Raw genomic sequence first — 471185 nt, 5'->3', positions numbered from 1 at the left:
TTACTGCATCCTGCCTTTATGAGGAGCAAGAACAGTTTGATATTTGGAGTCTATAGGCATTCTTTCCTTCACAGATTCTAACCCACATGATAGTAAAAACATTACAGCCACACCCCACACTAAGTACAATTTTGCTCTAATATATGTCAAAAACATGTCTGTAAATTCACTTTAAAATTGTTTCACTATCCCAAAAACTAAGGGAAGCTATTTGCAGAATACAACAGTAACAAACGATCGTTAAAAAGAACCACGTGAACAAGAAATAAGTCACAATAAATAGGAAAATAGCAGGATGGATATATACTACTTAATGAATTAGCAACTTGTAATAGCAGATTGACAAACTCTCCGAGGAAAGAATAAAAAAGAATTAAAAAATAGAAAGTGAAATAATAAAATTGAGGTTGAAGAGTAGAACTGTCATTATCTAGATATTAGCATTTCCTGAAGGAGAGAAAAATTAAAATAGAAGAAAATATTTAAAAGGATAATAGGAAAGTTTCTCTTGATTTAAAAAATAAGAAAATGACCTTAGAAAGGACCCATATGTTTAAAATGGGGCATTAAAGGAAAAGCAAATCTGAAATTGAAAATTACAGTGAACAGAAAATTCTGAAATCTGCAAGAGAACACCTATCAAGGAAAAAGAGCCCAACTGACAGCAAGAGCCATACTGGATGGGTGAAATCAGTGGGTTATTCAAAGTGTTGACTGAAAAGAACTTTGAAATATTATTCAAATGCCAGGACATGATTAAACTTTTTTATTTTCTAAATTTTTTATTTAAATTCAATTTAATTAACATATATTAGTTTCAGGGGTAGAATTTAGTGATTCATCAGTTGTATATAATACACAAAGCTCATTCCATCAAGTGTCCTCCTAAATGTCCATCACCCAGTTACCCCATCCCCTCATCCACCTCCCCTCTAGCAACCCTGTTTATTTCCTATACTTAAGAGACTCTCATGGTTTGTCTCCTTCTCTGTTTTTGTCTTTTATTTTCTCTTCTTTTCCCCTATATTCATCTGTTTTATTTCTTAAAGTCCATATCTGAATGAAATCGTATGGTATTTGTCTTTCTCATACTGACTTATTTTGCTTTGTCTAAGACCCTCTAGTTCCACCCACATCGTTGCAAATGGCAAGATTTCATCCTTTTTGATGGCTGAGTAATATTCCACTATCTATATATTTTTCACATTTTCTTTATCCATTCATCTGTTGATGGACATCTGGACTCTTTCCATATTTTTGCTGTTTCAGACATTGCTGCTAGAAACATTGGGGTGCAGGAGCCCCTTCAAATCACAGTGTTTGTGTCCTTTGGATAAATACCTATTAGTACAATTGCTGGGTTATAGGGTAGTTCTATTTTTCACTTTTTGAGGAAACTCCATACTGTCTTCCAGAGTGGCTGTACCAGTTTGCATTCCCACCAACAGTGTAGGAGGGTTCCCCTATCTCCACATCCTTGCAAACATCTGTTGTTTCCTGAGTTGTTAATTTTAGCCATTCTGACAGGTGTGAGGTGGTATTTTATTGTGGTTTTGATTTGTATTTCCCTAATGCCAAGTGATGCTGAGCATTGTTTCATGTGTCTGTTAGCCATTTGTATATGTTCTATGGAGAATGTTCATGTCTTCTGCCCATTTCTTAGCTGTTTTTTTTTTGTTTGTTTGTTTGTTTGCTTTTTGGGTGTTGAGTTTAATGAGTTCTTTATAGATTTATCTATAAAATGTCTAATAAGACATTTGCAAATATCTTCTCCCATTCTGTAGGTTGCCTTTTAGTTTTGTCAACTGTTTCCTTGGCTGTGCAGAAGCTTTTCTTCTTGATGAAGTCCCAGTAGTTTATTTTTGCTTTTGTTTCCCTTGCCTTTGAAGATGTGTCTAGCAAGAAGTTGCTGAGGCTGAGGTCAAAGAGGTTGCTGCCTGTGCTCTCCTCTAGGATTTTGATGGATTTCTGTCTCCATTTAGGTCTTTCATCCATTTGAGTTTATTTCTGTATATGGTGTAAGAAAGAGGTCTTGTTTCAATCTTCTGCATGTGGCTGCATGTGGCTGTCCATTAAATTTTTTATTAAGTATATAAGTTCAAAGAAGGTTTGACATCAAGATCCATATTGGAAAGGTATTTCACAGAAGCAACCAAATGATAAGGGAAATAGGAGATACTGGTAAATGACATTGGAAGTAATCATAATCAAATATCTTGGGAAAGATTTTTTAAATGTAGGAAAAATTGACTAAATGAAACAATGACAGTGTGTATTTCTAATAACCCAGAATTAAATTTAACTTAACAGTATTTGCCAATATTAATATTATGGAAGTCCTGAAGATGGGAGATGTCAAAATAACAATTTCCTCAGTTTCATTCTAAACACATACTTATATAACCAAGTATACTATAAATATATCAACAAAAATTGTAGGAATGTAGGGGAAAATTGACATAAGCACCACCAGAGTTGGAAATTTGAACACACCTTTTATAATTACTGATGGGTCAAAATTCAGACAAAATATAATAAAAATATAAGATAACTGAATGACTCAAATAAGTTTGACCCATTAAACATCCATACAATTCTAAATTGACTATAGAGAACTTAACATTCTTCCCAACCATTCATGAAACATTAACAAAACCATCATGTCCTAGGCCTTAAAATATTCCAACTAATTTCAAAGAATATCATTTGGTTTATATTTATTTGCAATTATATTAATAATCTCTGTATTTTAAGGGGGCCTTTTAGTCAACTTGAAATTATTAATATAGCTGGGTTGTCACATATCATCTTCCTATTGACTTTCTGCTTGCCTAGTCCCTTTTATGCCAGTTTTTCTCCTTTATTGCCATCCTTTGGATTGATCTTTCTTTCTTATTCCATTTTCTTTTATTGTCATGACAACTATGTACTTTTTACATTTTTCTTTTACTGGTTATTTTAGAATTTAAAAATGTGCCCAGGATAATTTCTCAATCTTAATATTCCCTGATTAGCAGCCTTAGTTTCATCTGCAAAGTCCTTTGCAGGAATACCTAGATTAATGTTTAATTGAATAATTAGGGGACAGGAATTTTGGAGGAACATCTTTAGAATTCTTCCTACAGAGGGAGGAGCAAGATGGCAAAGGACCCTGAATATTGTCATGTCCCAGGAGTTCAGCTACATAGTTATTAAACCATTCTGAACACCTAAAAACTCAATAGGAGATAGAAGAGAAGAGCAGCAATTCTCGGAAAAGAAAATCAATGACTTTCTGGAAGGTACCACATACGGAAAAGTGAATCTGAGGTGATATATGGGAATAGAGACCACAGGGGGAGGGGCCAGCTCCCAGCAAATGAGAGAGCAGAGGAGCACAAAATCAGAACTTTTAGAAGTCTGCTCCACTGAGGGATGTCGCTCCAGAGGCTAAGTGAGGGGTGAAGCCCTCATAGGAACAGTCTGGTCTCAGGATCCATGGGGTCACAAAAAGACCAGGAATGTCTTAGTGTGGCAGAGCTCCCAGGTATTGGAGCAGAGAAGCCGGCTGCAAAGATGGAGACAAGGAGTGGACTCTCCGCTCAAGGTTACCTTAAACCATGATCCAAGGCACTGCTCTCCAAGCAGGGACCCCAAATGTGGCAGATCTGGGGAGATCCCCACCTGCCTCCCCCAGGGGGAGTGGCATAGGAGAACATTGCAGGAATCTGCTGGATTTGGAGACTCCAAACAGGGCCATGCACCAGAGATAGAAATGTTCTGTCACAAACTGGGTGACCATGGAGCACAGCCAGAGATGAGGGAGATGGGAAGATTGACTGCTTTTATCTGAGGGCACACTGAGGAGTGGGGGTTTGAGCTCTCAGCTCCTATAGGGCTAGAGATTGGGCCACCACCCTTTTCATTCCTGTCCTCCAAAGTGCTATGGTAAGCATTCAGGGAACAAAAACTCCAAGAGTGAACCTGAGCAGATTACTTAGCCTCGTCCCTGGCAAGGGAGGTGCAATTCGCCTTGGGCAAAGACATTTAAGAATCACTGCTATGGACCCCTCCCGCCAGAAGATCAGCAAGAACATCCAGCCAAGACCAAGTTCACCAATCAATGAGAACCATAGACTCCAGAGCTAGGGCAATGCAACACATAGAATTCATGGCTCCTTTCACATGATTCTTTAGTCTTTCAAAGTTAAATTTTTTTAAATTATATTTTTTCTTATGCTATTTTTTAAAATTTTTCCTTTCTGATTTTAACATTTTTAAGTATTTTATCTTATCAATATCTTTTTAAAATATTTTTTCAAATTTTCATTGTTATACTCACATTCTATCCCTTCATTATATTTAACCTTATTTTTTGCATATATTTTTTTTTCTTTAAAATTTGGGGATTCAGTTTCTTCTAACAGATCAAAATACACCCTAAATCTAGTGCATGGCTTTGTTCTACTCTCCAGCCAATCACGTTCTTTCTTCCTTTTTTTTTGTTTTTGTTTTCCAACCAACTTCTTATCAACACCTTTCTTAGAATCTTTTTAAATTTTCATTTTTACAGCCATATTCCATCCTTCATCGTATTTACCCTTATTTTTGTATGTATATATAAGTTTTTCTTTAAAATTTTGGGAAGCAGTTTCTTCTAACACACAAAAATACACCCAAACTCAAGTGATCAAGTGCATGGCTCTGCTCTCTTCACCAATCTAAAATATATTTTTCTCTTTGTTTTTTTTTTCTCCTTTCTTCTCTCCCTAATTTCAGGTCTCTTCTAATTTGGTTAGTGTATATTTTTCAGGGATTGCTGCTACTAAAAGTATTTTGTTCTCTCATTCATCTACTCTTATCTGGATAAAATGACAAGGTGGAAAAGCTTACCTCAAAAAAAAAAAAAAAGAACAAGAGGCAGTACTGATGGCTAGGGACCTAATCAATACTGACATTAGTAAGATGTCAGAACTAGAGTTCAGAATAATGATTATCAAGGTGCTAGCTGGGCTCAAAAAAGGCATGGAAGATATTAGAGAAACCTTGTCTGGAGAAATAAAAGTCCTTTCTGGAGAAATAAAAGAACTAAAACCTAACCAAGTTGAAATTAAAAAACCTATTAATGAGGTACAATAAAAAATGGAGACTCTTACTGCTAGGATAAATGAGGCAGAAGAAAGAATGAGTAGTATAGAAGACCAAATGATGGAGAATAAAGAAGCTGAGAAAAAGAGAGAGAAACAACTACTGGATCATGAGGGGAGAATTCGAGACATAAGTGATACCATAAGATGAAACAATATTAGAATGATTGGGATTCCAGAAGAAGAAGAAAGAGAGAAGGGGACAAAAGGTATATTAGAGCAAATTAGTAGAAAATTTCCCTAATTTGGTGAAGGGAACAAGCATCAAAATCCAGGAGGTGCAGAGAACCCCCCTCAAAATCAATAAGAATAGGTCCACCTGCCGTCATGTACTAGTAAAACTTACAAGTCTCAGTAACAAAGCAAAAATCCTGAAACCAGCTTGGGACAAGATGTCTGTAACATGCAATGGTAGAAATATTAGACTGGCAGAAGACCTATCCACAGAGACCTGGCAGGCCGGAAAGGACTAGGATGATATAGTCAGAGCAATAAAAGAGAAAAATATGCAGCCAAGAATATTATATCCAGCTAGGCTGTCACTGAAAATAGAAGGAGAGATAAAAAGTTTCCAGGACAAACAAAAATTAAAAGAATTTGCAAACACCAAACCAACCTGACAGGAAATACTGAAAGGGGTCCTCTAAGCAAAGAGAGAGCCTAAAAGTAACAGACCAGAAAGGAACAGAAACAATATAGAGCAACATTCACCTTAAAAACAATACAATGGCACTAAATTCATATCTTTCAATAGTTACCCTGAATGCAAAAGGGCTAAATGCCCCAATACAAAGACACAGGGTATCAGAATTGATACAAAAAAAAAAAAACAAAACAAAAAAAAAAAAAACAAGACCCATCAATATCCTGTCATCAAGACACTCACTTTAGATCCAAAGACACCTCCAGATTTAAAGTGTAGGGCATGGAAAATCATTTACCATGCTAATGGACATCAGAAGAAAGCTGGGGTGGCAGTCCCTATATCAGATCAATTAGATTTTAAGCCAAAGACTATACTAAGAGATGAAGAAGGACACTGTATCATACTTAAAGGGTCTGTCCAACAAATAGATCCAACAATTTTAAATATCTATGCCCCTAACATGAAAGCAGCCAACTATATAAACCTATTAATAACAAAATCAAAGAACCACATTGACAATAATAACAATAATAGTAGGGGACTTTAACACTCCCCTCACTGAAATGGACAGATCATCCAAGCAAAAGATCAACAAGGAAATAAAGGCCTTAAATGACACACTGGACCAGATGGACATCACAGATATATTCAGAACATTCCATCCCAAAGCAACAGAATACACATTCCTCTCTAGTGCACATGGAACATTCTCCAGAATAGATCACATCCTGGGTCATAAATCAGGTCTCAACTGGTACCAAAAGACTGGGATCATTCCCTGCATATTTTCAGACCACAATGCTTTGAAACTAGAACTCAACCACTAGAGGAAATTTGGAAAGAACTCAAATACAGGGATGCTAACGAGCATCCTACTAAAGAATGAATGGGTCAACCAGGAAATTAAAGCATTAAAAAGATTCATGGAAACACATGAAAATGAAAACACAGCTGTTCAAAATTTTGGGACATGGCAAAGGCAGTCCTATGAGGAAAGTATATAGTAATATAAGCCTTTCTCAAGAAGCAAGAATGATCTCAAGTATACAACTCAACCATACACCTATAGGAGCTGGAGAAAGAACAACAAAGAAAGCCTAAACCCAGCAAGAGAAGAGAAATAATAAAGATCAGAGCAGAAACCAATTAAATAGAAACCAAAAGAACAGTAGAACAAATCAATGAAAGTAGGAGCTGGTTCTTTGAAAGAATTAATAAGATTGATAAATCCCTGACCAGACTTATCAAAAAGAAAAAAGAACCCAAATTAATAAAATCATGAATGAAAGAGGAGAGATCACAACCAATACCAAAGAAATACAAACAATTATAAGAACATATTATGAGCAACTATATGCCAGCAAATTTGACAATCTGGAAGAAATGGATGCATTCCTAGAGACGTATAAACTACCAAAACTGAACCAGGAAGAAATAGAAAACCTGAACAGACCCATAACCAGTAAGGAGATTGAAACAGTCATCAAAAATCTCCAAAAAACAAGAGCCCAGGGCCAGACAGATTCCCAGGGGAATTCTACCAAACATTTAAAGAAGAATTAACTCCTATTCTCCTGAAACTGTTCCAAAAAATAGAAATGGAAGGAAAACTTCCAAACTCATTTTATGAGGCCAGAATTACCTTGATCCCAAAACCAGACAAAGACTTCTTTAAAAAGGAGAATTTCAGGCCAATATCCTTGATGAACACAGATGCAAAAATTCTCAGCAAAATACTAGCCAATAAGATCTAGCAGTACATTAAAAGGATTATTCACCACGACCAAGTGGAATTTATTCCTGGGCTGCAAGGTTGGTTCAACAACTACAAATCAATCAATGTGATACAATACATTAATAAAAGAAAGAACAAGAACAGTATGATACTCTCAGTAGATACAAAAAAGCACTTGACAAATATAGCATTCTTTCTTGATCAAAACTCTCCACAGTGTAGGGATAGAGGGTATATAACTCAATATCATCAAAGCCATCTATGAAAAACCCATAGCAAATATCATTCTGAATGGGGAAGAACTGAGAGTTTTTCCCCTAAGGTCAGGAACACAGCAGGGCTGTCCACTATCACCACTGCTATTCAACATAGTACCAGGAGTCCTAGCCTTAGCAATCAGACAAGAGGAAATAAAAGCATCCAAATTGGCAAAGAAGTCAAACTCTCACTCTTTGCAGAGGATATGATACTTTATGTGGAAAACCCAAAAGACTCCATTCTGAAACTGCTAGAACTCCTACAGGAATTCAGTAAAGTGTCAGGATATAAAATCAATGTACAGAAATCAGTTGCATTTCCATAAACCAACAGCAAGACAGAAGAGAAATGAAAGAGTCAATCCCATTTACAACTGTACCCAAAACCATAAGATACGAAGGAATAAACCTAACCATAGAGCAAACAATCTGTTTTCAGAAAACTATAAAGTACTCATGAAAGAAATTGAGGAAGACACAAAGAAATGGAAAAATGTTCCATGCTCATGGAATGGAAGAACAAATATTATGAAAATGTCTATGCTACCTAAAGCAATCTACACACTTAACACAATCCCTATCAAAATACCATCAATGTTTTCCAAAGAAATGGAACAAATAATATTAAAATTTATTTGGAACCAGAAAAGACCCAGAAAGCCAGAGGAATGTTGAAAAAACAAAAACAAAACAAAACAAAAAAAAAAAAAACAAAGTTAGCAGCATCACAATTCCAGACTTCAAACTCTATTACAAAGCTGTAATCATCAAGACAGTATGGCCCTGGCACAAAAATAGACACAGAGATGAATGGAACAGAAGAGAGCCCAGAAATGGACCGTCAACTCTATGGTCAACTAATCTTCAACAAAGCAGGAAAGAATATACAATGGAAAAAAGACAGTCTCTTCAACAAATGGTGTTGGGAAAATTGGAAGAAGAAAGAAAATGAAAATTGGCAGAAGAATGGAACTGGACCATTTCCTTATACCATACACAAAAACAAACTCAAATTGGATAAAAGACTTCAGTGTGAAACAGGCATCCACCAGAATCCTAGAGAACACAGGCAGCAACCTCCTTGGCCTCAGCCACAGCAACATGTTGTTAGATACATCTCCAAAGGCAAGGGAAACAGGCACCTCATCAAGATAAAAATATTTTGCTCAGCAAAGGAAACAGTCAACAAAACCAAAGACAACCTACAGAATGGGATAAGATATTTACAAATGTCTTATCAGATAAAGAACTAGTATCCAAAATCTATATAGAATTTATCAAATCCAACACTCAAAGAGCAAATAATCCAACTGAGGAATGGGCAAAATACATGAACAGACACTTCTCCAATGAAGACATACAAATGGCTAACAGACACACGAAATAATGTTCAACACCACTCGGCATCAGGGAAGTGTAAATCAAAGCCACAATGAGATACCACCTCACATCTGTCAGAATGGCTAAATTTAACAAGTCATAAAATGACAGATGACGTCGAAGATGCAGAGAGAGGGGAACCCTCCTATACTGTTGGTAGGAATGCAACACTGGTCCAGCCACTCTGGAAAACAGCTGGGGGTTCCTCAAAAAGTTGAAAATAGAGCTACCCTATGACACAGCAATTCACTACTATTAGGTGTTTACCCCAAATATAAAAATGTGGTGATCTGAAGGGGCACCTGCACACCAATGTTCAGAGCAGCAATGTACACAATAGCCAAACTATGGAAAGAGCCCAGATGACCACCAATGGATGAATGTATAAAGAAAATGTGGTATACCCGTACAATGGGATATTAGCCATCATAAAGATGAAATCTTGCCATTATAATGATGTGGATGGAACTAGAGGGTATTATGCTAAGTGAAATAAGTCAATCAGAGAAAGATAATTATCATATTCACTCATATGTGGAATTTAAGAAATAAAACAGAGAAGCATAGGGGAAGGGAGGGAAAAATAAAACAAGATGAAATCAAAGACAGAGACAACCATAAGAGACTCTTAACCATAGGAAAAAAACTGAGGATTGCTGGAGGGGAGAGGAATGGTGGAATGAGGTAACTGAGTGATGGACATTAAGGAGGGCATAGGATGTAATGAACACTAGGTATTATACACAACTGATGAAACACTGAAAGCTAGGTCTGAAAATAATAATATACTACATGTTAATTGAATTTAAATAAAAAATAAAAATTAAATAAAATAAAAAATGAATTCCATGGGGCACCTGGGTGGCTCAGTGGGTTAAAGCCTCTGCCTTTGGCTCAGGTCGTGATCCTAGGGTCCTGGAATCAAGCCCCACATCAGGCGCTCTAGTCAAGAGGGAGCCTGCTTCTTCCTCTCTCTGCCTGCCTGCCTACTTGTGATCTCTGTCTGTCAAATAAATAACATCTTTAAAAAAAAAATGAATTCCATAAGAAAATATACAAAAAGTGCTAAAAGAAAAAAATGACAATTTAAAAATTCTATGTGCAATTAGACATATCTTAAGAAAATGAAGATTAAAATAATTTTTCAAACAAAAAAAAGTGAACAAATTTATCACCATCAGTAGCACACTATAAGGAATACTAGAAAGTTATTCAAGCGTGAGAAGTGATCTCATATGAAAGCACAACTCTTATACCTAGTACCTAAAAGGTTAAATATGTGCATAAATATAAAAGCCTAAATTTTTTGAAAATATTATTGATTTCATGTTATTCTTTCATGTGAAAATAACAGTGACAAATAGGTCAAATGTGTATAATTAAATATAGTAACACTAAGGGCAGGAGGAGGTAACAAAAATTATACTGTTGTATTTTGTTGTTTGTTAAATACCATAATACTAATTCAAGGTAGACTATGATAAATGAAGGATACATAATATAATTTCTGGTGTAGCCACCAAAAAATATTAATAATGTAAAAAGGACAGCCAGAAGAGCCAATAGGGAAGAAAAACAGAGTAAATATCCATTAACCTAAAAGAAAGAGGTGGAGGGAAAGAATGAAGAAATGTGGAAAAAATAGAAAACACATAACAAAATGTCAGACTTAAAATCAACAGTATTAGAAATTATATTAAATGTAAATGCTTTTAACACTTCAATTTAAAAACATTCACCTGGATTTAAAAAAATGCAAGACTCAAATGTTATGTTGTTTACATCAGATACATCTTAAATTTAAGGAAAGATACACTGAAAGTTAAAGGATGAAAAAAGATATCCCTTGCAAAGAATGCCTGTAAAAATGCTGGCATGGCTATATTAATACCAGAAAAAAGTAAAATTCAAAACTAAGAATATAATAGAGATAATAAGAATTATATCATGACAAAGGGTCAGTTCATCAGGGAAACATACCAGTCCTAAAGATATATGCACTAAATATAACTTGAAAATACATGAAACACTAATATACCAAAACAACACATCAACAACAATAATAGGCAATTTTAACATATCTCTTTAAGGGAATAACAGAAAAACGGCAAAAAATTTTAAAGATTTCAAAAACCCTAGTAATAAACTTGACTTGACATTTATATATTAAACAACTGCAAAATCCACATTGTTTTTTAGTACACCTGGAGCATTCACCAAAATAGGCCATAGGCTGGACCATAAGCAAAACAATAATTTCAACAGATTGAAATTGTGTATGTATATTCTCTGACCATGACTGAATTAACAATAAATCAATAAGAAAAGACTAAACAGAAAATATCCAAATATTTGGAAGTTAACACACTTCTAAGTAATCCAAAATTCAGAGATCAAAGTGAAAATTGGAAAAAATTTGACCTGAAGAATAATAAAAATACAACATATAAAAATTCACAAAATGAAGCTAAAGAAGTACATAGAACAAATTTATACTTTTAAAGGAATTAGAAAAGGTTTAAAATAAATTATCTAAACTTCCAATTCCAAAAGCCAGGAAAAGAGCAAATTTTTAAAAAGGCAGAAATCAATGAAGCAGAAAACAGAGGCAATAAAAAAAAAAAGACAAGAGGTGGTCTGAGGGATTAAGGGATTCATTATTGTGAAAATTCTGTTATCAAGACTGATCAGAAGAGAACTACAATTACTATGATTAGGAATGAAAGAAGGGACCTAGGGGCTCCTGGGTGTCTCAGTGGGTTAAGCCTCTGCCTTTGGCTCAGGTCATGATCTCAGGGTCCTGGGATCAAGCCCCGCCTTGGGCTCTCTGCTCAGCAGGGGTTCTGCTTCCCCCCGCACCCCACCTGCTCTCTGCCTACTTGTGATCTCTCTCTCTTTCTCTCTCTCTGTCAAATAAATAAATAAAATCTTTTAAAGAAAGAAAGAAAGAGGGGACATAACTACAGACACTAAAAAATGTTACTAAGAACAACTTTATGCCAAAAGATCAGCCACTAAATGAAATGGGTAAACTCCTTTAAGATTACAACATTTGAAAAAACTATTGCAGAAAAAATCTAAATAGTCCTCTATTAAAGACATTGAATCCATAATTAAGATCTACTCACAAAGAAAACTCCAGCTACCTTGGTGAATTTTATCAAATATTTATTTGGAAAACGAAACAACCTCATACAACCTTTCAGAAAATGGAAAATGACAGAAACTTTTCCCAACTCAGTTCATCAACTTTTTCACTAAACTCTGATAGAGGTTAATCTTTACCCCTGAGATCCAAGTCCAAGCTCTCTGGGTCCTTCTGTTTTCTGGGATTCATCCTGTGGATCACCTAGTCAAGGAACAAGGGAAGGGTGGTGGGTAGAGCAAGAATCCTGGACGGTAATGTACAGTCCTCAAAGTGAACACAGCTTCCTTCAGAAGCCTAGACTGGGGTTGTTGGGTGGGTAAAATGGATATATATCGGATTAACTGAGATCTGTATGCCCCAGTCAAGTCCGGTGAGAAAACCAGGAGGAGGACCATGGACTACCTACCACCCATGAGCTCTTCCTGAGTAAAAGTTGATGCAGATTTCCAGCACCTGGGGCCCCAGGCAGGAAAGCAGCAGTGGGTGGTAGGAGAGCTGGGAAAAAGAGCTCAGTGAGTCTGGTCAGGATGGGGATGCTTGAGTTGATGTATCTTCAGTTAAGGGACCTGATATGACAGAACTGAAGCCTCAGGGGTAGAGGAAGAAAGAAATACAGATGCACATGCAAATAGTTCCACATGCAGTTTATTGTTTCCTTTGACTGTGACCAAGGGAGGAAAGGTGGAATTTTCATTTCAGTGAGACACTCTGTAATATCCATTGTCCTCTGAAGGAATTATTAGTTACTATGGAAAAGAAAAGAGACATATTTTTAAGGTACCAACAGCAAATAAACTCCCCTCCACTGTAAAATATATAAACAACTGGGGGTACTGCCAAGCAAAAAAATTCAAATGTCAGAAAAAAGCATTCTAGAAAAACTTTTTGCAATTAACTTGTGAAATTATTTGCCTTAGATTAATGTTTATGCTACAATTTCCTGATTTCTGGAGAAGCATCATATTTAATCAGAAGTATTGCAAATGAAAAACTTACATTTTTCCACATACAGTGTTTATGAATGTAACAGTTAAGAGTTGGCATTTTTTTAGAAATTGAAATATATTATTAATTTTACTTTTTCCATATATTGGAGCTAATCTATTTGGTTTTTCATGTTGTAAACAGTGTTTTGTTTTTGGCAGTTAGAAACTCGTAGGCCTTAAATATTATGCCTATAATACCTAGTGGATAAAGTGGCCTTGATTATGAATTTATTTTATAGACTAATTTACATATTTATATATTGTATCTTATTAGATATCTTATTGAATTCAAACTCTTTAATTCCATTCTGTCCACAAGAGCAAGTTCCCAACAGAACTTTATTAAACTGAAGAAAAAAGACTAAATGAATAAATACTCATTAATAGCAAGATTAGTAAAGATTAATATGTTGTTTCTGATATAGTACTTAACTAATTCATCTACCTAATAAATACCTAGGATTTAATTATAGGTTATAAATTTTGTTTCAATTTTAGAAACAGCTCCTAATGTACTTACCTGCTGTTAGGTGTTTGGGGTGCTTTCCTGTGATTTGGATCTAAGTAAATAAGGAAATAATACTTTCATTTTGATAAAATGCAACCTGATAAAGTTACTTTTTTTTATTTTTAATGAAAGTTTCTTCCTCTTTCCTTCAAAATAATAGTAAGAAAGAAATATCTACCAAACGTCTATGTTTATACTCTTTATTACCAAAGTCAAAATAAAATTCTTGGGACCCTTTTCTAATTTTTATATCTATAGATTAATCTCTAATCCTCTAACCAAAAGAATTAGAGAAAAAAGAATAAATTAAAGAGAAATTTAAAGAGGTTTATTGACAGAGAAAATAATATAGATAGTAAGATTAGTGAGATAATTCAGTGATAAGTGATATAATTTTACTCTTCCCATCCTTTCCTTACCTCTGCTATCTTGTATCTTCAGAATGTAAAGTAGGTTTTTCCTACTACTCTGTGAAACACACTTCTTAAATATATGGTTGACCCCTGAACAACACAGAAGTTAAGGTTGCCAACCCCCACACAGTCAGAATCCATGTATAACACTTTGACTCCCACAAAATTTAATTACTTAATAGTTTACTGTTGACTGGAAGCCTTACTGATAATATAAAGTCGATTAACACATACCTTATATTTTATATGTATTATATACTGTATTCATATAATTAAGTAAGCTGGAGAAAAGAAAAATTATTAAGAAAGTAATAAGGAAAATATATTTGCAGTATTGCACTATATTTATTTTAAAAATCCATTTTAAGTGGATCTGCTTAGTTCAAATCCATGTTGTTCAAAGGTTAACTGTAGTTAGTTTTCCCCCAAGCCAATTTAGAAATCTAGACTTATGAGTCTACTGACATGCACAACCCATTAGATATCCATCATTTTAAAAAATTCTTATTTTAGTAATGTTATAACACAAAGAGCTTGTTCTACCAATATCTCCCACCAGCTTTTCAACTGAAAAAAAAAATATTTAAAATAGAAATTTAAAAAGAACAGAAGAAAAAAATCTAATAGGCGCTATAATAATAAAAGCACAGCAACTATACCTAGCTTATTAAATTTAAATGAAAGAATATTCAAGGATGTTTTTCTGGTATATACTAAACACAAACTGGATGAATGGATTAATGTTCCAAATTATATTCTTCAAATGCAATATATAATGTCCTATGAATGATGTCCTTGACTATCCCTCAATCCAGTTGAACACCATTTCTAGAAGAGGATGATTACGTGAACTTCATATTCTATGAGAGAGGGGACTCCAATTAGAATAGTTATAATATTAATTGTGTATGTGAAGTTCAAGAGAATCACTTATTCAATAAGTTAGTATTTTTGCACATGTACTCTGCTAGGTGCTAACGCTAAATTGGTTAGCAAAGACACATGGCCATTACCTTCAAGTGGTATCAGAGTATAGAGGGAAAGTAATGCTTCTAGGTAAGCAAAGGGCTGGAAGAATTACAGTGTTTGAGCATTATATCACAAATCCCATGAAAGGGAATGGAGATAATAAAATCAGCTCTTTTTCCATAATTAGTTGAGAAAATGTAACTAACATCTATAAGAGGTTATGATGTTAGAAGACATCTAAAAATAACAGAGAGAATCAAGGATGTAGAAATTCCATAGCTTCTCTAATGGAGGAAAGGACTTCATCAGAAAGGATAGAAACTATAAATGTTATGGTATAGCCTGAAAATTTAACCCATGGCTATAAAGGATTTTCTGGAAAACTAGTGGATTGAAAGTAACTAAAAGAAGACACTTGGAAAAATATCAGACCGTATGAGAAAACTAAACTCTCTAAGGAAGAAGGAAAGGTGAGCAGACCAGTATTTGATGACTTCAGAGGGATCACAAGGCCACAACTGTGGAGCATGGGAAACTGAAAACTTAAGAAAAATTCAGAGAACCCTTGTTAACACAACTTTGGGCTGTTGAGGGGCTATGAGAAGCAAAGAATTTTAGTGTGCTTATGACACCATCTCTTTGATAAACTCCTCCTAAATGGAGTTCACTCAGTTGTTTATACTGAGGTTATAGAGGCAAATGTAATCTGAACCAAAAAAAATTTCCCTTTATGCATCTCAACAGAAAGGATGTATAAATCCTCTGCTTATGAGTTAGTTCCACCAAATAGTTATAGAGACCTTGTCTCATTAGATTTAACTAGTTTTTCCTATGTACCAATAAAGTAAGCAATCAATAAAAATTCAGTCAGCTGAAGAAAAAAGACTCATTCCTAGAATGGAAAATATTAAAAAATTATCTTTAGGGCTTTATCAATTGTGGGTGCTCAAAAAATATTAAGCAATTATTTATTTGTTCATTCTTATTTTCAAGGTACACTTATTTATGAGAAACACTTCCTAAATTTCTTACCTGCTGGTATATGTTTGAGCACTACTTTCTGACCTGGATCTAAATAAAAATATAAGATAAAAATAATGTCTAACAGTTATATTAAGAAACTTGACTATATTAAAAATGAAGATCAGGACATTTTACACCAAAACTAACTTAACACCTGGGACATGCAAAAAAATATTATTCTTATTTACCCAACATCAAGTGCAACATATAACGCAAAACTTAAGTTTCCCAGTGGGGAAAAGTATCTACATAGCAGAGATGCATTTTTTTCTTAATCACCTCTAAGCATAATATGTAAGTTTGATGATGAATGCCTAAATTCGGCTGTCAGGCTTCAAGTTAGCTTTTCAAATTCACTGATATGTAAATTGTCACATTTTGCAAATTAAAACACATTTATTTACTTCTGGGCAATCCATCAGCATGAAATGACAGGAAAAACTTCCACTTTCTATTCCGTAAGTAAAGCTTTCCCTCTCCATTCCACAGAAAAGCTGAAGAAAATAGTATAAAAATCTAATAGCCAATGGAGGTTGACAGCTAGAAAGGCTTTTCCTTCTGTTAGTAAAAAAATGAAGAAACTAGAAGTTCAGAGGGAAAACAGGAGCAAAAGCTGAATGATTACAAGGGAATATGAATTACTCACACCCTAATAAACATGGTTTTACTAACCCTAGCTTGGAAGGAGTTGAAGCAGGTATTTAGACATTAGAAAGCTAAAACAAACCCCAGGACCAGTAGTCCTAAGTGGGGATAAGAAAAGTTATGGCTACTGGGAATGCAACAGGTAAGTTGTCTTAGTTACGTGGATGAAAAAAGATTACCTAGAGATGTAAAACCTCAGGTCTGCAATATGTATAAAGCACAGGACCTCAATTCCTTAATTCTACTACCCACGAATTTGAACCAATTATGTATAGAAAATTCTGAAACAGTCATGCTTCAAGACAGGCAAATCTAAAACATTCCCCTCTTCCTAATGTATGCCTACAACTCAGAACATGCATAATTCCCATGAGACCATTGTTCCTGAGGATGACACTGCTTACAAGTGTAAATTACAAACTACTGGGTAAAAAAGGAAATTGAAATCAAAATGAGAAAACAGTTCAAGAATGAATAGTGAACAAACTAATTGATAAATATGTTGTTAAATCCTAGTAAGTATTCATTTAATGCAATAACAATAACAATGACTAATGAAAAGGAAATCATGTAGGTAAAGAATCTAGAAGTTAAAAGTCAAATGACAATATGTGAGAGATTAATAATTGAATTTCTCTATTAGATGACCTAAAATCCTTCTGTATTTTAGGAAAAGACTGGAAATATTAATTGAATTGAAGTATTTAAAAATTAATTATGGGGCGCCTGGGTGGCTCAGTGGATTAAGCCTCTGCCTTCGACCCAGGTCATGATCTCAAGGTCCTGGGATTGAGTCCCGTATCTGGCTCTCTCCTCAGCAGGGAGTCTACCTCTCCCTCTCTCACTCCTGCCTCTCTCCCTACTTGTGATCTCTCTCTCTCTGTCAAATAAAAAAAAAAAATTAATTAAAAAAATAAAAATTATGTTTAAGTGACATTAATATAACCATTCTGGGATTCACTCCTTTCTGCATTCCTCGACTTCAACAGCCTTTCCCACTAAATTTCCACCAGATAAAGATCATTCCAAAAAAAAGAACTGACCTGAAAACTATAGTGTAGATGTTATGTTAGTAAAGTACAGCAACAGTATCAAGTGACATTATTAAAACTTAAGTGAAAACTTATCCAGAAATATTTCCCTAGTACACATCAAGCCAAAAGGCTAGACCAGTAGATTAAAATCCCAAATTATACTACACCAACTGAAATGTACTTTTTCCTGTAATTAATGGTATCATTCCTCACTCAGTCTAGGCAGATAATGATCCTAGAAGAGATGAATTATGTCAACAGGTTTTTAGGATAAGACATATGAAAAAAGAAATGAGAGCAATTTTTTTTAACTTATTTAATTATTTGACAGAGAGAGAACAAGTAGTCAGCACAGCAGGCAGAGGGAGGGGGAGAAGCAGGCTCTCCACTAAGCAGCAAGCCTGAGATGGGGCTAGATCTGGGGCTAGATCTGGGGCTCAATCGCAAGACCCTGGGCTCATGACCTGAGCCCAGTGCAGCTGCTTAACTGACTGAGCCATCCAGGTGCCTCGAAATGAGAGCGGTTATAACAATAGTTATATGGATGTGTATGTGTGTGTATAGGTCAATGTATTTTATGTTTTTAAGTTTTTCTATTTGTCAGTGTGAGTGTGTGTGCACACACAAGTGCACACCCCTGGGCAAGGGAGAGGAGTGGAAATTAAAAGTAATCATTTATTCATTCATTCAGCAAATATTTATTGAGCATTTACCGTATGCCAAGAACTCTACTACATGCTGGCTATACAGTGCTGAGCAAGATAATCATAGCTTTTATTTTCTAAGATAACAGTATAAGACTTATGTCCAAGATGAGGAAAAAGTAACTGAGACTTGCTGTATTTGAGTACCATATGATAAGTCCCTGACATACAAAGGAGATGTTGTTGTTGTTGTTGTTGTTATTAAATGAAAATCAATTTTTTAGTTTGGTGATAGTAACTCATGACTTCAAAGTGTCATGATAAAGAGAAGACCATAATAGTAAAAGAGAGATAAAGGATAAGAAAGGGAGGCATTCTCATTGAAGAAGAAGCCTTCTTCTAGAATAAGACAAATTATATAACCATGTTGTGCAGCCTAGAAAATTTACTCTGTAGATTTGGAAGTGTTTTAGACTAGCAATGGACTTAGAAGAACATACAAGGAATAACACCAGCTCCCCATACAAGTAAATAAAGCCTTAAGTCAGAGAGAGAGGAGTGAAAACTCCTACTAAACATTTCATATCTGCAGAAAGACCCCAAACCCCAAAATTATAAGTGTGGGAAACTAAAGACTTACTGTTTTATTATACGGAAATATCAACCTTTCAGGAAATGGACAGAAATCTAATTAAAACTACTTTGTGATCCTGAGAGGCTATGGAAGATGTAGAATTATTGTTTCTTTATGATGTTTCTCTTCAGCAAAATTTTCTTAAGTGACCAGGATAAGGATTCATTCAGTTGTTCATGAATTTTGTACTAAATTTCTAGTTGCAAAATCTCCAAATACAGAAGTAAACTTCCCTAATTATGAGTTAGCTCTGTAACCATTTCACCAATCATTTATTCCTTCGTTTCCAAAAAATAAACTCCCAACATACATTAACAAACTGAAAGGAAGAAGACATTAATTTTTCTACACAAATAGTCATTAGTTACTAGACTGGCAAATACTAATGGGTTAATTTTGGTGTAGTACCTTACCAATTGTTACTGCTCAATTAATATCTAGCAATTTATTATTGATAGTTTGTTCATCTTATTTTAACACATACTTATTTTAAGAAATACATCCTAATTTACTTACCTGACTGTATCTGTTTGGCTGCTGCTTTCTGATCCGGATCTAAATGAGAGTGAAAGTAATGCTTCCAGGTTAATACTAAAAAAATTTGCCTCCATAGATAATAAATGAACGTTAGACTATTTTGTGACCTATGTTAACTCTTTTATACCTCTAATTACCACTAATGAGTAATTTTAAAAGACTACTAAGTTAGGCTATGCAAAGAAATAATCTTCTAATTTATACATGTACCAATCCATAAAGAATATAAATTTCAAATCTCCAATAGGGAAAGGAGCAAGAAAACAGCTTAGTTTTTCTCCTTACTACTTCTCAGCATAGAATATATGCTTGACTTTGAATGCCTGATTCTGGTCTGCAGGTTCCAATCAAATGCTTTAACAACAGATAAATTACAGGTCATGATTTAAAACGCTCACTGACTCCTGGACAATTATGCAGACTGGGCTGACAGGGCAGTTTCCCCCTTCTATTCCACACAAAGAAATAGTGAAAAAAAATAAGAATAAAACCCACAAAATTACTAATCAAAATTTAAGAGAAGAAAATGAAATTTCTGATGATAGTTTTAAAAAGAAAGAAATTAGAAACATGAAATGTAAATAGGAACTAAAGCTGAGTGACTCTGGAGAGCTATGTGAGTTAGTCATCCACATTAGCCTATAAGGAGTTGAGATCTCCTGGAAAGCTGGGATTGACTTCTTTCCCTAAAATTGGAAGCCATGAAAGGAGGATAGTAAAAGCTATTACCATTAATCTTTGAGATGCAGCAGGGAAATTGCTTCAGAAGAAGACATACAAATGGCTAACAGACACATGAAAAACTATTCATCATCATTAGCCATCAGGGAGATTCAAATCAAAACCACATTGAGATACCACCTTACACCAGTTAGAATGGCCAAAGTTAACAAGACAAGAAACAACAAGTGTTGGAGAGGATGTGGAGAAAGGGGAACCCACTTACACTGTTGGTGGGAATGTAAGTTGATATAGCCACTTTAGAAAACAGTGTGGAGATTCCTTAAGAAATTAAATATAGAGCTACCCTATGACCCTGCAATTGCCCTACTGGATATTTACCCCCAAAGATACAGATGCAGTGAAAAGAAGGGCCATATATACCCCAATATTCATAGCAGCAATGGCCACAATCGCCAAACTGTGGAAAAAGCTGAGATGTCCTTCAAAAGACAAATGGATAAAGAAGATATAGTCCATATATACAATGGAATATTATACCTCCATCAGAAAGGATGAATACCCAACTTTTGTATCAGCATGGATGGGACTGGAGGAGATTATGCTGAGTGAAATAAGCCAAGCAGAGAGAGTCAATTATCACATGGTTTCACTTACTTGTGGAGCATAAGGAATAATGGAGGACATTAGGAGAAGGAAAGGAGAAGTGAGTTGGGGGAAATCAGAGGAGGAGACAAACCATGAGATACTGTGGACTCTGAGAAACAAACTGAAGGTTTTGGAGGGAAGGGTGGTGGGGGGATGGGTGAGCCTGGTGGTGGGTATTAAGGAGGGCACATATTGCCTGGAGCACTGGGTGTGGTGCATAAACAATGAATCTTGGAACACTGAAAAATTAAAATAAAATTAATTTTTAAAAAAAGAAGTGTAGATAGAAAAGGATCACCTAGAGACATAGAAACTCTTAAGTGCTTAAAATGGTTTAGGGATGTGGATATAAAAAATATCACATAGAAAAACAGGAACCTCAAGCCTTACCAACTTTAGGTTAGGATACCAGTCCATACTTCCTATGAATTCTAGATCTCCAGGTGTAACAAGTGTAAAAATGTATGACTTAGGAGTGTAACATATGAAATAATCTCCACAAGGAAGATTTTATAAAGCAGGACACATAGAAATCTCATGAGATAATCATTGTTGCTTAGGCAACCTTAAAATCAAGAAGAAAGCCACTAAGAGTTAATGTCCACAGCTAGAGAAAAGTAAAGAATTCATATATGAAAAATTATAGGTAACAAACAAACTTTAAAAAAAGAATGTTTAGGAGTTCCATAGAGATCAATAAAGGAGAAGAATTCATTAAATAAAAAATTAAAGAACTAGGAAAAAAAATTGCTGATTTTTAAACTGTTTAGGGAAATCACCCAGAACACTTGATAAACAGAAATGTAATAGAATATAAAAAGACAAGTTAAGAAACATGAAGCAATTCAGACAGAGAGGATTTATTATGAAGGAGGTTCAATATTTGAAAAGAAAACATCTAGGACTTTTCTAAAATGAAGAAAGTTGTGAGTCTTCTCACTGAAAGAAAATACTGAGTCCAGTTCACAAGTTAAAAAGAAAAATCTCTACCAGAATATATTATAATGAAATAATAACACTAGGGACAAGAAAAAAACACAGAAGCTTTGTTAGGCAGAATTCTAGAGATTGCTTCCTAAGATCTCCATTCTTTGGTTATCCAAACATTCTTCCGAGTACTTAAAAGTTTTGCAAGTGTAATTATAGCTCCAAATCAATTGACTTTAAAATACAAAGATTATTTTTGTGGGTCTGACACAATCAGGTGAGCCTTCAAAAGTAGAGTTAGTCTCCTGCTGGCAGAGAAGGAAGGAAGAGGAAGTCAAAGCCTAAGGAAGAGCTGAATGCCCTATTTTCTTTGAAAATGAAGGGAGAAACAATGCAGGCAGCCTCTGAGAGTAGACAGGGGCCCCCAACAGACAGCCAGTAAGGAAACAGATAGTTCAGACCCATAGTTGTAAGAAATTTGTTTCTGTTTACAGAGCTAGGAACACAGCCTGGCCTTTAGGCCTTCTGGTCAGGCTTGTGACAACCCAGCCAAATCTGCCTGATTCCTTTTTTTTTCTTTTTCTTTTTTTTTTTTTTTTTTAAGATTTTATCTATTTATTGAGAGAGAGAAAGGGAGAGCACCTGCATGCATGTACAAGTACAGGGAAGACCAGAGGGAGAGAGACTCTCAAGTAGACTCCCTGCTGAATGCAGAGCCCAACCCAGGACTTGATCTCACAACCGTGAGATCATGACCTGAGCTGAAATCAAGAGTCCCATGTGTAAGGACCTATTTAGAAACTGTCCCTGCTCCCCTTCTCCCAGGGGATTTACTTGGAGACAAGTCCCGGAAACCAGCTTCAGGTAACAAAGCCCAGATACAAGGGTGGGTCAGGCCAGGTGGAGACATCCGATCAGTGGGGGGATGCATACTGTCTCCCTGGTTACCAAGGAGTATGGGCCCCGCCCTTTGGGTGCCAATCCCAATCAAGATGTTCAAATGGGCTGGTTCAAATGTCTACTAGGGTAAATTGTAACTCAATTGGTCACCTAGCATCACTGTGGAGTTTCCTGTGTGTGTTACGATCTCATTGGCCACCTGTGAGTGGCCAGGCCCAACCGCATGGCCTTTGCCCTTAAAAGCTAGACTGTGAAACAGAGAAGGGTCGCCCTCTCTTGTAAGAGGTGAGGGCCTGGACGTTCGGTTAGATTCTTGATGCTTGGCGCGAAATAAAGCTTGACCTTCGCTTTGTATCAGTCTCGCTCCTTTAATCATGGACCCATTATTGGGGCATAACACCATGCTTTATTGACTGAGTCACCCATGTACCCCATCCACCTGGATTTCTAACTTACAACATCTTTGACAGAATAAGTGAATATTGTTTTATGTCACTAAGTGTGTGGTAATATTAACATATTACGGCGAAATACAAAGAAGAATACAAAAGAAATACAAAGAAATACAAAGCCTACTTCATATAAAATCCTATTAACCACTAAGGAATAAATGAATAAACACACTGACAGATGTTTATCATCATCATCATTATCATCAGTAAGGCCAGGCTACACTGACATACCTTCAAACAGCTGAGGCAAACTGATCTCAATTAGAAGTCCACACTATATAGACACATTCAAGAGTGAAAATAAAGACAATTTCAGGTGGATAAGAAAAACAGCTTAATACACAGAGACTCACTGATGGAAATTCTAAGAGTTGTACTTCCCCAAATGGGAGAGTGAACATAAAAAGATGGAGCAAAATTCAAAAGGGAATAGTGAACAAATAAAGTGGTAAATATGTAGTGAAATCCTGGTATGTTTTGACTAAATACAACAATGACAATGACAATGATAATGATGACTTGTTTGCAGCAGGTTAAAATTCAGGAGTAATTAAATACCAAATAATAATAATATGGAACAGTTGGGAAAAATGTATAGGGATAAATGGGCGAACATCAATATGTGGTTAGAAATTGTAAGTGTTGACATGCCTGGTCAAGATGGCGGAGAAGTAGCAGGCTGAGACTACTTCGGGTAGCGGGAGATCAGCTAAATAGCTTATCTAAAGATTGCAAACACCTACAAATCCAACAGGAGACTGGAGAGAGGAAGAACAGCAATTCTAGAAACAGAAAATCAACCACTATCTGAAAGGTAGGACTGGCGGAGAAGTGAATCCAAAGCGACGGGAAGATAGACCGCGGGGGGAGGGGCCGGCTCCCGGCGAGCGGCGGAGCAACGGAGCAAAATCAGGACTTTTGAAAGTCTGTTCCGCTGAGGGACATCGCTCCAGAGGCTTAGCTGGGGTGAAGCCCAGGCGGGGTCAGCGCGGCCTCAAGTCCCGCAGGGTCGCAGAAGGATCAGGGGTGTCTGAGTGTCGCAGAGCTTACCGGTATTAGAACAGGGAGGCCGGCTACAGAGACAGAGCCGAGGAGTGACTCTCAGCTCGGGGTTGCCTTGAACCGGTCCCAGGCTCGGTCAGCTTGGAGCGCGGCCGGAGGCCAGGGTGGCGGGAGTCATTGGGCGCTGTTCTCTGAGGGCGCACTGAGGAGTGGGGCCCTGGGCTCTCGGCTCCTCCGGGCCGGAGACCGGGAAGCCGCCATCTTCACTCCCATCCTCCAGAACTCTACGGAAAGCGCTCAGGGAACAAAAGCTCCCGAAAGCAAACTCGAGCGGATTACTCAGCACGGCCCCGGGTAAGGGTGGTGCAAATCCTCCTGGGGCAAAGACTCTTGAGAATCACTACAACAGGCCCCTCCCCCAGAAGATCAACCGGAAACCCAGCCAGGACCAAGTTCACCTACCAAGGAGTGCAGTTTCAATACCAAGGAGAGCGGTGGAATTCCAGAGGAGAAGAAAGCAAAGCACTGAACTCATGGCTTTCTCCCCATGATTTTTTAGCCTTGCAGTTAATTTTTTTTTCTTTTTCAATTTTTTTTTCTTTTTCTCTTCTTCTGCTAAATTTTTTTAACTTTTACCGTTTTCTTTTTTAACGTTTTTTAAATAGTTTATCTAATATATATATTTTTTTTTTCCTCATTTTATATTTTTTCTTTATCGGCTTTCTTTTTTTTAATAGTTTCTTTTTCTTTTTTTTTTTTTCTTTCCGAACCCCTTTTTATCCCCTTTCTCCCCCCTCACGATTTGGGATCTCTTCTGATTTGGCTAAAGCATATTGTCCTGGGGTTGTTGCCACCCTTTTAGTATTTTACTTGCTCCTTCATAAACTCTTATCTGGACAAAATGACAAGGCGGAAAATTTCACAAAAAAAAAAAACAAGAAGCAGTACCAAAGGCTAGGGACCTAATCAATACAGACATTGGTAATATGTCAGATCTAGAGTTCAGAATGACGATTCTCAAGGTTCTAGCCGGGCTTGAAAAAGGCATGGAAGATATTAAAGCAACCCTCTCGGGAGATATAAAAGCCCTTTCTGGAGAAATAAAAGAACTAAAATCTAACCAACTTGAAATCAAAAAAGCTATTAATGAGGTGCAATCAAAAATGGAGGCTCTCACTGCTAGGATAAATGAGGCAGAAGAAAGAATTAGCGATATAGAAGACCAAATGACAGAGAATAAAGAAGCTGAGCAAAAGAGGGACAAACAGCTACTGGACCACGAGGGGAGAATTCGAGAGATAAGTGACACCATAAGACGAAACAACATTAGAATAATTGGGATTCCAAAAGAAGAAGAAAGAGAGAGGGGAGCAGAAGGTATGTTGGAGAGAATTATTGGAGAGAATTTCCCTAATATGCCAAAGGGAACAAGCATCAAAATCGAGGAGGTGCAAAGAACCCCCCTCAAAATCAATAAGAATAGGTCCACACCCCGTCACCTAATAGTAAAATTTACAAGTCTTAGTGACAAAGACAAAATCCTGAAAGCAGCCCAGGAAAAGAAATCTGTAACATACAATGGTAAAAATATTAGATTGGCAGCAGACTTATCCATAGAGACCTGGCAGGCCAGAAAGAGCTGGCATGATATATTCAGAGCACTAAATGAGAAAAACATGCAGCCAAGAATACTATATCCAGCTAGGCTAACATTGAAAATAGAAGGAGAGATTAAAAGCTTCCAGGACAAACAAAAACAGAAAGAATTTGCAAACACCAAACCAGCTGTACAGGAAATATTGAAAGGGGTCCTCTAAGCAAAGAGAGACCCTAAAACTAGTAGATCAGAAAGGAACAGAGACAATATACAATAACAGTCACCTTACAGGCAATACAATGGCACTAAATTCATATCTCTCAATACTTACCCTGAATGTTAATGGGCTAAATGCCCGAATCAAAAGACACAGAGTATCAGAATGGATAAAAAAACAAAACCCATCTATATGTTGCCTACAAGAAACTCATCTTAAACCCGAAGACACCTCCAGGTTTAAAGTGAGGGGGTGGAAAAGAACTTACCATGCTAATGGACATCAGAAGAAAGCAGGAGTGGCAATCCTTTTATCAGATCAATTAGATTGTAAGCCAAAGACTATAATAAGAGATGAGGAAGGACACTATATCATACTCAAAGGAACTGTCCAACAAGAAGATCTAACAATTTTAAATATCTATGCCCCTAACGTGGGAGCAGCCAACTATATAAACCAATTAATAACAAAATCAAAGAAACACATCGACAAGAATACAACAATAGTAGGGGATTTTAACACTCCCCTCACTGAAATGGACAGATCACCCAAGCAAAAGATCAACAAGGAAATAAAGGCCTTCAATGACACACTGGACCAGATGGACATCACAGATATATTCAGAACATTTCATCCCAAAGCAACAGAATACACATTCTTCTCTAGTGCACATGGAACATTCTCCAGAATAGATCACATTCTTGGTCCTAAATCAAGTCTCAACCGGTATCAAAAGATTGGGATCATTCCCTGCATATTTTCAGACCACAATGCTCTAAAGCTAGAACTCAATCACAAGAGGAAATTTGGAAAGAACCCAAATACATGGAGACTAAACAGCATCCTTCTAAAGAATGAATGGGTCAACCAGGAAATTAAAGAAGAATTGAAAAAATTTATGGAAACAAATGATAATGAAAACACAACGGTTCAGAATCTGTGGGACACAACAAAGGCAGTCCTGAGAGGAAAATATATAGCAGTACAAGCCTTTCTCAAGAAACAAGAAAGGTCTCAGGTACACAACCTAACCCTACACCTAAAGGAGCTGGAGAAAGAACAAGAAAGAAACCCTAAACCCAGCAGGAGAAGAGAAATCATAAAGATCAGAGAAGAAATCAATGAAATGGAAACCAAAAAAACCATAGAACAAATCAACGAAACTAGGAGCTGGTTCTTTGAAAGAATTAATAAGATCGATAAACCCCTGGCCAGACTTATCAAAAAGAAAAGAGAAAGGACCCAAATAAATAAAATCATGAATGAAAGAGGAGTATCACAACGAACACCAAAGAAATACAGACAATTATAAGAACATACTATGAGCAACTCTACGCCAACAAATTTGACAATCTGGAAGAAATGGATGCATTCCTAGAGACATATAAACTACCACAACTGAACCAGAAAGAAAGAGAAAGCCTGAACAGACCCATAACCAGTAAGGAGATTGAAACAGTCATCAAAAATCTCCAAACAAACAAAAGTCCAGGGCCAGACAGCTTCCCGGGGGAATTCTACCAAACATTTAAAGAAGAACTAATTCCTATTCTCCTGAAACTGTTCCAAAAAATAGAAATAGAAGGAAAACTTCCAAACTCATTTTATGAGGCCAGCATCACCTTGATCCCAAAACCAGACAAGGATCTCAACAAAAAATAGAAAAACAGACCAATATCCTTGATGAACACAGATGCAAAAATTCTCGCCAAAATACTAGCCAATAGGATTCAACAGTACATTAAAAGGATTATTCACCACGACCAAGTGGGATTTATTCCAGGGCTGCAAGGTTGGTTCAACATCCGCAAATCAATCAATGTGATGCAACACATTAAAAAAAGAAAGAACAAGAACCATATGATACTCTCCATAGATGCTGAAAAAGCATTTGACAAAGTACAGCATCCCTTCCTGATCAAAACTCTTCAAAGTGTAGGGATAGACGGCACATACCTCAATATTATCAAAGCCATCTATGAAAAACCCACTGCAAATATCATTCTCAATGGAGAAAAACTGAAACTTTTCCGCTAAGGTCAGGAACACGGCAGGGATGTCCGTTATCACCACTGCTATTCAACATAGTACTAGAAGTCCTAGCCTCAGCAATCAGACAACAAAAGGAAATTAAAGGCATCCAAATCGGCAAAGAAGAAGTCAAACTATCACTCTTCGCAGATGATATGATACTCTATGTGGAAAACCCAAAAGACTCCACTCCAAAACTGCTAGAACTTGTACAGGAATTCAGTAAAGTGTCAGGATATAAAATCAATGCACAGAAATCAGTTGCATTTCTCTACACCAACAACAAGACAGAAGAAAGAGAAATTAAGGAGTCCATCCCATTTACAATTGCACCCAAAACTATAAGATACCTAGGAATAAACCTAACCAAAGAGACTAAGAATCTATACTCAGAAAACTATAAAGTACTCATGAAAGAAATTGAGGAAGACACAAAGAAATGGAAAAATGTTCCATGCTCCTGGATTGGAAGAATAAATACTGTGAAAATGTCTATGCTACCTAAAACAATCTACACATTTAATGCAATTCCTATCAAAGTACCATCCATTTTTTTCAAAGAAATGGAACAAATAATCCTAAAATTTATATGGAACCAGAAAAGACCTCGAATAGCCAAAGGAATATTGAAAAAGAAAGCCAAAGTTGGTGGCATCACAATTCCGGACTTCAAGCTCTATTACGAAGCTGTCATCATCAAGACAGCATGGTACTGGCACAAAACCAGACACATAGATCAATGGAACAGAATAGAGAGCCCAGAAATAGACCCTCAACTCTATGGTCAACTCATCTTCGACAAAGCAGGAAAGAATGTCCAATGGAAAAAAGACAGCCTCTTCAATAAATGGTGTTGGGAAAATTGTACAGCCACATGCAGAAAAATGAAATTGGATCATTTCCTTACACCACACATGAAAATAGACTCAAAATGGATGAAGGATCTCAATGTGAGAAAGGAATCCATCAAAATCCTTGAGGAGAACACAGGCAGCAACCTCTTTGACCTCAGCCACAGCAACATCTTCCTAGGAACATCACCAAAGGCAAGGGAAGCAAGGGCAAAAATGAACTTTTGGGATTTCATCAAGATCAAAAGCTTTTGCACAGCAAAGGAAACAGTTAACAAAACCAAAAGACAACTGACAGAATGGGAGAAGATATTTGCAAATGACATATCAGATAAAGGGCTAGTGTCCAAAATCTATAAAGAACTTAGCAAACTCAACACCCAAAGAACAAATAATCCAATCAAGAAATGGGCAGAGGACATGAACAGACATTTCTGCAAAGAAGACATCCAGATGGACAACAGACACATGAAAAAGTGCTCCATATCACTCGGCATCAGGGAAATACAAATCAAAACCACAATGAGATATCACCTCACACCAGTCAGAATGGCTAAAATTAACAAGTCAGGAAATGACAGATGCTGGCGAGGATGCGGAGAAAGGGCAACCCTCCTACACTGTTGGTGGGAATGCAAGCTGGTGCAACCACTCTGGAAAACAGCATGGAGGTTCCTCAAAATGTTGAAAATAGAACTACCCTATGACCCAGCAATTGCACTGCTGGGTATTTACCCTAAAGATACAAACGTAGTGATCCGAAGGGGCACGTGCATCCGAATGTTTATAGCAGCAACGTCTACAATAGCCAAACTATGGAAAGAACCTAGATGTCCATCTACAGACGAATGGATAAAGAAGATGTGGTATATATACACAATGGAATACTATGCAGCCATCAAAAGAAATGAAATCTTGCCATTTGCGACGACGTGGATGGAACTAGAGGGTATCATGCTTCGCGAAATAAGTCAATTGGAGAAAGACAACTATCATATGATCTCCCTGATATGAGGGAGAGGAGATGCAACATGGGGGTTTGAGGGGGTAGGAGAAGAGTAAATGAAACAAGATGGGATTGGGAGGGAGACAAACCATAAGTGACTCTTAATCTCACAAAACAAACTGAGGGTTGATGGGGGGAGGGGGTTGGGAGAGGGGGGTGGGGTTATGGATATTGGGGAGGCTATGTGCTATGGTGAGTGCTGTGAAGTGTGTAAACCTGGCGATTCGCAGACCTGTACCCCTGGGGATAAAAATATATGTTTATAAAGCTTTAAAAAAAAAAAAAAAGAAAGGATGAATACCCAAGTTTTGTAGCAACATGGACGGGACTGGAAGAGATTATGCTGAGTGAAATAAGTCAAGCAGAGAGAGTCAATTATATATGTTTTCACTTATTTATGGAGCATAACAAATAGCATGGAGGACAACGGGAGATGGAGAGGAGAAGGGAGTTGAGGGAAATTGGAAGGGGAGGTGAACCATGAGAGACTATGGACTCTGAAAAACGATCTGAGAATTTTGAAGGGGTGGGGGGTGGGAGGTTGGGGGCACCAGGTGGTGGGTATTGTAGAGGGCACGGATTGCATGGAGCACTGGGTGTGGTGCAAAAATAATGAATACTGTTATGCTGAAAAAATTAAAAAATTAAAAATTAAAAAAATAGAAATTGTAAGTGTTCATTATATCTGAAATTGTAAAATTAACATTGAATTTTAATTAAATAACAATAAAATAATTCAATCATTAAAGAATATCACTTAAAGACTATAACTAGAACACATAATGACTAAATTAATCGAAACAAAGAAAAAACAATGAAAGTACAATTGATGTAATAGACTACAAGATAGTGGAAAAATAATATATTGACCAAGTATGATAAATAGAACAAAAAGTAAATAAAATGGTAGAATTTAGTCTAAATATATCAGGAAACATATAAGTATATAACCATATTAAATTCAACTATTGAGAAACTCTGGAGATTATACATTTTTAAATTCCATTGGCAGGTTGTTTTTAAGAAACTAACAAAAGTTTGAAAGTAAAAGAACTGAAAAGTTGCATTATGTAAATCTAACAAATAGAATGTTCATATAGCAATTATAAAACAATAAGGACTGAATTCATGGTTAAGAAACAATAATAGGGACAAAATACTAACAGCACAGTTAGGTTAATATAATTATTTCTTCCCAATCCACAATTACTATAGATTTTACCTGAGCATTGTCACATACAATCTGTGAAATGCCAGCTATTTGCTTATTTATTTACCCAAGCAAACATGAATATAACCCAAGTTGGGCCATTTCTAGGCAATATATAGCCTTTTCCTTTATTAATTATATACATCCTATTTCTTAGTAGAGTTGGCTATTTTCATCCTTGTTTCCTGAGTAGACTTCCAATAAACATTAAGTGAATAAAAGACTACTAAAAATTAATTGCTATAAATTAGTAGTCTGCTTCTCAGTGCATTACTTTACCACTTGTATCTGTTCAATTGATATCTAAAAATTATGAATTATTAATTCATTCTTAATTTATAACATGTGTTTTATGATAGTTTCTAATTTACTTACCTGCTAGCAAATGTGTGAGTGCTGCCTTCTGAGCTGGATATTAAAAAAATGAAAAATAGTACCTTATGTTAGTTCTAAAAATGTCTTGCCAACTACATGAATAAAAAGGTCATTTTATAAGCAGTGTTACCTCTTTTACAAGACTAGTTACCAATAAAGAAAATAATGTTGAAGATCACTGAACAAAGGTAGAAATAAATAATGTTCTTATTTCCCCATATACCTCATCCACAAAGAGTGTAAATTTCAAATCCTACAGTGAGGAGGCACAGATTTGCTTTTTCCTTATCTCTTCTGAACACAGAATACAGAATACAGATATCAAAAAGGCACAGATTTGCTTTTTCCTTATCTCTTCTGAGCACAGAATACAGATTTGACTCTGAGTCCCTGATTCTGAACCGCATACCCCAACTTTTAACCCTTTTTCATTGATCTTGAAAAAAAAATGTTACATTTTATGAATTTAAAAAACCCATACTGGCTTCTAGACAATTGGCAGAGTGAGTGGGCAGTGCAGTTTCCCCTCTTTACATTCCTCATAACACAGAGAAGTGCTGAAAACAGTAACACAAACACTGAATACATAACTGGGGTTAACAATAAGACTTCTCCTGGTGCTAGTAAAAATGAAGAAACTGAGAACTGAAATGGTAAACAGGAGCTAAAACTGAATAACTGCCAGGGCACCTAAATCAGTAATAACACCTTTCAAGCTAGAGATTTAATAGCTCTTCCTCAGAAGGAGTTGAGGTTCCAGGCCTTTGCATGTGGGGAAACTGAGTTCCTTAATTAAACCTGGGAGCCATGACGAGCCATATCACCCTTGAAACATGGATAATAAAAATTCTGACCTGTGGCCTTTGAAATGCAACAGGATAATGAGGATATGTAGATGGGGGGAAATGCATCACTGAGAGAAGTAGGAATCCCAAGCCTCCAAAAAGTGTAATTTTAGGATTCTAGTTCATACTCCTACAAATTCTTGAACATCATGCATAGCAATTATTTTTAAATATTTTTGATTGATGAAGAAAGCAAAAATGAAACAATCCACATGTATTTATATTCAACACAGAACATGCAGAATTCTCAAAGGAAAATCATACACACTGAAGATAAAAGAGTCTATGATTACAAACCACTAGGAGTTAATGTCAACACCCACAGCAAAATAATGAATTCACACACCAAAAAACCAAAAATGATTAATAAAAGTTTATATAAGAATATTTTAAATCTCCATAGAGCTCTTTGCAAGAACAGAATCCACAAATCTTAACAGAATAGTGATGGCAGAACTAGTGTGATGAAAGAAAAATCTAACACAATATAAGATTTAGGTAAACATGAATGCGGTTACAAACCATAAAGGCATACTTCCAATTCTGACCAAAATGGAGTAACAGACACAATTTACCCTCCTGCCTAACACAACTGAAAATGCAGACAAAATTTATGAAACAGTGATTTTCAGACATTGAATAGTAGATAACACAGGATAGCGATTTCTGTAAGAGGGAAATAAAAGAGCTGAGACACTTATGATTGACCCTTCTTATTGCCTGGTGAGAGCTTCCAGGCTATCACACAGCCAGAAGGACCAAGGAAAAACCCAGAAATCTCCTTAAGTTGAGCTAATAGAACTGGGGTTCTAGCAAGGACAAAGCATTAGAATTCACAGAGAAAATACCAGGGAAGGAAAGAGCTGCCTAGAGAGAGCTCCTGTGATATGTGGAGGGTCCTTCTTGAGTCTTCTGCAAAGTACTGATCACTGAATGCAAGTGAGGAAACTACTTAAGCCAGAGAAAAATTATTTGAAATTGAGCAATCTTTTGTGCTTACATGGGGACAAGAATACCTTGTGTTCCCACCACCTGACTTTTAAAATACCATGTTTTGAAGAATTGGGTAGAGTTTACTCAAAAGGGTATCGCCTCAGTAGTGGTGACTATTGTGATCCCACTTAGCAAGGCATTAAAAACAATAGTGTTAGAACAACTGGATATTCTTATGCAGAAAACAACAACTCTATCCATACATTTTAACCTATACAAAACTTAATTCAAATTAGATATAGGTCTAAATGCAAAACCTAAAACTATAAAGACATTGAGAAGAAAGCATAGGAGAAAATTTGTATGAATTTTGGTTAGGCAAATATTTCCTAGATAGAAAACTAAAATCATGATCAATAAAAGAAGAAATTCACACAATGGATTTCACAAAAATTTAAAATTTTTGCTCTTTGAAAGAATAAAAAGAGAAGCCTTGGACTATTCCTAGTGTACCTACTTGCAAATCATATATAAGACTTATACCCAGAGTACGTAAAGAACACCCAGAGTGCAATACTAACAACCCATTTTTAAAACAACCACAAGATCTGAACAACTCAGTAATAAAAAGACAAGTCAGTTAAAAAATAGGACCTTTCAGCTGGAACTATCATCTTCCAGCAATTTGTCAAAAAGACCAATACAAATGGAAAGAAGAATGGCACTAGCTATACATTCTTTAGGCCTTTTAGAAAACATGAAGTTGTTCCGTTAGCCACATACATGTGAATCTACAATTAAGATATTATTAACATCAAGGAAATGGCCACTGTTCAAAAAGGAACGTCCAACAAATGTTACCACGGCAAAACTGAGAGTCTACAATGTTACACATCCCACTCAAATTAAGGGCAAGATTCACGCCAAGAGAATTAATGTTCATAATGAGTTATCAGGCACTCTAAAAACTGAGATCGTTTCCTAAAATGTGTGAAGGAAAATGATCAGGAAAAGAAGGAAACCAAAAAGAATGGTACTTGGGTTTAGCTGGAGCACCAGTCTGTTCCACCTAGAGAATCACTTTGTGAGATTCAAATTGAAACTGCTGGAACCCATTTCCTATGAAATCATGGCATAACAGGTACAAAAATAAATGAGTAAAAGACCTCTGAACTAATTAATTAATTTTAAAATGGGCAAAAAATTTGAACACATATTTCTCCAAAGAAGAGGTACAGATGACAAATAACCACATGAAACAAAGAAGTATCATTAGTCATTAGAGAAACGCAAATTAAAAACAATGAGATGCTACTGCACACTATCGGAATTGCTAAAATTTTAAAAATAAACATATTACCATACCAAACATTGGTGAGAATGTGGACGAACTAGAATTCTCATGTACTAGTGGCTGGGATATAAGATGGTACAACTGTTTTGAGAAACAGTTCAGCTTTTTCTTTAGAAGTCAAATATACCTACCATATTATCTTACCATTCATTCTTAGGTATCAACCTAGGAAAAAGAAAGCACATATTCACAGAGACTTGCATATAAATGTTCATAGTGGCTTTATTCATAACAGCTAAAATATGGACACAACCAATACATCCATCAACAGATGAACAGATGAACAAATTATGCTATATTTGTACAACTGAATACCTATCAGCAATAAAAAAAGTAACTGATATACATAAGAGCATGGATGAATTGCAAAATAATTATGATGAGTGAAATAAACCAGACAAAAATAAAGAGCGCATATTATATAACTCTATTTATATAGAATTCTAGAAAATGCAAACTGAGCTGTAGTGACAAAGCAGATCAGCAGTACTGTGGGGATAAAGGAGATGCCAGAGAAAGGAGTAGGGATTACCAAGGAACACAAGGAAGCTTTTGGGCATGATAGGTATCTTCATAATCTTGACTGTCATGATGGTTTCATGAGTTTCATGAGACTACTTTTCAAATTATCAAAACATACCAGATTATGTACTTAAAGAATATGCACTTAAAGAATATGCAATTTCCAGTATGTCAATTGTACCTCAATGAAACTGTATGTTATTTTTAAAAAAAGAACAAACTATCACATAACAACATGGATAAATCTCAAATGTGGGAAAGAAGGCAGACTCAAAAGACTACACACTGTATTCCAGTATACAAAATTCTGCAATAGACAAAACTACAGCAAAGAAGACAGATCTGTCAGCACCGGGAGCTGGAGGTGGGGTTAGAGGGAATCTGGGGAGCAATGGGATTGTTCTTTATTTTATGATAGTCACAGTATATGTATATATTTGTTAAACTCATAGAAATTACACACACTAAAAATATTAATTTTACTATATGTAAATTATAGCTCAGTTTTTAAAAGCCTGATTTGATGAGCACTATTATATGCAACTAATGAATCATTGAACACTGTATGAAAAACTAATGATGTACTATATGTTGGCTAATTGAATTTAAATTTAAGAAAAAAGTCTCACTGTAGTGTCAAAAGAAAGAAAAAAAAGGAGAAGCAAGAGGAAAAGGTCACTACCACCATGGATTGAAAAATCCAGAATTGAAAATCCTAAAATAAAGGAATTGCAGAAAGATAAAAGAGCTAGAATGGTAAGTGGAAATCATTGAATAGATAATTAGAATTTTCTAGAATTAAAGAAAAACTTTATAATTAAAGATTATGTTGAGTTCAGTGCCAGATAAATAAAAATGAACTCATCAGAACAGGTAATAATTTAGTAACAAGACTTTGGATAAAAGAATACTTGGAAAGCTAACTTAAAGAAGAAACATAGTTTAGCATAATTCATAAAAACAAATTAATTAAACTGGCAGCAGTCATCTCATCGCCAACAGTAAATGACAGAATTCAATGGAATGTCACAAAAAGACTTAGAGACATAATTGTTCACATAAAATGCTATACCCATATAGTGAGAATGAAATAAAGCCCACCCCAGGCATATTAAGTCAAGCAGATTATTACACATGGACTGTCACTGTAGTAACTACTAAGACAATGCTTCCTAAGAATAAAGTTGAACCCAGAATGAAAAAAGCAGGATTCTAAAAGAATTGTGATAATTATGGTACCAAAAATCATGTGATTAAATTTCTTAATATTATATACACACATATACTCAAAAATGAGCACAAAAAAAGACTGCATGTAAATGCTGATGAATATGAATAAGGTCTGTAGTTTAATTATTAATATTGTACCAATACCAATTTCCTACCTGTGAAAATGTACTATTTTTTTAAAGGATTTTCTCTCTTTTTTTTTTAAGATTTTTATTTATTTATTTGACAGAGATCACAAGTAGGCTGAGAGGCAGGCAGAGAGGGATGGTGGGGAAGCAGGCTCCCTGCTGAGCAGAAAGCCTGATGTGGGGCTTGATTCCAGGACCCTGGGATCATGACCTGAGCTGAAGCCAGAGGTTTTAACGCACTGAGTCACCCAGGCACCCCAATGCACTATGTTAATGTAAAATGTTACCATTGGCAAAACCCAAATGAAAGGGATAAGGAAAATCTGTGCTATTTTTGCAATTTTTTATATTTCTTAAACTATTTCAAAACAAAAGTTTAAAAGAAAGGAATAATAAGCAAAGACCTAGGAAATATAATAAGTAATCCTAGAAAGTACTAACTAAATATAACAATAACAAAACAACACTAACTTATTTGGGGCCAAGTGAAAAGCCAAATTACAAACAAATACATGAAGAGAGGCTAGTGTTAGTAAGATCCTGGTGTAATTCAGATGACCATATAAAATGATTAAATTTAGACACTGTATAACATTAACTATAAACACTAAAATTTAAAGAAAATCATTTGAAAATAAAAACAACATAAAAATATGCAAAGTAAAAGAAGATAAAGAACAGAAAAAAACACAATTAAAAAATGGATTTAGGGTTCCTGGGTGGCTTAGTCGTCGGCTCGGGTCATGATCCCAGGAACCTGGGATCAAGGCCCACATCAGGCTCCCTGCTCTGCGGGAGGCCTGCTTCTCCCTCTCCCACTCCCACTCCCTCTCCCACTTCCTCTGCTTGTATTCCTTCTCTCACCGTCTGTCAAATAAATAAAATCTTTAAAAAAAAGAAAGAAAATGGATTTGAGGAAAAGGAAAAAAAATGTTAAAAGATAGCAAATAAGAAAAAATAAAATGGCAATTTTCAGTCTAAATATATGCCATTATATACTAAGCATATATGCATAACAAACTCCACTAATGTATTCCATATAAGGCTGTTTATATGAAAACAACTAAAGACAAAGAAAGATTGAGAATAAAGGATGAAAAAAGATATACTAGGTAAGTCTAAATTTCAAAGAGCAAGTTGATATAGTAATTTAAAACAGTGTGAATAGAATTTAAGATAAAATTAATGATAAAAAGATAACATGTCAAGAAAGCGTAACTAAATTGAGCATTAATGAATTGTCATTCCCTCAGAAAAATAAAGCTGAAGTTTCAAAAATCAAAGGGGAAAGCCATGAAATTGAAATACGGAAAAACTTTAGTTTGCTTCTCACAGAAAATAAATTAATGAGCAGATGGGGATGAAATCCCAATACATATAAAATGATTTGAAACAACATAATTAAAAAGTTTGTTTTGAAACATCTTGGAACACTGAAATAAAAAAACAAATGTTGCAATAATTAAAGTATACCCACAAGAATACATTTTTACAAAAATTGACTTCCCTTCTGGTTCCAACATTTAAGAATAAATCGTAGAAACATGTCTCTCCCAATAAGGTGATAAAATTAGAAAATAATTTTTTCAGCAACAAAAATAAATTATCTAATTGGAAACTAAAGACTATAATTTACCCATAATTCAAATAAGAAATCATACTAGAAGTTTCTAATTTTTTGAACTGAATGTCAACTATATATTAAAAACTGAAGAGTATACATGAAATGATATATAAAAGGGAAAGTTTTAGCTTAAAAGCACATGTTGGAAATAAGAAAGACTGAAAATTAATTTTAGAAAGAGCTTTAGACTCAAGAAAGCTAGAATTAAAACAGAGCAAAAGTAAAGAGAACAGAAAGGAGGAAAAGAGCAAAATTTAACATCCTTAAATAAATAAACAAACACTAAGGAAATATAAAGACATCAACAAACCCCAAAGTTATATTTTTCAAATTACCAATAAAACCTCTGAGAAGACTGCTCATGAAAAAGGGAAAAAAGAAAACACACAAACAAAATTAAAAGAGGAACTGTATCTATAAAGAATGTGTAAATACGTAAAATTATATACAATTCCAAAATAAAATAAATAAACTTTAATTCCAGATATGGCACTCTGATACAGCCATATGTGGCAAAAATATGTAATACATACTAACTTTCAGTGTAGAAGTTGTTCTCTGCAGAGAGGGAGATAATAACAGAAAGATACTACAGCTGTAAATGTAATGGTTTATTTCATAAAAGAAACAAGAAAAATATTAATATTTGTTTATTTCTACTGGTGGGCAAATGAATATTCATCACTTTGTTCTCTTTGTGTTTAAACTATTTTTTTAAAAAATTAAAATATGCTCGGGGTGCCTAGGCATCTCAGTCAATTAAGCATCTGACTCTCAGTTTGGCTCAGGTTGTGACCTCAGGGTCATAACATCAAGCCCCCGTCAGGCTCCATGCTCAGTACAGAACCCGCTTCAGACTCTCTTTCCCTCTGCCCCTCACCGCTGCACACTCCTCTTTCTCAAAACAAATAAATCTTAAAAAAAAAAAAAAAAAATTCTCTCTCTCCCTTTCCCTCTGCCCCTTTCCCCTCCTTGTGCACACTCTCTGAAAAAAAAAAAAAAAAACTTAAACATGCTAAAGTCTAAAGTATAAGTTTGCCTTCTGAACACTTTACCCAGAGAATACGCTTACAGTCATTTCTTCAATAAGGCCACAAATATTTTCATCCGTGATAAGGTATAGAAATCTAGATTTTTAAAAGACTTTATTCATTTATTTGACACAGGGGAAGAGAGATCACAAGTAGGCAGAGAGGCAGGCAGAGAGGGGGGGAAGCAGGCTCCCTGCTGAGCAGAGAGCCCGATGTGAGGCTTAATCCCAGGGCCCTGAGATCATGACCTGAGCCGAAGGCAGAGACTTAACCCACTGAGAAGCCCAGGCACCCCCAAATCTGCATTGCTAATAAATATTTCTAGTGGTTCTCCTGCAAGTGACATAGATCACAATTTGAGAACTTCTAAAGTATTAGAAAGCAATAGATAGGACACATTTAAATTCTTTCTCTCTCAATTTCTAAGGCAATAACTTTAGCAAATTATTTAAATTATACTCCCAAATTTTGCATCTTTAAAATGGGGATATTCAAAACTACCTCACAAAATTAAATGAGATATTTATATAGTACTCAAAATCACTGTAAAATGTATGGTTGCTGTTCATGATACTGCCTTATACATGACTAGAGTCAAACGGTACTAAAGTTTTGGAACACAAATTCAATTTACTCGCTACTTAGGGACTCCTCTTCTTTGGCAAACCACTTTTTTGAACTATTCCATGAAACAGCTATTATGGTTGCTATGATGATAACAGGTAAAGCAATGTAGAAACCTAGAAGCCACCGGTTCTTTTCAGCCTTTCTAAGAGCTCTTCCCATGGTTAAACCTAAAAATAGAAATATATTAAAAATCAGAATAAACTGAAGCCATCTACTTTACTTTCAAGTTGCAGCAAACCAATTACAATGTTCTTAATTTTTGTTGTTATTCAAAGAACATAGAAAAATAATAATAGAATCATAATACTTAAAACCATCTCTACAACCTCTCTCTCTAAAAGATTAGAAAAAAGTTCCAGAAAGTTCCAACATACTCTACATTATACTATAGCTATAGCAAAATCTCACTACAGCACCATTAAATTGGACCCCAAAATGTCAATAATATATAATGTGGAATCATGTAAACCAATAAATTTATAGGACAACCTAATGGAGAAAGTCAATGATATCATTAAATAAAAATTTAAAAGATACTCTCAGTTTCAATCATGATATTGAGAGTTAATATTAGAAGAGTAAGATTAAGAAGACATACTTGGTTTTCATTTCTTGAAAAGAAGACGGTTTACCTTTTAATTGTAAATATTGCCTTCTAGGCATCAAAAATCTACCTTTGTTTTTATGAAGATAAACAATTTGAGAATTTATTAACTGAATATGTAAAGATATTAGATACTTGCCCTCCTGCTTCCCAGACAAACTAGAAACTTCTCTGCCACGCCTTTCACAAAATGGAGGCCGGTAGCCCTCAAAGCAATGGCACGTTTCATTGGAATTGCATACCTAGGATCATTTTTAAAAACTTAAATGATCATTTAAAACTATTTTCTCATAAAAAGTAAAATTACCAGATGGATCATAAAGCTTACTTTTGTATTTTCATTTAGTGTAATTTTATTTATTTACAGAGATAATCCTACAAATCAAATGTTTGGTTTCTAATGCACACACCAAAAACATGACACACAGTTTTTTAAAAAGCTATAGAGGCTCATAGAATTTACATCAAGAAAATTTAACTTTCAAATATTCACCTGAAAACTTAGTTTGCAATTTCAGAAACATATCCTTAAATTCTAATGAGAATGAGACCCATCCAGTGGTACCCTGGAGCCAGCTAGGACCACCTCCAGAACTGGTTGTGCACATCTCTTCCTATCTCCAAGTTCAGTGACATTATGTGCTAGCTTGAAATATTTGTACCTACAATCCCACTGTCCTTCACCAGGATTGGGTTGTGGGTTTTTTGGTTTTATTTTTTTTTAAGATTTTATTTATTTGAGAGAGAGAAAAAGAGAGAAAGAGCAGGGGGAGGGGAATGGGGAGAAGGAAAAGCAGACTCCCTGCTGAGCCCTGGGATCATGACCTGAGCTGAAGTCAGATGCTTAAAAAACTGAGCCATCCAGGTGATCCTATTTGCTCGATTCTTAATTCAAGGGTTTTTGTATTCCAAGAGGCCATCAGATACTTAGATTAGGAACTGACAGTTTCTGTAATTAATATATAAATAAATGAAATAGTAATAGCAAACACCTTTATGGTACTTACTATGTGTTAGTCTCTATTCTGAATACTACTTAGATTTACTCATTAAGTCCTCACAACAGTCCTGTGAGGTTTGAGACTATTACTATATCCACTATATAGAAGAAGAAACTGAGGCATAGATATTTAACTTGTCAAAAGTCAAACGGCTAGTAAGTGATGGAAAAAGTATTTAAACCTAAGTAATCTGGTTTCAGGGGCCCTGCCCTTGACCTCTTGCTATTCTTCCTCTCAAAATAATATAAAATATCTCTCTGTTTCTAAGATCTCTATTCAACAACTTGAATCTAATTCCATGACTTAAATGTACAGAGTGTTCTATTCAGGGTATCCATTGTCCCAGCTTTTGTCACACTACCTTTATGCTGTGCTATGTGTGTGTGTGTGTGTGTGTGTGTGTGTGTGTGTGTGTACTTTTACTTTGAAATACTTCACAGAGGGGATGTTGTCCTTCTCAGAAGATACATGTTGTCAGTTTGTCCTAATATTCTATTGTTACTTTTGGATCACTTGGTTAATTGCTGTCTTCCAGGTTTTTCCACTGTAAGTTTCTATGCTTCCATTTGCAATTAATAAGTAATCTATGAGGAAACAGTTGTGAGATTCTGTAAGCATCTGGATCCTCATAATAATTTCACTGATTAGTCTGAATATCCATTCATAATTATTTAAATTCATTATTCCTTCTATATTGATAACACTCTAAGGAAGAATTTTCCCTTCTATCCACTTTTTTCATTTATTTATTCAGTTATTCAATTATTGTGATCAGTAATATATTAATTATATGGTCAGATGATCTATGACAAGGATGCCAAGCCCACTCAATGGGAAGTCTTACCTGCAAATGAAAACTGGATATCCAATGCAAAAGAATGAAATTAGATCTTTATCTCACATCATGTACAAAAATAAACTCAAAATGGATTAAAGACCTAAAGTAAGACCTCTAAGATTATAAACTCCTAGAAGAAAACATAGGGAAAAAGCTTTATGATATTGGACTTCACAATCATTTCTTGGACTAAAAGCACAAGCAACAATAGTAAGAATGGACAAATGGATCTACAACAAACTTAAAAACTTTTGTAAATCAAAGGATACAATCAAAAGAGTGACAAGGTAATCTATAGAACAGGAGAAAAGACTTGCAAATCATATATCTGACAAGAAAGTAATATCAAGAATATGAATAGAGTTCATACAACTCAACAATAATTTTTTTAAAAAATCAGATAACCAACTTAAATGGGCAAAGGACTTGAATAGAAATTTCTCCAAAGATGATATACAAATGGCCAGTAAGAATATGAATAATGTCCAACATCAATAGTCATAACAGAAATACAAATGAAAACTACAATATCATCTTATACCCATTAGGATGACTATTATAATAAAGAACTGAAAGCAGAGTCCCAAAGTATAAATTTGCACACCTATGACCCCAGAAGTATTATTCACAAGAGTTAAGACGTGTTAATGACCCAAATGTCCACTAACAAATGACTGTATTAACCAAATATGGTACATATATACAAGGGAATATTATTCAACCTTAAAAAGGAAGGCAGTCCTATCACATGCTAAAACATAGATGACTGAAATGAGTCATCAATAAAAGACAAATATGGTATTACTCCACTTATATGAGGTATCTAAAGTAGTCAAAATCATCAAAACAAGTAGAATGGGGGTTTTCAGAGACTGTCGGAATAGAGGAAAGAAAAGTTACCATCTAATGGGTATTGCAATATTGTGATTTATAAGAAATAAATATTTCATCATTCAGATGATTGATGTATTTTTCATATGTATTTGGTCTTTGTCCACAGTTTCTGGTTTACAGCTCCCAAAACCCTTATAATTTCCCGTGTTGAGAGAGATTAAAGTGTCTTTTGTTATGTAAATGAAGTTAAGTTTTGAAGGCATCTAAGGATGGGAGCTGGTTGCCAGTGGAATCCACATGATTCCATGTGGCTTTAAGATTAGATGGTTGGAAATTTCAGTCCTGCTCTACCCCTCCCCCAACCTTCAGGGAGGTTAAATCAATTGTCAATGGCCAATGACTCAATCAGTTGTACCTATGCAATGAAGCCTCCATAAAACACAAAAGGACAGGATTCAGAGAGCTTCTGGGTTGGTGAACACGTAAAGACTTGAGGACAGTGTGCATACAGAGAGGGCATGAAAGTTTGGCACCCTTTCCCTATACATCTCTCTTCTACTTGGCTGTGCCCGAATTATATATTTTTATAATAAAAGAGTAATCTAGTAAGCAAAATGCTTCTCTAAGTACTGTGGGCCACTTAGCAAATTAATTGAATCCAAGGAGGGAATCTTGGGAACCTCTGATTTATAGCCAGTTAGAAGTACAGGTAACAACCTGGGCTTGCAATTGATGTTTGACCTGAGTTGCCAAGGAGGAAGTCATTGGAACTTCCAATCTATAACCAACTGGTCTGAAGCACAGGTGATAGCCTAAGCTATCACCTAGGATAGAAAGTGGCATATGTACGGGGAGGGGACTGTGCATGCAGTCTTGTGTAGGACAGGACCCTTAACCTATGGAAACTGATGTCATCTTTGAGTAGATAGAATTGAATTGAATTCTGCTAGTGTCCAAGAATTGCTTTTTGGTATAGGAAGAATCCTATCACCCACACTGGAAACTGGGTGCTCAGAATACCAAAAAGAATATTAGCATTTCATATTTCCAAGATAAAAAAGTTCTGGAGATCTGTTTCACAACAATGTAAATATATGTAATACTAGTGAACTGCACATTTAAAAATGTTAAGATGGCAAATTTTGTTTTTTTACCACAGTAAAAATCATTCAAAACAGCTTTATTCAAAACAGCCAAAACTTGAAACTATCAAATTATCACCAATAGATAAATGAATAGTTTAATATCCATAAAATGAGATATTAAAAACAACAGAAACTATTTTGTCTATGTATGTTACAAATGCCATGATACATTATTATTGTTTACTTGAGATAGTCAATTATCTTTTAAAAAACATTTAAAAGGGGACGCCTGGGTGGCTCAGTGGGTTAGGCCTCTGCCTTCGGCTCGGGTTGTGATCCCAGGGTCCTGGCATCGAGCCCCACATGAGGCTCTCTGCTCGGCGGGGAGCCTGCTTCCCCCCTCTATCTGTTGCTCTGCCTACTTGTTCTCTCTCTCTCTGCCAAATAAATAAATAAAATATTTTTAAAAAAACATTTAAATGAAATACAGTATTTTATCCACTTATTTTTCATTCCATCACTCTTCAATGCTTTGTTTAGATCCACATTTCCATCTGACATTATTTTCCTTCTACCTATAGTTTAGTATTTCCTTTAGTGCATATTTTCTACTGATAAATTCTCTCAGATATTCATATCAAAAAGAGTCTTTTCTACCCTTAATTTTCAAAATATTTTCATTAGTTATAGAATGCTTACTTTACAGTTTTTCCCTCACATTTAAATAATGTAATTTAATTGTTGTCAGACTTACATATTTTCTGATAAAAAGTCTGAAGTTATTCTTACCATTGCTCCTCTGAACACAATGTGTCTTTCTTCTCTGGCCACATTTAAAATATTATCATTAATGCTGGTTTTCAGTAATTTGATTATAATGTGCTTTCACATGTGTATTTCTTTGTGTTTTTCTGGCTTAAGATTTATTGACTTTCTCTGAACTTTGAGTTTATGGTTTTCACCAAATTTTGAAAATTGTAAAAAATTTTTCTAGCATCCTCTCTCTCTTTTTCTATAACTCCAATTACAGATATACCAAACCATTTGATATCATCCCAGGAATTATTGGTTCATGTTTGTTTGTTTTTTTCAATCCTTTTAAATCCTTTTCCTTCAGTTCAAATAGTTTCTATCAGGTTATTTTTAAATTCACTGAAATTATCTTTTGTGTCTATTGAGTTGTTAATCCCATCCATGGAATTTTCATTTTAATTATATTATTTTCCCATTTCTAGAAATCCCATTTGTGTTTTATATCTCTTCTTTCTCTTATTATGTTAATATTTGTTAAGTCCCTGAGAATAATAATCACTTTAAAAAGTCCCTGTCAGTTAATTATATCATTTTAAACATTCTAGGGTCTATCTTTATTGGCTAATTTTTTTTCTGATTGGGTCACATAATTCTCCCCCTTTGCATATTACCTTACTTTTAAAAGTTTTACACTAGATATTGTGGATATTATATTGTAGAATGTATAGATTTTGTTGCTTTCCTTTAAAGATTGCTATACTTTGTGCTGGAAGGCAGCTAAGTTACTTGCAAAACAGATTGATCAAGCCTTTTAAACTTTGATAGGGAAGATTTAGAATATCCTTTTCTCTAGGACAAATTTACTGTTCCTAGTCAAGTAATGACTTTTCTGGGGTTTCTAGTGATAAGTTTAATAAGTTACATGAATAGAAATGAATATGCAGACATTATTAACTTTCTTACACTCTAAACGTAATGGGAAAAGATCCCTAAATACAATAATAGTAGGGGATTTTAACACTCCCCTCACTGAAATGGACAGATCATCCAAGCAAAAGATCAACAAGGAAATCAAGGCCTTCAATGACACACTGGACCAGATGGACATCACAGATATATTCAGAACATTCCATCCCAAAGCAACAGAATACACATTCTTCTCTAGTGCACATGGAACATTCTCCAGAATAGATCACATTCTCAGTCCTAAATCAGATCTCAACCGTTATCAAAAGATTGGAATCATTCCCTGCATATTTTCATACCACAATGCTCTGAAGCTAGAACTCAATCACAAGAGGAAATTTGGAAAGAACCCAAATACATGGAGACTAAAAAGCATCCTGCTAAAGAATGAATAGGTCAATCAAGAAATTAAAGAGAATTGAAAAAATTCATGGAAACAAATGATAATGAAAACACAATGGTTCAAAAATCTGTGGAACACAGCAAAGGCAGTCCTGAGAGGAAAATATATAGTGATACTAGCCTTTCTCAAGAAACAAGAGAGGTTTCAAATACACAACCTTAACTCTACACCTAAAGGAGATGGACAAAGAACAACAAAGAAAGCTTAAACCCAGAAGGTGAAGAGAAATAATAAAGATCAGAGAAGAAATCAAAGAAATAGAAAACAAAAAAACAACAGAACAAATCAATGAAACTAGGAGCTGGTTCTTTGAAAGAATTAATAAGACTGATAAGCCCCTGGCCAGACTTATCAAAAAGAAAAGAAAAAGGACCCAAATTAATAAAATTCATGAATGAAAGAGGAAAGATCACAACCAACACCAAAGAAACACAAATAATTATAGGAACATATTATGAGCAACTATAGGCCAGCAAATTTGACAATTTGGAAGAAATGGATGCAAACCTAGAGACATATAAACTACCAAAACTGAACCAGGAAGAAAGAGAAAACCTGAACAGACCCATAACCACTGAGGAGATTGAAGCACTCATCAAAAATCTCCAAACAAACAAGAGCCCAGGGCCAGACAGATTCCCAGGGGAATTCTACCAAACATTTAATGAAGAATTAACTCCTATTCTCCTGAAACTGTTTCAAAAAATAGAAATGGAGGAAAACTTCCAAACTCATTTTATGAGGCCAGCATTACCTTGATCCCAAAACCAGACAAAGACCTCTTTAAAAAGGAGAATATCCGGCCAATATCCTTGATGCGCACAGATCCAAAAATTCTCAGCAAAATACTAGCCAATAAGATCTAGCAGTACATTAAAAGGATTATTCACCACGACCAAGTGGGATTTATTCCTGGGCTGCAAGGTTGGTTCCACAACTACAAATCAATCAATGTGATACAATACATTAATAAAAGAAAGAACAAGAAACATATGATACTCTCAATAGATGCTGAAAAAGCATTTGACAAAGTACAGCAAACTTTCCTGATCAAAACTCTTCAAAGTATAGGGATAGAGGGTACATACCTCAATATCATCAAAGCCATCTATGAAAAACCCACCACGAATATCATGCTCAATGGAGAAAAACTGAGAGCTTTTCTGCTAAGGTCAGGAACACGGCAGGGATGTCCGTTATCACCACTGCTATTCAACATAGTACTAGAAGTCCTAGCCTCAACAATCAGACAACAAAAGAAATTAAAGGCATCCAAATCGGCAAAGAAGAAGTCAAACTATCACTCTTCACAGATGATATGATACTATATGTGAAAAACCCAAAAGACTCTACTCCAAATCTGCTAGAACTTGTACAGGAATTCAATAAAGTGTCAGGATATAAAATCAATGCATAGAAATCAGTTGCATTTCTTTACACCACCAACAAGACAGAAGAAATAGAAATTAAGGAGTCAATCCCATTTGCAATTGCACCCAAAACCATAAGATACCTAGGAATAAACCTAACTAAAGAGGCAAAGAATCTATACTCAGAAAACTATAAAGTACTCATGAAAGAAACTGAGGAAGACACAAAGAAATGGAAAAATGTTCCATGCTCCTGGATTGGAAGAACAAATATTGTGAAAATGTCTATGCTACCTAAAGAAATCTATACATTTAATGCAATTCCTATCAAAATACCATCCATTTTTTTCAAAGAAATAGAACAAATAATCCTTAAATTTATATGGAACCAGAAAAGACCTCGAATAGCCAAAGGATATTGAAAAAGAAAGCCAAAGTTGGTGGCACCACAATTCCGGACTTCAAGCTCTATTACAAAGCTGTCATCATCAAGACAGCATGGTACTGGCACAAAAACAGACACATAGATCAATGGAACAGAATAGAGAGCGAGCCCAGAAATAGACCCTCAACTCTATGGTCAACTAATCTTTGACAAAGCAGGAAAGAATGTCCAATGGAAAAAAGACAGTCTCTTCAACAAATAGTGTTGGGAAAATTGTACAGCCACATGCAGAAAAATGAAACTGGACCATTTCCTTACATCACACACGAAAATAGATTCAAATGGATGAAGGACCTCAATGTGAGAAAGGAATCCATCAAAATCCTTGAGGAGAACACAGGCAGCAACCTCTTCGACCTCAGCCACAGCAACTTCTTCCTAGGAACAGTGCCAAAGGCAAGAGAAGCAAGAGCAAAAATGAACTATTGGGACGTCATCAAGATCAAAAGCTTTTGCACACCAAAGGAAACAGTTAACAAAAACAAAAGACAACTGACAGAAAAGAGCTTTTCCTCTAAGACTAAGAACAAGACAAGGAGGTCTACTCTCACTACTTTTATTCAACATAGTACTGGCAATTTCAGTCACATCAATCAGACAAGAAAAAATAAAAAGACTGCATCCATATTGGTCACTATTTGCAGATAGTAAAATACAATACATATAAAATACTGAAGACTCCACCAAAAAACTATTTGAAGGTATAAATGAATTCAGTAAACTTTTAAGATACAAAATTAATACGCATAAATCAGTTGTATTTCTATATAATAACAAGGAGCAGAAAGAGCAATTTAAAAAAAATCCCATAAGAATTGTACTCCTCCCCCCCAAAAAATCTAGGAATAACCTTAACCTAATTGATGAGAAAGCTATACTCTGTAAACTATAAAACACTGCTGAAAGAAACTGAAGACAACACAAGTAAATGAAAAGATATTCCATGGTTATGAATTAGAAGACTGAATATTGTTAAAGTGCCCATACTATCCAAAGCAATCTACAGAGTCAATGCAATTCTCAACACAATACAGATGGCATTTTTCACAGAACTAGAACAAATAATACTGAAATCATTAGTATGGAACACAAGAAACCCTGAACAGCCAATTAGAGGTTGAGAAATAAGAACAAAGCTGGAGGTATCACAACCCCAGACTTTAAGATATACTACAATGTTGTAGTAATCAAAACAGTACAGTACTGGCACAGAAACATACATGTAGATGAATAGAACAGCACAGAGGAACCAAAATAAACCCACCCTTAAATGGTCAATTAATCTATAATAGAAGAGGCAAGAATATACAGTGGGGGAAAGAGTTTCTTCAATAATTAATGCTGGGAAAACTGGCCAGCTACATGAAAATAATGAAACTGGATAAGTTTATTGCACCATACACAAAAATAAGCTCAAAATGGATTAAAGACCTAAATTTGGGAACTAAAACCATAAAAATCCTGGAAGAGAACATGGGCAATAATCTCTTTGACACTGGACAAAGCAACCTTTTCTACATATGTTTCCTATGACAAGGAAAACAGAAGCAAAAACAAACTATTGGAACTATACCAAAATAAAAAGCTTCTGCACAGCAAAAGAAATCATCAAGAAACAAAAATGCAACTGATAGAATGAGAGAAAATACTTGCAAATGGCATGTCTGATAAAGGGTTAGTAACTATATAAAAGATCTTATACAACTCAACATAATAAAAAGAAACCAATCCAATTAAATGAGCAGAGGACATGAATGGATATTTTTCCAAAGACATACAGCTGGACAACATACACATGAAAATATGTTCAACATCATTAATCATCAGGTAAATACAAATCAAATCCAAAATGAGATACCACTGTATACCTGTCAGAATGGTTAAAATAAAACACACAAGAAATAACAAGTGTTGGTAATGATGTGGAGAAAAAGAACCCTGGTGCACTGTTGGTGGGAATGTAAATTGGTACAGCCACTGTGGAGAAGAGTATGGAGGTTCCTCTAAAGACTATAAAGAGAAATACTATATGATCTTATAAACAGAAATACTTATATGATCTAGTGATTCCATTACTGGGTATTTACGCAGAGAAAACAAAAACACTAATTCAAAAACATATATGCAGATATATATATATATATATATATATACATATATATATTCCTATGTTTATTGCTATATAATTTACAATAGCCAATACATGGAAGCAGCTCAAGTATACATCAACAGATGAATGGATAAAGAAGATGGTGTGTGTGTGTGTGTGTGTGTGTGAAAATATATATAATATATATAATACATATTATATATATATTTATTATATAGATAAAGGAATCATATATACAATACATATATTTTATATATATAATATATATATATATATAAAGGAATCTTAGTCATAAAAAAGAATAAGATCTTGCCATTTGCAACAACATGGACTGACCTTGGGGGTATAATGCTAAATAAAATAAGTCAGTCAGAGTAAGATGAATTCCATATGATTTTACTCACATGTTGAATTTAAGAAACAAAACAAATTAATAAAGAAAAAAGACAAACAAAAAACAGACTCTTAGATACAGAATACAAATTGCTGGTTGCCAGAGGGGAGCTAGGTGGGGCCGGGTAATAGAGATGAAAGGAATTTTATTTAATTTTTTTTTATTTTTATTTAATTTTATGCTCTTTTTCTCTGTATGTAAAATACAATTAAAAGTATATTTATTGTGATGAGCACTGAGTAATACATAAAATGGTTGAATCATTACATTGTATACCCAAAACTAATATAATACTGCATGTTAATTATACTTGAATAAAAATTTTAAAATACAATAATGTAATATAAAATTAAAAAGTTTAGATTGGTGACTGTTAAAAAAAAAACTAGGCCATTTTAGCAGGGTATTTTGAAGGCATTAAAAAAGAGAGAGATTAAATTAATAATTAATAACCTTCCAAAATAGAAAGCATAAGTCCAGTTGGGTTTACTAGTGAATTTTACCAAACATTTAAGGAAGAAATCATACCAATTCCCTATAATCTCTTTCAGAAATTAGAAGTAGAGTAATACTTCTTGGTACATTTTATAAGGCCAACATTACCCTAATACCAAAGACAAAGACATTATAAAAAAACTATAGATCAATACCTCCCATGAAAAATGATGTAAAAATCCTCAACAAAATATTAGCAAATTAATTCCATTAATGTATAAGAAGTATTATATACCATGAGCAAGTGAGTATCAAGTACGCAAGGATGGTTCAACATTTGAAAATCAATTAATGTAAGCCATCATATATCAATAACTAAAAAAGAAAAATCACATGACCATATCAATAATTACAGAAAATTATTTAACAAAGTTAAACACCCCATAATGATAAAAGACTATTAGAAAGCTATAGAGGGAAACTTCCTCAAATTGATAAAAGAGTATCTTTTTTAAAAACCTGACAGATAAAATTATACCTAATAACAGATTAAAGCTTTTCCATTAAGGTCAGGAAAAAGGCAAGAAAGTCCCTCTTTACAACATCATATTGACAAGATAAGAAAATAAAAGGTATAAGGACTGGGAAGGAAGAGATAAAACTGGCTTTGTGTTTGACAAAAGAATTAGTGTCTCATAAGAACTCCTGCCCCTTTGGTCCCCCTTTATAAAAACAACTAATTTTCAGCATCATCCATGAACAAAAGTACCTCTGTGAGAGTTGTGGAATCAAGCACTACATATCAAGGAGCCTGGGAGGAGTCTTGCCCACTTGTGCATCAGGTAATAGGCAGACAGACCTGAGTATGGGCTATGGAATCAGAAGGAGTCAGTGAAGAGGACTCAGCTCCTCTAATAGGCAGTTGGCAAAAACACAGAGAGTGCAGATGTGGGCAGAAACTGAAGGAAAAAAGAGCCTTATAGAAGTCTTCCCAGGAATAGTTTCCCAAAAATAGATTCCTGCATTCCTTTGAAGCATCACCCTCAAACAAAATAAAATAAATAAAATAATAGTTGAGATGCACTGAAGAGGGTAAGAGTATCTGCCAGTGCCATCCCTCCCCCAATGGCACATAGTCCAGGGCCGAACTGGCCAGCAGTGACCTCTTCTACAGAGAAAAGAGAAAGTAGTGAGTAAGCCTTCAGCTAACCCAGCTGTACAGGACACGGCTGGAGAAATCCACTTCTCTCCCACAACACCCAGAGTATTGAGGCAGGAATCTCCGCAACTGAGGGGCAGGAAGAAATCAGGAAATTGGCAGATAAGTCTATCAAAGGGCATTAAAGGGACACAGTTCCTGCAATATGCTTTCATTACTCCAGTAGGAAGCCTGCCCACAAGTTGCTGGGAGATCCTCACAATAGATTGCCCCCTTCCTGATCCAGGGGCACCCAAAACACCCCAAGTGTTAACCCCACAACTCCCCACACTCTTGTGCTCCTTGTATGCGTTCCTGAGTGTGGCAGCAAAAAGCTCTGGTAGACAAGGAGTACCCTCAGAAAACCAGGCCAGGGGACGCCTGGGTGGCTCAGTTGGTTAAGCAGCTGCCTTCGGCTCAGGTCATGATCCCAGCGTCCTGGGATCGAGTCCCACATCGGGCTCCTTGCTTGGCAGGGAGCCTGCTTCTCCCTCTGCCTCTGCCTGCCACTCTGTCTGCCTGTGCTCACTCTCGCTTCTCTCTCTATGACAAATAAATAAATAAAATCTTTAAAAAAAAAAAAAAAAAAAAAAAAAAAAAAAAGAAAACCAGGCCAGGTTCCTTGAACAAGAGAGAGATCACAAACTTAAGCTGTAGCACATCTTCTGGAAAACAGTTTTCCAGCTGCTGACTTGGTGTGTTATAAGAAACAATGTCTATATGTCTATACTAGTTTAAGAATTCTGCCACAAGAGGGTGCAAGAAATGTGGAGCAAATATATCCATACAAGGTTGTAAAAAGACCCAGATATAAGTAAGACCAGCAAGTATTATCTCCCACCTGCTGACAACTAGTAAAGATTTAAGAAGCTGACTACTTCAAATGTGAAAAGAGCAACACAAAACTTGAGGAACATGAAGAATCCTGGAAACATGTTGTTACCAAAAGATAACAATAATACTCCAGTAACTGAACTCAAAACACAGAATTTGGCAATTTAGCTGAAAAAGAATTCAACAAAGCTATTTTGAGGAATTTAGCAAAGGGAAATCATAAAAAATTCCAGAGATACAGAATGTAATAAATGACAAGAAAAATGCAATAGAGAGCACCTACAGCAGTATAAAACAAACAGAAGATAGGATTGTTGATCCAGATTATAGGAACTTTTAAATAATCCCGTTATAGTAGAACAAAGAAAACAGAATGAAAAACAATGAAGAAAATAACACATGATCTAATGGGAAACCGTCAAACATATATATTAGAATAATTGGAGTTCCAGAAGAAAGTGAGGAAAACAGGACAGAAAGTCAATTTAAAGAAAAAATAGGAGAGTTTCAGGGAAGATGGTGGAGTAGGAGAAACCTGAGCTCACTTCATCCCACAGACACACTGAGATAACAGCTACATATATGCAACTAACTCTGAAAATGACCTAAAAACTGGTAGAACAGATGATCCACCATAGAGAGAAGACTACATTAAAAAAGGTAGGAGGAACTTTTTAAATCATCAGGGTTTAACTTGGGAGAGCTAGAGGATGATAGCAAACTGAGTCCTCACCCTTAAAGAGTCAGCATAATAAATAACTTGACCTAAAACACAGCACAGAAGCAATAGTTTGAAAAGTGCCGAGGATATACATAAAGAAGGTTTATTTACTTATCTCAAAATACGTACAGTATCTTCAGTAGATACCTCCAGGAATAAAATTGCTGGTGGGCACAATTTCTCTTCACCTCCCCCAGCTTAGACAGCTGACACTTGTGGGAGTCAGTGCTTTTTCCTTCTATCTAACTAGCACTGCATGGCCTGTCTCCACATTCCCCATCAGACATGCCCTATCTGACCTGCATGCTGTAGCAAGCATCTCTCCAAAGGAGCTCCTGCCCTGCCTCCCATTGCAAACAACCCCAGCAGGAAGAGTGTCTCTCCAGAGTGACTTCTGCCCTGGGGAAAATGGAGATAACCACACACACCAGTATAGAGCTCCAGCCAGGCCTCTTAGCTGGCTGCACACAGAGGAAGCGCTGCCATTTGGCATGCTTGCAACCATGGCAAAGAAACTAATTGCGGATGTCGAGTTGGCCTACCAGCCCCACCCACTAATAAAAACCTCTCAGTTGGCCACATAAAGAGCAAGCCCCACCATTTGGTGCACCCATAGTTGTAGCACGGAGGCTGACTGCAGGCACCTAGTCTGATTGGCAATCCTTTCTACCAGAGAACCTGTGGTGACCTCAGACAGGTCTCTTAACAGCACAGGAACCAAACCCTGCTCAGTGAGCCAACAACAGGCAGAGGAGGTCACTGCAGCTTGCTGGGCTGAGGCAAATATGGCTCAGCCACCATAGCAGGGTACACGCAGTCCACACAGAAGACACACAGAGTGCTGCTTCTGGTGACCAGGGGGCATTGCCCTGCAGCGCACCACAAAACCTCTTCTACACAAAGCTACTACTTTCAGGACCAGGAGATGGTAGCTGACCACCCTAATACATAAAAACAAACAGAGTGTTAGACAAAATGAATAGAAGAGGAATATATCCCAAATGAAAGGGTAAGAAAAAAATCATACCAAAAGACCTAAATGAAGGTTTTTTGACCTTTGCTTTTTTTTTAAGATTTTGTTTATTTATTTGAGAGAGAGAGAGAGAGAGAGAAAAAGAGCATGAGCATGGGTGGCAAAGGGAGAGGGAGAAGGAGGCTCCCCGCTGAGCAGGGAGCCTGACGCAGGCCTTAGTCAGGACCCTGAGATCATGACCTGAGCTGAAGGCAGATGCTTAAATGACTGAGCCACCCAGGCATCCCCAGTTAATTAGTCTTTAGAATTTACCCAAATGAGCTGAAAACTTATTCCCATATTAAAAACTGCACATGAATGTTTATAGCTGCTTTATTTATGACTGAAAATGTGAAACAACCAAGATACCTATCTTCAGGAGGTGAATGAATAAGTTATGCTAACATCCAAATAATGGAATAGTAACACTAAAAAGAAATGAGCTATCAAGCCAGGGAAGGACATGAAGGAACTTTAAATGCATATTATTAAGCTAAGGAACCAGTCTGAAGAGGCTACACACTATACGATTCCAACTGTATGGCATTCTGGAAAAAGAAAAACTATGGGGACACTTAAATGATTGATAGTTCTCAGGAGTAGGAGGACTGGAGGGATGAGTAGGCAGAGCATAGAAGATTTTTAGGGCTATGGAAATACTCTATATGATACCATTAATGATGGATACCAGCCATTATACATTTGTCTAAACACGTAGAACAAACACCACCAAGAGCACACCCTACGTAAACTATGGACTTTGACTGCTAATGATGTTTTTGTAGGTTTATGATTGTAACAAATGTACTCCACTCTGGTGGAGAACAATGATGGTGAGAGAAGCTGTGTATTGGGGTTAGGAGGTAAATAGGAAATCTGTGTACTTCTCAATTTTGCTATGAACTTAAAACTGCTAAAGAAACAGTATATTTAGGGGCGCCTGGGTGGCTCAGTGGGTTAAAGCCTCTGCCTTCGGCTCGGGTCATGATCTCGGGGTCCTGGGATCGAGCCCCGCATTGGGCTCTCTGCTCCACGGGGAGCCTGCTTCCTCCTCTCTCTCTCTGCCTGCCTCTCTGCCTACTTGTGATCTCTGTCTGTCAAATAAATAAATAAAAATCTTAAAAAAAAAAGAAACAGTATATTTAAAAAGGAAGATAAAACCAATAGTTTTTCCTCATTGCACAAATTATGGCATAATTATCTTCCCTTAATGAACAGGTGAATGTATTCATTGAACACCTCTGAAAAGTAGCCATCTATAAGAATATATCTGTTAAGGTCATTAACAATTTAATTCTATATAATGTTCTCTAAAAGTACCTTTGGTTACAAATTTAGTGACACAATTTAACTCCACATAAGCGAGACACAACACAGACTCTCAAATAAAAGAAACACGATAAATGTTGAATAACTTAGTTAAATGATGCTATAAAGTGTCCAAGATAGATGTGATTTGGGGAAACAAAAATTTTGTGCTTACTTACTCCATGTCCTCCGCACTTCTGTGCACAAAAGACTGACTGACTTACAATGTCAGTTGCATCTACACATTCGTGATTTACACATATCTAAAAAAAGAAAAAATATAAAAAACCTTTTTCCATGATGCAGGAATCCAACTGTCTTAACATTACAATCAGTAATTTTATACAGTAAGACCAACCATTCAATGTAATACATTTCAATCTAAATACTACTTTTACTGTAACCTGTAAATTTTTATATGTTGTTTTCATTTTCATTTAGTTCAAAATATTTTTCAATTTCTCTTAAAATGTCTCCTTTGGCACATGTGCTATTTAAAAATGTCTGTTTAATCTCCAAGTATTGAGGGGTTTTTCAGATAAGCCTAATATAAAGTATGGACTGGATGATAATGGTGTGTCAGTGTAGGTTCATCAGTTGTAAAAACTGTCCCACTCTGGTAGGGGATTGTTGATAATAAGGGAGACTATGTTTGTGTGGGACCAAGGGAGTATATGGGAATTCTATACCTTCCTCTCAGTTTTGCTGTGAACCTAAATCTTCTCTAAAAATTAGTCTTAAAAAATAATTCAGTGTAGGGAAATAGAAGGTATAAATAAAATAAGACCAACAAAAATCATAACCATATAACCACTTTTTATTATAATACCCTGAAGTCTAACAAAACTATCCCTAAGAGCACAGTTTACATCTTCCAATTTTATTTTTTGTTCCATATATGAAAAGTTTATATTGAAAGAAAACCAATTCAACATAATCAAGGCATTTATTAAGTTTAATCAAATTTGAGCTATTATTAGAGTCCCCTAATAAATATAATAGAAATCTTTTTTTTAAGATTTTATTTATTTTTTTGACAGACAGAGATTACAAGTAGGCAGAGAGGCAGGCAGAGAGAGGGGGGGAAGCAGGCTCCCCACTGAGCAGAGAGCCAGATGCAGGGCTCCATCCCAGGACCCTGGGATCACGACCTGAGCCGAAGGCAGAGGCTTAATCCACTGAGCCACCCAGGTGCCACAAAAGGAATCTTTTTAAAAATATGCTATACAGGGGCACCTGGGTGGCTCAGTGGGTTAAGCCTCTGCCTTCGGCTCAGGTCATGGTCTCAGGGTCCTGGGATCGAGCCCCACATCGGGCTTTCTGCTCAGCAGGGTGCCTGCTTCCCTTCCTCTCTCTCTCTGCCTGCCTCTCTGCCTACTTGTGATCTCTGTCAAATAACTAAATAAAATCTTTTAAAAAAAAATTTGCTATACATATTTAATATTCTATTATGTAATGTATGAAACATCCAGATATAACCCCTTTGTGTTTAAAGTGTAATAACCAGAGAATTAAGCATATATTCCCAACTCCAATATTTTTTTTAAAGATTTTATTTATTTATTTGACAGAGAGAAATCACAAGTAAGCAGAGAGGCAGGCAGAGAGAGAGGAGGAAACAGGCTCCCTGCTGAGCAGAAAGCCCGATGTGGGGCTCAAACCCAGGACCTGGGATCATGACCTGAGCCGAAGGCAGCGGCTTAACCCACTGAGCCACCCAGGCGCCCCCCAACTCCAATATTTATAAGCAATATCGACTTCTATAGTTGCAGTTCTCTTATATGAGTACAATCATACTTTTTCTAAAGAATTTGAGATTTGTTTTGAGATTAAAATGAAATATTGTATGTGAAAATGATTTCCTTTTAAACATTATAGTACAGCACAACTCTCTTCAAAGAAATGGCCTCACAAAACCCTTTCTAAATCCAAACTACACCTTTTAATCCTTTACTGTGTGTGTTGAGTTTTCTCAGTAGTTCTTGGCCATGGTGGTGTGTCTAACAACTCTCTTCCTAATGTGGTCTTTATTGTCTGCTTGCCTCACTTGAAACTGAGATGAAGAGTCCTGTTATATAAGGATGCTACTGACTAAAAGAAATTGCCAAGAATGTTTCATCACATGTGATTAAAAACTACTTCATATAATGTGTTCTCATGCATTATCACTGAGGATTGTCCATGTTATAAAAAGGATTCTATTCTTACTAAATTATCAACTGAATTGTATCAAATCATCTGTTGACCAAGTTTCATTTTTTAGTTGTTTTGGCTCCATGGCCAAAATACATCTACTGAACTCCTTGGTATATACCTCCATTGAGGAGGCATTTATGACTCTGAGGCACGAAGAAGTCAATATTAAGAAGACTACATACTGTATTCACTTCGGCAGCACATATACTAAGAAGACTCTACCTACAGGAAACTTCATTTAAACTATAAAACCACCAGAAGAGGCTATTACCATTTACAATTTCACATATTAAATAATTTGTTCAAAATCATCTATTAAGTGGAAACATCAGAATATAGATGCACACCCATCTTAGTCTTTAATGCCTACAGCATATACTATACTACGGTTCCTCATAAGCAAAGATTTGGTCAGGAATTAAATGATATTTTGAAGTGAATTTATGTTATGTCTATGTTTTCTCCAGATTTGGGTTAGCCTCAAAGATAATTAATTATAATAATCAATAATAACAGCCAGTCTATATTTAGCTCTCACCATCTCACCATGGTGCCAAGGCATCATACTAAACACTTTACAGTTATTCCATTTTATCTTTGGGATAACCTCATTGAGTAAATGCTATTATTACCCACTTTACATACAGTTGTAGTACCTCAGACTTGTTATATAACTTGCAAAATGTCAAAAAAAATTAGTTTTGAAGATTTGATTCTAAGAAGCCTGAACTAATTATCTACTGGGCTACAAAGAGACATATATTACAAAGTGGGATTTCTTTTTTCTTCTCTAAGGAGAAAAGTGAATTTCCATGCTATGGAATACTTAATATATTCCCTCTCCCCTCCACACTCCAGCCCCAAAATACTTGGGAGTTTCCTTGGTCATAATACTGAAATTCTGAAAAAGATCAAACATTCCCATTACCATCTTAATATCTAGAGACAAAATGAAACAAAACTTCTTCTTATCCAAATACTTTGTTACATTGTACTAGAAATGAAGTTTGACACTTAAATGACAATATTTATTGAAGAAATGAATAAAACTAGAGTTTTAAAAAACAGATTTTAAATAATTTACCCTTCCTGTATCACAAAAAGAGCCGCTGGAGATTCTCATTGGATCTTGTTTTGATTGAGTCGACAGGTAGTCTAGGGTTACACATAACTTATTTTCAACAAAAGCATAAATCACAGCACCACTTTCTTTGAAAAAAGGAATTCGAGTAGGATAAGTACAAACCAATCTTCCACACTGAAGATTCCTGTAAATATAATAAAATTATATGATTATTACACATTAGACATTTATTAAGAATACTTCAGATTTGCTTCCTTTGACCAAAAAAAAGATGATTCTCTATTTATATCAAATGTTACTAGAGAAAATTTAAACATTTAACATTTAAAGTAAATATTCTTATAAGCTTGTAAGCTTATCTTTCAATGGCATTAATGGTCCTTTGTTCCCTGTGCAGATGTATATATTTATTTTCAAATAATCAATTCACTCATACTTCATATCCCTCTGTAGAGGGAATGAAAGATAAATAAGTTGTGACCCCTACCCTCAAGGACCTTAGAGTTTGATACTAAATGTATTATAAATCCCATTAAAGGTGCTATGAACAAAATAAAATAAAATAATTCTTACCGAGATTTAAGATGAGGACACATTCTAACTTAGGAATTAGGGAAAACTTCATGGAAAAGATACCATCTGAGTCAAAGCTTAATAATTAGTAGAATTTCAATAGGCAGAGAATAAGGTATTACTAAACAAAGTAACAGCACAACAAACCAAGGAAACAACTACATGGCATGTTTACCAGTGTACAAATGCCATAAGTACAAGGGCCATGTATGTTTTGCTAACAAATAGCTAGCCCAGCGACTAGCGTATAGATTTTTAATAAATGTTTGTTAAAATAAATTCATGACCAAAATATCAAAGAATTTGGTCTTCAGATGCAGAAGAAATTTAATTTCATTTTATAGATACCAAGCAGTCTTCAGCTTGAGCATGCAATGAAGTGAATGGAGATAATATTTTTATAAGGAAAAATGAGAAGATTCAAATAGGAAGGTCATAATGGATATTATTATGTTCAATCTTGGATTGAATTTAGAAGCCTAATGATCACCCACATACAAATGTATAAAAATTAGACAGAAATTTAAACCTGTAGCATAAGAAAGATGTCAGGGCTACAGAATCTGATTTAAGATTCACTCCCATACATATGTGTGATACTTGAAACCACTGGAATGAATGACATATATAGAAAAAACTGAAAATAGAATCTTATAGAACATAAGAAAAGTATCTTTAGTATTGTCATAGCATACCTCAATTCACAGAATTGATATTCACCTCTTTTTCTACCACAGTTCCCAAACCTATCAGCTTGAGAGTGTATTTCTTCATAGCAGGCAAATGGTGCATTTTCTGAACCTGCCAACATTAGAAATATATTTGGGTTAAAAACTCCCTTCTTTTTTTTTTATCTTAGTCCATTCCCTCATATATTATATGTTTGCTTTGCCTTCTGTACTCAGAAACTTCTCAGAAGTTTTCCTAGTGAGATTATAAGGAAAGAGAATTAAAGTGATAAGCAGTGCTCATGGTTATAACTCCTTTAGTTTCATTTTCAGTCATTTCCATCACAAAAGATATCATGAAGGGTAACGACAATTATAGAAGCATAAGCCATGAGAGTGGTCTCTGAAACAAGGCTATAGAGAGTTAATACAAGAACTATACTTGCTTTCCTATGTTATGAATAGGAACTCATAAAAAGCCAGGTCTATAATAAAATCTCACTAAATAAATCTAACTGTATCTTCAGGAAGTCTAAAATGAAGGGAACAAAACTGCCAAATAATTAACAATTTTTTACTTCATTACTATATTTGGTTTTTATCACTGTGTAAACAATTATCAAAATCTTGGGAACTTAAAACAACATCCATTTATAATATCAAACACGTGAGTTCTCTTTTTGCTCAAGAGTATCATAAGGCTAAATAAAATTATTGGCTGAGGCTGCAGTCTCATCAGAGGCTGAAGTCCTCTTCTGAGTTCACTGGTTGTTAGTAGAATTCAAGTTTTTTAAATAACCTTACCTTCCTTTTCTTACTATCTGCCAGAGATTGCTCTTGGCTTCTAGGAACTCCCTGCACATCCTAATCACACTGCCCTCTCACACATGGCAGTTTATTTCTTCCAAGCCAGCAAGAGAATCTCTTTGACATCTCCCATCCTTTAAAGGGCTCACATGATTAGGTCATGCACACTCAGAATGATCTCCCTTTTGATTAACTCAAAGCTAATTATGGACCTTAATTTCATCTTGAAAATTCCTTTATCTTTACTATATACTATAATCACAGGAATGATATTCCATCACATATTCACTGGTTCTGCCCCAACTCAATGGGAGGGGATTATCCAAGGCCTGTACACTAGGAGAATCCTGAATTTGCATGGGACTACAAAAGACCTCAAATAGCCAAAGCAGTCTTGAAAAAGAAAAAGCAAAGCAGGAGGCATCACAATTCTGAACTTCAAGTCATATTATAAAGTTGTAGTGATCAGAATAGTATGGTACTGGCACAAAAACAGATACATAGATCAATGGAACAGAATAGAACACCCAGAAATGAACCCCCATCTATATGGTCAATTAATCTTTGACAAACCAAGAAAGAATATCCATAGGAAAAAGACAGTCTCTTAATAAATGATGCTAGGAAAACTGGATAGTAACATGGAAAGAATGAAACTAGATCACTTTCTTATACCCTACACAAAAATAAATTCAAAACGGATGAAAGATCTAAAGGTGAGACATGAACCATGAAAATTCTAGGGGGGGATAATACAGTCAGTAACCTCTTTGACATCAACTGTAGCAATTTCATTCTAGATATATCCCCTCAAGGAAGGGAAACAAAGGCAAAAATAAACTATTGTGGCTACATCAAAATAAAAAGCTTCTGCACAGTGAAGGAAACAATCAATAAAACTAAAAGACAATCTATGGAATGGGAGAAGATATTTGCAAATGGCATATATGATAAAGGGGTAGTATCCAAAACAGATAAAGAACTTAACACACTCAACACCCAAAATAATCCAATTAAAATGGGCAGAAGACATGAAGAGCCATTTTTCCAAAGACATACAGATGGTCAATGGACACATGAAAAGATGTTCAATATCACCCATCATCAGCGAAATACAAATCAAAACTAACATAGAGTATCACCTCTCACCTGTAAGAATAGCTAAAATTAATAACACAGAAAATAGCAAATGTTGACAAGAATGTAGAGAAAGGGGAACCCTCTTGCTCTTTTGGTGGTAATGTAAATTGGTACAGCCATTCTGGAAAACAGTATGGAGGTTCCTTAAAAGGTTAAAATAGAACAATTCTAAGATCCAGCAATTACACTACTAGGTATCTACCCAAAAGCTACAAAAATACCGATTCAAAGGGACATATGCACCCCGATGTTTATAATAGCTAAATTATGGAAAGAGCTCAAATGTCCACTGACTGATGAATGAATAAAGAAAATGAGGTGTACATACACAATGGAATATTTCTCAGCCACAAAAAAAGAATGAGATCTTGGGACACCTCTGTGGCTCAATAGTTCAGTATCTACCTTCAGCTCAAGTTCTGGGATTAAGCTCCTTAACAGGCTCCCTACCCTGCGGGGAGCCTGCTTCTCCCTCCCCAACTCCCCCTGCTTGTGTTTCCTCTCTCTGTCTCTCTGTCAAATAAATCTTAAAAAAAAAAAAAAGGATTCAAGTTCTGAAATACAGTTTCTACTAAATGAATAAATTGCTTTTGCACCATCATAAATCTGAAAAATTGTTAAGTTGAACCATTGTAAGTTGGGGACTGTCTGTAGTCTGTGATTAAATACAATTCTTATATCGTCTCTCCAAATGGGACTGAATTATCCAATTTCTGATTTTTCTTGAACAATATCTTGGTGTTTAACAAGTCCTGAATTGGCCTTCCTAACCTGGTATCTCCATTTACAAGTGAACCAATTAAACATTGTGAATACTTAGAAATAACATCATGTTTCCTAATGTATCTACACAGTCACCTTTGATGGACCAATGTTCTAAAATGGTGAAAAGAGAATTAGGAAATGGTAAAGAAAGAAAAAGAATGGGGGGGGGATGTAATTAATGAAAGCAGGTAAACAAGAGAAACCCAAACCCCTTGATCATAAAAGAAAACAGAGAAGGATTAGATGGGAATTCACAGTGGCTAAATAAACATCATCTTAATTCTCGTAACAATCCATTGAAGTAGATATTGTTTATTTTTATAGATGAGGTAGCTGTGTTTATTAGCAAGTTTAATTTTAGGGAAGGTAACTGTGCTAGGCAGAATTCTTTTTTAAAGTTTTTATTTAAATTTCATTTAGTTAACATACAGTGTAATATTAGCTTCAGGTGTACAATATAGTGATTTAAAACTTCCATACAACACCTAGTGCTCATCACAAGTGCACTCCTTAATCCCCAACACCTATTTAACTCATATTTCCACCCACCTCCCTTCTGGTAACCATCATTTTGTCCTCTATAGGTAAGGATCCATTTCTTGGTTTGCTTCTTTCTCTTTTTCCCCCTTTGCTCATTAATCTTTTCCTGGGCTAAGTGGTAGGATACTCACTTGTGATGCTGGGCAGCAGCAGCAAGTCACAATTCCTAGTCACCCACACAATTCTAAGTGTAAACAACCAATACAATTATAACCATTCTGTACACATATAAGAATTCTATTTTTATAGTATTCAAAAACTATATGAGATATTCAACACTTTATTACAAAATGGGCTTTGTGTTAGGTGACTTTTCCCTATTATAGGCTCATGAAATGTTCTTTCTGAGGACCTCCAAGAGAAGGCAGGCTAAACTATGATATTGAGTAGGTTAAGTGTATTAAATCCTTGGTTTATCAAGATATAACCCCATCATAATTTGAGAAAGATCTGTAGTCAGATGAATTCTGTTGAAAGTGGGTGTTCTTCGTCTAGCCTATTTTTTTATTAGTCCATCTATTGCATCTAAAGTTATCAATGAACTTTATTATTAATTTCTCTCTTAAATACCCTCTTTTATTAGTGTTAGGAACTTTCTCTAAGATCAGTGTGGGTTTTCTAGGGTGAGATGGAAACACCAACAGGGCAACACTTTGCAAATGTGAAGTCGCATGTCAAAATGTTCCCTTGTATTCAGTATACTGACCAAATCTACTAAGAGAATCTGTCCTTCCATAGTCCAAATAGTGTATTTAGGTTCCCTGTATTCTATTACCAAATGCCATGAAGTACAATTAAATAGTGAATTCACTGGCATAGATACTTGTGCATGGCTGGTACTAGGGCAGTAAATGTGAATTTGGGATAATTATTGCAAATAATTTAGGCAATCCTCATAAATATCATTGGGCATTAGGAAGTTTGAGGTTATACTACTTGACAACTGTTAGAGACTACTAGCTTATGTTTCCAGTTGGATGGCTACCTATCTCAACTAGAATAAACAGAGCCACTGAAATGTTAGCTAAAATTTTAGCTTTCATAATCTGATATCTGACTCAACTTCATCTTGTGACTAACAGGCATCCACAGTTTAACATATCTTAAAATCAAATTCTGATTTAGCCCTAGATTTCCTCATTTCAGTTTTTAGGACCATTAGTCAACCAGATGTTCAGGCCAAAGCAGAAATCATCCTTGATTTTCTTTCTTCTCCTCACTACCTGCTTCTACCACCAAATCTAAGTCTTATTGACACTATTTGCTAAATACAGCCAGAGTATGATCACGTCTCACCTACTCAATGGCCCCAAGTCTAGCCTGAGTGATCATCAATTTCTCTTCTAATATTCTGTAAAAGCCTCCTAATTGACTCCCTACCTCCCTTCTCCACTGTAGTACATTCTGCATATGAGAGGGGGTGGGGTTATGGAAATCAGTCATATTTTTAACAAATAAAAAATAAAAATCATGTATCGGTCTCTGACTTAAGTATCTCAAATGGCTTCCTATTCACACCAAGGATAAAATCCAGTTTTCTTACCATAATCTTTACTCAGCTTGGTTCATCACAATTCAGCAACACTGTCCTCCTTTTTGTGTTTACTGCCTGAACCCTTCACTGGACTATAACTTCCATAATCTTTTTTTTTTTTTTTGCCTTGTCCATCATTGGTTTTCTAGTGCTAGAAGAGTAGTGCCATGCCCAATTAAGGTAATAGATAAATATTTATTGAGTGAATGAAAAAATCAACACCTTGGGTAACTATACCCCATAATCTTTCTTCCTTATGAGTTTGACATCCAAAACCAAGACCTCCAACATGAATTATACCTATCCTATTTGAGGCAAAAGAGATTTTTAGAGATTGATATTTGAAATAAACTTCTTAGTGATATCTTCTAAATTATGTTTCCAATGTCAAACACACTAATTTCATTATATTTTCTGTTTTGTGGTCCCCTAAATATTTTTATTGAAAGAAGCAATATAAATCCTACATTTTTCAAAGAATTTGCAGATAGAACTAATTAAATTTTCCACAAATGGATGAGAGGGGAGAGTAGAAATCTTTTCCTCATGGCTTCTAAAACAGTCTTAAAAGGCATGTAAGATAAGTAAGCATAAACTTACTGAATCTGAAGCCCCTTGACCTATAATGCTTTTCTACCTCCAATAAACTGTAGATCAGTATTGTACACACAGCGGAAATGATGGAGAAATATCATTTCAAGTAAATCCAAAAAATTCATTTAAAAAATGAGACTATGAACAGAAGAATAATGGAATATAACTTATTACACTATCACTGGAAGAAGAAATATAGGTAATTTATCTTTCTTTCTCTTGTTTTCATTTACGTTTACCCTCCAGCTTCCTTTTGCTATTCCATTAGGCCCATCTTTCTCCATATGGTCAAAAGCATAGCTCCCAAAAACTCTAGAGCTTTACATTTGATAGTCTGGTGTCCTTAGAGGGAACTTTCCCTTGGCTCAACTGTCTAGAAGTTCCAGAAAAGAGATTTAGAACTCCCTCAACTCCCTTAACATGAGTCAGATGCTCACCTTAACACGGACTAACTGTATCAAGATTGGAAAGTATTGCAATTGGACCAGGCCTGATTAGGTACCCACTGTAGTATAATCAAATATGAATAAAGGTATTAATAAGACCATATTGTACTAATAGGATATTTCCCACAAAACCATGTGGATATTGGATGGTTCCTGGAAAGTGGTACTAAGAAAATCCTAATGGAGATCTCTACAGAAAAAGATGAATCTAGAAGTTTACTGTGGAATCTTGCTTCTTATCATCAATAGAACAGTTCATGACATTTTGATCCATACTGATCTCTGTCTTCTCTATATAAACTTTGGCACTCCAGACAAAACATCACTAATAGGAAGAGTATCCTGCTACCATAACTTCTAATGACTAATGCTGAGCTAAAGAGAAAGGAAACATAATACAGAAACTGGCAATTGCCCCCAATATCCATTCCTATTTTTTCGTTTCGTAATAGAAGTTTTTTATTATTAGCAGGGCAACAAACACCAAGCTAAAAAAAAGGATTTCTCAGACTCTCTTGCAACCAGATGTGGTTACATGACTAGGTTCTAGCCATCGGAAAATCAGCAGACATTATATACCCAAAACATCAAGTTAATGGCAGTAAATAAAAGGTAGTTACAGTTTCATTTCCTCTTTCCTTGATTCCATAGGCTGGTATAAAGATTTTGTACAGGAAACTATTTTCTACCAGAGACACAAGGTATGGCTGAGCAAGAAGAAAGACGACAGATTCTTGGAAAATGCCATAGAGCCAAGTTGTTGAGATGTCTTTAACAACATACCTACCTCTGGAATATTATATGAGAAAGAAAAAAATTTTTTGAATCACTGTACTTGTGTAATAACAATTTATTCTTTAACCAATAAAGGGAATTGCCACTGTGGTAAACCAAAACACTTTAGGAATGAGTGTCCCATACAAAATACACTATACCAGATGCCACAGTTTACTAGTAACAGGAAGATCAGATTGATCCATAAACAGTTCCAAACTGAGCCAGTATTTGAGGACCAGTGGAAGCTCAGGTAGCCAGCTAAACCTATGTAAATATATTTCAGAAATTGGGGAGCTTGCAATACTGAGTTAAGTGAGCTCAGCTATTAACATGAGCAATCTTACAGATAAGCTAATCTATTACATTCATGAGATCACACATACTCAGTTGAATGACCACTTTGAATACATGTTTTCCATCATATAAGTCCTAAAACTTCTTATTGATCTTATTCTCACCTTTATAAATTCTACCATAGCACCATTTCTGTTTCTAAGACAACTTCATTTTATCTCAGACAAATGCACAAGTACTATCACAAGTACTATCAGTAGCAGTCAATAGCACAAGTACTACCAAAACAGTCCCTGTCTTCCTTCTATGAGTCATACCAACCAGTGTACCACTTGCAAAGTTTTCTTGGGGCATCATCTGAACTCAAAATGTTTGACAGGTTTTGAGTCTAGGAGTTTGGGGTAAAACATTAGTTAAATGAATTAACTCCCTCTTAATACTAACATTTAGAAAGTAATTTATGATAAAGTATTTCTGAGGCCTTGATCTCTCTTATTAATATTATCTTATACATTTTATCAAGAAATGAACTAAGGGGGTACCTGGTGGCTCAGTGGGTTAAGCCTCTGCCTTCGGCTCAGGTCATGATCCCAGAGTCCTGGGATTGGGCCCCACATCGGGCTCTCTGCTCAGCAGGGAGCTTGCTTCCTCCTCTCTCTCTGCCTGCTTCTCTGCCTACTTGTGATCTCTGTCTGTCAAATAAATAAATAAAATCTTAAAAAAAAGAAAGAAAGAAAGAAATGAACTAAGAATATCTAGTAAGCTAAGGACATACATTTACCTCTCTTCCATTTAAAAAAAAAATTCTACTGAGGAAGAATGAGGTCAGCCAGATGGCAAAGTAAGAATGCCAGCCTTTATCCCTTCACCAAAAAAAAAAAAAAAAAAAAAAAGAAGATAGCTATCTACAAATGAAAATAGCCCTGGAAGAGCTCAAGAGTACCATGTAAGAACTTACAGCTATATGGGGAACAAAAAAAAAAAGAAAAGGAGAATAACTGAACAGAAAGAATTATTGGGGAGATCAAATTAATAGAGACACCTGGAAACAACTAGAACAAAGAGGCATGGGAGCTATCAGTAACATGCAACAGATGCCACTATAGTACCCAGTGGCCTGCTCTTCAGAAGACACTGGCAGATTTTACCACTGGGGACCTCAACAATCCCCATGACAGCCATAGACATCCCACACCTTTCGCAATAGAGAGCCCAGTGTTTACCTGGAGCTCCAGAAAGACACTGGTAGTTTTTGCCACTGAGGTAATCAATAGCCATCACCACTGCTGACCCTCCAGATAAGGAGACCTCACTATGCCTCACTCAGAAAAAGCTAATGTTCTGCTGTCCCAGAATCAAGGCTGCCACACATCTTTCCAAACATTTGGAAATGTGTTTCCAGACCCCAGAACTATAGCTACTCCACATGTACCCACATTTTAGACATAAGAGCGACTGTCCCTGTGTGCTACTCAAATAGACCCTGGGTCCACTGTTGCTCAGTGAGCACATGCTTTCCAGTCCCTGCCCCCATGAATCCTCCAGGAACACCTGTACCTGAAGCAGCAGAGCCACTGACACTCCGACTAGCCATGGCCCCAGACCTTGACATGCTTTCACTCTGTAAGTGCTCCAGCCTCAGCCCTATCACTACTAAAGAGGCATTGTGCATCAGACACCATTGCCACTGCCACCATCACCACCACCATCACCTCACTGAGGAACCCAACAACTTTGCCACAGCTCTGGCCATCTAAGGACTCCTGCAATTTTTGCTGACACTGACCTCAGCTGAAGAAGTTGCATAGAGACTGTGCCACAGGGCCTGCCCTGGAGCTGTAATCTCTACATTCCACTGAAAGAATGCCCCCCAACACACTCACCCACAAGTAAAGGTATTTCCCTATCAAAACTAGTCCATAAAGTCTGGAAGACAATACTACTCTATCAAATATGCAGAAAATGCAAAGACACAAGAAACACAAAATATCCAGGAATTTGTTGACATTTGCACCATTAAAATATCCTATAGTTTGTCAAGTGCTTTTTCTGCATCTAATGAGTCATATGATTTCTACCCATTGTTTCTTTAAATAAGCTTTCTATCCCCTTCTTCTCTTTTCCTTATGGCACTTATTTCTTTTGATGGTATGCCATGGATCACACAGGTCTTCTTTATTCTTTTTCACTTTTTTGTTTTTCTCTCATTGGATAATTTCAGATTATCCAATTATTCTACTCACAGATTTTTTTTCTTCTGTTTGATCAGCTCTGCTGTTGATGCTCTCCATTGCATTTCCCATTTCACTCACTGTATTCTCCAGCTCTGGAATTTCATTTGATTCCCTTCAATGATTTCTGTTACACTTCTCATTTTGAGGGTGCCTGGGTGGCTCAGTTGGTTGAGCATCTGACTCTCAATTTCAGCTTGGGTCATAATCTCAGAGTCATAGGGTTGAGCCCTACATCAGGCTCTGTGTTCAGCAGGCAGTCTGCTTGAGACTCCCTCTCTCTATTTCCCTCTGCCCCTCCCTCTGCTCACATTCTCTCTCTCTCTCTCATATAAATAAAATCTTCAAAATACTTCTCATTTTGTTCAGTGTTATTTCATTTGTCTCTCTGCGTTTTCTTGAGGCTCACTGAACTTCCTTAAAACAATTATTCTGAATTAAGTTCAATGAGCAAGATAAACTGTTTTTATGAAATACCTTCCATCAGCTCTCCTAGGGATTCTGAGGCTTTTTCAGACATGCTCCACCTTCTTGCTCCCTTTTGTAGCAGAATTATTAAGCACATAGGACTTCTCTCAATCCTGTAACACACCAGTCTGAGTGATGACAGACTGCCCCTTTTGCTTTTACATGTCTGGCACTAAAGCTCTCCAAATGCATCCAGTTTGTTGTTGTTGTTGTTGTTGTTGTTGTTGTTACATCCAGTTTGTTGTTGTTGTTGTTGTTTCCCAGAGATGGGCTAGAACTTCTCTTCTGGAAAACTAGACTTCCATAAATCTCTCTCATCAGGGTGATTGTCTAAGATAGTATTTTCCAAACACTGCTAGACTATGGCCCTGAGGCATCAAACAAGTTCACAAGCCACTGCAGGGTCCACGGCAGCATCCATAGCTGGTCCCTATATGCTTATTATCCAATGCACAGGTGGGTGAGGCTCCTTCCAAGTCTCTTGGCATATGGTGGTAGGTCCCATAGCTTCCACAAACACTCTCCCACAAAGGTTCACAGATGAATGCCAATTGTTGTTGTTGAGGGGGGAAACAGTGAAGGACATTTTATCAAATACTTAGTGAAAAGATAATGTTCTCAGAAAATAGAATGGAACGGGCCACCTTGGTGGCTCAGTTGGTTAAGTGTCCAACTGCTGATTTCAGCTCAGGTCATGATCTCAGGGTTCTGCAGTGGAGCCCTGCATGGGCTCCATGCTCAGCAGAGAATCTTGTCCCTCTCCCTCCCACTTTGCAACTCCCTACTGCTTGTGCACTCTCTCCTTCTCTCAAATAAATAAGTAAATAAAATCTTTAAAAACAAAAAGCAAAAAAATAGAAGGGAATTTTTTTACTCATTTTATGAGTCTAATAACATAATTCTCATACTGAAGTCTGACAAAAACATCTACAAAAAAGATAATATACCTCATCAACACAGACAAAAATCTTTAGCAAAATATTAATAAATCAAATCCAAGAATATAGAAAACAATAATACCTAATAAATAATGGGTTTTATTCTAGAAATGTAGGGGTTTTCTTTACCCCCTGTAAAATCAATGAATATAATCTGCCATATTAACAGACTATTAGAAAAATATACTCATCTCAATAAATATGGGGGAAATGTTTGAAAATATTGAACAACCATTTATGGAAAAACTGAAAGAGAAGGGAATTACCTCAACCATATAAAGCACATTCAGGAAAAACCCATGGCTAACATCATACAAGTAACATTATACTTATTAACTAAGTATAATACTTAATGCTTTCCACCCCAAATCACTAAAACACGTGGATGTTTTACTATTCCTTACTACTTTATTCAACATTAACCCTGTACAGTAGAATGAGGAAAGAAAAAGAAGTATACGGCATACATGCTGAAAAATAAAAAATAAGACATTCTTTATTCTCAAAAGATATGAGTGTGTGTTTGTGTGTGTGTGTTGTAAAATGCAAGGTCAACAAAAACCACTAGAAGAACTAGTAATCTAAGTACTGCAGACTGTTAACAAATTCCAATGATCTCTGTGAAAGGCAAATTTTTAGTTTAAAAAAAAAAGTAATAACCATTTTGCTTCTAGCAGTAAATTTCATATCACCTTTGGTCATCTTTATCAGCATTTGTGTAGGACAGAATAACTCTGAAATCCCTGAATACTTGCTTGGTTCAGGCACATATACATAATGTGTTGCAAAATTTGTTTTTACAATGATTCATTCTGAGCAAGTGCTCTGAATTCTTATTATATAATATTTTTGTCATTTAACAATTCTGTACCTACAATTCTGTACAGTTCCATGTTCTCTGGTGACTAGTTAGAGTAAGACTTCTCTATACCTATTCGGAGTCATTTTGTTTATTTCACTACATCAGATCACAGATAAAAGATTAAGATACAAAAATCAATTATATTTCTACTTAGTAGCAACAAACAACTGGAAAACCAAGTTTCATGAAAGCAATACTATTTTACAACAGCACCAAAACCCAAAACATCGTTAGGAATAATATAAAGATTTTTAAAAAATGTTCACTAAACTAAAAAACATTTTTTAAGAACATATTCATAGTCTGCAAGACACTATATTGTTGTCAATAATCCAGAATTCATCTATAAATTTAATACAACCTTAATTAAAATCCTAAATGGCATTTCTTTTTTAGAAATTGGCAAGCCAATATTAAAGTTTAAATGGAGATGGAAAGGATTCAGAAAATCCAAAGCAATATTGAAAATAATAAACAAAGTTGAATAATTTACATTACCTGGTTTTAAATCTTACCATAAGTTATGGTAATCAACAACGTAAGGATAGATAGATCTTTGAAGCAGAAGAGAATCCAGAAATGGAACTCTCTTACATTCTCAATTGATTTTTTTAACAAAGATATCAAATCAATTGAATGAAAAAGTCTTTATTAAAAATGATGATAGAACAATTGCAAAGCTATTGAGGAAAGACTAATCTCAATCCTTATCTCATGCTCTATACAAAATTAATTTGATTTAAAAGAAAAGTTAAATCAAACATTTTAGAGAAGCATAGAAAAATAATGTGCATGACCTTAGAGTAGGCACATATTTTTAAAAAATAACTGAAAGAAAAATATTTCTTTTTTTAGGCGAGATGGTGGACGAGTAGGGGACCCCATTTCAACCAATTCCCTGAATTTAGTTGGATATCTACCAAACCATTCTGAACACCCACGAAATCAGTCTGGATCTAAGAATATATACCTGGATCTCTACAAGCAGATAAGCACTGCTTTTTGCAAGGATTGGAAGTGCACAGTCATGAATCTGCCGGGAGTTATCAGAAGATAAACATACTCCTCACTCCTCACTGTGTGAGGATCCCAGGGCCCTGAGGTCAAGACCTGAGCTGAAATCAGATGCTTAACTGACTGAGTCATCCAGGTGCTTTAGGTTGTTCTTTTTCTAGTTCTGGTAAGTGTAAGATTAAATTGTTTGAGATTTTTCTTGCTTCTTCTCTTAGAACTGCTTTTGCTGGATCCCAAAGGTTTTGGACTATTGTGTTTCATTTTCATTTGTTTCCATGTATTTTTTTATTTTTTATTAAGTTTTTTAAATTTTCATTCCAGTATAGTAAACTTAGTGTTATATTAGTTTCAGATGTACAATTTACTGATTCAACAATTCTACACATAATTACTCAGTGTTCATCATAAGTGTATTCTTAATCCCCTTCACCTATTTCACCCATCCGCCACCTATCTCCCCTCTGATATGCTTTATTTTAAATAAGAGCCCCAGGGAGGGAGACAAATCATAAGGGACTCTTAATCTCAGGAAACAAACTGAGGGTGGCTGGAGGGGGTAGTGGGAGGGATGGGGTGGCTGGGTAATGGGACTCTAGGGAGGGTATGTGCAATAGTGAGTGCTGTGAATTGTATAAGACTAATGAATCTCAGACCTGTACCCGTGAAAAAATAATACATTATATGTTAATTTACAAAAGAACCCTGTTATTTTTTTCCTACAAGAACATTTTTTGCTTGAAGCATACTTCAGAATACGTGAAGTATATATATATAAAGCATTCATCCAAAAAAAAACAGAATACAGATTTTCTTCAAGTACATACAGAAGAATTCCCTGGTCATGTCACCATGTAAAAAGAGACATAACAATGGGCACCCAGGTGGCTCAGTCAGTTAAGCCTCTGCCTTAGGCTCAGGTCATGATCCCAGAGTTCTGAGATCAAGTCCTACATCTGGCTCCCTGCTTTGCAGGAAGTCTGCTTCTCCCTCTGCCCCTCACCCTGTTGGTGCTCTCTCTCATTTGTTCTCTCTCTCTCAAATGAATAAATAAAATATTTTTTTAAAGAAATGATAAGTATTTAAAATTAAGATGACTGAAATCATATTAAGTATATTTCCCAACCACAATAGTACAAAACTAAAAAAGCAAAACTAAAACACAGTCAAAAAATCTACAAAAAAAAAAGCAAAACTAAAACACAGTCAAAAAATCTACAATGTAGGGGTGCCTGGGTGGCTCAGTGGGTTAAAGCCTCTGCCTTCACTTCAGGTCATGATCCCAGGGTACTGGGATCGAGCCCCGCGTCGGGCGCTCTGCTCAGCGGGAAGCCTGCTTCTCCCTCTCTCTCTCTGCCTGCCTCTCTGCCTACTTGTGATTTCTGTCTGTCAAATAAATAAATAAAATCTTTAAAAAATAATAAAAAAAATCTACAATGTAAATACTAAATATTGAATATATAAATATTAAACAACACACCACTGAACAAGTAATAGGCCAAATAAGGAAACAGTAAATCAAAATAGTCTCAAAAGAGACTAGAGAAGAAAACACAATATTTTAAAACATATGGGATGGAGCAAAAACAGATGTTAGAGTGAAATTTATGCTATAAATGCTTGTATTAAGAAAAAATTTTAGAAGTGACTTTTTTCTAGGGATGTCACCTGAGGTAAGAGAAATAAAGGGGAAAAAAAAACTACTGGGACTACATCAAAATAAAAATCTGTATAATGAAGGAAATAACCAACAAAACTAAAAGGCAACTGAATGAATGGGAGAAGATATTTGCAAATGACATGTCTGATAAAGGGTTAGTATCCAAAATATATAAAGAACTTATCCAACTCAACACCCAAAAAAAACAAATAATCCAATTTTTAAAATGGGCAGAAGACATAAACAGACATTTCTCCAAAAAAGACATGCAGATGGCAAACAGACACATGAAAAGATGCTCAACATCACTCATCATCAGGGAAATTCAAATCAAAACTACAATGAGATATCACCCTACACCTGCCAGAAAGACTAAAATCAACAACACAAGAATCAGTGGGTATTGGTGAGGATATGGAAATAAAGGAACTCTCATGAACGGATGGTAAGAGTGTAAGCTGGAGCAAACACTCTGGAAAACAGTATAGAGATTCCTGAATCTCTTAGGATCCTTAGAATCCAGCAATCACACTACTGGGTATTTACCAAAGAATACAAAAACATTAATTCAAAAGGATACATGCACCCTTAGGTTTATATCAGCATTATTTACAATAGCCAAGATATGGAAGCAGCCTAAGGGTCCATCAATTAATGAATAGATAAAGAAGTAGTGGGGTGTGTGTGTGTGTGTGTGTGTAGTGGAATATTATTCAGCCATTAAAAAAGAATGAATCTTGCCATTTGCATAGCATGGATAGAGCAAGTTATTATAATGCTATAAGTCAGTCAGAAAAAGACATATAATTTCACTCATATGTAGAATTTAAGAAACAAAACAATTGAGCAAAGGGAAACAGTACAGAGGCAAATCAAGAAACAGTCAATTATAGAGGACAAACTAGATATTTACTAGAGGGGTGGTGAGTGGGGGAGTGAATGAAATAGGTGATAGGGATTAACTAGTGCATTTCTCATGGTGAGCACTGGGTGATGTATGGAATTGCTGAATCACTACACTGTATACCTGAAACTAACATAACACTGTATGTTAACTATAATGGAATTAAAATAAAAAATAAAAATAAAAGACAAAAATGCAATAGAGAACTTCAACAGCAGAATCAAGCAAAGAAAAGAAACAATATGCAAATTGGAAGACATGTTCAGGCACAGGGGGAAAAAAAAAGAAAAGAATGAAGTCCTACAGGATTATGAGACACCAACATATGAATCAATATATGCATTACTGCAGTCACATTAAAAGAAAAAGAATGAGGAAGAAAGCTTATTTAAGGAAAAGGAGCTGAAAAATTCCCAAATCATAGAAGACAAATGGATATCTAGGTTCACAAAAGTCAAAGGATCCAAAATAGGATCAACGAAGACAACACTAAACAGATTCACATTATAAACAAATTATCAGAAGTCAAGGAAAAAGAGAATTTGAAAGAAGGCAGGGAAAAGTGGCTACTCATATACAATGGAACCCCCACAAAACTATGAGTGGATTTCTTTAGCAGAAACCTTGTAGGCTAGGATGGAGTGGATGATATAATTGAAGTTCAAAAAAATCTGCCAACCAAGAAGTACTGTATTTAGAAAAACTGCCTTTTAAAAAAATAAAGATAGTCTTTCGCAGACAAACACAAAGTGAAGTTTATCACAACTAGATCTGCCTTCAAGAAATGCTAAAGGAAGTTCCTCAAATTAAAATGAAAACACACTACACAGCAATGAAAAAGCATAAGAAAATGTAAATCTCAATGGTCAAGGATATAAAGCTGTGATGATGATATATAAATTACTTTTAACCTAATATAACAGTTAAAATATAGAAATCTGTTTATATTTTGAATACACAATATAAACAGAAGCAATTCTGACTAAAATAGCACAAAGTATGTGGAGGGGAAGTAAAAGTATAGATTTTTTAGGGTGCTTGGGTGGCTCAGTGGGTTAAGCCTCTGCTTTTGGCTCAGGTCATGATCTCAGGATCCTGGAATCAAGTACCGAATCGGGTTCTCTGCTCAGCGGGGAGCCTGCATCTCCCTTTCTCTCTGCCTGCCTCTCTGCCTACTTGTGATCTCTCTCTCTGTCAAATAAATAAATAAAATCTTTAAAAAAAAAAAGTATAAATTTTTTATGTACACAATTGAAGTTAAGCTTATCAACTTAGAAGGTTACAACTACAAGTTACTTTATACAAGCCTCGAGCTGTATAAAGAAAAAAATCTATAATAGATACACAAAAGATAGAAAAGAATCAAAGTTACTACCAAAAAAAATCATCAAATTGGAATGGACAACAATGACAGACAATAAAACTGCAAAACAGACAGAAAACAATAAACAAATGACAATCGTTAATCTTCACCTACTAAAAATGAATTTAAAACTAAATGGATTAGGGGCACCTGGGTGGCTCAGTGGGTTAAAGCCTCTGCCTTCAGCTCAGGTCATGATCTTGGGGTGCTGGGATCAAGCCCTGCATCAGGCTCTCTGCTCAGCAGGGAGCCTGCTTCCTCCTCTCTCTCTCTCTGCCTGCCTCTCTGTCTACTTGTGATCTCTATCAAGTAAATTTTAAAAATTAAAAAAAAAAAACTAAATGGATTAAATTCCCCAATCAAAGGGCATAGACTAGCTAAATGGATTAGCCTCAGGGCACACCTGGAGCTAGCCCTTCCACTCTGTATCCACAGACAAGTGGCCCAAACGCTATCGTCAACACCTAATACAGTGTGTATGCCTGGGCATGAAGGTGCAGCTATGGTAGTGTATGCCAAAAACCAGTGACATGACAGCTGCTAGTGAGCCCATAATTGGACTTGGCTTTTGCTGCTTGCTCTGGCCTCTATCACTGTAAGTGTGTATCCAACCAGCCCTTACCCCTACACAGGCACCTGGAATAGGCCTTTATAGCCAAGTGTGTGCACTCAGTCACCTCCAGCCACTAACACTGTCTGTCCCTAGTCTCTAGGCACTGAACCTGGAGATGTTCCTGAGGATTCTAATAGCCCCAGCAGCCACTGAGGACTGTCTGACCACAAGACGTCCATGCCATGAACCCTAGTGGCCTAAGCCAAGGAGACATTACACCCCATGGACCAAGTGCCATCAACACATGCCCAAACAGGGTACACTGCACCACTAGACCCCAGATCACCACTTACTCCAGAATGCCCCCTCCCATAGATGAAAGTCTTCCTTTACCAAAGTCAATCCATAAAGTCTGGAAGAGGTGACTGCTTCTTCAAATAAGTAGATAACTACACACAGCTATAGGGATCATGAAGAAGCATAGAAACATGATGTCACCAAAAGGATACAGTAAACCTCCAGCAAATAGCTTCACACAAATGGAGATCCAGGAATTGTCTGATAAATAATTCAAAATAATTGTTCTAAAAATGCTGAGAGAGCTACAAGATAATGTAATACAGATAAACAGTGTAATAAAATCAAAAAACAATACAAGAACAAAATGAGAGGTTCAACAAATAGAAAATATAAAAAGAACCAAACACAAATTGTGGAACTAAATAATCCAATAACTAAACTGAAGAATTCAGTAGAATAGTTCAACAGTATAACTGATCAAGCAAGCAGAATCAGTAAGCTAGAAGACAGATCAATTGAAATTATCCAATTAGAGAAACTAATGGAAAAAGAATGCAAGGTTATAAAGAAAGCCTATGTGATGTATAGGACACCCTTGAGAGAAATAATGTATGCATCATTGGAGTCCCAGAAAGAAAAGAGAGGGAGAAAGGAGTAGAAGTCTTACTTATATAATGACTGAGAACATCTCAAACCTGGGGAGAGAACTGAACATATAAGTTTATGAAGTTAACAGATCACCTCAAAAATTCAATCCAAAATGGTCTTCTCCACGACACATAATAATAATGAGACATTGTAATAAAACTATCTAAAATCAACAAGAAGAGAAGTGGTTAAAAGAAAAATATTGTCTCTCATAAAAGAGAATCCCTCCTACCCCAGAAAGCTGTCAGTAGATTTCTTAGCAGAGATCTTGCAAGTCAGGAGACAATAGGATGATATAATCAAAGTTCTGAAAGAAAGAAACTGGTAACCAAAAATACTTTACCCAGCAAATTTGTCCTTCAGAAATTAAGGTGAGATAAAGACTTTTGCTAGTAAACAAAAGCTAAGGGAATTGATCAACACTAAATCTGCCTTAGAAAAAATGCCAAAAGGAGATAATCACGCTGAAATGAGAAAACCTAATCAGTAACATGAACACAAATGAAAGTATACAACACATCTGCAAAGGCAAGGACATAGTAAAATTCATAATATTCAAACTGTAACACAGTTATGTGTTAACTCTAGTATAAAAGTTAAAGGAGAAAAGTATTAAAATAGCAATAGCTACAGTAATTTCTTAGTGGATACACACTACAAAAGATGTTATTTTGACATCAAAACATAACAGGAGGGGAGACTTGGGAAGGGTTTTGAAATTGATCAAACATTACTATTTTGGCATAAAAAATAAGCTGTGATACATATATTTTATGTAAGTTTTACAGTAACCATAAACAAAAACCTGCAGTAGATTCACAAATAATAAAGAGAAGGGAATCAAAGCATACTACTATGAAAAATCACAAATTCAAAAAGGAAGGCAGAAAGAGAAATAGGAAAATAACAATTAAAAAGTTGGAATTAGTAGGTCCTTGCCTATCCATAATCACTCTAAATGCAAAGGAAATGAATTTCCTAATCAAAGAACAAATTTGCTTCCTGAATAGGCAGAAAAATAAGACCCAAGTATATGCTGCCCACAAGAGAATCACTTCAGCTATAAGGACACACATAAGCAAATGTAAAGGAATGGAAAAAGATTTTCCATGCAAGTGGAAAACTAGCAAGCAGGGATAGCTATATATCAGACAAAATGGACTATAGGTCAAAATGGCAACAAGAGGGGTAAAAAAGATCATTATATAATAAGGCAGTCAATTCATCAAGAATATATGACAATTATAAATATATATCCACTCTACACTGGTGTACTTAAATATCATTAAGTACTAATAAAACTGAAGGAGGAAATAGACAACAATACAATAATACTAGGGGACTTAAATATTCCACTTCCTACAAAGGATAGATATTCAGACAGAAAATCAACAAGGAAAAGCTGGACTAGGACCAGACTTTGGACCAAATGGATATAACAGACACATACAGAATATTCCATTTAGCAGCAGCAGAACACACATTCTTCTCAAGTGTGCATGGAACACTCTCTAGGACAGATCATATGATAAGCCATAAAACAAGTCTTAGTAAACTTAAGATGGAAATCATACAAAGTAATGTTTACAACAACAACAATATGGAACTGAAAATTAATAATTGAAGGAAATCTGGAAAACTCACCAATATGTGGAAATTAGAGAACATGCTCTGAAACAACCAGTGGGTCAAAGAGGAAATCAAACATAAATCAAAAACTATACTGAAATTAATGAAAATGGAAGGACAACATATCAAAATCTATGGGATTCTGCAAAGCAGTTCTAAGAGGGAAGTTTATAGCAATAAACACCTCCATATAAGAAAAGAGGTGTAAAATAAACAACCCAACTCTATACCTCAAAGAAAAAGAACAAAAAAGCCACCAGATTAGCAGATGGAAAAAAAATAACAAAGAGCAGACCAGAAATGAATTAAATAGGGATGAGAAAAACAATAAAAAGATTAACAAAATAAGAGCTGGTTTCTTGAAAAGACATACAAATTTGACAAATATCCAACTAGACTAAGAAAAAAAGAAGATTCAAAAAAATAAAAAGAAAAGAAGATTCAAATAAATAACCACAAATTAAGGAAGAGACATTATAACTGATAACATAAACACGCAAAGGGTCATAAGCAACTATTATGAACAATTATATGTTGACAAATTAGGAGAACCTAGAAAAATTAGATAAATTCCTAGAAACATAACCAACTAATACTAATCATGAAAAACTAGAAAATTAGAACAGACCAATTTTGAGTAATGAGATAAAATCAGTAATCGTAAATTTCCCAACACAGAAGAGGCAAACCAGATAGTCTCCCTGGTGAATTATACCAAACACTTAAAGAATAATTAATGTTAATCATTCTCAAACTCCTCCAAAAAACTGAAGAGATCATTTCCAAATTCATCCTATAAGGCCAGCTTTATCTTGATACCAAAGTCAAATGAGAATACTATAAGAAGAGAAAACTAAAGACCAACATCTCTAACGAATACAGATGTAAAAATTCTCAACAAAATATTGCTAAACTAAATTCAACGAGCATTAAAAGAATAAAACACCATTATCAAATGGTATTTATCTCTGGAATGCAAGGATAGTTCAATATATGTAAATCACTAACTGTGATATACCACTTAAATAGAATGAAAGATAAAAGATCATAAGATTCTCTCAATAAAAACAGAAAAAGCATTTGACAAAATACAACATGCTTTCATGATAAAAATAATCAGCAAATTGAGTATAGAAGGAACACACCTTAACAGAATAAAGTCCACATATAATAAACCCACAGCCAATATCAAACTTAATTGGGAAAAGCTGAAAGCTTTTCCTCTAAGATGAGGAATAAGACAAAGATGCTCATTCACACCACTCCTACTCAACATAGTACCAGAAATTTTAATGAGAGCTGTCAGGGTAATAAAATAAAAGGCATCCAAATTGGAAAGGAAGAAGTGAAATGGTCTTGTAGAAAATATAATCTCATATAGAGAGACTCCTAAAGACCTAACCAAAAAGGTGTGTTATAACTATTAAATTCAGTAACTCTGTAGGGTACAAAATCAACATACAGAAATCATTTGAATTTCTATACACTAACAACAAAGCAGCTGAAAAAGAAATAACTGTATTCTCACTAGCATCAAAATCAATAAAAACACTTCAGAATAAATTTAAATGAAGTGAGAAATCTGTACCCTGAAAATGACAAAACTTTCATGAAAAAAATCTAAGACACAAAAGAAAAGATATCTTGGGTTCCTAGATTAGAAGAATTAATAGGTTAAAATGTCAATACTACCAATACCATCTGTAGTTTCAAAGCAATCTATACCAAAATTCCAATGGCATTTTTTCAGAAATAGAAAAAATTACTAAAATTTATGTGGAACCACAGAAACTTTGAAAAGCCAAAGCAATCCCGAGGAAAAAAAACAAAACTAGAGGTACACAATTCCTGATTTCAATTATACTCCAAAGCTGTAATAATTATAACAGTATGCTACCATTGTAAGAAGAGCAGACCAATGGAACAGAATGGAGAACCTAGACCAAATCCCATGTATATGCTCAAAAAAATACTTGATGAGGGAGCCAAAAATACTCAATGGGGAAAAAAGAACCTGTTCTATAAATGACGTTGGGAAAACAGGATATTCTCATGTAAAAGAATTAAAGTAAACCTATAGTTTATACAATTCATAAAAATTAACTTGAAATAGATTAACAACTTAAAGAATGAACACCATAAAAACCCTAGAAGATGACATAGGGAAAAACTATTGACATTGACATTGTTGTTGGCACTGACTTTTTAGATATGACACCAAACCACATGCAGCAAAAGCAAGAAGTAATAATGGGACTTCATCAAACTAAAAGGCTCTTGCATAGCAAAAGAAATTAAAAAATGATGACAATCTACAGAATGGAAGTGAATATCTGCAAATCACTTATCTGGTAAATGTCCAAAATATACAAAGAACTCATAAAACTCAGTAACAAGGGCACCTGAGTGGCTCAGTGGGTTAAAGCCTCTGCCTTCGGCTCAGGTCATGATCCCAGGGTCTTGGGATTGAGTCCTGCATCAGGCTCTCTGCTCAGCAGGGAGCCTGCTTCTCTCCGTCTCTCTCTGCCTGCCTCTCTGCCTACTTGTGATCTCCATCTGTCAAATAAATAAATAAAATCATAAAAAAAAAAACTCAGTAACAAAAATCCAAACAATCTAGGAGGAGGAGTCAAGATGGCGGAGAAGTAGCAGGCTGAGACTACTTCAGGTAGCCGGAGATCAGCTAAATAGCTTATCTAAAGATTGCAAACACCTACAAATCCAATGGGAGATTGAAGAGAAGAAGAAAAGCAATTCTAGAAAGAGAAAATCAACCACTTTCTGAAAGGTAGGACTGGTGGAGAAGTGAATCCAAAGCGACAGGAAGATAGACTGCTGGGGGAGGGGCCAGCTCCCGGCGAGCGGCGGAGCAACGGAGCACAAAATCAGGACTTTTAAAAGTCTGTTCCGCTGAGGGACATCGCTCCAGAGGCTTAACTGGGGTGAAGCCCAGACGGGGTCAGCGCGGCCTCAGGTCCCGCAGGGTCACAGAAGGATCGGGGGTGTCTGAGTGTCACAGAGCTTACCGGTATTAGAACAGGGAAGCCGGCTACAGAGACAGAGCCGAGGAGTAAGCTCTAAGCTTGGGGTTGCCTTGAACCGGTCACAGGCTCGGTCAGCTCGGAGCGCAACCGGAGGCCAGGGTGACAGGAGTAATTGGGCGCTGTTCTCTGAGGGCGCACTGAAGAGTGGGGCCCCGGGCTCTCGGCTCCTCCGGGCCGGAGACCAGGAGGCCGCCACCTTCATTCCTGTCTTCCAGAACTCTACAGAAAGCGCTCAGGGAACAAAAGCTCCCGAAAGCAAACCCAGCAAACCCGAGTGGATTACTCAGCCTGGCCCCGGGTAAGGGCGGTGCAACTCCGCCTGGGGCAAAGATGCTTGAGAATCACTACAACAGGCCCCTCCCCCAGAAGATCAACAAGACACCCAGGCAGGACCAAGTTCACCTACCAAGGAGTGCAGTTTCAATACCAAGGAGAGCGGCGGAATTCCAGAGGAGAAGAAAGCAAAGCACGGAACTCATGGCTTTCTCCCCATGATTCTTTAGCCTTGCAGTTAATTTAATTTTTTTTTTCTTTTTCAATTTTCTTTTTCTCTTCTTCTGCTAAATTTTTTTAACTTTTACCGTTTTCTTTTTTAACGTTTTTTTAAATAGTTATCTAATATATATATATTATTTTCCTTTTTATATTTTTTCTTTATCGGCTTTCTTTTTTTAATAGTTTCTTTTTTTTTTTTCTTTCTGAACCCCTTTTTATCCACTTTCTCCCCCCCTCACAATTTGGGATCTCTTCTGATTTGGCTAAAGCATATTTTCCTGGGGTTGTTGCCACACTTTTAGTATTTTACTTGCTCCTTCATATACTCTTATCTGGCGGAAATGACAAGGCGGAAAAATTCACAACAAAAAAAAGAACAAGAAGCAGTACCAAAGGCTAGGGACCTAATCAATACAGACATTGGTAATATGTCAGATATAGAGTCCAGAATGACGATTCTCAAGATTCTAGCCAGGCTCGAAAAAGGCATGGAAGATATTAAAGCAACCCTCTTGGGAGATATAAAAGCCCTTTCTGGAGAAATAAAAGAACTAAAATCGAACCAAGTAGAAATCAAAAAGCTATTAATGAGGTGCAATCAAAAAACGGAGGCTCTCACTGCTAGGATAAATGAGGCAGAAGAAAGAATTAGCGATATAGAAGACCAAATGACAGAGAATAAAGAAGCTGAGCTAAAGAGGGACAAACAGCTACTGGACCACGAGGGGAGAATTTGAGAGAGATAAGTAACACCATAAGACAAAACAACATTAGAATAATTGGGATTCCAGAAGAAGAGGAAACAGAGAGGGGAGCAGAAGGTATGTCAGAGAGAATTATAGGAGAGAATTTCCCCAATATGGCAAAGGGAACAAGCATCAAAATCCAGGAGGTTCAGAGAACCCCCCTCAAAATCAATAAGAATAGGTCCACACTCTGTCACCTACTAGTAAAATGTACAAGTCTTAGTGACAAAGAAAAGATCCTGAAAGCAGCCCGGGAAAAGAAGTCTGTAAAGTACAATGGTAAAAATATTAGATTGGCAGCAGACTTATCCATAGAGACCTGGCAGGCCAGAAAGAGCTGGCATGATATATTCAGAGTACTAAATGAAAAAAACATGCAGCCAAGAATACTATATCCAGCTAGGCTATCATTGAAAATAGAAGGAGAGATTAAAAGCTTCCAGGACAAACAAAAACTGAAAGAATTTGCAAATACCTAACCAGCTCTACAGGAAATATTGAAAGGGGTCCTCTAAGCAAAGAGAGATCCTAAAAGTAGTAGATCAGAAAGGAACAGAGACAATATACAATAACAGTCACCTTACAGGCAATACAATGGCACTAAATTCATATCTCTCAATACTTACCCTGAATGTTAATGGGCTAAATGCCCCAATCAAAAGACAAAGGGTATCAGAATGAATAAAAAAACAAACCCATCTATATGTTGCCTACAAGAAACTCATCTTAAACCCGAAGACACCTCCAGGTTTAAAGTGAGGGGGTGGAAAAGAATTTACCATGCTAATGGACATCAGAGGAAAGCAGGAGTGGCAATCCTTATATCAGATCAATTAGATTTTAAGCCAAAGACTATAATAAGAGATGAGGAAGGACACTATATCATACTCAAAGGAACTGTCCAACAAGAAGATCTAACAATTTTAAATATCTATGCCCCTAACGTGGGAGCAGCCAACCTATATAAACCAATTAATAACAAAATCAAGAAACACATCGACAAGAATACAACAATAGTAGGGGATTTTAACACTCCCCTCACTGAAATGGACAGATCACCCAAGCAAAAGATCAACAAGGAAATAAAGGCCTTCAATGACACACTGGACCAGATGGACATCACAGATATATTCAGAACATTTCATCCCAAGCAACAGAATACACATTCTTCTCTAGTGCACATGGAACATTCTCCAGAATAGATCACATTCTTGGTCCTAAATCAAGTCTCAACCGGTATCAAAAGATTGGGATCATTCCCTGCATATTTTCAGACCACAATGCTCTAAAGCTAGAACTCAATCACAAGAGGAAATTTGGAAAGAACCCAAATACATGGAGACTAAACAGCATCCTTCTAAAGAATGAATGGGTCAACCAGGAAATTAAAGAAGAATTGAAAAATTTATGGAAACAAATGATAATGAAAACACAACGGTTCAGAATCTGTGGGACACGACAAAGGCAGTCCTGAGAGGAAAATATATAGCGGTACAAGCCTTTCTCAAGAAACAAGAAAGGTCTCAGGTACACAACCTAACCCTATACCTAAAGGAGCTGGAGAAAGAACAAGAAAGAAACCCTAAACCCAGCAGGAGAAGAGAAATCATAAAGATCAGAGAAGAAATCAATGAAATGGAAACCAAAAAAACCATAGAACAAATCAACGAAACTAGGAGCTGGTTCTTTGAAATAATTAATAAGATTGATAAACCCCTGGCCAGACTTCTCAAAAAGAAAAGAGAAAGGACCCGAATAAATAAAATCATGAATGAAAGAGAAGAGATCACAACGAACACCAAAGAAATACAGACAATTATAAGAACATACTATGAGCAACTCTACACCAACAAATTTGACAATCTGGAAGAAATGGATGCATTCCTAGAGACATATAAACTACCACAACTGAACCAAGAAGAAATGGAAAGCCTGAACAGACCCATAACCAGTAAGTAGATTGAAACAGTCATCAAAAATCTCCAAACAAACAAAAGCCCAGGGCCAGATGGCTTCCCGGGGGAATTCTACCAAACATTTAAAGAAGAACTAATTCCTATTCTCCTGAAACTGTTCCAAAAATAGAAATAGAAGGAAAACTTCCAAACTCATTTTATGAGGCCAGCATCACCTTGATCCCAAAACCAGACAAGGATCCCATCAAAAAGAGAACTACAGACCAATATCCTTGATGAACACAGATGCAAAAATTCTCGCCAAAATACTAGCCAATAGGATTCAACAGTACATTAAAAGGATTATTCACCACGACCAAGTGGGATTTATTCCAGGGCTGCACGGTTGGCTCAACATCCGCAAATCAATCAGTGTGATACAACACATTAATAAAAGAAAGAACAAGAACCATATGATACTCTCCATAGATGCTGAAAAAGCATTTGACAAAGTACAGCATCCCTTCCTGATCAAAACTCTTCAAAGTGTAGGATAGAGGGCACATACCTCAATATTATCAAAGCCATCTATGAAAAACCCACCGCAAATATCATTCTCAATGGAGAAAAACTGAAAGCTTTTCCGCTAAGGTCAGGAACACGGCGGGGATGTCCGTTATCACCACTGCTATTCAACATAGTACTAGAAGTCCTAGCCTCAGCAATCAGACAACAAAAGGAAATTAAAGGCATCCAAATTGGCAAAGAAGAAGTCGAACTATCACTCTTTGCAGATGATATGACACTATATGTGGAAAACCCAAAAGACTCCACTCCAAAACTGCTAGAACTTGTACAGGAATTCAGTAAAGTGTCAGGATATAAAATCAATGCACAGAAATCAGTTGCATTTCTTTACACCAACAACAAGACAGAAGAAAGAGAAATTAAGGAGTCCATCCCATTTACAATTGCACCCAAAACTATAAGATACCTAGGAATAAACCTAACCAAAGAGACTAAGAATCTATACACAGAAAACTATAAAGTACTCATGAAAGATATTGAGGAAGACACAAAGAAATGGAAAAATATTCCATGCTCCTGGATTGGAAGAATAAATATTGTGAAAATGTTCTATGCTACCTAAAGCAATCTACACATTTAATGCAATTCCTATCAAAGTACCATCCATTTTTTTCAAAGAAATGGAACAAATAATCCTAAAATTTATATGGAACCAGAAAAGACCTCGAATAGCCAAAGGAATATTGAAAAAGAAAGCCAAAGTTGGTGGCATCACAATTCCGGACTTCAAGCTCTATTACGAAGCTGTCATCATCAAGACAGCATGGTACTGGCACAAAACCAGACACATAGATCAATGGAACAGAATAGAGAGCCAGAAATAGACCCTCAACTCTATGGTCAACTCATCTTCGACAAAGCAGGAAAGAATGTCCAATGGAACAAAGACAGCCTCTTCAATAATGGTGTTGGGAAATTGGACAGCCACATGCAGAAAAATTGGATCATTTCCTTACACCACACATGAAAATAGACTCAAAATGGATGAAGGATCTCAATGTGAGAAAGGAATCCATCAAAATCCTCGAGGAGAACACAGGCAGCAACCTCTTCGACGTCAGCCGCAAGCAACATCTTCCTAGGAACATCACCAAAGGCAAGGGAAGCAAGGGCAAAAATGAACTTTTGGGATTTTATCACGATCAAAAGCTTTTGCACAGCAAAGGAAACAGTGAACAAAACCAAAAGACAACTGACAGAATGGGAGAAGATATTTGCAAATGACATATCAGATAAAGGGCTAGTGTCCAAAATCTATAAAGAACTTAGCAAACTCAACACCCAAAGAACAAATAATCCAATCAAGAAATGGGCAGAGGACATGAACAGACATTTCTGCAAAGAAGACATCCAGATGGCCAACAGACACATGAAAAGTGCTCCATATCACTCGGCAACAGGGAAATACAATCAAAACCACCATGAGATATCACCTCACACCAGTCAGAATGGCTAAAATTAACAAGTCAGGAAATGACAGATGCTGGCGAGGATGCGGAGAAAGGGGAACCCTCCTACACTGTTGGTGGGAATGCAAGCTGGTGCAACCACTCTGGAAAACAGCATGGAGGTTCCTCAAAATGTTGAAATAGAACTACCCTATGACCCAACAATTGCACTGCTGGGTATTTACCCTAAAGATACAAACGTAGTGATCCGAAGGGGCACGTGCACCCAAATGTTTGTAGCAGCAATGTCTACAATAGCCAAACTATGGAAAGAACCTAGATGTCCATCAACAGACGAATGGATAAAGAAGATGTGGTATAGATACACAATGGAATACTATGCAGCCATCAAAAGAAATGAAATCTTGCCATTTGCGACGACGTGGATGGAACTAGAGGGTATCATGCTTAGCGAAATAAGTCAATCGGAGAAAGACAACTATCATATGATCTCCCTGATATGAGGGAGAGGAGATGCAACATGGGGGTTAAGGGGGGTAGGAGAAGAATATATGAAACAAGATGGGATTGGGAGGGAGACAAACCATAAGTGACTCTTAATCTCACAAAACAAACTGAGGATTGATGGGGGGAGGGGGGTTGGGAGGGGGGGTGGGTTTATGGATATTGGGGAGGGTATGTGCTATGGTGAGTGCTGTGAAGTGTGTAAACCTGGCTATTCACAGACCTGTACCCTGGGGATAAAAATATATGTTTATAAAAAAATAAAATTTAAAAAAAAATCCAAACAATCTGATTTAGGAATGAGCAAAGGAAGAGAATAGACTATTTTCAAAGACATAAATATAGACAAAGGTACATGAAAATATGTTTAATATATCACTAATACCGAAGAAATGCAAACCAAAACCACAATAATTCCTTACATCTATTAGAATGGCTTTCATCAAAAACTGAAAAAATAACAAATAGTGGCGAAAATATGGGGAAAATGAAACACTTATGCACTGTTGGTGGAAATGTAAATTGGCACAGCCAATACCCATATGAATAGCAGTATGAAGTTCCCTTTAAAAGTTAAAAGTAGAACTACTATATGATCCAGCAATCCCATTTCTAATCCACTTCATATCCACAGGAAATGAATACAAGATCTTGAATAGAAATCTGCATCCTCATGTTTGTATCATTTTTCACAACAGGCAAGATACAGAAACAGTGTCTGTCAATGAACAGATTGGTAAAGAAAATGTAGTATTTATATAAAGTAACATTTTATTCGGTCATGAGGAAGAAGGAAATCCTTCCATTTACGCCAACATGGATAAACTTGTGGGCATTGCGTTAAGTGAAATAAGTTAGACAAGGAAAGACAAATGTTCTATAGCATTGCTTTAAAAAAAAGAAAAAAAGAAAACAAAACAAAAACTGAACTCAAGTAAACAAAGCATACATAGCCTGTGATTTCCAAGGCTGGTAGGTGGGGGAAAGGGAGAGATGTTTGTCAAAGGGTACCAATTTCTAGTTACAAGATGATTTAAGTTCTGGGATTCTAAGGTACAACATGATGATTATACTTAATAATACTGTATTACATACCTGAAATTTACTAGGAGAAAAGATTTTAAATACTCTCACCACGAAAAGAAATGTTAATTATAGCACACGATGGAGGTGTTAGCTAACAATATGGTGGTAATCATTGTGCATTGTGCAATATATAACCATACAAAATCATGTTATATACCTTAAAATGACACAATGTTATAGGTCAATTACATCTCAATAAAGCTGCAGAAGGTGGTAAGGGTCAAGATGAACATAAACTTAAGACCTAAAACTGTTAAATTACAAGAAAATAGGGGGAAAGCTCTTGAATATTGGTCTGAGAAGTAATATATTAGATATGCCATGAGAGAACAGACAACAAAAACAAAAATAGACAAGTGGGAATGCATCAAACTTAAAGACTTCCTTTAAAAAATATATATATATATATACGTATATATATATATATATATACGTATATATATATATATATATATATTTATTTATTTTTAGAGAGAAAGAGGGAGAGCAAGGGAAGAGGAGGGCCAGAAGGAGAGAATCTTTCAAGCCCACTCCCCACTGAGCAGGGAGCTGGACCCAAGACTCATGAGACCCTGACCTAAGCTAAAACCAAGAGTCAGACACTCAGCCAACTGAGCCACCCAGGGGCCCCCAAACTAAAAAAAAAACTTAATAAAGGAAACAATCAACAGAGTGAAAATGAGACCTATCTGCTAACCACGCATCTGATAAGGGGTTAATCTACAAAATATGTAATAACTCATACAACTCAAGAGCAAAAACAAATAATGAGATTTTAAAAACCAAAAGACCTGAATAGACATTTCTCAAAAGAAGATATACAAATGACCATCAGATTTATGAAAAGGTGTTCAGCATCACTAATCATGAGAAAAATGTAAATCAAAACCACAACTTACACCTTTTAGGATAGCTATTATCCCAAAAAGATAAAAAATAACAAGTGCTAGCAAGGATGTAGAGAAAGGGAAACGTACACTGTTGCGGGGAATGAGATTGGCACACTCATTATGGAAAACTGTATATAGACTCCTCAAAAATTAAAAATGAACTATGTTATGATTAAGCAATTTCATTTCTTGGTATATATATGTAACTAATATGTTAACTACCATGATTGTGGCAATTATTTCACAAAATATCAAAACAATTCATTTATCTTAAATATGTATTTTTGTCAGTTATACCTTAATAAAGTTTGAAAAATAAAAACATAGATGTTAAATAGAATAAAGAATTTAAATATAAACATTGGAGTGCATATGGCCCTTCTTTTCATGACATCTGTATCTTTGGGGTAAATACCCAGTAGTGCTGGGTCATAGGGTAGCTCACAATGAATCATGGAACACTACATCAAAACTAATTGATTTACTGTATGGTGACTAACAGAACACAATAAAAAATTTAAATATATATTTAAATATATAGATAGAATTAACTTACACATACATACATATGTATTAATTATAATTTTATATATTATAATTATATATGTGTACATATGCACATTGTTAATAAGTATATTTTAATGTAATGTGCACATTATATACAATTATATATTATATACACATATATACAATTATATAATTATATATATATATAATTGTCTTGGTAATGTTAATAAAAATACAAAGTACAACTAAGTAGATTTTACAAAACAATATTAGCCTTTTCCAAATGTGATCTCACAACGTGCATTTGTATCCTGGCAGCCTCCATCATAACACAGATATCTGTTTCTACATAAACGTCCATTCCTTTATAGTTACATCATATGGACATTCTGGTGACCCTCCATCACAAAATTCAGCAACATCTACATTCATGATGTCTTGCTTCCCTACATTGAACACCTCGTCTTTCAATCTAATAGAAATTAAAATATAAAAATAAAGCATTACACTTAAGATTGTTCTATTTTCTCAGTATTTATTTCAAATTGTTCTATTTCAAAATTAATCCTATTTATAGTTAATGATGTATTATTCATTAATGTCTATTAGTACCTTCTTTGTATAAAGCATTATGCTTATCATATTGAAAAAATTGTATGTTACCAGCTACAACAGGAAATAAGCATATGCACATGGAAAAGTATAACATAAATATGATGCGATGATTGCCAAAGTTCTGTTTGCATTTCAGTGCAAGGGAGGAAAAATCACTTTTAGCTTGAGATAATTATTTCTTGGGTGAAAACAATGTAATTCAGACAATTTCTAAATAAAATATACTTATTCAAAGCATAGTTTGTAAGTACGGAATATTTGTAATTCTATGACAAATGTGACACATAAATAACAGAATAAACAGAGGAAAACCAAAGGGTAAAGAGGCAGTTCTTAGAGAAGAAACTCAATCATAACTGTTCTCCTGAGTTATCCTGTAGTTAATTAACACTTTCATATACAGAATCTGAAAATGTACATAAACCATCTTAAAGGGACATCTATCTCATACATCTTAATTGATGATTCCCAGGTGACAATAAAAAGATCACAGACGTAAGAATGTAACCACATGATAAGATTCTAGAAAAAAATAACAAAATTGCATTAGTCAAGGATAGTCAAGAACACAGAACCCATGGTAGGTAGTTCAATAGAGGGATCGTCATATGACAAATCTGTTACAAATATATTGCAGGAGCTGAAAAGGAAAACAGGAAAAGAGTCAACATCTTCAACATATAAACTAGTATGTGATCTTTCAATTAAATGATCTTTAAATAAATAATAAGTTTATAGTTTGAACTTTGTGCTAACATAGCATTTAGGAAGTGCTATTCTAGTAAGTTTCATTATTTATACATTTATGGGAGATTGTTGTGTCTTTCAATTACATACTACAGGTACCTACCACAACCAGTAACAATATTTTTATTTCTAAAAATATAAATAATGGATAGAATAAATAAAAAGTCCCTTTTAAGGGAGATCTTCTGTATTAAAAATTGTACAATAGCTCTCAACCAAGGCTTAAGAACAACAGCATAAAGTTAGGTAGAATAATCGCATAAGAAGAAAACCTGAACATCCAAGTAATCTTCACAAAATCAGAAATCTGATTGTGAATTTAGTATATTTTTCTTTACCTGAAATTTCACTTATTTTTTTGTTTTAACTTAAATTCCAGCTTCTTAACATACAGTATAATATTAGTTTCAAAGTTCATTTATTTTTATTTACAGCTATAGGTCTAAGTGATTTAAAGTATTAAGACATGATTCATTACATACTTGGAAGATATTAATAAACTTAAATCTTACTTGACAGTCCCTGCAGCATAATCCTGCAGCACACTGTGATCCTGGTTTCAGCATACAAGTGCGAGGATTACAACAGCTAGCAGGTCCACATTGCTATGAATTAATGGAATGCACAAGTAAAAGTACATCATGATAATAATATAAACTTTGGCAAGAACTATATTTACTGGGCTTATTTTTTGAGTTTTAGGGAAAAATATTAATGCTGTCAATATTTATAGTTCTGTATCTTTAAACAATTAGAATACTAAAGTAAGACTTTCACTTCAAATCAAAACAGAGCAACCAGTACCAAGAAACTCTTACCCAACTAGAAAACTAGGAAAAATATATGAAACAACTTTTTTTTCCCCAGAAATTAGAGATAGTGAGAGAGAACAGAATGGTGGTTAATAAGTGTCCTGGAGGGTGGGGGAAAAGGGGAGATACTGTTCAAAAGGTACAAATTTTCAGGGTGCTGGGTGGCTCAGTGGGTTAAGGCCTCTGCCTTTGGCTCAGGTTGTGATCCCCAGGTCCTGGGATCAAGCCCCGCTTTGGGCTCTCTGCTTGGCCAAGAGCCCGCTTCCCCTTCTCTCTCTGCCTGCTTCTCTGCCTACTTGTGATCTCTGTCTGCCAAGTGAATAAATAAAATCTTTTTTTAAAAAAAGGTACAGGGCGCCTGGGTGGCTCAGTGGGTTAAGCCGCTGCCTTCAGCTCAGGTCATGATCTCAGCGTCCTGAGATCAAGTCCCGCATCGGGCTCTCTGCTCAGCAGGGAGCCTGCTTCCCTCTCTCTCTCTCTCTCTCTGCCTGCCTCTCTGTCTACTTGTGATCTCTCTCTGACAAGTAAATAAATAAAATCTTTTAAAAAAATAAAAATAAAATAAAATAAATAAAATTTAAAAAGGTACAAATTTTCATTTAAGAATGAATTAGTTTTCAGGATCCACTGTAAAACATGATGACTACAGTTAACAGTACTGTATCATACAGTTGAAATTTGCTAAGAGAATAGATAAAGTATCCTCACCACATACAAAAAAAAAAAAAAGGAACTTGTGAAGGATAGGTTAATTAGTTTGATTGTAGTAATCATTTCAGAAGTTATACATATATCAAAATATTATGTCGAACACTTTAAAAATAAAATTTGTATTTGTCAGTCATACTTCAGTAATGCTGGAGGTGGGGAAAGGTATATAGAGTTTATGCCTACTGCAAAGTCAGAATGTCCCCAAAATTTCCCTCACTACTTACACCAAACACAAGTTCAATGGATTTCCAAAACAACTCTAAAGTAATCTACTAGAAGGACTCACAGAACTCACTGAAAGCTGTTATATTCATAGTTATGGTTTATTATATGGAAATGATGCAAATTAAAATTAGCCAAGAGAAAAAGCAACCCAGGAAAGGCTCATACTGCCTTCAACCCAGGAATTACATAGATAATACTCTCCCAAAATTGATGTATGAAATTCCTGACTTATGCTATGTGGCCAGTATTACTCTAATACCAAACCCAGAGACATTACAAAAAAGGAAATTACAGACCAATATCTCTCATAATCATTCAAACACCAATTTATTCATCATATTGACAGGCTGAAGAAGAAAAACCATATGACCATAACAACTGATGTAGAAAAAGAACTTGACAAAATCCAATACTCACTTAATGAATCATACAAAATATTAGCAAATTAGGAGTAAAGGGAAACTTCCTAAATTTAATAGTGAACATATAGAGAAAAACCTACAGCTAATATCATATATATGATGAGAAACTCTAAGTTGTTCCCCTGAGATCAGGAACAAGACAAGGAAAGTCTTCACAACTCCTTTCAACATCTTACTGTAAGTTCTAGTTAATGCAGTAAGACAAGAAAATGAAATTAAAAATATATAGGTTGAGAAAGAAGGAAAAAAAAAAAACTTGTTTCTTCCATAGATTCCATGACTGACTATGTAACGAAAATCCCAAATGACTGACCAAAAACAATAAATAAATAAATTAATTAATTAAAATCTCCTGGACTAATAATTTACTATAGCAAGATTGCTGGATACAAAGTTAATATACAAAAGTCAATTCTTGGGGCACCTGGGTGTTTTAGTTGGTCAAGTGTCTACCTTCAGTTCAGGTCATGATCCCGGGGTTCTAGAATCAAGTCCCGCATCAGGCTACCTGCTCAGCAGGGAGTCTGCTTCTCCCTCTCCTTCTGCAGCTCCCCCCTGCTTGTGCTCATGCTCACATACTCTTTGTCAAATAAATAAAATCTTAAAAAAAAAAAAAGTCAATTGTTTCCCTATATATTGACAATGAAAAATGGGAATTTGAATTAAAAAACATGATGCCATTTATATTAGCATCAAAATATGAAGTATTTGGGAATAATTCTAACAAACTATTATAGAATCTGTATGAGAAAAACTATAAAACTATGATGAAAGAAATCAAAGAAGGCATAAATAAATGGAGAGATATTCCATGTTCATGGACAGGAAGTCTCAACAGCGTTAAGATGTCAGTTCTTCCCAATTTTATCTAGAGATTTAACACAATTTCAATAAAAATCCCAGCAAGTTATTTTGTTGATATTGACAAACACAATCTAAAGTTTATAAGGAGATAAAAAAAAAAAGCAGAATAGTCACATAATACTGAAGAGAAGGAAAGAAGAAGAAGAAAAAGGAGGTGGAGAAGGAAAAAATGAGGAAGAAAACCGAAAAACTGACAACACCCAACTTCAAAATTACTATGAACTATAATGACAGTTGGTATTCACAAAAGAATAAACAAAGAGACCACTGGAACAAATAAAAACCCCAGAAACAGACCAACACAGATAATAAATCTTTACCAATGGAGTAAATACAGCTCAATGGAGAATGGATAGTCTTTCCAATAAATGGTGCAGGAAAAACTGGATATTCACATAGAAAATAACGATTAGATGCTGACTCTAACTTTCACAAAAAATAACTCAAAATGGATCATAAATTAAATGTAAAATGTAAGGCTATAAAACTTCTAAGAGGGTAGATTTAAGAGTAGATCTTATGTGAAGTGCTCTTCCACAATAAAAATAATAAATAAATAGGAATAATAATAATCTTAAATAAATTCTTTCAGAAAGTACTGAGCTCAGAATTGCCTTGATGCTTAAACCAGAAAATATTCTGAGACAAGAAAAAAATGCAGACCACAATCCCCTTGTGAAGATAAGTCCCGTCAACCCAAACAAAATATAAGCAAATTAAATCTACCACTATATATACAGAACAATGTAAGTGAAGCTAATGTTAGAATGCTCGGTTGGGTTAGCATTCAAAAACCAATCAATGAAATGCACTATATTAATTAATTAATTTTTAAAAGGAGAAAACTCATTTGAATCAGCTCAATAGACACAAAAATAAGACATTGGACAAAATTCAACACTAATTCCTGATTTGAGACTCTCAGCTAACCAGAAATAGAAAGGAACTTCCTCAACATGCTAATGGTATCTGTTTACCAAAAAAATTTTATCTAACATTATATCTAATGGTGAAAGTCAGAAAGCTTCCTCCGCCAATAAAAACAAAGCAAAGACTATTCTCAGCATTTCTAATTGACACTAGATCCAAGGTGAATTCACAAAAGTCAACTGTATTTTCTATACTAGCAATGAATAATTCTTAAATAAAATTTTAAAACAATGCTATAGAAACAAATTATAGAAAAACTAAATGAATTAAAGAAGAGCTAAATAACTGGAGATACACACCATGTACATTGATTGGCAGACTCAATTTTAATTTAAAAAAAAAGTAATTCTCCCAGAACTGATGTATGAATACCACACAATTCCAATAAAGTCTCTATATTCACATGCTGATTCTCCAATTTATATGGAAATACAAAGGTCTCACAATAATAAAACTATCCTAGAAAAAAGGAACAAAGTTAGGTGATTTACATTACCTGTTTTCAAGATTTACTGTGAAAATACATGAATTAAAATAGCATAGAAGTGGCATAAAGTATGGTTACATAAATAAACAGAAAAGAATCCAGGGATAGACACACATGTATAGTAATTTACTTTCATAAGAATGCTAAAGTATTACAATGTTTAAATATAGTCATCTTAACAAATAAGAAATATTTGATACTCAAATGGAGCCTAATGAACCTCAAAAACACTACCCAAACACAAAAATGCACCCAAAATGAATCAAAGACCACTGTGAGTGATAATCGTAAAACTTCTCAAAGAAAACATAGGAGAAAATATTCATGACCTTGAGTAGGCAAAGATTTCTTAGGACATAAAATGTTATGACCATAGAAGAAAAAAATGATAAATTGGTCTTCATAAAAAATAAAAAATGCCTGTTATTCAAAGATGTTGTTAAACAACCAAGAAGGGTATATACATAGACTGGAAATAAATATTTGTAATATACATGTCTGACAAAGAACTAGTATCCAGCCTATAGGAAAAAAACTCTTACAAATCAATAATAAAAAAACAAACAATTTAATGGTTATTTAAGGACATGAGAACATGTTCAACATCATTATACTCAAAGAAAACACAAACCAAAACCACTGTAATGGTTAAAATTTAAAGGGCCGCAACATTACATTTTGGTGATGATGTGGAGGAAATTAAGTTTCATATGTTGCTGATAAGATTGTAAAATAATATAACAATTTGGAAAATAGTTTGCCAGTTTCTCATGAACATATATGATACAGCAATTCTACTTTTAGGAATTTGGAATAATGGCCCCTACTGTTAACAACTCAAATATCCATTAGCAGGTAAATGAAAAAACAGATCGTGTTATACTTAAACAACAAAGTATTACACAAAATAAAAAGGAAGAAACTATTGTGACATAAAGTGACGTTGAATGAATCTCAAAACACAGTACTGAAAGGAAGAAGCCAGGGCCACCTGGCTGGTTCAGTCAGAAGAGTATGTGACTCTTCATCTCAGGGTCATAAATTTGAGCCCCCCGTTGGGTATAGAGATGACTCAAATAAACAAATAAATAAACTGAAAGAAGAAAGGCTATATGAGGCATCATTCTATTCACATGACTTTCTAGATCAGGCAAACTGACAATCAGATGTTTCCTGAACAGGTATCACAATCTCAGATTTCAAGATATAGTACAAAGCTACAGTAATCAAAGCAGTATGGTACTGACACAAAACCAGACACTCAAATCAATGAAACAGAATACAGAGTTCAGAACTAAAGTCACACTTATACGGGCCACTGATCTACAACAAAAGAGGCAAGAATATACAATATGGAAAAGACAGTCTCTTCAACATATGGTGTTAGGAAAGTTGGAGAGCTACATGCAGAAGAATAAAATGACAACTTTCTTACACCATACACAAAAATAATCTTGAAGTAGATTAAGAAACTACATGTGAGACCAACCTGAAACTGTAAAACTACTAGAAGAAAACACAGCTGGTAATTTCTTTGACATAAGCATAGAAACATTTTTCTAGATATGTCTTCTCTGACAAGGGAAACAAAAGCAAAATTAAACTACTGGGACTGCACTGAAATAAAAGGCTTCTGCTTAGCTAAGGAAACCATCAGTGAAACAACAGGGCAACCTACTGAATGGGATAAGATATTTGCAAAATTATATATCCAATAAGCGGTTAATATCCAAAATATATAAAGAACTGTTATAGCTCAACACCAAAAAAAAAAAAAATCCAATTAAAAAATGGACAGAGGACCTAAATAGACACTTCTCCAAAGAAAACATACAGATGGCCAACAGACACATGAAAAGACTCAACATCACTCATGATCAGGGAAATGCAAATCAAAACCATAATGAGATATCATGTTACACCTGTCAGATGGTTAAAATTAAAAACACAAGATAACAAGTTGGTGAAAATGTGGGGAAAAATAACATGCATTGTTTGACAATGCAAATTGTTGAAGCCATTGTAGAAAACAGTACAGAGTTTCCTCAAAAAAATTAAAAATAGAAACATCAAACAAACCCATAATTCTACTTCAGGTACTTACTAATTCAAAAAAAAAAAAAAAACACCACTATGTTTATACTTGAATTGTTTATAACAGCCAAGATATGGAAGCAACTCAAGTGTCTTATGATAGATGAATGGACAAAGAAGATGTGGGAGATATATCTGTATCTATATCTATAAATTTAATGGTAGACAGATAGATACAATGACATATTACTCATCCATAAAGAAAAAAATAAAATACTGCCATTTGTGACAACATAGATGGACCTAGAGGATATAATGCTAAATGAAATAAGTCAGTCAGAGAAAGATCAATACCATATGATTTCACTTAAATGTGGAATTTAAGAAACAAATCAACAACAACAATAAAAAGACAAAAAAATAGAGAAAAATGGTGGTTGCTAGAGGGGAATGGGCAGGGGAATAGTGAAAACAGATAAAGAGGATTAAGAGTACACTTATTATGAAGAGCACCAAGAAAAGCACAGAATTGTTGAATCATTATACTGTGCACCAGTTTCAGGTATACCAGTTTCAGGTATACCTTAACACTGTATGTTAATTATATTTTAAAAGAAATTAAGAGAAAAAGAAATTAAGAAAGAGAGAGAGAAAAAGAAAGAGGAAGGGAAACAGAATTAAGAGGGAGGACTTGATCTACCCAATGGCAAAACGTGGGTGGCTCAGTGGGTTAAAGCCTCTCCCTTCGGCTCAGGTCATGATCCCAGGGTCCTGGGATCAAGCTCTGCATCAGGCTCTCTGTTCAGCAGGGAGCCTGCTTCCTCCTCTCTCTCTGCCTGCCTCTCTGCCTACTTGTGATCTCTGTCTGTCAAATAAATAAATAAAATCTTTTAAAAAAATAAAATAAAAGTGTGGTATGGATACAAGCATATTTAGACCCATTTACGTATCACACCTAATATCACTTCCATCTATCTTGTAATCATGAAATGTGAATAGCTGCAGTATGGCTGCAAATACTGAATTGTCTTAAAGTACTACAAACCTGGACCTTTGCATCCACTATATTTTCAGAGCTTCCTTACCAAGTGTATAATTAAAAATCACCTATGTTCATGCCTGTAATATTAATAGCCTTACCTTACCATATTACTGATCCATTGTGGAAATAATACCTAAAGGATACTTGGTGGAGGGCTCGGACATGTTAATCTTCAATAAAACATTATAACCTATCCAGAGGTTAAGCACAGGTATGGAAAGATCTTAGATATTTAGTTTAGAACACAAAAGTTCATTCTAGCTGCCTATTTTTCCCATCAGCAATAAATTTTAGGAGTACATTTCTACTTGTTCAAAATCCTTCAACCTAATCATATAGTATATTCTGGATGTATTTCAAACTTAATTTCACTTACTGTGAATATTCTGCATAGTACTCAGTCATATTGAGATACATAACATTTATGACAAAGACATGAGCCTTAAACAATTAATTTATTAATCAACTTTCCTATTTATCAGACTTACTTCCTCAGTACCACAGTCACACGCTTCACCTATCTCCACTCTGCCGTTGCCGCAGAGTGCTACCGCACTTTTTCGCATTCGTGGCTTGTTCTGAAGACATTTGGCACCCATATTTGAAATGAAATTTCAAAGGCACTCAAACTGCAACTGCTAAACATCTTCACACCACTTGATCGCCTAGAGGTGAATCCATATAATGTCATTGGCAGCACACTTCCAAAACACAACTCTACATATATAAATTACTTTCAAAATGTTAAATTGAATAGGTAATGATAAATGTTTTATAACAAGTGCTTAGACTAGGTCAAAAATTATTCCTGGGTAGATCATGTGATTTTTATTTACTGGGATACATATCCTTATTCAAATAAAATTAAGTACAATTTAATAGTAAAAATAAACAAGCCAATTAGAAATGGGCACAGACTTGAATAGATTATCAAAAAATACATATAAATGGCCCAACAGGAACAATGAAAGGGTGCTCAATATCACTAGTCATCAGGGAATTTCAATCAAAACCACAGTAAGATATCACCACACACCTGTAAGATGGCTATTAGCATTTAAAAAGATCGATTTGAAAAAAAATTAAATTAAAAGATCAGATTTGGCGAGGATATGGAGAAATTGACATCCTTGGTGCACTGTTGGTGGGAATGTAACTTGGGGCAGTCACTGTGGAAAACAGGTAGAGAAGTTCTTCACAACATTAAAATAGAACTACCATATGATCCCACAATCCCACTTCTGGTATACTATAAACTAACTGAAACCAGGATCTTCAGTGAGATATCTGCACCTCCCACGGTTCATTGCAGCATTATTCACAATAGCAAAGAGGACGCACCTAAATTCCATTGACAATCAATGGATTAAAAAATGCATATACATGCATATATATGTATATACACCCATATGCAACAACATGGATGAACCATGAGGACATTATTCTAAGTGAAGTAAGCCAGTAACAGAAGAAAAACACTGTATGATCTCACATATATATATTTCAAGTAGTTAAACTCATGGATGCAGAGTTGGTACCATGTATATGGTGGTTGTCAGAGGCTAAGAGGAGGTGGAAATGGGGAGTTATTCATGGGTAAAAGTTTCAGTTATTCAATATGAGTACACTTTAGAAACCTGCTGTATGACAAGTACCTATAATTAACAATACTGTATTGCACATTTAAAATTTTAAAAAAGAATTCCTGTTAAGCATTCCTACCACAATAAAAAAATTAAAAACAGATTATTTTATATACATTATTATATTAATTTTGAGTTTCTGGGCATGACTGTATATAAATTCTTGTACAAAAAGAAAAATACTTATACATGTAAATGATGTCTCTTGCCCAGGAATGAAGAAAAACCTGTATCCATTTATGTCAATTCCTGGATGTATATCAAGAATTCTTCAAACTTCTCTTCTACTCCCTCAGTCCTTCCCCTATTATAAAATTAAGAATCAAACTCTTTGAAAGTTTGAATCTTTTCTGTTTTAATGTTTTTTTTCATTATTTATTCACAGGTTGTAGCACATATATGATAGATGATTCATTAAGTAGTAAGTTGTTTGAGGCAGGAACTTTATCATCTTTATTATTGGTATTACTTATCACAAGTACAGTACTTAGCAAACACAGAATCAATTGTCTATTGATTTTTTATAATAACAAAAAACTGAATAGATTATACTGTGCTTGATTCTGATCTTTCTCACAGATTTCGGAGAAATTTTATATTAATCAAAATTTTATGTCATTATGTCCACATACCACTAATAAAGATAGCTTCAGAGAGTATTTCCATAAGATGAGTCACTTTCAATATGTAGTAAAACTCTATCAGATAAGGAGAAAACTGACATTTATTGAGTACCTATTATTAGCTAGATATTTTAAATACTTGAATATTTAATACACACTACATATCAGGGAGTCTGGTTTTGTCACAACATTCTATAGAATTAACTAAAGTAGAAAGTTAGACAGTTAGAAAAAGCTAAAAACCTCACAAAACTCAGTTTGTAAATTAGCAGGATCAGCATTCACACACAGCTGTTTAAGATTCAATTCAGGTACATTTTTACCCTCAAATTCATCTTTGAACATTACATAATAAAATATTTACTATTAATATGAATAGTTTTTACTATAAATCATAATTTTGATAATAGTATCACTAAAATTGAAAAGTGAGGAAAATTTTAATTGAAAACTATATAATATTTTGGCTCTGGAAACTACTTTAGGTCTATTATATATAATCTTAAGTTATTCACCTTTTTGCTCCCCAAAACAGCAGTTCTTAAGAATGTGTTCCCAAAGATTACTTGTAATCAACTGTACAGAATTTTTTCTATTAATTTTGTTGAGATTTTACATTTTGAATTCTAATGCTATGTTAGTTTTGTTTCCAAATTTTTTATAAAAGCTTACTGAAACTATGATATAACTAGCCTAAGCTCTAGGTTCAGAGACAAAGAAATTGAGTGATAGAAAAAAGTAACGGTACTTTCCCTTTGGAAATGGAAAATGCTCTCTACCATTTTTTTGAGGTGAAGGCTAGCACTTGACAGCATTTTGAAAAAAGAAAAATTTATCTTCCCCACTACCCCATTTTCCTTTCAAGGCCTTTCTCTCTTCTACATTTTTTCCCCTAAATTCCTGTTCTCATTGCTCATGTTTTCCCTACTCCTCAAATAAGAGGTAACAGCACAGCGATAAATAACTTAGATGTAACTTTATTACTTACATACTCACAAATAATGGATAAAATACAATGTAGCTATCATGATCTCATTTTTCAGAAGAGAAAACTAAGAGTTAGAAAATATAACAAACAAGTGAAAGATTCTAAAGCCCATGTTCCCCTCAATGTATTCCATTCTGAAAAATGATATCTCCTCTTCTTCAATCAAACTTCCATATTTTAATGAAATTGGTCTTAGCAAGGAATGAAAAGAAAGCAATATTCATAAAACAATTCAATCTCACTGAATAACTGATAATGCCATGTTCCTTCTAAATATTTTTGCCTTGTAAAATGACGGAACCAGACAGGAGAGCAAACCTTGCCAGGAGTTTTCTCTAGGTTTCTACATTCATAGCTCTTGCCATTTTCCATGCTCCTTTCTTCTTTTCACCTTTGAATTCATTTGTGTGTGCAGACTATCCTAAATGTGAGAGTTTAAGATACAAGCAACCCACATTTAAAAAGCGGATGTAAATTAAAACATCCAAATAATATGCCAGTAGGATCACTGAATTATAAGAATTAAGTCTGTTCAAATGCATGCTAATGTTCTCTTGCTTTGTGATTCAACTTAATTCTAATATATTTACTGTCTTGTATATGAAGTCATTGTGGAGTACAGAAAATAACAAAGCTTTGGGTTAGATAAACTTGTTAACTAGTATCAACACTGTGACTTAAGAGGTTTTAAACAAAGTAATTTAACTAAGTCTCCGTTTTCTCTTCTACAAAACAGGGATAATAATACCCATCCACCTCACAGGGTTTTTGTGAAGATTAAATACTATTAAACAAGTAAAGTGCCTAACTGAACTCTCTGGCTTTTATTAAGTGCCCAATGAATCATTGGTGATATTATTGACATCAACTGAAGTTTGGCCGTTAATTAACAGTATATCCAATGTAAAGATATTTAGGCTTACTACTAATACTAAGCAGGGGCTTTAAAAGACACATTAAATGGAAATAATACTTTCTTACATACATGCCTCCTTTGAAAATTACTTAAAATAATGTATGAGATGTATTGTGGAAATACAAAATTTTGTAAAAGTAAGGTAATACCTATACACAAGAGTTTTATAAGAAATTGAAGAACAGGCTGCCCCTGGGTGGCTCAGTGGGTTAAAGCCTCTGCCTTCAGCTCAGGTCATGATCCCAGGGTCCTGGGATCAAGCCCCACATCAGGATCTTTGCTCAACAAGGAGCCTGCTTCCCCCTCTCTCTCTCTCTCTCTGCCTGCCTCTCTGCCTACTTGCGATCTCTGTCTGTCAAATAAATAAATAAAATCTTTAAAAAGAACATATGTATATACACATATATTATTTATATATAAAGCTAATTTAGATCTAATTTGTAGTATAATACATATGTGTACATAAATATGTATGTTAAAGTTGGAGCAGTTATGAAAGAGTATGTTTTCAAAAATTAATGCCTTACTTTCACTTCTGACTTCTCATTGTTCTTCAACTATGAATCGGTCATACTTAGCACAGTCCCTTTGATATGGGAAACAAAGGCAAAGAAATGTAACTTAAAACTTCCTTACAGCTTGCAGCCCACTGATGGAAACCTGAAACATGCAGAGCATGACCTTCCTCAAGGAGCTCATGGCAGCCTTAGCACCTTAATGTTTAAAAGTAACATTATAGAGACACCTAGGTGGCTCAGTATGTTAAGCCACTGCCTTTGGCTCAGGTCACGATCCTAGAGTCCTGGGATCGAGTCCTGCATCGGGCTTGTTGCTTGGCAGGGAGCCTGCTTCTCTCTCCCACTCTGCCTGCTTGTGCCCTTGTTCTCTCTGTCTCTCTAACAAATAAATAAAGTCTTTAAAAAAAATAAAAAATTTTTTAAAAAAGTAACTTTATGTTGGTATCAGCTGGCCCCACAATGTCCTGAAAGCCTTGTTTCCAGAATCCTTGGAGATTTGCACCATCCCTAACCCCCACTCACTAAAAAGTACACACTCAATCCTTACAATCCCAATATAGCCCTTTCTGCCAACAGTCCTGCCCCATGAGTAAGGAAGGGGTGAAGGTCTAGGCAGGAGAGGAGGCCCCTGATTTCCCTGACTGGGCTCCGGAACTATTCCTGGCAGGTGTAGACAGCTGAGAGAGCTGAGCAAAAGATAAGGGAACAAACCAAGAATCTCATGACCACAAGCTTCCCAGTCAGTTCTCAATAAAAGATTGCCCCTAAAAGCCCTCAGCAGCAACCCATTCAGGACTCTTCTCACCCTAGAAAGATTTTTCTTTCCTTCCTGCTCTCGCCTTTACTCAATAAACTTCCACTTCACTTCACCCTTTTGTGTCTGCAAGATTCATTCTTTGACTCTGTGAGACAAGAATTCTGCAATCTTGCAACACTTTCTCACAAATAAAAAAATGTAGAACACTATATAAACCTGGGGCAGGAGTTAGGATGGCAGAAGAGTAGGGAGACCCTAAGCTTGCCTCATTCCTCAAACACAGCTGGATAATTATCAAATTCTGAACATCCAGAAATCAATCGTGAAGTCTGAGAGAACAAAACTGCAAGTCTACAAGTAGAAAAGCAAGCACCTTTGGAAGACAGGAGGTGCAGAGAGTTGATATGGGAGAGATATAACTTGGGTACTTCGCAAGGGAGGTAGTCCTGCTTAGGGACACTACTGCAAAGCATTACAAGAAGCAGAGCACAAAATCTGAAATATTAGACATCCGCCACTGCCAAGATTGTCCCCGGCTTAAAAGTGCTCAGGTGGCAAAGAGGGGCAGAAGCCTAGGAGTAGACAAGGTGGTCTGAGGATTCCCTGGGTCGCAAGGAGAACAGGTGACACGTATGTGCTGCACTGTTTTCAGGCATGGGAATGGGGGCTCCGGCTGAGGGCAGCCAGCCTAGGTGCTGGCTCTCTGTTCCACGCTGCCATGAACTTTGAACTGCTGCACAGTTATGGGGCTGCTTTCTTGGCAGAGGCTGACAACAGGAAACATGAAGTGAGACCTTCCCCCACAGAATTAGTGCAGGTCCACACCAGGGGAGTCCCTATAATTTGGAGTTTTGAAACCCAGTCATACTCCCAGAAATAAAACATTTCAGACACAGGCAAGGTGAAGGCAGGGATCTGAGGGCAGCTGGGAACACGATTGATTATTCTTCTGGAGGGAGTCCTGGGGAGTTGGAGGCATAAACCCTCAGCACTAGTTCTAGAGGATGGGGTTTGGGGGGGGCGGGTTTCTGCCATTTTCATCCTGCCCATCAACATTGAAAGCCTTCAGGGAGCAAAACAGAGCCACCTAGTGGAGGCCAGAGCCCTGCACCACCCCCCAACCCCTCGCCCCCTAGAGAGACATCTCCACTAGGGCAAGTCCACCTGAGAAACAGGGCAACAGGGTCCCTCCCCAGAAGACCAGCACAAACAAACATCCTGCACACACCAAGTCTACTGCAAGTGTTACAAAGCTTCTGCTCTAAGGGAAACAGGATCTAGCTTCTTTTTTACTTTTATTTTGTATTATTATTTTTTCATTTTTTCATTTTTAATTCCTTTTTAATTGTTTTTTAATTTTTATTTATATTTTATATTTTTTGTTTGTTTGCTTGTTTATTTATTTACTTTTAGATGGAACTTCTTTTAACAAGCAGACCAAAACACACCCAGGATCTAATTTTGTTGTTGTTGTTGTGGTTGTTGCTGTTTTTCACTTTCTTTCTGGACAAAATAAAAACATGGAGAAATCATCTCAAAAGAAACAACAGAAAGAAGCACGCATGGCCAGCTATATGAATCCAGATAAAGCAGATGTTTGAACTAGAAACTGGCAAGATATACTCTGTGCGAATGGGAAAAATATGCAGCCAAGAACACTTTATCCAGCAAGGCTGTCATTCAAACAGAAGAGAGATAAAGAGTTTCTCAGAAAACACAAACTAAAGGAGTTCATGACCACTAAACCAGCCCTGCAAGCAATATTAAGGGGGACCCTGGAGTAGGGAAAAAAAAGACCAAGCAACAAAGACAAAAAATGACCAGAGAACATCACCAGAAACATCCACTCTATAGGTAACACAATGGCACAAACATTCAAATCTTTCAGAAATCACTCTGAATGCAAAATGGAATAAGGTCCAGTCAAAAAAAACACAGGATACATAGAATGTATTTAAAAAAAAAAAAAAAAAAAGCAAGATCCATCTATATGCTACCTGCAAGAGACACATTTTAGACTTAAAGACACCAGCAGATTAAAAATGGGAGCTGGAGAATCATCTATCATGCTAATGGACATCAAAAGAAAGCCAGAGGAGTTAAGATGGTGGAGAAATAGGGGGGACCCTGACTTTCCTCTGTCCCTTGAACAAGCTGTATTGATGTCAGATCACTTGGAACACTCGGGAAATCCATCTGAGGATTTGAAGAAGGATCTCAGCAGCTGAGGGAGATAGCATGGCAGCTGCAAGGTGTGTGGAAGTGAACTGTGGGAGAGAAAAAGTGCTCTGCTGAGGAGGAGAGGGAATTCTTTCCATGGGGAGAGAAAAGGAGAAGAGTTAAGAGAGTGCAGCCTTGGGTTCACACAAGAAGACTTCTAAGGACCAGAGGCCAAGAAGCCAGGGGAACTAGTGTGGCAGGTTTTTTTGCAAACAGTGTGGAACGCAATCTCTCAGGTTTTGGAAATGCAACACTTGCCAGATTGAAACTGTGGCGTGTGCTTCTGGGGAGGAAGAGGATGGTGGCCAGAGAGCACACAAAGTGGTGTAGGAATCTCCAAGATGCACTGAGAGAAATTGTTTTCCTTCCTGGAGTACACTTGGAAAATGTATACTGCCACACTATGGGCAATCCTTATATCAGAACAAACTAGATTTAAGCCAAAGATTGTACTAAAGAGATGAAGGACACTATATCATAATAAAAGGGTATATCCAACAAGAAGATCTAACAACTGTAAATATATATGCCCCCGGCATGGAGCAGCCAGCTATATAAATCATTAATAACAAATTTAAAGTCATTGATAATAAATACGAGATGACTGGGGAATTTAACACCCACTCACAGCAATGGACAGATCAGTAATTGGAAATAAGGGCTTTAAATGACTCACTGAACCAGATGGACCTAACAGATATATTCAGAGCATTTCATCCTAAAGCAGCAGAATACACATCTTTTTGAGTGTACATGGAACATTCTCTAGAATAGATCACATACTGGGTCACAATCAGCCCTCAACAAGTACAAAAAGACTGAGATCATACCATGCATATTTTCAGACACAGTGCTATGAAACTCGAAGTCAACCACAAAGAAAAAATGTGGAAGGACCACAAATACATGGAAGTTAAAGAACATCCAATCACAAGAATGAATGGGTCACCAGGAAATTAAAGAAGTACTTAACAAATACATGGAAGCAATGAAAAATTAAACATGACAGTCTAAAACCTTTGGGATGCACCAAAGCTGGTCCAGAGGGAAGTATAGTAAGTACTGGCCTTTTCAAGAAGCAGAGAAGTCAAATACACACCTAAATTTACACCTACAGAGCTAGAAAAGAATCAGAAAATAAAGCCTAAATCCAGGAGGAGAGGGAAAACAATAAAGATTAGAGCAGAAATCGATGATATAGAAAATAGAAAAGCAGTAGAATACTAGATCAATGAAACCAGGAGCTGGTTCTTTGAAAGATTAGCAAGACTGCTAAACCCCTAGCCAGACTTATCAAGCAGAAAAGAGAAAGAAACCAAATTTTAAAAATCATGAATGAAAGAGGAAATATCCCAGCCAACACTGCAGAAATAAAAACAATCATAAGAGAATACTTTAAAAAAATTATATACCAACAAACTGGGCAACCTGGGAGCAATGGACAAATTCATAGAAACTTATAAACTACCAAAACTGAACCAGGAAGAAATAAAAAATTTGAACAGATCCAAAACCAGCAAAGAAATAGAATCAGTAATCAAAAATCTACCAACAAACAACGTCCTACCCAGATGGTTTCCCAGGAGAATTCTACTAGACATGTAAAGAGTTAATACCTACTCTTCTGAAACTGTTCCAAAAAACCAAAATGGAAGGAAATCTTCCTGACTCGTTCTACAAAGCCTGCATTACCCTGATTCCAAAACTAGACAAAGGCCCACTAAAAAAGAAAATTAATAATGTCCAATAACCCTGATGAATACAGAAGCATAAGTTCTCAATAAAATACTAGCAAAGCAAATTCGACATTACATTAAAGGATTATTCACCATAACCAAATGAGATTTTTTTTCCTTGGCTGCAGTGGGTTTAACACCCATGAATCAATCAGTGTGATACACCACATTAATAAAAGAAAGGTTAAGAACCATATGATGCTCTCAATAGATGCAGAAAGAGCATTTGACAAAAATACAAAATCCTTTCATGATATAAACCCTCAACAAAGTAGGGATAGATGGAACATATCTCAACATCATAAACACAATATAAGAAAAACCAACAGTTAATTTTTTCCTCAATGGGGAAAAACTGAGAGGCCTTCCCTACAGTCAGGAACAAGACAAGGATGTTTACTCTCACCATTATTATTTAACATAGTTCTGAAATTCTTAGCCTCGGCAATCATACAACAAAAAGAAAAAAAAAGCCATCCAAATTGGCAAGGAAGAAGTCAAACTTTCACTCCTCACAGATGACATGGTGCTCTATGTAGAAAACACAAAGGATGCCACCAAAATATTACCAGAACCTATCCATGAATTCAGCAAAGTTGCAGGATATAAAATCAATGTGCAGAAATCTGTTGCATTTCTATACATCAATAATGAAGGAGCGGGAAGAGAAATCAAGGGATCAATCCCATTTGCTGTTACACCAAAAACAGTAAGACAACGAGGAATAAATCTAATTAAAGAAGTAAAAGATATAGGGGTACCTGAGTGGCTCAGTTGGTTAAGCATCCAACTCTTGATTATAGCTCAAGTCATGATCTTATAGGCTGTTAGACCCAGCCCTGTGTCAGGCTCTGTGCTTATGGGGGGAGGTGTGCTTGAAGATTCTTTCCCTCTACATCTCCCGCCACATGTGTGTTCTCTCTCTCTCTCTCTCTCTCAAATAAATAAATAAATAAATCTTTTTTAAAAAACAAGAAGAAGAAGAAAAAGATCCCCACTCTCAAAACTACAGAAACACTTATGAAAGAAATTGAAGAGGACACAAAGAAATGGAAAAACATTCAATGCTCATGGATTAGAAGAATAAACATTGTTAAAATGTCTATACCACCCAAAGCAATATACACATTTAATGAAATCGCTATCAAAATACCACCAGCATTTTTCACAGAAATAGAACAAACAATCTTGCAATTTGTATGGAACTACAAAAGACCCCAAATAGCCAAAGCAGTTCTGAAAAAGAAAACAAAACTGGAGGCATCACGATTCCAGATTTCAAGCTATATTACAAAGCTGTAGTCATCAGGACACTACGGTACTGGCATAAAAATAGACACACAGATGAATGGAACACCATAGAGAACCCAGAAGTGGACCCAAAACTGTATGGTCAACTAATCCTCAACAAAGCAAGAAAGAACATCCAATAGAAAAAAGATAGTCTCTTCAACAAATGACGTTGGGAAAACTGGACAGCAACATGCAAAAGAATGAAACTGTACTACTTTCTTACACCATACCCCAAAATAAATTCAAAATGGGTTAAAGACCTTAATGTGAGAATGGAAACCATGAAAATCCTAGAGGAAGGCAGAAATGTCTTTGACTTAGGCCATAGCAACTTCTTAATAGACATTCACCACAGGCAAGGGAAACAAAACAAAAAATGAACTATCAGGACTTCAAGTAAAAAGCCTCTGCACAGCAAAGCAAACAATCAACAAAACTAAAAGGTAATATATGGAATGGGAGAAGATATTTACAAATGACATTTCTGATAAAGGGTTAGTATTCAAAATGTATAAAGACTTTACTTATCAAAGTCAATACCTAAAAAATAAATAACCCAGTTAAGAAATGGGCAGAAGACATGAACTGACACTGTTCCAAAAAAAGACATCCATACAGCTAACAGACAGATGAAAAAATGCTCAACACCACTCATCATTATCAAAATAAAAATTAAAACCATTATGAGATACCATCTCCAACCTGTCAGAATGGCTAAAACCACAGGTGTTGGCCAGGATGCAGAGAAAGGGGAACCCTCTCACCCTTCTGGTGGGAATGCAAACTGGTACAGCCACTCTGGAGAACAGTATGGACCTTTGTCCAAATGTTAAAAATAGAGCTACCCTATGACCCAGCAATTGCATTTCTAGGTATTTATCAAAAGGATACAAAAATACTGATTCAAAAGGATACATGTACCTCAAAATTTATAGCAGCATTATCAACAATAGCCAAACTATGGAGAAAGCCCAAATGTCCATAAACTGTTGAATGGATAAAGGAAGTGAATGTGTATATATACAATGAAATATTACTCAGCCAACAAAAAGAATGTAATCTTGCCATTTGCAATCACTTGGATGGAGCTGGAGTGTATTATGCTAAGTAAAATAAGACAGAAAAAAAGCAAATACCCTATGACCTCACATATATGTTGAATTTAACAAAGAAAACAGATGAACATATGGGAATAGGGAAAAGAAAAAAAAGAGGGAAACAAGCTGTGAGAGACTCTTAACAATAGAGAACAAACTGAGGGCTGATGGAGTGATATGAGTGGAGGATGGGTTAGATGGGTGATTGGTATTAAGGAGAACACTTGTGAATGATGAGCACTGAGTGCTGCACCTAAGTGATGAATCACTCCAAAACCAATATTGCAGTGTATGTTAACCACCTAAAAAAATTTTTTTAATGCAACAAAATCAAAATCAAAATAAAATTTAAAAAATTATTTGTAATGAAATTCAACAAAGTTCTGACATTTCCTGCAATAAATACTTTTGTTGTCTTAAAAAAAAAATAGTCTATTTTGTCTGATAGATCTATTGCTACTCCAGACTATTTTAGCTTCCATTTGCATGTAATATCTCTCTCCAAACCTTCACTTTCAGTTTGTGTGTGGTTTTTTTTCTGTTGTAGGCGGCATACAGATGGGTCATGTTCTTTTATCCATCCTGCCACTCTATTCTGACATGTTTTTAACAATCCTCACTATGAGATTTCACAAAATACAGTCTCATTCCCTTCCTAACGTATTTTTGCAATTGGGTTTGTTATCTTTGACTGTTCTTAATGGTATTTCTCTTTCCAACTCTCTTACACTTAAAATTTCAGGTTTATATTTTGTAGTACTTGGTCCATTTACAGCTAATTGGTGCTATAAGTAAACACTAAATTTTTCACTTCAAATATTTAAAACAAGATAAACATAATCAATAAATCTTACTTTTAAATAAACTTACATAGCTTCTGGATTCATTATACAAATTGCTCCTGAACAGTGACATTTCTTTGTGTCATCATATGACATTCCCAGACTGAGTCCGAGCATCTGTGTAACAATAATGGAAAATGCCTCCAATGTTATCTCCTTGGGGTACTACATTAACAAAAACAAAATTTCAAATGAAAGACAAATCATTAAAAGGTGATAAAAAGTGGTAATTTTCTAATTTTGAACATATTTATTATTTTATCAAATACTTAAGGACAGAAAATACAGCTCTTTGGACAGGTGAAAAGCTGAAGTTCTTCTTATGAAATTTTATTGAGAAATAAGCAAATTGAGTCTATGCCAAGCTTGATCATGATTCAACAACAAAATACCTAATATAATTCCTAAGTACCTATCACAACAATATAAAAGAGCTGTTTTTCATTGTATCTTTTGGCTACATGGACCATGATCTTCAATTTACCTAATTTCTTACAATAGCTCTTATATACATTTAGAATGGTCCACATAATATTCTGCTTCCCAGCACATGAAATGGCCACAAAACCAGATTACTCAGTTCAAGGGTGCTATCAGTTTCCTAATGGGATTCTCCATGACTCCATAACTCATATCAGGAGAAACAACAGAAAGATTCTCAAGGTAGCTTTCTTGTATAATACCACCCACATATTTAACAAGTGCAGAGATAACTTCCATGTCAAGGAGAAATATGATACTGGTAATTCATGATGAGCAAAAACATCATGATTTCTCCAGTTATGACCAAATCTGGCATCGAATAAAGTACAGGTGAGGACAGGTTGGGGGAAAATCAGGGCACTTCATTGCTCCAATGACAAGCTCTAGTAAAAATTTATGATTCAACTGGATTGTTAATAGTACTAGAGGATACATATTATGAAAAATATAAAGGAAAAGCTGTGAACAAGCAACTGAGAATGCAAATAGGCAGTTGTAAGCCTCTGAAGCAGCACTGGAGTAATTCCCCATCTCCTATAGTAGTTGGATGGACATGGCTGAGGACCATGCACAAAGCATAAGGACTGCAGGGCTACAGCACTAACTTAATTCTCAAATCTACCAGATTTGGTAGGGAAGGTGTTAAAATCTGAAACTTGGTAAAGGAACAACTGGAGTGACATGGACAAATATACTTAGATTTTCTTTTCCAGCATAGGAAGCCTCCCTCCAAACAATATGAGAATGAGAGAGACGCATCAAAAATAAGTTTTGATACCATTTGTCTCACCAACCCTCGTGGCCTCCTGGTCCGTATTAAGAATTACATCACAACCGAAGTGATATTACCAAGATGGCATCATAGGTCATTCCCAATTTCACTGCCCCCTTGCAACAAGAACAACTAACACTACTCTTGGACAGAAACTACTCTGAAGATCCTAGAACATGGAGGTCAGACTGAAGCACTCCCTGCACTACAGAAAACAAAACAGACCACATTGGAAGGGTAAGAAGAGTAGCTACACACTGACTGTTCTGCCCTTCCTCAAGACTGGTATAATGCCATACTAGGAGGTCTTCTCATTTCTCACTTGGAGGTGAGACTTCTCACCTCCAAGTGAGAAATGAGAGCCCAGGGTGGACATCCAGCTCCCCTAGGATTTTAGATGACTTCTTAGGAGTCCCCAGTCTGATTTGCCCTCACAAGGAGCACAGAGGATGCTACATGAATTGAACATGGGAAATCTGTGACAGAGAAGAATGGAAGGACTTAAAACAATGAACACTCAGATCTTGGCAGACCAAGTTCTCACCCACAGCACCCAAAAAATAGTCCCAACCAGCAGTTTTGCCTATCTGTAGAGCTAAGATGTAACGCAGTCTGACCAGGGAACCCAATGAACAGTAGGTCTTCCTGATTCAGGTCATCAAAGAGCCTGGCCGTTGAAGCCTGGTCTGTCCCTCAACCCCACCCAGGTAGAGAGTTGAATCATAACCCTCCCAATGTTGAATGCACCTTCTAGTGCCACCTGACCAGAAGTCAGGTCATAATACCTAGAAGCTGCATAGCTCAGCAATATTCAAGTGGAGTGTACAGTAGGAATAGCTGTTGTCCACAGAGCAAAACCAGTGGTACCTTTCAGCCAGGAACTTGGGGTACATGTCAGCCTAAGACCACAGATAGCCTTCCTGTGCTTAAAGTCAGTTCTTCCCAGATAGGAAAGATGATTCATACCCCTTCCATGGCTGAATGTAGCTCCTGGCCCTGCCCAGCCATAAGCTTAACTGCAAATATATATAAGAGGCTGCTTAGAAAAGTCTCTCCTGCTCTGCCCAAGAATGGGATTTAATTTTCAGCCCTATTGACTGCTGAATGTAGCTCCTGGCCCTAACTGAACAGAAAACCTAGCTGGTACCTCTGATAGCTGTGCAGCTCAGCATCTCTTGGACAGAGAGAATGACAGGCAGCAGTGATTATCCACAAGGCAAAGCCAATGGCATCATTTGACTGTGGAACTTAGGGTACAGGTCAGTTTGAGTCAAGACCAACAAGCCATCTGATTCTCATTCTCTACTTTTGCAGAGAAACTAATTTGCAGTCCTGCCCATTGCTAAATACTGACTTCAGCCAGCCTAGATCAGAGAACCTAACCAGTGTACCTGGGAAACTGCATAGCCCCATAGTGACACATGAATGGAGAGCACAGCCCATGGCTTTCCCCATCTTCAGAACAAAACCACTGTCCTATCTAGCCAAGAATTCAGTGTACGATATTGCCTGTTTTGTGTCCCCAGACAATGGGCCATACAGGATTTGGGGTACATTCTGCTATCCTGCCATGTCAGGGAAGCTAAATCATAGTCCATCTCCTGCTGAGTAAGTACCTGTCCTCCCCATCTAGGAAGCCTGATGAATGAACCCAGGCAAGTGCTGAGCATCTCCCACACTTGGGAAGGGAACCAAGCCAGCCATCCTATCCAACAGTTACCAGCTAGCAGCACTTCCATTCCCAACCCCAGAGCTCAGGCAGTAGACTCACCCAAAAATAGACCCTGAGAGCAAGCTTCACCTTCCCCAGGGCACTACCAGTGGTCATGTCTCAAAACCCAAACTGAGCTGACTGATAATGAACTATCTCCACAAAAGCAAAGCTGTAAAGTCTGAAAAGGAGACCACTTACTCAAATGCAGATATACCAATGGAGGCTCCTAGATGGCAACCTAGGAAGACCCTGAACTCATCTTTTCCAAAGACATACCCAATCTATGCCTACCTATAGAGCAATTCCTCCTGAAAAAGAACTAAGGGCACATTAAACAGCTTCTGGACAACACAGGATAGAGGAAACACATAGAGAAATGAAGGAGATATGGAGACACAAAAATGACAGGAACACCACCCCTGATTCTATAGTCTAGAGTGTGGGAGGATAGCACTGAGGGACTGTGAGCAGATTCATTTTTAAAAGCCAGAATTTAAAAGGGAAACCAGAATATGAAGGAACTAACCCTCCACCAAGTGATGGGGAATCAGAGAGGCTGACACCACTATTTACATTATCCTGTTGACTTGATAGCACAGATGGGAGCAAAATTCAGGCACTTTAGCCAGCCTACCCCCTTACCTAACCCTGGGCCCCTAGCCAACACCATCCCTAGACACTCTGGAATACAGGGAGGACAAAAGTGCCACAGAGCCACTATAACAACTGGAATATAAAGGAACCAGCCCTAGAATTCTATCAAGTGTCCAGAGAGCTGTGGAACACTCTCAAGGGCCAGAGGGGCAGGGAAGTACCATTGCTTACATTCCTCCTCCACCTTGATAGCAGAGACAAAAGCAGAGTCATGGCACCCTAGCAAGCCCAGTGCCTGGGATTCTGGCCCACATGAGACCCAGTGCTGCCCCCAGAAAAGCCTCACAGTGGGGCCCCAGTGTGGCATACACAGGGAAATCCTTGGACAGTGCTGGCAATAGTGCCAACCATCTCACCAAGATGACATATGTACAAAGTATCCTCAGTTACTCCAGGCCAACATCCACTCTACAGAGAACCCCAGAACCCAATGGCAAGTGCCTACTTCAGCTTCAGCCATCGCACCAGTGCAGTCCCAGTATGAAGTGCCCCAGGACTTTCAGCCCACACCCGTTACAGATACAGCAAGGCAACCAAAGCTATCAGGCACACACAGTCCACATAAGGGGTGCTCCTATAAAATATCATTTCTTCAAGTCTAAAAGAAGCAGCTGTTCTACTTAATTCATAGAAACAAACACAAAAAGACAAACAAAATGAGGCAGCAGAGGAATCTGTTCGAAACTAAAGAAGAAGACAAAAGTCTCAGAAAAAGAGCTAAACAAAACAGAAATAAGCAACCTACCTGATAAAGAGATAAAAGTAATGGTCAAAAACATCCTCACTGGAGGGACGCCTAGGTGGTTAAGTCAGTTAAACATCTGTCTTCAGCTCATGTCATGAACCCAGGGTCCTGGGATTGAGCCCCATGTTGGGCTCCCTGCTCAGTGGGGAGCCTGCTTCTCCCTTTCCCTCTCCCCCCAGTTCCTGATCTCTCTCTCTCTCTCTATCTTAAATAAATAAATAAATAAATAAATAAAAATATGCTCACTGGACTGGAAAGAATGATGATGAATGAACTCATGGGAACTTCAACAAAGAGACAAAAAATACTTTTTTAAAAAATCACACTTGAAGAATAGAATAACTAAAATGAAAAATACAGTAGAGAGAATCAAAAAAAGATTAGAGAAAGCAGAAGATGAATTAATGTTTGGGAAGACAGGGTAATAGAAAGTACCCAAGTTGAACAGCAACAAAGTAAAAACAAATTTTTTAAATGAGGATATGTTAAGGGATCTCTGGTATGACATCAAGCATACTAATACTCTCATTAGAGAGATCCCCAAAATAAAGAGAGAGAAGAGAGCAGAAAACTTATTTGGAGAAATACTGGCTGCAAACTTCACTAACCTGGGGAAAAAAACAGACACCCAGGTCCAGGAAGCAGACAGCCACAAAGAAAATAAACCACAGGAAGCACACACTACAATACATAATAATTAAAATGGCAAAGATTAAGATAAAGAGAGATAAAGAGAGAATCTTAAAAGTACCAAGAGCAAAACAAGTAGTTATATACAAGGAAACCCCTTAATAAAGCTATCAGCTGGTTTTTCAGTAGGAACCTTGCAGGCCAAAATGTAGTAGCATAACATATTTAAAATGCTGAAAGGAGATTGGGGCGCCTGGGTGGCTCAGTGGATTAAGCCGCTGCCTTCGGCTCAGGTCATGATCTCAGGGTCCTGGGATCGAGCCCCACATCGGGCTCTCTGCTCAGCAGGGAGTCTGCTTCCTCCTCTCTCTCTGCCTGCCTCTCTGCCTACTTGTGATCTCTCTCTGTCATAAATAAATAAAAATCTTAAAAAAAAAAAAATGCTGAAAGAAGAAAACTACAAACAATAATACTCTCCCTGACAAGGCTATCATTCAGAATTCAAGGACACAAAGAGTTTCTCAGACAAACAAAAGTTAAAAGAATTTATCACCACTAAACTGACCTTTAAAAATATGTCAAAGGGACTTCAATGAAAAAGACAAGACGGGACACCTGGGTAGCTCAGTGGATTAAGCCTCTGGCCTTCGGCTCAAGTCATGATCTCAGAGTCCTAGGATCGAGCCCCGAGTCGGGCTCTTTGCTCAGTGGGGAGCCTGCTTCCCTTCTTCTCTCTCTGCCTGCCTCTCTGCCTACTTGTGATCTCTGTCGGTCAAATAAATAAATAAAATCTTTAAAAAAAAAAAGAAAGAAAGAAAGAAAGAAAAAGATAAGACAATAATTATTAGGAAATTATAAAAACAAAATTTCATGAGCAGAAGAAACAAAACAAATGAGCCTAGCAGTAAAAAAAGAGAGAGGGGGCAAACCAAGAAACAGACTCTCAAAAGCAGAGAACAAGCTGATGCTTACCAGAGGGGAGGTGGGTTTCAGGATGGATGAAATAGGTAATGGGATTAGGAAGCGTACTTGTGATAAGCACCAGGTTTTGTATGGAAGTGTAAAATCACTAATTGTACACTGAAAATAATATTATACTGTATGTTAACTGGAATTTAAATAACAACTTAAAAAAAAAGAATGAAGTCATGCCACTTGCAACAACGGGATGGATGGATTCAGAAGGTATAATGCTGAGTGAAATAAGTCAGAGAAAGAGAAATACCATCTGATTTCACTCATACATGGAATTTAAGAAACAAAACAAATGAAAGGGAAGGAAAGAAGCAAAACAAAAACTAGACTTCTAACTATGAAGGACAAACTGATGGTTAGCATAAGGAGGGGGGAGGGTACAGGTGAAATAGGTGAAGGGGATTAAGAGTACACTTATCTTGATGAGCACTGAGTAATATACAGAATTATCCAATCACTATATTGTACCCCTGAAATGAATACAACACTGTATGTTAACTATACTGGAAATAAAATTTTTAAAAAGACCTATATGAAAAAATTAAAATATTTTAGATTTCTATATTCCTTCCTCAATCCTTATGTTAAATGGTAAAGTAGTTCGAAAATATTCTTCTTAGGGTGCCTGGGTGGCTCAGTGGGTTAAAGCCTCTACCTTCGGCTCAGGTCATAATCCCAGGGTCCTGGGATCAAGTCCCACATTGGGCTCTCTGCTCTGAGGGGAGCCTGCTTCCTCCTCTCTCTCTCTGCCTGCCTCTCTGCCTACTTGTCATCTCTGTCTGTCAAGTAAATAGATAAAATCTTTAAAAAAATTAAATAAAATATTCTTCCTAGCTTTCCAGAAAAATAAAGGTAAATCTAGACCTGTGGCACTGGTAGACCTAGCCCATTTTGAATTGTACTCAAGTGTAATAAATGTTCCTCAGTCATATCTGGCCCACATCTATCTCATGTTTCCAATGCCCCAAAAGCAAACAGAAAAGCTACAGGTGAGAGATGGTCAGTCATAGCTGGGAGTTCCCTCTTGTCTTCCTGCTAGGGTAGGAGCAGGCAATGAGTTTCCTGTAGGAGAGACCTCCTGCCTAAAAAGTCCTACACCCAGAACACTGGGCAAAGAATCTGGTCAAAAACAAAAGAAAATTATTTCTTGTAATTAAAGGAATGTAAAGAATAATTTTGAAAATAATTTAACACCTAATACATTTAGGATATAACCCACAGGATGCCAGAAAAAGTAGATAACATTGAAAGAAAAATCTGGTCTAGAAATAAATTCTGAACTGGCCCACATTCAGACCTATGAAGACATAAATTTTTCTTTATGTGAATTCAACATACAATACCCAATTCAAATAGAAAAATAACAATATTTTAAACAATAAACTGGAAACCAAACAAACAAAAAACTCAAGAATTACTCCAAGAAAACAGGAAAGGATTCTAAGAAAAGGAAGATAAGATTTAATTTTCTGTGGCTGTTGGTTTCACTCATAGAAGTTAAAGAAGTGAGGAGCTAATTAAGCATTTCCATTAGACCTTGATGCCCAAAAGGCCCTCCTCTGACCATCAGAGCTTTACTAGCATAACAATATATTTCTTTACCCAACAGTTAATATAATTTACATATCACAATATTATAAAATACTATTCATTAAAGTATAAAAGTTTTTATAGAATTATAAATTTTATTAATCTTGACAATGGATATAAGAAGTGTTCAAATATTCTAATTTATTTTTCATATTAAGTAATCAATGGGCATTGCCTAAGGTAAGTCAATATAATACAAAAAGATATGAATAAAAATATAATTATTAAAATAAGATCATGTGATATTACATATTATGTATATATTATACATGTATAACTATAAAGTACATATGCATATAATGTATAATGATATATAATTATATATTTTAATAGTATATATAGTATATTATTTGGTAACATATTTTAATAATATGAAATATTATATACCATATATATGTATGCTATATATTACATACTATATATAAATATATACTATATATATTTTAAAAGTAGTATATAATAATATATTTTAAAAATAATGTGAATGTTGTTAAAATAATAAAAATATAAGAATATATACATGACAGAGAGAGTGGGCTAAATATGTTATAGGTAATATGACCAACATTGCCTAAAGTTTATAAATCAAAATAGAGGGAAGAGCACATTTACTTTAAATAATAAATTTAGCTACAAGAAGAGTTTAAACAGAAATTATAAAGTCTTCAGTAGGACTCCCTGAAGAAGATAAGGAAGAATTACTATCAAATTTTGCTTTTTATACTTATTAAAATAATTTTGCCAGGTACATGCACAAATTTTGTAATAAAAATTATGAGTATCAGAAATAAAAATATGTGCTGCAAAATCCCATTTTTGCAAAAATATATAGAGAGGGAGCCACAGTAACAGATAAAGACACAATGTAGAAGATACATATTAATCAAAATATTAATAGTGGTCATCACTTCCTGAGTAGAGAGATGCCATAAATTTACATAAATTTCCTTATATGTTTCTATTTAACTTTTAAATGGGGCAGAACATAAATTATTTTGTAATTAAAAAAATTTTAGTACTTAAATTTGTTTTTTTTTTAAATGAACAGGATGGGAAAATTGCTCAACCAATTACTTTACCTTTCAATGATGCATCTAATTATATCAATAATTTATTTCTAATATATATAAAATATTTACAAATATTATAAATTTTTTAAACAGGCATAAAAAGTTCTTTTAAATACTCATTAAATTTCTTTAAATTCTCCAACTTTATGTCTACAAGCGAAAATCTGGGTTATAAAAATTTTTTACAGATAATTTTTCATGATGTACTACTCTCTATATTAAGGAATGCACGTGTATTTGTGATATTTTTATTCTACTTCCTACTTCCAAAATAATTGCAACAGATGTTTCTTCTACAAAATACTCTTCCTTCTACACATTTCAAATTTTTAACAATAGTAGAAAGTAAGTGTAATCTCTAAATGCAAATATAAATGTAAACTGTATAAAATTTTTGTTTTAATGTTGAATGATTTTTAAATGTATAAATTTTTTTAAATAATAAGATTAAATAATTACATACCAAAGCAATTCCAGCAGAATAATGAGTAACACACATCTTTCCAGGAATTGTTGCTCCTACATAACCTGGATGATCTCTATAGCTAAATAAATAAATATATATTTATAATTAATTTTGACAAACATTTCAAAGATGAGAATTTCTGCTAATAATTTGTCTGGGGCCCACTAAATCCTAGACTGAAGCAAACTGAGGTACAATCTTTCCATACTTGTTATTTCAAATTAAGAAGACATTTTTAATTAAATGAGATTAAGCATATTATATATACTTTTTAAGATTTTATTTATTTATTTTTCAGAGAGAGAAAGAGACAGAGCACCAGCAAGTGGAGCAGCAGGCAGAGAGAAGCAGACTCCCTGCTGACCAAGGGACTCAATCCCAGGACCCTAGGATCATTTTCTACTCCTGTAGAAAATTTACCAGTTTCTCGTAAGAATGACTTCATTGATCTATAACTTAACATTATTAATTCTTCTTTGAGTAGGGGCCCATATAAATTATCAATAATGCACTATTCTCAGAGATTTTTCATAAAAATTATTCCATTTAATTCTCAATTTAAGCCAATGAAATAGATATTATTATCTCCATTGAACAAATCATACATCAGATGAGAACTTAAAAGTAACTATCTCAAGGTAACACAATTAATAAGTGCTAGTGAAGGATATGAATTTAGGCAATCTGAACCCAGAGCAATACTTTCAACCACTAAGATACAGACACTCTAAACATGTTCTGCCATCTTTAGAACCCCCATCAAAACAAACATTCCAAACTATACATAAAGAAACTTGTTTCAATTATCAATTGGAACATGCCCCTAGTTTCAACTGTACTTCGCATCACATTGCACTGTCTTCCTAGTGCTCTCTTTATTCTGTCTCTCTGATATTTTTTATGCCTAACCCTTCCAGCACTTGTTTACAAGTATTCACTCTTACATGCAACTTTGGATTCCCCACTCCCCCATGTTTTGAGTACTGTTTACACTCATTCTTAATCTAAGAGAGTGCTACCAATAGATGTGAAAATATAAGGACTGGTATTCAGCATCATACTAGAGGTCCTAGCCTGTTATATAAGACCAAAAATGTAAAATAAAAGGTATATGGATTGGAAAAGAAGGAATACAGTTTTCTCTGTTTATGGATGACATGGTTGTCTAGGAAATCCCACAAAATATAAAAAAGCTACTAGCACTGATTGTGTTCAGCAGGTTTTCATGTCTCAAAGTCAATGTACAAAAGTCAATCTGATTTTCACATACTTGCAATAAAATATTTGAAACTAAAGTAAAATGAAACATTTACAATAGTGCTGATGTTATTTAAGGGTATGAACATGCAATGAGTAGTTAGTAAGACCTAGAGATCTAATACAATAGAGGAGATAACAATGTTGCTTTATAATCTTGAAATCTGCTAAGAGCTTAGATTTTTATTATTTCAAACACACAAAAAATGATAATTATATAACATGATAGATGTGCTTATTACCACTGCAATAGCAATCATATAATATATAAATGTATTTATTAACATGTTGTATACCTTAGATTTACAATGTTATGCAGAATTCAAATACATTTGAATAAAAAATTTAAAGAAAAGTAAATTAATTTTTTTCCATTCTGTGTTCAAAAAAGAAGAAAAAATAGCACTAAAAACATGATATACTAGGATATAAAGCTAACATAAATGTGAGAAAAATATGCATCCTGATAGACACTAGTATATCTGTATACTGATAGAACTGTATACTACAGAAACTGATGAAAGAAATTCAAAAAGATCTAAGTAAATGGAAGAAAATACCAAGTGCATTGACTGGAAGAGTTAGTATTATTAAGCTGCCAGTTCTCTCCACATACTGTATAGATTCTATGCAGTTCCAATCAACATTCTAGCAAGATATTTTATAGCAACTGAGAAGGTGACTCTAACACTTATGTAGAAAGGCAAAAACTTAGAATAACCAAAACGACTTTCAAAAGAAGAACACATTTGGGGAACTTATACTACTTGATTTAAATGGTTTTTATAAAGCTATAGTAATCAAGGCAGTGAGCTGTTCACAAAAGAAGAGGCCAAAAAATAAACTCTTGCACCGGGTGTGGTGCAAAAACGATGAATAGTGTTACGCTGAAAATAAATTTTAAAAATTTTGAATAAATAAATAAATAAATAAACTCTTACATATAAAGTCAAATCATTGTTACTACTGAGGAGGGAGCCCAAGCGCAAAAAGAGCCCAAAAGTGCAAAAGAAATTAAATGGAGAAACTATAATTTTTTCAAGAATTAATGTTGAATAATTATTTATTCATATGCAAAAATGTCCTCCTCCATATTTTTTGGTACAACATCAAAACATGATTCATCATCCAAAACATGATTCATAAAATAAAAAATTGATAGGTTAATAATGAATTCATCAAAATCTGCTTTTTAAAATATACTATTAAGAAAATGAAAAGACTACCCACAGCCAGAAAATATTCTGAAATCATATATATTATATAGGACATGTACCTAAATGCTTAAAGAACACTTAATAGGAAGAGCTGGTCCAAGATGGCAACATAGGAAGATCCTGATCTTACCTCCTCCATAGACATACCAAATCTATACCTATTTGTAGAGAAACTCCCCCTGAAAAAGGATTTATGGCTAACTGAACAGCTTCTGTACAACGAAAGATAGAAAGACAAGAGGGACTGGCAAGACAGGAGACACAGTAATGAAGAGAAATCCCACATCTAATACTGCGAATGGCAGTGAGGAGTGATAGCACTGAGAGACCAGGAGCAGATTCATCTGCCCTGGGGCACAAAAAAGAAAAACAAAACAAAACAAAACAAACAAAAACCAAACAATCAAAAAAAAACCCGCGGTTAAAAGAGCAACTAGTACATAAAAGAATAAGCTCTAGAAATCCACTAAATGTCAGGGGAGTTGCTGGACTCTGTGGGTCAGAGAGGCTAGCGAGTGCAATAGTTTACACTCAGCCTACAACTTGATCTTGTAGATGAGAACAGGGTCTGGGAGCCATAACCAACCTGCAAGCACCTGGCCCCTAGCTCACACCACCCATAGATGCCCTGAGACACAGAAAAAAGCCATGGTTTAAAAGACCAACTAGTATATAAGAGATACAACCCCAAAACTCAGCCAAACTATGGGGTATGGGAGTAGTAGGGAGCTGCTAGATGCTAGAACTCTCTCCAGGACAAGGGAGCTAGCAAGTACAACAGTTCCTTTTCCTCTTCCACCTTGATAATGTGAATGGGAGCAAGGTACAGATGCCCTGGCTCGTTTACCAACTCAGTGAGCCCTGTGCCCCTGATCCTACCAATCCCAGCTGTTCCAGTGGAATGCCCCTGGTCACTGCTCACTGCAGCCCTAGCCATTATGCCAAGGTGCCACATGTACAAAGCCACCTCAGAACAATCCAAGCCCACACCACTGCAGCTTCCAACAGCTAGATAAGGCACCCCCAATGCAGAACACTCAGGACCTCCAACTGACACCTGCTTCAGTTCCAGTCACCCCCAACAGTGTGCCATGCCTACAGTGCCCCAGAAATCTCCAGCCAATGCTCACCTTGGTTCCAGCTGCAACACTCCCCCAAGGGCACCCTTGCTCTGAGCACCTCAGGATACTTAACTTCAGCTATCCTGCCAGGGCACTGTTTGCATGGAGAGCCGAAGGACCACACCAACCCTTTCCCACTTCAGCTTTACCTGTCCTGCAGGGTACCTGCTGCCTCAAGAGCCCCAGGAAGATCCAGCCTATGCCATTTCAGCTACAGCTGTCCCACCAGGGTGCCCTTCGCACAGAACAGGACTCTCTGGTCTACACCCCATCTTGGTTCCAGCAGTCCAGCCTAGGCATCCTCTAAGCAGAGAGTTCCAGAACACCATGGCTTACATCCACTTCAGCTTCAAGTATCCTGTCAGGACACCCTTTGTGTAGAAAGCCCAGGAACCACCATAGACTGTGCTCATATCAGTTGTAGCTGTCCTGCTAGGAGGCCCTCAGAATGTAGAGGCCCAGAATACCTGGTCTGCACCCACTTCAACTTCAGCTGTCCTGCCAAAGTGCCCACTGCACAAAGAGCCATAGAACCCATCAGATTGCAATCACTTCAGATTCACAGTCCTATCAGGATAGCCTCAGTGCATAGAGCCTCAGACCACCCTGGCCCACACTCACTTCAGCCCTGGCCATCCCACCAGAGCAGTCCTAGCACAGACTGCACCATGGCCCTCAGCCCACTTCATCTACAGCTCCAGTTAGCAAAAGTCAACAAGGGAAGTTGACACAAGGAATGAATATAAACAAAACCATTCCTTCAAGTTTAGGAAAGGTAGCTTTTCTAATTCATATAAACAAACAGAAATTCAAGAAAAATGGAGATACAGAAAAATTGCTCCAATAGAAAGAAAAAGACATCAGAAAAACAACTAATGAAAAAGAGATATGCAATATGCCTCAGAAAGAATTTATAGTGATAATCATAAAAGATGTTCACTGAGATGATCAGAAAAAGTGGAAAAACTCAGTGAGACCTTGAGTAAAAAGAAAATATTTTTTAAAAACCAATCTGACTTGAAGGATGCAATAACTAAAAGAAAAATAATCTAGATAGAATCAATAGATTAGTAGCTGCAGAAGAATGGATCAGCAATCTGGAAGACAGGGTCATGGAAAGCATCCAAGCTAAACAGTAAAAAGAAAAAGGCGTTTTTAGAAAGTGAAAATAGGTTAAGGAACTCATTGGACAACATGAAACAAACAAATATTCCCTTTATCATTAGGACCCAAGAAGAAAAGGAGAAAGGAGCAGAAAACGTATTTGAAATAATAGGTAGGGGCAGCTGGGTGGCTCAGTCAATTAAGGGTCTGCCTTTGGGGGTGCCTGGGTGGCTCAGTGGGTTAGCCGCTGCCTTCGGCTCAGGTCATGATCTCAGAGTCCTAAGATCGAGCCCCACGTCGGGCTCTCTGCTCAGCGGGGAGCCTGCTTCCTCCTCTCTCTCTGCCTGCCTCTCTGCCTGCTTGTGATCTCTCTGTCAAATAAATAAATAAAATCTTAAAAAAAAAAAAAAAAGGGTCTGCCTTTGGCTTGGGTCATGACCTCAGGGCTCTGGGATCAAGCCCTACATTGGGCTCTCCACTCAATGGGGCATCTGCTTCTCCCTCCTAGCTCTCCCTCTCACTCTCTCTCTCAATTAAATAAATAAAATCTTTAAAAAAAATAATAGGTAAAAACTTCCCTAACATCGAGAAGGCAATACACAGCCAGGCTCAGGAAGTGCAGAGAGTTGCAAACAAGACGAACCCAAGAAGGTCCACACCACAACACATAACAGCTAAAATGTCAGAAGTTAAAGACTGGGAATGTTAAAAGCAGTAAGAAAGAAACAACTACTTACATTCAAGGAAAACCCCACAAGACCATCAGTTGACTTTTCAGCAGAAACTGCAAACCAGAAGAGAGTGGCATGATATATTCAAAGTGCTGAAAAGAAAAGAACTTACAACCAAGAATACTCTACCTGGCAAGGTTATCATTTGGAATTGAAAGAGAGATAAAGAGTTTATCATTGGAACAAAAGTAAAAGGATTTTACCACGACTAAACCTCCTTATAATAAAAATGTTAAAGGGACTTCTTTAAGTGGAAAAAAATCCATAATTAGAAGCAAATTATGAGTTAAAGGATATAAAGTATGACAACATATATATAAAATGTGAAGAAGGGAGTAAAAAAACAAAAAGATCATAAACTTTAAATATAGACTGTTATACACTTAGGATGCTATATGTGAACATCATAGTAACCACAGACCCAAAACCTATAATAAATAAACATAAAATAAAGAGAGCCAAACATAACACTATATAAACTCATCAATCACAAGGAAAGAGATCAAGAGAAGAAGAAAGCAACAGAGAACAAAAACAACCAGAAAACAAAATTGCGAAGGACTATACCTATCAATAATTTCTTTAAATTTTAATGGTCCAAATGTTCCAGTCGAGACACAGGGTGGCAAAATAGGTAAAAAGCACCATCTTTTGCTGCCTATTAGACTCTTACTTTAGGCCCAAAGATACATACAGACTCAAAGTGAAGGGATGAAGAAAGCTATTCCATGCAAATGAAAGTGGAGGGAAAAAAGCCAGGATAGCAATTCTTATGTTGAACAAAATAGACTTTAAAACAAAGACTGCAGGGGTGACTGGGTGGCCCAGTCATTAAGCGTCTGCCTTCGGCTCAGGTCATGATCCCAGGGTTCTGGGACCAAGCCTCGCACCTGTTCCCTGCTCAGTGGGAAGCCTCCTTCTCCCTCTCCGACTCCCGCAGCTTGTGTTCCCTCTCTCACTGTCTCTCTCTCTCTCTCTGTCAAATAAATAAATAAATCTTTAAAAAAAAAAAAACTGTAAAGAGACAAAGAATAACAATAGCAATAACAATACTGTTAAAAGGAATCAGTCCAACAAGAGAATATTACAAATATCTATGCACCCAACATTGGAATATCTAAGTATATAAAGAAAAGATTAACCAATATAAAGGGAGAAATTGACAATAATGTAAAAAACAGTAGTGGACTTTGAACTCCATTTACATCTATTAATAGGTCACCCACATATAAAACCAATAAGGAAACAGTATCTTTGAGCAATACTTTAAACCTGATGGATTTAACAGGTAAATACACAGTACATTTCATACAAAAACAACAGAATATACATTCTTTCAAGTGCACATGGAACATGCTCCAGGATAGGTCAAGGTAGGTCATAAAATAAAGTCTCAACAAATTTAAAAAGACTGAAATTGTATCAGTCATCTTTTCTGACCACAACAATAAGAAACTAGAGGGGCGCCTGGGTGGCTCAGTGGGTTAAGCCGCTGCCTTCGGCTCAGGTCATGATCTCAGGGTCTTGGGATCGAGTCCTGCATCGGGCTCTCTGCTCAGCAGGGAGCCTGCTTCCCTTCCTCTCTCTCTGCCTGCCTCTCTGCCTACTTGGATCTCTCTCTGTCAAATAAATAAAATAAAATCTTTAAAAAAAAAATAAGAAACTAAAAATCAATTACAAGGAAGAAAAAAACTATAAAAACCAAACATGTGGAGATTAAATAACGTGCTACTAAACAACCAATAGGTCAACTAAGAAATCAAAGAGGAAATTTTTAAAAATGCATAGAGACAGATGAAAACAAAAACACAATGGCACTCAGAGAAAACAATTCTAAAAGGAAAATTGATGGCAATAAGTCCTACCTCAAAAAAACAAGAAAAATCTCAGTCTAACCTTATAACTACAGGAACCAGAAAAAGAACAAGCCCAAAGTTAGTAGAATGAAGGAAATAATAAAGATCAGAGCAGAAGTAAATGAAATGAAGGCCAAAAAAAAAAAAAATCAATGGAAAAGATCAAATAAATGAAGAGCTAGTTCTTTGTAAAGATACACAAATTTAATAAACTTTTCACCTATCTCAAGGTACTTTTTGTTTTCTCTTTTGAGTTTTTTGACCCATAATTTTTTCAGTAGCATGATGTTCAAATTCTATATATTTGTGAATTTTCCAGTTTCCTTCTTGTGTTGATTTCTAGTTTCCTAAAATTATGATCAGAAAAGATGTCAGATATGCTTTAGATCTTCTTGAATATATTAAGACTTATTTTGTAGGAGGTGTCCAAGATGGCAGAGGAAGAGGAGACCTTGGTTTTGTCTGGACCCAGAAATTCAGCTAGATAGCTATCAAACCATTCTGAACACCTGCAAACACAACCAGAGATCTAAGAAAAGAATAGCTGGGACTCTACAGATAGAAAAGCGACCACTTTCTTCAATGGAGGAGGTACAGAGAACTGAATCCGAGGTAATATATGGGAAGATAAAACCACAGTGGGAGGGAGCCTCCATAAGCTGGCACCAGAAAGTGATATATCAGCAGAGTACAAAATTGGAACTTTTAGAAGTCTGCTCCAGTGAGGAATGTCCCCCCTGAAAGGCACTCAGGTGGCTAAGTAGGGGCAGAACCCTAGGCAGACCTGTGTGGCCTGAGGATCCGCAGGGTCACAAAAAGACTGAGGGTGCCTGAGTGTGGCAGAGTTGGGTATTTTTTTCTTTTTCTTTTCCAAAAGAAAAGAGAAGGGACCCAAATAAATAAAATCATGAATGAAAGAGAAGAGATCACAACCAACACCGAAGAAATACAATTATAAGAACATATTATAGCATTATATTATACATATATAATATATATTATATTATATTATATTAGAACATATTATAAGCAATTGTATGCCAAAAAATTAGACAATTTGGAAGAAATGGACGCATTCCTAGAGAGGTATAAACTACCAAAACTGAAACAGGAAGTAATAGGAAGCATAAGCAGACCCATAACCAGCAAGGAAATTGAAGCAGTAATCAAAAATCTCCCAACAAACAAGAGCCCAGGGCCGGATGACTTCCAGGGGAATTCTACCAATCATTTAAAAAAGAATTAATGCCTACTCTTCTGAAGCTGTTTCAAAAAATAGAAATGAAAGAAAAACTTCCAAACTCTATGAGGCTAGCGTTATCTTGATCCCCAAATCAGACGAAGACCACAAATACCGTATGATTTCACTCATACGTAGATTTTAGAAACAAAACAAACAAGCAAAGAGAAGAGAGAAACTTAAACCAAGAAACAGACTCTTAACTATAAAGAACAAACTGATGGTTACAAGAGGGGAGGTGAGTGAGGGGATGGGTGAAACAGGTGATGGGGTTTAAGGAGAGCACTTGTGATGATGTATGAAGTGCTGAATCACGGTACACCTGAAACTAATATTACACTGCATGTTAACTAACCAATTTCAATTAAAACTTAAAAAAAAATAAAAAGGGCCTGTCTGAGCCAATGTGAGCTTATAGTTGGATGGTGTCAGCAATCAGACCACATATTTGCCCTCACCCCATTTCTGGAGCTGCAGTCATAGCAAACTGCAGGGCACTCCCTTCGCATTATCTTGAGAGGCTTTCACTGGTAAGTAGGGCCTGCAGTCAAATCAGATGCCTGCCCTTTGTCTGTCTGTCGGGGTTCAGGGTGCTCTCCCTCCCTCGTCCCATGAGAAGCTTTTGCTGGTGGGCAGGGCCAGCAATCAGACCAGATGCCTGCTCCCAGTCTGTCTGCCAGGGCCGCAGTGACCCTGAAAAACAGAGCTCTCTCACTGTACTCACCCCTGAGAGATTTCTTTTGGTGGGTGGGGACCGCAGTCAAATCAAATGTGTGCCTCCAGTCCATCTGCTGGAGCTGCAGTCAAATTAGTAGTGTGTATGGCAACAGTCTCCTTCCCCAGGGGCAGGGGTCACTTTGGAGTGGTGCTGGTCCCTGCCATGGCTGCTTGCAGGATGTGATAAAGCAAGAGCCACTTTGGAGGGACTCTTGCAGAGTGGGAGGGTTAGAATGGGCAGATCTGCAGAATGCAAGAGCAGGGCACACAGTATTAGCAAGGTAGGTAGAGAGTGTTCATGCTGGTCACCAGAGGTGTCAGGGTATCTAGGCTGGAGGTCAGTGGGGAAAAGAAATGGCACCCACCAACTCTTTTGCTCTTAGAGAAGTCCCCTACAGATCCCTGGCCCTCCAGCACACATTCTGAGGCTATTAAGTAAATCTCCTTCATGTATATCTCTGGCACTTTTCAAACTGTGTCTTCTATGCTCTATTTCAGTGAGGTTGTTTGTTATGCTGGCTTTTTAAGGGCAGGGACTCAATTTCCTGTTGCCCCATTGTAAAACTCATGAAGTTAAGCTCCACTGGGTTTTAAAGCCAAAGATTATGGAGATTCATCTTCCCATAGAGGTCCCCTATGTCTGCGGTGCCTAGTATGTGGTCCACTCCTCTTCCTTTCCCATGATTGTGATGTCCCTCCTGTTTGCGGTTGGTTTCACTGGGAATTTAGCTTGTGACTCTGTCTCTCCACCCCTACCCATTTGGATATGGCCTCCTCTCTATGAGTAACTGTGGAAAGTCTGTTTTGCCAGTCTTTGGGTCATTTTCTGGGTTAGCTACACTAATGTGGCTTTTCTCTAGGTGTGCCTCTGGGACAAGGTAAGCTTCGGTTCCTCCTATTCTGCCAACATCCCTGAAGTCCCAACCAATAGCTAAGTTCTTATTGCCACTTTATTGTTTTCTGGCTGCTTTATAACTAACTGCCCTTTCATTTCTCCTTATCTTGCTGATTTGATGATTTGGTGTAATGTATGCACGCATTTATTGCATGTTATCTTTTGTATTTATACTATAAGTTTTACTTTTGTGGTTACCATGAGGCTTTCATAAAACAAATTATAAGTCTACTTCAAGGTGATAACAACCTAACTTTGAACACATTTTAATGAGTGTTCCTCCACCCCATTTTGTTATGATGTCATAACTTACATCTTTTTGTGTATCCTCTAAAAAATTATAGTTGTGTTTACTACTTTGTCTTTAAACCTTTTCTAGCTTTATAAGTGATGAACACACCCCCTTTACAACATTAGACTAATCTGGATTTTACTATTTATTTACTTTATGAGTGAGATTTACACTTCCATGTGTTTTCTTGTTACAATTACGGTCCATCTCATTTAAGCTGAAACAATATTCCTTTAACATTTCTTGTAATATTGGTCTAGTTAGTGGTGATGATGTCCTTTAGCTTTTGCTTGTTGGAACACTCTTTATGTCTCCTTCAATTTTTCCAAGTACAGTATTCTTAATTAACATTTTTTTTCTGTCAGCACTTTAAATATATCATGTAACTTTTTCCTGGCATGGAAAGTTTCTGCTGAAAAATCTGCAAACAGTGTTATGGGGTTCCCTTATATGTAACAATATGGGGGGGTCCTTGCTACATTTAAAATTCCCTCCCCTTTAACTTTTGACAATTTGATATTAATGTGTCTTGGTGTGAGTCTCTTTGGCTTTGTCTTACTTGGCCTCTCTGGAATTCCTGGATCTGAATGTGTATTTCCTTCCCCAGGTTAGGGAAATTTTCAGCCATTATTTCTCCACCAAAGTTTTCTACTCCTTTCTCCTATCTCTTGCTGATAGGGCTGCAATGTGAATATTAGTCTGCTTGATGTTCTCCCACAAGTCCCTTATGCTATTTATGCTTTTCCTCTCTTTTTCTATTTGCTGCTCTGACGGGGTGAGATTTTAGTTCACTGATCCTTTCTTCCATTTCATCTAGTATGCTGTTGAATTCTATATATTTTTCCATTCGGTTATTATATCTTTAGCTCTGTAACTTCTATTTTATATTTCTAACATTTTCTCTTTTAATGAAATTCTCACCTTTTCCATACAATCCTGAGTTCAAAGAGCATCTTTAAGACCATTATTTTGAGCTCTTTATCAGGTAAATCACTTATATCTATTTCATTAAGATCTTTTTCTGAAGTTTTATCTTAGTCTTTCATTTGCAACATATTCCTGTTTTCCATTTTCCTTGACTTTGTGTTAGTTTCTATGCATTAAATAAATCAGTTATCTCTCAGTCTTAAAGGAGTGGCCTAGTAGTATAGAATATAAAGTTATCATTTAACCTTGTTCTTCTTCTGGTAATCTCTCAAACATCTTGGTGTTCAAGCAGGTTACTTTATTTTTAGAGGGTCCCACTACTTGATGGTATCCTAAGACCTGTCACTGCCCCAAATGGGAGGGTGTCAGTCAGCATCTAGATTCAGGCGGACTGGAAACCAGACATTAAGGCAAATATACCTCTTTTAGGGAAGCACAGAGAAACTGGCATTTTGGTCTATTCCTTCTGTGCTGAACCCTGTGGTGATAGCCAGTTAAGAACCATTTCTTTGTTACCACCCCATCACCCTGTGAACACAAGTCCCTCTGGCCATCAAAGTCAGGCTATTAAGGGATGTATACTCTGGGCAGTAGCCTCTTAAGTTTAGGGCACCAGACATGTGCACAAGCTCCTTTCTTAGAGACACCAAAGACTTCGGGATGCACAAAGGAAGAGCATGAAGATGGCACCTGCTAGCCTCCCCAGCCTCTGAAGAGGATTATAATCAGACTCTAGATGTGTGTTCAATTCAATGTGTGCTTAACTATGGCCCTCAGGCCAGAGCTATGAAGATAACTAATAGGCCTCTTTCACAGAAAGATTGGGGGTGCATTTCAGTTTCCTATCTTTGTACTGTGCCCTGTGCACTGTAGCCAGTCAAGAACTATTTCTCCATTAACTACAGTCCTATAGTACCCACAAAATTAAGCCCCACTGACCATCAGGTGATCCAACAGGTATCCCTTGGGCAGCAGCCACAGAAACCGTTGCACCAGATAAGTGCGCAATGTCTTTCTGGAAATTCCAGCAACCTACAGTAATGCAGAAGGAAAGCACAAATATGGCACCTAATGGTAATTCATTAGGCCCATAGATGTGTGTTAAATTTCTACTTTCAGAGGAAGACTGGGCATCTCTGTCCACTCTGTGTGTTCTAGGCCCTATGGGATAGACTCAGAGTCTGATGAGCCCTTAAGAAAAATTTCCCAATTCCCTGTAGCCTGTGGATCTTATGATGCAAGCCTTATCAGCTTTCAAATCTAGATGTCTTGTGGGCTTGCCTCTCAGGCGCTGTCTTAAAAGCTGGGTTGTTAGATGTAGGATTTAAGCTATTAGTTCCTCAGAAAGAAGCTCAGAGTTACGAGTTCCCCCAAGTTCTGAGAGACCATTTATGGTGAGACTGTGTCTCAGTCTCTCCTACCTGTTTCAATATGAGTTTTTTTCTTGTTCATCTGATGTGTAGCAGTAGCGTAGATTTTTTTTTCTCAGAAAAAAACTTTTCTATATGTAGCTTAGATTTTCTCAGAAAAAAGTCTTTCTAGATTCAGTGTGTCTATTTCTTGATTTGCATTCCTCTAATGATTAGTATTGACAAAGATTTCTTAATGTGCTTATTGGACACTTATAGATCTTATCTGGAGAAATGTCTCTTTAAGTCCTTTGTCCATTTTTAATGAGACTGTCTTTTTGCTGTTAATATTTATTGTTCCTTATATATTCTGGATATTAAACACTAGGCATATGATTTGAAAATATCTTCTATAGGTTGCCTTTTCATTCTGTTCTTTTTTTATTCAAGCATAACAAACATACGGTCTTATATTAGTTTCAGGTGTACAGTATAATGACTCAACAATTCTATACATTTCTTGGTGCTCATCAAGATAACTGTACTCTTAAACCCTTTTATCTATTTCACCTAGCTACCCACCCACTTTCCTATGGCAGATACCAGTTTGTTCTCTGTGTTTAAAAGTCCATTTATTTTTCTCTTTTTTCATTTTTATTTTGTTTCTTAAATCCCACATATTTGTGAAATCATATGTAATTTAACCATCCCTGACTTATTTAACTTAACATTTTTCTCTCTAGGTTAATCCATGTTGTGGCAAATGGCAAGATTTCATTCCTTTTGATAGCTTAATAATATTCCATTGTGTATGTATACCACTTCTTCTTTACCCATTCATCTATCAATGGACACTAGGGTTGCTTTCATATCTTGGCTATTGTAAGTAAAGTTGCAATACACATAGGGGTGCATATATCTTTTTGAAGTAGTGTTTTTGTTTTCTTTGGATATATCAAATTGTGAAATTACTAGATCAGATGGCAATTCTTTTTTTTTTTTTTTTTTTTTTTTGAGAAAACTTCATACTGTTTTTCACAGCAGTTCCAATTGTGTTCCCACCAACAGGGCATAAGGATTCCTTTTTCTCCACATTTTTGCTAACAATTGTTGAGACAGAGAGTGGGTGAATGGGGTGGAGGGGCAGAGGGAGAGAATCTTAAGCTGGCTCCATGCCTAGTCCAGAACCCAATGCAGGACTCAATCTCACAACCCTGAGATCATGACCTGAGCCCAAATCATGAGTCAAGTGCTTAACTGACCAAGCCACCTAGGTGCCCCCTTGTCTTTTTTATTTTAGCCATTCTGATAGGTATGGGGTGCTATCTAATGTGGTTTTGATTTGCATTTCCCTGATGATTAGTAATGTTGAGCATCTTTTCATGTGTTAGTGTTCCTCTGTACATCTTCCTTAGATAAATGTCTATTCAAGTTTACTGATCATTTTTAACCAGATTATTTGTTTTATTGCTGTTGAGTTATATAAGTTCATTATATATTTTGGATAGTAACCATTTATCAGATATATCAGTTGCAAAAGCAAAGCCTTTTTGCTTTGCTGATGGTTTCCTTAATGGTGCAGATTTTTATTTTTGTGTAGTCCTAATAGTTCAATTGTGTTTTTGTTTCCCATTCCAGAGGGCAGATCTAGAAAAATAGTTCTATGGCTGATGTGAAAAAAATTGCTGTCTATATTTTCTTCCAGGAATTTTATGGCTTCATGTCTGAAATTTAGGTCTTTGAGCCACCTTTAGTTTATCTTTTTTGTATGGTGTAAAAAAAAATGAAAGACAATTATCATACGATCTCACTGACATGAGGAATTTAAGAAACAAGACAGAGAGGATCATAGGGGAAGGTAGGGAAAAATGAAACAAGATGAAACCAGAGAGGAAGACAAACCATAAGAGACTCTTAATCTCAGGAAATGAACTGAGGGTTGCTGGAGGGGATGTGGGATGGAATGGATAAGTTGGCTGGGTGATGGACACTGGGGAGGTAATGTGCTATCGTGAGTGCCGTGAATTGTGTAAGACTGATAAATCACAGACCTGTACCCCTGAAACAAGTAATACATTATATGTACATTTTTTTAAAAAGATAGTCTCTTCAACAAATGGTGTTGGAAAAACTGGAAAACAACACGCAAAAGAATTAAACAGGACCACATTCTTACACCATACAAAAAAAAAAAATTCAAAATGGATTCAAGATGTAAAGGTGAGACATGGAACCATGAAAATCCTAGAGGATAACACAAGCAGTAACCCTCTCTGACACTGGCCCTTAACAACTTCTTCCTAGATATGTCTCCTGAGGCAAAGGAAACAAAAGCAAAAATAAACTATTGGTACTTCATCAAGATAAAAAGTTTCTGCCCAGTGAAGGAAGTATTCAACAAAACTAAATGGAAATCTTTGGAATGGGTCAAGATATTTTCAAATGACCTATGTGCAAAAGGGTAAGTATCCAAAATATATAAGAACTTATACAACTCAACACAAAAAAATGAATAATCCAATTAAAATGAGCAGAAGACATGACTAGACTTTTTTCCAAACAAGACATACAGATGGCCAACAGACATATGAAAAGCTACTCAACATCACTCATCAGCAGGAGGTTCAATCAAAACTTCAATAAGATAACTCCTCATACCTGTGAGAATGGCTAACACCAACAACACAAGAAACAACAGGTGTGGCAAGGATGTAGAGAAGGGGGAACACTTTTGCACTGTTGGTAGGAATGCAAAGTGATGCAGCCACTCTGGAAAATAGTATGGAGGTTCCTCAAAAAGGTAGAAATAGGACTACTCTAGGATCCAGCAAATGTACTAGGTATTTACTCAAAGAATACAAAAATACTAATTCAAAGGGACACATATCCCAATATTTATAGCAACATTATGTACAATAGCCAAATAATGGAAAAAGCCCAAGTGTCCATCAACTGATGAACAGATAAAGAGGAAGTGGTATATATATATGTGTGTATATACAAACTCAGCCATGAAAAAGAATGAAATCTTGCCATTTGCAATGACAAGGATGGAGCTCGAGAATATTATGCTAAGGGAAATAAGTCAGTGAGAGAAAGACAAATACCATATGATTTCATTCATATGTGGAACTTAGAAAACAAAAGAAATGAGTATAGGGAAGAAAAGAGAGGGAGAGGCAAACTAAGAAACAGATTCTTAACCATCAGTTTGTTCTCTATAGTTATCAGAGGGGAGGTGGGTAAGGGGATGGGTTAAATGGATGATGAGGGTTAAGGAGTGCACTTATGATGAGCTAGCAGGGGTGAGGGAGGGATAGAGAATCTATTTTTAATAAATAACAAGCTAGAAAGACTAAAAAAAAGGATTTACTTTAAATAATTGAGTTTGAGGGGGTGATAAAAAGAAAAATTTAGCCATTAGTTGATAATTGTTTTATGGATATGTAAGGTACATAAGGATTGATTATTTTACTTTCTCAACTGTTGTTATGCTTGAAATCTCCCCACAATAAAAACTAGAACAAAACAAAAAAGAAAATTAATATTTAAAATAATGCAGAAAATTCATTAGGGTAATCTGTTTTGAACCTCCTTTCCTAAGCCTTTGATCCAACTTCATAACAAAATAAAAACTTTGTAAGATAAATCCCATTATTTTAGGTAGTGGTTAAGATTATGGGCTCTGGGGTTCAAACCTGTGGGTTCAAACCAGAAGGACACCACTAGATCCAAGAATCCTGAAATTGTTTAACCTCTAGAAACCTCAATACCCTCATTAGTAAAGAGCTAATAAGCACAGAAACAAATTTTAGCAAGCTTTTTTTTTTTAAGTGACAAACAGAAAGAGGATATGAGGCGTGAATGAAGCACCTAATAATGTATTAATAGTCACCAAAAGAAGTTCCCTAAATAAGCTATATTATTATCACAGATCTCTGTTTTCTAAGAATAGTGAAACATTATTCTTACATGAATAAATATGCAATATCATGAGGCCTTAGAGTTAGATAGAACTTTTTCCATTTTAAAAATCTACGCAATACTTCATCTGCCTCACCAACTGTAGAGATCTTATTTTTATCTGACCACAACTCCAATGATGACAGCACAACAGTAACTTTAAATTGGGCAAACATCTAAAAACAAGAGATAAAGACATGAAAAATTAATCCTTGTTATTTTATAATAACGAAGAAAATAATGCTTGACAATTCCATACTCAGTTTGTATAGATGGCTTAATTATTCAGAAATGCCAAGTGAAGTTAATAGAAATTATAATTTCAAAACTAGTATAAATTTTTCTAACAAGTATGAAAAGAAAAATACTTACCGAATTTACAAGGCCAATAATTTCAATGACTTTATTTGTTACTATCATGCTATCAGAGCCCAAGTAATCATACTGAAAAACAAAATTAATTTTAAATTTAAATATAATCTGTTATATAATATGTTTGAGATATACTCTCCATCTACTCTCAGAACTTTGAGGGTGCTTTGGGGTTAGAACAGTTCAAACTAAGACAGTAACAAATTTTAAAAATGAATATAAACTTGATCACTCATATATGCTGGTGGAAATGTAAAATCGTACAGCCACTCTCAGAAAGTTTAGCAGCTTCTTTCAAAACAAATAATATATTTACCATATGACCCAGCAATTGCTCTCCTGGGCATTTATTTATATTTTTTAAGATTTATTCAAGAGTGAGAGAACAAGCACAAGTGGGGGTAGGGGCAGAGGAAGAGAATCTTCAACAAGGGGCTCAATCCCACAACTGATGAGATCGTGACCTGAGCCAAAATCACAAGTGGGATGCCAAACCAACTGAGCTACCCAGGCCTCCCACCCTCCTGGGCATTTATCCTAAAGAAATAAAAACTGATGCTCGCAAAAAAAAAAAAAAAAAAAAAAAAACACATAAATTGAACATTATGTTCAAAAATGAACATAAATTGAACATTATATCATTGAACATAAATGTTCATAACAATTTATTCCTATTAGTCCAAAACTAGAAACAACTTATATGTCCTTCAGTGGTTAACTGGTTAAACAAACTGCGGTACATTCATACCATGGAATCATTAATCATTAATAAAAACTAACTGACTAAACTATTGATAAATGAAACAATTTGGATAAACCTTAAGAAAATTATGATAAGTGTTAGAAAAATCTCCAAAGGATATATACAAGATAACATTTATGCAATATTGCAATATTCCTAAACTCAAGGAATAGAGAACAGATTAGTTACTGCCAGAGGTTAAGAAGTATAGGGGAGTAGGAAGAAATGGATGTGACTATTAAGAAAAATGTAAGAGTCTTGTAGTGATGGTCTATTTAGTGTCTTGATCGTGACAATGATTACACAAGCCTACATATGTGACCCTAGTGCATAAAACCACACACACACACAAATTAGTGTATATACAACTGCTGAAATCTAAATAAGCTTTGTAGAATGTGCCAATGTCAAATTCCATATCTATAAATCATCTCTCTGAGGTACAGCACCGCTTGCATGTACCACAGGACCCTCAAATTCAATGTATCTAAAATGAAGGTCATCATTCTTCCTCAAAAATATGGTCCTACTTACCTTTCCAATACTTTAATCAATGGTATTATCATCTATGACCTCCCAAATTAATGATATGAGGCCTGAATGAAGCACCTAATAATGTATTAATAGATATTAATAATATCATAAGAGTTCCTTAAGAGCAGAAGTTCCAAAAGAGCAGAACTTTTTCTGTTGTGTTCACAGCTGTATCCTCAATAAGTAGAATAGTAATTGGCATCTACACAATGCTCAATAAATTTAAGTGAATGGATAAATTAAATCAATTTAAGTCCTTCTAATTCAACCTCAGCAGCAACTTTTAAAATTGCTTTTCTTTTTTCCTATTACTAATACTACTTACTAGTAAATGTTCAGCTTGATTACTGGAACGGTCTCTTAAATGTCTCCAACTATCCTATCAGCAATCCAGTCCCTACACTATTACAAAAATGATGATTCTAAAATGAAAATACCAACCTGTCACTCCCCTATTTAAAATCTTTTTAATGACTCTCCATTAACATTAGGATAAAATCCAAATATTGTATTAGTTCTTCAATTTGTCCCTTTCCATTTTTCTTCTTCAACTGTATTAATCATACCAAACTTGCAGGTTGTTTGTTGTTATTGTTGTTTTTAAAGAACCTTCGCTCATATTTATGTGTCTTTGCAAGGAAAAGTTTTGCACCAAGTGTTCCCTGGCCCCACCCTCACTTCATTATCCAAACTAATCCACAAACCATCCCTTTTCAGGATCTCACACTCCAGGCCATTATTCCCCTGCCCTCATCACCCAAAGAGCCAACCAGAGACAACCCCTACATCCCAGAACCCACTGAAATCATTCAAGCTAGACAACCCTAAACCTGTTTACTTTGCCTCAAGGGTTCTTTCCCACAGAAGTTATAATCCAGTCTCCTGCCCATGTTTTCCACTGGCTCCCTCTGCTTCCTATCTATTTTGTTACTTCCCCATGTGGCTTCTGCAGGATGTGGCATACTATCTCCTTTTGGGAACTGTGAGTAACAAACGATCTCTCCAATAACAATTTTGTCTCCTGATCTGTTGGCCCAATCATACGTGAGTAATAATAAAACACATTTTAAACCCCCTACTTGCATGCTCTTATAGTACTCCAGGTTATAGCTATGTGTTTCCATGTCTTTCTCCATCATTGGACTGTGTTTTCATACTCCCATATGCTTCCTTCAAGCATAACATTGAATTCACTAGACTACAATTGTGGATTTAAAATTTGGGAATTCAGTGAAGACAGTATCACTACTGTCCTCCTTTATATGCCCAGCATTTTTAGTAACATAGATGTCACAGTAGGCTCAATGTTTGTTTTATTAAAGAAGATGTAAATATGTATAAAAACATAGAAAATGGACGTTAATCAGCATCATACAGCTGGTTAAACCTGACAATTTGAACAAAAGCTTTTAAAACAACCCTTAAAGTTTGTAACATAATTCTGAAAAAAATTATTTTTATAATCCAGAATATTCCCTGGAAATTTAGTGATTATTATTATAAATATCTTAATTTTTTCTTAAATGTTCCATTTGTCCCTTTCCCTATATTCTAATAAATCAAATATTTTCATATTCTTCTCTAAATTCTATCTGTCTCTGAATCTCAACTTTGGCTTCCTGACAAGCTCTACAATTCTACAAGTAGAACTGATAATGTGTTTGATTCATATTCTCTGTAGTATTCCAGAGGTGTAACAATCAAATGTTCATCATCAGAACATAACCTGGAGAGTACATTTTTCCCCATTTTCTGAAATCTCTGAACTATGGAGGAAATAAAGCCATAAGAGGTCCTCAAATAGTTTTTGGGAATCAGGGATTTAGAAGTATGTTTGTACCGGGTAAACAATACACTGGACCAGGTGAACCTTAAAAACTGCTCCAAAAAAAAAATCTTGATACATTAATGTAAGCAGTTCTCATAGTTATACTCTCATCACTTTTGGGTCAATAAAAACTTTATAGGACAAAACATTCCCCAGGCTACATACTGCTCTTCAAGTGCCCAAAAACAAATACTAAAAGCTTAAAGATTTTCACTTAAAACAAATATCATCACTGAAAATACTGTAGAGAGAGTTTCTAAAGATATGAAGCATCAGCTTAAAAATCATTTTGTTATTCAGGATTTTTATTTAGAGAGTTCAAATAAAACATTTCTAATAGAAATATGTAATTTTGAGTATTTCGTTTCTCAGTTTGCAAATTTTTCCACTGTTCTAAGACATGTAGTAAAAAGATTGCTGGGGTTTTTTTTGTTTTGTTTTGTTTTTACTTTTTTTTTTTTAATGTGTTACGTTAATCACCATAAAATACAAGTTCCTTTCTAGTTGGGAAAATTAGACATTCACAACAAATATTTAAAAACAAAGAAAAAGGAAAATACATACCAAAGCTTTATCCACCACAATATGCATTTCCACATAAAGAGGAATTAAATCTGGAACAGCTGATTCCAACTAGAAAAAAGAAAAAAAGCACTTAAAAGCATATAAAACTTTCATAAATTGTTTATTCTGAACCTTTAAAATCATTTTTCCACTTTACAGAGGTATAACTGACAAAAATTATATGTATTTAAAGTATAAGCTAGATGTTTTGATATATATACATAGTAAAATACTTGTCATAATCAGGCTAATTAACATATCCACCTCACAGAGTGACCATTTTCCTTTTGTGTGCATGATAAGAACGCCCAAGATCAATACTCAGCAAATTTCAAGTTTACAATACACTATCATTAACTATAGTCATACAATACACTATCATTAACTATAGTCATTATACTATATGTTAATCCCCAAAAGTTACTTATCCTACATAACTGAAACTTTGTACCATTTGACCAAAATTTCCCCATTTCTCTTTGTCCTCAGCTCCTGGCAACTATCATTTTACTCTTTGCTTCTAGGAGTTTTACTATTTTAAGATTCTAAATATACGTGAAATCATGTTGTATTTGTCTTTCTGTGTGTGGCTTATTTCACTTAGCATTACAGCCTCCAGGTTCATCCATGTTGTCAGAAATGGGAAGATTTCCTTCTTTTTGAAGGCTGAATATTCCACTGTATGTATGTATGTATGTATGTATGTATGTGTATACACTTATGTGCATATATATACACATATATATATAATAAATATATATATATTCTCAAGATACACAAGTACAAGTGTCTCTTCAAGATACTAATTTCATTTCCTATGGATATATATCCAGAAGTAAAATTTCTGGATGATAGGTAGTTCAATTTTTAACTTTTTGAGGAAACTCCATATTCTTTTCCACAGTGGCTATAACAATTTGCATTCCCACTAACAGGGCACAAATGTTCCCTTTTCTCTACAGCCTCACCAATAATTGTTATCTTTTATCTTTTTGGTAAAGGCCATCCTAATAGGTGTGAGGTGATATTTCATTGTGGTTTTGATTTGCATTTCCTTGATGATTAGTGTTGTTGAATACCTCTTCATATACCTGATGGCCATCTGTATGCCTTCTTTAGAAAAATGTCTATTCATGTCCTTTGCCATTTTTAAATCATTTTAAATCTCATTATTTATTTTTGTTATGGAATTTTGTGAGTTTCTTACATATATCAGATATTAACCTCTTTTTGAGTATATGAGTATATGATTTGCAAGAATTTTCTCTCATTCAGTAGGTTGCCTTTCCATTTTGTTGAAGAGCAAAGGGTTTGAGTTCCACGTTAGGTATTCCCCTGCACTGGGGACCTACAGTAGAAAGACAAACCCTCATAATATATGGCTTTAAAAATCAGCAGGGTTTAATTTGAGGAGTATTAGAGGGCTACAGTAAACTGAACTGTGCTTTTAAAGAGCCTATGCACATATTCACTCACTCGGAGGCTCAGCACAGAAGCAGCTGTTTGAAAAGTACCTAGAACATAGGTGAAGATTAGTAACTAATTTTAGGGCCAATGTCAGAAGGATAGAGATTTGTAAAAACTTTCTCTGAGAACAGAAAAGCTAGTATGAGCTATTTTTCTCACCCTCCTTCTGCCTAGCTGGCCCAACACTGGTGGGAACCAATTCTGACACTTTCCATCTACCTTGTTAGCACTGCACACCAGGGTTCCCTTGAGGACTGGCTCTGTCTAACCACCCCCCACACACACTCTGGCAGGCACTCCTCCAAGGTGGTCCTGTTCTATCACACCCTGCAGGCATATCTGGCCAAGACCACTGCTTCCAAAGTGGCTACCAACTAAACACACCTAGTAGATACCCTTGGCCAGGACAAGGCCTTCCGAAGCAGATCTTGTCTTATGGGGAGGCCAGGGGGCAGCCCTGCCCACCAATGCAACAGCAAGAGTCGTGATTTGGCTTGAAACCAACCACAACAAGGGCTAGCCCTGCCCATGAAACCACACACAGCGGTTGTGGCATAGTCACAATAGAAGGGCACACATATCTCAAATAGGGGACAACCCTGGAATGCCTCATTCTGGTGATGAGGGAAATAGTGCTCTGTGCCTCACAGAATACCCTCTATATAAGGCTATACCTTCAAAATCAGCCATAGCTGATCTACCTAATACACAGACAGAAACAGGCAAAATGAGGAGACAGAAATTTGAAATGAAAGAATAAGACAAATCTTGAGAAAGAACTAAACAAAATGGAGATAAGCAATCTCTCTGACAGAGTTCAAATTAATAGTCACAAATCTGATAACTAAACTTGGAGAAGACTGGATGAACACAAAGAACTTCAACAAAGAGATATAAAATGCTTAAAATCAACCAGAGGTGAAGAATACAATACATGAATGAAAAATACACTTGAGAGAATCAACAGCAGAGTAGAGGATACAGAAGAATGGATCGGTGATCCAGAAGACAAGACAGATCCAGAAAGCACTCAAGCTGACCAGAAAAAAGATAAAAAGAGTTTTAAGAAGGAGGATAATTCAAGGGACTTCTAGGACAACATCAAGCATACTAACATTCTTATTATAGGTGTTCCACAAATGGGAGAGAAAAGAAACAAGCAGAATACTTACCTGAATATGGAATAGCTGAAAACACCCCTTATCAGAAAAAGGAAATGACATCCAGGTTCTGGAAGGACAGAGAGGACCAAACAAGATGAACTCAAGAAGATCTACAGCAAGATAATTACTAAAACATCAAAAAATAAAGATAAAGAGAGAATCTTAAGAGTAGCAAGAGAAGAGTAACTAGTTACATACAAAGGAACACCCATAAACCCATCAGATGATTTTTCAACGGAAACTTTTCAGGCCAGAAGGGACTGTCATGATATATTCAAAGTGTTGAATGGAAAAAACCTACAAACAAGAATACTCTACCCAGCAGGGCTTTCATTAGAATTGAAGGAGAGATAAACAGTTTCCCAGACAAAGGTTAAAGAGGTTCATTACACTAAACCAACCTTATAAGAAATGTCAAAGGGATTTATTTAAGTAGATAAAAAAAAGTCATATCTAGAAGTAAGAAAATTATGAAAGTAAATTCTCACTGGGAAAATAAACATAGAATGAAGGTAGTGGACCACGCATTTATAAAGTTAGTATGAAGGTGGGCGCCTGGGTGACTCAGTGGGTTAAGCCGCTGCCTTCGGCTCAGGTCATGATCTCAGGGTCCTGGGATCGAGCCCCGCATCGGGCTCTCTGCTCAGCAGGGAGCCTGCTTCCTCCTCTCTCTCTACCTGCCTCTCTGCCTGCTTGTGATCTCTCTCTGTCAAATAAATAAATAAATAAAATCTTTAAAAAAAAAAAAAAGTTAGTATGAAGGTGAAAAGACAAAAACAGTAAAATCAACTATATCTACAGTAATTAGTTAAGCAAAAATAAAAGATGAAACTATGAAATAAAATACATAGAACATGGAGGGGGAATAAATATGTAGGTGCTTTTAGAATGTATTCAAAATAAAGAGATCATCAACGTTAAAAAGATGGTTATAGGGACACCTGGGAGCTCAGCTGGTTAAGCAGCAGCCTTCGGCTCAGCCCATAATCCCAGGGTCGTGGGATCAAGCCTTGCATCAGGCTCTCCACTCAGCAGTGCTTGTGCTTTCCCTCTCTTGCTCTCTCTCCCTCTCTGTCAAATAAATAAAATCTTTTCAAAAAAATGAATAAAAAGTAAAAAGATGGCTATATACATAGGTTGTTATATATGAACCTCATGGTATCACAAACCAAAAACCTATAATAGATACTAAATAATATAAGGATAAAAGAATCCATGCATAACAGAAAAAAGTCATCAAATCACACAGGTAGGAGAGCAATAGAAGGAACGAAGAAGAACCAAAAATCAACCAGAAAACAATTAATAAAATGTCAGTCAGTACACACCTACCAATAATAATCTTAAATGTAAGTGGACTAAATGCTGCAATCGAAAGGTGTAGGATAAGATAGTGGATTTTAAAAAAACAAGACCCATATATGCTGTCCATAAAAGACTAATTTGAGGCCTAAAGATAGATACAGACTGAAAGTGAAAAGACAGAAAAAGATATTCCATGAAGAAGAAAAAAACTGCAACATTTTCTTACACCATACACAAAAGTAGACTCAAAATGGATGAAACACCTAAATGTGAGACAGGAATCCATCAAAATCCTAGAGTGGAACACAGGCTGCAACTTCTTAGACCTCAGCCACAGCAACTTCTCACTAAACACCTCTCCAAAGGCCAGAAAAATAAAAACAAACTATTGTGATTTCATCAAGATAAAAAGCTTCTGCACCCAAAGGAAACAGTCAACAAAGCTAAAATGCAACCTACAGATAGGGAGAAGATATTTGCAAATGTCTTATCAGATAAAATCTATAAAGAACTTATCAAACTCAAAACCCAAAGAACAAAAATCCAGTGAAGAAATGGACAGAAGACATGAATAGATATTTCTCCAAAGAAGACATACAAATGGCCAACGGACATATGAAACAATGCTCAACATCACTTGGCATCAGGGAAATACAAATCAAAACCACAGTAAGATACCACTTCATACCTGTCAGAATGGCTAAAATGAACACCTCAGGAAACAAGAGATGTTGATGAGCATGCCAAGAATGGGAACCTTCTTAGTGTTGGTGGGAATGCAAACTGGTGCAGCCATTCCAGAAAACAGTATGGAGGTTCCTCAAAAAGTTAAAAATAGACTACCCTAGGACCCAGCAATTGCATCCAAAGGATAAAAAAATACTGATTCAAAGGGGCACACACACCCCAATGTTTATAGCAGCAATGTCCACAACAGCCAAACCATGGAAAGAACCCAGATTTACATCAAGAGATGAATGGATAAAGAAGATGTGGTGTGTACACACACACACACACACACACACACACACACACAGAAATGGAACACTACTCAGCCATCAAAAAGAATGAAATCTTGAGGGGCGCCTGGGTGGCTCAGTGGGTTAAGCCGCTGCCTTCGGCTCAGGTCATGATCTCAGGGTCCTGGGATCGAGTCCCCCACCGGGCTCTCTGCTCAGCAGGGAGCCTGCTTCCCTCTCTCTCTCTCTCTCTCTCTGCTTGCCTCTCTGTCTACTTGTGATCTCTCTCTGTGAAATAAACAAATAAAATCTTTAAAAAAAAAAAGAATGAAATCTTGCCATTTGCAATGACATGGATAGAACTAGAGAGTATTATGCTAAGCAAAATAAGTCAGTCAGAGAAAAACAAATACCACATGATCTCACTCATATGCGGGGAATTTAAGAAATAAAACAGAGGAACATAGGGGAAGGGAAGGAAACACAAACTAAGATAAAAATAGAGAAGAAGGCAAACCATAAAATACTCTTAACTATAAACAGAGGGTTTCTGAGGTGAGATGGGTGGGGTGAAGGGGTAATTGGGTGATGGGCATTAAGGGGATGGCACTTGATGAAATGAGCACTGGGTGTTATATGCAACTGATGAGTCACTAAATTCCACCCCAGTAACTAATAAAAAAAAAATCCTTCTGAATCAAAAGAAGATATGCTGAGCTTTAGATGAAGAATAAAATTTGACTACAGCTGGAAAAAAAATACTGGCATTTAAATAACTTCCAGGAATACAGACACAAAAGCAGGAATTCAATTTATTACATTTATGTTGAATATACACTAATTTTTAGAAAGTTATAAGTATGTAACAAAATAAGATTAAGAATAAAAATTTATCATAAAAAAGTAGATGATCAATTGATGCAAGAAGACCATATATGGTTCAAAGGAAATGGTAACAAAAAAAGATAAGGCTGTTCTGAAGGAAAGAATTATTTGTTAGAGTTACATGTACATTCTTATAATTTTCTTATACATAAATTAAGTAAGGACAATAATTGCCCTGAAAATAGTAATAAAACATACACAAACTCACCTTTTCACTTACAAAAATGTTATAGTCCCCTGGCTTTTGTTCTGTGCCTTGGTTATCTTCACTAAGATCTTCAAATTCACTATTTCCACTCTTTAATTTATAAAGAAGATGTTGAAATTCAACTGCAGATTCCAGAGGCTCGATTCCATAAGAAACATTTTCAAACTGCAGTATTCCTCTGTAGAATTAAGACTAAAATTTTAAGTGCTTTTAATCAAATCTCTATTATAAAACTGACAGAATCCAAAAGGAGGAGGAGGAAGTGGAGGATAAAGAATATTTTTGAGCTCTGTATTTTGACCCTAACTCTTGACATTATGGAGATAATTCTGAAGAGACAAAAGATCTCCTGCAATCCACAAAATCAGCTTTCCATTTGATTCTCTCTATAGATATAAAGGCAGCAGAAATTATATAATCAGTTGTGAGGTGTATATGTATACAGCATTACAGTGATTAAGGAATTCCCTGTTCTCCAAGTCAGTGAAATGAAAGCAATAGTAAATAGAAATCTTAATGAATTTATCTCTGGCTGGCACTGCTTCTAAAAAATGATTAATGGATAAGGAAGATGTGGTCCATATATACAATGGAATGAATAGATTCAGAATAGAATAGAATGAATAGAATTCAGAAAGGATGAATACCCAGGCTTTGCATCAACATGGATGGGACTGGGGAGATTATGCTAAGTAAAATAAGTCAAGCAGAGAAAGTAAGTTATCATATGGTTGCCCTTATTTGTGGAACATAAGGAATAGCATGGAGGACATTAGGAAAAGGAAGGGAAAAATGAAGGGTGGTGGATCTCGGAGGGGTAGATGAATCATAAAAGACTTATGGACTCTGAGAAACAAAATAAGGGTTTTAAAGGGAAGGAGGTGTGGGGAAACCTTAGCCCAGTGATGGGTATTAAGGAGGACACAGATTGCATGGAGCACGGGGTATTATACACAAACAATAAATCGTGGAACACTACATCAAAAACTAATGATGTACTGTATGGTGACTAACATAACACAATTTAAAAAAAAGAAAAATGCGGGCACCTGGGTGGCTCAGTGGGTTAAAGCCTCTGCCTTTGGCTCAGGCCTTTATCCCAGGGTCCTGGGATGGAGCCCCAGATTGGGCTCTCTGCTCAGCAGGGAGCCTACTTCCCATGCCACCCCCCACCCCCCTGCCTGCCTCTCTACCTACTTGTGATCTCAGTCTGTCAAACAAATAAATAAATTATTTTTTAAAAAAGAGAAAGAAAAATGATCACATTGCCTATATAACAAAAGTATATGTAATAAGTTTTATTTATAAAAATAAAAATTTAGCATTAATTATGAAAAGGCATTATTAATCTTTTTTATGCATATAGTCTGAATAAGAAATTAAAAGCAAGATTTTAAAGAGTAAACAACTTTTATAACTATTCTCTGGCTCTGGCTCTTGTTCAAGTGGTTATTTCCCAAAAACCATAGTGTTCCACATAACAAGCAAAAGGAACAGTTATTTGTTTGTTAACATAAGGATCCTATATTACAAAAATAAAGATGAAGAATTTCCTGACAGAGTGGAAAACTCTAGGCACTAAGGAAGAAACCCTTTAATTGTTAACATTTAAGACAGTGATATTATTAGAAAAATATGAATACGATATTAGTAATTATTTGCTTATATAGAATTTGCCTCCTCTTCCTGAAGGTGATTTTCCTTGAGAAAAAGTATGCCTTGTTTGGTTTTTGTTCTTTTTTAAATCGTTTTTTTAATTTATTTTCAGCATAACAGTATTCATTGTTTTTGTACCACACCCAGTGCTCCACGCAGTCCGTGCCCTCTCTAATACCCACCACCTGGTTCCCCCAACCTCCCACCCCCACCACCTCTTCAAACCCTTCAGATTGTTTTTCAGAGTCCATAGTCTCTCATTGTTCACCTCCCCTTCCAATTTCCCCCAACTGCCTTCTCCTAACTCCTATTTGTTATGCTCCACAAATAAGTGAAACCATATGATAATTGACTCTCTCTGCTTGACTTATTTCACTCAGCATAATCTCTTCCAGTCCCGTCCATGTTGCTACAAAAGTTGGGTATTCATCCTTTCTGATGGAGGCATAATACTCCATAGTGTATATGGACCCCATCTTCCTTATCCATTCATCCGTTGAAGGGCATCTTGGTTCTTTCCACAGTTTGGTGACCGTGGCCATTGCTGCTATAAACATTGGGGTACAGATGGCCCTTCTTTTCACTACATCTGTATCTTTGGGGTAAATACCCAGTAGTGCAATTGCAGGGTCATAGGGAAGTTCTATTTTTAATTTCTTGAGGAATCTCCACACTGTTCTCCAAAGAGGCTGTACCAACTTGCATTCCCACCAACAGTGCCTTGTTTGTTTTTGTTTATTTTTATATCTCCAAACACTAAGTCAGTAGGTGACACATGGTAGGTACCAAATATACCCATTTGCTGAAAAAATAAGCTATCCTAAACAGCTCCTCCAACTTGCTATAGTCATTTGCATTTAGTTGTCATTCCTGTAGCTAAGAAAAACAAGATACAGAGGAAGGAGAGGAGGAAATCTAAACCTTCAAAGAGGTTAGAAATGTCTCTGGTCGGCAAAGAAAGTGAGGAGATACAAGAGAAGAAACATGTCTAGAGGAGGACTTCATTGTACCATCTCCACATGGGAATCTTTCCTCAGCCCCAAACTTAATATAAACATAACAAATTCACTGCAGCCAAATATCATTAATTACAATGTTCACATATCAATTGCAGAAAATAAATAACCTCAATCCAGAGCATGTGCTGAGTGTGACAACAGAATTCAGATGTCCTTCAATATGCCCTTGGTAGTAGCACTGAGCCTAGGAAAGAAAGAAAGCGAAGTATTTAGGACTGACAAATTTTCTAATGATTTCTTATTTTTATGCTTGCTAGAATTTTCTGAAATTTCTGAAATTTCACAGGCTACATGGTTTATATATCAGCATGAATAAAGTGACATTCAGGATAAGTTTCCCTATATTTGTCAATTCTATATTAAATACCCTTCTGATTAATATTTGGGATTAATATTTTATACTCTGTTTCCAAAGTATTATCCCAGATTTTAGGTGAAATTGCATTCCAATATATAAATTTAGGTCATCAACTAAAAGACAAAGATTATGAATCTGGATTTCTTTAAAAACCTCATACTCTACTAAAAAAAAATCTAAAATTTAAGGACACAGGAAGATTAAAGAACTAGAAAATGATATACCATATCAACACAAACCAAAAGGATGATTCTGACACTATATTAATACAGGAAATGGAGACTTTAAGGCAAGAAACATTGCCAGGTGACAAAGAGGAACATTTCATAATGAAAAGAGTTTCAATTGATCAGGAAGATATAAATATTCCAAATTTGTATTCACTTACTAGAAAGCTTTAAAACAAATAAGCTCAAAATTTAAAAAATAATTAAAATAGAGAAATGCATAATCATAGTAAAAGATACATTTCTGTCAGTAACTGATAAATTAAGCATTCAGAATCTACAGAAGATCTAAACAGCATGTTAGCAACTTAATATAGGTAGAATAAAACCTAGGTTTTATTCTACCTATATTCTTTTTAAAGAAGATGTTCTTTTTAAAGAACATAGAACATTTACAAAAATGAAACCATATTCTGGGCCATGAAGCGAGACAAGAAATTTTAAAGAACTGAAATCATACAAAGTTTGATCTCTGAGCACGTACAATTAAGCTAGAGATATAGCAAACGTCATCACAGGGAGAAGATTATGTAATTTCCAAGATTCAATAGTGCTATAAATTTTGGTGGAAACCAGTGTAAGATTTCTAATTAAGACACTGTTTTATAATGGAATGAAGGAGAGGAGAAAGGAGCAAGAAAGGAAGCTGATAGCCCTAGCCAATAAAAGTAAAGCAACATGGTGTCCAAATTTAATCTTTCAGCAAATTTTTGTCGTGCTAACCATATGCCAGGAATTTTTCTAGGCACTGGGGATAGAACAGTGAATAAAAAAGACTAAAATAAAATCCCTGCCTTCATGAAGATTATTTTGCTGGGGAAACAGAAAATAAATAAAATATATGACACATCATATATTGAAAAGCACCATAATAAAAAATGAAACAGATAAAGTAAGAGAGGACTAAAGGTAAGAGAGCAATTTAAAACCAATAAAGAAACAAGAGCATTGAATGACACATTGGACCAGATGGACCTCATAGATATATACAGAACATTCCACCCTAAAACAACAGAATACTCATTCTTCTCAAGTGCACATGGAACCTTCTCCAGAATAGACCACATACTGGGTCACAAATCAGGGCTCAACCAATACCAAAAGATCGAGATTATTCCCTGCATATTCTCAGATCACAATGCTTTGAAACTGAAGCTCAATCAAAAGGAAAAGTTTGGAAAGAACTCAAACACGTGGAAGCTAAAGACCACCTTGCTTAAGAATGCTTGGTTCCTTATCCATTCGTCCATTGAAGAACCAAGATGCCCTTCAACAGACGAATGGATAAGGAAGATGTGGTCCATATACACTATGGAGTATTATGCCTCCATCAGAAAGGATGAATACCCAACTTTTGTAGCAACATGGATGGGACTGGAAGAGATTATGCTGAATGAAATGAGTCAAGCAGAGAGAGTCAATTATCATATGGTTTCACTTATTTGTGGAGCATAACAAATAGCATGGAGGACATGGGGAGTTAGGAGAAGGCAGTTGGGGGAAATTGGAAGGGGAGGTGAACAATGAGAGACTATGGACTCTGAAAAACAATCTGAAGGGTTTGAAGAGGTGGTGGGGGAGGTTGGGGGAACCAGGTGGTGGGTATTAGAGAGGGCACAGACTGCATGGAGCACTGGGTGTGGTACAAAAACAATGAATACTGTTATGCTGAAAATAAATTTTTAAAAATGATTTAAAAAAAAAAAGAATGCTTGGATCAACCAGGAGATCAAAGAAGAACTTAAACAATTCATGGAAACCAATGAGAATGAAGACACTTCGGACCAAAACCTAAGGGATACAGCAAAGGCAGTCCTAAGGGGGAAATACATAGCCATTCAACCCTCCTTCAAAAAAACTGAAAAAATCCAGAATACACCAGCTGTCTCTACACCTTAAAGAACTGGAGAATCAACAACAAATTAAGCCAACCCCAGGCACAAGAAGAGAAATAATGAAGATTAGAGCAGAGATCAAGGAGATAGAAACTAGAGATACAGTAGAAGATATCAATGAAACTAGAAGCTGGTTTTTTGAAATAATCAATAAGATCGATAAACCATTGGCCACACTAATCCAAAAAAAAAAAAAAGAGAAAGAAGGCTCAAATTAATAAAATTATGAATGAAAAGGGAGAGGTCACAACTAACACCAAGGAAATAGAAACAATCATCAGAAGTTATTATCAACAGTTATATGCCAATAAGTTAAGCAACCTAGATGAAATAGATGCATTCTTGGAAAACTATAAACTCCCAAAATTGAACCAGGAAGAAACTGACAACATGAATAGACCGATCTAGTAACGAGATTGAAGCAGTGATCAAAAACCTCCCAAAAAAACAAGAGCCCGGGACCTGAAAGATTCCCTGGGGAATTCTACCAAACTTTCAAAGAAGAAATAACACCTATTCTCCTGAAGCTGTTTCAAAAAATTGAAGCAGAAGGAAAACTTCCAGACTCTTTTTATGAAGCCAGCATTACCCTGATCCCCAAACCAGACAAAGACCCCACCAAAAAGGAGAATCTCAGACCAATATCACTGTTGAATATGGATGCTAAGATTCTCAACAAGATCCTAGCAAATAGGATCCAACAGCACATTAAAAAGATTATCCATCATGACCAGGTGGGATTCATCCCTGGGTTTCAAGGATGGTTTAACATTAGCAAATCAATCAATGTGATAGAACAAATCAATAAAAGAAGAGAGAAGAACCACATGGTCCTCTCAATTGATGCAGAAAAAGCATTTGATAAAATCCAGCATCTGTTCCTGATTAAAACACTTCAAAGTGTAGGGATAGAGGGAACATTCCTGAACTTCATAAAATCTATCTATGAAAAACCCACAGCAAATATCATCCTCAATGGGAAAAAGCTCACAGCCTTCCCATTGAGATCAGGAACGCAACAAGGATGCCCACTCTCACCACTCTTGTTCAACATAGTATTAGAAGTCCTAGCAACAGCAATCAGACAACAAAGAGAAATAAAAGGTATCCAAATTGGCAATGAAGAAGTCAAACTCTCTCTCTTCACAGATGACATGATACTTAATATGGAAAACCCCAAAAACTCCACCCCCAAACTACTAGAACTCATACAGCAATTCAGTAATGTGGCAGGATACAAAGTCAATGTACAGAAATCAGTTGCTTTCTTATACATTAACAATAAAATACAGAAAGGGAAATTAGAGAATCGATTCCATTTACTATAGCACCAAGAACCATAAGATACCTGGGTATAAACCTGACCAAAGAGGTAAAGGAACTGTACTCAAGGAACTTCAGAACACTCATGAAAGAAATTAAGACACAAAAAGATGGAAGACCATTCCATGCTCTTGGATCGGTAGAATAAACATTGTTAAAATGTCTATACTGCCTAGAGCAATCTATACTTTTAATGCCATTCTGATCAAAATTCCACCGGTATTTTTCTTTTTTTTATATATTTTATTTATTTATTTGAGAGAGAGAGCACGAGAGGAGAGAGAACAGTAGGAGAAACACTCTCTGGCGATCAGAGAGCCTCATGTGGGACTCGATCCCAGACTCCGGGATCATGACCTGAGCAGAGGGCAGTTGCTTAACCAACTGAGCCACCCAGGAGCCCTCCACCAGTATTTTTCAAAGAGCTGGAACAAATAATCCTTAAATTTGTATGGAATCAGAAGAGACCCCGAATTGCTAAGGAAATGTTGAAAAAGAAAAAAACTGGGGGCATCACGTTACCTGATTTCAAGCTTTACTACAAGGCTATGATCACCAAGACAGCATGGTACTGGCATAAAAACAAACACATAGACCAGTCGAACAGAGTAGAGAGCCCAGATATAGACCCTCAACTCTATGGTCAAATAATCTTCAACAAAGCAGGGAAAAACACACAGTGGAAAAAAGACAGTCTCTTCAATAAATGGTGCAGGGAAAATTGGACATCTATCTGTAGAAGACTGAAACTCAACCATTCTCTTACACCGTACACAAAGATAAGCTCGAAATGGATAAAAGACCTCAACGTGAGACAGAAATCCATCAGAATCCTAGAGGAGAACATAGGCAGTAACCTCTTCAATATCAGCCACAGCAACTTCTTTCAAGATATGTCTCCAAAAGCAAAGGAAACAAAAGCCGAAAATGAACTTTTGGGACTTCATCAAGATCAAAAGATTCTGCACAGCAAAGGAAACAGTCAACAAAACAAAGATGCAACCCACGGAATGGAAGAAGATATTTGCAAATGACAGTACAAACAAAAGGCTGATATCCAGGATCTATAAAGAACTTCTCAAACACAACACACACAAAACAGATAATCATGTCAAAAAATGGGCAGAAGACATGAACAGACACTTCACCAATGAAGACATCCAAATGGCTATCAGACACATGACAAAATGTTCATCATCACTAGCCATCAGGGAGATTCAAATTAAAACCACATTGAGATACCACCTTACACCAGTTAGAATGGCCAAAATTAGCAAGACAGGAAACAACGTGTGTTGGAGAGGATATGGAGAAAGGGGAACCCTCTTACACTGTTGGTGGGAATGCAAGTTGGTGCAGCCACTTTGGAGAACAGTGTGGAGATTCCTTAAGAAACTAAAAATAGGGCGCTTGAGTGGCTCAGTTGGTGGAGCGAATGCCTTTGGCTCAGGTCGTGATCCCGGACTTCCAGGATCGAGTCCCGCATCAGGCTCCCAGCTCCTTGGGGAGTCTGCTTCTTCCTCTGACCTTCTCCTCTCTCCTGCTCTCTCTCACTCATTCTCTCTCAAATAAATAAATAAAATTAAAAAAAAAAGAAACTAAAAATAGAGTTTTCCTATGACCCTGCAATTGCACTACTGGGTATTTACCCCAAAGATACAGATGTAGTGAAAAGAAGGGCCATCTGTACTCCAGCGTTTATAGCAGCAATGGCCACGGTCGCCATACTGTGGAAAGAACCAAGACACCCTTCAACGGACGAATGGATAAGGAAGATATAGTCCATATACACTATGGAATATTATGCCTCCATCAGAAAGGATGAATACCCAACTTTTGTAGCAACATGGACAGGGCTGGAAGAGATTATGCTGAGTGAAATAAGTCAAGCAGAGAGAGTCAAATATCATATGGTTTCACTTATTTGTGGAGCATAACAAATAACAAGGAGGACATAGGGAGATGGAGAGGAGAAGGGAGATGAGGGAAATTGGAAGGGGAGATGAACCATGAGAGACTATGGACTCTGAAAAACAATCTGAGGGTTTTGAAGGGGCAGGGGGTGGGAGGTTGGGGGACCCAGGTGGTGGGTATTATGGAGGCACATATGGCATGGAACACTGGGTGTGGTGCATAAACAATGAATTCTGTTATGCTGAAAAGAAATTAATTTAAAAATTAAATAAATAAAATAAAATAGGAGTTAGTAATTTTAAGCAAAGACCTTAAGCAAAGGGAATCTTGGGAAAGAGCTAGCATCTGGATCAAAGAAAATAGAAAGTAATCCTGGAAGAAGAACATGTCTGGTATGTTGAAGAACAGCAAGGAGACCAATATAGTTGGAACAGAATGACCAAGTTAGGCAGTAATAGGAAATGAGGTCAGTTAGGTAAAGACCAGACTGTATAAAGGCTGTAGGATATTGAAATGACTTTGGCTCTCATTTTGTGAAAGGAGGTCATACCATGGAGGGTTCTGAGTGCAGAAACAATGTGTCTGGGCTCTAACAGGACTGATCTTTTTGGTCATGTTGAAAACTCACTAAAGGGATGGACAAGGCATAGAAACAAGATTATTCAGGAAGTTATGGCAATAATCTAAGAATTTACTTGGAAAAGAGTGTTATTAGGATAGAGATAGGGAAAGTGGATGGATGTGGCTATCTAATTTAAAGGGTAGGGTCATTATTGATGGAATGATGGGGAAAAAAAGAAAAGGTTTAAAATATTGTGTTCAGTATTTGTGTTTGCTTTTATTAGTCTTTAATTTATATTCATTTATTCAACAAAATATAAATAAACTAATTAATAAACTAAATGATATCTCTGTTCAATGCAGAATAGAAGCCTTAGTCCATCTAGTTTGTCTTTAACTTACCAAGATTTCAGGAAAGGCTAATAATGAGATAAATGAGGCAACAACCCAATCCTTAAATATATCCCTTATGAATACAGTATTCTGTATTAGGAAAACATTTAATCAATGTAAAAAAGATTTTAAAAATCTGTAAAATATAAAACTTAAATCTTACCTGAATATCTGAAGGATGAGAATTCACAGATCCTTGGTTATGCAAATAAACCATAAAATTATGTGCTAAAAAAAAACTGAATATTAAAAATAAGATAATATTAAAAGTTATTCTTTTTGAAACATACAAAGCAGTGCTCAACAAACTAATACCCTCAGGCCAAATCTGGCCTACTCTGTCTTTGTAAATAAAGTTTTGTTGGAACACAGCCACACCCTTCAATTTATGTATGGTCCATGGCTCTTTTTAAATTACAACAGCAGAGCTGAGTCATTTTAACAGAGATAGTATCGTTCTCAAAGCCTGAAATATTTGCTCTCCAGGCCTGGACCTTTATAGTAAGTCTGCAAACCAAACAAAGGTAGTATTTCCTTTTGACATAAATATATAGTTTATATTCAAAGAAATACACACTCAAAATAATTTTCCTATTTTGATGAACTCCTTTATTTTATTTTAATGAACTCCTTTAAAATAAGAAGGGACTACAAGATGAGAAAAAAGGCATTTTAAAATTTGCAAAGATATAAACCACATGAAGGATTATGAGAGTTTTCCATTCTTTCATTCTTTCTAAATTTCACGACCATGCATATATATTACCTTTATAATGAAGTAGAAGAGTATTGTGTAAAAGTCTTATTAATCTGAATGTAGATACTGAAACTACAAATCCGAGTTCAACCTTCTCTGGTATCACTCCCTATACTTATTATCCTATTCCCTCACCTCGTGGTCACTCCTCAATCTAATGTAACATAACTAGACCACCTAGACTAGCTAGTTAGGAATCCTCCACTAAAAGTGATCTTCTGCGGGTAACTAATAACCTCCTAGATGTCAAATCCAAAATGCAGTTTGAAGTCAAATAAAACTATTCTGACACAGACATACTATTGACCACACTTCCCTTTTTTAAGCCATCTACTCTTCAACTTCAATCATACTATTTCCACCTGGCTTTCCTAATATCTTTCTGTATACTTTAAGAGTCCCTTCATCTGGGTCCTTGTTTCTTCTCTTAAGTGTTTCCATGGCATTCACCTCTGGGTTGTTCTTCCTTCTCATCTTTGATATTCACTCCTTCCTCTACAGGTTTATCTTGTTCATTTCTGGTGCTTCATTTATACCTACATAAATAGATGGCTTTGAAATTCCCATTCACATTCTAAACTGTCAACTGGACATTTTCCTTGGGATATCCTACAAGCACTTCATATCTAATTTTTTCAAAATTGAGCCCACATTTCCCCTCAGATCTGTTCCTCGTCTCCTTCACTGCTACACCAAATCTCTGCTACCACTAAATCCAGTGTTAGCTAATCTTTTTCCTGTCACCTCACTATATATCTCAAAAGGAAAAAAAATTCCCTACCTCTACATAGTTCTGCTTTCTGCTATTTCTCATATAAGTTATTTGTAATACCTTCCTAATTATCACTATGCCATCATAATCATTATGCAAGTAATTTCCCAAAATAATACACACATGCTTTACCCACCTCCTAAACTCCAGTCCCTATAATTCTTAACACTGTTAATAGTCCTGATAAGATGTTCAAATGCACTGAGTACTCTCACTTTCCCTCTTACACACTTGAAAAGATCTTTGAGTTGCCATTTACCATATTCTTCCCTTCTGCCTACAGGAGTTGGTTAACTCTTCTTTTACCCAATCCTATTCTTTAGCATTTTATACAATAAATAGTTTGTTTATACATCTCTAAGAAAATTCCCTCCAGCCTAAAAACTTTGTTTCTTCCTTCTTAAAAAGCATTCATCTGCACCTGTTTCTTCTTTTTCTGCCAAACATTTTTGAAAAAGTTATTTACAACTTACTACCTTAAGTTTCTCACAATCCACCTCTCCCTAATACCATATAGTCTAGTTCTATAATCAAAATTTAACTGAAATTATCCTATTTAAAGTCACAAATTAATTCTAAGCCAACTTTTCTCTACATAAGAGACATTTCCATTGTTTCCTGGTTTCCATGAGAGAATTAAACCCTGCAGAAAGTTATTTCAATTACTTTCTCAGTTCTCTGAGGGATGTACACAGCTAGTACTATTTTTCATAAACTCTCACAAGTGTATAGTCTCATTCCATAATAAATTCCTTATTCCAGGCCTGTCTCTCTGATTAAATCCTGATACACTTACAGACTTACTTCTTATTCCAACATTCTGCCCTGATTATATAGGTCTTTCTGGTTCTGTCAACAACATAAGATCATATAGATTAATCTTCATGAGGGGGAGCCTTATTTTTTTTCTGTTCCCCTCTATTCACAAAAGACTATGTGAGGCATTAGGACCAAAAATTAAATTAATTCTCAGGAAAGCATCTGTTCATCTGAAACAACTAAAATGTTTAATAACAACTACATTAATTATTTTTAACTCTCCATTTTTATTTTAAGTAAATAAATTCATATCAATAAAATGAAATATAAAACTAAATGAATAAAAAGTTACCTTTGCTTAAGATGTACAGTGTATGGCTTCTCATCTATTTTAATAGTATAGGATATCTGTTCCTAGAGAATCCAGAACAAATGAAATGAAGATTCATGAAACAGCAGCAAAACAATAATTTTATATCAATAAGTCCCTCCAAACATTCCCTAAAATGTCTTGATTAAAATGTCTCAGACTATATATGATTTAAAATATGCAAAAAATATTAAAAATGATATCATGTATTTATTATATAACCCAATTTCTACAAAAATAAGCCTAACATAAGAATTTATATGGGATTAGAAATCTATATATAACTATATATAACTGAATTTTAACTTCTTCTGAAATTAGAGACCACATGTTATGCTCTAATTTCTATGTAGGTGGCATCACTGGGATAATAAGACATCCTATATCAGCAAAGTTTATTCTATCAGGCACAAAAGATATTTACCTGTTTTCTTAAAATGTATTGCCTGATTCCTATATTTTTTAAGTAGAAAATTCTTGAACAAAATTTGGTATTGTTTTTGACTCTATCACTACTATCCTCTAGTTAAAACATGGATAACAATTAGTTGCAATACCACTAAGTTGCTGAAGCTGAGTGATGAGATTTTATCCAACCCAAGAGAACATGTAAAAAGCAAGAGTTGGAGCATCACTGAAAAGAAAACATAAGCATATAAAAACCAAAAAGACACAAATACCAGAACACAGAAAAAGATAAGGCTTCTAGGATTTGTGACTGTAAGCTCTCCTACCCACAAAAACCCCATAAGGGGCAACACAGAGATAGCCTGGTAGTTTGAAGTCCCTGAAACCCCAACAAATAGACTGTGGATAGATATCTGGTCTCACTGCAGACCCTTCCCACCAACAAGAACTTCTCGGGGGACAACACAGGCAGAACAGCACCCTGCAGTGTGCTGAGACTGCAGTCCTGGCAAACATCTGGTCTGCTCAATTCAAGTCCAAGGTGGCCCCAGACTGACCGCTTAACAACAGAGGGACCAAGCATTCCCCACAAAAGGAAAAGAGAAACACTGCAGACAACTGGACATAAGGCATATGCCTCTCAATCACATTAGGACACATACAACATACATAGGTGACACCGATGGAGCACCAGGTTCTGGTAAATAGGGGACATCGCACTTCAGGGCACTACAGCACGTCTTCTTCATAAAGCCACTACTTTCCAGAGCAGAAGTAGTTGACTTTCCTAACACACAGAAACAGACACAAAGAGACAAAATGAGAAGACAGAAAAGTATGTCTCAAATGAAAATAAACAAGCTAATAAATTCACAGCAAAAGAGCTAAATGAAATGAAGATAAGCAATATGCCTGAAAGAGAATTCAAAGTAATGCTCATAAAGATACTCACTGGACTTAAGAAGATCTCCATTAGAACTTAAACAAAGAAACAGAAAATATAAAAAGAACCAATTGAAGAACTCAATAATAGAAATTAAAATACACTAGAGGGAATGCTAAACAAGAGGAAGGAGATGAAGAAACCAGAAAACCAGGAGACAGAGTAATGGAAAGCAATCAAGCTTAACAGCAAAGAGTAAAAGAATAATAAAAAATGAGAATAGTAGGGGCGCCTGGGTGGCTCAGTGGATTAAAGCCTCTGCCTTCGGCTCAGGTCATGATCCCGGGGTCCTGGGATCGAGCCCCGCATCGGGCTCTCTGCTCAGCGGGAAGCCTGCTTCTCCCTCTCTCTCTCTGCCTGCCTCTCTGCCTACTTGTGATTTCTGTCTATCAAATAAATAAATAAAATCTTTTTAAAAAAATGAGAATAGTATAACAGCATTAGCATTATAGGAATCCCAGAAGGAGCAGAGAGAAAGAAAAGAGGGAAGAAAACATATTCAAGGAAATAACAAAGGAAAAAGTCACTAACCTGGGAAAGAGAAATCCAGATCCAGGAATCACAGAGAACTCCCAACAAAATCAACCCAAAGAGGTCTACACCAAGACACGTAATAATTAAAATGGCACAAAGAAGTGAAGAGAATTTTAAAAGCCCTAAGAGAAAACAGTTATATACAAGGGCAATCTCATAAAGTTATCAGCTGATTTATCAGCAGAAACTTTGTAGGCCAAAAGGGACTGGCAGGATATATTTAGCCATTTAAGAAATGATAAAGGAAATACTTTTGCTGGGTACCCAATCATTGTGGACATTAGTAAGATGTCAGAATTAGAGTTCAGAATGATAATTATAAAGATGCTAGCTGGACTTGAAAAATCAGACAATACTAGCGAATACCCTTCTGGAGAAATAAAAGAACTAAAATCTAACCAAGTTGAAATCAAGAAAAGCTATTAATGAGGTGCAATCAAAACTAGAGGCTCGATGGAGGAGAGGGAAGATGGCAGAGAAGTAGGAGTCCCTGTTTCAACCAGTTCCCTAAAGTGAGCTAAATATCTACCAGAACACTCTGAACAGCCAAGAAATCAGGCTGAGATGTAAGATTGTACACTTCTGGATCTCTATATAGACAGAAGACATCAGTGGAGAGGTAAAGCCGAGTGGGAATGCTGGGACTAATATCCGAGGATAAACAGAAAGGAGAGGGAGCCACCAGAAGCGACCCACTAACAAGTAATACTCCAATATGAAAGTACCCTGTGATTGGGGACCGGCATTAACTTGGAGTCTGGTTAAAAGCACTCAAAAGAGCAAAAGGTCTTAAGAGGCAACTGGTGTAATCAGGCAGTCACAGGCATGGGCCCAGAATGGTCACCACTGGCAACCTCCCATGCCAGAGAAAGTCCAGCAGAGCCTCCAGTCCATGGTCCCTAAGCCCCTGACTTTCTACTGCTTACACCACTGCTTGGCTGGGCACACTCCCGCCAGTGCCTGAGAGAGTCTGGTGTGGGCGCCAGCTGGCAGCCTCTGGGCCCGCAGCCTTCAGAGACCAGCCTTGGGGTCTGAACACTCCCAGTCCATACCTGAGAAACCCAGTGCGATCTCCAGTCAGGATACCTCAGCTGGAAGCCTTCCGCGACCTGCACGACCATGCGGTCTGAGAGCCCCTGGCGTGGGCTGCACTCCAGACAGCAGTCCCGGCAAATGCAGCCACCAGAATTGGGCTCCCCGACCAATATAGCTCGCGGTTTTAGTGGCACAAGGATGAAAAGACAAGCGGGGGGCCTTGGGTGACTGGGACAGTGGCTGCGGATGCGTACCATCTGTGGGAAGTTGCCTTGTTCAGCAGAGTTTGCAGAAGGAGAGTCTGTGTGTTCGGACCATCAAGAGAGGAACAGTCTAAGGCTTCTCTCTGAGGCAGAAGTCTAGGTGCAGACAGATATTTTCTTTGCTCTGACCCTCTGAAAAGCTGCAAAAAGCTGCCAAAGAACAAAAACTTCCAGAGAACAAAAGCCTGAAAAACTAGTTTCCACAGAGGCCAGCCCCTTGTTAGCCTGTAGGGCTACTCAACCAGAGCAATATTAACCAGAAAACAATGTAGCAGGCCCCTCCACAAGAAAACAAGACAAAAGAACAAGAGAACAATCACCACAGGGTCCACATAAAACTGTAAAACCACAACATCAGGGGAAAACAATATATTAAGCTCCCCATATTGCCCTAAAACCTGTATATTTCATAAATACACCTTTTTTTTAAAATTTGTTCTCACAATTCTTATTCTTTTAATTTTTTTAACCTACTTACCATTACAGTTAGAGGTTTAACACAATATATTCCACAATAACTTTTTAACTTGAACTTTTTTCATACAAATACCTGTGTTCCGTTTTCTTTTCTTTGCTTTTGTTTTAATGTACATATAGATATAAGCTTCAAGGTAATCCTATTTCCTTATTCAATACTACCCCTATTTATAAACCAGTTTTAATTTCCCTGTATCTCTGGAAAGTTGAGTCCTTTAACAAAGATAACAAGATACACCCAGGAAGAACTAAAAAAACTTCTTCACCCACATTGAGGATTTATAACCATCCTCCCATCTTTTTCTTCTGTCAGTGTTTCTCTGTATTTGCTTTCATTCTGGTATTACATAAATCTTATTCATGGAGTTCATTTTGGCTAAGTTCTTCTATTTTTTTCTTCTCATTTACTTTTGTCGGTTTCTGTTTGTTTTTGTTTATGTATCATATAATCTTGCTTTTGGGACTCATTTTGGCTGGATTTTCTCTCCTTTCTCTCTCTCTCTCTCTCTCTTTTTCATATTTCTTTCTTTTTGGTGGTGACTTCCAACTGCTCTGAAACTTTCCAGGGTTCATCTTGCCTGGATTGTGGCTGATATATTCAGCTATACATCCCTTCAACTACCACTCACCAAAAATGACAGGGAGGAGGAAACTCAACAGAGGAATAATTCAGAGACTGTGCCCTCTCCCACAGAACTATTGGATATGGACATAAACAGTATGTTGAAAAGGGAATTCAGGGTAACAATTAACCAGGCAATGGTTAGAGAAAACCATTAGTGACAACATACCATCTCTAAGGGCAGAAGTGAGAGCCAATCTGGCAGAAGTTAAAAATGCTATCGATGAGATCCAATCTAATCTAAATACTCTAACAGCTAGGGTAACTGAGGCAGAAGACAGAATTAGTGATCTAGAGGGCAAATTGATAGAGAAAAAGGATCAGGAGGAGGCCTGGAACAAACAGCTTAGAAGCCATGAAAACAGAATTAGGGAAATAAATGAGGACACAAAACATTCCAACGTCAGAATTATTGGGGTCCCTGAGCTGGGGGGTGGGGTGGAGAAGGAAGATTAGAAGATATAGTTGAAGAAATTCTGGATGAAATTTCCATGATCTGGGGAATGGAACAAGTGGGCGTGTCCTTAATGCAGAAAGGACACCCTCCAAGGTCAACAAATCTAGAAAGACCTCCAGGCACTTAATTGTGAAATTCACGAATCATAATTTTAAACAAGAGGTCTTTTTAAAAATTTTTTATTTATTTATTTGAGAGAGAGAGAGAGAGAGAGAGAATGAGAGGGGAGAAGGTCAGAGGGAGAAGCAGACTCCCCGCGGAGCTGGGAGCCCAATGTGGGACTCAATCCTGGGACTCCAAGATCATGACCTGAGCCAAAGGCAGTCGCTTAACCAACTGAGCCACCCAGGTGCCCTAAACAAGAGGTCTTAAGGGAAGCTAGGGGAAAGAGATTCCTTACATACAGAGAAAGGCCCATTAGAATAACAACAGACCTGCCCACAGAAACCTGGCAAGCCAGAAAGGGCTGGCAAGACATATTCAAGGCACTAAATGAGAAGAACATGCAGCCAAGAATACTTTATTCTGACATTCAGAATGGATGGAGACATAAAGATCTTCCAAGACGGGCAAGGTTTAAAAGAGTTTGTGAGCACCATGCCAGCACTACAAGAAATATTAAGGGGGAGGGTTCTATAAAAGAAGAAAGAACTCAAGAGTGACATAGAACAGAAATTTACAGACACAATTTATAGAAACAAGGGCTTCTCAGGCAACATGATGTCACTAAAACTTATGTTTCAATAATCACTCTCAATGTTAACAGCCTAAATGCACCCATAAAAAGGCACAGGGTTGCAGACTGGATAAAATGACAGAACCTGGCCATATGCTTTCTACAAAAGACACAATGGAACCTAAGAATACATCCAGACTGAAAGTGAAGGGATGGAGAACCATCTTTCATGTCAATGTGCCTCAAAAGAAAGCGGGGGTAGTGATTCTCATATCAGATAAATTAGATTTTAAGCTAAAGACTGTGGTCAGAGATACAGAAGGATGCTACATCATTCTTAAAGCATCTATCCAACAAGAAGATCTAACAATTGTAAATATTTATGCCCCCAATATGGGAGCAGCCAACTACATAAGCCAACTGTTAATTAAAGAGTCATATTGACATGAATACATTAATAGTAGAGGATCTTAACATGCCACTCTCAGTAATAGGCAGATTGTCCAAGCAGAAAATCAATAAAGAAACAAGAGCATTGAATGACACATTGGACCAGATGGACCTCATAGATATATACAGAACATTCCACCCTAGAACAGAATACTCATTCTTGTCAAGTGCACATGGAACATTCTCAAGAACAGACCACATACTGGGTCACAAATCAAGGTTCAACTGATACCAAAAGACTGAGATTATTCCCTGCATATTCTCAGACCACAGTGCTTTGAAACTGGAACTCAACCACAAGAAAAAGCTTGGAAGGAATTCAAACAAATGGAAGCCAAAGACCACCTTGCTTAAGAATGCTTGGATCAGGGCGCCTGGGTGGCTCAGTGGGTTAAGCCGCTGCCTTCGGCTCAGGTCATGATCTCAGGGTCCTGGGATCGAGGCCCGCATCGGGCTCTCTGCTCAGCAGGGAGCCTGCTTCCCTCTCTCTCTCTCTCTCTCTGCCTGCCTCTCCATCTACTTGTGATCTCTCTCTGTCAAATAAATAAATAAAATCTTTAAAAAAAAATTTTTTTTTAAATAAAAAAAAAAAAAAAAAGAATGCTTGGATCAACCAGGAAATCAAAGAAGAACTTAGACAATTCATGGAAACCAATGAGAATGAAGACACTTCGGACAAAAACCTCTGGGATACAACAAAGGCAGTCCTAAGGCGGAAATACATAGCCATCTGAGTCTCCCCCAAAACAACTGAAAAATCCAGAATACACCAGCTATCTCTACACCTTAAAGAACTGGAGAATCAACAACAAATTAAGCCAACCCAGGCACAAGAAGGGAAATAATGAAGATTAGAGCAGAGATCAATGAGATAGATACTAGAGATATAGTATAACACATCAACGAAACTAGAAGCTGGTTTTTTTGACAGAAACAATAAAATCGATAAACATTGGCCAAACTAATGCAAAAGAAAAGAGAGAGGACCCAATGAATGAAATGGACAGAATGAAAAGGACAGAAACAATCATCAGAAATTATTATCAACAGCTATATGTCAGTAAGTTAAGCAACCTTGAAGAAATGGATTCATTCCTGGAAACCTCTAAACTTCCAAGACTAAAACAGGAAGAAACTGACAACTTGAATAGACCAATATCTAGTAACGAGATTGAAGCAGTGATCAAAAACCTCCCAAAAAACAAGACCCCAGGACCTGATGGATTCCCTGGGGAAATCTACTAAACATTCAAAGAAGAAATAATACCTATTCTCCTGAAGCGGTTTCAAAAAATAGAAACAGAAGGAAAACTCCCAGACTCTTTTTATGAAGCCACCATTACCCTGATCCCCAAACCAGGTTAAGACCCCATCAAAAAGGAGAATTTTAGACCAGTATCACTGATGAATGTGGATGCCAAGATTCTCAAGAAGAATCTAGCTACTAGGATCCAACAGTACATTAAAAAGATTGATCACCATGACCAGGTGGGATTTATCCCTGGGATGCAAGTGTGGCTCAACATTCGCAAATCAATCAATGTGGTAGAACAAATCAATAAGAGAAGAGAGAAGAACCACATAGTTCTTTTTTTTTTAAGATTTTATTTATTTATTTGACAGAGAGACAGTGAGAGAGAGCATGAGCAAGGAGAAGGTCAGAGAGAGAAGCAGATTCCCCGTGGAGCTGGGAGCCCGATGTGGGACTTGATCCCGGGACTCCGGGATCATGACCTGAGCCGAAGGCAGTCGTCTAACCAACTGAGCCACCTAGGCATCCTGAACCACATAGTTCTTGACAGAACATGTCAACATGTCAACATGGTCCTCTCAACTAAAGCAGAAAAAGTATTTGACAAAATACAGCATCCATTCCTGGTTAAAACTATTCAAAGCATAGGGATCGAAGGAACATTCTTCAACTTCATAAAATCTATCTATGAAAAACCCACAGGGAATATCATTTTCAATGAGGAAATGCTGACAGCCTTTCCTTTGAGATCAGGAACATGACAAGGATGCCTACTCTCATCACTATTCTTCCACATAGTACTAGAATTCCTAGCCTCAACAATCAGACAACATAAAGAAATATAAGGTATTCAAACTGGCAAAGAAGAAGTCAAACTGTCTCTCTTTGCAGATGACATGATACTTTATATGGAAAACCCAAAAGACTCCACCCCCAAACTACTAGAACTCATATAGCAATTCAGTAACGTGTCAGGATACAAAATATACACACAGAAATCAGTTGCTTTCTTATACACTAATAATGAAAATATAGAAAGGGAAACAAGAGAATCAATCCATTTACTCTAGCACCAAGAACCAAAAGATACCTTGGAATAAACCTAAACAAAAAGGTAAAGGATCTGTACTCAAGGAACCACAGAACACTCATGAAGAAATTGAGTTTCTCAAGAAGATGCAAAAAGATGGAAAAGTATTCCATGCTCATGGATTGGAAGAATAAACATTATTAAAATGCCTATACTGCCCAGAGCAATCTACACTTTCAATGCCATCCCAATCAAAAGTCCACCAGCATTTTTCAAAGTGCTGGAAAAAACAATCCTAAAATTTGTATGGAACTAGAAAAGATCCCAAATTCCTAAGGAAATGTTGAAAAAGAAAAACAAAGCTGGGGCATCATGTTGCCTAATTTCAAGCTTTACTACAAAGCTGTGATCATCAAGACAGCATAGTACTTGCACAAAAACAGACACACAGATCACATATGGTCAAATAATATTCGACAATGCAGGAAAAAATATCCAGTCAGAAAAGAACAGTTTTGTCAATAAATGGTGCTGGGAAAATTGGACACCTATAAATAGAAGAATGAACTTGACTATTCTGACACCATACACAAAAATAAACTCAAAATGGATAAAAGACCTCAATGTGAGGGAGGAATCTAACAAAATCCTAGAGAAGAACATAGTAACCTCTCTGACAGTGGCCATCAACTTCTTTCAAGACATGTCTCCAAAGGCAAGGGAAATAAAAGCAGAAATGAACTTTTGGGACTTCATCAAGATAAAAAGCTTCTGCATAGCAAAAGAAACAGCCAATAAAACAAACAGGCAACCGATAGAATGGGAAAGTATCACAAATGACACTATAGATAAAGGGCTGATATCCAAGATCTATAAAGAACTCCTCAAACTCAACACCCAAAAAACAGATAATCACATCTAAAAATGGGCAGAAGACACGAACAGACACTTCTCCAAAGAAGACATTCAAATGGCTAACTGACACAATGAAAAATGTTCATCATCATTAGCCATCAGGGAGATTTAAATCAAAATCACATTGAGATGCCACCTTATACCAGTTAGAATGGCCAAAATAAAAATACAAGAAACAACAAGTGTTGAAGAGGATGTGGAGAAAAGGGAGCCCTCTCACAGTGTTGGGGAATGCAAGTTGGTGCAACCATTTTGAAAAATAGCATGGAGATTCCTTAAGAAATGAAAAATAGAGCTAACCAAGACCAAGACCTTACAATTGCACTACTGGGTATTTACCCCAAAGATACAGATGTAGTGAAAAGAAGGTCCATCTGTACTCCAATGTTTATAGCAACAATGGCCACAATCCCCAAACTGTGAAAAGAGCCAAGATGCCCTTCAACAGACAAATGGATAAAGAAGATATGGTACATATATACAATGGAATATTATGCTTGCATCAGAAAGAATGAATACCCAACTTTTGTATCAACATGGATGGGATGGAGGAGATTATGCCTAGTGAAATAAGTCAAGCACAGAGAGTCAATTGTCCTATGGTTTCACTTACTTGTGGAGCATAAGGAATAACATGGAGGACATTAGAAGAAGGAAAGGAAAAGTGAATTGGGGGAAACTGGAGGGGGAGACGAACCAAGAGAGACTGTGCACTCTGAGAAACAAACTGAGGGTTTGGGAGGAGAGGGAGGCTGGGGTATAGCTGAGCCTGGTGGTGGGTATTAAGGAGGGCAGGTATTGCATGGAGCACTGGGTGTGGTGTGTAAACAATGAATCTTAGAACACTGAAAAAATAAAATAAATTTTTTTAAAAAACTGGAGAATCTTAGTGCTATGATAAATGAGGCAGAAGAAAGAATTAGTGATATAGAAGACCAAATGATCGAGAATAAAGAAGGTAGGAAAAAGAGAGATAAACTACTGGACCACAAGGAGAGAATTTGGAGATAAGTGATACAATAAGATTAAATAATATTAGAATAATTGGGATCCCAGAAGAAGACGAGAGAGAGGGCAGAAGGTATATTGAAATAAATTTTAGCAGAGAACTTCCCTAATTTGCAGAAGGAAACAGGCATCAAAATCCAGGAAGCACAGAGAAACCCCCTCAAAATCAATAAAAATATGTCAACAACCTGTCATCTAATAGGAAAACTTACAAGTCTCAGAGATAAAGAGAAAATCCTGAGAGCAGCTCAGGACAAGAGGTCTGTAACCTACAATGGTGGAAAAATTAGATTGGCAGCAGCCCTATCCACAGAGACCTGGCAGGCCAGAAAGAACTGGCACAATATATTCAGAACACTAAGTGAGAAAAATGTACAACCAAAAATACTATATCTAGCTAGGCTGTCATTGAATATAGAAGGAGAAATAAAAAGCTTCCAGGACAAACAGAAAACTAAAAGAATTTGCAAATACCAAACCAGCCCTACAGGAAATATTGAAAGGAGTACTCTAAGTAAAGAGAGAGCCTAAAAGTAGTAGACCAAAAGGGAACAGAAACAATACACAGTAACAGTCACCTAACAGACAATACAATGGCACTATATTCATATCTTTCAATACTTACCCTGAATGTAAATGGGCTAAATGCCCCAATCAAAAGACACACAGTATCAGAATGGATAAAAAAACAAGACCCATCAATATGCTGTCACAAGACACTCATTTGAGACCAAAGACACTTCCAGATTTAAAGTGAGGGAGTGGAAAACAATTTATCATGCTAATGGACATCAAAAGAAAGCTGGGGTGGCAATCCTTATATCAGACAAATTAGATTTTAAGACAAAGATGAAGAACACTATATCATATTTAAAGGGTCTGTCCAACAAGAAGATCTAACAATTTTAAACATCTATGTTCCCAAACATGGGAGCAACCAATTAAATGAACCAATTAATAACAAAATCAAAAAACATATTGACAATAATACAGTAATAGTAGGAGACTTTAGGACCCCCTCACTGAAATGAACAGATCATCTAAGCAAATGATCAACAGGAAATAAAGGCTTTAAATTACACTGGACGAGTCGGACATCACAGACATAGTCAGAACATTCCCATCCCAAAGCAACAGGATACACATTCTTCTCTAATGCACATGGAATATTCTCCAGTATAGATCACATCCTGGGTCACAAATCAGATTTCAACTGGTACCAAAAGACTGGGATCATTCCCTGCATATTTTCAGACCATAGTGCTAGAACTAGAACTCAACCACAAGAGGAACGTTGGAAAGAAATCAAATACATGGAGGCTAAAGGACATCCTACTAAAGAATAAATTAGTCAACCAGGAAAATTTTAAAAATTCATGGAAATAAATGAAAATGAAAACTGGACATTTCAGAACCTTTGGAATACAGCAAAGGTGGTCCTAACAGGAAAGCATATAGCAATACAAGCCTTTCTCAAGAAACAAGGAAGGTCTCAAATACACAACCGAATCCTACACTTAAAGGAGCTGGAAAAAGAACAGCAAAGAAAGCCTAAACTCAGCAGGAGAAAATAAATAATAAAGGTCAGAACAGAAATCAATGAAATAGAAATCAAAAGACCAGCACGAAACGAGGAGCTGGTTCTTTGAAAGAATTAAGACTGATAAACCCCTGGCCAGATTTATCAAAAAGAAAGAGAAAGGAGCGAAATAAATAAAATCATGAATGAAAGAGGAAAGATCACAACCAGCATCAAAGAAATACAATTATAAGGACATATTATGAGCAACTACACACCAGCAAATCTGACAATCTGGAAGAAATGGATACATTCCTAGAGATGTATAAACTACCAAAACTGAACCAGGAAGAGATAGAAAACCTGAACAGACCCATAGACAGTAAGGAGATGGAAGCACTCATCAAAAATCTCCAAACAAACAAAAGCCCAGGGCCAGACAGTTTCCCAGGGGAATTCTACCCAACATTTATTTTTTTTTAATTTTTTTTAAAGATTTTATTTATTTGACAGAGATCACAAGTAGGCAGAGAGACAGGCAGAGGGGGTGGGGGAAGCAGGCTCCCCGCCGAGCAGAGAGCCTGATGTGGGTCTCGATCCCAGGACCCTGGGATCATGACCTGAGCCGAAGGCAGAGGCTTTAACCCGCTGAGCCACACAGGCGCCCCTCTATCCAACATTTAAAGAATAATTAATACCTATTCTCCTGAAACTGTTCCAAAAAAATTAAAATAGAAGGAAAACTTCCAAACTCATTTTATGAGGCCAGCATCACCTTGATCCCAAAACCAAACAAAGGCCCCATCAAAAAGGAGAATTACAGACCAATATTCCTGATGAACATGGATGCAAAAATTCTCACCAAAATGCTAGCCAATAGGATCCAACAGTACATTAAAAGGATTATTCACCATGACCAAGTGGAATTTATTCCTGGGCTCCAAGGTTGGTTCAACAGCTACAAATCAATCAATGTGATACAATACATTAATAAAAGAAAGAACAAGAACCATATGATACTCTCAATAGATGCCGAAAAAGCATTTGACAAAGTATAACATACCTTCTTGATCAAAACTCTTCACAGTATAGGGACAGAGTGTACATACCTCAATATCATCAAAGACATCTATGAAAAACCCACAGTGAATATTATCGAATGGGGAAAACATGAGAGTTTTTCCCTTAAGGTCAAGAACATGGCATGGCTGACCATTATCACCACTGCTATTCAACACAGTACTAGAGACCTAGCCTCAGCAATGAGACAACAAAAAAGAAATAAAAGCATCCAAACTGGCAAAGAAGTAGTCAAACTATCACTATTTGCAGATGATATGATACTTTAGGTGGAAAACCCAAAAGACTCCACTCCAAAACTGCTAAAACTCCTACAGGAATTCAGTAAAGTGTCAGGATATAAAATCAATGCACAGAAATAAGTTGCATTTCTATACACCAACAGCAGGACAAAGAAAGAGAAATTAAGGAGTTAATCCATTTACAATTGCACCCAAAACCATAAGATATGGAAGAAAAAACCTAACCAAAGAGGCAAAGGATCTGTACTAAGAAAACTATAGAGTACTCATGAAAGAAATTGAGGAAGACACAAAGAAATGGAAAAACGTTCCATGCTCATAAATTGGAAGAAAAAATATTGTAAAAATGTCTATGCTGCCTAGAGAAATCTATACATTTAATGCAATCCATATCAAAAGACCATAAACTTTTTTCAAAGAAATGGAACAAATGATCTTAAAATTTATACAGAACCAGAAAAGACCCAAATAGCCAGAGAGATGTTGAAAAAGAAAACCAAAGTTGGCTGCATCACAATTCCAGACTTCAAGCTCTATTACAAAGCTGTCATCATCAAGACGGTATGGTACTGGCACAAAAACAGACACACAGATCAATGGAACAAAATACAGAGGGCCCAGAAATGGACCCTCAACTCTATGGTCAACTAATCTTTGACAAAGCAGGAAAGAATCTCCAATGGGAAAAAGAGTCTCCTCAACAAATGGTGTTGGGAAAATCGACAGTCACATGCAGAAAAATGAAACTGGATCATTTCCTTACGCCACACACAAAAATAGACTCCAAATGGATAAAAGACCTCAATGTGAGACAGGAATCCATCAAAATCCTTGAGGAGAACACAGGCACAACCTCTTCAACCTCAGCTGCAGCAACTTCTTCCTAGAAATATCACCAAAGGCTGGGGAGGCAAGGGCAAAATGAACTATTGGGACTTCATCAAGATCAAAAGGTTTTGCACAGCAGAGGAAAACAAAACCAAGAGACTATTCGACAGAATAGGAGAAGATATTTGCAAATGACAGACCAGATAAAGGGCTAGTATCCAAAATCTATAAATAACTTATCAAACTCAACACCAAAGAACAAATAATCCAATCAAGAAATGGGCAGAAGACATGAACAGACATTTCTGCAAAGAAGACATCCAGATGGCCAACAGACACATGAAAAAGTGCTCCATATCACTCGGCATCAGGGAAATACAAATCAAAACCACAATGAGATATCACCTCACACCAGTCAGAATGGCTAAAATTAACAGGTCAGGAAATGACAGATGCTGGCGAGGATGCAGAGAAAGGGGAACCCTCCTACACTGTTGGTAGGAATGCAAGCTGGTGTAGCCACTCTGGAAAACAGTATGGAGGTTCCTCAAAAAAGTGAAAATAGAGCTACCCTATGACCCAGCAATTGCACTATTGGGTATTTACCCTAAAGATGCAAATGTAGTATTCCAAAGGGTCATGTGCACCCCAATGTCCATCAACAGATGAATGGATAAAGAAGATGTGAGATACAGGGCGCCTGGGTGGCTCAGTGGGTTGAGCCGCTGCCTTCGGCTCAGGTCATGATCTCAGGGTCCTGGGATCGAGTCCCGCATCGGGCTCTCTGCTCAGCAGGAAGCCTGCTTCCCTCTCTCTCTCTCTCTCTGCCTGCCTCTCCGTCTACTTGTGATCTCTCTCTGTCAAATAAATAAAAATCTTTAAAAAAAAAAAAAAAAGAAGATGTGAGATACACATACACACATACACAGAATGGAATACTATGCAGCCATCAAAAAAACCCAAAATCTTGCCATTTGCAACAACATGGATGGAACTAGAGGGTATTATGCTAAGCAAAATAAGTCAATCAGAGAAACACAATTAACATATGATCTCACTGATATGAGGAATTTGAGAAAAAGGACAGAAGATCATAGGGAAGGGAGGGAAAAAAATGAAACAAGATGGGGCGCCTGGGTGGCTCAGTGGGTTAAGCTGCTGCCTTTGGCTCAGGTCATGATCTCAGGGTCCTGGGATCGAGGCCCGCATTGGGCTCTCTGCTCAGCAGGGAGCCTGCTTCCCTCTCTCTCTTTCTCTGCCTGCCTCTCCATCTGCTTATGATCTCTCTCTGTCAAAAAAATAAATAAAATCTTTAAAAAAAAAAAAAAAAAAGAAAGAAACAAGATGAAACCAGAGAGGGAGACAAACCATAAGAGACTTAATCTCAGGAAACAAACTGAGGGTTACTGGGGAGTGGGGAGGGAGGGTAGGGGTGGCTAGGTGATGGACACTTGAGAGGGTATGTGCTATGGTGAGTGCTGTGAATTGTGTAAGACTGATGAATCACAGACCTGTACCCCTGAAACAAATAATACACTATGTATTAATAACAAAAAAAAAAAAGAAAACAATCCCATTTATAATTATACAAAAAATAATAAAATATTTAGGAATAAACTTAACCAAGGAGATGAAAGACTTGTACTTTCAAAACTATAACACACTGATGAAAAAAACCTGAAGATAACACACACTACTAAAACAATGTTCCATGCACATAGACTAGGAGAATTAATATTGTTAAAATGTCTACTATCCAAAACAACCTATAGATTTAATGCAATACCATCATTTTTTTCATAGAATGAGAGCAAATAATCCTGAAATTTGTATGGAACCACAGAAGACTCTGAATAACCAAAGCAATCTTGAAAAGTAAAGCTGCAGGCATCACAACCCCAGATTTCAAATTAAACTACAAACCTGTAGTAATCAAAACAGCATGGTACTGACAAAAACACAGACATATAGATCAACAGAACAGAATAGAGAGCCTAGAAATAAACCTACAACTACAGGGTCAATTCATCTTTGACAAAGCAGGAAAGAATATGCCAAGCAAAAAAGATAGTCTCTTCAACATGTGCGAAAAACTGGACAGCCACATGCAACAGAATGAGACTGGACCCCTATGACCCCATACACAAAAATAGACTCAAAATGCATAAAGATAAACTCAAAATGGATAAAAGACCTCAACGTGGGGTGCCTGGATGGCTCAGTGGTTAAAGCCTCTGCCTTCGGCTCAGGTCATGATCTCAGGGTCCTGGGATCGAGTCCCGCATCGGGACTCTCTGCTCAGCAGGGAGCCTGCCTCCTCCTCTCCTCTCTCTCTCTGCCTGCCTCTCTGCCTACTTGTGATCTGTCAAAAAAAAAAAAAAAAAAAAAAAAGACCTCAACATGAGACAGGAATCCATCAGAATCCTAGAGGAGAACATAGGCAGTAATCTCTTCGATATCAGCCACAGCAACTTCTTTCAAGATATGTCTCCAAAGGCAAAGGAAACAAAAGCTAAAATGAACTTTTGGGACTTCATCAAAATCAAATGCTTCTGCACAGCAAAGGAAACAGTCAAGAAAACAAAGAGGCAACCCACGGAATGGGAGAAGATATTTGCAAATGACAGTACAGACAAAAGATTGATATCCAGGATCTATAAAGAACTCCTCAAACTCAACACACACAAAACAGATAATCATATCAAAAAATGGGCAGAAGACAGGAACAGACACTTCTCCAATGAAGACATACAAATGGCTATCAGACACATGACAAAATGTTCATCATCACTAGCCATCAGAGAGATTCAAATTAAAACCACATTGAGATATCACCTTACACCAGTTAGAATGGCCAAAATTAGCAAGACAGGAAACAACATGTGTTGGAGGGGATGTCGAGAAAGGGGAACCCTCTTACACTGTTGGTGGGAATGCAAGTTCGTGCAGCCTCTTTGGAGAACAGTGTGGAGATTCCTCAAGAAATTAAAAATAGAACTTCCCTATGACCCTGCAATTGCAATACTGGGTATTTACCCCAAAGATACAGATTTAGTGAAAAGAAGGGCCATCTGTACCCCAATGTTTATAGTAGCAATGGTCACGGTCACCAAACTGTGGAAAGAACCAAGATGCCCTTCAATGGACGAATGGATAAGGAAGATGGGGTCCATATACACTATGGAGTATTATGCCTCCATCAGAAAGGATGAATACCCAACTTTTGTAGCAACATGGACGGGACTGGAAGAGATTATGCTGAGTGAAATAAGTCAAGCAGAGAGAGTCAATTATCATATGGTTTCACTTACTTGTGGAGCATAACAAATAGCATGGAGGACATGGGGAGTTAGGAAAAGGAGCTGGGGGAAATTGGAAGGGGAGGTGAACAATGAGAGACTATGGACTCTGAAAAACAATCTGAAGGGTTTGAAGAGGTGGGGGGGAGGTTGGGGGAACCAGGTGGTGGGTATTAGAGAGGGCACGGATTGCATGGAGCACTGGGTGTGGTACAAAAACAATGAATACTGTTATGCTGAAAATAAATTTTAAAAAATGATTTAAAAAATGCATAAAAGCCCAAAATATAAAACCCAAAAATATAAAATTTCTAGAAGAAAACATAGGCACTAATTTTCCACATCAACTATAGAAACATTTTTCTAGATATGTCTCTTCTGGCAAAGGAAACAAAAGCAAAATTGAACTACTGGGACTGTAACAAAATATAAAGCTTACCCACCAAAGAAAACAATAAAAAAAACTAAAAGACGACTCAACAAATGGGAGGAAATATTTGCAAACGGTATATCTGATAAGAGGTTAATATCCAAAATGTATATTAACACCAAATACCCAAAATGTATATTAACAACTTAACATCAAAAAACCCTCAAATAATCCAATTTAAAAATCGGCACTAGACATGAACAGAAATTTCTCCAAAGAAGACATACAGATGGACAACAGTTATATGAAAAGATGCTCAACATCACTTATCATCAAGAAAATGCAAATCAAAGCTATAATGAGATATCACCTCAGACCAGTCAGAATGCCTAAAATAAAAACACAAGAAACAACAAGTGTTGGCAAGTAGGTAGAAAAAAGAAACCTAGTGCACTTTTGGTGGGAATGCAAACTTGTACAGCCACTATGGAAAAGAGTATGGAGGTTCCTCAAAAAATTAAGAAAAAAATGACCATATGATCCAGTAATTCTGCTACTGGGTATTTGCCTAAAGAATATAAAAACACTAATTTGAAAAGATATGTATACCCTTATGTTTATTGCCACATTATTTGTAATAGCCAAGATGTGGAAGGAACCCAAATGTCCGTAGATAGATGAATGGATAAAGATGATGTGGTACATCTACACAATAGAGTATTACTCAACCATAAAAAAGAATGGTATCTTGCCATTTGCAACAATATGAATGGATCTGGAAGGTGTGATACTAAGTGAAATATGTCAGTCAGAGAAAGAGAAATACCATATGATTTCATTCACAGTGGAATTAAAGGAACAAAACGAAGAAAAAAAGACAAACAAAAAGCAGACCCTTAAATATAGAGAAGAAACCAGTGATTTCCAGAGGGAAGATAGATGTGAGGATAGGTGAAACAGGGAGGGGGTTAAGAGTACACTTATGATGATGAGCAATGAGAATCACCATATTGTACACTTGAAACTAATATAATACTGTTAATTATACTGGAAATAAATAATAAACAGAATGAAAACATGAATTCAAAAAGATACATGTACCCCATATATGTACTGCAGCACTATTTACAGTAGTTGGGATATGGAAACAATCTAAGTGTCCACTGATAAATGAATAGGTAAAGAAAAAGTGGTACACACACACACACACACACACACACACGAATATCACGTAACAGTAAATAAGGATGAAATCTTGTCATTTTTAATAACATGCATGGATCCTGAGAGTGTTATGCTAAGTGAAATAAGTCAGACTGAGAAAGACATATGATTTTACTCATATGAGGAATCTAAAAAAACAAAACAAGTTAATAAACAAGCAAAAAGCAGATCTGTACCTCTAAATACAAAGAACAAAAGGATGGTTGCCAGAGGGAAAGGGGTTTAAGGGATGGGCAAAATGCCTGAAGGGGAGTGGAAGATACAGGCTTTCATTTATATGGAATAAGTCATGAAAATAAAAGGTACAGCAAGGAAATATGGTCAATGATATTATAATAATGTCGTATGGTGACAGATGGTAATTACACTTGTGGTGAGCACAGCATAGGTATAGAGGTGTTGAATCACTATGTTGTACACCTGAAACTAATGTAACATTGTATGTCAACTATATTTGAAATTTTTAAAAAATTTTAAAGAGATTCTCCTTAACCACTTTGGAGAAATTATTCTCTTCAATCATCTAGATATTCCTCATGTAAGACCCTAAGTCTTCTACTTCATTTTTTTAAGATTTTATTTATTTACTTGAGTAAGACTGAGAGAGAGAGGGAACACACAGAGGGAGACAGAGAAGCAGACTCCTTGCTGAGCAAGGAGAATGACACAGGACTCAATTCCAGGAGCCTGGGATCATGACCTGAACCAAAGGCAGATGCTTAACAACTGAGCCACCCAGGTGCTCATTTTTATTTATTTGAACCTTTAAAACTTTTGCCATAAAGCAGTGACAACTGTTAGACAAAACACAACATTTTGATCCATATATTTACTTTTACTATCAAAACTTTAAATTCCGTATCAGTAGTAATATTGCATACTTATATTCATTCTATAATGGGGTTGATTTTATTTGCTATTAATAGAAATAAAAATTTCAGATAATATTAATGTGAAAAATATCCCTTACATTTTCTGCTTCTGAATTATAACTCGTATTTGCTTGGATTTTCTCTGGAACTACAATTTGTAGAAATGAATCTTGAGAACCTGAAGAAAGGAAAAAGAGAGTTAATAATTGTGTCTTATACCTGACTAAATATTTGTTCAGGTTCTTTTGTAGAATTCACTTGTGCACATATGAGTAATCACTATGTACTCCTACAAAAATCTTGAAAACAATTCAAAAACAGACAAGATAGTTATGAAAGACCAAAGAAAGGACAGAGGGTGGAGACAGGGGCACAGTATTAAAATTACACAAAATTTGTTACTCCTGAGGAAAACAGACGAAAAAACAGTCAAAGATAAACTTCAAGAAAACTTTGCCGAAATAAAAGATTAGAAACCATAGACTGGAAAGTACCCTGAATTCAGGAATAACAGTAATAATTAAAACAGACATAGTCTACGAAAGTTATTGGGAGTCTAAGAGAAAGAAAGAATCCTATAGGCCTGTGAGCAAACAGAAAGAAAAAGAAAATCATACTGAGCATTAGGGAGAAAGCAGACTAGCCTGATAATTTGTACATTATTCAACATTATAAATGAAGAACAATGTATTTTTTTAAGTTTTTATTTAAATTCCAATTGGTTACAATACATGTTAATATTAGTTTCAGATGTACAATATAGTGATTCAACACTTCCATATAACACCCAATGCTCATCACAAGTTCACTCCTTAATTCCCATCACCTATTTAACCCATGCCCTCACTCACCTCCCTCTGGTAACCATTAGTTTTTTCTCTATAATTAAGGATCCGTTTCTTGGTTTGCCTCTCCCCCCACCCTTGCTCATTTGTTTTGTTTCTTAAATTCCACATATGAGTGAAATCATATGGTATTCATCTTTCCTGTCTTATTTCAGCATGCTACTCTGTAGTTCCATCTATGTCATTGCTAATGGCAAGATTTTGTTCTCTTTTTTTATGGCTGAGTAACATTTCATTGTCCATATGCCACTTCTTTTTTTTTTTTTTTTCTTCTCAGATGCTGGGTTAGGTTCGGTTTTACGGCCAATGTCAGGTTTAGGGTTAAGTTTAGGGTCAGGGGTGAGGGTATATGTGCCTGGTATCCTGCTGTTTAGCGAACTCTCCAGAGAGTTCAATTTAGGGTTAGGTTTAAGGGTTGGGGGTTAGGGTTAGGGTGATGGTTAGGGTTTAGGTTTAGGAGTTAAGTTTTGGGGGTTCAGAGGTTGGGATTTGGGGCTAAGGTTGGGGTTAGGGTTAGGGAGTTTGGGTGTTACAGGGTTTATATTAATTAAAGAAGATGTTACTTGATGGTTTATACACAATGTGGTTTCAGTGAGTGAAACCCAAGGCTCTTCCCTATGCTTCTACACATCCATTTACAAACACAGGCTCTTATTATATGCTATCATATGTTTATAAACACTTTTATTGGGGCGCCTGGGTGGCTCAGTGGGTTAAAGCCTCTGCCTTCGGCTCAGGTCAGGATCCCAGTATTCTGGGATCGAGCCCCGCGTCGGGCTCTCTGCTCAGCAGGGAGCCTGCTTCCTCCTCTCTCTCTGCCTGCCTCTCTGCCTACTTGTGATCTCTCTCTTTCTCTGTCAAATAAATAAATAAATAAAATCTTTTAAAAAAAATATTTAAACACTTTTATTATAATGAAAGAAAGTTTTACATGAAACGCACATTATATTTCATGTAGTTATATTCAGTTAAGAATAGGTCTACTCCCACATTTTTTACACATACATTTACAAACACATATATATCATTGAAAAAGATGTTACTTGAACAATTATTTATATATAGTATAGTTTCAATGAGAAGCATATGGCTATTCCCATATTGTTCTATGCATATGTAGAAACTTCAATGAAAGAAGATGATACCTGGAAGACTGATTGTATACTGTGGTCTCAGAGTTTTAAGCGTAGGGCTATTCCCATACACTTTTACACATTTGAAGAACAAGTTCTTTTGAAAATCTTTAAGAAAGTGAAGTGTGAAAAACCTCGAACTTCATACCCAGCAATACTTTCATTCGAACATAGAGGGAAAGGAGATGTATTCACAAGCAAAAACGTAAAGGAAATAGCTCAAAGTCCCTGTCACAAAAGGCAGAGAAATTCTTTCAATGAAGATACCAGTATACTTAAAGTAAAAGGTTAGCAGCAGGTATTAAATAAACTTAAATGTAGAATAAGGCTAAAACAACCTTGAGAATTATAGTTATTTAATAGAGAGCAAATGATATAAATATAGTAACATATACAATGTCAGGCAGTATAGAAGAAGAGGAAAACCATATGTGCACATTGATTTCCTTAAATTTACTGCATCGTGGCCCAAAAAGAATTGTGACTAAAGCTGAAAATCAAGAGGTAGAAGTAGAAACATATTGTTCAATGGCATAACAATATAGGAGAACTAAGACTTAAAATAACCACAGTCATATAATAAAGGGGAGAAAGGAAGTGGGTAGCAATAAGATACTAAACTTTCTAATTACAGTGAGGAATCACTATTACTGCCTAAATAAAAAAATTAATCCTTTATGTTAGCACTATAAGTATTCCAAATTAAGAGAACATACACAAAGTCACCCAGAAAATAAACAAAAAATCAAATTTTTCCAGTGAAAAGACTTTACCAAAAACATGATATCAAAAAAGTATGATATAAGTAAGAAGTTCTAAGATGGGGGGAGGAGACAAGATGGCGGAGAAGTAGCAGGCTGAGACTACATCAGGTAGCAGGAGATCAGCTAGATAGCTTATCTAAAGGTTGCAAACACCTACAAATCCAACAGGAGATCGAGGAGAACAGCAATTCTAGAAACAGAAAATCAACCACTTTCTGAAAGGTAGAACTGGCGGAGAAGTGAATCCAAAGCAACGGGAAGATAGACTGCGGGGGGAGGGGCCAGCTCCTGGCGAGCGGCGGAGCAACGGAGCACAAAATCAGGACTTTCAAAAGTCTGTTCCGCTGAGGGACATGGCTCCAGAGGCTAAACCAGGGTGAAGCCCACACGGGGTCAGCTTGGCCTCAGATCCCACAGGGTCACAGAAGGATCGGGGGTGTCTGAATGTCACAGAGCTTGCAGGTATTAGAATGGGGAAGCCGGCTACAGAGACAGAGCCAAGGAGTGAGCTCTCAGCTCGGGGTTACCTTGAACTGGTCGCAGGCTCGGTGAGCTCAGAGCGCAGCTGGAGGCCAGGGAGATGGGAGTAATTGGGCACTATTCTCTGAGGACGCACTGAGGAGTGGGGCCCCGAGCTCTCGGCTCCTCCGGGCCGGAGACTGGGATGCCTCCATCTTCATTCCCGTCCTCCAGAACTCTAAGGAAAGCATTCAGGGAACAAAAGCTCCCGAAAGCAAACCCGAGCAGATTACTTGGTCCAGCCCCTGTTAAGGGCGGTGCAATTCCTCCTGGGACAAAGACACTTGAGAATCACTACAACAGGCCCCTCCTCCAGAAGATCAACAAGAAATGCAGCCAGGACCAAGTTCACCTACCAAGGAGTACAGTTTCAATACCAAGGAGAGCAGCTGAATTCCAGAGGAGGAGAAAGCAAAGCACGGAACTCATGGCTTTCTCCCCATGATTATTTAGTCTTGCAGTTAATTTAATTTTTTTCTTTTTCAATTTTTTTTTCTTCTTCTACTAAATTTCTTTAAACTTTTACCCTTTTCTTTTTTAAAGTTTTTTAACTAGTTTATCTAATATATATATTTTTTTTCTTTTTTATATTTTTTCTTTATTCATTTTCTTTTTTTAATTGTTTCTTTTTTTTTTTCTGAACCTCTTTTTAACCCTTTCTCCCCCCCACAATTTGGGATCTCTTCTGATTTGGTTAAAGCATATTTTCCTGGGGTCTTTGCCACTCTTTTAGTATTTTACTTGCTCCTTCATATACTCTTATGTGGACAAAATGACAAGGCTGAAAAATTCACCACAAAATAAAAGAACAAGAGGCAGTACTGAAGGCTAGGGACCTAATCAATACAGACATTGGTAATATGTCAGATCTAGAGTTCAGAATGACGATTCTCAAGGTTCTAGCCGGGCTTGAAAAAGGCATGGAAGATATTAGAGAAACCCTCACGGGAGATATAAAAGCCCTTTCTGGAGAAATAAAAGAACTAAAATCTAACCAAGACGAAATCAAAAAAGCTATTAATGAGGTGCAATCAAAAATGGAGGCTCTCACTGCTAGGATAAATGAGGCAGAAGAAAGAATTAGCGATATAGAAGACCAAATGACAGAGAATAAAGAAGCTGAGCAAAAGAGGGAGAAACAGCTACTGGACCACGAGGGGAGAATTCGAGAGATAAGTGACACCATAAGAAGAAACAACATTAGAATAATTGGGTTTCCAGAAGAAGAGGAAACAGAGAGGGGAGCAGAAGGTATATTGGAGAGAATTATTGGAGAGAATTTCCCTAATATGCCAAAGGGAACAAGCATCAAAATCGAGGAGGTGCAAAGAACCCCCCTCAAAATCAATAAGAATAGGTCCACACCCCGTCACCTAATAGTAAAATTTACAAGTCTTAGTGACAAAGACAAAATCCTGAAAGCAGCCCAGGAAAAGAAGTCTGTAACGTACAATGGTAAAAATATTAGATTGGCAGCAGACTTATCCATAGAGACTTGGCAGGCCAGAAAGAGCTGGCATGATATATTCAGAGCACTAAATGAGAAAAACATGCAGCCAAGAATACTATATCCAGCTAGGCTAACATTGAAAATAGAAGGAGAGATTAAAAGCTTCCAGGACAAACAAAAACTGAAAGAATTTGCAAACACCAAACCAGCTCTACAGGAAATATTGAAAGGGGTCCTCTAAGCAAAGAGAGACCCTAAAACTAGTAGATCAGAAAGGAACAGAAACAATATACAATAACAGTCACCTTACAGGCAATACAATGGCACTAAATTCATATCTCTCAATACTTACCCTGAATGTTAATGGGCTAAAAAGCCCCAATCAAAAGACACAGGGTATCAGAATGGATAAAAAAAACCAAAACCCATCTATATGTTGCCTACAAGAAACTCATTTTAAACCCGAAGACACCTCCAGATTTAAAGTGAGGGGGTGGAAAAGAATTTACCATGCTAATGGACATCAGAAGAAAGCAGGAGTGGCAATCCTTATAGCAGATCAATTAGATTTTAAGCCAAAGACTATAATAAGAGATGAGGAAGGACACTATATCATACTCAAAGGAACTATCCAACAAGAATATCTAACAATTTTAAATATCTATGCCCCTAACGTGGGAGCAGCCAACTATATAAACCAATTAATAACAAAATCAAAGAAACACATCAACAATAATACAATAATCGTAGGGGACTTTAACACTCCCCTCACTGAAATGGACAGATCATCCAAGCAAAAGATCAACAAGGAAATAAAGGCCTTCAATGACACACTGGACCAGATGGACATCACAGATATATTCAGAATATTTCATCCCAAAGCAACAGAATATACATTCTTCTCTGGTGCACATGGAACATTCTCCAGAATAGATCACATCCTCAGTCCTAAATCGGGTCTCAACCGGTATCAAAAGATTGGGATCATTCCCTGCATATTTTCAGACCACAGTACTCTGAAGCTAGAACTCAATCACAAGAGGAAATTTGGAAAGAACCCAAATACATGGAGACTAAACAGCATCCTTCTAAAGAATGAATGGGTCAACCAGGAAATTAAAGAAGAATTGAAAAAATTCATGGAAACAAATGATAATGAAAACATAATGGTTCAAAATCTGTGGGACACAGCAAAGGCAGTCCTGAGAGGAAAATATATAGCGGTACAAGCCTTCCTCAAGAAACAAGAAAGGTCCAGGTACACAACCTAACCCTACACCTAAAGGAGCTGGAGAAAGAACAAGAAAGAAACCCTAAACCCAGCAGGAGAAGAGAAATCATAAAGATCAGAGCAGAAATCAATGAAATAGAAACCAAAAAAACCATAGAACAAATCAACAAAACTAGGAGCTGGTTCTTTGAAAGAATTAATAAGATTGATAAACCCCTGGCCAGACTTATCAAAAAGAAAAGAGAAAGGACCCAGATAAATAAAATCATGAATGAAAGAGGAGAGATCACAACGAACACCAAAGAAATACAGACAATTATAAGAACATACTATGAGCAACTCTATGCCAACAAATTTGACAATCTGGAAGAAATGGATGCATTCCTAGAGACATATAAACTACCACAACTGAACCAGGAAGAAATAGAAAACCTGAACAGACCCATAACCAGTAAGGAGATTGAAACAGTCATCAAAAATCTCCAAACAAACAAAAGCCCAGGGCCAGACGGCTTCCCAGGGGAATTCTACCAAACATTTAAAGAAGAACTAATTCCTATTCTCCTGAAACTGTTCCAAAAAACAGAAATGGAGGAAAACTTCCAAACTCATTTTATGAGGCCAGCAGCACCTTGATTCCAAAACTAGACAAGGATCCCATCAAAAAAGAGTACTACAGACCAATGTCCTTGATGAACACAGATGCAAAAATTCTCACCAAAATACTAGCCATAGTACATAAAAAGGATTATTCACCACAACCAAGTGGGATTTATTCCAGGGATGCAAGGTTGGCTCAACATCCACAAATCAATCAATGTGATACAACACATTAATAAAAAAAAGAACAAGAACCATATGATACTCTCCATAGATGCTCAAAAAGCATTTGACAAAGTACAGCATCCCTTCCTGATCAAAACTCTTCAAAGTGTAGGGATAGAGGGCACATACCTCAATATTATCAAAGCCATCTATGAAAAACCCACCGCAAATATCATTCTCAATGGAGAAAAACTGAAAGCCCTTCTGCTAAGGTCAGGAACACGGCAGGGATGTCCATTATCACCACTGCTATTCAACATAGTACTAGAAGTCCTAGCCTCAGCAATCAGACAACAAAAGGAAATTAAAGGCATCCAAATGGGCAAAGAAGAAGTCAAACTATCACTCTTCGCAGATGATATGATACTATATGTGGAAAACCCAAAAGACTCCACTCCAAAACTGCTAGAACTTGTACAGGAATTCAGTAAAGTGTCAGGATATAAAATCAATGCACAGAAATCAGTTGTGTTTCTCTACACCAACAACAAGACAGAAGAAAGAGAAATTAAGGAGGCAATCCCATTTACAATTGCACCCAAAACTATAAGATAACTAGGAATAAACCTAACCAAAGAGGCTAAGAATCTCCCATCCAAGTACTAACCAGGCCCGACCCTGCTTAGCTTCCAAGATCAGACAAGATCGGGCGCGTTCAGGGTGGTATGCCGTAGACGAGGCTAAGAATCTATACCCAGAAAACTATAAAATACTGATGAAAGAAATTGAGGAAGACACAAAGAAATGGAAAAATGTTCCATGCTCCTGGATTGGAAGAATATTGTGAAAATGTCTATGCTACCTAAAGCAATTCATAACATTTAATGCAATTCCTATCAAAGTACCATCCATTTTTTTTTTCAACGAAATGGAACAAATAATCCTTAAATTTATATGGAACCAGATAAGACCTCGAATAGCCAAAGGAATATTGAAAAAGAAAGCCAAAGTTGGTGGCATCACAATTCCGGACTTCAAGCTCTATTACAAAGCTGTCATCATCAAGACAGCATGGTACTGGCACAAAAACAGACACATAGATCAATGGAACAGAATAGAGAGCCCAGAAATAGACCCTCAATTCTATGGTCAACTAATCTTTGACAAAGCAGGAACGAATGTCCAATGGAAAAAAGACAGCCTCTTCAATAAATGGTGTTGGGAAAATTGGACAGCCACATGCAGAAAAATGAAATTGGACCATTTGCTTACACCACACACGAAAATAGACTCAAAATGGATGAAGGACCTCAATGTGAGAAAGGAATCCATCCAAATCCTTGAGGAGAACACAGGCAGCAACCTCTTCGACCTCAGCTATAGCAACATCTTCCTAGGAACATCACCAAAGGCAAGGAAAGCAAGGGCAGAAATGAACTATTGGGATTTCATCAAGATCAAAAGCTTTTGCACAGCAAAGGAAACAGTTAACAAAACCAAAAGACAACTGACAGAATGGGAGAAGATATTTGCAAATAATATACCAGATAAAGGGCTAGTGTCCAAAATCTATAATGAACTTAGCAAACTCAACACCCAAAGAACAAATAATCCAATCAAGAAATGGGCAGAAGACATGAACAGACATTTCTGCAAAGAAGACATCCAGATGGCCAACAGACACATGAAAAAGTGCTCCATATCACTCGGCATCAGGGAAATACAAATCAAAACCACCATGAGATATCACCTCACACCAGTCAGAATGGCTAAAATTAACAAGTCAGGAAATGACAGATGCTGGCGAGGATGCGGAGAAAGGGGACCCCTCCTACACTGTTGGTGGGAATGCAAGCTGGTGCAACCACTCTGGAAAACAGCATGGAGGTTCCTCAAAATGTTGAAAATAGAACTACCCTATGACCCAGTAATTGCACTGCTGGGTATTTACCCCAAAGATACAAACGTAGTGATATGAAGGGGCACGTGCACCCGAAGGTTTATAGCAGCAATGTCTACAATAGCCAAACTATGGAAAGAACCTAGATGTCCATCAACAGATGAATGGATAAAGAAGAGGTGGTATATATACACAATGGAATACTATGCAGCCATCAAAAGAAATGAATCTTGCCATTTGCAATGACGTGAATGGAACTAGAGGGTATCATGCTTAGCGAAATAAGTCAATCGGAGAAAGACAACTATCAAATGATCTCCCTGATATGAGGAAGTGGAGATGCAACATGGGGGGTTAAGGGGGCAGGAGAAGAATAAATGAAACAAGATGGGATTGGGAGGGAGACAAACCATAAGTGACTCTTAATCTCACAAAACAAACTGAGGGTTGATGGGGGGAGGGGGGTTGGGAGAAGCGGGTGGGGTTATGGACATTGGGGAGGGTATGTGCTATGGTGAATGCTGTGAAATGTGTAAACCTAGCGATTCAGAAACCTGTGCCCCTGGGGATAAGAATATATTATATGTTTATAAAAAATTTAAAAATTTAAAAAATAATAAAAAATAATAAAATTTTAAAAAATTTAAAAAATTTTAAAAATTTTAAAAAGAAGTTCTAAGATCAAATATCTCACTCTTATCAATAAATGTAAGCAGGATGAAATAACCAACTGAAAGAAAAATCTTCAGACTGGATCTGCAAAATCAAAATCCAATTACTCAGTCCATGTATGGAATATTAAACACTTGCTCTAAGCTAATACTTTATTAGAGGACCTAAAATATAGCTGTGGTTCACATCAGGCAAAGTTGTATGCTTACAAGAAAAATGGTGATACAGGAAATTTAGGATCAAATCTGATTTTACTCATGGGTCTACATATGCATCCTATCATAATTTGCCCAATTATGGAACAGTATGTGGAAGCAGATATAATCAATATATTATGGAATCCCAATTTGTCTCCCTGACCCATAGAAAGAGGATTATTATTGTAGAGTGGGCCAAATGAAAATCTCTGAATATCATATACACCATCATCAAAACATTTATAAACCAAATATTTCTAAATCCAGAAGGTAGTCCAAACCTGAAAAGAACTGAAGTATACAAGAGCAGTGATTCCTATTATTTTCCTATTTTGTTTGATTTGTGCAGATGATAAGCAATAAGGACAATGAGTTGTCTTAAGTTTACCCAGGTGATGACTGCAATACCAAGTATTGTTCCAAATATAGTCTCTTTACTGAAGCAAAGCAACACAGGCATTGGCACCTGCATGTAATCCCTGGTAGAAAAAGGTGTTTTCTCTAACCCAATAAGCAGAGAATTCCAGAAGAAAGTTTGCATTCTCATTTGACAGTGAGAGCAATGTACCATTTTTAGTTTTACTTCTTCCTAGACCCTAACATCTCACTGTCTGTGGTAAGGGGAATAATAATTCCTCTCAATGATGTCCATACTCTCCAATCACCAGAACCTGTGAATATATTAGGTTATATAAAAAAGTATATTTAGGTTTGCAAATACGCTGACCTTAAAATAGGGAATTTGTCCTGGGTTATCCATGTAGTCTTAAATTAATCACAAGTGTTCTTAAAAGAAGATATGGTCCATATATACAATGGAGTATTATGCCTCCATCAGAAAGGATGAATACCTTTTTTGTATCAACATGGATGGGACTGAAGGAGATTATGCTGAGTGAAATAAGTCAGGCAGAGAGAGTCAATTATCATACGGTTTCACTTACTTGTGGAGCATAAGGAATAACACGGAGGACATTAGGAGAGGGAAAGGAAAAGTGAATTGAGGGAAATCGGAGGGGGAGACGAACCATGAGAGACTGTGGACACTGAGAAACAAACAAGGTTTTGGAAGGGAGGGGGCTAGGGGGATACCTGAGCCTGGAGCACTGGGTGTGGTGCATAAACAATGAATCTTGGAACACTGAAAAAATTAAATTAAAAAATAAAGATGAATGGAACAGAAAAGAGAACCAGAAAGATGGCAGTATGACAAGAACTCAGCCCAGTGCTCCTAGCTTTGAAGATGGGAGAAAGGGGACCCAGTCAAAGAATGCACACAGCCATTAGAATCTGGAAAAGGCAAGGAAACTGTCTACTACAACCTGCAGAAGGAACACAACACTGCTAATTCCTTGATTTTAGCCCAATGAGACCCATTTTACAGAAATGTAAGATAGTAAATTTGTATTGCTTAAGCCACTAAATTTGTGGTAACCTGTTATAGCAATAATAACACTAATACATCATCTAAGAGAAAATTATTCTGGAATTCTGGAATGAAACTGCACCACTATCTCACACCATATACAAATATAAATTCAAAATGGATGAAAAATTTCAATATATAACCTGAAACCATTAAATTCCTACAAGAAAAGGCAGGCAGTAAGCTCTTTGACATCAGTCTTAACAATATTTTTTCAATCAGTCTCTTCAAGGAAGGGCAATAAATAAATAAATAAATAAAAACAGAGCTACCTTATGACCCTGAAATTGCACTGCTGGGTATTTGCCCCAAAGATACAGATGTAGTGAAAAGAAGGGTCATCTGTACCCCAGTGTTCATAGCAGCAATGGCCACAGTCGCCAAACTGTGGAAAGAGCCAAGATGCCCTTCAACAAGCAAGTGGATAAAGATGTGGCCCATATATACAATGGAATATTACACCTCCATCAGAAAGGATGAATACCCAACTTTTGTATCAATGTGGATAGGACTGGAGATTATGCTGAGTGAAATAAGCCAAGCAGAGAGAGTCAAGTATCATATGGTTTCACTTACTTGTGGAGCATAAAGAATAACATGGAGGACACATTGGGAATTGGAGAGGAGAAGTGAGTTGGGGGAAATTGGAGCAGGAGATGAACCATGAGAGACTGTGGACTCTGAGAAACAAACTGAGGTTTGGGAGGGGAGGGGGCGGGGGTATAGCTGAGCCCAGTGGTGGGTATTAAGGAGGGCACTTATTGCACAGAGCACTGGGTGTGGTGCCTAAACAATGAATCTTGGAACACTGAAAAAAAATTAATTTTTTTAAAATTAAATAAATAATGGGATTACATCAAATTAAAAAAACTTGTATAGCATTGAAAATCATCAACAAAATGAGAAGGCAAGCTATTGAATAGGAATAGATATTTGCAAGTCAGACATCTGATAAGGGGATAATATCCAAAATACATAAAGAACTTAGACAATTTAATATCTAAAAACACCCCAAATGAACCACCCAATTAAGAAATGGACAGAGGACTTAAATACACATTACTCCAAAGAAAACATACAGATGGCCAACAGGCCCATGAAAGATGTTTAACATCATTAATCATCAGGGAAATGCAAATCAAAACTACAGAGATATCACTTCACACCTATCAGACTGATTATTAAAAAGACAAAAAACAATGTTGACAAGGATGTGGAGAAAAGGAAACCCTCATAGGCTGTTGGTAGGAATGTAAATTAGTGTAGCTACTATGGAAAACAGTATGGAGGTCCTCAAAAAATGAAAAATAGAGCTACCAGATGATGCAGTGATTCCATTTCTGGGTATTTCACCAAAGAAAGCACAAACACCAATTCAAAAAGATATATATGCACCCTTATGTTCACTGCAGCATAATGTACAATAGGTAAGATATGAAAGCAACCAAAGTACCCATCAATGGTTGAATGGATAAAGAAAATGTGGTATATATATATATATATATATGTACATACATACATACATATACACACATACATACATACAAACATACATAATGGACCATTACTCAGCAATAAAAAAGGAAATCTTGCTATTTTAACAACATAGATGGACCTAGAGGGTATTATGCTAAGTGAAATACGTCAGGTGGAGAAAGATAAATACCATATGATTTCACTTGTTTGTGGATTCTAAAACAAAACAAAAGAACAAACAAAACAGAAACGGACTCCTAGATAGAGGTAACAAACTGTTCATTAACAGAGGGGCACGGGATGGAGTGGCTGGGGGGAAACAGATGAAGGATATTAAGAGGTACAAACTTCCAGTTATAAAATAATTAAGTCCTGGCAATGTAATGTACAGCAAAGAGAATATAGTCAATCATATTGTAATAAATTTGATGGTAACCAGACTTATCATTGAGATCATTTTGTAGCGTATATAAACATTGAAATCACTATCATGCACACCTGAAACTAATAGGATGTTACGTGCCACGTATACTTCATTTTAAAAAAAATAAAATTTGAGGCACCTGGGTGGCTTAGTCAGTTAAATGTCTGCCTTCGGCTCAGGTCATGATCTCAGGGTCCTGGAATCAAGTCTTGCATCAGGCTTCCTACTCAGTGGGAAGTCTGCTTCTCCCTCTCCCCCTAGACTCTCCTTGTGCTCTCTCCTTCTCTCTCTCAAATAAATAAAAATTTTTTTAAATTAATTAAAAATTTTAAAATGAAATAAAATTTGAACTGACTGGAATTTGGATGATACAAGAAATTCTTAATTTTAAAGGTGTGATCTGGGGCACCTGGGTGGCTCAGTGGGGTAAAGCCTCTGCCTTCGGCTCAGGTCATGATCCCCGAGTCCTGGGATCAAGCCCCGCATCAGGCTCTCTGCTAGTCTGCTTCCCTTCCTCTCTCTCCCTGCCTCTCTGCCTACTTGTGATCTCTGTCTGTCCAATAAATAAATAAAATCTTAAAAAAAAATTTTTTTAAAGGTGTGATCACAGTACTGTGGTTCTATTTCAAAAGTATTTTTTTGTCATTTAGCAATACATAGTGGAATATTTAGAGATGAAATGATATGTCTATAATTTGCTTCAAATAATGGAACAGAGGAAGTGGTGAGGAACACAAAAAGAAAAAGAACTGGCCAGGAGTTTATAACTGTTGAAGGTGGGTTCTTTATACTCCTCTACTTTCGCAATTCTTTGAAATTTCCGTAATTAAAATTTTTTAAAAAACAGTAGAGGTCAAATAGCAATGGAGTGATATCTCCAAAGTGCTACTGGAAAAATAAATGTCAACCTGAAATTCTATACCAAGCTAAATTGTCATTCAAGAATGAAGGAGATATTTCCAAGTGAACAGCAGACATTTTGTCACTCAGAATTCTTACAAAAAACCTGCCCATAGATGTCTCTAACAGCTTTATCCGTAACTGCCAAAACTTGCAAGCAATTCAGATATCCTTCAGTAGGTGAATGGATAAATTGGTACATCCAGCAAATGAAATGATACTCAGTCCTAAAAAGAAGTAAGATATCAAGCCATGAAAAGACACAGAGGAACCTTAAATGTATATTTCTAAGTGAAAAAAAAAAAAAAAACCAATCTCAATGATTCCAACTATATGACATTCTGGAAAAAGCAAAACTACAGAGAGAGAAAAAAAGTCAGTGTTGTTGTGAGTTAAGAAAGAGGGAAGGGGGCGCCTGGGTGGCTCAGTGGGTTAGGCCGCTGCCTTCGGCTCAGGTCATGGTCTCAGGGTCCTGGGATCGAGTCCCGCATCGGGCTCTCTGCTCAGCAGGGAGCCTGCTTCCCTCTCTCTCTCTCTGCCTGCCTCTGCCTACTTGTGATCTCTCTCTGTCAAATAAATAAATAAAATCTTTAAAAAAAAAAAAAAAAAGAAAGAGGGAAGGATGAACAGGTTGAGCACAGGATTTTTAGGACACTGCAACAACTCTATATACCACAATAGTGGATACATGTCATGATACATTTGTCAGACTCGAAGAATGTACACAGGCAGAGTGAATCCTAAGGTAAACTATGGACTCTGAGTGATAATAATGTGTCACTGTGAGATCATCGATTTTAACAAAATATCAAATGTAACAAATGCATGGGATGTCAATAGCAGAGAGAGTGTATGTATAAGGATAGCGTGTATGGGAAGTCTCTATATTTTCCTCTTAATTTTGCTATGAACCTATAACATTCTAAAAAAACAAGTTTATTCCTTTTTTAAAATTGTTAGGAAAATTTTGTTATGTGCATTTTACTATATTTTTAAATTAAAAATTAAAAAACAAAGATACTGCATTAAAAAAAAAAACTCATGAGCAAAATATCCAGAGTTCAAGATCCCATGAATTCTTAATAGAACATATTCTGAAAAGTTCAATGATATTTTTTAGACACCATATTGCAACTAACTTTTACCATTTGTCAAGTATTGATGTAGTATCCAAAGGATACTGGTAATTATCAAAAAGGCTATTAAAATACTCTTCCCCTTTCCAACTATATAAGCTGGATTTTCTTCATATACTTCAAATAAAAACACAGCAACAGATTCAATGTAGAAATAGGTATGAGAATCTAGCTATCATCTATTAAGCCAGACATTCAAGAGATGCAAAAATCTAAAATCATGCCAGTGTTCTAAATTTGTTTCAGAAGACAGTTATTTTTAACATGTGTAACTTACGTTACATATAATAGATCTGTTACTGTCATTTTTTTTTTAAGATTTTTATTTATTTATTTGACAGACATGGATCACAAGCAGGCAGAGAAGCAGGGAGAGAGAGATAGGAGGAAGCAGGCTCCCCACTGAGCAGAGAGCCCGCCATGGGCCCTATCCCAGGACCCCAAGATCATGACCCAAGCCGAAGGCAGAGGCCTTAACCCACTGAGCCACCCAGGCGCCCCTGTTACTGTCAATTTTTAAGTGAATTAATAAAAATTCTTAAATTTCTATATTAATTTCCAAAATTACGAATATTAACCAATATAAACAAAATGGAAGCAAAAGCTCTTTGAGAATTTCTATAATTGGTAAAGAAAAATTGTTTGCAAACCACTGCATTAAAAATTGTGTGTTATGGTGAAGATATGTGTCCCCCCCAGAATTTCATGCTGAAGTCCTGACCCTAATGTGATGTTATTTAGAAATGGGACCTTTGGAAGGTATTTAGGTCTAGGGGTGGCCATGAAGGTGGATCTCTCAGGATGGGATTAGTGCCCTTGTTAGAAGAGAGAGTTTGCTCTCTCTCCCCCAACAAAGAGGCCATCTTAGTACACAGCAAGAAAGCAACGGTCTATTAACCAGGAGGAAAGACCTCACCAGACCCCAACGATGAGAGCATCCTGGGCTGACTTCCTATCTTCAGAACTGTGAAGAACTGTTCTTTAAGCCACCAGGTCTAGGGTATTTTGTTATGGCAGCTCAAGGTCAGTAATACAGCATGTAATAGCGGAAAGACTCGTAACAATCCAAAAAAGCCCATTAATAAAGAACTGGTTAAATAAACTGTGGTACCTCCAAACAAGGGGACGCTGGGCAGATGGTGGAAAAAAGACACCCCATGCGCTGACACTGACACAGGAGGGCAAGAAGCAGAAGTGTATAAAAGGGAAGAAAAATAAGAACATATCTAAAACGTTTGCTTGCATCTAAACCACCCCTAATATATTTTAAATTTTTGAGGCTTCTTTATACGGTTCTTTGTATCCTGCCATAATGTACCTTTGTCACAGCACAGGAGACGCTGCATTTTTTCCCCCCTTAACCGAAGGACAAATTATTCTCGCAGGTATGCCAGACACGTTACGTCAGAACAAATGTTATGTGAGGACAGTACTGCTTTTGTTTCCGTCTCCGTCTGGATTTTGAGTGGAGTTCAAGAAGGCTCTGGGGTGCTTCTGGTGCAAGAAACGTTGGGGCAGTTTTGTGAAGTACAGGAAAGACCTACAAGAAAGGCCACCCCCACCCCAGATTCCAAAAAGAGGTTTGTCCTTGAGCTCATTAAGGTTCTCTTCCCCTCTGGGGAGTCCCTTCTCTATCCCTACAGAGCCCCCCAAAAAGCCGGGTTCCCAGGCTACCGCGGGGACATCAATGGAGTTGGGCCACCATGTGACGGAGCAGATACTTCTTGAGAGGAGGAAGAGAAAAACCTTCGTCTTACAGACTCCGTGTAACAAGGTCTCCCCAGCCTTACCGGCTCCTGAAGCCAGCAAGCCACCGAGCCCAGCCAGCAGCAGCAGTAGGCGGAGCATGGCGTGGCTCCTGGGCTCCGGGAGTCCACTGAGCCGGCGACAGTTGGAGGCGCTCGGGAGACGCCGCGGCCGCCGCGCACCCGCGCGCGCTCGTGGGGCTGAGGTCTCGCGAGGTCGCTGCGCCCACGGGCGCGCTGGGTACGCAGCGCCGCGGATGCTCGTCGCCGGCAGGGAGCGCCCACCTCGCCTCCAGCCTAAACCCCTCGGGCCCGACCGAGAGCTCGCGCCTTACTCGGGTTTATCCCGCCGCCCCTGCCGTCGCAGTCGCGGTCCCCCACCAACCTGGAAGAACTAACGCATTGATTGTAGTCTGTTCTGTAGCACACGCTTCAGATGTTTAAAAAGACGATCGTGCAATACTTTCTGAATTTAAAACTATGTGCACGCACACACTCATTATTTACTAAAGCCGGGTTTCTAAAATTTAAAAAAAAAAAAAAAAAAAAAAGGCCAGAGGTGTGAAAAAGATTCCAAAAAGGGGAACGTGATATTCTTATCTTTGAAAAGAGTCGGCCACGGTTTTTTTCGCCCATACCTGTGTCTACTTTTCCTCCAATCAATCTGGTTCTTCACAAGCCTTTGGCTAGAACTCACGGGATACCATTCTCTTGTTCAACCCCTTCTCAGTACTGCGAATACTTATTCATGTAGTGAATGAGATGGAGAAAGATTCTCACCCAGAGTTCCAGTACGTATGTCCCAGCAGAAAAATTTTCTAAATTCCAAGCCCAAACTGACACCTATTTTCTGCTACCCCAATCCTTTGGCCACTATGACTTCTGGTCTTTCCTAATAAACATTGCCTTATTCCCTGGGACTGCGATGCCTCCTCCCTCATCTCCAGTCTCCAGTATATGCACTTTTAATTCTTTTGAAATACCAAAGAATGAATTAATAGATAATGCTTATATTAACAGAAAGGCAGACACAGAAACTGAAAGGCTGGGTGGGAACACAGAAAAGCTCACTTTTAGGGAATCACTAGATCTAAAACAGTTTTGATGCGATTTTACTGATGCATAAAATTCAACAGGACCATCTAAACCTAAAAAGGATTAGCATGAGCAAAAACAAGTCAGCAAAAATCTACACCCAGCTTGTATCCCAACAGAACAGCCAATGCTAGACTAACACTGTTTCTAGGCAGTAGTTGACTCAAAAGCTGGTTTCATCTTTCTTCATAGTATTAGAAAAACAACTACAGTAAGTACTTAGACCTGTAAACTAGTGGTAAGTATTTTGAATGAAATTCTGGTTTATTTATTGTTTCTCTTCTTCAACCTTTCCTGTTTAAATCTTTAATAGAGCAGACTTTATAATATTCTTATGTATATAGTTCTCTCCAGAACAGGAGTTAGATGTATGATCCAGAACGTATGTATCACAGTGCTTAATGAGAGCTGCAAGATCGTAGAGTTTCAGTAAACATTTATGGAATGTAATATAATATGGTTTGTGCTTAGAAAACCTGGGCTGTGCTTAACTATATGGTTAGAGACCCAGGCATCTGCTTGAGAGAAGGGAAAATGCAAAATCCTGAGGCAAGGTAATTTTGTGAACATACAGTCAAACAGTGATATCAAAGTCACAGATAATTGATCTAATTAATAAAATGTCCTTAGCAGGCGGCAAAGAAGCCCCTTAGTATTTGCAAATTTTGGAGTGACATCTATGGCCAAGAAACTTAATTTTTAACAGCAATCCAGAACAAATCAAGGAAAACCTAGCTGAAAAGCATGGAAAACATATATACAAAAGTAAAGGAAGTTCAGACTGATCAAAGTCTTTTAGAAAAACTTTCTAAATACTCAAAAATCCAAGGATTTATCTAATTCCGAGAAAGGTTTTCAGTTATATAGTTAAAATATAACCAAGATTTCAGTGATTCAAATTACAGTTGCAAACATTAAGACTATATGAGAGAAAGACACAAACATTTTAGTCTTATATGAATTCATTCAGGGATTTAAATAAAATGGAGAATCTTCACTTGGGATTGTTTATACTTTTTTTAAAAAAAGGAACATACATTAAAGACTGTGTTTACTTCATTAATGAGTAAAGTGATGAGGTATTAAAGCCAGTTCAAAGGAGAAGCCAAAGATCAGGAATATTCAAATAAATGTGTCACGGGAGGAAAACAGGGAGGGATGTCAGCTGAACCTCTGCAGGGCAGAATTTTCTTATCTATGGACAAGAATCACTTTGCATTCCTATCAGTTATCTACAGTGATAAAACTATTTTACTATTGTAAAATAGTTCCTATAGAATCCTATAGCCAGGGAAGGTGAGTTCTCTTCTAGCTCTCTGTCTAAACTCTAGACAATGCATACACTGAAGTACAAATTTCCCCTGTATTTCTTATATCTCATTGTCTTTTTTATGGGCTGCCTGGCCTGAGTATTTGTCCACCCACATCCTATATGTAATTTTTAGTATATACCAGATTGTTAAAATAATGTATCATCTTCAAAGAACTTAAACATCTGTCTTCTTCAAAACTAATCTGTTTTCCTTTAATAACAAAAAAGGCACTGTGCACAATTTGGCAGAAGTCTGAAAATTAGTGAGATAGTATCTAAAAGTTTGACTAGTAGTTTTATCTAGAACTAGTATGATGTTTTAATTAATAAGGTTATAAAAAGCTGGATATTTAGGAAGTTACTGGGCAACACAAAACAGAATTTCAAATCTTTTATTTACTGCAAATGTTATATTTGTATATGTATATATACACAAACAAAAATTTTTGAAAAACTAATGAAATTCAGTTAATAAACCTATTATTAAATTTTATTATGAAAGGTTATGAAAATTTTTTGAGTGTTTAAAATTTCACCATCCATATCATTTTTTCCCAAGTAAAAATTCATTTTTACACAGCTGGAATAGTTAACTCCTACACACCTCACTAGTTTTTTTGCTTTATCTAAGGAAAACCTTTTCTAACTTCTTTTCTCCTGCCTAATTTCTTTGAAAACATTAGTTACAACAGAGACATGATCCAGCACACCTTAGTAAATGTAAACATTCTAAATCATATTAATAGCAAGCTTTGAAGTTTCAGATTTTAAACTTAAAGTGCTCATGAAATTCTCAAGTGGTTTTATGACATCTCACTTTGACTGAATATTATAAGAGCTCCTGCTTTGTCACAGACAGGTTTCAACAGCATATCTGATTAGTTCAATTAAATACTCCGTACCTTAAAGTTTAATTTATTTAAAATAATGCCATTGTAAAAGAATGCCATGCTTTAACATGATTCGTAATAGAAATTCTATTATTAAATTAATTTTTCTAATATTCATTATCCATAGATAGACCCATAGACTTTATTATCTCTAGAATCCATGGAATCATTTATCCACAGAATAATCGTAAAAATGGAAGACAATAACTGTGTGTGAATACACACATACACATTTTTAGTATACTTTGTACTCTCAAAACAAGATGATGATATATAAATTGTGGGTTTTGCGCATTCTTCTGAAGACAGAATATTCCTTTATTTGTGTAATGAATGAGATAGACAAGATTCTAGCATATGATGATTATTAGTCCGTGCAAGATGAAAAATATTAGATATTACTGACAGCTAATTAGTTTTCACAGGTATTAGATAATCACATGTTCAACCAGAAACTACATTAATGGCAACTAAGGTCAAAATTCAGAATTACATTTAAGCACTTAATGATAAAACTTAATTTAAGAATCATTACAATACCATGTTTAAAATAACATAATCCATGTTTGGTGGGTTAACCTCACAGAATGACTGAATAAGACTTATTCAGTGGTGGAGATGGAAATGTTATTCTAAATGCCCTGGCTTTTTACTTCATTTCTTATATTTCGCAATTCCCATTACTCAATTTCTGTTTTTCTGTGTTAGCGAAGTTTGTTTTGTAGTATTTTGTTTTCATTTATAGTTGCAGCAGGAAGAAAGGCTTTTCAAGAAAATATCAGGAAAAAAAAAAACGTATTAGCTCAGTTCCCTGAAGATGTCTGCAAAAGTAAAGGTAAAAAAAAAAAAAAAAAAATCAAGTGAGAGAACTATATAAAGGAGGTGCAGGTGCAGGACGAGCAGGAATTAAATTTCCCTGAGATGATACTTTCGGTTGTGGTGGAGGTGGCCTGTGAGGGGAAAAAAAGACAGACAGTTAATCATGTGTTTCAACTGAATAAAATACTACTACTTCATTATAAGCCCAATGTAACACCATCTTTAACACTGCTGACAATTCTTAAGAGTACATTAGAAGTACATTACATTCTGAGATTATTATACATCTTATATGCAATGGTTAAAGGATGCAATCGGCATCTAAAATGGCGTAACTATCATAATAGAGTAATGGTATTCTATATAATCAAAAATATATGAAGGTTCTGGTTTATATATTTTTAAAAGGAACAGCACGCGAAATTGAAAAGAAAACTATAAAAGACAAGTGAGCTCACTAGCTCCGTGTTCATAAATAAAGCTGAAATTCCAACTCATTCAAAACTAACATCCACTCTGAGAATCAAACCTGCTATGACTTCTATACATGTCCTTCACCTCTATACCCTTCCTCACCCTCTTCATCCAATTCTAGTATTCCTCTACTCCACTAACACACCAGAACATTACCTGGTGAATATCTGTCTCACAATTTATATAATTCTGCCTTGATGCACAGCCACTCTTATTACATAATAAAGACTCTACAGGAGGACACTCCTCAGTGTCGCCATTCAGTTGCAATTTGAAGGATTTGGGGGGGGTGAGAGGAATAAGATGCACTTTATATATTGCAAAATATCGTAATTAATGTTCCTCCTTGCTGATTTTAAGCCCATCCACTGAGAAGTGAAAGATTTTTCAGTTTTAGAACTCACATATGATTCTTTCATTAAAGTTTATAGTTCTGGGCTGAAAGTCTCAATCTTAACTATTAACTCAATGACATAATCATTAGTCATTTTAAAGTCTGTGTCTGATAATGCACCTCACTTGATTACCCTCTGAGTTTGTTTCTGTCATCTGTGGCTTTTCTTGTTTTAGTCACATTTTCTTTTCTTGTAGATCTGCTCTTTTGACTGGGGCCAAACATAAAAAATTGTTGAAATAAGTTAAGGATCTAGTTTATCCTTATTGCTGGGTCCCAACACAGTGCCTGGGATGATTACCAGGCTACCTCCTCCTTGGCTAGGCCCCAGTTTTTGTCCCCTCAGCCCTGTGAATTTGTTGCAAGCTCTCCTCAGCTTCCTAGCCTCTCAGTTCTCATGTTCAGAATTTGTAGACACTTCCAGGACAGAAAAGTGTTCCCCAACAGCTGGGATTATGTCTAGACTGCCTTCCTCTCCTGGGCCCCACACACACTTCCTCCTCATTTCCTTGGTAGTTCTCTCAGGCCTTCAAACATGTATTTTCTTACATTGTCTAGCTTTTCTAGCTGTCCCTAATAGGAAGGCTGGTCTAACCCATCTGGTGTGCCATTGCTGGATATGTTAAAGGCCTCTGCTGCTGAATCTTACGTACACCAAAGTTTGCAGCATCATTTGCTTATCTTGCTCAGGCTTCTTTAAAATTTTATGTTGACACTGCACTAATATGACAAAACTTACATAAAAAGTTCTTAAAAACTTTTCTAAAAATTGTGTTCTATCTAACCACTGGCAAGAAATACCCTGTACTAAATTAAATGCAAAAGTCAAATATTTGTATTTAATTTAACCCTGGCTTTTATTCTGATAAAGTAATCTAAGTGAATTCACTTCAGACCTTGATGGGAACTGCTGAGGCTGCTTGGCTGCATAAGTTGGTACTGGAAATCTGTTTGCATAGATAGGCTAAAAAGGAAAAAACAGTTATTACCACAATGCACTCATGAATATGTTTTCTATACATAAAGTGATCAATATATTTTAAATCAATAAGTTGATGATTTACAATGCTGGTATTTAAAAATATTTTGCATTTTCAACATATCTTTGCCACTGAATGTAGAATACTTAACTCTTTTCAGGCTATATTTTGTAATTCAATAATACTGTTTATAATCTTGGTTCTAATCAACTACATTAGTTAAAAGATAACATATTTGCTATACCAATATACCTATTTTTAAAGATTTATTTATTTATTTGAGAGAAAGAGAGAGCATGTGTGCAGGGGGGGATGCAGAGAGAGAGAGAGAATCTCAAGCTGGTTCCGTGCTGAGCACAGAGCCCAGTACAAGGTTCAATCCCCCGACCCTGAGATCATGACTGAGCTGAAACCAAGAGCCAGATACTCAAATGACTGAGCCACCCAGGTGTCCCTACCAACATATTTTAAATAAAATCTTCCAAAAATGTATTGCCAAATCTGTTTGGTACCTAACTAGTACTGTAAATACTCCTAATTTACAACCCTTAATTTTGGGATTCATGGTATTCCTTCTTTGACAAGATATTTGAAATAAGTTTTATAATAAAATGAGAGATTATGATAAGAAAGTAAAAGTAAGAATATTTTTCACATTTCACATTACATTAGGAAAAGTTAGGGAGGATCAGATGGAATTAATAAATCACCGATGATGTGATCTAGACCAAGACGTTGTCTGCTATCTGCTGTTCTTTCCTAAAGCTATTTGATGGGCAGAATATGCCGAGTGTAGGGAGCCTGGGTGGCTCAATCGGTTAAGCATCCAACTCTTGATTTCAGCTCAGGTCATGATCTCAGTGTCATGAATTTGAGTGCTGGGCATGGAGCCTACTTAAAATTCTCTCTTTGCCCCCCACCCCACCCCACCCCCTGCCGCTTGCATGCTCTATCTCCAAAAAGAAAAAAAAAAAAAAAAAAAATATATATATATATATATATATATATATGCACAGCATTGGGGAAGAGCTTGAACACTCTCTGCGTCCTGCTGTAGAACAGGTAGTCTATTATTTTGCCCCATAGAATATTTGCTTATACTGTAAAAACGGAGAAGGAACATAAGAAAATATTCCATTCCCTTTCCACCAACCCACAGAAGCAGTGCTTTAAAAGGATAGTTAAACTCTACTTCTTGGAATTTATCTGAAGTATATTTTTACATGTATCCTATTCAGAAGTATCCTTGATGTTGCATTTTTCTGTGGTAACAAGATTTGAAACAACTGGTTTTTAAATTTGTGACAAATCCATAAGATGGACTCGTACATACACAGTTATTAAAAGCATGGGATACATACTTGTTACTCACAAACAGTGGACTAAAATGTTCCAAGTAGAGAGAATTAAAATGCTGGTTAAAATATTAATAGGTATTTTTTAATGCCTATTATTTAATGCCTAGGAATGAGTTCCTAGGGAATAAGAAACATCTAAAAAGCCCCACAAAATAAGAAAGTATGAAAGAGTCCAGAGTATGTAACAGCATTTGTCCTATGAATATCTTCCATCCTTGGTGGGCTACATTATATGTTTTCAGGTAATACATAGACCTAGAAGACAAAACCTGAAGCCTGAGTTGGATGGAATGCTGAATTAAAGACCAAACAGAAAGCTGAGGCCCCTAACAGGCAATATCCTCACTGGATTAACTTAATAAAGAAACACCTGTCCCAAAGAACAGTGGAGAAACTGCCTAAACAGACCTTGGTACTGGTAGAAGGCAAATAAAAGAAAACTATCTCCCTGGGGAATTTCTAACCATATAACCATCCTCACAAAGGTTTGGGGGGCCAGAGTTCCTAACACTTGTATGACCCAAAAAAACACCAACAAAAATTTTAATTTAAAGGCACAGAAGATGGACCATGCCCCCAGGCATGTGGCCAAGGGAAATACACACACTCTCTGTAGAACTCACTGTAATTCAAGACTGAATAATTCTCCCATATAAAATTCAAAAGAATGCCAGTTTACAATCAGTATCACAAAGCACGCTAGCAAACAAGCCACTGCAAGAATCAGTAGAAATAGGGCGCCTGGGTGGCTCAGTGGGTTAAGCCGCTGCCTTCGGCTCAGGTCATGATCTCGGGGTCGTGGGATCGAGGCCCGCGTCGGGCTCTCTGCTCAGCAGGGAGCCTGCTTCCCTCTCTCTCTCTCTCTGCCTGCCTCTCCGTCTGCTTGTGATCTCTCTCTGTCAAATAAATAAATAAAATCTTAAAAAAAAAAAAAAAAGAATCAGTAGAAATAACAAACAACAGAACCAAGACTACACACATTAAAATGATCAGATAAAGCACAAAAAGTAGGTATTTTTATGTTTAAAGAAATGAGTGCTTTTAAAAATTATAATGAAGCTACAAGAAACTATCGTAAATGACCAACGGATTTAAATCTAATTTATCTAACAATGTATCTAAAAGCAAGCAGAGGGGAAAAATGAAATAGGGCAAGGAGGAAACTAAATCAGTCCCCCAAAATAGAAGAGGCATTGTGGTGTGGGGAGAAAACAGAAGAAACAGGAAAACAATGAGATCATAAAAATAATATGGTAGAAAAACTATATTAATAATTGTACTCAACATAGTCTCCAGTTAAAAGAAATATTTTTTAAATTTTTTTTAATTTTTAACAGAAAACATAAAAAGAAAAATTACATATAAAAAGACATAAATATTAAACAAAAAGAAAAAAGTGATATTGCTGTATTAATATTTAAAATGGATCTGAGATGAGAAATGGTCTTTCCCAATCTCATACATAAATACCAACAGCTGAAAGCCTTTTAAAAATAGCAATTAGGAACTGCTTTAAGGACGTCTCATAATCAACATGAAAAATGTCACTGGAAGACATGGGGAAATATTTAAATATGCCAAGGAAACTGAAAACTTTTCCCCAAAAAACAGGAATATAAGGATGCTTGCTTTTACCACCACTATGTAACATAGTCCTGGAAGAAGTAGCCAAAACAACTAGAGGAAAAAAGAAAATAAAAGACATCCAATTTGGAAAGAAGCACAGATACCTCCATTCACCAATAACACGATCCTATATAAACGAAAAAATCCCAAAGGGTCCACAGGAAAGCTAATAGTACTAAGAAATGAATTCAACAGAGATGCAGGATGTAACATGAACATGCAAAAATTGGTTTTGTTGGGGCGCCTGGGTGGCTCAGTGGGTTAAGCTGCTGCCTTCGGCTCAGGTCATGATCTCAGGGTCCTGGGATCGAGCCCCACGTCCGGCTCTCTGCTCAGCAGGGAGCCTGCTTCCTCCTCTCTCTCTGCCTGCCTCTCTGCCTACTTGTGATTTCTCTCTGTCAGATAAATAAATAAAATCTTAAAAAAAAAAAAAAAATTGGTTTTGTTTCTACACACCAGCAATGAAAAACCCAGAAAGGAAATTCAGAAAGCAGTTCCATTTACAATAGCATCCAAAAGAATAGAATACCTAGGAATAAACTTAACCAAGAAGGTCAAAGATTTGTATACTGAAAATTATTCAGTATATTAAAAAAAAAAAAAAACACTGCTGTAAGAAATTAAAGTAGACCTAAATAAATGGAAAAACAACTAGTGTTCATGGATTCAAAGACAATACTGTCAGGATATGTCAGTACAACCCAAAGTGATCTGTAGATTCAACAGAACCCCTATCAAAATTCCAACAGCCTTTCTTGCAGAAATGGGAAAGTAGATTCTCAAATCATATGGAATTGAAGGGGCTTTAAATAACAAAACAATCTTGAAAAGAAGAAAAAAGTTCGTGGACTCACACTTTGCAATGTCAAAATTCATTACAACCCCACAATAATCAAAATAGTGGAACTGCCTTAAGGATGGAAATAGAGCCCAAATGAACAGAATTGAGAGAACAGAAAAAAACCTATATATCTATGGCCAATTGATTTTCCACAAAGTTCTAAGTCCATTCAACGAAGAAAGAATAGAATAGAAAGAATAAGGCCAAGACAAGTGGATTTCTACATGCAAAAGAAAGAAATTGAACCCCTATTTCATACCACATACAAAATGGGTCAAAGACCTAAATATAAGAACTAAAATTATAAAACTTTTAAAACATACAAGTAAATCTTCATGTCCTTGGATCTGACAATGGATTGTGACAGATGACATCAGTTTCTTTTGTTGCTTGTGCTTTTGATGTCATCTCTCACAAGCAACAAAAGAAAAAACAGATAAACTGGACTTCATAAAAATTAAAAACTCTTGTGCATCAAAGTACATTATCAACAAAGTGAAAAGATAAACTACAGAATGGAAGAAAATATCTATAAATCATATAGCTGATAAAATGTTAATATCCAGAAAATATAAAGACCTAAAACTCAACAACAAAAAGACAAGAAACCCAGTTAAAAAAACAGGCAATGGACTTGAATGTACATTTCCCCAGACTAGAGATACAAATGGCTAATAAACACATGAAAAGATACTCAAAATCACTAATCGTTAGGGAACTGTAAATCAAAACCACAACAAGGTACCATTTAACATCCACTAAGATGGCTATAATAAAGTTTTTTTAAAAAAGCAAAAACAGAAAACAACAAGTGTTGACAAAAATGGGAAGAAATCAAAACACTCATGGTAGAAATGTAAAATGGTGTAGCCACTGTAGAAAGCATTTGGTGATTCCTCAAAAAGTTAAGCATAGAATAACAACATATCAGTTCCACTCTTAGGTATACACCCAAAAGAACTGAAACATAGGTACCATAAATAAATAAATAAATAAATAAATAAGAAAATAGGTACTCAAACAGGTACATGTACATATATGTTCATGGCAACACTATCCACATTAGCCAGTAAGTAGAAACAACTCAAGTGCCCATTATTGGAAGAATGAATAAACAAAATGTTGTGTGTGTGTGTGTGTGTGTGTGTGTGTGTGTATATATATATATATATAAAGTAATTATGTAATATGTAAGCCATAAGAAGAAATAAAGTTCTCACATACACTACTGTAGGGATGAACCTTGAAAACACTGCTATATGAAATAAGACACAAAAGAACAAATATTGTATGATTCCACTAGTAAGAGGTACTTAGAATAGGCAAATTAACAGAAAGTAGGAAAAGACCCTACATAGTCAAAGCAATCTTGAGAAAGAAAGAAAAAGAAAAGCAGGAGGCACCACACTTTCTGATTTCAAGCTATGCTGTACAACTACAGTTATCAAAATAATACAGCATTAGCAGAAAAACAGACACACAGAGTGACGGAACAGAAGAGAGAGCCCGGAAATAAACCCACACATACATGATCAATTAATTTACAAAAAAGGAGCCAAGAATACATGGGAAAAGAACAGTTTCTTCAATTGGAACTGTAAAAACTGGACAGCCACATGCAAAAGAATGAAACTGGACCACTACGTTACATCATACACAAACATTAAAGATTTGAATGTAAGACTTGAAACCACAAAACTCTGAAAAGAGAACATAGGCAGTAACATGGGTCTTGGAGATGGTTTTCCAGATGAGATACCAAAAGCAAAAATAAACAAGAAGAAACTATGTCATAGGTCAAACTAAAAGCTTCTCAGCAAAGAGAACAATCAACAAAATAAAAAGGCAACCTACTGAATGGGAGAAAATATTTGCAAGTCATACACCTAACAACAGGTTAATTTCTAAAATATATAAAGAACTCATACAACTCAATAGCAAAATAACAATCTGACTAAAAACTAGAAATACCATATGATCTAGTATTTCCACTTCTGAGTATTTACCCAAGGAAAATAAAAACACTAACTCCAAAAGCTATCTGCAACCCCATTTCCACTGCTACATTATTTACAATAGCCAAGACATAGAAGCAACCTAAGTTTCTGCTGATGGATGAATGGATAAAGAGAATGTGGGGGCGCCTGGGTGGCTCAGTGGGTTAAAGCCTCTGCCTTCGGATCAGGTCATGATCCCAGGGTCTTAGGATCAAGCCCTGCATCGGGCTCTCTGCTCAGCGAGGAGTCTGCTTCCTCCTCTCTCTCTGCCTGCTTCTCTGCCTACTTGTGATCTCTGTCAAATAAATAAATAAAATCTTAAAAAAAAAAAAAAAAAGAATGTGAAATATATATAGCAACAAAATAAAATACTATTCAGACATAAGAAAGAAGGAAATCTTGCCATTTTCAACAACATGGACCAACCTTGAGGGCAATATACTAAGTGAAATAAGACAGAAAGACAAACAAATACTATATAACCTCACTTATATGTAGAATTTTAAAAACAAAACAAAACACCAAACTCATACATACAGAGAACAGATTGGTGGTTGCCAGAGGTAGGAGCAGGGTTGGGTGACATTGGGTGATGGAGGTAACTTCCAGTTACAAAAGAAATAAGTCATGGAAATGTAATGTATAGCATGGTGGCTATAGTTAATCATATTGCATTTATATTTGAAAATTGCTAAGAAAATAGATCTTAAAAGTTCTCATCACGAGGATAATAAAACTATGTGGGGTAATGGATATTAGCTAGACTTTCTGTGGTGATCAATTATTTCACAATGTACACAAATACTGAATCATTATGTTGAGCACCTGAAACTAATAAACACATGGCAATTATATCTGAATTTAAAAAAAAGTAGAACAGTGGTTGCTAGGGGTTGGGGGAGGGGAAAATAGGAGTCACTGCTTTGGGTATCGAGTTTCTGATAAAAAGGTTTCAGAAATAGTGGTGATGACTGTACAATATTGTGAATATAATTAATGTCACTGAATTACATTCTCAAAAATGGTTAAAATGCCGAATTTTATGGTATATTTATTTTACCACAATTAAAAAATGAAAAAATATAACAAGGATGAAGAACACATATGCAATTTCTAACCAGCATATGTGAGCACCCTGTATATGTAGTGCTATGGAAAATTCTCCAACATATATGTTTAAGGGGGAAACTGGAATAACAATTTTTTGTTTCTTTTTTAAAAAGGAAAAGGGAGTAGAATAGGGAGATTGTGTACACACACACACACACACATGCACATACTCATTGTAATAAAACATGAGGAAGGATATTTAATGACTTTAACTCCACATAATTGGAAAGACTTTAAAAGTCTGACAATATGGAGTGTTGACAAGGACGGAGGTCAACAGAAATGCACATATACCAGTGATGATACAATCTCTTTGGAAATCAATTTGGCAATTTCCAGTAAATAGTTACTATCTTTCAGCCCAGCATTTTAATTCCTACATGCCTCCAGATCAATGCTCTCTAATAAAATTTTCTGCATTGATGGAAATATTCTGTATCTATGCTTTTCAATACAGTAGTCAGTGGCCACATGTGATCTACTTAGTATTTAAAATGTGAATGAGGAAAGGCATTCTTAATTTGTAGTCTTCTTATTTGTAGGTACAAAAAACTGGAATCTGCTAATAGGAAAATGGATTTTTAAACATCCAAAGTGAAAATGAATGAATGAGAGCTGCAGGTATTGAGGGCTAAATCACAAAGCAATGTTAAAGGAAAAAGCAGGTTGAAGAGAGAGATGCATGAAATAGCAAACAAAACATAAAGTTTAAAAACAACTGAAGCAATACTATATATTTCTTAGGGATACATGAAAAAAAAAAAAAAGGTATAATTATCTCAGTATGCCCTAATACACTCAAAGGCAGTGATTACTGGTCCCAATGCTGAGACAATTACGCCTATTCCAGCAGCTCAGCCACATGCCCTAGGGAAGCCAGGCATTGAAAATACAGAGACAGCAGACACAGAAAACAACAGTAACAGGAGAGATCCCACACATCATTTCCCAATCTTAGTTTCAGGGCAAAGCATTCTCAATGTCTGCATATCTTCTCCAGACACCTCTGAGCCAGAGACCCTTTTGGTATTATTTTCATTAATCCAGAGCCCACACTTAGAAATCACACTTCTTCAGAAATCATCTATACTTATTTCTTTATCCATGTAAAAATTATTTTTTTTTTAGATTTTATTTTATTTATCTGACAGAGGGAGAGAGAGATGACAAGTAGGCAGAGAGGCAGGCAGAGAGAGAGGAGGAAGCAGGCTCCCTGCTGAGCAGAGAGCCCGATGCAGGGCTCGATCCCAAGACCCTGGGATCATGACCCGAGCTGAAGGCAGAGGCTTAACCCACTGAGCCACCCAGGTGCCCCTAAAAATTATTTTTTTAAACTTTTAGCAATGTGATATCATAATATAATAAAAAAATATTTTTTGTTTTAAACTTACAACTTCTCTGGGAGGAGTCATTGAAGAAACATGTCGAGGAACACTCACTGGCTGTCTAGATGCTTCCACTTGGTTTTTGCCATCTGATCTGAAAGAGACAATTACTTCTGAGCTACGGTAAGATTAGATCATTTCCACGTGACATGTTACACATACCTTGCATTTTCTCAGATATAGAATAATGATGTTCGTAGTGGAGGAAACGATGGTCACAATGACAGCTAAAATCTTTATGGCATTTTTAACAACTTTCACATATTTTTCATCTTTACAGGACTAGAAAGTTTTATTAACCCCACTTTACAATTAAATAACCTGAAATTCTATGGAACCATAAAATTTGGCCAATCAGGCCAGTGTTTCCAAGCTTTTCTCCTCAGGTCTTCCTAAAATGAAAGAGTAAATACACATTCTAAAGCTGAATACACAAAACATGAAGTTGTCATTCTAAAAACGAGGAAGCCCAAGAGGAGCAAAGAAGATGGTTGGAAAGATAGTAACTAAATTTTAGACGTGCTGAGGTGACAGCAAGTCAGCTCGGTAAAGATATATAGGAGAGAGCTATGGGTATGGAACTAAACTTTCAGAGATGCAGATGGGAGAATTATCTATGGATTGATCAGTTTGGGTATGATAGGAAGTAAGAGAAAGAAAGAATAGGAAGATAAATCTGTTTTAGAATATATTAAAAATTAAAGCTAACGTCAGGATACCCTAGCAAAATATTATGTACTAGGTAAGAAATCACTATCATAATAAACTAGCTTATCATAATAAAAATGAGTTTTTAAGTAATTACATTGTGCCAGCAATGTGCTATGGACTTTATTTGTTAACATTTTCCCATTTATCCTCACATCAACTCTAAGAGACAGGTAATATTATTCCTATGTCAGAGGCAGTAAACCAAAGCTCAGAGAATTTTATTTATTATTCCAGTTCATAATTCTAGCAAATGACAAGCTGAAACTTGAACTTAGGATCTAATTACAAGGTTATGCTAATATATGTTGTATTCTAATGCCAACATGTTGTAAGTGATGGTTGAGATACAGTCATACAAGAGTCTGACACAGAGACCAGAAATGTCAGGTGTCTGAATCCTGACAGCCCTTCCTTCCACCAAAACTTACTTCTTAAAAACTGGTAATTCACAAAATACGCTTTCAATATTTGAAACACTCTTCCTCTGTGAGAACTGATACTCCAAACAGACATCATGGAAGAAAATTTTGTGACATGACATTTACATTTTTTACCTTTATCCCATATTTTAACCCCGAATAAAGAAGCCCAATTAAGAAGCTATAGCCCAAATTTATATTTACCCCAGTATCAGAAATCAGTGTCAAACAACATGAACCCTAAGGGCTATTTTCAGTAGCTTATAATCCTTTCCCTCATGATTATTAGAGATAGCTGAGTCACCACTATCTTTAATCCCAGCTAACTCTTAGAACCCTATTTTTAAACCAACCCTTATGATATGGCTACCATCATTAATAACTACTTTATTTAATATGAATATAAAAGAAAAAAAATCTAAGTACTCGTATGTTTGTGATCTCTTCTTTCGGAAGTAGCTTTTCCATAGTTGATCTCTCTTGATGAAGACAAAAGCAGCCAATACAATAAGGGGAACAATTGCAAAGAAGAATACCAGAAGTCCATCTCTCAATGCAGTATTCTTTTCTAGAGAAAAAAAATTTATACTAATGATCATTAAATTAGAAGCTAATGCATATTAACTAAGACATATTAGGTGATTATAAATGTTTTACATTAATTTTCACATTGTTCAAAAGTCAAACTGACAGAAATTGAATACATTGAGAAGTCTTGCTCATACCTCAACGATGCCTACTTCATTTTTGCCTTCCCATTAGATAACCACTTTCATTAGTTTCTTATACAATCTTATACTCCATGCAAATAAAAGCAAAAAATAAAGTATGCTTTTATTGCCAACCCTTTCTTTTTTTTTTTTAATTTTTTTATTTTTTTCAGCATAACAGTATTCATTATTTTTGTACCACACCCAGTGCTCCATGCAATCCGTGCCCTCTACAATACCCACCACCTGGTGCCCCCAACCTCCCACCCCCCACCCCTTCAGCTGCCAACCCTTTCTTATACACAAGTTAGCATATCATAAGTACTATTCAGCACATCATTTTTTATCACTTATCTATATAACTTCCCAAACCATACATAGAGGACCACCTCATTTTCTACACAACTATACAAAACTCCATTACAAGGACATCCTATAGTATATTTAACTAGTACCCTACTGATATTTTTCCAATCTTTTTCTATTCTAAAACAATGCTGTAATAAGTAAACTTTGTACATATAGGATATCATACTGGTGCAGGTATATGTATAGAATAATTTTGCAGAAGTAGAACTGTTATATCAAACAGTTGATGAATGCAAAAATGCATTCATCATTTTTTAAAGTAGTGTCAAATTATCCACCACAGTGGTGGCTACAATTCAGCATGCAAGCCAGCAATATACAAGAATTCCTCATAGCCTCACCCATAGAGTCAAACTCTGCATTTTGCCAACCTAATGGGTGAAAAACTGTATCTAATATAATTTTAATTTATATTCTTTTCTATACTATGAGATGAGCAACTGTTCATGTGTAAGGAAATACTGTATTTCCTTTTTCTGCTCAGTCTATTTTCTATTGGACTATTGTTTCCTTTCTTCACAGTTTCTAAAAGCTCTTTATATATTAGGAAATTAGCTTTGTCTGTGATATGAGTTGGAAGTATTTTCCCTATTTTGTCATTTGTCTTACAGTAGTACAATGCTTTTCTTCATGCGTAAGTTTATTATTCATAGGTAGCTGAATTTATTAATCTTATTTTTTATGGCTTCTGGGTTTTAAGACTTACAAATTTTAGAAATTAATTTGATCTTTAGAAAAAGAAAGGATATAGTAAGTATAAACAGCAGTGATAAACTGTAAAGTTGTCCACATAATTTTAAGTTTGTAAAAGTACCAGAAATTTGTTAAAACTTGTATGAAACTACATGAAAGAACATTCAACCCGGTTAAAAATAATAGGAAGAACTAAAGTGAGCTTGATCTCTCATTTGATACTTACTAATGAGTAGACATAATTTAAATTAAAACATCTAAACCTGGCAAGGTTACGTTGAAACTGATACCTTCATACTGTCAAGGATATTAACACAAATTCATTTGGAATTTTGGTCAAGGACCATAGAAAGGATTATACCTTCAACCTAATAATCTCATTACCAGCAGTCTATTCTTCAACTGGAAAAAGTATGTAAGTATTAAGATGCACACTACAAAATTACTGATGCATATCAAAAACTTATAAACAACCTAAATGTCAAATAATTAGAAAACCGCTAAGGCGAGTTATGGCACATCCAATCCACTCGATGGAATGATACATGGCTATTAAAATCCGCAGTTCCAACTCTGACTTCTAGCCAAGATAGAGTAACAGGAACCAGATTTATCCTGGGTGCTTTAATAACCAGAAAACCAGGCAAAATATATTAAGCAACAGTGTTTAAGACACTGGGCATCAGATAAAGAAAAGCGGTCCCTGAGAGACAGAAGTAAGGCAAGCTTTACACATGTCCCAGTTTGCTGCCTAGGGAAAGTTAACAGATCATAATGAGAGGTGAGGGAACCCAAGCAAAGCTCAGTAGATTCCTTGAATTGAGGAGATGGAGCTGGTTGTCTGAGGAGGCCAAGGCAGCTGGAGTTCACTGAGCAAAGAACTGGAAGGGAGAGCGATGCTGACATAACTTGAAAGATCTGCGGAGGGTTCCTCTCAAATATTCAGCTGGGTACTGAGCAATGTATGCATATAAAGAAATCACCTGAAGCCAGAGAAAGAACCCTCTGAAAGGATTAGTGGGAACAAACCCCACAGATCACACAGAACGAGGAAGAGTGCCTATTCCTACCATTCACAGCAGAAAACTTCATAATCAGTACGACACTGAGTAGAACAAACAGAAGGCTTTTTGTCTCAGTTAATGGGGCAAAATCAGCACTAGAATAAATGCTCAGGTCCTCCCTAATAGAGCTTAAAAGCAAGAGCCAAAAGGATCAAACTATGTCCAAGTAACATAATCACACAAGAACAAGGCTCATCAATAGAAATCCCAAAATATCCAGTATACAACAAGACAAAATTCAGTTTCTGGCATCCAGTGGAGGAAAAAAAAAATCACAGGACATGCAAAGAAGAAACATACAACCCAAAATGAGGAGAAAAATCAATCAGTCAAAACTAAGAAATGCTACAGATGATAGAACTAGTAGACAGACACTAGAAGTTATTCTAATTGTATTCCACGTGTTCAAGAAGCTAGAATAAAGATCAAACATGCTATGTAGAGACATGAAAGATGCATTAAAAAAAAAAAACAAAACCCAGAACTTACAGAAATAAAACCTACAATGTCTGTGATAAAAAACACACTGGATGGAATTAATGGCAGATCAGACATCAAAGAATAAGAGTGAACTGAATAACAATAGTAACTATTTGAAATTTAAAACAGAAAATAAAGAATAAAAAAAAAAATCAAAGCAAGTCAGTGAGATGTGAAAATACTCTAAATAGCCAAATATCCATGCAACTGGAATCCTGAAGAAGACAGAAAAAATATTTGAAGAAATAATGACCACAATCTTCCCAAATTTGAAAGAAACTATAAAAGCACAAATCCAAAAAGGCCAACAAATCTGAAGCACACCAAGGCACATTATAATCAAATACTAAAAACCAGAGATAAAGAGAAAATCTTACAAGCAAGCAGAGTAAAGAAGACACCTAAAAAACAAAAGACCAAAAAAGAAAAGATGATGGCCCATTTTCTCAGGAAAAGTAATGCCAGCCAGAAGACAATGGAGAAACATCTTTGAAGAAGTAAATGTGGGGGATAGAGTGCGGTCTCCAGAGGGTAGACACAGACTTTCACCCTTAAATTCTTTATCCAGTTATCATTCAAGAAGGAAGCAAAATAAAAACTTTTTAAGATATACAACAACTAGGGGCGCTGGGAGCTCAGTCAGTTGAGGGTCTAACTCTTGATTTCACCTCAGGTCATGATCTCAGCCCCATGTTGGGCTCTGCACTCAGCACAGAGTCTGCTTGTCCCTTTCCTTCAGGTCCTTCCCCTGATCATTCTCTCTCTCTCTCCCAAATAAATAAAATCTTAAAAAAAAAAAAAAAAGATACACAAAAACTAGAAGTATTAGTAACTGACAGACCTACATTATAAGAAATGTGAAAATAAGTCCTTCAAGCAAAAATTCAATGATATCAGATGGAAATGGAATTTTACATACAAATATTAAGATCATCAGAAATGGTAACTACATGGGTAAATATAAAGACCTTTTCTATCATTTAAATCAATTTAAAAGGGGTGCCAGGGTGGCTCAGTTGGTTAGGTGTCTGCCTTCAGTTAGGTCATGATCCTAGGGTCCTGGGATTGAGCCCTGCATCAGGTTCCCTGTTCAGCGGACAATCTGCTTCGCCCTCTCCCTGCAGCATCCCCTGCATGTTCTCTCTCTCTGTCAAATAAATAAAATCTTTAAAAATAAATAAATAAATTTAAAAGATAACCAACTCTTGGATGTAAGAGTTACAGAAGTCAAGTCCAAAGATATAAATTCATAAATTATTACTATTTAGCTGGGTATAATAAGCATTATTAATGTTCACCATTATTTCCAGTTTTCCTCCTCTCCCAAAATATAAAGGCTAAAAATACCCCTGTTGACTTCAGCTTAGGTATGTCCACATAACTTCTATTAGCCAACAAAATGTGACCAGAAAAGGTGTATTGTCACCTTTGGTTAGAAACATATAAGGATCAGGAAATTATTCTTTAAGTTATCTTCTCATGTTCAAGCATACCTTAGAACTTCACTCTAAGATGTTAACTCCTCATCATGGTGAATCCAGACCAGTCTAAATCTCTGAGTAACTACTGTAAGCAAAGTCAATCTATCAACCTACATTGCACATGCTGATGAGAAAGGAAAATAAATGTTTGTTGTATCAGGTCATTTTTATCAGGGCTAATACACCTGATTACCTAATAAAAATGGCATTTAAAGACACTTAAATTTTATGGGACTTAAATTTAAATTTAAATTTTATTTAAATTTTTTAAATTTAAATTTTATTTAAATTTTTTAAATTTAAATTTTATTTAAATTTTTTAAATTTAAATTTAATGGGATCACCTAGGGATGAAGTAAAGATAAAAAGAGAAGAGTTACAAGTACTGAATTCTAAGATCTCCCAACTTTAGGAAGATAAAAAGATAAAAATAAATCAAGTTGGGGGCGCCTGGGTGGCTCAGTGGGTTAAGCCGCTGCCTTCAGCTTGGGTCATGATCTCAGGGTCCTGGGATCGAGCCCCGCATCGGGCTCTCTGCTCAGCAGGGAGCCTGCTTCCTCCTCTCTCTCTGCCTCCTCTCTCTCTCTCTGCCTGCCTCTCTGCCTGCTTGTGATCTCTCTCTGTCAAATAAATAAATAAAATCTTTAATAAATAAACAAATAAATAAATAAATCAAGTTGGAACGACCTAGCAACCAGTTGGGCAAATGTACCTACAAAATCAGTATGTAACAATATGTTGCAGCTCTTTGTGGCTATAGGATTTTCCTTTGGATACTGTGGTTTTATAAAATCTGGTGATTCTTTATAAAATCTTAGTAATTGTTAAAAAAATAACCAACTGTTTACAGCAAAAATAATAACAATATATGGTAGGGTTTATAACACATGTAGAAGTATGATGACAATAGCATAAAAGCCACGAGGAGGGAAATGGAAGAAGCCAAGTGAAGTGGTAAAATATCACATAAAGAGAGACTGTGGGGGCACCTGGGTGACTCAGTGGGTTAAAGCCTCTGCCTTCAGCTCAGGTCATGATCTCAGGATCCTGAGATTGAGCCCTGCATCGGGCTCTCTGCTCAGCGGGGAACCTATTTCCCTTCCTCTCTCTGCCCGCCTCTCTGCCTACTTGTGATCTCTGTCTGTCAAATAAGTAAATAAAACCTTTAAAAAAAAAAGAGAGAGAGAGACTGTGATAGAAAAATATCAATATGACTGATTTAAACCCAAACATTACTAATTAAATTAAATGTAAGTGGTCAAAACAAGTCAATTAAAATGCAAAGACTGGCAGACTGACTAAAAGAACAAATCCAAGAGGCACCTGGCTGGCTCAGTCTATAGTGTGTGCAACATTTGATCTCAGGGTTGTGAGTTCAAGCCCCATGCTGGGAGTGGAGCCTACTTAAAACAAAGCAAAACAAAACAAGCAAGACCAACTATATCCTGCCTACCAGAAATCCACTTTAAATATAAAGACTCACAACCCTCTGCACTGAGCATAGAGCCTACTTAGGATTCTTTCTCTCCCTCTTTCTCCCTCTGCCCCTCCCTCCTTGCCCCCACTCACACATACACTCTTACTCTCTCTCATTCTAAAAAAATAAAATTAAATAAATAAATAAATATAAAGACAGAAATAGATTAAAAGAGGAAGAATGAGAAAGGATTTCCCATGCTAACTAATCAAAAGAAATCTGGAATCGCTATATTAATTCCTAACTGCACAGCTCAGAATATTACCAGCTATAAACAGGTCATAATGATAAAGGGGTCAATTTATCAACAGAACACAGCTTCACAGTACATAGAACAAAAACTGACAGAACAGCAGGGACAAACAGGCAAGTCAGCAGTTAGAATCTAACACCAGAGACTTCAGTATTCCTCTCTCAATAACTGACAGAACAAGTATATAGAAATCAGTAAGGAAATCTAAAACTTAGATTTCATGTCAATTAACATGAACTAATTATTAAACACTCTAACCAATTATAGCAGAACACACATTCTTTTCAAGTGTACATAAAACTTTTTCATGAGATAAACTAAAATCTGGGCCATAATACAAGCTTCAGAAAATATAAAAGTATTCAAGTCATATAAATTATGTCCCCTGACTACAGTATAAGAAATGGTAAATCATAACACTAAGGTATCTGAAAAATCCCTCAGATACTTCAAAACGAAGTAAAGCATTTTTAAATAACTCGAGTCAAAAAAATATTTTTTATTAGAAGTTATATTAAAAATATTAAAAGTTAATATTAAAAATATTAGAAGTTATTTTGAGCTGAATTAAAGGCACAACATATCAAAATTGGTATAATGTAAAAAAAAGCGTTTTAGAGGAAAACTGATAGCACTACAACACCTATATTAGAAAAGTACAATCACCTCATCTTCTACCTTCAGAAATTAGAAAAAGAACAACAAATGGAACTCAAAGCAAGCAGACTGGGAGAAAATATTTACAAAGCACATATGTCATAAAGGACTTGTATCCAGAATAAAGAACTCAAGAAGACAACCTAACTGAGAACTGGACAAAATGATTTGAAGACACATCACTTAAGATATGTGGATGGCAAAGAAGCACACAAAAAATGCTTAACATCAATAGGAATTAAAGAAATACCATTCATCTGCTAGAATGGCTAAAATTTAAAAAGACTGACCATATCAAGTGTTGGGAGGATATGGAAAAATTAGAACCCTTATATACAGCTGGAGAGAATATAAAGTGGTATAACCACTTGGGAAAACAGTTTGGCAGTTTCTTAAAATGTGAAACATAAACATACTCTATGAGCCAACCAGTCTTCTTAGTATTCACCCAAAAGAAAGCAAGCATATATTCTTACTAGAAAGATACTGGTAAACAAGGAGCTCACTCATAGTCTATTAGGGAAAAAAGTAAATAAGTAATTACTATAGTATGCAATAGTGCTTACAGTAAAAGAACAAATAGAAGAGGCATACTAGCGGCGCCTGGGTGGTTCAATGGGTTAAAGCCTTTGCCTTCAGCTCAGGTCATGATCTCAGGGTCCTGGGATCGAGCCCTGCATTGGGCTCTCTGCTCAGCGGGGAGCCTACTTCCCCCTCTCTCTCTGCCTGCCTCTCTGCCTACTTGTGATCTCTCTCTCTGTCAAATAAATAATAATATTTAAATAATAATAATATTTAAAATAATATTTAATTAATTATTAATTATATTTAATTAATAATTAAAATAATATTTTTTAAATAATAAATAAATAAATAAAAGAAGAAGCATACTAATTCAGATTTAGGTAGTCAGGGAAAACTTTCAAGAAAATAAGCTATAAACTGAGTCTGAGTAGCCAATAGCCAAATTTCCACAATGTGAATATAATACTGTACGAAGACCAGAGTTAAAACAGTAGTAGCCTATTAGAGGAAATTAAAGAAGTTACAATGTCTTTTTTAAAAAGATTTATTTAACTGAGAGCAAATGAGCACGCGCCCATGCACACACATCGGAGAAAGGGCAGAGGGAGAGGGAGGAGAGAGAATCTCAAACAAACTCCCTGCTGAGCCCAGAACTGGGTATGGGGCTTAATCCCACAATCCTAAGATGTGAGCCAAAATCAAGTACCAGACTCCCAACCAACTGAGCCACACAGACGCCCCAAGAAGTTACAACATCTTAAGCATAATGAAAAGAAGCTGCAAAATTAAGCTAGGGGCAAATCATACAGGGTATTTAAACTGTGTTAAGGATTTCTGGATCTCACCCTAATAGCAGTGTAGAAGCACTGAATTCAAAGCAGAACGATGGCATAATGAAAACAATTCCTGGGGCACCTGGGTGGCTCAGTGGGTTAAGCCGCTGCCTTCGGCTCAGGTCATGATCTCAGAGTCCTGGGATCGAGCCCCGCATCGGGCTCTCTGCTCAGCAGGGAGCCTGCTTCCTCCTCTCTCTCTGCCTGCCTCTCTGCCTGCTTGTGATCTCTCTGTCAAATAAATAAGTAAAATCTTTAAAAAACAAAAACAAAACAATTCCTGAAGAGAAACACTAAAATTCTATATTGTAGTTATGGAACATGGATTATAGGAAGCAAGAGGGAGCGTAGTTAAGAGTAGTATGTAATTCCGGGAGTAGTTATCTAATTCTGGGCAACAGGGATTAAAAAAATAGATACATTCACAAGAAATTCAGGAGGCAGAATCAACATATTTAGTGTATAACCAATGTGGGAAGTGAGGGAGAAGTACAAGGATGCCCAATTTCTGACATGGGCCACTGTATTACTGTATTACTTGCCATTGTATGTAGGTCCACTGTCCACACTTCCTCCGTATCCTTTAGTCTCACAATTTGGGGGAGCCCAGCCATTTTCACAGTGACAATTCTTATTGCTATTACATACCTTCAAAATTAAAACAAAACAAAACAAAAAAACCGCTTTGGTTAATTGTGAATATTGCTCTGCATCATAAACTCAAGAAAAGAAGCCAAGAAAAGGCATTCAATTCATGCAAATCCACAGGCACTCTTTTTAAGAATGAAACATTTATCAGATATGTAAATTCTCCCATATCTAAAAATCTTGGAAAGTCTCACCTAAGCCTCATTCCCTCATTGGGAATTCTCATAATTCAGTGCTACTTCATGAACAAACCAAAAGAGAATATTACCTACCCCATGTCCGTGACACTTTTTCTGAATATCACAGTCATAATTCAGAACAGAAGCATTTACGCATTGAAAGTTTCTACAAATCTGAAAAAAAAAAGTGAACTAATGAATAAGGAAAAATTGAACACATTAATCAAGTGCCCAGAAGAAAAGAGCTATGCGCACAGATTATTTCATGCTGAATTCTTTTTAAACTTGGAAGGAACTGTTAACATTTTATAATGAAAATGTAGAAAAATAAGTGAAATTAACATAACTATCAAAAAAGACCAGGATGACACAAAGGCCAAAAACAATGATAAAACTATAATCTATTATCCCATACAAATATAGATTTGAAAACCCTAAGTAAAATATTCACAAATGGACTTTTTCAAATCAAAAGTAACCAGATAGAGTTGATATCACTATTATAAGAAAGTTAAATTATAAGAAAGGTTCAATAAGAAATCTATTACCATAATACCTCATATAAATTGTCATCATTACAAGATACAGAAACAGTATTCCATAAAATTTAAAACTCAATTTAATTTTTAAAATTCTTCCAAAATAAAAGTTTACCTTGTTGATAAGATAAAATCTATCTTCCAGTATCATGATTAATGATATATTAATAGAAACATTTCTATTAAAAGCACTATTGAAAGTAAGTCATTATTATCTTATATAGTTCTAGAAATTCTGAGATATGAAATACAAATGAGTCCTAAATATTGAAAGAGATATAAAAAGTATCATTACATGAGAAAAATATCACAGACCTAAAGGAATCAGCTAAAAACTTACTAGAAATTAAAACTTAGGAAAAACTATTCTTTTTTTTTTTTTAAGATTTTATTTATTTGACAGGCAGAGATCAGAAGTAGGCAGAGAGGCAGGCAGATAGAGGGGTGGAAGCAGGCTCCCTGCTGAGCAGAGAGCCTGATGTGGGGCTTGATCCCAGGACCCTGGGATCACGACTTGAGCTGAAAGCAGAGGCTTTAACCCACTGAGCCACCCAGGTGCCCCTGAAAAACTATTCTTTAGAGATAAGTTAGAAAAAGAGACTAACTTTTCTTAAAGGTTATGGAGTACTATCTTAAAATTTTATTAAGCAACCAACTACACAAAATCAGAATGTTTAAATGCTCTAATGAAATAAAGAATAATTAGAGAATAATGCAATATCAATAGATACATTTATTATTCTGAAAATACATAGGTTTCAACTTTATTACAGAGTCAGAGGATCGTCCAAATTCTTTAATAACTTTCAGTTAATTTTTAGGTAAGAAATATATTCATATGATTAGAAATTTTTAAAGTACAGAAGACTCTACAGTAATAAGTCACTCCTCTCCTGTCCTCCACCCACCCATTTCTCTGAATAAAGATTTCAAAATACTTTTTTCATATGTATGAGCTTTAGAGGAGATATTTACCAATAGCTTCTCTATTCAGCTAGGAGGAGACTTTTCTTTCAATAACTGACTTAGAGTAGATGACTGAGGCATTAAATAAGGTCACAGAAATAAGACGAAATGTGTTAAGATCTCACAGACTCACTTTAGGGAACACAACTTCCTAGTTCTTAGTAGAAAACAGTGTTCTGACTGGCATTGTTTACTTTGTTGAATGGTTAGGACCAAATTGGAAGGAATACCCTGATAAACTGCTTGAAGGGGTAAAGTAAGACCATCCTCTCCAATACTACCCAGCCTCCACCCCCACCACCAACCACAAGTGAAAGAGGGCAGATGAACTTAACTTTTGGACTTCCTGCTTATTAAATTCAGGGTGTGACTTTGGAGCCAAAGCAGAACTACCTAGGATAATTTAAAAAGGAGCTACTAAAGAGTTCTCTTCTTTCATTTCTTTTCCCCCTTAATGTTTAGCTCCTCCCCTAAATAAATGTTGAATATATAAAGCTTGAAACTAATATTATACTATATGTTAACTAAATTGACTTTAAATAAAAAATATAATATGTATATGTATGTACTGTCAGCCTGCTCAAAGTCCCCAGAGTCCAGCCTTTGGTAGATACCAGAAGAACAGGATCCAACTTATCCTATTTACTGCTATAGAAAATTCTGGTATTGGGGCACCTGGGTGGTTCATTCAGTTATGTGCCCGCCTTCGGCTCAGGTCATGATCCCAGGGTCCTGGGATCGAGCCCAATGTCGGGCTCCCTGCTCAGTGAGAACCCACTTCTCCCTCTGCCTCCCATTCTCCCTGCTTGTGCGCTCTCTCACTCTCTCTCTGTGTCAAATAAATAAATAAAATCTTTTAAAAAAAGAAAAAGAAAATGTTTGGTGTTTTGTTCCATCAGTATATAAGTATAGGTACATATACCAAGCATTTGCTACCCTTGTACATGAATGTTGTTGACACAGTAACACAACACAAAAAGACAAAAATTTTAAATAAAACACAAAAAGATAAAAGCCCTTAAAATATACCTATATATGTTAGCAATCACCCAGAACTTAAAGCCAGTATTTTTTCAACAAAAAAAGAGTTTGTGGGGGTTTGGAAGTAATAGTGGTACATCTTACATGGGAGAAATCAGCAGATACTATTTTTCTTCCTGACATCGCTGGGAGAAAATAAATTGATGTGTCATTGCTATTTTTTAAAAAAGCAGTATTACAGAAAGAAAAAGATATATAACCTCCACACTGAAGTCATAAACACACACACTCAAACACAATTTGTGCAATATAATAAGAGAAGAAGATAAAGGACAAGATATCAAGATATCAAGAAAACCTTTTAAAACAGCATTAAGTAAGATCATAGAAATATAATGAAATGTTAATGTATTAAACTGTACTTATAAAAGTCAAAGCCCAACAAAACTGTAAATATACAAAAAAATAGGAGAATTTTTATATTTTACTGGAATACAAAAAGCTTTTCTAAGCATGACATGAAACTCAGGCAAAACAGACAAAGTGAAATAACTTTATGATATTTTAAAATTTCTTTGTAGCAAAGAGAAATGCTAAATTATAAAAAGTAGATATAACTGTTTATTAATATTCTCTACATATGAGGAGCCCTTAAAAATGGTAATAAAATAAGCCAGCAGAAAAACAGAAACTATAATATAAATACTGACTTAACAGAAAAGATACACGGAGCTAATAAAGATATGAGAAGATGCTCAAGAACAGAAATGCAAACTAAAATAATAACGTAGCTTTCTGTCAATCAGGATGTCAAAAATTAAAAAGATTGATAATATAAAACATTATAAAAAATAAGACACTCTCATATCCAATTAGTGGAATATAAATTACCACCATCTTGTTGAAAAGTAACTGACAGTTTCTATCAAATTTTAATCGTATATATCCCTTAATTTAAAAAACTATTCCAGAAAATCTATCCTACAAAAGTACTTATAAAAGTAGATGAGATTAGAGGCGCCTGGGTGGCTCAGTTGGTTAAGCATCTACCTTCAGCTCAGGTCATGATCCCAGGGTCCTGGGATGGAGCCCCATGTCAGGCTCCTTGCTCAGTGGGGAGTGTGCTTCTCCTTCTGCCCCAAACCTCTACTTATGTGCACTCTCTCTTTCTCTCTCTCTCAAATAAATAACTAATTTTTTTAAAGTAGATGAGATTAAATGTAGAAGAGTGTTCAATGCTAGTAAAGTCAACTAACAAATCAACTACATACACTCTAAACTTCTGCAATGTGGTTAAGTCAAGACTGCATCTATAATGGAATGAAGTAGATTTCCATATAATGACATGAAGGATCTCTGCACTGTGCTATTGAGTAAAAACATTTCATAACATTATCTAAAGTCTTATCCCAAAATGGGGTGGTGGGGAGTATATACACTTGTAAATGCCCAGAAAGAGAACTGGACAGATTTAAAAAAATAGTGTTAACAGTAGTTACCCCTAGGAAATGAGTTTCAAAAGAGGGGAAATTAGCAGGGTATCAGCAAGGGACCTTTATTTTTTGTTCTCCACGATATTTTTAAATTTTTTAACGATGAAATCGTTAAATAATAATCTTTTTTCTAAAGACTTTATTTATTCATTTGAGAGACAGAGAAAGCACAAGCAGAGAGAGAGGGACAAGCAGACCCTCTATTGAGCTGGGAGCTTGACAGGACACCAGGCTCAATCCCAGGACGTGGAGATTACGCCCCGAGTGAAAGGCAGATGCTTAACCACTTAACCATCTGAGCCACCAAGGCTCCCCTTCCCATAATCTTTTTAAATTTTTTTTTTCCAAAAGAAGAAAAAACTTAGATTGGGTCATGAAATAATAAGTAATCATATGGTATTCATAAAGCTCATGCTTAAAACAACTCTGAAAAGAGTTGGACAAAACTGCTATTAGGCAAACTCAAATATAAAGAAAGTATGATAACAATATCAATCAAGGTAAAATTTAAGATAAAACCATGAAGATTTACCAAAGGGACATTTTGAACCAATAAAAAATGTAATCATGAAAAACTGTGGATGCTGAGAAACAAACTGAGGGTTTTGGAAGGGAAGGGGGTGGAGGGTGGGCGAGCCTGGTGGTGGGTATTATGGAGGGTACATATTGCATGGAGCACTGGGTGCGGTGCATAAACAATGAATTTTGGAACACTGGGGAAAAAATGAAATAAATAAATATCAAGTTTTAAATAAAAAAATGTAACACAACTAAAATGTAATAGTCGACAAACTCTGCCACAAACATAGATTCAGCATCCTTAGTGCAAAAAATGTTACACATAGGGAAATGAAAACAGAAAGCTACTAGGAGATTTTTACATTCCTTTCTCTAAATCTTGAACACACCGAGAACAAATAAGAATATGAAAGATCTGGAAATATAATTATCAAACACTATACGTTATAGGTGAGAATACACTCTTCGCATGCAGTTGGAATATTTATGCAAGAGTGAAGAGAGAGTCAACTCATTAAACATGGAGGTTTCATTCTTAGAAATGACCAAAGATATTAAACCAAGCACCAAATCTGACGTGAACACCTGACAGCTTTTACAGCCGTCAAAGTGTGTCCAATTTCCAAAGTAGAGTCATTTTCATAGTCAGGAAATCTTTTTGCCATCTCTTTCTTACATTTTGGGAAAGGGAAAAAGCCATATTTTGTTGGTTATGATTTTCAAACCAGGCAATCGTGCACTTTTTTATACAGTCATTGGTTCAGAGAAAAATCTCGTAACTTTGGTAACCCATACATTTTTAAGTAATCAAGCATTCCAATAAACTGACTCACCACTGTCATAATTTTTTCCCACCAGAGAAACACTCAGCCTATGAATGACAGCAAAAGTCTCTAAATGTCAATGCTGTGCTATTCTCAATCAAGCTGACAGAACACTTCTAAACTGACTTCTGAAGAACAGGATACCAGTTTATCTTCATTTTTTTCACTTAATTTTTTTAAACAAAATACATTTCACATGGCTAAAAATCAAATACTGCTAAAAGTGTTTAGGATGAAACAACTCCATGACCCATTTCTATCTACACTGCCAGTCCAGCAGTCTGGAAGCAATATAAATGATAAATCCCACCCTATTTTAAATTAGTATACTATTTCTTTTTCTTTCTTTCTTTCCTTTGGTGGGGGAGCAGGGGGACAGATAGTTTCCAGTCTTTTTTTTTTTAATGAAGTATATATATTCATAAAATATTAGTTATAGGTGTACACCATAATGATCCAACAATTATATATATTACAAATCACCCAGATAAGTATAGCTACCATCTGTCATCATACAAAGTTACAGTATTACTGAGCATATTCCCTACACTGTAGTTTTCATCTCCATGACTTACTTTATGCTATTTCTTGATTTATCTGTTCTAGACATCATCAACTCATGCCCTTTATGATAGGTAAGAATTCAGCTTTTTTTTTTTTTTAGATTTTATTTATTTATTTGACAAAGAGAGACACAGTGAGAGAGGGAACACAAGCAGGAGGAGCAGGAAAGGGAGAAGCAGGATTCCTACTGAGCAGGTAGTCCAATGTGGGCCCCAATCCCAGGACCCTGGGATCATGAACTGAGCCGAAGTCAGCCACCTAAAGACTGAGTCACCTAGGCGCCCAGAATTCAGCTCTCTAACACGAACCCAAATACCTCTCCTTCGTCTTCTCAAATATTGCTTCATTTTTACAACACTAATACTGGGATATTGTCCCATCAGTACATTACACATTATTCCTTGAGCAAGTTCAGAACTAGGTGGAAAAAAAAAAAAAAAAAAAAACGGGATGCTGACAAGTGGAAATTAAAGTATCAACTTTATTTTCAATAAGGCATTTAACATGACTAAAGCAGACAGCAAAATGGGCTTCCTAATACTGCACCCCCAAAATCAAACTTACCTGCCTAATCACAGGTTGCTCTGGACAACCACAGGCCTCCCCCCACAGAAGCAGAGCCTGCCCTGCTAATTCTACTGCATGGCTCAGAGAGCAGACCAGAATGTGCCCTCTCTGCAGGCAGGTAGATCTGAAAAGAGAAGACAGAAGGGGCTGAGGCACCCATGCCCAGTGTCTTCTCCCAAACTCATTAATTACATCAATGAGTGAAAGAGGGTGTGAAAAAGGAACATACTGAGGCTGAGAGCATTATTTGTTTTCTTCCAGTTTTACTGAGATATGATTGATGTATAATATTATGGGACTTTAAGTTATATAACACAGTGATTTTAAAAAACTTGTATTCTGAGAAATGAGTGCCACAGTACAACTGGTTAATAACCTGTATCCCTCCATATAATTATCATTTCTTTTTTGTAGTGAGAACAGTTAAGATATATTAGTACTTTCAAGCATATAATACGGTATTATTAACTATGACCAAAATGCTGAATATTAGATTCCAAGAATTTATTCATCTTTAAACTGGAAATTTCTATCCTTTGACTAACATCTTCCCATTTCCACCACCTCCCTACCTTGAATCCCTGGAAATCACCATTCTACTTTCAGTTTCTATTAGTTCGGCTTTTTAGATACCACACATTAAGTTCAGACAGTATTTGTCTTTCTCCATCTGACTTTTTCACTTAGTATAACACCCTCAAGATACACCTATGTTGTCACAAGTGGCAGAATTTCCTTCTTTCTCATGGCTGAATAATATTCCATTCTGTGTGTATGTATGTATATATGTGTATATGTGTGTGTGTGTGTGTGTGTGTGTGTGTGTGTATGCCACATCTTCTTTACCCATTCATCAGCTGATGGCCACTTAGGTTATCCTGGCTATTGTAAATAATGCTACAATTATTATAGGAGTACAGATATCTCCTCAAGATCCTGTTTCATTTCCCCTGGATATACACCCAGAAGTGGGATTGCTGGATCATATGTAGATCTATTTTTCATTTTTTGAGGAAATTCCATACTATTTTCTACAGTGGCTGTACCAGTTTACATTCCCACCAATGATGGACAAGAGTTCCATTTTCCCCATGTCCTCATGAACAGTTATCTCTTGACATTTGATGAGAGCTATATAACAAGGATGAGGTGATATCTCATTGAGATTTTGACATGCATTTCCCTAATGATTAGTGATGCTAAACATTTCTTCATGTACCTGTTGGCCATTTGTTGTCTTTATAAAAACGTCTGTTCAGGTCCTTTGCACATTTTTTAAAAATTGGATTGCTTTTTTGCTATTGAGTTATATGAATTCCTTACATATTTTGGATATTAACTTCTTATCAGGTAAATGATTTGCTAATATTTTCTCCCATCTCAAAGGTTGCCTTTTCACTTTTTTGACTATTTCTATTACTATGCAGAGGCTTTTTAAATTTTATATAGTCCCACTTAATTATCTTTGCTTTTGTTGCTTATGCTTTTGATATCATATAAAAAAAATCATTTCTAAGACCAACGTCAAGCAGCTTTCTTCTGCCTGTTCTTCTAGGAGCTTTACAGTTTCAGGTCTTATGTTTAAGTCATACTTCTTGAGTTATTTCTTGTGAGTGGTATAAGATAGGGGTCTAATATTACTGAATATTCAATAGCATATGAATACCCAGTTTTCCCAGTACCACTTACTGAAAAGATTATCCTTTCCTCATTGAGTAGTCTTGTTGAATAGCCTTGTCAAATACTAGTTGATCGTATATGCAGGGTTCTTTCTTGGCTCTGGATTCAATTCCACTGATCTGTGAATCTCTTTTTATGCCAGCACTATACTGCTTAGATTACTATAGCTTTGTAACATAGTTTAAAATCAGGAATTGCATGCTTCAAGCTTTGGTCTTCTTTCTCAGGACTGCTTTGGCTATTCGGGGTCCTTATGGGTCCATTCAACCTTTTTTTTTTTTTTAAGATTTTATTTATTTATTTGTCAGAGAGAGTGAGCACAGGCAGACAGAGTGGCAGGCAGAGGCAGAGGGAGAAGCAGGCTCCCTGCTGAGCAGGGAGCCCGATATAGGACTCGATCCCAGGATGCTGGGATCATGACCTGAGCCAAAGGCAGCCGCTTAAGCAACTGAGCCACCCAGGCGTCCCTCCATTCAACTTTTAAGATTGTTCTATTTTTATGAAATATACCATTGGATTGCATTGAATAGATGGCTTTGTATAGTATGGACATTTTAACAATACTAATTCTTTCCATCCATGAACATAGGATATCTTGCCATTTATTTGTTTGTCTTTTTCAATTTTTTTCATCACAGTCTTATAGTTTTCAGTAAACATATCTTTCATCTCCTTTCTTAAATTTATTCATAAGCACTTTTTTGGGAAGCTATTGTGAATGGGATGGTTTCCTTTATTTCTTTTTAAGTTAGTTCACTGTTAGTGTATACACATGCAACTGATTCCTGTATGTTGACCTTGTATCCTACAACTTACCAAATTCACAGATTAGTTTTAACAGTTTTTTTGGAAGTCTGTAGAACTTTTTATTTAAAAGATGATACCATATCATATCAAACAAAAACAATTTCACTTTTCTATTCTGATTTGGATGACTTTTATTGCTTTTTCTTGCCTCAATGCTCTGGGTAGGACTTTCAGTACTGTGTTGAATAAGAGTAGTCAGAGTGGACAACCTTGTATTATTTCTGATCCTAGGTGAAAAGCTGTCAACCTTTTACCACTGAGTATGATGTAAGCTATGGGTTTATCTCATATGCCTTTATTATGAGGAGGTACATTCCTCCTATATCCAATTTGTTGAAAGTTTTTTAATGAAAAAAGTATGTTGTATTTTGTCAAATGCCTTTTCTGCATATGAGAGGATTATGATTTTATATTTCATTTTATTAATATGGTATACTTATTTGCTTATATTGAACCACCCTTGCATTCCAGGGATAAATACCACTTGATCATGGTGTATGATCTTTTCAATGTGTTGAATTCAGTTTGCGAGTATTTTGTTGACAATTTATGCATCTATATTCATCCAAGATATTGGACTGTAATTTTCCTTTTTTGCAGTGTCTTTATTTGGCATCAAGGTAATGCTGACCTTGTAAAATGAGTTCAAGAGTGTTCTCTTCAGGGACGCCTGGGTGGCTCAGTTGGTTAAGCAGCTGCCTTTGGCTCAGATCATGATCCCAGCGTCCTGGGATCGAGTCCCACATCGGGCTCCTTGCTCATCCGGGAGCCTGCTTCTCCCTCTGCCTCTGCCTGCCATTCTGTCTGCCTGTGCTCGCTCTCTCTCCCTCTCTCTCTCTCTCTGACAGATAAATAAATAAAATCTTAAAAAAAAAAAAAAAGAGTGTTCTCTTCAATCTTTTGAAGAGATTAAAAAGGACTGGCATTAATTCTTCTTTAAATGTTTGGTAGCACTCACTAGTTAAACAACCCAGTTCTGGGCTTTTCTATGTTGAAAGATTGTTGATTGCTGATTCAATCTCCTTTCATGTTATTGGCCTATTCAGATTTTCTATTTCATCATGATTTAGTCCTGATAGGCTGTATGTCTAGAAATTTATCTGTTTTCTCTAGTTATCCAATTTGTTAGCATATAACTGTCCACAGTAGTCTCTTAAGAACCTTTGTTCTGTGGTATCCATTGTAATGTCTCCTCTATTTTTTATTTTTTGAGTCTTCTTTTTTCTTAGCCTGACTAAAGATTTGTCCATTTTGTTTATATTTTCAAGAAATCAGCTCTTATTTCTTTGATCTTTTCTATTATTTTTCTGTCTCTACTTCATTTATCTTTATTATTATCATGATCTTTGTTATTTCCTTCCTTTTACTAACTCTGGGCTTAGTTTACTCATTTTCTATTTCCTTGAGGTATAAAATTATGTTGTTTGGCATCTTTCATTTTTCTTAATGTAGGAGTTTATTGCTATGAACTTCCACATTAGAAATGCTTTTGTTGTATCCCATAAGTTTTAGTTTGTTGTCTTTACATTATGTTTGTTTCAAGATACTTTTGATATACCACTGGTTGTTCAGGAATGTGCTGTTTAATTTCTACATATTTATGAACTTTTGAGTTTTTCTCCTGTTGATGATTCCCACTTTCACACCAGTGTGGTCAGAAAAGATACTTGGTAAGATTTCAATCTTCCTAAATGGTACATAGGACTCTCAGATCACATCCCTTTAATGTCCTCCAAGAGTAATGTGCCACTCTCCCAGCTTCTTATCCCCTCCTTTCAGTCATGCAGGTCAAAAGTCCATACCCTGAATGAGGTGAGAGTGAACAGGTCTTGCACAGCTGAGAAAGCCAGGAGCTCGATCACTCAACCATTCTCACTTCTCCTCGTGGGAGAAACCGCAGGCTAAAAAGATTTATCTGGCCCCTAAGCTGTGCCATCTTGAGAGGGGTGATGCAGGTAAAGCCAAACTGTTCCTCTTACCCACTCTAATGTCTAAACTCATGTATTTTGCTCCAACACTGTGCTGGAACTTTTCTGCTGGAAACCTGGACTTCTGCAAAGGTTCTCTCATCTGTGGGTGATTGTCTAAGACTGTGTTTTTAGGGACTTACAGACTGCAGCCCAGAAGGGTTAGAGCCGGAAACAGGCCACTGAAGGGTCCACAGCCAGCACCAAGGTCCTTATTACCTAACTACCTAACACACTAGACAAAGCTCCTCCCTGGTCCCTTGATATATGATGCTAGATCCCACAGCTCCCACAAAGGCACTTTTGTCCATGAATGGATACCAAATTGTTATTGTTGAGGTGGGGTTAGAGGGGTGCAGACACAAATGAGGAACCTCTTATTCAGTCATGTTGCTGAAGCCACTGAAAACCTGAATGTTGAAGTTCCTCCACAAGGACACAGTGAAGTAGAGACTAAGTAGTTCTTGCCAACAATTAAAACAAAACATTGTTGATTTCAAAGCTAAGTATTAAGAGTGTATTTTCTTTCTTATATAGCTTTTGTTTTCGCTATAGCAAACACTTGCCTTTCTTCTTACACAATCGGCCTCTGTCATATCAATATTCAAACCCCCACCAAAAAATTTTCTAAAAAAAGGCTATTACGTCATTTCATCTTTTGAGTCCCCTCTTTCTCTAAAACCTTCCTTTAGGGATCCCTTGCTCCAAATGAACTGATTATTCTCCAGCCTGGTACACGGCTATTATCTTGGAATTTCTCTTTGACATCCTCCTGTATCCTAGATAACAATTCTTTCTCTTTTCGGGTTACTTCCTCATTTGCTGGAAAAGTACATTAAATGATTTCCTAAGAAAAGAAAAGAAAAGATCAATTTTCTGAGCCTTTGAATGTCTGAATTGTTTTTATTGTGCCCATCTCACTTGACTGATACTTTGGCAGAATTCTAGGTTGAGACTCTTTCAGAAACATAAAAGTATGGCTCTCCCTTATTCCAGAATGCAGTTTTCAATCTCATTCCTTTATTTGTGACCTTTTTATTCTTTTGTTTGCTTTGGGTTTTTGTTTTGTTTTATTTTTGTTTGTTTGTTTGTTTGTTTTATCTCTGGAAGCTATCAGGATTTTTCTTTAACAAGTGCTCTGTAATTTCACAATTGTCCATTTTCTCTATTTTCTTTCTCCAAATGTTTAAATTAGTTGGATTTTAAAATCTTTAATTGATCCTGTCAGGCTTTTATCCTTCTCTCATTTTTCTGTCTCAGTCTTTCTGCTCAGCTTCTTCCAAGAATTATCCAATTTTTTTTTTTAAAGATTTTTTACTTATTTATTTGACAGAGAGAGATCACAAGCAGGCAGAGAGGGAGGAGGAAGCAGGTTCTCTGCTGAGCAGAGAGCCCGATGCGGGGCTCGATCCCAGGACCCTGAGATCATGACCTGAGCCGAAGGCAGCGGCTCAACCCGCTGAGCCACCCAGGCGCCCCAAGAATTATCCAATTTTATGTAACAATCCATCCATAGTTCAGTTATATGTGCAAAAGAGGAACAGGATACTAGCATTAGGATAGGGAGAAAGCATCTCACAGAGGACAGCCAACTATGTATCAGAAGTTCTATTGTCTCACCTCCAACCTGGAAGAATAGGCAACTGCTTGCTGTTGCTCTGATGACCACAGAGGAGAAGCGGGCAGATAGGACAACCAGCTAGCCTTCCCATGATTAGACTAAAAGTAATTCTATATTCAGTTTCATGCTTCACCCCACTCTTAGCTACAACCAGTTTTTCCAAATCTGAGCTGAAAACCAATGTGTTTAGGGTTCTGCCAGGCTTAGAGAGTCTTCTTGTTCACATCCCATCAGTTTGCACTATAAATTATAGATTCCACTACTGTCTACTATCTTCTATCCTCTTTCGATTTTTCAAAACATGTTAAAATCTTTATTTACTGTTGAAATCTTATACATTCCACACTTCAAGATTTATTCCCTATTTATTCCTTTCTATTTTGAGAGGTTGTGGCAAATAAAGAAGATAAATGAATATTACAATCCACCACATTTTACGGATTTTTTTCCCAATAAATATTTTTACTTGGAACTTCATTAATTTATAATAATTATGATGCTTATCACCTGTACAGGACAGACAGAGTGTCAGATCTGTGGTCAAAAATTATTCTGAGTGTTTCTGTGAGGGTTCTTTTTTTGGTCAGTTTAACATTTAAATTAATAGACTGAGTAAAGTAGATTGCTTTCCTAACATGGATGGGCCTCGTCCCATCAGATGATGGACAGACTAGAACAAAAAGCTGACCTGCTTCTGAGTAAGAATTATTCCTGCCTGTCTTCAACCCAAGGCTGATTTTGTCTTCCTCCTGACTTGAACTAAAACATTGGCTCTTCATAGTCATTGAGACTGTTGGCTTCCAGACTAGAACTATCATCAGCTCTCCTGGTTCTAAGGCCTTTGGACTCAGGCTGGAACTGTACCATCATCTTTCCTACATCTCCAGCTTGCAAAATGCAAATCTTGGCCCTTATCAGACCCCATAATTATATGAGTCCAGTCCTTATAATAAATGAATTATACACACACACACACACACACACACACACACACACACATACATATACTTCCTATTGGTTCTGTTTCTCAGGAGAACCCTGACTAATGCAGATACCAAGACTGGTTCTAGAAGAATAGTTTTTAAGGATGAGTTTTCTGTATTGGTCCCTGGGTTTCTGGAATTGGCTCTTACCTGACTACATGTAAAGATGTTAATGACTTTATTTGCAAGAGAAGAATGCTGAGAGTCCACGCCATGATCTGGCAGGAAGATATGCAAAATATCACTACTAGTTATTCCTAATCAACTTATAAGAATCAAGGACCTGGGTAATTGTGCATATGATATTTTCAAACACTTCCGTCAAACCAACAAATATGAGATCAATGGTTACTCCTAATGTCACTGGACAAAGTAGAGGATAAAAAGAATAAGCTCAGAAACTTGAACTCTCAGCTCAAATACAACAAAAATAACCTGAAGGAGACCCTAATCTTTTGTAGCCACAGGGCTGAGAACTCTGGAAATCAAACCCAGAATTTCATCCTTCAACTGGTGAGATTACAACAAAAATTGGACCTCCCAACTTTGCAGGGTATCTACCATTAAAGTGAGGGCACTAGGGGGATAGAATGTGATCCTGAAAGTTGGAATGGGATGTGTGGCAAGACCCCAATATCTGTGTAAGAAGAAATGTTCTAGGTCAAATGAACAGAAGTCTAACCTGAATCATGGAGCCCCTAAATACTGATGAGTCCTTCTTGCCAGTGGAAGCAGTCTCCCTACCATCAACAGAAAAGGCCCCTTCACTCGCAAGAAGAGGGATTAGTACTGCATTGCCTGAGGAAATTGTAATGGTCTCCTATGAGAAAGCTGTCCTGCAAGACAATGCTGATTCTCCACAGAAATCATCTCTAACAGCCCTCTTCTCTGTTAGACCTATCCACTAGACTCAAATCTCAGCAGGCCCCTAAAAGTGTGACCTATGAGGAGGAAAAGAACTACTTGAGTCCTCTAATTTATCATGACAGAACATCTGTCAGAATGGATATTAAGGGTGTGGGATAATGGTGGAAGGATCATAAAGTGGGATCAGGCCAAATTTATCAAGGCGCTAAGTAGAGAGTCTGCATTTAATGCTGCAGGTTAGGGATTTAGAAGGAGCTTTAACAGTTTGTTGGTTAATCAGTTAAAATATGGACCAGAAGTTAGCCCATGCTCAGCATGCTGGAAATGCTAGACGTGTCTTGGTTAAAGGCAGGAGAAACGATTCAAAGGCTTAGGGAAGGTTGTAATGTTAAGAATGGGTTTGCCATTTCAGACCCATTCACTCACTCTGGAGGGGTCCAGCAGACACACCTCTCACCATAACTGTGAGAAATAAATTGTGAGGGGAGTCCCTGCAGGCCTAAATTGCTGTATCATCACTCTTATCTTACGCCACTTTACATTAGGAACAGCAGTCACTGAATTGGCACACAAATGTCACGGGAGTAATTGAATGCCAGGGGCAGGGGCAAGTGCAAAGGCACTCAACTGAAAAGGCAAGGTGGATATGATCACCATAATAAAGAGCAAAGTCAAAGAAGCAATCAGAAAAGTCTGACTTGCACAGACCTATGGCTTTGGTTAGCTGATCATGGTGCTCCTAGAAATAAAAAGAGAGGAAGTATACCAGTTAATTTTTACTACATCTGTATAAGCAGAAAAGTTCGAGGTCAAATGAATAAAACAGTGTAATAGGACCTCAATCAACTGCCAAACTTGAGCCCTATTCATACCCAGAACCCCTTACATGAAGGGGAGGACTGGTCCTCTTCAGGTAGACTCTTGATTCACGGCCCAAAATGTATACTCTTACTCTTTCTCCAATACTTCCCCAACAGGATCTATGGCCATATACGGTATGGCCGTATACCGGTAACTGGGCATTGTGCAAAATGAAAATCATCAGACCTCTCAGGAACTACTGGACACTGGCTCTGAACCAACACTGAATCCAAAAGACCCAAAACATTACGGTGGCCTACCAGTCAAAGTAGGAAGCTATGCAGGTCAGCTATCAATGGAGCTTCAGCTCAGGTCCTCCTCACTCACAGGAGGCCCACTGGGTCCCAAACCCATCCTGGGCTTATTTCCCCAATTCCAAAATGCACGACTGGAACAGAGACAATCAGCAACTAGCAGAATCCCCACGCTGGTTCCCTGACCTGTGGAGTCAGGGCCATTATGGCAGGAAAGGCCAACTAGAAGCCACTAGAACTGCTACTACCTATAATAGTAGCAAATAGTATTATATAATAGTAAACCAAAGTAACAAATACCACAATCCAGGAACCACTGCAAAGTCAATACCACCATTAAGGACTGAAAAGGTAATCCAGGTCAACTAAGCTATCTGGCCTGTGCAGAAGACAGACAGATCTTGGGGAACAAGAGTGGATTATCAGAAGCTTAAGCCACTGGGGAGGTAACTGCTGCTGTAGCTACTGTGGTTCTATTGCTTGAGCACATTCACAGATCTCCTGGCACCTGGGACACAGCTGCTGACCTGGCAGGTACTGTTCTCTCCACCCCAGCTGCTAACGATCACCAGATGCACTTTGCTTTCAGCTGGCAGGGCCAGCAACACACCTCCACGGTCCTCTCTCAGGGGTACAGCAACTCTCCAGCCCTACACCATAAGTTAGTTTGGGGGGATCTTGATCGACTTTTTCTTATCTTGTAGAAGAAAGGTAATTCCATCCATTCCATGGATGCCATTATCCTGACTGAACCGAGTGAGCAAGAAGTAGCAACGCTGTAGATCAATCGGTAAGACAAACTGCATGTCAGAAAGCAAATCTGAGAAAAAATCCGGGGTTTTCTACCTCTGAGAAATTTCTAGGAGCCGGTGGTATGGAACATATCTACAGTTCCTTTCAAAAGTGAAGGATAAGGGGGACCTGGGTGGCTCAGTGGGTTAAAGCCTCTGCCTTCGGCCCAGGTCATGATCTCAGGGTTCTGGGATTGAGTCCCACGTCTCAGCAGGGAGCCTGCTTCCCTCTCTCTCTCTCTCTGCCTGCCTCTGCCTACTTGTGATCTCTGTCTGTCAAATAAAAAATAAATAAAATCTTTAAAAAATAATAATAAAGTGAAGGATAAGATGTTACATCAGGCCCCACGGGCAACTAAAAAGAGGTAAGACAACTAGTGGGCCTTTGACTTTGGGGGCGATACAGTCCTGATCTGGGCATGTTACTCAAGTCCACTTATCATGTGACCTGAAAAGCTGCTAGTAGAGTATGGACCAGAGCAAGAGAAGATTCTGCAACAGGTCCAGGAGGCCACACAAACTGCTCTGCCAAATGGGCCCTTGCTCCAAAACATTTGGTGATGCTTCAAATATCAGTGGCAGATGGGAATGGTGTCTGGACCCTCTGGCAGTTCCTTAGAGGTGAACAGCACTGTTAGTACTTAGGATTTTGGAGGAAAATCCTGCCATCCTCAGCAGATAACTACTCTCTTTTTTAGATACAGCTCATGGCCTGCTATGGAGGCCTTTCTAGACTGAACACTTAACCATAAGCTACCAAGTTACCACAGGACCTGAACTGTCCATGAACTCTCCAGTCATGTCCAGGACATGAACTGGGTGTTACCTGACCCACCAAGCCTTAAAGTCTAGCAGGCACAGTAATATTCCATCATCAAATTAAAGTGGCAGATATATGGTAAGCTTCAGCAAATCCTGAAGGTAATAGTAAGTCACACGAAGAAATGGCCTAAGTGCCCACAGTCTCCCTTCCTGCTTAAATGTCTTCTCTGTCCCAGACTTTAGACCAGAACCACACCATTAGCTCTTCTGAGTGTCCAGCTTGCCTACTGAAGATATTGGATCCTAGGACTTGTTAATCTCCATAATCGTGTAAGCCAATTCCATATAAAAAAATTCCTACACAGGGTGCCTGGGTGGCTCAGTGGGTTAAGCCTCTGCCTTCCACTCAGTTCATGATCTCAGGGTCCTGAGATGGAGGCCCGCATTGGGATCTCTGCTCAGCAGGGAGCCTGCTTTCCCCTCTCTCTCTGCCTGCCTCTCTCCCTACTTGTGATCTGTGTGTCAAATAAATAAATAATTTTTTTTAATTTCCTATAAAAAATTCCTACACAGACACACACGCACGCGTGCACACACACACACACACACACACACACACACACACACATCCTATTCGTTCTGCTTCTCTGGAGAACCCTAATACACTGACCAATATTTCTCACTTATGCTTAGACCAAAACCAAACAAATACCTAAAATAACTGAAATGTGCAAATGTTTAGCAAACACTTCAAAGCCTTTACCACACTGAGCAGAATGGACAACACAACAGCTAAAAGGCATTTGGGAATGAAAAAGGAATGAGTATTATCCTACTTCTCTTAAAATTTAAGTCCATTCTAGTGGCTCTCTGTATGAACTCAATGTTTGAACTGTCTCAAAATTCGGATGTTGAATGATGGTATTTGGAGATGAAGACTTCCGGAGGAAATTAAGTTTAGATGAGGGTGGAACCTGGTCTGACAGGATTAGTGCCTTTATGAGACACCAGAGAGTTTGTGCTCTCTTTTTTTCTCTCCCTCCACATGCACACAAAAAAGGGGTCACGTGAGCACATAACAAGATGATAACCACCTATGAGCCAAGAGAAGAGGTCTAAGAAGGAAATGTACCTTAATGGCACCTTGATCTTGGGACTTACCAGGCTCCAGAACTATGAGATATTAATTTCTGTTGTTTAAGCCAACTGGGAGATAATATTTTTTATGGCAGCCTGAGCACACTAAAACATGCCCAGTAATGACTAGCCTCAGGCACTGAAACTGAAGAAAGCAGAGACTATATAATAAAACTTGACTGCAATGATGTCTATTTTATTTTTTTGTTTCTGTATTTTGTTGACTTGTTTTCTTTTCCTTTTTTTCTTTTTTAATTCTATTCAGTATGATTTCTCATCTCTCTCTCTCTCTCTCTCTCTTTTTTTCTGGTAAACATACCTAACTCTTCACCTCCCCTCATGACAGTCATGGATTTAAAAGAGGACTAAGCATGTGGCAGAGCCTGTATTCCTGTATTCTAGACCCCACCAATCATACTGTTTTATACTGCTAGACATTACAACCGGCCCTTCAAGTGATCCCTTATATTCCCTTCCCAGGAAGTCTTGATTTATAGCTGGAGGGAAAAACAGCCCTACCTACCTCAAGGGTACTGGGAAAATATGAGGGTTTTTTCCCTGCTATATGGTAAATCTCTATGTGCACTAGAAGGAATAAAGCCAACAAGAGAGAAGTGGTATCAGCAAAATGACCTCATAAAACATCCCTTAACAATAACCCCCACCACACACATAATATTTTGAAATCTATCCATGACAAAATGCCTTTGCAAGAGATCTGGGATCCAAATAGGAGAATATGAAACCCCTGTGTAGTCCAAGACTAAGGAGAGCCATTTTGAGAAGTTAGGCTTGAACCAGGAAGCTGACTTACCAACCATGGTCCTGGCTACAGACTCAGAAGCAGCTCTATACCCTGAAGGGCTATAGACCCATCTGGCTTTAGGTCTGTCACCAGCACCAAATACCAAAGCACCCGAGAGGAGTCACACCCACGTGTACATCAAATAGTAGGTATACGGACCTCAGTCCCAGCTGTGGTCCATGAACTGGCTTTAGCCCCCCCTGACCACAGTCTGGGAGCCTCTAGAGATAAACCTGTCAAACATAGATTATAGAATCTTAAAGGGCCCTATACTTAACTCCAGTCCCCTCCCAGCCACTCTCCTTGAACAGGCCTGTTGGCACAGGGACCATGCAGGAGAAAGTCCCATCTGTGCCCCTTGAGCACTTGAAAGGGCCCTATAATTAGTTCTAGTTTCTTTAGAGCCACAGTCTGCCAGTAGCCTGAAGGGTCCAGAACCCAGTGGGAGACACTCTTGTCAACTACCCCAGCATTTCTAAAAGGACCGTATACTTGTGAACCTAGCAACCACAGTCTGTGAATACACTTGCCGGCACAGGGATCCAAAATGAGACACTCTTGAGCTAGAACCCCAGAAAGCCTCAAGGGCCCTAAACTTGGCTCCAGCCCCATCACAGCCATACTACCAAATCCCCCACCAGATCCACCAACCAAGGAACCCCCTCCTGCAATCCCAAAGATTCGGAAGGGGATCTTTACTAGGTTTCAGAAGCTCCAAGCCTTAGTCCACAAGCTGTCCTGCCAGCACAGAGACCCAATGGTAGATGCCCATGTCTGCACATCAAGAGATCCTGAACTAGCCTTATCTTCTGCTCTAGTCCTTTCCACTAGTCAGGGAGCAGTCCTGGCCACTCAGGGACCCATCAAGTGAACAAACAGCAATCTTCTCAGGTCCCTCCCTAATGGGAGCCATACCAGTCCATAAACCTGGTAATAGGCTGGTGTCTGAAGACCCAACTGTGGACTCTGAAGCAGACCCTTGTCTTAAGGCCACCCTACTTACTGAACAAGGTACTGAAGATAGTTCAATCCACTGAGGGACCAGTCAGCATCTGTACCCACCAAAGCCCCTGATAACAAGACCCCACTGGGGAGCTGTAACCAGCTCCAACCCAGCCCAACTAATATTCCAGAGATAATCCCATCAACATAGAAAATAGACAAGAGGGCCTTACCTCATGAAACCAATCTGTAAAGACCAGAATAAGTGTTTGTTCCTTCTAATACATGTCCATCAATGTAATACTACATGGAAGAATCAGGGGACTATGACCTCACCAAAAGAAACTAATAAAGTGCTAATAAATGACCCTAAAGAAATGATGATCTATAGGTTACCTGACAAAGAATGCAAAATAATCATCATAAAGAAAGTGAATGAAATGAAAGAGAATACAGACTTCTAAACAAAATCAGAGAAACAATGTATGAACAGAATGAGCTTAATAAAGAAGTAGAGACCATAAAAAGGAATGAAAAAGAAATCCTGCAGGTGAAGAAAACAATAACAGAGATGAAAAATGTAGTGGAGAGCTTTAAGAACAGATTTACTCATCCAGAAGAAATAACCAGCAAACTCAAAGACACATTGCTTGAAATTAACCAGTTAGATGAGGTGCCTGTGCGGCTCAGTCAGTTAAGCATCTGCCTTTGGCTCAGGTCATGATCCTAGGATCCTGGGATCGAGCCCCCCATCAGGTTCCCTGATCAGCAGGGAGTTTGCTTCTCCCTCTCCCTATGCCCCTCCCCATGCTTGTGCACACACACTCTCTCTCTCAAATAAATAAAATCTTAAAAAAAAAAAAAAAAGCCAGGTAGAGAAACAAAAAGAAAAAAGACTTTTTTTAAAAAAAGAGTAAAGAAAGCCTATGTGAATTAAGGGACACCATTAAATGAACAAACATTCATATCATAGGAGTCCCTGAAGAAGAATTTGGTAGAAAGTTTATTTAAAAAAATAATAATTGAAATCTCCCCAAATCATGGGAGAATATGGACATTCAGGTATAGGAAACTCAAAGAACTCCATGAAAGATCAACCCAAAATTACTTTGAGACACATCAGTCAAATGTTAAAAGACAAAAAGGAGAGAATTTGGAAGTAGGAAGAGAAAGCAGCAAGACTCGTCACATACAAGGGAACCCCCATATGGCTACTAACGGATCTCTCTAAAGAAACCTTGCAAGCCAGAACAAAGTGAAATGATACAGCCAATGTGATGAACAAAAATAAAAAATTGCCAACCAAAAATACTATACATTTACAAAACTGTCCTTCAGAAATGAAGGAGAGCTAAAGACATTCCCAGACAAACAATAAAAGAGTTCATCACTACTAGCCCTGCCTTTCAAGAAATGTTAAATAGAATTCAAGTTGAAATGAAAGGATACTAACAATATGAAAACATATAAAACCACAAAACTCATGGTAAAAGGAAATACATAGTCAAATTCAGAATACCTTAATACTATAATGGTATAAAATCACTTTATCTCTAGTATAAAACTTAAAAAATAAAAATAACTTATTAATGGATGCATAATATAAGAAAATGCAAAGTATGACATCAATAGTTTAAAATATGAGAGAAGTAAAAGTGTAAAGCTTGTATATGCAATTGAAGGTAAGTTATTATCAGCTTAAAATAGACTTATACCTACATAATGTTTTATATAAGCCTTATGGTAACCACAAGAGAAGGAACATAATAGACAGGCAAAAGATAAAGAGAAAAGAATTAAAGTATACAAATCACAAAGGAAGATAAGAAGAGAGGAAGAAAGGAACAAAAGAACTAAAAAACAGTCAACAATGAAATAGCAATCAATACCTACCAATAATTACTTTAAATATAAATGAACTAAATTCCCAATTAAAGACACAAAGTGGCTGAATAAATTAAAAAAAAAAAAAAAGCAAGATCCAACAATAAGCAGCCTAAGAAAAGCTCACATTAGTTGTAAGGGCATACAAGTTGAAAGTGAATGGACAGAAAAAGATATTCCATGTAAATGGCTATACTTATATCACATATAATAGACTTTTAGTCAAAACTGGTTGCAAGAGACAAAGAAGGTCATGAAATGGGGATTAAGGAATCAATTCATCATGAGGATATAACAATTTTAGATATTTATGCACCCTACATTGGAGCACCTAAATATTTAAAGCAAATAATAACAAAACTGAAGGGAGAAATAGCAATACAAAAATAGTAGTGGACTTTAAAACCCTACATTCAACATTGGATAGATCATCAGAAAGAAACTTAATAAGAAAACAGCAGACCTGAAGAACTTTATAGACCAAAATGGATCTAACAAACATAAACAGAACAGCCCATGCAACAGCAGCAGAATACATACTCTTCTTAAGCACACACAGAACATTCTACAGGATACAACTTATGTTGGGCCCCAAGGCAAGACTTAACAAATTTAAAAAGACTAAAATCATATCTAGTATCTCTTCCAATCACAATTTCTGATTTCTGAAATCAGAAATTTGTGAGAGGAGGAAAATGGAAAATTCACAAAAATGTAGAAAGTAAACAACAGGACATGGCTCAGTCAGTTAAACATCTGCCTTTAGCTCGGTCATGATCCCGGAGTCCTGGATTGAGACCCACATTGGGCTCCCTGATCAGCAGGGAGTCTGCTTCTCCCTCTCCCTCTACCTGCGGCTCCACCTTCTTTTGCTCTCTCTTTCTGTCAAATGAATAAATTAAATCTTTACAAATAAATAAATAAATAAAAGTAAACAACACACTCCTGATCAACCAATTCTGCCACTTACAACAAGATGCATAGACCTTGAGGGCATTATTCTAAGTGAAACAAGTCTGAAAAAGAAAGACAAATATTGTATGATCTCACTGACATGTACAATCTTAAAAAAAAAAAGTCATATTCAGAAACAGAGAGTAGAATTGTGGTTTTCAGAGGTTGGGGAGTGGGATAAGTGAGGGGATGTTGATCCAATGGCACAAACTTCCAGTTATAGAGGAAGTTCTGGGTATCTAATATTCAACATATGATTATAGTTAACAATATTATATGCTTGAAAGTTGCCAGGAGAAAAAATCTGAAATGTTCTTGCCACCAAAAAAAGAAAATATATTTATGTGAAGTAATAGATGTGTCAATTAACCTTACTGTGGTAATCATTTTGCAATAAATACATGTATCGAATCATCACAATGATTACACCTTAAACTTATACCATGTTATATTCAATTATATCTCAATAAAACCAGGGCAGGAGGGGGCAGGAGAGGGGCAGGGAGCCAACAAGGGAGAGGCAAAGATGAAAAATACTAGAAAGAATTGCAGGAACATTATTTGTGATTCTGGGTTCCAAAGCTCTTTATGGGACTCTTTGACTTAAATCAATTAATTTCCTGTTATCCTTTAATTTAATCTTATCTGAGTTTTGTGAGACCTAAGAGTACTGATTATAATCCACAGAGTAAAATTTCATCAATTCAAAAAACATCAAAAGTATACAGTTACAGAATACAAAATGAAATTAGCCCAGGAATATATCTAAAGAAAAATTTAATGTTACCAGATGCTCCAGGAATGTAGAGATAATTTAATGTTAGGGAATTTATTGGGATAACCCAGCACACATTAGTAAGTCAAAAGTAAATAATGATTATTTTAATAGTATCTAATATTTTAAATATTTAATATTTTTAATATCAAAAAAACTACTCATAAAATATAAAATCTATTCTTTTTTTATTAAATAGAATTAAAAGAATACTTCACTAAAGGAAAAATACTATCTACCCCAAGCCATTAGCCAAAATCATACATAACCTGAAAGATTAGATGTATTCCCATCCCAAGATGGTCAAGACAAAGATGTACGCTATCAGTATTTGAAATTATTCTGGAAGTGCTATCATTGCCATTACAAATTGCGTATATAATATATTATCAAATATATCTATCCAATATATATATCCAAAACAAATCCAAATTGTAAATATCAGAAAGGAAATGAACATTTTATCATTTACAAATGATGACTGTTTACTTAGAAAATTCTAATATAATTAATAGAAATATGTGACACCAAGTGTATGGCTGGAAACAAAATAAACATATACAAACAAATTTTTTTCTGAATATCAATAATACCTAGTCAAAAATACAAACAAAATACCTTTTCTTGCCAATAAAACCAATTAGAAATTGTAACATAACAAATTAGAAAATATAACAGAAGAAAATGGGGCTATTCATAATAGCAATAAAAATACATCCAGCAGGGGCATCTGGGTGGCTTAAAGGGTTAAGCCTCTGCCTTCGGCTCAGGTCATGATCTCAGGGTCCTGGGATCAAGCCCCAGATTGGGCTCTCTGCTCAGCAGGGAGCCTGCTTCCCTTCCTCTCTCTCTGCCTGCCTCTCTGCCTGCCTGTGATCTCTGTCAAATAAATAAATAAAATCTTAAAAAAAAATACATCCAGCAATAAAATAAACAAAACAAAACAAAACAGAAAAACCTGTAAGACTAAATCTTTAAAAATCCTCCCAAAAATGGAGACACATACAATGCTTTCCTATCAGAAGACTCAATAATGTAATGATGTCACTTTTCCCTATTATAAGTTTTAATGTCACCCCAACCAAAATAAAAAGCACTTTTTAATTACATTTTTAATTTTTTTATACCCTGACAAAAATTATCTCAAGTTCATCTGGAATGATAAATGAATTAAAACATCCATTTTCCTACTTTTCTGTAGGAAAAAAGAATGAATGGGCATTTGCATGAACAGATATTAAAAATATATTATGAAACCAATAAAAACTGAAACAAGGCAGTACAAACATGAGTAGTTAGAAATATCAAAAGCATAAAGACAAAAAAAAAACAGAAATGAAGGCTTAAATATATACAAATTTAATAGGTAATTTAAATAAGATTTCAAATTAAAGGAGAGAGATTATAAATGAGGTTAAGGCAAATAAACCATTCTGAAGAAAATGACATTAGAACTCAGCATACAATGGTAATTTCTGAATGAATAAATGATAAAAGGGGAAAAAGAATGCCAACCTCATACTGAATATACTCTAAATTCTCCTAGATTAAAGGGGAATTAAATGAAAAATAAAATCTACTAGAAAATACCAGAGAATAATGATCTGATATTATACTGAGAAAGATCTTCAAAAATATTTAAGTAAAGTTAGAAACCATAAAGGAAAGGAATAACAGATTTGAATATATAAAAATTCAAATATAGCAAAAAATTACTAAAAACTAAAGAAAGAAGAGGCAAGAAATAAACCAGGCAAAAATACTATATATATTTATATCTATTATATATTATATATATGTTATATAAATGACATTTATTATATATGACATAAATTAATAAAAATTCTTTTAAATCAGTAAGAAAACAGACCAATTTTTAAGCAAATCACAAAGGAAGGAATAAATATATAGAGACAAAATTTGACATCACTAGAAAGAAAGAGTAAATAAAAAGGAAAAGCTTTAAAATGATGGCTAATCTTGACTATGGTATGAAGAATTAAAACACTTCCCACTGAAAACTGGCTGGAAGGTAAACTATTAAACATTTTTCTAAAGAGAAATCTGGCAAGACTCTAACTAAAACCTTAAAAGTATGCACACCCAAGGCTCCTGGGTGGCTCAGTGGGTTGAGCGTCTGAGTCTGGATTTCGGCTGAGGTCATGATCTCAGGGTTGTGGGACTGAGCCCCATGTCAGGCTCTATGCTCATTGTGGAGTCTGCTTAGGATTCTCTCTCCCTCTCCCTCTGCCCCTACCATTCGTCGTCTCGCTCTCAAATAAACAAATATATCTTAAAAAAAAAAAAAAAGCACGCACACCCCATTATAGTAGTTTAACCTCAGAAAACAAACATAATATTCTGAAAGTTTTATTTATAAAGCTATTTGCCTTAGCACTGTTTATAGTAACTACAGCAATTGAGTTCTTATAGTGGCAAAGGCAGGCACAAAAATATAAGGGTCTTTTTGGAAGAAGGAAAGGACAGAATTGGTACTGAAAACTGTAGACATTAAGGTAATTTGCAAGTCCACCTGTCTTCTTCACATGTCGTGTTATTAGTCATTTATGTTCTCTCCCCGTCCTCCTCTTCTACGCTCCTAAGTTGGTTTCTTCAACTTGCTCAACACTCCTGCTCCCCTATATCTCTTCTGTATGACTGAAGTTTGCCATAACTGTTCTAGACCTGCTCTTAATTCATGGCATCACTAAAGAATTCTTACAGTTTCTGCACTACTCTTATCTTTCTTAACATATATTCTCTCCAAAAAGGAATTTGGCCTAACTCATCTCCTCATATAGAAACCACTGGTAGGAACGAAGTGAGGAGCTGGCTAATTCTTGACTCCTATCTGATCCAAACCACAGTGATCAGGGTAGCAGGGAGCATGGGCAGATGTGCACTCTGCCATTTCTAGTGCAGAAACACACAAGCATACACACCCACACAACCCTGGCAATCACCTAGGTGCTCCCATAACAGCAGACTTGCTAATAAATTATAGCTCATTGATCAGAGAAAGAAATATGCACAGTATATTGCAACACACGCCAGGGGCTATAATACAGGACTGTCAGCGAAATCTGGATAGTAGAATAACAATCATTCTTAATTTTGTCCTTGGTGGCTTTGTATTTTCTAAAATCTCTATAATAAATACCGATTTCTTTTATAAATCAGAAAAGAACAACTTACTTTGTATAAGATTTTTTTTTAATTTTTTTAACTTTACTTCATAAAGAGAAAAATCATTTTGATTACCTTTCCATCATCACATCTTGTGCCTTCATTCACCATCCCAGGATCTGGAACATCTGATCCTAGCTGGAAATCCACACCCCAACATTTGGTGCCTTTACTGGGAGTCTGAATAATAGCAGGAACGATTCCAAATACAGGCATGTCTTGTACATTCTCACACTGAAGCTTTCCACACAATGCATTCCTATAAAGATAGAGGAATAATGCAAACATAAAATGCACCCAGTGTAGATATAAAAGGAAAATTGTATATTTTGATACATAAGGAAAGTTTATTTATATTTAGCTGAAAGGAATCTCAACAGAGAAAGTATATGAGAGCAAAGACTTCAAAGCAGTTCTCTTCAAATATGGACAAGAGATAAGTGGATGCTAACATGGAGATTAGTAGGGTACCAGGTGGTGTTCATGCTTCTCCTTTCCCCACACCTAATCTCTCTTTACTATCTGTCTAGAGCTCAAAAAAGTCTGAGGAAAAAGTTGTTTATAAATATAACTTTGCAAATGTTTTCACACAGAAAATAATAGGACTATACCAAAGTTTAATTGTGACTTCTTATAGAGTTACAGTAAGGAGAAAATTAGATTCTGTACTGTCAAATAAGAAAAGACCACACTTCTTGGCTTGGGTTAACTCTTAGTTACTTAAAGACTCAATTATCAATTCACTAATTCAATTCACTGATTCAGCATTACAACAAGCATTATGAAGGTATGCCTAACTATAATTCTTATCACCAAGGCTGTGTTAGCTCAATGCCCTTCCTATAACCTTTCATAACACACTAAATACCACTACCATCAACTCTGATGCTATATTGAAATCTTCTACTTGACTGTCTTGTGATCCAAGCACCTACCCTACACTTGAATCTCCTTTACGGTATCACTGCCAAGTGGATATAGGATATAATTTTCCTCTAATTCACCTAATCCTCTAACTCACTAGTCCCTAAAAATTTTCATTCTAGATATCATAAAACTATTTTACTTCTTGAGTTAAAATCTATCTCCTTATAACTTTTCCTTATTGGTCCCAGACCTTCCACATGAGATCACACAGCTAATGTCTTTTCCTTCTCCCACATGGCAGCTATTTTAGGACAATTATCATGTAGTTCCTAAATACTTACTTCAACAGAGCAATACCCTACAATCATTTCTAAGGGAACAAGGAACTTCCCCTCTAAATAGTTCCAGTTTATCTCACTACCTCTTGAAGCACAGTACTCAGAGTAGGGCATGAAATTTCAGTTATAGCCTGACAAGCAAAGAACAAAATGGAGCTCACATTTCCTTTATTTTAGATACTATACTACTATTAAGCCCAAGATTACAGTAGCTTTTTTTTTAAGACTTTATTTATGTATTTGAGAGAGAGTGCACAAGCAGGAGGAGGGACAGAGGGAGAAGCAGACTCCCCAGTAAGCAAGAAGCCCAATGCAGGACTTGATCCCAGGAGCCTGGGATCGTGACCTGAGCCAAAGGCAGAAGCCCAACCTACTAAGGCACCCAGATGACCCTACAGTAGCTTTTACGGTAACTACATTACATTATTGATGCCCTTGAACTGATCACTAGCTAAAACCCCTATTTACTTTTTGCATATACTATTAAGTCTCCTCTTCCCTCTATCCTGCACTCAAGAGTTAGTAATTTTGTCACAACTTTACATTTATTCTTATGTCACCAATTATTTACTAGTTAACTTGAATAAAGTGCTTACACTTTCTCAGCTTCAGTTCCTTCATCTGAAAAACAAGAGATAAATAACAATGTCTATCCACATAGTTGGTTGAAATTAGATAGGAAAATCTCTAAAACAAAACATAGCATAAAGCAGACCTAAGTTAACATCTGTTGGAGCCTACCAAAATTCACATTCCTATGATATACTTAGGTTTCATGTGTAGTATTGGTAACATATTAAAAAGTGGTTACAAATCAATAAGAAAAAACCATGTCCACAGAAAAGATTAGCAAAGATACAAAAAAGGTAATTCAGAAAATAAGGAATGCAAGCAGCCAACAAAGCTAAGAGACTGTCACTCTTATATTATAAAGGAAAATTCTATTACAAGCCTCAATAGAATAATTGCTTCTGGCAAGGATCATCAATGCATGCTAAAACCGCAAGGTGAAACACTGGCGGGAAACTGGCTATTCATATGTTATAAAATCATCACTCCTCCACATATTATCTGATAGCTGTAATGGGCAAAACAACTCTACAAGTTGCAAGATCTTGTCATGGCCACTTAGTATCACTAATAAAATGAATTATCCAGAATTATGTGCCTCCTTGACATAATGTACCAGTTATGAAGTATTCTTCCCTAAAATGTTTAACCTGAATTAAGACTTTAAATTTAATTAAGACTTTAGATTTAACTTCTGATTTATAGAGAAATCAGGGGATAGAGACACAAGTTAAACTAACAAATCCAGATCATGGGCCCTTCTAAAAGGCCACTGGCCCAGTTATTTCCTTAAGGCACTATCACTAAAAAGAAAAAAATAAAGAAGACTATTTTAGATTAAAAGTGACTTAAGTGACATGACAACTAAGTGCAATATATGATTCTTAACAGATCCTAATGTGGAAAAAAAACAGCTATGAAACACAATTTAAGGACAATTGGAGAAACCTTAATATTGACCAGGTATCACATGATAGTTGGAAATGATCGTTCTTAGGGCAGTGGTTTGGACATAAAACCTTCCCATGGAATTAAAAATACTAAAAATATATTAAGAATAATAATTTGGAAAAAAAAGAATAATAATTTGACTTCCCCTCAAAAAGTGTTACATAAATACAAGAGAACTTATATCTACAACTACTTTTAAAACTATATAAGATAGATATCAAAAGTCATGTTCATATCCCCTTTTGAAATACTTTGATTTTTTTTTTATTTTCCCTCCATCTACTCTGTTTTATGTATCAAGAAAGGTAAATTCTGAATACTCTGTGAAATACACCATATATTAATAACTAATTGTTAAAGAATTGGAACAAAATAAATTGACTAAGATTAAGGGGGGGAAAGGTACACAGCAGTAAGAACACCTATAAGAGGGCATCTGGTTCTGTTAAGAAAAATGGGGAAGTTTTTGAACCTAAGATCTGGGGGACTGGAGAACATGCCAGCCAGAAGGAACAGCATGGACAGAGGCCCTGTGGCAGAAGGACCACATGTAGGCCGCCACACCTGGTGTCTCACAGCATTTAATGGCTGAGTAGATAAAGATGAGCCTACAAATAAACACATTCAAAGAGCAACTGGAAACATAGAAAAGAACACTAGAAGAAATTTCCACACAGAAGCCAAGGAAAGAGGGAGGTTTCTTCAAGAACAAAATGGTCAGCATAGTTGAATGCTACTAAAAGTCAAGTAGCATGAAGACCTAAAAATTTCAGTTGGATTTTGCAACATGGAGAGCACTCTTGTTATTTCTTCTTAGCAAACATTGTTTCACTACAGTTGCTTAGACTAACTGGCAAAGTAGGAGGTGGAGCCAGGAGAAGAGATGCACAGTATTTCAGAATAATTTCAATTACACAAAATATCAGTGTGTGCATGTATAGAGCACAGAAACAAAAAGAGAGGAAGAAATACACTGAAATTAGTAAATATATACCCATGGAGATTATGGATGACTTTTTTCTCATTTATTTGTTAATAATTATTAATTTTTTACCATACACAAATACTACAGAAACAAGAAAGTTTTAATCTGTTGCTTTAAAGTTATAGAGAGCGGGATGCCTGGGTCAAGCGTTGGTTAAGCATATGCCTTTGGCTCAGGTCATGATCCCAGCGTCTTGGGATCGAGTCCTACATCGGGCTCCCTGCTCAGTGGGGAGCCTGCTTCTCCCTCTGCCTGCTGCTCCCCGCTGCTCCCTCTCTGACGAATAAATAAATAAAATCTTTTTAAAAATAAAAAATAAAAAAAATAAAATTACAGAGAGCAAGAACATAACAACATCCAGAATGAAGACTGCAGGTACCTTTATTTACACATTTATCAACCTAATCTTTTAATGACAAAAAAGAAGAGGAAGAATGTTTGAGGTTCTTATTGTAGAATAAAGAAAACCAAAGATCCTACAATCTGTTAGATTTTAGGCAATGAACATCAAAAGAAATGAATTATTTTACTAGTTCTCAGAGTCTCTCTAAAGCTTTGTTAGAAAATTTTTAAGTTTGAAAATTTCAGTATTTAAGGGGGAGAAAGCAAGCAGTTGCAAGGAACTATAAAAGATATTAGAGACGACTGGTCTTACACTCTTGCACGTTCCTTCACAGCCTTGCCTTCACTTACCCAGTGGCACACTTCTTGTATTCATTGCCAGAGAAGCCACAATTGCCAAATCTGTCACCTTTAGAATTCACATCAATGAAACAATCTCTTGGGGCAGCCTTGGCTTCTGTAACATTAAAAAAAAAAAAAAAAAGTACGGCAATTATTGCAGAAATAGAAGTATTCCCTATGTCAACCCACACACCAGGATGAACTGCCTTAACACCTTCTAAAATGTTTCAAGCCTCACAGGTAGAACATTTTTGTTCCACTTTTATGCTTAACAACGAAATGTAGAAGTAAAGCTTAGATAGTATTTAAAAGTTAGCCTGGCCTCAAAGAAAAGTCATTAAAAGAAATGCCATTAAACAAGATGAAATTACAAATAAATAAAAAGGTACGCACAGCCTGGTGGTGGTCTCGGAGTATCTCTTCTCAGCCTCTCAAACAAGTACCTGCTGCCTCGTTAGATCAGGCTGGGAAGGGCTGATGAAAACACTGCCAGCTATTATTACTGGTTTTTTTCATTTACCACATTTGGATGCTGAATTTAGATGCCCCCCACTCACAAGACGGATTGGCAAACAACCACGACAGCTGAAGAAGTAGCGAACCATTCTTGCTTTCTTGCATCTTATCTAAGTGTTAGCACTTCATGTTCGGTTCACCCACCAATTACACATTCCTAAAAAACTTTACTTGAAAATATTTTTAAGCCAAAGTGCCAGTACTTTCTATTGAAAAAAGTAATTCACTTGCCTATCTTACACATCTATTGCTATGTTGTTTTGTTAAAAAAAAATGACTGTGGGGCTGGTGGGAGCGGGGGGGCGAGAAAGAGGCAGAGGACCACATGACATGGAAAGGGAACGGAAACCTTCCACACAGGGCAAACAGCACGTGGCAGCATCCCTAGCAGGGCCATTCCACAGAACAGAAGCTCTACAAATTCCAGATAATCTCCAAAAAGAAAAGTAAGTCTAGTTCACTTAGTCCTAGGCTTTTCCATAGGCCTCCATGAAGATGGCATCATTGCTAAATAACAGTATTTAATTTGTTAAAATGTATCTGTTATAATTTTTTAGTCTGCAATGAGTGGTTTATTTTTGCAAAATGGATCAGAAGTTGACAGATCTCCCCATTCTATCCCATGACCTGATTAACACAAATACATCCCATTTAATTTTTTAGTCCTTTTGGCTCAGTCCCTTTCTGACCCACCATAAGATAAGGGCTAGAACAGAACAAGAGACAGAAACTAGAGGCAGCAGAAATCTAATCAAAGTCAACATCTAGTTTCTGAGAGATCTAGCACAATACTCATGAAGGAGCTTCTTTTTCTTTTTCTTTTTCTTTTTTTTTTTTTAAGATTTTATTATTCATTTGAGAGAGAGCACAAGCAAGGGGAGAGACAGAGGGAAAGGAAGAAGTAGACTTCCTGACCTAGGAGCCCAAAATGGGGGTCAAACCCAGGACATGGAGATCACGACCTGAGCTAAAGGCAGACATTTAACTGTCTGAGCCACCCAGGTACCCATAACTGATCTTCTTAACTGAGACAAATAAAAATAAAAACAGAAGGCTCGGGTCCCCTTTCCCTTCTTCTCTGTCCCTTCCTCTTTCCTTTCTTTCTTAAATATGTATTAATCCCCTACTAAGTGTCCCACGCCCTGATTAGTAATGGATATAGTTTACCAGTATCTCTCTGGAAAGATACAGAAAAGCTCCTGTTAGTAACTCTCTGTTGTCTTAACGACAAGCTTCAACAAACATCTAGTGCTCACTTATTTATTCACTTGAACATGTTGTTGTTGCTGTTTTTACTGACTCAAGAGAGAAACAGAAGATAGGAAAATAAGATCGCAGCACGGTTTGGGCACAAGCCCATCATTGTCTATCAAACAAAGCAATCTGCCTCATTATGCTGAAAGCAACCTTTTCCTTGAGAACCTCAATCACTTGAACCCGAGGAAGGAAACACAAGATGCCATACAATAAAGACTATCACTGCAGGAATACAGCTAGCATCAGTGTGTCATAAAAATCAGACTAACAAAAGGGGCTGCCAGGCCTCATGTACACTCCCTCTGGTTTTTCACCAGAACTACTGCATTACAGCTACTTGATAGCCCTTTGGCATAACGAACAGCAAAGTCAAAGAAGCAATCAGAAAAGTCTGACTTGCACAGACCTATGGTATTCCTAGAAATATGTCACCTTTAGAATTCACATCAATGAAACAATCTCTTGGGGAAGCCTTGGCTTCTGTAACATTTAAAAAAAAAATGGTATTCCTAGAAATAAAAAGAGAGGAAGTGTACCAGTAAATTTTTACTACATCTGTATAGGCAGAAAAGTTCGAGGTCAAATGAATAAAACAGTGTAATAGGCCCTCAATCAACTGCCAAACTTGAGCCTTATTACACACTCAGGACCCCCTACATGAACGGGAGGCCTGGTCCTCTTCAGGTAGACTCTTGATTCACGGCCCAAAATGTATACTCTTACTCTTTCTCCAATACTTCCCCAACAGGATCTATGGCCATATACCAGTGTAACCGGGCATTGTGCAAAACGAAAATCATCAGATCTCTCAGGAACTACTGGACACTGGCTCTGAACCAACACTGAATCCAGAAGACCCAAAACATTACGGTGGCCTACCAGTCAAAGTAGGAAGCTATGCAGGTCAGCTATCAATGGAGCTTCAGCTCAGGTCCTCCTCACTCACAGGAGGCCCACTGGGTCCCAAACCCATCCTGGGCTTATTTCCCCAATTCCAAAATGCACGACTGGAACAAACACAATCAGCAACTAGCAGAATCCCCACGCTGGCTCCCTGACCTGTGGAGTCAGGGCCATTATGGCAGGAAAGGCCAACTGGAAGCCACTAGAACTGCTACTACCTAGGAAAATAGTAAACCATAGTAATAAATACCACAACCCAGGAACCACTGCAAAGTCAATACCACCATTAAGGACTGAAAAGGTAATCCAGGTCAACTAAGCTATCTGGCCTGTGCAGAAGACAGACAGATCTTGGGGAACAAGAGTGGATTATCAGAAGCTTAAGCCACTGGGGAGGTAACTGCTGCTGTAGCTACTGTGGTTCTATTGCTTGAGCACATTCACAGATCTCCTGGCACCTGGGACACAGCTGCTGACCTGGCAGGTACTGTTCTCTCCACCCCAGCTGCTAACGATCACCAGATGTACTTTGCTTTCAGCTGGCAGGGCCAGCAACACACCTCCACGGTCCTCTCTCAGGGGTACAGCAACTCTCCAGCCCTACACCATAAGTTAGTTTGGGGGGATCTTGATCGACTTTTTCTTATCTTGTAGAAGAAAGGTAATTCCATCCATTCCATGGATGCCATTATCCTGACTGAACCGAGTGAGCAAGAAGTAGCAACACTGTAGATCAATCGGTAAGACAAACTGCATGTCAGAGGTAGAAAGCAAATCTGAGAAAAAATCCAGGGTCTTCTACCTCTGTGAAATTTCTAGGGGCTGGTGGTGTGGGATATATCTATAGTTCCTTTCAAAAGTGAAAGATAAGTTGTTACATCAGACCCCACTGGTCCAGAAATCATGAGGTAGGAGTGGAAGTGGCACCACTCTTTCTCCTAGTGACCCTCTAGCAAAATTTTTGCTTCTGTTCCTACCACCTTATGTTCCTGCTAGCCTAGAGGTCTTAGCTCCAAGAGGAATGCTTCCATCAGGAAACACAACAATGATTCTACTGAACTAGGTGTTAAGATTTAAACCCAGGGTGCCTGGGTGGCGCAGTCATTAAGCATCTGCCTTTGGCTCAGGTCTTGATGCCAGGGTACTGGGATCAAGCCCCACATCAGGCAGGAAGCCTGCTTCTCAGGCCCACTCCCCCTGCTTGTATTCCCTCTCTCGCTATCTCTCTGTCAAATAAATAAATAAAATCTTAAAAAAAAAAAAAAAGACTTAAACCCAGCCATTTTACACTTCTCATACTTCTGAATGAACAGACAAAGAAGGGAGTTACTGTGCTGCCTGAACTTTACTACCAGGTAGGAAAGTAGTCTACTACTCCATTGTGCCAAAGTAGCACTGGACTGCTACCACACAATAGAGATAAGGGAGAATCTCCGTGGAATACAGGAGACCTCATAGGGTGACTCTTAATATTATGCCCTGTGACTGAGACCAATGGAAAGCTCCAGCAACCCAATTCAGGTCGCACAGCCCAGAGCCTTCAAGAATGAAAGTTTGGGTCACTCTACAGGTTAAAAACTATGACCTACTGATGTGCTTGGTGAAGACAAAGGATATATGGAATGGATAATGAAGAAAGTTGTTAAACCTACCAGCTATGACCACATGACCAGTTACAGAACCTAGGACTTCAATTGTCATGAGTACCTCTTCCTTTTTGTCATAAATATATTTATAATCAGAAGTTCCCACAACTGACTTCCTGGGTCCAATTAATTTGCTAGAGCAGCTCACAGAACTGAGAAACATTTTTACTTACTAGATTACTAATTTTTGTAAAGGGATATAACTCAGGAATAGCCAGATGGAAGAGATACATAGGGGAAGGTGTGAGGAAAGGGGCTTGAAACTTCCATACCTTCTCCAAGTACAACTTTCCCAGAATATCCACTTGTTCACCAAGCTGGAAGCTCTCAGAACCCTATCCCTTTGGGGTGTTATGGAGGCTTCATTGCATAGGTATGGTAGATTAAACCACAGGCCATTAGTGATTAACTCAATCTCTAGCCCCTCTCCCCTTCCTAGAGGTGGGGGAACTGAAAGTTCCAACCCTCTTATCACACTGGTTGGTTCCCTGGGCAACCAGCCCCCACCCTTGGGTTACCTAGGAGCTTTCCAAATGTTACTTCATTAACACAACAAAAGACACATTTATAGCTTTCATCACTTAGGAAATTCCAAAAGTTTCAAAAGCTTGATGCCAGGAACTGGATGAAGATCAAATATGTTTTTCTAATTATAAATCACAGTATCATATCAATCCACAGAACTTTAACTAAAATCATAATAATCCACAGTAAAAGAATGAAGAATGGAGGGGCGCCTGGGTGGCTCAGTGGGTTAAAGCCGCTGCCTTCGGCTCAGGTCATGATCCCAGGTCCTGGGTTCAAGCCCCGCATTGGGCTTTCTGCTCAGCAGGGAGCCTGCTTCCTCCTCTCTCTCTGCCTGCCTCTCTGCTTACTTGTGATTTCTCTCTGTCAAATAAATAAATAAAATCTTAAAAAAAAAAAAAAATGAATGAAGAATGGAAAAAGACCAAGAATATGATGGCCGTTGACAAGGGTTAAAAGAAGGAAAGAATTTTAAATTCTCATCTTCCATAGTGAGAAATTAATGGTTAATACCTAGAATGGAAAAATCAAAAAATGGCATTACCAAGAGATTATCTAAAGACCTGAAGCAAATAACAGAATAATCAGCTAGAAAAAGTGAAAAGTGGTTGCCCCAGTGAATGGGGCTATTAGGTAGAAGCACACTTTTTCATAAAAACTGATTTTAAAAAATCTGGCTCTTTATATGTACATATAACTTTGATAAAAATGAAAACTTTAAATAGAGAAAACAGGAAACTTTCAAACGTCCTAAATATCCATCAGCTAGAGAATGGATTCCATTTACATAATGAAATATTCTAATGTACTGTGATCTAAATGTATCATAATATATTGATTTTTTTTTTTTTTAAGGGGAAAGCGCGAACGCAGTCCCCCACTACCACAAATTATGCAGTCGAGTTTCCCACATTTGGGGAAATCGCAGGGGTCAGCACATCCGGAGTGCAATGGATAAGCCTCGCCCTGGGAAAACCACCTTCGTGATCATGGTATCTCCCCTGCCAGGTAAGTATTAATATATTGATATTTTAATCAAACGTATCAAAAACATTTTGAGTGAGCAACGAAAATAGCAGACCCATATGTGTATATATACCTATACTATTTATATAAAATTATTAAAACTAGAACATGATACTAAGTAAATACATATTTATTCTGTTTATATATATAGAATAGAAAGGTGATAAAAAGAGAGGGAATGAAAAGCAAAAACCATCAGCTGAATTTGCACACATCAAATTCATGAACAGGACTGGTCATGAAGAAGGAAGGAGGAATAGATAACAGGAGAACTGAAATTTTATCAATAATGTTGTCTTTCCATTTTTAACAAAAACTGAAGCACAAAATCAAAACAACCAATTACAATTACAATTAAAATGTCTTACTTGAGCCAAAGATGACTTGACACTGAGCATCGTAATATTGGCACATGCCATTGTAACAATAGGCTTTGTTATTCTGGCAAGGATATCCATTCTGAATAAAAACATCTGGCTGACAGAACTGAGAAGAACCATTGCAGTATTCTGGAACATCACATTCATTGGTTTTTCCTCGGCATAAAGTACCACCTGGAAGGAACTAGGGTAATAAAATTCAAATTAAACAGGAATATCAGGACAATCTCCACAAATTAATCAAATCTGAAGCCACAGTTTTTCTATCTATAAAAAGTTCTAACAACAACAAAATGTTAGAAAACCAACAGAAATATGAACAAAGTCTGATAACAGGCAACTCATAAAAGCCATGAAATACAGAAAACGAAAAAAATATAACCTCACGATAACCAAAAGAAATGCAAATTAAAACTTTAAAAGCACTTCACACTTGGGGCACCTGGGTGGTTCAGTTAAGCATCTGTCTTCGGCTCAGTTCATGATCCCAGGGTCCTGGGATTGAGTTCCACATCTGGTTCCCAGCTCAGCGGGGAGTCTGCTTCTTCCTCTCCCTCTGCCCCTCTACCCCACACCTGTTCATGCTCTTTGTCTCTCAAATAAATAAATAAAATCTTAAAAAAAAAAAAAAAGGCACTTTACGCCCATCAGACTAACCAGGATTATAATACTTGCTAGCAACCAATGTCAGCACAGCAAACATTTGATTACCCTGCTGGTAGAAGTATAGACTGGTACATTTGTGGAAGCTATATAATATGTGTCAAAATTTTTAACATGTATACTCTATCCCAACAATTCCACTTATAAACAAAAATTAGAAGCAACCTAAACAGCCGTCATTAGTTGACTCAATTAAGAAATTACGGTATAGCCACATAAAATAGTATTAACTACGTAACCATGTAGAACTATATGAATAGATAAAGTCTATGGTACCTTACTGAAAAAAGCAGGTAGTAAAAATAAGTGTATCTGTGTTCACACACTTATACATAATACATATACACATGCATTCACATTTATATAGGAAAAGAGTATGTAAAGTTAACAAATTATCAACAATGGCTACCTGAGGAGGGTAAAATGATAGAGCATCTTTCACTGTGTACTTCCTATACTTTGGTATTATTAAATTATTTATTAAAAAACACAGATTACTTTTTTCTTTTTTAAGTAGACTCCATGCCCAGCGTGGAGCCCAACACAGGGCTTGAACTCATGACCCCAAAATCAAGACCTGAGCTGAGATCAAGAGTCAGACACTGAACCCACTGAGCCACCCAGGTGCCCCAGATCACTCTTAAAATCAGAAAAAAAAAAGTTTCTCCTTAGAATAAAAGTCTCACAAGACCACTTGTTATAAAAGAATGTAATTCAAAATTATAAACAAATGGCATAAAACTTTTCATAAAATCATATAAGAAGAATAGTGCTCTCTTACAGATCAGAAAACACGAATTTTAATATATCCATATTTGTCCTTTTTCTACTTTTTTCCAAATAGGGAGGAATTCCTTACTGTAGAGAGTAAAATGGAGTCTCTTGCATCAAGCAGGGCCCTGTGTCAAGCAATGACACAAGTAGTTCAGGTACTGCCCCTAGGAGATATCATCCGGGACACATGTCAGCTGACCCCACCAGAACCGATAAGAGAATAACGAGAAGAGGTCTACAGAGACCCAAAACTGATTAAATCTCTTTAAAAAGGGAATGATTTTGGCAGCAAACCGTCAGACTCTTCAGACCTTGCCGCCAAAGGCTCTGCATGATTAATCTCCAAATAGAACAGAGCCTTCACCACTTGAACATCAGAAGCAGTGAGTGCAGAGAGCTGACCCAGCCCAGACGGAGGCCTTGTCTCAACCACACGTCCACGGTTCTTTCACTTCCTGCGCCCTTCTGCTACCTTGTTTGTTGTGCGCCTTGTCTTCTCTCCTGCTCTGGGTGCTTTGTAAGGAGCCCAGTTTCATCACATGGTGAACTGTCACTGAGTTTGGAATCCTGAACCTGGTTTCTAATTGTGATTTAACTTTGCTTGTGACTGAATAAAACTGACATCGTGGAAAGACACAACTCGTGTAGTTGGCAGGATTCAATGTCATTGACTCATCATGTGTTAGAAAATTTAGAAGAATCAGAAAAGACTCCTAAAGTCTTGCTTGAATTTGACTATAGCTGAACTGAAAATAATAAACTGGGCAATAAATTTATGTGAATATAGAGTTCCCCGGAGTCTCACTGAGAGTGAAATCCTAAGGTATTGGCCCAGGCAGGTGAAACCAAGACCGGTTCTATGCAGGGAGCAGTCAGCAGCCAAAGCTCGTCTGGGGTTACGCCTTTGTCTGTCAGGCACGAGGCAGAACTAGCCAAAGCTGAGACCAAGGGACACTGCCTCAGAAAGGCACTTGGAGGGCTAAGAAAAATTAAACCATTTGTAGGTACTGCAAAGATATATGCCACTACTGGCCAAATTAATCTATAACTTGGCAGAAAGGCGTGAACAAAAATTATGGAAAAATCTGTATAAATATCCTAGGGTATAAGTGGGAACTAGAGCTTTACAGAGTTAAGAAATTGTATATAGCCTGCTGTTAGGATACAAAAAAGGAAGAAAGATGCGTGCACTAGGTAAAAGCCTAAAAAGGATGGTGAAAAGGGCCCAGAGGCCTGACACCATACTTTGTATAGAAGACCTGTGGAACTCCATAGAGTTAGAAGTTAGAAAGAAGCTCACAACCAGGACCCCAGGAGATGCAGTCATGGATCTGAAGGATTCTAAAAATGTAAAGCCCTTAGTGTCCCAGGCGCCCACTGCAGAGGTTCCCATCTTACCGATAAAAACCATCTCTCAGTTAGGCCAGGACAGACAAAGGGCAAAGAGCTAGCTAATTAAGTAATAAGGCAGACCAAATCAATGAATAATTTAAAATTTAAAGGACAATAAACACTTAGGACCCCAGGACCCCCATCCTGAGGATCCAGGAGACTATGATGACCCTGGGACAGGGGGGCGGGAGGGAGGATAAATTATCACAGCAGACCTATAATTACCAGGAAGAAAGTATCAGGTTAGAGTAATGGACAAGGAAAACCTGTGGAAATAGCAGAGGACAGAGAATACAGTCATGCTCCACCTCAAAAGATTAGAACAGATTTTTGTCAAAAACATGTATCTGATACAGACTGGATGCTTCATGTATGGGATAATGGGGCAAATACAACAGCATTATCGGGGCAGAGATGCCTCATATATCTTCTTTAGCTGAAAACCCCTCTTTAAACCAAGGAAATGAAGGAGAAATAAACTACCAAAATTCTATCCTTCTGGGATTGGATTGCTTTGGCATGGAGAAAAGTAAACTCTTATCTAGATCCCACGAAATTTGGAGATAAATGGAATTGGACTGACTTAGGGCAGGCTCAACTGCATTGCCACCAATTGGTTATTCCGGCTCTGATATATGACACTCAGGGAAGATTCACCACACCCTTTGAGGTGCCAGGCACTAATGAGATTAAAAGAGCACTGCTGTTAGGAGCCCCAGAAAACGTAAAGATGTCATTTATGAATGTTCTAGCAGGATGCCATACCATGCAAGATGTAATAAACACATGCAGATCATCAGGCACACATAAGATAACACTGACAGCTCAGGAAACAGCAATCACATGAGCGGGATGTATCTAGGCCCTCAAGGGCACCTGAACTACTCACAAAATGAACACACATACAATCATCTGCGGAAAGAGACCACACCAGAAGGTTCACATGTAATAATACTGTGCAGGTATCTGCAAACACAACGAGCAGACCATTTGCAAATAGAGGACACAAAATTATCCGAATTATCAAAAAAGAGGGAATAGCAAATATAATCAAGGATATTCAGAAAGAAATCAAAGAAAATATCAATAAGAAGTCACATGGAACAGAAATTAGTATAGAAACAGAGAGCCAAGAAATACAGAAAATAATAGAAATGGATACAAAAATCGAGACAGAAGAGGAGGAAAAAAGAAACGATTCACTGAAACCATTAAAAGAGGAGTAAGTATACCAGCAAAGGGAACAACAGATTTACTAAAATGTTCTTCATAAAAAACTAGAGGACCTCAGAATGGATTGGAAGGCCACCAAATCCAGGGATAATAGGCCACATATGCAATTAGTATTAAAAATAGGAAAGGAAATAAGAACAGACACATTTTTAGTAGGTACAGGATCCCAAATATCATTATTAAAGAAAGAAAGACCTAATAAAGGAAAAACTACAAATACTGAAGAATCAGGAGGAGAAATTCATAGAAACAGAAGTATTAATGTAAGAACAGAACCTGGGAGACATACTTTTGTGAGTGCACTGCAGCTAGAAAATATTATAGGAATGGATTTAATTCCAAAATTATATGAGGAATGGATGCCATTCAAAAGAAATAAAAATAAGAATATATGCTTAGCATAGAACTCCCCAGACCCCATAGGGAATCATTTACTAAACAATACCCATTAAAATGGGTATGTAAGGAGATAACAGCAAAGATAATGGAATTATTAAAACACAGTACAATTATTCCAGGAATGTCATCCAGTTTTAATAGTCCCACATGTCCAGTGTTAAAACCTAGTAGACAATATAGGGTAACAACAGATTATAGAAATCTAAACAAAGTATCACCAAAATCAATGGGAACATTACCTGACAGAGAAGAAGTAATTTAAAAGATAACTAGTTACAATGGGAAATATTATGTGACTATAGATACGTCAGACATGGTTTTTGCAATACCTATTATAGGAGAAAGCCAGGAATATACTACAGTCTCATGGGAAGGCAAACAATATCAATTTGTAAGGTTGCTCCGAGGATATTTAAAGAGCCCAGTATAGCACATACTATACTGTCCACTCATATAGAGCAATCATTGTACAAATCTCTAGTAATAGTCTATGAAGACGTAACAACAAAAAATAAGGAACAATTAAGACAAGAAAAGGAAAAGTTAATACAGGATTTAGGGAAAAGGGATGGACTATTAACAATGAAAAAATATCAGGCCCAGACACTCACTGTAAATTTCTAAGAATTCAAAGGTCTTCTGAAGGAAGGAAAATGCTAGATAAGGTAATAGATAAAATAACAAGCAATAGGACCACCTAAAGATAAAACAGAGGCACAGAGAGTTAAAGGCTCATTTGGATATTGGAGATAGCCATCTACCATACCTTAATATAATCTTAAAACCTATTTACAAAATAACTAAAAAGGCACCGATTTTGAATGAGCAAAACAACAGGCTTTAGATACATTAAGGGATTTTGTTAAGACATTTCAAACAGTATACTATCCATCAGTAGAACCATTAAAAAAGAAATACTGGGGCGCTTGGGTGGCTCAGTGGGTGAAGCCTCTGCCTTCGGCTCAGGTCATGATCTCAGGGTCCTGGGATTGAGCCCCGCATCGGGCTCTCCGCTCAGCAGGGAGCCTGCTTCCTCCTTCTCTCTCTCTGCCTGCCTCTCTGCCTACTTGTGATCTCTCTCTGTCAAATAAATAAATAAAATCTTTAAAAAAAAAAAAAAAAGAAATACTGATAAGGAGAGAATATGGTACATGGTCCCTGTGCACAAAGAAGGAACACAAACCTAATTTTCTACCAGTAGGATTTTGGACCACAAAGTTCCCATATTCAGAACACAAATATTCTATATTTGAAAAACATAAATGGTAGCTATATGAAGCTTTAAAAAATATAGAACCTCTAACAGGAAATCAAAAAATAACAGTGTCAAGTCATACACCTTTGCTCCACTGGATAAAACTGAGCCCAGAAGAATGGACAGGTATCCAAATTGATTCAAAACTAACTTGGAAATGGTATATCCAAGAGACCTCTTTCCAGAGACAACCAAGACTCCACACTGAGGAGATACATAAGAAGGAAATAGACTTGCCAGAATGTATTCCAAGGGAAGGGCAGGCAAATCCATACTCGAAACTTAGGGAAACAGGACCCACTCTGGTCCAAACGTCTATCAAATGCCTGGTTTACAGAGACATCAACCTCCACAGTCTCTGGAAGAACAACAGACAGCTGTAGCACAGAGACCCCGGGACAATCTGATACTCGGGAAGAAAGGTAGGACTCAATCTGCACAACATGTAGAATTAATTGCAATAGTATTGGCTATAAGAAAATCATTAAAGGAGAATCAGAGCACCATATATATTTTTACTGACTCATGGGCAGTAGCCCTATGGTTAGGAAAGTGGCAAAGAAATGATTCTAAATAAATGCCAAAGACATATGGTCAAGAGAATATTGGGAAGAATTATATATAGCTTCAGAGAAAATTAAAATTTGTTACACATGTTTCAGCACATAAAAAAGTCAACACAGAGGTATCAAAATATGAGGCTGATGCATTGACAAGAGACATTAAGGCAATAGAAACAAAGGAAGGTTTAAAATTAAAATTAAAAAGAGGGGCACCTGGGTGGCTCAGTGGGTGAAGCCTCTGCCCTCGGCTCAGGTCATGATCTCAGGGTCATGGGATCGAACCCCGCATCGGGCACACTGCTCAGCAGGGAGCCTGCTTCCTCCTCTCTCTCTGCCTGCCTCTCTGCCTACCTGTAACCTTTGTCTGTCAAATAAATAAATAAAATCTTAAAAAAAAAAAAAAAGAAATAAGAAAGGATGGAGACGCACATTGCCACCAATAATGCTATAAAGAGATAGGGATGGAAAATGGGAGGTACTCAAAGTAACACCAACTGAAATTTAAAAAGACAGGAAACGAGTATCACATAGATAAGGAAATAACAGAAATACTAATAACTCCATATACAATTATGGAAATACATAGAAAGCATACATAGGAACACGCTCCTTATATAAATGGTTCACTGAAAGAAATCTTAAAAGTTACTTGGCAGGAAATAAAAAGAACATTAAAAGAATGCATCACATGTAAACAGATGATACATAAACACAGGTACACTGCATCAATAGATACATACCTACAAGCCTACCACATTTAATTTTATAATACTAATAGACTTTATAGGACCTTGAAGTCACAGCTATCAACAGATATATACCACTACCATGGTAGACACATATACAGGATTAGGGATAGCTCTGGTTGCCTCTAGCCCATCAGCTCATGCAACAATAAGAGCTCTAGAGTCATGGGCAGCTCACTCTGCAGCACCAGTAACAGTAGAAAGTGATTAGGGAACTCACTTCACAGCCACCTTAGTTAAAAAGCTCTGTGATCTATGGGACTTACAATGGAATTACCATCTAGCCCACAATCCTATAGCTGCTGGATATACAGAGAGATTTAATGGATTATTAAAAAAAGAATCATGATTGATAAGAGAAACAAGGAAGTTTTTAACAAGGCCTGGATATAGCTTGCTTTTTGCTAAATCAGAGAGACAGATTATAAAAAGATGGTCCTCATAAGATGTTAAACAACCCTGCCCCAGACACGGAAAAAAGGGAGGTAACAATAGACACACTTAGCACAGAAACATTTCTTGGACTACAAGGGCTAAAGGACAGTTGCAACTTAAGAAAATCCAGGACCTTTCTCCTATGGACATACCTTAGAATACCTGAAGAAAAATTACATACTAGAAGGGCTTTCCACTACAGATCAGAAAAAAAAAATCTTTAGGGGTGTCTGGGTGGCTCAGTGGGCTAAGCCTCTGCCTTAGGCTCAGGTCATGATCTCAGGGTTCTGGGATCGAGCCCACATTGAGCTCTCTGCTCAGCAAGGAGCCTGCTTCCCCCTCTCTCTCTCTACCTGCCTCTCTGCCTATTTGTGATCTCTGTCAAATAAATAAATAAAATCTTAAAAAAAAAAAAAGCTGATATATATTTTTATGCCCCTGGTTATTACTTTGTACTTTTCATTATAAGACAAGTCTAATACACGCACACTTACATTATCAGTTAGAACACAAAAATCCATTGTTGATCTAGTTTCCTGCTAATGATGCTGCTGGGCAAAATATTACTTATAATTATCAATATTCTCCCAATTCTCTGTCTTGCTGAACTAATCAGATACTTCACTTATTGCCACAATAGAAATTGCCATATTGGTAACGGGACCCAACCACGGTATAGAAAAATAGCTAATTACACCATCTGCTTAATTAAGACATCACTAAAAGAATAAGGTTTTTTTACATTAGGAGAGAAGAGAGAGACAACAATCACCAGACTCAACCACACCAGACCTCCTAGAATCTCCTGAAAAGGATCTAGATTTGACAATTAAAACTTGGGAGGACAATCCAGGTATGCAACAACACTTCTCATTCATCTAACCATCAGATGCACAATGGGTAGAACATACGTGGTCAGTACAGCACCCTAACTGTAAGAATGTAACTAGAATTGACTCATCTATACTGATTTATATAGCTAATGACCATCCATGCATTACCTGACCTACTACCCATTGACAAAATTAGACTTAGAAAACCTTTACAATTCCTGGTAGGACTAGGCATCATCTCTAACTTATTTATCTCAGCAATTCAGGAAGCAGAAATCCAAAGTTAAGCAAGAATTATATGCACTCAAAAAATGTGAACCCCTTACACAATGCAGTAGAAAACTTAGGTTCCAAAATTTTCTCATCATTTAAAGAATTACATTCTATTGTCCACAGAACTATGTGTGATTATCATGCATACCAACTGGAATTTAAGTATAATAGCAACCATAAGATTCAGACCCTGCAACAAAATTTACTTAATCTGAGAAATTCTTATTTGAATGAACAATTAAAAATTAGTTGCTAAAGAATCAATAACCTTCTTGAGAGAGGATGGAATGATATTAGGAACATTACAGTAACAGGAAAAATGTATTCTTCTAACTGGACTGAATCTCTTTTACAATTAGACCTCTTGAGACCATCAGGTTGTGACAATACAGGGCAATGTAAACTTTCATTGTTAAGACTATTAGGAGGTCAAAGCCTACTAGCATATGACTCATGTGCTGCGCCACAACAAATACAAGGTAATACTGCACTCTGGCAGCGTGGACAACCCTATGGATGGATGGATACTCATTACCCAAAGAAATGGTATTTTAATGATCTCATAACATATACTAAACCTGGCATGAATTGGAAATCAATGCTAATCTTTTTCCTTTAACAAAAGAACCCACTGAAAAGTCGTTTTTTTAACATGGGACACTTTAATTGGATAATTTGTGCTAATGTTTATTCAGAGGTTAAATTCTTTAATCATATTAAAATGAAGGATACTACTATCACCATAAATAATGAATGTATTAAAATATTGTATGCTATTAATATAACATAATAATGTTACCAAAATGGATACCTACATCTCAGAATATTCATACAGAGATCTTCCAACATCTTACCATACTAAAATAACAGAAATACCTTGGGTTAAAACTGACAAAATTGATAAAAACTTTTGGATGAAAACATGGAAGGACTCAAAGCAGACCATAAAACCTTAACCAACAAGCTAACCCATTTTAAAAATGCTACACAGGCCCTTAATGCAGCTTCAGCGTCATTAATACTAACTTAACTGCATTAAACAAAGACAGAGAAAACATAATAAATGTTCCTTTCTAGAATTGTTAGCAAACTCCTTCAAACATGTGATTTGTTTTGACTCATGGTCTGACTAAAAACCTTTAAAATGACTAAAGATGGGATGGAATTATCTCTACACATTTGGGAATCCATTAAGGAAATTCTTCTATTACTTTTAGTTACCACTTTTGTTATATATCTTATTAAATATGCTATTAGAATGTTATGCACTCTTACTCTTAAAAAGAAAAGAAAAATCACAGAAAGACTATGATTCTCCGTAACTTCACTGTTCTTTTTTGGATACACCAAGAGCCTACAGTGAAGATTCCATATGTATTTTTTTTATTTCCATCTTCTTTTTATTTGACTTTATTCAATTAGATGTGACTCTGAGTTGGAGTTCTTATTTGTGTTTGCTTGATTCATTTTACTGTATCTATCTTGTTTGGATCTGATGTGCTCCTTATCTTATATGGTTTGAATATAATTGATTTTGTTTGATTTCCATTGAAAACTTGATTAAGTAACCTAAACATGTCTTTTGTTATGTTACCAAACTACTATTGCCATCCTGCTTTAACACATATTTGATTCCTGCATGGCCCTTAGAGAATTTGCCAAGAGGAATCATGGGGTGGAATGTAAAGAGCAAAATGGAGTCTCCCATGTCAAGCAGGGCCCTGTGTCAAGCAATGACAAGAGCAGTTCAGGTACTGCAGCTAGGAGATAGCGCCAGGACCCACAACAGCTGACCCCCCAGAACTGATCACCAAGAACCAGAGGAGGTCTGCAGAGACCCCAAACTGATTAAATCCCTTTAAAAAGGGAAGGATTTTGGCAGCAAACTGTCAAAGTCTTTGTCTATGACCACCTAAAAATGGTAACTGCCGCTGAAGGCTCTGCCCCAATGATCTCCATTATCTCCAAACAGAAGCAAGAGCCTTCACTGCTCAAACATCAGAAGCGGTGAGTGTAGAGAGCTGACCCGCAGACTGAGGCCTTATCTCAACCACACACCCACAGACTGACTTCGAGTTGGTTCGTTCACTTCCTGCGCCCTTCTGTTATCTTGTTCCTTGTGTGGCTTGTCTTCTCTCCTGCCCTGGGTGCCGAGTAAGAAGCCCAGTTTCATCATATAGTGAATTGTCATTGAGTTTAGAATCCTGAACCTGCTTTCTAATTGTGATTTAACATTGCTTTAGGATTGGATAAAGCTGACATTGTGGAGAGACACAGCTCATGTGTGTGCCTTCATAGCGGCGTCATGACACTTACCCAACAGTCTTTACAACAGTCACCATATGCACATTCAGCAGATGATTTAAGTTTACAAGTACTTCCTTCACAACAAGGGTCGGATTCACACTCCTGTGAAAAGAAAATAACTGTCAACAAAGAAAGGAGTCATTGTCATCAATTTTCGTTAATCAAAGTCTTATCTTAGATCTAGTATCTTCTTTCTAACTGGGCTATAGCAGTTACTCTCTGGAAAATCACTTACTATCCTTCTGAAGTTATCAGTGACTCTTCAGCTACAACCATTGAAAGTTCAACATCTTTCAAAGGACTGAAATCATACAGAGAATGCTTTTTTGTCTGCTGGAACTGCCAGAACAAGATACCATAGACTGGTGACTTCAACAACAGAAATTTATTATCTCAGAGTTCTACAGGCTAGAGGTCCAAACTCAAAGTTCCAGCCAAGTCGGGTTTTGGCAAGGACATTCTTCCTAGCTTTGCAGACAGCTGCCTTCTCACTGTGTGCTCAGATGGCTCCTCTTCAGTGTGGATGGTCTGACAGAGAGAGCAAGCAAGCTCTCTGGGGTCTCTTCTCTTAAGAGCAATAACCCTGTCAGATCAGAAGCCCATCCTTATGACCGCATTTACCTTAATTACTTACCTAGAGGCCCCATCTGTAGATATAGCTACACTGGGGGCTAGGGCTTCAACATATGAATTTGGGGGAGGAGGATACATTCAGTCATACAGTTTCTTTAATCATCACAGAGAATTAAGCATCCATCGATGCCTTTCTCTTCATGCTCAAGGTCTGACTTCTCTTATGGGTGTGTCTTCACATTATGTGAACATTCTTTCTACCTTACCTGGTTTCTCTCACCCCACTTTAAACCTCCATGTCTCCCCATCACACACACACCCCAAATCCCACAACCCCCTACCCACAGAGACACCTCCTCTACATTCCAACTAATGTGTTCAGGTCTGAATTGTTTGAGGGAGAAGGAGAAGGAGGGGGAAAGAGTAAGAGAGGGGACAGCAGGAGGAGGGGATGTGAGGGGCCCAAGGAAATAAGCTTTTTTTCATTTTTGAAGAATATTTGTCCTACGAGGGAATTCTAGGTTGACAGTTTCTTCTACTGAGAACTGTAAATATGCTATTCTATTATCTTCTGGCCCTTAGCATTTCGGGGGGGGGGGAATCAGCTGCCATTCATATCTTTGTTCCCCTGTTTTTTATTGGCTTCTTTCATTACTTTCTCTTTATCTCAGCACTTTGATTACAGTACACCTAAGTAAATTTTCTTTGTAATGATTCTGGCATGGGTTCACTTGGTGTTCTGAAATTGTAAGCCAATGTTTTTCCCTAAATTAGGGGGTTTTAAGCCATTCTTCTATTTTTTCTCTCATGCTGTCTCCTAAGATTTCATTAACAGTTACATGACTATTTGATATCTCCTACATGTCCCTGATGCTCTGTTCATTTTTCTTTTGGACTCTTCTATTTGTTCTTTAGATTGGGGTATTTCTTTTGATCAGCTTTGCCCACATTGACTCTTTTCTGCTGTATTAGTCTCCTATTAGTTCTAGCCAGTGAAACTTTCATTAATTGGACTTCTTAGTTCTGTAATTTCTTTTTGGTTCTTTATTATGATTTACATTTCTCTCTAAAACTTTTTATCTCTTTAATCATGAACACCATATTTTTCTTTAATTCTCTGATGATAAACAGGGGAATACAATTCATAGCAGCTTTTTTTTTTTCTAATAGCAAAATGTTAGGAAAAAAACAAACTCTGCATGGTTAGACAAAGGTTAAACAAACTCCAGGCAGGCTGGTGGAAATAACAGCATAAACATTATTCCAAGTTCTCTGCAGTAAAACCACCCAATGGAACAATACTCATAAAAAGGAATGAAATATTAATACATACAACAACTTAGACTGACCTCAAAGGCATCACATTAAGTGAAAAAAGTCAGTCTCAAAAGAGAATATATCTTATGACTCCATTTATCTAACACTGAAGTGGCAACGCTACAGCTAGAAAACAGTAGAGGTAGCCAGGGGAAGGGGTCCAGGGCAGGAGTTGGGGGTGGGTATGAATACAAAAAGGTAACAGCAGAGAGTTTTTTTGTGTGATGACAATATAGTTCTCTGTGTTAACTGAGGTGGTGTTTACATAAATCAATGAATGGAATAAAATTACGCATGCACAAATGTAGTTAAAAATGGTGAAACTGAATAAAGTCTGTGATCTAATTAATGCATCAATGTCAGTGTTCTGGTTTTTATATTGCATGAAGCTACATACAATGTCACTTTGGGGGCAAACTGGGTGAAGATACATGGGGCTCTTTGCACTGTTTTTGCAACTTCCCATCAGTTGACAATCATCTCACAATGAAAATGTAAAAATAAATGAACCCTGGGGCGTCTGGGTGGCTCAGTTAGTTAAGTGTCTGCCTTCAGCTCAGGTCATAATCCCAGAGCCCTGGGATAGAGCCCCGCATCAGGCTACCTGCTCAGCAGGGAGTCTGCCTCTCCCTCTGCCTCTGTCTCTTCCTCTGCTTATGGCCCTTCTCCCCAGCTGCATCAAATAAATAAATAAATAAATAAATTCTAATTTAAACCTTGTACCATTCAAAAGAATCCAGTCGAAATGGATCACAGTCCTAAACGTAAACCCTAAAATTACAAGCTTCTAGGAAAAAATCTTTGCAACTTGAGATTACACAAAGATTCCTGAAATATAATACCAAAAAAGCAGGGCCCATAAAAGCATAAATTGGTAAAATGGGCTTTCATCAAAATGTAAAGCTTCTAGTCTTCCAAAAACACTATTAAGGTAATTAAAGACAAGCTACAGACTGGGAGAAAATATCTGCAAATCACGTATCTAATAACGGACTTATAATATCCAGAATATATGCAGAACTCTCAAAACTCAAGAAGAAAACTACCCAATTTTCAAAATGTGGAGAAGAGGTGAATAGATACATCATCAAAAAAGATCTACAAATGGCAAATAAGCCCCTGAAAACAGGCACCACATCACTAGTCCCTAAAGAAATGCAAATTACAACTTCCCTGAGGTACCACTTCACACTTAAGAGAACAGCTAAACTGAACGACTATGTGAAGGGTTACCAAGGATGTGAAAGAACTAGAACTCCCATACACTGACAGCAGGGATGTAAAATGGTACAAACACTTTGGAAAACAGTTTGAAAATGTCTCGAAAAGTTATACACCTAACAAATGACCCAGTCATTCCACTCCTAGCTATTTCCCCAAGAGAAATGGAAACATAAGTCCATAGGAAGACTGGTATGCAAGTCTTCCCATACAGCAACTTTATGTGTTAATAGCCCAAAACTGGAAAGAACCCAACGGTACATGAACAGATGAAAAGATAAACCAATTGTACCATATCTGTACTATTCAATGATAAAGAGCAATAAAAAGGAATGAACTACTGACACGGTAGCAACATGGATGACTCCCAAAATAACAGACAGAACAAAGCTAGATAGACAAAGGAGTCATTCCACTTACATGAAATTCTAGGAAATGCACACTAACATATAATGACAGAAAGGAGATCAGTGATTGCCTGAGGCTGGGAGAACAAAAAGGGATGCAAAGGACGCCTGGGCGGCTCAGTTGGTTAGGCAACTACCTTCGGTTCAGGTCATGTTCCTGGGGTCCTGGGATCAAGTCCCGTATCAGGCTCCCCTGCTCTGCAGGGAGCTTGCTTCTCCCCCAGCTTGTGCTCTCTCTTTGTCAAATGGATAAATAAAATCTTAAAAAAAAACAAAAAACAAAAAAAAAAAAAAGCAAGGTTGGGGGCAGGCAATGGAAAGAAAGGACTACCAAAAGTCACAGAGAACTTTTTGGAATAATGATGTGTTTATTACCTTGATCACGATGATGGTTTCACACAAGTATACACATGTCAAAAATGTATCAACTTGTATGCTTTAAATATATGCAGTTTATTGTTGACCAAGTGTTCACAATTGCACATTTCTTACTCTTTGCTCTGTCCTAACATAGTTTATTAGTTCTTTTAGTAAAGCTTCTGTCTTTCCTACAGGCCCCTGAGCTCTGCTTGTCCCTACAGAAAAAGTGGAATGTGCCACCCCCTCCCTGCTATCAACTTTTAGTGGAAATCAGCTGACTAAAGCAGAACACTTTTGTATCAGACCTCACTGGTCATTTCCCCTTGCTTACCCAGCTTCCTCTTAAAATATTCTGCTTACCCGCTTGCCCTCACCTTGACCCTTTAAAAGAAAAGCCTTTTCTTATTTGATTTTAAGGTGCTTTCAGATTTCTGAGATCAGAGCATTCTCCCTATAACAATAGTCTTTATTCTAAACAAAGCTTTTCATTATCTAAGTCCAAATTTGGTTTCTTTAACACTGTATTCAATTATACTTTAAGAAAGCTGCTAAATTGTTTTCAAAAACACTGTGTAAAACATATGGCTTCATAAAAGATTAAAGAATAAGGAAACAGATTATATACACAGGAATTCTGTTTATGATAAAAGTATAATTTTAAATGGTTTTATAATAACTGATCATTAATGGATAAAAGTTAATGCCTTAGCTTATTCCACATGGGCCCCCTCAACTAAAGAGCTAATATAAAATTTTCAATTACAAAAATGCTAACAGAAATTATGGAGGGCTTATGATGACAATCTTGAAATAAGAGTACTATAAGCCAAGCCAAAATACAAAATTCAGAAAATCTTAAGGAAAAAAAAACTGATAAATTTTCCTTCATTTAAATTTCAAATTTCAATATAATAAAATACATCTTACAAAAACCTAAATGTCAAGAGTGAATCCTAAGACAAACCAAGAAACAGACTCTTAACTATAGAGAATAAACTGATGGTTATCAGAGGGAGCTTGGGGGTGGATAGATGAAATAGTGATGGGGACCAAGGAGTATCCTTGGCCGGATGAGCAGTGGGTGTTGTATGGAAGTGCTGAATCACTATATTGTATAACTGGCACTAATATTATACTGTATATAAACTGGAATTTCAATAAAAACTTTAAAAATATATAAATAAATGAACAATAAATAAATAAAGGAACTCAGAGGGAAAAAATGTCAACTAGAAAAAAAGTAATAGAACACAAAATGGAAATGAATTAAAAATTTTAGTTAAAAAGCACAGATTGGGAGAAGAAAAGAGTGAATCGTAATGGAAACTTTAGGTGTTAATGACATGTCAAAGTAGTCATCAACTGTAACAAATGTTACTGTGCTGCAGGAAGTGGAGGGTAGGGGAGGTTGTGTGTGTGGTGTGTGTGGTGGTATATGGGAACTCTTGGTACTTTCCATTCAATCTTTCTGTGACCCTAAAACTTCCCTAAAAGATAAAGTTAAACTAATTTTTTAAAAGCTAAATTATAAGCTACAGACAGAGGAGAAATATTAAAACATATACAAAACAACAGACTCTGCCCACAATACATGAGCTCCTAAAAATCAATTTAAAAGAATGAATGACACAACAGAAAAATTGTTAAGGGACATAAAATGAGAATACATAGAAAAAAACAAGCACATAGTCTATAAGCATATGAAAAGATTAATAATTGAAATAATATCTTCTTAAGAAAACATGTATTATTCTTTCCTGGAAAGACTATACTGTAGGGGGCACCGAATGCCACCATAAACTATTGGTAGAAGTGCAAACTGACACAGACTTTTGGAGGAAATTTCATAGCCTCTAACAAAATTTAAAAACACATATTCTTCAATTTAGTAATTCTACCCTTATGTAATTAACTTAGAGAAACACTTGCATCCCTGCCTATATAGACATTGGATATGCACAGGATGTACTGTTTGCAACAGAAAAATACTATTTACAATAAATGTTCATTAATAAGAGTATGGTTCAAGAAATCATAGTATATCCTTATATGGGAATACCAGTACATCCTTATATGGGAATACTAATCAGCAGATTAAGATTATGTCTACATAAGGTAATGACATGGAAAAACCCCCAAGATATACTAATAGAAAACAAACAAAAAAAGAAAAAAAACCTCTGCATACAACATATTAAGTCTGCTATGAAAAAAAAAATCCTAAGACAAACCCAACGATTTACAAATGTACATTTTACATATGTGTGTAAAAAGGCACAAAGTCTAAAAGAAACACACTAACCTTTTAAGAATGATTACCAATGCAGAAGGAAGTTTAAAAATTAATGGTATGAAAGGGGAACTTTGCTTGTACTTACTATTTGAAACTTTTGTACCAAAACAAAATCTGTGGGATTTGAGACAGAAGTGGTATTCTTTTTTAAAGAGTAATTCTGTAGTGTGAAAGTTCAAAATGCAAATATAGACCATCTTAGAAAGTTTTGTACTGAAGTGAACAGTTAGGAGAAAGCAAAAGATATATAATATTTAAAGAAGAAAGATCTGAGAATGCCTGGAAAGGAAAAGAGCCTGGTCACCCAAACACTATAACGTTAATTCAGAAGTTAAACATAACCTTGTTAGGGCCTTACTTTCCTCATCTGATATGAGAATATAAAAAAATATCCATCTCTTAGATTTATTGTAAGGATTTTACCACGTAAAACGTTTAACAGAAGTCCCTGACAGTCAGCAAGGGTGTAATGAAGGCCTCCCACAAGTCCATCATAAAATACATGCTGTCTTTCTAGAGCATGAAGTCATCTGCTTCTAGAGCATGAAGATACGGTCAGATATGGAAGAAGTACTTGTGGAAAACACTAAGAATATGGTAAAGCTTAAACAAATCTAAACAAATTTCTTCAAATTTTAATGGAAGGCCAAGAAGGAAAGGACTTTTACACAGGCCACTTTGAGAGGAAAATGTAAGATACAGAATAATAATAATAAATATGGGCATGGGCTTATGGCGCTAAGTGTGCATAAAGGTCTGACAGAGATCAGGAGGCACAACACTGAAGGTTAATAAAGGGAGAATGCTCATCTAAGTAGCAAGAATTTTGTTCCCGAAGGACTCTGGAAAATGGATCAGCTTCAATTTATTATTAAAATGAGTCCAACTGAAAAAGTATTTCGCAATGGTAGTGCCAGAATAGTGAAAGCTTACAAATGAAGAGCGAACTGAAAAACTGATTAGTTCTTTAAAGTAAATAAATGACCTAATAACCGTAACTGAAATGGTAGAAGTTAGCAAAAAATGGAAGAATAAACACAGTGCTTTCCTGACATCAAAACAGAGGACACCACTAGTTACGGTCTGGGAAGGAAGACATGGCCAATCCCAGGAATATGTCCCCACAAGCAAAATACCAATCCTCATTTGCCACTAAATTTCGCAAACTCCTATGCCAGTTGCCCAAAGCAAGCTATTCCATTTTTTCCAAATCCTGAAGTAATTTCACAAAGCAAAAATCAAAAATTAAACTGACCTTTGGAGTACCACAGTCACACTCTTCCCCGGGATCCACCAATTTATTACCACAGAAAGGAGCACTATAGGCTTCATCAGGCTTTGGAATATTAAGAAGGCAGTTTCCTCCTTTATTTAAAGTTAACTTCTCAAAGTCCTCTGCACTGCAACTGCTAAAGTTTCTGGAACCTCTACAATAAACATTAAGAAAAAGATCTTGTGTCATAGCAATTATTCACTGAGATTTTAAATCACGTCCTCAACCAATAAGTGAATATTTAAAATGGCAGAAAATAAACTACCAAAAAATAGAGAGAAAAAAATAGAGAGAAATGAAAATAAATATAATACATTATTTCAGTTACTACATAATATTCAAATTGGGGTTATAATATATTATACCCCCATGAAAATATCTTCCAAACATATCAATTACATTAATATATAAAACCATAAGAAGAAGACCTTAGAAATTATCTGGTCCTATCCAAAATTCAGTTTTATTTACATTCTATAATAAAAGTTCCTCAAATATTTGACACTATATGATTCCCCAATCTTTTCTCACTCTACAGGATAACATTGTTATGTTCCCCTCACTATCACATACAGGGAGCCATGTGAAAATAATGTGAATGGGCTTTCCAGTGAGGATGCATGATAGCCACCAACAAGCAAACTGCACAGAGCAGAATTTCAGCTAGAGTCTGAGGTTTAAACCTTCTGATAATTCCTGAAACCCATGCTTAATACTCTGAAGGCTAGAACAGCTTCTAGAAATGCCCACCTTGAGCTATCCATGTGAGATCTATACAAACCATGAGCTATCCATGTGAGATGTATACAAATGCAACTTTGATTTGTTCTACATGTTGTTGGTAGGGTTTGTTTGTTTGCTTTTTTAGTTATGGGTTTACTCAGTAACTCTAAAATACATTCAGAGAGTCCCACTATTTTCACTTTTGAAGATTACAGAGAAAAACACCCACATATACACCAAGGATCTTTGAGAAATCCAAGTCCCATTGAAGTTTTATCAGGGGAATTTGGTGCCCTGAAAGACTCTCTTTCATCCGTTTGAGCAGTGGTGCCAAGAGTAGCAGTGGAAAAGAAAACTGTGTTGCATTATAGTTATTAAGGAGGCATCCCTATCTATGTTGGCTCTTTTGTACATCCACAGAATCTAAGAAACAGATCCTTTCTGTGACACGTTGTGTTCTGGATATACATATTACACTCTTTGCTAAGTGGCCCAAAGTCTCTAGAGAAGTCAATAGTCCAGACTCTAGGCTCTTGGAAATGGAAAGCAGTCTGCCTAGACATTTTGATACCATTAACTACCAGCTGAAAAAAAAGTCTTGAATGTGGGGTTTTGAAGGATTTTAACAAACTGACCAGCAGACAAAGAAAGGTCAATTGTCTGTAACCAAATAAATAAATAAATAAATAGGCAAAGGCAGTGTTTTGACTCACATACAAAGAAAAGATCTACCACAAGTCCATTAACAATAACAAAAAAGGCTTGTTTTCAGTATTCTTTTTCTCACTAATCCCTATTAATGATATTGTGAGGAAGAGTCCTCTTGTACAACATCATTCATTCAAGTACTTCTTGAACATTATTATGCACAAGGCACTCTCCTTCTGTACAAGGGATAAAATGATGAACAAAGCAGACAAAAATCCTCACCCCTACAGAGCATTCTAGTGAGTGAGACAAACTATACACATAGTAAACTGGAGAGTATACAAAGGTGGTAAGTGCCAGGGGGAAAAGTAGTGAGAAGGTGAAGCTGGTGACCCAGGCAGGGGGCAGGGGGCAGCGATAGCAGTCAGGACAGGTACTTCAAACACTGTGATAACCGAATCAGCACTGGATATGTGGGAAAAGAACAGCACACCAGGAAGGAACAGCAAGTGTGAAAGCCCTAAGGTAAAATCCTGCCCTGTGTGTGCAAGGAACAGTATGGAAGCCAATGGGGTTGGAGTGAAGTGAGTCAGGGAAGGAATGACTAATGAGAGATGCAGTCAGCAACGGTGAGAATAGGCCATTTCTACTGTGAGGGAAATGAGGAACTTGGAGGGGGGGGTGATACAATGGAAAGTGGTGAGCGGAGTTTTAACATGATTCGACTTGTACTTTATTTGGATCGCCATGGTTCCTATTTTAAGGAGAAAGTACATACAAGAGGTTCTTGCAGAAATCCACTCAAATGCTGATGAGGTACCAGCATGACAGCAGTGGAAACAATGAGGAGTGTCTGGATTATTTACATGTTTTAAATGAATAGCCCTTAAGATGAAGAATCTGATAAAAAGAGAGAAGTCAAGGATGACTCCAATATTTGGGGACCGAACTACAAGAAGGAAGGAGTTACCATTAACCGACGTGAAGAAGACTGTGGGCGGAGCAGGTTTTAGGAGAGCTAACAGAAGTTTGAGTCTAACAGACATCAGGTGACACTGTCAGAGTAGCAGTAGCTAGTAATTACCCAATAAATAAAAGAGACTTCAATTTATTTATTTATTTATTTGGTAGGAGACTTCAATTTAAACAGAGGTTTGTAACTGATTTTATTTGCTATTGTTGATCTATATATGGTAAGTATCTTGCCTGCCATGTAGTACACATTCAATGTTTTCTGTAAGAATACACTAACCAGTCAATAGCCACAAATATACACATGTCTACACAACTGTGCAGACATGTGTATATTTCTACACTTGAGTCCCTAATTCTAATCTACATAAGGTCTATCACTTCTGTTGGGGCGCCTGGGTGATTCAGTCAGTCAAGCATCTGCCTTCAGGGTCCTGGGATCAAGCCCCATATCAGACTCTCTGCTCAGCAGAGTCTGCTTCTTCCTCTCCCTGTCTGATGCTCTGCCTGCTTGTGTGCTCACACACTTTGCTCTCTCTCTCTCTGTCAAATAAATAAATAAAAACTTTTTAAAAAATCTACATAAAGTCTACCATTTCAAAACAGATTATTTTTTAAATAACTTTCCTAGTTAGTATTTGGGACACATTTTCTCACAAATACAATGTCTAAAATGTTTCATCCTAAAGCAACCCATTTAAAAAAAAATCTGTTTCCCCACAATGGAGTTGACCATAATATACTGAAAAGGATTAACAAAATCAGAAGCATTTCTGGTGCTTTTTACCTGATGGAGAGAGTAACAAACATTTCCCTATTGCTCTTCAGTAAGCCTCTGGGGACTACAATGAAGATATTTTTCCCCTAGTCATCCGTGGATGGCACCTACAGTAATAAAGATGATCTTTCTCCTAATACTTGGTTTGAATAGCAACTAAAGTATTCTGATTCTCTACGTATCATCTCTGGGTGCTAGGGTATTAATTTAAAGCATCTCCTCATCTCTTTTCTCACACCTAGTTAAGTTTCCTAAAACTGCATTAAAAGGAGATAGATGTGAATGACAGTAATGGAAACAATCTACCAGAATAAAGCCAAAAAAAAAAAAAAAAGGCAATTATCATTTAGAACATTCTTTCTATGAGTAATTTGGAAATAATCAGAACACAGTTCCACCATTACCATCCTAATCCTCACAGGTAAGGAGTAGGAAGTCCTAACAGAGGGCTTAAATGATGGCATTTAGATATTTTTAAACAGTGCCCTGCGGCACCTCATCGGTTGAGCATCTGACACTTGGTTTCTGTTCAGGTCATGATCTCAGCATCATGAGATTGAGCCCCATAACGGGCTCCGTGCTCAGCACCCAGCCTACCTGAGATTCTCTCTCCCTATCCCTCTGCCCCTCCCCTGCTCACTCATACTCTTGCCTGTTCTAAATTAATTAATTATTTTTTTAAAATAGAGTGCCTGATTATGGAGGCTTTCTGAACTAGTTGGCATTGAGGGCCATGGGTAAGAAAGCCATTTCTCCAGAAAGGTACCTCCCAGGAGGAAACCTCACACTTTCAGAAATCTAAGAGCAGTTATATGAGAAAAATACTACCAGCCCCTACCAAATACCTTCAAAATATCAAAAATCGTATTACAAAGTTAGATTATCCACTTTTTAAACAGAACTGGCTCCAAATGGTTGAGCTATCTGGGGAAATAGTCAAATGTCTATATATATCAACTGCATCTAATAAAAGGCCTAACTCATAATGAACATTCAATTAATATTTACTACACAGCATATGAAGTAGAAGGTGGGAAACTTATCCTTGAAAAAGATTTAATACCACCGAAGATAGCATAATCATTCTTCTCAAGCTATTCTTAGCAAAAACTGTTCAAAGACATTGACCAACATATTACCAAAATATAACATGAAGGCACAAAATACCAAAAACCACTCAAAAAGAAAAAGAAAAGAAACTATAAGGGGGAGAGAAAAAAACAGGTACAATCCAATAAAGCCTCCAGACACTAGAATTATCAAATAATAACCAAAAACATCCTGCTTACTCTGGTCAGGGAGAAAAATGACGAGCTCAAAAATTTTAATAGGGAAATAAAATCCATAATAGTAATACAGCATATATGAAAAAAACTAGATAGAAATTTGGCAAGTGAAAGATAATAAGCAAAATTAAGAATTCAATGTACAGGTTTAACAGCAGACTACAGATAAAGATAGACTCAATGAACTGGAAGATATAAGAAGAAATTACCCAAAAAAAAAACACAAAATGATAGAAAATATACAAGAAAATGTAGGAGGCCGGATTTTGTGAGGTCTTACACACAGTTAACTAGAATCACAGAAGAACAGCAAATATGCAGAAATACGATGCACAGACACGATATGTAAAAAAGCAGTATATGAAAATAAAATAGTGGAGAATTTATCACAACTTATGAAAAATATCAAACCTCAAACTTTAAAACTCAAAAAACAAAAATCCTCAGCAGGTGTATCAGTGTGTGTGCTTGCTTTTTTTTTCTTTCCACAACTTTAATAAACATAAGAGAAAAACTTAAAATTTAAAAAATTTAAAACTATGAATATAGCTGACGTACATAAATCCACTTTGACAAAATAACATTTTAGTGATAGATAACATCAACAGCAACATGGACCCCAAAAGAAAATAGAATAATACCAATATGCTGAGAGAAAATAGCGGATAATCTAGAATTCTATATTCAACAAAAATGTCCTCAAGACGAAAGAGAGGAGGGAGGAGTTATGATGGTAGAGTAGTAGGGGGACCCTGAGTTTGCCTCCTCCCTCAAACACAGCCAGATTAACATTCAACTATTCTGATCAACACAATCTGAGGATTAAGGAAACAATCTGCACAGTTGGACAGAATGTGGCAGATGTGAGGTTCTGAGCCATGAACTGGGGAAGAGGAAAGCCACGGGGCTGAGAAGGAGAGGGAATCATTTTCATAGAGCAAAGTCAGGGGGAGGGAGAGAGCAGGAGAAGATGCAGCAGGTAGGGATCACACAATAAGTGAGGAGATCCCCTGGGTGGCACTGCGAGAGATTTCTGCCCTTCCCAGAGTACATTTGGAAGAGTAAATTCTTCCTCTCCAAGAACAAAGAGCCAGCTGGGAGCCACGCAATAGCTCACCGTCTCATCCTCAGGGAGGGGAACTTATAGCAGCTTTTGGCTGTCTGCCACAATAGAATCAACGCTCTGTGTAACTGCCTTTCTCGGACAGACAGGAGTAGGGGACCAACTCTTCTGAAAATGACAGTTAATCTGGTTGCAGCTTTTCACTGTGTGTTACGGTAGACTCCAGCCTCCATGTGCGCACTGTGACTGCTTTTCTGGGACAGGACAGAGCACCGTAAGGTTCTCCCGGTGAGGAGGGGATTGTGGAATGATTCCGCTCCTTGCCAGGACCTTTAAAACGTGGGAGTTTTGAGTCCCAGCCACAGACCAGAAATAACATACAAGAGATCTGTGATGTGGGGCATGCTGACGGCCCAGGAACAGACAGGTTAAGGACAGAGAACTGAAGAAAGCTCAGGACACAGGAGATTATTTGCTTTTCTGAAACAGCCTTCTGAAGAGCAGTGGCCAGAAGTTCCCCTCCCTGAGGACGAGAGGGCGAGGCGATGCCATATTCTCCCCCTTCACTCTTCCCTCCTCCTGCCCACCAAAATGGTTGAACTTCATACAGAAACATAGTAAGTAGCTCCAGTGGAGGCTGGAGTCCCCTACTAAATGTCACACCCCTGTGCTTGGCAGGGGCATCATTATAAGGGCAAGTTCGCATGTGAACCAGCCCAGCAGGCCTCTCAATCAGAAGACCAACAGAGGTACTCCACAAGTACCAAGTATACTGATTAAAGAATGTTCCAGAACATCAGCTTCTGATGGAAATAGGAATAGGCTTATTTCTTTTTTTTTCTTAGTTTTTAATTTTTATTTTTTTATTTTTTTATTTTTATTTTTATTTTTCTATGTCTTTTTATTATTTTATCTTCTATATATATTTTTTCTTTTTTTTCTCTTTATTTTATTTATTTATTTTTTTGGTATCAGGGTTATAATTTTTTGCTCATTTGTTGGTTTGTGTGTTTCTTTCTCTTGTTTTTTGGATCAGCTTTTTTTTTTTCTTTTCTTCTTTCCTTACTCTTTTAACTTCCTTCTTTCTTATTTTTTGGAATCAGACTCATAGTTATTTTGTTTATTTCTTCATTTGCATTTTTGTTCCTTTTGTTTTTCTCTCATCTTGGATCAGGCTTTTTTTTTTTTTTTTTCTCTCTTTTTCCTTTCTTTTCTTTTCCAGGTTTATCTTAACAAACAAATCAAATAACACCTAGTTAAGGGTACAACCACTTTCCACTACAAGCCAGGAGGAACTCTGGAGAGGACAGACCAATGGGAAAGAACAGCCAAATGTAATAGCAGAATATACACAGTACACACTAGAAATGCTTACTGAAGACTTTTGTTATTATTGTTGTTGTTCTTATTGTGGGGTTTTTTTTCTTTTTCTTTCTTTTTTTAATGAACAAAATGTTGAGACACAGAAAGTTACCCCAAAAGAAAGAACAGGAGGTAGTATTCACAGCCAGGGAGTTAATCAATATGGATATAAGTAAGATGTCTGCACTAGAATTTAAAACGAAGATTATAAAGATACTATCTGGGCTTGAAAAAAAGCATAGAAGACACTAGAGAATCCCTTACTATAGAGATAAGACAACTAAAATCTAGTCAGACCAAAATTAGCAATGCTATAACCCAGATGCAGTCCCAAGTGGAGGCCATAAAAACAAATGAATGAAACAGAAGAGCAAATCAGTGATACAGAAGTTAAAATTGTGGAAAATAATGAAGCTGAAAAGAAGAGGGAAAGAAAACTATTATATCACAAAGGTGGACTTAGGAAACTGAGCAATTCCATAAAGTGAAATAATATCCATATTATAGGAGTCCCAGAAGAAGAGCAAGGAGAAAGGGGCAGAAGGTTTATTCGAATAAATTATACCTGAGAACTTCCCTAATCTGGGGAAAGAAACCAGGCATTCAAGTCCAAGGGGCACAGAGAACTACCTGCAAAATCAATAAAAATAGGTCAACACCTCAACATACTGAAACCTGCAAATTACAAAGACAAGAGAAAGCCTTGAAAGCTGCTCGGGAGAAGAGGTCCTTAAGCTACAAAAGTACACACATAAGGCTCACAGCAGACCTGTCCACAGAGACCTGGCAGGCCAGAAAGGACTAGAATGATATATTCAATGTACTAACTGGGGGAAATATGTGACCAAGAATACTTTATCCAGCAAGACTGTCATTCAGAACAGAGAGAGAGATAGTTTCCAAGATAAACAAAAACTATAGGAATTCATAAACACTAAACCAGCCCTGCAAGAAAAATTAAAGGGGGCCTTTTCAGTGGAGAGGGAGCCCAAAAGTAACAAAGACTAGAAAGAACAGAGACATCCTATAGGAACAGTGACCTTACATGTAATGAAAGATATGAATTTAGGGCTAAATTCATATTATTCATATCTTTCCATAATTATTCTGAATACAAATGAACTAAATACTCCAATGAAAAGACACAGCATATCAGAATAGATTAAAAAACAAACAAACAAAAAAACACAAAAAAACAACCTATCAACAAGCTGCTTACTAAAGACTCATTTTCCACCCAAAGATACCTCCAGATTGAAAGTAGTAGGGTACCATTTATCATACTAAAGGACAATAAAAGAAAGCTGAAATAGCCATACTTATAATCAGACAAACTTTAAACCAAAGACTGTAATAAGAGATGAAGAAGGAACTATATATAATAAAAGGGTCTATCCAACAAGATCTAACAATTGTAAATTTTTATTCCCCTCACTTGGGAGCAGCCAACTACATAAATCAATTAATAACAAACTTAAAGAAACTCCCTAATAATAATACAATATGGCTGAGGGACTTTAATATGCTACTCACAGCAATGGAAAGATCATCTAATTAAAAAATCAATAGTAGGAAACAAGGGCTTTAAAGGACTCAACCGAACCAGATGGACCTAATAGATATATTCAGAGCATTTCATCCTAAAGCAGCAGAATACATATTCTTTCTGAGTGCTCATGGAACATTCTCCCGAACAGATCACATAATGAGTCACAAATCAGGCCTCAACACTTTCAAAAGGATTGAGATCATACCATGCGTATTTTCAGACCACAAAGATATAAAACTTAAAGTCAACCACGAGAAAAAATTTGGAAGAATCACAAATACATGGAGGTTAAAGAACAAGTTAACCAAGAAATGAAAGAAGAATTTTAAAAATTCATGGAAGCAAATGAAATTTGAAAATGAAAACACAACAGTTCAAAACCTTTGAAATGCAACATAGATGGTTCTTTTTTTTTTTTTTTTAAGAATTTATTTACTTGGGGGGAGGAGTCAAGATGGCGGAGAAGTAGCAGGCTGAGACTACTTCAGGTTGTGGGAGATCAGCTAGATAGCTTATCTAAAGATTACAAACACCTACAAATCCAACGGGAGATCGAAGAGAAGAAGAACAGCAACTCTAGAAACAGAAAATCAACCACTTTCTGAAAGGTAGGACTGGTGGAGAAGTGAATCCAAAGCGACGGGAAGATAGACTGCGGGGGGAGGGGCCGGCTCCCAGCAAGCGGCGGAGCAACGGAGCACAAAATCAGGACTTTTAAAAGTCTGTTCCGCTGAGGGACATCGCTCCAGAGGCTTAACCAGGGTGAAGCCCGCACGGGGTCAGCGTGGCCTCAGGTCCCGCAGGGTCACAGAAGGATCGGGGTGTCTGAGTGTCGCAGAGCTCACAGGTATTAGAACGGGGAAGCCGGCTACAGAGACAGAGCCGAGGAGTGACTCTCAGCTCGGGGTTACCTTGAACTGGTCGCAGGCTCGGTCAGCTCAGAGCACGGCCGGAGGCCAGGGTGGCAGGAGTCATTGGGCGATGTTCTCTGGGGGCGCACTGAGGAGTGGGGCCCCAGGCTCTCGGCTCCTCCGGGCCAGACACCAGGAGGCCGCCATCTTCATTCCCGCCCTCCGGAACTCTAAGGAAAGCGCTCAGGGAACAAAAGCTCCCGAAAGCAAACCCAAGCGGATTACTCAGCCGGGCTGGGTAAGGGCGGTGCGACTCCACCTGGGGCAAAGACGCTTGAGAATCACTACAACAGGCCCCTCCCCCAGAAGATCAACGAGAAACCCAGCCAGGACCAAGTTCACCTACCAAGGAGTGTAGTTTCAATACCAAGGAGAGCAAAGGAATTCCAGAGGAAGAGAAAGCGAAGCACGGAACTCAGGGCTTTCTCCCGATGATTCTTTAGCACTGCAGTTAATTTATTTTTTTAATTTTTTTTATTTTTATTTTTTTCTTTTTCAATTTTTTTTCTTCTGCTAAATTTTTTTAACTTTTACCCTTTTCTTTTTTAACATTTTTTTTTCTTTTTTAACATTTTTAACTACTTTATCTAATATATATATTTTTTTTTCCTTTTAATACATTTTCTTTATTGGTTTTCTTTTTTTTTTTTCTTTCTTTCTGAACCTCTTTTTATCCCCTTTCTCCCCCCTCACAATTTGGGATCTCTTCTGATTTGGCTAAAGCATATTTTCCTGGGGTTGTTGCCACCCTTTTAGTATTTTACTTGCTCCTTCATATACTCTTATCTGGACAAAATGAAAAGGCTGAAAAATTCACCACAAAAAAAAAAAAGAACAAGAGGCAGTACCAAAGGCTAGGGACCTAATCAATACAGACATTGGTAATATGTCAGATCCAGAGTTCAGAATGACGATTCTCAAGGTTCTATCTGGGCTCGAAAAAGGCATGGAAGATATTAGAGAAACCCTCACGGGAGATATAAAAGCCCTTTCTGGAGAAGTAAAAGAACTAAAATCTAACCAAGTTGAAATCAAAAAAGCTATTAATGAGGTGCAATCAAAAATGGAGGCTCTCACTGCTAGGATAAATGAGGCAGAAGAAAGAATTAGCGATATAGAAGACCAAATGACAGAGAATAAAGAAACTGAGCAAAAAAGGGACAAACAGCTATTGGACCACGAGGGGAGGATTCGAGAGATAAGTGACACCATAAGACGAAACAACATTAGAATAATTGGGTTTCCAGAAGAAGAGGAAACAGAGAGGGGAGCAGAAGGTATATTGGAGAGAATTATTGGAGAGAATTTCCCCAATATGGCAAAGGGAACAAGTATCAAAATCCAGGAGGTTCAGAGAACCCCCCTCAAGATCAATAAGAATAGGTCCACACCCCGTCACCTAACAGTAAAATTTACAAGTCTTAGTGACAAAGACAAAATCCTGAAAGCAGCCCAGGAAAAGAAGTCTGTAACATACAATGGTAAAAATATTAGATTGGCAGCAGACTTATCCATAGAGACCTGGCAGGCCAGAAAGAGCTGGTATGATATATTCAGAGCACTAAATGAGAAAAACATGCAGCCAAGAATACTATATCCAGCTAGGCTATCATTGAAAATAGAAGGAGAGATTAAAAGCTTCCAGGACAAACAAAAACTGAAAGAATTTGCAAATACCAAACCAGCTCTACAGGAAATATTGAAAGCGGTCCTCTAAGCAAAGAGAGACCCTAAAACTAGTAGATCAGAAAGGAACAGAAACAATATACAATAACAGTCACCTTACAGGCAATACAATGGCACTAAATTCATATCTCTCAATAGTTACCCTGAATGTAAATGGGCTAAATGCCCCAATCAAAAGACACAGGGTATCAGAATGGATAAAAAAACAAAACCCATCTATATGTTGCCTACAAGAAACTCATTTTTACCCGAAGACACCTCCAGATTTAAAGTGAGGGGGTGGAAAAGAATTTACCATGCTAATGGACATCAGAGGAAAGCAGGAGTGGCAATCCTTATATCAGATCAATTAGATTTTAAGCCAAAGACTATAATAAGAGATGAGGAAGGACACTATATCATACTCAAAGGAACTGTCCAACAAGAAGATCTAACAATTTTAAATATCTATGCCCCTAACGTGGGAGCAGCCAACTATATAAACCAATTAATAACAAAATCAAAGAAACACATCAACAATAATACAATAATCGTAGGGGACTTTAACACTCCCCTCACTGAAATGGACAGATCATCCAAGCAAAAGATCAACAAGGAAATAAAGGCCTTCAATGACACACTGGACCAGATGGACATCACAGATATATTCAGAACATTTCATCCCAAAGCAACAGAATACACATTCTTCTCTAGTGCACATGGAACATTCTCCAGAATAGATCACATCCTCAGTCCTAAATCGGGTCTCAACAGGTATCAAAAGATTGGGATCATTCCCTGCATATTTTCAGACCACAATGCTCTGAAGCTAGAACTCAATCACAAGAGGAAATTTGGAAAGAACCCAAATACATGGAGACTAAACAGCATCCTTCTAAAGAATGAATGGGTCAACCAGGAAATTAAAGAAGAATTGAAAAAATTCATGGAACCAAATGATAATGAAAACACAACGGTTCAAAATCTGTGGGACACAACAAAGGCAGTCCTGAGAGGAAAATATATAGCGGTACAAGCCTTTCTCAAGAAACAAGAAAGGTCTCAGGTACACAACCTAACCCTACACCTAAAGGAGCTGGAGAAAGAACAAGAAAGAAACCCTAAACCCAGCAGGAGAAGAGAAATCATAAAGATCAGAGCAGAAATCAATGAAATAGAAACCAAAAAAACAATAGAACAAATCAACGAAACTAGGAGCTGGTTCTTTGAAAGAATTAATAAGATTGATTAAACCCCTGGCCAGACTTATCAAAAAGAAAAGAGAAAGGACCCAAATAAATAAAATCATGAATGAAAGAGGAGAGATCACAACGAACACCAAAGAAATACAGACAATTATAAGAACATACTATGAGCAACTCTACGCCAACAAATTTGACAATCTGGAAGAAATGGATGCATTCCTAGAGACATATAAACTACCACAACTGAACCAGGAAGAAATAGAAAGCCTGAACAGACCCATAACCAGTAAGGAGATTGAAACAGTCATCAAAAATCTCCAAAAAAAAACAAAAGCCCAGGGCCAGACGGCTTCCCGGGGGAATTCTACCAAACATTTAAAGAAGAACTAATTCCTATTCTCCTGAAACTGTTCCAAAAAACAGAAATGGAAGGAAAACTTCCAAACTCATTTTATGAAGCCAGCATCACCTTGATCCCAAAACTAGACAAGGATCCCATCAAAAAAGAGAACTACAGACCAATGTCCTTGATGAACACAGATGCAAAAATTCTCACCAAAATACTAGCCATAGTACATAAAAAGGATTATTCACCACAACCAAGTGGGATTTATTCCAGGGCTGCAAGGTTGGCTTAACATCCGCAAATCAATCAATGTGATACAACACATTAATAAAAAAAGAACAAGAACCATATGATACTCTCCATAGATGCTGAAAAAGCATTTGACAAAGTATAGCATCCCTTCCTGATCAAAACTCTTCAAAGTGTAGGGATACAGGGCACATACCTCAATATTATCAAAGCCATCTATGAAAAACCCACTGCAAATATCATTCTCAATGGAGAAAAACTGAAAGCTTTTCCGCTAAGGTCAGGAACACGGCAGGGATGTCCGTTATCACCACTGCTATTCAACATAGTACTAGAAGTCCTAGCCTCAGCAATCAGACAACAAAAGGAAATTAAAGGCATCCAAATCGGCAAAGAAGAAGTCAAACTATCACTCTTCGCAGATGATATGATACTGTATGTGGAAAACCCAAAAGACTCCACTCCAAAACTGCTAGAACTTGTACAGGAATTCAGTAAAGTGTCAGGATATAAAATCAATGCACAGAAATCAGTTGCATTTCTCTACACCAACAACAAGACAGAAGAAAGAGAAATTAAGGAGTCCATCCCATTTACAATTGCACCCAAAACTATAAGATACCTAGGAATAAACCTAACCAAAGAGACTAAGAATCTATACACAGAAAACTATAAAGTACTCATGAAAGAAATTGAGGAAGACACAAAGAAATGGAAAAATGTTCCATGCTCCTGGATTGGAAGAATAAATATTGTGAAAATGTCTATGCTACCTAAAGCAATCTACACATTTAATGCAATTCCTATCAAAGTACCATCCATTTTTTTCAAAGAAATGGAACAAATAATCCTAAAATTTATATGGAACCAGAAAAGACCTCGAATAGCCAAAGGAATATTGAAAAAGAAAGCCAAAGTTGGTGGCATCACAATTCCGGACTTCAAGCTCTATTACAAAGCTGTCATCATCAAGACAGCATGGTACTGGCACAAAACCAGACACATAGATCAATGGAACAGAATAGAGAGCCCAGAAATAGACCCTCAACTCTATAGTCAGCTAATCTTCGACAAAGCAGGAAAGAATGTCCAATGGAAAAAAGACAGCCTCTTCAATAAATGGTGTTGGGAAAATTGGATAGCCACATGCAGAAAAATGAAATTGGATCATTTCCTTACACCACACACGAAAATAGACTCAAAATGGATGAAGGATCTCAATGTGAGAAAGGAATCCATCAAAATCCTCGAGGAGAACACAGGCAACAACCTCTTCGACCTCAGCCTCAGCAACATCTTCCTAGGAACATCGCCAAAAGCAAGGGAAGCAAGGGCAAAAATGAACTATTGGGATTTTATCAAGATCAAAAGCTTTTGCACAGCAAAGGAAACAGTGAACAAAACCAAAAGACAACTGACAGAATGGGAGAAGATATTTGCAAATGACATATCAGATAAAGGGCTAGTGTCCAAAATCTATAAAGAACTTAGCAAACTCAACACCCAAAGAACAAATAATCCAATCAAGAAATGGGCAGAGGACATGAACAGACAGTTCTGCAAAGAAGACATCCAGATGGCCAACAGACAGATGAAAAAGTGCTCCATGTCACTCGGCATCAGGGAAATACAAATCAAAACCACAATGAGATATCACCTCACACCAGTCAGAATGGCTAAAATTAACAAGTCAGGAAATGACAGATGCTGGCGAGGATGCGGAGAAAGGGCATCCCTCCTACACTGTGGGTGGGAATGCAAGCTGGTGCAACCACTCTGGAAAACAGCATGGAGGTTCCTCAAAATGTTGAAAATAGAACTACCCTATGACCCAGCAATTGCACTGCTGGGTATTTACCCTAAAGATACAAACGTAGTGATCCGAAGGGGCACGTGCACCCGAATGTTTATAGCAGCAATGTCTACAATAGCCAAACTATGGAAAGAACCTAGATGTCCATCAACAGACGAATGGATAAAGAAGATGTGGTATATATACACAATGGAATACTATGCAGCCATCAAAAGAAATGAAATCTTGCCATTTGCGATGACGTGGATGGAACTAGAGGGTATCATGCTTAGCGAAATAAGTCAATCGGAGAAAGACAACTATCATATGATTTCCCTGATGTGAGGGAGAGGAGATGCAACATGTGGGGTTAAGGGGGTAGGAGAAGAGTAAATGAAACAAGATGGAATTGGGAGGGAGACAAGCCATAAGTGACTCTTAATCTCACAAAACAAACTGAGGGTTGATGGGGGGAGGGGGGTTGGGAGGAGGGTGGGATTATGGACACTGGGGAGGGTATGTGCTATGGTGAGTGCTGTGAAGTGTGTAAACCTGGCGATTCACAGACCTGTACCCCTGGGGATAAAAATATATTATATGTTTATAAAAAATAAAATTAAAAAAAAAAAGAATTTATTTACTTGACAGAGATAACGAGTAGGCAGAGAAGCAGGCAGAGAGAGAGGAGGAAGGGAGTAGCAGGCTTCCCGCTGAGCAGAGAGCACAATGCAGGGCTCGATCCCAGGACCCTGGGATCAGGACCTGAGCCGAAGGCAGAGGCCTTAACCCACTGAGCCACCCAGGCGCCCCGCAACATAGATGGTTCTATGAGGGAAGTATATAGCAATACAAAGCTTCCTCAAGAAGCAAGGTCTTAAATACAAAAACTAACCTTATACCTAAAAGACCTGGAAAAAGAACAGCAAATAAAGCCTAAATCCAGCAGAAAACAGGAAATTAAGATTAGAACAGAATCAATGACACAGAAATTTAAAACACACACACACACACACACACACAGAACAGATCAAAGAAACTAGGAGCTGGTTCTTTGAAAGAATTAACAAGATTGATAAACCCCTACCCAGACTTATCAAAAAGAAAAGAGAAAGAACTCAAATAAATAAAATAATGAATGAAAGAGGAGAGATCACAACCAACACCACAGAAATAAAAATAAGTATAACAGAATATTATGAGCAATTGTATGCCAAAAAATTAGGCAATCTGGAAAAAATGGATGCATTCCTAGAAACATAGAAACTACCAAAACTAAAAATAGGAATAAATAGAAAACCTGAACAGACCCATAACCAGCAAAGATATTGAATCAGTAATCAAAAATCTCCCAATAAACAAGAGTCCAGGGCCCACTGGCTTCCCAGCAGAATTCTATCAAACATTTAAAGAAGAATTAATACCTATTCTTCTGAAACTGTTCCAAAAATAGAAATGGAAGGAAAACTTTCAAACTCATCCTATGAGGCCAGCATTACCTTGTTCTCAAAACCAAACAAAGGTCATACAAAAAAAGAATTAAAGACCAAAAGTCTCTGATGAACAAGGATGTAAAAATTCTCACCAAGATATCAGCTAATAACAGTACATCAAAAGGATTATTCACCATAACCAATTGGGATTTATTCCTGGGCAGCAAGGGTAGCTCAATATCCACAAATCAATCAACGTGATACACCACATTAATAAAAGAAAGGACAAGGACTATATTCCTCTCAATAGATCCAGAAAAAGCATTTCTTGAAAAAACCCTCAATAAAGTAGGAATAGAAGGAACAGACCTCAAAATCATAAAGGTCATACATGAAAGACACAGCTAGTACCATCCTTAATGGGGAAAAACAGAGCATTTCCCTGAAAGTGAGGAAAACCACAGGGATGTCCATTCTCACCACTGTTGTTCAATATGGTACTAGAAGTCCTAGCCTCAGCAATCAGACAACAAAAAGAAATAAAGGCATCCAAATCAGTGAAGAAGTCAAACTTTCACTCTAAGCAGACAACATGATACTCTATGTAGAAACCCAAGATTCCACCAAAAAATTGCTGGAACTGATACAGGAATTTAGCCAAGTGGCAGGATATAAAACCACTGCACAGAAGTGTCTTTCATTTCTATACACCAATAATGAAGCAGCAGAAAGAGAAATCAAGAAATTGATCCCATTTACAATTGCACCAAAAACCATACGATACCTAGGAACAGACCTAACCAAAGAGGTAAAAAGATGTTCTCTGAAAACTACAGAACACTTTGAAAGAAACTGAGGAAGACAAAAAGAAATGGAAAAACATTCCATACTCATGGATTGGGAGAACCAATATTGTGAAAACGTATATGCTACCCAAAGCAATCTACACATCCAATGCAATCCCTGTCAAAATGCCATCAGCATTTTTCACAGAGCTGGAGCAAACAATTCTAAGATTTGTATGGAACCACAAAAGACCCTTAATGGCCAAAGTAATGTTGAAAAAGAAAACCAAAACCAAGGGATCACAATTCTGGACATCAAGCAATACTGCAAAGCTGTCATCATCAAGACAGTATGGTAATGGCACAGAAAAAAGATACAGAGATCAATGGAACAGAAATGAACCCACAACTCTATGGTCAACTAATCTTTGACATAGCAGGAAAGAACACCCAATGGAAAAAAGACAGTCTCTTCAACAAACGGTGTTGGGAAAACTAGACAGCAACATAAAGAAGAATGAAACCAGACTACTTTCTTACACTATACACAAAAAGAAATTCAAAATGGATGAAAGACCTTAATGTGAGACAGGAAACCATCAAAATCCTAGGGGAGAATACAAGCAGATAGCTCTGTGATCTCAGTCAGAGCAACTTCTTACTAGATACATCACCACAGGCAAGGGAAACAAAAGCAAAAATGAACTATATGGACTTTATCAAGATAAACAGCTTCTGCACAACAAAGGAAACAGTTAACAAAGCTAAAAGGCAACCTACAGAATGGAAGAAGATATTTACACATGTCTTATCAGATAAAGGGCTAACATCCAAAATCTATAAAGAACTTAGAAAATCAACACCCAATAAATAAATAAATAAACAAACCAGTCAAGAAATGGGCAGAAGACATGAACAAACGTTTCTCCAAAGAAGACATGTAAGTGGCTAAGAGACACATGAAAAAATGCTCAACATCACTCAGCATCAGGGAAATATAAATCAAAACCACAATGACATACCACCTCACACCAGTCAGAATGTTAAAATTAACAACTCAGGAAACAACAGACGTTGGCGAGGATGTGGAGAATAGGGAACCCTCTTACACTGGAGGTAGGAATGCAAACTGCTGTAGCCACTCTTAAAAATATTATGGAGGTTTCTCAAAAAACTAAAAATAGAACTACCCTATGACCTAGCAAGTGCACTACTAGGTATTCATTCAAAAGATATAAAAAATAGTGATTTGAAGGGACACACACACCCCAATGTTTACAGCAGCAATGCCCCCAATAGCCAAAATACAAAAAGAGCCCAGATGTCCATCAAATGGTGACTGGAAAAACATGTGTTGTGTATATATACACAATAGAATAGTATTCTGCCATCAAAAAGAATGAAATAATGCCATTTGCAACAATGTGGACGGAACTGGAGGATATTAAGTTAAGCGAAATAAGTCAATCAGAGAAAGACTCTCATGTGGAAATTAAGAAACAGAACAGCAGATCATAGGGGATGGGAGGGAAAATAATATAAGATGAAATCAGACAGGGAGACAAACCATAAGAGATTCTTACGTATAGGAAACAGGCCGTTGGTGGGTAAGGGGAATGGGGTAACTCGGTGATGGGCATTAAGGAGGTCACTTAATGTAATGAGCATTGGGTGTTATGTGAAACTGATGAACCGCTAAATTCTACCCCTGAAACTAATAATATACTACATGTTAACTAAATTGAATTTAAATAAAATTTTTTTTTAAATAAAGAATGAAAGAGAAATAAAGATTCCCTTGTTGCAGGGGGGCAGAGGCTGATTAAGAGACAAACTACTACCAGACACATACTCAAAGAAATTCAAAAAGGGTTTTTCAAGGTAACTAAAAAATGATACCAAATGGAAGGTCAGAGATGCAAGAGAACCAACAAGTAATGAAAGTGATAACTATGTTAACAAGAATGAACAATGTTCATTAAACAGTGATAATGCATTCCTGACACATAGTTATATAAGTCAGGAAGTGAATAAATAAAGTTAAACTGCTCTAAAGTCCTTGAATTGTGTAAGGAAGGATACGACTTAATATTAAACATGATAAATCAAGGACATAAGTTGTGATTTTTAGAGTAACTCCCCCCAAAAAATCAAAGACTACATAACTTCCATTCTAATAGAAGTAAAATAATGAATATTGAAAACAGACAAATAATTCAAAATAAACAAAATAAATCCAAAATAAACAAAATAAAAGATTTTTTAAAAGAACATTAAAGTGAGACAAATGAAAAACACATAAGATGGTAGATTTAAACCCAAATACTGCATCTCATTTATTCTAAAACACATTCTTCACATATTTAAAATACTCTGAAACTGAAATTCATCTGACAAAGTACTTACTTAATAGGCACCATTTTTCTTAGTGGTATATAAATAATAATGTATCTTACAATCAATTGCATCTACAGTTAAATAAATATAGTATATTACTAATTATATTAACATAAATAAATTAAATGATAGAATTAAGAGACAAATACTGTCAAGCTGGATTAAAAAATAAAACCTAAACATGTTTCAAAGCATACATCTAAAACATAAGGATAAAGAAAAGTTCAAAGTGAAAGGATGGGAAAAAATATACTTTCAACATGAAAAAATCTGGGGAAGCTAAATTAGTAAAAAACAAAACTGACAGTCTAATCAATAAAAAAGGAAATGAAGACACATAGATTGAGAAGAAATAAAACTTTGCAAATGATAGTCATCTATGTATAAAATCCAAAAGAACCAACAAAAAAAAATTTCTCAAACTAGTAAGCAATTAAAGCAAACTTATTAAAGCAATGAAAGGTTGTAGTACAAAAGATTAATATACAAGTCAGTTGCTTTCTTATATACCAGCAACAAACTAACAAAATTTGAAATTAGAAACGCAATTCCATTTACATTAGCAAAACCAAAACCAAACAAAAACACTTAGGTATAAATATAACAAAATATTTACAAGATCTATAGAGGAAAACAATAAAACTCTGATTAAAAAAAATCAAAAACAACCTAAATAAATGGAGAGATAGTCCATGTTCAAGGACAGAAAAACTCAATACCATAAGGATGCCCATTCTTCCCAACTTGATCTATAGATTCAATGCAACCCCAATTAAGATCCCAGTTGGTTATTTTTTAGGTTCGACAAAGCGATCTAACATTTATATGGAAAGAAAAAGGACCCATAATAACCAATACAATACTGAAAGAGAACAAAATTTTAAAAGTGACAGAATCTGACTTTAAGATTTACCTTAAAGCTACGGTAAACCAAGATAGCATGGTATTGGCAAAAGAACAGACAAATGGATGAATGGAAGAGAATCAAGTCCAGACATAAACCCAAACAAATATAGCCAACTTATCTTTGACAAAAGACAATTTGATGGAGAAAGGATAGTCTTTAACCCAAAAAAGAGTATCCACTGCAGAGAAAAGGGAACTCTCTTACACTTTTGGTGGAAATGCAAACTGCGGCAGCCACCCTGGAAAACAGTACGGAGGTTCCTCAAAAAGTTAAAAATAGAACTATCATAAGATCCAGCAATTGCACTACTTGGGTATTTATCCAAAAAATACTGATTTGAAGGGATACATGCACCCCCAATGTTTGTAGCAGCATACAACAATAACCAAACTGTGGGAAAAATCCCTAATGTCCATCAACTGGTGAATGGATACAGAAAATGTGGCATATATACAATGGAATATTACTGAGCCATAAAAAGGAATGAAATCATGGTGCCTTAGTGGCTCATTCATTAAGTATCTGCCTTCAGCTCAGGTCATGATTCCAGGGTCCTGAGATCAAGCCCTACATTGGGTTCCCTGCTTAGCAGGAAGCCTGCTTCTCCTTCCCCCACTCCCCCTGCCTGTGTTCCCTCTCTCACTGTCTCTCTCTCCATCAAATAAATACATAAAATCTTAAAAAAAAAAAAAAAAGAATGAAATCATGCCATTTGCAATGACGTGGATGAAACTAGAGGGTATTATACTAAACAAAGTAAGTCAGTCAGAGAAAGACAAACGCTGTATGATTTCACTCAGATGTGGAATTTAAGAAACAACAGATGAACATGGAGAGGGAAAGAGAGAGAGTCAAAACAAAAAACTGACTCTCAACTATAGAGAACAAACTGAGGGTTACTGGAGGAGAGGTCGGCAGGGGATGGGTTAAATGGGTGATGAGTATTAAGGAGGGTACTTGTGATGAGCACTGGGTGTTGTATGTAAGTGATGAATCACTAAATTCTACACTTGGAAATAATATTACTTAGTACGTCAACTAACTTGAATTTAAATAAAAACTTGAAAGAAAATAGAAAGAAGAGTATCTGCAAAATCTTTGGCAAACATTATATTTAATGTTAAAGTGCCGAAAGCTTTCAAATATCACTGTATGATGACAGATGGTAACTATACTTGTGCTGAGCACAGAATAATGTACAGAATTGTTAAACCACTATGTTGTACACCTGAAACTAATATAACATTGCATGTTAATTATTCTTTATTAAAAAAAAAAAGACAAAGATGCACATTATCACCACTTCTACTTGAATATTGTACAGGAGGCCCTAGCCAGTACAGTCAGGTAATATAAATAAATAAATTAAGTTATAAGGATTGATGAGATAGAAACAAAACTATCATTACTGCCAGATGATGTGACTACATAAGTAAAAATCCCAAAGAATTCACAGGTGTGTAGCACTAATATAAAAGTGTAACAAGCTGCTAGATATAAAATAAATACAAGAAAAAAATTTCATTTTTATACAAAAAATTAGAAAATTAGTTTTTAAAAGAGAAATCACTTATAATAGCATTCAAAAATATAAAGTATAGGAATAACACTAACAAAAGAAGTTTAAATCTCTATAGAGAAATATAAGAGGAATTAAAGATCACAGACTTGAAGATTCCTTAATGAAAATATTGTTAATTCTTCACCAAACTAATCTAGAGATTTAATACAGTATCAATCAAAACCCCAATAAGACTTTTTTGTGGAACTGGACAATTCTCAAATTTATATGAGAAAGCCACAAATAGCCAAGACACTCAAACAACTAAGTCAAAGTAGGACAACTTGCTTTATACAACCAATTATAAAGCTGTAAAAATTAGGAAACTACAGTAGTGATGCAAATATAGAATAATAAACAAATGAAATAGAAGAGCCAGAAACAGACACATGTATTTGAGGACACTTGATTTATGACAAAGGTGACACTCCAAAGTAGCAATGAAAAGGATATCTTTTTAACACATGGCCCCAATTCAACAAAGAATTCATATTGGGGGGGAAAAAAAAAACAAAAAACCTGACTTCTACCTGACACAATATGAAGAAAGGCTAAAACAGATCAAGAGTCTGTAAGACAATACAGAAGAGTATCTCTGTGACATTAAAGTTATGGAACATAAATAAGATATAAAATGCAATAGTCATAAAGGAATAGACTGATATACATGACTACACTGAAATTAAAATTTTTCACTAAAAGTCACCAAAAATTTATAAAGACTTCTATTAATCAATAAAGATAGTCAACCCAATAGCAAAACTGGGGAGGGTGGGATGGAACAGTATCTTCACAAAAAACAAAACCCAAATGGCCCATAAACACGTGATTTAATCTCATTAGTAATCAAGGAAATGCAAAGGAAAAGCACAATAATATACCACGATGTGTCCAACTCATTAGCTACAGTTTAAAGTGGATAATATCAGTTGTTGGTGAGGTATCCACTTAGCACTCACTGTATCCCACAACACATCTCCTCCAGCCACCTCTGATTCCAGCAGTTATGGCGGACAACTCCCTGCAACTCCTGCCTCTAAGCTTTTTTTGAGTTGTAACTGAAAAGCACGGGGGCAGTTAAAATCCCAGGGGGCAGCCTTCAAACAAAACGAAGATGGAAGCAACAAAAATGAAAACGTAACGCAGCTACCTATATCAGGATGGACAAACAGCACAAACACAACATCAACTAAAAAAAGCTACGCTGATATGAAACATACTCGTATAATTGTATTTATTTGCTCTATTTAATCTTTTCTATGAATGGAGCTCAAAACAGGCAAAAATTAAAGTGTTTAGGAATACATACTTTTTGTGACAAAACTGTCGAGAAAAGCAAGGAAAGTACCATAAAAATCAGGATAAGGGTTAACTTCAGGGAAACTACAAAAGATTCAGAGGATCCTGGTAGTGACCTGACATGAGTGGCTACACAAACGTTCACTTTATAAAAATGTGTTCATTTGTGGGTGCCTGGGCGGCCCAGTCAGTAAAGCGGCCAATTTGGTTTCACCTCAGGTCATGATTTCAGGGTTGTGAGATGAAGCCCTGTGTCAGGCTCCATGCTCAGTGGAGAGTCTACTTCAGATTCTCTCTCTTTCTCTCTGTCCCTCTGGCTCATGCTCTCTCTCTCTCTCTCAAAGAAATAAATTTTTTTTAAATGTGTTCAGCTATACATTTGTTTAGCTAGATTTTCTGTATGTGCTTCATCTTTCATAATAAAAGTGTTTTTTAAAAAAATACATCACAAGTTCTCCCAGAGTAAGAAGGCCCTGCAAGACTTATCCTTGGTCCTTCTCTTCCTACAGTCAGGCTCAGTAGAGTCTAGTAAACCAGAAGGGTACTCAATCAGGACTGAGAAATCTTTTAGGAAAAAAAGATGAATTTGCTCAGCCTGATAGGGGTTGCTCAAGATCAGAAAGCAGACAGGGGGTTATACCTTTTACAGGAAGCAATCATTAAAAAAACAAAAAAACAAAAACAAAAAAAAAAAAAAAAACCAGAATCCAAGATAAAGACCAGAATAAGAGGTAAACTTGGAATGCAGGGCAATCTTTCTCTAAAAAACAAAATAAATAAAATAAAATAAAAAATACACAAGAAGATGGAACAAAAAATACCACCATTAATAAATGTAGATTTATCACCAGCTGTTGGAGGAAGTTAAGTTCATTTCAACTAGGAATAGACTTGAGCAGCCATCTGTCTAATGAGGTAATGTCCACCAGATCTTAAATAGTTAATCCAACACTAACTCCATTATGTCCATTCTGCCCTCTGCCCCTCTGCTCAAAGTGGAAGTGAATGCAATGTTGTCTGAGATAGTTTACTTGTTCTCAGAAGAAGCACGATGCCCTTCATTCAGTAGCGAAAGTTTCACTTATAGTCTTTTGGGGGAAGTAGAAAACCTTCCATTCTTTAAAATCTTATATTCCGAGATCTAGAAAGCAATGTTCGTTCATTAGAAGTCCTTTGCCATTACAAATGTTGCCTCAAGATATCTCTGTTTGCTACAGACTCAATTTTATCCTAATATCAACTTTTCCTTAAGTAGGCTCCACTCCCACTGTGGACCCCAAAACACGTCTTGAACTCACGACCCTGAGATAAAGAGTCAGATGCTTAAACAACGGAATCACCCAGGCACCCCATCCTAATACTCCTAAAGTGCTTCTACACTGACCCCTGTAAGCAATGACTTCCCAAAATTTCATGCCTTGCACCATCTCTCCCAGTCTCAATCTGTCCCTCTAATGTTTCATTTTGCCGTTAAGACCATGCTAAACCATGCCCCGTTTCAACCCTGCGAGCATAATACATTGCTGCTTCATATACAAAAGGTCAACAGTGAAAACAGCTCGCGGTGAACATCTGTAAGCAGTGGAATATTTATATTTATCCAACACTTACCTACCAGCTACATCTCTGTCATAGGAGATAAGTAAAGTACAGATGGGACTTTTTTTTCTTTTTGCCCTGGCTAATTTTAACTTACTACAGTAAGAAAATTACTACTACAAGCTCAATAAAATGTGCATAAACTCACATAATGACTCACTACACCATCACACAACCTCCGCAAAAGACAAGGGCAACAACAGACAAATATTCTATATATCTCTATTAGAGGGGCGCTGGGGTGGCTCAGTCAGCTGAGCATCTGCCTTTGGCTCAGGTCCTGATCTCAGGGTGCTGGGATCAAGCCCCATGTTGGGCTCCCTGCTCAGCGGGGAGTCTGTTTCTCCCTTTCTCTCCCACTGCCCCTCCTTCGGCTCATGTTCTCTCACTCTCTCTCTCTCTCTCAAATAAATAAAATCTTTAAAAAAACTCTTAGAATGCTAAACAAAAGCGTGAACTAATATGGCACCAGAAATAATGGGAAAATAAAGTCAATACAATCCACTCAGATCTATCTGAAATATGATCATCCGGTGAAAAGTTTTTAAAAATAAATAACTCCACAATAAAATTAACAATGTGTAATATTGCAAGCATATATTATCAGTTCTCAAGAGTAAAGTCCAGGGGAACACTGATGAATAGCAATCTCCTAAATGTTCAATGCTATTAATATCTGTAACAGACAGGTATCTACATTTATTTGAAATTAATTCTATTAAAATAATATTGCCTTATTTCCTAACTAAAAATAAATATCTGCTCAGAGCAAAACGATTAAAAAGATAAAGCCAGAAGAAAAATGAAATACACAAGTGACCCAAAAAACTACCACCAAAAATGAGAACCAGCTAAACATTTTGGCATACACCCTTCTAATCTTTCTTCACATGTTCATATTTTTATTTATTTATTTTTTAAAAATATTTTACTTATCTATTTGACAGAGAGGGTCACAGCAGGGGGAGTGGGAGAGGGAGAACAGGCTTCCTGCCAAGCAGGGAGCCTAATGGCAGGGCTCATCCCAGGACCCTGGGATTATGACCTGAGCTGAAGGCAGACACTCAACAACTGAGGCACCCAGGCGCCCCAGATGTTCATAGTTTTAAAAAGGAGTAATTCACACCATGGTTTCTCACATACTCTTTTCTTTTATTTGAATAAATATATATTATATACTGTTAACCAGAATGATTTACAAACCATCTTCTGTAGTACTCTAGAGTTTCCAAGAAGATGCTCTCAGGGGCCAGGGCCAACTAATACATTAGATACAGTATGGCACAAAGCTGAAGACCCATGATAATTTCAGTGGCCCACAAATTTACTTTAAAATCAGAAGAAAAAAAGGGAAATCACAATAATGAATATTTAATAATGAATCCAGCCTGGATTATATCTGCCTTTATACAAATATGGTCATAAAATATAATTTTTCATATTTTTTAAATGGAAGAAGGGGCTTAAAAACATGACTTCTAGTACTATACTGTTATGCTAAATAGGTATCTTGTGGTCAGTATAAACAATCTATTTTTTTGGACATGTGTAAGTTGTGCGCATTTTTATTATTCAACAATGCATATACATATTGTTTGCTCACTCTCTGATTATTCCCCTAGAACAAATTTCTAAAAATAAAATTGCTGGCTTAAAAACGTATCCTGTAAGGTTTTAAACACAAACAACCAATCTGTTCCACAGAAAACCTGTACTAATTCTCATCATACCAGAAGTATATGAGAGTGGCCTGGTGACTTACATACCCTGGTTTCATAGGTTAAAAACATGCTGTTTTATTGTATTGATTTATATTTCCTTGTTTAGTGATATGAAGAAAAGTTTTACAAATTTACTAATCTTTTATATTTATTTCTTGTATTATGAGCTACCTGAACATATTCTTTGCTCATCTATAAATTTATGATATTATTATTCAAAAAAAAAGGCAAAAACAAAAAACTTTATCTCAAATGTTTCAAATAGTATTCTTCGCTATTTGACCTTTCACTGTTTGAACTGTTTTTTATATACACAACTCTTCAAATCTATAGACTGCTTTGCACTTTACAGTTTTGGGGTTGTGGGGGCAGTGGAAAGACTCATGTTTCGAAAAACCTTTCTCCATCCAAGATTATATCTATTAAGTCATATTTTCTTCTATTTCATTATATATTTGGAATTTATTTTAAAGTATGATATATGGTAATTTCTTTTCAAATTCTTAACAAATTATCTCAGCCTCATTTACTGAAAAACCCTACCTTAAAAAAAAAGTCACTTTTATTATTTCTGAGGTTTCTACCATAAGACTGTTAATATGTTTCTTATGCATTTAAGTTAGTATTATACAGTTCCCAAACATAATAGTTCATACCGAGAGCCTTCTTTAAGGGTCTTCTCTTTCAGTATTTTCTTCACTACTATTGCAAAATTACTCTTCCAAATTGACTTTAAACTTATTTTTGTCAAGTTCTACAACGAATAAAATATATACATATCTGGAACTTGATTAGACTTATATTAAATTTATGAGTTAATTTGGTAAAGACAGATATATTTCCAATATTTAGTCTCTCCATAAAAGAACACTGCCTTTATTCAAATTACATATTCTGATTTTCAATAAACTTCTCTGTGTTCTTTAAACAAGTGCTGCATATTTCCTATTAAGTTGATCCCAAGGTACTCAGAATTTTTGGCAAATATAGTTTTTTTCTCACATTTTTTCAAAATAGTTAAAACTGGACTATTGAAAATCTACTTATTTTATAACTGTATTTCTAACACTAGTTGATTCCCTTGCTTTTCAAAAGTAGACAATCATAGTAACATCATTTCCCCCTCTTTTCAAATATTTACTCCTAAATCTTTTTCTTATTCATTGCACTAGCTAGAAAATCCAAGCCAAAATAAACTAATAGTACTGATAGTATCGTGTATGCCCAATATTTTATGGTTTCCTCTCCAATCTTATACCCATCATTCTCCACCGTGTTCTTCGCATAGAAGGCTGACCTATACAGACCACACCTTTCATGCAGACGTGCAAGAAACATGGCCAATAAGAGACACTGGCAAAGATAAGAAGTTGGTAGGAGAATAACTGATTATTCCTCTGGGTCCCACTGTAACAGGTCACCTGATGATGGCAGTTTCCCTCTACTTCAACTTTTAAATGGTCAGTCTCTCTCACAGCCATAGCTATTTCTCTCCACAATGCCATAACAGTCTTTATTACATCTTCTACATCCCCACTGGGTTACATACTTAAGCCAGTCCCCAAAACTTCTTGCCTATTCTCATGGGGAAAATGGTAGATCTATATTCAAGATCATCTTGTATTCATGTTGAAGTTTTAATACGCAGTAAGTTTTAAATGTAATAGTCATGATACCATTTTATTCAAAATATTTCATAATTACTTTGGCCTTTAGGTCTCTGATAGAAGATTTACTTAGGAGAATGTTTTTAAACCTTAACTCATTTAGGGTTTTTGTTATTAGTATCTAGTTTTACCACATTGTGGCCAAAGAATGAGACCTGTTCTGTTTCTGCTTCTTTTCTAAATTATTTAAGTCTTTTGGCAAAATATAGGGTCAATTTTTATGGAGATTCCGGAATACCTGAAATGAAGATATATCTTCTGTTTGTACACAGAGTTACATTATTATCTATTAAATCAACCATACTAGGGGCGCCTGGGTGGCTCAGTTAGTTAAGCGTCTGCCTTCGGCTCAGGTCATGATCTCAGGGTCATGGGATCGAGCCCCACAACGGGCTCTCTGCTCAGCAAGGAGCCTGCTTTCCTCTCTCTCTCTCTCTGCCTGCTGCTCTGCCTACTTGTGATCTCTCTCTCTCAGTCAAATAAATAAATAAAATCTTTAAAAAAAAATAAACAAATGAACCACACTGATATTTATTTAAATCTCTATAATCTTATGTGCTTTGTTTATATAATCTGGTAATGATTAAGATGTTTTAAAATTTCCTCTTAGATATGTGTTCATCTTCCCTTGACATGCTTTTTACATTACATATTTTAATAACATAATATCAATAATAATGATAAATGTTTATTAATGATCATACATCTTACAAATGAAAAGTGATCATTTTTGCCTTATTTGGAGTCTCTTTGTCTCAGGTATGTTTCCTAGATGAAACATTTATTTAGAGTGGTGTGAGACCTAGACTGAGAAGCATTCCATATATATTTGTCAAACTGTTTAATTTGGCCTTAAATTATTATATCTTATACTTTGCATTTTATAACACCTTAACAAATGTTCTTTTGTGCTTTGTAATTCTATGTTGCATAATTTCTCTAAAAAATTTTTTGTCCTGGGGAGGCTGCCTGGCTCACTCAGTAGAGCATGTGACACTTAATCTAAGGGTAATGAGTTCAAGCCCCAAGTTGGGTGTGGAGCCTATTAAAAAAAAAAAAAAATGCCCTTGTGAATTAGAAATGGCATCCTGTTTTCAATTCTACCTTGAGGTCATTATTTTGACAATTTAAAATGCAGTTAGACATCTATTTCTCCAGTTTTCTATGATTTTATACCTCCCCCACTCTGTTGTTTTATTTTTTTTAATATTATATATTTTCTTTCATGTTTCATTTGTTCTCATTTCCCCTCCACCAAATCCAATGGCCCAAAAACCATACTTTCCACTGTGTTCTCAACATCTATTCCATCTTTCTAACTTTTAATCTCTGTCCTTTCCCCCTGTAATCTGGGAAAGTTTATCCAGACTGACTTGCAGATCTTTTTTGAACAGGCATTAAAAAGAGTTATCCAACCAGGGCCAAAATGAGTTCCCATGCTAGGACTGAGATAAATTTAGACCTCCTGGCCCCACTGCTCAAGAGGGAATCCCAAACACTTCACACACACACCCCTCCCATTCCATTTCCTAACACACGAAGCTGCATCAAGACTCCCTCCCTGCCTTGAGTCTCCCGGGACAAATCTCCTTCTGTCCTATAACCCTGTTTACATTTATCACCGTAAGAAGCTGTAGCTCTCCATGTAGGCCCTTATCTCCCTCCTGTTCCCTTACTAGGCACCTAGAATTCACAGTCCAGCATCAGCAAAACCTCTTGATATCCTCAACCTCTTCTCTGAAAGTAACTTTCACTGTCAAGCTCTACTTGAAATTCTGTTACTCCCGGATTTCACAACTTCCACTAGAACCTTCTCAAGGAGCAGCAGCTTTTTCCCTCATACAATATATATATCAATAATAATGATATAGCCCTCATACAACTAGAGATAGAGTCAGTGTTCTACCACCAGATTGCTGCTTCTAGGCCATTCTTTCTCTATCCTTCCTAAAACCTTCCAGCTCTGAATCTCATAAAATTAAACTACCCACTATTTAATTACTCACATAACAACCTGAGATGCTCCTTCTTATGTCCTTCCCACCAACACTGTCACTCTAACACTATTCTTGTCTTAATTTTTGCTGATTTCAATATACAGGTAAATAACCCTACTAATCCCTTGCTCTTTCCATAGCCTGAACTCCTCTCCTCCAATGATCTAATCCTCTGCCATTCAACCACTCATTGCCATGCTTTTAATGGACATTTTAACATTACTATAGTTTATAATCTCAACTTTACCCATCTTACTCTCCCCAGGTACATCTTTATACTCCAATATAACTTTAATCCCACTGGGACATTCAGTGTTTTCCCTTTTCACTTCCTTTATCCCCTTGATAGCCTCCCTTTCCTAGGCCTTATCCAGCTTCAATGTCATGGTCCATCATGATAATTACTCCTTTGCAAGCAGATCTGACTTCTTTGCACCCTTCTTACTTCATTGTGTTTGGCCTAAATAAAACCCGGTTAACATCAGCTCTCGTATGCTACCTATGCCATTGAATGCGGCTGCACAAAAACACACAACCACAAACTAATCTCACTTAAAATTCATGACTGTGAATCTCAAGTGGCCCTTTAGAATGGCCCAGGAAACACACTCTACTCCATTTACCCTCCCATTCTACCACCCAACTATTTCATACCCTCTCTTATCTCCTAAAATCCCCAACAGCTTCCCCCCACCAACCTTTCAGCTGATGAACACACTTTCTACTTCACTGGCAAAACGGAACCACAGACTCCCCACCACTACATCTATCCATCTACCAGCAGCTACCTCCATTTATTCTTATTACTACAGATACCCTGAGCTCCATTTGAAAAAGCCCCTCCACTTGTGCCCCAGATCTCATGTCCTCTCACCCACTCAAGGTCGCCTATAGCAATGTTCCCCTCTTTATTCTAGATCACCAATTTTACCACCTACTAAATTATTCCTCTTAGCATACCTGCTGTAATTTCTTCCATCTTGAAAAAAGTCTACCCTAACCATACATCTTCCTTCATACCTGGCTCTTTCCGCAGATAGCCACACAGCTTCCTACTCATCTCCTTTAAATATTTCGTCTATTATCACCTCAAAGGAGCTTACCTTGACAGTACTAATTTTAAAACCGCAACCTGACCTCTACCATCACCACCACCACTTCTGGCCCTCCCAATCTTCCAATACTTTAAAATGTAAACTCCATTAAGGGCACATCTTTATCTAATTCACTGAAATACTGCAAGTGCCTAAAACAAAGTCTAGCACCAAGTCAGCATTCAATAATACTCAATAAGGGGCACCTAGGTGGCGCAGTTGGTTAAGTATCTGACTCTTGGTTTCAGCTCAGGTCAGGATCTCAAGAGTCTTGAAATCAGTGCCCTGAGTCAGGTTCTGGGCTCCGCCCAGAGTCTGCTTAAGTTTCTCTCACCATCTCCCTCTGCCCCTGCCCCCAAATTGCTCACACATATGCGCTCGCTCTCCCTCAAATACATTAAAAAAATTTTTTTAAATAAGATTTTAAAAATTAATAAATAAATACTTGATAAGTGAATGAATAAAGTACGGGTCCATTCTTCATTGCTTCTTACACCACTTCAGATTCCACTGTAGCACTATTTCAGGACACTCCTTTCCTAACTCTGCATGCCACCACTTTCATCTTAGTCTCCTGTCTTATCACGGTTGATTATTCATTTCTTGTTCCCTGAATTCATGTCTCTCTCAACTACACTCCCAGCCAAAGCAAATACTAAATGTACTTCCCTCCCCTGCAGGAAATCTTTTACAAACATATGACTTTTCTTGTGAATATAATTAGTTTTTTCATTAAGTATAGTTATTTTCATGAACACTGTTCTAATTCTTCCACAGCAATTTTTCAGCCTAGTATTTGCTCAAAAACAGGTAAATCCTGCAGCAAATTCTGCTTGAGAGCTTTCCTTTACACCACGATTTAATTAGAACTGTACTTTCAGATCTGAAGATAAAGAGCTGGCTAAGGGCAGTTTTTATTATTCTTTCCGTGCCCCAGAAACTTGAGGGAGGTAGGAAAGGAAATGAATACTTGGGGCTGCAGATATTCCCCACATGAAATCTTCATCTGTGCTTGGAAAAGATGAACATCTTCCACATCTAATTTTTTTCTCTAGCTCAGCTTCTACTCACATATGCATTGTGTATGTCTAGCTCTCTACTTAACACTACCACCTACTAAATTAGGAAAGAACCGTGTTCCCTTACGATAAATTTGCACCATAAAGAAGCCCAACAACTCAAAGGTGGTGTTCACCTGTAGACCCTCCTTGTAATTCCTTTTGAACCCTGGCAAAGGAAGGGGTTCTAAGATCACAGGCTCTGGACCCAGACTTCTTGACTTCAAATCCCAGCTACACCATTTACTTTGATGTGTAACCTCACTTTCTTTATCCTTAACTGGAGATACCCACATCTCATTAGGTTGCTGAGCATTAAAGATTAATGCAAGTGCTTAGAACAGTGCCTATTACAAAATAACATTCACTAAATGTTAACTCTTTTTTCTCCTCCCCTTTGTCTTGCCTCTCACCTTTATTTATAAAAGTAGAGATGTTAGTAGGACTATGTCAAGATTTCTTCCATTTACAATTACAATGAAGCACTTTTCTCAAGAAGTGATTTATGAATAAACGCCTCCTATAGTCTTTCAATCTAATCTAACCTACACTACATCTAACAAAACTCTTTCCTAATTCCTAATTCAGATGTAAATTTTTCCATGTTCTTATAGTTCTGGTGTGTCAATTTACACAAGAGTGTAGCTACATACCTGTGCCTACACAAATGTTTCCGTCTTAAAGGTCTCTGGAATCATTTACTTAATTAAAAAACAGACTTCTCATTGGTGTATCATGTGATTAATTTCGGAAGAGCCAGGAATAATTTTTCAACATAGACATGAGAACATCACAGAGTTTAAGAAACACCAATCTATGTCATGTTAAGAAGAAGAAGAAGAAATAAGTCAGTTACTCACGATGCTCCTGAATTCATGATGCAGCTCTTTGCACCACAAAAACAATCTCTGCCATCATCATGATTCATTCCAAGGTTATGACCCAACTCATGAGCAACAATGGATGCAAACGTCTCCACTGTGATTTGCCCAAACTGCCCAAACACAGGAAAGTATTAATTAGGTTTCTGAACAAAAAGGATATGCTTATTATTTTTTCCACAAAAGGAAATTAATCACTACAATGGTGACCGTCTTTACGATAAATCAAGCATCCAACACCAGTCTTCACACATTTCACTAAGAAACTGATACGACATGAACATAGAGCCTTGAAGCAACAGACCAATTACGTTAGCACTAATAAGTTATTTGCAATGATTCATGGGAAAACAGATTCATGGTTCTAATTTAATTTTCTTAAAGGGGGTTTCAACTTCCTTGTCCATAAAACGTGAGGAGTTAATGAACACATCATATTAGAAAACTAATCCAGGGACGCCTGGGTGGCTCAGTTGGTTAAGCAGCTGCCTTCGGCTCAGGTAATGATCCCAGCGTCCTGGGATCGAGTCCCACATCGGGCTCCTTGCTTGGCAGCGAGCCTGCTTCTCCCTCTGCCTCTGCCTGCCACTCTGTCTGCCTGTGCTCACTCTCGCTTCTCTCTCTATGACAAATAAATAAATAAAAACTTTAAAAAAAAAAAAAACTAATCCAATCTCTAAAGAAAAAACACATCTATCACTTCTATCCAAAATATCGTTTTAAGGACTAGAGGAGGAAATATGCGGTCAAATGCTTGACACTGTCCTAACGCAAACATCCAAAGTTAAATTTCAAGAACAAAAACGTACCACATTAATCCCGCCTGCATGGCTCCTTGAACATACTGTTCCCACAAATGCCATTCCTGCAGTCCCACCAAAACCCTTCTTCCTAAATGAAAATAAAAGGTCAAAGTTAGAAAATGTACTTGGGAGGGGTGAAAGGAACACACTGATCTTACTTCACTGGGCTGGTAGAACCTACAAAAACTGGGAGAAGAATGGCAAAGATAACTGACATTTTAAATCAGAACACAATTAAGTCTTACTTCTTTTTTGTTCTCAGAGAATGAGATTATATCAGCCATTAATTAATATCATTAATTAATATTAATATTAATTGATTTCTCAAATGAAGATATGTTTTAGATGCCAAGCTTTTTTCCTACCCTCTAGACGAAAAATCATCCTAAAATGCATTATATTTCTTTATTCAAAAATTCTAATGTGGAGAGACAGTTATCACTCAATGAACACAACACACCCAGGAGGCTGCAGAGCAGGGAGCACAGGAAACTTAAGAACCATAATGGCCTCCATATGGGTCCCAGGCAATCATCACCTACACACTTGTATCTCAAGACCTATTTCTCCACCTGGAACTCCTTTGCCAGTAAATTCTCCTAGCTCATTCCCTCAGCTCCTTCAAGTCTTTACTCACAAGTCTTCTCTTTTAGCCTTCCCTCAACACACCAACCTGACTCCTCCAATACTTTTTTTCTTCGCAAGTGCTCCACTATTTATTGAATAGAAAACCATAATAATAACAACACAATGTATTTAAAATGTTCTATAAACCTTCACAAGCGCTTTACAAAAATAATCTCATTTCATCCTGAAATCCTACTAGATAAAAATTGCTGGGCCCACTGAACAGATTAAGAAACTGAGACTCTTGGGGCGCCTGGGTGGCTCAGTGGGTTAAGCCGCTGCCTTCGGCTCAGGTCATGATCCCAGGTCCTGGGTTCGAGCCCCACATCGGGCTTTCTGCTCAGAAGGGAGCCTGCTTCCTCCTCTCTCTCTGCCTGCCTCTCTGCCTACTTGTGATTTCTCTCTGTCAAACAAATAAATAAAATCTAAAAAAAAAAAAAAAAAGAAACTGAGACTCTGGGAAGTTATATCTTCAGCTGTTAGGTCACCAAGCTGTGGTCTGACATAATGCTATCTGATTCCACATTTACTATCCTCAATAACTATACCATCCTGGCCCTTTCTCCCCTGTAGCCAGGTAAGCACATTCTAATCAGGGAGAAATGCAAGTAAAGAAATCTGTCTTCATGTCATGTGGAGCTGAGCCTACAGTACAAAAAACTGTGGCTACTAAGATTCTTCAGACATTTCCTGAGTCAGAATATGAGCTTCACTGGTTGTAACCTTAAACTCCCTGGGAGACATGCAGCTACAGGCAAATGAGGTACTTATTCCTTCACATGATGATAGAAAATTAGAACCCAAGACACTGTGTTGTGTATCTAGTTCCATTATCACAAACATAGATGACAGAGGCCACACGACATGCCCAAATTCAAGATGTTTCATTCTGTACCAGTCTCCACTAGCATGCCAAGGCAGGCAGCTCCTTCAGATGAGAAAGGCAGATGCCCACCCTTGGCCTTCACTGGCTAAACCAAAGGCAAGGAGATGGAGAATTCAGCCTTAAGCATCATCTCAGGCAGTGCTTTTCAAACTATCTAGAGGGAAGAGCCAGTAATTTTTTCTTTAATTTCCAATTCATCATAGACCAATACGTCTTCATTTTCCCATTTTTTTAATTGAAATCATTGATATATTAATTTCAGGTGTATAATACAGTAATTGGAAAATTATATACATTATGAAATGCTTACCACCATAATATAGTTACACTCTTCCTATACTTTTACTTCTACCCTCCCTGCTCTATTTTTCCTCCTTATCACTTATTAGTATTTAATATATTATACACATTTATTTATCTCATTTATGGCTAATCTCCTCTACCACAATATGGACTCCGTAATGGCAAGAATTTTCATCTGGACAAACACAGTTCAACTGTATGAGTTCCCTTACAGAAAATTCTAGAAAATGGAAATTAACCCACATTAACAGAAAAAAGATTAATGGTTGCTTGGGGAAGGAATTTTTTTGGTTTTTTTTTGGAGGGGAGAGGAGATTGGATTACAATGGGGCCTGGAGGGAATGGACATGTTTGTTATCTTGATCATAGTGATAATTTCATGGCTATATGTCAAAACACACCTCAATGTACACTTTAAATATGTGCAGCTTAATCTTCATCTGTTAAACCTCAATAAACCTGCTTAAAAGTTTAAAACATTTTAAAAATACAGAATTTTTGTCTTCTTTATTCATTGCTTATCGCCAGGACCTAGGGTATACACCTAATAAATATTTTTTAAATGAATGAGTAAATCTTTCCCTGAGGTATCTGACCAACAAAGAGAAGAGGACCAGAGATACTGCCATAAGGGGACTGCTAAGGAACCACCTACGCCAGATCACCCTCTACTTAATACCAGAGTCTCCAGGCCCTACACATGTACTCAATGCTTCCAAAAGGCTCTTTAGCACCCCATTCTTAACCAAAAACACAGCCAGGGATCATTAGACAGACATTTGGGAAATGCCTCCACATGACAGATGGATACCAGACAGAAAAGAGAAGACAGCTTGGTATAGGTTTGGTTGGGCAAGGCATGAGAAATGTGCTAGACCCTTTGCTCTTCTTTGCTCTCGCCTTTATTGGTCCTGCAGAAGAATCACAGATCTTTATCGCACTTTCTCAAGCACGTGATGTGTGACGCGTGACAAGGGGGTCTTGCTGGAACTAGAAAGATCTGTTTATGGGAAAGATACGATATGCTAATCTGCGTGCTCTAAGAGTTCTGCTAAACATAGCCTAGGGGACAATGCATACATCTCTCCGATCACAGGGCGGCTGTTTGGGCTAAGAAAGCTTGGGGGAACTCCCCACATGGCATTCCTATGGCAGAGTGGTCACGCAGGCCTCCTGGTCATGCATGCCTCAGCATCCCAAAGGCCTGGGCCCTCCTCCGAAATCTTCCCTGCCCCCAGCGGTCTCCGTGTTACATTTTATCAAGCCAGGTAATGTGGATGGTTTCATGCTCTGCATTAGTAACTCAAACACAAGGGAAATTTTTCCTCAGAAAAAAATTGTGAGTTTTAGGTACCATCAACACTGAGGGAGGCAAAAATATATAAATTAGAACACTTTTCTGCAAAAAGCTTGCCTAACAAGTCAGAAGACTTTTTCAGGGGGCAGGACATGGGGGAGGGGGGTGGATAAAGAGTAACAATAACTCAACTGCTTTGCCAGGCAGAGGAGGCTGTCGCAGGCTAAGGCCTTCAAAACTTCATCCCTCAAACCGAAAACTTTTAAGCATGAAATATTTTAGATGGTTTTAAATGAGGATTTTGCTGTAAGTTTTGGACTGTATTGGTATCAAGTGATTTATGTAAGTTTAGGTTTTATTATGGTACCATGGAAATGCTACGTAAAAGAAAAAAAATTTTAAAACATCTATCAGTAAAATCCCAAAGAGAGTAAAAGAATTATTATATCCATAAAATGAGAACTTGATTATATAAAAATATTAAAGGGGACAAAAAGATCTATGGAATATTAAAAATAAGATGACAGAAATAAAAAACTCAACAGAAAGCTTAAAAGAGAAATTTAAGGAAATATCCCAGAAGGCAGAACAAAAAGACAAAAAGAAAGGAGATGGAAGATAATAAAATTAGAGGACAAACACAAGAAACTCAAAGGCTAACCAAATAAAAGGAACCCCAGAAGGAATGACAAACAAAAATAAAGAAAATCAAATCGTCTACAAAATAATAAGAAAAAAATTCCTAAAACCACAGGACATCAGTTTCAAGACTGAAGTTCCCACTAAGAACACAACACAATAAATGATAAAAGACCTACACTGAAGCATTATCATCAGGACAATTCAGAAACCTGGGAACCAAAAGATCCTACAAGTTTCCAGAGAAGGAAGAAAACAAACCCACAAAGGACCAGGAATCAGAAATGGTTAAGGCTTCTCAGCAATAATACTGGAAGTCAAAAGACAACAGAGCCATACCTTCAAAATTCTGAAGGAAAAAGACTTCATGCCTCAAATTTAACACAAAGCCAAATAACCAAAAATGTTACAAAACAAAACCCTGAAAAAACTGAGTTAGTTAGGCCCTAGGATAATCAGAGGTTACACAGGTGTAACTTTTAAATTCTATTCTGAGACTATGAAGCACAATTTCTGATTTGCAAGAGGTCAAAATTTTTTCTTTCCATATATTCTTTCACAAGACGAAGGTAGAAAACATTCCATAACAAGGTTGAGGGAGTAAAATCCAGGAAAGAGGAAGGACATGGAATAAAGGTGACAGGGGATCCAACACAGAAGGGAAGACTCATTATTATACTGTAACTTGTCACGGGGAATATCACACAAAGCCCTCCTTATTCAGACGAATGCTCAAAAACCTTAAGAAAACATGATTCTTGGGACGCCTGGGTGGCTCAGTTGGTTGGACGACTGCCTTCGGCTCAGGGCATGATCCTGGGAGTCCCGGGATCGAGTCCCGCATCGGGCTCCCAGCTCCATGGGGAGTCTGCTTCTCTCTCTGACCTTCTCCTTGCTCATGCTCTCTCTCACTGCCTCTCTCTCAAATAAATAAAATCTTTAAAAAAAAAAAAAAAAAAAAAAAGAAAACATGATTCTAATAAAAAAAAAAAAGTTATTGACCATTACATTAACAGCACTTTTTTTTAAATCTCTTACAAAACGAGCTGTGCACTGTCATGTCTCCGACGTGTTATGAGAAACTTTTCCCGCCACTGTACAAAGTTTCCCAACACATCACCAGCACCTCCAATTATGTTGATCAGGTTTCCATTTGTCCAAATCTCTAGTCCAACTAGTACAATTCGAATATTCAACATAATATACATCTAGGAAGAAAACAGAAATAAAAGTATGTAAAATATATTAAAGAATCTTAGAGTATCTTTTAACTTATAATGAACACAACTACTTAAAACAAAAGCAGGACTCCTCCCCTCCAAAAAATACACTTCTTTCAATATAATGAGACTCTAACTTTTTAAGGGTCTCAGTGTCTTCATCCACAAAATGAAAGTAATAGAAGTTCAAAATTGTTTTTACCTTCCATTCCAAAATCTGAAAAACTGAAAATTTATTGCTCTAAACTAATGCAAATCTATTTATGGTCCATATGTATCTCACTTAATATAAATATTCATACATTTCACTACAGGAATATCAGTGAGTTTGATTACAAAGAGCTACCAGAGATCCTGTTAGAGGTGTTATGCAATACATAGCGAACCATATTATCTTTCTAAACTTTTACCTAAAATCCTAATTATACAAACCCCAAAGGTTTCAGATAGTGCACTATGGAATGCATTTTTATTTCATAGAGATACTGGGAGGAATAAATGAAAATAAATGTAAAGCACTTGGCTCAGTTTCTAGCATATTATAAATGCTCAATAGAACACTACTGTCCTCATCATTATTATTATTATGCTTAATATTCACATCAAGGAAATACCTTATAGAGGAAATTATCTTATAAGAACATGCATCTAATTCTTCAATATCTCCCACTGGATAATTGAACTACAAACCCTCCAACCAAACTTCTCTCTCTCTCCCTCCCTCCCTCTTGTGCACACTCACACTCTCTCTCCATCTCTCTCTCTCTCTTACACACACACACACACACACTACACACAGAGTCCTATCATGGTTTCAGAGTAGGAGGCAGCCTTCATCAAAGTAAGATTGAGTAAAAATTCAATGGTCTTTTCATAAATGCCAAAGTTCCTTATCCTTTCTACACTGAGAATAAAATAGATGCTATTATGAAATCTCTTACTTGTCTCAAAGTCTTTCTACAATTATACATTCCCTTCAAACATAAAAAATGTTACAAAACAAACTAGAAAACAGACCCCTGAAAGAATGAGTCCCTAGGATAATCAGAACTCAAAATGAAACAATTTTTAAATTCCGTTCTGAGACTATAAAAAGACAGGCTAGAATAATCCCAGTTAATAGAAAACACAACTCACACTATCCAAGTAGTTTGCTAAACGGATCATCTCCTCTCTCACTGCAGTCTGATTTCTTCCCATCATGTCATACTGAAACACAAGAAAGGAAAATCATTTCACCAAAGTCATTTATGAAAAAAATTTCTAAAATCTGTTATAATGAAGGTAAGAATCCCAAATATTTCCTCTGCACTAAAAATGGAGGCATTTAGACATGCACCTGCCTTTCAAATTAAGAAATCTAAAGGATACATTTCAGCGAAATAAATAGGAGTAAGAAAAACAGGTTCAAGTATGAAATGAATATTAAGCAAAACATACCGAAATCTTTATTTGTTCCAAATTAGCATAATTTTAAAATAAATTCTCTTTAATGCAAAAATGTTTTCAAACAGTTTATACAAGTAGTGTTTAAAACCATCAAAATGCACAGATAAAGGGACAAAAACAATCTACAGATTTCCTGACCTTTTCATCCCTTAGGCTAAAGACATTACCAATAAACAATTTCTAAACTCTGGGCTAAATTAATAATGAGAGATTAACCAATGTTCACCAACAGACATTATATGTAGACAAAATAGATATTTAAAAGTTTAACTATATTAAGGCAAACAGTTGATATGACTGATTATTTTCTTCAAGACCCGGCTAAATCCAAATGTCTATTTTAACATTATTTTAATACAATCAACAAATAACTAATGAAAAGAAAATTTTAAAAAGAATGTATGGTTTTGCTCTAAGATAAGAGCATTAATATATCAGATCTTATTTAATATATCAGAACATATCAGATCTTTTATCAGTCAGGCATTTTATCATGATACTCCTAAACAAACAAAAAAATTAATTTATCCAATAAGGTGTTTTGTTTTTTTTTAAAGATTTTTTATTTATTTATTTGACAGAGAGATCACAAGCAGGCAGAGAGGCAGGTAGAGAGAGAGGAGGAAGCAGGCTCCCTGCTGAGCAGAGAGCCCGATGCGGGGCTCGATCCCAGGACTCCGAGATCATGACCTGAGCCGAAGGCAGCGGCTTAACCCACTGAGCCACCCAGGCGCCCCAATATCCAATAAGGTTTGATTAAAATGGAATCATTCTTATTTTGAACCATTTTCTACCAGTACGTAACATCTATCTGGAGAGAATAATAAATAAAAACATTACAAATCTCTATTTTTGACTTGTCCAAACATTCTCCAGAAACTTTTTATCCATTATCAGGTGCAAAGTTCATGCTTGGTCACACTCCCTGTGCTTTTTCCTTCTACCACTTGAAGGTAATGAACCTACAACGAACAAATCTGAATACATTTCTATCTGTAAATAAACACAGCTTGTTTATTTCCAACCTATGCACAATAAGGGATTTTTCTTAACCATAAAAATCCTCTAAACTCTGTAGCTTACAAGAAAGGAACTGCCAATATTGTTAAGTTTCTACAACTTTTTCACACAAACAACAAAGCTAAAGTAAAAGTCAGACAAACATTTCAAATAATCTGTTAAATTATATAATAGCTGTATCTAAAACTGATAACCCTGTAAATGCTGAAATACACCCATTACTTTTCTTAGCTAAGTTAAGCACAATTCTTAAATATGAATAAGGAAAATCCCTGGTGTTATCCTGGACACAGAAACTAAGAGTAAAGACTAAAATCAGCTATTCTCCTGTATTCCCTTCTGAAGCATGCCACAACCTGGAAGTTTCCGTCTCTTAAAGTGACGTATATGCAAGTTGGCTGAAATTCTAAAGAGCAAAGTAATTTCATTAGGCAACAAAGCAGTATCTGATTGTTGGTTTTTCATCACAGTCCTTTAAAGCCATCTGAAAAGGTGACCCTAACTAAAGGGCAATACAGTTTTGCTTAAGAAACTCTGCATGAGGAGATCACCCAAAACAACTGGGTTGGGAAGGGGGTAGAAAATGACCAGTAAAAAGAGTTAGAGGTACTCTCATTTACTACATTCAGCTTCTGGTGGGGTTATGAACATCAAGCATTTTTAAAGGAAAAAAGCCATTTGAGATTTAAAAATACATTTAAGAAAAATCAATACAAATATATTATATTTTATGTTTCCTTCATGGGATGCTCACTTCTCATCTGCTTTTCATGAAAAAGAAGAAAAACTGTCACCAATCCTACCCTTTCCTTGTCTACAACAATGAACAGCTCCACATATCGGGTCTGTGGCAGGACAGCTCTTCTTCTCTGTCAAAAAAACAAACATCATAAAGACAAAAAAAAAATTTATAAGACTACATGTTAAAAAAAAAAAAGAGAAAGAAAACTACATGTTTTTCATAGGTAGTGACCTTACCCTCATCTCTAATCTCTTATTTCAGGCCAGCTAAGAACGTGATAAAGTTAATTTACTTTACACAGATCAATAAAGCCAAAAACATTTTTTTCTAAAATAGTGACATCTCCTCTCTATACTAGACTGAGAAAAATTCTAGTTAACAACAATATGAGGTATTCAAATTTCCAAAGCAGAGTTACTGATTTTCTAATATCAAAACTACACATACTCACACACTCTAAAGGGAAGCCCCATTACTATGCTGAGTGAAAAAAATAAATATAAGAATTATACTATTACAAGAATACAATAATCCAGAGCAGAAGTGAGGACAAGGTTGCTGCTTCAAAACAGGACTAGTTCTGTGATTTTCAGAAATTCATATATAAAGTACAGAATTTGACAAAAATTTAAAAGTTCTCCAATGACTGAAGTTAAAAAGAACAGTCCAACAGTACAAAAGAGTGGAGGCAAGAAAGGCAATGAAAATAATGCCATAAACTCATATGAAAATATATCAGAAGAGGTGCATGTCTTCCAACACAGCAGCATCATCTCACATGCAGAAAGGCGCAGTACCCACAACTGAAGGTGACCTGTTCCTAGAAACATTTCAGTCTTTAAGAGCCCCACGTCAAGAGTAAGCAGGGAATCCTAATGCTGACTCAAAAGAGGGATGCAAGTGTTCCTGGAAGACATCTTAAATAAAGTACTAAGTCTCAATTCGTCTCTCTTTCTCCGATCTAGGGCTCAGAAATCACTATTCTTGTTGGTGTGAAAGATATATAAATAAAAAATTGTACTGCTCTCTGGAAGACAAAATAATGGACTATCACGCAGCAGTGATAAAAAGAAATAAGTTTTGTTTAAGATTTAAGCCCTGATTTCTAAAACACACAGAAGCTTGACTGCATTCGACTTGGTAGCAGGAACTGCATCTTTTTATCCCCTAGTACCTGTCAAAATGTCTGGTCCATAGACAGCAAAAACATAACAAAGATAAGTATTGGTTTAATGCATAAAGACATGATTTTTTAACACATTAGTCTGAGCTGTTAAGAAATATATTTCCTTACTCGAAGTAGCTGAGTGATGCTAGGAGGCTCTTCTTCTTCATAGTTTGTGGTTTCTGTCTCTATATCCTTGTTGGAAACCCCACATTTCAGAGGCTCTTTGTGGACATCATCCATTCGATAAAAGATGTGCTCAAAACGAGAGCTGTTTTGCAGGGGTTCAATCCCGTAACTCACATTCTCTATATGCAGCAATCCTCTAAGTGTCGTGTTACACATACACAATTTTTAAGAATGAAGAAAATAATACACAGGAAAAGGAATCAGAAAACCGAAATTCAAATCCTAGTTCTTAACATGTATAGGAAAGGGTAGCAGGGTGGAGAGAAAAATAGCATAGTTTTAGAGTCACGCAGATGTAAATTTAAAACTCAAGACCCCGGGGTGCCTGGGAGGCTCAGTGGGTTAAGGCCTCTGCCTTCGGCTCAGGCCATGATCCCAGGGTCCTGGGATCAAGCCCCACATCAGGCTCTCTGCTCTGCGGGGAGCCTGCTTCCTCCTCTCTCTCTCTCTCTGCCTGCCTCTCTGCCTACTTGTGATCTCTGTCTGTCGAATAAATAAATAAAATCTTTTTAAAAATAAATAAATAAATAAACTCAAGACCTCTACCTACTAACATAGCTCCCTAAAAAAAGTCAGTTAACCTCTCCAAGTGACTGTTGTATGTATAACAGAAAGCAACTCAGAACTGTGGCTAAAAGTATGGAGTCTGGAGCCAGAGAACCAGTGTTTGAATCCCAAATGTTTCTCCCTAGCTGTGGGGCTCTCAGCAATGACTTAACCTCTACCTTACTTTATTCTACATGGGGTTGTTCTGAAAACTAAATTATTAAGTAAGAGTGAAATACTTAAAACATGGCCTGATGCACAGTCACTGCTCTGTGTTATTACTTAAATGGAGATAATTATAGCCATCTTATACAGCTGGTTTGAGAATTAAAATATTTATTAGTTCAATCAGTCACATAACCAATGAACCAGAATAGCATCATACTGCCAGGCCTTCAATAAATGTAATTTTAATATTATTATCATTTTACTTGATATGTAGTACAATTTATCTGAACCTCAGTTTGCTCTTCATCACCTACATACAGAGATAGTGAGCCCCTTTTCACAGACATTATGATACTTAAATGAAAGAATATAGGTGAAAATTTCATATAGTGCTACAGAAACTAAAAGTATGTTTTTTCTAAATAGCAAAATTACTTAGCAGTCTCAAATCAATGAAATTTTCTCTTTAGATACTGAAACTCATCAACTGTAGTGTTTTCTTTTTTTTTTTTAAGATTTTATTTATTTATTTGACAGACAGAGACCACAAGTAGGCAGAGAGGCAGGCAGAGAGAGAGGAGGAAGCAGGCTCCCCGCTGAGCAGAGAGCCCGATTCGGGGCTCGATCCCAGGACCCTGGGATCAGGACCTGAGCTGAAGGCAGAGGCCTTAACCCACTGAGCCACCCAGGCGCCCCAACTGTAGTGTTTTCTTAAATAAACACATCAAGAATAATACCTGATACATATCTCTAAAGACCTTCCACAATACCAAAGTAAAATCTAATTTTGTTAAGTCCCTCCAAATGACTTGATTTAGAAACAGAGACAGGTAAAAGGTGAGGAAATAAAAGAAAAAAAAAAATGACACAGAAAATTCCTTACCTGAGTCCGAAACAGTCGCTAAGAGCAATGGATGAATTGTAAACTCCCTCCACATAGCCCCGATAATGACAATGATTCTAAATGATAAAAACTGTATTATCTTCAAATACTGTTACATGGCTATAATTCATCATAGAAATTACAGAGCTAACAAAATTATTTAAGGTCAATAAACTAACAATTCTTTTTATCACTGACATCTTATATCATGGCATTCTTTGGACTACTACCTCCCTATAAGCATACAAATGTTTAGGCAGAATTCCAGAGGATACTAAGTACAAACAGCTCTACTCCAATAGCCTTTAAGCTTAGCAGCAGAACAAGACAGCATTATGTCATGTTTAATATCTTAGATCACAGTCAATCCAGGAAGCAACAGCAGCCAATTGATACCTAACACAGAAGGGGACCTTGTGACAAGCTAATGATGCCAAGGAGGAAGAAAAGTGAGTATGTGGCAAGAAAGTAATATTGATCACATGATTTTCTTTTCTTCTTATATTTATATTAATCATATTATTACTAGCTTTACATTTAGCCATCTTAAAAAATAAAAAGAGGCTTTATCCTTAATTTTCAACAACAAATTGACCATTGGAAGTACAAGCATATTATCACTAATACCACATTTCTTTTACTACACGATGAGATTTTCTCCTCTTAAAACAGTCTCAAGGGGGCGCCTGGGTGGCTCAGTGGGTTAAAGCCTCTGCCTTCGGCTCAGGTCATGATCCCAGGGTCCTGGGATCAAGCCCCACATCAGGCTCTCTGCTCAGCAGGAAGCCTGCTTCCCTTCCTCTCTCTGCCTACCTGTGATCTCTGTCAGATAAATAAATAAAATCTTTAAAAAAAAAAAAAAAAAACAGTCTCAAACCACTAAAACATGGTCATGATCCCAAGGTCACGGGGAAGGGGGTTGTTGGGGAGACTAGCCCTACCACACATTAAGACATATCACAAGGCCTTAAAAATTAAAATAATATGGTACCAGTAGTGAATTAGAGAACCACCAGTGGAACAAAATCTGGGGGACCTGAAATAGCCCAAAGTACATATGGAACTTGGGCAAGGATTTTTATAATAAATGGTGCTCAGACCACTGGTTAGACATTTGGAAAAATATAAATTAGATCCATACCTCACTCACCACACATAAGAATAAAATCTAAATAAATCAAGAATCTAAACATAAAAAATAAAAACTACACAAGAACTAAAAGAAAATATGGGTGACATTCTCTTTAACCTGGGTGTAGAGAAAGGCTAACTATCACTCAAAATATATATGCAATAGAAGGGAAAAAATGATAATTTTTACTACATAAGAAATTTTTCAAACTTCTATGTGAAAAAAAAACATCAAAAAACAAAATCAGGGAGGTTGGGAGAACCTAGTGGTGGGTATTATGGAGGGCACATATTGCATGGAGCACTGGGTGTGGTGCGTAAACAATGAATTCTGGAACACTGAAAAGAAATTTTAAAAAATAAATAAAAATTTTAAAAAAACTAAATTAAACACAATACACAGATTGGGAAAAAAAATATCTGTAAGTTATATCACAGATACAAGACTAATATTCCTAACTATAAAGAACTCTTGAATATCCAAGGGGAAAGATTAAAAACTCAACAGAGGAGAGGAAGAAGTAAAACTGTCACTATTTGCAGATGACATAATATTATATATAGAAAACCCTAAAGACTCCACCAAAAAACTGTTAGAACTAATAGATGAATTCAGTAAAGTTGCAGGAAACAAAATCAATATATAGAAATCTGTTACGTTATATACACTGATAATGAAGTAGCAAAAGGAAAAATTAAGAAAACAATCCCATTTACAATTGCATCAAAAAGAGTAAAATACCTAGATATAAATTTAACCAAGGCAGAAAGATCTATACACAGAAATTGGTAAGACATTAATGAAAGAAATTGAAGAAGATACAAATAAGCAGAAAGATAATCCATGATCATAGATTAGAAGAACAAATGTTAAAATGTCTAGACTAACCAAAGCAATCTACAGATTCAATGCAATTCCTATTAAAATTCCAAGGGCATTTTTTACAGAAATGGAACAAAAACCTAAAATTTGTCTGGAACCACAAAAAACATCACATGGAATAAAGATACTTCTTTCTCTTCTTGAGAAAGAAAAAAAAGAAAGCTAGAGGCATAATGCTCCCTGATTTCAAACTACATTACAAAGCTATGGCAATCAAAACAGTATGGTGTTGGGCACCTGGGTGGCTCAGTTGGTTAAGCAACTGCCTTCGGCTCCGGTCATGATCCTAGAGTCCCAGGATCAAGTCCCACATGAGGCCCTCTGCTCATCAGGGAGCTGGCTTCTCCCTCTGTCCCTCACCCCTTTCATGCTCTCTCTCTCTCTCTCAAATAAATAAAATCTTTAAAAAAAAAAAAAAAACAGTATGGTGTTGGCATGAAAACAGACACACAGATCAACGGAACATAACAGAAAGCCCAGAAGTAAACCCACACCTATATGGTCAATTAATTTCTGACAAAGGAGCCAAGAATCTACCAGTTTCTTCAATAAACTGTATTGAAAAAATTGGACAGAAAAGAATGAAACTAGACCACTTTCTTACACCATACATAAAAATTAACACAAAATTAGATTAAAGACAGCATAGCAACTATAGTTAATAATGCTCTACTGCATATATGAAAGTTGCTAAAAAATTAATCTTAAAAGTTCTTATCAGGGACATCTGGGTGACTCAGTTGGTTAAGCCACTGCCTTCAGCTCAGGTCATGATCCCAGGGTCCTGGGATCGAGCCCCACATTGGGCTTCCCTGCTCAGTGGGGAGCCTGCTTCTCTCTCTCTGCCTCTGCCTGCCACTGTGCCAGCTTGTGCGCACTCGTTGTCTCTCTCTGATAAATAGAATCTTTTTTTTTAAATAAAAATTAAAAAGTTCTTCTCACACTCGCACAAAAAAAACCACTTTAACTATGTATAACAGATAATAAGATTTACAGTGGCAATCATTTCACAACATATACAAATATCAAATCATTATGATGTATACCTGAAACTAATGCAGTACAACATATATCGATTATACCTCAATTTAAAAAAAAACATTTCTTAGAGGAAGAACAACAAAAATAAAAAAGTGGAAAACAGGGCAAAAGACATGAATAGGCAATTCACAAAAAAACATAAAAATACCTCACATATATGAAGATTTTCAATCTCACTCATAAAAAAGTAAGAATCCATGAGTCTACACTGACACAAATAATTAAGAAAGGAAAACTTTTCCTTGCAGAAAGCACTAACACACAGAGAATCACTAATGAAATTAGGAAATCACCATTTTAACCACCATCATAATAACCATTAATTCAAACAAATACTAAATACTACCAGTAGTGGGTAAAAATTTAAGAAGTAACAGGATGTTTATATTAGCCTCAAAATGTCTAACCATAATATTCATTAAGAAGGAAAAAAATTAACTGTACAGAAGGAGAAACCTGGCAGAAAATTCCTTAACTAAATGATCAAAGTTAACATGATCAGCAACAACACTAACCACAGTACATGCTTCTTGACAGGATACACTGAGGACCACTCGGTATCACTCTGGTGATATTCCTGCCAAAAGTGCATAACCTGAATCTGATCATGAGCAAACATCAATCTCAAATTGCAGGACATTCTACAAAAGTTTGCCCATGCTTCTCAAAAATGCCAGTGCCACATGAAATACAAGGAAAGAGAAAGGATTTCCAAATTAAAGGCGACTACAGAGACATGACCACTGAACGCAACACATGAACTTGGATTTTCTCTTGCTATGCATAAAGTACATTACTGGGATGGTGGACCCACAAAATATGTATCAATAAGATCTGTAAATTAGATAATAGTATTGCTTCAATGTTAACTTCCTAATTTTGAAAATTATACTTGGTTACATAAAAGAATTCCTTGTTTTTTTGACAAAGGGATACCATGTCTGCAATGTACTCTAAAAGGTTCAGAAAAAAAAAAAAAGTAGAATAAAGCAAATGAAATAAAATGTAGGTGAAGGAGATGCATGAATGTTTTATATTATTCATGCAACATTTCCTCTAAGTCTAAAGTGGTGAAAATTTAAATAAGAAAATAAACAAACAATTCTATGCTAAAAATACAGGCTCAATTTCAATATTTTACAACTTTTTCTAGTGTGGGGCAGTTCACAACCACTCATGTTTTTCTTTCCCAGTCCTTTGTCTTTAAGTCTAGTTTTGATATTGCCTTATTCTCACTAGAGGAAAATAAAGACCTTCTACTATTACCAATGAGGTAGCACTGATGATATAATAATACTTCTAACTCATGGCAGTCCAATATTAAATGTTTCTAGTTTCAGTGATAGTAGAAGCTCTCTTATTTGACATGACTGAAATCCAGCACTTGGTCACTCAATCTATCAACCCGATGGTATTTTTTAAATGACTTGGGTTTATTTAATCTTTCCAAAGCCTTCAATGCACTTTTAAAAATCAAGGAATCAGGGGCACCTGGGTGGCTCAGTGGGTTAAAGCCTCTGCCTTCGGCTCAGGTCATGATCCCAGGGTCCTAGGATTGAGCACGCATCGGGCTCTCTGCTCAGCAGAGAGACTGCTTCCCCTCCCCTCTCTCTGCCTGCCTCTCTGCCTACTTGTGATCTCTGTCTGTCAAATAAATATATATAATCTTAAAAATTAACTAATTAATTAAACTAAAAATAAATAAATACAATGAATCATATTTCATAAGTTTATAAAACATCTAATTTAAACTGTGTGATAACAGTAAAGGTGCAAATGCCACAATTTTGGAAACATGCAAACTATAAGCAAAAAACTCAACTAGAGAGAGAAATATACAGAACTCTGACAGAAAAATGCCCAGCCACAGCCCAGCAAGCCTGGCCAGTCAATATATTTTTCAGATCAAAGAGTATAAATTAATTAGGAAAATTAGTTGAGACAATGGTTGATGCATTTGCAAGGTACCCCAAAGTTCTAACACATAGTAATTTGGAGTTTTATTTTACACAACAACTTGTATAATGTGATTATTAGAGCTTAGGTTTTTTGTGAAAAATGGCCTTTGTGAAAGACACTGGTGATAAAAGACACCTAATGGCTTTATGAATTACTTTCATCTTAAATAATAGATCATAAGGGAAAGCATTTAAATTTTCAGTGTAATTTAACTGTATTTTATAAACAAAAGTAATGTCACTATGATATCTGGCAATATAGCCATATGTCAGAAAGTCCCAGTACCAAAGTTTTAATTGGTATCTCAAGTCTATAGACATGCTTTTATCTATCTGAACAATATTTAATAACCAAGAAGTAAGTAAAAGACTTCATCTGTCTCAGTTTATATTTTTCAATCACCCATAATCCCATAATACTACTTGGAAGATAACAGGTGCATAAATTTCTATGACTGAAACCTATTTTTAACAGTTTTAAGTATGTATTTTTTTAATAACAACAAATAACAATATTTATTGAGTTAAAAATGGTCAGGCTATCTGTTCCAAGTATCTTACAAGTATTAACTCATTTAATGAAGATACAAAGTACAGCATAAGGAACAGAATTAATAACATATAACAATGTTACATATGTAACATACAATGTTACATATGGTGACAGATGGGAGCTAGATTTGTCCCATCACAATGTATATAACCATTGAATCACTATGTTGTACACCTAAAACAAATATAATACTGTATGTCAACTACGTTTCAATTTTTAAAAAAGGTATTAACTCGAGGCGCCTCGGTGGCTCAGTGGGTTGATCCTCTGCCTTTGGTTCAGGTAGTGGTCTCGGGGTCCTGGGATCAAGCCCTGTGTCAGGCTCTCTGCTCAGCGGGGAGCCTGCTACTCTCTCTCTCTCTCTCTCTCTCTCTCTCTCTCTCTCTCTGCCTGCCTCTCTGCCTACTTGTGATCTCTCTCTGCCAAATAAATAAATAAAATCTTAAAAAAGAAAAAAAACGGGATTAACTCACTTAAGCCTTCAAGTAACTCCTTGAAGTTGTAATTATTATTCCCACTTTAAGGTGCAGATAGTAAGGTACAGACAAGTTAAAGTAACATGACCAGCAAATAAATGGCAGACCCATGATTAAGTCCAAACAAAGTATATCTCCAAAACCTCCACCAAGAAACTTCTCCCAAGGGGCAAAAAAAAAAAAAAAAAAATCTTTACAATCACCGCTTTTGTCAAGTGGCTTAAATTATGTGGCCTTTGGCTTCACGGCACAGTAATCTCCGGATAAATAATTGAATGGGTAGATGAACAAATGCATGGGTTGGTTATTTGTGATCTGGTTTATGCTATCATATAAGTTGAAGCTGCTCTACTAGTTTGCTGTTAAACAATGGACAAATAAGACACTAAAAAGAATCAGAAAATGAACCAGAAAAGAATTAAGTCTGTCAGCGTATCCTGATTTCTTTAAGCACTAGTAATTAATCTAAAATAAAGGTTTGCCTTCTATTTATTGGAAGAGTGCTGCAAAGGTGCAGAACTGACATGAATAATTCAACCTAGCCAAACATTACAAAGCTCAGGAAAAAAATAACACATTTAATCAAAACAAAGACTTCTCCTGGGCACTAATCCAGAAGAAAAAAATACAGAATACCTAACTGCCAAAAAGGACTACAGAACCCTCTTCCCAAATGACACTAGAAATGTCTATGCTCTAATTTAATAACACATAAAGCCGAATTCAGCAGCTGCCAATCATCTCAAGTATTCCCGGCCAGCTCTGTCCTCAGGAATACTCTGTTCTCTGATGCAATGTGGGCCACATTTCTTGAGAAAAGAACGGTTTTTAGTAAAATCTTAGGACATACAAATGTTTGTTCTCTACTAAGAACTAATGGCAAGTTAAATGGTTTAATAAGGAAGTAAGATGTGCTTTCAGAAATACTTTCAGCAAATAAAAATTTTTAAATATACGTTACAATATAGCAAACATTCCCCCTTCATAAGCAATAAGGATTACCATTAAATAGGAGATTCTTTTCCCGAACTTAAAAAAAAAAAAAAAAAAAAACACCTGACTACCGATTACCTGTAGAACTGTAAACTACAGTCTAGTCCATGTAAAGGCATCCCCCCACCCACCCCCTTCCCGGGACAAGTCCATGTATTATAATGTCAAGAATGGCCCTTGGTGACTGCAATATACAGTCTTGCATATGTGAACAGAACTCATTTTAAAATTATAATTATTTTAAATTTGCTATAAGATCAAGAGGAAAATATATTACCTGTACATCAGGATGGTCAGAGATCAGAGCCCCTTCCTTATTGTAGGTATAAACTACAAAATCTTGGGGCAAAAGATCACTGGAAGAGGAATAAGACACATCATTTAAAATAATTTTAATCTATATACAACTAAGAACACAACTCATAAGGCAGCACTCCTAGAAGAGATAAGTAGGAATAAAAACTTTTACCTGACAAATTATTATTTTAAAGAGGGAGCTACTATAAAACAAAAAGCTCATAAAATAGACTTAAATCTAAAATCGTGTGCATTGCTTCCTCATAAAGAATGCAGGGCTGTACAATTTGTTCTACTGGTCATAAAACTCTGGTTGTAAAAAACACAGGTAATGTCTTTTAATTTTTCTGATACATCACATAAGAAAGGGACAAATAAGGTTATACAGCACATCATATTTCCAGAAGAAACAGTAAGTGTTTTTACTCTTTCCTAAAAGTCCTATATAAACAAGAAGCACTCACTACTTTAGCCTGGTAAGTATAGAGGCAAAATCTGTGTCAGTTGGAGGAAACAATTACTATGGATTCCTGAAGCCCCCTTGCATGTTAAAGGAACTCAGTACTGTAAACCATACATGTAAAGACAGAGTCATCTTTATTAAAGAAAAAACTATTTGGTGCACCTGTTAAAGATGGTAAGGCAGACTTCATTTGCCTCCACTGTGACAGGTAGAGGAACCACTGCAATAGTATTTTACAGGGAGGGAGTACCACGGATCAACTCCAGAGAAGTTGGGCATGGGCAACTGGGAATTTATAGCCAAGAGTCAGGGTATCGGGGATCAGTGGACAGAACATTACTAACTGGAAATATCAGCATTGAGAGGCGGTGTAGCTAAACGAACCTAACAGAATCTCATGAAGACAGGCCAGAGTGAACGCAAACCACCTGGAGGGTCATAAGGATGAGAAATGTGACTACAGGGTCAGAGGGATCAGAAATGGGGTAGGCAGGGAGGAGTTCTTAATAAAACCAGACTTTACAGGGAAGTGCACCAATACACCTAGAAGAAGGTTCAACAGCCTGACTGAAGTTTGGTCAGGCAAAGGCTGTTTGTCAGTCTCCCTCTTGTTCAAGAAGAGACAACCGTCTTTCCTCTCAACAATAAAAATCCCTTTTTCTGGCTGGATGCCTTTTGTTCATTAAGGATCAGCTGAATCATCTACTGGAAGTTGGTAGTAAAGGACATTTGCTGGATGCTGCTAGCAGTCAGACATTTAATGAGGACAGTTGCTATGAAAATAAAAGAAAAACAAAGACTAATAGTTAGAAACCCAGTTTCTAAGTCCAATGGGCAGCGGTCAGAGTTTTTGGATTTGAAGTTCTTGAAGCATGGTAGAGGATGGCATTGGCCATCTGACAAGTTCCTGGATGGCAGTCTGAATGTCTCCGGTGATGGCATCAGGCATTCTGCTGAACTTTCTGAATGGGCCATACAGCAGGAGACAGGAAGGTTGCCCATACATGTCTGCTGTGGCAAAAAAAAAATTGTGGGGGAGAGGGGGGGGTTTACGGGAATTTGTCCAGCTATGACTTGCAGAGCTTCATGAAAAGGGCAGTCTTAATCTCAATGATTCCAAATCAGAAGGGAGAAAAATTGGAAATGTTAATTTGGAGAGTTGTAGCCAGCTATTGGAGGAAACCAGAAGATTTCAGAATTTGGTAAAAACTGGCAAAAAGAGGGGCACCTGGGTGGCTCAGTCGGTTGGGCCTCTGACTCTTGGTTTCAGCTCAGGTTGTGATCTCAGGGTTGGGAGATCAAGCCCCACGCCTGGCTCCACACTCAGGGCAGAGTCTGCTTGAGATTCTCTCTTTCCCTCTGCCCCTCCCCTGCTCACACATGCTCACTCTACCTCTCTCTAAAATAAATAAATAAATAAATCTTTATTTAAAAAAAAAAAAAAAAAAAAAAAAAGCAAGATGAGCCAGCAAGGGTATACTGCAGCTTTCTATTGCGACGAAAAACAATTTCTCTCTACAGTCACCCTCATTTCTGTCAAAGATAATCAAAGTAAGACTAATCTGTTTGCAAAGTAAATCTAGTCTAAACTTAGTCTGATTATTTACATAAGCCTAGTAAAAATACTGACTGACTGCAGAGGCCCTTGTTTGAGTTTGATTTACTGGGACACTTCAAAAGGAAACTTAGATTGGACTTTTAAAAGCCTCTAAGGGCTGGGAAGCCACATGAAGAACTCACCATCAGATTTTTTTTTTTTTTTTTTTTTTTTTTTGGCCAGTGGTACTTAAAGATACAGGAGAATTCCTCTCTTCTCAGGGTTCTCAAAATACCTTGAGGTTCCTGGACCTGCCAGAAATGACCTTCCTTATTCACATTTAAGGCAGGAAACCCTGTAAGCCAGATAGAGGCTGGTTTTTCCAAGGGGTGTGGTTTATTAACATTGGCTCCCTAAAGTCAGCCTTAGTTCCTTAAAGCTGTCTAGTCATATCTGATCTAAAGCATATCATTCTCAAATAAGACATTCCAGACAAAACCTTGGTGATATAACTAAGGTTTCCAATTGTATTCTGGTACAAGGAGAACAGATTCGCCATAACTTATATAAATAACTATACTGCCATGAAAATAAGAATATTCTCTAAGAGCTTTCAATTTCTAGAGAGCTCAGGTAGGAAGGAAAGATCCGTGCTTCAGCTCTGTTTACAAGGGTATAAATTACAAATTGCTGTAAGTTACACTTAGCTTAAGAAAAGAGAAAAGGTCTTCCTTAAATTTGGAAAGAAAAAAAAAATTAAAGAACCAGCAATGTTTCAAACAAAAAGTTACCAAAAAAAAATTATAATCATCTTCATCAGTTCATTCAGGCCCATGTAATTAAGTCTTGCTGTACTTAATTCTGGGTTAGTAGTTTTTATGAATCCATCTGTTTCTTCATTAATTCAGGAAATTCTTTTTTTTTTTATATTATGTCAGTCACCATACAGTACGTCATTAGTTTTTGATGTAGTGTTCCAAGATTCATTGCTTGCATACAAACTCTGGAAATTCTTACACAGTTATAAACACTTCTAGAGAAGAATCACAGTAATATTGTTACTTTCTGTGAGTGACAAAATTGTTCAGGTTAAAGACCTGATGAGAGTTCACCACAATGCTATTGACAAGGACATTTTGTTACTTCTGTGCCACCCAATTTAAGATGATAACTCAACAATAAAGGTATTGGCAAATTTCTGTGAACATCATACAATTTCTATAAGCCAATACAACACATACCTGTATTGTATGTAAAATCATCACTTATTTGACAATGCTTCCCAAGTAATTTAATATATTAAATAAGCCAAATTGAACATGTCCCTTTTTTTAAATTTTTTAATTTTTTATTAACATGTAATGTATTATTAGCCCCGGGGGTACAAGTCTGTGAATCGTCAGGCTTAGACACTTCAAAGCACTCACCATAGCACATACCCTCCCCAAAGTCCATAACCCAGCCACCTTCTCCCTACACCCCTCCCCCTGGCCACCCTCAGTTTGTTTTGTGAGATTAAGAGTCTCTAATAGTTTCAAACAGTGTCTCTTTTTATAAGGAGAGAGACAAAAACAATGAGATTTTCCAGGGATCATCTAGGACATCTCAAAGTTAATCTGAGGTCAAAAAGACTCTTCTTATGGTTGACAAAACAACTCTTCTTAGAGCTTGGAGAAGCTGTCACAAAGGTCTGAAGGTCCGACCATCTGACTAAACAGGATCACAGGTCACTGGGAAACAATCCTTAGTTATCCATTTAACCGAAGTCACAATTCAAAGATCTCAAAGGCAAATACAGAAAACTACCTAGTTACAAAAATTCTTAGCCTCTTACTATCAAGAACACCTGGTTTTCAATCAAAGACCTGATTGACATAATATGAAACACAAGAAATTGTTTTAAAACACAAAATCTTGTTTTCCCAGGCATATTACTTAAAAGGTAAAGAAAAACAACATTTTTTTACAATTTCTAAATAAGAGCAAACAAATAATCTAAAAAAACTTTGTTGTTTTAACACAGAGAGAAAACCAAATAATGGTTTCACATCAGTGTGCTATTAATACTAATGCAATTTTTTTAAAAATTAAGATAAATAAATATATAAAAACCCTACAAATAAATCCATCCAATCTTGGGCAGCTACAGATTCCTTTTCCAAGGTTTCTTTTCCTCAAATCTTGTAAGAAATTTTTCTTATAAACATTCAGTTTTCATCCTACTCTTTTCTTCTTTAGCATTCTGAAACAACCAGTCCTACTTTACAAAAATTGCTCTTTTCCCCTTAACAAAAACTTGTCCTTCATACCTTCCCTTATCAAAAATACATATTACTTCCCTTTTTATAAATTTATTTTTCTTTACCCTTATTATTCCTGGTAGTTTCATTTGCATATACTGACTACATTTTTAACCATCAGAAACTCAAATTTTCAGTGAAAAGTAGGAAGTGGACAACTGCAAACTCACATACTATCATACTGTAGCAAGTTTAAGAGTATTATCATTTCATAATTCCTAGAGACATGTGTCTTATTCATAGCACAACTTTATCACGTTCATTCACAGATTCAAGTATACTTAGCTTTTCTATACCATATTAAAAATGAGATGCCAAAAGTGAATAAAATTAATGTTCATCAATTAATGTTTCAATATTTTCTCTAATTTGGAAATGAGATCTAGACAGCCAAAAAATATCCATGATTAACTTAACTTTGTACAGCTTGAACAGCTAGTTACGAAAAGCTTTTTAAAACTATTTTTAAGGAGACCTATTATAAAACAGAATGATCATTGAGAAGTTCATTTATAAACTTTTATCCCATTTATACCTATTTGGTTTACTTGAATTTAACAATTATGTTTGAATTACTCATGAAAATTTCATAAGACATTAACTAAACAAAGCTAGCCATCATCATCTTAAGTTATTTTTTCCTGTTGACAAGTCAAGTATCAAAAAAAAAAAAAAAACACATGCAAACAAGCTAAAGAACCTACAAAGTTATTCATCTGATTCTTTCTTCTTTGTCTTTTTTAACTGCTGTGCTTGACACACACTAAGCAATTCCTTTTTATTATACATTTTGTTTTTAGGTTAGGTTTATAGTTTAAAATCTTAAACATCTAGCAGAAATAACAAGTTTGTTTGGCTGGTAAACATAGGTAGGAAAAAACTTTGTATCTCCATTACATATTTAATGCTGACAACTCTGATGTTGTCAGTTTATCAATAATTTTATCAATAATTTTAAAGTTAGCTTTATTTATGAAAGATTTTCCCAAATCATGCAAACTTCAAAAAAAAAAAAAAAAAGACTTGGGTTAGTTTCTGTATTTCTGAGTTTTAAGAAAATTTATATAAGTGTTCATTAGCCAAAGCCAATCTGAACAGAACTCCTTTAAGGGATTTGATTTTTTTTTTAAAGATATATTTATTTATTTGAGAGAGAGAGCATGCGCAGACATCAAAAGTGGGGGGTGGGGCAGAGGGAGAGAACCTCAAGCAGACTCCCTACTGAGTGCAGAGCTCCACACAGGGCTTCATCTCACCACCGACGATATCATGACCTGATCACCAAAATCATCAGTCAAACACCTAACCAACTGAGCCACCCAGGCACCTCTCCTTTAAGGGATTTTATAAATTAATCTGATAACTCCATCCAAAGGTAGGAAACTACAACACATCTATAGTACACATATATATAAACAGATATAAACATACAGACATACACAAATACAGATCTTATAGCTTCCGTTCCAAAATTTTAGCCATGAGTCAGAAAAACAGTAATGCAGTCTCACTGGTTTATCTCCCCTTTGTATTTTCACCCGAATTGTGTGTGTGGCAAATGGACCAAGTTAAGGTGACTTGTTACCAATGACTGTGGAAACTTTTAAGATTTTTTTTACTGTGATATGTAATCTTATGAAGGCAACAGACTAAATTTTAGATGACTGACTGAAAAGATATCCAAGTGCTGTCTGGACATTTCCAAAGTCCATAAGTGGATAAACTGTCCAACTCTATTTCCAAATAGTGGGGGTTTTTTCCCTCTTCTGAGTCTCAGAGAGTTGCTGTCAGGGGCAACAATTGAGAGGGCCCAATGGAGGTTAAGGCGTCTACAATTCCAGGGGCTACAGAGAGCTGAAGGCTGAAGTGGGAAGGGAAAAGTCAACGAGGGTGGACAAAGAGATGGAGATGGCAGGGGCTCAAAGACGTACATCGCAAAGGATTCAAAGAAACTAGAGGGAGGACTGAAGGTGGTAAGAGGAGGAAGGAGGAGCAGAGGCAGCAGGAAGGGAGAGGTACAGGGAGTATTGAGGTTGGAGAGATCTCAAGTTTCCCAAAGAGGACAATAAAGTTCCAAATTACCCTCACCAAAATCATGCCAATAAGAAAGTAAGCAGGCCCAGCAGAAAATCAGTAAGAGTTTGAGAAAAGGGGTTTCAGTTGACTGAGAAGTTCCCCGGGGAGAAGCGGGATGCAACAGAGAAAAGAGAACTCGGAGAGAGCCAGGAGTAAGAAGCTTCCAGCCCAGGGAGTCAGGGAATGATCCCCACTCAGAACAAGGAACAAGGAAGACCTTCCAGCCCAGCAGGTGCCTTGCAAAAAAAAAGCCTGGGACTCTAACCCAGCTTCAAAGAGTATAATCAATATCTTAAAAACCAAAATCTGTCTTTACCAGCGTCAATAGACGTTTGTCTGATTCAACAGTTCAGGAGTCAGACTCACCAATGGAGCCCCGTCAATCAGCCAGGAATGCAGACAAAGCCTTCAAAGGTGCATACTTAGGGCCCTGGGTGAGAGATCCGGGGGTCCAATGATGAATCTGCTCCTATCTGAGTCATGGCACAATGACTGTCAAAGAAAAAAAAATATCCAATGACACCTTTAAAGACAGTGAGACAGACTTCATTCAGGACCATTACACTAAGTGTTGGGACCATTTCAAAAGGATTTCACAGTGGAGGAGAACCAGAGCAGAACCAGAGCAGCACCATGCCTATCTCCAGGGCTTATGGACATGTCAGGAAGGCACTGAGCTAGCTAGTGATTTACAGTGTGCCATTTAAAGTTCCCAACTCCCCCGGAGGCAGCCAGGCTCAGCTTGCCTATACTGTTTAAAGATAGAGAGATTGATGGTTCGCAGGCATTTTAATCAGTTACGTGGCCTGTTTTTGGCTACCTGACCAGGGTAGTATGAAAGACCCCTTGAGTAATCCCCTGAAAGTAAGACGCCACACACTTATCTCACAGGTTTGTAATCTAGAGACAAAGCACATCTGGGATGTACATAAAGTTTTCAATCCCCTTGATGATTATCTGCACTTTCTTTGTCCTGAAGCACCTTATCATTCACCTTTATTAAAACCTCCTGGAGTGAGCCTGAGAGTAGCCTGAGGCATCTTCAGTCCTTTTGCTTACTCAACCCTGTTTATCAGTGCAGTGCCTCCTCTCCTCCCTCTCCCCAACACATACGCACACTCTCTCTCTCTCTCTCTCTCTCTCTCTCTCACACACACACACACACACACACACCCTCCATCTAGTGGTGAATCTGGAAAGAATAAACTGGAGATAGTTTGCTTCGATCTGAAGTCACTGCCTACCCAGAGAGAGCAAATTCTGCTCTGCTTCTCCAGAAGGAGAGTAGCCACTAGGTAGCACTGACATAAATGTGCTACCTAAAGGCCCCTCTGCCTGATGCTGGGGTTCAGGATTAGTAGGCCCACCAGGCTTTCATTCTAAGCTAAATCCTCCACCCCAGCCCTTATCAATAATAAAAGTGACATATTTAACTTACCCTTCCATTTCATTTTTAAATCTTGCAGCACCCGCACAAAAAGATGTGATCTCTTCTTTCCCATAACCCCTAGTTCCTGCCAAATACTCCATGTAAGTGATTACGTACCCTCCTCCACAAGAAGGGTTCATGGCCTTAACCAAATTCTTAAGGGATCTGAGACCTAAAAAGAGTTAAGACCGCTATTCTAGAGGCAATGGAAGGAAAAAATATGCATTTACTAGAACACAGTCACTCCTTCATTGAATTTCATAATTTCCCTGTTACTACAAAGAATGCATCTGAGCCATTCTATTATAGACTATCTACTGTGTTTTTCATTAGTGATCACTAGCTTTGATGACCACCTTTCAAAGATACTCAAAGGCCTAACAACTCTTACAAATGCCTGGAAAAGTACCATTTGCCACCAAATCAAGAAGCATAGTAATAGAGAGCAAACATAACATACATATGTAGATCACCAGACTTCTGGTCAAATGACGTGGACTTGTACCCCAGCTTAAACCCTTACAAACTACGTTTGAGCAAGTCAAGGAATTTCCCTCAACCTTGATATTCCTAATGCATAAAATGAGGACAACAGACACTGCTCAACATTTAGGTTGTTATAACAATATGATAAATGAGATAAAGGTTATGAAAATGCTTTATAAGATGAAAACTATACAAACATAAGAAACTATAGTTGACCCTTAAACAACACAGGACTTTGGGGCACTGACACCCCATGCACCCCATGCAGTCAAAAACCCAAATATAATTTTACTCCCTAAATACATAACTACTAACCTCCCACTGTTGACCAGAAGCCTTATCAATAATGTAAGTGGTCAATTAACACGTATTTTACACATTATATGTATTTTACACTGTATTCTTTCAATAAAGTAAGCCAAAGAAAATGCTGTCAAGAAAAGCATAAGGGGGTACCTGGGTGGCTCAGTCAGTTAAGAGTCACACTCTTGATATCAGCTCAGGTCAGATATGATCAGCTCAGATATGATCTCAGGGTTGTGAGATTAAGCCCTGAGTCAGACTCCATGTGGGGCATGGAACCACCTTAAGATTCTCTCTCTCCCTCTGCCCCTCCCCTCCTCTCTCTCTCTCTTAGGGAAAAAAGGGACAGTGAGGGGGGTGCCTGGGCGGCTCACTTGGTCGAGCGTCCAATTCTGGATTTTAGCTCAGGTCATGATCTCAGGGTTGGGAGATCAGGCCCCACAGTGGGCCCCATACTGGGCATGGAACCTGCTTAAGACTATCTCTCTCCTTTTTTCTCTGCCCCTCTCCCTACCCTATGCTAGTGCTCTTTCTCTCTCTCCCTGTCTCTCACTCTCCAAAAAAAAAAAGGAAGAAAAAAGAAAGAAAATCATAAGGTTATAAGGAAGAGAAAATCATCTACAGTATTGTACATATATTTATCGAAAAGAATCCACATATAAGTCGACCCATTGGTTCAAACCTATGTTGTTCAAAGGTCAACTGTATTATTTTATTGACATATTAATTAATTTACATGTCCTACAGAAAGGAACAGAAGAAAATATTTGGACCTATTAGGGTTTTCTTACATATTGACATCATTGCATTAGAGTCAAGCAAGATCCTTCAGGAGTTTTTTGAGAATTATATAAATAATATACCTAAAAGTACCTAATACAGTGCCTGGGACATAGAAAATGTTCAATAAATGTTAATGTCCATCAAATACAGTAGAAGACTTCAGAAAGTCTGCTGGACGGTATCTGTTGCACTGCCTGAACTTCTGCTAGGATGACTCAAACCCTTTGGATTAACATCCTCTTCTAGATTAAAAGTCTTAATCAAATTTGAGGATGCACAAAATGCATCTAGAAAGCTTGTTAAAACATCTAGAAAGCTTGTTAAAACACAAATTGCTATGACACCTCCCAAACGTTTGCTTCATTCTAGGGTTAGTCCAGTGAATTTGCACTTGACAAATTCTCAAGGGCTGCTGAGAGGTTCCAGGACTATGCTTTGAGCAGCACGTCCTTAGACAGAAATACTTTATATCTCCCTCATTCACACCTCACTGTAGATGGGCTTATCAGGCGACATTTTTTTCTAGGATTTTTCACTAAGATATTGAAGTTGTGCTACATAAGAAAAGGGAAGGGGGGCGCGCCTGGGTGGCACAGTCAGTTAAGCATCTGACTCTTGGTTTCGGCTCAGGCTGTGATCTCAGAGTCATGAGGTCAAGTCCCACATCAGGGTGCATGCTCAGTGGGGAGCTTGCTTGAGATTCTCTCTCTGACCTTCTCTCTCTTTCTCTCTCTCTCAAAGAGATAAATAAATCTTTTTTAAAAAGAAAGAAAGAAAAAGGAAAAGGGAGAGAGAGAGACCACAGGAAAGTGGGTGACTCAGCATGGTTAAAAACTTGGCATTTCAAGAGCGGGGGAGCAAAGAAAACATATTACCAAAGTGGAATCAGGTGAAAACACGCCAAAATGTGGAGAAGGGATTAAAAGGGAGTGGTGAGAGACTACTCTTGCATCCTAAATATTTGTCACCATCCCCTCTCCCCATGCTCAACCCCTGTAGAAAAATTCATATGTTGAAGCCTCACAGCCAGTGTGGCTATATTTGGAAATGGAGCTACTAAGGAAGTAATTATGGTTAAATAAGGTCATAAGAGTAAGGTCCTGAACTGACAGAATTGGTGTCCCTATTACAAGAGACACCACAGAGCTTGCTCCTTCCCCTAAGCCCCACTCCCCCGCCATAACAAGGAGGCCATGTAAGCGCAGCATGAGAAGATGGCCATCTGCAACTCAAGGGGAGAGCCCTCTCCAGACACCAGCCCAGTTGGCCCCTTGATCTTGGACTTCTGGTTTCCAGAACTGTAAGAAAAATAAACTTCCTTTTTTTTTTAAAGTCTACGTTATTTTGTTATGGCAGCACAAGCAGACTGATGTAGCTATTAAAGACTTCTTTAAGACTATTTAAAGACTATTAAGACTATTTAAACATACTATTTAAAATACACTATCTTTGGGTGCCTGGGTGGCTCATTTGGTTAAGCGACTGCCTCCGGCTCAGGCCATGACTCCAAAGTCCCAGGATGGAGTCCTGCATCAGGCTCCCAGCTCCATGGGGAGTCTTCTTCTCCCTCTGACCTTCTCCCCTCTCATGATCTCTCCCACTCTCTCTCTCTCAAATAAATAAATAAAATATTTTTTTAAAAATACATAAAATAAAATACACTATCTTTAAAAACATACTATTTTTTAAACCAAAAAGCCAAAGTAAATTAAATTTCTTACTTGTTTCTTTCCAAGTGAATAATATGCTCTTTTCCTTCAGCTTGAATGATATAAGACACCTAAAAGCACAGTGGGGGAAAAGAAAAAAACAGTAAAACACCATCTTATAAATCACTTTTCTCAAAACAGGTATTTATAAGACTAGAAATTCCATCCTGAGTTAAAATAATCTGGCACCGACTGAAATTGTTTTACAGAACCTTATAACTGCTCTTAAATAATAAAAAGATACTCTGATCATCCCTACCTTCCTTTAATAACCCATTGTGGGAAATCACTTGCATGTCCATCTAAACTTTCCTTAAATTCATTTATAATTCAGCTGTAACTTCATAAATTATTTCTATTAAGTCTGGTCATGTATTAACTACAATGTAAAGTACTTCTTCCCTTTTGTTTAAGTGAAATGCATTTCTTAGTTTCAAGGGATTATCTTTAGTTCTGGTCACCCAAAAGTTGAAATTCATACTCTTATGATTTTATGGCTTCACACAGCTTACCACATTTCACCACTTCTAAAACCCACTTTTTTCCCCTCAAATGAACATCTCTGAAATCAGGATGCATCATACAAAGGCACAGCAGTCGAACTGGCAGGCCTCTGTTTCTTTTGTAATTAGTGGTCTATTTTTTTTTTAAGATTTTTTTTTATTTATTTGACCAACAGAGATCACAAGTAGGCAGAGAGGCAGGCAGAGAGAGAGGAGGAAGCAGGCTCTCTGTGGAGCAGACAGCCTGATGCGGGGCTCGATCCCAGGAAACTGAGATCATGACCTGAGCTGAAGGCAGAGGCTTTAACCCACTGAGCCACCCAGGAGCCTCGTAATTAGTGGCCTATTAAACAACAGTGTGTCTTACAAATGACAGCATCTGAGCCAATGAACGGAGATAAGGTAACCTGCACTTAGACAACCTCAAGTTCACAGGCCCCTCTTCTTTATCTCAAACAACTTCCCCAGCAGCTCACCAGTTCATCCACCAGAAGTGCTTACTGTAATCCCTAGAACCATGAGATTTCACTTTGCATTAACCCTTTGACCAAAAAGAAAAGTCATAGAGGGACTCAACAAATAATATTATCAGAAGTGTCCTCTTATTTTCCTTACTGTTTCTGGGCTCTAAGTTAACGTTTTGCCAAGAAATAGCATGATCCCCTCTTCTGGAACTCATCAAGAGCCCACTTCTAGGGCCTAGACCAAGTTACAGCTCCTGGCACTCTATTTTCATAACGTGAGCTACCTGTGACCTACCTCAATCTCAACTTAGGCATCAAAAATACCAAGCTCCTAGGTATAAACTTCCAGTGACAAAATAAATAAGACAACAAAGATGAAAAGTACAGCATAGAGAATATAGTCAGTAGGATGGTAATAACTCTGTTTGGTGACAGATGGTGACTTCACTTATGGTGAGCACTGAGTCATGTATAGAATTACCAAGTCATTAAACCGTACATCTGAAACTAATATAACATTGTATATTAATTATACTCCAATAAGAAAAGAATCAAAACTAAAAATTAAACAAAAGAAAGTTAGAAACAACAACAAAAATTCCAAGCTCCTTCCACTTTCACAATTTGGGCATGTGCTGTTCTATCGTGTCTGCTCTTGGTTGTCCTATTGTCACAGAAATTCTGAAGAGTCTGAGAGTTGTTTCGTGATACTGTACTGCTTGCCCAAATATCTGTCCAGATTGCTCATTCCCCTGCTTCCGGTCTTTACTCAAGGGTCAACTTTCCCTTTCCTAGGCTTTCCTAGGCTGCCCTACAAAAAAATACAAACCCTCTTACCCCACCCATACACTCACTTCCAGCACTCACTATCCACCTTCCTGGTATAATCTTCTCAAGAGCACATATTATCACCTTAAATAATCTACATTATTAATTTATATTATTTCTTTGTTTACTGTCTCCTCCTACCCCCATCCTGCTAGAATGGAAACTCCATAAGAACATGAATTGTGTCTATTTTGTTCACTGCCGTATCTCCAATGCCCAAAACCGTGCTTTTACTTGTTCAAATATTTATCAGGGCATATGAATGACATTTGTTATGATCACAAGTACTTATGTGTGCAGTTACTGATGTAGAAATCAGACACACAATAAAGTGGAAAGCATAGTCCCTGTGCTAAAAAGTGAAGAAAAGGAGAAAAATAATGAAGCAAGTACACATTAATTCCATCCTAAGACAAAACATAATCAAATGGTAGAACATCTAGTTCAAAATAGAATGAAGGAAGAATTATAAATTGTAGGGCCATTTATTCCTTACTTAACAGAGAAGAACTAGAGTTGAATGACGTATGCAACTAGAGGTAGTACTCAGAGGGCGGGCAAGAACTAAATGCTCCTGCCTCTGAACTCCAGTGTTCTTTCTACAAGGCCCAGTCCCTGTACAATGTATGAGCTTCCTTCTACTTATGAATATACCGGAGATTCAGACATAATAAGCTAAACTCTATCCTTCATCATCTGTTACTGTTAAATTATAATAAAGTTAGATTATACTTTTCTAAAGTTGAAGAGTTTGCAAAATCAACTGAATTCCAAACTTAGTATTTTTGAACTTTACAGTTGGAGAAAACAGTATAAAAAATAATTTTCGTGTACTAGTTACCCCTTTAACAACACAGTAATGTTTCTTCTGATACAGAGATAAAACTCACTTTTGAGTGAACATTCCCATATAATGAAATATATACATGTAACATACTACTATTCTCCAGAGTCTGTGAAGATACAGTATGATGTATTCTACCTATCATAAGCTAAGAGAGAGATTAATTCTTATTATTATGAAAAGGCCACTGTAACCAAGACCAGTGAGAAAAGGGTTAGAAAATTATATAATCCACATCCTACCCTGGTCATAGAATTTTATTTAATTATTTCATTCTGTTATGTTTCAAGTTGACCATTTGTCTTTCAAAAAAAACAAAAAAAAAGGGGGCGCCTGGGTGGCTCAGTGGGTTAAGCCACTGCCTTCGGCTCAGGTCATGATCTCAGCGTCCTGGGATCGAGTCCCGCATTGGGCTCTCTGCTCAGCAGGGAGCCTGCTTCCCTCTCTCTCTCTCTCTCTCTCTCTGCCTGCCTCTCTGTCTACTTGTGATCTCTCTCTGTCAAATAAATAAGTAAAATCTTTAAAAAAAAACAAAAAGCTACTAAGGATCAATATATTACTTTTACTAGAATAATGCCCAATGGATATCAGTGCCATATGTATGGTGGTGTACTGTTCACTGGCCAACACTTCTCAGTGAACCAACCCCTGCTGAAAGTAACACACTATCTTTAAAAAAAAAAAAAAAAAGTAAAATTTAAACACATACATACTTCTCAAGAGATAACTTGCCTGTTTTGAATAGGGCCTAGGGGCTTCTCTTCGTTCTCTAGTTAATCTCCAAGGAGTTATAATTTCATAAGAAGAGAGATGTGAGGTCTGTTGAAAGCCTATAGAAAAAGGAATAATAAATATTACATAACAAGTAAATGTGAAAAACTAAATGGTACCAAAATGTAATGGAAATCAAAGGCTGAATGTTTAAATCACAGGAAAATCATGTGACATTCATATATATGTGTTTGCATGTGTATTTCATACAAAAAATAGCAATATACTTGATAAGTATGAGGGGAAAAATATTTTCATTTAAAAGGATGTAAGTCTTCACAGTGTATACACAGCAATCATTTTCAAACAATTTTTTGCTATAAATCTTATTAATCCTTTTCCTTAAAATAAATCTGAAGGTATACACACAAAAGAAAAAAAAAAGTGCTTTGGAGAGGAAGTGGAGGGAAGGCATCTGGAGCCTAGCACCATTTACTCATCTCCCATTTTTCACCCTCACCCAACATGAATGACTAGCATACACAAACAGAAAGACTGAGGGAAGAACAGACACATTTTTCTCTCAGTGGATTGAGTCCATTGTGACAACTCCTTCAAACAAGTTTGGTACATTAACTTATGATATTTATATGTTTACATATGACATTTTATAGTCTCATATATGTGCGATATGATATAATATTTCATAAATGCTATACTGCAGAGTTGATTAAAATGAAGTCTCTCCCTTCATCCCATATCATAATCATACCCAATCACCCTGATATGGTATTGGAATACTTATGAAACAAACAAGGACAATTAGAAAAGTTACTTTCAATGCCTGATCGGTTAACTTTAATAAATACACACTTAACAATGTAGATTATCTCAAATTACATTACTGCCATTAATGTGTCCTAAAAACAGAAACTCACTTCTGATAAAATGTATTAACAGTGAAGAACTCAAAACAATCATGCAGACGTACTCCTAATTCCAATCCTGTTCAGTTTACCGCACAGTGGAATCATAGCTAAGGGGAACTTGTGTTCCAAAGTCATCACTAGAGCAAAAATGGAGTATAATCAAAATTGCCCAAGGAAATCCCTTAGTAAGACACCCCTTGTTGGAGTCTGATACAAGGTCTCTCAATACACCCAACACAATTATCTTCTTCCAGGATCTTTGCTGATGGCATGTCAATTTTTTTCAGTGAACTTGATGAAGTCGATGGTCACCACTTAAGGACCATGAATGAAAATTCCATCTCTATATATGTCTGTATATTACAATAATTTAATTAAGTGGAACTTCCCTCACAAATAAATGCCCAAGAGAGGGTGGGGGGAAGAAAGGACTTCCATAAGTTAAAGAGCTTATAAATATATGGACCTCTTTGGATCCTAATTCAACAAATCAATGGAAAAAAACAAATTCTGAAACAATCAGGGAAATCTTGATGATCCTGAAAAATTACTGTTAATTTTTTTATGTGTAATAACCATATTGTGGATAAGGTTTCTTTTTAAAGTCCTTATGTCTTACACAGACAAAATTATATGATGTCTAGGATTTGTATCAAAATAGAGTGTGTTTGAGGGAAGAGATACATACGAAATTATATTGAAGTTGGGTAATGGATACATGTGAGTTCATTATTCTCTCTGCCGTTATGTATGTTTAAAATTTTCTATGATAAAATAATTATATTTTAAAGTAGCTACCTATAGGGAGTGGGATGAGGGGAGAAACTTCATTTTAATCAACTCTGCAGTATAGCATTTATGAAATATTATATCATATTGCATATATATGAGACTACAAGTCATATGTAAACATGTAAATATCATAAGTAAATGTACCAAACTTGTTTGAAGGAGTTGTCACAATGGACTAGATCCACTGAGAGAAAAATGTGTCTGTTCTTCCCTCAGTATTTCTATTTGTGTATGCTAGTCTTAAGCCTCCTCATGAATGTGGTTTAGATATATACAGACACACAGAGATATGGAACATTGAGATAAGGACATGGGACTTATTTCCTGCATCCCTCCATGTCTGTATGGTTTGAATTTGTTTTTACAAGGAGTAATGCATAATCCCTGTATTACTTTCAAAATTATAAGGGGGAAAAAAGAGTATTTGTTCAACAAAAGGCACAATCCATTAAAGTACTGATTATCTAGCATCGCCCAAAGTTCCTTTCTTTTTATCAGCCTAACTAACCTCACACCTACAAGACCGTTCCTTCTTACCTGGTCTCCCTACTCCCATTCTCTTCCTTTGGATCCAAACTGGGTGCTCATTCACACATTAAGTTTTACACCTCTCAGATTTCTCAAATACAGATTAAAATGAAGCAATTACAGCTAACTTTCTCCAAGATATCACTGTATATAAAAGTGTCTATTCTGGGGCTCCTAGGTGGCTCAGTCATTGAGCAGCAGCTGCCTTCAGCTCAGGTCTTGATCTCAGGGTCCTGGGATGGAGTCCCATATTGGGCTCCTTGCTCAGCCGGAAGCCTGCTTCTCCTTCTCCCACTCCCCGTTTGTGTTCCCTCTCTCCCTGTCTCTCTCTGTCAAATAAACAAAATCTTTAAAAAAAAAAAAAATCTATAATCTTGTCTAGCTTGGGATTTTAAAAAAGATACAAAAGGAAAACAAATTGTATCCTATCTAATACAATACATATCATACTAACAGTTTTCAAACTCTTTACCCAACTTCAAACCCCTTGTATCTTTATACTATAGCATATTATGCTATCTAAGATGGCTTCAAGTCATTACATGAAAATACCAGAAATGGACTCCAATACTCACAAAAGTGGCCATAAGCTAATCCAAGGCATACTTATGACATACTATAATAAAATATCATTCAGATATTTGGAATTGTTAATGGGGAACCATGTCAAAAGAAATCCCCAAGGCCTTCACAAATGAAGGCTTCAGATCACTAGATAAAATATCTTTAACCCTACATCAACTGAGGTACAGGACTACTGCCCCACCCAGAAGAAATGTTTCAATGACCTCAGTTGTTTTCAAATTGCTAAAAATAGAAGTTTCAATATTACCTTAATTTCACTCTAGATCATGATAAGCTGTTCAACTACTAGAAATGTGGTGACCTTACAGAACTAGACTCCGGCACACTGGGCAATGAAAACTGATAAGAAGCCAAGCAGGAATGTTCAAGCAAGACTTTTATCAGGGGCTTCTGCTGAGCAAAAGGCAGATAGCACAAAGAAAGCGACCTTGGGCTAGCTCCGTGAACAATGGCCAGGGAAAAGTTTTTAAAGCAGCTGAGGTAGGAAAGGAGTGACATCTAAGCATATAGCAGTGGGGAAATACAGGAAATTAGGCCCCAGTTGACCAACCATGCTTCACACATGTCATGTTTCATTTGCATGTTAAGTTTCCACCTCTGGGCATAATATTTAGCATTATACTGGGGAGAAGTCAGCAAAAAGTCAGAGCTGGGGTCCATTTGCCTCTGACTGGTCTGGTCTGGTCTGGTCTGGTCTTTGTAGGAGCACACCTGTTGTAAATTGGGTCCTGTTGCCTGTTTCCAGCTTGTGGCTTCCGGCTTCCTGATCACATACAGCCACCTGCAAGCTGGACTAGAGAAATGGGTTACTGCCATTGGTGCTCTGAGGGGGCCAGGGTTTTTCTGCAAGTTCCTGTTCTGTCTCAGTGGTGCAAATAGTTGGCAGGAATAAAATTCTTTTAGTAGGTAATAAATTAGACGCTCTGTGTGACAAAAAGTAAATCACTGTGTACATTTATTTGCAACTTCCTATGACTCTAGCATTATTTCAAACTAGAAAGTTTTTTAGGTAAATCTTTACAGGCTTTGACATATATCATAACAGGTTCAGGGAACTGTTAACACTAGAAGCTAAACAATATGCGACTCAAGTTTTTTTTTTTTCATCTCATTCAACTCAGAAGAAATCACAGAGAAAAAGAAATGTCTCAGAAAAGAGAACTACAATTGGGCAGGCAGGTATTTAAAGAACTTTCCATTTGAAACAGGTTAAATAACTTTATAGTATCAGTATAGCAATCCAGTATAGGAAAATAAGACACAAAACTCTTTCTGCCCTTCTCATTTTAAAACATAATTCTTGTTAGGAAAAAAACAACAACACAGTTAATCCTTTATTTTTAATAAGACTCTCAAAATTAAAGCACCCAAAAATAACTTCTCTATGTCAAGCTGTTATTCCAGGAATACTGACTTCTTGGTTTTAAAATCCAAGGATCTTTCTGAGTGCCATAAGGAGTTCCAAGAACATCATAACAAATGTGTACATATTTTTTCCCAAATTCCCTTTTTTTTTTTTTAATCCCAAATAGTAGCAACCTTCTCATGGGAACCAAAGTTACATGTTTCCCATGTTACTTTAATAAAGGAAGTACATGCACATTATTTGTACAAAGCTTCAGCCTCAGCACTGCTGACATTTGGGGCCAGAAAATTCTTTGCTGTGGGGGGCTGCCTTGTGCAACGTAGGATGTTTAGTAGCATTCATGGCCTCTATCCACTAGATGCCAGAAGAACTATCAGTGTGACAACTAAAAATATCCCCCAGATGCCTTCTGGGGGCAAAACTGCTCCCCGCTGAAAACCACTATAAGCATATAGTACACAATGAAAATAAAAATCGTAATACAATCAACTAGCAGAGGATACAGATTTGTTACTTTGGAATTTGACAGAATAAGCACACTGTCAAAAATCGGATTACTAGGAAACATGGGCTGGAGATAAAAATAAGAGCTGAAACATGAAACTTAAAGAGTCCTCAACTTAGTGAAAGAAAGAGAAGGGTGTTTAGTTGCACTTCTTTATTCCTCTAACTCCTTAGATCTTTTTATGAACTGTGTTTTGAAGAAAGTCTAAGTATATGTTTCATAATAGTAACTGTAGTAGAGGGAAACACGTTCAAAGAATTCTACTTAATTGCAAAGCAAACAAATGTGAATTCTCAGTCATGGGCTTTTCTCCTTTCCTTCCTGCCTATTATGTAAACAAACAGCCACCTTTAAATACTTTCACTCTATATAGAAGATAAACCTGAGTTCCATAAAGAGCATGAATAAAATAATTTTGTTGCCTGAATTATTTTAAAAGATAAATTATTGTAATTAAATCCAGAAAACCCTGTTACTTTGAGCCACATATTTCCATTCCATTCACAAGGTCAGCCGCAAATAAATATCATATACTAATAATTATACTCAAAAATAATTATAATTTCAATTGCTATGTCCTACCTTCTTACATTTTTTGAGTGATTTTTTTTTTTTTACCATTTTCCCGTCTTCACATTTAAAAAGAAACAGAGCTTTTTCTGTTGTTTGTTTTTAAGTGCCCCTATGGGAAAACCACCAACCACTTAGAAGATTTAATGCCCTCGAGAACTTAAAGCTCCTCTAGCAAGGAATTTCAGTTTCTTGAGACAAAGAATGATACCTTATAAGGACAATATAATTTATGGATCATGTGTTTCCTGCTCTGGTACAGTAAGTATTTGATGACTACATGTTGAGTAAATGCCTTCTTATCTTTAGAGTCATTCATAAACGGATCTCCTACTTGTTAATTGTCATGTACAACCAGAATTAAGCTTATTTTTATGATGAGTATCTTTTTATGCCAATTCTCCAAAAATCCATGTGGTCCACACAGTTGTCATTTTAACGTCAATGTTCTATTTCATTGTATGGCTCTGCTATAGAATGCTTAGCCACCCCTCTCAGGTAGCTGGGATCAGAGCTTCTATTCACAAAGAATTCTAATTTATCAGTGAAGCCAATGGAGCAGGCTCTCCAGGGGTCTACATGCATAAGGATTCTAAGGAATACTATAAAAGGAAGCGGGGGGGGGGGGGGGAACCTCCTAAATGAGTTAAACCATGAAAAATCTCATTAAAAGAAAAATATGTCGATGGGAAAAAGGCATTTCCCATATACTTTTTTTCTTTAAAGATTTTATTTATTTACTTGACAGAGAGCCCGAAGCAGAGTCATGGATCCCACTGAGCCACTCTGGCGCCCCTAAACTAGGATTTTTAACAAAAAACAAATATAAAGTCAACTTTGGTGACATAAAATTTTAAATGTTTCTTGAAAATTGCCTTGAACCTAGAACTCGTTTTGTATATATATTAATTATAAATGTTTTCTTTTTTACTTAAAAGTTAAAAGCAGGGGCACCTGGGTGGCTCAGTGGGTTAAAGCCGCTGCCTTCAGCTCAGGTCATGATTCCAGGGTCCTGGGATCGAGCCCCACATCGGGCTCTCTGCTCGGCGGGGAGCCTGCTTCCTCCTCTCTTTCTCTCTGCCTGCCTCTCTGACTACTTGTGATCTCTGTCTGTCAAATAAATAAATAAAATATTAAAAAAAAAAAGTTAAAAGCAAAAATCGGGGCACCTGGGTGGCTCAGTGGGTTAAAGCCGCTGCCTTCGGCTCAGGTCATGATCTCAGGGTCCTGGGATCAAGCCCCGCATCAGGCTCTCTGCTCAGCAGGGAGCCTGCTTCCCTCTAAGCCTGCCTCTCTACCTACTTGTGATCTGTCTGTCAAATAAATAAATAAAATCTTTTAAAAAAAAAAAGTTAAAAGCAAAACTACCTTGAAATTTAAAAGACTACATTCTCCTTTACAGCAAAAACACAAAGATACAAATTCAAGTAATTTGCTGGCACCCAAGACAAAATTAGTATGGATTTAAGCTCTTACCATGTAGTTTGTTTTATAGTGATTCACCATAAGTAAGCTTTAAAACTCAATGTCTTTAGAATCTAGCCTTTAAAAAAAAAAAAAAATCTAGGTCTGCATCATAATTACTACCTTAAAAGAGAAAATCAGAAAAGGTTTCATACCCAATTCCCCTTGTTATTTTTTCACAGTGATAGAAAATTACCTTTGTCAGCCTCAGTTTTGGGTTTTTTTTTTAAGTTTACTGTAAGTATCAGCCCTTTGGAATTTATACTGCATTTTCTCACTGACACAACGTTATAAAGGGTAGTAAAGATCCCACTAAAACCTATTCAACTTCTACTATAACTAATGTGTGGGTGTTACTTACTGAGTCCTCAAATTCCTCTTCATTAACAGAAAATGTTTCAGTGCATGTTTTAAACATCCTGTATTGCAAAAATTTAGTCAGCTGATTTTGGAGGAACATTCCTCTGGAGAAATATGAGTTGACTCATTGCTAACTATTACAAAAGCCTCTCAGCTGGTCTCTCCCAGCCTCCAGTCTCTCCCTCCTGTGTTGTCTTCCCCTGCTTTGCCAGTTACCTTAATCGCAAATCTAGTTATGCCGTATGGAATCTGAAAAACCTTCTTGCCCAAAGAACTTCCTACAGGGTAAAGTCCAAACGTCTTATCACGGAATAGAAGGCTGTACCAATGGGTACCAATCTACCTTAGTTTCTTCCTTGCCTCCCTTTCCTGTAGACCACCTGCAGACATTCTCTTCATTCCCTAACAAGTCATGTTCTTTTTATCCTTCCATACTCTCACAAAAACTCTTTCTTCTCCTTAGAACACATTCATATCCTTTGACTTGAACATTCCCTGATGTAGATGAAATCAAATACCACTTATACTATAAACCTCCCCCAAGGTTTTATACATCTCCCATCAAGACTTTAGCCCATCTGGTCACCCTTTGCCCCTCCATAAGCATTAAGCATGGTGTCTTACAGAAACTCCATAAATGCTGACTAAATTTTGAAAGCATGACCACGCTTAAATGAAGGATTGGCCATAAACTGTTAAAGCCATGGTTAAGACCCATAAGGCTATTCTAGGTGCGTGTGGGTGGCTCAATCTGTTAAGCATCTGACTTCTGCTCAGGTGCCCTGGGATCAGGCCCTGAGTCGGACTCCCCGCTCTGCATGGAGTCTGCTTCTCCCTCTCTCTCTGCCCACTCCCCACGCTCCATCATGCTCTCAAATAAATAAAATCTTAAAATTTTTTTAAAAAGCATAAAGATCTTCCATTCATCTATATGCAAGTATCCACTAATACATACATTAACATTAAAAATATAGTCTTATTAATATTTGCAAACACAGACAATCATGGATTACTAAAACTCCAAATGTATATACTATACTTCACCTTACAGACTGGTAAATGTTAACCATCTATGAAAAGCACAGCAAAAACAGTGTTAACCAGAAAAGATATGGTGTCTTCCCATTCAATGAAGTTTCAGTATTTAGAGCTTCAGAATTCCAAAGAGGCAAATTTACTTAATTGCCAAAAAAAAAAAAAAAAAGCAATTCCTGAAGGTCAGCAATCCTACAGTGAAATCTTCCATCATCACCTTTGAGCAACTCTCAAGGCAACCTTCAGTAAAACTCTCATTCTCCATCATACTCAAAGGCTAATAAAGAAAATAAGAGCCATGCAAACAATAATTTCAGCAAGAGCCAAAACAAACGAAGCCGTTTCCAGAAAGAAGCTAGAGTGTTAGCAATTTGTTACCACTACGTTTCGGCATCTCCAGGATAAATACCTTACATATTCATGGGAAGTTTCACGATTCAAAAGCAATCTCACGTAAACGATTTAATTCTTATCACAATCCGGTGCTTAAGCAGAGCAGGGATTATTTTTACGGATTTAAGACATTACGAACCCAGTAAAAATGCAGATAGAAGACTGTTTGGCTATAGAAACACAGCACTTCGCTTCCAAAAATAAGTACTCTTTACTATAACAACAAAATGGCCCAAGACAAATGAGCAACCCCCCTTTATTCCATCACTAAATCTAGTTCGGTAGACATACTAGAAACTCCGCTCTTAAAATGAACGTCAAAATTTCAAATATGATAACCTGAAGCGAAACTTCCATCTCCCGGTCTCTTTCCAAGTGACATTAACTCACAAGCAAAACCAAGCTCCATTTCTCAAAGCAGTTTAAACAAGAACACACCCTCGGCGTGCACTCAGACTCCAAGGCTTTTCAGCCGACTCCCTGAGGGCAGAGTTGGTCCCAGAGAAGTCCCAAGAGAGTCTGGGGGACCCGGTTATGAGCGAGATGGGGGTGGGGCGCACTGCAAAAGGCTATGCCAAGCCGGAGACGGAGGAAAAGGGACCAGCCAGAACACTGCCAAGAAGGGTTTGGGGCGCCAGACCCCGAGCCTCGGGTCCGAGCACTCTCCACACACAGCTGGAGCGGCTCCGCCTCCCGACCCCAGGTCCAGTCCCCAGCCAGGCCCCTCCGCTCCCAGGCACCACGGGGTAACTCCGAGCGTCCCAACCCTAGGAAACAAATCTCAGAGGTCCCTGCGGGGCGGACACCCACCTGGCCGAGCCGCACCGAGAACTGGGCCCACCAAGTCAAACAGCAGCAGCCACTGGAGCCGGAGGACCCGAAAGGGCGAGCCTGCGCCCGATCCCATCGCGGCAGATTCCGCAGGTTCCACTCAACACTGGGTCTCCTCTGCCTCCGCCTGCTCCATCATTTCCCAGCCCTGCCGGGGCCCCAGAGCTGGCCGGGATGCGCGCGCCCGGGACGAACACGCGCTCGGCACTGACGCAACTCGGCTCTTGTCCGAGCTCGCTCCCGACATCGCGCTCCCTACGCTGACGTAGAGAAAAATCCAGTCGCGGGCGGGAGAAGGGATTTCTGTCCTGCTGCTAAAATCCTGACGAATTTGCCCCGCCCCTTCACACTCGCTGCCCCGCCTACTGCCTGTCACGCCCCGCCCTCTCTGCTCCTAGGCCCGCCTACTTTGGGCGTAGAAGAACCTGATTGGAGGAAGCACTAGAAGGAACAGAAGGCGGAGAGCGAGCCCCAGAAGCGGAATTGAGGAGCAGAAATGAAGGGCAGCCCCGCCCCCCTGCGCAGCCTTTTCTGATTGGCTTGCGGGCGTTGGGCGGAGCGTCGAGCCGCGCGCCCATTGGCTATTTTGTGGCGAGAAGTCCGGTTCCGCGGAAAGGCCTAACCCGGCAGGGCTTGCTTGGGTCGAATGTGTAGGCTCGGCTTTGTGGTTGAGTCCGGGTCTCCGCCACTGGGCCCGGGAAGATGGTGCTGGGTGGTTGCCCGGTGAGTTACTTACTTCTGTGCGGCCAAGCGGCTTTGCTGCTGGGGAATCTACTTCTGCTGCACTGTGTCTCTCGGAGCCACTCGCACAACGCTACGGCCGAACCCGAGCTCACATCCGCTGGCGCCGCCCACCCAGAGGGCTCTGCCGGCGCTCCGAGCTGGGAATATGGCGACCCCCAGTCTCCAGTCATCCTTTGCTCTTACCTGTAAGCTACCCAGATGTCGAGGCAGAGATGGAGATGGGGCCAAGGATATATGGGTGTTGGGATGGGGGAAGGGAGGCTGCTTTTTCCCCCCAGACCCTCTCCACCAGAGGACCTGTCAACATGCGGGAGGTAAATTTCATGCAGGTTTCTCACTCCTCTCACCCATCAGGGGGAAACCTTGTGTGTCGGTGGCAGATCCTTTGGGATCCCGAAAGAGAACTAGGGAGGAGTGACATCATATAGTCTCCGGAAGAAGGGTACGAGGTTGTGTCTTCTCTGTCCTGCTCCCTTTAACGAAGGAGAATCCATTGTAGGTGTTCATTATGAGGCACAAATAGAGGAAATGACTTGTCCTTGCCACAAGGCACTTTCTTTTAGAAAAGCAATATCCTAACCGTTCAGAACCAAGTCATTTTTAACATCTCTTTTTAGTCCATGAGAAAAGGCGTTTGGGAAATGCAGAGAGAACTGGGAATCCTTTGGCTTCGGTTTTGTTCCCATTGCCTTGTGGCTCCTTGCCTAGGAAAGGGAGAAAGCCATGGGAGAAGTAGAATCCACGTAGAAATAGGACCAGAAACGCTCCCCTTCCCCAATAAAAGGATCATTTTGGATGGCTGTCTATTTGACCTGCTGTTCTTCAGTCTGACAGCATCTCTTGCCTTGGGGATCAGTCAGAATTAAACCCTAGAAAACTTGAAGTGTCTCTTGCCTGTTTTGATTATATACACTTAAACAGCCATTTGCAAAAACCATATGAGAATGACAGTCATGATCTTACCGGTGATTTACAGACCTGATGAATTTATAGAATGTGACGACCCAGTGGACCATGTTGGAAATGCAACTGCATCCCAGGAACTCGGTTATGGTTGTCTCAAGGTGGGTTTTCATTTTGTTTTATAAGCAAACTCTTCCATAGAGAAATAGTACTGGCCAAATGCTGTTACAACAAAGTATCAGGCTATGAAGTTACCTTTCTATAGACTTCATTAGAATGACTTCCTGGAAATTTCCAGCCTGGCCAGCGTAAGTGACCGATCAAGCCATCTCATTTCCTCAGGAAGAAGTATCTGTGCCAAAACTGCCCAGGTGCACAAACCAACCTGTCTTTGGTTCTTTGGGCTGATATTGACTGATTTAAAGCTATTATGTTACCTCCTCATTATCCTTCAAGTATGCACTTTCCTAAAAGAACAAAAGAAAGGCTTATGCTTTTTTTTTTTTTTTTTTTTTTGCTTATGCACTTTCTAAAACCAATAATGGACTAAGCTGCATCTTTGTTACACATGCATTTCGGGCAAAGCTCCTTTTGCCAATGATCTTTCTTTTCATAAGGCAAGCATTTTCCACCATGTCCTTAAAAAATAGATGGGGTCTATCAGTATCTGCCTCTGTAGAAGGTTGTAGTATTCAAGGAGAAGCCTTAGGTAACAATGGCCTCTTGGGATGGAAGAAAGCCATTCAGTTCCATTAATAACATCCTAGTTAGTCTCCCCAAAACCAGTGAAGTTCGTGTACCTCCCCATCATGCTGCATAATGCAAGTCAAGATTCAATCAGGTATAAGAGAGTTATGGGAAAACATGGTTTGTACTAAATCAGAGACAGAGAAATAAACCTGAAAGTAATAAGACCAAAAGGCAACTCTTAATGCAGTCATGTGTAAAGAAACGTTTTCAATAAAATGAGATCTTGATCTGTTGATAATTATCAATGAAGGTTTTAAAGGTTTGAGTAGCATTGTATAGAGATCACTTTTGCCCATTTTATTTTTTTTTTAAGATTTATTTATTCATTTGAGAGAAAGAGCAAAGAGGGGAAAGAGGGACAGAGGGAGAGAATCTCAAGCAGACTTGTGCTGAGCGCAAAACCTGGATGCAGAGCTCAATCCCCTGACCCCAAGATCATGACCTGAGCCGAAATCAAGAGTCAGATTCTCAACCAAATGAGCCACCCAGATGCCCCTGCTTTTACCTATTATAATTAAAAACTGAGCTGTTCCTCTCAGGCCACTGAAGCTGCCACTTTCCCCAGAAGTCCTAGAGGACCAGTACTCAGGCACCTAAATCCCAGGGGAAGTATGATTTCCAGCTCCCTTCCCTTTAAGGAATGCACCAATGAAAACAGTAGTGAACAACTTAATAAGGTGCCAGTGGAGAATGTACAGCTGTGCTTTCTCTGCTAGAATTCAATTACATAAATGGTAAGAGGTCCTGTTCTGAAATTTTTTTGCTGAGATTTAAACTTACACAAAAACGTACTACAGATATCTGATAATCACACATTCAAAAAAAAGTTCTGAGTCAGATGATATTCTGAGGTCTTTTCCTAATTATGTTCATTTACAATATATATAGAACAAACTTCTAATACACATTGATTTTTTAAATACCCATTCCCAAATGCTCAATTATGTGCTCTTTCCTGTAAATATAGGATGATTAAAATATTGTGTTCATCTATTCTAAGTGGTGTTTAATGAAACTGATTTTAAATTTTTTCACCATATTAAAGAAGCTAGTTACAAGAAAAAAAAAAGAGTTTATTTAAAACAACATACAGTTAGGGTGGAATAATTTAAAATCACTTGAATCACTAAATTCCTTGCTCTTGAACACAGCCTTACCCCAACTTTGTTAGTATAATTATTGTCCTGAGTCACCTCTTATTAATGAATATAAAGATCTATTTTGTGTAACTTCTTTCGTAAGTTTGGGTTGTTTTGTTTTGGTTTGGTCTTTATGCCACAGTTCGGTGGACAGGCCTACAGTGATGTGGAACACACTTCTGTCCAGTGCCGGGCCCTCGATGGGATTGAGTGTGCCAGTCCTAGGACCTTCCTGCGGGAGAATAAACCTTGTATAAAGTAAGTGTTACTTTGAATGGGGTAGTTGGTACTTGGATAGAGGTAGAGCTGTTTTCCTTGTCATCTGATGATATGACTTTTTTCTTTTATCTTAAGTGTTAAAGGGGCAACGTGATTACCACTGTGCATAATCCATGGGCAGGAGCGATGTGGTTACAAACAGAAAGGACACTGGACTTATGAGACCAGAGGCCATAAGTTCTAAATGTCTCTTTCATCAACAAGCTAAGTGCAGGTAGAAGACCGGAGACTTTGTCCCTCACCTACAAAATAAAGGAGCTAGACCAGATCATCTAGCTCCAAAATTCCTATGGTAGACATAAGTCCTATAAAAATAGCCTTAATATTTGAGGAATGAAGGTTTTATTCTTTCTTTCTTTATTTCTTTAAAGATTTTATTTATTTGTCAGAGAAAAAGAGAGTGAGAGCACAGGCAGAGGGAGAAGCAGACTCCCTGCTGAGCAGGGAGCCAAATGTGGGGGTCGATCCCAGCACCTTGGGATCAAGACCAGAGCTGAAGGCAGACGCTTAACCAACTGAGCCACCCAGGCGTCCCAGAGAAATAAAGGTTTTATTATGACAAGTGTGGATCTCTCTCCTGAAAAATAAGTTTATCTTAAAGAATTAGGGTAATTTCTGTAAATTTTGCTGGAAGGCACAGAATGTATTTATATCAGTTGCTAATGGAGTCCGTGGTGTTTGATGACCATATTAGAGCAATTGTAATTGAGTGTCATCACAGTACATAAGACCCAAGTCCTTACTGAAGAAAACTCATTTTTAGTTGCCACAAAACAGCAGAAGGGTATACAGAGATCAGTGCTCATCTGAGGAAAGACAATGACATTTCTGTAGAGAACTGCATTCAGAAGTGCAGCCTCAGGAAAGCTGCCTGAGTCAGGGAGGGCTGCAGGCCCAGATTCTCCTCCTCCCAGGATGCCTACAGAGCACATGTGCTTGATTATCTCTTGTCCAGTCCAGTCAGTATTTGTTCCTTTATGCCCTAGGTAGTACTCTTTTGAGAGCCTAGGCCCACTAGAGATTTTCTTTTTGGGGAGAATGAGAGGCCACAGAGCGACTGCTACATCATCCTTTCGCTTACATGAAATTCATTCGTCCTTGTTTTAATTTTAATGTGGTAAACATCTTCCTCTTCATTCCTTCTGTCTAGGTACACGGGACACTACTTCATAACCACTTTACTCTACTCGTTCTTCCTGGGATGTTTCGGAGTGGACCGGTTCTGTCTGGGACACACTGGCACCGCAGTGGGGAAGCTATTGACACTTGGAGGACTTGGGATTTGGTGGTTTGTTGACCTTATTTTGCTCATTACCGGAGGGCTGATGCCAAGTGATGGCAGCAATTGGTGCACTGTCTACTGAGAAGGGCTGTGGTCATGGCCCAGAGAGGCGCGTCTTCTGAATTCATCTCTACAGGCGCAAAACTCTTCCTCGATAACAGACCTAACCGTTACTTTCCTTCTTCAGAGGGAATGGGTTTGGTTAGAAAGGTTTCTTTGGACTCTGGGTTTTCAACCCAAATTTTATCTTGCAGACTAGAAATGACAAGCAAACACTGTTTGGGAATCAAGTGTGTACCTTTCCTCACATATAACATATAAAGGATAGTGACTAACTTATAAGTTGCAGGGGTTTCCATACTGTATTTCTATACATTGCTGTATCTTCAGTACATTGGAGCAAGTGGACCCGACAAGATGAGCAAAGTGAATATTTTTAGGTGCCTTTTGTGACCCTGAATCTTCATGCAGAGGAGAGGTGAAGCTGAACCAGTGAAGATCTTCAGCAGAAATAAAATGGCCATGGATTTTAATACTCACTGAAATTCTGACTTTCTGAATTTAAGTTGTGGAATAAATTTTGCCAACCTGGAATGCTGTTTGGTATTTTCAGTAAGTAGAGTGAGACTCAAAATTCTGTATGTTTTGCTAAAAGCCAGGCATTTGAAATGAACCACTCTACTAATAAATCCTATTGTTACATCATTATTATGCTCCAGAGGCGGTATATGCAATACAGTAATTTCTTCATTTCAGTTATATTTTGAAAGCCCAACAATAATCAGGTATGTCTGGGGTAAGCTCTCCTCTTGGCTATCCTATCTAAAAATTAGTTATATACAAGTTCAGAGAGCCTATGTTGTAGGCTGGTAAAAAATATATTCTACAACTAATATAAAATTATCTTCACAATTATGTCAGGTAAGGTGAAAAGCGTCATACCTTTGGGGCAAAAGTTAAAAAAAAAAACAACATTCTTACTTAAAGGACAGAATTACCAAGAATTGGGTGGAGTTAAGACATGATTTATGGGGGCAAAAAAGAACACATTCCGTCAAAATAAGCATGGTACCAGAAGTTCTCACTGTGGGCTACCGGACTCAATTGTCGGAAAGAAGAGACAGCCAAGCTTTTGCATTCCCAAATCACTGGCAATAAAAGGAAATGTTCTAAATTGTAAGTTCTGAGAAACCTAGTTCTCATCCTTTGCAATTTAAGTTGAAAAGAACTCTTAAATATGAAGTAAAAGGAGGACTTTACAGACAGGTCGAACAAAGAGCCCGATATTCAGGATAAGTTCTAGAAACAATCAAGGTAGAACTACTCAAAACTTGGTCTCCTAATAGTTGACATAAAAACCAAGAATCACAGTTAAATTAACACTGGATATGCTCTATCATTATGAAGCAGCTTTCCTGAAAGCTTCAGCTTTATTATCCCTGATTAATATAATTACTGTTCTTATATTATTAAGTGGTTGACAAATGTGTAAAAATTAAAACAGATTATTCTGTCTTGAAAATTCTGTACCACATTGACCTAAACCTTGTTTGTAACAGTAATAATTGGTAGATTCTTATCCATAATGTCTGTATATAAGTATATAGTATTTTTTAAATTGTTGGAGGTCATGAAGAAACCAGACCCCCTCCCCAGGAAAAAATACACATAAATAAAATTTTGCATAGACTCTAAGATCCCATATTTTAAAAAAAAAACAAAAAACAAAAATAAAATACTGACTTGTAAGAGAAATCTGGAAAACAAATTAAAATCTTACCAAAGAAAATAAGATACTGCTCTAAGCCATCCTGCCTCATCGCACACTTTTCAAAAAAATCTTCAGAATATTCACAAACCCCATCAAAAGCTATTTTCTTTAAAAACACCAACACTTCGGCAGCCTTCAGGCTGAAAATCCCTAATGTTGCCAGGAGGATGAGCGTGGGTAAAAAGGTCATAGTCTGTAAGTTATTGAAGGATCTGTCCTATAAAAGAAGACCTCTCCTACTCAGAAAGCTTTTGGAGACCACTGCCAGGGTGATCATGAGAACCTAGTGTTTCTCTGTGACAATCTGCAGTTGTCAGTTTGAATCTGATTTACAAATAATGCTCATCCTCCACATCTACAGACCCTGGCCAAATGTGGTACAACCTGGAAAACTAATTGAAAAAAGGCAGTGTTAGGAAAAATTCAATTTCCTTTGCACTCTGGATTCAGGTTGTTTCTTCATATTTGGTAGGTCTGTATGTGTGTGTACACACACATTTGTGTTATATCCAGTTTGTGGCTACAGAGAAGTTTTAAAATCCACAAGTGTCCTTCTGTCAAGGTTAAATTAGAAACTGCTTGTTTTTCAGTTGTTTCCTGTGTTGAAATAAAATGTTATCAGCTTCCCAGACTTCCTGGCACCATGTCCTTCACTTGCTCTAGTGGGGCTTCTTAGCAACATTAGAGCACCCCAATCTAAAGGTCCCTAAGTGTGTGTGTGTGTGTGTGTGTGTGTGTGTGTGTGTCTGTATATTTTAAAGCATTCATTTTTCTTAAGAAAGAGACCCTAAAACTTGTTAACTTTGGCACATCTCCAGTACAAACCAGGTAATATAGCTGTGGTTTTGTTAGATGATTTCTCTTTAAAACAAGATACTTAATTGATTATTTCAGGTGTGACTGTCAGGAGCAAAGTTTGACTTCCTCGACGAACCATGATGGAAAGGGAATCATTATCCTTAACAGCTTCAGTAACATCAGTTGTGGTGGTAACAGGTTGCCCATTTATGCTGACAATTACATCGTGGTCTCTCAACCCAGAGCTGGGAGAGGGAGAAAAAAAGGACCATGAAACTAAGTTTTACTTGTCCCCATTTAGAATTTAATGCCTATCTTTTATGGCACTATCTTGCTGTCATTTTTTTAATAATTTTATTTATTATTTATTTATTTATTTTTCCCCATACAGTTGTACTCTGATCAGTTTGGTTTTGACAGCCCACTTACTTGCCCCATCTCCACCCACAACATGATAGCTCTGCTTCCAGTTAAGTCAAAAACCAGTCGTGCTTTCAAGACTAAATATTCAAGGTTCTGGTTCTAGGCTCCTTTTCCCCAAAGTTGTGATTATATTTTGTCTCCAATATATTTGCTTCACATAGAATATATATTCTAGAAACAAAAAACATCTCCAAACATGAAACACTTCAAAAAATATATAGCCATGCTGATGATTTCTCTTAAAGTCAGTAATGGGGGCGCCTGGGTGGCTCAGTGGTTAAAGCCTCTGCCTTCCGCTCAGGTCATGATCCCCGGGTCCTGGGATCGAGCCCCTCATTGGGCTCTCTGCTCAGCAGGGAGCCTGCTTCCTCCTCTCTTTCTGCCTGCCTCTCTGCCTACTTGTGATCTCTGTCTGTCAAATAAATAAATAAAATCTTTAAAAAAAATTGTTTAAAGTCAGTAATGGGCTGGAAGAGGGACAGCAAATTAAATGACTCCAAGTGACTTCAAGAAAGCAGTAGTCCCACATTTCAATGTTCATCCAAATCACCTGGAGATCTTGTTTAAAATGCAGATTCTGATTTAGTGGTAGGGCCTGTCATTCTGCATATTTTTCTTTTTTCTTTTTTAAGACTCATTTATTTATTTGACAAACAGCGAATGAGCTGGGGGAGAGGCTGAGGGAAAGAGAGAGAAGCAGACTCCACACTGAGCACAGACCCCGACTCTGTGCCAGATCTCACAACCCAAGACTATGACCTGAGTCTAAGTCAACTGTCGGAGGCTCGACCAACGGAGTCACCCAGGTGCCCTTCTGCATTTCTAAAAGAGCCCCAGGTGATGCCGTGCTGCTGGTCTACAGACCACATTTGAGTAGTAAGGACCAGGATACCTGAAAGAAATAGCTTTAGCCTTGAACCAAAAGATAAAAATAAAGGGTTGGGGGGGGAGGGCAGGAAGCAAGAAAATCTAGAAAGGCCTATGACGAGCCAAATTTAGTGTGTTACTACTAGTGTAGTACTAGTAGTGTTACTAGTAGTGTACTAGTACTAGTACTAGTAGTGTTACTACTACTACTAGTGTGTTACTAGTGTGTTACTACAAGACCTAACATTTCGCTATTAACAGTTAGTACCCCATGGTTTCTTTCCCCTACTGAAAAGAGTTGTCATAATATCAAAAGATAATTGAGCTTTGAGAAACAAAAGTAATGAGAAGTATGCTCAAGAAATATAAGAGAGGGACCCAAGAGAATAATTGTAGGACAAGCCACCTCTTCCCTCAGTAGTTAGTATAAATGTTTAAAAACAAGAGTAAAATCAGCTGGAGCACTTCTTTGATGAGCTGTTTTAGCTCTGCTTTATTAACATTCACTCATTCAGTGATGGCCTCTAGTTCAAAGGAAAAAAGTACCCTAAAGTACCTAAAACACGTTATTAAGCCTTCAGCCCTCTGAATTTTTCCTATTCTTAATAAATAAGATATCAAGAATAGATTCAGGAATTCCTAGCAAAACTGATTTAAAACTTATGCTATTAACTCATCATGAATTCCTGAGCTATAAAAAACCCATCCCCTTCCCAAAAAAAAAAAAAAAAAAAAAAAAAACCACAAGTACACAAGTCTAAATCAGCACTGTCCAACAGAAGTGTAAGGCAGGCCACATATGTAATTTTAAATTTTCTGGTAGCCACACTTTTTAAAACGTTCTTTATTTTTGGAAATCTCTAAAAACAGATGAGGCTCATTTTAATAATATACCTATTTAGGTCAATATGTGTATTATTTAATATGTAACTTTTTAAATTATTAATAGGTATTTTAGACCATTTCATATAAGTCTTTGAAACCTACTAGAAACAACACACATCTATTGTGCTGCTATACAACATCTTAAACAATGCAGTTGATTAAAGTTACAGGCAGTCCTTCCAAAACAAAAGGCATGTCTCATGGAAAAACTTTTATATAGCTTGCCTCTGTTTTGTTTTTTGTTTTTTGGGTTTTTTTTTACTTAAATAAATTAAAATTAAATAAGATTCTGTTCTTCAGCCACACCAGCCACATCTCAGCGTTCAATACCCATGTGTGGCTAGGGTCACTGTACTGACTCGTGCACATCTCAATCTAACACATATTTACCATGGCATGCTGGGTAATGGGCCAAGGCCTGAGCTCTTACCTTTCAGCAGCTGTTCCTTGAATCACCTCATACACAAAAACCCCAAAACTCACATCAGGGAAATCTGGATCTTGCCTCTTCAGCTCTTGAAGAAGGCTAAGAAAAGTGAGAAAGTTTCCCCAGAAGGTTAAGAAACACAATGAATTCATCACCTGAGCCCTGGTTGAAGCCTCCAACTCAATAGGTCCTCTTGTGTGTTCTACTGAAGGCTCCAGGCAGCCACTGAGGATTCCATCAGGCCGGTCGCAATTATTCTTCCCTGGGGTTGGCCCGGTTCTCTACCAAAGCCCCGAGCCACTGGACATTATAAGCCCCATATAGCCACAGTGAAAGAGGCTAGTGAAATGTACCGCAAATGATTCAGGCAGAGGCAGATACCTACCCTGTGACAACGGGGCCCTACACTCACAAGAGTAGCCAGCTGGAGCCCACATGCTTTAGATTCCCTGTTAAGACCGTCCAGCTCTGCCTTTTGCTTCTGAAAAACAGCCCAGACATACTGAAACCCCTGCTTACTTCATAGTGAGAGGCAGCATTCGCAGACCGAGATACTTCTTCTGTGAAAGAGCCTTTCCTGGAAAGGAAAGTTATAGGGTGTTACTAACAACAAAACTTCTTTCCTTCTGGCAGAGCTTAAAAGACACAAGTCACGGAACATCCTTACTATTATTATAACTGCCCTTTCGGGCTGTCAGCCATGAAAATGTGCTTCAGAGAAACTTTGTCGCTAGCATGGACACTCCTCCCATCCACCTCCCATCTCCAACCCATGGGTTTCCCTTCCGCCATAATCCACGTATTTCTGGGTACAACACATGCCCTGTTTGGTGCCCAGTTCCCCCCGATTGCCCCCCAAACCATCGTGATAAGACCTGGGTACCAGGGACTCAGTATTCTACACAATCCTAATGGTGGCCTCTAGAACAGATGGAAGGCTCCTGAGAAACACAAGAGGGGGATAAAAAGTCATAGCTCCCCTCACCTTTCAACTGGCGCTCATGGAATTCTGCCAAGAACTGTCGAATTCGATCTGAGGGAATCGCAAAGGAGATTCCTGCAGTCACCTTCAATGTATTTATGCCAATCACGTCACCGTCCTGGCAAGGGAGGAGACATCATTCAGTCGCCAAGTCATGCAAACGGACCAGGACAAAACCAGGACCGGCAGAGGAGGGAGTGAAGCTAGTCTCTGAGGCTGAGAGCACAGAGGGGCTAGAGAAAAGGGGACTTCCTCAGAAAGCAGTGGCTGTTACCCTTATAGGAACCTACCCATGTGCAGATCCCTGCTGAGGATATTTTTTCTTTTAAAGATTTTATTTATTTAACAGAGGGAGAGATCACATGTAGTCAGAGAAGCAGGCAGAGAGAGAGGAGGAAGCAGGCTCCCCGCTGAACAGAGAGCCCGATGTGGGGCTCGATCCCAGGACCCTGAGATCATGACCCGAGCTGAAGGCAGAGGCTTAACCCACTGAGCCACCCAGGCGCCCCCTTGCTGAGGATATTTTTTAAAACCTGAATTCATTTTTTCCTTTGTCAAATGATTTTAAAAGTGAACCAGTTTGTATTTTGACACAGATAAGAGGACAAGGAGTACTTGCCTTTTCTCCTCAAATGAAACTAAAAATAAACATGGAAAAGGCAAAAAGCTGTTGGATTTTCAGCAACACTTCAACACTTCAACTCTTCAGAGTTAGCTAATTGACCTCAGAGAACAAAGCTCTACAAGGCCAAAGCTATGAAGTGGGAAACACTTTCCTCTTCATGCACTCATCACCCTTTAGCCTCTGTTGGGTAATGGGAAGGATAAAAAACGAGACTTCTGATCGTATTAAAACATATACCGTAATTCAATAGGTCTGGTGTGTGGTCTGACAGTTTGCATGTCAGCCCTGCTCTACTAAACTCATTGTCTTTTTTTTTTTTTTAAGGATTTTATTTATTTGAGAAAGAGTAAGAGAGAGAGCGTGAGCACACACAGAAGGAGAGGGAGAAGTAGACTCCCCACCCAGCAGGGAGCCTGACGCTGGGCTCAATCTCAGAACTCTGGAATCATGACCTGAGCTGAAGAGAGATGCTTTACCGACTGAGTCACCCAGGTGCCCCTAGTAAACTCACTATTAGAGAAAGCAGGCACAAGAAAACTATATGAGTAGCATTACTATGAGTAAAAGAGCGCTCAGTAATTTCACTTAGTTCAACCTCCAAAAAGCAAGTGTAATGTGTGGAACGGAAAACAATCAGCTCAAAGGGACTCAGCATGATCACAGACTATGTGTCAAACAGCACTGCACTTCATGTCTTCACAGGTATTTAAGCAACTAGAAACTCTCGCCTTTCCACTAGAGATGATGAGCAACATCTGAGAATTAAATACATGACAGAGCGGTGGATTCTCCCTGCGGCTTCTGTCAGAACTAAAACCCCAAACAGACCACGTCATGTAGTTATTAGCACTTTGGGATGCGGGACAGTTCTTCCCATGCAGGAGCCGGCGATCTTCAAGTATAGACATTACATAGCACAGTGGGTCATCTGACTTATATTTTAATTTAGTGTTCTGAGCTTTTGTTAACTTGGCGATGAAAACAGCATGGCAAAGAGATGTCAGTAAGCAAAAGTAAATGATGATGGGTAAATGATGATAACCCCACCACAGATCTTAGATCTTCGCTAACTATTTACTTAAGATGCAATCATAGAAAAAGCATCTTACCAAGATCTCTACACAAAAGTGACATCCTACTCTGCATCGTCAGTCTTGGAAAGTTGGGAAGAGACATGAGACAGCCAGGAAAGTGGTCACTTACCAAGTTCACCAGAGGGCCCCCAGAATTGCCGTGCTGAAGACGGAATTTGAAAAAATCATCAGTGCTTTTCTCCTTGTCATTTATACATGGTTCCTAAAGAGGTTTACCCAAAGCAGCCAGCTCTGGGGAGCCCCTGTTCCTCACAGACAGACAAAGCCTCACCCCTGTCATCACCAACACTGAAGTCAGTGCGGGTAACAGACAAGAGCCAAAGTATCACCACCTTCTACAGCAGGGGTGACCTCAATGACAGACCCAAAGAGACTGTTCAATATCATGGATGCCGACGGTCACATCAAACGGACTAAACTCTAACAACATGGCATTCCTTCTCTCCAGTGAGGGTCTAACTAAACTCTGGACAGCCCCACCAGGCCAAAGGGAAAAGAGGGCCTTCTGACATGTTCTTCTCACTGTCCTGCCAGTACATTATGGGCTGAGGATGGCCCTCCCGAGTAACTTACGTTAATTATGGCATCCGTCTGGATATAGTCCATGTCTGAATTCTTCAGCCCCAGCTCTCTGCTCCCTCGCTGTGTAGAGCTGACAATTCCTGCCGTCACTGTGTTCTGCAGAGAAAACGGGCTGCCCAAGGCCACCACGAACTCTCCAGCCCGCAGGTCAGAGGACTTGCCCAGCAGCAACACAGGAAGGTCAGTCTGCACACAGCCAGGAGGGGTGGGAGGGACAGAGAGATGAACAAATCAAGAATAGAATCAACCAGTATTTGTGTACAACACACATATGACAAGGTCTCGGTCATTTGGACACTTACAAGCCAAGAATCCCCCACCCTCTCACATGGGTTCTGTAAGTGCCTGATGCTTCTTCCTCATATTCCAGCAACCACGACCTCTCACTTGGTAAGATGATCAGGATCATCTCTAAAATCTAAAATTATTGTTCTGTAGAAATTACTGTAACTAAAGGACCAGTGGAGTAGCTGATGAACATACACTGACATTAGCAACGTAGCACTATACCAGCTCAAAATTTTAATTTTTTAAAGATTATTTATTTGAGAGAGAGAGAGGGAGGGAGAAAGAGAATGACAGAGAGAAGGCAAGCACAAGTGGGGGAGGAGCAGAGAGAGGGAAGCAGACTCCCCACTAAGCAGGGAGCCCGATGTGGGGCTCAACCCCAGGACCATGAGAAAATGACCTGAGCCAAAGTAGACACTTAAAGACTGAGCCACCAGGCACCCCCCCAGCTCAAGATTTTAGATCCAAAATTAAACCACAAACAGAAAGGAGATCTCCCAGAGCCGTGCTTCTCAAATTTTAATGTGTACACGAATCACCTGGAGATCTTACTAAAATGCAGATTCTGACTCAGTAGACCCAGGTGGGATCTGAGATTCCGCATTTTTTAAAAAATTCTCAGATAATGTCTGATGCTGCTGATGTGCAGACGAGACTTTGTGTAGCAAAGACCTCGGAGTATTCCTCAGCAGCTCTGAATCCATTGCAATCATTCCTAGTATTCTAAGGCAAGCAGAGAAATAAGTTTCCCAGAAGCATCTGTTGAAGGAGGAGGCTGGATAGTTAATAGAAGTTGTTAGGGATATACAGACGGGCATAGCAGAAAACCAAAGAGTGAAAAACAGGGGGGAAAGGAAACTAGAAAATAGCATATACCAGGTAGAAAAGACGTGGCATGGGAACGGGGATGGAGCAGAAAATATCAGCAAACTGGTGGAAATCCCCAGATGCACAGACTGACTTGGTCCTGCATACTCACATTTGGCTCAATCTTTATCAGCGCAAGATCCAGTTTATGGTCAATGTCTTTGACAGTGGCTTCATATTGGACCCCACTCTGGAACTCCACCTGGATCCGATGCTGGTTGGTGAGGACGTGGGCATTAGTAACAATGAGCCCATCCTCAGACACTATGAACCCAGAGCCACTGGACGCAGGAATATCCTTGTTGCTAAGAGGTGACCTGTCCCAGCAAAACCACAGCATAAGCAGAGGGCAAGAAAATCTCGGGATCCATCCCAGTCCGGGAACACGGAACCTCTCATTTATCAAATACAGCTCCACCACAGTTTTCTCAGACATTTTACTATCCCCTGTCTGTGTTTTCATTCTCTCCATGTGTAACTGGTCTCTGCAGGTTCAGCGCCCTAGCCATCTCTTAGGAACCACGACTGAGAGCTGAGTCCAGCTCTCCTTTTCCAGGGATGACCCCCTCCCCTCCTTCTTCAGCGCCGGTCAGAGAAGCAACTCTCTGCTTCAGAGGCCTCACCTAACCATACCACTGCAGATGTGGACCTGGTGCCTCATTATTGAGGACCCAGGCGGGGAGGGAGTCAAAGAAGTCTGGTTCCAGCTTGGGTTCCACTACTAACTGGCTTTGTGACGTAGGATTTCCTTCCAGGCAAATGAGGGGCCTGAGCAAGTTCACCATCAGGATGCCTTCTGGCTCTGACATCGGACCTTCCATTTTGTCCGTGCGAGACGAGGAGGAGAGAAACCCCAGACACCTAAGTGCAGAGGAGTAGCCCCGATTTGGAAGTCACAATCCCTACGCTTCCGCTCTTTGGCTAAACCACCCGGAACAGAGTATACAACCTGCTCGAGCCGCGATTTCCTCACAGCGGGTTTTATGACTAAACGATGCCTGGAAACGGATCCGGAGCGGGTGAGCTCTCAGAAACAGCCCGCTGGGGTAGCTGGCGGCCTCGTCCTGCCTCCTTTACCTGCGGAACAGCTGCAGGTGAACCACAGACGGTGCCACCTTCTCCACCACCTCCGCGATGAAGTTGTACTTGCTCCGGAGCCCGCCCGCACTCCTGGTCCCTGCGAAGAAATGCTCCATTCTTGGGGGCGGTGGGCGCCCCGCTGCTCGGCCGGACCAGGCGTCATATCCCAAATCCCCCGGGCTCTCGCCTCCTCCTCTCTCCTGTCCCTCCCTCTCCTGGGTGTATTCGCCGCCACCCCGCAAGGAGACGCCTTGAGGGAACCAGACCTGTCATCCCGGATGGAAAGAGAAAGAGAGAAAAGAAAAAAGGGAAGACGCCATTCAACAGGCCTGGGGAGGCAGGCGGGGAGAAGCCGCATGGGAACTGGTAAGGAGGCACCTCGAACGGAAAGAAAACTGGGAACGGGTTGTTGAATCGGGAAGCAAAGACGGGAGGCCCGCGGCGAACCGCGCGACCGCGGCGAGCGGCTTTGGGGACTCGCGAGCCGTCCGAGCGCGCGGATCCCCGCGCTCACCTCGACCCGCGCAGTCGCCCTTCAGCACCGGCAGGGCGGGCAGCGCGCCTCGGAGGCGCGCGGCGCGGTTGTCGGCGCGCAGCGCGCACAGGCTGGGGTAGGTGCGCCCGTCGCTGCCGCACACCGCAGCCCCCGCCGCCGGGCAGCCGCACGTGCCGACCCAGGCGCCGCCGAGGCGCGGGGCGCTGAGCGGCGCGCGACACTGCAGCCCCGGGGCGCACGGCAGGCCCAGCGCCCCGCCACAGGCCTCGCCTTCGGCCGCGGCGCAGACGCGGCAGCAGCGGCAGCGATCGAGCACCGGCGTCGACCCCGCCGAGCAGGTGGGCAGCGGGGGACAGCGCGTGGGCTCGCAGACCCTGGGACAGGGCAGCAAGGCCCTGGACCTCCTAGCCTCGACTCTGGGCACGGGCAGCGGGGGCAGCAGCAGCCACAGCAGGAGGAGTCGTCCTGGCACAGCTGGTCGCAGCAGCGGTCTAGTCATCTTGCCCTCTTCCTTCTTCACTCTCCAGTTTACTTTGGACCCGCAACTGCTCGAAAATGAGCAACACTTTCTCCCGGTTAGGTGCCGCCTCCGTCACCCCCAGACTTTAAGGGGCAGAGCCTGGCAGACCTCGCCATACACACACACACACACACACACACACACACACACTCATCCCCTAGCACATGTCCCCACCCCCGCCCCAGGGCCAGGTCCACCCCACGCAATGAAGAGAGGTCCCCAGCCCTGCCCTGTGCAGGGACCTACCTCGGGAAGTCCAGAAAACCAATAATGGGGCAGACTGACAGGAGAGATCACCCACCCACGGACAGAAGGTCAGCGTTAGGAAAACATACACCATATTTCAGTATTTCACATGGTTTTATTACAAAACAAGCAACAAAACTGTTTTAGAAAATTATTTTTTGCTACATACCAATTAGGAGATCACATCAAATGAGAAGCGTAACAGTTTCCATGCACTCAGCTCAGTGCTTACAGTGAGTGCATTTCACAGCTGAAACATACTGGTTCAAAACACAAAATTATGCCACACTTTCATAAGCAGTGGGGGGAGAGGTCAAACAATATATTTTTGCTAATATTAGCTTTATTCAAATTCTACTTAGCACAAGTGACTGTAACTGACTGCTGCAGGCAATAACAGAGAGAAAAAAAGAGTATGAAAAAAAGTGATGGTGGTAGAAAAGATTTGCTAAACTGTCCATTTTTGACATGTTCAAAGTTTATAAACATAAACAAAGCTCATTTGGGAAACTCAATTTCCAAAACAGTGTTACTGGTCAACAGTGAAAACAAACATCAAATCCCACGCTCAACTCTATTTAGGTCCTTTTAGCCCGTATCAGAGCACAGTTGTTATATTCAGCAAGGAAAATAAACCTTTTGCTTCAAGTGAACTATAAAGCTGGATCTTCCCTCTGCTCTTTCTCACGTGAGTGAGCTCAGCATTCTACTCAGAAATAAACGTATAACCTCCGATATTTTGACCTGAGACTACTCTACACCTTAGTAGGTGTATGATGTCTCCCAGGATGCAAAAGGTCCAACAATGTTTTCGTACCACCAACGGATCTTGAGTAAGCAAATCCTTAAGTTCTCAAGAATAGGGGATGGTAAAGAGTTCAATTATTGGGAAGACCATCTGTAATACTGTTACACAAACTGAGTCAAGACCATTTCGAAAGTCTTAGGAAAACAGCACAACTCAGAGAAGGATTTTATTCCACAAAGAAAACGCAGTACCTTTTTGGTTCTTCCCCCACCCCCCAAACTCAGATTTATTCCAAAACCTATACATTTAACTAGTAACCTATACTGCTTCCCTGCCCTACTTTTTCCATCTGGTTCCATACACATTTAAAGCCAAATGCTTTGACTATATATGCACTATCTTTGGCTCACATGCGCAGTGACATTAAAAAGTTGTGATGTGAAATTGGCCAGAAGGTAAGAAATATGGACACAAAAGGAATTCTGAAATAAGGTTTGGGAATGACAATCCTTACAGACTCCACTGAAGATAATTCTATTTATCTGGTATTGGAACTACATTAACAATGTTCCCATTTGGTATTCCCAAATATTTGCCAACTAGAGTCCTTGTTTTCCCCCTCTTTCACAATAATAATATAATCTAGATTTATAAGTATGTTTAATTTAACACATCCTAAATAGACCCTACTGAAATAAGAAACATATAAGCTTACTATAATGGCCAATTAATTGAGCAGTAGTATTCTAGCAGAGAGTTTATTTAACAAAAGAGAAATGGGTACATTTTCACAGCTTAAACACCAAAAGATGACAGCTTACATGTGTTAGGGAATGTTTTAAGGGATCTCCTAACTTATTTTTGTTAGTGCAATATCACTTATTTTGTGCTTTCTTTGATCTATCTAGCCAAAGAATTTTCTTGAGGAAAATCTGAAGACAAAGTGAGAGACAAAGAGCTTTAAGAATCTGAAATGCCTACTTATCAGGCTACTTAAAGCTGTAACCTTGGTCATCCATAAATAACTAACTCTCAAGCCACAAATTTCTGATGACAAAAGTCTACAAGAGTCTGCAAAAAAGAGGACAGAGAGAGAGAGAGAGAGAAATCCAGTACTACATGTCTTTTCTACCAGAACCACTAGGCCAAAGAATTTAAGTGAAAAAACAGCTTCAATGCAGTGCAGTCAAGAAAAGTTCTCAACATGACATAGACTTCAAGGAAATTACACTGCCTGGAAGGAACAAAGATTTCTCTCATGCCCCTAAAGATTTCTGATGACACGTTTTTGCCTCTGTATTAGATCTAGACATAAGGAAGGAGAAGGGATTGACTTAGGTAAAAATGCATCTCTTGGTATCTTCCTCTAGTCATTAATTTTTAATTTAAAGCTAATTAACTGATCTAGCTGATAAAAGACATAGACAGAAATGAGTTAGTTTTTCTTTCCCTTTAGAGAACCCTGATAAGTTAACAGTTCAGCACGTAAGTTGGACAATTCTCCCAGGGACCCTGGAAATAGTATCTTCTTGTCAAATGAAAGAAGGTACACCCAAAAATCTGGGTGGGAAGTGCCATCTATGCTCTTCTACCTGGGAAATCTCTAGTCGGCAATGCAGAGCCTCTAAATCAATGTTACTATGCAGAGTTTCTGTTTTACTAAAAATATAAATACCTCTCAAGATTATCTTTGTATCTCTTCATTGTTAAATACATGGAACCTTATTTAGGGTTACAAGGTTTGATCATGCAAGTCCGCAAAGTTTCATTCAAAGGGCAACAGAAAGAGTAGAAAGAAAGCAAATCCGCCAGGGTTTATAATATACAGCACTTAAAATTAGACTAACATCAGCCCACTGAAGAAAGCTATGAGGTTAAGGATTCAAGAAATCTGTCCTGAAACAGATCTTTTCTTCTGTCTGGAAAACACGGATCAGAAAAGTTTATCTGGATATCCATCTTTTCCCAGGACCTATTCTAAAGCAATTCTAACACTCTAAGATAGAGATCTGACCTCTCACACAAGGGAATTATCCTACACTTATCAACCCTCCGAACTTCCAAATAATGCCCTAGCGATGGAAATGTCTGCTCTATTCTCAATAGTTGTGACTTTTAACACCGATAAACCCATCCCCAAGGCCTGACACAGAAACTGGGGGGCAGGTCTGTCACTCACTTTGACATTATTTGGGGTAATAGACAAGAACAGAATAATTCCCAGAACTGGCTGACCCACGGAGGTGGAATCTTTGCCCATACCTTCACACGAGATCCCTATTTCTTCCCCTCTGGAGGTCCCCTGGGAGGCTCTACCCTCGTAGACATTCTGAGAGCTACCTGCCGGCCCCCAGATTTTAACACCTCCCCTCAGAATGTATCCCCGGCAAACCAACTGGGTTAGTTACAACCTTCCTACTTCACAGTCAGACCTCAGCCAATAAACAGGAATTAGATAAACCAGAGGACTGGCCCAAGATTCTGTGCCTGGCCTGGGAAGTAAAGGAAGAAACTACAACTAGGACGAGGAAATACAACTTGGTTGGGGATGAAATTGTACTCCCAACCTCCTCTGACCAGGAAGATCTTAGGGAAAGTAGAGGCAACCTGCTCTCTACTGAGTGTGCTCACAGGTCTAACCTAGTTTCCAAGTTAAATACACTTGGAAATATTTAAAAAAATATTTTAAAAAATATTAAAACAAAACAAAAAACCAACAGGCCAGCTGGATGGGCCCCTTCCACCGAGCCTCCACAGGAATATGAGTGCCAAATGCTCTCTGACTGTCCTCCAAAACGTAGGGAAACTGAGTGATGGCCGCCTTTTCTTGAGTCCTCCCCCCTCCCAGGACACCGTGCCCTATCACACATCAGAAGTCCGTATGCTCTCGTCATCAAGGCTGAACAGAAATGGTTTCTCCTTGGGGTGCTGGGGCTCCGACCTGTGCCTTATCCGGGAGCTAGGCAACACCCCAGAAGTACTGCTCTCCCCAAGTCGAGGCGTGAACAAAGAGTCCCCAGGAGTCTCTTCAGCTGGAAGCAGCTTGTCCCCAGCCTGTGGGACAGGGGTCCAGGGTTGCCAGGAGGAAGCCACAGAGGGGGCTTTGCAAAGAGCTTTTTTCTCTTCCACAAGTGGCCGCCCCCTGCACAGGACAGAGTTGGGCCCCCCCGAGAGGCCGGAGCTTCCAGAGCGAGTCAAAGAAATGGATCTAGAAAAGGACATATCCTACAAAAATAAAAGGGAAGGGGGAAAAAAGGAAAATAAGACCTTTCCTGACAATGTTTATCCCAAAGCCCCAGGAAGAGCCCCCACCCAGGATCACCCCCTCATAGGTCCAGGGCACTTGTCTCCAGAAATCAGGTCTGACCAACAGAATTCACTCCAGATATGTCAAGGTCTGCCTGGCAGGGAGACGGGTAGAACACATCACAGACTCTGTCTCTTTACCCAGCCCTACCTCACCTCTTTCCAACAACCAAAAAAAAAAACAAGCAATTAAACTTTGTGTAAAAACAAAAACCAGTAGAAAGAGAAAACAAATATGACAGCCCGAGGCTTCAGCTGCCTCACCAAATAAAACCTGCCCCTCAGAGCGACTCCGTCTCTTAAGTTGACAGTGACCATGTACCAGAAAGAAAGTGACTTACTCTGGGGTGGCACTTGAGGGCCTGGACAGCTGCCCCGATCTCCTTAATCCAGCTGTGCATGTCTTCTGGACTGTCCGCCTGCAAAACACCCACAGCACTTAGGGAGAAATGTTTGGCACTATGATTTCAGCTTGCAAAGTCTGTGATTCAATTCTAAGTTTATAAAATCACACCATTAGAGCTGGAAGGAGCCCAGAGACCATGTCGTCCAGTGGCTCTGACTTATGAGGACATTTGATTACTGAAAACTCATATCTGACACCCCATAAATAAAACAGCTCCAAGCAGAGCTGCTCTGCAGCGAGGCAGAGGCCGTCCCTGCTGAAGCCCCTCACCCTGTCTGGAACACAATGGGCTTCCACGGAAAAGAAAAATGAGGCCCAGAAAGCCAAGCTCAAGGCTTACAGTTGGTCTAGATTCCAGTTCTCCTGACTCCCAGTCCAAACACCTTTCTACCACAGCCATCCAAAGAGAATAATCCCTTTTTCAACTCCAGTCCTGCTAAAGCCAAACCCTCTGCAAATCCTCCAAGATACATATTATCTCCAGGAACAAGGCTTCGCTCAGAGCACAAGCGACCTGGGTCTGTCTGGACTCCATCCAGGCCTGAAGAGTCGGTAGACGCAGAGCACCAAGCTTACCCAACAAGAAGGGCACTGCTGAGCCTTTAAAAAGCAAAGCCCCCAGAAATACCTACCGACCCCAGAAGGGGGCAGCAGGAGCTCTGTGAAGAGAGGAAGGAAAATGAAATGGCCAAGCAGCAGCAAGTGGAGCTGGAGCCCTCAGAATTCTCAGGGCCTTCCAGCTTTACAGTAGTTGAGTTTAAGGGAGCCTAGCAAACGCTTGCCGCGGCCTACTCAGTCTTAACACGTGGCATCGGGGCCAGGCACAGAGATGAGACCAAGACCAAACCCCTGACCTCCAGAAGTTTCCCTTTGGTAATCTCTCTCCACGCCCTGTGCCTTCCCCTAACAGTCTTACCCCAAATCACAAATGTTCATCTCTGTGCCTATGCAAGGTATATGTAAATGCCACCCTCCTGCCTGCAAAATTCTCCACATAGGCCCCTTACTTTCCCCATTCCCCCAGATGATTCTTTCCTATTGCACTGTGTCAGAATAAAACCACAACTAGTTTTTTTTTTTTAAATCCTCAAAGTGCCGTTCTGTCACCCCAAACAAACCCTCATTAGTTAGGTGTGTGCAGAAGACACTTAGAAAAGAAATGGTTTCAAGGGTGCCGGGGTGGCTCAGTCAGTTAAGCCTCTGCCTTCCGTTGAGGTCATGATCAGAGTCCTGGGATCGACCCCCGCATGGGGCTTCCAGCTCAGAGGGGAGTCAGCTTGTCCCTCTGCCTCTGCCCCACCCTCACCACCCACCCCCCAACCCCGCCACTTGTGCTCTCTCCTCTCTCCCTCTCTCCCTCTCTCAAATAAATAAATAAATAAATGGAATCTTAAAAAGAAAAGAAACCGTTTCACATGCTGGCATACTGGATTAAGTGGGTATAAAAACAACCTGAACATTTCTCTCACACGTTAGAGCTGCAACTTCACCTCTATTCTCTCTCACCACCCCAACCCCTGGGCTTTTCCCAGTTGTGTCACATCCTGGTGATTGGTTTTCCAAGAAAAAGACAAATCCATCCCTAGTTCAAGAAGATAAACAGGATGAGCCGTCCAAGATTCTTCCAGAAGTTATTTTACTAATCTCAGGGCTAGCCTGTTCTACTGGTGAGTAGAACCACTGGGAAAATGCAATGAACCCATTTAGGTAAAGCAGTTTGAACAGAAAGTATTAGTTATTGCTGTTGTTATTATACGAGGGACACAAATGAAGCCTTAAATTCTAACATTATATATAAATTCCAACAATATATATATGTATATGTATATTATATATACATATTAATATATAAAAATTAAATTCCAACATTATATACATAATGCATATAAATAAATATAAAATAAATAATATAAATGAATGTTATATTAATATATCAATGTATGTTTATTATATAATATATAAATATACACTATATAAATATATAAAGAAATTTATAAAGTCCAACACTATATATATATACACATATATAAAATATACATATTCCAACACCATATATATATATATATATATAAAACTGGCCTCTCCCTGAGATTTTTGTTTGTTTGTTTCCTCATACTCAAACCACAAGTAATTCCTGCCTAAGAATCAAATTGTCCAGATGAAATAAGATAACCTACTTGGCTACTTTGAGTTGAATTAGATAGAGGTAATTAAATTGTCCACTAGTAGAAAAGCATTTCTCAAAGGTTTTCCTTCTAGGGAGACAGCTGATCTGATAGGAAGAAATGTCAGAAGACCGGGAGAGATGGAGATGAGAACTGAGGGAAAGACAAATGTCTTCCACACCATACAGGAGCTCTGGCATTTTCATGAAACAGACCACACGATCCCCACAGTGATAGCTTCCAGGGTATGAAGCTACTTCAACCCCCACTCCATAACCCAAGCACAACACAGCAGCCCCCATGTCAAATGTTGCCTTACAAGCCACAAGCCAACTGTCTGACTGTCCTTTGAGACCCCACCAATGCCCTTGTACATCTCTCCAGGGACCCACCACACCGAGAGCCTAGCAGTCTTCACCCCAGCCTCCATCTAGCAAGGAGTAAAAGAAACTAAGGACCACCTGACTTAACACCTGGGGAGTCAGACCCAAGAATCAGAACCCTCTAAAACACATTTAAATTGTTTCCAACTTCCCTATCATATAGGTAATGCTGCTATTCATAACTTTGTGCACAAAGGTTTGGGTTTTTGGTTTGTTTTTTTTTTTTTTTTTTTCATTTTACCATTCTTCAGCTCCTAGGAAAATTACTAAAGAATATGCATTCTTTTAAGGCTCTTGTTACATCTGGCAAGAGAGACTTCTGGTGACAAATATAGATTTCACTTGTCACCAATATATTATTTTATTAGGTGCACCCCAGCTAGAATTAAGTATTTAGGGTGTCTGGGTGGCTCAGTGGGTTAAGCCTCTGCCTTCAGCTCAGGTCATGATCCCAGGGTCCTGGGATCAAGTCCTGCATCAGGCTCTCTGCTCAGCAGGGAGCCTGCTTCCCCCCCACACCCCATCTTTCTCTCTGCCTACTTATGATCTCTCTCTCTGCCAAATAAATAAATAAAATCTTAAAAAAAAAGGAATTAAGTATTCTAAATTTTTACATCTTTGCTAATATCATGGGCAAAATAATGAAATCTCTGCCTTAAAAGATTTAGTAATTAAAGATGGAAACGGTTTGCTAAGTGTATTTTTTCCCCAGTTCTCTAATCGTGCTTAAGGATATTTCCTGTCAGATAACCGTAAGAGTTAACCCAACCAGGAGGATAGTAAGAGTAGGCATTAGTAAGCATTATTTTAATGTTTAACAAATGTCATTTTAAAATATTATCCAGGGGGTGCCTGCGTGGCTCAGTTGGTTAAGCATCTGCCTCTTGATCTCAATCTCACGGTTGTGACTTCAAGCTCTACATTGGGCTCCACACTGGGCGTGAAGCCTACTTAAAAAATAACAAAATAAAATATTATTCAAATAGAAAAGCAGATAATGTGATAAGAATGAGAAGAAACAGACCATCATTTTATTGAGATCACAATTATAAACTCTATTTGTACTTTTAGAACTGGGATTCGCTGAAAACAAACATATGGCATATGTGTATGTCTATCTTTAATGGGAAGCTTGGGCTTAGCTTTCATCAAAAACCCAAAAAGATCTTAAAACAACATCATAAGGGTGAACAACAACAACAACAAAAAAAAACAAAAAACAGTGCTGAGTCCACACACCCTATGATGAATTACAAAAAGTCTAAAAGATGCTTAAAATTCAGCAGAACAAAAAGGGAATTGCCACCCTCATACCTTCATCTCTTCCTGGCATGCTGAAGTGTGTGCATTTGTTTCTGGCACTTGGCTGGAAAGAAAAAGTAGGGTTTCTGTCCTTGAGAACAGTTTTTCAGGTGAGATGAACAAAGGGTATTAAAAGGAATCACAGCAGCCTGCGGTTTATTGTAGTCCAATGAGCTTTTTTACTGAGGACCTACTCTGAACCCAGTACCGTAACAGATGCAATGATTTGAAGCAATGAATTCCAGAGGTCATCAGTAACAAGCCTCCAGTACCTACTGGGGTGGCTTCTGCTGCCGCTGTCCAACATTTGTAGGATGCTCCTTCTCCATTCTGTTCTCCACCTCTGCACTACCCCTCCTTCCCTAAAATTCCCTAAAAATCCCTCCCCCTCCCTACCTAATTCTGTCTTTAGACACAGCTCGGCCACATCCAATTGTCTAGGCTGTGCACTGCATAGTTCTAAGTGTTGTCATTCACCCTATAGTCTAAATTAAAACAGTAAGTGTCCAAAGAGTTCTCTCCAAACACTCTGCAATTCACTTTGGAGCCCTCTTAATACTACTCTTAATCCTGACACAGCGCCTCCCCCCATTACTACTCTTATTCTGACAACTGGGCTTATGGCAAGTTACCCAAACCAGGCTGCACTACATTTTTCATCTGGAATAACTAAATCCTCCAACCTAATACCCCGACCTTCTATGACTGGGAAATGGGGAAATGGTGAACCCTGCATGCCTTGTATTCCAAGGAATGAAATCTCATCTTGAACCCTTGTCCAGGACTGAGAACCATCTACGGGCTGATGAGTCTGCTGACCTCCCAAGCTTAGATACCTGATTACTGCCAGATTCTGATTCATGGTCACCCTGATCCACCTAACAGCCAGTCCCCTAGCTGTTCTCTCCTGGTCACCAATGGCCACACCCTCTCCATCTTGGGCTCTGCACTGAGCTTTTATTTTTTATATACTTTTTTTCCTATTTAAATTCCATTAATTATATATATAAAGTATTATATTATATATTATATATATAAAGTATTATTGGTTTCTGAGGTAGAGGTCAGTGATTCACCAGTATTATAGAAAACCCAGTACTCATTGAATCACATGTCCCCCTGAATGTCCACCACCAGTTACCCCATCCCCCCATCTACCTCCCCTCCAGCAACCCTCAGTCTGTTTCCTATAATTAAGAGTCTCTCTTATGGTTTGTCTTTCTCTTCATATTTCTTACCAAGCTCCTTTTAAACAACGCAAGTGAGTAGGTCCTTCCTAATCAGTTCCACAGTTCACCAGATTTATGATCTCGAACAATTTACCTTCAGACACTCCGTCTCCTCATCTGTAAAATGGAGATGGCCTCAGAGATTGCTGAGAAATTAAGTGATATGTTGCCTGTAAACTCCTTAGCACTGTGACTGTCACAACTGAGTGTCCAACAAATGGTAGCATCCCAGGGTTCAAATTATACGTTAAGTGTGACATAGAAGGCATATGTGACAGACGGTAAATGACCAACACGTCAGCAGTTGAAAGCCGGCCCCATTCTGTCACCCAAGCCTCTGTGCCCTGCCCAGGAGTCTGTTTGCTCTGCCTCAGCTCCCCTGCCCTCTGGTCTAGCTTCCCCAGACACCGAGCATACGTGGTTCTTTCCGGCAGATCTACCCAACATACACTACGAAGCAGGTCAGAATGCCACTGAGGCATGGTGGCGAAAGCTGCTGGCACCAAACTGTAGGAGTAGTCATATGCTTTTACCTTTTGCATGAAAAACAATTTTTACTTGGAACAAATGACTGACAAACAAACTTACTCAGACTTGGGCATATGGTGGACCCTATCTCAAAAATGAATGAAAGGAATCTGTTTAGTCAAGCAAAATCATGAAAGTATTTTTTTTTTTTTTTGCAAATGATGAATTTTGAGTTTTCAAACAAAATTAGAATTCCAAAATCTGGTATCGTCCTCCATAAGCTTGACAGCTTTCTGTACTTAATGACTTTGTTGATGATGAGCCTTGTGGTGATGTTAACAAATGTGATTTTTTGATATTACATCATAAAACGTGTCAACAGGGGCGCCTGGGTGGCTTAGTGGGTTAAGCTGCTGCCTTCGGCTCAGGTCATGATCCCAGGTCCTGGGTTCGAGCCCCACATCGGGCTTTCTGCTCAGCAGGGAGCCTGCTTCCTCCTCTCTCTCTGCCTGCCTCTCTGCCTACTTGTGATTTCTCTCTGTCAAATAAATAAAATCTTAAAAAAAAAAATAAATAAAACGTGTCAACATTTGGAAGATCTGCATACCTCAGTGGGACCACTATTTTCCCAATGACTGGTGCACACAGTTACAAAATCATGCATTGGTAAAAAGGATCTATTCAAAGTGTAACATTGACCAGTGGAGTTTTGTATAAGAGTATGAAAGTTTATGGGTATTGAGATTGGCTCCCAATCCACATAGCACCTAAACATTAAGAAAATACCATTTGTCAAGTTTTGATATAGAATCAGAAAAAATATCCACAATTATCTGAAAAAGCTATTAAAATATTCCTTTTTTCCAAATACATATCTGTGCGAGGCCAGATTTTCTTCATACTCTTCAACCAAAACAACATATGGCCACAGATAGAATGCAGGAGCAGATATGAGAATCCTGCTGTCCTCTATTAAGCAGACATTAAAGAGATTTGCAAAAATGTAAGAAAAAAAAATGTTACTCTAGTTGCTTCTTGTTTTAGAAATATACCTGTCTTTCATAGAATATTACTTGTGTCAACATAAATGAGTTTGTATTTGCTATCTGACAGTAAATTATACATATTCTTAATGATTTTTACTGTATATTCTTCTCAATTTTCTGTTCTCTTTTGAGTTAGGGGCTATAAACAGACTTGTCCATTTGCTCATTTGTCTACTTCTGGGTGATGCTAGTGTTCTTTTATCCCAGAAATGTGGGAGAAGGCAAAGGAGGGCAGAAGGGATGGGAAGCTTCTGGTAAATGTGCACATGCTTTGTTCAAAAGTGTTTTGAACATTGTTTTTGGTTGGAGTTCATGTTTCCCAAATCATTCTCTCTCATACAATGCTCTTTCCCAGCATAATCTTTCCCCTGACAAATACTGATTTCGTACCACCCATTTGTCAGGCACCGTCCCTCTGAGGACCTTCATAACATGTCAACTCAAATGTCCCACAGACACTGTCAACTCATCACCCCCAACACAGAGGCTGCCTTTCCACTCCCCAGTCCCTCCTCCCACGCTCTGGTCTGAGTGACGACTGCCGAGGCCCAAGCCAAACACCCTGCAGTGTCCTTACCTCCCCTGGTTCCCCTCACCCCATGTCCAACCCACGACCAAGTCTCAGAAAACATTCTTCAATAGCTTTTAAACTGTCCACTTTTCCCCACATGCTCGTTCAAGCTTCCTTCATCCCTGACCCAAATTACAATGACAGCGATGGCTCTTCCTACCTCCTGTCACCTGTGTCTATACCGCACTGGGCCTGGAAACTCCAACTAGCACACCAGTAACGCAGACGGGTTGAGGGATATCACCTCCATTCCAGAGATGAGGAAAACAAGGCTCGAAAGTCAGATCATTTGCCCAGGTGGTATTTTTAAAAGGCAGAGCTGACTGGGCCCCTCTCCTGGTTCTATCTCAAGCACCCTAACTTTCAGGACAAAGTACAAGCTCTTTAACAGGGCCTGTAAGGCAAGAGCCCTCTGTATGGGCATGCCAGCCTTCCATGCACTCTGTGCTCCTTTCATCTCCAGGCTCTTTCACACATGCTCTCCCCTCTGCCTGGGCCAGTCTTCCCCCAACTGGTTTGGTTTAAATGTGTCTTCCTTCAAGAAACCTCCCCTGACTCCCTGAGACAGAGAAAGCACCCTTCTTATGAGTTCCCGTGACAACCACTGCTCACTGTAATGGTAGCACTAACCACGCAGGTTTTTTTGGTTTTTGCTTTTTTGTTTTTTATTCCCTCAGCTCCTTTGGTGAGGTTGTTCCATACTCACAATGCATTCAGGTTTCTTTTGTCATCATCAGCATGCTGTGCTGGAATTATCTGACCTCTGAAGTGATTTTTTAAATTCACATATATTAAAGTTTTCTACTCTTTACTCTCACCTGTGCTATAAAATCCTGTTCAGGCATCCACCACTAAAGTATCATACAGAATAGTTTTGCTGCCCTATGAATCCCCCAGCATTCATCCACCCAGCACTCCCTCCCCCACCCCATCACACTGTTTTAATCGCCTTTCTGCTTGACCATCTCTCTCCCTCTGGTTCAGGATCTGTTCTGTTTAACAGTGGCCCCAGTGTGGGGTTAAAATGCCTGGCATTCTAAGGATACTCTGAGTATCCCTGTTAAATCCAAGAACTGGAAACGCTTCGGAACCCTACAGCCTAAACTTCGTCCCCAAATGACAACGGAACCAGCTCTAACAACCCCAGCAATGCTATCCACAGCTCCCTTATGCTCTCTCTTCCCCAGCGGAGTCCACGGCTAGTTAAGGCTAACAGCATGTCTGCTCAGCCGGTGGAGGGGGGCGAGGGCAGGATCAGCTCAGACGGGTCAGGATTATGGAGCGGCTGCCCAAGAAAGGGAGGAGGGGGCCCCATGGAAGGGATGGTACTTAACGGGGATTGACATTTGGAACAAAGAAAGAGCACTGGGAACCCTGAAAAGCCTTGGCTGCGCAGCCCCACATCTAAACCAAAGCCCTTCACGGCAGTCTGTACCCTGGAAATGAGATATTATCACGACGCTGTATGGAACAAGGCATGTTCGAGGATTGCTAAGCAGGCTCGCGGATGGACTTGGCGTGGAGAGTCTAGGCCCTGCTTGGGGATCTGTGTTTCTCGCTCCTATGATTTGAGAAAGAGCTGGGTGAGCTCCAAAGCCGTGGGAGGAGGGAGAAGCTCCAGAGAGCTGAACTGTCAGAGCCCAACAATGACTTTCTCTGTGCAGCTGGGCTTTGCACCTGGTGCCTGCACAGAGCCCTCTGTGCTTTTGTCCTTCCGCACATAGAGCTGTCCACAAGGCGGGGCTTTATAAATACTGTCCAAAGGAGAAGTGAAACCACTGGCTAGGTTCTCCTTTTCTCTGCTTAGTTGGCTCCCCAGCAGCTGAGAGCAGCTGGTACGAACTCGCATTCCCCAGTTCGGAGGCTCAACCTGCTCTATTTTATGGTTGGGAAGCTTCTGGCAAACATCCTGTTTAGAATAAAATGGGACTCAGACTGACAATCGGGGGCTAAATTTACCACCTAGAAACTTCAAACAAAATAAAAGAGAAAGCAGAGGAAAGGGCAAGACCTATCAGTACATCATTCACAGAGTCAGAACACCAAAGTCTTCTCAGAGTAGGCTTTTTACCTGTATGTAGAAGGTCCTGGAGCTTGTTATGATTTCAAACAGGTTGTCCCTCATTAAGAGATCACTAGACAAAGAGAAAGAAAGTTACCAGGCATGCCCGCATGCCCGCACACACATCGAGGACTTGATTCATCCTAAGTCAAGGCTCTGTATAAAGGGGGCTCCCAGGTCATTCCTCCTCCAGTCTCTGCCTCAAAAACCACAAGGGGGTCTCCTCTAGCTTCACTTTCTACGGGCTCTCAGGCTTCATCATCCCCATGGAAACCCCACACATACACCCCACCACCAGTTCTAACAAGATAAACTCCTTTCCCTCTAAAACCGCCTGCCTAATATCCACCACATCCCATAACACCTACAGTTGTGAGGAGAGGGGTATTTTTTAAATAATTTTTTAAGGATTTACTTATTTATTTGAGAGGGAGAGAGAGCACACAGAGGAGGAGCAGAGTGAGAGAGAATTTCAGGCAAATTGCACCACGAGCTGGGAGCCCTACTCAGGCTCCATGTGGGGCTCCACACAGGGCTTGATCTCATGACCCTGAGATCCTGACCCCAGCCAAAACCATGACTCGGACACCTAACCGATGAGGCTACCTAAAACCCCAGTGGGGTTTTATTTAGTGGCTAAGAAGTACAGTTCTTTTGTGCAAAGTGGTTTTAAGTGTTTTTTTTTTCAGGGTCAAGCAGATGAACATTGTATTGGTCTTACAAATATGTAAATATAACTAATTATATATCACTGTAAGATACTATTTATATCAAAATATAGGGAGAGATATTTGGCGTGTAACATTTTGTTAGTTTCAGATATGTAGCATAATGATCCAGTATTTGTATAGACTGTGAACTGATCACAAGAGGGCTAGCTGACATCTATAACCACACATAGTTACAAGTTCTTTTTATCTTGTGATGAGAAGTTTTAAGGTCTACTCTCTCAGCAACTTTCAGATGCACAATACAGTATTATTAATTATAGTTATACTGTTCATTACATCCCTAGAACTTATCTATTTTATAAATGGGAGTTTGTACCTTTTGAACCCTCTTCACCCATTTTGCCCATCCCCTACCCCCCCGCAACCACCAATCTGTCCTTCGAGTGCTTTCCTGTGTGTTATTTCATCCAATCCTGACAACAGTCCAATAAAGAACTTAAGATTTTCCCTACCTTGTGGATGAGGAAACCCAGGCTCAGAGAAGTTATGTGACTTGGGGCCAAAGTTAGCAAACAGCAGAGCAAGGATCTGAACCCAGGTCTGACTCCAGAGTCTATGCTTTTAATTATTCCACTACCACTTGCTTCTACTAAGGGAACCAACTCATTTCTAAAACCTTCCTCCCCACAAGCAGCCACTTTATCAGCTTCATGAAATTCCTGCCCTGTGGGGTGCTGGGTGGCTCAGCTGGTTAAGCATCTGACTTCGGCTCAGGTCATGATCCTGGGATCCTGGGATTGAGCCCCATGTCAGGGTCCCCACTCACTAGGGAGTCTGCTTGTCTCTCTCCCTCTGCCCCTCCCCCTACTCATGCGCACGTGCAAGCACGTGCTCTCTCCCTCAACTAAATAAAATCTTAAAAAAAAAAAGGAAGAAATTCCCCCTCTGTGCCACCCTGTACTGGGCTGAGACAGGGAGCTAATGAGAAATGGAAGGAGAGATTAGACTACTGTAAGATGCTTCAAATTGGGTATGAATTTGGGGAGAAGAATCAATCCTGACTTCTGCAAGGAAGAAGGTGAGAAGTAGCTGGTGCTCAGTGACAAACCTGAAATCAGCCAAAATTATTTGCAGCGTTAAGTGTCTGCTGTGTGTATCCTGGTGCTGTGGGCAATACATAAGGAGCGAAAGGTCTAATTCCTTCCCAATAAAAGAACCAAAAAAAGCAAAACTATACAATTAGATGTTGGACTGTGTGTTGGACGCCAAGAAAGGACTGGTCACAGGCAGAGTTGGCTTCGGAAATGAAGACTTGGAAGGCCGTGGCAGGCACTGGGCCCATGACATGGGCACCGGCAGAGGGGGAGCCTGAGACGAAAGACCCATGTGGGAAGGAACAGCAAGACGGGGGTCAAGAGGACGTGGGGCCAAATCTCACCTCCTCATAGAGAAGGGTATTTTAGGAATATTTTAAAATCGTTGTGAGCCTCCGTACCCCAACTGTAAAATGTAGAGGAGACCTCCCTCATCAGGCTGGTCACCCCAGAGATCAATGTATAAAGTGTATCAGGCATCTGCTACCAATTACAGCATATGGTTGCCTCTTGAGGCACATTTCACTGGCCGTCATTACTTTCTGAGCAGAGATGGCTCTTCTTCTGGCTAAAATGTGTTAGCTTTTTAAATTATTCACATGCATACAGCACACTCATGTCATCGACTACTGAGGAGGTGAAAGCAAGGCAGGGAGGAAATCCCTGCCCTTGTCACATCTACTTCCAAGGCCCCGTGTTGCCTTCTAATTCAGTTCCGTTCAGTTCGGTTTAACTCAATTTAACAAACGTTGGTTGACTACACAGATGCCCTAAAGCTTCCTGACTGGGTCTGAAGAGGCCGCATAGTCTCAGAGGCCTGGAACCTGCACAGCCTTGCAGACTTCCTTCTCGGCTCCCTTAATTTCTTCACTAAGAACTTGGTCTGACTCCGGCAGCAAAGGACTCCGGCAGGTGCAAAGCGTGCTTGGGACTGAACATGTTCTGGGCTCGCTAAGCTGCCCACCATACCCAGGCAGTCATACAGCTACCTGTCCACACGGGCCCTCTGGAGTCAGGGGAGGCAGGAACGATCTCTGGGGATGAGTCATGGCCAATCTCCCCTCCGCCCCCCAGCAAGCTCTGGAACCACACCTCTGAACTTCCACCTATGGCCAATGGCACAGATGACAACTTGCCACTGGGAACTTTCCTAATCTCTACTCTCCAACTGTCATCTGCAAGAGTCAGTACAGTCCCAATTCAGTCTCTGCTTCCTTGGGTCGTGTGGCATTTGTCAGCATGCAAGACCGTCCCGAGCATCCCCATGAGAACAGTGTGTCTGCTGCCAGTCGCCTCCCTGATGATGCTGGCTTTGCATACACCATCCGCGGGATGGAAAGACACAAACTGTCTCTGAGGACTGCAGACTGGGATGCCTGGGGGGCTCAGTCACTTAAGCATCTGCCTTCGGCTCAGTTCATGATCCCAGGGTCCCAGGATCAAATCCCGCATCAGGATCCTTGCTCAGCGGGGAGCCTGCTTCTCCCTCTGCCTGCTGCTCCCCCTGCTTGTGCGATCTCTCTCTCTCTCTCTGACAAATAAATAAATAAAATCTTTAAAAAAAGGCTGCAGATTAAGGGACCAAAGGAGGATTTCTAGATGTCCAGATATCCTTGGGTTTCTAAAGTTTAGTCCTAAGGGCATCTGTATCTGTACTGCTTATGGGAAGGCCCTTGAGTCAGAGCCCCAGATCCCAAACTCATCCCATGCATTATGGTACGTGGACGGTAAATCATTTCCTACTGGAAGCGCAAATGTCCAAAGGGAGTCACACAGAGTTGTTGTGAATTACCCCTGTGTTAAAGGGACATGAGAGACTTTGTCCACAGGAGGAGAAGGCATAAGAAGGTCAGGGAAGAGGCACAGGCAAAGCAGGTTCTGACCAGAAGTGCTGGTACGTGAGAAACCTGAGGGCACAGTCCCCACTTGGAGCCCTTGGCCTCCTAGGCGATGAGAATCTAATTCTAACACTCGAGAAGCATCCCAACACCACTCTCTTCTTTGTTCCTATAGTCTTTCTTTTTCTCCACCAGCGAATTATTATATAGGCTCTGCCCCTCTCCTCAGGGGCCAGAGTAAGGTAGTGGGAAAAGATGAGCTGGCCCGGTGTGCTCTCTTAGCTGCATCGGTTTGGATGCAGTGAGATGTCAGCCCCCGTCGTGTGCAAGGAAGAAGGTTCTTGAATAGAGCCTCAGAAAGGTAGTAAATGGAGATTTAAGTAGGCAAATGGGGGATTTTGATCAGAAGAGAATCAGCACAGATGATTACCCAGATTTGACCAGACACTCATGGGTCTTGAGAACGTCCTTGAGAAATATAGTGCGCAGTGGTTCTCGGTCCTGGTAGGAAAAACAGGTAAAGAAAGATAAATGAGGCTACCCACGTAATGCCACAACCCAGACCAGCTGACCAACGTACCTCTCTGGTCAGAGATGGTTGGCTAATACCAGGCTGCGAACAAGGCATGGTCTAAAAATAACTGTCAAGTGAGGAAAAATTCTAAGAAGATGCTATGTGGCTCTGACCACAGAGGAGCTTGCTGCAGAGCAGGAGGGAAGAAGTTGGGCCATGTTGCTGTATCGATGTAAAGAGGTGCACACAGGGTAGATGGAGGGGACGCGGAGGTACCTCTTAAGCCTGTGTGTGTGTGTGTCCACATCTCTACTCACGCACACACACCTGGGTGTTATTCACAAGCCTCTTGCTTCCATGACCTGTCAGAAGGGCCCCAGAGCGATTACAAACCTGCTCACACTTGAAGTAGGAGATAGTAAAGTCATCGAGTACAAAGAAGCGACGTTTCCAGCTCTTCCGCTGAAATAAAAAAAGCAGGACATTAAGAAGAGGCCCCAGCATTCTGGAGAATGTTCTAGTTCTATATTTCAGGGTACCCAGCCAGAAGGAAGCTGGGCGCCCACATTCAGACTGCAGGGTGGGGGGCCACAAAGACTTCTTCCTATCAGGGGCGATGCCTCCAACTTGCAGGGTGAATGTTTAGTCCCACACCTCTCACCAGTTTGGGAGGTCGTTGAGGGGTAGCTAGAGCCAAGGAAGGCGGTTCCTCCTGCCAGCCAGCTCTCCCCGGGCTACACCCACAGCCACTGCCCCGAGGAGCCACCAGGACCCACTAGAGCCCCCGTGCCAACACTCACCACATTCCCTTGCTTCACACAGTAGCCACTCTTAATGAGGGGGGGGCCAGAGGGAACACGGCTGCCTGTCGTGGGGATGTAACTCTGAGACCTCCGAAGGATGGCGTGGGACCCGGGCTCGCTCCCCTCCTGCCCATCCCCACCGTTCTACAAGGAAACAGCAGCAGGATTAGCTCGTGCCTCAGCCAGCCCTCTCTGGCGAATCCTCTCCTGCCTCTTTCTTTACCCACAATGGCAATTAAAAAAGAAATAAACAAGAAAGTAAACATTCACGGGCTCCTGTTAGACACTGTACTGGGAAATGTCACAGGACAAGGCTCGGGGAAGCTGGGCAGAACCAGGAGAAACATAAGGACAGAGAATACAAGCCAGAAGAGGGAAGAAATCCCCTAATGGGAAGAGGGACAGTGGGCTTGTTTCCAGGCTCACCTGTCTTCTCCAGCTCCATTTCCCATGTGATTTACAAGTGCCAGTCAAAGGACCACACAGCCTCAAGATACGGTGGCCCTGATTTCTGCACTGCTATTCTTCATACTCACCCCTGTCCTGGATTTTCCTGACTACCCCAATGGCACTGGCTCCCCACCCCCAACTACCTATCCTCTGTGCTGGCCTCCTCTATGCACGTCACTGGTCCACTGTGGTCGTTCCCATACCCCCACCGGCGCCGGCAGCCCCAGGCCCCAGCACCTGGTTGATGGGCGTGTGTACCACCACCCCTCCGATGATCTCTGTCTTGTAGGCCACCTGCGGCTTCTTCTCTAGGGCTGGAGGAGCTGGTAGGCTTTTTATAACTTCCGTAGTCAGGGGCAGGCTCCCAACTTTGGGTACCTGAAAAGAAAGAAAGCTTAGGGAAAATGGGGTCGGGGGGGAGACATGGGGAAAGGGACAAATTCTAGTAAGACCTCCTCTCTTCCCCAGCCCTTCCATTGACCCATACCTGAATATGAGGAACTCTGCCAAGCAGACGCCTCGATACACACATACACACACACATCGGGCCTGAACATCCACTATGAGCCAGCCCTTCCCTGACTGCAGACCAAAGACAGAACAGCAAACAGACACGTCCTGCCCTCATGGCATGGACATTCTAATAGCAGAGACTGACAAAAAAGGGAGAGCCAAACAAAGAAAATAATAACAAACTGCAAGCAGTGCCATAAAGAAAAGAAACAGGAGCTGAGACAGACAGAGGGGAACTACTTGAAATGGAGTGGTTAGCGGCGGTCTCCAGGGGAGAAGGTGCTGGAACAGTAACCTGCAGAGGAACAGGAACCAGGGACGTAAGGAGGAGAGCACATAGTAGGCCGGGAACAGGTGATACATGTGGGCTCTGGTACAGAATTCAGGGAGCATGAACTTCAGAGCCCAAGGTACTGACTCCTCACCTGTCACTAACTCACTCAGTGACCTTCAGCAAATCACTGAACCTCTCTCTAGGCCAAAATTGTCCCGTGTAGAAAATGAAAAGGGTAATAATATGTATGTCATAGAGTCACCGTGCTTACCAAATGACAAAGTACATATACTTAAAAACTTCAGAAATACAAAAATATAAAAGTACAGTTGACTCTTGAACAATGTAGGGGGTAAAGGTACTGACCCCTGCACAGCCAGAACTCCGTGTATAACTTTCAACTCCCCCCGAATTTAACTACTAATAGTCTACTATTGACCAGAAGCCTTACCGATAACATACATCGTAAATTAACACATATTTTGTATGTTCTATGTATCATGTGCTGTATTCTTATGATAAAGTAAGCTAGAGAAAAGAAAATGTTATTAAGAAAATCATAAGGAAGAGAAATACACTTCCAGTCATGTAAAAAATCTTCATGTAAGTAAATCCATGCCGCTCACACCCATGTGGTTCAACGGTGGAAAGTACTACAAAACATTTTAATTAACATTTCACAAATGGTATTAACATTTACAAACACAGCCCTTTGTGAAGAGTTATCTTTGTTCTTCTCCTTGGCAAAATTAGGGCACCACGGATAGTCACAGAATCACAGAATTTTTAATGGCTTCTTTGACGCCACAGGCCACAGACTGCAAATGGTGGCATGAAGAAAGATTCTGGCCAAACTGTGTTTTGTTTTGCTTGTTATTTAATTTTTTTTTTCAGTGTTCCAAGATTCATTGTTTATGCACCACACCCCACACTGTGTTTTGTTGGTCTGATGCAGTGTGTTTCTCAATCTACATTTAAAGCTTGGGGTAGCTCACCTAAAAATCCAGACTTCTAGCCAAGCAGCATTTCTGTCTTTAGAGGGAGAACATTCTCCAGTTTGCCCCTGTCCCTACCCTGCTCCCCACCACTGAGGCCGTGAGTCAGGTGCTCTTTATCCCCATTTCTGTTGCTCTCCTTCCTCCTTGCTCACCTCTCTTCTTTACACTGGCAATTCCGATGAAATCTTTCCATTTTGTCAAGAAAACAGGAGAGGCCCAGGCCATTCAAGTCAATGGCCCAAAGCCATGGTTAATAACTGCACAGAGCCCAGACCCTTCACACCACACAGACTCAGCACCTGTGTGTGTCAGCATGCTCCCTGAGTAACACTCACATCTTCACTCCTTCTACAGCCTCGAGAATCAAAAGGAACTAAGAATCTAGACCTTTCAAGAGCTCATGGTTCTGGGCCCTTGGAGAATTCTGTCAAGGACGAGACCGAGGACCACTCCATTCCATGTCTGCTCAAAGGAGAAAGAGCTCCAGAAGGACACTGGAGCCCCAGAAAGAAGATGAGACCCTTCTTCCTGGCATGTGCATTCCATTTACATAGACAATGGTGACCTCGGCCCACCTGCTCTCCAGATGCAGCCAGAAATCCACCTTCTCTTTCCCTTCGGGCTGTCCACACAGCAGTTCCCACTTCTATGGGCCCCATTCAGCACCAGGCAAGGTGCCACACTCTGCAGCATGATCTCTATTTCAAGCAATCTTATGAAGGAGGCATTATCTCCTCCATTATATAGATGACATAAATGAAAGCTCATTAAAAAGAAGTAAGTTGCTGCTAGGATTGTCGGACTCTCCGTTGCTAAATGTCCCACTACCCACCTATGCTATCACCATTTCTTTCCCTGAGCTTCGCTATTGTGCGATGGGACCCCTTTGAGGATGTTGATAATTGCTGGGATGTTTAGTGATATCATCATCATGGAACAACAGAAACTCCCCCCAAAGGACCTAAATGAATTCCAGCAAAGAAGAAGGAGGGAAGTAGCCATTTAGAGGTCCCAGTGGTCAGAAAAGGAATCATGTTAGCTTAGCTGTTGTGTGGCCTCTCAGACTCTCTTCAGCCCCTGTATCATGGGCTGGTTCTGACTGCCCAGAGCCTTTCCAACATTTCTGGAGACTAGATCAGTCTGTGGAGGACAAACTCAACAATAACTATGCCCCAGAACCTGAAAACAAGGTCTTTCTTTTGGTTTGTCCATATTCCCAGAGGCCTAAATTCAAGGTATGCCCTCTTCCATCCACCTGTGGGGTATTCTCTGATGGGGGAGAGCCTTATGGATCTCATTTGCAATGTGAAATGACAATTACAGGGACATGGGGTGCCTGGCTGGTTCAGCTGGCTGAGCATGTGACTCTTGATAGTGGGGTTGTAAGTTCAAGCCCCATGTTGGGTGTAGAGATTACTTTTCAAAAAATCTTAAAAAAAGAAAGAAAGAAAATTAAATTACAGGGACTCATCTTACTTCCCTCCAGGAATGGCTAGACTGCGATGAGGAATAATCCAATGGGGGCAAGGGACTGTGGTTTACTTTTACTGCTTTTCATTTTCAAAACATTTCAACTGTTTAGGGAAATGTAGTTAGTGGAATGATGCCCCACTAAAACTCATACAGGAATACTAATACTCTGAGAGAATCCAATTCCTTAAATACCACATGTCAATCATTTCTTCAATGACAAGGACCCAGCAGCCTTAGCACAAAATGGACAGTGATCTGTAGGCAGAAAAACTGGATCCATCCTGGCTCCTTGACCTTGGACAAGTCACTTTAATCACTAGGCATTTCCACTACCCTGTTTATAAATGGGTATAATAACACTTGCCCTTCCTACCTAAGGATTTTATATGAAGCTACAATGAAGCCAAGCATGTAAAAGCGGTGTGTGATCCAACACACATTACAATGGCTGCTCTTTTCAAATATTTTCAAATATTTTTCAAATATTTTCATAAACTCTTCTAGGTCTTGAAAGTCATAGGGTCCGGGGTTTGAACGTCAGCTCTACCATTTATTCACCTCCAGACTTTGGGCAGCCCTGATTTCCATTATTCTCATCTAAAAAAAAAAAAAGGCAGTGAAACCACTTATCTCACAGGAGTGATGTCAGAGGGGTGAAAATTACAGCACATGTGAAAGCTTGGTTCAATACATTATCTGTTCTTTCTTTCATCTCTGTATCCCCCAAAGTGCCTGATATTTCACGTGTATATACGGTGCCTTAAAGTGAGTATGCATGCCATTGATGTGTCCAGCCCCACATCCTCCCTCTTTCTGGCCTCCCTGAGGAAGGACTCAAGATACAGGATGATATGGCAGTGGAGAAAGGAGTAAACCTTTCCAGGGCACAAACAGATGAGGAGAGAGAGTGCCCCTCCTCTGCCTTCTATCCCATGGGACCTCTGGCAGGAGTGAAGAGATGTATGAACCAAGCCAAGGAAAGGAAGGGGGATCGTGGAGACAATGGTGACCCTGCAGGAGGCTCTGACATTCCAGCAAGCCTCTGGATCCCCCAGCCTCTGGGCACCACCACATTCCTTCCCACTCCTGTGGCTTATAACTTCCATTCCACGGGGCCAGAAAAGAGGCAGGGGGAACTCGCTGCTTAGAGCAACCCTATAAGGGCTAAAAGGCCCCCACAACCTCACAGGCTGGGTAGCCCAGTGAACCAGACATGGACAGAAGAGGAAAGCTAAGAGGCAAGGCTGAAAGAGAATAAAGTATCAGACATTGAAAGAAACTCCAAAACTGTATTAGACACAGAAGGGTGAAGACCCCACCATGGAAGAAGAAATTCTGTACTAAGCTCAGCACTGCAGAGCCATGTGCACAAGCAAAGGCATGTGAGTTAGCTATAACACCCCACTCTCCCCTCAGTTCTCCCTCTTTTCCTGGGTTTCCCAAGGCTTGTCAAAATAACAAGACCACCTCAATAACTCAATTGTTCTCTGCTTGGGTCTGGCATCACAAGAGTTGGATCGGTGTACCAATTTCTTCTATTAATTTATTCACAGAAACCCTGAGGTATTTAGGGTTTTGTTTTTTTTTTAATATTTTATTTATTTATTTGACACAGAGAGAGAGAGATCACAAGTAGGCAGAGCAGCAGGCAGAGAGAGAGGGGGGAAGCAGGCTCCCTGCGGGGCAGAGAGCCCGATGCGGGGCTCGATCCCAGGACCCCGAGACCATGACCTGAGCTGAAGGCAGTCGCTTAATCCACTGAGCCACCCAGGCGCCCCACCCTGAGGTATTTAGGAGAACAATCTGCCCCAGTACATAATGGTTACTATCAGGAATGACTAGAACATAAGCATTTCTGACTGTATGATACAGAAAATCAATCTTGCAATTACAGAATGGGCAGAAGACACAAACAGACATTTCTCCAAAGATGGCCAAGAGACACAGGAAGGATGCTCATCACTGATCATCAGGGACATGCAGATCAAAACTACAATGGCTGTCGCCCCAAACCTGTCAGAATGGCTAAAATCCATGACACAAGAAGCAGCAAGTGTTGGCGAGGATACGGAAAAAGGGGAACCCTCTTGCACTGTTAGTGGGAATGCAAAGGGTGCAGCCACTCTGGAAAACAAGTTCCTCAAAAAGTTAAAAATACAGTTACCCGACAATCCAGCAATCGAACCACTGAGTATCTACCCAAAGAAACAAGAACACTAATTCAAAGGGATACATACACCGCTATGTTTATAGCTGCATTATTTATAATAGCCAAGGTACGGAAATAGTCCAAGTGTCTCTTGACTGATGAATGGATAAAGAAGTGATATAGATACAGATATATAATATATATATATGTATATATGTAAATATGTATGAATATGTACATATATGTATATGTGTATAACACACACATAATGTAATATTATTCAGCCATAGAAAAGAATAAAATCTTGGGGTACCTGGGTGCTCGGTTGGTTAGGCATCTGTCTTCGGCTCAGGTCATGATCTCCAGGTCCTAGGATCAAGCCCCATGTTGGGCTCCCTGCTCACCAGGGCATCTGCTTCTCCCTCTCCCTCTGTCTCTCCCCCCGCCCCCTACTTTTGTTCTCGCTCTCTCAAATAAATAAAAATCTTTAAAAAATAAAAATAATGGGGCGCCTGGGTGGCTCAGTGGGTTAGGTCGCTGCCTTCGGCTCGGGTCATGATCTCAGGGTCCTGGGATCGAGTCCCGCATCGGGCTCTCTGCTCGGCAGGGAGCCTGCTTCCCTCTCTCTCTCTCTGCCTGCCTCTCTGTCTACTTGTGATCTCTCTCTGTCAAATCAATAAATAAAAAAATCTTTAAAAAAATAAAAATAAAAAAAATAAAATAAATAAAATAAAAAATAAAAATAATAGAATTTTTTAAAAAGAATGAAATCTTGCCATTTGGGATGACATGGATGGAGCTACAGAGTATTATGCTAAGGGAAAAAAGCCAAAGAAAGACAAATACCATATGATTTCACTCATATGTGGCATTTAAGAAACAAAACAAAGAAGGAAAGTGGGGGAAATGAGAGAGACAAATCAAGAAACAGACTCTTAACTATAACGAACAAACTGATGGCTACCAGAGGGGAGGCAGGTGGGGGCTGCGGAAACGGGATGAAGAGGAAGCAGTGCACTAGTCAGCATGAGCAGAGGGTGACATATGGCAGTGCTGAATCACTGTATTGTACACCTGAAACTAATCTAGCACTGTATACTAACTGGAATTAAAATAAAAACTTAGAATAAATAAATAAAAATAAATTTAAAAAGAGTATCAATCTTCTCAGCATACAAACCATGGCTTGTATGCCACAAGTCTGCCTACTGTCAATGGAAGGTCTAGTTTTTTTCCAAACATAAAGTCTTCCCTCTTCTCTTTCTTACCCTTTCCCTTTTCTGTATTTCTAAGGAAAAAGAAAGGAGTTCACCAGCCAAGTCAAAGAAGATGAGAATATTCACAGAACAGTCAGTGAACCAGCTCAGTGATACTCTCAAATGGAAGGCTTTTCCAGGATGGGTTGGTGGATGGACTGGACTGACCCCCAGGCAACCTCTTAAAGGAAGAAGAGGACCCCCCACCCCACTCCCAACCTAGTAAAAAGTTCTGACTTCCCTCTTTATATGCTTTTCCCTTTCCTCTGCTTCTCGTAGTCAGCAATCCATTTTCCAATCCCACCACGTTCTGAATCAGCATACCAGAATGACCTAAAACACAACTCACCAGGAGCCCTCCCAGGAAGCACAACGGGGACGCTCCATACACTTCCCCTTGAACTTGATTCAAACTCAAACTCTCAGTTCAACTTGTGGTTAGTCAGCCAAGGTGGAAGAAGAGGTAGGGGGAACCGGGTCTCAACAGGCTCCTGGGAAAGCCCCTGCTGTCGGCTGAGCGTCTCCCCACCCCAAAGAGGCCACATGCTGAAAAGAGGCACTGAGTCCCTCCAGAAAGAAGGACTCATACATACGGTGATCTTGCTGGCTTGGTTCAGGGCTTCCACCCAGTCCTTCAGATCCTTCTGGTCATTAGCTTGAAGGAAATACCTCTGAGAGAGGGCATTGATGACTGCAATAGTCAGAGGGAAGAAGAGAGAAAAACCCAGGTCAGAACACATGCAGGACAAAAAGACGCCATCAAAACTCAGGTGCCAGAAGTAGCAAGGTGGAGGTCTGCACAGAGCGAAGGCATCCGCCGCGGTGCAAAGTCAGCAGCGTGCGCATCTGGGAAGCAGCGGGCTGCAGCCGCTCTCTCTCCAGAAGTGTGAATTGTTCCATTAGCCATGAGAACAACACCTGCTGTTCATGTTTTAACCACCCCCTTCATGTGCTGTTGTACAGGGATGAGGCTTCTAATCTGCCCTCAACAAGACATGAGCTTGAACTGCTTTCTAGAGGCGCCAACGGGCCAGAGTCTCAGTGGTACATGTATCATTTTGGACCCAGTGCTCCTTGTTTCCACTGGCACAACTGGCCTGACTTAGGAGTCTTGCCTGTGGTCAGGAAAAGAACAAAGCTTGCCTGAGATCAATCTGTGACCCTGACCTCATTCTCAACCTGTTCTTTCCTCTGAACCCTCTATGAAGTCAATCATTTTACTTCTGCGTTCATTACTTATCTTGTTTAGATCTGCTGACCACAAAATCTGAGATAGTCATTTCTAAGCTTAGTGATGACACTTGAAAGAAATGGGACAACAAGAACACCAAAGAAGCCTGACCCAACCCGAAGTTGGGAGAGACGACAGCTCAGTGACCACCTTATTCTCCTAGCATAAATTAGTCAGAACTACAGGAGGCGAGCATCGCCGGGTAGACAGAGAATTCATTAGTTCATTCACTCATCCGACAAATATTACTGAGCATCCACTATGGGCCAGGAACCGCTGTATGTGCTGGGGATACAGCAGTGACAAAACAAAGGGACAGCCCGGCTTCATGGAGTTGACATGCAGAACCATGCATATGAACAAGAGAAACTACTTGTTAGCATCTGTTTGTGGCACTTAGTATATTACCGAGAACAGAGTAGGCGCCAAATAACGACTGATGATTTAATGAGTAGGGGCATCCACTGAGTGACTCTGCTTCCTGTGTCACTCCCAACTCTGGCACTCATGTGCCAGTGCCGAGACACTCAACAGGATACTCCTTTTCTATTGTTCCCCCAACTCCCCAACATCTCCACCTTTCCTGAGCGCACTGCTGCTGCATCTGAGAGAAGGCTTCCCAGAAACGACCAGTAGATACCTGGACCCTGCCCTGTAGGGTCAGGAAAACCGAACCGTCACTGGTTCCTGTACCTCCGCCTTCCGGTTCTATCTTCCCCGTGAGACCAAGGAAAGCGGTATTGCTGGAGAGGTAGGCACGTCGCCATGACTGAAGTCACTCACACACGCAGGGAGCAAGTCACATGTGATCACAGGACTGTCTCCACACGAAGAGGAAGTTGCCGCAGGACTGTTCAGAAAACCCAGCCCCCAGTTCAGTACTTACCAAAGCAAAATGGAGTTTTGGGTTTCTGCTTCGGTGTAGCTATGCTCACCTAAACCAAATAAAAAACAAAATAAGAATAGTTTTCTAGGGCGCCTGGGTGGCTCAGTGGGTTAAGCCGCTGCCTTTGGCTCAGGTCATGATCTCAGGGTCCTGGGATCGAGTCCCGCATCGGGCTCTCTGCTCAGCGGGGAGCCTGCTTCCCTCTCTCTCTCTCTCTCTCTGCCTGCCTCTCTGTCTACTTGTGATCTCTCTCTGTCAAATAAATAAATAAAATCTTTAAAAAAAAAAAAAAAGAATAGTTTTCTAAGATGGTTGTAAAGCATTTTTTTTCCAATTTTGGGGGGGGAGGGGCTGTAAAATTTTCCTCACAAAAAAGAAGAGTATTTAAAACATATATAAACATTCTAAACAATAGTAATGAAGTGGAAACGCTGTACTCACCCTCCAGATTAAGAAATAGGCCATTACCAGTCCTATTCCTTAGATGACCTTTGTGTGCCCCTCCCTGAAAGAACCCCATCCCCACCCCTCAAGGGATAACCACTACCTGGCTGTCTACCTTCATCCTCTTTGCAAAAACACTTTGGAAAGCCACCCACTCCAACAAAATTCTCTTTGGACCACACAACCCGAATGTGGCCTATTCACACTAGGAAGACCCCAGCCCTCTCTCTCAACCACTGACCCCTCCCTAAACCGTTCTCCAAATGAAAGGTGGGATGGCTACAAATACACAGATTCCAATTAGGGCTCACAGGAAGGTCGGGCAGCGTGCCAATGTCCTTTTCTATCTGCCCTGACTGTTTAATCCTGAAAACAGGAGGGTGCCCAAGGAATCAGAGCATACCTATGCATTTAAGGGAAGGGAAGAGAAGAAAGTAGAAATAGTTTTACAGGGGCGCCTGGGTGGCTCAGTGGGTTAAGCCGCTGCCTTCGGCTCAGGTCATGATCTCAGGGTCCTGGGATCGAGCCCCGCATCGGGCTCTCTGCTCAGCAGGGAGCCTGCTTCCTCCTCTCTCTCTGCCTGCCTCTCTGCCTGCTTGTGCTCTCTCTCTGTCAAATAAGTAAATAAAAAAATCTTTAAAAAAAAAAAAAAAAAAGAAATAGTTTTACAGCTCCTGTTGTGTTATCTCATCTTGTTTCTTCCATCCCACCCCTTGCATGTACACTCCTGATTATGTACACAGGTGAACCTGCCTCACTCTGGTTCAAACATGCGGAATGAATAAAGGAAAACAAATCATGTCCCCCATATGCCAAGACGGGACTGCCCTTGATGGAGTTCAGTTGAAGTCCCTGGAACAGGTCTCCACCACTATACCTGGGATTGCGAAGGAGGCACCTTCCCCCAAGACCCTAGGTTAGGAACTAGTCCCACATTCTCCTAATCCTCCTGTGGACAGCATTCTCTCAGTCCCCTTTCCAAGCAAGGGCCTTCTCCTACATGTATGAGAAAGGCCTGCCCTCCAACATACAAAATGAACATAGCGTACTCAACATCAATAAATAAATCACTAATGTCTACATAACATTCTACCAACCTCTTCGACAAGGATTTTAAGTGCAACAAGATGTCACATTAAGACGACTTCATTAATGTTTCGTTAAACGGTCACAAAAATTTCATCACATTTGAAAATAATTAGTAGCTTTGATATTCTTAGTTCAAAAGAATCTTTGGATATGTGAGGTGACTGCTGAGAAATATAGCCAATCATGAATTAAATGAGTTACTCAGCCAAATCATTCCAGAAATAAGATGACTGAAATCTTTTCGAATATTTTATAGCCAATTCTATTTAATGAGGGATATGGTTATATTCTAATCTGTTCACCAGGATGTGATGTGGAGTTCTTCTGGCCTAAAGAAAGCCTTTCAACAGTCCTAAAAAACATAAAAATTCAGGCAAAGGTGAGCCCACCTCACAGACTACCCAAATTCAGGCATGTCTTCACCACCCCCAGAAACCACTCCCCAGAGCTCCATGACATCATAAGTTCTGGTCCCTGTGCCACCTTGTTTTTGGGGTTTTGGATCCTAGGATTCCATCTGAACCACAGCATACACCGTTATCCTGCTTCTGTCTGACGTCCTGATCTGTCAGTGACTCAATTTCTGGCTCTTTCCCTCAGCACCCTTGTTCCTCCTGCAGGTCCCTTGTGCCCAGAACACCTGCATGGCCTGCCCTCAGTTCCCATGTAGCTCTGACCAGCAGAGAGCAGGCTGACCCTCAGAACCCACCTATCTCACGGCTTCCTTCCAACTGTAAGCTTTAGAATGGCTGTGAAAAGCTGGGCACTCAGACCCTCACTGGCTTATGAGAAGGCTCACCCCTTTCTCCCAGAAACTGACATTTATCACTGACCAGAGAAAGCATGACGGGCAGAGACTTTTCACCAGGTTGGATGACAAATGGTCCACAGTGACCACAACTTTTTAGCAGCCTACACTGAGGGAATGCTACCGGCATGCTTATTACAATAACCTAAGCGATCACCTGGCTTTTCATTTGTTTTTATAGGTTTATCCAGTTTTCAGTCAGGGGACATCAGAGATTACATACACGCACACCTATAATTTGCCTCGGGCCCAACCACAGAAGCATTACTTGGCAAAGCAGCTAGCTCCTTGCTGAATCAACCGGACATCAGTCCTAGTTCTGCCCTGTGGGCCATTTAGCAAGGGTAAGACCCTCAGTGTCTCTGATCAGCTTCCCAATTAGCAGGACCAGAGTGCAATTACTAGTTTCCTTCTTATCATCACAGAATGGCAAAAGAGGAAAATGAAATTCCATCTAACTGGGCTGTGTTCCTTGGGGAGAAGGGATGAAGTACGGGCCTCATTTACTATGGAAAGGTAGCTCTGGCCTCCTCCTGATATCCTGGGGACCGTGACAGCAGAATCCCTCTTCCCCTGGGAGGTATAAGCCCTCTGGCCTCCACCCCACCTCACGCTGGTGATCAGACCAGACTGTGCAGCCTCCTTCAGATGTAGTGAAGGACCAGAGGATCCTGAAAAAGCATGGCTCACAGAACAGCTACAGAGAGGGCACCCAAGTGCTACCATCCCCCTGCCGGAGGTGGCCACAGTTAAGTAGCTGCGTAGCCGTGGTTGACTGGTGGGTCCTGAGTTATGCAAGCAGTGAGAGGAGGTCAGGATGTGAGGGGCGGAATGGGCACGGGTCAACCAGAGAGTGACGCAGACAAGGCCACTCTACAGCTCAACAGACTCTCAGGAACTTGCTCTTATCAGATCAAACACAGACCACAGCGGCAGCAAACTCATCAGTGGCAGGGCACTGCTAGCCAGCCCCATCCTGTCTGCCTCTGGCCGGAAGTGGAGCTGGGGCCCCTCTGGTAGGAGCAGCAGCAGCAGCAGAAGGTCTTGAAGCTCCGGGGTAGCTCTGCCCCAGTGTCCGGGCACCCTTGCCCCATTAGGTGGCATCAAGAGCAGAGGAAGCCACGGTCAACTACACAGAATGACTGGAAGGGTTCTAAGCAGTGGTCTCTGGACCAGCTTCAGGAGGTCAATGAGCCCTGAAATTACAGGCAAAACCAGGGTTGTACACACATACATACTTCACCTGCGGTCCATGATCTTCACCCAGCACTCAAAAGGATCTGTGACCACCACTGATTCCCCCCACCCACCACCACCACCCCAAGAGGTTAAGAACCAGTGTTCTTGGAAGGTCTTCCTTATAACTAACTGAGGGCAAGGCCCTGACAGAGTGGGACACGGCTGGGGATGGGACACGGGGGCTGGCTGTATAGAAGAGAAGATCCATCAGGCAAGGCGGGAAGGTGGTGGCACCAAGCCCACCTTCCATCATTTTCCAGTTTGCCCAAACCTGGTTCTGCGGCCATCAGTGCCCCGGAGGACATCAAGTCAAGGACTTACACCTCTGTCGGCCTTTCTGAAGGAACTCATGGTCCCAACACACGCCCTCAAGAAAGAGCCACAGAACAGCACCCCTGCGCAGAGACCACACGTAGTACACAGAGAGCCAGGTCGACACTACGGTAAAATGTTTTCCTCTGGGAGGGGCTCCCCAAAGGTTCACGAGAAATAAACTGGAATGCTGAACTTGATGCCAGTGGCCCCGCTAAATGGGTTTCTGGGAAAACCCCTGCTTTCTGGCACTGGGTCAGGTTAAAGGCTCACTGCTCCATGTAACCTGACCCCTGGGGCAGTTGCGGGGGGGGGGGGGGGGGGGGGTAGTTAATGCAAAAACACCCACCCAGGCCTGCATCTCTCCTGAAGGGCTAAGAAGCAGGTCCATCCTTTCTAAATGAGACAGCTTCCAAAGCTGAGAATTCTAAAAACCCTCATCTGAGCTGCATTTATAAATCGTGATTCAGCAAGAGATGGTATTCACTCTTCCCCCATTTAAAAAAAAAAGAAAGAATAAAGTCTCTCACCAAACCAAACTCTCTCCAACAGGAGGTTTGGAGTTTCACTAATAATGAGCTTCTCTACTCCGCCTCTCTCATTCTGTTCCTCCAAACCTCCTAGAAAAAGACCTCATGAGCCCCCACCAAGACCGGACAGGAGAGGGGAAGGCCCAGGCCTCCGGCCCGCCAGGCCCCAGAGGCAGCCACATCTCTCACCACAAGGCAAGCACAAATTGCCCACAGCTGCGCTAGCAAAGCTTTTCTTTAAGCCCTGCCCACTTCGCCTGAGGTCATTATCTCCTCTCTCTAATCCGCTCAGACCCTGCCCTGCATCTTTTGCCTCTGTGCCCAGCGGTGTCGGCTAGCCCTTGCTTTGGCTAGCCCTGCCTCCAGCCCCTGTGGTGGCTGCGACCTCCAGACCAGCCCCGGCCAGCTGCGACAGGCGGCTGGACCCAAGGGTTCCCAAAGCTCACTCAGATCAGGGTCCCCCCCAACCTTGTCTCAACCCCTGAGGGTGGGAAACATGGACAAGGAAGCAGAGATCCCTAAGAGGCCTGATATGAAGGGTGCGTGGGGAGAACAGGACTTCCGGAACCTTTGTGCTGGCTGGGTGCCACCTGGCTCTTCTCATTGGACAAAGAGTTCCTCTTTCTGGCGAGGCTCTAAATCCCCAGCCTTTTTTATCTCTGCTGCATCACAGGTCAGCACTGGAGCCTGCTCCGGGGGTGGGGGTGGGCCGCTGAAAGCAGCTCAGTGCCGCAGCTCCGGCGTGGGCATCACCAACCAGCCCGAGGGGCCCCAGTGTCTCAGCTCCGAAGAGGGGCTGCTCTTTCTCCGTCTGCACTAACCGACCAGGGGTGGTCTATCCGCCTGCCTGCCAGGCTCTCCAGCAGTCATCTGGCAGCTGAACAGTTCCCTGGCACAACCAAGTGCCTTCCCGGGGCTCTCCTAGCCTTCCCTCCACAGTCATCCTGTCCCCACCCTTTGTGAGCTGCTCCTGTGGAACAATACCCTTTGGGAGAGTCTTTTCTAGTCACTGGGGGTTTTGCAGTTGTTTGGTACTTTTTGCCCCAGTGACGATAAAAGGTCATGCCCGACTCCTACCCCAGCACCTAGTTCTCCTTGACGGGAGCTGGGAGCATCACTGACCACTGTGTCCCCGGAGTAAGAGGCTTCAGGCTCACCCTCCAAGAACCTGCTAACCTCACACCACCCAGTGCCGGTCAGCAGCAAAGCTTCCAAAGGGAGGACAGGGGAGCACTTCACTGCCCAGGCAACACACCCAAACGCTAATGCCCGAAGAATTTGACATTTCTCATTTAGATACTAAACCTACTTAGAGGACGTGAATCCCCAGAGATCCAGGTGGACATTACCTTCGAGATGTAGGTCAGCTGCAAAGATCCAACGGCGCCTGCCCCCATGGCCAGGTTCTGAAAGACACATGTTTTTCATTTTTCAGAAGCGTGATGCTATGTGAGGCACTGGAAACAACACTAAGAGACAGAAGACCAAGACGCTAGTCCTGGCTTTGCAACCTTGACCAAGCCACTTACCCACGTTCTTTAGCTCACTCTCCTCCGTAAAATGGTGATAATTCTTACCATGGCTATGTTGACACAAACGTTATCCTTGGCCGTAAATTACTACAGAGGGGTGTCTTCTAGGATGGTGGTTACAAGTGTGAGCTCTACCATCTGAGTAAGTTCCTTAACCACTATGCCTCAGTTTTCCTTTCTGTAAAAATACGGATACTAACGGTACCTACCTCACAAGGCGGTCATGAGGATGAGTAAGTACTTTTCAGGGCACTTGCAGTCATCCCCGGTACATAGATGACTCTCAACAAGTATTAGCTATTGTATTTTTTTTTCTTTCCTGATGGTTCTGGTCTCCTTGTTGGCTTGGTCCTGCTTTATGCCACTTCAAATTCTTTTTGTAATAAACAGGGTACATATACACACAATACAGAAATCTTAAAAATCCAGCTGTTTAGTTTATTTCACAGGATTATTATGAATACCAACTGGAATGATGTCTGTATGCCATAAAACACTAAATAAATGTCCTAGTAAAACAGCAAGAAACCCAAAGACACCCGGTCGGGCAACATTCTGTCCTAGCACAATCTCCCTGGTTTGCTTATTTCTCTGCTGTCAGAAACGAAGCAATGAAGACACGGGGATGACAGCAAACCAAAGAAATGAACAAGATTAGAAACCTCAGCCGTGAAGTTTCTTATTTATAAATTGGAAAATCTACCCCCCTATGGACCTTAAGAACCTGTCCAGAGCTCCTGGTGCCCCTTAAAGTTGCTGCAGAAGCCTCAGAGAATAATCTTGAAGCCCCCAGTTATTGGGGGTTATCTCAAAGCCATAAGGGAAACAAATCTTGGATAAAGAGAATTTAGTAAATTTCCTAAAAGGTTAGCAGTGAAATGACCTGTCATTCCAGGAGACTGCCCTTAAGAAGTATTTTAGACAGTAGGGAAGAGCCCTTCTAGGCCCGATGATCTAAATTAACATACATCACTTGAAGCAAATGGAGTATGTGAAATTTTCTACACACAAGAAAATGGGTGGGGACAATACCACGATAAAAGGAGTCTCAGCGCCCTTAAATGGTAGACTAAGAAATTCAGAAAGGATGTGTTGCCTCCTATCCCCCCTTTTTTTCTTTTTTTTTTCTTTTTTTTTTTAAAGATTTTATTTATTTATTTGACAGAGAGAAATCACAAGTAGGCAGAGAGGCAGGCAGAGAGGCAGGCAGAGAGAGAGGAGGAAGCAGGCTCCCTGCTGAGCAGAAAGCCCGATGTGGGGCTCGAACCCAGGACCTGGGATCATGACCTAAGCCGAAGGCAGCGGCTTAACCCACTGAGCCACCCAGGCGCCCCCCCCTTTTTTTTCTTAACAAATGAGGCCATAAAGCTAAATGATGCCTTTAGGTAGTCAGATTAGAATTTCAAATATGGATGATCTGATTTACACATTTTTTTCAGATATACAGTGATTGCATTTTGCTGACTTTTAAGGACACCTCTATTTGATAAAGAGAGATAGGCCCCGCACCCCTAAATCAGAGTCCACAAAGGAGCCACAGGCACTCCAAAAAGCCACTGAGCAACCACCACTGCCCCAAGGAGAACGAGAACGGCTCTGGGCAGACAGCTCCGCACAGAGTCAGGCTGCCTCCAAGGACCACACGGCTACCAGCCTCTGCGGGACACGGAGCACCTGACCCACTCCCAGCCCCCCATCTGGCACTGGAGGAAAGGGAGGGGCTTTGTGAGTGAGGGGATTGGTCCAAGGTCACATAATTGGAGGCAGAACTTGAACTACAAAGCTCAGGCCATCTGACTTCAACCCAATGCACTCGAAGCAGCACGATAAAATCTTAAAAGCTTGAGCTGCTGGAATTCTAGCTGTGACATTATCGCCCTGTGACTGCAGGCAAGTTTCTCTGCCTATAAAAGGGGGACAGTAAACCCTCCTTGGGTGGTTGTGAGGATTACATGAAAATCCGTAAGGAGAGCCTAGCCCATGGCAGCTCCTCTCCCCGACCCACGACAACGCTAATTACAAGATGCAGAGGCCAAGTCTCAGGGCTGGTGTTGCACAACTCACTCTCATCACCCCAAACCACAGCCCAAAGGCCTCCGGAGCCCCATCTGGAATTATGAGTGATGAAGTGGAATTTGGGGAACCATTCGGACACTAACCCACACGTAATGACAGATATGAGCGGGTCAGATTTCAACTACATCATCCCCTCCGCCCTCCAGGGCTGCTCCACCCTCCGTCCCGTTCCCCACTCCCCCACCCTGCCCACTCTCTCCCCCCACCCCCTCTTCAGCTCTCCCACTGCAGAAAGACATAGGAGCAGCTCTCCTGCCCGGTTACCTGGGGGCGGGGGGCGCCTTCACCTCCCTCACCCACCACCCTCCCCACAGTCTGCCCCTAGGCTCACATGTACCTCCCTCTCCACCATGAGAAGCTAGGAAAATATGACGGGTGTCTATAAATGCAGTTTCCCCCCCTAACTTCCTCCCCACCCAGAGGGAGAGGAATGACAGGAGAAAACAGCCCCAGGATCCCAGAGCCTTGATCCAGAGTGATGGCTCAGTGTCCACTCCAATTGCTGGACCTAGGAGATTCATGGTGACAGCTCGCTGCCAGGATGGCAGCCCCAGGCAGAAACTTCCTGCTCAAGGAAGAATGTACCAGCATGTCTGAGCTGGAGACCTCGGCAGCCAGTCATCCGGCGGGGAAAGCCAAGAAACAAACAGCACCCGAGGCGGGGCAGGGTGTCAAAGCCTAGGCAAGCGGTCTCTCCCAGACACGGCCAGTCTCGACCTCCAGGGAACCGATAAGAGGATCCACCTTCACAAAGCTTCTCTGGGCTGCGGTCTGTCCCTGGCCTCCCCCCTCTCTGAATCCTTGCACACCCATCCTGCTCCAGCTGTGATGCACATCACACTCTCCCGGGGAGCATATTTGCAAAAGGCCCAGGCTCAGACCTCACCCGAAAAACACTGAATCACAGTCAAATGGAACATGGTCAGAACATGCACATTTTTCAGATGTTCCCAAGGGATCCCTACACAGGCCCAAGTCTGAGAACAACTGCTCTCCATGACAAAATCTAGCCCTTCGTTCTAGATCGGCATATACTTTTCTGCGAGATTAAGTCTCTTCTTACCAGATTTTAAGCACATTGAGGACATGAGGTGAATCTTATTCCTCTCTACAGCAGGCTCCTCAATTTTTATTTATTTGTTATTTTTTAAAGATCTATTTATTTTGAGAGAGAGAGAGAGAGACAGCACATGTGCACGAGTCGGGGTAGGGGGACAGAGGGAGAAGGAGAGAGAATCCCAAGCAGACTCCCTGCTGAGCACAGAGCCCAAAGTAGGGATCTACCCCAGGACCCTGAGATCATGACTGGAGCAGAAATCAGGAGTCGGACGTTTAACCGACCAAGCCACCCAGGCAATTTTTAAGCAAAAACGCTATTTGCACAGTGGTTAAGTTCCCAGACCAGTCCCAAAAATCCTGCTACACTCAGTACCAAAGACCTCCCGTCCACCACTGGCAAACCACCTTTCTTTGGAAAGATTTGTTCATGTTTTGAACTGGGCTGTCACTCGAGTTTACACTTACCACGACCTCAGGCAGGGTTCCTGAAGGACAGGAATCGGGTGGAGGGGCATAAAAGGACCGAGCCCCAGCAAGACGAGAGAGTCAAGGGCTTGGGGAGAGGCCTGGGACGCCTCCGACATGAGAGCATCTGAGCAGATGCTGAGGGAAGGCAAGGCTGGCCATGGGGAAGGCTGCTTATGGGAACCACCTGCAGATATTTTCACACGAACTCGTATCCACGCCTCACTCCCAGGGCTCTAACTGATCCGGGACAGGGCCCAGGCATCTGCATGTTTTTCAAGCGTCCCAGTGATTCCAGGGTGCTGCCCATTTTGAGGACCCCCGCTGCACACTTGGGCTGGTCCTGCTGACTCTGCACAGAGATGCCAGCTGGTGAGAAAGCCACGCCCAGCGGCAGCCCACAGGGTGACCTTGGCTGCTGCAGCAGCAGTAAACAGGGAGGAAGGGATGGGCAGGCCGGAGGGCAGGCAGAGGGAAAGGGGATTCCAGTGCCATGCGTGGCCCGCAGCCATTGGACGTGAGGACGTCTGTAACTCAGGAGCATTCTCAATTTTCTGAAACAATGCAGGGCACAGGGCAGGTTCCCATTCTTTTATGAAGACACTGCCAACACCTTGCTTTTCGCTCATGTGTTCTTCTGCACCAAGGGCCTCTAAGACGCTCCCGCTCCCCATGAGGGGCAAGCGTAGGGTTTATGCTTTTCCAGCACCAAGGAAGGAGCCAAGAGGCCCACACAGAGATGTGACAGACCTCCCGTAGTAAGCCTTTTTCCAGAAGCCACATTATCTCTTGTCGAAATAGAAAATTTTACCCTAGGAATGTCTCCTACTCCCTTTTCCGTCTTCTAATGAGAGTAATGAGGAGCACAGAAATGACTAACTACAGAGTCATAAATTCACAGAGCAACAACACTAAAGGGCTCTGGTGATCCCTTATCATTTGCCACAGGAATCCTCTAAGACTCAAGGTGGGGAAATGACTTCCTCAAGGAGCTGAATAAAGACAGAGCTTGTAACTCCCCATCAAATCTAGCGCTTCAGCAAAGCACAGTTTGAGGAAGGAAAAAGGAAACTGATGTCTATTTAGAGTCAATTTTGCACCAGGCCAGGCTGCTAGGTACTAGCACATTGTCACTTAATCCTAACAATACCATTTTACAGATGAAGAAAGTTAACAACTGAGCAGGTGAAGCAGCTTGCCCAAAGTCACACAGGCAGTGAGCAGTCAGGCCAGTACTCAAACCCAACCCCTTCCTGATTCTCCAATCTCACACGCTTTCCCTCTATGCCATGCCACCTCCCGGGAGACAATCCTTCAAGTGTACAAGGACCTGCTCATTATCTAAGAGTTGATTATCAATGAAAGGTAAATACAAGAGCAGGACTGGCAGGGTAACACCGGAGGAGGCCCTCCACAGTTGCCCAAGCTGGGAAGGGCAGGCACTGGTCAAACTGGCTCTTGGGTGCCAAACTCCGAAAGACCAGAGATTTGGAGTGGAAGGGGGGAAGGAAAGATGCTGATGCTTTCTTACCTTCTCTCATATCCCCCCGGGGTGCCTAGCAGAACACATCAGGCAGTCAAAACCAGCTTGCTGGTCAATGAGTGGGAGAAGGAGGAAGGGACTGTTTATGGAAATCCCACAGCTAGGCCATGAGCCAACATGGCTGCCCATAGGCTGAAACCACAACTCAAACCACCAGAAACCGAGGCCAGACACAGACTCTCAGAAAAAAAAGACTCACCTAGGAAGAGTTGTGTGATAGGAACGGAGGGGAGAGCATAATTCTCTCAGCCCCACACTCCACAGCCCTCGCCCCAGAATGGGAGAGTAACAGAAGGAAAGTAACCAAGCTATTACTCCCAGGCATTAGGTGACCCAAACAGTGGCCTGACCAGTTGCTCTGGTATCAAACACATCTCCTCCCCTCCATTCTGTAGCTCCACTTCCTGATACTAACTTGAGGAAGGATGAAATGCCCAAGGCTACTCTCCTCATTCTCTAGGTCAAAATACACATTCAACACTCGCCTTCCAGAAAAGTCAACTCTGCCTCATGAACCACTGTGTTGGTGCAGGGCTTGGCATTCTATCACCTGGAAGCCTCCTCTCTGCTGACTGTTGACACGCATCCACACCGGCTTCAGTCAGGATGGATTGCATGATGGGTAAGTCTCTAATCACCACATTCCCTCCCCCAGTCCTAGTGATAGTGACCTAAAGACACGGTCCAAGGTCAGGGCTCTAGATAATCCCCAGGACATGTTCGGGGTCCAAGACTCCAACTACTGGCCCCTGAAATGGTTCTGAAACTTCAAACTCAATAAGCCAAGACCTTCACCCATGTGCTCAAGGCAGCCTCCTCCACACCTGCCTCAAACTCAGGGTCATGGCCCCTCCGTCCTGGAATCGGCTCCATTCGCCACTGCCCTGTGTCTGCCGGAGGCTCCGCCTTCTCTCCTGGTCAGCCTGGCACTAACCCTCTGACTGCTCTCCTCCACCCTCCCATCAGTCACCGAGCCTGACATTTTTTTCCTTCACGTGGCCTCGAGATCTGTCCCTTCCTCTCTATTCCCTGTGTACCGCTGCCACTGACATTCCAGGACACCCAAGACAAATGCCTTGCTGTCAGCAAATGACGTCTCAGTAATACTCCAGAGTTTATGTAAGCATTTTCACATACATTGCTTTATTTAATCTTCACAGCAACTATGTCAGAGATAGAGATAATTAATATCATTACCCCTGTTTTACAGATGAGAACACAAGGCTCAAAAAAATGGGCGTTTCCCTAATTAAAGTACACATCCAGTTTTCCTGCGTACAAGGGATACAAACTAAGAAAATGGGCTCCAGAGCAAAAGTCGAATATGCAGCCCCCTCCTAAATGTACAGTTGCCTGCTCTGCCTTGGAGACATCATTTGAATAATAAAATGGAATTCTTTTGTATATAAATATTTACATAAATACATAAAAAAGACATATACAATAAATATATCAAACACCAAAGGTTGAAATCTCAAAGCCGAACATTAATAACAATAAAACCAAAGGCAAATTTTAAGAAAACTTAGAACAGTTTCACCACAGTTCCACATTGGTAAAACCTTGGCTAAATTTCACAGCTTCCCTCTCCTTTTGTTGGTTAGACTTTAACACCGAGGAACACAATTGTCCCAAAGTGCCTCTTGGTTTTCACTTCCTTTTAATTTAGACAAAGTACCATCTTAATGATAAAGAAGATGAGGATCGTTTTAAAAAACACACAAAGGGCGCCTGGGTGGCTCAGTGGGTTAAAACCTCTGCCTTCAGCTCAGGTCATGATCTCAGGGTCCTGGGATCGAGCCCCACATTGGGCTCTCTGCTCAGCAGGGAGCCTGCTCCCCACCTCTACTCCCCACCCCACCCCCCGCCTGCCTCTCTGCCTACTTGTGATCTCTGTCAAATAAATAAATAAAATCTTTAAAAAATAATAATAAAAATTTTAAAAACACACAAAATTACTGTAGTATTTTATGTCAATTCTTAACAAATCCCTACATAATTTTAATTCTTAAAAAAAAAAAAAAAAAAAAAAACTGAGTAATAATTTTCCCTTAGCAGAATTTGCATTATGGTAAAAGTACAGACCTGTCGCTTGAAATCTTTTAGAAATTTTTCCAAAGGAATTCTGCATCCTGCCTCTAACAGAGTATGGACAAAGCCTGCCAGAGATTCTACTTGGCCCTTGAAATCATTTGACTATGTGGAAAGTTAATATACCAATAACACAAAATCCACGATTCAAAAACACCTTGCTCAAACAATTGCTCGAGATCTAAAAATTCTCATGAAGCTCTATGCAGAGAAGAACTCTGGACAGACACACAAATTGGTAATGTCAGCTGCCTCTAACTAGGCGACTATATGGCTGGCGGACAGGACTGGGAGCTAGGAACTTGTCAGTAGATCTGGGATCCTACATTTTGAATTTTGTACCATGTGCATGTATTGGCTATTTTTTTTTAAAGATTTTATTTATTTATTTGACAGAGAGAGATCACAAGCAGGCAGAGAGGCAGGTAGAGAGAGAGGAAGAAGCAGGCTCCCCGCTGAGCAGAGAGCCCGATGCGGGGCTCGATCCCAGGACCCTGAGATCATGACCTGAGCCGAAGGCAGCGGCTTAACCCACTGAGCCACCCAGGCACCCCTTGGCTATTTTTTTTTTAAGTTATCTTATTGGTCCTTGGCATTTTGGCCGGGTGAAGCCTATGATGCAAAAATCTTTTTCTTTTTTTTTTTTTTTTTTTTTAAGATTTAAGGGGTGGGGGCAGGAGGGGGTAGCAGGCTCCCTGCTGAGCAGAGAGCCCGATGCGGGGCTCGATCATGACCTGAGCTGAAGGCAGAGGCTTAACCCACAGAGCCACTCAGGCACCCCTGCAAAAATCTTTTAAATATTGATGGATTTCAGCCAAATTTTACTCAAGGAAACTTCTGACAAAAACCCCACAATTTAAAAAAAATATATCAATTTTCACCTAGCCTTTACGACAAAACTCCTATCTGTTTATTTCTATGTTTTAGGTATTCCTACCATGCTTCTGTAGTCTTTCTACTAAAATATCCAGATACCCGTCTTTTTGTGAACACAGCTCAAACTCCTTGTTCTTTTCAATGAAACAACTGCTTTCAGATTAAAAAAAAAAAAAAAGCAAAGGGCTCTCACCGTGGCCCCAGAGTTAGCAGGAGAGATACCATCTACCTGAACGTCATGATGATCCACAATTAGCATCATGGCCTTTGGAAAGTAAAAGCGCCTGAGTACTTTTTGACAATAGAGAGAAAATTCACTTTACAGAGTAAATTTGACAAGAAGAGCCACCTCGTGCAGTAGTACGTTCAGGCTTCTGTTTCGCCTTCGTTCAGGGCTATATAATTTAGTCTTGGAGTTGCTTAGCCAAATGGGCCTCACGAGGGTGAGCATAAACATCGCTGTGCAACTAGACATGGTTAGTCACTCTGCAGGCCATGGTCATAAAGCACAGCAGCCTAATTAAGGTATTTTATCTCCTCTCTCATGTTTGAGACCAACACTAAATTAAAATACAGGTACTGGAGCCGTAATATCACAGTAATGTTTCCAGGGACGTCCAGCCCATGTTTGCTTCTGTTCAAGGACTATCTGTGTGCTGATATTGTCAGCCTATTGATTTTAAGTGCATTAGCTGTATCAGTAGCCATAAGCAATAATATCGAAACTTTCCGTTTATAGGGGTTCTTTCCAGCTGATGGGTTTCATCCCACATCGGTCTGGTGTCCCCACTGCCTGTATCAAAAACCTGGATTTCATACTTTACTGCATCAACTCTATAAATTCTGTGCGACATCTAGGGCCGTACCTGGTCCATGCAGGCTGACCCTGGAATGCGCACCTGTTGTATGTCCCATGAGCAGAGGGCAGCCCTCCGGCTTCAGGAGCTGTTTTGCCCTCATTTATAGAGCCGAAACCAGGGACTGTCCAGTGGGGTACACGAACGCCCCCCTCTCTTGGACAGCTCTGGAGGCCTAACTTACTTCCAGCCCCATGCAGCATCGGGCTGAGGCCTACCATTTGCCAACTTCTGTTTGAGCTCAGACCATTGTCCAGCTTCCTCTGCTTCCCTGTCCTGCTTCCCAGCTCTCTTGACAGTTTCCAGAAGAACATTTCCTTAAGAAAAAATTTGGCATAGGGGCACCTGGGTGGTTCAGTCAGTTAAACATCTGACTGCGGTCAGTCAGGTCATGATCTTGGGGTCCTGGGATGGAGCCGTGCATCAGGATGCCCTCCCTCCACTCGCATGCACTCTCTCAAATAAATAAATAAAATCTTGGGAAAAAGAAAAGAAAGAAAAAGAAAGAACTTGGCACAAATCCTCATCTCGGTGCCTGATTCCTGGTCTTGGGATCTTCTTCTGGAGAACCTGACCTTAGATCGCCTCTGACCAGGCAAGCTCACCTTCCTCCTTGGTGCTGCCTCTGTTCCCAAATGACTGCCATTGCCCTCACACAGAAATACCCTCGTCTTCCCCTGCCGCTCTGCCTGGGACAGGGGAGCATAACGATCAAAGGAGGTACTGTAAGTGAAAACACATCTAACCCTATAAAATGCCCTACAAATGGAAATCACTGGTGGTAATGCTTTGTCTCACCCATCCTTCCATACCTGGATCCAGCACCAACCCCTCCAGGAACAGGGGCCCCCACTCTCCCTGCCACATTTTTTCATCATCCATCTTCTCACCTACAGCGTAAGCTCCATGAAGGTAAAGATTTGCTCTACTCACTGTGGGAGGAATGAGATACATTCACAGGATGTACTTATGCATTCAACAAATATGCGTTAAGGAATGTTTCAGGAATTAAAGGGCCGAAAGCCATGTTAAAAATCATCTAGAGTACCTATAGCCCGGAGAGGATAAATAACTTCCCTAACGTACAAAATAACTTCATGGCAGATTCTTGATCTCTTATCTCCCAGACCTAAGGACTTCCCATCTGAGGCCCCAGCTTGAGGCCCTGCATCTTTTTAGATGGGCAGCTGCAGAAGAAAACGGCAGCCCCTTCTCCTTCAACCAAACGGCTGGCATCTGGGCTGAGGAACTCAACAATAGGCTTTCTAACAAGAAAGGTGCACCGAGATTCCCTGGTGGCAAAGACTTACTGAATCCACCTCCCACAGGGTCCCGGGGATCATGCGCGCAGCTGAGCCCAGACGTCAGGAGGAGGCGAACACAGGGGAAGAGCGCAGACACTGGAGTCTCACCGACCTGGCCCCAACTCCAGCTCTATATTTAGCTCCTGAGTGACCTTGAACAAAGGTGCCAAACTTCCAGCCCCTTGCAGAGTACTTCCAGAGGGATAACAGCCCCTGAATCCCAGGATCACAGGAAGGACGTCATGAGATGCTATACATAAAGCCCTCCGCACTCAGTAAACATAACCAGCAGTTAACAGTATGTCATAGCAGTGGGAGTGGTCGTAAAACCAGGCTCCGTAAACACCAACTACCAAGTAGCTCTGACAGGCCAAGATCGGAGATGTGGGTTGAGAGAATCCCCTGCTATTAACGAAGATACTGTATCGGGCATCTCCTTTTCCCTATGAAAATTAAGATGGGCAGTGACCAAATGCAGTGCCATGTCTCTCTCCTCCAGAACAGACCAACCCCCTCAGTTTGCTTTTGGGGTTCAAACCCAATCCACGTGCTCCTGACTCTCGGCACTCTGCTTCACCTGCCTCTGCAGTTCTTCTGCTCGACGGAGGCCCAGGGGAGAGGCCCGATCCCCAGAGAGCAGCGTCGGGCTCTCTGCATTTTACAAGGACCTCCCTTCTGACAGCCTCCCCACTTGGCCCCCTTGGGGTGTTCATTCATCCAGTGAGCACACGTTGACCAAGTGCTGGACACTATGGATCAAAACCCAAGCCAGAGAAGCTCCCCACCCTCCAGGACCTCCCAGCTCTGAGCGTCCTCCAGCTCCTCTTTCTTAATCAGAGACTCCTCCCTGTAGAAGCTTTCCTGCCTCCTAAGCAACATGAAGACGATGGTCTCATTAGCAGCAATAAAGGCAGGGGAAGTGGAGTTAGAGATTGTCAGCGTCAGGATCCCAGCTCTGCCGCTTTGCTTTCTCGTTGTGTAACTGTGGGCAAATTCTTCCCCTCTCTGCCTCACCCACCTCACCTTTAGAATGAGGACAACAATACCTACCAATTAGACTTGTGAGAATGAAATGAAACCCCACCGAAGTCTTTCGAACAGTGCTTGCCACATAGTCATAAACGTTCACTAATACTATTTCACAACTTAAAAAAAGAGCCACTCTCAAATCTAGGATGGCTATTGGGCCACCAACCCAACAGAAAGCTAAGCCTACAATGGGAGGACTGAAAATGTTCGGATCTACAGCTCTGCTGCAGCAAGACTCTGCTTTTTCTGGCCAAGCCAGCTGAAATCTCTGCTTCAAGGGAAAATGTAAAGACTCTCTAGCAATGGCCACGAGTTCTATTTGGTAACTCAAACTCAAAGAAGGTTCGAGCTCTGAGAGCATCCTGAGAGCTGAGTCAGCAGGGAAGTGCAGGAGGCTCCCTAGGGAGGGTAGGACCTGCTGCAGAGGCTGATCCCAGAGATCCCAGGGAGGCAGCCCATGGCGGAGCATTCAAGGTCAGGGCGGGTTCTAGAACCAAAGAACAGTCAAATCAGTGGGCAGGACAGAGCAAGGGAAATCCCGACCACTGCCAGCTTCTGAAATCCGAGATGGTGACAATATGGCCCTGGGCGATCTGTCACTAGCAGCAAGACTCTAGGCCTGAGGCCCAGGATATGAAGGAGGGACAGCTCTCAGGGGAGATGGCTGGCAACAGTTAGTCGGGATTCCCTAAGCATGTGCACTTGGATTAAGAACAGTCCTAGCAGGAACCAGGGCAGTAAGCAAGTAAGTCAAGGAAAACTACTTGAATTACCCTAGCTGATATGACAGGTGAGTGGGAGAAGGTACACAAAGGAAGAAAAAGGGAAAGGGAATGAGTGATAAGACCCAGAGACTGTGAGTCACTCGGGGCTCACCCCTGACATGTCAGAAGCCAAGTCTACAGCAACAAAAACTTGATCCCAAGCTCCTCCAACAGTGCCACTTCCTTTCACAGCGGATCTGCTGACCCAGCTGTGGGCACCTGTACAGAGCAAAGGCAGGAGAAAATGATAGAGTAGGGCCAGAAGGCAAACCCAAAACCAAAATATTATCAGAGGCAAGCATTCCAGATGAAATCAAGGATCTAAGTGTCCATATGTAGGCTTCATCCTGCAAACCCAGCCCTTCAGATGAAAGGAATCAACAGATGGGTTATCAGAGATGTGAGGTGACACATGGGGCACAGTCCTATTTAGAGTGAAGTCTTTCCTGGAGAAGGTGACTACTGGCAGCTAACCCGAGTATGTTTTCTATGGCTATACTCTTTTCTCCCAGCCATCAAATCCGGAGGACAAAATGCCAAAGGCCTCTAGAGGTTAGTTCACAGATAATGACCTAGAGGCTCAAGGTAATCTTTTTCCACTGCTCATCTTAAAGCACAAATCCGTCCCCTGATACTCAGACTTTCCTCCTCCCAAGTCTCCCAACCAGAGCCAGATCTGAGCCCCATGACCCTCCCAGCCGCAACATGGCTGTGACACATGAACTTGACATTCGGGGCCATGCCAGTCTTTGGGGCCTCGGTCCACCAAACTGCTCCAAGGCAGTGGGAAGGAAAGAGCCAGCAGAAAAAAAAGACTTGAGACTTCCTCCCATACCAGTGACAACTCCAGGGGTCCCCAGACCCAGTAACAGAAAGTGGGGGGCCCCTGTCTTTGTGCCTGGCTGCCACAAAACGCTAGGCAAGTCACCTAATTCTGGCCATGTCCTTGATGAAGTCAATTCTAGTGTCTGAGACTCAGCTTCTCACCTGTAACACGAAGAAGCAAAACTAGGTGACCACCAAGGTCACCTCCAACCCAGGATTCTAGGACTCCCTGGTGCAGGAGACCAAAGTAGTCCAACATCTGTCCAGCTCAGGGAACCAGGCCACATTCTCTGCCAGGGAGGGGCCCCAGACTGGAAGAACAGGAGTGGCCACAAGGCCACAGTCATAACAAGGTTGGTGAAAGCAAGCAGGCCTTGCCTTGGAGCTTGGAACCAGCCAGGCCGCCTCCCCTGGCCTTCTGCGAGTGTTCAGTTCCTGAGTGCAAGAAAAGATCCTGGATCGCCAGGGTCAGGAGAGATGAGCTTCTTTTTCCTCAAGCTAGTATCTGGGATGGTTCCCTGTGTGTGTGTATGTGTTTGCTGTGCGTTTTTTCCCCTCCTCACTCTCAGTTTGATGCTGCCCACAGGAGCTGAGGCGGCTTCCCCCCACCCCACCGCCTTCCCATGCAGCCTCTCACCTGGGGGTTGTCCATGTACCAGAGAAGGCAATTGGCCTGGGTGTCCAGAATAAAGTACCTCCGCAGAAACTTGCCGCTGTTCTCATGCTCCTCGATGTCCAGAAACCCACAGATTCGGTTCTGTCGATCCACATAAGGCATTCCTGGGCTCTGCTCACATCACCCTGTGTGGCAGGAGGAAGGGAGGTGAGGATGAGCGGGGTGAAGCGCTCCCGGACTCAGGACCTGTAGAAACTTCACTCTGGCTTGACTCACCGCTGTGAGAAGCTAGACTAGCTCTCTCATCCGCCCTCCTTCCCCAGAGCACCAAATGTTCCACCCCAGCCAGACCCCGGAAATCTCCGTCAGTTCTGTTCCACACGTAGCCAGCGAAACGCGTGAGCAGGGACTCGGCTGCTTCCTGAGCTCCGCTGTGTGCTGACGAGAGCCTCTGGCAACTTTACTATGAAGGGGAAGTAAGCCTAGATCAGGGGCCTCGGTTCTAATTCCAGCTTTAGCCCCTTAGTAAGTGTGTGACTGCAAGCTATTTAATCTCTCCGCACCTCAGTTTCTGCACCTGTAAAATGGGGATAATTGTGGTACTTACACCTCCTAAGATTTTGGTGAGAATTAAGTGCCTGGCACACATTAAGCATTTCATACACATGAGGTATTATTATTGCCCGTCACAAAAGCCTTGTAAAGTAAGCCATAACCCAATTTTTTAAAGATTTTATTTATTTATTTGACAAACGGAGATCACAAGTAGGCAGAGAGGCAGGCAGAGAGAGAGGAGGAAGCAGGCTCTCCGCCAAGCAGAGAGCCCAATGCGGAGCTCAATCCCAGGACCCTGGGATCATGACCTGAGCTGAAGGCAGAGGCTTTAACCCACTGAGCCACCCAGGCGCCCCATAACCTAATTTTATACATAAAGAAACTCAGAGAAGATTTAAGCCCCAACCCAAATTCTCACATAAAACTTTGCCAGAAATTCAGTCACCAGGAGCAAACCTCCAGCTTCATGAAGGAATTAAATCTGAGGGCCACATCCCTCAGCACTAGCTTCACTTACTTTACTTTGCTGTTACCCGAAAGCCATTTATGACTGGAAGGTTGAACACTTCCACTGACTCCAAAGGGTCTCTGGTGATGAGAGACAAGCTTTACCTTCAAGCCAGCCTCCTTTCTCCTCGTGATTTCCTTCTGACTCTCTGAAGAGCCAAACAAAGGGCAGGGGCTCTATTCTCTCAAGGAGGATGAGCACTTTCCAATAAGCAACACATAGAACAGGTGGAACATGGGCCCACAAGGGTCAGAAAACACCACATGACATTCTGACTTTCAAGGACTAACACCACCCACCACTGGGCCCTACTCGACTTCAACAGGCAAAACTCACTATGACCCAAGCCCACCAAAGCCCTAAGCAAAGTGGGGAGCTGGCTGGCTTGAGGCCATGCCTGTACCACAATGCTGGGTCAGCAAGTAAGATACCAAGATGCCCCACCCAGAGCCGTCCAGGCCCAGGGCAGGCCAGTCCCACATTCCCAAAGTGTGGCGACTGGTGGCATGGTCTGTTCTCTCCCAGCTCCATGGAGGCCTGGCAGTGTAGAGAGGCTGCCCCAAGGAAAAAAGTGCCCCTTCCACTATGCGTGTGTGCGTGTGCACGCACACACAAACACACACAGGTACCAGTGAACAATGAATCCTTGATTGCAGGTTAAGATCAGGCCAGATTCCTGATGGGGACAGAGGACAGTCAGAAGGAACTGGGCCGGGGGCCCACAGCTACTTGCTGGGTAATGATGGGGGACAAAAGAATACAAATACGGGATAAAGGTGACACAGCACAGTTAAAAGGAAGGAAAGAAGTAAAAGGTGAGAAAAGTCTTCTAGCAGACACTGGGTCAAAGAGAAGAAGGCAGGAAGACTGGCGCTGGTTGGGAAGGAGCATACCCCTGAGAAAGGATGTAGCTTCCCCACTCAGAGAATCAGGGGGAAATCGGAGTCCCATGCAGAAAGGCTGGAATGACCCACGCATCCCATGCACGGTCCCATGCATAAGTGCCCTTCTGAGATGAGGGAGCTCACCCATCCCCCAAGAAAACCAGACAAATTCCCTTGATGCCAGCCCAGCTACAGAGACAGAATTTCCAGAAGTTTCAGGACCGCAGCCACTCCTGGGACATCTCTACGAGAAAGCATCTAAACTGCAGTAACCAAGCCGACTGTCTCTAGACCCAGCTGGTAAGCATGGCATCCAGCTTACTGCTGGCTTGCAAATGTTCCCTTTTCAGCCTACAGGACTAATCAGTGCCAGCCTTTCTGTCAGGTCCCAGGCTAGAGAAGGCACTGTCTACAATCCCCCAAGAGTCTACTTTCGTGGAGGGTGCTTCCCATCTCCACGGATCCCGGTTGGGGGAGAATCTTCTTGTTTCAAAAGGAAGGAGAATAAAAAGAATTCTGGTTACTTCTCCTGACTGTGGTTCTAGCCCCAGGGGAAAAAAAAAAAAAAAAGCTGCTCGGATGTCCTGGGAAGCAGCTGAGTCACGGATCTCATCAAGAATGTGGGAGGCAGGGGAGAAAGATGGGCCACAGGAGAACCAAGCATCACAGGGAAACGCTGTTATGCCTAGCCAGCCCACACAGAAGCAGTATACTCAAAAGATGGCGCACGAAACACAAACCTGACGTCCTAACCCCCAATCCTCTGTCAGTTCATTCTGACCCCACTTTTCATCTCTTGTCAGAACAGAGGCTTAGCTTTGGTACAGGGAGCCTGCTTCTCCCAATCCCCCAACCCCCCATCTCTGCTCTTCAGCCTGCCACCACCATCCTCTAAGTTCCTCTGGTTCCTCATCTTTTTCCTGGAAAGGCCCCCCCTAATCCAGTGATTTCTGCCACCCCATGCCCAACCCCAACAACTGGGTGGTGAGGGGAGAAAGAGAAGTGCTCGTAACTGAGTCATAAGGGAAGAGAAACACCTTGATGCAAGCATACACACAGTCACCCCAAACACCCCTACTAAGACCCAGGCAAAGCTCTGAACCATTCTTTCTACGTCCCTCCAATTATATAGTTTTAGCCTGTTTTCTGACTCTTTAAAACCACTTGTTATATTAAATTTCATTTTAATCCAAGTTTCACAGTGTAAAGCTACTGAGTGGAGGGTGACATAGCATGCTCTATCCCAGGACTTGTCCCCAACCCATGTCCTAAGCGCCATCCCTGACAATGACTCTCTCCCCATCTCCTGGGACAACAAGCAAGTGTTCTCGCTGAGATGCAGCATCAGGAGCTCCTGTCCCAGGCGAACCCCTTCTCCTCTGCCCTAAGAGTGTGATGAAACCTCCTGGCAAGTAACTGTGGAGTCTTCACAACATACTGGTGACAAAGAGCACAGAAGATTTGTACAGAAAAGGACCCTGGTCTACCCCACTCAGTACCCTCTTTCCAAAGTTTGCCAAACCTCCCTAGAATTTTCCATTTTTGTGTGCAGAAATCACGGTATAACAATGCTGGAGTTTTTTTTGAATTCACTCTAGCCAGTCGTTTTCATTTTTGCATGCTTTTTCATGCCCCTGTCCACATAATTGGCCTTTTTAAATTTTTAAATTATATCATAAACATGTTCCATGTTGCTACATAGTCTTTATAATCATTGCTTTTAATGGTTGCATAACATTACTGAACTGCATTTACTATAATTTACTTAACAATTTCTCTATGATTAGACAGTTAGATTATATTCAATTTTTCACTATTATAAATAATGTTATGTAAATTCTTATTTTCATGCTTTATTTCCTCTTTCACATGGAAACAGAATACACAAATTCCAAGCAATTATATGACTAGATCATAGGTAATGATCTTTTACAATTCTTGAGACCTATTTAAAAACTGCTTGCTAAAAGTATTATCTGATTACATCACAGTCAGCAATATATTGTTACAATCTCTATAATCTTGTGTACATTGAATGTTCTCATTTTCAGCTGTTGCTAGTTTTAAACATACAATGATGCCTAGTGAGGCTGAACATTTTTTCACGTTTGCTTCCTGCTTCATCTTCTTCCTGGACGTTGTAAAATGCAAATCAAATTATGTGCACATACAGTAATGCATATTCTCTCTCTCTCTCTCTCACAAACACACACACACACACACACACCCCAAACTAAACCAAAACATGGCCTCACATAATTTAAATAATTGAAGAATGTATTTTAATGAAGAGTAAAATAGAAAAGAGGAAAGTTTTATATGATTCAGATTTCTTCAGTGTATAGTTCCTAAGTATGTACTGCACTTGAAAATATGTTAAATATTTAACTTATGGTAGAAGGGAGACTGAGTAAAAAGTGAGTTTGCATTGGGTTACCCACTGATCAGCAGCAGAAAATGGATTAAATGTCAGTTAAACCAAGATTCCCAGCCAACATTTGCCAGTTAGCCAGATGAAGCTCTTGGGAAGAGTCAAGGGCTTCCCACCTTAGAATGAGGTGAAGGGCACTGGGATGTATCTGTCCAAAATGTCTCCCTGACTGCCCATTTCAATGTCTTAGCTTCCCTCATTGGAGATTTAAGCCAAGGAAAAAAAATAATAAAACTCTCCTATAGGATTTGAGGCAATTGACATTTTCATCAGGCTAATTATATAAAAGAGAGAGCTGGGACCAAGACCCAGAGGAAATATGCACCAATGGGAGACAGAGGCACTAGAGGGTCAAGAATATAAAGAGAAGATTGCTGCTTGAAACAAATGTCATCTACTTGGAAAGATGTGTTAGGATTCTTACACACCTGGGACAGGAACATGAACCTTTGTGGAAAGCAATTTGGCAATAGGTAACAAGAGAGCTAAAAAAGTTCATACCCTTTGACCCAGTAATTCTACTTCTAGGATTCCATCCAAATAAATAAACTAAGATGCAAATAAAGATTAAAATTTTTAAAAAGGCATCTCCAGTAGAATTCATAACAACAAGGTGGAAATGACCTGAATGTCCCAATGATTAGAGGATAATTAAATAAATTATGATATATTTACATAAGGAAATGTTACACGATCATTTAAAAATTATGTTTTCAAAGAATTTTAAATGAATTAAGGAGAAACTCACTCTATCATAAGTTTTTTTTAAATATGACTTACAATATGATCTCAATCCCCTAAATATTATTTTTGTATTTCCAAATACATTTGAATAGTAAAAGACTGACATACAGACACCAAAATATTGACTACAGGTTATGGGTGAAATTTTATTTGTTTCTGTATATTTTCCAAATTTTCTGAATGTTCTACAGGGAATGTGTGTTCCTTTATTCAGCAGGTGGGAGAGCTATTTAACTGCACACACACCCTGCCCCAGTGTATAAATTCTGAAGCTGAGAATAAATTTGTCAAGTCTCCAGAGTCCACAAACAAGCAAAACCTTGCCTCAATTATAGCTCTCTTGGGACTTCTTGGTGTTTCAAAGTCTCTCTCTTTTTTTTTTTTTTTTTTTAAAGTAAGCTCTATGTCTGACATAGGGCTTGAACTCACGACCCCAACATCAAGACTTGCTCCACTGACCGAGCCAGCCAGGCGCCCCAAAGTCTTAAACCTCATAAAGTATCCTCCCATCCTTCAGTATTGACCAAGAGCCAGGTACCTACCCAGAGGGCTTTGGCACTCTCCAATCTAGTGCGGTTTGTGTTTCTTACTTCTAGTTGCAACATCCTCTTAAGACAAGCTCATTCTTTCTGCTGCAGGTTTGGTTCCTTACTCTCTAGTCTTCATAAGAGGAGCCCCTGTCCTGGAGGCCCAGTCAATATTCACACCCACGTCGATCATTATATTCCTCAACTGCTATAGCGCCTAAGCCACACCATGCCCAATACTCTGGGGAAACAAGGCAGGAACACTGACCGAGACACCCAGTGGAATTTTCCTTCCTGAAATTTTGGAGACAGGGCTGGCATTTTTTAAAAATAAATGGCTGAATAGTGGAATAATAGATTTTTTTTTTTAAAGAAAAGCTTTAGAGTTATTACATCATTAATGTCTTTTTTTTTTTTTTAAGATTTTATTTTTAAGTCATCTCTACACCCATCGTGGGGGTCAAACTCACAACCCCGAGATCAAAAGTCGCATACCCCACCAACGGAGCCTGCCAGGTACTAGTAGTATAGTTTGGAGATACAGGAAAAAAATTGAGTGAAATAAGGGAGGTTCATCTGCTTGGCCATTCTGACACTTCTGAGGTAAATAAAAAGGAAAGTGATAACACAGAGATAAAGCCTGAAGTGGTACTGGCCCCATTATGAAACCATCTACTGGAACCTCTGATGGCTCAAGTACGAAAAAAGAATTAGTCCATTTTTTACATTTGGAGATTTTTCTTTCATGTTACTTTGCCTTGGCAGGACAGGGAACTTCAGGGATTTTGCTCCAGAAAAAGTCAGGAAGATGTTTCTCGGCATGTGATGGGATGCGCAGGAACCCATCTCCTGTCTTGTTACCCCGCTGGGGTTGAGGCTGGAGACAACAGCGTCCTTGGTGAGTGAGAGGGATACCCGCAGGAAATTGCTAAACTTCGACAGGAGAAAGTTTATCGGGAAATGACATCAGAGGTCTCAGAGGACTGTGATACAGCAGACAGGAACCGGGGTGTGCAGGTGAGGGGCAGCCACTCTGCTATTGCTAGAATATGCACCCACCATGTGAGCACACTTCACCCAAGTTTAAATCTGCAACATACGTAAGTGTGTAGTGTGGAGTTTCAACCACGCCAAAGGCCCAGGAAAAACCACAAGACACAGGCATAGCTATTTCAAAACACATCCTTGGGCATGGACCAAAGATTATAACTTAGAAAGTGTGGGAGCGTCTATCTCCTACTGTTACACTATCACTGCATTTTGAAAGTGTCATAAGAACAAATGCCAAATAGTCTTAAGGCAGGAGAATAATGTGAGAGAGAGCTTGTTGCCAATGGAAGTGCAGAGTGAAGAATGCAAACATTTACAGCAATGGGGAGGTTAAGAAAAGGTGCCCCCATGACACCGACAGCCCAAACCCCACTGGACCCTAGAACTTGGAGGGGAGGGCAAAAGACACTAGAGAAGGAATTTTTAAGGGGACACATTTCAGGGAAAAGGCTGGAGAAACTGAACATTGATCCACTGCAATAAAGACACCAAAAGCAACAAAAACATTTTAAACAGTCATGACCTCTCTTAACAGCGGGTTCATCTATGGTCCCAGAAAAGGTGGCAGTTGGAGGCTCAAGGCTCCACCAGAGATCACAAGCATAGACGAGCAGCCTCACCTGGTTTATAAATTAGCCTATAAACACTGAGATCTCCAACTTTCAGAATTATGGCAGTCCCCGCCCCCAAGTTGGGAAACCCAATGAATTCCGTTTCCCTGCAGGGCTTCCTAATAGGAACCCACAGCAATGATCTTCTTTTAAAACTTGACCTGCTAAAACACGGACAGCAGAAAATTGAAAAGATAACATCATGGCTTCTCCTATCTACTAACCTTTTGCAAAGTGCAGGGGGAAACTGTTAAGTGGCTTAAGTGTGTCTGTCTCAGGAGGAGGGGTGGGGGGAGGGGCTGGGTGTGGCGAGGAGGAGGTGCAGGTGACAGCTACCAGCGTGACTGCATTGGTCAAAACTCTTGCAAGAAGACGACCATGGAAAGGGCGTGCTGATTTCGGTGCCCGTCCGTGTGGCGGACTGAAGTCAAAGATAATGAGTTTTCGAGTCAGAAGCCACTGAACTCTCCTGGGATTTGCACAGTGGAGGGGAGTCACTTTACCTACTTCCAAGGTGGCTGCAAAAATTAAATGAAATAATGTATGAAAAGTGCTTAACAGGAGGTCTGGTGAAGAGGAAGCACTGGGGAAATGTTGTGACATGTGTGTGTGTGCATGTGTGGAAGCGCCTCACCAGGAGTACGTGATTATCATTAACACGACCGCAAAGCAGCTTCTTATAGGGCAGGGAGCCGCACGGCTGTCTCTACCCCTCAAATATCAATAAGCACACGTCAAGAGAAAAGGCTGGAACACTGGAATCCCTCACAGGGAGAGGCATAAACTTCCCTTACTCTTCCCTCTACTCCGAGAACCATCATAGTTTACATCTCTGAAATTCTCCAGGAGGTTGGAAAAAAAAGCAATCCGAGCACTCCCAGACTCCATGCTGGCCAGGCTATCCTGAAAGTAAGCAGAAGCCAGGCACGCAGATCAGGCTCCAGGGAAGGAACTCGCCCACTGAAGCATCCCAACGCGGAAGAACCCCTTTGCAAGTGGCACAGCGAATCCTAGCCTTTGCCCTTTAACTACGGTGTTTCTCAAGAGTGTAAAGGACAAGCAGACCTAGCGTCACACCCTCTTTATCTCAGCTGCCAGCCTCTGTGGGCAGAAAGGCACCCCACAGGGGCCAGGCTGAAAGCCTTGGGCCAGACACTGGGCAGTGTCAGGAGCTCCCGCCTCAGCAGCTCCACAACCTCCACCGTGAAAGTGTACAATTCAGCTTTCAATCCTCTACAGAAAGGAGATAAATTATAAAGCCAAAAGGTTGGATGGGCTTAAAAGCAGGGGTCAGGGGGATGTGAGGGCAGAGCAACCCAAGATTCAGAACAAAGGTCAACAGAGTCTTCCAGTTACAGTCCCACTGCACCAACCACAGGCCTCCTAAGAACAGGAAGGAAGGGACCCCATCCCTCCCACCTCTCAGCTGCCCTATCTCCCCACCCTGTCCAATTCCCTGGCTCAGTGATGGGCTTATACTGGGCAGGGCTAGGATTCTTCTCTCCCCATAGGCTGTCACACTATAATATTTGCTCTGCTTCCTTCCTTTCCAAAGCCTAACAGATTAGATTGCAGGAGTCCTATCCAGCTTACTAAGACAGATGGAAAACCGAAAGCAAGGCAACTCAAACTGCTCAGGGTAGAAAGAAAAGGCGGGGCAGTCCAATGTGCCAGCACGTAGACCCTCTTTTCCAAGCCCTGGGTCCACCTGCCTCATGAAGAACACAGGAAATCAATGAAGTACCAGCTAGATGCACACCATGAAAACCGTGATCCTGCTATCTGGGTCTTCATAGCATTCCAGCACTTTCAGGAAACACCCAGCAAGCAAGCAAGAGAGCTGGTTGTTCAGGAGGATTTGACTGACAGAGCCAATGCTTCTCCCTTCCCACTTCTGCAGATTTTCTCCATAAGTAGGCACCAACCAAAACCTACATGTCTTCAGGATTTATTGTAACCTTAGTAAAATATAGAGCTCAATGCGGTTCAGCTCACTAGGAAGACAAGATGGGACATGCAGGCCCTACTTCCTTTTACAGAAGAGAAAAGAAAGCACCAATAAGGGAAAAGAAGGGCTTGCAAACTCTACCCAAGAGCAGGTGGTTTGCAAATCAATACCCAGGTGATCACCCTCATCTGTAAGGTGAGCAAGGCGCCCATCATGAACTAGCTGAAATACCACCAGGGGTGCCACAGACACTTTGTAAAAAGTGGGGCTTACAAAAGGGAGACAAGGTCTAAAAGCAACATCCAGAGGAAACCCGCATGCACCAGCTCAGTGAACCGGATTTCTATATGCTTGGGGTACTGCCACACTGCTCCTTGCCCTTCCATCCGGACAGATGCCAACAATCTGTGTACCTGCAGCCATTCATTCATTCATTCTCCCCTTCAACAAATACCTGCCTAACACCTAGGCGATGTCCTACATCACAGTGGCCATACAGTCTAGACTACAAGCTAGACTTTTGCTATGCCAAAAGTCATTACTCTCAAGCGGCACACAAGGAAAAGAGAAATAGCTGAAATGATGGCGCTTTCCAAAAAGCCTCTCCTGGTTTCTTAAAGCATGCCGGATCTGTATTTTAGCAATCCACTTTGTGTCTGAGGCACTCGTGGACAGCCTGTGTCTGCCATCGGATGTAAGCTCCCTGAAGACAGAGGCTGGCCTTACTTCATCACTGCCTTTCACATCCTTGTTATCCATGACATGTCAACCGAATGCAACTGTGGAACAGAAAACAAACCCTCCTATTCTCTCCAGACCTTTGGTTTCACCGTTTCTGAAGGCTTTGCCACCAAACAAAGAAAAACGATGGAGCTCCAAAAAGGAAAAGAAAGGGGACTAAGATATATTAAGAACATGAGTACAATTTTGGAACTTCAGCCCAAGTGCAACCACCGCTCAGCGGGCTGAGAGCCACAGCTGGCATCCTGGTAGAACGCTTTTCCCCTCCCTCTTTTCTGCTTCTCACGCTCCTCTGGAAAACCCCATTTGAAGTCCTAAAGAAAGAAAAGAGGAGGAGCGGGAGAAGGAGTTAGAAGGGGAAGATTCAGCTAGAACCCAAACTCACGAAGAAGGAAGGAAACCTTAGGCGAAAGGCTGGGTAGGGGGGAGGGTTGGCCTCGGGGGAGGAGATGTGTGAGGCCCCAGTGGAGGTGGCCACGCCGCGCCTCCTCTCTGGAGGTGCCTGTACACTTCTTCCTGCACGGCCTCTTCTGCCCCTTTTCTTCCCTTCTTCTTCTTTTTTTTTTTTTTAATCTATTTATTTTTTGCTTTTTTGTTAGTTTGATGAAGTAACAGTCTTCAGAACTAGAGCAGAAAAGGGAAGCGTGTAAGGTGAGGAAGAAGTTGGTGAGAGCGAAGACAGCTCTCTCAAGGGTGCTTTCCCAATCTGGCACCGAACCTGCGTTTTAGGACAGTTTTCCTACAAGTCACCCCCCACCCCCAGCTCGGAGTTCCAGAAGCCCCAAGGGCCCGGTCTGCACCCAGGGGAAAAGAAGGGATCTGCCTAGGGGAGCCCTGTAGGCCTGTCACGTAGTAAGGTTAACAGGGGAAGAGGAAAACGAGGCTCCATGGCCCAATCCGAGCCCGAGGGACTTGCCTGGGACGCTCTCCGCTCTCCTCCCCTACCCGCAGCCCGGGCAGTCGTCGCGAGGCCGGTGCTCCAGCGCCAGAACCCGCAGCGAAGTTTCGCTGCTGCAAACGTGAGAAAATGCAGCTCAGCAGAACACCCGCCCCCCGCTCCCGCGGCCCCACCCCCGCAGCCCGACCCCTGGCGGTGGCGACCTTGGCCACCCCGGACGCTCCAGAAGACTGGAGGAGGGGCTGCCCTCCGGGATTTCCCGGGGGCTACGGGAGGCGCCCAGGGGCTGCGGCGACCTTTCCCTTCGCCGTCCGCCGCCAGGGCAGGCGCACCCGGCCCCGCCTGCGCGCCCTCGGCGCCCCCGCCCGGGCTCCCCTGCTCCCTCTGCTCCCCAGCCTCGCCTGCCCCCGCACGCCCCTCCGCGCCTCGCTGCGCCCGGACCCGCGAGGGCGCCCCACTTACCCCGCCGTGCGGCGGCCGGGGCTCGGGCAGGGTGGGTTACATCGGGGTGGGACGCGCGTCTCCGGCCGGCCGGGCCGCCGCTCTCGGGGGATTTCTTTATCTCGCCGCCAAACTCTCGGTGCTTCTCGCTCCTCTCGCTCTCCTCCCCGCACCCCCACCCCTCCTTCTCTCTTGTCTCTCGGCTCTTTTTTCCGGGTTAATTACGTTTCGCATTAAAGCAAAACCCAGCCCCGGATGTGAGTACAATGCTCCGCCGAGCCCGCCGGGGGAGGAGAGGGGTGCCGGGGCGCCGCGGGGTGGGAGGGGGCGCGGCCGGGCGCCGCGGGCTGCGCGGAGGAGGCGGGGGCGGGGCGCCCGGGAGGCTGCCCCGGTGGCGGCGGGCCAGGCGCGGGCCCGGACCACCTCGCCGGCGTCGGCGGCCGCGCAGGTGGGACTGGGGCCGCCGAGACTGCCGCGCGGAGGAGGCCCGCCTCGGACGCCGGGCCGGGCAGCAGGTGTCCGCGGCCGGAAAGGGGCCCGGGGCTGAGGGCATCCTGGAGCGAGGGAGGCGAGCCGGAGCGCGGGCTCCCTCTTGAAGCCCATTTCTGTTTCCCAGAGCCCCACCCAGCGACTTCAGCCGGGCCTCCCTCGGGTCCTGAGCCCTTGGCCTTTCTAGGGCCGCGGGGTAAAAGTTCAGGGTTGGGGTCTGAAGAAGGAACGTTTTTCAGGGGTTGTCGTCAATGTGCCAGAAGAGTCCGCGGGCGCCGGACGTTTTAACGAGGGGTAGAGGGACTTTCTCAGTGTGACGCAAAGACGCCTTTCCTGCGCTCAGGGCAGAGGGTGCGCTGGAAAAAAATGGGAAACGGACAAGCATACATGAAGTAAATAATGCCAAGGGGGACCTAAGAGAATTACTGCGTGCCGGGGCAGCCCCTGCAGGATCTCGTTCGGATTCACACAGCAACCGAACGGGTATCAAGCCCGTTCACGATGAAGAAACCGAGACTCAGAGACGTTAAGTAATTTGCCCTGGGTCCCACAGTCAGTCAATGGCAGGTCTGTCAGGTTCTGAGGCCGGCCTCCCACGTGTGGAGATAATTTAAATATCCATAAAGTCAGCCACAAAACCTCCGAAACAGGGACGCATAGTGGATTCACCAGTGGGATGGAGGACGGAGAGATGCTGTGTCTGGGGACTCTGACGCAAATGTCTTGAGGCTTTGAGGGACAGGAGGACAAAGGAAGATGCTTGGGGCTCTAGGACTGGGACTGGCTGTGTGAGAGTGATGGAAACGCTGTTCCAAATCCCACTATTGTCGGGGAAAGGCACGCTAAAAAGTCTCCAGGACCTGAGGCAACACAGCTGGGGATTAGGGGACCGTGAGCACCGAGGGGGGCAGCAGGACGACACGCTGCGTGCAGCACACACCCCGAAAGCACCAGTGATGAAACCACACAAGTTTCCTCTTCCATTTTGATTGCCAAAGCAAAACTGAGCCATCAGTTCTCTCAGGTGTGAAACTAAGGCTCTTTGCTCTAGAACAATTTGCTTCGAATGAGGAAGGAAAGGGGAACGCAAGAAAAAAAAAAAATTCCTTTGAAATACATACATCAACCTCAGGTTTTTTTCCGCTTATGAAGATTTTTGCGACTCATAAGTTTCAGGCAACATAACGTCTTAAAGGAGAGTGTTCTCTGGAACCAGAAGGACTGGGTTTGAATCCCAGCTCTGCCAATTATTAGCTTTGATCCCTGCACAAAGGACAACATTTTTGTGCCTCAATTTCTATCTGGGTCGTTATGAAAAGTAAATGAGTTAACATTTGTAGTGTTTAGATTACTGTGGAGCATGAAGTAGGTGTTACTTAAATGTGTTTTAATTTTAAAATTAGATTATGGGTTTCATCGTGAAAAGGAGCAAAATTCCACCCGGCTCCAAGCAAATCTGACTGGAACTGACGGATTCCAGTGTGAGCAATGAGGTAAAAGTCTCAGATTTCATGGTATGGTTCAGATTAAAACCCATAAAAGTCTACTCCCCATGGGGCCTGCCTGAGTCACTCACAGAGCCACAAATATTTCCTGAGCACTACTGTATTGGATGCCTGGGAAGTGAAAGGAGCCAAAGGCCTTGGGTCTCATTAGGAGGATACAAGTGTCACTAGAAGGTTGAGGCAGCCTTGTATTCCTCTTGGAAATGCTGTGAAAATAGCACAGAGGATAAGTACAGTTAGCCTTTAGAGGAACAGGACATCTGGAAGGAGAGGTAGAGGGGAGCTTGTATCAGAAAGGAAATGGACTTTGAAATGAACCTGAGAAGATGGGTACAATTTTACTGGAGGGGGGCTAGGAAGAGGGTCATCAGTTAACTTTGGATGATGCTCATATTTCGCTGGGAGCCCCGTTTACAGTCCCATTTGCCCCTGCCCAGGACCTGGATCCAGTTAGACTACAATCTCTGCCCTGATTCCACTCCCCTATCCCCAGACTTCTGGTGTTCCTCAGTGGACTCCCCCCCATCCCCTCCTGTAGGGGACACCACAAAGCAGGTGTCAGTTGGGCCTGCACCCTGCTGTGTAGCCCCTTCGCTATCTCTTCATCTGGACATTTTGAAAATACTTCCATTACCTGATTTTATGCATTCATTATTTTCAGTGCAATAAATAGCTCTGGTGTCTGAAAATGTAACTGCCTGTGGAGAAAGGAATGTCAAGAAAGGGCCTTTCAGGGCACCTGGGTGACTCAGTCAGTTGAGCATCCGCCTATTGATTTCAGCTCAGGTCATGATCTCAGGGTCAGGGGATCAAGTCCCGCATCGGGCTCTTGTTCAGATTCTTTCTCTCCCTCTGCCCTCCTCCCTGTGCTCCCTTGTGAGTGTTCTCTCACTCTCTCTCTCAAATAAATAAATAAATCTTTTTTTAAAACCGGGGAGAGCCTTTCACATCACGTATTTCAGTCCCCTCATTGTGTCTGCAAGATGAGGTTCAATTTTGCTCAAGGTTTTGCAGCTAATTAAGGGCAGAGTTGGTTCTAGAACCCAGGATTGACTTTCCCCAGAATATTCCAGTACTGACTTCCCCAGAATATTCTGGTATTCTAGTTTTGGTATAGGAATCTTTCTATGAAGGTGGAGACTTCTTACCCAGAACCTAAGAATCTAGACAGTAGTCTATACGCTAGCCATTTATTTGTGTACTTTCTATTTATTTCCAACATTAATGGCTGGGTAACTAGACGGCCTAATAACCTTAGATGGGGAGCCAGTGCGTCCTCTGGGCAAATGCATTGTTCTCTCTCCTTAAAGATACCCATTGTATAAGGTACCAGGCAGCAGTCAGGGCCCATTAGTTCCACTGGGGAAAGTGTGAGACTCAAGAGCTCATTGGCTGATCCTGGTTCAGGCCAGTTAATTTCACACAGAGAGAAATTGCTCCATGGCCATTGCACCTCTAACGCTAGCTGGTCATTTCATACTTCCTGTCGGTTTCCATAACAAAGTACCCTCCATTTCCAGAAAGATTACTCAAATTACTGTTCTCTTCAGTCCTATTCATTCAACAATTATGTGAACCTATTACCATTTTTCCTCCCACCAGGTATCTTGCATTTACTTATTATCCACGTGCTTGCTAAATGCTAATTGTACGTGGATTATCTCACTTAAGTCTTAACTGGGAGCAAAATACTATTATGTTCTCATAGATAAGACAATTAAGGAATAGAGACTGAGCCTAGATACAAACCAGTGCAACCAGCACAGCCTGATGCCGGAAACTTCTCTCTTAATCACTGACTTTGTGAAGGATACAGAAAGACCTAACACAGGGCTCCTTCCCATCCACATTTTCCATAATTGTCATCATTTAGTATTTCCATTTCATCTCACCTGGTAATTTCATGTCCAAGGATATGTGCTCCAGATAGTCGTCTGGAGACATACGCAGTATATATGGAGTATATGTGTCTGTGCACACATGCAGTGTATACATATGGAATATATACACACATACTCACTGCGGTGTTGTTCATAACGTTGAAAATTATTCCCGTAAATAAAAATTATACATTTTTACTATATGCAGAAAGAGTAGAAGACTACATGCCAAACTGTTAACCACAGTTCTCTTATGGTGAGAAGGAGGGGTTATAATGGCGTATCTCACTTTCTAAGAGATGTATTTCTGTGATGTTTCATTTTTTGCCATAAGCATGCCTATATCTGGTTTTCAAAAAACAATAATGGTTGAAATTTTTAATTAAAAAAATTTTAGGTTCTATTAGAAAGCATATTTTAGCCCTCAAGGAGCCCATCCTTGAGGCTGGGAGGGAATATAACATATACAGAAATAACTATCATAAAAGCCAGAAACTCATAACACAGATTGATGGACAGAGATACAATTCTGTGGGAGTCAAACCAGCTCAGTTTGAGAGGTGCAGGAGAAAATGTGTAAAGGAGATGGCACTTTGGGAGGACCTTTGCAGGAAAGGTAAGATGTAGATGGTGGGGGAGTGAGTGAGAACACACCGCCTCCCAGTGCAAGACCGCATCAAGAAGAAAGTGTAGAGGCAGGAACGCATGGGATCCATTTGGGGAAGTGTGGCCAGTACAGTTCAGTTGGAGCCCGGGAGAGTAGATGGAGGACTGTGATGGGGAACAAAATAGGAAAGAAAGGTCGCTGGAGGGTCTTTGTTGCTAAGCTAATGACTTGTATTTATTATTTTAGGCTTCAAGAGCCCCTGAAGGTTTTGAGCAAGGAAGTGACACAATTTGTCATGAATAAGCAGTGATTTCATGGTGACGGCTTAGTGACTGGACTCTAGCGCCAAGCAGTCAGGATTTGCATCCTGACTGTCACTAATTAGCTGCATAGTCATGGACCAGTTATTTTACTTCTTTGTGTTTCCATAAAACCGGGAAGGTCGTGATAACAGATAACCTATCTCATACCATTGTCTTTGAGATTGAGTGAATTAGTGTTTTTCAAGACACATGACAAGTGCTGAGATTGTTAAAAAAAAAAAATAGCATGATACCTTTGGATTGAGAGCTTTGCATTTCGTTTTGAAACTTTTATTACAAAGAGCTAACATTACATGGTAAATTATTAACTGTTCCTTCTTTTCCCTCACACAGGTTTAGAGATTATTAATCTCCTTTTACAGATGGAAGAATTTAGGTTTTAAGGAGAGAGATACAACGTTGGCATCACACGGCCAGGCGTGAGATGAATCCACACATTCTGAATCCTCATTCAGTGACCCTGGCCAACACCCAGGGTTATCTCTTAGCTCAAACTCTCAGAACCTGAAGAATAGGAAAAATGGGGAGTGGAAGAAACTGACAAATCTCTTTATCTGATGAGGGAAATAGCAGTAAGGGACAGTAATTAAGGTAAAATCAAAAAAGATACAACTTTGGAGGAACCTTTAAAAGTCTGTATATAGAATCAAATTTGTAAAATATAAATACATATGTTGATAATGCCCCCAACCAGAAATCATATGCTGAAGACCAAACACTTGGAGATAAGGCTTCTAGGAGGTAATTAAGGTTAAATGAGGTGGTAAGGTGAGGCCCAAATCTGATAAGATTGGTCACTGTATAAGAAGAGGAAGAGATCTGGGCACCTGGGTGGCTCAGTGGGTTAAAGCCTCTGGTTTCGGCTCAGGTCATGATCCCAGGTCCTGGGATCGAGCCCTGCATTGGTCTCTCTGCTCCGCAGGGAGCCTGCTTCCCCCTCTCTCTCTGCCTGCCTCTCTGCCTACTTGTGATCTCTGTCTGTCAAATAAATAAATAAAATTAAAAAAAAAAATGAAGAGGAAGAGATCTCTACCTCTGTCCATGTGCATCAAGGAAAGGCCACAGGAATGCCCAGTAAGAAAGGGACCACCTGGGGCACCTGGGTGGCTCAGTCCTTAAGCATCTGACTTTGGCTTAGGTCATGACCTGGGGTCCTGGGATCAAGCCCCGCATTGGGCTCCTACCTTAATGGGGAGGCTGCTTCTCCCTCTCTTACTCTCCCTGCTCTCTCTCGCCGTCTCTCTCTCTCTCTCTCTCTCTCTCTCTGTCAAATACATAAATAAAATCTTAAAAAAAAAAAAAAAAAAAAAAAAAAAAACATTTTAAGAAGGTGGCCACCTGTATGCAAGCCAGGAGGAGAGCTCTCCCCAGAACCCAGCCATGCTGGCAAACTGATCTCGGACTCCAGCCTCCAGAACAGTGAGAAAATACATTTCTGTTGTTTAAGCCATCCAGTCTGTAGTATTTTTTATACACATGTGTACACATACACATATACATGCATTGCATACACATGCCAAAAATTATCTCCTAGTAACAAAGTTTGGAAAATATTGCTATACAGCTAAATCTGACATGAATAAACCTCAAAACTGAGTGCACATCCTGTCCCCAGAAATAACAGTCTGCTGGCCAAATGCACCATTACTATTGATTCATGCTGATGGCATTGTTTTTCCGTCAGTTTGAATAAGTACAGTGCTCCGCTCGGATTCCTGCCTCTCCAGCAATGCCCTGTGATTACACGGGAAGGATTGGGCCTGTGGAATCAGAGAGAGAGGATGAATAGATAGATATCTTAGCTTTGGATCCATGACCACATTTTAGCACTAAGTTAACTTCAGAGTTGCTTAGACTAGTTACATAATTCATTCCTCAGCAGTGATCCTAGAAGTTCTTGTGGGTGAATACAGTCAAAGTCATTAACTAGAATAAACTCTGTCCAGTTCATTCCAAGAGATGTCTGTGGTAGTCGGTGAAGTGAGTTCATTTTTATATCAGTGGTTCTTAACCCAAACTGATTATTAGAAAACAACAAAAAAGCACCAAGGATATTTGGACATAGATGTATGTCCTTCCATTATTTTGTTAATAGGAAATATACACACAATACAATGACCAAAAGGGGCAAAAGAGTAAGATTGAACAAGAATTTCTTCCACTCACATTTCCCAAACACTGCTGTCCTCCCCAGAGAGAACCAATGTGTGTGTGTGTTTAATAGTAAAAAAAAAAAATCCAGATTTGCAAAGATATACTTAAAAAGTTATTACCTATAACTGAGTTAGGTTTACAGATGATTCTTTAAAATTGTTATGTTTCTGAATTTTCCAAGTATTCCTTAATAGGCTTGTCGTATTTTGTGATTAGAAAAAAATGTTAATTTTAAAGTAAATAAAAAGATTTTAATTTAAAAGTATCTCAGAGATCTCATAGCTGCTTTGTGATTTAAAAAAAAAATACAACTAAATTTATCCACAGATTGTCAGTCTATTGATATATTTCTCAAAATAATTTAACCAACTTGTTTCCATGCACATAAAATTCCTGCCACTGGAAAAGATATACAGAACCTGATTACCAACTTGAACCCTGAGATCTAGTGAAACTCATTATGACTCACTGGAAACAGGTAATTGGCTCAGGAATCTTCTTTCAAATTTCATCATAATTTGTATGATGACTCCACATATCTATCAAACTATATTAAAAGTATAACACTATATTAAAAGTGTAACACTAGACTGGAGAATTAAGCCCAATCCAGGCTAACACCTTTATTTAGTAATTAAATAATAACGAGCTAAATTTATCCTTACATCTAATCCTTAATGATGCTCTGAATGTTCTAATTGGATAAATAGCCAAATGCACCCTCCAGCATCTGAGGTCAAAAGATGTCATAGTTCTGGCTTGCTGAAAAGATGTATAGGGATTGTGGCACTGATCTAGAAGTCACCCTTCTGGAAACTTGAATCTCTGGAATGGAATTCCAAACACAGAAGACAAGAGGGAAAGGGCCACTGAGTAGCCGAAGTCCCTCATTAAGGAGAGCCTTTCTTAGCCTTTCTTCCTGCTCCTGACGGAATACCTAATTTCCAAAGGTCCAGTTATGTGGTTTTCTTGTCCTCACTAGATTAGAAACAGTTAGGAAATGGAGATGATATTAGAGATGGAGGAGGGGCGGGATGGAGGAGGAAATTATTTTATTCCATTCATTCCTATGTCTGTAAATGGATTAGCTGACAACAAAAGAGGGGAAAGAAAAGAAAAGTTAAAAATTCCCAGAGGTTGGGCGCCTGGGTGGCTCAGTGGGTTAAAGCCTCTGCCTTCGGCTCAGGTCATGATCCCAGAGTCCTGGGATCGAGGCCCACATCGGGCTCTCTGCTCAGTGGAGAGCCTGCTTCCTCCTCTCTCTCTGACTGCCTTTCTGTCTACTTGTGATCTATCTCTCTGTCAAATAAATAAACAAAATCTTTAAAAAAAAAAAAAATTCCCAGAGGTTATATGTGCTCATATAACGATGACGACCTTTGTCATTCCTGGCGCTGACCTTGAGGTAGGAAAAAGTGGTTGAACTGTGATGGGTGCCTTTATCTTAGGTGGGAAGTTCCATGTGGTTTTGCTGCTAGGAGTGGTGGCCTGTGCAGAGGAGACCATCTCTGAGAGCAGCAGTAGGAGAAAATAGGATTCACTTACACTCTTTTACCTTTTAAAGTAATATATCACGTACATTATGTATCTTTTGTTTAATAATAAAAATTCTAAAAAAAAAACCTCGATGCCCATACAAAAGATTTTACAAATAAAAAGTTAGTGAAAATAAAACTGTAGAACTAAAAATATTGAAGTCTTGAAACCATAAAACTCCCAGAAGAAAACATAATGGGTAAGCTCTTGGCACCACTCTTGGCAATGATGCTTTTAGATTTAACTCCAACTAAAAGCAAAAATGAACAAATGGGACTACATCAAACTAAAAATCTTTTGCACAGCAAAGTAATAAAATGAAATGGCAACCTACTGAATGTGAGAACATATTTGCTAATCATGTATTTGATAAAAAGCTAATATCCAAAATATGTGAAGAATATATATATATATAATGTCATATATATTTATATATAAAATATCATATGTATATAAAATATCATGTGTGTCTGTCTGTGTGTGTGTGTGTATAAGCAACTTGGTAGCAAAACCAAAAATCTGAAAAATTAGACATTTTTCAAAAAAAGACATGCAAATAGCCAAGAGGTATATGAAAATATGCTCAACATTATTCATCAGCAGGGAAATACACATCAGAACGACAATGAGACGTCACCTCACACCTGTCAGAAGGGCTATTATCAAAAACACAAAAGATAACTATTGTTAGTAAGGATGTGGAGCAAAAGGAAGCTTTGTGCACTGTTAGTGGGAATGTAAATTGCAGCAGCCACTATGAAAAATAATACGGAGATACCTCAAAAAATTAAGAATAGAACTACTATACAATCCAGCAATTCCACTTCTGGGTATATAGCCAAAGGAAGCAAAATCACTACTTCAAAGAGATACCCACATGAGCTATTCCACAAGAAAATGTAATACACACACACACACACAGAATACTGCTCAGCCAATAAAAAGAGGGAAATCTTTACATTTGTGACAACATGAATGGACCTTGGGGGCATTATGCTAAGTGAAGTAAGTCAGACAGAGAAAGATAAATACTGTATGAACTTACTTATACGTGGAATCTAAAACCAAACAAACATAGAAACAGAGAACAGATTAGTGATTCCAGAGACAGAGTAGGAGGGGTGGGTGGAAAATGGGTGAAGGTGGTCAAAAGGTACAAACTTCCAGTTGCAAGACAAATCAGTTCTGGGAATATAAAGTATAGCATAGTGACTATATCTAACAACACTGTATTGTATATTTGAAAGTTGCCAGGAGAATAGATCTTAAAAGTTCTCATCACAGAAAAAAAAACTGTAGCTACGTGAGGTGATGGATGTTAACTAAATTTATTGTGGTGACCGTTTGGCAATATATATTGATTTGGTCATTATATTCATCAATTTATTTGATCAAATTTTGTATATTATATGTATATATATTATATTTATATATTATATATAAATATTATACATATATATTATATTATAAATATACATATATTTAATATAAGCATATATATTAAAGTGTACAAGTACATTGTACACTTTAAATTTTTTATTTTTATTTTTTTAGAGAGAGAGCATGCAGGCACATTCCCACTACAGGGTGGGGGGGAGGGGCACAGGGAGAAGGGGAGATTCTCAAGAAGACTCCCCGATGAGCCCGCAGCTCAATGCAGGGCTCTATCCCAGGACCCTGAGATCATGACCTGAGCCAAAATCAAGAGTCAGACAAATGCTTAACCCAAGCGCCCATTGTACACTTTAAACTAATACAGTGTTACATGTCAATTATATCTCAATAAAAATGGAAAAAGTACAAAAAGATACAAAAGATACAAAAAAATTGTATGCAGTGAGATACCACTACACACCTATCAGAATGGCTAAAATAAAAAATAGCCACAATGTCATATGCTGGTAAGGATGAAGAAAAACTGGATCATGATACATCGCTGGTAGAAATGTAAAATGGTACAGCTCCTCTAGAAAACAGTTCGGACATTTCTTTAAAAAGTAAACATGCGACTATCATATGATCCAGTAATTGCTCTCCTGGGCACTCATCCTAGAGAGAGAAGACATGAGGGACACCTGGGTGGCTCAGCCAGTTAAGCATCTGCCTTTGGCTCAGGTCATGATCCCAGGGTCCTGGAATCGAGTCCCATGTCGGGCTCCCTGCTCAGCGGGGAGTCTGCTTCTCCCTCTCCCTCTGCCTCTGCCCCCCACTCATGCTCTTGCACACACACTCTCTCTCTCAAATAAATAAACAAAATCTTTAATTAAAAAAAAAAGAAATGAAGACATGATCACACAAAAACCTATACGTGAATGATTATAGCCCTTTTATTGATAACAGCCAAAAATGAAACAACCCAGCTGTCCTTCAACTGGTGAATAATTAAACTGTGGTAGATCCCTACCATGGAATACTATTTGGCAAGAAAAGGGACCAAGCTACTGATAGACCCAACAACAAGGATGAATATGCAGAAAAGTTTATGAGTGAAAAGAGCCAGTCCCTAAATTTTACATGCTGTGTATTGACTCCATTTGTATAACATTCTCAAAGTGAGGACACTATAGAAATGGTGAACCCGTAAATGATTGTCAAGGTTAAGAAGGGTACAGGGTAGGAGGGAATTGGGTGTGGCTATAAAAGGGCAGCTGGTGGGGGCGGGGGGGCTTGTGCTGATGGAAATCTTACTCTTGTCAGTGCCAGTGTCAGTATTCCGGTTGTGATAGCGGACTGTGGTTTACAAGACGCCACCACCAGAGGAAACATGATCTCTCTGAACTATTCCTTACAACTGCATGTGAATCCACAGTTATCTCAAAATAAAACATTTAAGCAAGGAGAAAAATGTTAAACTAAAAAAATATTATGAGAGTCTCGTGCTTAAATAGATACTATCTATTTTTAAAAATCACTTGGGACGCAACATATCCCTCTTGACCCTCGCTGAACAAAGCCCACATGCTGGTTAAGCACACTTTCACATATTGTGGCTGACAGGACTCAATTTGTGGTGAGCTAACATTTAGTTTTTAGTTCTGATATGAAAAGCAGGGCTGCATCGCTCTCCTACCTCCACTGCTACAATCCCTAGGACAGAGCTTCCCCCGAGTGCATTTCCTCTGCCATTGAGGCATGGGGTTCCTTCCATCCACTTTTCTGCCTTCCTTAAAAAGCAGGCTTCTGATACTTGGAGTAAGTCCAGAACTTCGCTGGTATTCAAGAGAGTCACTCTCCTATGACAGGGTGCACAGAAGGGTTGGTGAGATCATTTTAATTCGTTACCATAAAATGCTGCTGTGGCTCCCCCATATTCAGAAGGTGAGAAGCAAGCATTACAGCAAAAGTCTGTTGAACGCAGCTTCTAATTACATGTCACTGAGTATGCCGGGAGTCAAATCATGGCCACTGAAATGGAACTGCGTGTTCTCGAAATAGTTCAGCCATGAGGTCTAGGGGCTGACTTATTTCTGGTTTCTCCAACTTAAGCCCTTGTTCATGACCCTGTAACTACCACCCAGTTGAGAGAAGATGGGCAGCACGGTGAGGGGCACAGAATTTGGACTAGGGCACCTCAGTGGGTAGAACGTAGATAGAATGATGCCTATAATTTTTATTGTGCAAAGTTGTAAAGGACCTAGAAATCTAAGTACTATATTTTGAACAGAAATGCTAGTAAGAGAATGATATAAAGCAGAGATCTGCAAAGTTTTCTGCACTTACACCCCTAAAAAATGCTGAAGACCGTGCATCCCTTCACACATTTTAAGACGTCTCTAACTCTTCATCACAGGTTGGAGTGCTCACAGAGGATGTAGTCTGCAGATTGTTTTCGTCAGATGTTTTAAAATAAAACTGTTATATCACCCTTTTAAATGCATCCAATAGGATCTAAGTACCATAATAAATTGACACCACTGTTCCTTTCTCAAGATGAACATGAAGTTCTTTAACAGAAATGCTCAATCATTCCCTTTCCTCCATGACTATATTTTCCTTCCACTTCCCTTAAAGATTTTTCTCCAAATGTCATATATCTCTATGACATCTTTTATTATTTGAAAATCTATCATTTGGGGATCTTTTACTGATTACTTTATCATATATTTTGAAAGAAACATGCATGTGTAAATTGATTTTATAATTTCAAAGACTATCCTGTGACCAGAAGGTATTAAACCATTTCCTGAGACTAGGACATTATTATAATTATTAGTAACACAATGGATATGTATTTTATTGATCATTAAACAGAAAATAGTAAAATGTTGGAAATTACCCTCCTAATGAGAATTATCTCTCCTAATAGAGGAGGATGGATTTTTACAGATATGTATTTGTATATATTTACATTTACATGTAACTAGTTCAAATATCCATCCATTAATATTACTTATTGCAAGAGTGAATAGGTTTGGGGCGCCTGGGTGGCTCAGTGGGTTAAGCCTCTGCCTTCGGCTCAGGTCATGATATCAGGGTCCTGGGATCGAGCCCTGTGTCAGGCTCTCTGCTCAGCAGGGAGCCTGCTTCCCTCTCTCTCTCTTCCTGCTTGTGATCACTGTCTGTCAAATAAATAAATAAAATCTTTTTTTTAATTAAAAAAAGAATGAACAAGAACTTAGCAAACTCAACACCCAAAGAACAAATAATCCAATCAAGAAATGGGCAGAGGACATGAACAGACATTTCTGCAAAGAAGACATCCAGATGGCCAACAGACACATGAAAAAGTGCTCCATATCACTCGGCATCAGGGAAATACAAATCAAAACCACTATGAGATATCACCTCACACCAGTCAGAATGGCTAAAATTAACAAGTCAGGAAATGACAGATGCTGGCGAGGATGCGGAGAAAGGGGAACCCTCCTACACTGTTGGTGGGAATGCAAGCTGGTGCAACCACTCTGGAAAACAGCATGGAGGTTCCTCAAAATGTTGAAAATAGAACTACACTATGACCCTGCAATTGCACTGCTGGGTATTTACCCTAAAGATACAAACATAGTGATCCGAAGGGGCACGTGTACCAGAATGTTTATAGCAGCAATGTCTACAATAGCCAAACTATGGAAAGAACCTAGATGTCCATCTACAGACGAATGGATAAAGAAGATGTGGTATATATACACAATGGAATACTATGCAGCCATCAAAAGAAATGAAATCTTGCCATTTGCGATGACGTGGATGGAACTAGAGGGTATCATGCTTAGCGAAATAAGTCAATCGGAGAAAGACAACTATCATATGATCTCCCTGATATGAGGGAGAGGAGATGCAACATGGGGGGTTGAGGGGGTAGGAGAAGAGTAAATGAAACAAGATGGGATTGGGAGGGAGACAAACCATAAGTGACTCTTAATCTCACAAAACAAACTGAGGGTTGATGGGGGGAGGGGGTTGGGAGAGGGGGGTGGGGTTATGGATATTGGGGAGGGTATGTGCTATGGTGAGTGCTGTGAAGTGTGTAAACCTGGCGATTCGCAGACCTGTACCCCTGGGGATAAAAATATATGTTTATAAAGCTGTAAAAAAAAAAAAAAAAGAAAAAAGAAAGGATGAATACTCAAGCTTTGTAGCAACATGGACGGGACTGGAAGAGATTATGCTGAGTGAAATAAGTCAAGCAGAGAGAGTCAATTATCATATGGTTTCACTTATTTGTGGAGCATAACAAATAGCATGGAGGACAAGGGGAGATGGAGAGGAGAAGGGAGTTGAGGGAAATTGGAAGGGGAGGTGAACCATGAGAGACTATGGACTCTGAAAAACGATCTGAGAATTTTGAAGGGGTGGGGGGTGGGAGGTTGGGGGCACCAGGTGGTGGGTATTGTAGAGGGCACGGATTGCATGGAGCACTGGGTGTGGTGCAAAAATAATGAATACTGTTATGCTGAAAAATAAAAAATTAATTAAAAAAAAAAGAATGAACAGGTTTAGCACCAATATTATCTTTATTTCTCATTTTTATGAATGTAAGCACTGAGAAAACTTGTCTCGCATTACTAGGTAGATGGGGCCACAAGGAGTTTTGTTATGACAATGTCCATCCAGGGCTGAGGAGAAGAAAAGAAACTAGGGACATATTTCTGGGTTTCTGGCTTCAGAGGCACACCTGGAATGACTCAATCACTTACAAATACAAACCCTATATAAAGATTTGTAGCTGGTCCACCTTTGCCGGAGAACTTGAGATTTGTTTTTCAGCAGTGCCAAACTGGCGATGTCATTCAATTCTTTGGACTCCTTCACATTATAGGTCAGATACCACTTAGAGACCTTCCTTCAGAAATTACAGTGGAGGTTGTGCCTGCGTGGGGCAGAGAGCATGTGGGATCTGTCTGTACTTTCTGCTTCATTTTGCTGTGAACCTAAAACTTGCTCTAAAAAATAAAGTCTATTTTTTAAAAATTATTTTAATGTTCTATCCATGGTTGACTCAATTGGGTTTTCCTCCAAAGTTTTATGGAAAACAAGACATTGGAAACCATCTAATTTGTATTTCACAAATTGGTATCTCAGTCGTAAAAGCTTTTGCTTTCTCAACACAAACACAAATATTTCTAATTGTTCCTTGTCTTGGCCCTAGAGGTTTTTACAATCTAGGACAATGGCTTTCTTTCCTTTTTTGAGAAGGGAGGAAGGGCTGATGTGTCAGGACGGTGGGAGCAGAGAAGACCCAGCGTGACACCCCACTCTCATTTTACCTCAGGTGGATCCAGACGCTGAATCCCTTGAAACCATCTACCCTGTGGGCACCCACCATTTACACACCACTGGAGTAAGGGGACTTAAGAACTACTTCTACAGCACCATAAAGTCAGCTTTGGGGGTATTGTTTTGTTTTTTATCTGAAATTCAGATTTCACTGGGTATCCCATATCTATCCCTTTGGCAATCCTATCCAACCCAAATCATTCTCTTCAGGAAATGGCAAACACGAAGACCTGGCAAGACTCCACAAAGCTCTCGACTGGGGAGCAAGGTTCTTTCATTTCTCCATCTATCTACTTCTCAAATAGAATTACTGTTTTCTCATCTCTCATCTTGGCGTCCATCTTTCTCTCCCCAGCCCCGGTCCCCGACCTTATTTCCATCCTTTGAATCCAAAGCAAAAATGTCAGCAGAAACAACAGCAATGACAACAATCATGAAAGCAGGAAAGCTTTTGGAGGAAACCAGGCCAGTGAAATGCATTTGAGAGGAGCAGACAGTGTGTGGGTACAGTGTGGGCAAAACATCTCTGTCCTGTCCTCTCAAAAGCAGAGGCTGAACACAGGAGGGAGGGAGCAGTCTCTTCTTTCAGACAGAAACCACATATATAAAATTTGTGACGATTCTCCTTTCCAGTCTTGCCCGTGGACACATAATAAAAAATATTATTCGAGTCCAGTTGCATTTCCTATACTCTTTGGTGCTCTCCTGAGCTGTTCCTTAGGAAAAATACCAGCAAGCCTTCCCATTTTTTTCTTCCCCCTTCTGTTCCTATTTACTACCACTGCCTTCTCACCCTCCCCTCTCATCTCCCAAGCACCAAAAATAATTTGAATTTCAAACTTTTTTTTCTTGGCCTTCCTGTGGGTGTGGGAGGACCTCCTTTGGGAATTGTTCTGGATCTAGTCGGCTCCATCTGTAATTTGGCAAAATCTCTGTCTGCACCCCGCCCCCACTTCCTTTTCTTGATACATGGGAGTCCGGGTGTCCCCCACCCCACAAAGAACCTCCTCGATCTAATCCTTAGGGAACCAAATGAGAGGAGACCCCAGGGAGGCCTGGTGGGTCTGCAGCCTTCACTTACCCGGCCCCTGGTTTTGGAAGGGCAAGATCTCTCTGCACAAAAGAGCCAGCTTCTCACCAGCCAGAGGAAGCCACCTCCTGCAGGCCGACGGCTCCAAAGGACAAGGTGACTTCCAGGAGGAAGGCAAGATCTGTGCTTTTCGGTTCAGGAGACCCAAGGCAAGTTCCTGTTTCAAAGACAGAGTTTAAAAAACTGATTACGTTCAGAGAGTTTTGTGTGTGTGAATGTGTGTCCCTCTCCCCAATTCACCCACGTGATCCCCTTGATTTTCCTAAGGGGGACAGCTGAGCTGCCTTTTCAAACAATCTCTCTGGACCTCCCTCCGCCACCTTCCCCATCAGCTGTCATCATGGCCATTCCTGAGCTAGTGTCTCAATACTCTGGTGAATGTTTGTTACTGACAAAAAAAGAAAAGGGGAAAAAATGAGAGCAAGAAAAAGGACCTCACATCTAAGAGTTTCCTGTGGTTTGGGACAGTTTTAGTTCAAGGCTTTCGAGATTTATTTTTCCCTCACTTTTTCCACGCTGAAGACAGGGGTCAGAAATGCTGCTGATGACCTGTAGAGCTTGTTTTCTTTCTTAGGTCCTATAGGAGACACTCTCCTTGGAAGAGTTGGAAGTTGAAAGGGAGTTGGAAGGGAGCAGCAAAGTAGTTGATGCCCAAGGCTGAAGACCCAGTTAGGTGCAGGCGGATCTTTGGGGCTCCCCAGAGCCTCTGGGAGGGGGCACCCCTGGTTGCCTGGCCAAGAGGCACCAAAGACAGGTTTCGCGCCTCTGTCTTCATAGCTACTTGTATATTCCTCTACTTTGGCAATTTCCTTAGCGTAAAATAGGTATAATAATGCCTAACACACAATGATAGTGTGAGGAATTAATAAAATGAGGGTGTCTAGTACAGTACCTGACATACAGTAGGTAGACCAAGAATTAATGTTGGTTGAGCATGAAGTGCACTTATCACATTCTATTCTGTTCATTCACTTATTTGTCTTATCACCAGACTCTGAATGTCTTACTCATTCTTACATCCCCTCTACCTATGACAGTGCCTGTAATATAGTAGACACTCAATACATATTTTTAAATTAATTCATCAAGTAATTAATACCTGTTCCAACCCTCACCCTGGCCCCATTTTTTCTTGCTGGTCAAGAGTATACTCTTTGCCCTCTCCTGTGTTTCCTGGACAAGGTTCTGGAACTCAAGATATGAACAAAAAATTGCCACACTTGAAATGGATGAAATGATAACAGTCCATTTCCTAGAAATACCAAAGGGAGTTTTCTCAGCAACCACACTGAAGGGAAGAGATTAAGAAGCACAGATTCTGTGGGATATTATTATTTCGAAGTCCACTGCAGAAAAATGATGTGTTCGAATTAAAGCCTGAGTCCAGGATGCTCTTTATATTCAAAGTATTTCAAAGAGCAGAAAATAGCAGACTCCCCAAGGCCCTTCAAAGAGGGAAGAACAGCATTCTGAAAGAAATAAAGAGAGGAAAGAAGGAAGGGAGAGAGGAAGGGAGGGAGGGAGGGAGGAAGGAAGAAAGGAGGGAGGGAAGAAGGAAAAGTAGAAAGGGAGAGAGGAGAGGGAAGGAAAGAAGAGAGAGAAAATGGGCCAGGGAGAAAAGGAGGAAAGCTAGAAGAGTGGATTTCACAGCAGACACATGGAAATCACAGTAAAGCATGGTCTACTGAACACAGAATTTTATTAAACCCTCACTAAAATGACAATAAATATAGGAAAGGAACATAAAGGTTCAAGGACAAAGAGAATGGGAAAGCATCAACAACCAAATATAAATTTTAAAACCTTAAGAAACACAAAAGCTGTGAGAAGTAGAAACTAAGCTACCATACCAGAAAAACCTAGACTTGCAGGTGTTGGAAGCCAACAAAAAATCAGCTCTTTGGCCATCTCCAAGCCCTAGACAGGCTGAGGGCTTAGATGATCAGGTACTTCTGAAAAGGGTAGCAGGGCAGGTGTTGGTTTGGGTGCGGCAGAAAACAGGAAGATTGGCTGAAAGTTTGTGTGAGGAGGAAGAAGACTGAGAAGTTAAACAAGACAGACTCAAGGCTTAGGAGCTAGAATCCACTGAGGACAGAAATAAATTTACTAACGAGGGGCAGATTCATTGAAACTTGTATTCTGAAGGGTAATGCCACAACTTGTGCCCCATCTCCCTTATCCAACTTGGCTGGAAGAATGCTGGAAAAGGCTTACACCTCCCCAATTCCCACCCTCCCACCACAAGGCAGGAGTGTGGAGGAGTAATCTCATTGGGAAACTGTCCATCTCAAGAGAAAAACTCTACAGAATCTGTTATTTTTCTCACAGAGCAATGGCTTTGGTACAGCCCACCTGTCCTCAAACCTCCCACATATGCTCAACACTTTCAGATAGATTTTTAGTGCCTCGCTTATAACTATAAACCAACCATCAAGGACCATCAAATATTTGAGGGAATCCTCCAGCATCAAAGATAGACCTAGGATAGACCAAAACAACAAATGAGGGAAAACCAGGGGAAACTTGGAAGAAACAGAGATAATGCAGGGAGAGAGAAAAAAAAATACTTTCATATTGAAGTAAAAAGAGATGCTGTGTTCTCTGATGCTTTTTAAAGAAAGAGAGAGAGAGCATTCAGAGAACAGAAAGACTCATGGAGTTAACAAATATGACAGGAAAAGAAAATTGAATAGGAGAGTTGAAAAATAAATTGAGGAAATCTACCAGAAAGTAAAACAGAAAGACCAAAAAAAAAAAAAAAATTAGGAAGTAGGAAAGATGAAAACAATCAGATACAAATCCAAGAGGCTTAATAGCTTCTTAATAAGAGTTGCAAAAGAGGGGCACCTGGGTGGCTCAGTGGGCTAAAGCCTCTGCCTTTGGCTCAGGTCATGATCTCAGGGTCCTGGGATCGAGCCCTGCACTGGGCTCTCTGCTTGGCAAGGAGCCTGCTTCCTCCTCTCTCTCTCTGCCTGCCTCTCTGCCTACTTGTGATCTCTGTCTGTCAAATAAATAAATAAAATCATTAAAAAAAAAGAGTTGCAAAAGAAAAAAAACAGAGAAATTAATTCATGATAGAATCCCAGAACTGAAGTACATTTGTTTCCAAATTATAAGGGCCAATGGGTACTCAACAGAGTGAACGAAAACATCACGGTGAAATTCCAGAACTTCAGGGATAAAGAGAAGATCCTAAAAGGTTCCAGAGAGAAAGAAACAGGTCATACTCAGAAAAGTCAAGGAATCAGAATAGCACCAGACTTCTGAACAGGAGTACTGGACAGTAATGGACAAAGACATCAAGGCCTTTAAAAAGCCTTGAAAAATGAAAAATGATTTACAACTGTGACCCTTATATTCAACCAAAGTAAAATTAAACATGAAGATAGAATAAAGGTATTTTTCAGGCATACATTGTCTAAAAAATTCACTTCTCATTCACCCATTCTCTAGAAAATACAAACCAGATTCCTGAAAAAATGTAGGCCTAACATATGAGGGAGGTAGAGGGAATTCTCAGGATGAAGATGAAGGAAAGTTTCAGGATAGTTGCTGTGCACCAATCCCAAGGAAAAAGCAGTCCATATCAGAGCTGGCAGACAGAGAAATACAGGATTGCTGGATATGGAGACATCCAAATAAAAAAAAGAAAGAAACTGGGAGATCACCTGTTGTGTTTGAATGTCTTAGAAAGAATTTTATAATTCTATGAGAAAGTTGGAAGAAGAATTAATGACAGATACATGGAAAACCAATTAAACAACAAGAAAAAGGTAATTATTAATGCCAGGAAAAACTAAAAGTTATACAGGAAAGAAAAAGTAATCACAATGTACTACATGACTCTTCTCTGAACAAAGTTTACATAAATACTAATGTGAACATTAATATTGATTTGATAAAAACTGTTATGTAACTAGAAAGGGGAGGAGTAAGAGAGCTAAAATCTGATATTCCATAGTAAGATGTCCACAGAAAGAAAAATCAAGAACTCGCCTCATAAGAATGACCTATGAAACTAAGATGGTAAAGAGCATGAGAAACTTCTAGGCTAAAAGTCTAAGTGATTGCCTCTCAGGTAAGGGCAGCAAGTAAAGCAAGGCACTATTTTTTATTATAAGCCTTGTAGTACTATTTGATTTTTTAAATGGTGGCAACTTTTATTTCCATAATGATAACCTGAAAATTGAGAAAACAAGCATTCTGAGTTCGGGTCCTAGTTCCCTCCCATGCTATGGGATCTCTGTTTCCTGTATGTCAAACGAGGGGCTGATGACCTCTGTCTTTTCCTTTCCCATAATGGGGCAAAAGTCAGAGCCCAGTCAGTAGAGTCTCCCCCAAACACTCTTATCCTCTGAACTCCTGACACTTGATGTCCCTCTCTTTTCCACAATAATTATATTTACTTACCCGGTAAACTGGAGATTCTGGGGCATCTTTATGCAGCTTGGAGAAGTTTCTACTACATTTTCTTTCATATCAGATGATTGTCAGATGCAAAGAATAAGGGCAGTATTGGGAAATCTGGTCTCTCTTGTTTGATGACATCATGTCCTGCTCTCCGACACAGTCCTTGTATCCTAAATCTGATCAAGTATTTTTGGCCTTTCTCCCCAAACCAGTTGAAAACTTTCAGATGGTAAGGACCATAATTAATGGGTTTTTTGTTTGGTTGGTTGGTTGGGGTTTGTTTTCTGTTTTTTGTTTTCGCATTCCACATTGAGCATGATAGTGGTTTGATAGCTATCTGCTGAGCAAGCAGACAGGGGTCTGCCCTCTCTTGGTGAGAGTTCCTGCAGTGCACGTGACTGGAAAGTGGACATATTTATTTTAAAAGAGTATAAAAACAGCAGGATGACGGTGGGGGATTTTGGCCTAAGAGCCCGAGACGCTGCTTGAGTGGTTTTCTGTACCAACTCTGTTTCTAATTTCTGCTGGTTGCTTTGTCCAGTTCTTGGATGCATCACTGGGTTAGGAACTAGAAAACACCAAGACTGGGGCGCCTGGGTGGCTCATTGGGCTAAAGCCTCTGCCTTCGGCTCAGGTCATGGTCCCAGGGTCCTGGGATCGAGCCCCACATCGGGCTCTCTGCTCAGCGGGGAGCCTGCTTCCTCCTCTCTCGCTGCCTGTCCCTCTGCCTACTTGTGATCTCTATCTGTCAAATGAATAAATAAAAAAATTAAAAAAAAAAAAAAAAGAAAACACCAAGACTTTAACTATACTTTGCCACTAATACACTGGGTGACCTTGAGAAAGTCGGATGTGGTCATTTGGCCTCATTTCTGCCCACGTAGGATGAAAGGATTGGACCCGATGCTGCAGGCCCTTCTGGTGCTGACCGTTGTGGGAATCAAGACTGTTTACAAGTAGGTAGACACAGGGATGGGACTGCGCGGGGGGGCCCCGTGCTGCCCTGCGGGAGGACGATGGCCTGAGTGGCAATGGCATTGTGGAATACGGGGGAGAGGAGGAATAACAGGCAGCACCAGGTGGCAGAGGGCTGAGCCAGGCGACAGATGTGAAAAGGGAAGTAAAATAATGTGCAAGCAAGCTGCAGGTGGAATTATTCATGAAGAAAAGAGCACCTCCACCCGCTTCACCTCAGGTGACCCCGGGAAGAAGGCGCCATTGGCCTGCACGGTCTGTGCCCACTGTGTCGCTCAGTAATTCCAGAAAATTGTGATGATACTATTTCCATCAAAGTCGCTGATTTTGAAGAGACTTGGTGGTAACCACATGGGGAAGAAAGCCAGTGAGCATTTGGGGTGAGGGTTGGGAGGGGCTGAGGTGGGGGGCAGGGAAATCTGGGAAGCAGTTGTGTAAACACACGTTATGGAGAATGGACGACAGTGCTGTGTCTGGCCCTGCACTCGCACACAACTTACGGTTGAGAAGGCCCCTCCCCACGCCACGGCTCTTCTCAGAAATGCTCCTTCTCCCTCCATCCCAACTCCGGTTTCAGAGGGGGAGTCTCCATGTTCTTCTGCATGTTCTCCGCCTTCCCGGTGTAGTCATTTGGTTGCCGATGGATACTTCCTCTCACTTGAACCCATCACGGTGTCTCACTCACCTGGCTCGGTTGATAAATCTGTGACGCACTTCGGGCCCATCAGTCAATTGAATTGGGATATTTCAAATCACAGCTGCGTGAGAAAAATCCAGATCCTTTTGTGTGTGTCAAAGCTTGGTGTGAGCCAGAGTATGGCTGGTGGAAAGAGCTGTTCTGAGAGGATGAAGCTCTTGGGAAGGAAAAAACAAAATAGTAAGAGTTCTAGGAGCTACTGAGCAAGTGGTTCCCTACAGCCCTAGGGTAGCTGACATCTGAAAAAGTAAAAGCCCCATTTGAGGTAAAACCCTCCTCTCACGGAGTTACCCCTTTCCCTTAAGGTACATTGAGTTGTTTCTGTTGCTTGGAACCAAGAGTCCCATCTAACACTCCAAATCTAGTTGAATATTTAAAAATCCAGACTTTCTCCTGTATTGGACTACTGCAGTTTTTAATTTTAAATACGTTCCTAGAATTAGTAAGAACTCATGATCTGAAATACAATTTCTACCAAATTTTGGAGCTAATCAAATAATTCTGCTTAAAAATAAATTAATGTTGGGGCACCTTTATGGCTCAGTCGATTAAGCAGCTGCCTTCAGCTCAGGTCATGGTCCCAGGGTCTGGGATTAAGCCCTGAGTCAGGCTCCCTGCTCAGTGGGGAGTCTGCTTCTCCCCCTCGCTCTTCCCCTTGGCTTTTATATTCTCTCTCGCTTTCTCTCTTTCCCTTGCTAAAATAAATAAATAAAACCTTTTAAAAAGTACTAATTAATGTTTGACTTTTCCGAACATTTGATCTGGACTCTTCAACAGTGAACCTTCCAGCAGTGACTAATGCAGTCTGGCAAAAGTATGACATGTGAAACAAGGCCATTGTCTTGCTGTCTGTTTGACATAGTCATGTTTTTCGAGTTCATTCTTCAAAATGAACATCTGACCTTAAATGCTTTTGATATGGCTGCTGTTCCTTTAGCCAAGCCTACCAGACACACCTGGGTTATTGCCCATGGTGGGCACTGCGAAAAGACCACAGTGCTCTCATCACCTACACTGGAATCTCCAAGGTGTCTCAGCACAGAGTTCCAAGCATCTCCATGAGCTGACCGGAGGTGGAGAAAGAATGAAAACCCCCTGCCCTTCCTGAGCTAGAAAGTATGAGTACCAGCTTGCATTAAGGTCCTCGATGGAATCTATTCATGCACTTACTAATTCACTCAGAAAATGTTCACTAAGTGCCTTTTCTAGGTGCTCAGGGCACAGTGGTGAAGAAAACAGGGACTGTTTTTGTAGAGCTTATATGAACAAGGAATGAGTGACCTAAGTGTGGCGAGCACTAGGAGTAAAGTGGAACGAAGGAGCAGAGAGTAAGGAAGATCGAGGAACACTCAAAACAGAGGAGGTGACATTTGAGCAGAGATCTGAGTGAGGTTGAGGAGTGAGCCATGAGAGATGAGGGGGAGAGGGTTCCTGGTAAAAGGAGCACAAGTCGGAGGCCCTGCAGCTCCGAGTTCTGCTTGTTCAAGGACGAGCAAGGCCATTGCTGCTGGAGCAGAGTGTATGGGGGAACGTAGAGGAGACAAGGTTGGGAAGATCATATGAGGACATGGTAGCGTGTATGACCAGTAGCATGGCACATCTGAAACAGTGAGTAGTTCATACTTGGAACAATGAGTTGACATGAAGAGTTTGTTTCTTCTGCTTATTTTGTCTTTTTGCAATCATTTTCAAAAGTATAATTGGGTCTCATGGTAACTAGTCCCTTCTCCAACCTCTGTCCCTAGCCCCTTTACTTCTCCTCCCCAAAAGACTCTTATTTCTCCCTGTGCCTCCTTATCCCCTTTGCTATGGCCATGCAATGTGACTTCTGGATCCCCTGAAAGTGTTTGCTATTTTACCACCGTGTCTTTACTCATGATTCGTCTCTTCTGAGCACAGTGCTGCTTACCCCATCATCTATCTACTCATCTTTCAAGACAAACATCAAATGTCACCTCACCTGTGCAATCTTTCCTGATCACCGCCTCCAAACAGAATGGACCATTCCCTCCTGTGGGTCCTCGGAGCACCCTGGGCAAACTTCTAGCATAAGCCATTTATCACTTAATGGCACTTGTTAGTTTGTCTGCTTCTTTTCCTGTTTACATGTGAGCCTCTTTTACTCATATTTATTTCCTACCGCTTAGCATAGATCTTGGAATACTTTATTGTATAAAGAGAATGAGTTTCCCTCTGTTGTGCATATTTAAATTAAACACGATAGTTCTGCCAAAGTAGTAGGAGCCCAGATGCTTACAGTCATACACATACAGTAAGAATGTTAATGAAAATGTCAGATGAGACTTATAGCAGATCTACCTGACTTTGAGCTATTAGTGCCCCCACCATCAGCTGCATCCCAAGGTTGATTCTCATAGGGAAGGATGGAGCTGGGAAAGAGTTTGAGCAGGCACAATTATCTAGGGGGTGCAGGCTGTTTCGAAACCTGTTTCTGTGTCAGGCATCTCTCGCCATACTGCTGTGGCCACATCATCTGACACGTCTGTAGCTCTCACTCAGTAACAGGTGGCACAAGGGACCCATTAGCTGGTGGGCACGGGACTGTTGGAGACTGAGCCCCTTGCTCTATACCTTCCTGTGACATGGTCAGCACCGTGGAGCGAACACTGGAGAGAATAAAAAGCAAATATCTTGGTCCCTATGTTTGGGGAAGGGAGAGCATGCATGATTCTATCTATAGAAGGCATTAACTGTATTTGTCAATCGATGTGTTAATATGTGAGACGTAGCTAGTACATTACAGAGGACTGTATCATCAAGAGCTGGATGGCATGTTCCAGATGGTCCCTGTTATGGATTTTTTCCAGGGTCTCTTGACCTTGAGGTTGAAGGCCAATATGTGGCTTCTATCAGCTTGTCTGCCTCTCATGCCCTGGGCCACATGCAGAGGAACGTAAAGAGAATCCAGAAATGCCTTTGCCAGGTGCTCCAAGTAGTTTCTCTGCTGCTTATTCCAAGTGCCTGCCGTGTCCTAAGAACACATTTGGAACGTGTGCCTGCCCTCCCTCTGCATCTCAGAGGAAGGTGACTCGAAACTGACCTGGAAGAGTGAAGGGGTGGCAGGTTTGCCGAGCCCTGGGAAATACATATGGGACGATCGTGGTCTGAGCCTGCTGCCGCCCAGGGTTGGAAGAACTGTTGTCACCAGTTACTTTTTTATGAGTTCTCATTGAAAAAAGTCACAATTGGACACCAAAGGCAAGTGTGCTCCTGGTGAAGAAGACCAATGGCAGTAAATTCTGCTGCTCCCCAGACACCTCCCGCTGCAGCAGCTGACCTAGCCGCTTTGCCAAGAAGACGTCGTTGCCTGAGACGGGATCCCAAGTAGCCTTCCTTAGGAGAGAGCAGCTGGCGGGAGCTCAGATGAGATGTAACCATTACCAGTTCCTGAAGCAAGATTTGAAACCCTGAACTACAAATGCTGACAGTTTATCCTTCCATAAATCCACGGTGCTGACTTCATTTGGTCTCAAGCAGCCAGCTACATGCACCTCCTGGGGGAAGCAGTAGAGTTAGTGTATGTCCTCACTTAAAGGTACAAAGTTTCAGTTGACTTTTAATTTTTTTTTTTTAAGCCTTTGCTGCCTTAACTTCCGGAGTCAGGGGTCGAATTTGATACATACGGTGTGGTGTCTTTGGAGCCAGGGCCCAGGGCAGTTCATTGCACCTAAAAAACTGATACTAAATATCTATTGTGTGTCGGACATACTGCGTTTTAGCTTTTTAGATCCCAGCAAGACATTTTGTATTGATTAAATATCAACTAACATTGAGTCCATATTCACAGAGCTCCATTGCACACAAAAAGTCCTTCGTAGCTATTGTTAACTAGCTTTTAACCTCTGAACCTCTGAGGACAGAGTGTTTTTGTATTCCCATTTGCTGGGAAGCTTCTTTAATTGAAATTTAATTGCTGGGAATCTTCTTTAATATTTACCAATATTAATATTAACATTAAATGTATATGCTTAAATTATATATAATAATATAATGTATAATAGAATTAATATGGTAATATTTAATATTAATCTTTCGTTAATATTATTAACATTTATTTTCTGCCGAGGTAGAACCTGTGCCCTTGGAGGGAGAACTGAGGTCTCTACCTCTCCTCTGTGGATAGGAACTGGCACAATGTGTCAGACCTCTTGTGCGCCCAATGCGACACTCTGTCTCCAAGCAGGTCCCAAGGGAAGTGTGGGCAAGGGCGCGTGGTGTTCCAAATCTGTCCTCTGAGCATCAGCTGTAAACACACACTCACTCTGGAACAAAGAACCTAAAGCTCGGTTTTAAAAAGTAAAGCAAAAATGTCAATAGCTTTTGATGTCAATAAAATGTGTGACCACGTCCCAATGAGCTCACTCGTTTTTTGATGAGCTGTTCATATTAACTACACTGCCCTGTGTAGCTTGGGTCCTTGCCTTCTGTCATAAGTTCAGCCGTAGTCTGTCTTTAGGTAAGTCACTCAAAAGGTTCCCTTAAAAGGAACCCAAAGATTCATTCACGGAAGACAGAATTAGACACACCTGGTATAAAAATCACGTACCCCCCAATTCAGCTTTTGATAGTTAACGGCTCCCCACCCCCTCGTCCATATGTACCAGTTTTAGCGTGCCTGGTCGCCCGATGATTCATCCAAGCTGCTCTGGAAGTCGGCACTGCTGGTGACAGTAAGGCTGATCCGCTCTCTGCCTTCCCCTCTAGCTGGTGAACACGCCCCATGTCATCTGGGCCACTGCTACCAGCACACTGGAGCCTTCTTAATTTAGGTGCAGGCGGCTGAGGCAACTGGCTCCCACACAGAGCTTTCCATCTCTCCATCACTCCCCCCCACCCGATCGTTTCCATCTGCCACCAGAAGTGCACGAGCCCTCAAAGAGGGTAAGGACCCAAGGATCCCTCACAGTCCTCAGGACCCTCAGCACCTCGACAAATGATCTTGCTCAATGGCTGCTTCGCCCAGGAGCCTCGACGCCAACCCGTTTCCCAGCTCTGTCGGCGGAGGAGTCTTGCTCTTGCTTTCTGCTTCTCAGAGATTCTCCACGGCGAAGGTGCCAAAAACTCATTTTCTTTGAACTTTCAGTAATTCTGATGCTGACAATATTAACAGAGATTCCGAAACTTCTGGTAGTTCCAGCTCTTGGGGTTCTTTTTCCGATGTTTGGGGGACAGATCTGTGTTCAGAGGCTCAGGCTATGCACCCTAAAGCCAAGAGTCCTTTGTGGAATTGCCCTTCTCCCCTCCCTGCTCCACTCTCTATAGATTCTCACATTCTGGAGCAAAGCCTGGCTTTTTGCTTTTTTTTTTTTTTAACTGTAGATTTTCAAGCTAGCCCTAGCAGGTTTCCAGCTCTCTCTCCCTCTTTCCTCTTCTTTCGTTCCCCTCCTGGCCCCCATTCAATGACTAAAGCTCTCCAGGAGTATTTCTGGACCAGGATATCTACTGTGACCTTGTGATTGCACTAATCCTCTGGCTTGAGGCTGCTCTGCTCCGAGAATTACAAGGATGATTGTGGGTGGGAGTGGGGAGGAGGACAGTGCACCCTCCAGGAGTGCTGTTTATTTATAGAACAGGCCTTTCCCTTTCCCACCTTGAGTTCTCTGCTAATCCAGCAATCCCCATATCCTCAAAAACTCCCTTCGGGAGGTAGGGGATGGGGGACCTGTGCTGCCAAGGTCAAGACCAGAGTTCTTATAGTCAGCACCAAAAGTCTGCCCCCCCACCACTGCCATGTCCATGGGACAAACCCGAGGAGGCCCCAGTTCCTAGGAATGGTTGACCATCGAGCATTGTAACTTCCGCACAGCCCAGAGGGGCAGCCGGCTTCTCCTGCCTGGGCCAGCTGACTCAGCAGCCCTGGGGAGTGTGAGTCAAAATTCCCGGGGAAGTCTGGCCTCATTCTGGTGCTGTTTGAGGGCTGGTAGGCCTGGCGATCACTTTGGGGTCTTTGAGGAGCAGCCTGGGAAGTTGCTGTTGGAGTAAGAGTGACAAAGGACAAAAGAGGACTGACTTGGTTTGTCTTGTGGGATGGAATCGCTCCCATCTGGATTAAGGAGAAAGAAGAAAACCAGGACTCTGGGGAAAGAGTGAGAATGAAGGCCACCTGAGTAAACGGACAAGACCAACCTCGCCTCACCCCCATTTAACACATGACTTTATGCTACTGTGGGTGACCGATGGTTCAAGTTCCAACTCAAGTGGATAGTAAATCACCCTGGGGGGCAGGAACCGGAAGGCACAGAGCTGAGTGCAAAACTCGTGCTCAGTAAGCCTCAGGGGATCTGACACAGATTCCTATTATGTGACTCTTACCAGTACTAGGAAAAGTTTTTGGAAGATGAGGAGGAAGAGGGAGAGGATGGCAAAATTCTACAGTGGGCAGGGAACCTGCACCTTTTCTATTCACTCTTCCTTCTGCCCGGAGAGTACAGGGCACATAGTAATTTGCAAAACCATTTGCTATTTTTTTATTAAATAAATGATGATTATCATAGTTCCATATTTGTCACCTAGTACATGTAACCTGTTTGGCAGTGATCTGACCTGGGCCTTGAGCTTTTCTCTCTCTCTTAAAAAACCAAGAAGAGGATTTGCTGAGCTTGGTGGTCTGGTCTCCCATGCAGCTCCTTGAAGTGTGTGCTACAGTGGGGTAGTGGTTTTCCAGAGTTGGTCTTGCCTCAGAGCTACCTGGAGAGCTCGTGATGACCTGGAAGCTGGGCCCTGGGGTCTTTGAGTCAGTAGCTAGGGGATGGGGCTCAAGAAGGCAGGTTCTGCTGCTCTCCTGTAATGGTGCTGCCACAGAGGGACCCCACTTTGAGAACCACTGCCATCAGGGTGTGTTCAAAGTGTCTCAGGTTTTCTCACCTGGCACTTGAGGATTCAAGAACAGCCCTAGGAGTTTGTGGCGAGAACGGTAGAGAGGCCCTCTATAGGATTCTCAGAGGGATCGCTGCTCCCTCTCTGCCCAGGATCCACCTTCTCTAGAATTTGGAAATTGCCAAAGTGGGACAAAGGTTGATGAGAAACCGTATGGGGATTCCAATCTAATTTGCCTCCAGGCTCACCTCTGCACCAAACTGTTCTCATCCAGCTCAGGTAACTTTCCTAAATCAGAAATCTGATCATCTCAGTCTCTCCTGCTTGAAAGACTTCCATGGTTCCCTAATTCCTCCAGCACGAGGTCCACACTCCAGGGTGCCTTAGCCTGGTTGGCAAACCCGTCATGGTTTGAGCCCTGCCTATCTCTTCAACTTGGTGTGCAGCCTCTCCCCAACTACCATGGTTCCTAGAGATGAGCTCTCTCACCCCATACCTCTGCACAAGATTTTCCTGGTGCCCTCTCTGCTGCGTCCTCCCCGAAGGGCTCTCCCCTACCCCGCCTCCAAGTGAAGCATGCCCCCCCACCCCTCCTCCCTGTTCTTCCCTCCTGATTAGGCACCCCTCCTTCAGAGCCCTCATCGCCAGAGCTGTTGTCCTAGAGCTTTGCTCTCTGACTCATCCTGCCCAGTTATGGAGGGCCCAAGACTGGCCTTTCGAATCTTCAACATGGAGCGTTCTACTCTGGGTGGCAGAAGGAGCTCAGAGAAGGTTTGTTGAATGAATGCAACTGGCCAAGGACTCAGCACTCACAGACCATACAAGGGAGCAGTAATTAACCTTGGGCACTTTTTTTATACAATGTGGGGGCTGGGATTGGGCGGGGGGCACGTTTTGCAGGTAAAGATAAGAGGAGGGAACTAAGACGGGGGCAGAGGGCATAATTACCAGCGTTGCCCTTAAATTATCCACAGTAAAATGCACTCCACCAGCCTTTTTTTTTTTTTCCCAAGGCGCAGTGACAAAGGTGTGTTCAGAGGCAAGCAAACCAAGCTTTAGAGGTAGCACTGCAGGCAGAGGGGGAGGAAGTTGGAGGTTTTGTGGAAGAGGAAGTAGGAGCCTCCTGAAAGTATAGCGTCTGTAAGAGGGGCCTACCCGCCCTGGCCCTTACCCCCTCACCCCAGCTCCCCCTGCTTTCAGGACCGGGGGGCAGCCTCTTTCTCCTTCCCTTTTGATTTGATGGCCGTAGATGGTGAGGAGTGCCCGGAGCCTGCGGACATCTGGCTTCTCTCCGTGCACTTAGTGTTATCAATCAACTTCATTTCTGAAGCTATTTTTATACTTATGAGGTTGACTTCGATAGCACAGGATCAAGTTTATAATAAAAGAAGTAGACTGGGAATCAGGAAACCTGGTTCCTCTTTCTCCTCCAGTGACCGGCTAGCTGCCTGCAGTTGTTTTTCCGCTTCCTTCCCTACCAGGGGGTGCTTGCTGGGACTGCCCACTCGGGTTTATTTATGACCCTCTCAAGCTGACCACAGAGCTGTGTTCCATTCCTGAGATTGTGCCTTCGAAAACTTGGACCCATTTTCTAAGTTCTTCCAGTGATATTACTCTTTGTGAACTCCAAGAGCCAAGAAAGTATGATAAACAAAAGCAACCCCAGAGGGAGCTTCTCAAGTTCCAAATGTTTGATCTCCAAATCTGGCTGAATTTATCGGCTGAAACCACCATTGACAGAATATTTCTGGCTGACCTTTCTGCCCTCTGCACCAGCCACCCCCATTCTGAATGATGAGCTTCTCAGCCCTTCTATTAGCCTCTGCACAGATACCTCCCCTGGGATAAGAGCTTGTGTTCTTCCTGGAACCAATTTAAACCCAACTGAGACTTTAAAAAATACATTTAATAGTTGGAGAGGCTCCCTCTCCTTTTAGCTTCTGAGCTCATTCCCTCTGGGAACCAAGTGACATTTAGATTCCGGTGTGTAAGTTGTTTTTTCTTTAGATTCATTATTGTGTAAACATTCCTCTGCAAATTATTTTCACATTGTAAGGCGACTTCTTTCAAGTGTCCAGTCAGACCGAGTCCTACTCTGTTCCCCTCACTATCCTCAGCTTGACTCTGTCTCACTCACCAACTTCCCCATTTCTCAGCAACTCAAATTCAAACTAATTCTGCTGCTCATTAAAATATTTTCCCAACTTTCTGGAATTTCCATTTCTCAAGGTTATCTCCCCTGGGCTGCAGCCAAAGCAAGGCCCACTAAGATGAATGAAGGCAGCGCGGGTCAGGAAGGGCGAGCCATCATTGTTCCATCCAGGCACAGTCAGCGGGAGGGCCAGAGCTGCCCTGAGAAGGTGACTCACGACCAACAAGACAGGCTTAGGGTGAAGGCAGAGCATTAGCGCCAAGACCAAGCAAACGGGGGTGGGGGGTGGGGGGGGGGGCAGCTGTCTAAATGTGACCCTTACAGCAGGCTGGCAGTCACAGATAGAAAAGCAGGCAAATTACACCTCCTTCTACTAAGAACCCAACTCTTGTAACAGGCCCACAAGTGTAACTTCTCCTCACGCCTTTCCTTCTAACGTTGCCGTCGAAAGCTTTGTCTAATTTCCTTGTACCCGCTCTTCATCTCTCAGTTTTAAAAATGTGTCCCCTTATCAGGGCTGTTATGCACAGCCACTTGGGCTGGTCACGACTCCGGGGAATGCCATTCACAGAAACTACAATATAATTTTCAAAAGCACATCTTTTATTTTTCTTCTATTCGGTAAGAAAGGGAAAGTGGTTTCGTGGAAGGATACCTCAGTAGTCCTACCACTGCTACAAGGTTACTGTGCGGCCTTGGACAGGTCACCGTGCCCTCCATGTCTCTCGACTCTAAAATAAGGGAGGGGGATGAGATCATCTCTGGGGTCTTGCCCTTGGGCAATACTCTTTTCTGATCAGCAGAAAGTGACATCGTTTTGATCAGTAAGTTACATGATGGGGAGCTTTTGATTAATTATTTTCCTTTATTACCACTGGCATTTCAACTTGCTCATCTGACCATAGGTATCTCCTTGAGACGCTAAGAATGTTGAAGCCCAGCGAAGGTGGGCTCCCTGTGCCAATTCTCTTCCTCGACTTTTTGAGCTTGGATCTTTTTTGCACCATTAAAATCAGAGGCACTCATTTGAGGTGGTCACTTGGGGTCATACAGCAGCTGTGGCCCTTCAGGGTCTCACTTTTGCAAAGAAAATCAAAACAAAGTGAGGCAAGAAAGTTGACCAGATAACTTCTTAAGTTCAGGAAACAGCATTCCATTCTAAGTTTCTCCCCGTGGGGGCTGAATCATGGCGCCTCCTGGAGTTTGTTTCCTATGGAATCACAGCGTGGCCAACGTTTTCTGGCAAAGGTCATAAACCAGGACTGTGGAGAACACTGGAGAAACACTTGTTCGACCAGTCCTAGGGTAATTCCGTGTTACCAAGTCCCAGAAAGGAGGTTCGGGAGAGAAGGTTTTCTTTAGTCAGCTGCATCCAACAAGGCTTTGTCTGGAGCTCTGTGAGGAGACAAGAGCAGACACACTACTCCTGAACCTTGAAATCAATTTGTAATCAAACACTTGTGAAAAATTAGAAAATTTGAGCAGCACTTCTCAGTCACTCAGTCTACTTTGCAAGTAAATTCACTATTAATATTGAGGCCACTACCGTTTGGAAGTGATTGTTTTGAAAAATATAAATTAGAGTTGATTCAAGGTTGTCTTTCAATACTGAACTTCAAAAAAGCAAGTCCACTGCAGGACTGCTCGTTCTTTCTGAAGGAGAGAATTATTTTTGTTCAGGAAAATACCTTGTAGGGACCTTTAGATTTTAAAGGAGGGGACGAAGAACAGAGCCTGAAAAGACAGAGCCAGTAGAGGAATTACTGAACTGTTCTGCTTAATAAAGAGGGTGGAATCTAATCCCTCCTCCTTGCTGCGTTGTTCTTGAAAATAGGGAAAATAGACAAACCAAGAGGCTGAATGGTAGCGTGGTCCTGGCCCCATGACTGAAAATGGGGGCTCTAGAGTTAGAGCTCTTGGGCTCACATCTACAAAACCCAACATGATACACCTTGCAATAAAGCAAATTTAGACAGAAGAGAATTGGCTTCCATCCTCTGCCCACCTCCCATTCTCTATCAGAGCTGGGCTAAGGTTCTTATTTTAATTGTGGTAAAATACATGTAACATAGAACTTCTTATTCTTTTAAGATTTTATTTATTTATCTGAGAGAGAGAGAGAGAGTGCGAGTGCACATGAGCAGGTTGAAGGGGCAGAGAGAGAGGGAAGGGGAGAAGCAGGCTCCCTGCTGAGCAAAACTCCCTGAGATCATGACTCATGACCTGAGCCCAAGGCGGATGCTTAACCGACTGAGCCACCCAGGTACCCTAGAATTGACTATTTTATTCATTTTTAAGGGCACAGTTCAGTAGCATTAAGGACATTTGCAGTGTTGTGCCGGCCTAAGGTTCTTATTTTCTCTGGGGGAGGGGAGAGTGTGAGGGAAGGGAGACACAGCCTCAAGAGACAGAAGGAATGTTTGGCATCCGTCATGTTCTCCCAGCCCATCTCCTTGGCACCATCTAACCAAGAGATTCCTGAAATTGCTACCACCATCCTGGGAAGTCCAGCTAACCATGGGACCAGAGACTGACCCCACTGACTATTTAATCCAGAGCACTCAGTCCCCAGTAGGTGGTTAGTGCCAGACTATAGGATGGAATCAGATAACACAGCTGGACCTCTGGAATGCCAGGCCGGCAACTAGCAAAGCTCACCGAAGTCCTATCATTAAGCTCACAATAATGCAATCCTGCCTTTTTGGAACTGAAAAATAGGGGCCCCAAATATTCCTTATGGAGAGGTTTACTGCAGTAATAATAAGCATAATTAGCACTCAATCCATACAAGATATTACTGGGCATGTCTCATATTCAGATTTAAGCTGTTGCCTTCCTATTCTGCAGTAGATCTACATCCACAAGATTTTTTTTTTAAGATTTTATTTATTTGAGAAAGTGAGTGAGAGCACGAGGAAGGGGATGGGAGAATGCTAGAGGGAGAAGCAGACTCCCCACTGAGCAGGGAGCCTGATACAGGGCTCGATCCTGGGACTCCAGGATCACGAACCTGAGCCAAAAGGCAGATGCCTAACTCACTGAGCCACCCAGGTGCCCCATCCACAAGATTTCTTAATTATTATTATTGTTGTTATGACTTTGGTGAAGATTAAAAAAGAAGGTAAGGTACATTTTTGAGTCCACGCAAGAATAGAGATACAGAAATAGCCATTAGATTCAGGATGAAGAACAAGAATTCACTGAAGGAAGGAAGCTAGATCCAAGCTCAGCATAAGAAGGTAGGCCTCTAGAATTCTCAGTAACTTGGGGGAAGGCATTGGACTTTCCAAAAGGCAGGGAATGGAGAGTCAAGTCGATCCTGCCTATCTCAGCGAGGAGACTCTTAGGTAATAACTAAGTCACTCATGGAGTCATCCCATTCAATGCTTTCTTTTATGGAAGAGAAGGGAGTGCCCACTGGGGATTGTGCAGATTCTAGGAGTTCTGCCCAAGGAGTCTATGGTGCCAGCAAGCATCACTCATGACGTGCGTAGGGCATAGACATGCTGAGCCGACCCATCTGGCTTTTAACTCTGATTCTGCCACATGCTAGCTTGGGACATTGGACGAGTTTACTGGAGGTAGATTCCCATCTGTAAAACGGGGATAATTATTAGAAGGTGTCCATGCAGTCTGGAAACAGAGAAAATATACATAGTGGCATCAAGGACATCTTCAATCTATAAAAAATATATTTTATGGACCCTGTAGTACTAAATGTAGTACTAAATTCTGTACTTCTTTGAAATAGGCAAAGAAAAGCTCAGTGATTAGCTGTGTTTTCTCCTTCTATCATCTTTGAGCCTCTTTTCAACTCTGTAAATTGTAAGAAACCAATACCAATGAAAATGATTTTTGTCTGTAGAAACGCAAATGAACTGTGTCAGATAGAATGTGATTGGCTACTGCCTTGAGATATACCCGCTTTTGTATGTGTTTATAAATTTATTTCAGAATTCCTTATTCTCTGTATATGTTTAAGATCCTTGTGTTCCCTTTCAAGCCAGTTAAAACATTTTATAAGTTCCCTCACTAATTAATTAGTTTAATCAAATCTTTGACATGTGTTCATTTTATCTATCTGAGCAAAAGTCATAATTACACCCTCTTCTAAAAGTTCTTCTAGCCCTTCATAGGGTTATAGTGAAGAGGAAGTGGGTTAATGCATATACAATCCTGAGAGTAGGGCTTGGCACACACAAAGCGCTAAATGTGAATGAGGACATTTACTATCTATAATATGAACCCCTGTCCCTGGTAAGGGCTGTGATATCACTGTGAAGGTCTCTCTTCTGCTCCCTGAGAGGGGACTCCACTTCTCTCTTAGGACAGGACCTTTGTGACTCTGGCATGGAGAACAGTAGAACCAAGCTCCAAGAAAGAACACAGTGGACAGTCGCTAGATTGGTTGAATATAACATAGGTTGGCAATTTTTTTTTTTTAAACGACCAGATGGTTAATACCATAGGCTTTGCAGGTCAAACAGTCTCTGTCACACCTACTCTGCTCTGCTGTCGTGATGTGAAAGTGTCACAGATGTTACATAAGAAAATGTGTGTGGGGGCACTTGGGTGGCTCAGTTGGTTGGGCGACTGCCTTCACCTCAGGTCATGATCCTGGAGTACCCCTAATCAAGTCCCACATCGGGGTCCCTGCTCGGTGGGGAGTCTGCTTCTCCTTCTGACCCCTCCCCTCTCATTCTCTCTCTCTCTCTCAAATAAATAAATAAAATCTTTAAAAAAAGAAAGTGTTCAAAAAAGAAAAAAAAAAAAAGAAAGGAAGAAAGAAAAAGAAAACGTGTGTGGCCCCTGCTGCAATTAAACTTTATCTACAGACACTGGAATTTGAATTTAATTTTCACTTGACATGAAGTATTCTTCTTTTGATTTTTTCGAACACTTAAAAATACAAAAACCATGCTTAGCTTGGAGAGTCATATGAAAACAGACAGTAGACTCAATCTCAGGAAACAAACTGAGGGTTGCTGGAGGAGAGGGGTGATGGGAGGGTTGGGGCGACTGGGTGATGAACATTGGGGAGGGTATGGGCTATGGTGAGTGCTGTGAGTTGTGTAAGACTGATGAATCACAGACCTATACCCCTGAAACAAATAATACATTATATGTTAATAAAAAATAGAAAAGAACGAAAACAGGCAGTAGGGTAGATCGGGCCCCCGGCCGTCATTTGCTGACCCCTGAATTAGATAACAGGTACATTAAAGGTCAGAATTATGCCTTCTTCATATGACCTTTAACCTGGTCCTTCTCATGCAGTAGATGTTTGAGGGATATTGAATTAAGCAGCAACCAGTGAAAGGCAAAAGGGAGGCATTTTAGAAGAGTAACTTGCTAAATCATTTCAGAAAGATTCAATCTGTGTGATGACAGGTTGATGGCTGGCGTGGCCAAGCCTGTCATGTGGGTGGGGTGGCAGGGACTGGTCCCAACTGCACCAACCAAGTCCTTTATCATAATCAGTCTTAACTGAAATCTTAAGTGAAGCCAATGGTTTTACACCCTGCCTGCAAACTGCCTTAAATCCTTTTTTAGAACAAAATGGAAATATAAATAAGTCTAAATAATATCTACTGATCAAAAAATGTGACCAGAATCACATTATAGGATGCCTTCTCCAAGAAGCCAGAAAAACGGTCAGGTTATCTTATATTGGCATTGGTCAAGGTCAGAGACCAGCATTAGGAATTTTCCAGAACTAGGAAAATGGCAGATCGGTGTCCAAAAGCACAGATAGGCCCAGAATCTGATCCACCTACGGAAATGAAGTGGACCCAGTTGGAATCTCCAGCTGCTGCCTGCTTTGCCTCCTGGTGCACACGCCTCCCTCCCCCTCACTAATCTTGTCTCCCAGACAGAACAAAAGCATTTGCCTCCAGCCGAGTGAACCCTGTCCTCCCTGAAGTTCAGGGATCCGTGGACACTGAGGTACTAAATTTGGACGCACACAGGTACAGCTGTGTTTTTGTTTGTGACTTGATTTCATCTAGGGATCTGGCAAGTGTTCATTTGGATGGGGGACTCTTAAGCAAGAATGCCATAAATAGCATTTTCAGTGCAGAACTATGACCAAAAGAATTAGGAGAACAGCTATCAGGAGAACATATCTGGGATATGAAGGAAACCTGAACAGAGATTAGAAAAGAGCTCAAGTTTGAATGACACATTGAAAATGTTCGTATACCTGCACACATATGTAGTTTTAAAAAGAACACAGAGTCACAGAGCAAGCCCAAACTCCGGAAGGAGGTCTGTGGTATTACAGCGGCTGCCCAGAGCCCCAGTGTGGAGGCCAGGCCTGGCACCCAGCTCTCTTCTCAACCCAACACACATGCTTTGAAAGATGATGCAGGGAGGAGAAGGAAAGAGGCCTTCCTCTCATCTATGGTGAATTATCATACCCAGCTTTAAAAAAATTTATCAGGGTGCCTGGGTGGCTCAGTCTGTTAAGCGTCAGACTCTTGGTTTTGGCTCAGGTGATGATTTCAGGGTCCTGAGATCGAGCCCTGCATCGGTGCTCTGTGCTCAGCAGGGAGTCTGCTGGAGATTCTCTTCTCTCCCCCTGCCCCTCCCCGCTCCCCGCTCTCTCTCTCTCTCTCTCTCAAATAAATGTCTTTAAAAATGTATTAAGGTAACATATCCTATTGGAAAAGAGATTGCCCAGCTAACCACAGTAGCGCTTAATTCTAAGATGGGGTGAGCCAACAGCTCACAGTCCTTCCTTGTCCCTTTGTGGCACATCCCACAAAAGTTCAATGAGGCTTGAAAAAGGAGGGGAAAACACTGGGGGAAAAAAGGGACAAGAAAATGGATAAAGCTTTCCCCCATCAGCACTTCCCCAGGACTTGGCACATAGTAAATGCTCAGTAAATACTCAGATTTTGGAACACTGTTCACGGTGAGATAAGAAACAGGGAAGGGCAGATGTACAGAGCTAACCACAAAAGAGGGAAGCAAAGTCTACAGAATCCTAGCAACTGGCCTGTAAATCTAAAATTATTCTAAAATGTGTTTAAAATATTTAGAGAAGCTGGTGCTTATTTCAACAGACACTCCAGTAGACCAATTATTTCACCAGACCCCTGGAGTTCTCTGATTTCCCCCTGTGTAACATTGCGGTGAAACATTCTTTTTTGCCCTTAGGTTTATTTCATTGGCTCAAACTCTTGGATTCAGCTTCACATTTTATCACACTTCTAAAAATGCGTGGTAACCGCATGATTTCGTCACTTTCTTCATTTAACACAAGTATCCTAACTGCTCGAGGTTACCCACTTGAAGAATGGCATTCGTGGTAACAATCACCAGCATCTAGGGAAGATTTTCGGTAATTTACTGCGTATACACACATTTATCATTTAGAACTGAACTGCGCAAAGGGAGTTTAGGAAAAGAATCTGTCATCAAGGAGTAGTCTTGCTTCTTATAGACGAGGTTTCGTTTTCTCGAATGGGAGTCAGGTTAGCTTTTAGCGGTGGCAGCAAAGCTGAAATGGGGCTTTGGACCTAAGTAGCCCGCCCTCTGCTGCCACCGGGAGGAGGGAGCTTTCAGTACGGTGGGGACCCAGGAAGGAAAGAATTTTGCTTTTTCTCTTATAAAACAGAAGTTTATCTTTTAGAGCACTTTTGGGCTCACAAGCTCTTATTCTTCATATGCTCTCCCCTAACTTCCTCTTTTCTCTTTCCCTCTCAACTGACCATTAGGAATTTTTATTATGTCCTGTTTTCTGAATGCAGCTTCATGTTCCTGTTCTAAAGTGTTGATTTCTTCAAGTTACTGTGAACTGTGGCTATTGGTTACTAAGTGTCCTAACTCCACAGTTTAAGAGATGGGCGTTGCAACCGAAAGTTCTTTTTCTCTCCCATAAAACACTGTGACTGATTCCACAACCATAACCTGCAGTCAGTGGCTTTCAAGCTTTTTATTTTTTAAGATTTTATTTATTTATTTGACACAGAGAAAGAGAGTGAGAAAGGGAATACAAGCAGGGGGAGTGGGAAAGGAAGAAGTAGGCTTCCCGCAGAGCAGGGAAACTATCGCTGGCCTCGATTCTGTGAGCCAAGGGCAGACGCTTAACCACTGAGCCATCCAGGAGCCCCGCAAACCTCTGCTTTTTTTTTTTTTTTTTAAACTTTTAAAAACTAAGACATTTAAAATTGTGACCCAGTGCACACATGTACATGTGAGATAACAGTTCCACAACCCAGTGATTTCCCTTGACTGGTCCTTCTGACCACCAGCCTGTACCAGAGACTCCCAGATGGGAGCTGACCTGGTTTGAGTGGCGCCCCCCAGTGATCACTCACACACATTTCACAGTGATAGTCATACATTTGCTGCAGGAAACACTCGAATTAGACCTCTCATTTTGGCCAAAAACAGATGATGTTACAAAGACCAACTGAAAGGGAGAAAGAAAAAAAAAGTTGTCTGGAAAAATCAGGACTCCATAAAAGGCGAATTACACTAAGTGCCACCCTTTCGGGGGAATCTGAGGTATGAGCTTTATTGCACAGCACCTCCAGGTCTGAACAGGTCTGGCCGGACTCTACCAAGATTTTAGTAAAATATGGTGCTTATGCCGAACACACCATGTTAGCTTACTGTTCTGTCATTTTTGATGTCTGGAACAAAAAAGGCAGAAGTCTACAAATGTCTTATGGTTGAATATTTGTGATTATGTAAGTTTGCACATCTTAAGAACTCAACATGTTTTGTCAAAGTAATTTATTCTCAGAAAGGCAGACAAGACAGGCTGGCCATCTCAGCAGGGTGTGCAACCAAAGGCCTGAGTCTGTGAGCATAGGGCCTTGGGACTGTTGGGCACATGTCAGCTTGAGTCATGGGAGTGTTGGGGACAGTGGCTGTCATGACACAATCGAGAGAGGCTTAGAGATAAAGCCTGACCTCGTCCTCCAGACAAAACGGAGGCCTAGATGGGAGCAGTGAAAACGAGCACGAACCTGGACGTTGGCTTGGGGCCCGGCCCAGGCCTTTTCCCTTCCTGTGTGACAATGGGCTGCCATTTGCCCCTCTGAATGCTGCAGCCACAGTGGATGCTGCAGAAAGCCCTGTGGACCCACTGTCTTCCAGCAAGTCCACTCCTGTCAAGACATGCCAAGATAGGCCTTTCCAGAATTATTTTGAAAGGGAAACCAGGGGACCTTTTGCCTTACAGTCAGCACTCTGGCCAGACCTGTAAAATCACAAATCCGAGGAAGGGATCTGCTAGCATTCTCAGTCCAAATGAAGGGGTTGGGGCCTGACCAAATGGAGGTGACTTGAACCCATGGCTCAGCTTCCCATGCCAAGCTCTCTGCAAAGCCAGAATGCCCGAGAGGTAGAAAGGAGTTTTATTTTCCCTTTACAGTGCCTTTCCAACACAGTCACCAATTATGTAGCTCTGAGGTTTCATGCTCTCACGCTCTTGAACTGTAGAGACGTCACGCAATGGCCTCTCTGCTCTCCACTGAAATATTCCCATGTGAGGTAAGAGAAGAGCAAGACAATTCATTTATTGAATAAAAAGTTGTCCTCCACACGCTCAAAGGACATGTTCCAAAGTGCCCCAAGATGGAGTGGCCTTAAGGGGAAGGGGTTTGAGATCAAACACCTGGGTTCACACGCCAGCTCCACCCTCCAGGCAACCAATTCATGTTCAGTGTTTTTTAACCTCATTTCCCCCCATCAGTTAAAAAAAAAAAAATTCCACTCATGGAATTGCTCACATGACCAAAGGCACCTGGCACAGAGAGGACTCAAATGTCATTTACCATTTCTTTTAAAGGAACTAATTTAGTCATTTCTGTTAGTTCTGTTCTAGTTGGTTCTGTTCTAGTCAGTTCTGTTAACTGAATTACATCTTGTCTGTTCCTGCATATATGTTCCCTTGGAGACCTATACATTTTGGCAAAGGAAAACCTGAAATCATAGACACCAAGGATCTCATGGCTGGTACAGGTCTGGGGGTCTTGGAATGGTCTGTGGCACACAAACAGGGACGTTCATCCCATTTAACTGCTCGATCACCCTAACTTTGGGATCTGTCTTCAGCTAATCCTCCACACTTCTACTTCCTATTAACCTCAAATAAAAGAACAAAGTTAGGTTCACTCTTAAGTTTCCAAAGCTTTGTTATTTTGAGATGTCTCATCTCAAAACTAACAGCAAAATCACTGGAACTCTAAGAGGGAGTCTCCATTTGAAACTCTGATGAACTCCAAGTTTTAGGTGATGATAATCACTGTCCCATTAAGGAGCTAAGGGCCAGGCGCCACACACGCATTCCCACACGGAGCCCTCCCAACCCCTTCCTGAGGTGGGAACTATTATCCCTCGTTAGGAAAACTGAAGCTCAAGCAGATGCTCAGGCAGAAGAAACAACAGAAAGGCTGGATCTGAAGCCAGTCTGAGCCAAGCGCTGGGCTACACGGCCTGGCGCTCTGCTGGCTTTGTGTGTCCTCCCTCATTGCACTGCCTCCTTCCGGACCCCGCCAGCACTCAGTGCTTGCTACAGAACTGACAGCTTGATGCCATCTTGTCCTGCGTGGGGGTTCGATTTATCTCATGTTGAAACTGTAAGCACCACTGGGTCCCCATCCTCAAGCACATAACTTACAACCTATAAGTCACAACTGAGCAAAGACTTGTAGATCAGGAATGGCTTTTTACTGGGAAAGAACTTTAATTAGCATACCATTGATATTTCAGCGACGGTTCCATCGAAGTTGAAAACAATTTCTTTCACTAAGCCTCAGAAACTTTGCACGTCTCACTTTAGATTCTGCAGATGCCTACAAACTTGGAAAATGCCTACAATATTATCCAAAATTGAGACAACCTGGATATAAAGAGCTTGAAAAGGAAGGAGGATAAAGTAACAATTTTG

General features: G+C 38.9%; 5 protein-coding genes, 1 long non-coding RNA gene and 1 other non-coding gene across 9 annotated transcripts; 1 reads left to right on the top strand and 6 right to left on the bottom strand.

Moving 5' to 3' along the window:
* Positions 1-12963: 12963 nt before the first annotated feature.
* ADAM32 (ADAM metallopeptidase domain 32) lies at positions 12964-197065 on the bottom strand. Its single transcript, XM_047717148.1, is given in 27 exon segments — positions 12964-13038; positions 13799-13838; positions 16201-16239; positions 19665-19703; positions 31583-31615; positions 39884-40043; positions 40620-40722; positions 56367-56450; positions 59468-59651; positions 60736-60841; positions 91611-91701; positions 91703-91759; positions 91761-91808; positions 93211-93303; positions 100714-100841; positions 100844-100890; positions 112887-113023; positions 121955-122036; positions 138636-138802; positions 138999-139070; positions 142667-142735; positions 148654-148831; positions 151436-151512; positions 158163-158238; positions 160640-160701; positions 180260-180339; positions 196790-197065. Coding segments are annotated over 26 exon segments (2304 nt in total). The 5' UTR covers positions 196848-197065; the 3' UTR covers positions 12964-13038; positions 13799-13804.
* Positions 197066-199527: 2462 nt separating this feature from the next.
* ADAM9 (ADAM metallopeptidase domain 9) lies at positions 199528-353523 on the bottom strand. The gene is made up of 22 exons (XM_047717147.1): positions 353206-353523; positions 343890-343987; positions 340531-340589; positions 329413-329491; positions 322101-322177; positions 320444-320639; positions 319211-319276; positions 317076-317147; positions 315757-315926; positions 310973-311054; positions 310143-310276; positions 277201-277372; positions 269784-269876; positions 258890-259085; positions 252658-252763; positions 248329-248512; positions 221618-221698; positions 221240-221345; positions 212582-212723; positions 211032-211119; positions 202625-202692; positions 199528-200991 (listed from the first exon to the last, which is right to left on the bottom strand). The coding sequence occupies exons 1-22, from the start codon at positions 353300-353302 to the stop codon at positions 200898-200900; spliced, it is 2460 nt and encodes an 819-aa protein (XP_047573103.1). The 5' UTR covers positions 353303-353523; the 3' UTR covers positions 199528-200897.
* Positions 258348-258511, bottom strand: LOC125094419 (U1 spliceosomal RNA). The gene has a single exon (XR_007125498.1). It is a non-coding gene; the product is annotated as a U1 spliceosomal RNA (small nuclear RNA).
* A 300-nt stretch (positions 353524-353823) lies between the features above and the next one.
* Positions 353824-358917, top strand: TM2D2 (TM2 domain containing 2). Its single transcript, XM_047717146.1, has 4 exons — positions 353824-354155; positions 354947-355034; positions 356905-357020; positions 358192-358917. The coding sequence occupies exons 1-4, from the start codon at positions 353929-353931 to the stop codon at positions 358403-358405; spliced, it is 645 nt and encodes a 214-aa protein (XP_047573102.1). The 5' UTR covers positions 353824-353928; the 3' UTR covers positions 358406-358917.
* A 1125-nt stretch (positions 358918-360042) lies between these two features.
* HTRA4 (HtrA serine peptidase 4) lies at positions 360043-370007 on the bottom strand. Its single transcript, XM_047717145.1, has 9 exons — positions 369527-370007; positions 369010-369109; positions 368045-368249; positions 366769-366963; positions 366305-366337; positions 364480-364594; positions 364014-364071; positions 363498-363593; positions 360043-361137 (listed from the first exon to the last, which is right to left on the bottom strand). The coding sequence occupies exons 1-9, from the start codon at positions 370005-370007 to the stop codon at positions 360972-360974; spliced, it is 1449 nt and encodes a 482-aa protein (XP_047573101.1). The 3' UTR covers positions 360043-360971.
* Positions 370008-371295: 1288 nt separating this feature from the next.
* On the bottom strand, positions 371296-429166 carry PLEKHA2 (pleckstrin homology domain containing A2). Of its 3 annotated transcripts, XM_047717142.1 has the most exons (13): positions 428929-429165; positions 428485-428579; positions 417591-417754; positions 403882-403938; positions 398111-398159; positions 396587-396684; positions 389568-389708; positions 388878-389024; positions 388471-388539; positions 387994-388064; positions 383970-384033; positions 374670-374747; positions 371296-374247 (listed from the first exon to the last, which is right to left on the bottom strand). In XM_047717142.1, exons 3-13 carry the CDS (start codon positions 417729-417731, stop codon positions 373885-373887), a joined length of 1278 nt encoding a protein of 425 aa, XP_047573098.1. In that variant the 5' UTR covers positions 417732-417754; positions 428485-428579; positions 428929-429165; the 3' UTR covers positions 371296-373884. The 3 variants fall into 3 exon arrangements, with proteins under 3 accessions (XP_047573098.1, XP_047573099.1, XP_047573100.1); XM_047717143.1 differs by lacking the exon at positions 428485-428579 and having other exon boundaries at positions 428929-429166; XM_047717144.1 differs by lacking the exons at positions 428485-428579; positions 428929-429165 and adding an exon at positions 418658-418686.
* A 5868-nt stretch (positions 429167-435034) lies between these two features.
* Positions 435035-450191, bottom strand: LOC125093985 (uncharacterized). Its single transcript, XR_007125415.1, has 3 exons — positions 449619-450191; positions 445200-445365; positions 435035-435471 (listed from the first exon to the last, which is right to left on the bottom strand). It is a non-coding gene; the product is annotated as an uncharacterized LOC125093985 (long non-coding RNA).
* Positions 450192-471185: the final 20994 nt, after the last annotated feature.

Source organism: Lutra lutra, chromosome 2 (genome assembly GCF_902655055.1).
Source record: "Lutra lutra chromosome 2, mLutLut1.2, whole genome shotgun sequence".
NCBI lineage: Eukaryota > Metazoa > Chordata > Mammalia > Carnivora > Mustelidae > Lutra > Lutra lutra.
Note: the sequence above shows the minus strand (reverse complement) of the source record. Positions and strands in the feature narration are given on the sequence as shown.

Coding starts and splice junctions, on each gene's coding strand:
- ADAM9 (XM_047717147.1), bottom strand. CDS start 353,302: ATGGGATCGGGCGCAGGCTCGCCCTTTCGGGTCCTCCGGCTCCAGTGG. Junction 317,148..319,210: donor TTGTTGTAGACAAGGAAAGG/GTAGGATTGGTG, acceptor CTTGTGTTTCAG/TATGACATGATGGGAAGAAA. Junction 259,086..269,783: donor ACTGTTGTAAAGACTGTTGG/GTAAGTGTCATG, acceptor TTATTACCCTAG/TTCCTTCCAGGTGGTACTTT.
- TM2D2 (XM_047717146.1), top strand. CDS start 353,929: ATGGTGCTGGGTGGTTGCCCGGTGAGTTACTTACTTCTGTGCGGCCAA. Junction 354,156..354,946: donor GTCATCCTTTGCTCTTACCT/GTAAGCTACCCA, acceptor GGTGATTTACAG/ACCTGATGAATTTATAGAAT. Junction 357,021..358,191: donor GAGAATAAACCTTGTATAAA/GTAAGTGTTACT, acceptor CCTTCTGTCTAG/GTACACGGGACACTACTTCA.
- HTRA4 (XM_047717145.1), bottom strand. CDS start 370,007: ATGACTAGACCGCTGCTGCGACCAGCTGTGCCAGGACGACTCCTCCTG. Junction 368,250..369,009: donor CACCTGCAGCTGTTCCGCAG/GTAAAGGAGGCA, acceptor TTGCTGGGACAG/GTCACCTCTTAGCAACAAGG. Junction 366,964..368,044: donor TGATAAAGATTGAGCCAAAT/GTGAGTATGCAG, acceptor GGCTGTGTGCAG/ACTGACCTTCCTGTGTTGCT.
- PLEKHA2 (XM_047717143.1), bottom strand. CDS start 417,731: ATGCCTTATGTGGATCGACAGAACCGAATCTGTGGGTTTCTGGACATC. Junction 398,160..403,881: donor AGCTGACCTACATCTCGAAG/GTAATGTCCACC, acceptor TATTTGGTTTAG/GTGAGCATAGCTACACCGAA. Junction 374,748..383,969: donor CCAGGACCTTCTACATACAG/GTAAAAAGCCTA, acceptor GGTGTTTTGCAG/GCGGACAGTCCAGAAGACAT.